Raw genomic sequence first — 568,786 nt, 5'->3', positions numbered from 1 at the left:
AACTCAAAAATGAAAAAGTGAAAGTGTGAGTCACTCAGTTGTGTCCAACTCTTTGCGACCCCATGAACTGTAGCCCACCAGGTTCCTCTGTCCATGGGATTCTCCAGGCTAGAATACTGAAGTAGGTTGCCATTCTCTTATCCAGGGGATCTTCCTGACCCAAGGATCAAACCCGGGTCTCCCGCATTACAGGCAGATTCCTTACCCTCTGAGTCACCAGGGAAGCCCCAGCTGACTCAGGTAGGCCCTAAACCCAACGATAGATTCTTTAGAGGAAATGGAAGAAGGGACACAATGAGAAGCAGAAACAGCCACATGCAGCTGGAGAGCAGAGTGGCGTGGCCACAAGCCAAGGCTTCCTGGGGCCTGGCAGCTGGAAGGACCCTCCCCCAGCACCTCTGGAGGGAGCACAGCCCTGCCAACCCCTTGACTGAGGACGTCCGGCCTCAAGAGCTGGGAGAGCTCAGATTCCTGACCCACAGAAACAAGTGTCTATTGTTCAGAGCCAATATATATGGGTGATGTGTTACAAAGCAATCAATAAGCAATTAAATAATAAAAAGACTCATCTAAGTTGAACTGGACGATCCCTCACCTCCAACCAGGACCCCTCATGTGCTTTGCAGGGAAAGAGCCTCAAAAGGGACATCTCAGCATCACCTCTCAACAAAATTATGGTGGAACCACCGGGGCCAAAGCATTGAAAGAGCAAAGACTACCTTTACAAAGTCAGCTAACCCTCCTCAAACATGCTATTCAAAGTTGTGCTCTGATTGGGATTTTCTTCTCCAGCAGGTGGTGGAGTAGGGGAGAAAGCTGACCCAGGAAAAAATCTTGCTGTGCCAATCATTAATGCATGAAAAAAAATACATAATATTTCAGTATAATGGAGACCCACAATAGGTACCCAATAAAAGGCAACTAATATTTACATGGTGGCCACTGATCTTAAAAAAAAAATCCTACAATTGTATTTTAAGATGCTGTGAGAGATTTCTTGGTTGACCATCCTACCATTTTCTTCAGGGTATAAATTTAGTCTTTGTTGGAGAAAGTTTGGGTGAGTAGATGGATGGGTGGACAGATATTTGGATGGACTGAGCAACTGATATGTTGATTAATTGCTTGACCACAGCATGCCTTTTTTCATGCTGTGCAAAACGACCTCAACACGCAGAGCTCCTGAGGACAGATGGGCAGTGGCCTGGAGGAGGGACAGAGGAGCAACGATGGGCACAGGGGGAGTGGATGCTCTGTGAGCTCCTGGCCACAGCCTGTGCAGAAAGGGCCACACGTCAGCAGCCTAACCCCACGGGGAAGTTCCACTTGCCCTCCGCAGTAAGCTGGGCCTACAGGACCAGGCCCCGAGAGAGCTGGCCCCTCACTGCTCCCCTGTCCCTTGAGTCGTCAGTCCAGAGTCTCCTAAAGCCACAAGGATGTCCCCAGGACAAGGACCTCAGGGACCTCCCCAACCAGGGTGCAGAGAGCTTCCCGGCAGTGGTGGTGGCTGATCCCCAAGATGATGGCAGAGAGGGACAGCCCAGCACACCCAGGAGGAAGACAGACAGACCCGGGACGTCTGGGGCCTCCTGGGAGCCTGAGGGGGCACCGATTAACGGGTCCTGCCTCCACTGCACGAGGCGTCCATCCTCCAACTCCCCTGCTCTCTCTTCCCCTCTCCCACACTCAGAGGGACATGTGCACCTCTTCCTGGGACTGGGACAGGGAACAGTGACAGGGTCAAGCTCTCCAGGCTGGGGGTCGAGCGGGGTTGGGGGAGGCGTGCACACAGCTGGGAGGAGGCTCAATTCGGGATGGCGTGTTTGCTGGGGAAGGGGCCAGGGACATGAAATTTGAGCTCATCTCAAAAAGATCTTAGGGTGGAAATACATCATCTTTCAATTAAAATTTTACTGAATTTTCACTTGAATTTCCCCATCTGCTGCCTTCATTATGCCTAACCCTGAACCTCGCTCAAAGCCATCTGTGTTCTTATCTCATTAGAGTGGGGTTATTTGTGTTTGTCCGATTCCAGCAGGAAGCAACGAGTCCCTCGCAGGGAGGAGCCAAGTGGGGGACGTTCTGGATCTTCCAAAGCCGACAGATGCCTGTCACTCCACAGGGTCTCGGAAATGGCCTGGTTGAGCAGACACTCCATCAGCGGTGAGGGTGGGCCAGAGCTCCTCCATTAACTGGCCTTGACTCAGAAGCTGTGGCCCCATGACCTGGGGCTCCAGACGGATGCCTTGCTCACACAGCCCCTGAGAAGGGGTGGGCCCCACGCTGCAGTGAGGAGCAGGGGTCCTTATTGTGTGCAAACACGACATTCACACTCACTGCCCCACCCAGAGCCCGGGCACTGACGGAAATGACCCTGTATGGTCCCTCACGGCACGCTTGGCACACAGTAAGCGCTCAATAGATGCTCCCGCTGTGTTAGCAAGGGAAACCCCACAGCAGAGCTCACTCAATGGAAGGGAGCAGCTGGGAGCCCTGGCCTCACTAACCTGGCACTTCCTCCCGGGGCACAGGACACAGCCAGGGCACCCTGGTCCCCCGCCCCTCACTCACCTAGGGCTGTCGCCTATCCCACGGGCGATGTTCCACCTACAAGTCATGAGTTTCTGGGTCAGAACCAGAGAAAACACACGTCCTAACCACTCATGACCGGGCGTCACGGCCAAAGGAAGGGCCGACCGGCCACTCACAGGTCCGCACAAGCCATCCCTGCAAAATGCACATGTCACCCAGAGGGAGGCGTCTCCGGAAGTCCTGCAGAAATGTTTCCGGCACTACCGGGCATGTGGCTTACCAGCAGGCATCATCCAGAGCCTGAGGCATTCATCTGGGTCCACAGAAAATGTCTGCGAGCCTCAGGCTGCGAGGAGACAGAGGAAGCGCAGCCTGGAGCCTGTAGCCACGGGGCCCCAAGAGCACCCATTCCCCTCCTCCCGCCCACCAGCTCCCCCAAACGCCCCGGGCCTGAGTCCCAAGCCAAGCAGCCGCTCCCTGCTCACCCGCAGCCCGGCTCCCACAGACATACACAGGCATGTGTGCACAGTGGCACACGCGTTCATGCACGCAGCACACGTCAAGGCTAGGCCTCTTACAGACACGAGCACGTCTCCCCCCCAGGAGGCCGGCTCTGCCATCACCCCACCTCACGGTGAGGCGGTGGGGACACAGGGCAGCTGAGAGGCCAGCCCAGCTGGACAGGGTCCCCGTCGCTGCTCTGCATGGCTGGTGTCCCGCAGCAGCTGTGGAGTCGGGGGTCCAGTGATAGGCCCATGGTCCCAAGCTCAAGTCCAGCCAACTGCAGGCCTAGATGTCTTCCCAACTTCCTCTCCCCTATCGGTGCCCCCTCAACACACACACACACATACACACACACACACACATATTGCTAACTTAGAAAACTGACTTTGGGGAAGGGACAAGAAATGAAAATGCTTAAATCACAAATGCCCATCAATCCATAGAGAAAACAGTTCACCCCCTCAAAGTAGGAAAGACATCATCCAAGAATCAAAGAGCTTCCAATTCGCCTGCTCTTGCCATCAGCTCAACTCTGTGTCCTGGTCTGCCCGCATCTCACACCACTAGCAGGAAGGGGCTGTCGCTGTAGACCATGCGGCCGGAGGCTCCAGAGGGGGACACGACAGGCCGCGTGTGATAGAAAGTGGCTCTGGACACAGGAGAAGGGCCAGCAGCAGATGGCTGGAGAGGGGCCACAGACTCGGACGTGGACGGGGCGGGGGTCCTGAGTCCCGAGGGCAGGCCTGGGCCTGACCACGCACCCCAAGCCCTGGTCACCTCTGTCAAACCAGCAGGCAGTCTATGGAAGATGCCTGGGAGAGAGGGGAGGGCCACAGGCTGGGTCCTGGCCCCAGGCCTCAGTCCCCCCATTGCCCCGAGAAACCAAAAGTAATTTCAGGCTTTGGCTAAAGAAATGCTCACTAATTATGGAAGCGGAGAGACTGTTTCTGTTCTCAGTAGGAGGCATATTTACTTCTTTGCATGAAGGTATTTCTAAACACAGGTAATTATAAAAATCATTACCCCCCTCAAACCAGCGTGGGAAACCATATGGTCGGTAATACATTCATAAATAATTACCCGGCTCCAGCTCTCTAAAATAATATTTCCTATTTGTTTTATGTCTTTCTGCAGAAAATAAATCTTCCAGCGTGTTCTCTCATTTGGGAAACAGGTTGGCAGCAACTTTCTGGGTACTGGTAGAGACAGGAAGGCAGGGAGAGGGCCTCAGCGCCCCCTCCAGACCTAGAGGACATGCCTCCTACCCTAGGCCTGCAGGCCCACCTTGTGGGGGGCTGAGTCCCCGGACACCCCAGAGTCCTGGCTCACCCCAGTAGAGGCCCTGCAGCAGGACCAGCATGGGGCTGCTTCTGTGGGGGGCCCTCTGCCCCACGTGGGCCGAGCTTTACTTCTCTCCCTCTGACTTGTCAAAACCCCTCTGTCCACCATTTCATGGACGACTCTTATTTGGCATCAGGTGGATTTCAGGTCCATCCACGCGTGAGGAGCCCCGCAAACCCAGGCCAGTCCTGCCGGAGTAACCTGTCCAAGCCGGGTAGGGGAGGGCCAGGTCGGGCCCAGGGAGAGTCAGCCAGCCGGGCCTTGGTGACTTTCCGCCCCTTCCCTGCTTCCCAGGCCCCCCGCCTGGGGCAGGAACCCCGCTTCGGCACTGACCCTCAGCAGGCCCCATCCTGCCTTCCCTCCCCTCTTCCAGGGTCTCTGTATTCTGGTGTCTTTTGCTTGAACGTAGAAAGTAAACCCTGCTTGTAACTCTGCTGGTGAGGGCATGGAGCATTCTGGGTACTGCAGATGCAGATTTTAACAACCATAAAAAGCTATCTCAGCCTGCTTTTCAGGGAAACAGTCTCCCTGCGAAAGCTCTCCCAGCCCTTGGGCAATGGTGCTCCCTGGAGCACTGTCGCATCCAGAAGTTTGGGGTTCTGTTCACTCGCCCAGGGAAGTTGGCATCACTGCCCATCACCTCATCAGCGGCAGTGCCCCATCCAGGAGTTTGGGGTGCTCCCAGAGGGAAGGGGATCTGGGGGGCACTTGGAAGGACCCTGGCAACAGACCATCCTTTTTGACACACAGCATCCCACCCCTGTGGCTCTTCCCTCACCAGGCAGATCTTCTGAAGGGTTCAGTCTTTCGCTCCACAAATGTCCAGGGAGCAAGTGTTGGGGGGTGGGGAGCGGGGGCGGGGGGGGGGGGGGGCGGTGCTGGGCTGGGAGACCCGCAGGGGCCAGTTCATCGCACTTGGCCTCCAGCAGATTCTCTCTGATGCCAAACAAGGAAGCATCTTGTCACACCTGTGGCTGCTGATTCAGTGTCCTAGAGATCGCGTGACTCTGCTTTTCCCAACCTTGCTGTATTTCCAGAAAAGCCCTTCAGCGATGGTGCCCTGATTTCCCTGCGGTTCTGCTTCTTCTGAAGGAGCTGCTGCTGTTTACACTTGGGCTTTCCAGGCTCTAGCCTCAGGGCGCCCCAGAACCCTGCCCCCTTGTTTAAAGGTGTTCTCATTCCTTCTTGTTCTGATCCATGGCCTGAGTTTATCTTCTGGTTCACTCACTGAAGCGTGGGCACCGTCAGCCTGGTTCTCCTGACTTGCATGCTAACACTCACGATGGTCCGGCAAGGCACCTTCAGGTCCAGACTCTGGTCTTGGGCAGGCACTCCTGCTTTTCTTCCCAGTAAACCACTCCCATCCTCCCAGCTCTCCTTGTCAGAGAAACATTGAGAATAAGAGTTGCTGGTTGTAAGTTCCAACTTACTGCTTTTTTCTTCTCTTTTCAGGAAAAACTGTTACGTTAATCCAGAACATTCTCTCTCTTTGCTTATTCATACTTTCTTCCTTGATACATACATTCCTTCCTTCATACATACTTCCTTGCTGGTTCCCATGGTAGATAGATTATGTACCCTACACGGAGAATGCTCAGCGCTGTACCTAACATGCATCGAATGCACAATGGGTGTAACTGCTGATCGTGACCAAGAAAGTTGTCCTATTTCATCCAATAGCTGTTCTAACATAACTGATGGGCTTCTCAGGTGGCGCTAGTGGTAAAGACCCCGCCAGCCAATGCAGGAGACATAAGAGACGTGGGTTCGACCCTGGGGTGGGGGAAGATCCCTGGAGGAGGGCAGGGCAACCTACTCCAGCATTCTTACCTGGAGAATCCCATGGACAGAGGAGCTAGGGGGGCTACAGTCTATAGGGTTGCAAAGAGTCAGACACGAATGGAGGGACTTAGCACAGCACACAGTGACATAATGAAGGCTGACTCCTCACTGTCATTGTTCATCTGTCCCTCCAAGGACCCCAGGTCAACCAGCTAAAACCCTCCTTGGAGAAGGCTGTCGTGCACAGGCTGCCATTCGGGAACTGTGGGTTTCTCAGGACAAAACGACCACCGCAGAAAGTTCTGAACAGAGAAGAAAGCTGACGTTGGCCTTGATCTTTGGCCATACACCCAGAGCCCCACTGGGCAGACTCCACCAAGGGTGACTGACCAGAATACCTGCAGCCTCCACCAGAGTAAAGGGGTCACCTCCAGCAGCTCAGAGGAGCACACGACACAAGGCCCTGGGAAATGGACACCAATGTGTCCCCTGGACGCGTAGGCTCCCTCTGAGCATTGTCCTTGACATCTTCAGACCTTGGCCCAGTCAGAATGGTGCCCTGAGGTGAGGAATTCATGAAACCTAAATTGCAGATTTCTCATTTAGAATGTTGTATAGTGAATACATGATAGATGTAAAATCATGCCAGAAAGATCCTTTTTAAAAAAAATTTCTATTGAAGTATTGCTGCACCAGGCTCCTCTGTCCGTGGGATTCTCCAGATGAATATTGGAATGAGTTGCCATGCCCTTCTCCAGGGGGTCTTTCTGATCCAGGGATCAAACCCACATCTCCTGCTTGGCAGGTGGATTCTTTACCACTGCATCACCTGGGAGGCCCAGATATATATACATATATATACACACATTCTCCACTCTTTTTAGATTCTTTTCCCACACAGGCCATTACAGAGTATTGAATCATGTTCCCTGTGCTACACAGTAGATTCAAGGTTAGCATTTTTATATTTATTGGCTTTTTCTTGCCCTGGTTGCTTCTTTGCAGGCTCAGGCCTGTGTTGACACCCGTGACAAACAAGGACGCCCACAGCCGACTCTCCCTCGAGACATGCTGGTGGTGGCATCAGACCACAACCGTCGCTGGTCGGCAGCCAGGCTTGCCCTCCAAAGGCCACCCAGCATTCATTAATTGGTGCATCCGATGACAAGCTTGCGCTATATTACGGTTGCTAAGAAAATGACTCATGCCTATGAAAAGGAGGGTCTAAATAGCAATCCTTGGTTATTTTTAATGTCTACCAACACTGAGACCATCAGGGAAATAGACTGATTTATAGCCTTACATATATTCACCATGGCAACGACTCGGCTCACGTTAGGCATTTTATATCAATGGGACAAAGTTCATGTAATCACCATAAATGTGCATGTTAGTAACACTGACCCACTGAAAACCCCAGACTGACGTGGTGGGCCAGGAGACTCGTGTTCCCTGAGTACAGAGACTGACGTGGCGGGTCAGGAGACTCGTGTTCCCTGAGTACAGAGACCTAATTGATTCAAAAATATATTTATAATAGTTTAGTATATTGGTACCATTTTTTAGCTTCATTGAGGTATAACTGACAAATAAAAATAGCATTTTGAAAAGGCAAAAAGATATGACACTGAAAGATGAACCCCCCAGGTCAGTACGTGTCCAGTATGCTACCAGAGAACAGCTAAGAAACAGCACCAGAAAGAATGAAGAGGCTGAGCCAAAGCAGAAACAATGCCCAGCTGTGGATGCGTCTGGTGGTGAAAGTAAGGTCCGATGTTGTAAAGAGCAATACTGCATAGGAACCTGGAATGTTACGTCCATGAATCAAAGTAAATTGGAAGTGGTCAAGCGGGAGATGGAAAGAGTGAACATTGACATTTTAGGAATCAGTGAACTAAAATGGATAGGAATGGGAGACTTTAATTCAGATGACCATTATATCAACTACTGTGGGCAAGAATCCCTTAGAAGAAATGGAGTAGCCCTCATAGTCAACAAAAGAGTCCAAAATGTATTATCTGGGTGCAGTCTCAAAAACGACAGAATGATCTCTGTTCGTTTCCAGGGTAAACCATTCAGTATCACAGTAATCCACGTCTATGCCCCGACCACGAACGCTGAACCATTTTCTGTCTTTTTTTCCTCCCATGGTGAGAGCACTCATCCACTCAGCGAATTCCAAGTACACAATACGGTGTTGTTACCAATAGTCGCCAGGCTGTACACAGGCTAGCCAAACCCATCCTGCATAACTGAAACTTTGCACTGTTGAGGACTACCCCCCCACCTTCGCTCCCCCAGGCCCTGGCAACCACCCTTCTCTCTGCTTCCATGAGTTGGACGGTTTCAGAACCCACAAGTAAGTGCATCACGCAGGGCTTGTCCTTCTGTGTCTGGTTTATTTCCCTTATCATAATGTCCTCCACATGTCATCCGGACTCTCCTTCTTTACGCATATGTATGTAATTATGTATACACACACACATAAATGTATTCCAATTTTCTTTGTCCACTCATCTTTCAGCGGACATTTAGACGGCTTCCACATCTTAGCTTTTGTGAATAAGGCTTCAGTGAGCATGGGAGCGGACATATCCCTAAGGCCTTGATTTCATTTTTTGGATGAAATCCTGGAAGTGGAATTGCTAGATCATGTGGTCATATAGTAGCTCTATCTTTTTAATTGTTTGAGAATCCTCCATACGGTTTTCCATTGTGCTGCACTAATTTACCTTCCCACCAGCTGTGCACAGGGGCTCCCTTTTCTCTACCATCTCACCAACACTTGTTATCTTTTATGATAATAGCTGTCCTAACAGGTACAAGGTGATATTTTCTTGTGCTTTTGCTTTGCATTTCCCTGAAGATTAGTGATGTTGAACGTCTGTTCATATACCTGTTGGCCCCTTGTATGTCTTCTTCAGTGGAATGTCCAAAGGACAAGGACAAAGGACAAGGCCCTTTGTCCATTTTTTGATTAAGTATTTGTCTTTTGCTGTTGAACTATATGAGTCCCTTATAACTTCTGAAGATTAATCTCTTATCATATAGTTTGCAAATATTTTCTCTCATCATAGGCTGCCTTTTCATTCAGTTGATTGATTCCTTTGCTGTGCAGAATTGTTTGGTTTGATGCAATCCCATTTGTTTGTTTTGTTTTGTCTGTGTTTTGGGGATCATATCCAAAAAAAAATAATTGCCAAGACCAATGTTATAAAGTTTTTCTACTATGTTTTCTTCTAGTACTTTTATAGTTTCAGGTTTTATGCTTGTCTTCAACCCATTTTGAGTCGATTTTTGTATAGGGTGTGAGATAAGGGCTCAGTTTCATTCTTCTACATGTGAAAATCCAGTTTTCTCAACATAGTTTGTGAAGAGACTATGCTTTCCGCAGTGTGTGTTCTTGGCAGCTTGCTGAAGAGGAGATGAGCATGAACGCACGGGTTTACCTCTGTTCTGTCTGTTCCGCTCCATTAGTCTACATGTCTCTTTCTATACGAGCACCAGACTGTTGTGATTACCGTCGCTTTGTAATATGTTTTGAAACCAGGAAGTGTGCCTCTATCTATGTTCTTCTTTCAAAAGATTACTTTTTCTGATCTGGGTCTTCTGTGGTTCCATATGGATTTTAGGATGGCTTTTTCTGTTTCTATACAAGGATGCCATTAGGATGTTGACAGAGACCGCACTGATTCTGAAGATCACTTTGAGCAGTATGGACCTTTTAACAACACTGATTCTTCTAACCCATGAACGCAGAATATCTTCCCATTAATCTATGTCTTGAATTTCCTTCACCAATGTTTTAAAATTTCCAGTCTACAAGCCTCTTTGGTTAAGTTCATCCTGAACGATTTTACTTTTTGTTGCTACTATCAAAGAGATTATTTTCTTAATTTCCCTTTTAGGTAGTTCACTGTTTGTGAATAAAAATGTCACTGACTTTTGTACGTTGATTTTTGTATCCTACAACTTTACTAAATTTATTTATTAGTTCTAATAGTTGTTTAAGTCCTAACAGTCTTTAGAGTTTTCTACATGTGTGATCATGCTATCTGAAAATAGAGATAATTTTAAGTCTTCTTTTCTGGTTTGGATTTCTTTTATTTCTTTTTCTTGCCTAATTGCTGTGGCTAGAATTTCCAGTAGTACTATGCTGATAGAAAAGGTGAGAGTGGGCATCCTTTCCTTGTATCAGGTCTTAGAAGAAGAGCTTTTATTTTTCCCCATTGATTATGATGTTCAGAGATCAGATCAGATCAGCCGCTGAGTTGTGTCCGACTCTTTACGACCCCATGAATCACAGCACACCAGGCCTCCCTGTCCATCACCAACTCCCGGAGTTCACTCAGACTCACGTCCATCGAGTCAGTGATGCCATCCAGCCATCTCATCCTCTGTTGTCCCCTTCTCCCCTTGCCCCCAATCCCTCCCAGCATCAGAGTCTTTTCCAATGAGTCAACTCTTCGCATGAGGTGGCCAAAGTACTGGAGTTTCACCTTTAACATCATTCCTTCCAAAGAAATCCCAGGGCTGATCTCCTTCAGAATGGACTGGTTGGATCTCCTTGCAGTCCAAGGGACTCTCAAGAGTCTTCTCCAACACCACAGTTCAAAAGCATCAATTCTTCGGTGCTCAGCCTTCTTCACAGTCCAACTCTCACATCCATACATGACCACTGGAAAAACCATAGCCTTGACTAGACAAACCTTTGTTGGCAAAGTAATGTCTCTGCTTTTGAATATGCTATCTAGGTTGGTCATAACTTTCCTTCCAAGGAGTAAGCATCTTTTAATTTCATGGCTGTGTGGGCTTTTTAAGTGTAGGCCTTCTTGTGTTGTGATAAACTCCTTCTATATCAACTTTGTTGAGATTATTTTTCATAAATGAATGTTGAATTTTGTCAAATACTTTTTCTGCATCTGCTGAGGCAGTCTTGTGGTTTTTATCTTTCATTCTGTAAATGTGATGCATCACACTGCTTGATTTGCATATGTTGAACCATCCTTGCATCCCAGGGATAAATCCCACTTGGCCATAATGTGTGATCCTATTAGTGTGCTGCTGGATTCAGCTTGCTAGTGTTGCACGGAGAATTTTTACATCTCTGTTAGTCAGGGATATTGGTTACCAGTGGCTTTAAGGGTTTCCCCATTCAATCAAGAAGTCAAAGAAAAAATTCCTCCCAAGATTTAAATGCAAAGCTTCAACCAATCACTCTGGTGGGTCAGAAGACTGTCCTCTACAGAAACTTCCCATACATGATACACCCTTCTTCATGGCCTGCAATACTTCATGTGGGGACCTTTGGTCAAAATCCTCCCCTCTGATAAAGCCCCAGCTGTCTGACACAGGCTTCCTGGTAGTAATTTGAATCAGTTAGTCAGTTCAGTCGCTCAGTCATGTCCAACTCTTTGCGACCCCATGGACTGAAGCACACCAGGCCTCCCTGTCTGTTACCAACTCCCAAGTTTACTCAAACTCATGTCCTTCGAGTCAGTGATGCCATCCAACCATTTCATCCTCTGTCGTCCCCTTCTCCTCCCGCCTTCAATCCTTCCCAGCATCAGGGTCTTTTCCAATGAGTCAGTTCTTTGCATCAGGTGGCCAAAGAATTGGAGCTTTAGCTTCAGAATCAGTCCTTCCAATAAATATTCAGGACTGATTTCCTTTAGGATAGACTGGTTGGATCTTCTTGCAGTCCAAGGGACTCTCAAGAGTCTTCTCCAACACCACAGTTCAAAAGCATCAATTCTTCAGGATTCAGCTTTCTTCACAGTCCAACTCTCACACCCATACATGACCACTGGAAAAACCATAGCCTTGACTAGATGGACCATGGTTGGCAAACTAATGTCTCAGCTTTTTAATATGCTGTCTAGATTTGTCATAACTTTTATTCCAAGAAGTAAGCGTCTTTTAATTTCATGGCTGTAGTCACCATCTGCAGTGATTTTGAAGCCCCCCAAAATAAAGTCTGACACTGTTTCCACTGTTTCCCCATCTATTTGCCATGAAGTGCTGGGACCGGATGCCATGATCTTGATTGTGCTAGAATCAAGATTGCTGGGAGAAATATCAAAAACCTCAGATATGCAGATGATACCACCCTTACAGCAGAAAGTGAAGAACTACAGAGTCTCTTGATGAAAGTGAGAGAGGAGAGTGAAAAAGTTGGCTTAAAACTCAACATTCAGAAAACTAAGATCATGGCATCCAGCAATTGGAATCACTAAGTCATTATTCCGGGCTACCCTTGTGGCCCAGCTACTGGTAAAGAATCTGCCTGAAGTGCAGGAGACTTGGATTTGATCCCTGGGTTGGGAAGATCCCCTGGAGAAGGAAAAGGCTATGCACTCCAGTATTCTGGCCTGGAGAATTCCATGAACAAATAGATTCAAGGGATTAGACATGATAGACAGAGTGCTTGAAGAACCATGGGCAGAGGTTTGTGATATTATACAGAAGGCAGTGTTCAAGACCATCCCCAAGAAAAAGAAATGGAAAAGGGCAAAATGGTTGTCTGACGAGGCCTTACAAATAGCTGAGAAAAGAAGAGAAGTGAAAGTCAAAGGAGAAAAGGAAAGATATACCCATTTGAATGCAGAGTTCCAAAGAATAGCATGGAGGGATAAGAAAGCCTTCTTCAGTGATCAGTGCAAAGAAATAGAGGAAAACAATTAAATGGGAAAGACTAGAGATCTCTTTAAGAAAATTGGAGATACCAAGGGAACATTTCATGCAAAGATGGGCACAATAAAGGACAGAAATGGTATGAACCTAACAGAAGAAGAAGATATTAAGAAGAGGTGGCAAGAATACACAGAACAGTACAAAAAAGATCTTCATGACCCAGATAATCATGATGGTGTGATCAGTCACCTAGAGCCAGACATCCTGGAATGCAAAGTCAAGTGGACCTTAGGAAGCATCACTATGAACAAAGGTAGTGGAGGTGATGGGATTCCAGTTGTGCTACTTCAAATCCTGAAAGATGATGCTGTGAAAGTGCTGCACTCAATATGCCAGCAAATTAGGAAAACTCAGCAGTGGCCACAGGACTGGAAAAGTTAAGTTTTGATTTCAATCTCAAAGAAGGGCAATGCCAAAGACTGTTCAAACTACCTAGCAAAGTAATGCTCAAAATTCTCCAAGCCAGGCTTCAGTAGTATGTGAACCATGAACTTCCAGATGTTCAAGCTAGATTTAGAAAAGACAGAGGAACCAGAGATCAAATTGTCAATATCCACTGGATCATAGAAGAAACCAGAGAATTCCAGAAAAACACCTATTTCTGCTTTATTGACTATGCCAAAGCCTTTGACTGTGTATATCACAACAAATTGTGGAAAATTCTTCAAGAGATGGGAATACTAGACCACCTTACCTGCCTCCTGAGAAATCTGTATGCAGGTCAAGAAGCAACAGTTTAGAGTCGGACATGACTGAGTGACTGAACTGAAGTCACTATTCCAATTACTGAACTGATTTTTAACTTGCTGTGCTCAGTCACTCAGTCGTGTCCAACTCTTTGTGACCCCATGAGCTGTAGCCCACCAGGCTCTTCTGTCCACGGGATTCTCCAGGCAGGAACACTGGAGTGATGTAATCATAGACCCAAATTCCCACTCCTCTGTTTGCAGAGATGTTTTCATTATATTATACTGCTCTCCATTGCAGATAACTTCCTCAGTTCTTTTTGTCCAGTCATTCTTTCCGTCCTTCAACAACTGCCTGTGCCGGGGTCTAGGGGACTTTGTCCCCTTTTTGGGGACAAAGCTGACCCACAGACCATGTTCCTTCTTGCAGGTGAGCCCGCCATTGTACAGCAGACAGATTAAGGCAACAGAGGACGTGACCCGAGCTGGGAGGAACTGAAATAAAGCCAGGGAGGAGGTGGACAGCCACGGGCACAGAAGCAGCAGGACCCGTGGGTGTGAGAGGGGGCAGGCCTGTGACTACAGAGGACAGGACGGCGGACGGAGCAGGAGAGCAGGATGAGAGGGCAGGAGAGCAGGCCGGAAAGGCAGGGGCACAGCAGGAGGGGCCTTGGTGCATGCCTTGGGAGCCAGGTCATCTGCTCCGGACTTTTTAAAGACCCATCCTAGGGAAAACAGTACGGCGGCTCCTCCGAAGATTGAACAGAATTACCGTGTGATCCAGCAATTCCACTTTAGGGCAAACACCCAGAACAATTGAAAGCAGGAGCTCAGTGTATTTGCACACCTATGTTTACAGCAGCATTATTCCCAGCAGCCAAAAGGTGGAGACGAGCCAAGTGTCGTCGTGGATGGATGAAGAAGCAAAACGTGGTCCGCCCATGGGATGGGAGCGTGGTCCAGCCTTAACAAGGAAGGAGGCTCTGATGCCTGCGATGATGTGGGGGAGCTTCAAGGACGGACGTGCTAAGTTAGTAACCCAGTCAGAAAAGGACAGATACTGCGTGGCCCCATTCATAGCAGGTCCCTGGAGGAGCCAGACCCACAGAGACAGGGCTGAATGTGGCTGTCAGGGGCTGTGGAGTGCAGACAGTTTCATCTGGGAAGATAGAAACTTCGGTGGTGGATGGTGGTGACGCTTTTTCAACAAACTGAATGCGCCCCAGTCCCACAGAACTGTGCAGTTAAAGCGCTTAAGAGGGCGAAGTCCACATTATGTGTATTTTACCACAATCTAAAAAAATTACATTTAAAATATCCAGTCTTGCTCCTAAGCAAGCAATGGGCTGGAGACGGAAGCATGAGGCTGGGAGCCAAGTCAAGGGTGTCCCCGTGTGTGGACGAAAGATGCCGGGGCCAGAACTCACCATGCAGGAGGCCCCGCAGGCGGCCAGGGTGGCCAGAGGCTGAATAGCCTTTGGAGACGGGAACTGGATGGGAGGCGGGGCTCGGGAAAGGAGAAAGGGGCCACCTCCTGGGTGTGGGGCTGAAGCATCTGGCTGTCAGGCGGGGATGCCGGCGACAGTGAACTTGGGCATGAAGGTGAGGGCTGAGCTGTGACCCTGTTGAGGGTCTGAGGCGTCTAAGAAAGGCCGCAGGAGCCAGGCCAGCGGCAGGCGGGTCCCGTCGGGGCGTTTCTCACTAGGCACGTGCTGACATGGCCAAAAGCACGTCAGCATGACGGGAATGGCGGACACGTGACTGGGAAGGAAAGCCATTTTCCTGCCACTGGAAAATATTTATACAGCACTTTCAATGAAAAGACACACAGACATTCTATTTTAACTCATAATAGCACAGGAGGAGGGAGACGCACTGAGCTCATGTGGAAAACATAGCAAGGCTGCAGGCATCAGAGGACCGAGGAGCTGGTGACTCTAGAGAGCAAAGGCCTCCGAGGGGGCTGAGCCCAGGTTGGTCTGGTGAATCCAAGCGCCGGACTCACCAGTCCACACTTTGCCTGCTCTCCCCTGACCCGACTTCACTGACTTGCTCCCATAACATCCTGTTTGTCGACAGCAAGCGAAATGCAAGAGAACCTTCTCGTGTGGGTTTAAAATCAGCCCTTCGAGGGGGGTATGCCCATGAGGGTTTTGCCTGTAAGACCAAGAATGACCTGGAGCCTCGGTCGGCCCGCAGAATGCAGGGGACAAGGTCCCACTCCTCTCGGGCCTTGGTGCTCCCAGGGGGCCCTGTGGCCAGTCTGCCAGGGGCAGCTCTGAGCCCCACAAGTTTCTCTCTCCCTGAATGGAGGCCGGAAACTGAAACTAAAGTGCCCGTGCAGCCTCCTGCCCTCTGAAGGCACTGGGGAGGGTCCTCCCCACCGCCTCCAACCTCTGGGGGCTGCAGGCAGGCCTCACTCTGTGGACACAGCCCTCCGAGGCCTGCCTTGTCATCGCATGCTGACCTCCCTGTGCGTCTGTCTGTCTCTCTCCTTAAGATGACACCGCTCACAGAACTTAGCGCCCACCCTCACCCAGGATGACCTCACGTTAACTTGATAGTCAAGGCTACGGTTTTTCCAGTGGTTGTGTGTGGATGTGAGAGTTGGACTATAAAGAAAGCTGAGCACCGAAGAATTGATGCTTTTGAACTGTGGTGTTGGAGAAGACTCTTGAGAGTCCCTTGGACTGCAAGGAGATCCAACCAGTCCATCCTAAAGGAGATCAGTCCTGAGTGTTCATTGGAAGGACTGATGCTGAAGCTGAAACTCCAATCCTTTGGCCACCTGATGCAAAGGCCTGACTCATTTGAAAAGACCCTGATGCTGGGAAAGATTGAGGGCAGGAGGAGAAGGGGACAACAGAGGATGAGATGGTTGGAGGCATCACTGACTCAATGGACATGAATTTGAGCAAGCTCTGGGAGATGGTGATGGACGGGGAGGCCTGGCATGCTGCAGTCCATGGGGTCACAAAGAGTCGGACACAACTGAGGACTGAACTGATCTGCAAAAACCTTATTTCCAAAGAAGTCATACGTAAAGGCACTGGGGGCTAGGACTTGACCTGTGTCTTCAGGAGATAGTTTAACTCACAAAAGTGACCCACCCAGACTGTGAAGCCCACAGAGTAATAGGAGTGTGAGTGCCAAACGCAGTGTTTGTTCTAGAACAAGAGAGTCCTCAAGGAGCAATATTTTCTTAGATAAGACACCAGGCTCGATGGCCAAAGAGGATAACAAATGACTGTGTCTCTGGCTGGAGAATCATTTCTGCAGGGCACTGGTTCCAGGAATTAGCTTTTAGATTTTGTGAAATCAAGCAGATCCTTTCATGTCAAAAAAATATTTGTGACTGCCTGCTGTACGCTGAGAGTGGAGCCAAGCAACACGAGGCAGGGACAGACTCGAGACCACAGGTAAAAGGAGAAGGGCCGAGTTCTTTCCTGGCAAGAAGAAGACTCTGCACGACTTTCCTGGTGGTCTTCACAGAGGAGAATGAATGGTCTGGGGTGACCCATGGCTAGACTTCCTCGGGGGAAATCGAAGTGTCATCACGGATGCTTTTCATGACAGCAAACGTCCACGCCTGCCCGGTGAGTTCATTCGGCTCCAGCGGCATAGCCAAAGGAAATAACAACAAAGGAGGAAAACGCAGCAGAGGCGGCGGTGTTGGCTCTGCCAGCCTGGCGGGGTGCCCCCAAGACTGTGGCCGACCTGGCGCTGCCTGTGGGTCAGCGGGGGACACTGGGCTAATCCGGGCCAGGCCAGTGGTGGGCTCAGGGCCGCCTGCCCTTCCAGCCAGAAGCTTCCTCCTCTGTTCCAAGAGTAGCTCTTTCCCAGGGAACTTATCTTTGACAACAGGGGCTCAAAAAGGTTTAAAAGGAAAAGAGCAAAGGTTGGAAGTGACCGTGTGGATGGCGGCTAGGTGAGCAGCTTGATGATAAGCTCGACCTCTTACACTGTTCTTCCAACCTTTGCACACGTGGCGTGCGCTGGGAGGTGCCTGTGGCCCATGTGCCCCACAGGGCAGAGACCACCTGCCCTCCCCACCCCGTCTGAGGGGAGAGCCACTGCCTGGGCCCAGCCCCTGGAAAGAGGAATCTTCCTAGAGGGTAAAAACCCACCTAGAAAATGATGCTAGGGAGCCCCGCAGCGCTGACCAGGAGGGCTGGGGAGTGAGGCCCGAGCCTCCCCTGGGGGCAGAGCAGGACCCCAGGGGCTCCCACGTAGAGACCCCAGTGCGTGGGGTTGAGGGCTGACTCAGCCAGAGGGTCTGCATCGCCGTGGCCAGGGCCGGGCAGGGGCCTCCCGCAGCATGGGGCACCAGCCCCACCCGGAGCACCTGGGTTGGGGCCTGAGAACCTACATTCCCCACAAGCCAGGTGGCGCTGGTGCTGGGGGTCCGGACTCCACCTTGAGAAGCTCAGCGCCCATTCCTGGGTGGGCCACTGGTAGGTTTCATCACCCAAGTGTTGAGCAGACTCTGTGGTGTGTGTGCTACCTGTTTCTGCTGTTTTTACTTACGGGTAGAGGAAAGTGGGGGAGAGTCCCCCAGGAGCCTGGAGGCTGGTGGGGCCACACGACTCCAGCTCAGAAGCTCTCTCTTGCTCCTCTGTCCCGTGTCGCCAGCAGAGGGGACAACAGCTGCATCTGTCCTTGTGCAGGGAGGGCAGGGCCTCATGCAGAGACCCCCAGAGACAGGACTCCCCCCTCCACACCACCGCCCACCCTCCAGGCCCCTGCAGAGGGCAGGACAATTCTGTCTGGGGCCTGAAGGTAACACTGTCCCCAGAGGCAGTGAGGGTGGAAGGAGAAGCTGCCGGAGCCCCTGAGTGTGGCTCAGAAACAGCAGGGCCATGAGAGCCCCCTACCCAACGTCTCCCCAGCCAAGACCACTTCTCAGTGCCCAGGTCCCAGGGACCCCCACCATCAGCCCCCAAGCTCTGCCACTCAAGCCTGACCTCAGGTGGGCCTGGATTTCCTGAAGGCCCCCCAAGTTTCCAAACCCTCAAGGTATCAGGGTTTTAGGCTGCTTTTTTAGAAATTAAAATGAAATTCCCAGAACATCAACTTAACCATTTTTAAATGCAGCATTCCGCGGCATCTAGCGCGTTCACAGGGTCCTGCAACCAGCACCTCCGCCCAGTCCTAAGGCCGCTCACCCCTAAAGGAACCCACCCACCCCCCTCCCCCAGCCCGAAACAGCCGCTGTCCGCCTTCCGTCTGTGGACTGGCCTGAGCCGACACTTCGCAGGCACAGGGTTGTACTGCACTGCCTTCCGTGTCTGACGTCTCTCACCGAGCCCCGTGTTTTCTGAGGCTCACGCGCTGTGCACCACCGTCACCCCTGCCCGTGGCTGGGACAGCACGTTGAGTTCTTCGTTAATCACGGAGGTTTGCTTCGGTGACGGGAACTGTGCTTCTGTGAGCGCACGTGTGCAAGCGTGTGTCTGGGTTGGAGATCAGCTCTTTGGGTCTGGTCCCCAGGGAGGGGGACAGGTCCGGGGTGCGGGGGGACATGGAGACAAGCATGGAGGGCATCGTTTCCATCTCCACTTCTCACCAGCTGGGGCCCAGCGATCCAACGCCTGCCTCTTCTGAGCTCGCTGTGGCAAAGGTCATGTGAACGCGTCTGGATCTGAAAGCGGGGCAGTGTTTACTAATGATCAACGGGCTCTTCATAGAGTCACATTGTCTCCAGGTCTAACTGGCAACAGAGAAGCTCCGCGGGCTGTTGAAGTGACCTACTTCCGTGAAATAGGACACCTACTTTCGTGTCCGACTCTTTGCGACCCCATAGACCGTAGCCTACAGTTTTCTCTATCCATGGGATTTTCCAGGCAAGAGTACCAGAGTGGGTTGCCATTTCCTTCTCCAGGGGATCTTCCCAAACCAGGGATTGAACCCAGGTCTCCTGCACTGCAGGCAGACGCTTTACCCTCTGAGCCACCAGGGAAGCCTGACCTACTTCCACAGAGACCATAAACCAGATTTGTAGGGGGCCCCCTGAATCCCCCAGAGACCTGGGCTACCCGGGGACACGGCCCCGCCGCGCCTCCAGCGAAGTGCAGAGGGAAGGGCTGAGCCCAGGTCCCCCTTCTCAACGCTGTGTCCATCTTCCTAAGTGCCCACCCAGCCATGTACCACCGGCTCTAGAACCTTCTCTGGCTCCCTGCCACCTTCCAAACCAAACCAGGCCCTGATGGGGGGAGCTCACAGGGTGCTCCCAGCTCTCCCAGCAGCCTCTGCCCCGGCCCCTCCATGCGCCCTGCAGCCTGCTCTGCTTCCTCACACCCTCCGCTCCTGTGGGCCCCACTGCAGCCCATCCAGCCCACCACCCTCACCCCACCTTCAGCACCGCCTCACTGAGGGGTCCCTCCCCCACCCACCCACCAGGGGCCTGACTGCATGGACCTACCAGGCCACCTGCTGCTCTGTTTGCTGGAGGTACAGGCCCTGCCTTGCCCTGTGTCACAGCTCTCCCTTGCTGACCTTGGGCGGGCTCCTGGGCATGACTGTGGTCCATCCTTCCAAGAATGATGGGGAGGCTGGAGCCCCCAGAACTGAGGCCAGAGAACCTGAGCTAGACAGTAGGTCTTTGTTGTTTATCTGCTTTATATACAGTAGTGTGTGTGTGTTGTTAATGATCCCAAATTCCTAATTTACCCCTTTTCCCATTTGATGACAGCAAGTTTGTTTTCTATGTCTATGAATCTACTTCTGTTTTGTAAATAAGTTCATTTTAGATTCCATGAATAAGTGATATTATATGATATTTGTCTTTGTCTGACTTCACTCAGTATGAGAATCTCTAGGTCCATCCATGTTGCTGCTAATGGCCTTATTTCACTCTTTTAAATGGCTGAGTGATGCTCCACTGTGTATATGGACCACATCTTCTTTATTTTTTCATCTGTTGATGGACATTTAAGTCACTTCTATGTCTTGGGGCTTCCCTGGGGGCTCTGTGGTAAAGAGTCTGCTGCCAATGCAGGAGATGAAGGGGATGTGAGTTCCATCCCTGGATTGGGAAGATCCCCTGGAGGAAGGAATGCCAACCCCCTCCAGTGTTCTTGCCTGGGAAATCCCATGGACGAGGAGCCTGGAGGGCTACCGTCCACAGGGTCGCATAGAGTCAGACACAACTGAACGACAGAGCACAGAGGCTGAACAACGACATGTCTTGCTTATTGTAAACAGAGTTGCTGTTGATGTGGTAGTCACGTTGATTTGTAGACATTGAAAAAATCCTTGCAATCTTGGAATAAATCTCACTTGATCATAGTGTATGATCCTCTTGATGCACGGTTAGATTCAGTTTGCTAGTATTTTGTTGAGGGTTTTTGCATCTTTATTAATATGTGATTTGGCCTAAAACTTTTTGCATGTGATATCTTTATCTGATTTTGGTATCAGGGTGATGGTGGCCTAATACAATGAGTTCAGAAGTGTTCCTTCCTCCGTGATTTTTTTTTTTTTTTTTTTGGAAAAGTTTCAGAAGGATAGGTGTTAACTCTTCTCTAAATATTTGGTAGAATTCACCTATGAAGCCATCTGGTCCTGGACTTCTGCTTGTTAGGAGTTTTTAAGTTACTGATTCAGTTTCAGTACTGGTAATGTGTGTGCTCATATTTTCTATTTCTTCCTGATTCCGTCTCGAGAGCATTTACCTTTCTAAGAGTTTCCATTTCTTCACGGCTGTCCATCTTATTGACCTGTGGTCACTTGCAGGCATCTCTTGTGATTCTTTGTATTTCTGTGGTGTCCGTTGTAACATCTCCTTTTTCATTTCTGATTTTATTGGTTCGAGTCCTCTTCCCTTTTTTCTTAACAAGCCTGCTTAGAGGTTTAATCAATTTTGTCTTTTTTGAAGAACCACCTTTTCATTTCATTGATCTTTCCTATTGCTTTTTTTAGTCTCTATTTTGCTTGTTTCTGCTCTGATCTTTATGATTTATTTTGTCTACTTAAGCTTGTTTGCTCTTCTTTCTGTAGTTGCTTTCAGAACATCCTTCAGTATTGAGCAGACCTCCAGCTCCCCACTGTAGACTGTACCCATCCCGCAGTAGGGGCACCTCTCGTTTGCTCCCCTCCCCTCCGTGATCTTCTATACCCCAGGCTCGAGCCACTGGAACCCTCTCACAGCTCCCTGAGCTCAGTTACTCACGAGGACAGTTTCAGTTGCAGACGATAGACTCTCTACTCAAAGCAGCATAAGGCTGAGGGGGATTCTTTGTTTCTCTTGATGGGAAGGATACTGGTGGGACTGAAGAGAGAGCTGTGGGACTTGAGTTTCAGAAACAGGAACTCAGATTCTGCCTAGTAGGTCCTCCTCCAAGCCCACTTCCTCTTATCAAACTCCTATTCATCCCTCAAGACCCACAAGTATGACCTCCTCCAAGAGGCCTCCCAGCAACACCCCTAAGCAGAGGCCACTCCATCCTCTGGGATCTCAGAGATCATGTTTGTGCCTCTTTTATTGTGTTGGGAGTATTTTTCACTACTCACCCACCTCCTCCAGGAACCTATGGCGTCTTCAAGGACACCTGCTCTGCGTTCTCCTCTCTCGCTCCTGTGAGCAGCCCATTCAAGCACACAGTAGGCTTTCAATAAATAGAGGAAATCAGGGTTAGCCTACAGCCTGTGTCTGTTCACTCTGCCCTGGGCCTGGGGACATAAAGGAGCTTCACGTCAGGACTCTGTGGCCTCCTGGGGGAGGGGGGCTTGGTTCTTGCTCACTTAACACACGCAGACCGCCCCCTCAATGTTTGCTTACTTGATACACGTCACACTCATCCTGGATAATTGCAGGCTGCCGTGGATCTGTCTCTCCTGCCTTTGGAAGGTCCAAAAGCAATTACCACACACCTCCCTGTGCTCACAAGACTGGAGTAATCAGGGCTAATGACACGGCACTTACTGTGTGATCGCCCTGCCGCTACGCTGTAATTACCATGTAATTAACTGGTCACCGGTTGCCGCGTAAACACGGCTTACACGGATGTGTCTGTGGCCTAAACAGCCCAACACACTCATTTTAATTTCAAAGTGTGGAATGGAAAACAGTTGGCTGGCAGATAGAGAGCCCAGGATGGGAAAACCGTTGAAGGACCCTCGGGAAAGAGGAAGAGATCTTTGCCAGCGTCAGCTCACAGGTGTGGGACCAAGGGTGGGGCAGGCCAGGAAGAGGGTCTGAGGGTCTCTTTGCACCAGCTGAAACCCTCTAAATCTTTCCAGTTCCCTTTTAAAAATTCATTACAAAAGTTATATGCACTATAAACAACTTTAAAATATAAGGTATAAAAAAAATAAAATGGGAAAAATAACCTATAATCCTCAAATAATAACTATTAACATGTTGGTATTATTTATTGTCTCTTTTTTCCTGTGTATGGATACATGTATGATTTTTTGTAATAAAGATGGCTTATATAATACTGTTCTAAAACTTGCTTTTTTCCTATAAAAATGTCAATATTTTACATGACATTTAATAGTCTTCTGTAACAAAAGCAATAACAACATAAAACGGTCCGGGCACCACATGCAAACCATTTTATAAACAGTAAAGTGCCCGCCAGGCTCACAGACTGTATCAATATTAGTTTGGCAACGCCTTTTGGATTTTCGATTTAAAGGGAATTCATCTCAGACCTTCCAACAAAACACCCTAAAAGGACCTTCTCTTTTCCAGGGAAAAAATTCCTAGTCTGGCGGTTCAAGATTTCTATTCTACTTGTGCAAGGTCCCCGGCAGGCTGGACGGCAGCACGGAGGGGCAGTTCTCTCTTGCGTCCGGGTACCCTGTGAGCCGGGGTGGCAGCAGGCACCCCAAGGACAAGGCCAGGCAGCAGACCCTCCCCGCACGGCCACGCCCTGTCCTCCACGCTCTCTGCTTCACCAACAAGGTGAAAGCATGGAACCGGAAGTCCTCCCACCCGCTGCGTCCCACCTCCATCGCACTCCGCGCTTTGCAGTCCTCCGGCCAGGACAGAGCCTCGTTCTTCCGAGCCGTGCATACCACCTCTCTGATCAGGACGGGGGGCTCTTCCTGGCTCTTCCTGGTCCTCTGTGTCAGCAGAGGCAGAGCCCGAGCTCAGCCCTGGCCTCCTCTGGCCCCCAGGAGCAGGCGCTATAGGTGATGACATCCTATTCCGAGGCCCACGTTCCCCCGCTTCTGGGTTCCATGCTCCCCTGGGGTCCGGCTGGTCTCCTGGCTGCTCCTCTTGGGCCCCTTCATGAGACCCTCCTCTTCCAGAAAACCGAGCCCCCCACCACCATTCCAGCCGCTGAGGATCCCACATTCTACCCAGCAGCTAAAAGTTATTTTTCACCCGGTTACTTCCATATTTCTCCCTCTGCCCTCCTCTCCCTTCTCAACCACCGACATGCTCCAAATGGCCTATCTGAAGTCTCCCACCTAAACGAGGAGCGTGCATCCATGCGCGGCAGGGTCTAGGGGGTGCCATGTGGCCCCCAGAGCCCCCTGCAGAGCGGGACAGCTGCCATCCCAACCTCCAGGTGTGTTGGCCGCGGACACCGAGGCCCCCCAGGGAGTTGCCCTCACCCAAGACTGCACCCAGCCAGACCGCAGGGAACCTCTCCAGGCATCATCCATCCAAGGGTGGCATCCTGCGGAGAGTCCACAGGCCCAGACTCTGCCTCCTTGGGCGACAGGTGGAGAGGGCCGCACCCCTGAAGAGCTCCCCATGGGACCCGCAGAAGCCACCACCACCTTCCGGATCCCTTCTCGCTCCACCCCATCCAGCCTCTCTCCCTCACAGGTATACTTTCTGAGATGGAGATCCATGGGTGAGGCATGTTTCCTGGGCAAACAGATCTAGGGCAGTGGGTACCAGGAGGGTACCCGAGGAAGCAGGCTCGAAAGGGAGTCTGGATCCGGATCACCTACCAGCCAGCTGGACATGAAGGGTTGTCACAGGTCATGGGTCACACTGCCCCAGCCCCGCAGGCTGTGATGGCACCATTGTGAAGACTTTCCTGGCTTGGGAGCCACAGGGATCTCTGCACACGTGAGTGGGTGCGGCAGCCCAGGCATTTGAGCAGTTCGGAGAGGTGGACCAGCGGGCTGGATCTGAGCAATCAAATGGTGCCCGCCAGGTGCTCCCCAGCTGCCCACCAGGTACCAGCCCAGTGCTGTGAGGTTGCCTGGGCATGCTGCCTAGTCCTTGACTTCTCCTCCCCAGAGCCCGACACCTCCCAGCCCTGCACACAGCGGTGCCCCCAGCGTTTCCTATCCCAGTGGGTTTTCGACCACCCGGAGCACAAATGCTCCCTCTGTGTCCCTGGCCACCGCCTCCTCCCCATCTCCCTCTTCCCCCAGGCAGATGCATGCCTGCATGCATCTCTCCTTTCACCTGAGGCTGCCCACTGACCCCTCAGCCTTCATCTAGAACCTCTCCATGTAGACGCACCCCCAGCCTGTCCTCAGAGCTCACGGGCCAGCCCCCCTGGAGGGCCCCTGGCCCCTAGAGTGGAGTCCCGACCCCACACACGGGCCCCTCCAGGCTCCTTCCTCACTGAGGGACCCCCGCAACCCCCACTCCCAGGCTCCAGGTCAAGGCAGCCTTTGTGCCTGTTCTCACCACCCTGCCCCCGGCTGTCCCCCTAGCTTACAGTCACAGCGCCCCCACCTTGAGGTCCTGACCCCTTCCCCTCCAGGGTGTCCAGACCCCCAGAGTGGCAGCCTACATCTTGGCTGAGATAATAGCCAGGTTTCGACTTGTCTGCCAGCTCTGACTGATGGGGGAGGCCCCCGGAGCCTCGGGTTGAGAAGCATTCTGAGGGGCGGCTGCTGGACCAGCCGCGCGTGTTGCAGGATGGGGAGAAAGGGCTGAGGCCACAGGGTTCAAGCTCTCGGTGCCTGAGAGCCCCAGGAGTCCATGAGGTGGCCTTACCTTCCTCAGCTCCCCTGCTTCTGCCAAGGGGAGCCTCCAAGCTTGTGGCCGAGTGGGCAGGGGGACCAGTGAACCAGCTCTATGAGGGTGGTCACCCTGCCGCGTGGTGGGCCCCCAACTCAAAGTCCACACTTTCCTCCCCTAGGTGGTGAGGGGTGAGGATGTCTGCTGCATCCCAAGACTATGCTCCCCGAGAAACAAGATAACCCCCTGTCCAAGAAACAGCTGAGAGCATCCATCCTAGCCTGGGACAAAGGGTCCAGAGCTGGTCCCCTGTACATCGGTGAGACTGTACCTGCCCGGCCTCCCTCCAAGAGGTCAGCACCTCCCAGAGCACCACCCCACACGCACAGTCCTGACCCTTTGTCTTACAAACAGTAAGGCCAAGAGCCAAACAGGAGCCCTGGAGCCATTGTTAACGGACGTGGGACCCCAGAACCTGGTAAGCAGGGCGGGCTCCATGTCCAGTGTGGTGTCCAGCCCCCTCCAGCGGGCCAGGGGATGTCCACTGCCCTACCTCACACCTCCTGTGCATGCGCCTGGGTCCTGCTGCCTTGCAAAGTGGTTTCCCGTGGACACTGGCCATGCAAGTGCTATGTTAGGAGCCATGAGCACCAGCCTGATGTTCCAGGGCCTGTTTAGAAAGATGACTTCTTTTTTAGGTGATCTTCAGCCATTGCTATACCTGTTTAAATACAAGAATGAGCACATCTGTCAATAGCACTCAATTCAGTTCAGTTCAGTCGCTCAGTTGTGTCTGACTCTTTGTGACCCCATGGACTGCAGCACTCCAGGCCTCCCTGTCCATCACCAGCTCCCAGAGTTTACCCAAACTCATGTCCGTTGAGTCGGTGATGCCATCCAACAATCTCATCCTCTGTCTTCCCCTTCTCTTCCTGCCTTCAATCTTTCCCAGCATCAGGGTCTTTTCTAATGAGTCAGTTCTTCACATCAGATGGCCAAAGAATTAGAGCTTCAGCTTCAGCATCAGTCCTTCCACTGAATATTCAGGGCTGATCTCCTTTAGGATGTACTGGGTGGATCTCTTGCAGTCCAAGGGACTCTCAAGAGTCTTCTCCAACACCATAGCTCAAAAGCAACAATTCTTTGGTGCTCAACTTTCTTTATAGTCCAATTCTCACATCCACACATGACTACCGGAAAAACCATAGCTTTGACTAGACGGACCTTTGTTGGCAAACTGATGTCCCTGCTTTTTAATAGTCTGTCTAGGTTTGTCATAGCTTTCCTTCCAAGGAGCAAATGTCTTTTAATTTCATGGCTGCAGTCACCATCTGCAGTGATTTTGGAGCCCAAGAAAATAAAGTCTGTCACTGTTTCCACTGTTTTCCCATCTATTTTCCATGAAATGATGGGACTGGATTCCATGATCTTAGTTTTCTGAATATTGAGTTTTAAGCCAACTTTTTCACTCTCCTCTTTCACTTTCATCAAGAGGCTCTTTAGTTCTTCACTTTCTGCCATAAGGGTGGTGTTATCTGCATATCTGAGGTTATTGATATTTCTCCAGGCAATCTTGATTCCAGCTTGTGCTTCATCCAGCCCAGCATTTCTCATGATGTACTCTGCATATAAGTTAAATAAGCTGGGTGAAAATATACTGCCTTGACATACTCCTTTCCCGATTTGGAACCAGTCTGTTGTTCTATGTCCAGTTCTAACTGGTGCTTCCTCACCTGCATATGGGTTTCTCAGGAGGCAGGTCAGGTGGTCTGGTATTCCCATCTCTTGAAGAATTTTCCACATTTAGAGTAGGGATAAGACACACTCTTAGGGAGAAAGGTGATTCAAAACAAAACACAGGGCAGAATGAGCCTGGGGGCAGCCCCCCACAACCATGACCCTTGCCCTGCACTCCTGGGACCCTGGGACACAGGGTCACCAGGCAAGGGGGCCACTACCACCCTCCCGGCAGGAGTGCAGGAGTGATGGGCCCGCAGGGCATCCGAATAAGTGCTTACGCCCCAAAGTGTCATCCAAACCACGCACCACCAGTCCCTCCATCCTCTGGATGGGAGGTCAGGAGACAGCTAGGAGTGATTTGTATCATTGTACAATTTTGCCAGGAAAAGGGAGGCTGTTCCTGTTACAAATGGGTCCCCAGTGGCCAGGGTCAGTTGATTCAAATGATCAAACTGTGACCTTCATGCAATATAATGCCAAGCAGGGAGGGGGTTCCCTGGTTAAGGGAACACAGACACGTGCTGGGCAGGCTTCTGTCTGTTGGGGCTAAAAGCAGCCTGTCAATTCCAGGAATGGAAATGGACAGATGCTCCCCAGTTCCTCCCAAAGCTTTGAGGGGAATAACCTCATGTTTATAATCTCCACTTAACAGGACCAAAGTGATCCATGAGGCCACCAGGGCCCAGGGCAAGGTGGGCAGTGTTGTTACAGGGACCTACTGTGATTTTTAAAGATGAAGAATAATTTCTAAAATGACAAAGACATTTAGCTATTATGCCAACATCAATGACATTGACGGCAATAATCACAGCTGTGGACTCCTTTGAGAATCCAAAGGTAATAATAAAATTTCCAAAGAAAATCCACAAACAATTCTACCATCTGGAAAACAGGACTGATCTCAAGCATGAGGCTATTTTCAAACAAATAGGCCAAATTGCATGCATCCAGGTGGTTACAGGAAGAGTCAGGACCAGTCATAGGGATCATGGTCTGTGCAGAGCTCTGCCAAGCGACAGAGGGGCTCCTAGACAACCTCGTGCTCTGGGTGGTCCCCAGACCTCCAGCACCAGCGTCACCTGGGACCCACCTAACCTGAATCTGCATTTGATAAGATACCCGGGATATGTGTGTGCAGGTTGGGGGTTGAGAAACACCATCTAGAGGACTCCACTGTGTCTTTGCCATGATTAACACCCAAGCAGGTGACCTAGAGCTCACCGAGGTCTGTTTTTCCACATCTGGGGTTTTCTGCAACTTTCTCTCTCCTTCTCATGCCTTCCATCCCCCTGGTTAATAGAGAGCAGTGTGTAGACAGATTTCATCCACCCGCAGTCTGTCCATCTACTTCTCTTCCTCATGCCTGGGTCCCCTGCCCCCAGAACACACACAGCCCGTGGGGACCACTCTGCCAGGCACATGGACCACTCTGGCTGGAGGGAGATAGTTCTGGATAGAGCCAGGTTCCCTCTGTGCTATCTGCTCCCACCGTCCTTACATGAAGTTTCTTCTCTGATTTTCCTTTTTCCCGTCACCTCCCTGGCAGGGGCAGCCAGAACTAAAGCCAGCCTGTCCAGGTTTGGCCTTTAGCCTGTGGCTTCTCCTCCAGTGCACCTCTGCAGCTGGAGAGCCAGGTAAGCTGAGGCTCCAGGGAGGGCGTGGGGAGGGAGGGGTGCTCGGGTCCAGCTCTCCATTCACAGAATCACGTGGAGCCTCAATGTGCCAACCTCAGCTCCCTTGCTCAGTGACCACGGGTGTATTTATTTGTTTCTCTCATCAAAAAAGAGCACGCAAGACTTCAAATGTCTTACATCCATGTGTTTGCTTCTATAGTCTGAAGAGCCCAATGAAATGACCAAATAGAGGTAAACGGAAATATAATCTGTACTAACAACTGGAAACAGAGGAGGATTGTGCTCAAGGAGAACAAAGACAATAATGAAAATTTGGGGGAAGAGCTGGGAAATATTCCTTAAGGACCTAAGTATTTTTAAAAGTGTTGAAAAATGAATAACTGATTTTTTTTTCCAAAAAAAAAAAACCTAAATGGGTTTAAGAGCAGTCTTTAAAAGCATAGCTGAAGAGAGAATTGGTGAACGAGAAGATAGATAAACAACAAATATCCAAAGTGAAGTATGAAATACAAAGGAAGAAAAATGAAGAGGGACAGTACATGGAGATTTGAATGAAAACAATTAGTGCATGTTAAGTTTAAGTTGAGGGGAAGGGAAGAGAAGAGAACAAGAGTGGGGCAGAAGCAATATTTGAAAAGATAATGACTGAGAATTTTCCATAACTGATGAAACACATCAATTGACAGATGATTCACAAAGTTTAGTGAACGCCAAACTAGAGAAATAAAAAGTAAGTTAAACCTAGACACTTCACAATGGAAGTGCAGAAAAACAAAGACCAAACAAACTCTCTTAAAAGCAACTGGAAATGGAAATTATTACCTGCAAAAGAGCAACTATAGCATGGACAACTGACATCCCAAAGGAAACAGCGAAAGTCAGAAGGTGCCTTTAAGGTACTAAAAGAAAATAACTATCAACCTAAGGTCACTTTCTCAGGGAAAAAAAGCCTTTAAGGATAAATGCAAAATAATGACTACACACTCTCAGGCAAAACCTAAGAAAATCCATCACCAGAAATCTATTATTAAAGAGAATTCCAGCATTTTCCTCAAGAAGAAAGAAAATGATTCCAAAGAGAAGCCTAGAACTACAGGTAGGAATAAAGAGCAACAAAATTAATAAGTATATGCATAAATCTAAATAAAAACTGATTAAAATAATAAAGAGAAATTAATATGGTTTTTAAGGTTTCCCTGATGGCTCAGACAGTAAAGAACGCGCCTGCCAGGGCACAGGAGACGTAAGAGACAACAGTTTTGATCCCTGGGTCAGGAAGTTCCCCTGAAGAAGGAAAAGGCAACCCGCTCCAGTATTCTTGCCTGGGAAATCCCATGGGCAGAGGAGCCTGCCAGGCTACAGTCCATGGGGTCGCAAAGTCGGACACAACTGGGTGAGTAACACACACACATGATGTGGTGTTAAATAGAGGGAGAATTCAGCACATGAGAAGAAAAGCGTGTAAGTAAGGGGGCGAGGGGTGAATGAGGAAGGTGAAGTCAAAGACCAGCCTCACCACACGGAGAAGTATGACCGGAGACTGCCCTGCTCTGTGGCCCCAAAGTTCAGTCTACGAAGGCCTAGACCTCTTTAGGTAAAAACCAGCAACAACAACAGCAACAGAAAGCCTAGCAGGAAAATTGCCCTGGTCCTAACCAAGCGGGGAGAGAGTTTCTGAGAAAGTACACCCATGCCGGCCCTCATAGAACTTATAACCTTCATTCACACCACCTGTACGGCTCATCAAGCCACAAGTGTCTAATCTATTTTAAAGTGTTCCTGTACTATAAATTCCCCTGAAAACTGTACCCAAGAGGATGTATATTATTTCTAGAGGAGTTCATCTTCACCTTAGGCCTCAAAGAATATCCACACAAGTTTTTAACAAAGGAGAGTTTCCCATGAAAATTAATCAAATGCACAACAAAACAAGTCGCCATCAGTGAGGCATGCAGAAACAACAGGTGGCAAAATCTGACCTGACATCTTCAGACATTGTCATTTTCAGTCACAGATTTAAAACATGTCTGTACTAGGAACAAAACACAGCTTTGTGCCCTATCAGTTCAGTGGTGTCTGACTCTTTTCGACCCCATGAACCGCAGCACGCCAGGCTTCCCTGATCATCACCAACTCCCGGAGCTTGATCAAACTCATGTCCATTGAGTCAGTGATGCCATCCAGCCATCTCATCCTCTGTCGTCCCCTTCTCCTCCCACCTTCAATCTTTCCCAGCATCAGGGTCTTTTCCAATGAGTCAGTTCTTCGCATCAGGTGGCCAAAGTGTTGGACTTTCAACTTCAGCATCAGTCCTTCCAATGAATATTCAGGATTGATTCCCTTTAGGATGGACTGGTTGGATCTCCTTGCAGTCCAAGAGACTCTCAAGAGTCTTCTCCAACACTACAATTTGAAAGCATCAATTCTTCGGCGCTCAGCTTTCTTTATAGTCCCACTCACATCCATACATGACCACTGGAAAACCAAAGCTTTGACTAGATGGACCTCAGTCAACAAAGTAATACCTCTGCTTTTTACTGCGCTGTCTAGGTTGGTCTTAGTTTTTCTTCTAAGGAGCAAGGGTCTTTTAATTTCATGGCTGCAATCACCATCTGCAGTGATTTTGAAGCCCCCCAAAATAAAGTCTGTCACTGTTTCCATTGTTTCCCCATCTATTTGCCATGAAGTGATGGGACCAGATGCCATGATCTTCGTTTTCTGAATGTTGAGCTTTAAGCCAACTTTTTCACTCTCCTCTTTCACTTTCATCAAGAGGCTTTTTAGTTCCTCTTCACTTTCTGCCATAAGAGTGGTGTCATCTACATATCTGAGGTTATTGATATTTATCCCGGCAATCTTGATTCCAGCTTGTGCTTCATCCAGCCCAGCGTTTCTCATGATGTACTCTGCATATAAGTTAAATGAGCATGGTGAAAATATACAAGACTGATGTACTTCACTGCAGCCATGAAATTAAAACACTCTTACTCCTTGGAAGAAAAGTTATGACCAACCTAGATAGCATATTCAAAAGCAGAGACATTACTTTGCCAACAAAGGTTTGTCTAGTCAAGGCTATGGTTTTTCCAGTGGTCATGTATGGATGTGAGAGTTGGACTGTGAAGAAAGCTGAGCACCAAAGAATTGATGCTTTTGAACTGTGGTGTTGGAGAAGACTCTTGAGAGTCCCTTGGACAGCAAGGAGATCCAACCAGTCCATTCTGAAGGAGATCAGCCCTGGGTGTTCTTTGGAAGGAATGATGCCAAAGCTGAAACTCCAGTACTTTGGCTACCTCATGCGAAGAGTTGACTCATTGGAAAAGACTGTGATGCTGGGAGGGATTGGGGGCAAGAGGAGAAGGGGACGACAGAGGATGAGATGGCTGGATGGCATCACTGACTCGATGGACGGGAGCTTGAGTGAACTCCAGGAGTTGGTGATGGACAGGGAGGCCTGGCGTGCTATGATTCTTGGAGTCACAAAAAGTCGGACACGACTGAGCAACTGAACTGAACTGATGTACTTCTTTCCTGATTTGGAACTGGTCTGCTGTTCCATGTCTGGTTATAACTGTTGCTTCTTGACTTTTTGTGCTCTATAGCACACAGTAAACTAGAAAATATAATTTGGCAGATTTTAAAAATATTCAGAACTTAAAGCAGTCTAAATTATAATAATCAACATCAAAAATACAAGGGATAGAATTAACAAGTTGTTTGATACAGATGAGGAGAGAACTAATAAACTGGAGGAAAAAGCAGAAGAAATTATCCAGAATGTACCAGAAAGAAACAGAGAAATAGAACATTTAATAGAAGGGTTGATAAATGAATATTAGGAACTGAAACTAGACAGATTCTCTAATGAGATTGTGTGCGTGTTAAGTCGCTCATAGTGTCCCACTCTTTGAGACCCCATGGACTGTAGCCCACCAGACTCCTCTGTTCATGGGATTCTCCAGGCAGGAATACTGGAGTGGATTGCCATGCCCTTCTCCAGGGGATCTTCCCAACCCTGGGATCAAACCCATGTATCCTGCATTGGCAGGAAGGTTCTCTATTTTTAGTGCCACCTGGGAAGCCCCTTCGAATGAGATTGTGTGTGCATGCTAAATCACTTCAGTCATGTCCGACTCTTTGTGACCCTATGGACTGTAGCCCACCAGGCTTCCCTGTCCATGGGATTCCCCCAGCAAGAATACTGCATTTCACTAAAGACAAGGAAAAATCTAAAATCTGAAAGAGGGAAAACAAGAAGGAAGAAAAACAAATTGAAAGGGACTTCCCTGGTGGCCCAGTGATTAAGAATCCACCTTTCAAGGAAGTGAGGCCGACCTGATCCTTGGTTAGGTAACTAAGACCCCACATGTTGTGCAGTTCTGCAAAAAAAAGAAAATCTTTTTCCCAATGCGTATAAAAGCTACGTTTACAGTATACTGTAGTCTAGTTAGTGTGCAATCGCATTGTGTATTTGTTTTTCACATGTATACCTTAATTAAAAATTCTCCTTTGCTAAAAGTGCTAACCATCATCTGAGCCTTCAGCGAATCATAATCTTTTTGCTGGAGGAGGGTCTTGTCTCTGTTGCAGTTGCTGCTGATAGATCAGGGTGATGGTTGCTGAAGGCTGGGGTCAGGGAGGCGATTACTTAAAATAAGACAATAAAGTTTGGTACATCAATTGACACTTTCTTTTATGGACATTTTCTCTGTAGCAGGCAATGGTGCTTGATAGCATTTTACCTGCAGTAGAAATTGGAGTCAGTCCTCTCAGATCCTGCTGCTGATTCAAGAACCAAGTTTACTACATAATATTCTAAATGTTTGTTGTCATTTCAACAAACTCCAAACCATTTTCACCAGGCGTGGATCCGTCTCAAGAAACCGCTTTCTTTGCTCATCCCTAAAAAGCAACTCCTCATCTGTTCAAGTCGTATCATGAGATTGCAGCAATTCAGGCACAACTGAGGCTTTAATTCTAGTTCCCTTGCTGTTTCTATCATGTCTACAGTTACTTCTTCCACTGAAGTCTTGAGCCCTCAAAGTCATCCGTGAAGGTTGGCATTCAATTCTTCCAAACTCCTATTAATGTCAATATTTTGACTTCTACCTATGAATTGCAAACATCCTTAATGACATCTAGAATGATGAATCCTTTCCAGAAGGTTTTGACTGGATCCATCAGAGAAATCGTTGTCTATGGCAGTTATAGCCTTGCAAAATGTATTTCTTAAATAATAAGACTTGAAATTCAAACTTACCCCTTGACCCATGGGCTGCAGAATGGATGTTGTGCTACCAGGCATGTAAACAACATCAATCTTGTTGCCCATCTCCAATCAAGCTCTTGGGTGACCAGGTACGTTGTCAATGAGCAGCAATATTTTGAAAGGAGCCTTTTTTCCTGAGCAGTAGGTCTTAACAGTGAGCTTAAAATATTCAGTAAACCATGTCGTAAGCAGTAAACCAGGCTTTGTTGTTCCATTTCTAGAGCACAGGCAGAGCCGATGTAGCATAATTGTTAAGGACCCTAGGTCTTTTGTAATGATCAATGGGAATTGGTTCCACCTTAAGTTCACAGGCTGCATGAGCCCCTCTTGAGAGAGCCAGCCTGTCCTCTGAAGCTTTGATGCCCGGCCTTGACTTTTCCTCGCTATGAAAGTCCTAGATGGCATCTTCTTCCAACAGAAGGCTGCTTCACCTACGCTGGAAACGTGTTGTTCACACGCCACCTTCCTGAATATCTCAGCTGGATCTTCTGGAGAACTCACTGCAGCGCCCATGTCGGAACCTGCCGATTCACTTTCACTTTCACATTTAAGGATGCCTTCTTTCCTTCCGTTTCAGGGACCAGCTTCTGCGAGTTTCAGACTTTTCTTCTGCACCTTTCTCACCTCTCTTGCCCTTCACAGAGTTGAAGGGAGTTAGGGTCTTGCTCTGGCTTAGGCTTCAGAGAGTGTTGTAGCTGGTCTGATCTTCCACGCAGACCACTAGAACTTCCTCCCAATAAGGCTTTTTTCCCTTCTCAACATCCATGTGTTCACTGAAGCAGCACTTTTAATTTCCCTCAAGAACTTCTTTGCATTCACACCTCAGAGAATCGTTTGGCATAGGAGGCCTAGCTTTTGGCCTCTCTCGGCTTTTGACTTGCCTTCCTCACTAAGCTTAATCACTTCTAGCTTTTGATTTAAAGTGAGGAACACGTGACTCTTCCTTTCACTGAGCACTTAGGATTATGAATTGGGCCTAATTTCAATATTGTTGTGTCTCAGGGAATAAGGAGACCTGAAGAGAGAGAGGGAGGTGGGGAAGCAGTCATTCCACGCAGCAGTCAGATGCACACACTTATCAATCAAATTCATCACCTTTGATGGTGCCCAAAACAATTACAGTAGTAATATGAAAGACTGGAGAAGGGAACGGCAACCCTTTTCAGTAATCTTGCCTGGAGAATTCTATGGACAGAGGCGCCTGGTGGGTTACAGTCCATGGGGTCAAAAAGAGTCAGACATGACTGAGCAACTGAGCAATTAACATGAAAGATCACTGATCACAGATCATCATAACAAAAATAATAATGAAAGTTTTGAAACATTTTGAGAATTACCAAGAGAGTGTATCAGTCACTCAGTCAAGTCTGACTCTTTGCAGCCCCATGGAGCCCACCAGGCTCCTCTGTCCAAGGGATTCTCCAGGCAAAAATACTGGAGTGGGCTGCCATTCCCTTCTCCAGGGAATCTTCCCAACCCAGGGATTGAACCTGGATCTTCTCCATTGCAGGCAGATTCTTTACTGTCTGAGCCACCAGGGAAGCCCCATTTGAGAATTACCAAAATGTGACATAGATACACAAAGTGAGAAAATACTACTAGAAAAAATGACACCAATAGATTTGCTCAAAGCAGGGATGCCACAGACTTTCAATTTGTTAAAAAAAAAAAAAGCAATATCTGCAAAGTGAAATGCAATAAAATGAGATATGCCTATAATAATGAAAGATAGCTAAAAATCCCCATATTATTGGAAATCAATATGCTTCTGAATAACCCATAGGTTTGAAATCATCACAGGGGAAATTGGAAATTATTTCTATTGAACAATAGCAAATACTACTTAACAGAATTATGAGATGCAGGTAATGCTGTATTTAGAGGAAAATATATAGCCTTATATTGTCTGTGAGGTGGGAAAAACACTAAAAATAAATGAGTTAACCATTCATCTCAGGACGTTTGGAAAAGAACACCAAAACAAGTAAAATGAAAATATCAAGAAAGAATATTAAAAGGACCGTGGATTAAAAAATAAAAAGAAAACATTTATTAGAGTAGATGCACATATTGGTTATTTGGAAGAAACTAAAATTAGTGTCACTACCCTGTGAGATTCATCAGGAATAAAGAAAAAAGGCATAAGGGCTTCTCTGTTGGCTCAGTGGGTAAAGAATCTGCCTGCAATACAGGAGACGAGGGTTTGATCCCTGGGTCAGGAAGATCCCGTGATGAAGGGAATGGCTATCTACTCCAGTATCCTTGCCAGGAAAATCCCACTGACGGAGGAGCCTGGCGGGCTTCAGTCCCTGGTGTCGCAGAGAGTCAGTCACGACTGCGCAGGTACAGCACAGAGCGTCAGCAGGCCGAGACTCAGACGCACCAGTAGGTAACATCAAGCATGAGAAGAGAAACACCATCACAGGCCATCAGATAGGAGAAAGGCAATAACGGTATCGTTTTAAAAATCCAACAATTCTCCAAATAAACCTGAAAATGAAGATGGAATGGCCAATTTATAAAACCTTAGCACTTAAAGCATGGAAAGCCTATAATTATTAAAGAAACTGAATCATAAGTGAATATTTTTTCCCTCAAAGAAAACTCCAGATCTAGACAGCTTCACTGGAAAATTCAACCAAAAAAAAAAAAAAATTAAGCCAGGATAGATAAGTAAATTTTATGAATCCAATATACTGAAATACTTACAGCAATAAAAATGAACAAACAACAGCTACATTTGAATAAAACTCACAAATATAATTTTGAACCAGAAGAGTAAAGTACATAAGTATATCTAGGAGAATAGTCCGTCGATTTGAAGGTCAAAACCCTGTGCAGTTGGTAAAGAATCCACCTGCCAATGCAGGAGATGAAAGAGATGCGGGTTCAATCCCTGGGTCAGAAAGATCCCCTGGAGTAGGAAGTGCCGATCCACTCCAGTATGCTTGACTGGGAAACTCCATGAACAGTGGAGCTGGGCAGGCTCCAGTCCAGGGGTTGCAAAACGTGGGACATGGCAGCACACACGTGCATGCACGCAGTCTGTCATGATGAACTGGGAGTCGCCTACTTCCTGGGAAGAAAGGGCAGACCATTCTCCCACAGCCAGGACAGCACTTAAAACCCCTGCCTCTTACAAAACTAAATCACACAGTTAATTCTAGGACCTGACACTGTCTAGGAAACTGAGCTGCACGTGCATGATGAGTTTATACGCTCCTTTCTTCATCCTTTGCCACTTACTCAAGGCCTAAGCTACAAGGCTGGCACTCAATAAAGTTTTGCTGGTTGAAGGAAAAAAAAAAACATAAGTGTCTCTTTCCACTTCTCAGATATATTTAGGCTATGGATCCCATCAAAGAGGCTGAAAGCTTTGGCAGTTTGGAAAATGCTGAGAATGACAAAGAGACATTTCCAAGGCACAACCTGGAACTGCCCCTACATCTTTTACGAAAATCTCCCTCTTGACATTCTTGACAAGTACACTCCCTCTTCATAACTTCTTTTCAATGCATGGAAAAAATCCTAGAGGTCAGAACAGCTCTACCACCACTATGTTGGAAACATCAATCCTTCCTACATCATGACATCATTCATATCAATGCTGTTATAAATACAATATATGTTTGAGATACAAAATGTTAAAGGCAATGCTGATGAGCAGACTTTCTGATGATAAATTGGGCTTTTCTCTACTTAGTTATCTAGTGGGGAAGTCCCACATTCTTAACACATTGAAAAAAAAAAAAAGTCCTCTGTTGCCAAGAAGTTTTCAAAAGTTACTATTTTTGTAGAGCCTATAAGAATTCAGCACATTCGCTGTGCATGCTGACTGGGCAGAAGCGTTTAACTCGCAGACCCTATTTCCAGAGCCGGGTTGCCATCTGGGCTGGGCACAGATGTTTTGGCAGGACAAGAACTCTTCCAAACACAAGTTTTTGTTCATTGTATTAAAACAAAAGCAGCCCTGTTAATTTCAGTCCCATTCAGGACCAAGTTTGGCGGGGGGGTGGAAAGAATCAATATTTGCTAAGACGAGAAGAACAAAATCAGTAGGGGGAAAACAATTATTTGCTGGCTTTTCAGAGAATATTACAAATAATGACGGTTCCAAACCATAAAAAAAAACTGTTCAAAGAATTGTCTGACACGAGCCCTTTAATCTGTGGTTCAGTTTACCCTTTGGTTCATCCTTTCTATGGAGAACTTGAATCCATGAAAATTTGTGTAGGAATACAAACTAATTGCCATGCAAATACCAACCCTCTCTGGAGCTGAACGCTTTCAGCTGGAAGGGATCACACAGCAGCCAAGCTCATCGAGACATGCTCAGATTGGCAAGAGGGCAAAAGATGTTTGCTGTATACAATAGCAAGAGCTTAGGTGCCCTCGAGACAGGCAAGTGTAATATGTTTCACAATTCCAAGCATTAGGCATTCTGGAAAAATGAACCGATTCCAGCCAACTCCTTCAAAGTCAGCCAAGAAAAACAGACCCTGTTTCTTCTACTAGCTACTAGCTAGTCCTTCCTTAAGACACCATGAAATTAAAAGGTGATTGCTCCTTGGAAGGAAAGCTATGACAAACCTAGACAGTGTATTCAAAAGCAGAGATATCACTTTGCCAACAAAGCTCCATGTAGTCAAAGCTGTGGTTTTTCCAGTAGTCAAGTATGAATGTGAAAGTTGGACCATGAAGAAGGCTGACCATGGAAGAAATGATGCTTTTGAATTGTGATGCTGGAGAAGACTGAGAGTCCCTTGGACAGCAAGGAGATCAAACCAGTCCATCCTAAAGGAAATCAACCCTGAATATTCATTGAAAGGACTGATGCTGAAGCTGAAGCTCCAGTGCTTTGGCCACCTGATGCAAAGAGCTGACTTATTGGAAAAGACCCTGATGCTGGGAAAGATTGAAGGCGGAAGGAGAAGGGGATGACAGAGGATGAGATGGTTGGATGGCATCACTGACTCAAAGGACATGAATTTGAGCAAGCTCCGAGAGATGGTGATGGACAGGGAGGCCTGGCCTGCTGCAGTCCATGGGGTTGCAAAGAGTTGGACATGACTGACCAACTGAACAACAAGATGTTATTAAAGTATAAGCACTGGTAGAAGATAAAATAATGTTTCATCAGATGCAATCATTCATAAATAGATTATCACTCAGTAGAAATCATGTTCTCCCTGGAACAAAGGGATCATTAAGCCCATACATGAGTCACTTTATTAACATGAGAATTCAGGTTGGATTTCTCGAAGCCAGAGGCTGGCCTCTTTCAGGATGCCAGGATTCCTTCAAGGATGGGGAAATCAAGGGTCCCCGAAATCAGAGAGAAGGAGCCTTCTGATGGAGAGGGTGTGCGTATGTGCTCAGTCACTCGGTCACGTCCGACTCTTTGGAACCCCATGGGCTGCAGCCCACCAGGCTCCTGTGTCCATGGAGGTTTCCAGACAAGAATACTGGAGTGGGTTGCTGTTTCCTCCTCCAGGGGATCTTCCCCACCCAGGGACTGAATCCGTGTCTCCTGCATCTCCTGAATCGGCAGGCAGATTTTTTTTTACCGCTGAGCCACCTGGGAAGCCGCTCTGATGGAGAGAAGAGCATTGAAATCGCTCTCTGCTGTTTCAGGACTAACGAAGACTCCCAGCTCCTGGCACCCACATCAGAGGTTTCTCTGCCTTCGGTGATTTGCCCAGCACACCTGAGGATGGGGCAGGTGGTGACAGCCGCTGACTCCGTTTGCTGGTGGGGAAGCTGAGTCAGCGCTCCGTGAACCAGCCGGGCCGAAATGAGCCTCTGACACAGCTCTGAGACGGCTCCCGCGTCCCCGGGCCTCATCTGTTTAGACAGTGATCGTGCAGCTGGGTGTGGCCCCACTTACCACCTGGGTGGTTCCCGCCGCATAATCCTAGACTCCAGACACTGACGTTCTACTCAGCTTTCTCTGCGTGTGTTCTTCTTCACAATAAACAAAAACACACAGCTCGGAGGTGGAGGGCCAAGGCCAGCCCATCACTGGGCTCCAAGGCTGGCATCCTGGACATCCGTCAGGATGGGAGGAGAGTCCTCCGGCCTCCCCAGAAGGTGAGCCATCGCTCGCAAACCAGTCTTTCCTGCCTGGTGAGGCAGGAGTCCACGTGACCTCACATCAGTCAGGAAGGAGCCACATGGAGCCACCACCCATGGAGGGACAGAGGAGCAGGTTCTAAAGGGCGGGGCCTTGAAGGATGGTGCAGAAGAGCCTCTGGAGTGAGAGGACAACGGGCAACGGGGCCACGGAGGCCCCAGGGGCAGCGCACAGGGCAGGGGCTCTGATTAGGGAGACAGGGCTGGGAGAAGGTGAGAGGTGAGAGAATTAAGCCCAAAACGTCAATGATGGGGGCGTGATGACCCGCCAGCAGGTCTTGACGAAGAGCAGGCAAGGTAGGAGGTGTCAGGAAGAGGGGACGGGTCCCTGGGCATTACCATGGTGATTCTTGGAGATCATTTACTGCAAAAACTCAACCTGCAGGGATTTGAAAGCTTTCCAGATTGTTGATCTGTGTCCACAGTGGAACGCATCCGGTTCGGGAGTGTAGTCTGGGGATAAGGGTCAGTTCCAGGAGCGATGCCTTCTTCCCCGTTTCCAGGGGCCCATGTGGGGAGATGCTCTACAGACAGCCCAAGACTCCAACAGGGAAAAGCTCAGGGCAGGGACCTTGGCCGGAGCTGGAAAAGAGCAGCTTTAGGAGAGAGCGCTCAGGACACGTGAGGGCCTCTGTCAGGCGGCGGAGGCGCTTCTCATAGGCGACGGGGGGGCCGTTGGTGGAGCTGTAGGATGCAGACCGGAAGGCAGGAACGGGGAGATGGGGAGATTTCTACAACGAGCCAGACTGTCCAGCAGTACCAGGGCCCCAGGCAGGGCAGAGGGCTGCAAGGCCACCTCCGCAGAGCATCTCTCACAAAAGACAGTCCTGCTTTGGCCCAGAGACCAAACAAGAGGCTTCCAAGCTCCTTGGTACCAAAGTGCTGTGATCACACCCGCACCCAGAGAAGCTGGTCACAGGGAGCACACCGCTGACTGCTGCTCCAAGAGCCCACGAAGAGGCCCCCACAAGGCAGGACGTGCCCGTGGGCTTCCCTCCCTGGACCACAGCCCTGCCCATCAGATGCCCTTCCTGCATCACCCCAGAGGCCTGGGCTCCCGAGACCTGACCTTGCGTCTCCCCAGCTCTGCTTTGAGTAGCTCGAAACACTTGCCGCTCCAGGAGGATTCACAGCAGAGCAACCAGCAGATGCTACTGATCCGGGCTTTTTGCTTTTCTTTCTTTTCAGGCAGCTTGGCGTTAAGCCTCTACCAGCGCACCACCGGCTCGGGGCAAACTCCACGGGAGCCCAAAGCGTCAGAGTCTTGCTTCTCAGAGACATCCCGTCTGGTCGTCTCTCCATGTCCGTGCCCGACCCAGGAGTTCACGTCGGTCTCACTCAGGGAGCTGCACCTGACTCCCCTCCCCTGCCCTCCCCCCCCCCCCACCGCTCTCACCCCCTCTCACACCATCTCACGGCACACGGGCGGTGAGCAGCAGACACTAAGCTGAGAGTGAGCTCACTAGATCTTCCAGCCAGCCTCGGGGTAGGCCTTCTCCTAGCACTGCCCCCAGGCTGCTCTGCAACTTGCATCCAGATAACCCCCAGCAACGTTAATCAAAATGCGGCTCCTCTTTGGGGGAGCGGGGGAAGACAGCACATAATTTCAGCACAGATTTAGCCCCTGATGGCTTGTGCTTTATCTTCACCCTGAGTGAGACTGCCTTCCCCCTAGGAAAGAGGCAGAAGAGAGTCTGTGATTACAACTTGCTGAAGAAAATCAACAGAAAGGACTGTTTTACGTGGGTACCAATTAAAGCACTCACATACACACACAGAGTGGAGCGGGAGCCTGTGCTGACATGCGGGCCTGGGAACAAGAACGAATTCCCTTTAGATGCTTTCGTCCAGGAGACGTCTTTTGACGTGTAGGAACGAGTGGTCTTGGGCGGTTCCACAAACCTCTGAGTTTCTCCTTCTTTATGTGTGAGACAAGACAGTCTGCTCTTGCCCCTGCTGTAGGACCACAGGAAGGAGAAAACGCCTGTGAAAATACAGCGTGGATTAAAAGCCTTTCATAAATGTGATTCTGAGGACCTAGCTGATGGTGTTATGAGCCAATCTGTAATGAGAGCTCGGCGTTTAGACTAGAAAATTGAGGCCAGGACGCTTCCAGATGTCCCAACAGAACATCCCAGCTTCGGGAATCAAAGGGGGCCTTTGGTGTCAGGTTTTTATGGACATCTATCCAGAAGCTACGGTTTTTCCAGTGGTCATGTAGAGATGTGAAAGTGAACCATAAAGAAAGCTGAGGGCCGAAGAATTGATGCTTTTGAACTGTGGTGTTGGAGAAGACTCTTGAGAGTCCCTTGGAGTACAAGGAGATCCAACCAGTCCATCCTAAAGGAAATCAGTCCTGAATGTTCATTGGAAGGACTGAGGCTGAAGCTGAAACTCCAATACTTTGGCCACCTGATACAAAGAACTGACTCATTGGAACAAACCCTGATGCTGGGAAAGATTGAAGGTGGGAGGAGAAGGGGACGACCGAGGATGAGACGGCTGGATGGCATCACTGACTCAATGGACATGGGTTTGGGTAAACTTCGGGAGTTGGTGATGGACAGGGAGGCCTGGCGTGCCACGGTCCATAGGATTGCAGAGTCGGACACGACTGAGCGACTGAACTGAACTGATCCAGAGGCCCAGAACCTTTGTCCCGTGCGCTGATCCAGCGCTTACAGGGGCAGCACCGTGACTGCAGAGAACAAAGGAGCGGCCACCCCCTCCACTGGGCTTCGGGGCTGGAGTCTCACAGCTCGAGGCCGACGCGGCTGCTCCAGGGGTTTAGAAAACCTGCCAGAGGGAAGGAGCTGGCCGGCGGGCCACTACCAGGTACCTGGGAGGATATAAAAGCCACTCTGCATTTTAGGGTCTTGTCCACCTCGGACTCTTTCAAGGATGAGGAGAAAACAGACTTCCCTCCCCAGGCCCTGGAACAAACCCTGCCCTCTACAAGCTGGCCAGGATGGCTGATCCGGAGAGTATTTTCACAGCTGTGAGGAGACATTTCCACTGGAGTCTTTAAAAATAAGTTGTCATCCCTCCCACCACCCCCCAGCACTCCCAGGAGGAGTGACCCACGTAGAGCTCACCTCTCACTCCAACTGAAGGAAGCTCAGGGACAGGCGTGCTCCATTTGTGCTCTGTCCACCAGCCAAACTCAGCCTCAGGCAGCGCGTAGCCCCCGAGGGTCACATCACCTGTGCCCCAGGGTCTTCTGTGGCCTCTGAGAGTCTGAGCCAGCAGGTTTCCAGCAGGCGGGCCAGAGGGGAGAGAGAGACCCCCTGCCCGCATGGCATTCAGCAGCTCCCCAGGGGCCTGCCAGGCTTGTTTAGCCAGCTGAGGCCTCGAACCTGCCAAGACTTCAGAGAGAGTGCGAGAGAGGCTGGGCAGAGCCAGGGGTTGGGGGAGCGAGGGGGTGGGGACAGGGAGCCAGTCTTTACTGCCCTGGCCCAGCTTCACACCAGCGCTGCGCCCCCCGCCGTCCGAGTCCAGGGCCCACCTGACTGTTGATACACGTGCCCCTCACACTCCAGCCTGCAGGGCGACCGGCGGCCGTTTCAAGACAGCAGTGTGCAAGGTAATTCTTCTGCGTGCGTTGGTCAGAAGACAGAGCCGGAGCAGCTCGGCCCCACCCCCACCCTGGGGAGCCCGGCGCGGGGGCGGAGGGGAGCAGAAGGGCTGGGGGGCCGCAAGCCCAGTCTCCTCCTTCCCTTCCACCGAGGCCAGACCCCTGGTGGCTGATGAGACGGCAGGTTCGGGGACCTAGAGACACATTTTCTATGCAGTTCAGTAATTTTCTGGAACAGCTGCACGAACATGGGCCATTTCCCTGGGAAGATGCCCTCCCCACTTTTCTGTTAACCCACTGAGGACTCTGCCTGCCAGCGCCTGGGAGGGGGCCTGGGGATCGTGCAGGCAGGCGCCAAGGTCTGAGCCCAGGGTCGGCGGGGGTCACATCCACTCCAGGATGATACCGCATGTTGAGGTCCCAGCCTGCTACCCAACACTGCCCTGGGGGCTGGAATCTGGACAGGGTGGGTACTCGCCCACCTTGAGGAACTTGAAGACCATGGGGAGGTGGGCAAGAGGCAGAGGGACCCCACCTGGGACACAGGGCTCCAGCTGCACCTCGGAGCCATGGCCGAGCACCCAAGGGGGCAGGGGTGCGGTGGTGCAGTCAGGGCTGAGAGGCCTCTGAGCACCTGGGCCAGGCTCCGAGATGGCCTCGCACCCCAGCAGCTACTGTGTCCAAAGCCTGTGCTGATGCCAGCACGTGCCGCTTCCATCGCCCCGGGGAGACCGAGACAACCACGGCTTAGGGACCCCTGTGGGCTGCAGCATCTACCCACCGTCAGCACCACCAGCCCGTTAGGGAAGAGCGCAGCGTCCGGTTTCACAGAGGTGGAGACGGAGACTCGAGCGGGTTGACAGCTTTGCCGAAAGGTGCCTGATAGGAGATGGCGGGGTGAGACCAGGCCCAGAGCCTCTGCTCTGCACGTGGGTTCTCCTCAGGACGTCCCCCCGCGTGACAGTGACCCAGCTCCTCGGAGGCTCAGCGCTGCGCCCCGGAACTCCCCCGGACAAGGCTGGGAGAGTGGTCCGCAGCGTTTCAGAGGTGCTTGCTGCCTGCGCATTCTCTGCAAACACGAGCACTCAGCGAAGCCGGTTTTCCCTTCTTTCGTCATTCTCCTTGCCCTGGTGTGAGAACAGGAAGGCCACCCAACAAGGACAAAGGCTGCTCGCCCCCGCCCCAAGAGCTGGCTCTAGTGAAGGACTCAGCCACCACCAGCTTGTCTGGCCCAGACTCACAGCAGGGAGCTGATGGGGGAGAGTTACGGTGGACAGAGGAATGGCTCCAGGGTGCCCTGCTCAAAGGTGGGGGCCCAGGGAAGCGGAGGTGGACCGATGACACGTGGGGTGCCCCCCGTCGTTGGTTGGGGTGATATCTGGCTTTCTCTGAAAAGCTTGAAATGGACTCAGCCCAGGTTGTTTCTTGGTTGGGCCGGCTGACGTCTCTGAGTCCCCACTGCATAAAGGGGTGCAGAGCCCCTGACTAGGCCACCTGATGATGGCCACCCCGACCTGGGGTGGGGGTGCAGTGAGCAGCCGGCTGAGGCTGGCAGGGTCCCGGCCCCTTCTGCTCCTGTTGCCTCCTGCCTCGACCCCAGGCACCACCTCCTTCCTCCCCATCCTCCCTGTATCTCTTCTCGTCTCCTGACAGGTAGGGGACCCCGACTCTTCTGCATCAGGGCCAACAGATCACGCTGCCTGTCCCCTCCAGGTGTCCCAAGGGGCCACAGTGCCAGAGCTTTCCTACCGGGTACCAAGCAGGGAGCGCTGCTTCTGGGTCCGTACCCGCTGGGGTAGCTGACCCCGTGTTAGCACCGCCCCCTCCTGCCAGCCCGCTCTGTGAGTGTCCTAGAAAGGGAGGTCCACTCCCAGGAGCATCTCCCACGCCTCCCTCCCCAGGACCATGCTCGCATCAAACCGCCCACGGAGATGTGATAACGAAGCAGTTTTGTGCACACGTGGCGCGCCATCTTCTAAAGGCTTTGGATTGCATTGGCTCAGCATTCAGCCCGGCGCAGCTGCAGATGAAAAGCTTCAGAAATGTGTATTGACTAAAATGTCTCCAAGACGGCACGTGATCTCTGCAAGAGGAGTTTTTTCCTTTCTCTCCCTTGTTCCTTTTCACTTGGCTTTTTCTCACTTTTAAGAAACACAGTCATTAAAGAAGATCCCTAAGGAAATGAAGCCCAGAACACGGTGTTAACATATCATAGAAGTTCTGACTTTCAATACCCAATTCCCCAGAAAATGTTGAATTAAGCCAGTTAGTTCCACATTTACAGAAACACTGGAAATTTTCTGGGGAAATTATTTAGAATGAAATGAGTAGCTGCTCTCGTCTCTCTCCCTGCTCTCAATCTGCCCAAAGCTACTCTTTCACTTATGAAATTTTTATGAATGAAAAACCACAACTGCCAGCAGCTTCGGTGTGTCTGCAGCCACGGCCGATCTCAGGTGGGACAGGCCTTGAAATGTGGTTCCAGGGCCTGTGGATGTCATCTGAGCCTCTCTCAGGTCTGTGTCTTAGGACCTGCCTCAACATTTTTGGGAAGCTTAAAAGATAAAGGTGGCTCTATATTTTAACAAGTGACCTTATAAAGTTCACCTTCTTATATAAAAATTCAGTAATTTCTAAATTCACAAATCCCTGCTTCATCTCAGATCAAATGGCACTCCACTCCAGTATTCTTGCCTGGAGAACCCCATGGACAGAGGAGCCTGGCGGGCTACAGTCCATGGGGTCACAAAGAGTCGGACATGACTGAAGCCACTTAGCACGCTCACACAATAATTGCTAGTTCAGTATTAAGCTCTGCTGGTGATTACATGAGAGAAAATTTAAAATATGTGTGCATATTTGAGGATACTCTATGATAACATTTTAGTTCAATTAAATGTTTTGGCTCAATTGAAATATAATTATCAGAATTTACTGCATAATTGCATTGCATGATCATTCAATATGAGACAGGGGTCATTTCAATAATTCTTCGCATTTAATTATTCCTCAGAAAGAATAACTTTTGTCATAGAGACATAGCACATTCATTATAACCAGGATCAGTTCAGTTCAGTTCAGTCGCTCAGTCATGTCGGACTCTTTGTGACCCCATGAATTGCAGCACACCAGGCCTCCCTGTCCATCACCAACCCCCGGAGCTCACCCAAACTCATGTCCATTGAGTCGGTGATCCCATCCAGCCATCTCATCCTCTGTTGTCCCCTTCTCCTCCTGCCCCCAATCCCTCCCAGCATCAGAGTCTTTTCCAATGAGTCAGCTCTTCACATGAGGCGGCCAAAGTACTGGAGTTTCAGCTTTAGCATCATTCCTTCCAAAGAACACCCAGGACTGATGTCCTTTAGAATGGACTGGTTGGATCTCCTTGCAGTCTAAGGGACTCTCAAGAGTCTTCTCCAACACCACAGTTCAAAAGCATCAGTTCTTCGGCACTCAGCTTTCTTTACAGTCCAACTCTCACATCCATACATGACCACAGGAAAAACCATAGCCTTGACTAGACGGACCTTTGTTGGCAAAGTGATGTCTCTGCTTTTGAATATGCTCTCTAGGTTGGGCATAACTTTCCTTCCAAGGAGTAAGTGTCTTTTAATTTCATGGCTACAGTCACCATCTGCAGTGATTTTGGAGCCCAAAAAATAAAGTCTGACACTGCTTCCACTGTTTCCCCATCTATTTCCCATGAAGTGATGGGACCAGATGCCATGATCTTTGTTTTCTGAATGTTGAGCTTTAAGCCAACTTTTTCACTCTCCACCTTCACTTTCATCAAGAGGCTTTTTAGTTCCTCTTCACTTTCTGCCATAAGGGTGGTGTCATCTGCATATCTGAGGTTATTGATATTTCTCCTGGCCATCTTGATTCCAGGATAGTTTTCCCATAAACATAGTCATATAATCCACATGTTGCCGAATACTACTCTGTCATTATACTCGTGTTCAATTACAAATCAATTATAAATTTAAGATTTTTTAATTAGCAGGAAGTAAAATTGACTATGGATTTTAAAACGTGGAGAAAAAGGAAGCTTTGTGCAGTTTAGAAATAATTTCATCCAGCACTTTTCAAACATTAATATGACAAATACATTCTAAAGTTCTGAAATGAGCTAGCAGAAAGAAATTAAGAAAACAATCCCATTTTGAATCACACAAATAAAGAATAAAATACCTAGGAAGAAATTTAACAAAGAAGGCAAAAGACCTATACATGAAAACTACTGGACGTTGTAGAAAGAGACTGAAGAAGACACAGATAAATGGAAAACTACTCTGTGCTCATGGGCTGGTAGAATTAACATTATCAAAATGCCCATGCCACCTAATAAGTATACACATTCATTGCAACCCCTGTCAAAATCCAAAGGACGTTTTTCACAGAAATAGAAGGAAAAAAAAGTCTAAAATAACATGTGGAACCACAAAAGACCTCATGGCCAAAACAGTCCTGAGGAGAAAAAAAAAAAAAAAGCTGTAGGTATTATGCTCCCTGACTTCTAACTATATTACAAAGCGATAGTAATAAAACAGCACGGGACTGGCAGAAAAACAGAGACGTAGATCAGTAGAACAGAACTGAGAGTCCAGATATACACCCACATGCACATGTGCAATTAACTTGTGACAAAGGAGCAAAGAGCGTGCAATGGAGAGAAGACAGTCTCTTCAATAAACAGCACTGGGAAAGCTGGACAGCCGCAGATGGAAGAATGAAACGAGATCCAGGTCTCACACTGCACACAAAGGTTAGCTCGGAGTGGGTCAGAGACCTGATGCAAGGCCTGAAGCCATGAAGCTCCCAGGAGAGAGCACAGGCGGCATGCTCTGGCATCAGTCTTTGTAGTAGATATCTGGACCCGACTCCTCAGCAAGGGAACAAAACCAAAATAAACAAATGTGATTACATCAAACCTAAACGCTTCTGCCCAGAAAAGGAAACTGCCAATAAAATGAAAAAACAACCTATCAAATGGGAAGAGATAGTTGCAAATCATATATCCTATAAGAGGTTACTATCAAAATTATATAAAGAACTGTTTCGGTTAACAACAACAAAAAAGGAACCTGATTTTTTTAAATGGGCAGAGGAGCTGAATAGATTTTTTTTTTTAAAGAAGACATACAGAAGGCCAGCAGGCATGTGAAAACATGTTCAGCATCACTAATTATCAGGGAAATGCACTCAAAACCACAGTAGATATCATCTCACACTTGGCAGAATGGCTGATATCTAAAAGACAAGAAATAGCAAGTGTTGGCGAGGATGGAGAAAAGAGGGACCCTCAGACGCTGTTGATGAGAGTGTAAAATGGTATGGGAAACAGTGAAAAAAAGTTGAGAATAGAACCACCATACGATCCAGCTATCCCATGTCAGGGTATTTATAAAAGAATACGAAAGCACTAATTTGAAAAGATGTATGTATCCCTCTGTTCACTGCAGCATTATTTACAGTAGACAAGATATGGAAACAGTCAAACTGCCCATCCATGGATGAATGGGTGGAGAAGATGTGATACACATATATAAAAACATGGGTAGATGTAGATACAGATATAGATATATACAGTAAAATACTACTCAGCCATAAAACATGAAATCCTGCCATTTGCAACAAATTGTATGGAACTTGAAGGTATTTTGCTAAATGAAATAAGTCAGATGGAGAAAGACAAATGCCATATGAATTCACTCTTACGTGGAATATACTTGTTGTTCACTCGCCCAGTCACGTCTGACTCTTAGCAATACCTTGGACTGCAACACGCCAGGCCTCCCTGTCCCTCACCATCTCTCAGAGCTTGCTCAAACTCATGTCCGTCGAGTCAGTGATGCCATCCAACCATCTCATCCTCTGTCGTCCCCTTCTCCTCCCACCTTCAATCTTTCCCAGCATCAGGGTCTTTTCCAATGAGTCAGCTCTTGGCATCAGGTGGCCAAAATACTGGAGCTTCAGCTTCAGCATCAGTCCTTCCAATGAATATTCAGGACTGATTTCCTTTAGGATGGACTGGTTGGATCTCCTTGCAGTCCAAGGGACTCTCAAGAGTCTTCTCCAGCACCACAGTTCAAAAGAATCAATTCTTTGGTGCTCAGCTTCCTTCACAGTCCAACTCTCACATCCATACATGACCACTGGAAAAACCATAGCCTTGACTAGATTGACCTTTGTTGGCAAAGTAATGTCTCTGCTTTTTAATAGGCTATCTAGGTTTGTCATAACTTTCCTTCCAAGGAGCAAGCGTCTTTTAATTTCATGGCTGCAGTCACCATCTGCAGTGATTTTGGAGCCCAAAAAAATAAAGTCTGACACTGTTTCCTCTGTTTCGCCATCTATTTCCCATGAAGTGATGGGACTGGATGCCATGATCTTGGTGCTTTGAATGTTAGAGTTTTAAGCCAGCTTTTCCACACTCCTGTTTCACCTTCATCAAGAGGCTCTACAAACAAAATAAAATACATGAACAAACCAAACCAGACAAACAAACAGAAAAGAACAAGTAGGAACAGTGGTTACTAGAGGGGAAGGGGTTGGGGAGGCGAAGGAGACCAACTGAATGGTGACAGGCAGAGACGAGACATTCGGCAGTGAGCAAGGCCACGAGGGATATACAAGTAGAAATATAATGTCATACACCTGAAACTTATATAAAGTGATAAATCAGTGTTATCTCAATAAAAATAAGTAAAAAGAAACCCCTCGAAAGTGTTTTTAACACTGGAAGAATTAATTTTAAAAACAGCATCTTACCCATTACTATAGAGTCAGAGATACTCTTTACAATATTCTAAGGACAGCCAAGGAAACAAACCTAAAGCTCTTTTACTGAATTTTTAGTAAAAAATCCCCCCAAATGTTGTGTTTTTATACACAATTCTGGATCTTTCAATATAAACACGAGAGAGAGTGAGGTCATTTCTGTGATTTTTATCTTACTTGCCAACTCTGGTCAGAATCCTCCTCTATCAATTTTTTGGGTTTGTCAACATTACAAAACCTGTGTGCGACCTCTGTTAGGTATTCCCCCTTGAAATAAAGTAAACAGAAAAGTATAATAACATAAAATAATTTTAACAAGTCAGGATTAGGGATTTTAATGCAAATTAATATTTAACAGCAAATCTTTAATGCCTGTGAATGAAGATGCTGAGTTCAAGAAAAGCAATGAACTGGTCCAAATGGTGAAATTGTAAGTTTCATTATATAATATGACTTTCTTATCCTTCTGGGACTAAATCCAAGGGATTTTAAAATTTTTATCAGACTCCTTAAAACCACTTTCAGGAAACAGGACCAGACTTCAAGTGTGTGTAAGGAGATAGGGGGAATACAGTTCTCTGAGCAGCTAGACTCAGAACTGGGTTTAGAACCGAATCCACTGTCACTGCAGACTTTCTCACAGAAGGTGAACGGTTCCTGCAGAGGCGGGGTCAGAAGTAAGGAAAGGTGTGCACAGCGAGGGCGGCGCTGACCTGCACGTCTGGAGGCGGAGTCGCTCCTCAGCTCGGAGATCGCCTTTTGGAGGTGGGTGGCATAGTGTATTCACATATTCATGTCTTTTTTATTAAATAAATCTTTCTCTTTGTAAAAATTTCAATCATTACAGAAAAAGCTACAGTCCCTCTCAACCATTCCCCCACCATCCCCATCACCCTCCCAAAGGCAATCCAATTCCTAGGTTTGGTATGTAAACTTTTAGTCCTTCCCTCCCTGTGTTTCTTGTAAGAATGGGGTTTTTTTTTCCCCTCAGTTCTGTTTTCTATGTCATGTATCTATTTTTTTTTAATCAATGGAAATATAAAGACTATAAAACACAGACATGAGAGAGGAAATATTTGCAAATTACATATCCAACAATGATATCAGATCAGATCAGATCAGATCAGTCACTCAGTCGTGTCCGACTCTTTGCGACCCCATGAATCGCAGCATGCCAGGCCTCCCTGTCCATCACCAACTCTCGGAGTTCACCCAGACTCACGTCCATCGAGTCAGTGATGCCATCCAGCCATCTCATTCTCTGTCGTCCCCTTCTCCTCCTGCCCCCAATCCCTCCCAGCATCAGAGTCTTTTCCAATGAGTCAACTCTTCGCATGAGGTGGCCAAAGTACTAGAGTTTCAGCTTTAGCATCATTCCCTCCAAAGAACACCCAGGGCTGATCTCCTTCAGAATGGACTGGTTGGATCTCCTTGCAGTCCAAGGGACTCTCAAGAGTCTTCTCCAACACCACAGTTCAAAAGCATCAATTCTTTGGCGCTCAGCCTTCTTCACAGTCCAACTCTCACATCCATACATGACCACTGGGATCACAACAATGATATGTATCCAGCCTACTTAAAGAACACTCACATTCAACAGTAAGAAGTTAAACAATCCACTTTTAAAACCAGCAAAAGAATTGGACAGACCCTTTACCAAAGAGGCTTTATAAATGGAAACTGAGGACATGGAAAAGCCTTCACCATCAAGAGGAAATATGGAAATATAGCTTTAAACTATAACTATGCATTTACTGCTGCTGCTGCTAAGTCGCTTCAGTCGTATCCAACTTTGTGGGACCCCATAGACAGCAGCCCACCAGGCTCCACCGTCCCTGGGATTGTCCAGGCAAGAGTAGTGGAATGGGTTGCCATTGCCTTCTCCAACACACTTACTAGAAGGGCTAAAATGAAAGTAAAATAAATACATGTATACATATATAAGTAACCAGTCCATCCTAAAGGAAATCAACCCTGAATATTCATTGGAAGGACTGATACTGAAGCTGAAATTTCAATACCCTGGCCACCTGATGCAAAGAGCCATCTCTTTGGAAAAGACCCTGATGCTGGGAAAGATTGAAGGCAAGGGGAGAAGAGGGCGATAGAGGATGAGATGGAGGGATGGCATCATCAACTCAATGGACATGAGACTGAGTAAGCTCTGGCAGATGGCGATGGACAGGGAGGCCTGGCGAGCTGCAGTCCATGGGGTCACAAAGAGCCACACGGCTTAGTGACTGAACAACAACAATATACAAGTAAGGAAGCAAGTTGGTAAGTCAACAGAGCCTGACAAGGTGCACAGGGCTGGCAGTCTCACACTGCTAACAGGAATGCAGAAAGGTGCAGGCCAGTCACTCTGAAAAACAGCCTTCAGCTCCTCACACATCGGAATACCCACTTACTATATAGCCCTGCAATCTCACTGTGTTTGTCCTAAAGCAGTTAAAATGTGTGCTCACCCCCAAACCTACACATAAATGTTTGCACAGCTCTGTTCATCAAGATCAAACTGGGAAACAACCAAGTGGGACATCCAGGGTTGCTTCTGCACTGATGGACGTGGATGTGGAAGAGGAGGCTAATGGGCTAGTGTTTACATTTAACAGCTTTTGGGGGCTTAAAGGACAAAAACTAGAGTCCTGGGTCCTGGTTGTTGCCCTTGGCAACAACCCTCCATTTTAGGTGGAGACCCCAAAGAGCTGAACTCATATAGTAATAAATAAATTTTCAACAACTAGATCTCCAAGATAAAAAGTCCTGATTTGCAACATTTGCTGGTTTCCATGGTGTAAATACACCCAGGAGAGCCAATTTCAAGCTACCACTGTGACCTCACTGAACACGTCACTGGGAAAAGCCGCACAGAACCAGTTCTGATGAGCCCGTGCTGCCTGGCCCTGGCACACCACTTCCTAGATGCCCGATGAACGTGAGTAAGCTGCCTCTCGTACCAGCTCTGAATCAGCAGGATGGTGCAGAAAAATCTCTCGAATCCTGAGACTAGATTAAAGTGACTGCGGACTGCCCGTGAGTCACAGGGGCCACGCACATGACTCATAAAGAAACGAAACTTCTCTGAATGAAGAAAGCACAGCACAGTTCTCAGTTTTCTCCTGGGAAGAAAATAATGCACTGTCCACCACACCAGCAAGGGTAAAAGATAACCAGGCAGGTAAGCAAGCAAGACCACGTAACAAGAACCAGCACAAGCAACGGATTGCAGCAACCAGCCTCCAAGGTCCTTCCAGAAGGGAAGAGCGGAGAAGAAGCCTACTTCTCAGAAAGACTGCTGTGCGGTCACTTCCATTTAGTGCATGTCAAAGTGTTAGTCGCTCAGGCGTGTCCTACTCTTTGTGACCCCAGGGACTGTAGCCCACCAGGCTCCTCTGTCCTTGGGATTCTCCAGGCAAGAATACTGGAGTGGGTTGCCAGTCCCTTCTCCAGGGGAATCTTCCTGACCCAGGGATTGAACCCAGGTCTCCTGCCTTGCAGGCAGATTCTTTACCATCTGAGCCGCCAGGAAAGTCCTGATTCCATGTAGCTGGTGGTAAAATGGCAAAAATGAGATTTAAGTGTTTGGAGAGACATATTCAGGTTGAAACCTGTAAGGAAAATAGGAAGTCAATACAATAAAAGCCATAATTGTGGCTGGTTTGGGGGGTGGGAAGGGCTGTTGCTGGGAGTGAACCTGAGGGGAAGTTGTTTCTTCTCCGAGATGATGAAGACCTGGTGCTCAGTACACAGCAATTTGTTAAACTGGAATGTTTGTCTTATGCATTTTCTTATTTTTCACAGGGAAAAAAAAAAGTTTAAAATAGTACATTACATGCAAGGAGTCTATCCAAGTAATCCAGAGGTGACTCAACATGTGGGAAATAGATCAGTGTCATCTCTATAATAGATGAACGGAAGAAAGACTCTTAATTTTTATTCACCAAATAAAAGAGCTTTGATGGATTGAAACTGCGTGTGCGTGACTGAAACGAAAACTCTTAGGAAACTCAGAATGAAAGAAAACGTATCTCCTTGATCAGAAGCATCTACCGGTTACCTGAAGGATGGCCAGACTTAATGGTGAAGTCGCAGAAGTGGTTTTCACTGATGTCAGGAAGAAAAGAAACCCTGCTCATTACCCTCGCTGTCAGGCAGCGTTTTAACCAGGAGTTGCAGGCAATACAAAGGTAAGAAAAAGGAATTCAGGGAATGACAATTCAAACAGAAGAGAAAATAATTGTCACTCTTTGCAGCTTATGTTTATCGGCAGAAAACCCAGGAGAATCAAGTGGTTCCTCCCGGATGCTCGCCTCCCAGAGCTGCCGTTTGAGAGCGAGCTTGTGTGCAATGTGGCTAGGAAAGCACTAGGCTTGAGAGGAGTGTTGGAGGAGACAGGATCGAAGACAGAGACACAGCGTTCACCCCGAAAATGTAACAGGAAAGGATCCCTCAGTCACAACGTCAACACAAACTAAAAAGCCTCAGATGCATCCAACACGAGGCATGCTTTGTCTGAAAGGAGCTGTGAGGGTGCGTGGAAGGAGTCTGCTCACTCTGACCTCAAGAAAACAGAAAAACGGCACCTCTGTTGATAAATTCAAACCATGCAGACACCAACACTCCCGGAAGTTAATCCAAGAATTTGATGAAATTCGAACCAAAATTCGACCAAGGTTTCACACGGAGGGTTTCAGACAGTTCCTACAATTGGTGTAGAAGACTCACGAACAGTTAGGAAGCTTTAAGAAAAAAACAGTGGGAACACTTGCCAGCCAGATATCAAAACCCATCGTAAAGCCATGGTAAGTGGTAAGTGTGGAGTCAGCCGTGAACTGACAGGTCGGTCCTGGTTCTGCTCCCTGGGGAACCCGTGGAGCAGCCAGGTTCCACCCCCACGTGGCTGTGGCGGTGGCCGAGACACACCAGCTCAGCCACGGGCAGGAGTTGGTGGGGTTCCTGTGGCTACCAGTCCACAGGTGTGCTCACAAGTCCTGTAGAAGATTCTGAACTTCATTAGAATCTGGAGTTGGGGAGGAGGCAACTTCTGCAGGGAACTTTCTCTGTTGATGCAAAGGGCAGGAGGCTCCCAGCTGACATAGGAGCCTCGCACATGTGTCCACCATTAAGAGGGACGTAAAAAACAATAGGGGATCCATGAGGTAGAGAGTTGATTAATAAACGTGACCTTCATTCATCGTCAGGATTTTCTGAAGTTACTTTTCCAAAGATTTATTTCATTTCAATTTTAAATTGTATTAATTTTTATTGTTACCACATGCTTAACATAAGTGTTTTTTTTTTTTTTTTTTTGCATTTCTTTTTCTTGGGGATGGTCTTGATCACTGCCTCCTGTACAATGTCATGAACATCCGTCCATAGTTCTTCAGGCACTCTATCAGATCTAACCCCTTGAATCTATTTGTCACTTCCACTGTATAATCGTAAGGGATTTGATTAAGGTCATACATGAATGGTCTAGTGGTTTACCCTAAGTTCTTCAATTTAAGTCTGAATATTGCAATAAGGAGTTCACGGTCTGAGCCACAGTCAGCTCCCAGTCCTGTTTTTGCTGACTGTATAGAGCTTCTCCATCTTTGGCTGCAAAGAATATAATCAATTGGATTTTGATATTGAAAGAGAAGCTAAAGGCAAAGGAGAAAAGGAAAGATATACCCATTTGAATGCAGAGTTCCAAAGAATAGCATGGAGCCATAAGAAAGCCTTCCTCAGTCAGTGATCAATGCAAAGAAATAAGGAAAACTATAGAATGGGAAAGACTAGAGATCTCTTCAAGAAAATTAGGGATACCAAGGGAACATTTCATACAACGATGGGCACAATAAAAGACAGAAATGGTATGGACCTAACAGAAGCTGAATATATTAAGAAGAGGTGGCAAGAATACACAGAAGAACAGTACAAAAAAGATCTTCATGACCCAGATAATCACGATGGTGTGATCACTCACCTAGAGCCAGACATCCTGGAATGAGAAGTCAAGTGGGCACTAGGAAGCATCACCATGAACAAAGCTAGGGGAGGTGATGGAATTCCAGTTGTTCTATTTCAAATCCTAAAAGGTAATGCTGTGAAAGTGCTGCACTCAATATGCCAGCAAATTTGGAAAACTCAACAGTGGCCACAGAACTGGAAAAGGTTAGTTTTCATTCCAACCCCAAAGAAAGGCAATGCCAATGGATGTTCAAACTACAGCACAATTGGAAACATTTCACACAGTAGCAAAGTAATGCTCAAAATTCTCCAAGCCAGGCTTCAACAGCATGTGAACCATGAACTTCCAGATGTTCAAGCCGAATTTAGAAAAGACAGAGGAACCAGAGATCAAATTGCCAACATCCGGTGGATCATTGAAAAAGCAAGAGAGAGTTCCAGAAAAACATCTACTTCTGCTTTATTGACTATGCCAAAGCCTTTGACTTGTGGATCACAACAAACTGGAAAATTCTTCAAGAGATTGGAAAACCAGACCTCCTGACCTGCCTCCTGAGAAATCTGTATGCAGGTTAAGAAGTAACAGTTAGAACTGGACATGGAACAACAGACTGGTTCCAAATTGGGAAAGAAGTACATCAAGGCTGTATATTGTCACCCTGCTTATTTAACTTATATGCAGAGTACATCATGCGAAATGCCGGGCTGGATGAAGCACAAGCTGGAATCAAGATTGCTGGGAGAAATATCAATAACCTCAGATATGCAGATGACACCACCCTTATGGTAGAAAGCGAAGAGGAACTAAAAAGCCTCTTGATGAAAGTAAAAGAGGAGAGTGAAAAAGTTGGCTTAAAACTCAACATTCAGAAAACTAAGATCATGGCATCTGGTCCCATCACTTCACCTCGTGGCAAATAGATGGAGAAACAATGGAAACAGGGACAGACTTTATGTTTAGGGGCTCCAAAATCACTGCAGATAGTGACTGCAGCCATAAAATTAAAAGATGCTTGCTCCTTGGAAGAAAAACTGTGACCAACCTGGTGCTGCTGCTGCTAAGTCGCTTCAGTCGTGCCCGACTCTGTGTGACCCCACAGACGGCAGCCCACCAGGCTCCCCTGTCCCTGGGACTCTCCAGGCAAGAACACTGGAGTGGGTTGCCATTTCCTTCTCCAATGCATGAAAATGAAAAGCGAAAGTAAAGTCGCTCAGTCGTGTCCGACTCCCAGCGACTCCGTGGACTACAGCCCACCAGGCTCCTCCATCCATGGGATTCTCTAGGCAAGAGTACTGGAGTGGGGTGCCATTTCCTTCTCTGGTGACCAACCTAGACAGCATCTTAAAAAGCAGAGACATTATTTTGCCAACAAAGGTCCATCTAGTCAAAGCTATGGTTTTTCCAGTGGTTATGTATGGATGTGAGAGTTGGACTATACAGAAAGCTGAGCACCGAAGAATTGATGCTTTTGAACTGTGGTGCTAGAGAAGACTCTTGAGAGTCCCTTGGACTGCAAGGAGAACCAACCAGTCAATCCTAAAGGAAATCAGTCCTGAGTGTTCTGTGGAAGGACTGATGTGAATCCCAAAGGTTGGGATGATTTAGGAAAGGAGGCTTTCTGTTGTGATTGTTTTTTGTTTATTTTTTTGTTTTGGTTTGGGGGGCTTTTTCAGGTATAAGTAAGGTGTAGTGCAGCATTCATAGAACAAACAAACTCTCAGGGAATCACACAGCTTTTATCAAAACGAATCATTTATACTTTCTGAAGCTGATCATTTCTACTTTATAGTTGCCTATGGAGTCTGATGGAGAAGGAAATGGCAACCCACTCCAGTGTCCTTGCCCGGAGAATCCCCTGGACAGAGGAACTTGGCCAGCAATAGTCCATGGGGTCGCAAAGATTCGGACATGACTGAAGCAACTTAGCACATGGAGTCTGAAGGAAACGGTGGGGAAATGACAGTCCCTTACCCATGCTTTGTCTAGCCAGGGCCGCCTCCCTAGTGGCCTGAGGAGCTGTGTGTGGTCCCAGAGCCTGGCCTGGCCGCGTGAGAGCATCTCTCGGGAGGGCTCTGGGGACCGACCGCGTGCGCGCCTGGCCGCGCAGCACCACCCGCGGCCCACGCAGGGCGGCTGGTCCAGGCGCATGCGCTCCAGCTACCGCCTCAAGGCCCTTGTCCTCGAGTTTGCGGCAGGAGGAAGACGGCGCTCTCCCTGGTGTGCCCGGCTAGGAGAGCGAACGGTTGTGCATCCGTTCTCCATTGCGCTCACTGTACCGATCGTGAATCAAGAGTTAAGGAAAATTTTTAAAATTAAATCTGAAACCACAGGATATGTACAAGAGGGTGATGATTATGCCTGGGAGTTTTTATCAGCCACAGCTGTTCCATTCTGTTTGTTTACTTTAGGGTAGAAATGGTCCTTTGAAATACATGACCAAAATAAACACACTGGCAGCTGTACTTAGCATGGGCAAGTGAGCAAGCGAGCACAGCCCGCCCGGGAGGCTGCGGGTTCACAGTCGCCCCTGTCAACGGCAAAATAAATAACTGTGCTCGGGGCCTAACGACACCCATGAGCAGAAATCTTCTATGAAAAATCCTTTTGGAATCTAGAAGTTAGGAAATGTTGTGAAATGCTGCAGTTCCAGCAAAACTCAAATGGTTTTTTAAAAAAGCAAAAAACATTGGATATGGAATTAAGTGTGATGCTACAAGAAAGTACATAGATAACACATCTGCACCGTCCATAATTAATAAGCACAAAGATTGACTGAGCACTTGTTATGTGCCAGGCTTTCTACTCAGTGCTGGGCACTCAGCAATAAAATGGAAAGTAAACGTTCCTCTCTCATGGGAAAACCAAAATTAACAAGAAAACCAATAAATAATATAATTCCATGCAATGATTAATGCTATTAAAATGTTTCAAGAGCAACTACTTTAATTTATTAAATCTGGTTGATCACATATGTATAAACACATGCTACTTGAATTAGGCTAAAAACTTTATATACTTACGAACCCCAAACCATCTCTAACCAAAAATCAATAGAGGAAAATAAAAGCAAAGGGAGTCCTAAGGGACTTGTTCACATACAGAAAGTGTGCATGGTCTAATTCACAGAATTCACAGTATTTCACTCCCTTTACTTAACTTTTTCAGAATGTTGGGAAGGAATCAAATATGAAAATTTGAAAACAAATAAATTTGAAATGCTGGCATTGGTGTCCCAATCTGAGATAATTTCATTATGGTTTCTGACAGTGTTTCCCTTTTTATTGTAATTGAAACCACTCCATGAATAAGGAACTGCTTATACAAACATGTTGTATGCAACTATCTGTTTCCAAGACAGAGGGGCTCTCAGTGATACGATCGTTCTCTGAGGTAATGGCCCAGAGAAAAAGGGATCCTGTTTGCTCCTCACTCCCCAGAACACAAAATGCATCACAGGAGACGAAATAGAACCAGTGGGACCGTTCCCTGAGGAGAGACTGTGCTGTGACAGCTGGTGACTCGTCCGGCCCTGAGTCTGATTCTGACTTTGCTGGAACAGGACAGGCTGGAGGCAGTGCTCATGCTGCAAGGCTGCAAAACAGACTGGTGCAGACTGGGGAGCGCGTTGTTCTTGGGGCGACTGAGAGCAGATCCGAGTCTCGGGCTGTTGCAGCTCCTCCTGAACAGGCGGTCCTCCAGTGGCATTAGAGCAGTGTGACTAACAGACACACCCAGCTGTTAATACCACTTTCCAGAACAGCATATCCTTCAGTCTCACTCTGAGACGTCCATCCTGGGTCCTCAGCGTCTGAGCTGCATCTATTTCCATCCAAGATACAGATGTATCAGCTGATTAATGTCTGTACTAAGTGTGTCTGTAAAATGTGACTGAATTCGGTAGGACTTTTCTAGATTACAGAGAGCTAAGGAATGTCCACTGTGGTCCCGCTACCTCTGAGTGTACGTGAAATCATTTCATTTTGTCTCTATTTTGTCGGCACTGGTTCTTCATCGCAGCATGCAGTCTTTCTCTCTAGTTGTGGCCACAGGCTTAGCTGCCCAGCGGCCTGTGCCGTCTCAGTTCTCCACTGTTATTGGCATTGTTCAGGTGCTAAGTCGTGTCTGACTCTATGCAACCCCAGAGGCTGTAGCCCTCCAGGCTCCTCTGTCCGTGGGATTCTCCAGGAAAGAATACTGGAGCGGTTGCCATTTCCTTCTCCAGGGGATCTTCCTGGCCCGGGGATGAAACCTGCATCTCTATGTCTCCAGCATTGGCAGGTGAATTCTTTACCACTAGCACCACCTGGGCAGAGAAGGCGATGGCACCCCACTCCAGTACTCGCCTGGAAAATCCCATGGACGGAGAAGCCTGGTAGGCTACGGTCCATAGGGTCGCAAAGAGTCGGATACGACTGAGCGACTTCACTTTCACTTTAGATATAGCCAACCAAGTGAGGGTCGGACACGACTGAGTGACTTCACTTTCACTTTTCGCTTTCATGCATTGGGGAAGGAAATGGCAACCCACTCCAGTGTTCTTGCCTGGAGAATCCCAGGGACGGGGGAGCCTGGTGGGCTGCCGTCTATGGGGTCGCACAGAGTCAGACAGGACTGAAGTGACTTAGCAGCTTAGCAGCACCACCTGGGAAGCCAGGGCATGAAACATAGGTAGCTTTAAAAAAAGTAGCAAATCATATCCACCAGAATTCTTAAAGAAGGAACTGCTTTTGTTGGGAGAGGATTTAGGTAGAGAGGAAGACCCAGGGGAATGGCTAGGACTGTCCCTTGTGAGGCAGGGAAGGGCTCCTCTGAAGATGGAGGAGGAGAAATCCCCAGAGTTCTTGGGAGCTGTTCTAAGCTGTGCAGGGCACTGGCTCACTCGATCCTCCCTATAGTCCTGTGAGGCACTGCTGATCCCAGAGAGGCTCATTTGCTTCTCAGCCCCACGGCTGCAGTGCTGCTCACCAAGGCCAGGCGTCTGTGCTGTTATCTAAAGGGGGAGAGAGGGGCAGCCCCCATGCAGGGCCTCTGCTGCACCTCTTGTGGGGACTCAGTTCACAGATGCTTGAGTGGATCTTGGAGAAGGAAGGGGCATGTGCCAACAGGCGTGAGAAGGGGGAAGGACACTGATGGGGATTCAGGGAGCTGACTCAGTGGTTGCGGGCTGAAAATTATGGAATTTGAGTTTTCATCAGGTTGCACCAGCTCCATGAGGGATGAAGGCCTGGCTGACCTCTGGGCTCTGCCCAGTGAGTACTCTGCAAAGGACAGAGTGGACATGGCCATGGCTTGTGGGCAAGGGGGGCTTGCTAACTGTCAATTGGCTTGGAGAGAGGGCACAAGGACGCGGCTGCCCCAAAGAGCTAGATTCACCCGAAAAGAGTGGACAGAAAGTTCCCGAGGTGTGGTCTTCATACCTCATTCTGGGGCTCCAAAGAGTCGGACACACTGATCGACTGAGCACACACACACACACACACACACACACCACTGTGACACTCTACTTCCAAAGATGCTAAGGGCGCCATAAATGGCAAGCCTCTGAGTGTCTCATCCCAAGACTCAGAATCCAAAGTAAAAAGATGTTCAGATGAATGGATAAAGTTCAGATGAATGTATAAAGAAGATGTGGTACATACATACAGTGGAGTACTACTCAGCCATAAAAAGTGAAATAATGCAATTTGCAGCAACATAGATGGACCTAGGTATTATTACACTAAGTAAATCAGACAAAGAGAAATACCATATGATATGACTTATATGTGGAACCTAAAACATGACACAAATGAACTTAACTATGAAACAGACAGACTCACAGAACAGAGAGACAGACTTGTGGTTGTGGGTGCGGGTACAGGGGGAAGGACTGGGAGTTGGGGGTCAGCAGATGCAAACTAGTGTACAAAATGGATGAACAAGATCCTAGTTGGAGAAGCCTCTTGAGAGTCCCTTGGACTGCAAGGAGATCCAACCAGTCAATTCTAAAGGAGATCACCCTGAATATTCATTGGAAGAACTGACGCTGAAGCTGAAGCTCCAATTCTTTTGCCACCTGAATTCAAGCGCCGACTTGCTGGAAAAGACCCTGATACTGGGAAAGATTGAAGGCAGGAGGAGAAGGGGATGACAGAGGATGAGTTGGTCGGATGGCATCACTGACTCAATGGACATGAGTTTGCACAAGCTCCAGGAGACGTGATGGACAGGGAAGCCTGGCGTGCTGCAGTCCATGGGGTCACAAAGAGTCGGACACGACTGAGCGACTGAACACCTGTATAGCACAGGGAGCTATACTCAATATCTGGTGATAAATCATACTGGAAAAAAAAAAGAGGTCCACGTTGCTCAGGCATTTGAGATGGGGGTGGGGGCAGGGACTCAGGGCTCTAAATTGTGAGCACAAGAACCGAGAGCCTGGGTAGGATCACACAGGCCAGGAGGCACCTGGGGACGCTGAAGGCACCTGGGGATGCAGGGCTGTGTGGGACTCCAGGGCAGGTGGTGTGTGAGCATCGAATCCATACCCAAACTCCAGGCCTCTGTGCCGGCGTATCTCCTACCGGGCTAGGGTGGTCCTCAGGCCTCCAAAGGAGCTGCCCCCATGACGGCTTTTCCATGTGCTTCCTCCCAACCCCCTGATGACCATAAGGATCTCTCAGAGCAAGTGTCCAGGGACTCCGTGCTTTACCTGTGGTTGTGTCTGAGGCATGGCGTCAGTAGATGGGTGACTGACATGAGAGCATCCGAGCCCCAAGAGTGATGCTGTGAGCACCATCGTGTCTTCGTTCTTGCTGCTGGTCCATTCTTCTCTAACTCTGGAACACGATATCACCTGTGAGCCACGGCTGACATGCTGACGGCTCTTCCTGCCTCTCTTAAAAATGGCATCGTAAAGAGCACGATGCCTTTACGTTTATCAAGGCCCTTCTCTGCCCCAGGTTCCCCCTTCTGTCTCCAGACACTTTCCAGTAAGCCTCACCCCGGCCCCACGTGTACCCGCAAGCGAGGCTGCCTTGCATGCAATCTTCATTTTGATTGGCGTGTAAATTTCAGGTGCTCTCAAAAACCATCTTTCTCTGCCTTTCCTCTGAAACTACCAGTTTGACTTGACTTTTTCTCTCTTGAGATCTCAATCTTGGCCTTGTCTCACAAATAATGTTTCCAGGTCCAGTGCATGCTTGTTAAAAAACAGCTAGGAAAAGTCGTTTTCCACCACGTTGGACCGCCGAGTCCCTGCCTCAGCCATCACTCAGTCCTAATCACCCAGTGCCCTTCCTGGGCCAGGCTCGCTGGGGCAGGTGCTGGTCTTCACTGGGCCCCTTTGGGGTCCCGACGGGGACGCTAAGGATCAGCCTGCAGTGCTCGGTGCTTGGAGAGACAGCGTCGAGACTGAGGAGTTGCCCTCACGTGGGCCCTCATGAACCTGGGGTACAGACCCCTTGCCCCCAATCCCGCATTGCCAGCAAGCCTGCCCCTGAAGACTCAGGTCCCTGGCAGGGAGGACAGAGGATGCCTGCAACGGTGCTCCCTCAAAGCCAGTGAAGGCACAGGTGGCCACGGTCAAGGATGCTCTTTGAGAAGTTCTCTGAAGGAAGCCACTCAGGGCTGTAACCAAGGAAAACCGGGCCTCTGCACCAGAGCGGGTACCGGGGGGCCGCGGGCTTCAGTGGGGATAAGAAAAGAGCACAGGTGCAAGGCACCGACTGAACCCAGAACCCGTATTCCTCTTTTTCATAAATACGTGCAGATATCTTTAACGTGATCAACACACCTGCCCACACCTGCACGCGTCGTACTGGCCCCATGTACCTGTTTGAAGGTACTTTCCTCTCCTCTTTCTTGACTTCCACCCTGCTTTTTATATTCTCAAGGGTAACCTTCTCCTCAAAATATGGGGAATGGTTTTTTCAATTGATCCCTTTCCTTCCTGGTCTGCCCTGTCTCCCACAATTGCCCGAGCTCCTGTTGCCTGACTGGCGGTGTGAAGGCAGGGACCACAGATGCAGGTGCCGTGGAGAGGCCATCTGTTAGTGTGTGCTGAGCACTCACAAGTGCACTTGGCCAAAACTGATGTTCTCACAAAGGTAGCTTGGTAAATCACGTTTCTAATTTCCCAGTTATACTTTGAATTCACCAGGGAACCTCTACTAGGGGGGGGGGGAAACCTTTCAATATTTAAGAGGATCACTGGTAAATCATAAAGTCTACAGCTAACAAAAAAAAAAAAAAAAAAAACTGTCTCTGACTCTGAGTCCAGATTTTCATATGCTCAGATTCAGTATTTCACCCCCAGGGGCTGTGATTTCCACCCACATGTAGCCACAGAAGTTCACGTGGTGTGTGAGAACATACATGGTCCGCCCCTGTCCTCAATTGTCTAGCTGTGCAACTTTGGGAAGCTGCACAGAGTCTGGGAGTAAAGAGCAATAATAATAGAGAGGGGCTTTGCTGGTGGCTTAGCAGTAAGGAATCTGCCTGCCCGTGCAGGAGATGTGGGTTCCATCCCTGGGTCAGGAAGATCTCCTGGCGAATGAAATGACAACCTACTCCAGCACTCTTGCCTGGGAAATCTCATGGATAGAGGAGCCTGGCAGACTACAGTCCATGGGGTCGCAAAGAGTCAGACACGACTGAGTGACTGAAGCACCATCAATAGATAGAGATTCTGGGTTGCAGCGAAGAGTGGTCCATACGTGAGCTGCACAAGGGGCCAGGCGAAACAAAGATGCTCAAGTAGATATAAGTTCCCTTTCCTGCTCATCCTATTTCCCTGAAACCACTCAGAATAAAAATAAGAATCTTACTGGGTAAGAACACATCCCACATAATCCTTCAGTGTGACCCTCCTGTCTTCAGAATTCCCAGGGCAGTTTCTCCCCACCACCCCTCTAACTGGTAGGATCACATCTAGTTGAGCTTGACAGTCAAGATCTGCGATCAAGAAAGATGCCACATCAGGCGGCCTGGATGGGAGGGGGGTTTGGGGGAGAATGGACCCATGTGTATGCGTGGCTGAATCCCTCTGCTCTTCACCTGAAACTGTCACGACTTTGTCAATCAGCTGTACCCCAGTACAAAATAAAAAGTTAAAAAAAAAAGATGACACATCAGAAGCCCAAGCCTGAAAACTTCATCTCAACATAAGTGGGGACCCTGTGAAATGGCCATGAAGGGGGCTGGGAATCGGAAGTGAGGGGCCCTGGGGAGACTCCCCCGCCCCCCCATCAAAATCCTCCAGATAAGAGTCGCCTGGAGCAGAGCGAGCCCAACTCCAACTCTGGGGCTGGAAATCCAGTGCTGCTTCCAAGGGATGTTGCCCAAGAGTGAGGGTCCAGGTGCCATCCCTGAAAAGCCCTGCTCTCTCACTTCTGCCCAGACCTCCCCTCCTCCCCAGACCTCCCCTCCTCCCCGCCTGCCCCAAGGCAGGTATTTCAGCCACACCCACCCTCTAAAGCCCAGCTCAGGGCCCAGCTCTTCTGTGACCCTTCCCGGCACTTCACAGAAACCCCGGGGTATTTCCTCATATGCAGGTCACTTAGCGCAGCGGTTTGCAATCCTGGCTTCCCACTCTTGATAAACTGCCAAAATTACTCACTCCCGGGGCCCCACCCTCTAAGGTACAAAGTGTGCGTGAACTACTGCGCTGAGTGCTGGGGGAGAGGAAGATGAATAAGAGAGGGTCCAACCCACAGACGTTTACAGTCCAAAGGAAAAATAATGCATGCATGCAAACGATGTTACACAACATGGGGACTGTCGAGTGTCGAAAGAACATTATGCTGTGTTGCACAAAAAGTTCAAAGGAAAGATTTCTTCTGGCCGAGGGATCAAGGAGGCTTTGTGGAAGAGAAGGCATTTAAACATGTCTTTAAGCATGAGAAATATGGGGATATATGTATATGTTTGTGTGCATTCCTTGTCCTCCCCACCACCCTGTTGACTCCTAGGGGTACAGGCACACAAAATCTAGATATTTTCATTAGTCTCTTGAGTGTTTTGAGTCGACATCAGAATAAGTTCTTTTTTAAAACTTATTTTTAACTGGAGGATAATCGTTACAGAATGCTGTGTTGGTTTCTGCCATCCAGCAATGTGAATCCGTCATAAGTATACGTACGTCCCCTCCCTCGTGAGCCTCCCTCCCACCCCCTCACCCCGCCCCTCTAGGGTGTCATAGAGCCCTGGGCTGAGCGCACTGTTACACGGCAGCTTCCCATAGCTGTGTGTTTCATGCATGGCAACGTGCTGTTTCAATCCTGGTGTCTCAATTCGTCCCACCCTCTCCTGCCCTTGTTGTGTCCACAGGTCAGTTTTCCATATCTGAGTCTCCACTCCTGCCCCGCTAATAGGTTCATCAGCACTATTTTTCTGATGCTAGAGAAGACTCTTGAGTGTCCCTTGGACTTCAAGGAGCTCAAACCAGTCAATCCTAAAAGAAGTCAACCCTGACTATTCACTGGAAGTGAAAGTCACCCAATCGTGTCTGACTCTTTGTGACCCCGTGGACTATACAGTCTATGGAATTCTCCAGGCCAGAATACTGGAGTGGGTAGTTTTTCCCTTCTCCAAGGGATATTCCCAACCCAGAGATAGAATCCAGGTCTCCCGCATTGCAGGCAGATTCTTTACCAGCTGAGCCACAAGGGGAGCCCAAGAATGCTGGAATGGGTAGCCTATCCTTTCTCCAGTGGATCTTCCCAGAAATCAAACTGGGGTAAGGGCTGATGCTAAAGTTGAAGTTCCAATACTTTGGTCACCTGATGAGAAGAGCCGACTTATTGGAAAAGTCCCTGATGCTGGGAAAGATTGAAGGCAGGAAGAGAAGGGGATGACAGAGGATGAGATTGTTGGATGGCATCACCGACTCAAATGGACCTGAGTTTGAGCACACTTTGGGAGACAGTGGAGGACAGAGGAGCCTTGCATGCTGCAGTCCCTGGGGTTGCAAAGAGTCAGACATGGCTTCAGAGACTGAACAACAACAACAATATATATGTGTTAGTATATGATACTTGTTTTTCTCTTTCTGACTTACTTCACTCTAAATAACAGGCTCTAGCTTCATCTAATTCACATTGAAGAAAGAATTCAAAACCTTGGTCCACAAGATGCCAGGGTTACCCACTCATCTAACTAATTGCCTTAGAAGACTAAAAAAAATCCACCTTCTACTCATGGCATTTTCTTAAGAAGTGATTCAGTGAGAACCGGAGCGCCACAAAGAGGACATAGAAAAGGCATATCCTATCAGAGGTCTCTGATCTCATTGCTAGAAACAGTTTAGGGCCCAAGAGGACAAGCAGGGGCTTGTCCGGCATTCGCCTCAGGCCACTTCTACAGGAAGCCAGTGGATCAGGGCACGCTGGTGCCATTGACCTGACTGCCCGGTGGCCTGAGAATCCTGCAGGATGGCCCAAGACTCCACCTTACACAGACACGCGTGCTCCACCCAGCGCTCCACAGGACCAGTCTGGGTTAGAGCAGTGCCAGCCCTGCCTGCTGCCATGTCTGCGTGCGTCTTCCTCCGGGCCTCCAGACATCACCCTCGGGAAGTGCCATGACGGTGGGCTTGCATTTTCAAGCAGTAATTGGCTATCAAGTCCCCTGTGAATCTGTTTCGAGAATGAAAGAATCTTAAAAAGCCAAGGTTCATCCTGGGAGCTGGAGTCTTTGTCTCGCCTCCTGCCCCCCATTTTGGAGAGTGTTCCCGTCCGTGTCGTCCTCTGTGGGAAATGGATTGTTATCAAGAGGGCAGGCGCTGGAGAGGCCCTTAAAGGGCAGCAGACAAAACACAGCCTTTCAGGGTGAGAAAGAGGATTTATGGGCGAAACGCAGCTATTCCAAGGCTCCTCAGTAAAGATATACAACCTGAACAAAAGGTAAGTATTTCACTCAGCCTATGAAAGCCTGTGAAATTTATTTTTTGCAAGCTTTTACAGTCCATGGCCTTCCCATTCAATCTTGAATAATAGCACTGAATTGAGCTGTAAAAGCTTCCGAAGTTTGAAGCCTTTTGACAAGTTAATTTAGCAGTATGGTAAAAAGTTTTTCCCCAAGATAGAATAAAGCCATCATATCATGAATGTAACAGTCATCCTGATGAAAGAAAACACCATTAGGATTAGAAATGATGTGCTTTATGGAGATAGTTTGTGGTTTCGTGTAATCTACTATCAATATTTCAGGAGAAAGATGCTCTACTCCTCAGTCAGCTGGAAGTCAATATCTCCACTTAAAACCAACACCCAGGGGCCAGATCACATGTCTCTGTTATTGGAAAAATAACATTCTGTGCATCTCTCCTTCCTGCACTTCTCTAGATGCTAATCATGAGGGGGTTTGTGAGATATATATATATATATATATATATATATATATAAAACAAAGAGGTCCTTTTTTTGTTTCTAGAAAAAGAAAACAAGGAAAAGACAGAAGTGATGTTTTCTTTGTCTCTCCCAGACACACACAGCATCTGCCACCCACGCTTCTCCTCCAGCGGCTGGAAGTGGCTTTTCGTTGGCCGTTCAAAGTGAAACAGAATAAGCTGAGTCACTTTCTTAGATAAGAGGAAAGCCAGTTCTGTGTGGTGGTGGTGGTTTGTTTGTTGAAATGTAAGTCAGGAGCCCAAAGTCCAGGCCAGGGACGGTCCTCCGTTTCAGGAGACGTGGACCAGAAAGGGAACAGCACTAACTGCCTGCCCTTCGGCGTGGCATCTTGGTGGTCGTTGCCGAGACTCTTCGGGGAAGGGACGTTTGCACCTATAAATAGGATGAATGGTACAGCTCCGGCTTTGTCATGATGGAGGAAAAAAGCCAGGAAAAATTAATTATATTTAACAAAGAAACGCTCGGATGCCATTTGGTCCTGTGCCCTGAATATAAATCTCCAAATGTTTCTCACTTGAATATTTTAGTGGGAAAATAAAATTAAAATTAAAAAAACAGATGCCCTATTATTGTGTTTACATAGTGAACACACCGGTTGCTTTGCAGCCCTCCTGGCTAGTCAGGCAAGTTTGGCGATGGTCTAGGGATGTGAGTTCCCCAGGTTTTGGCTGGTGGGGTCTCGGGAGAGGCCTGAAGACGCCATGTCAGTGTCCAAAGACAAACTGCACACCGTGCCAGAGCGGAAGGGAAAACCCTTCCTGGATGACTCTCACCTTTGGCCCAAAGAGCAGGGAGTGATATTTTCCTTTAGGAAGAGAAGGGTTATTTAATTATTCCTGTTTTACTGGAGCATTTTAGCAAGACAATGCCCAACAGGTTGGGATTGAAGAGAGATTTAACAAAATTTATGGGCCTGATTCAAAAAAAGAAAAGGCACGCGCTTTGAATCAGCTAGACCTGGGGGCAGACGCTATCTCCACCTCGGTAGAGGATGCTCCCTGAATAATCCTCTGAGTGGGTGCTCTCTGAGTGCCTACTATGTGCTGGGCAGTGTGCTAAGCGCTAGGGCTACATTTTGAGTGTGACAGACTTGTCTCCCCAAGCCCACCCTCATCCGCGCCCCGCCCCCACCACGGAGTTTATAGTCCAGACGTGTGTCTGCAGGTAGGGTCGCCTTCTTCTTCTTGTCTTAATTTTTATTAGAGTATAGTTGCTTTAAGGACTGATGCCGAAGCTGAAACTCCAATATTTTGGCGACCTGATGCGAAGAGCCAATTCATTGGAAAAGACCCTGATGCTGGGAAAGATCAAGGGCAGAAGGAGAAGGGGAGGACAGAGGATGAGATGGTTGGATGGCATCACCTACTCGATGGACATGAGTTTGAGCAAGCTCCGGGAGATGGTGATGGACAGGGAGGCCTGGTGTGCTGCAGTCCATGGGGCCGCAGAGAGTCAGACACGACTGAGCAACCGAACCTTGACAACAAAAGTTGCTTTACTACGTTGCGTTAGTTTCTCCTGTACAGCAAAGTGAACCAGCTAGATATACATACATATATATATATATATATATATATATATATATATATATGCATCCCCTCTTTTTTTGGATATAGGCAGGTTCTCAGGTCACCAAGTCTGTCTGTCTGTCTTCATCCGCACTGCAGATAATAAAAATTCCTGTCTGGGGAGGCTGCTGTAAGGCTTAAGTGGAGAAAGGTCAGTCTGTGTGCCTGGTACAAAGTTGCTGCACGAATGTCTAAAATACGATTAGATGGCTCAGTTGGCCCAAACTATAAACTGTGGCAACGTTTTGGGGGTCAAATATTTAAAAGATTTGCAGAATAATAATCATTTTCACTTAAAAGTGAAATCATGATAAAACATCGTGTCTCCTAGTTTTCTAAACAAAAACAATGCAACATGACATGGTCACTGCAAGGTAAAAAGTTTGCCCACCTTTAGATATTTATCTGAATGATCATTATGATATGCTGAATTTTCTTTGGTGTCTACAAATAGCAACTACTTGTTGGTGAACCTGTAATTTGATTTTCATATAGAAATAACTGACTCCAACAGCATCCATATCCAAGACATTTATATTTAAGACTAAAAGCCAATGACATTTTATGAGTTTCAATTGTGCAAATGGATCTGCTCCTAAATGCAGTTAATACATAATGTACAAGTCTTGTCTTTTTGGGATCACAGAAATGATTTTGTCCACTCAGGATACATTAATTGAGGCCCCAGCAGCTGAGTGAGGTGGACAGAGTCCGTTCCAGGGAGCTTCTTGTCTGGTGTGGAAGACACGCATTGAGGAAATAACCACTGGCATTTAAATACTAATAATATCTTGAAAGAGAAAGGTTCTGGTCTTGAAATATTCTCCATAATTTTCTTATGTAGGTATGTATTTTATTTTGTGTATCCCTATTAAGTATTTCAAGCTTGCAGAAAAGTAGAATAGCAAACACGCGTTCAGACGTGTTCCTGCGTGTTTCCGTAACGGTTCGTTCCACGTTGCTCTTGTCCAGAGTTCTGCTGTGCAGATGTGCTACCGTTTGTGTGTTCACTCAGGGCTCTGAAACTCTGAAATTTCTTTTGTGTCTACAAATAGAAACTACTTGTTGGTGAACCTGTAATTTGATTTTCACATAGAAATAACTGGCTCCAGCAGCATCCCTAGACGTTTATATTGAAGACTAAGAGCCAATGAAACTCCATGAGCTTCAGTTGTGCGCATGAAAGGCCTGTGGCTTGTGTCCAGCTTAGGGCTGGGACGCATGGAGCTGCTCTAAGCGAGCATGCGGGGATTCTCATGTGAGCGTCACTCAGGCGTAGATCTTCATGGGAGCATCACTCTCATGTCTCTGGGAGAAACACTCGAAAGCGGGGCTGCTGGGTCACGTGGCAGGTGTATGCTTATCTTTAGAGAAGAAACTGCCAAGCAACCTTTCGGAGTGGCTGTGCCGTTTTGCATCCCCACCAGCACATTGTGAGTGCCCTCACTGCTGAGCATCCTCGCCAGTGCTTATTAGCTTCACTAATTTTCACTCACCACTCAGAGAGGTGTGAAGCAGTTCCTCATCATGGTTTAATTTGCATTTCCCTCATGGTTAGTGATGCCAAAGTTGTTGATATTTTCATTGACAGTTTATGCTTTTTTGTGCGTCCTAGAGAAGAAATCTTTAAAAAAAAATTTTTTTTAAATCCATGAATTACAAAACTGGCCCACATTTACTGCTAAACTTTAAAGTTTTGCTTTTTACATACAGATTTTTTTCTGCCAAGTTTAATTTTTGGATGTGAGATAAGACTTGTATTTTTTTTTTTTTTAGCATGGTTAACCAATTGTCCCCTCCACTCCCCAGTAATGCAATCGCTGTCAGAGATCAAATTTCTATAGCCCGTGTGTCGCTGTCTGGACTCTACCCCGTTACACAGCTCTATACGCCCCCAGCCAGTACCACATGGCTGAATTCCTAAAGTTTAGACGAGATCATGACACCAGGTAAATACAGCTTTCTCCACCACCATGTATTCATTAACATCGCCTTGCCTGCTCTCAGTTGTTTGCTATTCAATGGTTTTCAGAAGCAACTCGCCAAAAATTGCTCTTAAGTTACAAAAGACCCTGGCAAGAGGGGCCCATTGCTAGTCTTTCCATCCATTGACATGCTACTCATTTAAATTGAATCCAAAGGCCATTGAATGAAAGACATATTATTTTATGTGCTGCACAGAGAGAAAAAGTGCTGCCGATTGATCTGTTACCTATGACACAGAGTAAGGGACCATTAATTTAAAGACGTTATCTGATTTTTGAGATGTTAAAAAGGTGAAAAAACGCATGTTTCAGAACTGATGAAATTTGGTGTACATCTCCAGTTATCTGGGTCCTTATTAGATATTTCTCAATTAAGTTTCACATGTATCCGTAGATACATTAGGCACATTTTGCTGGATATATGCCTAGGAATCATAAGGTTTTTGCTTTATAAATGGAACTTTCCTTACAGTTCTGAGTCTTTCTTTCTACCTGGTCTGCAGAGACACAGTTAAGTTTGATAAATGGATCTTATATCCCGCAATCTCATCAAGTTCTCCTACTAGTTCTAATAGTTTGCTTACAGATGTTCTTGGAGTTATGTCTTAGGAATTGGTTTCTAACTCAGTCACATTGTAGTAAAAGAAGGTGGTCTATGTGGCCAGTTCTTTGGAGCTTGTTGAAATTTGCTACGTAGCTTAATGTGTGGCCATGGCCAGTGTTTATACATGTTCTACGTGTACCTGAAAATAATGTGTTTACTAATTTAGGAGGGCAGAATTCCTTTGCTATGGCATTTGTATAAACTTACTAATTTTATTATGCAAAACTTGCATCAGTTCAGTTCAGTTGCTCAGTCGTGTCCAACTCTCTGTGACCCCATGGACTGCAGCACGCCAGGCTTCCCTGTCTATCACCAACTCCCAGGGCTTGCTCCAACTCATGTCCATTGAGTCGGTGGTGCCATCCAATAATCTCATCCTCTGTCGTCCCCTTCTCCTCCTGCCCTCAATCTTTCCCAGCATCAGGGTCTCTTCAAATGAGTCAGCTCTTTGCATCAGGTGGCCAAAACTTGGAGTTTCAGTTTCATCTTCAGTCCTTCCAATGAATGTTCAGGACTGATTTTCTGGGTGGGTCTCCTTGCAGTCCAACAGACTCTCAAGAGTCTTCTCCAACACCACAGTTCAAAAGGATCAATTCTTCAGCGCTCAGCTCTCTTTATAGTCCAACTCTCATATCCACACATGACCACTGGAAAAACTACAGCTTTGACTAGATAGACCTTTGTTGGCAAACTTATATCACTGCTCTTTAATATGTCTAGGTTGGCCATAGGTTTTCTTCTGAGGAGCAAGCATCTTTTAATTTCATGGCTGCAATCACCATCTGCAGTGATTTTGGAGCCCAAGAAAATAAAGTCTGTCACTGTTTCCATTGTTTCCCCATCTCTTTGTCATGAGGTCGTGGGACTGGTTGCCATGATGGGACCAGATGCCATGATCTTAGTTTTCTGAATATTGAGTTTTAAGCCAACTTTTTCACTCTCCTCTTTCACATTCATCAAGAGGCTCTTTAGTTCCTCTTCGCTTTTTGTCACAAGGGTGGTGTCATCTGCATACCTGAGGTTATTGATATTTCTCCCAGCAATCTTGATTCCAGCTTGTGCTTCATCCAGCCCAGCATTTCTCATGATGTACTCTGCATAAAAGTTAAATAAGCAAGGTGACAATATACAGCCTTGATGTACTCCTTTCCTGATTTGGAACCAGTCTATTGTTTCATGTCTGGTTCTAACTGTTGCTTCTTAACCTGCATACAGATTTCTCAGGAGGCAGGTAAGGTGGTCTGGTATTCCCATATCTTTAAGAATGTTCCACAGTTTGTTGTGATCCACACAGTAAAAGGCTTTGGCATAGTCAATAAGACAGAAGTAGATGTTTTTCTGGAACTCTCTCTTGCGTTTTCTATGACCCAATGGATGTTGGCAATTTTATCTCTGGTTCTCTGTCTTTTCTAAATCCAGCTTGAACATCTGGAAGTTCTCGGTTCACATACTCTTGAAACCTCACTTGGAGAATTTTGAGCATTACTTTGCTAGCGTGTGAGATTAGTACAATTGTGTGGTAGTTTGAACATTCTTTGGCATTGCCTTTCTTTGGGATTGGAATGAAAGCTGACCTTTTCCAGTCCTGTGGCCACTGCTGAGTTTTCCAAATTTGCTGGCATGTTGAGTGCAGCACTTTCACAGCATCATCTTTTAGGATTTGAAATAGAGCAACTGGAACTTCATCATCACCGCTAGCTTTGTTCATGGAGATGCTTCCTAAAGCCCACTTGACTTTGCATTCCAGGATGTCTGGCTCTAGGTGAGTGATCACACCATCATGGTTATCTGGGTCATGAAGATCTTTTTTGAATAGTTTTTCTGTGTATTCTTGCCGCCTCTTAATGTCTTCTGCTTCTCTTAGGTCCATACCATTTCTGTCCTTCATTGTGCCCATCTTTGCATGAAATGTTCCCTTGGTATCTCTAATTTTCTTAAAGAGATCTGTAGTCTTTCCCATTTTATTGTTTTCCTCTATTTCTTTGCATTGATCACTGAAGAAGGCTTTCTTATCTCTCCTTTCTATTTTTTGGAACTCTGTATTCAGACAGGTATATCTTTCCTTTTCTCCTTTGGCTTTGTATATCAGAAGTTGTATATCAGTTATTAAAAGACTATTGTTCTCCAGTACTGTGAGTTTATAAGTTTCTCCTAGGAACTTTGAGGAGAAGGCAATGGCACCCCACTCCAGTACTCTCGCCTGGAAAATCCCATGGGCGGAGGAGCCTGGTAGGCTGCAGTCCATGGGGTCGCTAGGAGTCGGACATGACTGAGTGACTTCACTTTCACGTTTCATTTTCATGCATTGGAGAAGGAAATGGCAACCCACTCCAGTGTTCTTGCCTGGAGAATCCCAGGGACGGGGGAGCCTGTTGGGCTGCCGTCTATGGGGTTGCACAGAGACGGACACGACTGCCGCGACTTAGCAGCAGCAGCAGCAGCAGCAGCAGCGACAGGAACTTGGAAAATTGTTGCTTTATATTTTTGGAGGCTATTATTCATTTGTGTGAATGAAAGTCACTCAGTTGTGTCTGAATCTTTGCAACCCTATGGATTGTCATCTGCTGGGCTCCTCTGTCTAATTCTCCAAGTAAGAATACAGGAGAGAGTAGCCATTCCCTTCTCCAGAGGGTCTTCCTAATCAGAGATTGAACCAGGGTCTTCTGCACTGCAGGCAGATTCTTTACTGTCTGAGCCACCAGGGAAACCCTGCTTTATATTACTTGAAGGTTATTATTACCAGATGGAAAAACATTTAAACTGATAATCTCCCTGAAGAATGTCCCTCTTGCCATTATGCAGTGGCCACTTTTATCACTAATGCATTCTTCCCTTAGAGTCAGTTTAACTGATACTATAGTAACAGGGACTTCTTTTGATAAGTGTTGGCCTATGACATAATTTTTTGCCTCCGCTGACTCTCAGTTTTTAGCGTTTTCATGTTTAGGGCCACCACGTGAAAAACATGTTGGAGACAGATCACGTTTTTAAACCCAACCTGACAACCTGTCTTTAACTGGAAAATTTAGTCTGCTTACGTTTGTTGTGATAACTGATACATTTGGACTTGTTCCCAGTGTTATTCTGGGCTTTCTATTCAACTTGCTCTTCCCATGATTCTATTCTTCTTCTTCCTTAATATCTATTGGACTGATTTCTTTCCTGTTTTCTTCTTTTTTCCTCTCACCCACAGCATCCCGACTCTACTGCCATGGAAGTGGTATATTCTAAGTCTTCACGTGTCTTCTTCAGATCTTGTAACAGTGCTTCCACTTAACAAAATCTGACGTTCAGCCACCCTGACCACAGCAGGACGCTGAAATGCGCAAGCTTCAGTGCCCCGGCCGCCTGTCCAGCTCCCCTCACTGGGCAGCTGCCGTCTTAGCTTAAATCCTGGCTTGCTGCAGTGCACACCTGCATTGCCTCGCTCGCACGTTTACAATTTCTTGCTCAGAATTTTATTTTCAGCTGAGGCATGGCCTTGACCCGAGCAGGAAGTGGGGGCAGGCAGCCAGGAGGCCTGTGAAAGGGCTTCCCCATGGCCTTTCCAACCATGAAAGCTGTTACTCCACAGGTGAGGGAACCAAGAGAAGAGCTCTGTCATCTTCAGGATAAGTCCATCCCAAGCTTCAATTCAAGTTCCTGCATGGAAAGAATTCTGCACTCCTAATCAGCAAACATTTCTTTTTAGGCATATACGGAACACTGATGAACTCTGGCCATGGCCACATACTGAGCCTCAAAACAAAACCTTAGCCGGTCCTGTGAAAGGAACTGGGCAAAGACCATAGGTGGGCCTGCAAACCCAGAGCCCTGTGGGAGAGACTTGGGATGTGAGGAAGAGTGCCCTATGGCCCTGAGATTCAGAGCCTTCTGGATCATTTCCAGCTCATCCTCCTCTGGGAGCCATGGCAAGTCTGGCCCATCCATCGTCCACTGCCAGCCACTGTCTCCATGTTTCCAGGGGAAGTCCTGGGGATCTACAAGTTCCAGCTCCTGCTGTCCTTGCCAGGACCTGAGCGGCAGAAGAGGACCGCCCTCCCTCCCCTGTTCACACGCCCCTGTGCTTCTGCTCTGCCTGGACCACAAGAACCAACTCCTGCCACAGGAGCCGTCAGCCCGCCGCCCGGTCCACACGTGGAGCTGACCTTCACTCTAGAAGCCAAGAGGGCAGATGAGGGGGCTCTTGAGCTGGGCAAGGGGGACCACCATCCCAATTGAGGCCTCAAAGACCCCTCCTCCTGCTCGGGCGAAGACCCTCCTTTTAGGAGACCGCAGAGGCTGAGGTTCTGGGCACACTTTCTCAGCATCCTCTGCACTCAGGATCCCTTCCTCCCCGACCAGGCCCTTGGCTTTAGCAGCAGAAACTTGAATGGGAGGAAGTCAGCCTCCCTGGTAATTCAGCCTGCTGTACTCAGAGGTCATGCTGATTTTTCAGGACAGTTTGCCCTCCAACCACAGAAGCCGTGGCCATTTTCCAGTGTGGCCTTCTGCCCCAGGTGTCCTCTGACTGGTTGGCCTTTTGTTTTCTTTCTTCCAGGGCTTCTGCTGCAGCCAATAACTGTGAAATCAACTCCATCATCCTTAAAATTGCCCTCTGTGCCCCATCTTCCAAGCACTGGGGTTGGTGGTTTAGTTGCTAAGTCATGTCCGACTCTCTGTGACCCCATGGACTGTAGCTTACCAGGCTCCTCTGTCCATGGAATTTTCCAAGCAAGAATAATGAAGTGGCTTGCCATTTCCTTCTCCAGGGGATCTTCCCGACCCAGGGATCGAACCCCTGTCTCTTGTGCTGCAGGCGATCTCTTGCAATGCACACGGATTCTTTACCGACTGAGCCACCAGGGAAGCCCCTCCAAGCACTGGAGCCCCACACTACTCAGAGCACTTGCTTCCTCTTTGGTCTGTGTCCACCCACTTTGGGGGCCAATTTAGTAACTGCGATGCCTGGACTCACAAGGGTTACGCTGTCCCACGTCCCTCCAGCAATGAGGCCCTGTCCTGAAAGGCAGCTTCACAGGACAAGTTCTGGTGTCGCGTCCCCAGTTGGGACTCCATCTGTCCCTCAGACAAGGGTTCAAGCGCATGTAGCTTACCTGGGGAGGTGACCCCCTGGGCACAGGACAGGGGAGCAGGAGCCTGAGAGAGGGAAGGGAGGAGGCTAAGACAGGGTGTCTGAAGGCACAGCTTTGGACTACTGGGGCTCGTCCTGATGGGGCCCCTGGAAGTTGCCCAGAGCATCCCACAGAGGGCCCCTGCAGGGAGAGGGGCCCAGTGTTACCCACTCCTCTTGGTCACTGGAAGGCTGGCCCAGGGCACCATGTCCTGCCATGTGCAGGCTGCCCTTGGGCAGAAGGCAGCAGGTGCAGCAGTGGGACTCCTGGGTGCTGGTGGTCCCGAGCCTGAGCACCCAGGGCCGTGTGGGTGGAGGGTCACACACGACAGCTGGTCTAATGTCCTTGCTGAGTTCTGTCAGTGAGCCTTGCCTTGGTAGATGCTCTCAGTGTTTGTCTGGGAAATGTCATGATTTTACCTTCATCACTGAATGAAAGGCTCACTGGCCCAGAATTCTAGGCTAACCTGTATTTTCTCTTCGCACTTTGAACATGTGGGTTCTAAGATGTCCAGAAGGCTGCTGTCGACCCAGCTGCCAGAGCACAGGAGGGAATCTGCCGTTTCTTTCGGGTGCTTTTTATTATTATTTCAAGTTGAGGATAATTCCTTTATAATATTATGTTGCTGCTTCTAAGTCGCTTCAGTCATGTCCAACTCTGTGCAACCCCATAGACAGCAATCCACCAGGCTCCCCTGTCCCTGGGATTCTCTAGGCAAGAACACTGGAGTGGGTTGCCATTTCCTTCTCCAATGTATGAAAGTGAAAAGTGAAAGTGAAGTCACTCAGTCGTGTCCGACTCTTAGCGACCCCATGGACTGCAGCCCACAGGCTCCTCCATCTATGGGATTTTCCAGGCAAGAGTACTGGAGTAGGGTGCCATTGCCATACATTAACATGAATCAGCCATAGGCATACATATGTCCCTTCCCTCTTGAACCTCCCTCCCTTCTCCCACCCCATCCTACCCGTCTAGGTTGTCAAGAGCACCGGGTTTGAGCTCCCTGCCTCATGCAGCAAATTCCCCCCAGGTGTCTATTTTACAGATGGTAATGTATATGTTGTGAAGAAGAACTAAAGAGCCTCTTGATGAAAGTGAAAGAGAAGAATGAAAAAGTTGGCTTAAAGCTCAACGTTCAGAAAACTAAGATCATGGCATCCAGTCCCATCACTTCATGGCAAATAGATGGGGAAACAGTGGCTGACTTTATTTTTCTGGGCTCCAAAATCACGGCAGATGGTGATTGCAGCCCTGAAATTAAAAGATGCTTGCTTCTTGGAAAGAAAGTTATAACCAACCTAGACAGCATATTAAAAAGCAGAGACATTACTTTGCCAACAAAGGTCCATCTAGTCAAGGCTATGATTTTTCCAGTAGTCATGTATGGATGTGAGAGTTGGACTATAAAGAAAGCTGAGCACCGAAGAATTGATGCTTTTGAACTGTGGTGTTGGAGAAGACTCTTGAGAGTCCCTTGGACTGCAAGGAGATCCAACCAGTCCATCCTAAAGGAGATAAGTCCTGGGTGTTCATCGGAAGGACTGATGCTGAAGTCCAACACTTTGGCCACCTGATGCAAAGAACTGACTCATTGGAAAAGACCCTGATGCTGGGAAAGATTAAAGGCAGGAGGAGAAGGGACAACAGAGGATGAGATGGTTGGATGGCATCTTCAACTCAATGGACATGAGTTTGAGTAAACTCTAGGAGTTAATGGACAGGGAGGCCTGGTGTGCTGTAATCCATGGGATCGCAAGGGGTCGGACATGACTGAGCAACTGAACTGAACTGAACTGATGTACTCCTTTCTGGGTTTGGAAGCAGTCTGTTGTTCCATGTCCAATTCTAACTCTTGCTTCTTGACCTACATACAGATTTCTCAGGAGTCAGGTCAGGTGGTCTGGTATTCCCATCTCTTGAAGAATTTCCCACAGTTTGTTGTGATCTTTCGCGTTAGCATTGAGCAATAGCACCACTGCATGAAAAACGTGTGATTACTGTTATTTCCCATCTCCGGGACTTGGAGGACTTTCTGAAGCTGAGGATCCTCTTCCTCAGTTCTCGCAACCCCTCTGGCAGAATCTTGCCCCTCCTCCACTCTCCACTGCTGGAACTCCTTGCGGTGGATAAGGTATCCCAGAAGAGCTGGAGTCAGGATGCTCATGCAAACATTTCACTGGGGAACTGCTCTGGAGGCAGCACGGTGGTGCAGGAGAGACACTCGGCAGCCTTGTGATTCAGGCTCAAGCCTCAGCTCAGCCCAATTCCATGGGGAACTCAGGGGGAGCTGGCCTTTTCTACCACTATCAATCAGACATTGGCCTTTTGTGGGGGGTGTCCCCTCTTGGGGGAAGGGGGTGACTTCCCAAGCACCTCCAGGTGAGGCAACTCCTTTTGCCGGAGGACAGCTCTCTGCAGAAGGACGCGGCTGGGAGCCGTCAGCAGACCACTCCTCCAGCAGCTGGGGCTGGGCACGTCCCGGGCAGAGGAGAGGGGCTCACAGCATCATTGCAGCCCCTCTCCCCCGGAACCTCTACTTCCATCTCTTCTCGCTGGCCTGCTTTGGATAGCTTCCTCAGAGCTGTCTTCCAGTTTGCTAGCAATGTTTTCTGTTATTCTAACATGCTTTTTGTCTTCCCCACTGAATTTTTAATTTTAATGACTTCACTCTGCGTGTCTGAAAGTTTTATGTGGTTCTTTCAAAAATTCATCTTGTCTTGTTCTTTTGTTACTTATTCAATTCTTCCTCAATTTCCTTAGTGATCTCTCATACATGTGTGTTAAACTCTCCTCTCTGACCTCAGTTCCTTGGGTGGAAGTACGATCCTTCTGTCTATTATTCTGCTGACTGTTGTCCATGGCTGAACTAGTCCCTTTGGGTTTTGTACTTTTAGGCTGTGAGCTCGTTTCGATGAGGCTTGGCCTGTGGGTTGCAGCGTTTCCCTGGCTAGAGCTGTCAGCTTCTACCAGGCACTCCTGAGAGTACCCCATCCCTGGACTAGTTTTTATGTGACCTTTTGGGCCTGAGTTCCCAGATCCTGAAGGTGGTGTGAATTCAAACCTGAAAGGGGAAGCCCTGTGGCAAGTTCCCAGGGGAGCCCTTTCCCTATTGAGAGCCAAGGTAAAAAGAGATACACTTCCTGGTCTGTTCCAGTGGGCAGATTTCTTCCGAGTCTGTCCTTTCACCCAGGATGCAGAGCTTGAAAACCCCAGGTCCGTACAAGGACCTCACACCCGACTCCACAGCTAGGCATCAAAACCCAAGCCCTGGTTAGAGCACCCAGCAAAGGGTCCTCCTGATGAAGACATCACTGAGGAGACTGCTCATCCACGTCTCCTTCTTCACAGCTGCCCTCTGGGATTCCCCTTACTTTCTCATGCACTTGGCTCTGGGTTTTTAAAAGCCTTATCTTCGAGACAGCCTTCCTAGGTTTCCTGCAAGGAGACTCTTTCCAGGCTGTCTGAGTCCTGCTCTCTGCCCTTTCCTCCACTGTCGAAATTAAACTGCAAGGAACAACATCTTTCCATGGCCTTCCACATCTCCAGTTCTTTCTGCCCCTAACCCGAGCCCGCCTGTCGATGCAGTTCACAAAACCCCCAGTTCCTCTGCTCGGCCCTTCTTCTAGCTCTCCCCACTTCCTGTCCCATCCAGCTGGACCCCATGGTGAATCACACCCCCACTGTGGCCAGCACCCAGGGTCCCCATTCTCTGGCTCTTCATTCCAGCCACTGACCCTTCATCCATCCAACTGTGCACCTTCTTTGCATGTAGCTTCTGAGTTAACAGAACAAACAAAGGGCCTGGTGCCATCAAATACACACACTACCTGAGGCTTCACCCAGGCCCTTGACACCACTTGGCTATGCCTTCCAGCCCCCTTTCCAACACCCACTCAGGCTGCTTCTGACAGACTGGGCTGCAGCAGGCATGAGTGCTGCTTCTGTTACCAGCCTGCGCTGGTTCCCCTCTCAGCTGTGACCTTATCTACTATACAATCAAGATGCCATCCCCAGCCTCCCACCCCCACACCTAGAAACATGTCTCTATCTATCCTTGTACCATAAAGAAGGCTGAGTACCGAAGAACTGATGCTTTTGAATTGTGGTACTGGGGAAGACTCTTGAGTGTCCCTTGAACAGCAATCAATCCTAAAGGAAATCAACCCTGAATATTCGTCGAAATGACTGATGCTGAAGTTGAAACTCTAGTACTTTGGCCCCCTGATGCGAAGAGCTGACTCATTGGAAAAGATCGTGATGCTGGGAAAGATTGAAGGCAGGAGGAGAAGGGGACGACAGAGGATGAGATGGTTGCACGGCATCCCTGACTCAATGGACACGAGTTTGAGCAAGCTCCGGGAGACAGTGGAGGACAGAGGGGCCTGGTGTGCTGCAGTACATGGGGTCGCAGAGTCAGACATGACTGAGCGACTGAACAACAACAACAAATCCATTCACAGCCTTTCCTCTTTGTCTTTGGAGTCTCCTTCTGGTCAAGGCTTTTCCTGCCTGGGCTTTTCGGTCCTTCTCTTTGACCAGAGAAGAGGGGCCCTTGACCTGGACTCACACTCTCCAAGACCCCCTCTGCCCCTCCTCCAGCAGGTCTTACCCCCAGAGTGGGAAGTGTGTGGGGAGGGGGTGCTGGTTCCCACCTGGGGCCCAGGCTCCCCGTTCCAGGTCCGGTTCTAGTAACTGGAGCCTCAGATTCCCCGCCCAAATGGCAGAACCCATTTCCTGCAGCCACGCAGGGGCCTCTTCTGCAAGGGAGCACTCGGCCCTGTCCCGCCCTCAGCAGATAGTTCTGGCCAGTGGGACAACACAGCCTGGCGTCGACCCTCCCTACTTCCCAGCCCCCTGTCCCCAGCCCCTCTTTCCATCACCCCAGGCCCCTGGGATCATGGCTCCAAGCAGCTGCTGGTGCTCAAGCCCTGTGTCAGGCTCTGCTCTGGGGGACCTAGGCTAAGACCCTCGGCAGTTAAACCCCTCCAAATGCCCTCATGCTCAAATGGATTTCCTCATCCCCCATTCACTCACCTGTCTGCAATGGCATCTCACGAGAATCCCTTCCAGGCGCCCCTGCCTCTGGCCTCTGGGTCCCCTTCTTCCTCCTGCTGTTTACATGCAACCCTCCTGCCCACCCCCTCCTGAGCCTCCCTCCTCCTATGACGGCACCTGCATCCACACTGCCGACCTCCAGATTGTATCTCAAAACCTGAGACGGCTGCAAACAAACACGGAAGATGGGGTAGCCCTCTCTGGCAGGTGTCGATGGGAGGGACCTGGCGAGGTCTCCTCCACCCATCAAGGATCGGAGCCCGACGCCTGGCTGGGAGGAGCCCAGCGGCCTGGCACACTGTCAGGCTGCAGAGAGAGGTGCCTGGAGGAGACGGAGTTCTCAGGGCTGGGGGACGAAACTTGAGCCCACCCCCTAACACCCCTGCACACACTGCCCTCTCCAACTTGGCAGCTTCTCCCACCTGTCCTGCAGTCCTGCACATCACTGACTGGCCTGACAGAGTCTCTCAGCTACTTGCCCCTGGGTTAATTTCATGTCCTTTTGGAGAATCTTTTTTTTTTTTTTTTACATGGAAGTAATCCATGTGCACTGGAGAATTCAGAAAGCTAGGATGAGCAAATGGAGAGCAGCACCTTGTGTGAAGCAAGCCCTGGAACTCTGATAGATGTCTTCCTGTCTCCTCCGTGTCTACACATGCTCACGTTTATAAAACCTGTACTGAGCTGTGATGATGTTTAAAGCTCTTCCTTGTCACTTAGAATTATCGTGTGAATTTCTTTCCATGGTATTAAGTCCCCTATTTTTGTAAACTTGGAGACATACAGATATCCATATATCTTCCAATCACTGTTGGATGCTTGTAGCTAAGTCTTTATCAACATCCACATTTATTTTGTTAGAATGAAGCTCTAGAGGTAGGGGGTCACAAGATGAAAATATGCAAAACGTTCCGGTAAAATAACTAGTGTGTGTCTAGTTAAGTACCGGTCTGAAGGTTTCTGCCCATTGACACCCACTGTCAAGGTGTAACAGTGCCCACTTCTTTGCATTTGGTGTTATAAAACAGGTAGATAGGGCATCAGACTTCTCTTATTGTTAGGGAGTGGGGTGTTTCACCATGTTCACAGGGCATTTCTCCCTTTGTGCTCCCTCTTCATGTCCCAGCCCACCCCGCTCTTGGAATGTTCATCTTTGTCTCTCTTCTTGAAAGCAGCGTACCTGTGAAGGAGACCAGGCTTTCCTGAGACACGATGACCTTCCCCAGTCATTCGTCTGTTAAGCTAATTTGTCTTTTTACGCACCGGGAGGCCCCACTCCTCCCCTTACTCCAGCCCCGTATCGGGGCCGTACTAGCTTCAGCGCTCTTCCTTTTGAGGTTAAGATCTCTGTGACGGGCACAGCTCTTAAATCTCGAGAGTTTTGCTCAGTGTTCACCCCATGTGACTCCCAGCCCAGTAATGTGTCTCCACCGCTTCAGAGAGTGCTCTTATGCCTGGTTCTCAGCTGGTCCCCTGTCTGCCCCACCACAGAACCAGGCTCCTGACTGCCAGCCTCATAAACAAGGAGTGGTTCCCGAAGTTCATGTTAATGGAGTCATGTAGTATCTAATCTTCCGATCAGATGTTTTTTTGCCATGTTTTTGACATCCATCTATCTGTGATTTGTGTCAGTAGTTCATTCTTTTTATTACTGAGTAATATTCCCTTGCAGGAATATGCCCCAATTGGGATGTATCTAGTTCCTTGCCGATGATACCCCAAATTATAATTGTAACATAGTCAAATTTATCAACATTTCCCTTTACAACTGTTGGCAGTGTCCTATTCTATAACCCTAGAGAGATGTCAACTAACAACTTTTTCTTAATACTTCTATGGCCTTTATTTTTTAACACTTAAATCTTTACTCCATCTAATAAGGTAGGAATTCAACTTCATTCATTTCTCTCTGAATGATTGACAAGGGTCCTACCACACCGTTTTCTCACTGATTTGAAAAGCTGCCTTTATTATATTTTAAATCCTTACAGGAGTGATGTTCAAAATATTTAGAAATTGGTACTTGCACAGAGCGCACATACTGGCTGGATATCTGATAGAGTTCTTCCACTTGCTTGGGGCTGTTTCTTTTACTTTCTATTATTTTCCATCGATCTCAGCCAAGACCTAGCAATTGTCATTATGGAGCCTGGATAATACATTTTGTTTTCTGGGAGCACAGTTTCTCTCTGATTTCTCTCCTTTTGGACTGTTGTCAAATGTTTATCTTCCAGATGAACTAGTCAACCATTCTGTCCACTCCCACGAAGTTCCATTGGGATTTTATGTTACCTTTAGGTATTGAAAACGATCTTTTGCTAATGTAGATTGGGAAATTTCCATTGTGTTTTTCTAATGCATAAAAAGTGCTTAGCACAATGGTTGCCGCATGGCAAATATTCAATAAATATTAACATATATAATTACTGTTTAGAATATCAGTTTTTTATCCCCGCTGCATGGGTCACAGCCTTATCCTGGCACAGGGGCTTGCGTAACTCAATGAAGCTCCTAGTTCTGCTGTGCAGGGTCACCAGAGATGGACGGGTCTCAGTGAAGAGTTCTGACAAAACGTGCTCCACTAGAGGAGGAAATGGAAAAACCACTCCGGTATTTTTATTGAGAGAACCCCATGAACAGGATGAAAAGGCAAAAAGATATGACACCAGAAGATGAGCCTCCTGGGTTGGAACACGTCCAATATACTATTGGGGAAAATCTTTATAATTGACCACCTTGCTGTACTAATTCTAAATTTTTAATTTAATTTTTTCTGAGTCTTTAGTGGCATCTTTATTTTTGAGCAAAGGACTTTAATTAACACCGGGATTTGTGTTCTTCTGAAACAAAGCCCTTCGAGTTGGGACCCTGTGCAACACCTTTGTAGGAAGCCTCATGAGGACGTTACTTGGTGTCCTGGCCATCCCTCCACCTTGAATCTCAGCCCCAGCCTTAGAGACTCCCCTCATAGTGTGCAGACCCGCGGTATTGAGCTCTTGCTACCTGCTATGAACAGGTCTCCTTCGGCCAGACGGTGTTTCAGAGATCTGTGGACAGACACAGCTGCCCAGGCCCCCACATTCCTCTTCTGCAGAAAAGGGAATTGGGCCTCATCCTTGCCAGGCCCTCACTCACCTGGAGGAGCTCTCGGGACTCCCGGGAGGCCTAAGTGGCAGGGAAAGGAGCCTACTCATTTCTGGGCTGGGGTTCTACCTTTTAACAAGTCTGGCTTAGAATCCACATCCCAGAACCCCTTGGTGGGAATTTTGTGGCCCGTCTCTCTCGTTCTGCACATAAATGAGTTTTACTAGACATATAGGCAGCATTTTCTCCTGACTGTTGCACACATTATATCATCTGTGAAATGACTTTGTACCTTGATTTTTATCTAAATGTTCCTCAGCCTCTGGTCTTGTTTCACCTTCCATGAATATCTGATAAGGGTACTGCTTCCATTACTGCCCAGGTCACTAGCAGTCATTTCCTTCAGCTGTGTCTGTTTTAAATTTTTGCCATTCACCACTCATTTGCTTCAAAGTTAAGCTATCTCAGGACAGGCACTATTTACACTGCCCAAGGTTTGCTAATCATTACTTATTATTTCAAGACATTTTCAGTTCAGTTCAGTTCAGTCGCTCAGTCGTGTCCATCTCTTTGTGACCCCATGAACCGCAGCACGCCAGGCCTCCCTGTCCATCACTAACTCCTGGAGTCCACCAAACCCATGTCCATTGAGTCAGTGATGCCATCCAACCATATCATTCTCTGTCATCCCCTTCTCCTCCCGCCCTCAATCTTCCCCAGCATCAGGGTCTTTTCAAATGAGTCAGCTCTTCGCATCAGGTGGCCAAAGTATTGGAGTTACGTATTGCAAAATACTTTTTCATTTTGAAAATTGTGTTTTAACCCATGTAGCTACATTTCTCCTAAGAACCACCTGCCAAGAATATTAAAACCAATCTCTGCTCATTTCCAAACGGAAAGGCCCTCATAAGGCATCATGGGTCTCTGTCAGCATCCTATCCATTGACTTTGTCAGACTCTGTCTCTAGGGTTATTCTAAGATTGACAGTTAAACTGGCCTATTCTCCAATTTAAACTCTGAAGAATTTAACAAAATAATCACAAAAGATGACACAAAGCAGTGATTTTTATTAAAACAGAATTCCTTCTACTTTTCTCCTCTGAAAAAGCATCTGGGCCATGAAACTTGGAAAAGCTCAAGCTTTAAGCCAATCAGTGATGAAGGTTATCAGTGCCTTTTTTTCTCGGTGTAACAATGGCTAGAGGGTGTCCGCTCAGCACCCTCCCTTAAGGCAACTATCTCTGATAACATCATCAGTTTTAGCAGTCTGTCCACCCGATTTTTCTTCTCGACCAAGTTCTCCAGCTAAGAAGTGTTCCTGTTTTATCCGACCTGCCTGTATGTATATCGTCACCTGTGCTGCTGTGCTTAGTCGCTCAGTCGTGTCTCCTCTCTACGGCCCCAAGGACTATAGCCGGCCAGGCTCCTCTGTCCACGGGGGTTCTCCAGGCAAGAATATTGGAGTGGACTGCCATGCCCTCCTCCAGGGGGTCTTCCCAACCCAGGGATCCAACCCAGGTCTCCCGTACTGCAGGCGGATTCTTTACGGTCTGAGCCACCAGGGAAGCCCATCCTCACCCTACAACTCTGGTCTTCGGTTTCACGTTACAAAGCCTGTCACCTAAGGACATTTTACCTTTGAGGGGGAAAAAAACACCCTTGGATGCAGTCCTCAGGTGAGCTCCCCATATTCTGCTTTCTAGGAAAGAAGCCGCTTTAGTTGAAACACAACACTGTTATCTAACAACATTTGGCTGTTAAATCTCAAGTTTTTTGAGCACGGGTCACCATGTTTGGTGTGACATATCCTGAAAGGTTCAAAGTCTCTTGCAGGGAATCAAGTTTCATGGAAGCGAAGTCATTCTAGAACCACAGAGATCCCATGCAGCATTTTTACTACAGCAAGCGTTTTGTTTTGTTTTTGTTTTTTTAAATAAAACAGTTCCGAAAGGGCTGCAGTTTGAACACCACTGTTTTAAGTGTTTTCTTCTCTGGAGGCTCCATCCTTTGCAGGAGCATCCCCCCACGCCGGCAGGGCTGTCCCCACGCAGGTGTGACACTCGGGATGGGCTGCCCAGTGGGCTTCACAGCTCCGACCTCGCCACAGACCCCATCACGCCCTCCGGGGGTGCGGCTCAACGGGAGTCTCTGAAGGCCTCGGCAGGGCACAGCACAGACGCTGAGCACTCGGGGTGAACGGATTGGCCTGGACCCCCGCCCGAGGTGCACGCGCGCCCGGAACGACCGGAAAGTGGGTGGGAGGCCGTCTCTGCGGCCTCCGCCCGGGACCGGGAAACTCGGACCAGACTCGGAGAGCGCTCGCGCAGCCCCTGGCCCTCCGCCGGCGCAGGCGCACTACGCTCGTCCCGCGCCCGCCGGGAAGGCCGGCCGGCCCGGCCCCGCGCCCTCAAGGCCGCGTTCCCGCCGAGGGGCAGGGCGGGGCCCTCCGCGCCTGCGCACTCGGCCTTCGCACCGCCCTGCGTCGCCGGGAGCAGGCCGCACCACGTGACCGCTGCCCGTACCCAAGATGGCGGCCGCGGCCGGGCCTCACCGGTTCCCCTCTTCAGCCCGCGCCTCAGCCTCCCCTCGCCAGAAGCGTGGCCCGTCCGGCCCTCACCGCTGGGCCCTGCGGCGCAGCTCTCTGGGGGCGGCGAACGAAGATCGCCTGGGCCACGGCCCGTGTTGACAGTCACCACCCGCCTGTACTCCCAACACTTTCCCAACAGTCCCGCGCCCACCAGCTGGTGCCTGGAGCATCCTCTGATAGCTCCGCCCCTGGGATTGGCAGCTTCGGCAGCCAATGGGGACCAGGAGGCGGGCGGGGGCGGAGCATCCCTGGCATTCGGAGGGCGTTGGGCCTAGCGAGTTGGAGGCCGCGGGGCCGATGGGCGGGACCAAGCAGGGCTGTTCCCGCGACCCCCCAGTGGGCCAATGGGAGGGCCGCCGGGCGCCCAGGGAGGGCGGGCAGAGGGCGGGGCCGAGCCGTAATTGACGAGCTCTTCATTAGAAACCGGGCGGGAGGGAGGGGCCCGCGAGGGGAGGTGATGCAAGGCTGGTGCAGCCAATGGCCGCAGGGCCGACGGCGGGAGGGCGGGGCCGGGGCCGCTGACGGGCGTCGGAGCTGACCTATCAGCGCCCGCCTCGGTGCCGGAGGGGGGGAGCAGCATCATGGTTCAACGTGGGTCAATTTTTTGTGAATGAGGAGGGGAGGTTGTGGGGCCGCCGCTTGCGGAGCACCGTCCCCGCCGCCGCCGCCGCCGCCGCCGCCGCGCCCGAGCCCGCGCGCCCGCCTGCCCGCCCGCGCCGCCGCCTCAGCCGCCTGGGCCCGGCGCGCCGCGGCCGCGTCCCCGCCGTCGCCGCCGCCCGAGCGCCCGCCCGCCCGCCCGTCGCCGGCGGTGGTGGTGGTGGTGGCGGCGCAGGCTGAGGAGATGCGGCTCGGAGCGCCCGCCGCCGCCGCCGCCGCGGTAAGCGCTGCCCCGGCCCGGCCCGCGGGCCATTGTCCGCCCCCCGCCCGCCCGCAGGCCGCCCGCCCGCCCGCCTCCACGCCCCCGCCGCCCGGCCCGGCAGGTGGACGCCGGGGGTCCGCCCGCCCGGCCGGCCTGGCCCCGGCCCGGCCCCGTGCGCCCAGGCCGCGCGGCCCCGCGGTCGTCCGGAGCGGAGCCGGAGCCCGTCCCGGACCTTCCCTGCTGCAGCCCCCCGGCCCGGCGGGGCCCGCCCGCGGGGCAGGGGCGCAGGACGGCCGGCGGGCCTCCCCGGGGCGCCCGCTCCCGTCCAGGCCGAGCCCTCGGCAGGTGGGCCGGGGGGCTCCGGAGCCCCGGCGGGCGCCGTTTATATAACTTTGTCGAGGCTGTGAGTTTGCAGAAAAACGTCCCTCCCGGGGCTGGCGGGCGGGCGGGCGGGCGGTCGGGGGTGCGCCGTCGCCGGGTGTGTGTGCCCCGGACCGGAACGGCAGGGGTGGGGCGCCCGCGACCCGAGGGGTGCGGGCAGGCCGAGCCCTGGGCCCCGTCCTGCCCAGGTGACGGGAGCCGCTCTTGGCGGCATCGCAAGCTCACACTGTGGCATCCGAAGCAAATTATCTCGTATTTACATTGAGCGTTGAATTATTTGACACTGTTATAGCAGGAGATCGTGCGTATCAGTCGGAAAGGCCGGGGGTGGAACCCAGTGTACTCATTTAATGCACATCAGAAATTTGTAATAACTTGCAGCAGCTGATACGAGTGTTTTCTTTATTGCATGTTGTAAATTGACCTGCTGTGACACAATTTTCAAATAAAGTGTTGCAGAAATTAAGCTCAAGTTATTTTAAAACTAATGACTTTCTTAACTAAATCCTAATTGCATTACTGTAGAGACCTACCTAATTGCTTGCAGCAGCTCTCTGCCTGCCCTGGTCGAGGGAGGGAAGGGGCCTGTGGAGTTACTTTCCTTCCCTTCTTCCCTCCGTTCAGGCATTTCTGTTTATTCCCACAAGCCACCTAAGCAGGGGAGGCCTGGAGTAAACATGTAAACAACCCTCGCCCAGCGCCAGCCTAGCAAGACTGGGGTAATACTGGTGGGTCTGCACCTTGGCCTGGTTTCACTTTTTCTTTTGTACCGTGATCATCCTGTGGCCTGGAGTTTTAGTTGCTTCTGATAATGTTCTTTGGGTTGAGCCAGGAAAGGTGGTGGTGGTGACTGGGGGAGGGGGACAGGCAGGGGGAGGGAGAGGGATTGAATTAAGAAAACTCAGCTGCTTGTACACAAATATACACTACAGCAATTACAAAGCAACAAAAGTTATTGCAGAATTTTGCGGTCACTATGGCAACACAATTACTCTATTATAATTGGAAATGCAAAATGCCACCCTCTTAGAAGTTTTCATCAGAATGGAGTTTTGGATATCAAAAATATGTGAGATTTAATTTTCTTTTTTTCAGGTAGCTCCTGAGAATTCTCAAATCTGTGTTCAATTATCTATTTTTAAGACCCATCAAGCTTTCCCAGATATTCTACTCCCTGGGCCCTGTGGCATCTTTCCCCAGAACTCACATTTGTGTGGGAGGGAAGTATTTTCCTGCCTTAAAAACACACACCCTGACACATTGTTAGACTTGTATAGCTTTCTGTGTTCTGGGCTTTTATTTTAAAGATTAAATACCTTCCTAAAGAGAGCAGTAATCAATCAGAAAAGAAGCACGGTTTATGCGGCAGGCAGATGTAACACTGCCCTCTTTAGGGTTAGTTCTCTGTCCTGCGATCGGAACTGGCAGCAGGAGAGCCCTGGGCTGGGGGTGTGTGCGGGGGTGGAGGCCTGCGAGGCCTGGGGACCAAGGACAGATGTGGCCTCAGCAGCCCTGAGCCAAGAGAGAATGTTCTGTGGTCAGCAGCTTCACAGCCATGCGAAATAAAAATCTCTAGATGCCATGTTCTCGGAGGCCTTGGGGGCCGTTACTGTAGCAAGATGGGCAGGACAACATGGCCCCTGGGCCACGTGGGTCCAGAGCGTGGAGCTTGGCTCAGTGGCCAGAAGCGTGCTTTCTAAGGATGCCCCTCGTCGTGTTTACCAGGAGGACTCCAGTTCTGGAAGTTTCCCCACGTCGTGGGGTTGCTGCAGTTGAATTTTGTTCTAACTCTTTGCTTTTAACTACTGCATATTTATGTCCAGTAATCGACTTCCATTTTCCAGCTGCATTGTGAGGTTTCAATGCAGCATGAATGGCTTTGAATTCTCATCCTTTGATGTTGGGGGTGGCACCCAAGGAAAGGCGACTTTGTGCCGTCTTAATTGCCAGAGCAGAAGAAACATTTCATCACTCCTGGAGAATCCGTCCCTACCGTTCTCTATTGAAAACGGCTGGGCTTTCATTGCTCAGAAGCTGCCATGAGCTACAGATTGGTACCTGATGGAGGGAGCAGGGGAGATGCAGAGAGTGGGGTACGGCTCCGCTGGGGGTGGCGGGGCGACGGCCCCTGGACCCAAAATCCCTGCTGGGGATCAGCTGCCGGGAACCCGCGTTAGCCCCACCTCCATGGAAGCTCCCTCGCTCCGTGGCCTGCAAAGCTGAGCCCGAGTCCCCACTGTTCTAGCCGGAGGGCAAGTTCTCCCCAGTGGTTGCGGCCCTTGCTGGTCCTAGGGTGGGGACTGGGGAGCCAGTCTGGAGGAGGCTTGGTTTAAGTCTCAGACGGTCAGTTGGGATACGTTGCGGTGTGCAGTGGGTTGGGGTCTTTTGGCCTAGAGTTAGAGAAAAGCAAAGGGTCTCTGATTCAAGTCAGACGAGGAGCCCTGTGTCAGAAGTGATGCTGCATCTTCACACCCGTCAGTAACGTGTGTTCACAGGCCATTTCTTTGGGGAGACGCGTCACCGAGCTCAGATCAGCGGGTTCTGTTAGGAGGTCATTTTCTTCTCTTGGGCTTGTGTGACTGAGGAGATGGGGTATGTGGCTCTGTTTTGGGAGCGGGGTGGGCTCTTGGCCGCCTTTTCTGACCGATGGGCCTTCTTGGTACCCTCCAGTGAAGGGCCAGGGCCCCACACAGGTTGCCTCCCATCACGGCGGGGGCGGACTGGCCCCTGTATCAGCAGAGGTGGAGCCAGCCTGGTTCTCTTTCCTAATGAGATGACACTCATCCAGTTGACCCTTGAACAGCGTGAGCTTGAAGCACGTGGGTCCACTTATCCACGGGTTTTTTCAGTGAATACTACACAATCTGCTGTTGTCTGAACCTGGGCTGTGGAGCTGTGGATACGGAGGGCTGACTATAAAGTTATCTTTGGGTTCTCCACCGTCTGCGAGGCTGGCACCCCTCTCCCCCACGGTGTGCAAGGGGCAGCTGAGTGTAGCTTAGCCCAGTAGCTGCCGTTTAATGAGCAGCTACTTGGGGCCATGTGCTGTTGTGAGTAGTCACCATGGGTACCCCGTTTCTCTCTCCCCACGGCCTTAGGAGGTGGCTCCTCTTACCACACCCGTTTTGCAGAGGAGGAACCTGAGATGGACCTGAAAACGTAGCGCCTGGTGCCCTTGCTTGTGTTAAGCCCCCGAAGCTGATTCCTTCTCTTCCATGCCTCTGCTTCTGGGCCCCTGATAGTCTTGAAGCTGAAGTTCAGCATCATCCGTGGAGGTGTTTGGGAGAGCATAGCCTCTGAGAAGAGGATGGTTCGGAACGCCTTTTGGGTGTAGTTGTGTTGGGTGGTGTTGGAGCGGTCATAGGTGATTCTGTGTTTCGTAGGGTTTCTTGCTGTCTTCTGTGCTGTGTGTGTGGCGCTGGGAAGGCTCTGGACAGTCCTGTCGGCCGGCGGTGGTTGGCCCCACGCTTGGCTCTTCTGGGGCTGTCTGGAGGCGGGTGAGGGTGGTGGGGGCCCCTGGCGCCCCATGCCCACTTCAGCCAGAGCACAGTGGCCTCCACCGTTCTGTCTGTGGGATTGCCTTGGAAGAGAGCATCCCAAAGACCAGAAACTTTGAAAAACCACTGACTTAATCCATTCATGTTGTAACAGTAAGCCAGAAACTTTAAAGAAAATATAGATTTAACACTCTTAAGAGTTAAAGAAAATTCTCCTTGTCAAAAGACTCCATAAGTGAGGTTAAGGGATAGTGAGAGAAAAAAAACTCTATAGTATATTATGCCAGAGAAGGCAATGGCACCCCACTCCTGTGCTCTTGCCTGGGAAATCCCATGGACGGAGGAGCCTGGAAGGCATAGTCCACGGGGTCTCTGAGGGTCGGACATGACTGAGGGACTTCACTTCACTTTTCACTTCCATGCACTGGAGAAGGAAATGGCAACCCACTCCAGTGTCCTTGCCTGGAGAATCCCAGGGACGGGGGAGCCTGGTGGGCCACCGTCTATGGGGTTGCACAGAATCGGACTCAACTGATGCGACTGAGCAGCAGCAGCATACTATGCTTACAGAAGGTTAATAGTCAATATGTAAAGAGCTTTAACAAACCAATAAGAAAAGGTGACCATTCCTATTGTATGATGAGCAGAGCACATGAATCTGCAAATCACAGTGGCTAACAGTAAAAAGACCCAGCCTTCCTAATAAAGAACTGTAGCTGGAAGCATTTGTTTATGCCCCCATATCAGCACAGGCTGTTCGCTAGCAGCCGATGGTGGTGATAATAGTGATTCTTATCTTCCATGGGTTTTGTGAAATTTAAATGCGCTAATATATGCAAAGTGCTTAGAGTAGTCTGGCACATCGTAAGCACATGTAAGCTATGGCCATTGTTAGTTATTAATTACTTGGTTACGCTCAGGAAAAGTTTAAGTGTCAAATTTTTAAATGGCCATTCCTTTTCTTCCAGCTATTCTACTTATTGGAATTTATTCCTAGGAAGAATGTGATAAGCACATGGGTATCCAGATATGTACAGAATGTTATTGCTACATTGTTTATAAAGGTGATACTTACTAAACACATTTCGGTGTCTTTATCCTGTGGAAATCTGTGTATGTTATTGCTGCATTGTTTATAGAGGTGAAACTTACTAAATACATGTTGGTATTTTTGTCCTGTGGAAATCTCTGTGCAGGCTTGCTGGGGAGCAGAAGCGTTCGGTGTGTTCAGTGAAAGGAGAAAGGGGGTCTGGGACAGTACCCAGGGGACCCATTCTTTGTGCTTTTCGAGTTCACGGGTCTCCAGAGTGATGGCACTGGCCTTCTGCGGTGCCAGGAAAGTGGGATGTGAGCAACTTTCATTGTCTCTTTATGTTTGTTAAGTGAAGTAGGTGGAAGTCACTCAGTCGTGTCTGACTCTTTACTACCCTAGGGACTATACAGGCCATGGAATTCTGCAGGCCAGAATACTGGAGTGGGTAGCCTTTCCCTTCTCCAGGGGATCTTCCCAACCCAGGGATGGAACCCAGGTCTCCTGCACTGCAGGTGGATTCTTTACCAGCTGAGCCACAAGGGAACCCCAAGAACACTGGAGTGGGTAGCCTGTCCCTTCTCCAGGGTGTCTTCCTGACCTAGGAATTGAACAGGTGTCTCCTCCATTGCAGACAGATTCTTTACCAACTGAGCTATCAGGGAAGCCCCTTTTATGTTTGGTGATATTGTTTAAATTTTACACGATATATAAAAATGGTTTCTGTAAGCATGTATGGCTTTTTAATAGTAATACTTTCTCTTAAAAAGTCTGATATTTCCATGGGGGAGGGGAGAATACTCTTCAACCTCCTTATTTATAAGGGAGGAAAACCAAATCCTTGGTAAGTTGATACGTGTGCTTAGCATCGAAGAATCGAGGGGATCTGTTTCTCTGGCTCTCGTAAGCTCTGAGGCAGTGCTGGCCTCCTGGGTCTGGCAGGCTCTGGCCCGGGTTGCGCTGTGCAGATGGTACCTGGGTGGCCGTGACCAGGGCAGACCCATCCCGTCATTCCCATGCTCACGCCCTGCCATGTGGTAGGACCCTGGAAGGCCTGTGGTCCTGCCCTCTGTTCCGCTCACCTCATCCCGTGTCCCCGTCCTGCTCGTCTGCTTGCCTCCCTGCTCCCTGCGAGCCCCCTTGGTCCCTGGGCCTTTGCACACACTGTTCGCAGTTCTTGGAACTGCCTGTCTTTATCTGGTGTCTTCTCTGGCCCCTCAGTCCAAGCAGAGCCTTCAGTCCCTGTTGAGCACGGTCTCGCACCCTCTGCCTCCTCCCTAGCGGGATCTGCTGTGTAATTTCAGTGGCTCATTGCGACATCGCGGTTGACTGTCACCTTTCTTCCTGGCAGGGGCCTCCGAGGGGCGGAGGGGCCCCGAGGGCCTCCTGCCGGCTTGGTGCTCTGCGCCTGGCGGTGTCCGCATGAGTGGCTGGGCGGCTGGGTGCACAGCACTGCACGGGGCCTGGGAGGAGAGCCTGGTGCGGGCTGGCCCCCTGACTTCGCGGAGCCGCCCGTTATCTGCCCGAGCCCTGGGATTGCCTGCTTCCTCCCGCCTCAGTCTGGGGACTCCTGATTCTGGAGATCATATGCTCTTAAGTAGATGCCATAAATACAAGGGAAGTGGGTTTGTGATGCAGAGAGGAACGAGAGGAGGAACAGCTTTAAACTCACAGCTGTCAAGTGGCCAACGGGGCCCTCGTGCACAGCCCATAGCATGCAGTGTGACCTCGGCCGGAGGCCCGGGGCCCGTGCTCCCGGCAGCCAGCCGCTGCCTCCGTCAAAGGCTCTTTCCCCTGCTGGTTTCAGATCACAGTTAATGATGTTATTTAGTCTTTTCTTGTTTAACCTCATCATTTAACATGATACCTTCATATGGTCATGTCTTTGAACATTTTGGAGTCTGCTCCCTTTAAAAACACGAATGTTGGGCTGTGTTTGTTCACTATTGTTCATGAAGTATTCTGTCTGTGTGGGTCAAGTGCTTCTGCTGGATTGCTGTTTGAGCTAGAAACAGTAAGTCCGTTCTTAGGACCTGAAAGCCCGAGCCCGCCTTCCAAGTGGGAGGGCTGTTGTGCCCATGGTTGGTGGAGCTGCGTGATCTTTTGGGAGCGACCGTCAGCTGGCTGGCATGGTGCTCTTGGCTGCAGTGGGTCTTTTTCAAACTCGGGGAGAGCAGTTTTGGTGACTCCCTGCCCCGCTGCTACCCCATTCCCCCACCCCAGCTTTGGTAGGGGAGGTGAAGGGCGGCGGTGGTGACAGGGAGCCTGTTTCTAGAAAGTTTCTAATTGATCAGTTGCTCAGTGGTAAAGAATCCGCCCGCCATTGCAGGAGGAAATGGCACCCCACTCCAGTATTCTTGCCTGGAGAATTCCCTGGACAGAGGAGCCTGGTGGGTACAGTCTATGGGGTCGCAAAGAGCCAAACATGACTGAGCGACCAGACAACAAGAATTTTGCAAGCAGTCTGCACCTCACCCACGCGGGATGTTTTCCACGAGAGAGGAGGGAACTGAACAGATGCTCCGGTGTCGAGGGGCCCAGAGGCGGTTCCCGTGGCTCTGTCTAGGTCAGGCCTCAGCCGCAGGGAGCTGAGTCGTTGGTCGGGATGGGGTGGGGGTGGGGGTGGGGTAACCCCACGCAGCTGCGCCAGGCCGTGGGAGGCGGGCTGGGAGGGGAGCACCGGCATGCTCAGCTGGGGCAGCCCACGCCTAGGGGCAGGGGTCCTGGTCCCACACCCTCCAGTGGGGTGGCCCTTCCTCCCTCCCCGCCACCTTTGTGACCCGGAACCGTCTCCCAGGCCCAGGACTCCTAGGAGTAGCCGTCAGGACCCAAGCCTTGGCAGTCAGTGTCAGGGACATTCTGGAAGGGGCTCAAGCCAGTGTCTCATCCAGCTGTTGGTCTTAAGCATCAGGGGGGAGCGTGCTCTGAGCCCCTCTGCCCCAGGGGCTTTCCGGCAGAGCCTTTGGAGTCACAGCTGGGGTAGGACGCCAGCAGGCCAGCAGAGCCCGGCCTCTGCTCAGGAGGGCGGGCTGGGGGGCTTCCAAGACGATGCTCGGGGCCCTCCCAGAATGGAGGTTCCAGCCTCAGGGCTGACGGGTTGGGGGGCCTGGTGAGCCCGCCCCCAGCTCTGGGGCTGTGGATGCAGACGACACCCCGGGGCAGGGGCCTGTAGTTGACGGAAAGTGCAGAGGGAAGCGCTCCGGGGGTGTGACCTGTGAGGAGAGTCGTGGAGAAGTGATCGGGCAGTGCTCCAGTGGATCGGAGCCCTCTCTGCCAGGAATGCATGCAACGTTTTGCACTGAAAGTCCCCAGTAGGTGTCTCAGCCCTGTTCTTTGGAAAGCCTTCCTTAGCCAGCGTAAGGGCCGAAGCGAGGCTCCTTCCCGGCCCTCCGGGGTGGAGGGGCGCACAGGACTTGTCACAGGGCGCTTACGGCCTCCTGTGTCTCCTCGCGAGGGCCTTGTTTTCCTTTCGCCTTGTGGTCCGCATCTGGCTGGATTTGCAGCGGCCTAAGCATGACCTCTGACCTCTCCCCGTCCTTCCAGCTGGGAGGCCCCAGGGTGCGTGGGGCTGCTGCCATCCTGCTCAACACCTCCCCGCCCAGGGCTGGTGGAGGGCTGACCTTGGGGGTTTGGAGTTGACAACCCTCAGTGTAAACGGCATCCCCTAAACCCTCCCCCGAGGAAGGGTGTCTCTGAGTCGGAGTGGATTGTCTTCGTCCCCACTTGGGTGCATCTTGAGGGAGCTCCTGTTTTCAGAATTCCTCTCATCAAAGAGAGGACGGAGCTGAAACGCAGAGAGGTATACGGTGGGCCTCTGCTCTCGTCTCGGGGGCCTTCCTCTCCTTGTAGCTCCTCGGACCTTGCCCTACGGGTGTGGGTCCCGCCTATGGACACTCCGCGTGCTCAGCAGCAGGCGTTCAGGACGGTGTCCGCAGCCATCCGGGCTTCTTGTGGCACGGGGGTGCAGAGGACAGACCTGGGTGTTGAGGAGGCTGGCCTGAGGGCTCAGCCTCACGGTGCGCTCGCCCGGCGGGGCTGCCTCCTCTCTGCGAGCTGGGTGTCGTGAGCGGGGGCGGCCGGGAGCCTCTCCCCAGGCCGGGTCTCACGTGGGATGCTATCTGCAAGGGGAGGGCTGGCGGCTGGGCCTTTGATGTCTGTTAGGCACTCGCAGGCTCCCCGAGGCCCCCACACCAGCTCCAGGCATCTCTCTGCCTGCGTCTGCTGAAGTCACGGCTGGATGAGCGCCTCCCTGGAGGACCTCAGTCACGTTTGGGAGCCAGTTGTTGTCTGTCTTTGTCCTCGCAGGCACCCTTTCGTGGCTCGCAGAGATCCTGTTCTGGAAAGCTCAGCAGCATGCCTTCAAGTGTTGGCTCCCAGAGCGCTGCCCTGGGTGAGAGGTGCCTGGTGCAGGCCCAGCGGGGACAGGGGCTGCTCCCCTGCCACGCGGGGCCTTGACCGCTGTGGGATCTGCCCCCGGCCAGCGGTGCCGAGGTCCCTGGTTGCCAGGTGGTCTGTGAGCCAGAGTGGTGGATGTCCACGGCACTTCTGGTGTCCACAGAGGGGCCCCTCCTGGGATGACGTGGACATGCGTTGCAAACCCAGTTGCGAATTTGCGTTTCCCCCTCTTTTCACTGTTGTTGAGGAGGCACCAGCCGGGACCCCGAGGACAGCGTGCCCCTCACCTGCCGCAGCCTCGGGGAAGCGGTGCGGCCTGCGCACCTGGGCCAGGATGCAGCCGTGGGTCTGGCTTCTGGTGGCAGGGTTCCCGGGGATGTGCTCCCAGGATGGGGGGAGGGGGACGATTTAGAAACAGAGGGGTGGGTGCTTCTGGTGCTCGGGGGTGCAGCCCTCGGGGGTGGCTCTGTAGGTGTGCCCCCGGGGCAGGTGACGGTGTGGTCGGATTAGGTGGCTTTCGGCAGATGGAGGAACAGATCGGGGCCAGACTGTCCTCCCTGAGGTTGTGGGACCTGCACTTGACCAGGAGTTCTCCACGAGCGGCTCTCAGCGTGAGCAGGAAGGTACTCAGAGGGGACCCATCACTCAGGGAGGACCTTTCCACAGCAGGTTCCCAGCGCACGGGATGGACTGACGTGCTTTGGGGAAAGTGCAGGTGCGGCAGGGTTCAGGCACGGCTTGATCCAGCTCCCCTGCAGCCTCAAGACCTTGTTTCTTCCCCCTGTATCGGGAGTCCACTTCCCGGTGCTGAGATGGCTCTGCCGGCTGCTCTCAGGACTACACGCTCGCCAGTCCCTGCCCATCAGGACGGACAGCAGAACTTCCTGGATTCACTCGCTCACTCTGGCTTAGGCCCCTCGTCCACTCTGAACGGTCGCTTTGGCCAGGCAGGGATGTTGGATGCCCCGTGTGGGTCAGCCTCTTCCAGAAGCTGGCTGGGGAGTCAGCTGCCCTCCTGGGAATGTTGCTGCTGACGGAGAGGAGAGGGAGGGGGCGGAGGCTGAGGTGGGCCCCGTAGGCAGCGTCCCCCTCTGGCCGTGTCCTCTGCAGCCCTGGTGGCAGTTCCAGACTGGCCTGCATGTGGGCACCCTGTGTGCAGCGCCACGCTGACCGTCTCACAGACCTCGTCTCATGGAGCCACAGGCAGCTCCCTGGAGAGCACTGGCCCCCATTCACGAGGAGGAGAGAGGGCTCAGTGAGGTCGGAAAGCGAGGCCTTGGCCAAGGCTCTCTGCTGGCCTCCTGGGTTTTGTTCCTCTGCCTGGTCCTGCACCAGGCCCTGGAGGTCGGGCTACTGGCCGATGGCAAAGTGGGGAGAGGTTAAGTAGGAGCCTGTTGGGGGTTCCCTGCCCTCCTCCGATGGCTGACTTGCAGGATGTGGCAGTCCCACGGAGCAGCCCTTAGAGCAGGGACAGTGGAGCCATGAGACGGGGGACTGAGCCCTTCCAGCCGGCCTGCTGCTCTTAGAGGTGGCCACATGCCGGGATATCCTGAGACTGTGTCGAGCTGGTCCTGTCTGCCTCGCCCGCCTCGTCACCTCAGCCTGTGTGCGGCGGGCCTGAGGATGAGACAGATGGGCTGACGCATCGGGGTGCCTCAGTCTTCCCATCTGCGAAGTGGGCACGAGAGTTTCTGCCATGGTGGATTGTCATCAGGCTCAGGGGCGATCACAAGGGGCCTGGCCCAGCCCTGCCAGGCTGCACCAGAGGAGGACGTGCCCTTATTGCTGGGCTCCGGTTCCCCGGATGGGAGCCCCTGCCTGTGTCTGGCGGCGTTTCTTTCATGCCAGGCTCCCTGCTGTGGTTAAACACGCTATGTTTGTCCTGTGCCCGTGTGGCTTGGCTCCCCTTCCTGCTCCCGGCTGACTGTGGGGCAGCTGACACCAAGGCAGGGAGCCTGAAGGATGGGGCTTGCCCCTGTGCCAGGCGGCGCGCCTGAGCCTGCGCCTTTGTGTTCACGCGCAGGTTGCGACCCTAGGTCGGAAGCGCAGGCCTTGTTCTGGGCTGCACTGCTGGGTGGGAAAAGCGGAGTGTGCAGGCCTTGCTGCAGACAGGTCCACACCACCTCAGGGCGCTCTGCCCTCGCCCCCGGCTTCGGTGCCCCCTGCTGCAGAGTCTGAGCAAAGAGCCCTGGCTTGGCCGTGTCGTGACAGCGGGGGGCGCAGGCCTGCTTCATTCGGTCCCTACTCCCTGTGCTGGGTGCTGTCCCCTCCCTGGGGTGGGAGGTGCCCCCGAAGGGGAGGCATAGAACCTCTGGCCTGTGCCCTCCCTGCCTGGAGCAGTTCTTTCTGGGGGAGTGGGGCTCTTCCCTGAGCCTGGAGGTGGAGGCTCTCCTGGCCGTCATGGTGATGTGGCTGGCCCTGGGGTCCTTGCTGGGCAGGCCCCGTGGGATAGTGTGAGGAGGCACAGCCTGAGCTGCAGAGGGAGCTGGAGGGGGGTGGGGGGTGGGCAGGTGCCTGGTGCTGGCGCTGGAGCTGTGGGTAGGCTGGCCCTGCCGCGGCGACCTCCTCTGGGCCCCCCTTCTTCAGCTCACGGTGAGGTTCTGGGGGTGCAGCCTTGGCGAGGGCAGCCCTCCACTGCACACAGAGACATGTGCACATGTGCCCAGGCACGCACACACACAGACAGGCACACGCGTGAACATTTGTGACACAGGTCAGCCAGCTCCTGTCGTGGTCCCGTCGGGTGTACAAGAGCCGCTGGCCGAGCTGACCCCGCCCCTCCCCCTCCCAGGAGCAGATTCCGGGGCAAGGGCACCTAGACGCTTGGGTGCTGAACCCCCTCCTCGCGGCACAGTCCTCCCCACTTCCTCATCGCCGAGCGGAGGGGCTCTCAGCTTTGAACCCTGCCAGTCGGGCATCCTTGGGCACGAGGATTGTGAGAGCTGTCCCCGCGCAGGGCTGGGGGCTGGGTGGGGTGGGACGTGCTGGTTCCTGGCAGGCTGAGCTCCCGAGGCTGCTGCGTGGCAGGGCTTCCTCCAGCCGCACGGCTCTTGTCCTGCCTTCCCGCCGTCACGTGCCAGCGTTCCAGCTGGTCTGGAGGCACATCGCAGTGAGCAGGGCAGGTGCGGAGGGGGCCTTGGGCCCGTCGGTCAGTGGGCCCCCTGGGCCCTGCACCCTCTTCTGTTCTGAGCCCACCCGTCGGGGTGCCCTTCTCCCCTGCAGCCCCAGCCCACAAGTCTGCGCCGGGGGGCCACGGACGTGTGTCGCGTGGCTCCTCCTGTAGCTAGGAAGCCGTCACGTGAGTGTGGTGACCCGCTCTTGCTGCCCGTCTCTGCTCTTTGCTCTGACAGCACCGACTGCCGGAGCGCCCTGGCCTCAGCAGGGCCCCGAGTGGCGCCGACGTGGGCAGGGCCACGTCTTGTCGCTGCTCTGAACCACTCCCTTGTCCCGGGCTCGCGCTCCTGCCCGAGTTGGGGCCGCGTGGCCACCACAGGAGGCTCCTGGCTGCCTCTGAGGGGTGGCGGTGGCCCCCTTCAGCTTTGGGAGCGAAGGAAGGTGTCCTCCCTTCCCGGAGCCTGTGACCCTGGCCCCTGCTTCTCTTGCCCGCCGGTGCCCTCCGGGGGCCATCACGAGGAGCGGGCGAATCTCGGTGGGGCCTCCACGTCCTGCTGCCGCGCTGTCCTTCAGACGCGCCCAGGGCGGGGTCCGCAGGAACGGGGGCCTGCGTGTGCGTGCTCCCCTGTCTCCTGAGCTGAGCGCCGTGGGGAGCTGCCGGCCCTTCCCTGTGGCCCATCAGCAGAGGACAGGCGCCATCCACGCTTCCCCAGGACCGTCCCTGCTCCAGCTCCGGTCTCAGGACAGCCGCCTGCCGCCGAGCCGCAGCTAGGCCTGCCTCCTCCAGCCCCGGCCCCGCCACCGCCTGGGCCGGCTCCTCAGCTGCTCAGCGGCAATGCTGAGCGTGGGCACTTTTCTTTGCCCACCACGACGTGAAGAGGTTTGGGGGCCCTTGAACTAGGGGAGCCGAGGGTCGGGATTTCTCCGTAAGGCCTGGAGTCGGGCTGTTACCTGAAGGGCTTGGGGGAGGAATTGCTCCCACAGCAGGAGGGGCCCTGGGCCTGGGACTACGCCAGTCCCGCAGGGGCTGCATGCAGTGCCGAGGGGCCTGGGCTGGTGAGAGGATCAGGAACGGGGGACGGGGTCCCCGCAGCCGCCCCTTTGCCCGGGCCCTTGCCGTCTCCTCCCCTGGGCTCACCTTGTGCCGTGCTGGCCTGCACTCCAGGGGTATGGGGGCAGCTGGGCGTTGCCAGGCCTTCCTGCTCCACAGACTGCCTTACTCGGGGTTTTGTTTAAGCTGCTGTGAAAACACTATCTGGGTGTGTTCTTTAATGTCAGAGGTGGGGCGGGGCCCTTGGGATTGACAGCAGCGTAGCCCGTCTCTGAGACAGCTGACCCACCTTTAGGTCTTAACCATGCAGAGTCATTTTCTGTTTTATTAATGTTTCCCTGTGAGAGAGACATACTCAATGCCATTTTGCATGTCACTTTGGGGACTTCCTGGACCTTTTCAGCCCATCAAGGCCCAGGTTAAGCTTCCTGATAAAGGGGAGATGGGAAGCGAGCAGCCCCGATGACTCCTTGGGTCCAGAGAGCCTCAGCTTTCCGGCCTTGCCTGGGGGCACGGGGTGCCCGGGTCACTCTTTCTTGTCCCAGGGTGTTTGTGGCTTCCCGTCTTGAGAGGTGCACGCGGGTCTCATTCTGTCAGCCGCCGACACGCTCAGGATGTCCGTCCTTGCCCCCAGCTTGGGTCGCGCGCGGGAAAGCCTGCCCACGCTCTGGGGTGGATCACCGCAGCCTCACTTCGTCTGCCCCCTGTTTCTGCCTCGTGGCCAGCTTTCTCGGGCTCCAGTGTCCAGGCGCGTCCCCGCTGAGTGCTCCAAGCTGGGTCAGGGCACCAGGCCGTGCACCTGCCTTCCAGCTGCAGCCCTGGCAGCCTTGGGGAGCACGTGGGGCAGAAAGGAGTCAGTTGTCATGGGTTATCCGGCCGCCTTTCAGTGGTCGGACTGGAAAGTGAACATTTCTCTGTGGCGTCACTGTGGACTGTGTGCGTGTTGAGGACTTTGCTGTAATTTTCGGAGAAGTTAGGCACTGAGGCACCTGTTCTGGCCGGGTGGTTAAGAAACTGGGCCCTGTCCCGACCCCCAGCCCCGACCCTGAGCTGGCCCCTGGCCTTGCCTCCATCACATCTGTTCCCGCTCTGGCTCCATCTCCCAACAGCCAGTCTCATTCTTTTGGGATCCCAGCTCAGGACAGAGGAGTTTGCTCATGAACACTCAAGCCTCAGAATTGCAGTGTGAGTGATGGGTCTGCTTAGCGAGGCTCAGAGCAGTGCAGGATCTCAGGAAGGTGGGCCCCAGGAGGCTGCTGGGGGAGCAGCTGGGGGTGTTGGGCACCAGAAGTAGGCATGTCTTCCTGGGCATTGGCAGCCCGGCCAGAAACCCGCGAAATCAGTGGGCGAGACACATTAATGTGAATATAAAACGCAGGTAACGTGGGTGTGTTTTGAAGCAGGATGCATGCTTTACCTGATTTCTTAGGTAAAATAGAAGCTGTTACCTGAAGCTCCCACCTGCAGTGGGCTGGCTTCTCCTGGCCTCCCATTGCCAGGAGCTCAGGGGAGGAGCCAGGGAGACCCTCTGCCATGGCCCTCTGTGCCCGAGGTTCCGCGGCCCACTGTGTGGAGGGCCCTGTGGCGGTGGGGCTATCCAGTCCCTGGGGGGCCGTCTAGGTCACTACCAGGTGGCCCTGTAGCTCTGGGGACAGAGAGGCGGGAAGTAGAGAGGGTTTCTCTTGCAGGGCCTCAGAGTGTTTTACTGAAGCATTTCCAGTATCATTAATATTGGGCTTCCTTGGTGGCTCAGTCAGTAAAGAATCCGGCTGCAATGCAGGAGACCTGGGTTCGATCCCTGGGTCAGGAAGAGCCCCCTGGAGAAGGGAATGGCAACCCACTCCAGGATTCCTGCCTGGAGAATCCCATGAGCAGAAAAGCCTGATGGGCTAGTGTCCATGGGATCACAAAGAGTCAGGCACGACTGAGCAGCCAATATTAAAGGAACAAAACTGGGAGAAGAGATCAGCGATATAAACAAGCAGTCACTGTAACTGGGAAAATACTAATGATTTAATTTGCATACGTGGCCGAAGCATTTTTTTATGACTGCCTCGATAATAAAAGACGGGCTGACGATCACATTGAAGCAAATAAAGAAATCCATTAATTCTCCTATTCATTTTCTAAAAAAAATGGTACTCCCGGCTCTCACAGTGACAGTTTAATGATTGGGGTGCCTAATTTTAATCCGTTACGTGGGTGCATGCCCCGTCGAGCTTGGGAACCCAGCTCCTGTTGGTGTGGTCATGTGCGGTGAAGAGTACAGAGATCCGGGGGACCTCGGGTGAGATCAGAGTCTGGCAGCCCTCTGCCTGCTCCCTGCCCTGCGGGAGCACCGGCCTTGGTGGGCAGAGCCCATGTGCACGATGCCCTGGGTGGTGACCTCAGGGAGGCGGTTTCTTGCCCCAAGACGATTTGGAGGTCTCCACAGCCAAGGTTGAGAAGCCCTCCCATCGAGTGCAGAATATACCATTTCCTTAAGCGTGAAGGCAAATGGCACTGCGTTTGGTTCAAGGCGGATTTGGTTCTACAGCACAGTCATGTGACTTGAAAGAGTAATCTTGAAACCACTTGGGGACAAGTTACATACGTCATTTACCAGGTTGGGGTGAGGACCTGAGGTCAGCTTGCAGTTACATTTTTCTGCATGTGAATAAAATGCACCTTTATTCTCTCCTTTTCATTTCTTTTGAATTTGAAAAATGGGTTTCAATTCCCCAGACCTTACATTTTCCTAGCTAAAGCATGTTTTGCATGCGGATGCAGTTAGATAACAAAGAGGCATGTTTGTGTTGTAGTGACTACATTAAAAAAAAGATATTGCTGAATTGTAAATTGTATTTTTAGAACATGCTAAACCGAAGTGCGAGGGTCATTTGTCTCCCGCTGCAGCTCAGCTGGCTTCATGTTTTCATTGTAATGATTGAGAAAGGCCTTTCGGGAAGGCAACGCCCCTGCTCTTAATTCTTAGGATCTGCTGCTTTCATCACGAGTGTGCGTGTCTGTCACCTGCTCAGGTGACCGCTCTGTTGCTACAGATATTTTTCACGCTGTGTTTGCTGGGTGAGGGGGTTTTAGTCGCGTTTGGTCACTTTGTCAAGTTGTCGGGACACAGGCGTTTGTTCGCTCTGTCACATCCTGGAGGTTATGCTGAAGAGGGGCCTCTGATGAGCAGTGAGTAGCACTGTGTGCTGGGAAGTTCAGATTCGCACATTTCCTTAGTTTCTGAAACGGGATTGCAAGGCTAGGTGGAGAATGACGCTCAGCAGGCATCCGTGAAGTTGGGGACCAAGAAGGGAAGTAGTCCACGTTGTAAAGAAATTGGGCAGCTCACTGGGTGTGTGTGTATCTGAGGAAAGAAGGGAGCAGGACACAGCTGTTAACGGCAGGAGACGAGAACAGACAGCAGCCACCGAGGCCCGAGACGACAGAACGTCCTGCTTCCAGTAGACCCCGAGCCTCGTTATCTATATTGTAATATGTATATATAGAGAGAGCTCATTGTGATATATTCACATCTAAATGACATACCCGCAGGAACCTCGACCATAAAAGGCCAGAAAGTGGGTGGTGCCCCAGTTCCTGGAAATGCCCATCCCTTCTTGAAGACGGAATGTTCCTCCCACTTGTCATGCTGTGACGTCACCCAGCCCATAAACCCCGGCCCCCACACTAGGGGCCTCTCGCACTTTCCAAGGCGGCCCCGTGCCTCCGGCTGCGCCTGGACTGCTGAGAGGCCTGTGCTGCCTGTGCAGCGTGCATCTCTGTAAACGAGCCTGCTGTCCTCACTCTTGAGTTCTTTCCTGCATGAGGCAAGGACCCTCACTTGGCAGCCCGTCCCAGGAATCCCTCAGTACCTGGGACACGACCATCCTCTTGTGCCCCATTTTCCCCCTGCAGCGTCTTTTCTGGCGACCATGAAGGGACCCCAAAGGGCATAATCCGATCCCCCTATTGGGCTAGGGCTCCCCTCAGCGCAGGGCGGCTGGGGCTTGTACTGAGCTGTGTCGTCTGTTTGACTCGGGGCCTAGCTCTCCCTTCGTCCGTCTCTGAAGAGTTCCGGCCCTGGGACTCTGGTTGCCTTTCTTCCACTGACTGTTGTTCCTTTCCTTGACTAATCCAAGGGGCCTCCTCAGGCTCACCAAACAGGCAGATTTTTGGGTGCCCACAAGGACCCCACTGTTGCTTTTCCCAGTTTTGGTTGCTTAATTAAATACTTTTCTGCTGAATTCCAGGAGTCAGGGTTTTTACAGATCAGTCCAATTGTCCCATCTCTTGAATTGCCATTGAACTTTTCTCCATGGCACTCCCTTGAGGGGGTCCACCCACGAAGGTCCCTGCAGCACACTCCCTTAGATTTTTTGAATATCAGGGAGAGCGCTGGGACAAATGGCCACTATCTGCCCAGGACCCATCAGACCCTTGTCTTGTGGCATCTTAACCAAAATGGGGAAGACCCATACATCCAAATGTTCACAAACCTATCCCACAGTGCAGGTCTAAAGACCTCCTGCCGGGTGTGCCTGGCTCACACCCCCTTGAAGGTTCCTTCTTTCCCAGCAGGAGCCTGGTGTTTTAGACAATCCCTTTATGAGACCGCCTCCCCAGGGCCCGCCACTGGGAACTGGTGCCAGCCGCAGTTCTGAGAGGCCGACGGTCTGCTGGACTGTCTACCCCTAACATCACACCTGGGGAGCTGGAGATCCCAGACCCCTGAGAATCAGCTCATGGACTTGGCCTTTGGAGCATTCAGTGACAGAGTTAAGGTGAAGAAGCAGGACGATTCAGGGACAACAGCAAAAGTCACCATTGCCGGTGGCGGCCCTAACGCCTGCACCATCCAGGCTTACCATCCCTACGGAAGCCCATGCTGGGGACAGGGTCCAGGAAGCCCGGATCAGAGCCACTGTCTTTCCAAGAAAGGGTCAATCTGTTTTAAGCGCGGCCAAGAGGGCCACTGGAAGGACGAATGCCCCCATGTGGGAAAAGTCCCGAGGACCCTGCCCAGTACACACATGACAGGGCGATGGCAGAAACTCAGCCTCCGTGTGCCAGAGCCGAGCTGAAGTCTGGAGACAGTGTTTTGGATGAAGTAGAAAAGAATAGCTTTATTGCTTCGCCAGGCAGAGGGGACATAGCAGGCTCCTGCCCTGGAAAGCTGTGTGTCCCAACCCGGGAGGATGTGGTGAGGAGTTCCCAGCAGCGGGTCAGGGCAGGGCTGCTGGTAAAGGTAAGGATGAGGGCAGGGCCTGCACCCCTTTAATCTGGCCTCAGGGGGTCCTGATGAGCCTCTCAGGGATATCAAACTATGATTTTTTTTTTTCCTCTGGAATGAAAAATACTAACGTCTTCCATTTGTCGGGGTTTTTAGTTCTGTAAAAAGCTCAAAGACACTGTTATGTGTATTCCGTGAGGCAGAGTCAGGATCCCGCCCCAGGCTGCACTGTTTCTTGGCCGTCCCTCCCTTGTCTCGGCATCCTCTCCTGTCCCTGATGAGCAGCTGTTTGAATCTGCCCTTTAGAGCTCAGGGAAGGTCAGAGACGAGTCTGTTCCCTACAAACAAGAGACGGACATGGGAACCCCGCAGGGTTCTGCTTGGTTTCTGGGGCCACTGGAAGCAGGGCATTCCCCAGTCCCAAGGGGGACTCAGGGCTCCCAAGCCAGTGATGGCCGAGAGGATCAGAGACTGACAGGCCCAGGACCTTCCCTGGCTCCCAAAGGACACCTGGTCGTTTCTCCAGCGGAGCCTCAGGTGACCCTCGACGGACAGGTGGGACAGTTATTTCCTTACTAGATACGTGGTTGCCCGCTCCTCGCTGGCTGGTATCCTGGGGCCCTTGTTCCCCCAGTCCTGTATAATAATGGAGATGGAGGGAAGACCCCAAGCCAAGTGATTGACCCTGCCCTGCCCCCACCCCCCACCCCCCTCTCCTTTTGGGAGACTTTACCAAGGAAAATGGTTGCCCTTGGTCAGGGGAGCCTCTTGGTCCTAAGCCAGAGGAGGTCTCCATTCTACCCCATCTACATTTTTAAACCGTTTCACAGAGCTGGAACTAAAGGTCACTTTCTTCTGCTTGCCCCCTGCACCCAGACTCCCAGAATCTCTTTGCCTTTGAGTGGACGAATCCAGACAGTCATGAACAGCAGGAACGCCCACACGCTGTGTGCTTATAAAATTGAGGTTGAGATGGAAATGGAATGGACAACAAAGTTCGGCTAAAACTGTCAGGCTGCCTTTAGAGATGGAGCCATCTGAGGCTGTAGGCAAGCCTCTTAGCTTGAAGGCCACACTTCTCAAATCCAGAGAGGAGCCTCGGAAGTGTTTATGATCAGATTACGCAAGTGGGAGGCCACTATCTGACAAAACTGGCCAGAGCTGAGGCTCGGAGCCGGGGCATCTGGGCGGAGGCCTTCTCCCGGAGCTGAAGGACGGTCAGTGAGACTTGCCAGCAGAGCTGCGTGGCTGGCTGTCCTTTGATAATCATTGAGGTAAACCACCCAGTTTCCTTTGAGGAAACAAAAACGGCCCTTGTTTTAAAAATCTAGGCTATACCAGACAGATGGGTGGCTCCCGAAGTAATCCAAAGCCCACCAATTCTTTTACCACTCGTAAGACCTCCCCTATTTATTTTCAGAGACTAGTAAGTACTAAAAAAAAAAAAAAAATTTCTGGCTTTAGAGGAGGAGGTGCGCCAAGGAGGAACTAGCATTTCTCCTATACCTTTGAGATGCCAATACTCTAACCACGTTCCTCCAGGATCCCTTATTTCCCCTAGCCTTTTAAAGCTCATATGTCAGGAAAGAGGGTAGGTGATTTGGAACTTGACTTGTTCAAGAAGAATAGGAATCTTAAGTATCTTTTCCATAAATAGTAGTGAAAAGAGTTTAGTCGTCTAGACAGATGAGCATGATTTGTTTCATCTGCCTGAAGTCCAATTTGAATCCAACTCCTTGTAACTGATAGACTTTACATTGTTTTACCTGAATCACGACAAAACGTGGTCACTGCAGGAGGACATGGCAAACTGTCCCAGTATACTTGCCGTGAGCACCTCATAGACTGTATAAAAGGCCAAAAAGATATGACCCCAAAAGATGAGTCCCCTCAGGTCTGACGGCGTCCAGTATGCCACTGGGGAGGAGCAGAGGAGAAGTACCAAGCGCCCCAGAGTGAATGAAGCGGCTGGGCTAAAGCGGATTTGATGCTCAGCTGTGGTTGTGTCTGGCAATAAAAGTAAAATCCGATGCTGCAAAGAACAGTATTGTTTAGGAACCTGGAATGTTAGGTCCACGAATCAAGGTAAACTGGACCTGGTCAAGCAGGAGATGATAAGAATAAACATCGACATCCTAGGAATCAGCGAATCAAAATGGACTGGAATGGGCGAAATTCAGATGACCATTGTATCTATTACTGTGGGCAAAAATACCATAGAAGAAATGGAGTAACTCTCATAATCAACCAAAGAGTCCAAAATACAGTACTTGGGTGCAACCTCAAAAATGACAATGATCTCTCTTCATTTCCAAGGCAAGCCATTCAACATCACAGTAATCCAAGTCTGTGCCCCGACCACTGATGCTGAAGAAGCTGAGGTTGATCAGTTCTATGAAGACCTTGAAGACCTCCTAGAACTAACACCTAAAAAAGATGTTTTATTCATCACTGGAGATTGGAATGCAAAAGTAGGAAGTCAGGATTATACCTGGAGTAACAGGCAAGTTTGACCTTGGAGAACAAAGGGAAGCAGGGCAAAGGTTCACTGAATTCTGCCAGGAGAATGCACTAGGCATAGCCAAGACCCCTTTTCAACAACACAAGAGACGACTTTACACAGGGATATCACCAAAGGGTTAGTACTGAAACCAAATTGATTATGTTCTTTGTAGCCAGAGATAGAGAAAGCAAAAACAAGACCTGGAGCTGACTTGTGGCTCAGATCATCAGCTTCTCATAGCAAAATTCAGGCTTAAACTAAAGAAAACCAGGAAAAACACTAGGCTAGCCAGGTATGACTTCCATCAAATCCCGTATGAATTCACAGTAGAGGAAACAAATAGACTCAAGCGGCTAGATCTAGTTAACAGTGTGGGTGAAGGATGATGGGCAGAGCTCTGTAATATTGTGTAGAAGGCCGCAAACAAGACCGTCTCAAAGAAAGAGAAAAGCAAGAAAGCAAAGTGGTTGTCTGAGGAGGCTTTACAAATAGCAGAAGAGTGCTGCTGCTGCTAAGTCGCTTCAGTCGTGTCCGACTCTGTGCGACTCCATAGTCGGAAGCCCACCAGGCTCCCCCGTCCCTGGGATTCTCCAGGCAAGAACACTGGAGTGGGTTGCCATTTCCTTCTCCAATGCATGAAAGTGAAAAGTGAAAGTGAAGTCACTCAGTCGTGTCTGACTCTTAGCAACCCCATGGACTGTGGCCCATCAGGCTTCTCTGTCCATGGGATTTTCGAGGCAAGAGTGCTGGAGTGGGGTGCCATTGCCTTCTCCAAGCAGAAGAGTGAAGAGAAGCAAAAAGCAAGGGAGAGAGGGAAAACTACTTCCAATTAAACACAGAGTTCTAAAGAGTATCTAGGAGAGACAAGAAGGCCTTCAGTGAACAGTGCTTAATAATGTAAGAAAGTAACAAAAGGGGAAAGACTGGAGATCTCATCAGTAAAATGCGAAATATCAAGGGAGCATTCCGCCCAAAGATGGGCACAATAAAGGATAAAAATGGTAGAGACCTAGTAGACGCTGAAGAGATCAAGAGGAGATGGAAAGAATACATGGAAGAGCTGTATAACAAAGATCTTAATAAACTGGATTAGTACGATGGTGTGGTTAGTCACCCAGAGTCAGACATCCTGGAGTGCGAAGTCAGATGGTCCTTAAGAAGCAGTGCTATTAATAAAGCTAGTGGATGTGATGAAATTCCAGCAGAACTATTCAAATCCCTAAAGGATGGTGCCATCAAGGTTTTGCGTTCATTATGTCAGCAAATCTGGAAGCCCAGCAGCGGCCACAGTACTAGAAAAGGTCAATTCTCCTCCCAATTCCCACCAAGGGTAGTACCAGAGAATGTGATAACCATAGAACAGTCGCACTCATCTCCTGTGCTGGTAAGGTCACGCTTAAAACTTTGCATGCTAGGCTTCAGCATTATGTGAACCAAGAACTTCCAGATGTCCAAGCTGGGTTTAGAAAAGGAAGAGAAACTAGAGATCAAATTGCCGACTTTCGCTGATTATAGAGACAGCAAGGGAATTTCAGAAAAACATCTATCTCTGTTTCATCAACCACACTAAAGCCTTTGACTGTGTGGGTGATGACAAAGTCTGGAAAGCTCTTAGAGAGATGGGAATACCAGACCATCTTACCTGTCTCCTGAGAAACCTGTATGCGGGTCAGGAAGCAACCGTTAGAACCCTGTACGGAACAACTGACTGGTTCAAGATACAGAAAGGAGTCTGACAGGGCTGTCTCCTGTCAACCTGTTTGTTTAACCTATATGCTGAGCACATAATGAACAATGCTGGGCTGGATGAGTTACAAGCTGGAATCAAGAGAGGCGGGAGAAACATCAACAACCTCAGATATGCTGATGATACCATGGTAATGGCAGAAAGCGAAGAGGAACTAAAGAGCCTCTTGATGAGGGTGCAGGAGGAGAGTGAAAGAGCCAGCTTAAGACTAAATATTGAAAAAACAAAGACCATGGTATCGGGCCCCATTACTTCATGGCAAACGGGGAAAAGGTGGAAGTAGTGACAGATTTCCTCTTCTTGGGCTCCAGAATCACTGTGGACGGCGACTGCAGCCATGAAACCAGAAGACGATGGCTTCTTGGCAGGAAAGCGATGACAGACCTAGACAGCGTGCTGAAAAGCAGAGACGTCACTCTGCTGACAAAGGTCCCTATAGTCAGGGCTGTGGTCTGCCCGGGGTCAGGAACGGTTGTGAGAGCTGGACCGTAAAGAAGGCTGAGCACCAAAGAATTGACACCTGTGAACTGTGGTGCTGGAGAAGACTCCTGAAAGTCCCTTGGATGGCACGGAGATCAGACCAGTCAATCTTAAGGGAGATCAACCCTGACTATTTATTGGAAAGACTGATGCTGAAGTTGAAGCTCAAGTATTTTGGTCATCTGATGGAACAGACGACTCACTGGAAAAGTCCCTGATGCTGGGAAGGATTGAGGGCAGAAGGAGAAGAGGGTGCCAGGGGATGAGATGGCTGGCTGGCTGGCATCACCGATGCAATGAACATGAACTTAGGCAAACTCCGGGAAGCGCTGAGGGCCTGCGGCCGTCCACGGGGTCGCTAGGAGTCAGACACGACTGGGCGACTGAATCAACAACAACCTGAATTGTGGCTGAAGTTTTGGAATGGGAACTATGAGGTCTCTATGTTTTGTGTGTTTATACGAATCTATATGTGTGTTGTCCATGTGTGGTACTGCCAAAACTAATTCATAAAAGGTCTCCAGTTAATTGGAATAAAGAAACTAAGAGCTTATAGAAATACTCAGAAATTAAAAAAAAATCTGGCCAGAATGCATTTCAGGTTCACACGACCTGGGAAATACTGAGTACTGAATTGATATCTGGTACTGAAGGTAGCTTAAGCTTGTGGTTTGATTCATATAGACATGACTTTATGAGTCATCAGTGTTAAGAATACTTCTGTTATACCTGGGTTTGAAAAAAAGTGAAAGTGTTGGCCGCTCGGTTGTGTCCGACTCTTTGCGACCCCTGGGCTCCTCTGTCCATGGAATTCTCCAGGCAAGAGTACCTAGGTTTATTAGAAGTGTAGTAAGACCTTATTATATCTGTTGCAAATTTGTCAGCAAGGAAAGTAACTCGTAAGTAAAAAACAAACAAACAAACATTTAAATAAAGTAAATGTAAATGAGATAAGGTTTAGGTAAACTCTGTAGAAATAATTGTTTTGGGACTGTCTATCTAAAATAGTCTCTCTGTATTTTGGTAACTTAAAACTTGACTAAATTAAATGGGGAGAACTCACTGACTCTGGGTCATTTCAGATAGGATATGGATTAGAGTATTAGTTCCGGGGTGGGGGTGGGGTGGCGTCTAAATTCACTTACTTTGCCTTAGGAGAGGAAGACTAAAACGTAAGTTTTCCAGCCAGGAAATATGGACATGACAGTTTACAATGACTTTCTGCTCATCAGTTTTGCTGGAGGTAAGGTTGTTAAGGGTAAAATGATATAATGTCGTTAAGCGAAAGAAAGTGGGAAAAGTGAAAGTGAAAGTCACTCAGTCATGTCTGACTCTTTACAACCCTGTGAACTATACAGTCCATGGAATTCTCCAGGCCAGCATACTGGAGTGGGTAGCCTTTCCCTTCTCCAGGGGATCTTCCCAACCCAGGGATTGAACCCAGGTCTCCTGCATTGCAGGCGGATTCTTTACCAGCTGAGCCACAAGGGAAGCCCAAGAATACTGGAGTGGGTAGCCTATCCCTTCTCCAGGATGTCTTCCTGACCCAGGAATTGAACCAGGGTCTCCTGCATTGCAGACGGATTTTTTTTTTTTTTTTTTTTTTTACCAACTGAGCTATCAGGGAATTAAAGCTAGTAAAAAAGAACCATTTCAGTGCGTCGGGAAACTAAGGTGTGAATTTCAGTGAAAGAAGATGAGGAATGGAACGCATTTGTTAAAATTACCTCCAGAAATTGCCAGTCTTTTGTCCTGGAGCTGGTTGTTTCAGAATGGGAAAAAATTAGGGACAAGTAATATGGATACAGATAGTTGTAGAAGGTTCATGGAAGAGAAGCCCTGAGATACTAAATTAACTAGCATTATTTAATATGTTAAATTACATGGGAAGCATTGTCAAAGGAGTGATAAGCCTCTGATTACACCCTGGGTCGATGTTATTCATAGCGATAGACTTTTGTAGAATTTATGTGAAGTTTCCATAAGGTTGAGTCATAATTCTGGTAATTCTTGCCAAGTTTCTTTATCGGTTACAGCGTCGGTCGTCAGATGTTTAACCTGCCTTTTAAGTCTCTTGTCATTTATAGACCTTTACTGTTGGGCTCTGATGCTGCTGCAAAGGAGCCCCGTGAAGACCCCTAGGAAGGCTCTGGAAGCAGTTATGAGAGTTCCACACCGAGATGACGTCTGCGAGGACTCCAGCCCATACTGCCACCCAGACTTAAAGCCAGATGCCCTCCTGCCCCCGGGGCCCCCAGAGGAGGCACTCAGAGACTTTTTACTCCCTGACAGGGTCACACCCCTACTCAGCCCTCAGAGAAGCAGTGGCAAAGATGGACCCTTGTCCCTCTGCTTCTCATGATCATGGGACTCAAGCCTCAGAGGCAGGAATGAGACTGGAAGGAAGGGGGCAGGACACAAGCTTCACAAAAGGACACCGCGCTAAAAGCAGCAGGGTGCAACAGCTGGTTCCAGCCAACTCAGCCCAGGGTTGCAGGCAGTTGTGTCCCCAGGAGACCCGAACCTCATTGCCTGTTCAGTGTAATACCTTACATCTAAAGGATGCACCCGCAGGTGCAGCTGCTCTGGAAGGCCGGAAAGTGGGTGGCGCCCCAGTTCCAGGAAATCTCCACCCCTTCTTCAAGACAGTTAGAATATCCCTCCCTCTTGTCATCCCGTGAAATTGCCCAGCCCGTGAACCTGAATCACCCCACACTCTGTCCCTTTCTAAGATGACCCAGTGCCCTGGGGCCGCCTCTCGCCTTCTGGGACGGCTCACACTCTGCTTCAGAGCGTGCTTCTCCCTAAATAAACCTGCTTCCCCTCACTGCCTTGCTCTTGCTTTCTTTCCTGCGTGAAGCCAAGGACCCTCACTTGGAGGCTCATCCCAGGGGCTCGCTTGACCCTGGTCTGGGAACAACCACCCTCTCACAGCCCCATTTTTTCCCTGCACCACGTCCAGCTTTTAAAAAAAAAAATTATTAATTGTGGTACTTAGCATTTAACATAAGATTTAGCATCCTAACCATTTCTAAATGTATATAGGTCACTGGTGTTAGGTGAATTCACAGGGTTATACAGAAGTTCTCTAGAACCTTATCTTGCAAAATTGCAGCTCTGTACCTGTTAAACATCAGTTCTGTTAGATTTTTTAAAAGACGTGTGGTTCTTGCTCTAACATTTGCCAGCTCTAAAGGAAAAGAGGGTGAGAGACATATATATACGATAACTATATGTATATGGAACTATATAAAGTATAAGATGTGCAATCAATATATACTGCTTGACACATTCTATATGAGGTTACTATTAAGTGATAACACTGGATACACACGTGTGTATGTGCACACGTGTGTATATGTACACAGGAGCACGTACATAGGAGCCTTGTCAAACCTCCTTTACGAGGAGCCTTTGGGGACTGTCTCTCTGAGGGTCGCTGTAGCGCATCCCCCCTTATTACTGTGGTCCATCTTCTTGGGCCTGATCCTGTCATCCTCTCCCCTCAGTGACCCGGTTGCCAGCACCAGCCAGGCCTATGCTGGGTCCAGGGCCCCACGTCCCACCCTCCCTCTTCACCCCGACTGCCCAGAGAAGCAGGCGCGACCCTGGCCGGGGCTGAAGCCCTGGGTCTGGGCCCTCCCCTGGGCTCCCACACCCGATGCCACACAGCCAGGCCCATCAGTGCCTTGGTTCAGGACAGACTCCTCCTGTCCTCCCCCATCCCTCAGACAACACCGCTGTGGAGGCTCCCGGGGTCCCGGGGAGGCAGTGGCCAAGCGGCCCCGCAGCTGGCGGGCGCCCCAAGGAAGGGCGGCACTCAGCCAGGGTTCAGCCTGGAGCTTGGGTGGGCCCCACGGTCTCCCATGGGTGCAGAGCGGAGGGGTGTGGGTGGCTGGGACTGGAGTTCGGGGCCTACGGGGAGGCCTGGAGGTGAGCAGGGCCCTGCGGACATGTGGCATCTGAGTTCCCAGCCCGATGGTCACCAACAGGGCAGATGTCATGGTGCTTTCTCCTCTCGCCATCGCAGCCTGCTTGTCTGCTGGTGCTCACGCACCTCCAGCGAGGCCCCAGGGCTGCAGGAGCCCCCGTGGCCGGGCCGGCCCCCGGTCCCCACCGCTGACCTCCCCGCCCGCCGCCTAGCACTTGTGAAGCCCCTTCACTCCAGCGGGGCGGCCCCCCTTCCTTCCCGAGGCTCAGCCTTCCTCTGGGCTTGCCTCTCCCTTCAGCTCAGCCCTCCCCGGGGGACACGTGCCCCCTGGGGCCCCCTGTCCCGATGACGATACTTCCTCCTCAAGGTGCTGTCCATCCCTGGGCCCGGGGGGCCTGCTCCAAGCTGCCCTCCCGCCCTGTGGCTCTGGGTCCCATGCCACACCTTCTCTTAATCTGCAACGTGGGGTCGTTTTCCTTCAGGATGAAAGGGGGGAAAAAATGGTTCCTGGGATGCTGGACAGACGTTGGAAGTCTGCAGAGGTCTGTCTGTTTCCTGTTCATTTCTGGGAGGCAGTTTTACCCAAGGAGGCCAAGGAGAGGGTGGGCCACAGGTGAACCTTTGGGTGAAAAGCAGGGTCTGGGGACAAGGTGGGGTGGCTAAGAGCAGCCCAGTCAGCATCCCGCTGTGAGCGGCCCCTCGCCCCCAGGCTCTCAGGATTCCCCTGGCCCCCAGCATCCCTGGCTGCCCCCCAACCCCGCCCTGACTGCCCTGGCCGCCTCCCAGCCCTCATCACCCCGACATGCCGTGTCTGCTTGTCCGTCTCCTTCCGAGGCCCAGTGCGCCGCTTACCCCGGGTGCCTTCCCTTTGCTGGATGGCCTGGCTGGGCTGGGGGCCGCACAGATCTGCACTCCAGGGCCCCCCATGTGCCCCGGGTGCGGGCCGGGCCAGGCCGGGGCGTCGGGAGCCGGGTGTTGCTCGGTTTCCCCTGCGGCCGCCTCTGTGTCTCACTGTCTCCTTCCTGCCTTTCTTGAAACTCAAGGAGAGTTTGGACACTGGTCAGTTTGATCTCTGCCCAGGTCAGTGTCTGGAGGAAGGCGGAGGTCCTGGAGAGGGGCAGCTCTGGGCCGGTGTGGGGGACGGCATCCGCTTCTGGGCTCAGCGGCGGCGGTGGAGGGGGGACACCAGGGCCTCCGTCTCGGGGCCCAGACCTGCCGGCCTGCGTGTGGGTCGTATCGGTGAGGTGTGCCCGAGGGTGCTGGGTGGTCTCGTTGCCCCGGCCGCTGTGCCAAGGACAGGCATCACCAGCTGGACGTGCTGCCTGTCCTGCGCCTCCCCGGGCAGCAGGGCTCTGGGCTCCCTGCCTGCTCACCTCGGGGCCGAGGGGGTTTGCCTCCTCTAGGTCACACTGGGGATGCCTGGGGTTGCTGAGGGCAGGACCCCTGGGGCCCGCCTTCCTTGCTGGAGGTGACAGAGATGTGTAGGCCCTGCCAGTGACTGGGAGGGCCTTGGGGCTGGGTGCAGCCAGCTGGACAGGGGTGCTGTGTTTGGGGTGGACGGTGCTTCTGGAACCGACGGCACGTGGATGCATGCAATGGGGAGGACCCCGGACGCCTGGACACACGGCGGAGGCAGCGGGCGCAGGTGGGCGGGTCTGTCTGGTGACATTTTCCTGGGCTCGTGTCGATGACGTTTTCAGAGGCGACTTAGGTCAGTGACAAGGTCACGGACAGAGCCAGAGAGGGTGTTGTTTGGAGGCACTGCCGGCCCCGAAATAGCCGTCACCGCGGCCGTGGGGCGGCCAGGGCGTCCGGGGAGGAGGTGCGGGCCTGTCCCGGGGCCCGTGGTGTCCATCTGCGCGTCTTGGTGTCTGGGCGCAGCGGCTGGGTGTCGGGGGCAGCAGGGGGCAGCCTCTGTCCAGAGTGGGCCGCCTCGGAGTCACCTCCCCCGTCAGTAAAGACCCACCTCCGCTGAAAAGCCACGTGTGTGCCTTGTAGGCGTTTTCTCTGTCGTGCTGCAGCCCCCTCGATTGCCGGGAGTGTCTTTGCCTGGGGCTTATTCATGATTGTGATTCGTGATTGTACAGCAGCGTAGGGTTTCTTTGCCCTCTGCTGGGTCTTCACTCTGCTTCACTTGTAGCTGACAAAGTTTTATGCGTGTAACCTGTGTACATGGTGAAATGATTCCCATGATCAGGTTGATTAACACGAGCATCCCCTCATGCATTACCTTCTCAGCGAGTCACCTTCTTCCCGTGTGGGGACGCTGCTCACAGTTCATCTCAGCACACTGCCAGTGCTCAGCGTGGTGTGATTGACCAAGGTCCCCACCCGGCACGTGGGACCCGCGCTCATCCGTCTCAGGCCTGGAGGTGTCGTCACCACGCCCCTTCCTGCTGCTGATGTTGATTCTTCACTGTCCTGGGTCTTCGTTGCTCTGCACAGGTTTCTCTAGGCGAGCAGGGCTGTGCGGTGTGCGGGCTTCTCTTGGCGGGGGTTCTCTTACTGCGGTTTCCAGGCTCTGGAGCACAGTCGCAGCAGCTGGGGCACACGGGCTTAGCTGCTCTGTGGCACGTGGAATCTTTCTGGAGCAGGGACCTAACCCGTGTCCCCCGCCTTGGCAGGTGGACTCTTACAACCACACCATCAGGGAAGTCCTTCCCTGCTCTTTTCTTAACTAACCTTCTCTCATGTCTGGCCACTCAGGCTGTATCCGGGCACACATGGAGCTGAGAAGCATCAGGGTCTGAGGCAAGCGAAGTCATCAGGAGGGCCCTGGACTGGCCCGTCTGCTCTCTGTTGGGTCCGTGACTGATGGGTGTTCAATCACCTCTGGCTGGCCACCGAGCGCAGTGGCCAGGAGGTCACAGATCTGGGCCTGGCCGGGGAGGCCCGCGTCACTTACCGCTGCAGACACACACCTTACGGCCAGCATCTGCTGACTGTCACAGCGACGGGCCCTGTCTAGAAGGTTCGCCGAGGGGGCCGTGACCAGACGTGCCTTGCTTGGGGCAGAAGGAGCATTCAGAGCCCGGGAGCCAGTTCAGCAGGCAGCCGGTCGCCTGTTGCTGATGAGAAGCGCAGAGCCGCCCAGTGCTCACTCGCGTTCACGTCTCGCGTGTGACGTGGTTCCCTCTGAAGCTGCTGGAGCTTTTCTTCACGCTGGTGTTCTGACATTTTATAACGTGGGGCTTCGATCTATCCTGGTTGGCACACAGGGCACTCCTTCTTTCTTATTGTGGGTTCATTTGCAGGGGAGTTTTCTTTTCCTTCCCTCATCACCGTCATCATTCACCACCATCCCCACCATTATCTCACCATCACCAGCATCACCACCACCACCACCACCATCATGACATCACGACCACCATCATCACCATTATCTCACCATCACCAGCATCACCACCACCACCACCACCATCATGACATCACGACCACCATCATCACCATTATCACCACCATCACCACCACCATCACCACCATCACCAGCATCACCACCACCATCACCATCATCACCATCACCATCACCATCATGACCATCATCACCAGGAGCATCACCACCACCACCACCGCCGTCGTCACCGTCGTCATCTCCTCGCTCCCCTCTGTCTCTGTTGCCCGTTGGTGGAGTTCCCGTGACTCCATCCAGGGCACCAGCTTTGTCCTCTGAGGTTTACTCGGCTGGGAACCCCCCCGACCCCGTTCCTCTGTGGGTTTCTTGTCTTGGCGCTTGCCTGCTTGCAGTCCCAGCACTCTCCTTGTGGCCCGGCCACCCCTGCTGGCATTTTCAGGGCTGTGTTTTGCCCCTGGTGTGCATTCTCTGTGTCACTTGTTACAGGGGCTCCAATTACCTTGGTGTCTTCTGGGGTCAGTGTTTCTATTTATCTTGGTCTTATTTTTTTCTTATTTCAACTTTTCCTTAAATGGCCGGTGAATTAACTGTTCATTTTAAAGAAAATGAAGGGAAGGCAACTTCCAGCAAGGTTCAGGGTGTCAATATAAAAAGCAGAGCCGTAGGAATCTGCAGTGACAGTCACCCCCTCGCTGGGCCCAGGGTCCCCAGAAGCTTCAGAGGACACCTCTGACAGTTTAAAATTTAGGACTTTTGATCGGATAAAGATACCATCAACAAAGTCCAGGAGTCAATGAGAGGTTTGGGGAAAACGTGTGTAACATTTGACAGCTAAAGAAGAATGTTTCTGTTCTCCAGAGGCCTCTTAGAAATTGGAGAGACAGACAAGTTTAGGAAGTGAACACGGGGCTTCCCTGCTGGCTCACTGGCAAAGAACCCGCCCACCTGTGCAGGAGACACGGGCTCGAGTCCTGGCCTCGGAAGATCCCGCCCACCTGTGCAGGAGACACGGGCTGGAGTCCTGGCCTCAGAAGATCCCGCACGCTGTGGAGCAGCCAAGCCCGTGCATCACATCTCCTGAGTGTGCACTCCAGAGCCCAGGAGCTGCGACTGAAGCCCGAGTGTGGCTGAGAGCCCACGCCCTGCAACAAGAGAGCAGCCCCCTCTCTGCGCAGCTGGAGAAACACCTGAGCAGCAGCGAAGACCCAGCACAGCCAAGAATAAATGCATAAAATTATATATATATATATATACACATAAAAAAAAATGTGAACACAGACTGGGCAGCACAGAGAACACATCACAGTGAAGAGATGGTCATAGGCCCCATCAGCAGCATGAGGAGATACAGGCAGCAGGGACTCTGCTTTTCAGCCAGAGCGGAGAGAGACATGACGTCTGCAGCAGGCGGGACTGTGGGGCGGCGGTGACCTCGGGTGGGGCTGGAGCAGGTGTGAGCGGTGGCTCAGCTCTGAAAGACGTCCTGCGGCTGCGTCCTGAGACGGGAGACACGTGGTCCCCGACTCAGCGTCCTCCCCTAGGGAGCCTGGGCACCCGCAGGTAAGGATGTTTGTACTGAGCCGTCCGGCAGTGACACCCGTGGAAGGAAGCCTGCGCCCGTGAGTAGGGCAGTGATGGGCCAGATTTTGGTACACCCACACGATGGATGGGACGTCCCAAGAAGTGCTGTTGAGGGAGAGAAGCAACACACTGAGGAGTCTGTGTTGACAAAATCTCACTTTTGTAAGGCAGAGCGTGAACACCTGGGGTTTGTGTGTGTGGGTATGTGTGTGCATCTCTGTGTGTAAATCTGTGTGTGTAAGAAAATGGAGAAAAGTATGGACCGTACCCACACAGAGATGACCTGCTCTGGCTGGTGGTGGAGAGGGGAGGAAAAAGAAGGAAAAAAGACAAGGACTCCAAAGACGGAGCAGTGCAGATACCCTCCGTTTATGTACACCGAATGCATGTGTGTACGTGTAAACGACGAGGGGGGAGACGCAGCACAGCTCCTGGCAGACAGGGCTGGCCCTGAGGTCGCAGAGTGGTGGTGTGGTGGTGGGGTGAGAGGTGGTGGGGTGCGGGCCCGTTTGCTGGTGGGAGCCGTGGTCAGGATGATGGAAGTCCTTGCACGTCTCCGCTGCATCGATGTGCTTTGTAAAGGAAGGACAAGGATGAAGGGTGGCTTCCTGGGGGATGAGGGGCCCAGGGGTCAGAGTAGACCCTTGAGTCCCTGCTCACTCCTGGCCTCTGGGATCTGTCCTCAGGCCTTTAGTGGAACATTGGGGACATCGGACCGCCGGTACCTCCCCACCCCTGGGGATTCTTCACAGTCCTGGGTTTGCACTGGTTTTCTCCCTTGACCCCCACTTAGTGAGACCAGGCGGGGAACCACACAGGGGCTTAGCACCCCATCCTGATGCGGAATGCCCTGGGCGCTCTGGCCATGGGAGTGTCTGGCCTGCGCCTGCCTGTCCCTCACCCCATCTGACTTCTCTGCTCATGAGTCAGATCTCCAGCCCCCTGCCTGACTGCTGGAACCTTTTCTTCTAAAATTATTTTATTCAGCAGTTCAGGAAACAAGTGTTGTTTTATCTGGACGCTTTATCCATTTGGATGCTTAATCTAAAGTTTGTTTTTGTGGCTAATTATCAATCAACAGACACGGCCGTGTGGAGAAGCGATCCAGGGTGCTGGGAGGCTGCCTACTTCAGGGGAGAGGGTAGATGCTGTCATGCTGCTGATGGTGTGTGCACATGCGTGTGCGAAGGATAACACAGTGCCCGTCCCCTTTGTCCTCTCAGGGTTAGACCTTCTGGCCTCTCCAAAACAGGCGGAGGGAGTCAGGGCTGATGGAATCCTAGCCCTCTGCTCACCATAGAGCCTAATTTCAGAGTTAGTGAAGTTCCTGTTTGAACACAGAAATGAAGGCTTATTAGCTTCAAGTATAGAGCCTACTGGGGTTTTCCTGGTGGCGCTAGTGGTAAAGAACCTGCTTGCCAATGCAGGAGGCGTAGGAGAGGCGGGTTTGATCCCTGGGTCGGGAAGATCCCCTGCAGAAGAGCATGGCAGCCCACTGTGGTATTCTTGCATGGAGAATCCCCTGAACAGAGGAGCCCAGCAGGCCACGGTCCATAGCGTTGCAACGAGTTGGACATGACTGAAGCAACGCTGCACACATAGAGCCTATTACACAACTAAAATATAAAACTGTCCCAACAGATTATGGGGAAAACATCTTGTCTTTGACTGTGTGACCGTCCATCATCAAATGTCACTCTTACAAAACATAGTTGCTCAACCTTATGGCCCGTATTTCATGAAGGGCGTCTGGTGAACAAAACGATGCTTATTTAAGAAGCTGGCTATGGATAAATAGGGCTCAGAAAAATCATACAGTCAACAGTTTGTTTTCTGACTGAAACTTATTTAAACTTAATCTTAATTCAAATTAAGTTTACTATTTAATTGAAAAATATTTGAATTAAAATTATCCCACCATACGCTTTTCTGTCTGACAGCCTGGCTTGGGGCCTCCTGGGACTTGCCTCAGTTTGAATCCCCTCTCCCCCTGACACCCGTATTTGCGTTACAGACTCGAACTCATGCATCCTGTGCGGTCTCTGTGAGCTTTTGCTGTTTCCAGACGAGGTGATTTGGTAAATATTTCCCGAGTACACAGTGGTTGTGAGAGTACAGTAGCAGGAGCCTGCTTTATTGTGAGAGTACGGTAGCCCAGAAAGCCAGTGTTCTGCTGGAACAGTGCAGGTGAAATGGACCAGCCCAGTAGGTATGATTCTGAGTCTTTCTTCTGTGCAAGATGACCTCCGAGCGCTTGATTCCCTGTCTCTGTTTAGCAGCCCAAAGCATTAGGTGGGTGAATTTCTGCCCGTTCATGGAGTTTTCACTTGGATCAGGAAGCAGAACATTACCCACACCCCTTGGTTCTTCCTTCCACACCCAAGGGTCACTTGTGCCGGCTTCTGACAGCACAGGTCATTTGACCTGCTTTGGCCTTTCACACCGTGGAGTCACGCACGGTGCACTCCTGAGTGTCTGCTCTCCCCCAGCCGCAGAGCTCATCTGTGCTGCTGCTCTTAGGTGCGCTTTGCTTGGTCTTGTTGCTGGACTGTGTTCTCTGGAGGACTGTGTTTTGAATCACACTTTATTTACTCTACTGCTGATGGACACGTGGCGGGTTTCCAGTTTTCACCGACCACAGACGATGCTCCTGTGTCGCCCGTGTGTGGCTGGGGAGCCCGTGTGTGCCTCTGCGGGTGAGTCTGTGTGGTATCACTCGTGCATGGCTCCGGGGAGCCCGAGTGAGCCTCACAGGCCGGTTGAGCATCACTTTCCCATAGCTGTTTTCTCCCGCCCACTCTCAAGGCAGCACCTGAGAGGTCTGGTCGCTCCACCCTTGCCAGTGCTGGGTTCTGCTCTGCTTTTATATTTTAGCCTTTCGTGGGATCCTGTTGTGGGTTTGATTTGCACTTCCTTAGTATTTCAGTATCACAGTATTCCTGTGATGACTGACCTTTTGGAGCTCTCTTTTGTAAAGATGCCTGTTCATAGTTTTTGCCCATTTTTTATTTGGGTTGCTTGCCTTTTCTTTATGATTAGTGAATTACTTATTTTGGATTCTGATCCTTTGTTGGATGTATTGGGCAGATTATCTTCTCTCTGGGTTGCCTTTTTGCTCTTCTGCTGGATCTCTTGACAGACTGAAGTTCTTCATTTGGATGCAGTATAATATGTCATTTTCTCTCCTCCACGGTTAATGCCTTACATTTTTAAATTATTAAATAGGTTTAAGAAATCTTTTCCTTAAAATTTTGTCTTCTAGGTGAGGCTTTCTAGTCTCACCTTTAGCATTTACGTCTGTGCTCCATCTCACGCTGATTTTCTTGTTGATGTGCTGTCCAGCTCATAGTTCATTTCTATTTCCATAAAGATCCTAGTAACTCAAGCACTGTTTATTGAAAAGACCTGCCTACTTCCCTGTGGATTTGGAATGCAGCCTTTGCTATAACCATATTACTATGTGTGTGATGGGCTCAGTCTAGAATATTCTGCTCCTTGTTTTATTTATCTACTCTTTCACAATGTCTTAATTACATAGGTTTATAATGTGTGTGTTAGTCACTCAGTCTTGTCCAACTCTTTGCGACTACATGGACTATAGCCCAGCAGACTCCTTTGTCCATAGAATTCTTCAGGCAAGAATATTGGGGTGGGTTGCCATTGCCTTCTCCTGTACAGGGTATATTCCTCCATTTGTTTACATCTGTGACTTGTAATTTGTTTCATGGACTTCCCTGTAGCTCAGATGGTAAAGAATCTGCCTGCAATGCAGAAGACCTGGGTTTGATCCCTGGGTTGGGAAGATCCTCTGGAGAAGGGAATGACAACCCTCTCCAGTATTCTTGCCTAGAGAATCCCACGGACAGAGGACTTTGGCAGGTTACAGTCTGTGGGGTCACAAAGAGTTGGGCATGACTGAGCGACTGACACTACTACTCTAATGTTTCATAGTTTAAGTACAGAGCTCTTGTATATATATTTTGGTAGATTTAGCCCTGGATATTTGCGATTTTAGATGTTATTGTCAATGGTATCTTTTTTAAAGATGGTATCTTTTTATTTTCTATGTGCTTATTGCTGGAATGTAGAAGTACAGTGGCTTTTGCATGTCAGCCTTGTCATCTGGTTCAGCTCATTCAGGAGTGTTGACGGTTGTTAGTCCATTATGTTGGGCTTTCTGTGTCTGCAGCATATTGTCTATGAGCAGTGCCGTGTCTTGCCTTTCCCCTCCTTGTGCCTTCCATTTCTTTTTCTTGCCTTGTTGCATTGGCGAGCATTACCGGCACGGTGTTGAATGGACGTGGCGTGGGGGGACACCCTGGCCTCCCTCTTGATGCCGGGAATGGCTCTCCCTGTCCTCGGCTGATGACTTGTTTCCTTCGTCCTGCTTTGGGGCGCTGCAGGCCGTGGCTCTTGGTTCTCTTTTTGGGCTCACTGGCAGCATGCTGTTTCTCCAGCAGCCTGGCAGGCTGAGGCCACGGTGGGGAAGAGCATGGACTGTGAGCTGCGGTGGTTTCTTGTCCATGTGACGGGATGCAGAGGATTGCAGAGAGTGGCAGAGCATGTCCTCTTTGTGGTCGCTTAATAAGATTTTATAAAGAATGTTCTCTTAAGGATTTATAGTTCCTAAGACTTTTACCCTTTGGAAAGTTTATGGCTTATTTTGTGAAATTAGGTCAACTGAAATTTCCAAGGGCCGCTGCAGGAGGGAACAACTGTAGGGGATTCTTGATTCAAAGGGTTTGGTGAAGGAAATGTGAGCACACACAGGCAGTGGTGATGCGTTTGGTCTCATCTGTTTTGTATGGAGCACAAATAAATAAAGAGGTGTCTTCATATAAATACATGCACAGTGTCAGAGACTGCTTATTTGTGGATGATCATTCCTGTCTTTGTAAAAGTGCCAGTGACTTAGAATTACGTCTTCCTTGCTAGTGTTCACCTTCACAAATGTGGGCTCTAATTTATATGATAAATCAGGAAAGAATGAAGCACAAGTGCAGTGGCTCTTATAGTCATCACATGTTCAACATTTGTCTAATATTTACCAGAAACATATAATTCAGTTAGAGCTGTACAGATCTAAATTTAAAATGTTATTCATGAATAGTTCTCACAAACCTTCAGTTCAGTTCAGTTCAGTCGCTCAGTCGTGTCTGACTCTTTTCAACCCCATGAATCACAGCACGCCAGGCCTCCCTGTCCATCACCAACTCCTGGAGTTCACCCAAACTCACGTCCATCAAGTCGGTGATGCCATCCACCCATCTCATCCTCTGTCGTCCCCTTCTCCTCCTGCCCCCAATCCCTCCCAGCATCAGAGTCTTTTCCAATGAGTCAACACTTCGCATGAGGTGGCCAAAGTACTGGAGTTTGAGCTTTAGCATCATTCCTTCCAAAGAACACCCAGGACTGATCTCCTTTAGGATGGACTGGTTGGATCTCCTTGCAGTCCAAGGGACTCTCCAGAGTCTTCTCCAAGACCACAGTTCAAAAGCATCAATTCTTTGGCGCTCAGCTTTCTTCACAGTCCAACTCTCACATCCATACGTGACCACAGGAAAAACCATAGCCTTGACTAGATGGACCTTTGTTGGCAAAATAATGTCTCTGCTTTTGAATATGCTATCTAGGTGGGTCATAACTTTTCTTCTAAGGAGTAAGTGTCTTTTAATTTCATGGCTGCAATCACCATCTGCAGTGATTTTGGAGCCCCCCAAAATAAAGTCTGACACTTTTTCCCCATCTTTTTCCCATGAAGTGATGGGACCACATGCCACGATCTTAGTTTTCTCAATGTTGAGCTTTAAGCCAACATTTTCACTCTCCTCTTTCACTTTCATCAAGAGGCTCTTTAGTTCTTCACTTTCTGCCATAAGGGTGGTGTCATCTGCATATCTGAGGTTTTTGATATTTCTCCTGGCAATCTTGGTTCTAGCTTGTGCTTCTTCCAGCCCAGCATTTCTCATGATGTACTCTGCATAGAAGTTAAATAAGCAGGCTGACAATATACAGCCTTGACGTACTCCTTTTCCTATTTGGAGCCAGTCTGTTGTTCCATGTCCAGTTCTAACTGTTGCTTCCTGACACACACAAACCTTAAACTCCTCTAACTTTTGAGATCTTAATACCAGGTGCTGCCTATGTGTGTTTTGTTTTGTTTTGTTTTAGAAAAACAATAATCTACTGGTTAGTAAAGTGTCATCAGACATTTACATCAAGAGGAAAGGAACTATTTCACACTTGAATTTTATTTTGTGAAGAGGTTAAATTCCTAGTTAACTTTTACGCTGGGTTGTGCACCTGAAGCGATACTGATGCGGTGGGGCAGGGGCAGAGGAGAAACGTGGTTACACCTTGGGCCACAGTGTTGGTGGGTCATCCTCTTAGACTGAATAGAAGAGACTTGCTCTCCTTGTGGGGTTGGAGTGGTTTGCTTCCTTTGTTAGGAGTTAATTTAGTTTTCAGCTGTAAAACAGTTTGCTCTTAACTTGTCATTTTCTCCTATGCCCTGGTATCTTCATGACAGTGAGCGGGGTCCTCATGCGACCCAGGAACCCCAAGGGTTCACAGGCGCCTCAGTCACCGCGGGGTCCTCATGTAACCTAGGGTCATACCGCCCAGAGAGGGTGGGAGACCGGTCCAGGGTCTTACCGCTGACTGGGAGATGCGGGGCCAGACAGAGCTTAGCCCCCAGCTCCAGACGGATGGGCGCTGTGCAGGGACAGACGAGTGCGTGCTGACTCGTGGCACGTTCTGTGAGCGCAGGAGGCAGACACTAATCTGACGGGGCCCATCGGGGGGCTGGGGAGGCCCCAGTAGTGCTGCCCCTCGGGGGACCTGCCTCAGCCCCCCGAGTGTGACGCTTGGGCCCACTCCTGACTCCTCGCAGCACCTCAGCTGGCCTCTGGGAGTGAGCCCTCTCTCACTGGGTTCACTCTGGGGGGCTGCCAGTTGAGGCGCCCGGCCCCAGCCTGGCCAGGAGGCGTGCGTCAGGGCTGAGCCCTGAGTGCCCCCTGGGAGTCAGTCTCGCCGGCTACTGGGGGCCGCCCCTTGCGTCCCGCCTCCAGACCTCCCCCTCCTGCGTTCTCCAGATCCTTCCGGGGGTCTTTGTTTGCCCAGATCGCTCAGGGGCCTTTTCTGCCGCCTGTGACCCTGAGTCCCTGGCGGGTACACCTTCCCCCTCACAGGCCTGTGTTCTGGAACCTGAGTTCTTGCCTTGCTTTGCACTCTGGAGAGACGGGCTCACCGTCTAGGCACCAGCGTTGCGCCTCACAGGTTCGAGAACTGGTTCCTCCGTCTCCTGGCTCCTGGTCCACAGTTCCAGACTCACTCCAGAGTCTATCCTCCAACCCCAGTCCACTGCCTTTCTCCCAGGGGAGCCAGGGCCCTGGCGCAAGCTGCTCTGAGACGGGCGTAACCAGCACCGAGCAGGGGCTGACGTCCCTGGGCTGGCAGGGGCCGCTGATGGCCACAGCGGACCCCCGGCCCAGGGAGGTGCCCTCTGGAAGAGGAGGCGCGTCTCCGTTCACACTGTCGCTCTGGCCTGTCCTGGGCCCGGCCCCACGTCTCAGTACTGCTTCAGTGCCCTTCTGTTTCCCCCGAAATAGAGGACATGGTGTCATGCAGAGTGCATTGTTTGTAAGAGAACTGGATCCTGAACACACCAGATCAAAGGAAATGTCTTATGCAGCAATAGGGTTCGCTGGGTCCCCCCTGTCAAGACCGTGCAGCCACCTTTGGACCCTCCAGTGCGTGTCGCAGGGTTTGCAGGGGAAGCAGCCTGGCAGGGTGCCTGCCGACAGTCCCTGGGTCTGGGTGCTGCAGGCTCGTTATTACTACTGTGTTTACCTCCTGTAGGTTTGAATATTCCGTAAGACCAAAGCTTGCTTTCTTTAAGCAAGAGAAGTTCACGATAAAACCCTGTAAAATCTTAAATTTAAAACATCAATATGAACATGTGTGTGGTGTGTTTTTTTTTTATATTTAAAAAGTTTGTATTTCTTACTCTTCATATGTCCAAAAAACAAACAGTTAAAACCAACCAGGATGTGGGAGAAACCAAAGTGAAATACACACAGTGGCAAATGAACCAAGTTCTAGCACAGGTATGTGAGCCCTGTGCACCGAGGGTTGCAGAAGAGCTGCCCGGAGTCACCGTGGGGCGTGGGGACTGTGTCCTGACCACACACTGCGAGGCCGGGGGCAAGAACAGGGTGTGAATTCTGAGTCTGGTCACGTGTGTGCCACATGTGTGTGGGCCAGCTGTTCTGAAAGCACTTTATACTAGAGTTGTATCCTGGAGCTGAACAAGTAAGCAGATGCATTGTAACCAGTAAGAACCAGGTTTCCCATTGTTGGAGAAATCCGTGAAAATCGGGACAGGAGGAGACTAAACTTGGCCTGTGACAGTGGGTTGGCTCTGAGGTGTCAGTGTGAACTCATGATTTAACCAGTGTACAGAACATGGAAGTGTGAGTTGGCATCCAGCGTCCTGTGTGCAGGGCAGGCCCTACAGCGGCAGCAGCTGGCAGTAACCCTGCAGCTCGGGCACCCAGCTCTTGCTGCCCACACGCAGTTCTCCAGAAAAGGGAGCCAGGACTCCCGGGAGAAGTGGTTGAGTCCCAGGCTGTGACAAGGGTATCTTGTGGAACTGGAAAGTAAGGAAGTGCTAAGAAAAGATAAAAGATGGGGATGGGGGCTTGTCAGAAAAACATAGGAGCTTCCAGTGGCCAAAGCTTGAACAACAAAGTAAATAATGATGGTTGTGATGACCACGCACGGAATAAAATAAAAATCCATAGTTTCATAATGATGCAGATAGATGATTGAACAGCAAAATGGGCATGTGACAGGCCCTCCTCTCGGTGGGATTCTGTAATCGATGCGTGCAGAAGGGAGGGGAGTTAAACATCACCCTTGGGCAGATAACCAAGACAGGAGGGTTCAGATGGGATGCGGTGGGTGTGTAGCCATGAAGAAGCCCAGGGCACTGATTCTGGTCTTTCTCTCCTTGAGTGAGCTTTGATAGTTGGGGTCTTTTAGGGCATTTCTTTATTTCATCTAAATTGTCAGATTTATTCACATAAAGTTGTTCCTCATCTCCCCTTATCATCCATTTAGCATCTGCGTGGTCTGTGGTTCATCCTCTCTTATTCTGGATTTTGTTGGTTTGCTGCTTCTTTCTCTGATTTTTTCCTGGTCTGTTTAGCTAGGCTCAGATGGTAAAGTATCTGCCTGTAATGCAGGAGACCTGAGTTTGATTCTTGGGTCAGGAGGATTCTGTGGAGAAGGGAATGGCTGCCCACTCCAGTATTCTCGCCTGGAGACTCCCATGGATAGGCGACCTGGTGGGCTCCAGCCCATGGGGTCACTAAGGGTCGGACACGACTGGGCAGCTTTACTATTGCAAAGAATCAGCATTTACTTTCATTGGTTTTTATATCTTGTTGATTTCTGCTTTTTGCTATTGTCTTTTTTTCTGCTTATTTTGGGTCTGATTTGTCCTTTTTCTGGTTTCTTACAGTGAACCCTGAAGTCACTGACTTGAGACCTCCGTCTCTGACACGGGTTTTTGGTGCAGTAAATGTCCCTTTCAGTGCGACATGTTTTGATATGTTGTGTTTCATTTTTATTCATTTCGAAATACTTCATAATTTCTGTTTTACTTTATTCTTTGACCCATGAAGTGTATTCTTTAGTTTTGGTTTTAGATATCTGGTTTATTATTTTTGTTATTTAGATATTTGGTCTTCCAGATATGTTTCTGTTACTGATTTCTAATTTAATTTCATTTTAGTCAGAAGACAGTCTTTCTATATCTTGACTTGAGTGCTTTTAAACTTATTGAGACTCGTTGGATGGCCCCAAAGATGGTCTGTCTTGGTCAACAGTGTGTGTATTTAAAAAGAACGTGGGGCATACGTCTTCTGCTGTTGTTCACAATGTTCTATAAACGTCATTTTGATCAGGTTGGGTGATGGTATTGTCCACATCTTATATGCTTTTACTAATTTTCTGTCACTTGTTCTAACCACTGCCACGACCAGGGTGCTGAAGTTTACTGCCACAGTTGTGTCCGCTGTTCCTTACACACACTTTCTCCCTTCACTGTCTTGTGCTTCATGTATGAAGCTCTGGTATCAGCTGCATACGTGTTTAGGAACATTACGTCCTTTTGGTGAGTTGACCCCTTGATCGTTATGAAATGACCTTCTTTGTCCCTGGTAATATTCTTCCTTAACATTTACCTTGTCTGAGTAAATGGTAGCCATTACAGCTTTCTTTTGAGGAGTATTTGCATGCTGTATCTTTTTCCATCTTTTACTTTTAACATATTTGTATCTTTATAGATAAAACCTGTTCCTTGTAGGCAGCTCTAGCTGGGGCCACGCGTCTTGGGGAAGGTTTGTTTTACAGGGAAACGCATTCCCTCTTCTCCCCCGTTTTCAGTCCTCCCCTACACAAGTCCTCTCGTACTCCGGAAGCAGGGTCTGGCTGTTTTATCCGCTCTGACAGCATCTGCCCTTTAACTGGGGGTGTTTAGGCCGTTTGGTCACTGACACCGTTTGGTTTAAAGCGACTGTCTTGCTTTATGTTTCTGTCTGTCACTTTTCTGCTCTTTTTTCTCTTTTTCTGGCTTCATTTGGATTGAGCCTTTTTACGATTGTATTATATTTTCCTTATTGACTTGTTCGTTACTTGTTGACTAGTTGGTTGATCATTTTTTTAAGTGGGGGTTTAGGATTTATGGTCTACATTTCAGCCTATCAGGGTCTTATCTTCAAGGTTAAACCGCTCCGTGTCTCGAGTAGCAACATGCAACAATATACATCTCTTCCTCCCCTCCTAGTCTTTGTGTTGTTTTTGACACGTTTCCTTAGTACGTATGATATAAACTTAATACATTGTTATTTTTGCATTAAACTGTTCTCTTTAAAAGAGATTCAGCATCAGAGAAGAATCATTTATATTTACATATACAGTTCTCATTTCTGAAACTCCTCTCTCCTCTCTGTGGATCTGTGTTTCCATCTGACATTGTTTTCCTTTTGCCTTTGAGATTTCTTTTAGTGCAGGTCTGCTGGTAAACATCTCTATTTCACCTTTGTTTTTGAAAGAGTTTTCTCGTGGGGTGCAGCATCCGAGGCAGGAAGTGTGTGTGTGTGTGTGTTAATGTGTGTGTGTGTGAGTGAGTGTGTGAGTGTGTGTGTGTGTGTGTGTGTGTGTGTGTGAGTGAGTGTATATGAGTGTGTGTGTGTGCATGTGTGCATGAGTGTCCCAAGGAAAGGTGTTGCCCCATTGTCTTCTGGCTGGCATTCTTTCCACTGAGAAATCTGCTGTTCCTCTTATTTTTTTTTTCTGTCTGTGATGTGACTTTTCCTTCCCAACTGCTTTTAGGACATTATCTTAAAATTGGTTTTAAGTAATTTGATTATGTTCTGGCCTGGTGTAATAGCGTGTTTGTGCTTGGAGTTTTTTGAACTTCTTCCATCTGTGGGTTTTTGCAGGTGAAAGTGTGAGTTGCTGTCACGTCTGACTCTCTGTGACTGTATGGACTGTTGCTTGCCAGGCCCTGTGTCCATGGGATTTTGCAGGCAAGAATACTGGAGTGGGTAGCCATTCCCTTCTCCAGGGCATCTTTCTGACCCAGGGATGGAACGTGGGTCTCCTTCATTGCAGGCAGATTCTTTACTGTTTGAGCCACAGGGAAGCCCTGTGGGTTTATGGTTTTCGTCAAATTTGGGAACTTTTAGGCCGCTGCCTCTTTGGGCGTTCTCTGTGCCCGCCCGGCGCTGCTGTGTGGACGCTGCCTCTTTGGGCGTTCTCTGTGCCCTTCCGGCGCTGCTGTGTGGACGCTGCCTCTTTGGGCGTTCTCTGTGCCCGCCCGGCGCTGCTGTGTGGACGCTGCCTCTTTGGGCGTTCTCTGTGCCCGCCCGGTGCTGCTGTGTGGACGTTCTCAGTCGCCTGGGCAGTTCGTCAGGTGTGTGTCTCCTCAAGGGCCCCGCGCCTGATGCCAGCGTCTGGAAACCACACAGATTTTGTCTTTTGTAGGTGCTTCGTGTGGGAGACTAGATCTGGTCTGCATTATTCTATTTTGACTAGAAGCAGACTTCTGATGTTTCCCAAGGAGGTTGTCAAAACCTTATTAGCAGCTCTTGGTTTGGAGTAGATGATGGCCGTATCGGTAGCTGGTGTTTGGATGTTTCCCGTGTACCAGGCCTGACACGGGCTCCTCCTGCGCCGGCACCATTGTGTCGTCTTTTCACACCCCCGTGGCGTTCTCCTTCATCCCCGTCTCCACAGGTGAGCCGCTGAGGCAGAGCGAGCTCAGGTCTCTTGCTTGCAGTCACGTCCATATTAAAGTGCTGTTTCTGAGCTTTGCGTCTGGGGCCCAGCACACTGTCAGCCTTGGCTCTCCTGCTCGCGCTCTCAGCTGTGGGCCAGAAGTTTCTGGTTAGGACTCTGATTCCTCTCAGAGACCCAGGGTGCAGAGTCTCCCGACAGGCTTGGTGTGGCTGAGGTCGGAGGACCCGGGCCAAATGAGGCATCCGGAGGTTCAGCTGAGAGCAGGGCAGGAGACCCTGCCCCGCTGCCTTCCCTGGACGCACCGAGTCTCCGTCGGTCCCTGTGCCACGTGGGGCTGCTCTCCAGGCCCTCTGCCTCTCGGCCTCATGGTGTTAGGAGCATCCAGCAGGAGCTGACCTGTGTGGGATGTGGTCTGGTTGCAGTGCAGGGGATTGTGAGATGGGGGAACCGTCAGCTTCACACAAGGCTGGCAAGGCTGGCGGGGAGCCCCTGGGGAAGGCCCGGGCACCCTGTGTCCTGGGCATTAGGGCTGGCACTGTGCCTCCCTTCCAACAGCTACATTGCAGTCCTAACCCCCAGCACCTCAGAGTGTGACCCTGTATGGAGACAGGGTCCCTGCAGATGTAATGCAGATGAAGTCGTGCTGAGGTCAGCTGAGCCTCTAATCCTGGGTGACTGTGTCCTGGGAAGTCAGCCAAGTGAAGGCAGACACACAAGAGATGAGGAAGGCAGGGTCTGGAGCCCTGCAGCTGCTGGCCCGGGGACCCCAAAGATGCCAGCAGTCCCCAGAGGTGGGAAGAGGCCAGGGCAGGTTTCCTGCAGCTTTGGAGGGAGTTCGGCCTCGCCAGCACCCAGACTTCAGATTTCTGGAAACTTCACGGCTCCTGACCGTGAACAATGCGTTTCTGTAGTTTTCACACCACTCAGTCTGTGGTCCTTTGTTCCTGCGGCAGCAAGAAGCGGATCCACTGGGGTTGGGAAGCTTCTTTCACATACATCCTGCCCTGGAACATGGCATGTTTTTGTGACTCAGAGTAGCTCACGTCCTCCCTGTACCTGGTGGGGGGTGTCGGTGTGATGCAGACGTCGAGCTGGGTCTGACTTGGCTTTTCCTGCTTCAGCAATGCTTCTTAACTTCAAGGAACGGGGTGTGACCACTGAGGACCCTGGCAGGCGCCTTCACACGCCCTCCCCCTGCCCCACCGCGGCTCCTACTTCTTGCTCGTGTTGGCCATGTGCTCTTTCTTGAAATTGGTTATTGCGTGGTTTTCTCCATCTTCATGCATTCTGTCCCTTGTTCCATGACCCAGAAGCTTCAGTTCTTCCTTTTAACCTCTCTCATCAAACCGTTGCCACCTTTTATAAAACTCTACCTTTGCTAGACATTGTATTTATTAGGAATTTTACATATGTTTTTAAAAACTGATGATTTTAAAACTAGAGTTAGTATTGATTTTGTAGTATCCTAGTTATGAAACTGCAGTTTTTGAGAGTCTGCTCCAACCTTTTTTTTTTTCCCATAAACCCTGGTATTTTTATGCAAGTTTTTGGAGTGTGAGTTTTCCCCAGAGTGTGTTATTGTATTACAGCAGAAGCTTCTTAATACAGAAGGAGCTTATACAGATAATAACTGTTGCAGAGTCCTTCTGTGTCCCGTCCTGTCTGCATTGGTTTGTCCCAGCCCCTCAGCCCTGTGCTAGCTGAGAGCCTGCTGACGCTGAGCACTTGTCTTGGGTTCTGTGCGTGTCAGCTGCCAGAGGGGCGGCTCTGAGAAGTGTTTAGCCACTGTTACAGTGGACAGAGAAGGGGTAGGACCGGAGGTACGCAGTCTGTGGGCAAAACTCGGATCTAGACCACAGTTATGTTCACTTGAGGATAAACAAACAGAAGTAAATCCCTACCACGGAATGTCAAAAGGTATTCTGGCATGTGGTGGAAAGGCAACTCTCCTGAAAGCAGAAGAGAACAGTCAGTCATCAGAATCAGAAAAAAAGAAGTTTCAGAAGGCTTTGGCCAGAAATACACACAGAGCAGAGGTCATAAGGAGGGACTCAGCTGAGAGGAGAAGGTATTGGAGTGAGTCAATAAAGGAGATGGTTGAAGACAAAGAGCTTAAGGTTTAGTTAAAATCTGTATGAGAAGCCGTAGGAATGAAGTGGAGATCATGGGAATTCGCAGCAGTGACGTGGAGAACACTCGGGGAAAGGCACTTGGGGTGCAGAGTAAAGCACGAGGCGCCAGTGCCGAGAGAAGCTGCATACGAGGGGTTCTGCTTCCAGCCAGACAGTGTGGGAAGCTGTGAAGACACCAGAAACAGGTGTAGCAAAGCAGTCACCAAAACGCGATCAAAGAGCATTTTCCTGAGCAGAAGAGAAGACCTGTGTGTCTTGAAAGGTTCATGTTTGGAGCAAGATAAATGAAAAGAGATTCTAACCGTACATCTTCTGACAACATTTTTGAATTTCAAGATTAAAGTAACAACAAAATCCTGGCAGAATGCAGACAGAAGAAAGCATCAGAAATCAGCCCCCTGAGGTTCCCTGGAAAGGAAGTGCTGCCTGGCTGGTCAGAGGTTTTCTGTGTCTGACGGCGGGACGGCAGCTAAGGCCTTGCGGGAGAAATAGTTGTGATGCAAGACTTTTATACCCAGTGAAGTCGTGACTTTTGGGTGGAGGATACAGAGATTTGTTGTTGTTCAGTTGCTAAGTCGTGTCCAGCCGTTTGTGACCCCATGGACTGCGTCATGCCAAGCTTCCTTGTCCTTCACTATCTCCAGGAGTTTGCTCAAATTCATTTTCATTGAGTTGATGATGCTATCCAACCATCTCATCCTCTGCTGCCCCCTTCTCCTTTTGCCTTCAGTCTTTCACAGCATCAGGGTCTTTTCCAATGAGTTGCCTTTTTGCATCAGGTAGCCAAAGTATTGGCGCTTCAGCTTTAGCATCAGTCCTTCCAATGAATATTCAGGATTGATCGCCTTTCGGATTGACTGGTTTGATCTCCTTGCAGCCTGAGATTTGTAAGAGTTTGCAAAATATACCACCTACATTACTTTCAAGACTGCAACGTTTCTTTCTGGTCAAGAGATGAATAACCATTCTGTTTATTTTTAAAGTTTTGCTGAAGTACAGTTAATTTACAATGGGTGAATTTCTGCTGTACATCAGAGTGACTCAGTTATGCCTAGACATGTTCCTCTTCACACTCTTTCCCCTTCTGATTTGTCACAGGTTGAATGCGGTTCCCTGTGCTACACGGCAGGGCCTTGTCTCCTTCCTCTGTATGTTGATAGTCGGCAGCCGCTCACCCAGAACTCCCGATTCGTGCCTCCCTCACACCTCCTTCCGCAGTTGGCAGCCACAAGTCTGTTCTCTTTTTGAGTCTGTTTTGTTATGCAGACACATTTATTTGTGTCTTATTTTAGATTATGTAAGTGGTATTAGATGGCATTTGTCTTGTTCTTTCTGTCTTAACTTCACTTAGTACAATAACCTATAGGTTCATCCGTGTTACTGCAAGCGGCGTTGTTTTGCTTTGCTGTCTGTTACGGCTGAGTAATGTTCCGTTGTATATGTGTACTATATCTCCTTCATCTATTCAAGAGAAGAATAAAAACTCTGAACATGAGATAAGTCATTGTGTTTCCTGAGGAAGTAACCATGTATAGAATAATAATCGTAAAGATGCTGGTCAGTGATGTGTTATTGGGTACCACCTAAGCAGACACCTTTTGGGATTTAGTTCTTTACATGATAAATAGGTTAGAGGCCTTTGGTTATAAGCAATAGGGGGGGGAAATCCTTGAACAGTTTAATCAGGAACAGGGATTTGTCACACTGTTGCAGGAGCAGATAATAAGCCTTAGAGGAACCCTGGCCAGCGTCAGGATGAGGATTTTCATGATTACCGTGTTCTCAGTTTACGTCTACATTCCAGTTGTAACATATGCTCATCACAGCAAGGACTTGAGAGAGTCCTAAGTGATGCCGCGTCGCAGGGCAGACGCTCGGCGGTGAGCGTGCGTGCCCCTGTTTCTGCAGGTTCCTCCGTTAGTGACTGTGATCTGGGGAAGAGGCTGGACTTGGGAAGAGGATTGGTGTCCGTCAGGTGTCACCCTCCCGGGGTCTGGGGACGGGACCTGTGATCTGACGGCCGGGGCTGCCAGAGCCGCCCGCGGTGGGGGAGGAGGCAGGCGGCTCCCAGCACAGCCTCAGAGCAGTGTTCCCAAGAGCGGATCCTGACGCCGGGGAGTTCCCGGCCGTCATGCTGGCAGAGAGGGCAGGGTGCCCGGCTGTGGAGCCGGCAGTCTGTGCGGGGAAAGGTGACGGAGCCCAGCGGCAAGGACACGCGTCACAATGCTGCCGAGCGTCTGCCCATGTGTCACGGCATCGGGACGGCTCTTTAGACACTTCCTGTGATGAGTATGTTGTCCTGTTAAAATCAGAACGTGGGAATGAATCGAGGAAATGGTTATTGTGAAGGTGGAGACCTGGGAAACTATTTCGGGCACAAATGAGCAAAGCTGAATTTAGACAGACTCTCAGATTGCTGCCGTGTAAGATAGAAATTTTGCTGGGGATATCACGAGAATGGAAAAATGTTTGTGGGGGGGATCGGGTGGGCTTCAAGTGATTTCTCTTTTTAAGTGTTTTCCGTCAACGGTTCCGAGCTTGCACTACAGATACATTATTACACATATCCACATATATATATTTACTAACAGAACCTCAAGTACAGGAAGTCCCCCATCTATGAGCCTTAGAACTATGACTCTTCAAAGATGCAAATGTGCGTTCACACGTCAAGTTAGTTCATGTGTCTGACATCTGTAAGGTTGGGTACGTAGATGAACTTGGTTGGGCTTATGAACAAAGCAGACTCACGAATGGGCTCTCAGAAGGGAACTCGTTTGTATGGAAGGACTTCTGTAGTTTGTAGGACTAGAAACGGTGAGTCTATGCGAGTGTTTTAGCAATCCACTGAAGGGGCGGGGAGGCACATACATGACTGAGTCCTGGCTGCACTTCCTAACCGAAGCCACCCCTTTCTCTGCCCACACAGGTTGTCTCCTAAGAGCCCCTGGAGATCCCCACCCTCCTCTGGATTTCTGGGCCTGCGACGTGGTCAGCGAGACCAGGGTGCTTCGGTGGCTGTGGGCCGGCCCTGCCCATTGCTGGACTTGTATGTGCCGCTCGGACTCCGGGCTCCTTGGAGCTCTTCTTTACGTGGAAGTTTTGAGCCATTTTGAATCTTTTGAAGGAGAAGCCGCTGCTCGCAATGAGCTCGCAAAGCCATCCAGGTAAGCCGGACCCCGGGTCCTCGTGGCGGTTGGGTCCCGGGTCTGTCTCTGTGTTCATGATCACGAGCGTGGCTGGTTTAGGTCGGCCCCGTGGGCCGGGCAGCCGGCTCTCCGTCTCAGCGGCAAAAAGACGAGTGGGGCCTCTCAGGAGTCGGGGTCCAGGCTTGGCCCTGACCCACGCGCCGACGTGAGCAGCGCACACCTCCCCGGCGCCTCAGGGAGGCGATGGCCTCGGGGCCATGTGTGGTCTGGAGAGCCGCTTCCTTCTCCCTCTGCTTTGATTCTGGGGGCCGTGGGGGTGGGCTGCCCCTGGGCTGGACACGATTGGTGCCCCTCGGTGGTGGGTGCCCACGGGCATCAGTCCTGGTGCCCAGGGCTTCACCAGGCACAGCGCTCGCATCCTGCACACAGCGAGTCTTCACAGGCCCCGACGTCCTCCACCCGGTGGGAAGAGGTGACCGGTCCAGGGTCACAGAGCTCGTGGCTGGCTGGATCGGGGAGCATATTTGTGCGGTTCTCGGGTTCAGAAGCTTGTGGGGACACACGCTCAGGCTTCTCCAGCCCCGTCACTGAATCACCCTGCCACCCCGTGGCAGCAAGCCCTGGCTCGTCCAGCCTCACTGTCCACTGCAGTGTGGCCCCTGGGCCACTTACATCTGTCATCCTGCATCCACTCGGGCAGGCGTGGGGTGTCCTGGAGTCCCTGCTTCCGTCAGTGTGGCTGGGGTCCCCACTGGATGAGAGTGAGGGGCTTGCTCCGCTCTCCTCCCTGGGGATCGGACCCCTGCACGTCCTCTCCTGGCCTGAACAGAGCTGTCTGAAGTTCCAAGAGCAGGTTTCCTGCTTGTATTTAGATACGAAGCCTTTATTGATTTAGATTGTTCATGTATTGATTGATACAGAGTGTAAAGTATAATTTAACAGTCTGGATCAAAATGGGTGAACGTGGACTCCCTCCCACTCAGAGCTGGGGAGCCTGCCTTCCTTCTGTGTCTGAAGATAAGGGTATGTGAAGAAATGTTTTAATAGAGGATAATCATTCTATCTGTGGAGTTCTGTATTTCATATTTTTTTTTTTTTTCCATTTAGTACCTTATGAGCATCTTTTGATGTCAGTATGTACATAAACCTAACTTACTTTTGGTAGCTTACAGGTAGATACTTATGTGGTTGCAGCGGTATTTAGAACAGCCCCAGATCATCATCGGACAATTATTATATATACGTTTTGTTCGCACACTTTGTGACTATCTCCGTTGGATCAGTTCCAGGCAGTAGAATTGCTGGGTGGGTGGGCACCTGCATTGGAAACTTCGTTTACTTTGCACGTGGCTCCAGAAGCTCTGTCTCAATTTCTCCCCTTAATCCTAGTTTATGATCATATGTATTTTTCTACATTTGCACAGGCACTAGGTGGATTCAGTTTATTTCATTCTTCTTAGCATGCCAGGCGGAATTTACTGTTTGAATTTGCACTATTGTATAAATGAGGGTGCACATTTTTAAAAGTTTTATTTTATATTGGAGTGTAGTTGATTTATAATGTATTAATTTGTGGTGTACAAAGTGATTTAGTTTTACATATGTGTGTGTGTATGTATGATACATATACACACATGTATCTATTCTTTTTCAGATTTTTCCCACTTAGGTTAATACAGAATCTTGAGTAGACTTCCCTGTGCTATGCAGAAGGGCCTTCTTGGCATCTACTTTATGTACAGTAGTGTGTGTATGTTAATCCCAAACTCTTTAATTTGTCCCTCCCACCTTTTTCCCCTTAGTTAACCATAAGTTTGTTTTCTAAGTTTGTGAGTCTGCTTCTGCTTTGTAAATGAGTTCATATGATGTTTGTCTTTCTCTGACTGGACTTCACTTGGTGTGACAGTCTCTAGGTCCATCCTTGTCGCTGCAAATGGCATGATTTCACTCTTTTTAGGGGCTGGGTGATAGTCCACTGCCCGTATGCACCACATCTTCTTTGTCCTCTCCTGTGCTGATGGGCATTTAGGTTGCCCCCGTGCCCTGGCTGTTGTGAGTTGTCTGCAGTGAACACTGAGGTGCTTGTATCTTTTCAAATCACGATTTTCTCTAGATCTGTGTCCACATATTGCCGTGTCATACAGCAGTTCTGTCAGTAGTTTTTAAGGAACCTCTATATTGTTCTCCACAGTGACTGCACCAGTTTACATTCCCACCAACGGTGTAGGAGGGTTCCCTTTTTTCACACCCTCTCCGGCATTTATAGTTTGTAGACTTTTTGATGATGGCTATTCAGACCAGTGTGACATGATACCAGATTTTTTATGAGCTGCTATAGACATAAATCTCATACATGCCAGTAGGCATTTGAAGAGAAAAAAATGCTTTTTTTTCTCCCTATTTTTTTTCTCACTCTTTTTTTAATCTAATGAAGTCTATGTGTATGCATCAATACTGTCTGTGAAGTTTTCTCATGCGTGTGCATTACACACAGTGGACCCTGGGCCCGCCTGGGAGTCAGGGGTGCCAAGCCTCCGCACAGTGGAAAATCCACGTGTGGGTTATAGTTGGCTCCCTGCATCGGAAGTTGGCTACCCTGGATCTGTGATTCCAAGTCTGTGGATTCAGCCAGTCGCGGATGGTGTGGTGCTGTGCGTGGTACTAACCATAAAAAACCCTGCTATATGCAGATTGTGTGGTGGTTCAAGCACATGCTGTTCAAAGGTCAAGTATATTTATATATAGGAGTGTACATATGCATTTTTCTGTATGTGTTATCTATACATAATAACTTCAGTTACTTAAATCAGTGATTAAATTATTACATCAGCATAACTTTATCTTGTCTCTGATTTCTAGAGAAGCGTGTACTTTCTCTTATGATTATAGTTTCTGGTATTCTTTTACAATAAGATGTTTGTGGCTTTGTTTTTCAGTGCTTAAAATCTAACGAATGTGTCCTGGTGGCCCCGGTCTCCTAACAAAATACTGTGTGTTTGTTTCTGTCTGCTTTGTGCCCCTTTGCCCCAGAATTGATCAGTCTCCTAAAAGTGTTTCTGCCCTTGGGTTCTCTTGGCTGACAAACGCTTCTCCACCCACTTATCTCCAGTACTCTCGCCTGGAAAATCCCATGGGTGGAGGAGCCTGGTGGGCTGCAGTCCATGGGGTTGCTAAGAATCGGACACGACTGAGTGGCTTCACTTTCACTTTTCACTTTCATGCATTGCAGGAGGAAATGGCAACCCACTCCAGTGTTCTTGCCTGGAGAATCCCAGGGATGGGGGAGCCTGGTGGGCTGCCGTGTATGGGGTCGCACAGAGTCGGACACGACTGAAGCGACTTAGCAGCAGCAGCATCTTCGCGTCACAGACCTCCTCCTCGAGGCTGGTCCCTGTGAGCAGCAGAGATCTAGCGGGGTGTTGCTTTCCCCTCCTTCCCAGAGTCCTCGTGTCTCGTGCGGAGGCCTCGCCCGTGGCTGTGACCGTGGTTGGGTCCTGTCCACTGCGTGTGTCCCTCTTGGTGGATGGGCCTGGCCCCCGTCCTCCTCTCTGACGCCCCCTCCTCCCAGGGCAGTCCTGGAGCAGCCTGGGTAGCTGACGCCCGGCAGTAGCATCTGCTGACGCGAGGGTGGGCTTGCTGGCGGGTCTCTCCCGGCTGCTTTGCGGCCCACCCCCCATCCCCACCCCGGGTGGGTGCACGCTGGGGGTTGGGCTGAGCGATGGTCTGCACGCCCCTCTGCCCTGTCCACAAGCCCGTGGCCTGCCAGGGTGACCGCCTTCTCGCTCGATGGGGGATCACCATCCCCCATCACTTGGATCCCCAGACGGGCATCTCCTAGGAAGTCCCTCCCTGTCCCTCAGCTGACGCCACTGTGCTCCCACCGTGCAGACTCGCTGCGAGTCTCGTGTTGGTGTTTGTGTCTTGTCGTTTTAGTGGATTTGCGGGAGGAGGAGAGTAGTTAACACCGAACATGTTCGGTTTGCTGTTCAGAGCAGGGCCCCTTCCGGGGTTCCCCGTCCCGTCTTCGGCCCCAGCCTCCCTTGGGTCCCGCGTCCCTCTCTGCCTCCCTGGGCCTTGCGGTGTCCATCTGTCTGGCCGCCTGCAAGCCCCGCCGCGTCACTGGCTGTCCCCCGTCCCTCCCAGCCGCGGCCCCCCAGCCCCTGTGTGGCCCTCGGGCGCCGCGGAGCCGGCCGGCTTGGCCCCGGTGATGAAACGAGCTTTTCACTTGGCGAGCCGTCTTCTCCCCCGGCCCCCGCGCCGACCCCCTCTGGTGCTGGGTGAGGCTCGTGTTATGGTTTTATTGCCGCTCCTTCTGCACTTTGCCAGAGCCCGGCCCTGGCGCTCTGACGTAAAACTGCTGACTGCTGCGGCTTTTATTGCTCTGAATAATGATTGCGAATGCTGTGAGTGGCCCGAGGACGCGGCCCGGCCCGACTCAGGCCGAGAGAACTCTCTGAGAGCAGGAGGAGTGAGGAGAGGTGCTGAGACGCGATGCCTCTCCCACCCCAGCGCTGCACTCCCTTCTGCGGGGCTGTGCGGGGCTGGGGGGTCGCTGTGAGGACGCGGGACCTCCACGTGGAAGGCGAGTCCCCCTCCCACACTGAGGGCCCGGGCACAGGCTCCCCTCCTTCCCTGCCTTTGTGTTCCTCAGATGACAGGCTGTGGCCGTCCCCGTAGCCTGAGTGTGCTGGGAGGTTGGGGCCTGGGTTGGCTCAGAGCGGGACCAGAGGCTGTCCCTCGGCCACGTTGTTACCACCCCCGCCCCGCCCCGAGCAGCTCAGCTTCCTCACAGTGACATTTCCGCCCAGAGGGCATCTGGAGGCACGGCTGTAAACCTTAGGGAGCCTGGTGTGCAGTCCCCTGGACCTCGTGTGGGCATCCAAACCCCACTCTCGACAGGAAGCTGGCCGAGCAGGACTGGGATCCAGTCACTCAAGTGTCCCGACCCTCCCGGGAGCTAGGTGAGAGGCTTGCATACTGTTAAAGCACAAGATGAGCCATTTTGAGGGAAACCTGTATATTTTAGACCTGTGTTTTAGTTTGGACCACACTCTAATTTGCACGCATTCTCTTCACTCTGAAATGCCTCGTCCACATGAAAGCAGCTGAACGTCTGCGTCGACAGTAACTTGGTGATTGATGAGTTTTGACATAGTTTGATTTCTTCCGACCGCCGTGAAGTTCTCATCCTGCAGGTTCCGGGAGGAGGCTCTCCGCTCCACCGGCCCAAGCCCGAGCCCTGGTCTTGGCCTGTGGGATCTTGAGTCTTGTTTCTTTCCACTCGGTTGGCCACCAGGGTTATATTGTATTTCAATTTAGAAATGGCCTCAGAAGGATGCATTTTTCTGTCTTTTAGATTGTGCTGTGCAAGGGTGGAATGTTTCAGGAGTATTGCAAAGTTTCAAGGGGAGGAAATGAATTTTGAGGACCTGCAGGGAGCACAAAGGGAACATTGATTCTGAGCCGCTGGTGGTGGGTCGTGGGCCCTGTGTGAGGCGCTGGGCCACAGGGAGAGCTGGGGCCCTGGGACAGGTCACGGACAAGGCCGCGGGAGGCCCAGGCCAGGGCTTTCAGGGGGCGGGTGTGCAGCCGTGGAGTCCCGGGGGCTCAGGCCCGGAGACCTGTGCTCACGCCCTCCAGGAGCCGGGGTAGGGGCGAGAGCTTCTTCAGGACGGATCTGGGCGTGGCAAGTCCCCAGCCGTGGAGTCCTGGGGGCTCAGGCCAGGAGACCTGTGCTCACACCCTCGGGGAGCCGGGGGAGAGCTTCTTCCTGACTCATCCGAGTCCCCAGCCGCTGGCGGGCAGGCCCAGGGGCTTCTGGACAAGACCGAGGCTGGGGACACAGGGAGAGGAGCCCTGGTCCCCAGTGTCCTGTGGAGCGCAGAAACAGACTCGAGATCCAGCAGAGCAAGCCCAGGGCTCTGGAGACCAGTGGAGGCAGGTGTCCTGTGGGAGGGGCAGCCTCGCTGTTTAGCCTGACCCTGGGGAAGGAGGCGCTCACGGGCCCCTCATAGCACCTGCTTCTGCTTCCTCCAGGGCGGGTGCAGAAACGGCCGACGAGTCTCCTATCTGCGTGCGGCCCCAGGCTCCTCCGGGCGCCCGCCCGCACAGTTTCGGCTCCTGAATTGTTGCGGCCCGGATCCTCCATGCCATGATTATCCAGGATCTTAATCAGTCAAGGTTTGTTCTGGAAATCATGGAGACATAACGGCTTCTTTTTCAGCCTCTTTTTTTTTTTTTCCTCTAAATCCTCAAATTGTGTTTTGTCTTTTAAAAATCACGAATGCTCAGTCGTTATGAAGAGCTGAGAAAATTCTCTGTCAATGGAGCGTTGATGGTTTATTTTGGCAGTTCTCTGAAAATTCTTATACGGTTTGTGGAACATTTGCATTTATGTCCTCTTTTTCAAAACCGCCATTGTAGAAATGCAAATTTCTGAATTCCGAGATGCTGAATGTTGGATGATTAATGATATTGAAACTTAAGAATGAACTCCCGGTATGTGTTTGACATAGAAAGCCCTGAGCCAGGATCATTAGAAACCACAGCACACAGCTTGTCGGTGGAACAGAAGGGCGGTGATTGAGGCACCCAGCAGAGGGGCAGGTGGACAGGTGGGTGCTGGGCGCCCACCCCAGACGCTGGGCTGTGAAGGGCCAGGGCTGCTCTGTCTGCAAAAATACATAGATGTTTCAAGCTTCTAATAGTAATAAATCGACAACTGGTTACTTGCTTACTGCTAGTCAGACCCTGCTGTGCTCTTAGGGGCCTGGAATGAAGAGCGATGTGGTTCTGAACGGTGCTTTATGGTTACTTCGTGGTTTTCCACGATGAGCCTGGCAAGTGAGAGGCATGCAGGTGTGCTAAGGCGTTCAGTCATGTCTGACTCTTTGTCACCTCGTGGACGCCTGGCTTCTCTGTCCATGGGATTTTCCAGGCAAGAATACTGGAGTGGGTTCCCACGCTCTCCTCCAGGGGATCTTCCTGACCCAGGGATCAAGTCACCCTCTCTTTCACTTCCTGAATTGGCAGGGAGTTTCTCTTCCACTGGTACCACCTGGGGAGCCCAGAAAGTGAGATAGAACACGGTCATTCCTGTTCTGTCCACAAGGAAACCAGTATTGACGGCCGTCCAGGGCTTGGGGCAAGGCCAGGTATCTACTCAGAGACCAAACTGGAACCAGAATTGGTCATCTGCCCTTGAGGGACGTGGGCCCCTCTGCCGGACAGATGCTGGGCACCCTGGACCAGTTAGCAGTGGATCCCGACCATTTATGTGGGGTGCCTGGGCTGGGCCAGGTGGAGGGAAGCATGAAGCCACCTCGACATAGTGGGGTTCACGGGGAGAGAGGAGATGGGCCAGGGGTAGGGGCCCCCGGAAGGGATGTGTGAGCAGAGTTGGGCGCAGGGCAGGAGCTCCACCGCCCCGTGGGGCATAGAAGGGCCTGGAGGTGAAAGTGGGCTGGCAGAGGAGGGAGAGGGTGGAGAGGCAGGCGTCGGGAGAGGCAGGAGGGTCTGCTGTGCCCAGGTCCACACAGGCCCACCCCTGGCTGTTCTGAGAACCTGTTGGCCTGGAGGAGGGACCCTGGCCTGTCCCCTCCCAGGACGCGAGCCTTGTTCTCTGCTGGTTTAAGGCAGCAGGGCCCTGCCGCGCCTGAACCTCGTGGCTCCTGCAGTGTTTCCACTGTGTCTCGAGTGTGGTTCTGAACTTCTCTGAGCTTCTCTCTGCCGATCCTTAGAGCTGGCTGAGGGCCTGGCCAGGTTAACGGGAGAGATTTTGGTTGAAACCTTTTGTTTCATTTCCACTTTATTTGCTTATTTCACGAGACCATGATTCAAAACTGAACATTTTTTTTTTTTTTGGAAAAAGATTAAGAAAAAAATCAAATGAGGCAAATGACTGTGAAGTTTGTCGAATCGTCTCTCAGTTCAGTTCACTCGCTCAGTCGTGTCCGACTCATTGGGACCCCATGGACTGTAGCACGCCAGGCCTCCCTGTCCATCACCAACTCCTGGAGTTTGCTCAGACTCATGTCCATCGAGTCGGTGATGCCATCCAACCATCTCATCCTCTGTCGTCCCCTTCTCCTCCTGCTTTCAATCCTTCCCAGCATCAGGGTCTTTTCCAAGGAGTCAGTTCTTCGCATCAGGTGACCAAAGTATTGGAGTTTCAGCTTCAACATCAGTCCTTCCAATGAATATTCAGGACTGACTTCCTTTAGGATAGACTGGTTGGATCTCCTTGCTGTCTCTGGCTTTGTGTTTTTAAATGGGTTTTCTCGTCCCCACTTGGTGAGAGGAGGGGTATCAGCCTGTGACAGGGAATGCTAAGCGGGGTGTGATGGAGAGAGACCTTATCGTGTGATTTTCATATCTCCCCCCACCCCCCACAAAACAAGCAGAAATGAGAGGGGTGGACTTGGCTTCTCTTAGACACTGGTGCAGACACTGGTCCTCAGGCACGCTCGGTCCCGGCAGGCTCCTGGCAGAGCTGTGTCAGGCTCTCAGCTCTGGCTGTTGTCAAAGTCAGAAGCCCTGCCGTCCGACGGCGGCCTCGCCCTGTTGGGCTTTAGGCTGTGTGTCCCCCAGCCCTCCTCCTTCTCCTCCTTGGTACAGGGTTCCTGCTGCCGCTGCTTGAATGGGACAATCCTGACGCGGAACCGGAACATTCCAGGCTGCAGTGCACCTTCAGCGCTTTTGGGGTTTTAGGATGAAAAGCAGTGTTCCATGTTACAGCCATTCTCTTGCTTCTACAAATACTGGATGCTTTTGAAAGGTAGCAGGAAGGCTTGGTTAAAGGTGATATTAAGAAAAATACATATATCTGCTACATCTGCTGCTTTTTTCTCTGTTTGCAATAATGTTTGTAAGGACTTCCGTGAGATGGTGTCAGCATCCTGCTGGAGGTTGTTCGGCGCTCGCACCTGGGGGCTTCGTTTTCTGCACAAGACCACGTTCTCCTGGGGCTCCCATGTGCCCTCTGATACTGTACGCTTGCTGGATCTTGATGACGTGCTGTTGTTAAGCCCTGTCTTCAAGCCTCTTTCGCTGAGGGAAATTTTGTGACTGATGGCGAGTTATTTTTGCCTTGAAACTCCGAGGCTGTCTTGTAGAAGATTGCTTCTGACGGTGCGGTTGTTCAAGGTGCTGACGCCAAGGGAAGGCCTCCTGTTCCAGGAGCTAAAGATTCTGTTTTGATTTGTTTGCATTCATAGCCAAGTTTATTGCTTCTTAACTGTTTTGAGTTTCCCTGTGACGCCCTTTGTAGAAACTGGGCGTTGGTTAGAGCTGCGGCTCTCGCTGACCTGTTGATTCAGGAGGACCTGTGCCGTGCTGCTGGAGTTGCAAGCGAGTCCACGGAGTCTGCTCTCAGCACAGCTTCACTGCACTGTGCTGTACGACGGGCCCTCTCTGGCGTGTTCGCATTGCTTGCAGTAGATGTATTTAGCGAAAGTTCCTCCAGGGTTGAACAGCGTGATTCAGAATTCTTAATGCTCCTCATTTTCACACGTTTTATTGATTTCATCCAGGTCAGGAGCTGACTGTTTCTTACGGCCCCACCCCCACCAGGGTCTGACACACAGAATGCAAGCCTGCTTGCCGCTTTTTGTGCTTGAAAAGCCGCCCATCCCAGCGCTTTGCCCGAACACCTGCGGTCTCCACGTGGCTTTTCATCCAGACCTGTCACGCCTGGGCCCAGGGAGCTGGCTGCTTTATTGCACTCTCACTGAAAGAATCAGGGAATGGGAGGAAGGCGGGGTAATGGATCTCTTTCTTAGGTGCTAATACACGGAAAGGGCTTTTAGAAAATTTGGGAAGGCGCTGGGGAGGGTGGAGACCTTGGAGGGCAGCGGTTTTCGCTGGGAGGTTTAGCCGAAGCTGGAGATGAGGGCCTTTGTGTTTTGCCGTGCCGGACGCTCAGTGCATGTTGGAATCCAGTCACTGAGGGTGATGGGACGAAGACCAGGCGGTGGGTCAGGATCGCATCGGCCGCTGGTGGGTGTCTGTGGTCGCCTGTTAGCTGTAGGTCCGGGACGTGAGCAGGGACAAGCCGTGGCTGCCGGGGAGGGACAGGTCAGAGAGGCGCTCCTTGCGGGGGGTCTGAGGCTCTGGAGTGGGGGCGGGGTGCAGGCGGCTGCTGTCTGGGGGCTGTGCACGTGGGGTCCCCGTCACCTGGGCCCTTGTGGGGGACCCTGCATCCCCATCCTCCCAGACGACGCTGCACCCTGGGGAGCTGCTTCTTTGCTGGATACGGTTTTGGCTGTCTGTGTCCTTAAAGACTTTTTGGAAGGTGTGGGTGTTAGTCTCCAATTCATCAGCTCCACTGGGAGGGAGCCAAGGCAGGTGAGGGCTGGAGGATCGCAGGGGAGAATCTGAACTCAGTGCCTGCAGGAGACCTGGCCTGGAAGTGCTGAAACCCCACTGCAGTTTTTCTGTCCCAAGGAGCCCAGCCTTCAGGAAACGCACTGCCTGAGATCTGAGTGGCTGGCAAGGTGCCCAGTTCAGCCACCCTACCAGGGCCACTGGGGCCTCTGAGAAGAGTGTGGCTGTCTGTCTGCCCTTCCATCCTTCTGGGATCAGGCTCCCTTCTGTTATGTCCCTGGTTATCTGTGGCATTTGTGGTGGTGTGGAAAGGGGGCTGGGGCCACACTAGTGGGTGAGGGGCCAACTGGGCACGCCGGGTTCCATGGAGGGGCTGGAGCGGTCCCGGAGGCGGGGGTCAGCAGGGCCTGCTGGGTCATGAGCCGCTGCGTGGAGCCGGGAGACCCCAGACTCGGGAATCCATCTATCCCTGCCCGGATATGCTGCAGAGGGAGACCCCTGGGCGGGGCGTGCTCCCCGCTCTGCCCTCCTCGGCGTCCAGCCTTCCCGCCCCTTCCTTTCTCGTCTCAGCGCCTCGTGCTCCACTGGCTGGCCCCACTGCCCAGGGTCAGGCTCACACGGCCGCTGGCCCTGACCTGGACTGAGACGTGGACTTCTCAGTTCTCAGCTGGGCTTTCTCTGAGCTCCCATGGGGCCAAGGACTTGGCGCCTGAGACCCTCGGGGCGAGGGTTTCTTCACGTTTATAGGCACTCCACTTTCTAAACCGGAAACTCCAGCTTCCAGTCCACGTTACGTGGACCCTGTTATGAGTGGATCGGTGACCGATCGGCACAGACACGGCCTCAGCAGCTGTGGTTCCGAAGGAGATGCTGTTTCTAAGGCCTTTCCCGTGTGTGTTCCTACGGGGTGAGCCTGCACTGACTGAGGGGTACGGTTTCAAACATCCGTGTTATCTGTGAGAAGAAAAGAGCCTTTCTCACGTTGCGTGTTGTCTGAGAGAACATCACGCTAGTGCTTCTCAACCGTTTCCAGTTCTGGAACAGCTGGAGGCGCTGGGGGTGGGCAGGGAGGCTGGCCTAGCCGCTGGGCCGAGCAGCCGTGTGTTCCCCGGCTCCCGTGTGTTGGCAGGGCCGCCTCCGCGGGAGGACGGCTGGGCTCTGAGCCTGCCGTGGTGCCTCCCAGTGGGGGCTGCACCGTGCCAGGCCTTCGCCCTTCAGGAGGACACTGGCCACTGGACTTTGCCTTCAGCCTGGTACCTGCCCATGCAGCAGGTGGACAACCCCATGTCTTCTCCTTTGGGAGCCCCGCACTGGAGCAGAGGGGGACAGGGGTCCGTGTAAGGTGGCCCCGTATTCACGGTCAAAATCCAGACCTTTCTACCCTGGAAACGGGTGGGCCTGGCCTGCCACCCCTGGGTGGACAGCCACACACTGGAGGGGTACGTATCCCCCCTCCCCTCAGAGGGCGGCTGGACTCCACCTGGATGGGGCAGACAGGTGGCTCGAGGTATGAGTTTTTACATTCATTTTAAGACATTGGTTAAAAATCACTGATCAAGACAACATCTTCACCCATATTTTCTACAAAGCCAGGATCTATATTTTCCAGTTTTATGTCAACTAAATCCATAGATTTCCCGTTTCGTTGTTGTTCAGTCGCCAAGTCATGTCCAACTCTTTGTGACCCCATGGTCTGCAGCATGCCAGGCCTCCCTGTCCCCACCATCTTCCAGAGTTTGTCCAAGATCATGTCCACTGAATAAGCGATGCCATCCAGCCATCTCATCCTCTTTTGCCTTCACAATTATTGTGGCTCCCTTTCAAGTGAGTTCTACACAAGCATGCTTGCTAGAAACAAAACCCTGCCCTAGGAAGCAGAAGCTCAGGTCCTAGTGGACGCCAGACAGGGACAGGAGCTGCTGGGCCTGCCCCACGTGACCTGAGCGTCTGGCTCTGGAACCTTCCACCGCTGGCTGAAGTGCTGTTCGCGGCTGAGCCTGCCTCATCCTTTGGAAGCTTCTGGAATCTCCTAGACTGACTGAGCTCAGAGCCTCCCTGATTGCAGTGGCCTCTGTCACTTCTAAGCTGTACTCATCCAAACCCAAAGACGTTCCATGACAGCTGCGGCAGATTTAAGAAAAGGCCTGGAAAAATACGAATTTGTCTCGCATTTTATAGAGTGATATCTCAATTCTGATTATCAAATTCTAGTTTTGGATTTAAAAAGCAAACACGGAAAGACTCTGCGTGTGGAATGGTTCCTTGTTTGGAACGTTCACGCCGTTGGATATTGACACCCGTCCTGGCGGCAGGGGTGGCTGAGGCTCAGCCTGGAGAAGTACAGAGTCCCACGTGCTCTGCAGGGGCTGGAAACGCATTTCAGGTCCCGCCCCAGTGAAGGGGAGTGGGGACCTGGGCCTGCTGGGGTGTGAGGAAGGAATAAGGGGCTGAGCAGGGAGGCGAGGGAGAGGAAGCCCCCTGCCCCTGGGACACACCAGCTTCGGGGTGCCAGCGAGGCACACCAGAGGGCCGCAGGGGGTTTGCTTGGGGACCAGGGTGAGCCGCTGCCCCTGGGGTCCTGGGCCCCCAGCTGGGAGCTGAGCTTCGCCCCCTTGCAGCCCGCGCTCCTCTGTGGGCAGCCGGGACCTGGTGGGTGAGTGGGATGGCGGCGCCGCTTCCCCAGGGCATGGGCATTGTGGGGTGCCCTCCTCCAGCCTGCCTTGGACTCCAGGCCAGAGACTCACAAACCCACCTCCACTTCTCTCTGTCTGTGCCCATCCGCGGGGAGGAGGTATCTGAGCCGTTCTCCCCTTTGTCGCTTTCCCTCCCGGCAGAGACAGCAGCGAGGAAAGGCGAGCCAGCAGCGCTTGCGTTCCGTGTGAGTCATCACTTGTCCCGAGCCGGGCCGCTTCCAAGCTGCTCGCGGGTCCCATCGGGGCCGAGGCCGTGGCCCTGGGCCGAAGCAGCCGTTTCCCCCCTGAGCTCGGGCCTCGCGCCATTCCTGGGAAGGCAGGGCCGTGGGGTGCGCCTGTCTGTCTGGGGGCAGAAATGGGCTCTGCGGATGCGGGCGCTGCTCCCGCACCTTTGCTGTGGGAAGCTCGTGGGGCTCCAGCGGAGGACCAGCAGCGGCGGCCATGGGACACGGCTGCCCGTCACCAAACGCGTGACTGGGACGAAGCCCCGGCTCTTCTCCCCGTCTGCCAAACTTGGTCTCACGTTGTTTACTCTGATGAGTCCTAATCTCCTCCTCTTTCAGAGAGGTAGCCAGCTTCCTTCCCCTGGAGTTTTCGGTCGATGGGGCTTCCTGCTGGTGAGACGGGAGGGAGGCCCCGAGGCATGCCAGTGTCGGTCCGAGCCCCGCAGACACCCCACGACCTGAACCTGGGCTGTGTGTCCTGCGGTGAGGCCACTGAGGCCAGCGTGTGCCTGGTCGCCGTGCCTTCAGGGAGTCGTCTGCCCCGTCCCCTCAGGGCTCCTGCTGTGCCCGCTCGCTCTTCGGTACCGCCCGTGCGGTGGCGTGAGGGCGTGTGTGTTCTCTGGGAATTTCCGATTGATTTGTGTGGAGACGATGGCGCCTTACTTCTGTGATCTTCCTGCCCATGGGCAACCTCGAGCCCCGGTCGTGCCAGCCGTCCGACCCCCTTAGAGGTGTGTCTTGTGATACACCTGCCCAGGCCCCCTGCCCCACGCCTCCAGACCATCAGCGTCGTCGGCAGCCAGATGCGCAGCCCAGGGGAACCTGGGGGGACAGATGTGAGGATTCAGCGCAGCGCGGGGCCCGGACAGGCTCCTGGGGTGGATACGAGGGGATCTGAAGGGAGCAGTGACCTCACTTAAAAATACCGTTATCAGTATAAAGAACGGTGTTTTGCCACGGGCGGCAACATGGGTAGACTATAGATCATCACACTAGGTGAAGTAGGACAGACAGAAAAACACCATATGATCCCCCTTATGTGTGGGATCTCAGCTGTGACACACAGGAACTTCTTAACAAGTACGTTCAGTGTCCTGTAATAACGTGTAATGGAAAAGAATCTGAAAAAGTAGATGTCTGTAAACCGGGCCACTCGGCTGCACGCCCGAAGCGTGGTCACTCACCGGCACTTCACTAAGAACGTCTCTGTTGGTGAGCACTGTCCTGCAGCTCGCAGAAGGAAGTCTAACCCGAAAAAAGCTGTGTGACAGCCCCTGCCGGGGGTGCAGAGTGTGGTGCTGGTTGGTGGGGCATGTGGGAACTCTGCCTGCCTACTCCGTTTTTAGTGAAGTCTATCGATAAACTTTAAAAAAATAAATGCATAGGTGTTCTCTCTTGCCTAGTCTCTATTTATGAATGATAGTAGATTGCAGATGCTTAGGCACCCAGCTTTTAAACTTTTTTCTTTGGGGATTGTTCTAATTAGTACAGAAAGTGAAAGTGAAAGTCGCTCGGTGGTGTCTGACTCTTTGCCACCCCATGGACTAGTCCAAGCCCTTCTCCAGGCCAGAAGGCTGGAGTGGGTAGCCATTCCCTTCTCCAGGGGATCTTCCCAGCCCAGGTCTCCCGCATTGCAGGCGGATTCTTTACCAGCCGAGCCACAGGGGAAGCCCAAATTAGTACAGAACAATCTCCTACTCTTTTTTATGGCTGTGCGTGGGGGTGACGTTGCTCGTTTAAGGAGGCACTCGGTGGATCCTGGGTTTCTTTCCAGCCCTCTCACTGCCGCTGCGAACAGCACTAACTGAGGGTTGTCACTGCTGAGTGCACTTGGTATTGGGGTAAGACACGCGTCTCCTCTAGATGCACAAGCCATCGGTGCTTCTCTTGAATTCTCACGAGAGGAAAACACTGGTGAGCGCTGTGCAGAGTGGGAAGAGGGGAACTCAGGAGACCCCAGGAGCCCTTATGCAGCCCCTACCCTGCCCCCCCCCCCCCACCCCGGGAATCTCCTTTTCAGCTTCTCACACCTTGGACCAGTTTCTCCTGCTGTTGAACCTAATATAAACACAGCCACAGAACATCTGCTTGTTCTGTCCGGCATTCTTCCCTCAACGGTTTGTCTGTGAGACTGACACCACGTGACCCAGAGCTGTGTGCTCTTTGCCTGAGTGTGTGACATTTCATTGTATACGAAGATCACAGTTTATCTGTTGTCTGTTGACGACACCTGGGTGGTTTCAGGCTGGGGCTTTTACACACAGCACTCCCACGCATTCTTTTGATAAGGTGTGCGTGAGCCCACTGTTCAGATTTCCTGTGCCAGGTTACGCTCCGAGAGACCTACTGGCTGCCCACTGGCCAGCGCATGGCACTCTGGCTCCGTTTTTGTTCTGGCCACTGCGACGCGTCTCATATTTCCACAAGTACTGAATTTGTTGAGCATCCTATCGTATATTTGTCAAACAGCTAGATGTCCCCTTTGCTGAAGTGGCTGTTTAAGTCTTCTGCTCGTTTAAGAGACTCGATTGTCTTTATTTTTCCTACTGACTGGTCGTTGTTTTCATAGGCGAGAGATGAATCCTTTGTTGATTGTTTCCTTGGCTGTTTTCTCTTAAGTCTGTGGGTTGCTTCTTCACTTTCTTAATGATGCTCTTTGATGAACAGATGTTCTTAATTTTCACATTGTCCAGCTACTGGTCATTTTATTTATGCCTGCTTGAATGCATTGGAAACAGCCTGTTATTTTCTGTTGTAGTTGTTGTTCAGTAGCTAAGTCATGTCCGACTCTTGATGACCCCGTGGACTGCAGCACGCCAGGCTTCCCTGTCTGTCACCGTCTCCCGGAGTTTGCTCAGATTCATGTCCATTGAGTTGCTGATGCCATCCAAACATCTCATCCTCTGTCGTCCCTGTCTCCTCCTGCCTTCAGTCTTTCCCACCTTCAGGACCTTTTCCAGTTGAGTCTGCTGTTCGTATCGCCAAAGGATTGGAGCTTCATCTTCAGTGTCAGTCCTTCCAGTGAATATTCACGGCTGATTTCCTTTAGGATGGACTGGTTGGATCTTGCAGTCTATTATTTTCTAGAAGTGTCATTTTGCCAAATGGATCTGTGGTCTACCTATAATTGATTTTTTAAGAAAATAGGATGTGCAGTAATGACCGAGGGCTGGTTTTCCCGTTAGGAAGTTCCGTTGGCCCGTCAGCTTGTTAAAAGCTGCATCCTTCCTCCACTGCTCCGTGTTGCCACTGTGTCCGCAGTCACGGTCACACACGTGGGTCTGTTCCTGGGCTTTATCTGTGTGTCAGTGAACACAGAGTTAACTAACGGGGCTTTATGACTGCTTCTAACAGCTGGTATTGTGTGTCCTCCAGCTTTTTTGAATCATTTTAAAGACTGTCTTGGTTCTTCTTGGCCCACTGCCTTTCCATATGAGTTTTAAAATCAGCTTTTCAATTTCAACAGAATACCTACTGGGATCTCGATTGGCATTTCACTGGTTTGTGTATAAAATCAGTTTGTTTTAATCTTCCAATCCGTGAATATGATACATCTTTCTGTTTGGGTCTTCTTTAATTATTTCAATCACATTTTTTGTTTTGTTTTCCATGGGGCAGAGTTCTTTCACATTGTCTATTAGATTTGCTTCTAGATATTTTATGGGCTGCCTTTAAAAAACTGTACCATTTGTTTGTATTTAGAAATACAGTTAGTTTTTGTGTAGCCACTGTGTCTCTAGACAGCTTTCAGAGTTGGCTTATTATTATTCTAGTTTATCTGTAGATTCTTTGGGATATTAATGTATACTGTTTGTGGATAGTAGACATTTTATTTTTTTGTTGCCAAGTTTTAAACTTTTTATGTATTTTTCTTGCTTTAGTGAATTATCTGGGGCCTTCAATCAAATGTTAAACAGAATTAGTGGTAGTGAACATCTATGTCTTGTTTGAATATCAAGGGAAATACTTTCAACATTTCATCGTTATGTATGAAATTTGCTGTAGGTTTTCTGTAACAGTCTTAATCAGACCAGTGCAGTTCTCTTCTGTCCTTATTAGTTGAATTTTCTCAGGAGTCAGTGTTAAAATACTAGATTGAACCACATGGTGTGCAGATGTTTGATCTTTTTCAATCTACAAAAATGACACGTTGATTTGGTTGAACTTAATATATTATAGGGCTTCCCAAGTGGCTCAGTGGTCAAGAGCCCACCTGCTAATGCAGGAGATGTGGGTTCCATTCCTGGGTCGGGAGGATCCCCTGAGAAGGAAATGGCAACCCACTCCAGTATTCTTGCCTGGGAAATCCCAGGGACAGAGGAGCCTGGCAAGCTGCAGTCCAAGGGGTCGCAAAGAGTCAGAAGTGACTTAGGGCTAAATAACAACGACAAACAACAATATATTACATTTTGCTCTGCATCTGTTAATTGTATGATTCCACCCTTTTGTTTCATTAATGTGATGAATTTTCTTGAATACTTTCTGAATGTTAACCAGCCTTACCTTTCTTAGTAAATCTGACTTGATTATAATATATTATCCTTCTTTTATCTGAATTCATTTTTGCTTCTATTTTGCTTAATTTTTTTCATCTAAATTGATGGGTGAAATTGGTTTGTGGTTTTCCCTCCTTGAAATGTCTTTGTTCAATTTTAATATGAAGTTTATACTGGCCTCTTAAAATGGAATGAGATTATCCTCTTTTTCTATTCCTAGAGTTGACAGAATTTTTTTAAAAGTCAGATGGTAAATATTTTGTGGAACACATATGGTTTCCATTGCATATTTTTCATCTTTTTTTTTTTTTTAAAACAGGCATTTAAACTTGTAAAAACCAGTCTCACTTGTACAAAGTGAGGCTACAGATTGATAGGGCCTTGGGCCATAGTTGTCTGATCTTCAATGGATTAGAGTTTATCTAACGTTGTGTTGTTACTTCTTTCTTAAATACTTGGACGAATTCATTGGTGAACACATGTTGTAGTTTTCTTAGTAGGATGATTTCTAAATTATACCCTCAACTGATGTAGGACTCTTCAACGTTTCTAGTTTTCTTGTGTCAGTTTTGATGTGTTTAGTTTTTCTCAGAATTTTTTTCTTTCTGTCTAAAATTTCAAATGTACTGGTTTAGGTTTTTAAATACCCTTGTGTTATCTTTGTGGTATTTGTAGGACTTATCCTGATGTCTCTTTCATTCACATCGCTTGTTCATTCTCTTTTTTTTCTCCACTGGACTTTCTGGGACAGTTGTTTTAATATTTGCAAACAACCATGTTTGATTTTCTTCATTCTATTAGATATTCTTTTAAAAAATCAATTTCAGATTTTATTGCTAGTATTTCCTTTTATTCTCTGGATTTACTATTTTTTTTCAGTAATTGAGACAGATATTTATGTCATTGAATTTATTCCCAGATTTTCTTCTTTCATAATGCATGCTCTTAAAGCAGTAATTTTCACCTATGTTTGACTTTTCTGGATCACATATGTATTTTAATATCATTTTCATTGTGATTCAGTTTAGAATAATAGCTGATTTAGTTTTTGATTTCTTCTTTGACTCATGGGTTATTTTATTTCTTTATTTCAGCCTTTTGTGCGTTTCTTAGTATTTTGCTTTTGTTACTGATTTCTACTTTAATTTCATTATGGTCACTGAATTCTTATTTACTTTCAGTGTTTAAAAACTTTTTGTATTTTCCTTTATCGTGATATAGTCAATTTTATAGATTTTTATATTTATTTAAAGAGAATAATTGAGATTCGTCAATTCTGCGTGTGTCTATTGAGTCAAGCATGTTAATCAGCATGCTCAGATCTTCTGTTACTTTCCTGATTTTTGTGGTCTGCTTCTTCTGTCAGTTACTGAGAAGGATACTTTAAAGTTCCTCATTGTGATTGTGAGTTGGTGTTCATTCTTTTGCTGTTGTTCTTGTTCAGTTGCTAAGTCCCGACTCTTTGTGACTCCATGGTCTGCAGCACACCAGGCTTCCCTGTCCATCACCATCTCCCGGAGCTCATGTCCATTGAGTCAGTGATGGCCATCCAACCATCTCATCCTCTGTTGCCCGCTTCTCCTCCCGACTTCAGTCTTTCCCAGCATCAGGGGCTTTTCCAAGGAGTCAGCTAATATGTAAGCGTCCCAGTGAGGAGACTCGCATGAACCCTCCACACAGGCAGGCTCTGAAGGCGTTTCACTTCCCAGGGTCTGCTCCTCACCCTCCACATGGAACCTGGTATGTCAGCAAATGCCTCTTGGAGGAAATGGGCTCAAACCGTGCCCTCCTCTCCCTTTCTTTCTCTCTCCTGTCTTGGCCCCTCAAGTCTGCCTTGGTAGCTCTCTGACTCCAAAGCCTTCATGATACACATGTATGTTTTTATGCTAACCACTGTGCTGCAGGGCTGCCCGACGTGGGCTAGTTGGCCGGAGCCGAAGTGGAAGGTGCCACATAGTGTGTGGAAGGGTTCCCGGGTGACTGTCCCGGCGTGCCCTGACCTTTCTGTTCCAGTGAAGTAACTGCCGGGCACACTTTATAGTGGACCAAAGTGTACCTGCGGCCCGGGGCTGCTCTCACAGCACTTCTGCTCGGGTGTTTTACGAGGTGATTGATGTCACACCTTATAAACGTCCATTCCCCAGATCTGAGTGCAGCGCACACTTGGCTAGCGCCTTCCTGCCAGCCTGCCTCCCCCGACTCCTCCCCTTGCTTTTAACTTACTTGTCCCCCTCCCCCCCCCGAAGTGAATAAAGAATTCATTCCAGATTTAGCTTGAGAATTATTTCGTAAGACATTGCTTGTCATGCCTGTAGCGGGGATGGTTTCTGCACTGGGCAGGGTGGAGCTCACATAGCCCTGGCCCTGTTTGCGTTGTGTGTTGAGAAGGGGGTAGGGTCGGGTAGTAAAGGGTCCCTCAGCTCCTTCCTCCTCTGAGATTCCATGGTTCTCACGTTCAAGTGGCAGCCAAGGCTGGCAAGGTTGGAAGTAAGCCACAGGTCAGCAAATAGTGACTTGGGGATTTTTATACTTAGGGGCAGCATTGTGAGACAGCATCTCTTTCATGGCTTCTGTTTTTTTGTGTGTGAGGGGGAGGCTGTGGGTGGAAACTACTTTCCCCATTAAAATTCACTTTTCCTGTTTTCTAACACATGCATTGCATATAATGTGGTTATCTTATAAATACCACGTTTGGTTTTTTAGAAGTATATTTTCTTCCTGTAGTTGCTAATCTAGACCTTTTGAAAATAAATGTAATTTTGTTGTTGCTGTTCCATCAGTAATTTTGCTGTTGTTCAGTTGCTCAGTCATGTCCGACTCTTTGTGACCCGACCCCATGGACTGCAGCACGCCAGGCCTCCCTGTCCATCACCAACTCCTGGTGTTTACCCAAACTCACGTCCATTGAGTCAGTGATGCCATCCAACCATCTCATCCTCTGTCGTCTCCTTCTCTTAGCCTCAGCCTTTCCCAGCATTAGAGTCTGTTCTTCACATCAGGTGGCCAGAGTATTGGAGCTTCAGCTTCAACACATAATTTTACTTACAGATAGTTGAATTACAGATTGCTAGTTTTCAGGATATGGAGAAGGCAATGGCACCCCACTCCAGTACTCTTGCCTGGAAAATCCCATGGACGGAGGAGCCTGGTTGGCTGCAGTCCATGGGGTCACTAAGAATTGGACACAGCTGAGCGACTTCCCTTTCACTTTTCACTTTCATGCATCGGAGAAGGAAATGGCAACCCACTCCAGTGTTCTTGCCTGGAGAATCCCAGGGATGGGGGAGCCTGTGGGCTGCCGTCTATGGGGTCGCACAGAGTCGGACACGACTGAAGCGACTTAGCAGCAGCAGTTTTTAGGATATGGAGAAGGCAATGGCACCCCACTCCAGTACTCTTGCCTGGAAAATCCCACAGACGGAGGAGCCTGGTGGGCTGCAGTCCATGGGATCGCTAAGAGTCGGACACGACTGAAGCGACTTAGCAGCAGCAGCAGCGTTCAGGAAGCCAGCACTTCCCTCCCTGCAGGAGGTGAGGCTTTATGACCAGGAGACCACCTCAGCACTGCAGTCAGTTACTTTGTTTTTCCAGAATGCGCGTCGCACGTCCTGCCTAGAGATAACCAAGCCTGAGGGTTGACTGCCCTGGGAGCCCCGGCTCCTCCCTGGGGTCAGCGGAGGTCCACACCTTCTTGGTGGCAGGGAGCAGCCTCTCTGAGGGCCGGGGCCCCGACAGGCCTGCTTGGCCACGCGCCTCGTGGTGGGCTGCTGCAGCCCTGCCTGCTCTGCTGAGCGCCGAGGCCTGTGTTCAGGCAGCTGACGGGGCCCGGTGGTTCTCGTCCAGAGACCCAGGCAGGACATGCTGCTGCTGCTGGCCTGGCGGCTCCTGCTCTTGCACAGGACTCCCCCCCTCCCTGGCCTTTTGGGGTGCCTTGGTCCAGGTCACCACGACGCCACAACCAGGCTCCCCCGTGTGGTCCGGGAGGTGCTGAAACCAGCATCCGTGTTGGCGAGTGAAGTGCCATTGTGACATGGTGCAGGGGTTTCCCTGGGGGGTGGCAGCTGGTGGGTCGTCAGTTCGGGGAGGGGGAGGCTCGGCAGTGGCGTGGCCTCCCTGTCCCTTCTCACTGTGCTCCCTGCAACTGGAAGGATGGGGTGCTCGTGATGGGCCTGGGGAGCTGCCCTCGGGCACTCACAGCCTCCTCCGCCGAGCTCCCCGGCACTGTCTGAGTGCCCTCTAGAAGCGGGCTGCAGGGCTCCCAGCCTGGCCCCTCGGGAACCGGTGACCGTCACTCTGGGCTCGGCTTCTGAGAACTGAGGTCACATGGAGAGGCTAGTCCTGGGGACTGCCGTGAGGGCTGGCGGGGTGGGCGGGGCCAGCATGCGGGGTGGGCGGGGCCAGCGTGGCCCCTGGCCCGGCTGCGCCCAGTGTGGCAGCTGCCCTGCTTGTCACGAGGCCCAGGCCCGGCCCCGAGCGTCTGGCACGTCTCACGTTCATCACCCTGGTCAGGCTCAGGCCCTTTTGATAAACATAAACACCCCGTGTCTTTTCGTGTTTGAAACTTGAGAACCGCTGACATCATTTCTGAAAGCGGATTCCAGCGAGGGTGTTTGCACACGTCTGCCCATCAGCCTCCCCTCCCCCCGGCCAAGACCAACTGCTGGCCTGGTCCAGACGGTCCCACCTGCTGCTGCCCGGGCACAGGCGGCACAGAGTGGGGCTGCCAGCGAGGAGGGGGGACCCCGGCAAGCAGGGGGCAGGCGTGCGAGGCCAGCGGGTGGGTGGGGGGCTGTGTGACCTTGTTCCCCACTCCCCCCAGCGCACGACTCTTGGGCCTGCTGCCCTGAGACCATGGACCGGGACCAAACGTCTGTGTTTTCACGTTTTTCTCCTTGGTGATTAGTGATTGCAAAGTTTAAAGGCCAGCTCTTGAGGAAGGCATTTTGCCAACGTAAAAGATGGGGGGCACGCATTGCCCCAGCAGGAGAACCTGCCTGCAGGTCTGCCCAGCCCGCCATGGTCCCCCAGGACCTTCTGGAGTCACCTGGGCCCCGGGAGGGCTGGCAGAGGCCCTGGCTTCCGTCTGGGGAGAAGCGGCCCGCGGAGGGCAGGGTGAGCCGTGCGGCTGGACTCCGCACCTGGTTCTGGGCCTCGCTCTCCCGGCCCGGGAGCTCTGCCCACGCTCGGCCCTGTGGCCTGTGGGTCCCGGGCGCGCTGCCGCTCCCTGGCAGCCCGGGGCCTGGAGGGAGAGCTCCGCTTACACTCTCAGCCCGTCAGGCGGGCCGTGGCCGCCGAGTGGTCTCTTAAAAAGAATTCCTCCTCCCCCGGTGGATTTCTGGCATGCGGCGTCGGGGCGCTCTCGCGTCAGTCAGTCGTCATAAGCCCTCCGTTGTCCGGATCAGACATAAACAGCCTGCCCAGCCCCGCCGTTCCTGACTCCCGGCCAGCTCGGCGGCCCTGGGAGAGCCAGCAGGGGCGGCTGGGGGAAGGCGCCCAGCGCCTCTGTGTGCGGCCAGGCCCTTCCTCCGAGGGCCCGAGCTCCCCAGACGGTCACTGGGATGGGGCTGGCAGAGACATGCCTTCTGTACTGAAGTGTGCATTTCTTCCCCCGGCCTCCCGTGTCAGTAACACCACGTCTTCACCATCAGGAATGTTTGCCTCCCCCCGGGGGGCCGTCTGTGCGTGAGGTTTCAGCCTCATTTTGGCCTCTGGGAAGGCCTCACCCTTCAGACCCTAAGCCTGCGTAGCCTCCTGTAAAACTCCTCTGACGCTTTGCATCAGCACGTGCCATCTCCTGCGAGTCCCTGGGCTGAGTCCCATCCCGAAATTCTCTCTGTGGAAGTTTTTCCACCGAGGCGCCCTGGCAGTGCTCCCCCCGTGTCATCAGAAAGGGCTGGAAACCAAATGACACGCCATCCCCAAAGCCCCAGTTTACAAGGGAGCGGGCTCGGGCCTGCGTCATGGTTCCTCCAGGGTGACTCGGAGACAGAGCCTGGGCCTCCAGTGTTTCCATGGGTCATTCGGGCAGTTGGTATGGTGTAACTGAGCCCGGCTGCAGGTGAGTCCTGCAGAAATCCTGGCCTCCAGGACGTCTTCAAGGAGCTTGCCTTCCTAACCAGCGTGGCGAGGGGTCCAGGGGGACAGGCCTGGGGGAGTGGGCTTGCTTCCACCTTCAGGAGGAGGAGCGATGGGCCATCTGGGCCCCTGGCTGGAGGGTGTGCAGGCAAGCCCTAAGAAGGCGGTTCCGGCCACCCGGGTGGCCTGTGGGATGCTTGCTAGCAGGTGCAGGAGGTGTGGGCAGAGTGTGGCCATTCCCTTGGGCTTGGCCAGTGGGTCGCAGGCTTGCTCCAATTTCCAGGCGCCCGCAGGGCCCAGAATGCTCCCTGGGGACCTGTGTCCAGGCCCTGTGTCCCGATTCCAGTCCTGTGAAACAGGCACAGGTTTTTAGGGAGAAGGGCAGCCACCGGGCCAAGTCCACGCCAGCCAGAGGCTGAACCCAGTCGTCCGGCCGCAGGGCCCTCCGTCTCTGCATGTTGCGGCCTGTGCTGAGGCTGGGACGAGGACCGCACTTTCCAGGAGCACCCGTGAGTGAGCAGCAGAGACCAGGCGTCCAAGATGCTGACTTCCCTGCCGGGCTGATGAGAGGACCGCCCTGTACTGGGTGGGCAGCGGAGGCCAGTCTTGCCACCTGTGCCTCGGGGCTCCACACCATGGCCAGAAGCAGCATCTGGAAGCTAGTGCGCCTTCTGCTGCAGGGGGCAGGGCCCCTCCGCTCCCCTGCTGTGCCCCCCATCACCCTGGAAGGAGCCTCCGGGAGCATCAGCTCAGCCACGGGGCTGGGCGCTGCCCCCCTGGGATGCCGGCGGGCCGGCCCGCGCTTCCTCGCGGCTCTGCACATCAGAGACTCGCAGACACTTGCGCAGGAAGCCCGTTGGTTCATCGTTGGGGCTGAAGCCTGGCAGCGGGTGCAGCTGCGAGGAGCCACGGCTGAGGGCTGTGGTCGCCTTGTTCTCTGCGTCTTGTGTGGAGGCCTCTGGTTTGTGTCTCTTCAGGAACCTGGCCGGGTGTGTTCCTGGAGAGACGCTTACCAGCCACAGGTGGCCGCCGCAGTGGAGGCAGGGGCCGCTGGCTTGGGCGGTGCTCAGTAGGAGGGCCAGGGAGCTCTTGAGAAAAATCTCCGGGCTTTAAAGAGCCACCTGTTTCCTTTTCCCAACCAGCCCCTCTCTGTGTTCATCCTTCCGTCCTCAAGTTTTTTCCGTATCAGTTAATAAAATGACTCCTCATTCACTTGATGCTTGGCTGTTATCTCAGTCCCTTTACCAACACGTATGCCAGTTTCTTTGTTTGCTGTGCTCTTTTAATTGTGGTGAAATATAAATAACACAGACTGACGCTCTGAGCCGGTTTAATGTTGCACCTTCAGAGTGCTGTGCCATCATCAGTGCCATCTATTTCCAGAACATTTTCCTTATCCCACACAGAAGCCCTTTCCTGTAAGGATTAGCTCCGTTCCTCTCTGCTGTTAGCTCCTGGTTTGCTTTTCTGTCCTGTGAGCCTGTCTCTTCTGGAGGTCTCATACAGGTGGAATCATAGATGTTTATCCTTCTGTGTCTGGCGTTTTCGGCAGTCATCCATGTTGCACGATGCATGAGAATCTCGCTCCTTTTCAGGCTGGTGACGCCCCACCGTGTGCACAGCTCGCACTCTGTGTAGCCGTTCACCATCGAGGGACCCTGGGCTGTCTCCACTCGTTGGCCGTTGTGAACGCTTCTGCGAACACTGATGTGCGCATTGTCTGTTGGTCTCTGCTTCTGCATCTTCGGGGAAGATACCTAGGAATAGACCCGCCGGGTCACACGGGGATTCTGTTTTTAACTTTTGAAAACGACTGAATGGTCTCCCACAGTGACGGTGCCGTTCTGCATTCTCTTTGGCGATACCAGAGGGTTCCAATTTGTCCATATTTCCCCCACATTTGTTATTTTCCTTCTTGGTTTGTTTGTTTGTTTGTTGATGATAACCTTCTGCTGGTGTGAAGTGGTGTCTGAGTGTGGTTTTAATTTGCGCTGCCCCGATGTCTAATGGACTGAACATCTCTTCCCGTGCTTGTCAGCCATGTGTTTCTCTCCTTCAGACAAATGTTTATTCAAGTCCTTTGTTCATTTTTGAATTGAGTGGTTTGTATTTTGTTGTGGAGTTGGAGGGGTTTTCCATATATTCTGGATTTATGCTCTGCAAATGGTTCCGCCTATTCTATGGGTTGTCTTTCTACCCCATAATGCCTGTCCTTTGATGTGCAGACGTTTTAATTTTGATGAAGTCCAGTTTATTTATTTATTTTTCTTTTGTTCCTCATCCTTTTGGGGTCGTAACGAAGCTCCGGCTGCCGACTCTACCGTCATGAAGGTTCCCCTGTTTTCTTCTAAGAGTGTTCTGGTCTTAGTTCTTATATTTCGGTCCTTGATCTGTTTTGAGTTCAGTTTTGCACATGGGGTGGAGTCGGGGTCCAGCTGCGTTGTCTTTGGGTATCCCTTCGTTTCAGCATCACTGGTTTAAGAGGACATGGCTTGTTTAAAGGTTTTGTTTGGAAGCATTCAGAGCTACAATCTCAGATCAGTATAGACCTTGCTTTTTGTAAAAACCTGATTAAATAACTGATTTATCTTTGGCTGCTCTGGGTCTTCATTGCTGCTCTCAGGCTTTCTCCAGTTGCAGCGGCCGGGGTTTCTCTGTCGCAGTGCGGGGGGCTTCTCATTGCCGTCACTTCTCTTGTTGGGGAGGGTGGGCCCCAGAGCCCAAGGGCTGCAGTGGGTGTGGCACACAGGTCAGTTGCTCCACAGCACGGGGGATCTTCCCGGACCAGGGAGGAAACCCACGTCTTCTGTGTGGGCAGGCAGATTTTTAACTCCTGGACCACCAGGGACGTCCTGGATCTTGCTTTTCCTAAACAGAGATGTGGGCTCCACAGTCACGGTTTCTCTTTCTCTGGCTCCAGTCCCTGCCACTGTGTCCCCGAGTCCACACCTCCCTTACCCTCCCCCACCCTCCCCCACTCAGGTGCCCCCCTCTCCAGGGATGCTCCAGGGATGCAGAGTTTGAGAGCGGTGGGCTCGACTATACAGGGGACAGAGCAGGTGGAGTTCAGCCGAGGTTCACGGTTGACGCCCCCCTTACTCGTAGCCTCACGGGATTAGGGCCCTGCCGGCCCCGTCCTCATGATTTTCTGCCCAGGGATCCAGGACATGATGTGCACGCTGGCGATGTCCAGCACCTTGGGGGCACACACACACCCCTAGCCTCGCCCAGGGCCCACCAGGAGCACGCACACAGAGCCATGGGCTTCATGGAGAGCTTTATTTATGTAGGATTTATTTATTTTATTTTAATGGGTTTCAGCGTTGCTGTTCTCATATTTAATTGACACCCTTTAGAGACCCAAGTTGCTATGTCCTCTTGGCTCTCGTTTTCCTTCTTTTCCTAACTCTCCGAGACCATGCAGAGCGGCCTCTCTGTTCACGCTGGTGATTTGCAGCAGGGCTGGCTCTCTTGTCGTGCCTCCGGGCGGTGTTTCTTTCCGCCAACTGTGGTTACATTTTGGCCTTTGCTTGTCCTAGTTGGGTTTGCAATTCAGGTTCTGTGAACACTTTCTGTTTGAAAATATTACTCAGATGCCAAAAGTTTCCCCTTGTTATACTACAGGTGTTTCTTTTTCTTTTTTAAAAGCTGCCATCCAGTTTCACACTTTCAATTATCTTAATCCTTGGCCTTTGAAGAGTTATATCAGACTTCCTCAGTGCTTAATAAATGCACACCATTGTGTATGTATCCTGGTCCAGATAGACATTTTGTAACTTACATTATAGAGGGCGCTACAGAAGCTGTATTTCATTCTGAAATTGTTAGTGTTTCCTACAAGTGAAACATTTTAAGAGCAATGCACAGTTCTTGCCTTTTTTTATTTTTAGTGAGTTTTACCTTTTATCCTTTGTGTTTTTTTTTTTGGAGTGAGCCATTTTTAAAGTCTTTGTTAAATTTGTTACAGCATTGCTTCTGTTTTATTCTTTGGGATTTTCGCCGGGAAGCATGTGGAATCTTAGCTTCCTGACCAGGGATGGAACCTGCACTGCCTGCATTGGACGGCGGGGTCTCAACCACTGGACTGCCAGAGAAACCCCTAAACTGAGTTTTTGAGCCACTTCTGCCTGCTCGGAAGTGGGTGTTTCTTCCTGCGCAGGCCTTGTGGGTTTGTGCCCTGGCTGTCCGCTGGCGCAGCCCTCCCTGGCCCTGGGCCCGAGCTGCCGTCCTTCAGATGCTCCCCTCAGTCCTGTGGGACCTTCCTCCCCCTCCAGGCCCGGCTGGGGACGAGCTGGAGGCAGAGGCGTGGCTGCAGGCCTCCCCCGTCCTTTTGCGCGATCCGTTGTGTTGCTAGGCTGTGTGTTCTTGGAAAGTGGAGGCTGACGTTTGTGACTCTGTAGGCTTGCCCGGCACCCAGCAGATATGCTCCACAGAGCAGCCTCACCAGGAGTCGGCCAGATCTACTGGATGGCTTTTGTTTTCATGAGAGCAGTTTATTTAGTAAATGGGCAGGGGTCCCCTAGCCCCTTGGGGGTGGTCTGTAAGAGTTCTGAGACAGGACTTTCCTTCTCGCTACGCTGCTGGGTCTGCTGGTGGCCGGGAACAGCGGTGGTGACAGTGGCTGGGCCCCAGCTGGCGGCGCCGCAGCACGCCGGCGCCCAGGGCGTCCTCCCCGCCGCGCGTCAGGCGGAGGAGCCGGGGTCAGCTAGGACTATTCTGGACGAGGCAGGACGGCTGTTCCTTCCGTGCAGTGCCTCCAGCCTGGGGGCGCACGTCTTTTTGACATCCTGGGCGATGAGGGGACGTGCACAGATAGCCCTTCTCCTGCACTGAAGCCGAAGCACCATGATCCGCTCAGCCAGCGAGTTGCCAGCTGACCTAACCACTCTTTTCACGGGACACAGCCCTTGCCAGAAAGAACCACCACAGATCAACTGCGGTTATTCAGACCTGAGGACCTGCCAGGTATTCCCCTTAGAAGGAAGTCAGTCCGTCACGTGAAGGAAAAGAGCCACCCGTGTGAGCCACCACGGTGACCCTTCAGCTGGAAGTCAGCGTCCTGGAGCGGTGCGTCCCCCCGGGTGTCTGCTGACCCGCAACGCCTTGGGCAGCCCCGGCGGGAGCAGCCTCTTCCCGGGCCGAGTGCTGACGTCGGGGGACGCGGTGCGGGGCTGCACCGGGGTGGTGGGCGTGGCCGGGCGCGCAGCTCACCCGGGATGGCCCTCCGGCAGTCCCTGTGTGCCCGGGCCTACTCCCGGCGTCATGTCAGACAGGCCCACCCACGGCCATCCTGAAGCCGCAGAGATGCTCCCCCGGATCCAGCCGCGTCCCCGCGGCACTTCCCCGCATCACTGCCGCCCAGACACCTGTCACAACACACGGAGCTCGGAAGCAGAGGTGACGGCTCCCCTCCTGAGCCATCCTGTCGGGTTGGCAGACAGCGCCTCCTTCCACCAGCTTTTTTTGGTTTTAGGAAAGGTGCTTCTTCCCCCTTCCCCCTAAAAATAGGTGATTTGTGTTCATCACTATTTTGAAATGAATTAGGTGAATGTTTTCTTAAAAACTCTCTAACTTCTAATACAGTAAATATTGATTGGGTTTCTCTGCTGTCTCAGCAGTGAAGAACCCGCCTGCCAGTGCAGGAGATGTGGGTTCAGTCCCTGAGTCGGGAAGATCCCCTGGAGAAGGGAATGGCAGCCCACCCCTGTGTTTTTGCCTGGAAATCCCATGGACAGAGCAGCCTGGCGGGCTGCGGGCCATGGGGTCTCAAAGAGTCAGACATGACCTTGCAGCTAAACAGCAACAAACACCATTAGGTCCCACCACATCGTGAAAGGTCTTTGGGGTCCTGGGTGATTTTTAAGAGCATGGAGGGGCCCTGAGACTTGAAGTTGTGGGAGCTGCTGTTCTAAGCCATCTGGGGTGGACAAGCATATATTTCTTAAGGCACTTAAAAAGACTTTGTCCTCCGTGATCTGAGGCCCCAAGGGGGTGTGATGGGCTGTCAGGGGGAGTGTTGACCTCCCTGGGTGTGTGTGTGCCTGTGCCGGGGCTTGCGGGGCGCATAGGCCTGGCAGGTCAGGGTTTCTCCATGGTCTCCCTGAGCGGCAGGTGGTCTCACGGGTGACAGGAGCCCTGCGGCAGGCCCATAGGCATTGCCGCATAGGACTTGTAGCTATTTAAAGCGATTGCCTGCCTGCGCATGCATTATACTTACATTACATTGAATTAGGGATGATTACGCTTATCCCATAAATAGGTGCTAGCTGATACAGAGGAACTTGCTGGAATTTTTCTCCTCATTGAACCTTTTGTCATTTTGCAAAAAGACGAACTTCAGGGAAGACAGTGGACCCATGTGGATCTTTGGAAAGCTGCTTCTGAACCCAGGTTCTCAGAATAAATATAGTCACCTTGAAGATAAATGCCAATGTTTGAAGTGCCGAGTCATAAAGAAAACAGTTCCAGGAGGAACTGGGAGAAATCTCCAATAAGAAGCTTAGACAGAAACACTCTGAGTAAATAGCCTTTTCTGCCTTCCGTAAAAGTGCAAACGCATTTGCTCTGCTCTTAGAAACTTTGAGCTCAGCCTTCCTGGCCTTCACAGGCGGTGAGAGTGTGCTAGGGGCTGGTGGTTTGCGTGTAAAAGACCCATCTCAATATTTCTTTTCTTAAAAAAAAAAAAGCTTATTGACGTATATTTGATTTACACTGCTGTGTTAATTTCTTCTGTATAGCAAAGTGACTCAATTATACATGTATATACATTCTGTTTTGCATTTTTTCCATTATGCTCTGTTATGGTGTATTGCATATAGTTCCGTGTGCAATACGGTAGGACCTTGTTGCTTATCTGTCCTATAGATGGTAGTTTGCCTGAATGTTTCTTTAAAGCACCTGCTCCTTACTCAATATTTCCCCAAAGTTTATGTGATGGCGACCCTCCTTAAGAGTGCCTCTAAACCTAGAAAAATATTATCAAATTCCGTGAAACTGAAAGTGCCTCCATTCTAGAACCTGCTGGAGACAAAAATGAGACAAAAATTATGTGCAGCTTGTACTTACGTGTGGAGATGTAAAACCCTACCCAGAATATTGGGGAAAGACTTCGAGAGCAGCTTCTCTGGTTATTCCCAACCTAAGGTTCTGTTGCAAGAGCGTTGTGGCACAGGGAAAGTAGAGAACTTAGGAAATACGTGAGAATGTTTTTTTTTTTTTTTTAAAAAAAACGATGAGATAAATGTTCCAGTTTTCGTAATGAATACCGCAAAGTCCCCAAATTTGGAGGAAATGAACAGTTTGTATAAATAGTTAAGGATTATTTGAAAGCAGAAGCAAGCCTTTTTCACAGTGGGAACTTCTAGACGCCTTGTCCTCACAGCAGCAGTTTAGTAAGTCACCTGTTCATTACATTTGAGATGTCGACAGGGCTTCCCCCATAGCTTGCTTGGTGAAGAGTCCGCCTGCAGTGCAGGAGACCCCAGTTTGTTCCCTGAGTCGCGAAGATCCGCTGGAGAAGAGATAGGCTGCCCACTCCAGTATTCTTGGGCTTCCCTTGTGGGTCGGCTGGTAAAGAATCCACCTGCAATGCAGGAGACCTGGGTTCGATTCCTGGGTTGGGAAGATCCCCTGGAGAAAGGAACGGCTACCCACTCCAGTATTGTGGGCTGGAGAATTCCATGGGCTGTATAGTCCACGGGGTCGCAAAGAGTCGGGCACGACTGAGTGACTTTCACTTTCACTTTGAAATGTCGACAGTGTCAGTAAGATGTGAAAAACCAGCAGAGATAAACAGGAAACTCCTAACAGATTCTCAGATTGTAAGAAACCCATGATAATCCGTCTATTTTGCATTTGCCGGTAATTAATAGAAAAGTACAATAACAAAGTAGACAGTTTTGATTACGTGAGAGTCCCGATTTCTGCAGAAAGGATCATTCTGCAGACGCTACATTCCCTTGTTTCCTGTTTAGCACATTTGGACCTACCCATATCTTCTGTCCCGGGCTGGTGGGGTGCAGCGGTCAATTCTCCGTGATTCCCTTCACTTTTATTTTCTGTATTGACTTATTAGTTTCTTAACCTGCTTCAGGTATACCTTTAAAATTTTTCCCACACATATTTATTTTAATTTTGATTATGGAATATTTTACCTCCTGAAGAATGTGGGGAGTGTCATTTAAAGGAGAAAACAAGCCGGAGCCGTGCACTCCCTCCCCGCTGTAAGCTAGGGGCCGTTGGCAGGGCTTCTGTGTTTTTGCTTTAAGAAATTCATCCCCTGACTTTAAGAAATTCATCTGTCCATGTTCCTCAACAATGCGACTTCATTTTACGTGTTTTTGAACCTGATGTAAATGGAATCATACTGTATGTTTCATGGTTTTTTTCTTTTTTTTGAACACAACTATTTCGGAGGCTGATCACGTTTATGCGTGTAGCTGTGACTGATTTTCGCTGGTGCTGAGCGATTGGTTTTGTGAGTTTTCACAGCGTGCCCGTTTGCCTGTGGATGGCCCTGCAGCGGGCTTCAGACGTGGCCTTTGGCATCCTCCGTGGTACTTTCTGGCACATGTGTGGGGTCCTCTGAGGGTCCCTGTCGAGGAGTGGAGTGCCAGGTAACTGCGCCAGTCCCTTTCCAGGGGCTGCACGGCGCCCGCCTTCCCTGACCCCCACCCGGGCCCCTGCCAGAGGCTCGGAAACTGGACCTTACCGTGTTCGCCTTAGGTCCCAGGGAACGGAGCGGCCTGCTTTGGGCATTGGTAGCTTCTCTTCTGATGTCCCCATTTTCCTCTCTTCTCTTACTCATCTGTAGAACCTCTCTCTCTGGCTGTGTGTGTGTGTGTGTGTTTGTGTGGGGCACGCACATGTGTGTATTTCCTTCCAGTAGCTGGATGCAAAGCCATTGTTAGACGTGTATGTTGCTTTTTACACACGTGTCCTATCTTTTCGCTCTGTTGTCTTTCTTAATGAGTACAGCTTCCTAATTTTAATCTTGCATTTACTCTGTTTGCATGCCATTGCTTCTCTTTGGATCTTACTCTGCCGACCGTGACATCCTTGAGAAGTCTCTCTAGCAGCTCTTGCAGTAATAAACTCTCGCACTTTCTGTCTGTCCGAAACGGCATTCTGTCCCCAGCACCGTGGTCTGCTGCCACGGATGGACACTTCTGGGTGGACAGCTGTTTCTTCCAGCACTTTGAAAACACTGTCAGCCCGCAGAGTTGCACCGCCGCCGTTTAAATGTCCCTGCCCACACTCCTGTCTTTGCAAGGATCTGCCAGTTCTCTCTCGGTGCTTCTGTAGTCTTAGTCTCAAGTATTTTCAGCTCCGTTTTCACTGAGTGTTTTCATTTTATCCATCTTGATTTTTTTTGGAGTTGCTGAAGGTGGGGGGGTTAAGTCTTTCAAAAAGTTCTGGGGAAATTTTAGCCCTTTTTCTGTTTTTCCTTTTAACTTTGAATTTTGCTATAATTTCAGGCTTACAGCAAGAATAGTACAGAAAATTACTGTATACGTTTGTATTTTTAAAAATGAACTTTCTCAGACTCATTTGAAAGTGAGTGGTTGAGATGACACCCTTCCCCCAACTAATGCGTCGCCCAGGAACAAGGGCAGCTTGTCAGCAGCCGGCGTGGCAGCCGACCTCAGGGAGCTATTAATACCAACCACGTCGCAGCGTTATCTCCTCGGGGGCCTGACGCATGTTTTGCCAGGTGTCCTAATAAAGCCCTCGATCTCAAAAGGGGCCTCCAGGGCATTCAGGGCCCCCGAGTTTCTGACTCTGGTTTCTGCATCCAGTGATGATTCGCACCTGAAGCTGTTCCTGTGCTGATGGTACTCTTGGTGATCTTCTTTCTGTCCTGTCTTTCTTGTTAATTCAGCCATTGGCTTTTTCTTGTAAAAAAGAACTTCCCTTTCTTATATATTTGTTTACGTATTTATGTTTTGCTCTTGTTTAGTCGCTGAGTCGTGTCCAACTCTTGTACCCCATGGGCTGTAGCCTGCCAGGGTCCTCCGTCCATGGGATATTCCAGGCGAGAATACTGGAAATTGCCATTTCCTCCTCCAGGGGATCTTCCCGGCCCAGGGGTCGAGCCCACGTCTCCTGCTTGGCAGGCAGATTGTTTACCACTGAACCAGCTGGGAGCCTGACAGACTTCTCCAGCCGTCAGAGAGATCATGCTTGGGCTCGTTTGGACTAGTGGGCTGTCTTACTGACCGGCTCGTAGTCCTGTCGTCACCATGGTGTCGTTTGGTGCCCAGACTGTGTAGGTCTGGCTGGTGGGAGCCCCCCGGGCTGACCCCACGCCTGTGAGCCCTTTACTCTCTGCGACACAGTGAGGTGTTGTTGTCTCCGCGTGCCCTGCCCCGGAGTCAGCTGGTTCTCCGCAGAGGCCGGGCTCTGTTTCCAGGGGCTGGTATTGAGGAAGCAGGCTTGGCGTGCTGGAGGTGCCGCCCAGCGCCCAGCGCCGGGACACGGATGTCCGTATGAGCACTGACTCGGGCACACACGCACACACACTCACCCCGTGAACGCGCACCGTGCTCCCAGCTGCAGTCCAGCCTCACAGGGCCCTTCACTCACCTAGAGCCCCGTGAACACACACTGTGCCTCCAGCCGCAGCCCAGCCTCACAGGCCCCTTAAAGGCCCTTGCTCTTGCCGTGCGTGTGACCGACTCTTCGTCTGACGCTAGGAAGCGTGGCTCCCGGTCTCCACAACGTATTTACTCATATGTCCAACCCCAGAATGCCCAGAAGTTGTTAATCTACGCCTCTGTGAGAAACACTCTTACAACTGGAGCTCAGTCCTTGCTCAGGGGTGCAGTCCAAGCATCGTCCAGATACCGCGTCCCCAGGCTGCGTGGGCCGGTCTTACCTGCCCCTTCCTCCGGCCCAGGGCGTCACGTGCTTCACCTGTGGTGGGTTTGGGGTCCTCCTTACTGCTTTTATCTCATTCATTTTTGTTTTTTGAGTGCGTAGAACACGAGTGTGGCCCCTGAGGCCAGTGCTGTGTAGGAGCCTGGACTGAGCAGTGGTGTCCATCACCCCAGTCCTCTGGCTTCCGTCCCTGGGCCCTGCGCCCTCCCCAGCCCCACCCTCGCCCTCCCGCGTTGCCTCCTGGACAAAGGAGGAGCATCCCACAGGCCACTCCTGTGCACTCGGCTTTTCCGCCCCAGCACATTCGCCCCATCCCTCCCGGGGCTCCTCCCCGCCCCGGTCCCCGACCTGCGGGAGCGCTCACAGCTCGCCGGGTCTTGCTCCTGCGTCCGGAGGTCAGACCTCCAGGAGGGGCCCGCATCGCTCCTGAGAGCCGTGCCCCATGGTCCCCTGGTGCTGGAGCGCTTCCCTGCGGTGGGAGGTGTGTCTCCAGACTCATGAACTGAGTGACCATGGACCGAGGAGGAGCAGGCGTCGTGTGGGGCTGGGGGCCAGGGGCCGGTGCTGGGCAAGCGGGTGTGGGCACATGCGTTCCCGGCACGGTGCGCAGGTGGCCTGCTCTGTTCCCACACCACGCGGGCAGAGGCCCTTACCGTTTGTCCATCTGACCGATAAGGGGGTACCGAGGCGTGAGGCCTCTTCTCTATCTTTATGCCTTTGACCTGGTTTTCGGTCAGGACTTTCGTCTCTGTTCCCACAGTTTTTAAGACTTCTTTATAGGCAGGGAGTGTTGGCTTTTATCTGCGCGAGTCTGCAAACAATTTCTCCCAGTTTGTCAGTTATTTTGTGAATTCTTTATGGTGAATTCTCCATATTCTTTACGCTTTTGCCCTCTTAACTGCCTCTCCCGCCTCCCCCCGTGGTGGTTCAGACTTACCAAGTTCTGTTTTTCCAACTGCATCTGGCTTTTGAGTTGCAGTTAATAAACCTCCCTCTGTTCCCAGGCCACCTCCTCTTCTGGGCTCGTCTCTTCCATCCTGGGCATGTAGGGCCCGTGTCCGTGTGGAGATTGCTCTTGGATGTGCTCGGTTTGGATCTAGTTTTATCTTTTCCTGGGGGCACCCAGCCCTCCGTTAGTGCCAGTTTCCTCTTCTCCCGTCCTCTCTCCAGCTCTATCTAATCGATCATGTCGCTCATTCATTCATCTTCGACCTTTCATCATTAGCGTTTTTATCGATACCAGTTCTGTTCAGATCATTTTCAAATGTGCCTGGCTGCTTTCTGCAACAGTAGCGCTCGTTCGCGATCAGCGGAGCCTGCGTCGATGGTCTCATTCACCCCTCCCTCAGCTGTTTCTTGGGGAAGCTGCAGCTCTCACAGTTTCTCTCTGGCTGTTGAGAGACTGAGACGCAGACAGGGCCTGGGACCCAGGGCTGAGCAGCTGCTGAGTGGTGGCCCCGGATCATCTGCTTTCTGCTCCGTGACCCTTCGGTGGCCCTGTTTCCTCAGACCTGTTGTTGAGATGATCTTGTGGTCACATTAGATTTTCCTGTAATTGTAGTTTGTTCTGGCCTGACTCCCGCTGCCTGGATTTTTTTTTCCCTGTGCTGTGATCTTCAGCTGTGACTTTCCGCCCATGCAGTGTTCCCCGGGCATCCTGGTGCGGCTGACAGCATGCGCGGCCAGGGAGGACGTGTGCCTCGCACAGGCGCAGCAGCAGCCCCTGTGGGTGCAGTGCTACGCCCTGGTGTCGGTCGGGTCACGCCGGTCCCCGCAAGGTGGTCTCTGACCGCCAGGTCTACCCCAGCCCCCGCGAGGTGATCTGTGACTCTCCAATCCCATGGGGGCTTCCTTCTTGGTCTGTCCCCTCCCAGCCAGCGTCCGGCACAAGCGTGGACGCATCCCTCCAGAGGAGCTGCAGTCTCTCTGCCCCTTGCATGACTTGTCCTCCTTCCCCGAGGGTCCTTAAACAGTGACAGTGACCCCGTGAGCTGTGGCCAAGGTCGGCAGCCTTGGGGCAGCCTCAGGAGGGGCCCCAGGCCCCACGCCCTTCCTCCTCCCTGAGTTTCTGCCCTTGGAGCGGCTTCCTTGCTCTCCTGCCGACTCAGCTGGATGCAGGTGGTGAGACACAGACTTCTCTCACGTCGGGCTCGGTCACCAGTGCTCTATGCTGGCTGTCTAAAAAATGCTTATTTATTTACTCTGCTTGTTTATTGGCTGCACCGGGTCTTCGTTGCGGCATGCGGGATCTTGGCTCCCCGATCAGGCATCAAACCCGGGCCCCCTGCACTGGGAGTGCAGTCTTAGCCTCGGGCCACCAGGGAACAAGTGATGTCAGGTGGAGAGCCTGGAAGATCCGGGGTGCGGCGTGCCGGTGAGAGACGTGGAGAGCCGCCGGCGACCACTGCCTCAGCCTCCTGGTAGCTCATGATGAGGCCAAGCTGCCCTGTCCCAGGGCTGGGTAATGTCACGTGGAGAAGGGGCTCCGGGGAGCTGCATGCCCCGAGCTTCAGTCCTGACCTTTTCGTACCGGAGAGCAGGAGATCCCCAGGGCGCGATCCCCTTTTGGTTTCTAAGCCTCTCATGTTTCCACTGCTGCAGGTGGTCACTGGCTGCTGCAGGGATGTTGACATCGAATGGTTTTGCACCTACTTTTGTTGCTTTGCATTCAGTGTGTTAGTCGCTCAGTCCTGTCCAACTCTTTGCAACCCCGTGGACTGTAGCTGGCCAGGCTCCCCATCCGTGGAATTCTCCAGGCAAGAGTACTGGAGTGGGTTGCTATTCCCTTTTCCAGGGGATCTTCCCAACCTAAGGACTGAATCCGGGTCTCCTGCATTGCAGGTAGATTCTTTACCGTCTGAGCCACTGGAGAAGCCAGTGTAGCTAAAAATACAAAATAAATTCAGGCAGCAGCTGGACTCCGGAGCTCAGTGCATCCGTCTGCCGGTCGGAGGGAGGGGCCAGGCTGGAGTGGGGGGCAGACTCACAACCCTCCACGTATAGAGGTGCATCCTGAGCGAGGGGACCCCCGACCACCAGCTCTTTCTTCAGCCTGTGGGCTCCCCTGTGCTGGCGTGGCACCCAGCCCTGTCTGCCCGGCTCGTCTCCTCCTTGGCTCCTTGCCCCTCACCCCTGCTGGTGGGGAGCACGTGAGGACCCTCCAAGAGCCCATGAGCACAGCGCTCCTTGGGGTTCACATCCGGGAGGGTCGGAAAAGCTGCACTCTGCAGAGGAGGCCTGAGCCCTGTGCTCCAACCAACCCGGGCCTGGCACTAGGGGTGTGCCCGCTGCCGCCGCCGCCCTCTCACCCTCAGGCCAGGCCATGTTCCGGGGACACGTGACGGGCCACCCGATCTCTCCTGCCTGCTGCAGTGTGAGTGCGGGGGGCCCTCCCGGGGGTCAGACATTGGCTGTGCATCCTTGGGCCAAGCCAGCAAAGTGCTGCGGTCCTTTTTCTCAGGGCCGTTCTCCTCGTCATAGGTGAACGAGGGGGCTTTACTTTAGTTGGATGCACAAAGGAAAGAGTGGGCTTGGCTCTCCCGTGTGGCGCTGGAGAGGTTCATTCTTCTGAAGAAAGCTGCAGTGAGCAGCAGTGCAGCCCAGCCCTGCTGCGGACGGCAGGGGATGTTTCTACTTCTGGACTTCACACCTAGCTCCGGCTGGCCGGCAGAGGACCGAGGACGAAAGGGTAGGCTATGGAGCCTGCGCTCGGCCCTCAGGGCTGCATTCCACGCAGGGCTCGTGGTCTGGAAAGACAGGCCCGCAGGCCGTCTGTGGGGCACCAGGTGTCTCTTAGCTGTGGTGGCAGCATCTTCCTTGTCGCCCCCTCGTAGCCTGGAGACCAGGGTGGGTCATGACCCTGGCCCTGAGGTCACTTAGGAGGGGAGTGGCCCCCAGACCCAGGTCCCTCCGTGCAGCAGGCTCACCTGCCGGGTCTATTGTCCAGTCCTTGTCCAGGTGGTGCCCTGCGTGGCCTCCTTGGGTGGCAGTGGGCACTCTGGGTGTCTGGATGCCTCTCTGGTGGTGAGGGTTTTATCTTAACACTGCACGTGAAAGTGGACTTCACTCATTTGTGTCTGCCTCTTTGTGACCCCATGCACTGTAGCCACCAGGTCCTCTCTGTCCATGGAATTCTCCAGGCCAGAATACTGGAGTGGGTTGCCAGGCCCTCCTCCAGGGGATCTTCCTGACCCAGGGATTGAACCCAGGTCTCCTGCGTTGCAGGCGGATTCTTTGCCGTCTGAGCCACCAGGGAAGGCCCTTAATGCTGAGCTCCCTCAAATGTCAGCTGAGGATATCTGCTTGTGGTCTTCGTGACTTGGGGTTTTTCCTTGAGACGTTCGTGGAGCAGTCTTCTCTGTTACTTCAGCGCTGCAGGAACCACGCCATCCCCCCTCCTCTCTGAGCTCCGTGTCCCCGGGGAGGCCTGGCGCACCCCTGGGATGAGGCTGGCCCTGGCCCTGAGCTCCCCCCCGCCCCCGCACAGCACACCAGGGAGAAGATGCTGATTCGTCATCTATAGCACGAGCGCGATTACAGTCTCCGTGGAGGAATCTCACATGAAAACGCAGCTTAACACCTGCTTTTTACTGTTTGTTTAAGACGGAAGCGTGAAGTTCTGTAAAAACCTTGAGTCTTGTGTGTGCCCTTGAGGGCCTGGGCTCTCCTCTCCCGCCGGGCCTGGGCCCTTTCCTCAAGCAGTGATCACACCGGCCCTCTGCACTCAAGCGTCATTCATTTCTGGAGTCTCATTTTCAACTTGCCGGTAACACTTGGGCCTTGCATTTCCCGGATGTTCCCGATGCCAGTGGACGGGACACAGATGTCCCATGTATCTGTGGACAGGGACAGCTGACACCCGCGAGGACTCCTCACCCTGCCCTCTGCGCAGCCCGTGACGCGTGCCTCCTGGTGGGCCCGTGCCAGGCGTTGCGACACGGGGCAGAGCCCGCGCGCCGTTGGCTGCAGTCGCCCTTGCTCACATGCCGTGGAGGCTGCTGAGAGCCAGCCTGGGCGTCCCGGCGTCCAGGTGCGCAGGACGTCCCAAGGAGGCGATCAAGCTTTCGCCTTGGGGGGCTGGGCACCCTTTCTGGGAGATTCTGTTTTTTTCTTTGTAAAACAGAATGTGTTCTTCCTGAACTGGTAGAAATATTATGAGCCAGTCAGTCTATCCCATGCCTGTGTGATTTTTTTTTAACTGTTGGTGGACACCGTTGAGGTCTGTTGCAGAGATGATTGTGGATGGGTTTGCAGCGTGGCTTGATGGGTGTGGGTGAAGGGGCAGAGGGCTGCCCGGGCTGGGAGTGGGCAGCTGCTGGAGCTCCTGCACCGGGCATCGCAGTGTGCACCTCCTGCGGCGTGGGTCTGTGCGCTTTCTTAGCCAGCCCTGCGGCCTCCCGGTGGCGCGTGCCCCAGGACCCCGGCTCCACCCTCCCCCCTGCCCCAGGGAGCCGGCCACCACCCCTTCTGGCCGTGCTTCACCTCCGCATGTCGCCGGGGCTGAGGCCTTGTCCCAGGTGTGGCCTCAGGTGGCTCCTCCGTCCCTCATGTTTGAACGTGGGTGGAGGGATTAGGAACAGGGCTCGGCTGAAGTGAAGAGCTGCAAGCAGGTGGCGTGGTGTTTACTGCATGTGTGGTGTGCCAGCCAGGGTGTGTGGGGTTCAGTCAGGGTGCAGGGTTCAGTCAGGGTGTGGGGCGCCAGCCAGGATGTGCGGGGTTCAGTCAGGGTGCGCGGTTCAGTTGGTGCAGGGTTCAGTCAGGGTGTGGGGTTCAGTCAAGGTGTGGGGTGTCAGGGTATGGGGTGTCAGTCAGGGTGTAGGGTTCAGCCAGGGTGTGGGGTGTCAGCCAGGGTGTGAGGTGTCAGTTAGGGTGTACAGGGTTCAGTCAGGGTATACATGGTTCAGTCATGGTGTACAGGGTTCAGTCAGGGTGTGGGGTGTCAGCCAGGGTGTGCAGGGTTCAGTCAGGGTGTGGGGTGTCAGCCAAGGTGTGGGGTGTCCATCAGGGTGTACAGGGTTCAGTCAGGTGTGGGGTGTCAGCCAGGGTGTGTGGGGTTCAGTTACAGTGTGGGGTGTCAGCCTGGATGTGCAGGGATCAGCCAGGGTGTGGGGTGTCAGCAGGTTGTATGGGGTGTCAGCTGGGCTGTGCAGGGATCAGCCGGGGTGTGGGGTGTCAGCGGGCTGTGTGGAGTTCACTCAGGGTGTGGGATGTCAGTCAGGGTGTACAGGTTCAGTCGGGGTGTGGGGTGTCAGCCAGAGTGTGTGGGGTTTAGTCAGGATGTGTGGTGTCAGCCAGGGTGTGGGGGGTGTCAGCAGGTTGTATGGGGTGTCAGCGGGCTGTGTGGGGTTCGGTCAGGATGTGGGGCATCAGCTGGGCTGTGCAGGATCAGCCAGGTGTGGGGTGTCAGTGGGCTGTGGCCTTGGCTCTGAGCCTGGTCTGGTGGCCCTGGCCCTGTGTAAACAGGACTCCGGCTGAGCTCCAGGAGCCCTGAGCCCGAGTCTAGGGTGACCCCGCGTCTCATCTGTTCGTTATGTAACGTGACAACATGGGCATGAAATAGAAACCAGATGTCGGGGCGGAGCCGGGAGTCGCTCACCCGCGAGCGCGGCGGCACCACTGGGGTTTCTGCTGCGATCCAGCCCCGTGCCCTGGGAGGCCCAGCTCCGGAGGGCCCAGTCCCGAGACAGAGGCCTGGTGGGAGGTAGGGAGCAGACGCGCAGGCCTCTTTCTATCGGGAACTGCGCGGGGCTTCCTCCGTGCGGTGTCGCGCTCGTGGTCCTGGGAGGCCCGTGACTCATTCCCGAGGGCCCTCTTGGACGATGAGGCCAGCGAGGGGTGAGAGGGCTCCGTGCTGCCCCACCATCCTTGTGTGCCGGGGCTCCGCCTAGGCCGAGACTGCAGGGTGTGGGCCTGGGGCTGGGGAGTGGCCGGAGCACCTGGTGGGGTCAAGTAGGGGCTGCTGGCAGCTGGTGGAAGGACTGGGGGAGCCCACTCTGGGCGGCTCAGGGCAGCCTCCCGCCGGGCCAGGCCCCTCCCGGACGCCTGGAGGCCTTGCTGAGCACCTCTGCCTGGCCCACACCCGGGGTGCAGGTCCCTGACTCTGTGAAATGTGATAAACGAACTCAGCTTGCTCACCACGTCGAGCCTCCTCCAGGAAACGTCAGGCAGCCACGGGTGGTGGCTTGTCACCCTCGTCTAACAAACGAGAAGATGCCCGTCACTGTTATTTTCCGGAACTTGACCCTCCAGTGGGCCACGGGTTCCGGACTCTCTGTGGAGACCCTTCTGGAAATGGGCCTGCGTTCTTGGCTGTGAGCTTCGTGCCCAGCCTGCTTGAAAAGCTCGCGGAAGTGTTGCCTTCTCAGTAGGAAAGCCCCAGCCGGGAGCCGCTCAGGTCACAGCGTGCGCCTGTGTCCAGGGCCGTCCCACAGAGCCACAGAGGGACGCGGGCTCCTAGTTCTGAGTATGGACGCCCCTCGGGGTCCTCAGTCTTGTGTATATAAAGTGACCGCCCACGTGTGGAATGCTTTCTGGGTGCTGGGCTACGCTCAGTGTTTTAAAGAGCTTCTTACACAGTCCTCAGAGCACTCCTATAAAAGGCACAGGTGGTCCCCGACATAGGAGGTTCGACTTGACGATGACGTGAGAGTCATTTGAGGTCAACAGAAACTGTACTTTGAATGATGGTTTTTGCTCTTTTCCGGGTCAGCGGTGGGTCCGACCCCCTCTTGTGATGCTGGGCAGTACAGCGCCCCCCATCAGCCCCGTGATCCCGGGGAAAGCAACCGATACACTGACAGCCATTCTGTTTTTCAGTCTCCGTGTTCAGTACGTCACATGAGATAGCCAGCGTCTTCCTGTGAAGTGGGCTTTGTGTTTGACGGTTTTGCCTGACTGTAGGCGGACGTAAGTGTTCTGAGTACCTTTAAGGTAGGAGGCTAGGCTGTGATGGTCAGGAGGTCACAGTGTTCAGTGCATGTTTGACTGACCATATTCTCAACTTATCGGGACGTAACCCCGTGGTAAGTCAAGGGCAATCTGTGCTTTTAGGACTCCATTTCACAGATGAGGAAACAGAGGCCCAGGGACAGCGAAGGACTGGCCCAGGCCGTCCCATGGCGGGGTCCCGCCCCGGCAGAGCCTGGACGTAGTGCGGTCACTTGCGTCCAGGTGGACAAGGGGCCTCACTGGGCATCTGCTGCTGGGCCTGTGTGCTCTCCCCCTGTGGATGTCAGAAATGAGGGCAGGAGTCCTGGTGCTGACGGAGCGGGATGCTGTGGAACTCTGTGTGCAGCGACTCCTTAATCCAGGTCCTGGGAGGAGGATGTGAAACACTGGGACATCTTTATTCCATTTTGTGTGTTCTAAAAGAGAGCTTGAAAAAACCCACCGGCAGCGTTCGGCAGGCCAGATGCGGTCATTAGGAAATGCTCTGAGTAAGGAGAACATCTGAAGCCATTCTCTTGAGCAGGCGTTGCCCTTGACGGTAGAAAAGCGTGTTTAGAATTGCAGGTGGTGACGGCGCCATGGAGCCCACGTTCTGTAGACGAGGCGGGGGCTGCCAGGTGGCGGGCGGACGTGTCCTTCTGACCCAGGTCCTGGGGTCTCCCTCTGCGGCCCTCCGCCCTTGTGGGCCCCTCACCTGGATCCCGGCAGTGGCCGCTGTGCAGCACTGGGAGGCCGCTGTCGTCTAGGTCTCAGGCTTGGTGGTGTTTTGTTTCTAAATGTGACCCCTTCTTCACGTTCCCAAAAATAGCCCTGCTCCCCTGAGGGTCCTGGGTTTGGCCGCGGCCTGGCTGAGGGCATGGAGCCCATGCCAGGACCTGGGCTGTGCGCCCAGGGCCCTTCTCCTCCTTGGTGTCAGGTTTCCAGACCCTGCTGGGCACCTGAGGCTGGAAGAAAGCAGAGCGTGCAGGGACCTGGCTTGGAAACGGACAGCTGACCGCTTGGTCGTGGAGGCTGCCCTGCACTGTCGCTCCTGGAGCGTGGACCGGAGGCCACGGACAGGCCGCCCCAGCCCTGCAGCCCCGTAGCCCTGCTGCTGCCCGCTCAACGCCGGGCTCGTAACATCCGGTGCATCTCAAGCCCTTTCCAGAAGCTTCTCCATGTGAGCAGCCCGTGCCCGGCACAGGGCTCAGTGGGACACAAGGCTGGGTCGTCAGTCGTCATCCGGTGCGGGGGAGATCCTGCCTTGGCTTTCACTGCCCCCCACCCCCGCTCACCGTTCAGAAGCGGACGGGTGCTGGGGCCGGGCTCTGCTGTGTCCGGCGGCCTCCGTCCCGCCATCCTGCTTTCAGCCGAGCCCTTGGGGCTCGTGGGGCGGGGGCCCCGCCCTGATGCCGAGCAGATGTCCTGTGGCTTGTTTGAAGTGAAGAGTGTGTTTTCCAACGTGTGCTTCACGTGCAGTCGTGAAGGCTGTGGAGCTGGGGTGTGTTCAGAGCTGCCTCTGCACTGATAGGCCGAGTGTGGGGCCCAGACGTGCATTCACTCAGGAAGGAGCCCGCAGGCCTGGAGCAGGGGTCAGAGAGGTTGCTGGGCCTTGGCACTCAGCTCGACACTCTGCAAGCAAACAGCCTGGCCAGGTCACCTCTCAGGTCCTGGTGCCCGTCGTGGAAGTCAGCTCCTGGGTCATCACCACTGACCTCAGGGCCCTGGTTGGCGACTCACATCCAACCAGTGGACCCTGGGAGCCACTCCAAGCCTGAGCACAGTGCACGAAGCAGTGGGAAACGAGAGCAAAACAAGTGGAGACCAGGGATTTGTTCAGAAAAGTGACTTCCTGGGGGAAGAGCTGGGATGCCTATGACCCCACACTCATCTTCAGTTTCTAGGAGCAAGACTGACTGGTCTGCCAAATTCTTAGAGCTTGAGTCCCCAAAGCACCGTTTCGATACTTAGACATTAGGCCAGACCGCCCAGGGCACCGGGAATAATCCCCGCTGTGGGATCACCGTCGAGTGAGTTCACCCACAGGTGTCCATTCATCTGGATGCTTCTGTGTCCCAGCTGCCCGAAGGCTCAGCCTGCTGCTGTCCAGCTTCATGGCCTGTGAGGGCAGTGACCACTGTGTCCCCAAAAGCCTCCAGATAAAGGGAGGTGGAAAAGTGTTTGCTGAAGATTCACCTGTACAAACTCAGAAGTGTTGTGTGTGTGTGTGTGTGTATTTACACTTGAAATACAGGCTTGATTGTTCCATTGGTCTGTTATTGTTCAGTCGCTCAGTCATGTCCAACTCCTTGTGACCCCGTGGACTGCAGCACGCCAGGCCTCCCTGTCCATCACCATCTCCTGGAGCTTGCTCACACTCATGTCCATTGAGTCCATGATGCCATGCAACCATCTCATCCTCTGTCGCCCCCCTTCTCCTCCTGCCTTCAGTCTTTCCCAGCATCAGGGTCCTTTCCATTGAGTCAGCTCTTTGCATCAGGTGGCCAAAGTATTGGAGTTTCAGCTTCAGTATCAGTCCTTCCAATGAACATTCAGGGTTGATTTCCTTTAGGATGGACTGGTTTGATCTTCTTGCAGTCCAAAGGACTCTCAAGAGTCTTCCCCAACACCACAGTTTGAAAGCATCAATTCTTCAGTGCTCAGCCTTCTTTATGGTCTAGCTCTCACATCCATACATGACTACTGGAAAGACCCCAGCTTTGACTGTCCCGAGAGCCCCATTGGTCTAGGGATGGCTGGAATTTAATAACTAAGTGAAGCGAAGCTGCACATGTGCAATAATTTGAACATTATTGAAAACCAAAGTTTTTATTTACTCTGCCTACAAATCTGTAAACTTCTACAATTCATTTTGGAATACTGTTTTGAAAATAGTTCACACAGAAAGTGTTATAGAGAAAGATAGCCCGCCTCCTGCATCAGCTGCCCATGTGTCTGCCCCCACCGTGAGAAACCTAGCCCCTGCAGTGGGTGTGAGCACTGCCCACTAGGTTATTGTCCTTACAGTTACAGAACATGGCAGAAGCAGTCAGACGAACGTGACTACATTTATGCCATTTAGATGGATTTTATCGCTAGTGGTGAAGAACCCACTGGCCAATGCAAGAGACGTAAGAGACGAGGGTTCAGTCCCCGGGTCAGGAAGATCCCCTGGAGGAGGGCATGGCAACCCACTTCAGTATTCTTGCCTGGAGAATTCCCACGGACAGAGGAACCTGGCGGGCTACAGTCCATGGGGTTGCAGAGTCAGACAGGACTGAAGCGACTGAGCACTCACGTGTGCGTTGTCTGCGCTTGAAGGAAGGAACCCTAACTGCCTTCAGCATGTGCCCTCGAGGCAGTGTGTTTGCCCCACAGGCAGGTCTTGCTAAGACCGGGGCCTGCAGGCCAGGTCCTACCCTCTACATGCCCCCAGCCAACTGCTCCAAATGCCCTTTGCTAGGCTAGAGGGAAGGGGCTCACCCTGAAGACTTTGGCTTGAAGTCATTTGCATTTTTATAGGGCTTTTTTGGGTTGTTTGTTTGTTTGTTGCTAACTTAGAGGATCCCATGTGGAATCCTGTTCCTCTGAGGGCAGAGGCTCTCACTGTCCTTCCTAATCCTCAGCAGTTTAGAAAACAGTTACCCGCTGTCCACAGACACGGGGAGCAGCCCTGGGGCTCTTGACTCCGGGGGCCTCGGCACAGGAGCCTGGCAAGGGGGAAATGCTCCTGGGTCAGCTCCTCTTTTAAAACAGCCTCTGGAAGGGGCAGGACGTTTAGAGGACTTGGGCAGTTAATTCACACCGAGCGTTTAGGATGTTCTCCTGTGTGTTCTGTTATTCCATCTGAGCCTCGCAGGAGCCCCAAGAGAGTTAAGCCGGGCCTGGTGCGTTAATCTGCTTTTTCAAATCGTTAATAATGAAACTGACACCAGGCCGCCATCCAGTATCACTTCGTGCTCACGACCAGTTTACACAGCTTAGCGCGTGTGATCCTCATAGGAGGTAAGAAGATTCCTGCTCCAGGGGCTGGGCTTGTGGGCTCCCACTGGGTGGAGCAAGGGCCTCCCCAGCTCCATCCTGTGCTGTGCTCTCCATCCTGTGCTGCGCTTCCTGTCCTGTGCTGTCCTCCCTGTCCTGTGCTCCCATCCTGTGCTGTGCTCCCATCCTGTGCTGTCCTCCCATCCTATGCTGTGCTCCCTGTCCATCCTGGGCTGTGCTCCCCATCCTGCGCCGATCCTGTTCACGCCTGGGGACCGCTCAGGTAGACCTGGCTGAGGTCAGCGGTCGCTGGCAGGGCAGCCGGGCTGGGGTGCAGGCCATTCAGTCCCAGTGCTGGGCTGTGCCCTCCATGGGTGCTCAGCAAGGTGGGGGGTGAGGCGAGACGGGTCAGGGAGGACCTGGGAGACCTCGGACGCAGTGGAGAAGGGAGCGAGGCCCTGACGCTGGACTGTGCCAGGGACACCAGGGCAGGGCCTGCGTCCATGCAGGACACGTGGCGGCCAGAGCTTCCGTTAGGAATAAGGAACGAGGCCCCTGGTCGCTGCGGGACGCACTTTACAGATGAGCTGTTTTTATCGATGACTGGGACGGCGTTCTGGTCCACCAGGACACTTTCACTTGATGGGCAAATCGTGGAAGCAACTCAATGGGTTGGTTTTCTCAACTGTGAGTTAAATAAAGAAAAGAGCTGAAAACTCTCTGATGACAAGTGATTTCAAGAAGAGAACAAAGCAAAACAGCTGGAAGATCAACAGAAAAGCAGACCTGGCCCCCGAGGCTCGTCCGCTGTGCTCAGCATGGGCTGGCCTCCACCCTGGGGCAGGCCACACCAGAGACCTTTGGGGTTGATTGCAAAAGAGTGGAAAATATTTCCCTTTACAGAGGACAGGTCTCGAGGAGAGGAAGTGGAATTTTAAGCAGGCACTACAGAAAGACAAAAATAAACACGCTGGAGTAGATAGAAAGTAAGACAGAGCTCCTTCAAATCGTCAAGCCCTAAGGGCTTCCTGAGCCCAGTCCTTAGACCACTGCACACCTGTCTTTGCTCTAGTCCCCAGGCCAGGGCTGAGCGCGGGGGGACAGGCCTGGCCAGCGTCCCCCACACTTAGGTGGGGTCCCCCCATTGCCCGGGTGTCTGGGTGCCCTCCCAGGCCTCTCTGGCTCCGTTGCCCAGGGCACCAGTCTTCACTGCTAAACTCACAGCAGGCCACCTTGGGGCAGAGTGGATGTTGTCTCTCGGGTGCTGTGATCACGCTGGCCTCCGCAGGACGAACGAGCCCTGGTCGGACGCTCTGCTCAGCAGCCTCACCAGCAGCGGCCCCTTGGTAATGGCTCCGTCTTCCGCTTGCGTTTTTTTGTAAAGAAGCAAATGGATGAAGCGCCAGCAGGACTGAGACGCGCGGGCCGGTGTGGAGAGCCCAGCGTGGCCTCTCCCGCTCGTGGGGACTGGAGCAGGAGGAGGACAGTCCCTCTGGGGGACACACAGGCGGGAGGGACGTCCTGCAGGAGTGAGAAGCCCACAGTTGCTCCTGATAGTGGCCGGGAAGGAGGCTGACTTGTCAGGATGCGGCGCGGGGAGGGGGCCTTCTTTCACCAGGGGGCCTCGGGCTGGTGTTTACAGGCGATGGAGAGAGCTCCCCACCGCCACCGCGGAGGTGCTGGTACCCGCCCCAGCCGCGCAGGTGCAGGCGTCTGGCCCTGCGGGGGGCGGGGAAGGGATGGGGCGGCCCTGGAAGGGTGCTCCCGGGTTGGGGAACCCCCGGGGGCCAGGGTGGGGGTGAGGAGGGAAGGCGGGTCCTGGAGCAGCTCGGAGCGGACGGGCGGGGTGAGGCTCCCTCATTTCTCCGGCGGCCCCCGCCGCTGCCAGCGTCGACCGTGGACGGGGCGGAAGGGGAGGGCCGCGCTCCGACCATGGGCTGGCTGCACTTCAGGGTTCTCATGCCCATTCTGCAGGCAAACTCGGTCAGATTAATCCGTGTGTGCAGCAGAGAGTCGACTCTACTTGAGAGGGCTTTTCCCTGCTCACCTGGAAGAAGAAAGACCCTGATAGCGCGGTGCTTAGTGAGGAAGAGCCCTCCCCCCACCCCGCCCCGACCTCTGAACCGGGCGTGCACGTCCACGTCCACGTTGTCGGGGGGGTCTCAGCTCCACGGTGGAGACCACCTGCCGTGTGTGGCCAGCACTTACGTGTGGCCAGTGCAACCGAGGAGCCAAGTTTTCGTTTTCCTTTTAATTGATTTCAGGGTTACTTGTCACAGGTGGCTCGTGGCTCCCACACCCCCGCTGTGAGCAGGGCTCCAGGCTGAGGGCTTTCTCCAGCTATTGGAAAATACCCCGCTGACTCCTTTCGAGTTTCCTGATGGGGATAAAAAAGGAGGGGGCTTGTGTGGGGATGGGACGCTCTTTAAATGATCCTGCCGCGCTGGGTCTTAGCTGTGGCAGGCGGGATCCCGATCCCTGACCGGGGATTGAACTCGCGCCCCGTCACTGGGAGTGCTCAGTCGTAACGCCTGGACCACCAGGGGAGCCCCGGGAGTGGGGCACTCTTGACAGGGGCCGCCTGGGCAGCCCCTTCTCACCGCCGTTAGGGGGGCGGGCAGGGGACGTCCTGAGCCCCTGGGGGCCCGCCCCCATTCTGGGGCGCGGCCATCTGGCCCCAGCGCTGTGACGGAAGCGGGGGTCGCTGGGGGACCGGGGAGAAGTCCTGGGGCCGCGGCGCCTGCCCCACCCCTCTGCCCCGTGTCAGCTGTGTCCTGTCACCGGCCCGTCCGCTGCGGCCCTCTCGGGTTACAGCAGGAGCAGGGCGGGACGCCGGCCGCGCAGGCAGACGGCGTCCAGATGGGCCTTCTCCGGCCGGAGCCAGCGAGCCCGCAGGAGCCACGGCCAGCAGAGACAGACCCACCTCGTGGGCCCAGCCCGGGCCCTTCTCACGCGGGGAGGCGTCTGCTGCGGCTGTGCGGACGGTCGGCAGTTCCTCGGCCCGTAAGTGACCGCCAGCCACCAGCCTGTGAGGCATCGGTGCCGGCGAAGACCTGCGTGTGTCCCTCCGCTGCGCGCGTGTGGCCGGAGGCCCCAGCTCCGCCCGCCGCCCCTCGTTTCTGATGCCTGAGCGTTTGCGTGCGCCCGGGCCGCGCACAGAGTTCCTTAAGGTGCCGAGATCACTTCCAGCCCTTTGCGCTCCCTGCGAGGCCTCTGTCCAAAGCAGCTGTGCTCGGCGCGGCCGCCCTTCCTAAAGGAAAAAGAGATTGTGGGGACTCTTCTCTGGTGGCAGGCTGCCAGCCAATCCCAACTTTTAAATACGTGACAAAGGAGGGGGTTTTCCCGATCGTGTGTATGTAAGAGAATAATGTTGTCCACTGTATGACACGGTTACGTCTATGAGAGAATCTCAGTAGTTACGTGAAAATGGTTCTAAAGTTGTATTCCTCTGCGGTGAGTGTCCCGGCACCTGCGGGTGCAGTGTGTTGACGTGCGCATCGTCGGGCTCTGGGTACCTGAGCTGGGCTGTGGTTTCGGGGCTTGTGGACGTGATCAGATGTCCATCTGTGTCGCTCAGGCCCAGGCTGCTGGCTGGCATTTAGATGAAGCAGACTTTAGCAGAAGGACGGCTGGGAAGATAAGTGAGGACTCTCCTGCAAAGTGCGTCCCACCCGGGGACTCGCCCGCTCAAGTGACGATGGTGAGAAAGGGGCCTCAGCCGTGGGGGGTTCGGGGTGTGCACACTTGAGCTGAAGAGCCCCGGGGTGCCCCCTGAGAGGCGAGGGCTGCGGTGTCTGTGGTTCCGACTGTGAGTCAGGTTCTGGAAGCGTCTGCCCACTCCCTCGTGATGCCCGGGTGGGCTGCCAGCCGCCGCTCACCCGGGGGCCAGCCAAACCCAGTCCCAGAGCCTGGCCGCGGTCCCGGCCTGGCTGCTTCCGGATGCCCTGCCCTCACCCTGCGGTGCCCCGAGCTCACTGCCCTCCTGGCGTTTGGTGAGAAGTGTTCGGTTTGGTGTTTCTGGTTCATGGTTTAGTCTTTGGCATTTTCTTTTGATCCTGAGGGTGTGCTGCGTGTGCATTCATCTGTGCTGGCCTCAGCAGACTCGCATGCCCGGGCCGCGTGGGTCTCTCTGCTGTGCTTCCCTCAACCTCTGTCCCTCCTGGGCATCTTCTTGTGCCTGTGGTGCTGTGGGCAGACGCATGCACAGCAGCAGTGGGCATAATGGGGGCGGCCGCCCCGCAGTTAGGAGACCGACCCAGCTGCGTTGGGAATTAGCTGCCACTCACTGGGCCTCAGTTTGCTCCAGGATTCTGGGGGTGAACGCAGCCTTCGGAAAGTCTCTCTCCGTGTCTGAGGTCAGGCAACCTGGTGGGTCAGAGAGTACGGTGGGCCTCATCAGGGAGGCCTGGAGCCGCAGTGGCCGGCATCTCCACAGGCAGTGAGGTTTCTGCGGGGCGGGCCTGGGGGATGCTGGCGTGGCCTGCTCCCCACGGAGCTTCATCAGCTCATGAGCGGTGGAGAGGGCTCCTGAGGACGTGCTGTCCTCTGGGTAGAGGGGCCGTGGACACAGGCTCGTGGTCACAAAGACTGACCGCTGGTCTGAACCTCAGAGCCTCTGTCTCTGCCCTGGGCTGTTCCATATCTGAAACCACGAGCTCAGTGCACCAGACACACAGGTAAAGGCCGAGTGCTGCCCTCTGTGCAGGCCGTGACCCTGCTGCACCTGGGCACAGAATGCGGTGCCCACCCCGAGCCCTGGTCCCCGAGCACCTGTGCTGAGCTCACGGCATCAGGCAGGCTGGTTTGTGGCTTCCCGAAGGTCAGGGCTGCCAGGCACAGCCCCTGAGAAGGTGGGGGTCCCTCTTGCGAGGCCCGTTCTCTAAGCAGACCGTGCATCCATGGAGTCTGGGTGCCCCTGGTCCCCATATTGGGGAAAGTGCACACCCCCGTGGGAAGTGGGAAGTATAGAGGCCGCCTGGCCACTCATTCTGATCCCCGCTTACTCCCTGCAGAGCTAAGAGCCTGGCTGGGTCAGGGAGCAGGCCAGGAGGGGACCCGAGACTGGGAGAGGACTCAGGCCAGGAGGGGACCTGGGCCCGGAGGGGGACCCAGGCTGGAAGAGGGTCCAGGCCGGGAGGGGACCTGGGTTCACAGGGCCGTCTGATGTTCCTGCCCTGGGGGGGGGGGGGGTTCCCCCCTGCCCCCGGCTGAGAGCACAGCCCAGCCTTTATATTAAGTAGCATAAAACTAATTCATTTTTTTAAATACAAAAATAAACAGAAATGAACGTTTTGTTATTTTTTTTTCCTGAGCCCCAGGGAACATCTTTTGGAAGCCATCGAGATCACTGTGTCATTTCTTTGGCAAGAATAATCAAATATTGAATGTCAAGGAAAATTAGAGCAAATAGTTCCAAGACCGTCTGATTCATAGAGGCCTGATGAGCAGGTTTCACCATCAATCCAGTGTTTTCTAAACGTGTCCGCCAGCCCCCTCTGCTCAGGTGCAGAGCCCCAACACTTGGGCCCCTCCTCCGCCCCACAGAGCTGGTCCGCAGGGTCCAGTGTGTGACCAACACCCAGTCCACTATCCCCAGGCGGTCGGGGAGTCCTGCCTAGGTTTCTGATTTAATGACTGATGTTCAAGAAAGAGAGTCAGAAGTTATCAGATAAACGCCAAGTGCAAAAAAAAGAAAGAAAGAAAGCAGTGAAGGCTCTCTTAAATGCCAGCCAGCACTGTGGCCCTGACCGCAGGAAGCCCTGCAGGGGCCCCAGGAAAGACGGTGACCTTTAGAGACTGAGCGTTAGTGCTCAGTTCAGCCGGCCGTCTGCGTGGAAAATACAGACAGCAACCAGCGGGACCAGGAGAAACCCGCGGGCGCGGCACTGCACGTGGCAGGCCGGGCCGGCCCTCTGTGGCCTCAGCGCAGGCACTGTGCTCCGGGGCTCGGGGTGAAGACCCCTCCATGCCTGAGCGTGCCACGTGTGCCTGTGCGTGTGGCGTGTGTGCTGCACGTGTGCTTCCTTTCCGTCTACGCCAGTGGAGGGCCCAGGGCGGTGCTGGTCCCCCCTGCTTAGGCTCCTGTGAGGGTGCTGTCCTTGCCTTCCACTGACCCTCTGGGCCTCAGTGGGGTCATCTGTAGAATGGGTGCTCACATCCTCAAAGATTGGAGTCCCCGCTTGTGAGCTCCAAATCCGTGCCCCTGACTTCAGGGCCGGGTTGGACCCGGAGACCTGTCAGAAGCCGCTGCAAGTGAAGTGCGAGTGTGTGACCAAGCAGGGAAGTGTCTTAGAATGTAGGTCACAGGGCTCTCCGTTCCCGAGACGCTCCCCACCTGGTTTGGAATACAGGTGGCTGCCCCTCCGGTCTATTCTTGGAGAAAATTGTCGGTGGTTTGGGTGAGGACATCTTACTTAAGAAATTAAATGAAGCTCAACGGGAACAGTCAACTGGACACAAAACAGGAAAGCTTTAGGGAAGTTCAAGCATGGAGGAAGTGAGAGATTATACGATAATTACGACGAGAGCATTCTCTTTGAAGAAGCAAGGGTGCTTTGTCCTTTTTCGATTGTAAAGATGGGAACTGTTTATTGCAGGACATTTTTAAGAGTGTAGAAGCGGGTGCCTCCTGTCCCCTCCTCACCAGATCATGGGGGTCAGCGCTGCGACCACGTGGGATGGCCTTTTGCAGCCCCTTCCCTCGCGTCCTCCCTGTTCTGGTATTTCTGCAGGCCGGCTTCTGGGTGACCGTGAGGTTTGCTAGTTTGCCCCTCACACAGACGGTTGCCGTCATCACCTTTATCAGGGCCAGGGGACCCTCCGTGATAGCTGGCCTCCAGAGCGGTGCTGGCAGGCGTCGTCCCGAGCTGGCCTGGCGCATCCCCTGCCGCTGGGCATGGGCAGTCTGCGGGTGGCCTATGGGATGCGAACAGGAGCAGACCCCTTCTGCTCGCTGCCCGGTGTCACCAGGACTGAGCAGGGACACCCACGGTGACCATGAGGGAGACGCAGAGGAGCCGAGGCTGGAGCGGGTTCCCCCCCCCCCGCCCCCACCTCACCCCCAGGCCCTTCTGTGTCCCGCCGTGCACCCTGGCCTGAGCCTCGCCCGCCGTGGACTCTGGGGGCCTGGGGACAGGGCTTCGTGTGCCCAACTGTTCCCGCCGTTGTTCCCCCGCCGCAGAAATGACGGCTTACCCCCAGAACCTGGCCTGATGGGCGCATGGACGGGCCCCTGCTCATGAGAGGGGCCTGCTCTGTGTGCGGCAGATGGTGGTGGGGAGGGGGGCGGGCGGGGTGACTGCTGGAACAGCCCAGTGCTTTCTAGAAACTTGTGTCCTGTTTCGCTGCAGTGCTTGGATGACTTGACGTCGCCCTGTTGCCTTTAGCCGCCGGGGCCCCAGAGCTGCTTAGCAAGTGCGTGTAGTTCGGTGTTTTCTCGCTGAGGTCCGAGGAAGCATGGGGCCGGCGTGCCTGTCTTCAGGGTGCTCGTGCTGCCCATGTAGACCTGTTAGCCTCACAGGCTCAGTGCCTGGGGGTGCTGGGCAGCAGGGCAGGGGCTGGGGGGCACGCCCAGCGCTCCCTGAGCCCTGGTGGAGGGGGCCGCCCCGGACCTCAGGCACAGCCTGGCGGCCCCGGCAGCCTCCGAGGGCCTGTCTGGACCCTGTTCCTCTCCGTGGTCCCCCGCCTCCGCCGTGCTCAGGTCCTGGCTCCCATAGGTGCAGAGGCGGGGTCCACTGCTTCAGCACTGCCAGGGCCCCCAAGTCTGAGGGCCCCAGAAGCCCTGCACTGCAGGCCTGCCAGACGTCTGGGGCCCTGTCTGTGCTCCCCTGGCGGGTTCCTATCCGCCTGGACTGCAGGGCGGCTCTTCTAAGACAGGGTTTTCTGGGACCCCGGATCTTACAAGATGTTTACCCTCACCTGAAAAGCTGCCGGGGGACCGGGTCCGGCATCTGAACCCAGCAGAGTCCTTCTTAAAGGGCCCACTCCAGCCTGCTGTTGGAGCAGCCTGCTCCTGGTCCTCTCAAGGAGGACAAATCCGAGGGGCAACTGAGCAGAAGGTGGCAGCAAGAGGGACGCTGTCCCCAGGGCCGGCTGGCAGGGACCCGGGGCCAGTTCCTGGGAAGCCTGCCGGGTGGGCAGCCCTGCCTCATTTCTGGAGGGGTGTGCAGCTCCTTATTATTATTTTTACTTCTAAAAGTAAAAGTACGTCTTGTGGGGCTTCCCATTTGTTGTTTGGACGGTAAGTAAGTGGAAAGTTCGTTTCCCACCCGGTGTCCTGCATGCGCTCTGCTTTGAGTGTTAACAGGCTGACGTTTCAAGGGGGCCGTCCATCCCACATTGCCCGGAAACATCTCCTGGCTCTTGGGAGCTTCTCCTACTCCAAGTACAGAGAGAAAAACTGGAACCTATATTTTCCCTGCCTGCCCACCCCCCCGCCCCCACCAACTCACTGCTACCAGTGAGTGGAAAACCAGGGTGGTCCAGAGTGACACATGTTTTTTGACTAGCTTGCTCTTTAACGTCCAGGTTAAAGATCAGTTTCTTCTGCAACTGAAGTTAAACATTTTAAGTAATGTCGGGGTCGGGGGGTGGTGCCCTGTGTCTCCCGGGCCCTGCCATGGCCAGCAGCGGTGTCCAGGGCCGGGACGCCTTGGCCCAGCGCCCCTCCCTCTGCCTGTCGTTGGCGCGCTCACCCTCCGCTGCCGTCCGCACCCAGGTGTTCCGGCAGCCTTGGCGTCACTCCTCGAACAAACAACAAACACTGGAAGGGTTTATGTTCTCAGCCAGAGGAGCAGCCAGAGCCCTGGGTTTACTGCGTGGCCGGCGGGGCCCTGGGCCCAGCCAGGCTGTGACTATGCTGAGCCGCGGGGCCGTCTCCACCGGTGTCCCGGGAAAGGCTCTGCTGGTCTCTTGGACCCCAGGGCCCGGTGCTCACAGCCTCCCCAGCACCCGTGTCACGGCCCCGCCCCACCTTCCAGCGTGGGCCGGGCCGAGACAGCTTCCTGCTCAGGGAGCCTCTGGGTGCTGCAGGCACTGAGCAGCACCCTAGGAACTCCTCTGATCAAGGCTCTCCATCCTCATGCAGGGCAGCCAGCCGGCACCCAGAGCAGCACCCACTCTCTGGAGCTCCCAGGCCCTTTTCTCCAAGGTGCGGGCGGATGTTTGAAACCTTCCTGACGATATTTAAAATGTGTGGACTTGGGAGAACAAAGCGAAAAAGCACCCACATAGATGTCTCCAGGGCTGCACCCCCCCCCCCACCTGCCAACCCGGGCTGCGAAGTAGAAATTAACCCAAATTAGGAAGATAATTGTTCCCATGTTAATTGCAGGTTGTCCTCTAAAGCTGTTTTCATTTGTGAGGTCTCAGCGGCAGGCTGGCGTTGGGCCCGCTGGGGCCTTCCTGCACGCTGGGGCCCCGGAGCCCGGGTTCCAGAAGCCAGCGGTCAAATCTGGGCGTTTCCCCAGCCAGCCTCCTGCTCCACGGATGCTCCCCAAGTCCCTACTGCCGGCTGCGTGTTCCCGCAGACCCCTTGGCCCAGCAAACCCCAACAAAGGGCTGCGAGGCTGCCTTGCAACACAGGCGACATAAACAAGCAGGCGGCTATTTTCGGCAGGCCCGTCGCTGTCACAGCTGTTCGGGCCTGTGCCCCGGCCAGCGGGGCTGGCCCCCGGCCCTGCACTTGGCCTTGGCCAGCTCGGGCCAGCGCTGGTAGGCGGCGATGACCTAAAACCTTCTTGGAATAGGCTTCACGGTAAGGATCGTGTCCAGCGGGGCCTGGGATGGTTCTCTTGGGGTTTTTCTTTGTCAGGAGCTTGGCTTTCTATTTGGAAGAGCCGTTAGAACGTGGGGTCAGCCGTGTCCTGTGCGGCACCACCAGATGTAGGCTTGGCTTCTGAGGTGCTTTTTTCCCTGTTTTCATCAGTCCTTACTGGATAAAAGCCTTGAAGGAGAAGAAAACCCAACCCCAGTGCTCCCTGTGTGGTGAATAATCGCTGGTGAATGATGTGGCCCGTCCCCCCCAGCCCTTCCCAGCGGCTGTGCAGAAACAGTGTGATGGTGGATGCAGTCGTGTGTGCGCACGCGTGAGCACATGTGTGTGCCTACATGGGTCTTATGCACGTGTGTATGTGCACATGTGCGCCTGTGTGTGCCTGTGTGTGCACGCGGGCGGCCCTCCCTGGCTGCAGCTCGCCCTGTCCGTCCTGCCTGCTCTGCAGACCACTCCCCCGCGTCCTCTGTCCTCGTCCCTCCATACTCTCGGGGGGGACATCTCCAGGCCATCGGTTTCACCCGCTTCTGCCCTTCAGCAGGTGAGACAGGCTGCTCGTGGAGCTTGTGTGTTCCACGTCAGTGCTGCTGGGCGTCCCATGGCCTGACCGTGTTATGGTCTCAAAGTTGACTCAGAAGGTAGGGAAGTGGGTATGAGGAAGTCTGATCATTTGGAAAATGTTAGCTCACACTTGGAAAAGAAATAGCAAATTAAATTTAGTGGAAGTCATTGACACATTTGAGGTTTTAAATGGAGACTTTCTGTTGGTGAAGCCTGTGTTTGGAGCAAAAACGTGCATCCTTAAGTCCCGGTAGCTTCTTCTCTGGGGCGTTCCAAGTGAAAGCACCACGAACGTGCATCCTTAGGTCCCGGTAGCTTCTTCTCTGAGGCGCTCCAAGTAGAAAGCGCCACGCTTCTCTGCGGCTGACGGAGCCCTGTTCACCTTGTTGTTGTCGTTTAGACACTCAGTCTTGTCTGACTCTTTTGCAACCCCGTGGGGTATTGGGAGCAGGGAGACCGAGTGTATGGAGGGGTGTCTTTAGAGGCCAGGCAGAGCCACCTGGGGCGGCCAGCCCCGGGCCCGTATCGGGCTGGTGGTCTTGGGGTGCTGCTCCAGGTCCTCGTGGGCTCCCATGTCCGGCAGGTGAAGTCAGGGCCCACCTCGTGGCCTTGCTGCTTCCGACCGGGGGTGACTGCCTCTCTGCTGCTGGGGCTCCTCGCCGCGAATCGCACTCGTCCCTTTATTTTCTGCAGCACGGTCCTGGGCACACGGTTGGGCAGTTGGGGTTCACTGGAGGCTCAGAGAGCATGTCGACGTTCACCCTTGCCATCTCCTGTTTGACCACTTCCAATTTGCCTTGATTCATGGACCTAACATTCCAGGTTCCTATGCAATATTGCTCTTTACGGCATTGGACTTTACTTCCATCACCAGTCACATCCACAGCTGGGCATTGTTTTTGCTTTGGCTCCGTCTCTTCCTTCTTTCTGGAGTTATTTCTCCACTCTTCTCCAGTAGCATATTGGGCACCTACTGACCTGAGGAGTTCACCTTTCATTGCCATATCTTTTTGCCTTTCATACTATTTCATACTGTTCATAACACAAACAAGTGGTGTGCAAAAATTGTTCCTCCAAAATTATGACTTGCCCGCACCAAAAAGAGCCTTTCCTTTTGTAGTTAATGCTTATTAAAAACAGGATACCAAAGAAAACCTGCCAAACCTCAAGGTCATGGAGGTCACGTTGGATAGTTCCCTTCTGTAACTTTTTTCTCCTGACAGTGAATTTTCTTATTTAAAATTGCGATAAAATACACACAACATAAAATTTACCATTTTGGCCATTTTTTAAACTTATTAGACTTTGGGTTTTTAGAACACTTTTAGCTTTATGGGAAAATTGAGACATGACAAAGAATTCCCATAGACCCGCTCCCTGGCACTCAGTTCTGTTACTAACATCTTGCATCAGTACGGCACGTTTGTCATTGTTCAGTCACTCAGTCGTGTCTGACTCTGCGACCCCATGGACTGCAGCACGCCAGGTTCCCCTGTCCTTCACCATCTGCTGGAGCTTGCTCAAACTCATGTCCATTGAGTCGGTGATGCCATCCAGCCATCTCATCCTCTGGGGCCCCCTTCACCTCTTGTCCTCAATTTTTCCCAGCATCAGGAACCAATGTGTACGTGCCGACTCTGTGTCGTATCCGACTCTTTGAGACCCTAGGTCCACCAGGCTCCTCCGTCCGTGGGATTCTCCAGGCAGGAATGCTGGAGTGGGTTGCCATTTCCTTCTCCAGGGGATCTTCTCACCCAGGGGTCGAACTCAGGTTTCCTGCGTTTTAGGCAGATTTTTTACCATCTCAGCTACCAGGAATGCCCCCAGGGAACCAATACTGATACATAATCATTTTATGTGATTCTATAATGATAGACACATGACATTATGCATGTGTCAAAACCCACAGAACTGTACCAAGAGGGAACTTCAGTCCCTCCTGTGACTGTTCGTTTTGTCTCTCACAAGGAAGTCTTTGATTGCTGTGGGCTGGGCAAGGCAGGGATCGGTTCCATTTTCTTGATCACGAGCTATGCCACACCTCCCTGCTCTGTCCCTCTCCTCCAAGGGTCCCAGCGCCCCTGGGCCTGACCCCACAGATGGAGTTCACTGGACATGTTCCTCTAAAAAACTGAATTGGAAATTTCATTGGAATTGCATTGAACATACGGATGAGTTTGGGGAGAATTGGCATCTTTATCACATCTTCCCCTTTCTTTGTTTGATTGCTTTTTCACTGATTAGATCTTTTAATAGATTTTTCATAATTTTCTCCATACAGACTTTGCAGATTTTAGGTTATACTTATGTATAAATACATATAAATCTGTGTGTGTGTGCTTAGTCAGTCCCTCCATTGTGTGCGACACTTTGCAACCCCAGGATTGTGCCTGCCAGGCTCCTCTGTCCATGGAATTCTCCAGGCAAGAATGCTGGAAACCGTTCTCTTTTCCATGGGGTCTTCTTGACCCAGGCATTGAACCCGGGTCTCCTGCATTGAGGTGGAGTCTTTACTGTCCAAGCCACCAGGAAGCCCTATAACGTTAAGATACCTTTTTTTTTGTTTTAAAGCAATTTGTCCATTTCATCTAAATTTTCACTTTAGTAGCAATGGAGTTTTTCAGTGGTATTTTCTTATTGTTTTGAATCTCTGCTGGATTTGTAGTTACGCGCCCATATCCTTCTTTCTGAGTAATCTTTGTTAAATTTTCAGGAACCAGGTTTCTATGCCTGGTGGGCTTAGCTGTTAGTGAGCACAAGGTTTTGGGGTTTCTCGTCTTCCTCCTCCTTGCTCTGGGTGTCGTCTGTGTTCTTTCTCTGGTTCCTGGGCTTGGGTGGACCGCTCACTCCTTCTCAGCCCTCCTTCTGTGGAAAGTCGCCTGTGTCCTTGGAGTAGTGTGCTGTGCATCCACGCTCAGCATCTTTATTTACATTCCGTCACCGTGATCGTATCCACCCGTGCTGTGATGGCAGGAGAAGGCACTCACCTCCATGGTCTTCCTGCTGAGCACACAGCCCCCCATCCAGGCCACCCCCACCAAGGGATTTGACAGACCACCTGACCCATCCTCCTCAACTGCCAAGGCCACCAGCAAGAAGGAGCATCCTGGGACCCGGGACAGCCGAGGAACCAAGGGGACGTGATGACTGAACATCACTTGAAGTCCTGGGTGGGGTCCTGGGATGGCAGGAGGGTGTTGGGGGAAAACAGAGGATCCTGAGCAAAGTACAGGCTTCAGTTAACGATGGCATGTCAATGCTGGTTCACTCGTCACTAATGCTGTGTCCCTGGGAGCTCAGCTGGTAAAGAATCCGCCTGTAATGCAGGCGACCCGGATCAATTCCTGGGCCGGGAAGATCCGCTGGAGGAGGGAAAGGCCACCACTCCAGTATTCTTGCCTGGAGAATCTCATGGACAGAGGAGCCTGGTGGGCTACAGTCCATGGGGTCCCAAGAGTCGGACACAACTTAGCGACTAAAGAGAGACACACACACACACATACATGTGCACAGATATACACGGGGACAAGACGTGGAGGACTCTGTAGTCACTGGTAACAGTGGGCAGCTTGGGGGACGTCTCTGGGTCAGCAGGGACTCCAGGTCCTGGCGGAAGGCCTGTGTGTGACCCTTCGCAGGGCGGTCTCCTCCCACCCTCTGCGCTGCTGTGAGCTGGTGCTGAGTCGGGGTTGGTGGGGGCAGGCAGCGCCCGCGTCATCCATCACGTGCTCTCGCCCCTTGGAGGGACCAGCGGGCTGGACTCAGTTATCGCACCCAGGCCATGCCCAGAAGCAGCTCTGTGCTGCGCCACATCCCTGGGGGACGTTCACCTGCAGGGGACTTGGGGCAAAGGTGTTTGGGTCCAAGGCTGGCTTCTTTGGCTGAGCATCACAGGGCGACGCGGCACACTGGCCTCTGCCTCTGTCCCTGCCTCGGGGGCCTTTGGCTCGATTACAAATGGGAGAATGTGAAGGAAGAATTTCCAGATGACCAACATGTCTTCCAGGGCTGACAAAGCAGAGCCGGGCGTGTCTCAGGTGTGTCAGAACTTTGGTCACCGTGGAAGCCGCTGACAAGCCTGGAATCCCAGAGCTCTTGGAGACGAGGTGCTCTGGGTGGGGGGTTTCAGAGTCCTCCCCTCTCTGGGTTCCTGTAACAAGGAGACACTTGCGAGCAGGGACTGCACCCTCCCCACGTGGAGACCATCGCCAGGGACTCTGGGGCGTGGGGAGGGAAACGCAGAATCTCACGGCTCTTGGCCTCAGCAAGATGCTTGTCAGCTGTCCTCCAGAAGGCGTGGAGCAGCCTGGCGCCCGGCCGGCATGCGCCCTCTCTCCCTGGAGGCCGCCCTCCAGTCACTCAGGCAGCCGGCTCTGCGCGGTCCGGGTGCGTCTGCCCGGGGGGAGACGCACCTTCCCTTCCCTGCTTTCCCGTCTCTCCCCGCAGCCCGGGCGGTTTCAGGTCCCAGGGTCATCTGCTCCCCGGAGGCCTTCGTTGGTCAGGCACAGAGAGGGTGCGCTGCAGGTTCGCGGCTTCGCTGCCGCTGCTGTTTCTGTTTCAGGCTCACTCCTCCCCCGCCTGCCTCTCCCGGCCTTTGGCTGGACCAGCCCCGTGTGTGCTCCATGTGGGGAGGGGCTCCAGGTTCTGCCGGCACTGGCTTTCGAGTCATGAGACCGGGACCGAACCCCAGCTCTGCTGTTTAGATAGCGGGTGCACGTCTAGTTTCTTGCAGCCTCGACTACCCTCCTCTGTAAGATGGGCATAATGAGACCCAGTTCGCGTTTATCCTGAGGCTTCGGGGCGGGTGTGAGCATGAACGTGCACCTCGGTACAGTGTAGACAGTCTGTCCCCTGGATCGTTAATAACTCAGTCAGTTGCTGTGTCTCCATCACCTCCGCGGGCACGAACCTCAGGCCTGGGTCTGGAAGAAGGACTGCAAATCATGACTTCATTTTTGCAGGTGAAGGCTGGTTTTGAGTGAAAGTGTCCGGACACCTGTGCCCTGGGGTCTGGAGGAGGCCGTAGGGGGCCGCTGCTGTGCTGAGGCTGCCCTGGGCGCCTCCCCGCCTCGCACCTGCCCTGCCCTTCCCGTCTGGCGCCTGCAGTGACCCCGGACGACGGCCTTCTCTGGTTAAAGAGAAGGGGCGCTGCGTGTGCATCTACAGGCAGGGAAGCCGGCTTTGCAGAGAGGTCTAGAACTGTCTGAGGAGGCAGGCTGCAGCAAGCCCGGCATGTTATTGGGACACAAGGTCCTAGACACGTCACTGCACGGGAGTACTTTTTTTCTTTGCAGGTGAGATCGTCAGTATTTCTACAATGCTCCTGGTAGCGGAGGCACCTCTTTTCGGGGGACACCCCCTCTCTTCGGGAGCTCACTCAGAGATAACTGGGCCACAGCGTTCCTGGCCCCCGGCCCTCTCTTGTGGGTCTGTTTCTTTCTTGCCATTTGAAGATGTGACTGTCTGAAGCCCGTGGCGAGCACACACCATTTCTCAGGAACGCCGCAGCCTCCAGGTGGGCCCGGCAGGTGGGGAGCCAGGGTGCGGGTGGCCCCAGTCGTGGGGAGAAGAGTTGTCTGATGTATCTCCCAGCCCAGAGAACCTGGGCTCTTGGAGTCACCGCAGACCGTCTGGGGCCGATGGCCTCTCTGTAGGAGAACCACCCGGCCTTCCATCCCCAGGCCGAGTGCTGGTGGGAGCAGGGGGCCCGGGGGCGGGGCCGACTTTTAAGGTGCCCAGACAGGCCTGGGAGCGTGCAGAAGCACCCCAGAAACAGAGGTCTCTGCTTTGGACTGTTTCCTAAAATTTCATCAAGGATGTTGAGAAACTTGCCTTTGGGTGTGTGGCGGGTTCAAGGTGGGTCGCGGTTGTGGTGGAGATGTCAGCGTCTCTGCTAGGCCTGCCCACGCCGCAGAGGGAGTGGCCCTTGCCCCCACCCAAACCCTGGCCCCACCCTGCGCCCCCACCGCCCACCTCCCCTCCCAGCCTTGGTCCCACCCGTGTGAAGTAAGACAGGAAATGGGAGAGAAACGGCTGTGCCATACACTGGGGGAAGCGAGAGGAACCGAAATGCTGGCGCTCGGCCGTCAGCAGCCGCCCCTCGCCCCCGACCCCCCAGCCGCGCGGAGGAAGCCGCGTGTGGCGGCTTCTGTTCCTCCTCCAAAATCCTGCGGCCCGTGATGTGCCCAGCAAGGGGCTGCCCCCAGCTGCTTCCACGGGTCCGACGGCCGAGGAAGGAGACGGTCCCAGAACGCCTTCCGGGCCGGGTCTGGGTGTGTCCCAGGGCGTCCGCGGAGGCAGACGGAGAGCCCGGAGGCACCCGACTCCTGGACGTGTCCCCAGCGCCCGGGGGGTGCATCTGGGCGTTTGCGCAGGGGTTGGGGTCTTTGGGGGCGTTCTGTGAAAGAGGTCCAAGAGTGACGATGACGTCAGCCCCGGCCGGCTCTGTCCTCCCCAGGCCTGGCTGCTCAGCCCGCTCACCGGGCTGCATGCACGGAGCTGGCAGCTCCCACCTCCCCCGGCGCTCCCGACCAGCTTTGGGGGAAGCTCCTGGGGCCCTGGAGAAGGATGCGGCACCCCACTCCAGTGTTCCCGCCTGGAGAATCCCAGGGACAGAGGAGCCTGGCGGGCTGCGGTCCACCGGGGCGCACAGAGTCAAGCAGGAGTGAGCGACTGACACGCTCTGTCCTGTCCAGCTGGGGGTCCATGACGGCCCGTGCGAGGGCAGCGCAGGGGGGACCTACCGACCCCCAGGGCACCTGTCCCACCCGGTCCGGCAAGCGGAGCTGCGGTCTGACGGCCCTGCCAGGGAATGAGGCACGAAGGGGCGAGTAGACCCAGTCAGCAGCGCAGACGCCTGGCTCACAGGCATTTTGTACATCCTCCGCTCCCTGCCAGGCCCCTCTCCGTGCTGGGGGTCAGGCCTCCCCGTCTCCGTGGGACCGGCTGCATCTGCCCAGGGGTCCCGGGCTGTGGCCTTGTTGCCAGCTGGTCTTCCCAGCATCATCGGGCTGAGTGTTTCCTGTGTCGGGTCCTTCCCTGGTTCTCACCACCCCTGGAGGAGGGCACCCCCATGCCTGCGAGCAGTCCCCCAGCCCCGTCCCCCCTCTCTGAGCCTCCTGCACCCCCTTCCCTGTCTGCCTGAAAGCAGCCTGCCCACCTGTCACCTGCTAGGCTCCGGCTCTCAGCTCCTCTGGGATGCCCCCACCGAGGCAAGACCCGGGGGCTGAGTCCTCCGTGCCCCTCACACAGCCCCTCGAGGGGGCACTTGGCACTGAGGGGAGTTTCTGGGGCCCCCTCTTTTCATCTCCCCAGGGGTGGTGGCTTAGTTGCTTAGTCGTGTCCGACTCCTTGTGACTCCACGGACTGTAACCCTCCAGGTTCCTCTGTCCATGAGATTTTCCAGGCAAGAATACTGGCTCGGGTTGCCATTTCCTCCTCCAGGGGATCTTCCTGACCCAGGGATTGAACCCTCATCTCCTGCCTCTCCTGCACGGCAGGCAGATTCTTTACCACTGAGCCTCCTGGAAGGCAGAGTCCTGGCTTCTCATCTTGCCTCCTCACCCTTCCCTCACCCTCCTCACCCCCCGGCGGGGGGAGGGGGGGTGGTGCTGGGAAGTCGGACCAGGGAGCTGGTGTAAGAGGGCCCAGTGCCCCCGGCCTGGGGTACCCTGCACTTGGGCACATGAGCACCAGGGCCGGCCCAGGCTTCTGGAGGCTGCCCCGTTGCACGCCTCCCTGCATCTGCCCTGCGATCCCCGCTCTGTGCTGTGTCCGGCCACACCATCACACTCTGAGCAGCTGAGTGCACGCGTCCACGTGCAAGTTCGACCCAGCAGCGCCTCCTGGAAAGGGGGACATTTCCCAGTGACTCAGCAGGCTCGCATCCGCCCCGTCTGTGTGTGCCCTGGGCCCGGACCATCGTGAATCACCCACTTGCCTCTTGATTTGCGTCAGTCAAACCACATGTGAAGAAAGCAGCAGCCAGGGAGGTTTTGCTCGGGGATGCTGGCCCAAGACGGCCCCAGGGCGGCCCCCCACCCCCCGCCAGCCCTTCCCCACCGCGGTGACCCAGGCACTCTCTGCTCTTCCCGGTCCCCTCCCCACCACCTCACAGCCACGGATGGAGTCACAGTTCTGGGAATGCTGACGGCCCAGGGAAAATCATGTCGGAACTTGGCTCTCTTTGAAAAGATCTCTCGTAAGAACAGCTTAATTCAAAAGGGCTGTCGCGTGTATGACTGGATCGCTGTGCTGTCCCCCGAAAGGAGCACAATGCTGTAAATCAGCTGTGCTCCAACAGAAAACAAAAATTTAAAAAAGGAGGGGCTGTGACCGTTCCCTGCCCATCTGCACCTGGCGGAGGGGACGGTCCCATTGGCTGCGGGAGGCAGGGCCCCACGGCCCTGGGAGTTGGCGGGACCACGGGCGACTGGAGCTCCCACCTTGCCACCCCAGGGTCGCTGAGCCTTGTCCAGCAGCCCTGGGCGGACGTTCTGCCCCCGTGCGTTGCCCGGCAGCTGTGCCCTCTGCCCACAAGGAAGCCCCCCAGCCAGGGGCTGGCTGTGCGAGAGCAGGCACTGCTGGTTTCCTGGTTTGGCTCAGTTAGTTCTGCCTGAAGCAGGCCCATGAGGTTCTCATTTTGACTGTAAAGGTTACTGGTATTGCTCTCGTCGTTGAGACTGTAGCTGACGTCCACGTTCCCGGCCGCTCCCAGCTCCAGCTGCGTCTGGGAGCACAGACCCTGCCCCGCTGCCTGGCATCACCACCAGCACATCCCGCTCTAACCTCAGAGGGTGGTGGGCCCAGGCGTGCCCAGCTTACCCTGTTCTGCCTGCTTCAGCCATGACCGGAAGCATGCTCCAGGGAAGGCAAAGAATGTGGGTGCCCCCGAAGGCTTGTCTTTGGAAGTTTCTCTCTGGACCAGCTTAGAGAGGGTGGCCGGTCCAGACCTGGAGCCCAGGTTTGCTTCTGAGCAGCCTCCAACAGTCCGTCAGCACCAGCCAGGAAGCGGCAGAGGAGCTGCCAACTCCAGGTCCAGTCCTTCAGGCGGGCATTCTTCTGTTTTTTATTATGTAAACTCTCCAGCGTCTACAAAGGTAGAACAGAACCCCGAGTGACCAGGTGGCCACCCCACGGCCTCCAGGCCCTCTCCAAGGCCAGTCCTGCCCGTCTGTGGCTCCTCTGCCTGGCCCCGGCTGTCATACGTCTGTCCTCAGAGATCAGGACTCTTTGTGACCTGCAGTCACCATACCATTATCCCTGCTGAAACACTGATGCTTCAGATCAGATCAGATCAGTTGCTCAGTTGTGTCCAACTCTTTGCGACCCCATGAATCACAGCACGCCAGGCCTCCCTGTCCATCACCAACTCCCGGAGTTCACTCAGACTGACGTCCATTGAGTTAGTGATGCCATCCAGCCATCTCATCCTCTGTTGCCCCCTTCTCCTCTTGACCCCAATCCCTCCCAGCATCAGAGTCTTTTCCAATGAGTCAACTCTTTGCATGAGGTGGCCAAAGTACTGCAGTTTCAGCTTTAGCATCATTCCTTCCAAAGAAATCCCAGGGCTGATCTCCTTCAGAATGGACTGGTTGGATCTCCTTGCAGTCCAAGGGACTCTCAAGAGTCTTCTCCAGCACCACAGTTCAAAAGCATCAATTCTTTGGCGCTCAGCCTTCTTCACAGTCCAACTCTCACATCCATACATGACCACAGGAAAAACCATAGCCTTGACTAGACGAACCTTTGCTGGCAAAGTAACGCCTCTGCTTTTGAATATTCTATCTAGGTTGGTCATAACTTTCCTACCAAGGAGTAAGCGTCTTTTAACTTCATGGCTGCAGTCACCATCTGCAGTGATTTTGGAGCCCGGAAAAATAAAGTCTGACACTGTTTCCACTGTTCCCCCATCTATTTCCCATGAAGTGATGGGACCGGATGCCATGACCTTCGTTTTCTGAATGTTGAGCTTTAAGCCAACTTTTTCACTCTCCACTTTCACCTTCATCAAGAGGCTTTTTAGTTCCTCTTCACTTTCTGCCATAAGGGTGGTGTCATCTGCATATCTGAGGTTCTTGATATTTCTCCCGGCAATCTTGATTCCAGCTTGTGTTTCTTCCAGTCCAGTGTTTCTCATGATGTACTCTGCATATAAGTGAAATAAACAGGGTGACAATATACAGCCTTGACGTACTCCTTTTCCTATTTGGAACCAGTCTGTTGTTCCATGTCCAGTTCTAACTGTTGCTTCCTGACCTGCATACGAATTTCTCAAGAGGCAGATCAGGTGGTCTGGTATTCCCATCTCTTTCAGAATTTTCCACAGTTTATTGTGATCCACACAGTCAAAGGCTTTGGCATAGTCAATAAAGCAGAAATAGATGTTTTTCTGGAACCCTCTTGCTTTTCCCATGATCCAGCGGATGTTGGCAATTTGCTCTCTGGTTCCTCTGCCTTTTCTCAAACCAGCTTGAACATCAGGAAGCTCACGGTTCACATATTGCTGAAGCCTGGCTTGGAGAATTTTGAGCATTACTTTACTAGCATGTGAGATGAGTGCAATTGTGCGGTAGTTTGAGCATTCTTTGGCAATGCCTTTCTTTGGGATTGGAATGAAAACTGCCCTTTTCCAGTCCTGTGGCCACTGCTGAGTTTTCCAAATTTGCTGGCATAGTGAGTGCAGCACTTTCACAGCATCATCTTTCAGGATTTGGAAGAGCTCAACTGGAATTCCATCACCTCCACTAGCTTTGTTCGTAGTGATGCTTTCTAAGGCCCACTTGACTTCACATTCCAGGATGTCTGGCTCTAGGTCAGTGATCACACCATTGTGATGATCTGGGTCATGAAGATCTTTTTTGTACGGTTCTTCTGTGTATTCTTGCCATCTCTTCTTAATATCTTCTGCTTCTGTTAGGTCCATACCATTTCTGTTCTTTATCGAGCCCATCTTTGCATGAAATGTTCCTTTGGTATCTCTGATTTTCTTGAGAGATCTGTAGTCTTTCCCATTCTGTAGTCACTTTTTAAAATCCTTATCTTAAAAGATTCCCCCCAACCAGGGTGTTTTTCAGATAAGTGTTAACTGGGGTCCACATTCGGTCTCTTTCCTTGCAGTGTGTTTGTTGAAGAAACTGACTGGTTGTCCTGGCCTGTCGGGTGACCCCAGGTGGGACCTCACTGCTCATACCCTGTGGTGCCTGCAGCGTGTCCCTGGCAGCTCAGGGCTCCCTTCTGGAGGCAGGAACACACCAGCTGCAGGCTCTGTGATGGGCAGCGTGGAGCCCAGGGGCCAGCTTCTGCCCCCAGCACCCGTCTGGCCTCCTCACGTGGGGTCCCGGGCCTCTGGGTGAAACTTGACAAAGGGGAAGGGCTCCCAGCACAGAAAGGCTGAGGGAGGCGCTTTGTGGCTTGTGACTAGCAGGGATGGACGGGCACCTTGACTCACTGGTGTTCGGCCTCAGCTTTGTTGAGCTGAGCTCACGGGGCTGGCAGTGTGTCCTCGGGCTCTGCAGCCAACAGTCTGGTCACGTTAGATCCTCTGCCTGTTGGACTCCCCCGCCACTTCCGCCCAACCCCCGGGCAGCCCCGGGTACCTCTACCCAGGTGTCTGTGCTAGGCATTTCTTTCCATGGAGTAACAGTGAGCGGCCTTTCTGTGTCTGGCTTCCTGCATCCCCACACTGTAGCTTGCATCACTTCCCACCCCTTTCCCGTTGCTCCAGGTAGGGAGCATTCTTGTCCAGGTTTTTGTGGGGTATTTGTTCTCAGCTGTTATGGGGATATGCCTAGGAGTGGAATTACTAGATCAGATGGTAACCTTGTTTACCTGTTGGGGGGACCGTCACACTGATCTCGACCACCTTCCGTTCCCGCCAGCATGTGTGAGGCCTCTGGTCTCTCCACATCGTCACCAGCAGTGGCCCTTGCCTCACTCTCTGACTGTAGGCTTCCTAATGGGTGTTAGGTGGTGTCCCACACAACGGCACCCACTCCAGTGCTCTCGCCTGGAAAATCCCATGGGCGGAGGAGCCTGGTGGGCTGCAGTCCATGGGGTCGCTGGGAGTCGGACACGACTGAGCGACTTCACTTTCACTTTTCACTTGCATGCACTGGAGAAGGAAACGGCAACCCACTCCAGTGTTCTTGCCTGGAGAATCCCAGGGACAGGGCGCCTGGTGGGCTGCCGTCTATGGGGTCGCACAGAGTCGGACACGACTGAAGTGACTTAGCAGCAGCAGCAGCACTGTAATTTTGATTTGAGTTTCCCTGACGACTAATGATGCTGAGTGTTTCTTCATGAGCTTATTGGCCACTTGTATATCCTCTTTGAAGAAATGTCTGTTTCAATCTCCTGCCTTTTTTTTTTTTTTTTTTTTTAAGTTGGGTTATTTGCCTTTTTGCTGTTGAGAAGTAAGAGTTCTTTGTATATTCTACATGCAACTCATTTGTCAGATAAATGATTTGCAAGCACTCTATCCCTTTTCTGCGGGTTGCTTTTTCATATTCTGACTGGTGTCCTTAGAGGCACACAGGTTTTCAATTCTGATGAGGTCGTTTTCTTTTGTCACTGGTGTTTTTGGTGTCATATCAGAGCTGTTTGTTGAGTCGAATCTGATTGACGGTGACGATATGGCCCCCTCTTAGGGCTCCTGACGGTCCGCTTGCTTGTGTTGAATGTAAACGCTAAAGGGCTTCTCTGGCTGTTACAAGAGACACTTTCTTCATTGCCTCGATGGCCTCTGCAGCCTTCTGACCACGATCCTCTTTTCCCACAGTTGGTTTTAATTGAATGTCCGTGGGAAAATGGCCAAGTGAATTGAGTCTCACAGAGAGAACCGAGTTTCCCTGTTGATTTCTTTCAGCCGTGTTTTTGGTCGTTACTGTGCAGTTTGTTGGAGTTTGCACCCTGTTGTGAATTTCCATTGAGAGTGATGTTGCTGGTCTTGCTGACTATCCTGGCGTTAGAGAGGTCCCTTCTCTCCCCAGACAAAAACTCCAGAACATTCTGCAGGCCCTGGGTACCGTACAGAGGTCCCTTCCTCCGCTGGTAGTTTAACCGTGGGGCACACACCCATCGCAACTCCAGACAGGGAGCCGGGCATCCTGGGGGAGGCTGGGAGCGGGGGCCCTGGCCCTCGGTTGCTCAATGTCACCAGGCTCGGCCACCCAGGCTCACATCTATGAAACAGGGCTGACAGCAGCCTCTGCCTGAAAGTCGGGAGGACTCACTGTTAGGGATGGAAGCTGTTGGCTTTGGGAACGCTCACCCCCAATTCAGTGGCACTTTCTGAACTGTTCTTCAGTCCCCTTAAGTGTTCTGGCCACTCAGAAAGTGACCACATTGGACACTTAGCAGCTTCCAAGTCAGCTGCAGTTTCTCTGGCCCTCTGAAAGCAAAACACTAAGCATCAGTTTCTTCCTAGGATGAATTTTGCATCTTTCATCTCCTGCAGGTAGTTTCATGACCAAGTAAAGAGCTGTGTGTCTTCTAGGGTTAAGCTTTGCAAGAATTTTTTTGAGCAGTGTAACTAATTCAGGTGTGTTGTTGTTCAGTCACTAAGTCGTGTCCGACTCTGTGACCCCCATAGACCGCAGCACGCCAGGCTCCTCTGTCCTCCACTGTCTCCCAGAGTTTGCTCAAGTTCATGTTCGTTGAGTCAGTGATGCCATCCAACCATCTCATCTTCTACTGCCCTCTTCTCCTGCCTTCAGTCTTTACCAGCATCAGGGTCTTTTCCAATTTGGATCTAGTTAGTGTTAATCCTGAGATCAGTCCTGAATATTCATTGGAAGGACTGATGCTGAACCTGAAGCTCCAATACTTGGGCCACCTGATGTGAAGAGCTGACTCATTTGTAAAGACCCTGATGCTGGGAAAGATTGAAGGCAGGAGAAGGGGACAACAGAGGATGAGATGGTTGGATGGCATCACCGACTCAATGGACATGAGTTTGAGCAAACTCCAGGAGTTGGTGATGAACAGGGAAGCAAAGAAGGGTCCCTTTGCATTTTCTTTACGAAAAGCCAGACTGTCGTATGTGATTTACTCTGTATTTAGTCTTTGCAAGTCTACATAATGGGTCTGAACCATGAGCTGCCGGGCACCTCACAGGTAATACCCACATCCATGGTGATCTGTCAGCCAGCTGGCTAACTTCCTCGTATTAAGTGACTGTTTCAGTGATTTAAAAATGCAGGTCGTTCCCTGTTTGCATGCATAGCACATTAGAAAGATTTTGAGTGTATGCAGAATTTACTTGTTGGGGATGAGGAGCTTGGTCCAATTCCCAGGAGCTATCAAATCCCTAATTAAGGTGCACCTGTTTAGTTTCTGAGCCCCCGGCAACTTTGTACTTTCTCTCGATTCTCATTTGGAAGCCTTTTCCTCCTCTGCTTTGTCTCCGCGCTTTGCTGCAGCGTTTCCTGGTTCTCTTTTTTGCACTTGGTCAGCTCGCCCTTCCCTTTCCAGCGTGACACGCAGGGGCCACGGCCCAGTCCCCCGACCGGCTGAGCACGTCCCTCCCTGTCGCCACCGTGCTGCCGTCGGCATTCCCACAGGTCCTGACGTGGGCCAGGCAGCGAAGGTTGGCACAGGTGTCCCGGAGAGGCTTCACGACAGCTGACGGTCGGTGCCGCCGCTGGGCTGGGCTCCCTGGGCCGCCCCAGGGGTGTCCAGGCTCTGGGGGATGCTGGCTCTGGGGCCGCCCTGCACAGCGAGCTCTTCGGCTCAGAGTCATCTCTTGTGTTTTGTGTCAGCTCCTCATTTAAGGGGAGAGAGCAGGTTCGGGGAGCGGGCGCCGGGAGGCCTTGGCAGGTCCCGCTGAGCCGTGGCTGAGGTGGCGGGATGCGCCCCGGGCCTGTGGCCGCTGGCGTGTCCTCGCACGTGGCGTGGCCCGCACACCCTCGCCGTGACTGGGGCGGGTGCTCCCACCTGAGAGTCACCTTCCTGTGTCCAGCCTCTGTCCAGCTCAGCTTCTGAACACACGGGGGCTGGTTGGGCTGGAGAGGCGGGTGGGCCTGGGGCAGGCATCCCGGTGGCCGGGGCCTCGGGCAAGACTGAACCCTGCCTGAGCTGGCAGGAGGGTGACGTCCTGACCTCAGCGCCTGAGCGTACCAGGCCCGGGGACTCGGCACTATTTGCCGCTGCCACGCAGGGCCGGAAGGCCCCCCAGTCCCGGGGGGTCACTCGGAGGCTGCCCGGTGCTGCCGCCCCTGTCGGAGCCCGTCTGGTGGCCGGGGTGGGCGGCAAGGACATGTGGGTGCCTTTCATCCATTGGTGGGCTAAGTGCAGATATGCACATCGGGGTGCTTCTGAGCAACGCTGTCCACAGGAAGGACGAGGCTGCTCTAAGCTTGGCCGTGGGAGGAGCTGGCCCTCGGTCCCCCGGCCAGTGTCCTCCCCTTCCAGGCTGCAGGGTTCACGTCCAGCTGCCAGGGCGGTCCTGGGCCTTCCGCCCCTCGGCCCCAAAAGGGGCTCCCCGCTGGCCTCTCTGCTCAAAGCCTGACACTCGGTTCCTCCCAGAGCTGCTCATTTTCCCCAGTTTTTTCTGATCTGTGCTTGGCCGATGGGGATGAAAGAGCAAAGGGAAGTTCTGCCTCCTGCCCCGGGTGACGTGGTTCCTGGGAAATCCTGTTCCCTTTTCTGTCGCAGCCTCGAGAGGGTCCTCGCCTCCGACAGGAGACCGGACTGTCGGCTGGCCATGCTGTCCACCTGGGACCCCTGCTCTCCTGAGGCCTCCAGCTGCTTCTGTCTGCTGGGGGAGGGGCCGTACCCCAGGCGGTTCGGACATGAGGCGTGTGTGTTTGTGGAACACTTGGTAAACGTCAGCACGATGAAGTATGTTGATTCCTCTTTGCGATAACTCAGACCCGAGGACAGAAATGTTTTCACTTTTCTGATGAATATCTTCATGCTTGACATACAAGCATGTTGACTCAGCATCTTTCCAGAATCACATTTAACCCGAGAAATTCTAAACCTCTTCCAATCTTCTCTCTGATCTCTTGGCTTGTCTGAGGCTCCTTGCCCGTCCCCGAGAGGCTCAAGCTTGCTGTGGGAGGTCAGCAGCCTGACCCGGCCACCTCCACCCGGCACCCATTTGTGCCTCAAATGGAGAGGGAACAAATGAAGTTAGGTAAAGTTAACAATGACAGTCAAATAGATCGTTCCTGATTACTTTGATAAACCTTTGATTTCATTTAGGCAGGAAAGAAAATGCTGATTTATGTATGCAGTTGAAGCATAGCTTGTAGTTTGGTGTACAGTTTTTTTAAATGTTTGATTATCTTTGTCTTTTTGGGAGAACACCTTTATTTGGTGAGATGGCATTTGAAAGACTATGCATTAGTAATATGAGGAGTTACTCTCTCAAAGTCCAGAAGCTGGAAACCATGAGCAGCAGACTTTGTGATGAAAAGTGACCAGCTGACCTAGCCCAGTCCCTGGTCCTCCGCACGGACAGTGCCCAGAGGCAGAGGCTCTGGGGAGGGAGGGGCTGCCATCCGCGTCCTCCCCAGGATCTCATCCCTGCAGCCCTGTGGCAACCACGTGGAGGCAGAGGGCTGCTGGTGCGCAGGCCCTTTCGTGTGGCAGCTCTCATGGTCCACTTGGACACTCACACCCTCCCTGCACTCTCCTGAGGAAGTGAGTGCTGCAGAGCTGTGGTTTGACATTTCCGGCTCGTGGTTAGTTTTGTGAGTGTACAAGTCTCTCTATAGCCGTCGGCGTGTGTGGAGCCCTTCCCGGGACGGTTAGAGATTGCAGCTGTGTCCACGGCGTCCTGAGGGGTCAGGTCGCCTCTGCTGATGGCCGTGCTCTGGAATCTGTGGCTGTGCTGGGCTGAGGTGTGGCCAGATGCCCCTGCTGGGGCCATGGGAACGTGATACCCAGCAGATACGATCAGCTTCCCTGGGAGGGTCCAGCTCCCAGCTGGAGGGGGTCTGGGCGCCTCCAGCAAGAGAGGGACACTTGTCCAGATGGGGGCAAAAACCCAGAAGCAGGTGCCTGTCCAGTCAGCGTTCTCTTGCCCCCTGGGGCTGTCCTTGGTCCCACCGCCGCCGTGATGGCACCAGGGAGAGCTGAGCGGCCTGGCCGGCTTTGCGGGCTGGGGTCAAACACTGCGGTTTTTTGTTTTTAGAAAGCCTGTTTTTGAGTGTGAGCCCTTGGCTTCTTGGGAGGAGTGGTTTTCTTTTTGAAACCACACCCATTGTTGGTCTCAGAGTGATTTCCTGATAAGAAAGTCAGTTGTATTTGCTGAGAAATCACGTTTGGAAAGGAGGCAGTTCACAGTTCCTTTTATGAAGGAACCTTGTTAGAAGCTGTGATTTTTTTCCTTTCCTGAGAGGCGTGCTTGACCCTGGGGGTCAGCACACCTTGTGCAGAGGGCCTCTCGTCCCCTGGGGTCAGGGAGCTCTGTGTTGGTGCACAGGCTGACCTTGGGTGACCCCGGGCCGGGGGACCAGGGGGCCCAGGACTCACTGCCAGCCCTCAGCTTCAGTGGGGACTCAGCCGCCAGGCCCCGAGCCCCCTCCTGCCTCAGTGGCCTGGGCCCTAGCATCCATGTTTGGCCCCTGGCCTGCCGTGTGGAGGGAGAGGCGTTTCCTGAACCTGGAATGTTCTGAGCCAGCTTCCAGCATATGGACCAAAGAGAAATGAACTGACATGAACAGCGTTGGGGGCTTCCTGATCAGTGTCACATCCAGGAAGGAAGGACAGGGCAGGTGTGGCCACCCCAGCTCTCCCCCTGCACCGAGGGTGACGGCAGACCCCAGGCCCCCAGGTGGGCACTGCCACCCTGGGTAGAAAAACGTGGCACAGCCTTCCTAGGAGACAGACCCTGCCTGGCCTGGAAACTACACCTCGTCTCTGGGGGGAAATAAGTGGGGACAGAGGTGCCTACAAAGAGACCCAAGGGTCCTCCTGAGAAATGGTGGTTTATTCTCGCCACCCTGTGGCCCTAGCGCCCACCTCCTCCTCTGCGGGGTTTGGAGTGGGCGTGTATTCTCGCCACCCTGTGGCCCCAGCGCCCACCTCCTCCTCTGTGGGGTTTGGAGTGGGCATGTACAACTGCGCGGTGAGAGGGTCCTTTGTGGGCTGCACTGGACGGAGAGCCTACATCACCCATAGGGCATGTTCTCGGTGAGTCACATGCGGTTGGCCATCGCACGGTGCAGCGGACACCATGTCTCTCTGGCCAGGACAGAGCATCCAGGCTGCTGAGTGACCTCCATGGAGTCCCACATTCTCACATCCCTTGTAAACACTGGAAAACCAACACAAGGAAACCCATTTCCTGCCCCCACGCTCTCTCAGAGCCCTCGCAAGTGAAAATCACGTTTGGAGATGCCTGTGCTTAAATTTAAAACCTACACCTGATGTATCCTTCAGCGACGCTCCAGAGTTTTGGCTGAATGGACAGAGGCAGCTGCACCGGGGTGTCCTGGTTTCTTCCCCGGAGTCCCAGGGAGCCGGCAGGAAGCTCAGCTGGGCAGACGGGAAAAGGGAGCCCTAGCTCCCCTTCCTAAAGGGGCTTCCCAGGTGGAAGCCACCTGCCAACGCAGGAGATGTGGGTTCGATCCCTGGGTCAGGAAGATTCCCTGGAGAAGGAAATGGCAACCCACTCTAGCATTCTTGCCTGGAAAATTCCATGGACAGAGGAGCCTGGCGGGCTACAGCCCATGGGGTCACAAAGAGCCAGACAACTGAGCACAGCACAGGAGGGACCTCAGGCCCCGCTGAGTTGACTCCCCTCCTCCGTGCCCCCACCGGCTTCCCCGTTTGGATCAGTGAGGCAAGCCTTTCTCCTTCCCGGGCTGTGCACTGCCACCTCGCCCTCACCCAGCCCTCCTCGGGGCCCTGGGCAGCATGAGGGATCCGGCGGCCTGGAGGTAGTGCCCGGCCGGGGGCCCGGTAACCAAGGCCAGGTCCCAGCTCCCCGGTCCCATCTCAGGGACAGAGCCCTTGCAGCGTTAGCCTCCCCCCTGCACGGGTGGTTGACGCCCTCTAGGCCCCCCTAGACGTGCTGACCCCGACGGCTCTCCTCTCCCGTGCCCGCCGAGAATGCGCCCTCAGCGGTTCCTTGTGAGCCGTGTGGGTGGGGCCTTCCCTCCCTGACTCCTGTCCCTGGCTCCCTGTCCTGCACAGTAGATCCACCGGCCTCACAGCACCACCTGGGGGTCGGGGCTGAGGGTCACCCTGCCCAGGGGAGCCTTTCCTGGAGAATAGAGGATTCCAGAGCATCTCGGGGTGGACATCTGGACCTCCACTGAGAGAGGGCCCCCCACCCACTGAGAGGGCCTCACACTCCTCCTCGCCCGAGACACCAGCCGATGGAACAGAGGCCGGCGCAGTGCTGCAAACAGGCTGTCCAGTTGCTTCAGGGTGTCAGAGCAGGCCCCGGACTCTTCCTCCTGCACGGGAGGACTGGGGGTGTCCTCACACGGCCCCCGCATTATCAGCTGGGCCCCCTGCACCTCTGCTGCGTATGCTGAGCGCTGGGACCTCGGGACCTGGGCTCTCCAACTAGAAATGTATGCACCGTGGGTTGTGGTCAAAGGGTGTCCCAGGTGCTGTTTCAGGAAGATGGCGCTGGCGAGAGCGTTTTCAGGGGATTAGCAGGAGGGAAGGACTCAGGGGAGGCCTGGGGTGTGTGAGGGGAGGGGGCCGGAACCGCAGCAGTGACCAGGCTGCTCGGTCTCCCGTGCCCTTCAGCCTTGCTGCCTTGCTTCGCTCACAGAGGCGGTGCACGCCCTTTGTTAGTCGTTCCCCTGGCTGGTCGGTGCTCTTGCATTGGTGCCCATTAGTGACCTCTGCTTTCCGTGTGGTGCTGGTGTGTGCTCGCTTGGACTTCAGCCCTCCAGCCTTCCACATCCATAGCATTTTCCTGGCAAGCATGTTGGAGTGAAGTGCTGTTTCCTTCTGCAGGGAATCTTCCCACCCCAGGGAATGAACCCATGTCTCCCACCTCTCCCGCAGTGCAGGTGAGACTTCTTTCCCACCGAGCCACCGGGCCTTTGGTTGACCTTGCTGAATCCTAGTACTGCTGTGTCTGTCAATTCTTTGTCATTTTCTACATGCTGATTGCAAGCAGTGACACTTTTGTCTTTCTGTTCCATTTTTCATGTCTCTGTCTCTTTCCTGCCTCGGTGCGTTGGCCAGGAGCGCTGGTACTGCTTGAACAGTGGTCATTCTCCCTGGCTCCGGTCTCAGAGGAGAACTTCCAGTGTATCACTGTCGATACGATGTCGCTGTGGGTCTTGCTGGCTGGTTGGTTTTTGTAAGAGCCCATCGTCACATCGGTGTTGTAGCTGTCTGTTTCTGGTTTCATATGAGGTTAGTTTTTGTTAATTTCCTCATGAGTGTATGCAGAATTATCAGATGCTTCTTTTCTCTCTATTGAGATGATATAAATTTTATTTTGTTAATGTGGTTAATTTTACTGATTAAAAAAAAAAAATTAAGCCCACACCTTTCATTCCTGAACTGAATTCACATTGACCAAGATATAGTATCCTTTTTGTATGCTATTGGATTTGGTTTGCTAATAGTTTATGATTTTTGCTTTTGTCTTAGTGAAAAAGTTTAACACGTAAAATTTTTTCCCGCCAATTTTTCCTATCAGGGTAATGCTATCTCATGAAAAAAGGTCAAGAATTGTTTCCTTTATATTCTCTGAATGGCTTTGTGTCAGATTGGAAGTTTTCTTAACTGAAAGCTTGATAGAACTTTCAGGTGGAGTCATCTATGTCTGGAGTTTTCTTTCTGGGGAAGTTTTAAATTACAGATTTTATTTCTTTCAAAGTAACTGGACTATTGAGGTCTTCTATTTCTTCTGATACCAGTTTTGGTAAGTTGTGGTTTTCAGGCAGCTTTCAGATTTTATCAGTATTTGCGTGGAGATTGTTTTAAGGTCCTCCTGGTTAACCTTTTTCATATCCGTAGGAGCTATACTAGAGTTCCTTCACTGTGACACGGCTGTTCTTTGGGGCCACTTAACTCTTTGTTTTGAGGTGCTGTCCTGCACGTTATAGGATATTTAGCAGCACGTCTGGAATCTCCCCCAGCTTTCCAGGTGGCTCAGTGGGAAAGAAGCCGCCTGCCCATGCAGGAGACTCGGGGTCAGTCCTGGGGTCAGGAAGACCCCCTGGAGAAGGAAACGGCAACCCACTCAGCATTCTTGCCTGGGAAGTCCCATGGACAGAGGAGCCTGGCGGGCTCCACTCCGTGGGGTCGTAAAAGAGTCAGACACGACTTAGTGACTAAACACCAACGGCAACCACTGGCGTCTCCCAGGTGGATGTCAGTGAGGCCCCGGTCCCAGCTGTGGCAGCCACAATCCTTTCATTGGTCTTACCAGAGCTTCTTCTATTCTATTAGTCTTTTTACAGAACCCATTTTTTTTTGTTTAGTTGATCCCAAGTTATTTGTATCTCTTTTCTCTTTCATTAATGTTTACTCTTTATAATTTCCTTTCACTTTTCCTGAGTTCAACTTCCTGTTCTTTCATAAACCCTTGAGCTGACTCACTTGAAAAGACCCTGATGCTGGGAGGGACTGAGGGCAGGAGGAGAAGGGGGCAACAGAGGATGAGATGGCTGGATGGCATCAACAACTCGATGGACGTGAGTTTGAGTGAACTCCGGGAGGTGGTGATGGACAGGGAGGCCTGGCGTGCTGCGGTTCATGGGGTCGCAAAGAATCGGACACGACTGAGCGACTGAACTGAACTGAACTGGATGGACCCTAACACAGGCATTTTAAGGCTGATTTCTTCTCTCCACAGCTTCAGCTTTTTTCTGGTTGTCATTTAGGTTGCGTGCTAAGTCGCTTCAGTCGTATCCAACTCTTTGCGACGCTATGGACTGTAGCCCGCCAGGCTCCTCTGTCTTTGGGACTCCAGGAAGGAATGCTGGAGTGGCCTGAGACTAGGCTGAGACTCAAATGACCTGTTTCATCTTAAGTTGCACCTTGTGTTTTTTTGAGAAGTCACGTTTATCCATCCTTCAAATATCCTTCAAATATTGACATTCTGAGTGTATTTTGTCCAAACCAAATTTCATCCTATATGAATCCGATGGAAGAATGAGTAGCAGAAGATGTTTAGCAGTTTATCTGGGGAAATTAGTCGATTTGAAATGTAATTAATAACAAAATTGACCATTAAAGGGATTGTTAGAAGGTTTAGAGTTATCTGTACAAAAAGACATTCAGGAGTTTTAATGGCAAGCTTATATGAAAGCAGATGTTCATTTTGAGAGGCCTCTGAAAATACCAAGACTTTCCCCCTTTCCTCTCCAGCCCACTCCATGGAGATTTCCGTCTAATGTGTCTGATTGGTAATATGTCTGCATTCTATACAAATGGAATGGTAAAATTAGTATTATTAATGTTTTGAGATCCCACTGTTTGCAAGAACTCTTGATTGGGTAGAGATCTGGAGGTTGTATTTGAAATCTGAAGGATCTCAGGCCAGTTTTTTCATATTATCTGTTTCCTCATTTAGAGCAGGATTTATTTCATCCACACACCCATCCACCCATCCATCCAGCCAGCCTCAACCAGTACTGAACTGATCATTGATTTAAGGTCATGGATTTAAAAAGAAACACCGTCAAGATTTCGTCCCTGTTAGGAGCTCTCGATTTTGTGGCAGAGACAGCAGAGGGATCCAGTGAACTTAGGATGCCAGGGTTGGCAAGGAGCCTCCCACATCGGCACCCTCATCGCAAGCAGAGGATGCAATGGGGTGAGGGCAGAGCTTTTGAGGGGAGCAGCCTTGCTCCTGCGTTGGGTGCTCTGATAGCAGCCTCATGCCACCCAGTGTCTCCTTTCCAACATGCGTTTCTCTTCTGAGTGTATTTTCCCAACAAAGGAATTTATAAAAGGCAATCCTAATTTTTTCCTTAGTCAGAACCATTAAAAAAGAAAATCCCACACAGAAAGCCCAACTGCTTCAGAAGCAAGTTCTGGAATTCAGTCTTGGATATGTTTCTCTCTTGCCTAAAAGCGAAGAAGCCTGCGCAAGAGCCGCAGGAACCGTACCACACTCGCTGGCTTCCTGCTCTCTTCCCTGCCCTTCCTTTTGTGACGCTGGCTCTCTGGAAATCTGCTTCAAGCTCTAAAAAGCAGCTGGAACACACTTGAGTTGCTCAGCACAAACTACAAAGCAGTGGCATTGACTGTGCAAAACAGATGCTGTTTGCATTCAAATAAAAGACAAACATAATATTTGCATTAATAGAGAGCATTTGCAAAAGTCTTTGCATAAAGTGGTTTATCCTTTTCCAAGAGCTGGTTACTTTGTACTAATTTCCGAATGTAGCAGAGGATAAGCAATCTTTTGTTGATTATGTCTCGTAAAGAGTTGCTTTTGCACAAGTGTAGCTGATTTCAGAGAAGGGCTCTCCAATATGCAAATACAGTGTCAAGTGGAACTCCGTATTGATTGCTGTCAGTCATGTTCTTGTAGCTTTTTGTGTTTAAAAGTTGGATTGATGAGCTATTACTGTGTTCTCAGTGCTACCAGACTCTGCTTCTGCACAGAGTTTTGTAAAGAGCTACTCAGGCTGGGCCATGTCTCACTGGTTGCCTCCTCTTTGTCAGGAGAAGAAGCCAGACCGTGTGTGGAGCACTCTGGGACCCAGCCAGTGCCGTTCCAGAGGTAGCTATAGTTAATTCTTATTTCATTAACAAGGGCTAGATGAGTAAAGATACAGAAATCAGAGCAAAGTACAGATGATGGTCCGTCAGAGAGAAGGAGAGCCCAGAAATGCATATTTTTAAGTCCTGCACACCAGCTTGCTAAGTTGCTTCAGTCGTGTCTGACTTTTTGTGACCTCTATGGACAGTAGCCTGCCATGCTCCTCTGTCAGTGGGATTTCCCAGGCAAAAATACTGGAGTGGATTCTCCTCCAGGAGTGGATGCTCCTTGGATTGCCATTTCCTTCTCCAGGAGATCTTCCTGACCCAGGGATTGAACCTGTGTCTCCTGCATTGGCAGGTGGGTTTTTTTTAAACCACTGAACCACCAAGGAATTATTCAAAAATGAGCTAAAATTTGGTCATTAGTTTCCTACCTTAACAGAGTGAAGAGGGGAAACCTGTTTATGTTGAGGATTTTCATCGTTTTTAAGAGGAAAGCAACTAGGTATTTTAGGCAGTGGTTTTGACACACACACACAGCTGCACTGAGGCAAAGGTTGAGGAAACAGAAGGACGTGTAAGGAAAGCCATCTTGGTAGCTCTGTGACCCTTCGTGTGAGCTCAGTGGCCAGTCCTTATCTGTACACACTTACATGCTTAGTGGTCCATTTCCTTACCCTTGCTCCTAGCAGCATGCTCTTCCACGCTGGAAGTGACTTTCTGAAATAAACCATCAGTGGTCATTTCAACAGGAGTTTGTTTGGGGTAGACTTTCTCAGTTTCTGCTTGTCAGAAAAATGTCCTTTTCTTTGTCGTGAATGATAGTTTGGCGGGGTATAGAACTGCAGGTGACTTGTATTTCACTCAGCTGTTTTAAGGCATGTTATTGCCTCTTGGATCTTTTGGTTGAAATGTTAGCTCTGAGTCCGGTGTTGTTTCTTCTTAGGTAATCTGAGAATTGTATAGAATTCTTTGGATGACTTAAACCTAACCAGGCTCAGAAGCCCAGAGGCTCCTGATTTTGTGTCTTAGTCAATTTGTCGTCCATTCTATGTCTTGTTCACCTCTGTGCGTCGAGTGCTCGTGGTAGCCGTGTTTCCCAAAGCGTGAATCGGATTTTGCTACAGGTGCACCTGTTAATTCAGATCATCAAGCAAGCAGCCCAGATTTGACCACTGTTATTTCCCAGTTCCTCTTTCCTGCAGTTGCATTAAAAGGTTTGCCAGTCTTTCTAATTGTTTGCGGTTGCTTTAATGCTCCATCAGTCATAACTGAGTACCCACCTAATGGTGCTCATTTTCATTTCATTACAGATTGCCCTCATGCCTAAGCAGTCAGACATAATCTGTCTGTATAGGTATAAGAACCAAAGGAATTGGTTATAGATTAAGAAAGGCTCCTTTTTTTTGGTTTTGGTTTGGTGAAATTTCTGCAGATTTCCTTTGTCTCATGATTCTATTAGTTGTTGGTAAATGAACACAGTGGAGGGCTACATACATGATTTCACATCTGTGTTGAATTTTGAGGGATAGGAAATGACTCTGTTCCAATGATTATAATATTTTATGAGAAGATGAAGATATGTCATCAGTTCAGTGCAATCCATCAAGGAGGTAAACTTTGGGGATAGAAATATGCCCCAGGCTCTTGCTTTGCTCTTCCCACTTTGGGCGCCCAGGATGCTTGCTGGGCAGTGAGAGGTTCAGGCAGCTTAGCCAGGTGGAGCCTCTGGCCACCCAGGCCAGGGGGCTGTTCATCCTGAAACTGAAATAGGTGGGCAGGGAGCAGGGCACAATATTTAAAACAATATCCATATCCATACGGCATGACAAAAGCTGGTTAGAGCCACGTAGGTCCAAGATGGTGGAAGATTTGACTTCCTGTCGACCTTTTCCAACAAAGGTCCGTCTAGTCAAGGCTGTGGTTTTTCCAGTGGTCATGTATGGATGTGAGAGTTGGACTGTGAAGAAGGCTGAGCGCTGAAGAATTGATGCTTTTGAACTGTGGTGTTGGAGAAGACTCTTGAGGGTCCCTTGGACTGCAAGGAGATCCAACCAGTCCATTCTGAAGGAGATCAGCCCTGGGATTTCTTTGGAAGGAATGATGCTAAAGCTGAAACTGCAGTACTTTGGCCACCTCATGGGAAGAGTTGACTCATTGGAAAAGACTCTGATGCTGGGAGGGATTGGGGGCAAGAGGAGAAGAGGACGACAGAGGTTGAGATGGCTGGATGGCATCACTGACTCTATGGACGTGAGTCTGGGTGAACTCCGGGAGTTGGTGATGGACAGGGAGGCCTGGCATGCTGCGATTCATGGGGTCACAAAGAGTCGGACACAACTGAGCGACTGAACTGAACTGAACTGAACTGAGACCTTGAGCATCATTGTACGCTCATTATGATACATCAGTTCAGTTCAGTTCAGCCATTCAGTCGTGTCCGACTCTTTGCAACCCCATGAATCAAAGCATGCCAGGCCTCCCTGTCCATCACCAACTCCTGGAGTTCACCCAAACTTACATCAACATATGCTAAATAATGCACAAACGTAAGCAACATGACCATGTAAGGCCAAAAAGTGGGTGGTGACCCAGTTGCTGGAAATCCCCACCTCTTTTCCCAAAATAGTTTGAATAACCCTTCCACTCATCAGCCTATGAAATCGCCCAGCCCATAAATTGCCCACCTCGTATTTCAGGGCCTCTCACCTTCAGAGATGGCTCGCTCACTGTCTGTGAGGTGTGTTTCTAAATAAATTCACTTTCCTACCTAGAACTTTTGTCTCTCACTGAATTCTTCCTGTGAAAAGACATAAAAAACCAGAGCTTCATTAAGTCCAGAGACCACCTGTGTGATTTCACTTAAAAGGCAGTGAGTTCAGGTCCCAGCCTGGGGTGTGCGGTTTCTAAACTGAGGGCAAGTGGGCGTTCACGGGGTGACGTGCCTTTAGAGCCCCATCTGCGTGGTCAGAGTGTGCGTGTCTGTGTTGAGGGGAGGAGGAGAGAAATGCTTTGTTCCTACTTTGTTCTTCTTTCAAAAATTAGTCCATATGGAGTAAAGAAGATAGAGAGTATCGTCTAAAAATTTGGATATATCTCTGTTTTTAGAACTATGAAGCTTTCAAAATTTGGAAGGTTGTTTGAAACAGCCATTTTTAACATACTGCCGACTGGGAGGCAGTCTGCCACTTTCCAGTGTGGCTGGGGGCCATGTCTGTACTTGGGAGGAGCAGGGTGGGGGTGGCCGGCAGGGGCCCCTGGGCCCGGCCCATGCGGGCTCCACAGGACTCCGGGGCTCCGGGGGCAGAGCTGCCCTCCTATTCTGCTCCTTCCCCGTGCCTCCTTAGTTATGGCTTAATCTTCTGAGAACTAACCCTCCTGCTGGCGGGAGGGGGCATGCCTGGCCCTGGGGCTGGGGTTTCCCAGGCAGCCTGCCCCTTGGGCCTGGGGGTCACTCAGGGTACTACATGGGAGCCTCTTCTCATCCCGTCTGCCCTGCTGGGTGAGGACCGCCACTTTGCCCATTTTACGGATGTGGAAAGTGAGGTCAGGTCATTCATGTGACGTCAGGGGCACCCAGGAGCAGATCTGGGCCGTGGCACCTGGCACCCGGTCTCGGTGGACCCAGCCAAGCCTTGGTGCCGCCCACCAGGGTGTCTGGGCTCCCCAGCAATCACTCAAGCCACCCACGGAAGAGAAGGCAAAGGACAGAAATCCATATCCTGTCACCGACATCCGCACAGCTAGTGTCTAACAGCAAACTGCTGCTCCTGTCAGTAGCTCTATTTTTAGAAGGTTAAAATAGAGCACAGTGGAGTGCAATCGCTGTGTTTTTAGAAACTGAAGTTCGCATTGTATAAAAATGGTTCTAAGAGGAATAATGATAAGGTTCAGTTCGTCTTGTTTCGGGACAAGCTGCACTCTGTAGAGTGGATCTATATTGTGTGTAACAAAATGTAACGGTGATTCTGCTGCTTGTACACCAGCTTTTCACATGGCCTGGGAAAGCTAGCTTTACTGGAGGAAGGCGTGTGCTGGGGAGTTTTGAATTAAATGATAACGATGCCGTTCTCTTGCGTGCGTGACACCTTTGAACGGCCGGCAGCTCGTGCAGCGAGACAGCATCCTCTCGGCCACGAGGGGTTCACGTGCGGTTCGGAGCAGGTGCCGGTGCAGCCACGGCTGCAGGAACCCTCCAGGGGACTGTGCCTCCGCAGGGCTGGCCCGCATGTCCCCTCTTGTTTCTATAAAGTTACTTTTTAGAAAATTAAGACAATGGAAATCATTAAAAAAAAAAACCCAGAACTACAAGCTGTATATTATTAGGTAGCACAAACATGAGAGAAAGGCAGACTTCCTGAGAAGGTTCAAAGCCCGTGTTTCAGGCCTCCCCGTCCACTCCACAGTGGCCCCTCAGCTGCACTTGTAAGTTGACTTGAGATGATCGTGGCTGCAAGGGGAGGCTGGCGCAGGTGCCGTGCAGGCGGAGGCGGCCCAGGTCCGGGCAGCTCCTGCAGCTGTTGGCCTGGTGCCACTCCCATGCCAGTCCTCTGCTGCCTTCCTCGGGCCGTGACCTCCCAGCACAGGAGTCCGTGCCCCCAGAGCCTGCAGGATGCGTCCCCCGTGAACGCGCTCCAAATGGCCGTTGTGGGTTTACTGTTCTGCGTTCGTGACTCACTTCTCACAAGCTGCTTATTAACACGCACCTCTTTTCTGGCTCCCTGTTGCTTAACCACCGACACCTTCCAGCTAGTCTTTAACACTCGGCGGTGTGGAAGGCGGGCTGGGCACCGGCTCCTCCGTCCAGTGGTTTTCCTCGCTGACTCAGGGTTTCAGGAGATGCTTCGTCCCATCAGCTGCCGTGGGACTGGGCGTGCGTTGGTTCTGCACGCAGACAGGGCCGTGCATGTCACAGAGGGGCAGGTTAAGTGGGAGGGGCATGTTATGTACCTCGTCCTTCATTTATGTTCTTTTATTTACCTCTGGGTCAGTTTACGTCCCCACTTGACACACGAGGAAACTGAGCCTGGGTTGAAGCGACATGACTACTCACCACCCTCCGTGTTCGGGGGAAGCCTGGCCTGGTGAACCCCAAATCCCCTAGGGCCACGCATGCTCCAGGACGTGGCCTTGTCCCACGCAGAGGGCCGCTGTGTCCCAATGAGGGGGTGGCCTCAGGGAGTTATGTCCATTAGGCCGCTCGGCAGTTCAGAGGTCGTTAGTCAGAAAGTAGGAAGCCTGCAGAATTCACGGAGGCGGGTTTGCCTGTGGCTTTTCAGAGGCGTGCGGGCTGGTCTGAGCAGCTGGAGGAAGCCTGCTTATCGACAGGTGGGCCTCAGAGCTGTGTTACTTTTTGCCGTTCTTCTTAAGTCACGGAGATGCAGGCTCACCGTATGCGCCTGCTCGGGCCCCTGTGGACCTTCTGTCGTCTATGATTTCTTACTCGGACTCCGAGAATCTGCACATTCTGCCTCCGAGGTCATTTCCCTTGTCCGCCTCCGGAGCTCTAGCAAACAGCTTTGGAATGACTCACCCAATCGCGTCCTCCCCGCAGGGCAGATGGACATCCTCCCCAGAGCAGAGACGGATCTGTTTTCAAAGGCGGGCTTAGGATATTCTCTCCTGATTTTCTAAATCACTTATTAACAGTTGAGCTGGGCCAGGCTGTGGGGACAGCTGAGAGCTGTGGGCTCCACTTGGGGAGGCTGAGGAGGGGCAGACGGTCCCTTGAGGACCGTCGTCCGAAATGCGGGCTGGGAAACTCCCTCCAGGAAACGAGGCCCTGGGTCAGGGAGGACAGAGCCGGCCTTTGTCTGGCCTCCAGGGCTCCAGCACTGCCCACCCGCGAAGCATCCCTCCCCGGCCTTCCCTCCTTCCCCTCCTGCAGCTTGAGCTGGACGTGAACCCCAGGGATGGGACAGCGTGTGCTCCACCGCCGGCAGCGATGTGGTCCAGGCCCCTCCTGGGAGCTCGTGATCCCGCTCACTGCATGTCCTTCCCCACGACCCGGCTTTCTGGTCTGTGGGTCGTGTCTCACATAGGGGAGGGCCAGTCCACCCTGACCAGGGCTGAGGTCAGCCTGACATCAGCTGGGGTCTGTATCCCATGCATCTCAGAAGCCCAGGATCCAATCACCTTACAAAGTGCTCACAGCCTCAAAGTTGAGAGTTATACCTTATTCCGCAAGGATTTTTAGGACTTCAAGCCAGGGAGACGGCATCTCAGTAGCCCTGAGAGAGCTGCTCTGAGGAGGCAAGGGGAGGAGCCAGGTTATGTAGAAGTTTTACAACAAAGGGCAGGTGATCTGAACATCACGAAGTCATTGTTAAGGAAACCAGATAACCCAGTTTCAGGGATTTAGTGCTTTTCTACGGGAAGATGCGAGAGTCTGGGCTCACTGAAATCACTCCTTTCGCATGTACCGCAGCTCTCTGGGGCCAGCGTCCCGAGCTCCTGGGTGCTGCCCGCAGGGCGTGGCTGCAGCCTGGTGGCTGCCGCGTTGCTGGTATTGTTCTCCTTCCTGAGTGCCCTCAGGACTCAGAAATTCACTTTTGGAGGGCCGGAATTGCTGATGACCGTGGCATCCGTGTTTACTGATACAGCAGGAAATACCCGTTTCTTGACCCCTTCGCTGAGCTGAATGTGTGTTTGGAGGGTACGCTTGCCTACACAGCTGCTGCTGCTAAGTCGCTTCAGTTGTGTCCGACTCTGTGCGACCCCATAGACGGCAGCCCACCAGGCTCCCCCGTCCCTGGGATTCTCCAGGCAAGAACACTGGCGTGGGTTGCCATTGCCTTCTCCAATGCATGAAAGTGAAGTCGCTCAGTCATGTCCGACCCTCAGTGACCCCTGGACTGCAGCTTACCAGGCTCCTCCATCCATGGGATTCTCCAGGCAAGAACTCTGGCATGGGGTGCCATCGCTTTCTCCGGCCTGCAATCGCTGGAGATGGTAGGAATGCTCGTGAGAGAACTGGTTAGACTGATGCGCCGGCCTCTGTGAAGTGAGGACAGACGCTACTGAACAGGAAGCACGGGCTTGTGTTGGTGCCTCTCGGAAACTTACCGTCAAGAATTCCAGGAAAAAAAGATGAGCTTTAGTTGGTGCAGTGAGAGCCCCCTGTGCCCATCAAAACCCCAGGCTTTCTGACCATTCCCACTTCATCAGGCCCCCCTCCGCAGGCTTTATCTCCTGGAGAATTTAAAACAAGTCCCAAATGTCACAGCCCTTTCCCATAGATACTTTGGTGTGTGTTTCTAGCAGGTGTAATCCCCTTATCACACTCAACAAAATGAATAATAATTCCCAAGTATCATCTTACACCCAAGCTGTGGTCCGCTTTGCTGGTTGTCTTTGTCGCTTTTTCAAGTCAAGGTGCAGACCTGGGCCTGAGCCCCTGAGCAGCAGTCCCTAGCCTGCAGTGGCTCGCCCACCACCCCAGGGAGCCAGGGCATTTGACCTGCCGTCCTCTCCTTCCCGCCTGCCGGATCAGAGCCTCCTGGTGGCCCTGACTGAACCTGTTTCTTTAAATGCATATTTCCTGTAATCTGGTAGCTAGCTGGAGGAGATTTGATTTTCAGGGGAAGGACAAGAAAACCTCATAGATCAGCCTCGACCTTTGTGAAGTTTGCCTGCTTTTTCTGCAGAAAAAATACTGCTCTAGAGGAAAAAGGTCCCGCTTCCGTTTTTATTTTCTCTTAATAAATATCCACAAACGGTATTGGACGTGCCTCAGGAATTCATAACACTTAGCTCATTAAAGTTTAATTCACATTAATGGGCACACACAAGCTTTATCATAGAACTGGGCCATTCTTCCACAACTTGCATGATGAGGACAAGAAGCATCTAATGTCCGGGATGCTGTTGGCTCTTAGCAGAGCTTGCGGGGGAGGCGCCCGCCTGGCCGTCTTGAGTTTATGGAGCCTGGAGCGGGGCTGGTATCAGCTGGGTGGGGGCCCCGTGGGACGTGGACTGGGAGGGAGAGGGGTTCTCGAGGGCCTGTTGGCAAAGGAGGCAGGGAGCTGAGAGGCGGCAAAGGAGTCAGGGAGTGGAGAAGCGGGAGGCCAGGATAGGAGGGGCTGAGTCCTGCCCGAGCAGGCGTTGGAGACCCCTCCACGTCAGACGAAGGGGCCTGGGGTGATGCACGTGTGTTCTGACCTCGTGAGCCGTTTGTGGCTGGGACACTTGAGTCTACTGAGCCACCTTCCGTGGTGTGGATGAGCAAGAGGGTCAGGCTCCCGGTAAGAGGGCGCCACAAGTCCACGGGGCAGGGGCAGGGCACGCTGGCGTCCTGCGACACCCCACCCGCTCCGCACAGACCTGGACATCATGGGAGGGTCTGAGCAGCCCCCGGGCCAGGGCGGGGTCAGCAGGTGAGCCTGGCCCTCAGACCCCGGCCTGTGCACCCACCCTCCCGCCCAGGCCGGCCCCTTCCGTCCTCACTGGGGCTTGGTCAGCAAGCCTCTGACCAGACACGAGGACTGCCTGCTGGTTTTGTCCTTCTTATAAAGGGGGACCGATTTTTATAAAGCTCTCTTCTGTCAAGTTGAAAGCACCACACACACAGCAATGCACACATCCTGGAGCGTGTGCTCACCAACACACACATCCCCACCGCAGGAGCCTGTCTTTTCTCCTCAAGTCCGTCTGGAAGGACCCAGGGCATCTGTCTGGGAGGATCGGCCCTCGTGGTGGCCCCACACCCAGGGCACTGAGCACCTTCCCTCCGACGGCCCCGGTCTGCCGGACCCTGCCCATGTGTGGCTCCAGATCTGGAAGCCTTCTCCTCGGCTGAGGCCCCATGTCTATGAATCGGGGCCACCTCACCCTTAGACCCTCATCGCAGACACGTGCCCGGGAGCCTTCAGGATCCAGGCGGCAGAGGGAAACCCCAAACTCAGGCACGTGCTGGGGCAGAAGCCCTTTCCTTTGCAGACCTTCTAGCAAGTTCCCTGTAATACCAAGTTCACGGGGAGGGAGGGGAAAGGGGGGACTAAGACCATCATTCTTACTGAGATGTGCCAGCTTCTCACCAGGCTCCGGAGCCCTGGAGGTACAGAAGTAACTTGCACGCTGACCTTCCAGGAGCGTGCATCCGGGAGACGCAGACCTAGGGCTGGCCTCCCGCCGGCCCCACTGGCCCCAGCCAGGGTTCCGGCCGGGTCCTGCCCCCCTGCACCCATTCCTGCCTCCTCCCGGGGGTCCCACGACTGGGTTCCCCTGGGTCCCCTGTGTTCCTGTGGCCTCCTCAGGAGCAGGTCCACTCTTCCTAGCTCCTGGGGAGTGTGGGGAGGAGAGCTCGGGCCCTTTTGACACGTGTGGGCAGCTCATCGTGGCTTTCTTCCAATGAGCACTGTGTGGAAGGGGAACAAGCGAGCACCTCTACTGTGGAGAGGCATGGGGGACAGGCATCCACCCGGCTGGTCAGCACCAGCACCAGCGCGGGTTCAGTCCCTGGTCCAGGAGCTCAGATCCCACATGCCTTGCGGCACGGCCAAAAAATAAAAATGAGTAAAACAGCAATAAGGATAATAAAACAATTCTAAAAATTAAAAAAACGAACCGGGTGACAGGCAGCCTTGTCATCCCCGCTTCATTTTGGTGACCTACATTGAAAAGTCCCACTAAGCACCTTTCAGAATAGTACCTTTTCCTGTTCTTTTCCGTACATGACAACAGAGCAAGTATGGAACTAAGGCAGAAACGTGAGGCTGGGCTGCCAATGCTTTGGAATCGAAAGTAGAACAGATTTCAGACCTCGCTCAAATTCCATCTATCAGTATGACTTCAGCCTTTCCTTTTGTCTCAGAACTCACTGGACCTGACCAAGTCCATTTATCCCAGAAATGCAAGTTGGTTAGACACGAGAAAAGGAAATTATCAGATGAAAAGGGAAATTATTTAACTGTATGAATCAATACGGAAAAGTTTAATAAAGTTAAGCGCACACACATGATTTTAAAGTAGTCTTTGCAAAGTAGAAATAGAAGGGAACTTTTCTTAAACTAATAAACTTACGTCAGAAACCGACAACAAATGTTATACTTGCTGGTGAAATAGTTGCGAACATTCCCAGTAAGATGGCAAGCCAGACAGGGTGTTCCCTTTCACTGTTTCTGTTCAATCAGATCAGATCAGTCGCTCAGTTGTGTCCAACTCTTTGCGACCCCATGAATCTCAGCACTCCAGGCCTCCCTGTCCATCACCAACTCCTGGAGTTCACTCAGACTCATGTCCATTGAGTCAGTGATGCCATGCAGCCATCTCATCCTCTGTTGTCCCCTTCTCCTCCTGTCCCCAATCCCTCCCAGCATCAGAGTCTTTTCCAATGAGTCAACTCTTCACATGAGGTGGCCAAAGTACTGGAGTTTCAGCTTTGGCATCATTCCTTCCAAAGAAATCCCAGGGCTGATCTCCTTCAGAATGGACTGGTTGGACCTCCTTGCAGTCCAAGGGACTCTCAAGAGTCTTCTCCAGCACCACAGTTCAAAAGCATCAATTCTTCGGTGCTCAGCCTTCTTCACAGTCCAACTCTCACATCCATACATGACCACAGGAAAAACTATAGCTTTGACTAGACGAACCTTTGTTGGCAAAGTAATGTCTCTGCTTTTGAATATGCTATCCAGATTGGTCATAACTTTTCTTCCAAGGAGTAAGTGTCTTTTAATTTCATGGCTGCAGTCACCATCTGCAGTGATTTTGGAGCCCAGAAAAACAAAGTCTGCCACTGTTTCCACTGTTTCCCCATCTATTTCCCATGAAGTGATGGGACCGGATGCCATGATCTTCGTTTTCTGAATGTTGAGCTTTAAGCCAACTTTTTTCACTCTCCACTTTCACTTTCATCAAGAGGCTTTTTAGTTCCTCTTTACTTTCTGCCATAAGGGTGGTGTCATCTGCATGTCTGAGGTTCTTGATATTTCTCCCGGCAATCTTGATTCCAGCTTGTGCTTCTTCCAGTCCAGCGTTTCTCATGATGTACTCTGCATATAAGTGAAATAAACAGGGTGACAATATACAGCCTTGATGTACTCCTTTTCCTATTTGGAACCAGTCTGTTGTTCCATGTCCAGTTCTAACTGTTGCTTCCTGACCTGCATACGAATTTCTCAAGAGGCAGATCAGGTGGTCTGGTATTCCCATCTCTTCCAGAATTTTCCACAGTTTATTGTGATCCACACAGTCAAAGGCTTTGGCATAGTCAATAAAGCAGAAATAGATGTTTTTCTGGAACTCTCTTGCTTTTCCCATGATCCAGCGGATGTTGGCAATTTGATCTCTGGTTCCTCTGCCTTTTCTAAAACCAGCTTGAACATCAGGAAGCTCACGGTTCACATATTGCTGAAGCCTGGCTTGGAGAATTTTGAGCATTACTTTACTAGCGTGTGAGATGAGTGCAATTGTGTGGTAGTTTGAGCATTCTTTGGCATTGCCTTTCTTTGGGATTGGAATGAAAACTGCGCTTTTCCAGTCCTGTGGCCACTGCTGAGTTTTCCAAATTTGCTGGCATATTGAGTGCAGCACTCAATATGCCAGAATACATTCTGTTCAATAATGTACCCTAAGTCTGAGCTGTAGAATAAGGTGAGGAAAAGGCATAAAAAGGTGCAGGTCTGGAAAGCAAGAGCAAACAGTCATTATCAGAAGTGACATGGTTCTGCATGTAGAAAGTTCAAAATAACTTCGAGTGAGTGATTAGAATGAATGTGGGTTGATTAGCAAGACGCTATAGTGCAAAGCTACCATATAAGCATTGATTGTGTTTCTACATACCAGCAAATAGCAATTAAAATTTAAAGTACTATACATAATATTTGGGGGCTTCCGTCGTGGCTCTGAGGGTAGAGCGTCTGCCTGCAACGTGGGAGACCTGAGTTCGATCCCTGGGTTGGGACGATCCAGTGGAGAAGGAAATGACAACCCACTCCAGTACTCTCGCCTGGAGAATCCCATGGATGGAGGAGCCTGGCAGGCTACAGTCCATGGGTTACATAATATTTTACTTGAGGTATCAAGTGTCTGGCAATAAATCTAAAGATGTTCAAGATCTCTGCACTCAAAAGGCTAAAACCGTTTTGAGAGAAATGAGATGAAGTGATGCTCCGTGTTCATGGGTTGGGAGACATGGTACCACCAAGGTTCTCTGCTCCCAAAGTCTGGGCACGATGCGGTCCCAGTCAGGCTTCCCTTTTCTTCTTCTTTGCTCCCTCCCCGATTCTCTCTTTCCCAGCCCCTCACAGTGTGTGTCCTGTCCCCCCGGCCATTGCCCTTCACAGAGGGGTCCGGGGTACCGAGGGGGTCCCAGCTCTGGGCCCATCAGGGGGCAGCAGGCTCGTCCTCAGGCCGAGGGAACAGCTCTTCATCTGCCAAGGTCTCCTCCTTCACAGGAGGATGGGGAGGCCGCCAGCGCCCCCAGCTCTGCCTCGCGGTTGGACGTGTGGATCAGGGCCCCGGGAATCTGGGCCCGGCTCTGAGGCTCCGCTGCCTCTCCCGGGCTGGCTCCCTCGGCGTGAGTACCCCTCACTCTGTTCTGCGCTTCAGCTGCGCTGCTGTGGGGTGTTGTGTCAGGGGCCCAGGGGAGGGCTGGGGAAGAGACTGCAATGCCTTTTTTTTGCGGGGGTAGGAGGCATTTGAGTCATGTACGGATCAATAAGAGATTTTTAGTCTGAAAAAAACAACGCCCTCCCTTCCTTTTTCTCTCTGTCTCCCCACCTCTCTCTTTTCCTTTCTTTGGGACTTAACTGATTCTCAGATTTCTGTGGTTAAGGCCCAGGACCGCCCAGGGTGATTCTGCAGAAGGCAGAGGCTCTCACCTGGCCGGGTGGTAAGACCTGGCATCAAGTTATGGCTGTTAGTGTGACGATTGGCACAGGTATGAACAAGGTGGCCTAAAGGACAGAAGTTTGGCTTGTAACAGAATCAGCGTTGCCGAAAGGTCCTGAAAGTAAGGCTTCTTAATAATGGTAATGGGACATTTGGCTGTTCTCATAGAAGAAAAAAAAAAGACGTACTTTATACCGTATACAAAAGCAATACCAGAGAGATGAGATTTACACACAAAAGGGAAAAGCCACGACACTCTCAGGTGGCAGTAAGGTAAAGTATCTTTGCAACCTCCGCGGGAGGAAGAGCTTCTTAAACCTGACACAGAAAGGAAAAGCTGTAAAAGAAAGACTGATACCTGTGACCTTGAAGAAGGAACCTATGCTCTCTGAAACCAGCCCTGAATATGCACTGGAAGGACTGATGCTGAAGCTGAAGCTCCAATACTTTGGCTGCCTGATGTGAAGAGCCAACTCATTGGAAAAGACCCTGATGCTGTGAAAGATTGAGGGCAGGAGGAGAAGGGGACGACAGAGGATGAGATGGTTGGATGGCATCACTAATTTGATGGACATGAGTTTGGGTAAGCTCTGGGAGTTCGTGACGGACAGGGAGGGCCTGGCGTGCTGCAGTCCATGGGGCCGCAAAGAGTCGGACATGACTGAGCGACTGAGCTGAGCTGAACAGCTTTGTTTTGTGAGCCCTGAGACCGGGACCTGGATTTGTGAGGCCCCCGGGGGTACTCGTCACCGGCTCTGGTCACCGACGTGACACGGAGTGTCGTCCCCGGGGCTGATGTCCGTTCCTGACACAGTCGTGTGCCTGCTGAGCTTGCCTGCCTGCTCGGGGCCCTGCCGCCCCTGTCTGTGGACCCGATGCATCTGCCCTCTGTGTCCGGGTCTGAATCCCCCAGGGGCTCGAGGGGGCCCCGCACGCCTCCGTGTTCTCAGTCTGGGTCGTCACCCTGTGACCTTAGGAGTCCTCCTCCTGTGCCCAGGGCCGCACACCCTGGACTGGCAGCCTCAGGCTCCCAGAGCTGCCGGCAGGCAGGGAGAGGAGGCCTGGCGCCTGTGTGCCCTCCCGTGGCCTCATCTCCCGGTACCCAGTCCTGCCTTGATTCAGGTCCTGCCCCCTGCCATCCTGTCTGCTGCCTTCTGCGAGACCTCTCACGTCTGGACCTCTGAGATCCCCCTTTCGGAGTGAGGAGTGCGGAGTTTGCTGGTGGCATCGGGCTGATGGGGTGGTCTGTGGAGGAGCTGGGAGACGTGGGCCGTGTGCCCGGCACCCTGGGCTCTCCCGGCTTCCTGGCTCCACGCTGCGGGCGTCGGAGCTGGGCTCCAGCCCCCGACGGCCCCTCTGCGGAGTCGGCTGTCAGAGGGTTTCATGTGGAGACACCTCCTGAGAGACAGGACGCCTCCTCCGCCCTCACACTGAGGCGGGATAGTCTTCCCGTGCAGCTTTCCTGCCTGACCTCACTCGGCAGGGCTGGGAGGATGTCCCCGTGGGGCTCGGATTTGCAGCGTGTGGAGCACAAGCTGGCCCAGCTCGAGAACGGAGCCCAGTGGTTCCCTTCCCTGGCCCGGGCGGGCAGGCCAAACATCAGCTCGTGTGTGGGGTCCGTCATGCTGTGAGCAGAGAGCTCCAGGCCCACGACACCGCAGAGGCCTCCCTGCTTCCTCGGGAGACGCTGCGGGGTCTCCTCAGGGTCATGGTGTTTGTCCTTGGATTTTGACCGTCTCCAAAGACACACCAGGGTCATGGAATTATGTGCTTGAAGGCCACGAGGTGACGTCCATTTGGGGTGAAAAGCAAGGCTTTAGGATAAAGTCGGTAGACCTGCTCTTATCTTACTTGCTTTTGTCCCAGTTTGTAAGCTGGCCCAAGGGAGCCGACGGCTGCTCTGGGAAACCAGTGATTTCCCGCTCAAGTCAGTAGCGAGAGTGACCACACGCCAGTGTCTGATGACGCCCTTGTACCGCGGGCGTTCACACCCATTGTTGAGGCTAATTTTACATGCCAAGTGTGATTCCTGGAAGTCTTCCCGGTGTTTCCTTCTCATCTGTGGGAGAACGTGGTCTGATGGCAGCTTGTGCCGAGTGAAGGGCACGTGTGGTTCCGGTTCTGCCATCTTTGCGGTCAGAATACAATCGAAAGGTAAACCCGTCAGAAACGGTCCCTTCGGCTCTGGGAGCCTGGCCCGGGGTTTTCCCGGGAGCGGGTCTGTGAGTCTTGGTTTCCTTGCCTGTCCCAAGAGCGGGAGCAGCCTGGGTGCGCTCGACGGGGCCTCGGGGGCTGTGGCTTGGTGGCCCCGGGCCCCTACACTGTGTCTGGGAAGGCAGTGAGCAGCTCTTCTGTGTGTGCTGCCCTACCGCTCCCGGTAGCTCCAGAAACGCTCCGTGGCTGTCAGCTGGCTGTTGGCCTCGGCCAGACGCCCACAGGCCAGAAACTGGTGTTTGAACTCTATTGGAGATCCGAGCTGGTTGGCTTGTTGTGCACGGGGTCTTTTCTTTTTCTGATTCCCCAAATCAAAATAGAACCCGTCTCCTTTAAAAGTGAGAAGGACACATGCGTTTCCATTGTCTGCAAGGAAGTGCTCCTTGCAGGCTCCGCGTGTGAAATACTTTCATTGAATCACGAGCAGTTTCTGAAGCCAAATGCTTTCTCTGTCCTCCAGATGGACTTTCTGGCCGAGACCAGCCGGTGGAGCTGCTCAACCCTGCCCGCGTGAACCACATGCCCAGCACCGGTGAGTCCACTCCCCAGCCGTGCTGGACACTAGATGCCCCCAAAGGGGTGTCTGGGGCTCCACTGTCCTGGGGGTCTGTGGAGAGAAAGGGGTGGGGTCTCAGGTCCAAGGAGGTCGCGTGCTCTTTCCTAGGGTAAAATAGGGTGATGGTTTTGGATATGAAATGGGCGTGGCTTAATGCTGCTTAAGTGGCAGAGAATTCTGGGTCCTCTGTGTCCTGAGCTCTGACAGGGTGTGTTCTTCCCAAAGGTGAGAACTGCTCGTGTGGGGTCTAACTCCAGGCCTCTAAGGAAGGAGCCCTGCACTTGAGCTGGGGACACCACGGGGCAGGTCTCATTGGATCCAGGGCCCCAAGCTCCTGGGGGAAAGTGTCATTGATGTTTCTCAAATCAGCTTTCCTTCTGTAATTAGCAAAAAGCGTCAGCTGTGATTAGGAATTTCTCATTCCGTGTATGCTATTTCTGCATGCCATGCCCTGGGCAGTGTTTTCCTAATCTACATGGCTGTGGAAGCTTTTCTTTCTCCTTCTAGTAAAATGCTTACCCTCCATCTGGTATCCTCCGGGATTTCAGCTCAGAGACTGGATCCCTTCCTCTCGGGCTCCTTGGCCTTACTGAGAATAAAACCGACCCGAGGAGGCCTGGGGTGGACGTAAGGGAGCCACTGTCCTCCGGGATTTCAGCTCAGAGACTGGATCCGTTCCTCTCGGGCTCCTTGGCCTTACTGAGAATAAAACCGACCCGAGGAGGCCTGGGGTGGGTGTAGGGAGCCACTGTCAGCGTTTTGAGGTCAGCACTGCTGGGCCTGGCTTGGCCGTGTCCTGAAGGCAAGGCCCCTTCTATGTGGTTTGCGCTCCGTGGCACCTCCTGGACGCCGGCCTGCCTGCGCCCACTGTGCCCGCTGTCTGTGTGTGCAGGGCCGGCTGGGACGAGGAGGGGCACGCGGACCCCCACCTCTGCCCCGGCCCCCGGCCACACCGCCTGTGGCTGCACCTTTCCCATCCAGCTAGAAAGAAGTCGAGGCTGAGCTGGAAGCGTCAAAGGAGAGACTCCTTTCTTCACTAGCGACTCTCGGAGGCCCGCTGAGCTCCGTCTCTGGCGTCTCCCCAGACACGCAGCTCGGGTGTCTGCGGTGCTCCTCGAAGGTGCTGTGGCCCCGGGCTGGCGTCCACCTGCCCAGCAGGTTTACGTTCACCCAGGATGGCAGGGGGTGAGGGGAGGGCTGAAACTAGCAGCTGGCGATGCTCCTCTGGGCTGTCTGACCCCCGCAGAGTCAGAGGGCCGCTTTCCCTTTCCCTGAGTCCGTCTGGCCAGGGCGGCTTTGGTTTAAACACTGAGTCCTTGTGTAGCTCAGGCCTCTCCAGGCAGTTTCCTGATGCTTGCCCAGGTGTGGGTGGAGGGGGTTTCAGTAGCTTGATAGACTGTGAAAAGGTGGTTCCCAAGTGAGCCAGGAAGTGGGTGGCTTCCCGTTCGCCTCCCAGCTTGAGAAGCATGTCCTGCTGGTGGAGACTTCGTGCGGGCCTCCCAGCTCTGTGTACAAACATGGGCCGCAGTTCTGGATGGGGGTGCGGGGGGGAGGCCTGGAATCCTGGTGACCACGGACTGCGTGGCTTCAAGCAAGCCGCCCAGTGTCTTGATTTCAGTCCTGGATGGGATAATCACGTCGTGTCTGCAGGATTCTCAGAGACCAAGCCTGTGTCTGTTCGTGGTGGTCCCTGGGTAGACGTCAGGCGGCCGGACGCTGGAGATGGCGTGGACAGGGCCATGGCCGTGCTGGCTCTGATCCCAGCACAGCCCTTGTTGTCTGCTACGTCCCTTCTCTCTCTTTGAGGGAAGCCCCCCACTTCAGAGATGGCATGTCGGGGAGGGGGCCCTAGGACACAGGAGCCAGTAGCCCTGCACCTCCAGATTCCGTTGGTCAGAGTCAGAGGATGACGCTGCGCTGGCTGGTGACCCCACGGGTCAGTGTGTGCAGCGTGGCTCTAAAACCCGGAGAAGAGACGCCCATGAGCACCAGCCTGCAGGAGGAGGGCCGTGCCGGGGGGCTGCCCGTGCCGCACGCTGGCCACGGAGTCTTCGCCATGAGCTGCCCCTTAGAAGCTGCTGAAGCGAAGAGCATTCTTTAAGACTATGTTTTCGATCATTCTGAGCACTGTACTGGAGAAGGAAATGGCAACCCACTCCAGTATTCCTGCCCGGAGAATCCCCTGGACAGAAGAGCCTGGTGGGCTGCAGTCCATGGGGTCCCAAAGAGTCGGGACACGACCGAGCACACAGGCCCCATTTATATAAGCACTGTACAGTGTGTTCAACAAAGAAATACGAATCTCAGCCTATATGATAGTTTGAAAATCAGTATTGACAGTTTCTGTCAAGCCGTGTTTAAATAGAACATTTATTTACGTTTGGCTGCGCTGGGTCTTTGCTGCAGCGAGCAGGGGCTCCTCCAGTCGGGGGGCACAGCCTTCTCATTGCGGAGGCTTCTCCTTGCAGAGCACAGGCTCCAGGCACGTGGGCTCTGTAGTTGCAGCTCGGAGGCTAGGTAGTTGTGGCTCACGGGCTTGGCTGCCCCGTGGCACGTGGAATCCTCAGGACCAAGGGACCGAGCCTGCGTCCCCTGCATCGGCAGGCAGATTCTCAACCACTGGCCCACTAGGAACGTCCTAGAGCCACATTTTTATGATACGGGAGTAGAGACATTTTCAGGTGTGTTTTTGTGTCAATCCCGGTTGAGCTTAAAGTACTCTTTTGACGCTTGGTGTGAAAACAAACTGTATAATTTGCAGGAATTACTCCAGCAGTCCCTGTGCGAACCTGCTCCCGTGAATGTGCGCCTTTTACCGTGCGCGGGCAAGCGCCCACGCGGCCCTGCCCACCTCCACCTTGTGCATTTCTTGTCTGTTCCTGGCTGTGAAAGGCAGCCCTCTCGACAGCCTTTCTGACAATGGTTCTCTTTAAACACAGTCAGTCCTTGTGAAGTCTTACTTCAATAAAAAAGCACCGTTCATCCTTTCTATTTGTGGGCCACCTTGACTCAAGACTTGAGCTCCTTCCTACAAGAATCTCTCTCACCAGAAAAGTTTGCATTGTAGAAGGCACAAGCTAAAATGCTCTTTGTTTTGGTGTTCTTTCTGATTTCTCCACCTTCCCCCTTAACTTTTTATATGTTAACAAGCCTTTCCTTCTTTTTTGCATTTTTTTTTTCTTGTTTTAAAGTTTTTAGTTGTGAATAGTTCTATTATAAAAGAGAGAAAACATATAACCGTTTGCTACCACTGGGGCATCACAGCTCCTCCATTACTGTTGTTCTGCGGCGGGGGCGGTGGGCGGGGTGTGTGTGTGTGTGTGTGCGCGTGTGCATGCTCAGTTGTGTCCTTTTGCAACCCCATGGACTGTAGTCCTCTAAGCTCCTCTGTCTGTGGGATTCTCCAGGCCAGAATACTGGAGTGGGTAGCCATGCCCTTCTCCAGGGGATCTTCCCAACCCAGGGATCTGTGTTAGTATCTATCGTATTTCCTCATTTTTTGGATAAAGTGGAATGTCACCACCTCATCCTTCCTCGGGGGGTTGTCTTTTCCTTCCTGGGTGGGGACTTGGGGTGCAGGCAGAGTTACGGGCACTCTGTGGGCTCCTAGGAAGCTCAGAGTATGGTGGGGAGAGATGTGGGACTTGAGGGCAGAGGAGGCGAGAGCTGGGCCCTGGCAGAGAGCTTGCGCACCCGCTGTGCCAGGGGACTCTACAAGCGCTTCGGTTCTCCATTCCTGAATCACTTTCGTTTTTTTTTTTAAAGTAGCATACTTTTTTTTCCTGATCATAAAAGCAGCGCATGTTTAGTCTGGAAAAGAGGCCTCATGGTGAGTGTGTGGGGTGCTGGCTGCAGACCCGGCAGGCGAGCTCCCTCAGAGCCGGACCGTGGAGACGCTCAGCACCTGGATGGTGCAGGGGCTGGAGGAGAAGCCCCTGTTCCCGGGAGCAACGTGGAGGAAGCAGCCCTGGGGGCCCACGAGAGGCACCACAGTGGTGGCTGCCAAGGGCCCACTCCCCACCGGAGGCGAGGGGCAAGGCGGCTTCCCCAGGGTCAGCCGGCCGGTCCGTGACGGGGAGGGGCCCATTTCTGCTCTGCAGGGGCCACCTCTCAGAGAAGGCCGGGGACCTCTAGGCCAGCCCAGCTGCTAGGACGAGGTGCCAACCACACAGGAGCCTCGCCGTGGGCACCGTTGCCCTCACCCTAAACGTGCGTTTCCATCAGAGTTCCCGAGCTTTCCTTTCAAGGCTGTGTAACAAGGGTGTCATTTTTTTAAAGAGAATTATGGAAACTTGAAGACACTGCCGAAACTCTGGAGAACTTACCCAAACCCAATTTGAAAAAGTGAGGTCTGGCTCCAGCCACAGATTCCCGAATCTTCCCGAGCGTCTGACCACCGCACCGTGCAAGGGTTACTGGATTGCTTGACCCTCCTCAGGCTTTGGAGCAGGGACCACTTGAGGCTGGCTGGAACTCAGGATGCCTCGCAGGCACGTCTTGCTGTTCTTGTTGTCGGTTCCCTCTGGCGAGAGGAGAGGCGGGGCAGGTGCCTAGCTGAGGACTCACGTGGCCTGGGGAGGCAGCTGGCCTGGCCCTTCCCCCGCGGGAAGCAGTTCATCCTGGTATCATAATCCTCCCGCGGCAAAGCCTCACCCTTGTACTGCCCGCTGGCCCCTCCCTTGTGTGCTTTTCCTGTAAGGCTGGGCTCCTGGGGTCGGGATGGGGCTCAGTGAAGGCCTGATGCCAGCTTCGGGGGCCCCCACGGCTGCCGCCTGCTCAGTGCTGGAAGGGAGAGTGGACTTGGGCTTCCTCGTCCTGGGCCCGTCCTGACGCTGCTCGTCTCTGTTCTGCGCAGGCCAGGGGACTGCCTCCTCTGCTCACAGCCTCTCACATGGCACACATCAGGCTTTTTGTCCAGTTTCTCCTCCTCCTCCTCCCGGTTCCCGAGGCTCCACCCCTACCCTCCCACTTTGGGCTCGGTGGTAAGAAGTTAGTGCAGGGTCAAGGCTGGGCCCAGATGTGTTAGCCACTCAGTCGTGTCTGAGTCTTTGCGACCCCATGGACTGTAGCCCGCCAGGCTCCTCCATCCATGGGGTTTCCCAGGCAAGAATACTGGAGTGGGTTGCCAATCCATTCTCCAGGGGATCTTTCCGACCCAGGGATCGAACCCAGGTCTCTGGCGTTGCAGGCAGACTTTTCCATCTGAGCCACCAGGGAAGCCCTAGTGACTCAGCTGAGCTACTATTACTGCAACGCCTGGGGCCCGGGCGGCGGGATCTGCCAGCCTCCCCGAGGCCGTGTGACCTCGAGCCACCGGCACGTCCTCTCTCAGCCTGGCAGAGTGTCGGGGGCCTAGAAAGCGGGGGCTGGGAGGGCCCCGCAGTGCTTCCCATCCTTCTCTGTTCGCTGACCCCCAGCTCACTGGTACCCTCGGGTCTGCTCGTCCCAGTGTCCCCCCCAGCATGACTGCGTCCCCCCGCCACCAGCCCAGAGGCCTTAATTACGCCCCCGTCCCCCAGGACAGCTGTTTAAAATGAAGCAAAACTAGCCGGTGTAGAGAAGCTTAATGACAAAGCGCTCGGAGTTACATTGAGAACGAGGCTTCACACCTGCTCGGGCTTTTTCTTGGAATCATGTCCGAGGCACGCCTGCTCTCTGCTGCACTGAGCGCAGACCTCCTGAGTGTTTCATGCCCATGTAGCTGCTTTAACGCCGAGCCTGGTGCACGGGTCTGCCCACAGAGGGGGGACTCGGGTTGCCGCGGGCCCCCCCCAGAACGGCAGCGCAGGTGCACGTCTGGCTTTGAGCGGCGGCCACGAGAACCGCCACAGCTCAACCAGCAGCGGCCAGGCCACCCTCAGCGCTCGGGCCAAGGGGGTGCTCCCCGGAGCCCCCGCCTGCCTGGGGACTGAGCTCCCGAGAGAGGAGGGACTCGAGGCCTCGCCCCCTGCCTTGGAGGAACACTGGGCAGTGGGATTTACAGGCAAGGAGGTGGATACTTCCCCCGGTAGTTCTTCTCGGGAGAAAGCTATGGGTTCTGCGCTGTGGATGGCGTCTCCAGAGGAGAGACAGGCATGCGCTGGCGCTTCTGCCTCTGGACCTAAATCCAGCCCTGCCTCCCGCCGTTACTTGCTGCCTTTGGCCTTGACAGTCGGTCCCCAGGGCCCCGAGCGGAGCGGAGCCGAGCGCGTTCCTGCAGCTGCGCGCCCTTGGGGGCAGAGCCGCACCCGCTGCACTGTCTGCACCATCTGGGCTTTTATGCATCCCTCGGTTCCGAGTGGGCCGGGAGCCCGCGGACCCGGCTGGGTCTGCAGAGAAGGGAACACGTGCCCTCTGGCTCTGCCGCTGCTCCTGGGGCCGCTGCTCCTGTCTCTTTCACTGCTGTCCCCTTCTTGTGTTTCCCAGGCACTTTCACTCAGGTCTCACCAAATCCGGGGCAGCTCTGATGGCTCTGGGGGCGCTTTCCCTCCCAATACTGAGGCCTGGCCCCCTTGTCTGCTGAGGTCAGCTTCCTCCCTGAGGGACATCGGGCAGTGGGGCCACCCTCTCTCTCTGCGTGTCTCTCGATTTTTAAAAACATTTATTTATCTGGCTGCACCAGGTCGTCGCTGTGGCAGGTGGACCTGGTCCCTGACCGGGGACCGAGCCGGGCCCCTGCACTGGGGGCACGCGGTCTTAGCCTCTGACCGCCGCCCTTCTCTCTGGGACGGCCCTGCTGGCTGGCTCCCTTCTCCTTGGGCAGCAGGTTCCCTGCAAGGTCCTGCCGTCTGTCTGTCTGGGTCTGCCTTCTGTCATGACGGCTTTCCTGGCCTGTCTGCTCCCCTTTAAGGCAGGGCACCTAGAGACCAGGGACCCTCCAGGGGTGCCAGTGGCTGGGGCCCCCTGCCCCGCTCAGGCGTGTCTTCCGTGGGGCTGGGAGGCGGGCGCCCCTTGTTCTCGCGTGTGTTTTCCCCTAGAACCCTGCTCTCTCTGGTTTGCCTTTTATCTGCGATTGTGTAGCTGACTTTTTTTTTTTTTAATGCGCACAGAGCTTTAGTGGGCTCTGGAGGAGTGTTCCATTTGCCATCTTTAACCACCCCCCAATGCCGTGCCCCTGGGTGCCCCGCCCCAGGCTGGCTGCTCGCACCCTCCTCCCGCACCCCCACGGCCGCCCCTCCAGGCACCTCTGCTCCGCCTGGCAGGGCCTGGCTCCCAGCTGCGTCCTGGCAGTACCCACGGTGCTGGGGGAGGGAGATAAAGGCCTCCCCGCTCTGGGGGGAGATTGGATTGTTTGGCTTATTTATGTTTATCACCGGCTGCCCCGCCCCATTAAGTCTGTACTGTGGTTGTTGCCATAGACGCCGAGTTAGAAAGAGCCTGCTGGGGGTCCCAGAGCCTTGAGGACCGAGCGGCCCCGGTTCAGCGAGGCGGGCCCCGGAGGAGGCGGGCAGGCAGGGCCTTGCGCCCCAGGTGCCCCTGATGCGGAAGCGGCCCGTGACCGCTGGTGCCCAGTGCGGGGAGGTGGGCCACCGGCTGGCTGTCTGCTCCGGCCGCCGTGACCCTACGGTCTGCGCTGATACAGAAACTGTAGCATGAAACCTTAGTGTCCTCGTGCTGTATCTGAAAGGGGTGATTAGGCGGAAGGCACGACGTTTTTCCGGCTCAGGACTTGGTTCTGTTTGGGCGCTGGACTCAGGCCTGATGCCGGAAGGGAGGGGGTGTGCGCACGTTATCAGAGGGTAGAGCACTTTTCGTCTTTTTGTCTCTCTTTTTTTTTTAAGCCAGCTTTTCTGTTCTCTTCTTGGGGCTGCAGGGTATGAGTGGGTTGTGTCCAGAGTCTGTGAACCCCTTACGAGTGTCTAAAGGAGTGTGTTCTGCCAGGGTTAGCTCTTGTCCACGTCTGTCGTGTTGGGAAAGCGCTCACACTTAGCCTGCTGTGACTTCTCAGCCTTGTCCCCTAGGAGGGCAGAGTGCCATCCTTTAAGGAGAAGCCGCACAGGTTCGCACACCATCCCGCAGCCGCGGACCCACACCCCGGGCCCCCGCGTCCCTGGCCCACGGGCTCCCGGGCGCTGCAGTGGGCCAGGGTCTGACCAGTGACCTTGGGCAGCCGTGCGAGGTGGGAGCTGACGGGGAGCAGAGTCGGGAGCCCGAGGGGAGGGGTCGGGTGTGCCTTTCAGTGCCGCAGGTGCCCCCTGAGCGCCCCATGTGTCCAGCCCGGGAGGCCCACCGACGGCTGCCCACAGCGTCCTGCTGGCCGGGTCTCCCCCTGAACCTGCCCCCCTGCCCCCCCAGGTGTTTCCAGTGGGACAGGGCGCGTGCAGAGCTGGTGTCGTGGGAGCCAGGGCACCTGTCTGTCTGATCAGGCTTTGTCCGTTTTGTCATCTGTCAAAGAACCAGCTTCTGCCTCTAGTGATACCTGTGTATATTTATTTTCTCCTCCCTTCATTCCTGTTCTTATTTCTGCTTTTGGTGGGGGTGTGGGCTGCGGGTATGTGGATATCCTTGCTCCAAACTCTCAGGTTGAACGTCTTCTAGCCCACTTACATTTTGGCCTTTCTTCTTCCTGAGGGAGGTCATGGGGCTCTCTGGAGACAGGTGCAGATGCTTTGGTAAATTCCCGTTTGTAGGATTCAAGTTCTAGTTGATCGTAGCTAATTTGTAGCCTCTGGAAACTTTGATGCTTCTTTTTTCTTTGGAAAAAATGACATTTACAAGTGTTTTTCATCTGGAGGCATAGAGTTTTTCAAGTCATCTTTTTGTTATTGGTTTCTAATATTACGGGTAGAGATTACCAAGCCTCTGAATTTGAGAGTTGCTTTATGGTCAGTGCTTATGACTCTCCAGTATGTGCTTTAGAAAAGTTGTATTCTCTAGCTGTCAGAGGCAGGATTCCAAATGGGGTCATCAAATCCTACTTGGTGACGGCAGATGATGTAGAACACGAGCAGATGCAAGAAGGCCACCAGTGCTGTGGAGGGCAAGAAGCAAGGGCGGACGGGGGAACTCGCGTGGGGAAGGGTCTCTGCAGTTTTAAAAAACGGGGTCCAGAAAGGCTCACGGTCAAGGCGGGCTTTGGTCCCACTCGCTCACTCGCTCATCCCTCCTCCACAGTGATCGTGCTTCCCAGGCGTCCGTCAGCACCCTTGGCTTTTGGGATACATTTATTTATGAGTAAAGCCGAGATCCATGTTATTTGTGGAGCTTAAATTGCGGGCAGGGGTGGGGAGCTGGCATGGACGCAGTGGGTAGGCTGAAGCTGCCCCGCATGTGGAAATAGGGGGCTCGCTGAGGGGCAGGCGGGCCGGGATTGATGCCAAGGAGTGCACGGTGGCCCCAAGGTCTCGGCTCTGCAGGTCGGGAAGGCGGAGCTGCCGAACAGAGATGGGAGCTCCAGGGGGCTGCCCGCAGGAGCCGGTGAGGGCTGGGGTGGGACACGGGCGTGCTGGGAGGGGGCTGGGCTGGGGCTGGGGCCCTGGAGTGGCTGCACGCAGCCCACGTGGATGTGACGTCTCCGCAGGGGGCCCCGCCCCTGCACGCCACCTGTGTCCTGGACGGTGTCCGTGGTGTCATCCTGCGGGCAGTGCTCTCCCAGCCAGGGGCTCCATGCCGCGGATCAGGCTGCCCACCGCCCTCATGAGGGCTTGGCATCCCTGCATTGGCACTGCTGCTGGCAGGGGTGGTGGTAACCACGGTAACGGGTACTCTGCCAGCCTGCCGGCCCTTCAGCCACGACCTGTGCTGGTCGCTGCAGAGGCTCGGTCACTTCCACCGCTGTCCCCGCACATGTGTTAAGTGTCGGTCACTCAGTCATGTCTGACTCTGCAACCCCATGGACTGTGGCCCGCCAGCCGCCTCTGTCCAGGGGATTCTCCAGGCAAGAATGCTGGGGTGGGTAGCCATTACCTTCTCCAGGAGATCTTCCCGACCCAGGAATCGAACCTGGGTCTCTGATGCAGGCAGATTCTTTACCGTCTGAGCCACCAGGGGCTTCAAGTGTGTGAATTTTTGACAGGCGTCCCAGCTGTTCCTTTCAGACACTGAAATCTGAGCCTGACCGCCTTCCCTCCCCACCCCCAACACACACTACATCCCCACACCCCTGGCCCTACTGCCCACCCTGCAGAGCCCCCAAAGGATGCTGCCTTCCTCGTTGGGCACCTTGGTGTTCAGGAGGCGCTTGCTGAAAGAGGCCAGCCCACCCCCCGAGAAGCTGGGGTTGCTCCCTGCTTCACCCCCTGCTGCCCTCCCTTCTCTCTCTGCTGCCAAGTGGAAGAAACACCTTCTATTTTTAAATATTTCAACTGTTACTATTAAGTAATATTGGCTCCTACTGCAACCCAGCTGTTAGGTGAAACCCATAACCAAACGTTAGGGGGTTGCTAAGAGGGAAATTCTGAAATGCTTTCTTCTCTGTGTTATGTAAACTTGACCTTACGTAACTGAAATGGCAAGGACGCTTGCAGAGGAGATCTGTGGCTTTCCTAGACCACCAAAACTATTTTTAATTTTCAGATAATGTGTTTTTTATCCATGGGGTTTAGGGTAAACCAAATGGCTTTCAGGGGGTAACCTAATTTATGGTAGAGTGAGCACAGCCCAGGCACAGAGTGTGGGCAGGTGAGGAGGGCCCGGGGCTGCAGGGGTGTGGCCAGATTGAACCCAGGTGTCAGCAGTGACTGTCTGAGCAGCCGGGCAAGGTGCTGAGAACTCTCCAGCCTAGCTCGCGGGTCCCCGCTGGGGCCACAGCTGAGAGCCTTGGGGGCTACAGGGGCGCTCTTTTAGTAAATGTTGAGGATGAAACGCTGGGCTTTCTGCTGTTTCTGTCTCACTGTCCCTGCATTGTAATCGTGTGTGAGTTCTCGTCCACTTGCACCGCTTCCAAAGTCAGGACGGCAGAGCCCCCGCTGGATTCCTCCGCCAGGCGCCTCCTCTGGGACTCACACGTGTCTTCATCGACTGCCTTTATATGTGAGAACTCAGAACACGTCCCCCCACCCGCCCCCCCTCCACTTTTTTTTTTTTGCACCGAGCAGGCCTGCTTCTATTTTTAGTTTCCCGGAAGCACATTTGTGCAGTTCTCGAAAGCCAAGTTCCCCCACTGCTCGCCAGGTTTTTATTTACAGCCTCTTGCTCAATTTGCGCTTGCAAATATTTCCCAAAGACAGTTTCTCTTCTTGGGGGATGCAGAACAAATTAGAAACAGGCAAAGGATTTTCTGAAGAGCTTTAAGGAGAAGTTCGAGATAGAGAGTGGGGAGTGGGGTGGGGACCCGACGCCCGGCTTCATCTGGACTCACAGAGCCCCGAGTGCAGATGGTCTGCTCTGTTTATGCACTCCAGATTCCCGGAAAAGAACGCCACAGGCTTCAGGGAGGCCAGGAAGAGTGCAGCGCGACGGCGGATGTGTCCCTGCGCCAGAGTTACGCTGCCCTCCTTCTGAACCGCCCGGAGAGGCCGGGAGTCGGGGAGGGGGCGTTTGGGGACCCAGAGGGCTGAACCTGGAGACCCACGTGCCATCTAAGTCACTTTATTTTCTGTAGACTCAGGTTTGGAATGCTTTCTTCATTGTTGATACAGTGTGTTTATTACTCTGGAGACTGTTAAAGAAAGCCTGTCTCTTCCGAGCAGTCCCCAGAGGCTCAGATGGTGAAGAGTCCGCCTGCGCTTCAGTAGCTTCGGAGGGTCACCTAATCCGACCCTTGAAAGACGCGCACCAGATGAGAATCAGACTTGGGTGGCGGGTAGTACAGCGGCGCCTCCACGCCCGTGCAGTCCGGCTGAAGATGCGATTGTCCGGTTTATCGTCCGTTTGGAGCGCTGTGTGGAACGGCTCTTGTTCGCTCTGACGTTTTCCCATGTCCTACCCTCGTCACTCACGGATGGGATCGCAGAGTCGGACACGGCTCAGCGACTGAACAACAGCGATGTTGATGTGAGAAATCTGTTTCTTTTAAAATGACTCATTGTCTGCCATCTTTTATCAGTTTAAAAGCTGAGATATTTTGTCCCGTGCAGTTACCAAAAAAATGGATGTTAATAGATGAAACAAAATGTTGATCATTGTACAAAGCTGTATATGAGGGTATTCCCAGTAATCATCTCTGGTTTTGTTCCACGGGGAACGGGCTTTTTGTTTGGTTTGTAATGTTCCAGCCTGCCTGGTTCTTCAAAACCTCCTGTCATTTCCACAGTTTTGCTCCCATTAAGCACAGACAAACTTTGTCCGCATGGCATACTTTAGCAATTCTATGGATTTTCTGTTTCTTGAGTGAGTATTTCCTTTAGTTTCTTTTACTCTTTATTATCTTGTTCCTCTTTTTTTTCTTGAATGAGATATGGCTTAATTTTTTGGTTCCTTTTCGAACTTTCTGAGTCCAATGCTTGTTTCGATTCCTTTTTGAAAACATTGCCTAAGTGTGTAAGACTGTGAATTACTCTCTGAGCTCAGTGTAATCCATCCCTGAGATTTTCAGTATATGATGAGCTCATTAGATCTATTTTGTAAGTTTTCTTCACTTTCCTTTCAGATTTGGAGCATTAGAGCCAGGCGTTCGGCTGAATTGCTGCTTCTTTTCCAGTTTTACTCATCTCTTTTTCCGTGGCAGCATGCACAGGGCTTGGGGCCTGCACGTTGGGTCCTGTGTATTTACGTGGAAACTTTCTGTTTATGTGCCTTGCTCGTCTTAAACATTTTGTGGGAGTTCGCAAGTCATAAATTCTCTGATTGTACAGCCTTTCCAGAGGCTCGCCTGGCTGCAGCGTCCACTGTGTGACTCAGGGTCTCCGTGTCCACGTTTTGTGTCCCTGGTGTCAGGTGTACCAGAGCAAGTTCAGGTCTGTGGTCAGTTCTGTGTTCCTGCTCGTCTCTTCTGACTTTTCTGCACTGTCCATCTTGGCTTTCTTTAGAGGACACACACACAGCTCCAGGGCACCCTTTTCTCACGGTAAACTGTGCACCAACTGGCTTCCCTGGTTGCTCAGTGGCTAAAAAATACGCCTGCAATTCAGGAGAGCTGGGTTTGACCCCTGGGTCAGGGAGATCCCTGGAGAAGGGAATGGCAACCCACTCTATTATTCTTGCCTGGAAAACTCAACGTTCAGAGGAGCCTGATAGGCTATAGTCCATGGGGTCACAAAGGATGACTGATTTACACACACACACATGTGAAATGGGCCTCATCTTGTGACTTTCACACACACACACACACACACACACACACACACACGTGAAATGGACCTTGTCTTGTTTAGGTTTTGTTTTGGGGCTGACCTTTGCAATACTGATGCTTCGACCTCAGATTTCTTTTGGTTGCTCTTTGCCCGTTCTGTTCTGGGTGCTTCCTAGGTGGACAGTAATTGTCATTTTGTTTTTTACCCAATCTGCTCATTTTTGTGTGAATAGATCCTATTTACGCTTGGTGACACAACAGATAACGTTTAGTTCTGAGCTTTTCGTCGAGTCTGTACGCTCTGTTTTCTGTGTTAAGTGCTTCTGTTTTGACTTCTTGTCTGTGGGCTCTCTGGCCTCCTCTTTGGTTTTAGAGTGAGTGGTTGTGTTGTCCTTCTGGTCACTTGGGAGGCTGTATCCTCTTTCCACATGTTACTGCGGGATTGTTTACAAGCCCATATATTTAGCTAAATGGCTGTTTCTTGACACAGCCACTTTAGGCAGTGTTCATGGATGCCTCATGAGAAATTAGATAATTAGCACATACGGATTCTTTGGCCTTTTTTTTTCTTGTTCACTTTCTGATTTTTCTAGTTACAGTGTTATTTTTTGTTCAGGCTATTCTGTTTATAATATATAAATGATATAGTTCAGTTCAGTTCAGTTGCTCAGTCATGTCCAACTCTTTTTGACCCCATGAATTGCAGCACGCCAGGCCTCCCTGTCCATCACCAACTCCCGGAGTTCACTCAAACTCACGTCCATTGAGTTGGTGATGCCATCCAGCCATCTCATCCTCTGTCATCCCCTTCTCCTGCCCCCAATCCCTCCCAGCATCAAAGTCTTTTCCAATGAGTCAACTCTTTGCATCAGGTGGCCAAAGTACTGGAGTTTCAGCTTCAGCATCAGTCCTTCCCAAGAACACCCAGGGCTGATCCCCTTCAGAATGGACTGGTTGGATCTCCTTGCTGTCCAAGGGGCTCTCAAGAGTCTTCTCCAACACCACAGTACTAACTGTCTACCATTTGCTGATTTATTAACCTTAAAGCAGTATTGGCCAATTCCTGAGAAAGCTGAGAAAATGAAAATACATTGTTCCTTCTCCAACACCTTGGTTTGTTTCATTACAACTCTGTACAATGTGAGGAACTTTAAGTTAACCCCAAGGTGTCTAGCAGTAGGGCCCAAAGATCCCGTCGGCTGGGTCCTCACCGAGGCAAGGAGGGCACCCTGCTCTTTGGGGCAATGCTGCCGGCCCCCGGGCTGGGCCAGTGGGGCCACCCAACATGCTCCCTCCTGCCCGGGGGCCAGTGACCCTGGCTCTGCCCGAGCCTCGCTGGTGGCCCGAGTCCTCAGGGTGGCCACGGGATTCTGTTTGTATGTGGAGAGTTTTCAGTGTACCCATCTTGGGGGTGATATGCTAGTGTGGGGGGAGGACAGCCTGAAGTGGACACTTGTTTAGACACATCTTCTGTCACTTCTCTTCAGCCAAACCAGGGATTGTGGCATTTAGGCATCGTTGAGGATCCAGGTCCCCAGACAGACCTTCTTTCGTGTGCCGGCTCTGCCTCTGCTGAGGACACACGTCAGGGTTAAAAACCAGAGGTTCCCTGGTGGCTCAGTGGTAGAGAACCCGCCTGCAAAGCAGCAGACGAGGGTTTGATCCCTGGGTGGGGAAGATCCCCTGGAGAGGGAAATGGCAATCCACTCCAGTGTTCTTGCTTGGAGAATCCCAGGGACAGAGGAGCCTGGCGGGCAAAGCCCATGGGGTCGCAAAAGTGAGACAGGACGTAGCAACTAAACCATCACCAAGCAGCCCGCTGGAGGTTCTGAAGGCCGAGTCATCAGTGGGAGGGGCTGCAAAAGCTGTGGGTGTCAGAGCGTCTCGTCCAGGAAGCCGGACACTGCCCTGTTCCGGCGCCCACGACGCGCAGGTGTAAATACTCAGCAGATGCCCTGTCACCAGCTCTATTTGTTCCAAGGGCAGTGCGAGTACAATCTGATCACTTAGAGCCAATGTGTTCTGGAGGCTGTTTCTGTTTTCCTCTAAGAGAGTAAATGCATGTATTGTGCTGAGTTGCTTCAGTCGTGTCTGACTCTTTGCAACCCTTCACACCATAGCCCACCAGATTTCTCTGTCCATGGAATTCTCCAGGCAAGCATACTGCAATGGGTGGCCATTTCCTTCTGCAGGAGATCTTCCCGACCCAGGGATCGAACCCTAGTCTCCTACATGGCAGGCAAATTCCTTACCACTAAGCCACCAGGGAAAGCAGGGGAGGAGTTCTATCCTGACAATTATAGAGTCTGCACCATGGCGGCGAGTCTTGCCTTTCTACTTGTATTGTTACCCCTCAGCCAGCTCCTCTGCAGTGGTGTTGCCTGGAATCTTGTCTCAGTCAGCATTCACCTTTAAAAGCAATACTTGCTGTATTTTTTTTTTTTTTTTAAGAAATCCCCTTTTCAGGCTAAAGAAATTTTATTCAGTTTGCTAAAGACTTTTTATAATGAATAGTTGTTGGATTATATGCTTATTTTTATTATGATTAAGTCATTATTAATGCAGTGAATTACATTTATAGATGTTCTATAGAGATGTTGCATTCTCATTGTAAAATACTGCATGTTTTGGTCAATTATCTTTTTTTTTTTTTAGACTGCTGGATTAAGCTTGCTAATAATTCATTTGGGAATTTTGTGGCTGTATTCATGGCCAGGATTGTAATTTTTCTTTTTTATAATGTCTTTGGTTTTTGTAACAAGGTTTTATACTAGCCTCACAGAGGATGAGCATATTTTTCTAGAAGTGTGTCTATTTCTGTAGGTTTTTTAATTGACTGGCTTCAAATTTGTCGTTGTATTTTCCATTTCTGCTGTATCTGAATTTTGGTGACCTCTTACATTCCTAATGTTTAAGTCTGTGCTTTACTCTCATTTTCTAAGTCACTCTTATCAGAAGTTAGTCTATTTTATTGATCTTTTCAAAGAACCAACTTCTAATTGTGTTGCTGTATAATGTATAAGGGTGATGGACATTTTCCATTTATCTGTGTGTTTACTCTCTCCTCCCATCTGTTTTCCTTGGATTTGTTCTAGAGTTTTTTCTAAAGATACATCTTTCTAGCTTATGAATTATATGCTTATTATTGGCAAGTATAATTATTTAAGTTTGTCAGTTTCCTCCAAGTAAGACCAGAAACTTTCAAGTCACTATAGGTAATTTTTTTCATTATCTTTCCGTTCTGCTTATTTTTAAGTGGTTGTTAGGATTTCCTGTTTGACTCAGAAGATATTTAGAAATGTAATTAAAAATTTCTTTTTAATTTTGTATCATAAAAAAATTTTAGACACATTCAGAAGCAGAAAGATAAGTAGCAGGGCTCCTCACATCCTATGAGCCAACTTGGCAGAGTCAGGTCCTGCCCAGCCGTGTTTGTCCAGTGCCCCACCTCACCTCTTAGCTCCAACCATGGATGTTGTGAACCAAATCCCACTCAGTGTATCATATCATCTGTAACTATTCCAGGGCCTGCATCTCTAAAAGACAGGGATCTTCTTGTTTTCAAAATATGTACAATGCCATTTTCATATTAATGCAGTACTTGGATGCAATCTCAAAAACGACAGGATGATCTCTGTTCATTTCCCAGGCAAACCATTCAATATCACAGTAATCTAAGTCTGTGCCCCAACCAGTAATGCTGAAGAAGCTGAAGTTGAATGGTTCTATGAAGACCTATAAGACCTTCTAGAACTAACACCCAGTAAAGATGTCCTTTTCATTATAGGAGACTGGAATGCAAAAGTAGGAAGTCAAGAAACACCTGGAGTAACAGGCAAATTTGGCCTTGGAGTACAAAATGAAGCAAGGCAAAGGCTAACAGAGTTTTGCCAAGAGAATGCACTGGTCATAACAAACACCCTCTTCCAACAACACAAGAGAAGACTCTACACATGGACATCACCAGATGGTCAACACCGATATCAGATTGATTATATTCTTTGCAGCCAAAGATGGCAAAGCTCTATACAGTCAGCAAAAACAAGATCAGGAGCTGACTGTGGCTCAGATCATGAACTCCTTATTGCCAAATTCAGACTTAAATTGAAGAAAGTATGAAAAACCTCTAGACCATTCAGGTATGACCTAAATCAAATCCCTTATGATTATACAGTGGAAGTGACAAACAGATTCAGGGGATCAGATCTGATGGAGAGACTGCCTGAGAACTATGGGCGGAGGCTCGTGACACTGTACAGGAGACAGGGATCAAAACCATCCCCAAGAAAAAGAAATGCAAAAAGGGAAAATGGCTGTCTGAGGAGGCCTTACAAATAGCTAAGAAAAGAAGAGAAGTGAAAAGCAAAGGAGCAAAGGAAAGATATATCCATCTGAATGCAGAGTTCCAAAGAATAGCAAGGAGAGATAAGACAGCCTTCCTCGGCAATCAATGCAAAGAAATAGAGGAAAATAATAGAATGGGAAAGAATAAAGATCTCTTCAAGAAAATTAGAGATACCAAGGAAACATTTCATGCAAAGATGGGCACAATAAAGGACAGAAATGGTATGAACCTAACAGAAGAAGAAGAAATTAAGAAAAGGTGGCAAGGATACACAGAAGAACTGAAGAAAAAAGATCTTCATGACCCAGATAATCACGATGGTGTGATCACTGACCTAGAGCCAGACATCCTGGAATGTGAAGTCAAGTGGGCCTTAGAAAGCATCACTACAAACAAAGCTAGTGGAGGTGATGGAATTCCAGTTGAGCTCTTTCAAATCCTAAAAGATTATACTGTGAAAGTACTGCACTCAATATGCCAGCAAATTTGGAAAACTCCGCAGTGGCCACAGGACTGGAAAAGGTCAGTGTTCATTCCGACTCCAAAGAAAGGCAATGCCAAAGAATGCTCAAACTACCGCATAATTGCACTCATCTCACACGCTAGCAAAGTAATGCTCAAAATTCTCCAAGCCAGGCTTCAATAGCATGTGAACCATGAACTTCCAGATGTTCAAGCTGGATTTAGAAAAGGCAGAGGAACCAGAGATCAAATTGCCAACATCCGCTGGATCATGGAAAAAGCAAGAGAGTTCCAGAAAAACATCTATTTCTGCTTTATTGACTATGCCAAAGCCTTTAACTGTGTGGATCACAATAAACTGTGGAAAATTCTTCAAGAGATGGGAATACCAGACCACCTGACCTGCCTCTTGAGAAACCTATATGCAGATCAGGAAGCAACAGTTAGAACTGGAGATGGAACAACAGACTGGTTCCAAATTAGGAAAAGGAGTACATCAAGGCTGTATATTGTCACCCTGCTTATTTAACCTATATGCAGAGCACATCATGCAAAACGCTGGGCTGGATGAAGCACAAGCTGGAATCAAGATTGCTAGGAAAAATATTAATAACCTTAGATATGCAGATAACACCACCCTTATGGCAGAAAGTGAAGAAGAACTAAAGAGCCTCTTGATGCAAGTAAAAGAGGAGAGAGAAAAAGTTGACTTAAAACTCAACATTCAGAAAAGCAAGATCATGGCATCTGGTCCCATCACTTCATGGCAAATAGATGGGGAAACAGTGGAAACAGTGGCAGACTGTATTTTGGGGGGCTCCAAAATCACTGCAGATGGTGATTGCAGCCATGCAATTAAAAGATGCTTACTCCTTAGAAGGAAAGTTATGACCAACCTAGACAGCATATTAAAAAGCAGAGACGTTACTTTGCCAACAAAGGTTCGTCTAGTCAAGGCTATGGTTTTTCCAGTGGTCATGTATGGATGTGAGAGTTGGACTGTGAAGAAAGCTGAGCACCGAAGAATTGATGCTTTTGAACTCTGGTTTTGGAGAAGACTCTTGAGAGTCCCTTGGACTGCAAGGAGATCCAACCAGTCTATCCTAATGGAAATCAGTCCTGGGTGTTCATTGGAAGGTCTGATGCTGAAGTTGAAACTGCAGTACTTTGGCTACCTGATGTAAAGAACTGACTCATTGGAAAAGACCCTGATGCTGGGAAAGATTGTAGGTGGGAGGAGAAGGGGACGACAGAGGCTGAGATGGTTGGCTGGCATCAGTGACTCAATGGACATGAGTTTGAGTAAATTCCGGGAGTTGGTGATGGACAGAGAAGCCTGGTATGCTGCAGTCCATGGGGTTGCAAAGAGTCAGACACAGCTGAGTGAATGAAGTGAACTGAACAATTCTTTAGCTTTATTCAGTGTTCACCTAGTGTTTATATGTTCCTGATACAAGTTTGTGTGTATGTGTTAATTTAAGTAAAATTGATCTACAAACCTGTGTTGGTTCCAGGTACAGAACACAGTAATTCCCTGGTTCTATACATTAAAAAATGTCCTCATGATAAGTCTAGTTACCACTTGTCACCATGGAAAGATATGGTAAGTCCCTTACATACAGACCTTCAAGTTGTGAACTTTCAAAGATGCAAATCTACTGTCCGTCAGCATCAGGCGTGCGTGAGACAGCAGCTCGCCCCCCGTCTCCTGCTGCTGATGCCCCTTCGGCTCTACCATCTGCCCTCCTCTCCCTCCTCCCGTCAGTAAGCCTTCTTCCCTGTTCTGTCCAGGCCAGGCCCTGTGTGCCGGCTGCTGTGTTGGACTGCTGCGCTTTTCAAGGTGCTGAGCTGTGGAGTGGAAGGAGTCTTGTTTGTTTTTCCCTGTGTTATGTGTGAGACGTGTCATAAAGCTGTAACAGTGCAGTGCTACAGAGCTGACTGTTAGTCGGGCACCCGGGCTCCCGTGGCTCAACCTGGGAACACACTCTGGGAGCGGAACTTGCTCGTGTGTGGGGACTTCCTGCACTGCCGTCTCACTGACTGTGTCCCCTGCGGCCGCCGTTACAGCCCTGTGACTGACTGACTGAATCTGCGAGTCTGGATCTTGCACCTCCCTCACCTGCTGCACTCACCCCCCAGCCTCCTTCCCCTCTCGCGTCCACCAGTTTGTTCTTATCTTTGAGTCTGTTTCTGTTAGGTCTGTTCATTTTTGGTTTTAGAGTTCACATATGTGAAGTCATGTGGTTCTTGACTTTCTCTACCTGACTTACTTCACCTAGTATGATATCCTCTAGGTTCATCCACGTTTTCACAAATGACAAGATTTTCTTCTTTCCTATGGCTGAAGTTCCATTGCATTTGTATACCGCCTCCTCTTTATCCCCTGTCACGGCTTCACGGCTATCCTGGTTTGCCTGATAGCTCAGTTGGTAAAGAATCCGCCTGCAATGCAGGAGACCCCGGTTCAATTCCTGGGTCGGGAAGATCCCCTGGAGAAGGGATAGGCTACCCACTCCGGTATTCTTGGGCTTCCCTTGTGGCTCAGCTGGTAAAGAATCCACCTGTAATGCAGGAGACCTGGGTTCGATCCCTGGGTTGGGAAGATCCCCTGGAGAAGGGATAAGGCTACCCACTCCAGTATTCTGGCCTGGAGAATTCCATGGGATGTATAGTGTGTGAGATCACAAAGAGTCGGATACGACTCAGCGACCTTCACTTCACTTCTTTATCCCTTCACCCTGATGGTGTTTAAAGCACATGTCTCTTTATTTCATTGTTTGACACGAGGTCCATTTAATGTTCGTGCGTGGTAGCTGGTCTGTCCCTGGCTCATCTGAAAGGTCCCTCCTGCCTTTTTGTGAGCTTTGCAATCTGTCCCCGGCTCATCTGTAAGGTCCCTCCTGCCTTTTTGTGAGCTTTGCAGTCTGTCCCTGGCTCATCTGTAAGATCCCTCCTGCCTTTTTGTGAGCTTTGCAGTCTATCTCTGAACGTACTGGCTTGTCTGTCCTGCAGGGTCTCCCTGGGTTCTAGATTTCACTTGATTTCCTCCCTGAGTTGTCATTTAAAGCGGACCTCTCTTGCCTGAGTTTCCTGTCCGTCGGTGGTTAGACCTGGAGATTTGATCAGAGTCCATTGTGATTATTTCGGGCCGGAGTCTAGGTGCAGGCGTGTACGTCCATTGGGAGGACCAGCTCTATGTGTGTAGGTGGGGGCGCTTAGCAGCCTCCTGTCTTTTTCTTTCTCCTTAAAATCATTTCTTGACCTAGCCACACCCCCCGCCACTGCCCTGAGGACCCTCCTCTTGGTCTCCAGCAGGTCTGTGTGGCAGCCTGTGAACCTCTGTCTTCTACCTCCACCCCTATGGGGGGCAGGGGTCCCAGGGCCCTGGGATGCTCGCACCTCCCCACCGGCCCCCAGGGTTTCCTCTGTGACTTCATCCACAAGTCTGACGCTGCCGTCCGCCTCCTTGCTGTTTGTGTGGACTCATTTCTGTGTGTGTTGGGTTCTCCACTCACCGTTCCTCCCGCGTCTCAGACTCGCCGTGGGCTCTTCCTTCCCCGAGGGCTCATCGGCGTGCCTGCAGCCTTCTCAGTCTGATGTGGCCCCGTCTGTGTGTGCTCTGCATGCAGTCTTGACCGCCGCTTCCCAGCACATGGTTCTGGCTTGGCAGGCGCTCCTCTGCTCTCGGAGCTGGCTTGCTGTTCTCTGGCCGTTTCCATGCGCCCCTCGTCGGCAGCTTGCTCGTCCTCAGGGTCCGCTGGCCCTCTTCTCTCGAGTCTGCGGTTCCGCTTGGAAACTGTCTTGATTGCTGCCGTTTGCTGGGGTCCCTGCTTGGTTGTGCCTTCGTGTCTCCCACCAGTTCTGGAAATGCTCAGCCATCTGCCTTAGGTACTGCCTCTGACCTCCAACCTTCTCTGCGGGGAGAGGGGGGTGCCCACACTTTGGAACCCGCCACTGGGCCTGAAACACAGGCTGTACCCTCCCTGCTGGCGGTGGGGCTGCCACACTGCAGGTGCCCAGGGGCCCGGGCTGGGGGATGGGGCAGGTGGGGTGGGTGAGAAGGGAGTGGGAGGACCTCTATGGTCTGCTTTTGCAGAACTGTGAGATGACCTGGATTCTGCCCCATTGTCTGAGTTCTCTCCCCTGTGTGCTCCCGTCCTACAAAGGCCTTTTTCTTTCTTTGACAATAGGAGAGAAGGGGGTGGAGGGGTCCCTGACCTACACTCCTCAGCAGCTGCCGCGGGATCGGCACCCCGCCCAGAGATGAGGCTAGTGCTTGTTCTCTGTCTGCATCAAATACACACCCTCTCGTTCCTTGTGAAGCTGGCGTGTCTCCACACCCTGTTCCCATCCTTTAAGTTGAGAAGCTCTCTTGGCTCCATGTCTGGGGGACCCGGGGCCCCTCACTCACACTGCAGGCCCGCCCTCCGGGGCCTCCGCCCCTGGTGTGCTGGAACCTGAGCCTGGGTGCTGTGGACGCCTGTCCCCAGGCGCGCTCGTGACTCAGCCTTCTGTTGTCACGTGTGCGGATGCTGAGGGCCAGCTTGTGCCCTTCTGGGGGTCTCCTGCATCCTGACCACCAGGTCTTGCCTTGGGTCTTCACCACCCTCAGTAAAGTCACCTTCTGGGCCCACTTTAGAGGGAGGGCGTTCAGCAGCTCGGGAGACAGGATGGACTCAGCTCAGCCCACTGCACCCAGATACCCCTCCCGCCAGGTCAGCTCCCCTGGAGTCTTCTCCCCGCATTCACACCTCCCTGCCATGGGGTCGCCCGGCTCGAGGCTGTGTCTTGGCTCTCAATGGACGCTGGTCACATGCAGGGCCCCTGGGCGGCCGCTGGTCCTCATGGGGATTTGGACTCACATTAGCCCTGAACCCCACACTGGACCTTTGAGACCAGGTGCCTGTGCCGGGGGCCCAGCCTCTTCTCTCTCAGTAGCATTACCTGGACACACGTCCTGGTGCCTAGAAGTGGGGTCCTGGGCGTGCTTTCCACGAGGGGTCCCACCTCCCGCCTGCTGTTCCCTGACCGGGTCCTCGCTGGTGTCTGCAGACATGCGGGCACATCAGGGACCTCGAAGAGGAGGATCATGGCGGCTGCAGGAGAGGCCCTCACGGTGGTGGGTGAGGGGTGGCCAGGCCTCGGTGTGCTGATGGCCTTGGACTCTCCACCAGGGAGAAGCCGTTGAAAACTTGGTGCTTGGGGAGGAGGTGTGAGTGAGTGGAGGTGAAACCCAGCTTAGGGGAAGAGGCAGTGGAGTAAAACGTCACCTGGTGTTGATGGTGACTTGTTCTTTTTGGCGGCGAAAGTGAGCCATCAGGAGCGTGCTGTTTGCATCTCTGCTCGGCAGCCGGGTCTGCGTGGCGGTGCTGGTCAGCCTGTTTCCCAGGACCGGGTGGGTGGTGCAGACCCAGGCTGGCTGCACCCTTGGGGCTGTGTCTGGGCCATGAGCAGGGGCTCTTGGAGTGGACCCCTGTGAGTCCTTCAGGAAAAATAGAGGCTTTTCTTCGCTGGAAAGCCCAGGCCTATGGGGTACTGGAGCAAGCTGGTGATCCTGGGGGGACGCCCAGCCCGTGGTCAGGACAGAATCCACAGCTGGAGCCGTGGGCAGGGACTTAAGGGGTCCGCCGGCCCTGGTGGGGGGAGTGCTCTCAGAGCCCCAGAGCATGCGTGCTTGGGCTGCAGGGGGCCTCATCACCTGAGCGCTCCTGGAGCCCCAGGTACCCCGAGCACAGCAGCTGAGCAGGGCCCAGCCTCCACGGCTCCCAAGTCCCCAAGCCGCTCACACCACCCCACCTGAGAACCACAGTCCCACCCCAGGGTGACCTGTGCCACCCTGCCTGAGAACCACAGCCCCAGGGTGACCTGTGCTGCCCTGCCTGAGAGCCACAGCCCCAGGGTGACCTGTGCCGCCCCGCCTGAGAACCACTGCCCCAGGGTGACCTGTGCCGCCCCGCCTGAGAACCAGAGCCCCAGGGTGACCTGTGCCCCCGCCTGAGAACCCTGCCCCAGGGTGACCTGTGCCCCTGCCTGAGAACCAGAGCCCCAGGGTGACCTGTGCTGCCCCGCCTGAGAACCAGAGCCCCAGGGTGACCTGTGCCAACCAAACTGAGAACCACTGCCCCAGGGTGACCTGTGCCCCCACCTGAGAACACCCCCAGGTGGCCTGTGCCCCCTCCTCCTGGCTCTTCTGCTCTGTCGCCCGTGCGCATCCCGTCGCCCCTGGTTAGTGTCCAGTTCCGAGTTTGCCATGACACTTGCTGTGTAGCCTTGGGCACGTCACTTAGACTCTCTGAGCTTGTTTCCCTGCTTGTCCGTGGGGATGATGCTGGCACCCACCCGTGTCCTGCAGGGTCCCTGTTGACACGTGAAGCTAGCCCGGGCCAGCAGCCTGCAGACCTGTGGTCCGCAGCGACTCAGGGCCGGCCTGGGGGCTTGCCGTGTCTGCCCCCGACACCCTCTCCTGCCTTCGGCTTGAGGCACTTGCCCTGCCCCGGCCTGTCTCTGCTTGCTTTTGAAGGGTAACCCACTGCCTTCTTGTCTGGAGGCAGAGCCTGGGCCGACCAGGGCCTGAAGGTGCATGCTGCTCTCTCGTGACATGCAGGTGTGTGCAAGGCACCCACGTGCAGAAAGCGGCTCAGAGGCGCCATGCGTCGCCTCTCTCCCCGCCCCAGGCCAGATGCAAAGAGCCTTCCCGTGTAACACGTGGATAAAGTGTGAGTCGCTCTGTCCTGTCTGACTCTGTGTGACCCCCTGGACTGTAGCCCACCAGGCTCCTCTGTCCATGAGATTCTTCAGGCAAGACTACTGGAATGGGGTGCCATGCCCTTCTCCAGGGGATCTTCCTGACCCAAGGATCAAACCTAGGTCTCTGGATATACGTGTATAAATACCACTACTGCTGCTGCTGCTAAGTCGCTTCAGTCGTGTCCGACTCTGTGCGACCCCATAGATGGCAGCCCACCATTCTCCCCCATCCCTGGGATTCTCCAGACAAGAACACTGGAGTGGGGTGCCATTGCCTTCTCCAATGCATGAAAGTGGAAAGTGAAAGTGAAGTCGCTCAGTCGTGTCTGACTCTTAGCGACCCCATGGACTGCAGCCTACCAGGCTCCTCCATCCACGGGATTTTCCGGGCAACAGTACTGGAGTGGGGTGCCACTGCCTTCTCCGATAAATACCACTATATATGTTTATTTCTTTACATTCTGATCGCGGCTGAAAACAAAACAATATAAAACATAATAGTATGCTCTTGCTCCATACTATTTGTTATTTATTTTTATTTTTCAAGCATAATCTATATTCTGAGTTGCTCACATAAGCTCATTTCTTTGGCATCGCCTGTGTACATACATCTGAATGAGGCAAAAAAGCAGGGAGAGCCATACCCGTCTACACGAGAAGCTGAGATGGGACCACTTGGCTTATTTACCTTCCCTACAGAATATTTTTAAATGTTTACGTTAAAAAGCACTTCTGACTTCTGTACCTCATTTCCCCTTTATACACACACACACAGTATTAAACAGAATAATTGTAATACAGTTAAGAGCACCTTTGGGGAAAATGATACTGCATATAAATCAGTATTTTGAATGGAACTTGATTATGACTGTTCAGCCGTTTTGAATAATATTTCTAATAAGTTATGCACCCAAAGTTCCATGGTGAGCTGACAGATTGAACACATAGATCTAATTTCACTCACTCCTGAAATTCACAAAAGCTCCAGTAAGGATATACACATTATAAACTGTGGCAACCAAAACCCAGATTGTGGTCTCCGTGTTTCCCACTGAAGGAGCCCAGGTGTCCTTGGGGACCAGGAAGTGCAGGGGTGTTTCGGGACAGATGTTGCAGCCACACTGAGGGCTGTCCCCAGGGCCGCTGGTGGGTTCTGGGTGACCTGGTGCCATCACGCAGGCTGCCCAAGGATGCGTGTGAGCATCAGGACAGGACTGCCGAGGCTCGGTTCACTGCGATCCCGAAAGCCAGACTCGGTGCGGCCAGCTCAGTATTGTTGAAAATTGGCAAATAAAAGATCATCAAGCACTGGCCCTGCCTCTCTGCTAAAAGCTGTCTGTGGGGATAATGTGACAGTTGACTCGGGGCCCTTTCTCACCCGGCCAGCAGCTCAGGACCGGCAGATGGGGCTAGAAGGGCCGTGTTGACAGGCCCGACAGCATCATGGGGGAACCCCTTAGCTGCTGGCAACACAGGAGCCCGGCGGACACAGGACCGTCTTGGGGGGCGGCTCTGCTGGGAACTGGAGCTGTGTCCCCCGGGACTGCAGACCCATTTCTGCTCCCAGGGAATCCGTCATGTGGATCTGCACCTGAGATGCAGTCAGCACGGGACGGGTGACCAGAGTCTTCAGCCCGTCAGCTGGAGAGGGTGCGGGCAAGAGGGAGAAGAAGGGGGATCTTTAGGTCGCAGAGAATGCACAGACTGTGTCAGCCAATTGCAGCGTACAGACCTTGCTGAATCTTGATTTGTTTTTGGCTGCACAGGATCCTCGTTGCACCGCGTTTTGCTTCTCACAGATTCTTGAGCTGTGGCTCGAGGGCTTAGTTACCCCATGGCATGTGGGATTGTCGTTCTCTTGACCAAGGATCAAACCCACATCCTCTGCATTGCAAAGCAGATTCTTAACCACTGGACCAGTAGGGAAGTCCCCGGTTGAATCTTGAGTTGAATAAAGTCTCAGAAATGTATATGAGACTCTAAAAAAAATGATAATGCTTTTTGGCTATTTGATAGCATCATGGAGTTGTTAATTTATTTGGGTAGGTTGACTGTTTTCTTAAGAGTTTATTTAGGGATGCCACAGTCCTTATGAGTAAAGCGCTCTGCTAGCGGGTCAGCTTCAGGATAATCTAGAAGGAAGGGCTGGCCACAGGGCGGCAGTTGTTGGGAGCTGGCTGAGGGATCCTTGGGAGGCAATTATACCATTTTAGTTGGCTTTGTGTTTTTTTTTTTTTTTTTTCCCTAAAAAATTGTCTATCTATATCTGTATTCCAGAGAAAGGTCATCAGCTCACAAAGGTGGGGGAAACAGGGACTTCCCTGGTGGCCCAGTGGCTGAGACTGCGCTCCTAATGCAGGGGGCCCGGGTTCAACCCCTGGTCAGGGAAGTAGATCCCCTCTGTCCCAGTGAAGATCAAAGACCCCGCGTGCTGCTACTAAGACCCAGTGCAGCCAGACCTGTAAGGGGCATTCAAAACACAGGATGGGGAGCAGAAAAGGCCACAGCATCGACAACTGTCTGGAAGGTAGAAACTGAAGTCACAGGCCACACTGGATTTGGCAGTTTGGGCAGAAAGAGCCAGACTGCACGCCGCCCGTGGGTGCAGCCAAGGTCCCAGTGGGTGGGTGCCACGGCATCCTTGGAAAGCAGCCCCACATCCCGCCTCCCGGACAGGACTGGGGCAGGAGGGGGCCAGGCCGAATGGAGTGGAGGCTGGAGGGCAACAGGCACGGCACACACATCCCCCCCAACAGCCTCCTGCCCTGTGGCTCCGGGCGCCTCAGCCCCACCCAGCAAAGCTCAGCCTTGAGTCCCCTCTCCGCTCGCAGCTTAGGATCCTTGCCTCCACTCGTCCTCAGGGACACAGCCACAGAAAGTATGCAAAACTCAGTGAGAAAATACATTTAAGGGAATCTTGAATAGAGTTGAGTGTTGGACACAGAAAACAGGGGAGAAGCAGAAAGAAAATCAGTGATTGTTGCAGATTTACCACCAGGTGCTGGAAGTTCCCGAAGGGGAAAACAGAGGAAAGGGCGATGGTCTGCACGATGACCCGGGGAGATTCCCCACGGCTGGAGGCCTGAGCTGCCAAACTGGACAGGCAGCATGGAGCTCCGCAGGGGGTAAGGGAAGACTCTTGCTTCCAGAGCCTCCTGCTAAGACGTGGCGGCCAGGAGCTGGTCTGCCAGAGGGAGAGCAAAGGGCATGCGTCCAGAGTCAGAGCGGCTCCTCACTTCTCAGTAACAGTCTTGGGAACAAGGAGGTGGGGACATTGTCTTCACCGTCCTGGAGGAGGTGACTGCTCGCTGGAGTTCTGTGTGCAGGCAGAGGGACGATCCCTGGACTAGGACATGAGCACACATTCAGACAGGAAACCATGTGCCTCCTTCCCAAGACACAGGAGGAGGCTGAGTTCCTGCAGGGAGAGAACAGCCCAGAAGGAAGAGGAGTGGAATAAAGGGGCCTGAACGGAGACCCTGGGCATCCCTGGGAGGGCCGGGGCCGGCCTCGGGGAGGGGGCAGCTGTGTGGGAGGCGCTGTGGAGGAGCTCTGCAGCCCCCAGGGCATCTGGACCTCCCTGCCTCTTGCCCTCACTCACCTGAGGCCGTGCTTCTCCACGGGGCTCCTGGGCCCGGCACCTGGAGGTTGCACCTGGAAGACGCACCTGGAGGGCACACCTGGAAGATGCACCTGGAGGACGCACCTGGAGGATGGCCGGCTGGAGGGGGCATCTGGAAGATGGCCGGCTGGGCCGGCAGCAGGAGGCAGGGTGGTTCTGGTCCCAGTGTTGGTCCCACTGCGGGGGGTGGCCGTGGTTTTCCCGGAGTCACTCTTGGCCTCGCCCCAGAGGAGCTCTTCCTGTCAGCTGTCCTGGAAGCTGAAGCAGCCTGGCCCCAAGACTCTTGTCTTTCCCTGGGGGCCTTCGTCTCACCTCCCCCCGCCCACCCTCCACAGCTGCTGAGTGCAGAGGACGAGTGTTTAGGGGTGCGTCCTGGAGATTGTAACCACAACACACGGGGGTGTTGATCAAAGAGTCAGCACGGGGCTGGGGGTCTGGGGAGCAAGGCGGGGGTGTGCCAGTGTCCCCCGGGATGTGTGACATGTTTTGTCATTAAAGTTGAAAACATTTTGAGATAGGTTGTGCTTTTTTAATAGACCCCCGTCTTTCTCCTGCTCCTCCTCCTCGCCCCCTGCAGGCGTCTCTGTCCTCCCCTCACACAGGCAGACCAACGTCAGTGTGAGAGGAACTCGTGCTGACATGGATGAAACATCTATTATTGTCCCCTAGATTTGAATGAGCTGTTCTTTACTTGAACAGAGCCTACACTCTGGCCCTGTTTGCTAAAGAATAGACCTTCTCTTTATTTGCTGTCTATATGATGACATGAAATAGTGTTATGAACAGAAGACCCAACCCATGTAATGGAAAATTACAGTGTCCTTTTTTTCCCCCCCTGATCATTTATTTTTTTTTAAAAATTAGAGACTAGCAGATTTTTTTCTATTTCTGATTGAGAACTTATAGGTCACGGCCCAGCCTTGCCATTTCTTATTGAAACTCTGAATATAGTCTTTGTGCTTTTACTAACGTCATGAATCTGATTGTATTAATATGTTTCTCAAGGCACAACCTATAAAAGCAATTTTCTACTCTGCCATAAAATATTCATGAGAATACAGGCTTTTTTGTTTTGATGCCGCATTCTTTTAAATAGAGAAAGTCTCATTGTTTTCTTCGGGGCACTTTGGGTCAAAAGCACCAGCAGCTTCTGTTGGGAACTCGTGGCATTTCGGCGAGTTTTTGATACAGAAATAGTCGCGGGCATGTCTGACGCACCCTCCAGCGGCGGAATGAATGGGGCTGTGGGTCTGATCCCACAGCTGGGGCTCCGGCCGCCTGCGGGGCCGGCCTGGCCTCCCGAGGCTGAGCTCAGGCGGGGAGAAGCGCCTGGCCTGGGCCCGCGGCCACCCCCGGGCTCGTGCGTGTGTCTCCCGAGGCGGCGGAACGGCCGGCGCTGGGCATGGCCTGTCGGGCGGAGGTGACGTCTGGCTTTGCACTCTTTGCGTGAGACTTTCTTTAGCAGAGGATGAAGTCTTATGTGAAACCTCAAAAAGGGAAATCCAGCAGGCCTCGCCTCCCTTTCTCGCAGTAAATGGTGAGGACAGCCCGTGACCGCCCCCCGCCCCCGGCCTGCTCCCCTCTGTTCTCTGCAGACCTGACGGTGTTGCCTGCGGGTCTCCTTGCCGTCCCCTCCCTGGGCCCACCGGCTCTGGTGTCTGGAATGACCTGGGGGAGGAGGGTGTTTCCTCCTGACGTTCCCTGCAGCTCCAGACTCAAAGGGAACCCGAGGGAAGGGGCAGTGGACACAGGGAACCGTGGTCCTCCGCACCCCATCCACGCCAGGGCGCCTGCCACATCCTCCCTTCCCGCCTTCAGCCCCCGCCTCGTCTCTCACACCCAGCACCCTGATGCCGGCCCCTCTGCATCTGAGGCCTGGCCTCCCTCTGCTGCTGGCACCCCCACCTGGGCCTGCAGGGCCCCCGAGGATCTGCAGATGCAGGTCCCATGCCCCAAGCCAGCAGTCCAGGTGCCTCCTGTGTCTCCGCCCCCACGCCCGCCTCTTAACACTGGCCATCTGGGTCCTGGCTCGCCGGCCCCTTCCCACTCAGAGCTGCAGCCCCTGTGTGGGCCCTTCCCCGGGGCGTCCCTCAAGCCCTCTGCCCTCTCCTGTCCCTTTGCACGGCAGACCCGCTGCAGGCTGGACTGGGAGCAACCCCCCAACACGCAGCACAGAGCAGCAGGCCCTGGCGTTTTTCTGTAGTGAGGGGATGCAGGCGTAGGAAACATTTGGCCCATCCTATTTTTGAAGTTAATAAAACGGATCCCTCAAAGTTATTTTATGTTCAGTTTTTTAAGATGTTAACTATTGGACGTTTCTGATCATCTTCCTGACCTCGCCTGTGAAAAATTAGAAACGGAGAGATGGTATGGTACAGTGAGGGCTTCCCTGGCGGCTCCAACAGTAAAGATCCGCCTGCCAATGCGATGCGAGTTTGATCCCTGGGTCGGCAAGATCCCCTGGAGGAGGGCCTGGCACCCCATTCCAGCGTTCCTGCCTGAAGAATCCCACGGATAGAGGAGCCTGGCACCCCGCTCCAGCGTTCCTGCCTGAAGAATCCCACGGACAGAGGAGCCTGGCAGGCCACAGTGCATGGGGCACAGAGCTGGATGCGACTGGGTGACTAACAGCAGCAATCGACGCAGTGAGCGGACAGTGCTTAGGTGTCTTCTGTGCAGTGTCTCAGGCTTGACCTTGTTGCTGTATAACATCTCAGGTCACCTTCTCATGTCGCCTAAGGGGGCCAGCCCTGCCATCAAAGCAAGTGAGGTGATACTGCTTACAAAAGGCAGGCAATACGGTTATTTCGTTAATTCTCTGTGGTTTCTTGAGCTAAAATACCGCTCCCTGACCAGATAAGAAGAGTGTCAGAGACACTGCAAGCCAGTCCAGACATATGAACATGGACCCAGATGTGCCCAGTGAAACGGTTGCAGGCTTAATCTGTCAGTGATTCTGTGTGTGTGTGTGTGTGCGTGTGTGTGTGTGTGTGTGTGTGTGTGTGTCTGTAACCCAGGAAGATAAAGTCGGCTTTATCTTTACAAAGTAAAGGCCAGCTAACCTGAGGGGATCTGCCAAGTAACTCACCTGTTAATCCATGAAGGAACTAGGCGGGTTAACCGGTTAATGAAGAAAAACTTTTCATGTTCTTCCAGGGAAGCAGAAAGAAAAGCCAGAAAGCCTGCCGTCATACACATCATGATGTTTTCCAGGCAGCATTCAGCGTGGTCATTAGTGAAAGCAGGAAGATGCACAGCCCTTCCCCACCCCCGGGAGAAGGGAAAGCTGAATTTCCTTTAAGACGTCAAGTCACTTTCTCTTTCCTCTGAGTCCCTTTCCTAAGCCCTGCTCCGTGTCTGCCATAATGTTCTATTCCTTAAAATAGAGTCTGAAGCAAATGGAGGAAAATCTTGAGGTTTTATAAAACTGGTGTTGTTTACACAGGTTTTCCATCCTGCTATGTTTCATAATAAAAATGATCCAAGAAAGAAAATAAAGGGAGTCAGCAAGACCCCATCTCTACCAGCTGCGTGTGGTGGGGGCGGGATGGGGCACTGATGTCGTCTGGGCCTGCTCATGGCAACAGTTACTTGTGTCCGCTTTTGTTAAATATCAAGTAAAAAACCCTTCACACATCAAGCCTGACACCCAACTAGAAAAAAACAAATACATTTAAAACAGGGTTTGCACCTCACTGATTTTGGGAAAAATCAAAGAGCTGGTTAGGCTTGTTAGGACTTCAGAGAGGGGAGAATTAGATATTTTCTGGAAAATGATTGAATATTGAGGATTTTCCTCCATTCCCTGGGGCCAGGGCTCAGGCCTTCCTTGCATGCAACCTACCCCGGGCTCTGGGGGCCTCGGGTGGAATCCAGGCTTAGTTCTGGCCGGGGGGGGAGGGAGGTGGTGACTGCATGAGCCAGGCCCCCGCTGTCCCAGCCAGCGCCCCACACCCTGCCCAGGTGAGCGAGCCTGCAGGTGCGAGGCCGCGCGTCGGTCCAGAACACCAGGGCCCCGGGCGTGGGCTTGGGGGTTAGGACCCAGGACTGAGCTGGAGCCAGGCCTCCCCACCTCACTTCGCTCGTCAGCAGGACGGCCGGCAGGGGCCTGCCTGCGTGGTGACTGCTGAAATGGGCTATCCCGAGGGGTGGTTCCACTCCTGGGTCATTTTCCTAGAATCCACCAGAACCTAGGTGGAGCCGGCCTGTGGTGTCTCTGACGGTCCGCTTACCTCATCAAAAAGCAGTATTTTAGCTTAAGAAAATAAGCACAGAGAATTAACGAAATGGCCATACTGCCTGCCTTTTGTAAGCCCCTCATTTGCCCCAGTGGCAGGGGCGGTCAGGGCTGGAGGGCACTTTCAGAGGCACGGGGTTACATCCAGTCTCACCCAGGGAGACCCTGGGACCAGGTCCAGGCCGTCAGAAGGCCTGACTGCAGAGGGCCTGGGCAGAGGTGCTGCGGCAAGGCCCCCTCGTGGGTGGCGATGACTCTGGAGGGGAGACTGGCCCGGGGGCCCTGTCTGCTGAGCAGGGTCTCCCCCAGACCTCTGAGCCCCTGGAGGAGAGGCCCAGCCTCCGGCCCTCTGGCCTGTGACTGAGCAGGTTGTGAGCGGACTTTCTGGTCGAGGCGGGGCCCCGGGGCCTCTGCTGGACTGTCTCCACTTTTGGGGGTCAGGGGGTGTCTCTGACAGAGCCCAGGATGCTCACCTAAAGGGAGGCGGCCCCGGAGCCTCTCTGGGAAGTCGGAGGCCCACAGCCAGTGGCCCGGCTTTTCTGATATAATCCCGCCCTGAGAGGAGCGCCCCCGTGGGGGTATTTTGTGAGACCCGTAATTGGAGACCTGGTTTCTGCCTCCTCTTCGCTTTTAATTTGGCGTTGATCTACAAGCGTTTAGATCGATTCCGCTTCCGTTTCTAATCAGAGCCAACTCGTGGCTGTTCGTGGGCCACGCTGCCGTGCGATGAAGGCAGTTTGTTTCTTAGCAAAGCGCAGAAGTGGTCCTCCTGCAGCATGAGCCGAGCAGGCGATCCGGGGGGCCTTGCACTGGCTGTCTCCCAGAGGGCGCGCCCGTCACCACGGAAACGCGCTGCCCGCCCTGCTGCCTGTCTGGACCACTTCGAGGGCACACACTGTTCCGTGGGCCCTGCGCACAACTCTTCTGTGGCTCCTTGCAAATGAGAAAAGCACACCGCTGCCCCTCTGCCTTCGGGTGGCCAGGGCTCATCAGAGCCTTTTTCCTGCTTGCTCTCTGTGTCGACTTTCAAACACAGCGTCAAAAAAGGCCACCGGGCCTGCACCCAGGTCCCCTGAGTGAGCAGGGCCCCTTGGTGCAGGGTGGGGCAGAGGCAGGAGAGCCCGTTTGAGTGTGTGTCCCGGTCCAACCTCCCGCTGGCTTCTGCCTGAGGGGTGGGCCTCTCGGAGGAAGAGGGCGGGAAGGCCCCTGAGTCCTGCCTTTTGAGCCTGTTGAGCAGGAAGGGGGAGGAGGCATCTCACTGCGTGGGCGTCCCTGTGGTGGTAGCGTGGGCTCCCGGGGAGGGTGGGTGGGGCCGGGCCAGGACAGCGGGCCACCCGGTCACCGGCGCCTCTGTGCTGTGCTCTCTCCACAGTGGACGTGGCCTCGGCCCTGCCTCTGCCGGTGGCCCCCCCGGGGGTGCCCATGGACCTGCGCCTGGACCACCAGTTCCCGCTGCCCGTGGCGGAGCCGGGCCTCCGCGAGCAGCAGCTGCAGCAGGAGCTCCTGGCGCTCAAGCAGAAGCAGCAGCTGCAGAGACAGATCCTCATCGCCGAGTTCCAGAGGCAGCACGAGCAGCTGTCGCGGCAGCACGAGGCCCAGCTGCATGAGCACATCAAGGTCAGTCCCCGGCCTTGGGCCCAGGGCCAGTCCGCCACGCGCACCCAGATCCCTCCGCCAGGGCCGGCCCGCCAGGCGCACCCAGATCCCGCCCCAGGGCCGGCCCGCCAGGCGCACCCAGATCCCGCCGCCAGGGCCGGCCCGCCACGCGCACCCAGATCCCACCGCCCAGGACCTGCCCAATGGCCCCCGTGCCGGCCCGCTCTGTGCCCCCCACAACCCCGCTGCCCAGGACCTGCCTGATGGCCCCCCGGGCCGGCCTGCTCTGTGCGCCCCAAGATCCCACTGCCCAGGACCGTCCCCGAGCCCCCGGGCCGGCCCACTGTGCGTGCCTGCGACTCTGCTGCCCAGTACCAAAGCCTGAACCCCGAGCCCCTGGACTGGCCCCCCGTGTGTACCCACGATTCCACAGCCCAGGACAAACCCCGAGCCCACGGGCTGGCCCACTGTGTGTGCCTCAATCCTGCTGCCCAGGACCACCACCCCAGCCCCCAGGCTGGCCCGACCTGTGTGGCCCTCTATCCCGCCGCCCCTGAACCCCCAGCCCCCGGGCTGGCCTGCCCCGCGTGGCCCTCTATCTCGCGCCCAGGACCACCCCAATGACCTGCTGCCACGCTGAGGTTGATGCCTGGGGATGTCCCTCCCTGGGCCGTTTATACCTGCGTGTCAGGACGTGGAAGCTGGTTGAAGGGATCCTGGCTGATGTGGCCAAGAGTGGAAACAGCATTTAAAGTCACCCTGTAGAAGCCTAAAGCGGGGGAGAATTCTTATCGCTGGACTTCATCTACAAACATATGTTCCTAAATAGCGACATTACTGGCAAGAAGAAGCACCAAAATATTAGCAGTGGTCACCTCTGGGTGAGGTGTTTAGGAATTGTCTTTATTTTCTTCTTGGGACTTGTCCATCTTCTCTCCATTTTTCCCACTGACATTTTATAACTGGGGGGGGGGGAGCTAATATTTACTTTGATTTAGATGGGATAAGGAAAAAACTAACATAATTTTTTCTTTTTGGTATTTACTGTCTGGTGCGTGCTAAGTCGCCTCAGTCATGTTCTTTGCAACCCTATAGACTGCAGCCCCCCAGGCTCCTCCATCCGTGGGATTCTCCAGGCAAGAATACTGGAGTGGGTTGCCACACCCTCCTCCAGGGGATCTTCCTGACCCAGGAACTGAACCCTCATCTTTTATGTCTCCTGCCTTGGCAGGCAGGTTCTTTACCAGTAGACCACCTGGGAAGCCCCATTCACTGTCTACATGTATTTATTCTGATCCCAGGTTTTAAAAGCAAACGTTCTAGGAAGAAAGGTGCACCATTGAGGCACAGAGAGGTCCTGTCACTTGGTTGGGGACCACTTCCAACGTCTGTGATCACGTGTGTCACCGCACTTAGAACCTCGCAGAACCTTGCTGTTCAGTGGAAATGTGCACACGTTAAAATTCATAGGTAGTTTTACATTTCCTGTAGCCACCTTAAAACACCCAAAGAAACCAGGTTGTGTGAGTGATTTATTGTTATGTAACAAATTACCCAAAAGATTTTTAGCCGCTTGAAATAACAAACGTGTGTTATCAGACAGCTCAGCTCCTGCGGGCCGAGGATCTGGGGGCAGCTCGCAGATGGCCGGGCCACAGGGCCTCTCGTGAGGTGTGGTCGGGCGTGGTCAGGGCAGCGGTCTCATCTGAGCATGGGGCCAGGCCTGCAGGCCCCCCCTCCCCAGCTCACTCACCCCCTGGTTTGGGGCAGGAGGCCTCAAGTCCTCCTCACCTGGGCTTCCAGGATCCAGGTGACCAAGAAGGAGGTCACGGTGTCTTCTGGCCAAATCTTGAAGGTGACCCCCACCCCTGACGTGGCTCTGCTGTCATAGGCTTCAACCCTCCCAGCAGGGGCCCAGCCAAGGGGTGGACACCAGGAGGCAGGAGTCTTTGGGGGGCCACTGAGGACCTGGCTGCTAAAGGTGAAAGTAATTTCAGGGTATTTTATTTAACCTCATATTTCTAAAGTGTCACTTCAACCCGGGATCCACACAAGCGGTAGTGTCCATGCTGAGTCTGGGTGCACGCCGTGGGCCAGACACGTAGAGCCCATTGCCCTGTGGACCAGCTGCACCGGGGCCACCCGTGGTCAGTGGCTGCGGGACTGGGCAGCAGCGACGTGGGAGTTAAGATCCCACGTGGTACGCGGTGCTCCTGAGACGTCCTTCCCTCAGAGACCAGCGCCACCCGCAGCTGGACGTCACTCGGCCCGGCCTCGGCTTCCTCAGGCGCCACCAGCCTGTGCCCCTGGCTTGTGCCTGCTACTGGCGGGCAGAGGGCCTGTGAGCCACCTGTTTCTGCCCTGGCTGCTTGGCGCCTCGGCTGAGGCCCAGGGGCTCAGCAGGGTTGTTGCTGCCACTGCTCCTCTCCACGCCAACTCCAAGGAGCTGCTGAGGCCAGCGTCCGACAAGCCCAGCAGAGAGCAGCACCCTCCAGAGCTGCTGGAGGCCCAGGCCTCAGGGCTTTGCCAGAAAGGTCTGAGCCAGAGCGCTCCCGCCTAATCGAGATGGCGCTGGTCTCCGTGGAGACAGCCCCCCCAGCCATGGTGGTCCTCTGCGTTTTAATCAACACCCTTGGGTTCGGGATGGATCGGGCGAGGGTCCTTAGAGCCATCGCCATGCCCTTTGCCCCCTGACGCCAAGCGCCTGTTCTGCTGCTGGGAGGAGACGGAGCCCCCGGGGGTGCTCTGTGGGGTGCGGCCTGAACCTGCCCTGCCAGCGCGGGAGCCGAGGCCCCATCACGTGCAGGGGGGATGGGTGGGAGGGGCGAAGGAGGGGGTGGGGCTTCCCGCTGAGGCCCCGCCCCAAGGGGGGTCTTTGGCCCTGAGCCGCACCCGGGTTTGCAGGACTGGGAGGAAGCTCCGGGCGGCTGCGGAACTAGGTCCTCACAGAATCAGTCTAGTTAACTGCCTTTTGGTACCAGCGAGCGCCCCCCGCAGGCTGCCCGATCCGTCTTGCCCTTGAAGCTGCAGCCTCCTTTTCTGTGACTCCCGAAAGCAATCTAAAGAGCCCGGCCTGCCCACTCGCTCTGCTCGCCCTGTGATGCGGTTTCCTCTCCTCCTCACCAGCAGGCTTCTTGAACTTTCGCCATCAGACTCCTGCATCTTGATGTCATCTCAGAAGCCTGAAAGGTCAGGGCAGCCGTCTGTTCCGAGTCCTTTACCCGGCCTCCCAGTGACCCAGGGACCCCCATCTTTGGAGGCAGGGCCCCTCCGCCAGGGGTCCCCCAGCCCCCCAGGCCTTCAGGCCAGAAGCCCGCAGAGAGGATGGGAGCCCCAGAAACGCACTTCAGAAACCTTCTCAAGGTGACGCGTTCTCTGCACTTTAATTGTTTGTTTCTCCATTTACAGCAGAGATCATTCGTCTGAAGCCATTTAAAACTATGTCACCGTCATCCCATCAGCCGGCCTCTGTTTTGACGATTTCCGCTCTCTTCACAAGCCATCACCTTGTTGGGGACATTTGGCAGTGGTGTTTGTCAGACAGATTTCTTGAGCACACAATCTAATTTGTGTCATTAAACCATCAGTGAATTTGAATAGGATTTTATAATTAAAAAGGGAACAGTGTTTTAAAAAGGGCTTCTCTGGTGGCTCAGATGGTAAAGAATCTGCCTGCAATGCGGGAGACCCGGGTTCGATCCCTGAGTCAGAAAAATCCGCTGCGGAAGGAAATGGCAACCCACTCCAGTATTCTTGCCTGGACAATCCCATGGACGGAGGAGCCTGGTGGGCTACAGTCCCTGGGGTCGCAAGGAGTCGGACACGACTGAGTGACTAACGTAGAGTGTTTAAAAGGTAACCGCAGTTGCTAACCTTGGGTCAGGATGCTCTCTCTCACTGGGGTCCCGACACTCAGCGCCGCACTGCTTCTGGACGCTTGCTGGTTGCGGCCGCTCGGGAGCCTGGCCCTGTCCTGCCCTACAGTTAGTTCTTTCTCCCTGGAAGGGGGTCCTGGAGCGTGGTCACTGGGGCCCAGGGTCGAGGGAGTCGTGAGTGTGGTGTTGGCGGGTGTTTATGCCCAGAAAGTCTTTTATCAGCTGGGACTGCTGAGCGGATCACCCGGCAGATGCGGCGTTCCCTGGGTTTGCCACTTTGATGTGTCATTTAAAATTTTCTAAACCTGTTATCGAGGGAATCCCTCTATCTCATGTTTCCAGTTGAAACGCATCGCGGTGACAACAAGCAGAAGCGGCCCTCCCTCCCTGCTCTGCCGCCCGACCCCTGAGAGCCCACCTCGACTCCGTCCGCAGCTCGGCCGGCGCGGACCCGGGACTCCCCCTCTGGGGCTCTTGTCGGCAGTCTCAGCAGCCTTTGCTCCACTTGCTGATAGACCTTCTAGCCAACCGTTGCCTTCTGTCAGTCTCTAGTCGTTACTTGTGGATTTTTTCGATGACTGGCTCCAGCATAGAGAGGAGACAGGAGTCTTCAGAGAGTGCTTCCAGGAGGGTGATAGGTGCTTCTGTCCTGCCAGCCCCAGGACCCCATGGGATCACTGGCCGTGGATGGACAGGAGCCTGGGGATGCCGTCAGGAGCTGGTAGAGCCCGCACACGCCTGGAGTGGGTAACACCACAGAGCCAAGGCTGAACCCCGTGACCCCAGTGCCGCCGCCTCCCAGTCTACACTGCAGGCTTCCCTCCCTGTCTACACTGCAGTCCCCCCTCCATCTACACTCCAGCCTCCCCTCTCCATCTACACTGCCACCTCCCCTCCCGTCTACACTACAGCCTCCCCTCTGCGTCTACACTGCCACCTCCCCTCCCATCTACACTGCAGCCTCCCCTCCCGTCTACACTACAGCCTCCCCTCTCCATCTACACTGCCACCTCCCCTCCCATCTACACTGCAGCCTCCCCTCCCGTCTACACTGCAGCCTCCCCTCCCATCTACACTGCAGCCTCCCTCCCCATCTACACTGCAGGCTCCCCTCCCCATCTACACTACAGCCTCCCCTCCCCGTCTACACTGCCGCCTCCCCTCCCGTCTACACTGCAGCCTCCCCTCCCGTCTACACTGCAGCCTCCCCTCCCGTCTACACTGCAGCCTCCCCTCCCGTCTACACTACAGCCTCCCCTCCCCATCTACACTGCCGCCTCCCCTCCCGTCTACACTGCCGCCTCCCCTCCCGTCTACACTGCAGCCTCCCCTCCCGTCTACACTGCAGCCTCCCTTCCCCATCTACACTGCTGCCTCCCCTCCTCTCTACACTGCAGGCTCCCCTCCCATCTACACTACAGCCTCCCCTCCCTGTCTACACTGCAGCCTCCCCTCCCGTCTACACTGCAGCCTCCCCTCCTGTGTACACTGCAGCCTCCCCTCCCCGTGTACACTGCTGCCTCCCCTCCCATCTACACTGCAGGCTCCCCTCCCATGTACACTACAGCCTCCCCTCCCCGTCTACACTTCAGGCTCCCCTCCCATCTACACTGCAGCCTCCCCTCCCCGTCTACACTGCCGCCTCCCCTCCCGTCTACACTGCAGCCTCCCCTCCCATCTGCACTGCAGCCTCCCCTCCCGTCTACACTGCAGCCTCCCTTCCCCATCTACACTGCTGCCTCCCCTCCCGTCTACACTGCAGGCTCCCCTCCCATCTACACTGCAGCCTCCCTCCCCATCTACACTGCAGGCTCCCCTCCCCATCTACACTACAGCCTCCCCTCTCCGTCTACACTGCCGCCTCCCCTCCCGTCTACACTGCAGGCTCCCCTCCCATCTACACTACAGCCTCCCCTCTCCGTCTACACTGCCGCCTCCCCTCCCATCTACACTGCAGCCTCCCCTCCCGTCTACACTGCAGCCTCCCTTCCCCATCTACACTGCTGCCTCCCCTCCCGTCTACACTGCAGGCTCCCCTCCCATCTACACTACAGCCTCCCCTCCCCATCTACACTTCAGGCTCCCCTCCCATCTACACTGCAGGCTCCCCTCCCCATCTACACTGCAGCCTCCCCTCCCCATCTACACTGAGCCTCCCCTCCTGTCTACACTGCCACCTCCCCTCCCGTCTACACTACAGCCTCCCCTCTCCATCTACACTGAGCCTCCCCTCCTGTCTACACTGCAGCCTCCCCTCCCGTCTACACTGCCGCCTCCCCTCCCTGTCTACACTGCAGCCTCCCCTCCCGGTCTACACTGCTGCCTCCCCTCCCGTCTACACTGCAGGCTCCCCTCCCCGTCTACACTTCAGGCTCCCCTCCCATCTACACTACAGCCTCCCCTCCCTGTCTACACTGCAGCCTCCCCTCCCGTCTACACTGCAGCCTCCCCTCCCCATCTACACTTCAGGCTCCCCTCCCATCTACACTGCAGGCTCCCCTCCCCATCTACACTGAGCCTCCCCTCCCATCTACACTGAGCCTCCCCTCCCATCTACACTGAGCCTCCCCTCCCATCTACACTGAGCCTCCCCTCCCATCTACACTGCAGCCTCCCCTCCCGTCTACACTACAGCCTCCCCTCTCCGTCTACACTGCCACCTCCCCTCCCATCTACACTGCAGCCTCCCCTCCCCATCTACACTGCAGCCTCTCCTCCCCATCTACACTGAGCATCCCCTCCTGTCTACACTGCCACCTCCCCTCCCATCTACACTGCAGCCTCCCCTCCCATCTACACTACAGCCTCCCCTCTCCATCTACACTGAGCCTCCCCTCTCCGTCTACAGTGCCGCCTCCCCTCCCATCTACACTGCAGCCTCCCCTCCCCATCTACACTGCAGCCTCTCCTCCCCATCTACACTGAGCATCCCCTCCTGTCTACACTGCCACCTCCCCTCCCGTCTACACTGCAGCCTCCCCTCCCATCTACACTACAGCCTCCCCTCTCCATCTACACTGAGCCTCCCCTCTCCGTCTACAGTGCCGCCTCCCCTCCCATCTACACTGCAGCCTCCCCTCCCCATCTACACTGCAGCCTCTCCTCCCCATCTACACTGAGCATCCCCTCCTGTCTACACTGCCACCTCCCCTCCCGTCTACACTGCAGCCTCCCCTCCCGTCTACACTGCAGCCTCCCCTCCCGTCTACACTGCAGCCTCCCTTCCCCATCTACACTGCAGCCTCCCCTCCCATCTACACTGAGCCTCCCCTCCCATCTACACTGAGCCTCCCCTCCCATCTACACTGAGCCTCCCCTCCCATCTAAACTGCAGCCTCCCCTCCCGTCTACACTACAGCCTCCCCTCTCCGTCTACAGTGCCGCCTCCCCTCCCATCTACACTGCTGCCTCCCCTCCCATCTACACTGCAGCCTCCCCTCCCCATCTACACTGAGCATTCTCTCCTGTCTACACTGCCACCTCCCCTCCCGTCTACACTGCAGCCTCCCCTCCCATCTACACTACAGCCTCCCCTCTCCATCTACACTGAGCCTCCCCTCCTGTCTACACTGCAGCCTCCCCTCCCGTCTACACTGCAGCCTCCCCTCCCCATCTACACTGCTGCCTCCCCTCCCGTCTACACTGCAGGCTCCCCTCCCATCTACACTGCAGCCTCCCCTCCCCATCTACACTGAGCCTCCCCTCCTGTCTACAGTGCAGCCTCCCCTCCCCATCTACACTGCTGCCTCCCCTCCCATCTACACTACAGCCTCCCCTCCCTGTCTACACTGCCGCCTCCCCTCCCCTCCCCGTCTACACTGCAGCCTCCCCTCCCCATCTACACTGCAGGCTCTCCTTCCCATCTACACTACAGCCTCCCCTCCCCGTCTACACTGCAGCCTCCCCATCTACACTGCAGCCTCCCTCCCCATCTACACTGCAGGCTCCCCTCCCCATCTACACTACAGCCTCCCCTCCCCGTCTACACTGCAGCCTCCCCATCTACACTGCAGCCTCCCCTCCCCATCTACACTGAGCCTCCCCTCCCTGCCTACACTTCAGGGTGGAGACCCATCCTGACGCGTCAGTCTGACGGGCGCGATCCTGGGAGATGGGGCTGGTCTTCCGCGGTTCCTACTTGTAGCCCAGACTGCCAGCACCGTCCGTTAGGCAGATTTCCTCGGAATAAACCCCTTCCTATGAAAGACACGCTACGGTGTGTGTGTTACACGTTTTGGTGGTCTCATCGGGTCTCCGTCCAGAAGTATGCCTGCTCTCTGCGAGTTTGTGTCCAGCTTGGCTCTTCTCTCCCCAGGTCTCAGGCTATCTAACAAGTGAAAAATAAAAGTGCTTTCCACTCTTTATTTGCACATCCTTTTTCACTAGTGAGGCTGAGTGTGTGTGTGTGTGTGTGTGTGAAGCCTGCTGTGGCTGGTGCTGTCTCTGGACAGGAGAGCTTTAGGAGCTGTTTAGCCAGCACGTGACACTTTTCCTTGCAGGGAAGTGGATAGCATTGAAAGGAGCCTGCTTTTCCGGTCTGGGAGCCAGGCCGGTGTTTACTGTCTTTATTACCTGCCCCGGGTAGCTGAGCGACGCTGCCTGGACCCCAGCTTCTGGGTCGTCTGAGACAACTTGTAATGAGCCCAGAGGACACACTTTGGCGGCCGTAGCCCCAGTGCCCGGGAAGGCGCGTGGCTGACGCGAGTGCCGCGTCATTCCTGAACCCATCGGCACCCCGTGAAGGCACTTACGGTCAGGGCTGGCTCATAAGTCTGCACTCCGCGTTTCTAGGAAGTCACCGACAGGGCTGGCAGAGGGCCGCGCTTGATCTGCCGCCCTGGGGGCATGGATGGCCGCTCCATGCTGTGCTGTGCCCTGTGCCGCCCCCGGCTTGTAGGAGGGAAGAAGCGCTGAGCGTGTTTCCAGAGGTGGCAGCCGTAGTTTGTTCTGCAGAGAAAACCGTCTCGTGTGGCCTTGCACCACGGTTTCTCTCTCATCTCTCCTATCTCTCCTCACTGGCTCTCGCTGATCAATGTGCTGCCTTTGGTCCAGCCCGAGACCCTCATGGGCACATGTAGACCCACTGTGTGCTGAATGGCAGGGAGAAGCCAGAGGACATGGCCTGGGTCTTTGTCAGCTCCAAGCCGCCCCAGGAAGTGTGTCCTGGTGGCGGTGAGCCCCGTGGAGAGGAGGGGTCGGGGTGCCCTGCAGGGGGAGGGGACCGTCTGCTGGTCTTCAGGGCGCCCACCTGAGAGGAAGCGGCGTGCAACAGGAGTGGAGCTGGGGTGGTGGGGGTGGCGGGCTCCCCCTGGACCGCTGTCACCTCCCCCCTCCCCCCACTGCTCGCAGTGGTGCCCTGTCCACGGCGTCCGGGGCACCGAGCATCTGTGATGCAGGCCCTCCTCTCTCTGACCCGCCTGCGGATGGCAGACCCTTTGTGGCATTTGAGTATCCAATTTGGGGGGAACCTGAGTGACACGTCCACGGGACCTCTTGGTTACTGCTGCTGTGCTCCATGAGGCTGGAGGGGAGGGTGCTTTTGAACTTAACTGAAATGAGGGTGCCTCTTTGATTTGAGCCAGTAAATCCACATGGTTCCATTTTGGAGGACCCCGTAGGCAAGAATATTTTAGTCTCGAGTGGGCCCTGACCACCGTGGCCAAGTAATCCGTGAGCCTGGAGACAAGCAGCCTAGAGGAGGCCCCCTTCATCAAACTGGTGCTCTGGCCCCCGGGGGTCACTGGTCTGCCCTGGACTTCTCCCCGAAAGCGGGCCACCTGAGCCTTAGAAGCTCCTTAGCCATCTTGGAGAAGCTCCATGACCGCCGCCTGTCGAGCTCGATGCACAGGGCTTGTGGGTCCGGCCCCAGGTGGGCGTGGCCTTCACCGTGGCAGCCTCATGCCCCCAGGGTGACCCCCGCTCTGCCCCAGCCATGCCAGGCTGTGATAGCACCTCGTGTTCTGTGATGAGGGGCCACCTGAAATCCGTGTGTTTATTTTCACAGTGACACAGGAAGTGGGTGGCAAGAGCAGCCACCACGTCGGACAGAGGCGGGGGTGAGAGGCCTCGGCCAGCTCCCTGCCTGCACCCTGGGTGCACCTGCTGCGTGTTGAGGTAGAGCCTCCCCAGGAGACAGTCTCGTGAGTGGCTTAGAGGAGCCGGGAGGGCCCTGCGCTGGCCCACTTGCTCAGCTCGGGCGTGGCCTGGGCCCCTGGTGGTCCTAGCCCCAGGGGACGGCTCAGCCCCCACGGAGCCTGGCCTGGCTCTCCGGTCCTGGCCCTGCCAACCCAGGCTGTCCTGTGTGCAGTGTGGACCTCCCCAGCCTGAGCCGTCAGCAGAGGAGGAACGACAGGAGCAGGCGGTGCCCACCACCTGCGACCAGGAGCCCTGCTGAGACGGGCCAGGGGAGCCTCCAGCTGCTCTTGGCCTGGAGCAGATGGGCAGCTGCCAGCGGCCTCCACGTTCCCCTGGGGCCCAGGCTGGGTGCAGAGACCATGGCACACCGTGCATCCCTCCTGCGTGGGCACGAGAGCTTGGGGGCAGAAAACGTGCTGGACCCCTGTGTTCAGTTGCCCAGTCGTATCCGACTCTGCAACTCCACAGACTACAGCAGGCCAGGCCTCCCTGTCCCTCACCATCTACCGGACTTTGCCCAAGTTCGTGTCTATCGAGTCGGTGATGCCATCCAGCCATCTCACCCTCTGCCGCCCCCTTCTCCTTCGCACCATGATGCTGGGGAGGCCAGAGGCCTGGTTTCTTAATGTTCCTTTCATTAAACTGCACAACAGTCGTTTTCCGCGAGTTGTGTCGTCCTGTGAATTTTAATCACCGGGATCTAGGGTGGTTGTTTCCAGTCTCTTTGTAATGATAATTGAAAGATCTCACTTTCCTTTTCTGGGTTCTGGCTGAAACGTAAATATTGTGAGACCAGATTCAGCAGATTTCTGCCTGCGCCTCATTTATGCATTAAATGAACGCTGAGCAGCTGAGGGGAGCCCGGGCTGTGTGTAGGCAGTTTGGGGGGATCGGTAATACCAAGAGCGCCAGGTTCTTCATCCCAAGATCTGTTGTTCCGGGCACCATCTTGGCTTCCCGACACCAGACAGCCCTTTGAGGTGTCCGTTCCCAAAGGCTGACGATGCTGGTGGAATCCCAGAGTGGCTGGCAGTGGCCTGGTGATGCCCATGAGGGCCTGTACCCCCGGACATCGGGTACAGTGCCATCGGGCCCCAAGGCAGGATCGTCTGAATCCAGGCAGATCAAGACATTTCCTCTGGTAGAAGAACCTCCTTGGGTGAGCAGCCCTCCTTCCTGGAAGGAAACTATGACAAGGGACGTGGCTCATTTCCACTTCGTTTAGTCTTTTGTCCCCGTGGTGTCATTCCGTGTTCCTTTTAGAAGAGAAGAGAACACCCCTTTTTAAATCATTTGCAAAGTTCTCGAGCCGGTCTCACAGACACGCACAGTAACGCCAGCTGGAAGCACTGAAGGTCAGACCCAGCTGTGCTGACTGCCAGCGACAGTCACTGCAGAGCCGGGGAGCCAGGGCGGAGAGCTACTCTTGAAATCCGGTCACCCAGAGCGGCCTCTGCCGCCCTTGTCCTGCCCCAGCTCCTGTCAGCCGCTTGTTGGGAAGGCGGTTGTTTTTGTTTCTGCCATAGAGAGAGGTCGGCCGTGATGCTCAGCATGTATGGAGCACACGGGTGGGCGCTGAGCTGGGCGTCCGCTCCTGCCCATCGCCGCACAGTCTGCCGCACGATGTGGCCTGGGAGCCCCGGGCCCTGGCGGGGGCAGGTGTGCTGCTGCCCGGGGGCCGTCTACACTCGCTCCTCTGCTGCCCGGGGGCCGTCTACACTCGCTCCCGTGTGAGCCCCGTCCCGCACCCTCTGTCCAGCGGCCGCCTCCCTCTCTCTCCCTCCCTCCCTCCCGCGCTGAGTTTGGGCTTCCTCACACCCACCCCTCTGCATTCTTTCTCCCATAGTCCCGGCTGGAAAGCAGCCCCCTCCCCTCCGGGGAAGGCGGGAGGCGGCAGGGCTTGTGGACTCGGGCCCTGGGTGCCCTGCTGTGTGTGCGGGCACCTCTGTGACCACAGGGGCGTGTGTGTGTGTGTGTGTGTGTGAGACAGCTGTAATCTGCCTGCCCGGGCTCCATCCAGTCGGGGCTCAGCCATCCGTCCTGTTCCACAGTGGGCTGGTGAGGAGGTGTCTGCAGGGCCCCCAGGAGTGGCCACGGGGGCGTCCGCCCTGCGGCGTCTCATGCACGTGGTGGCTGGTGTGGGGGTAAGCGTGCTTGTCCACGGAGAGTCCCAGGGCCTCGCAGGAGACAGATGGCGGCCCCCCATCCCCTTGGGACAGGGACAGAGCGAGACCCGCTCCAGCCGAAGGAGAGGGGTCGGGAGTGAGTCACGGCCGGGACACAAGCACCCCCCGGGAAGGTGCTGTGGGCAGAGGCCTGCCCTGGGTGGTGGCCAGGATGGCAGGGGAGGCCCTTGGGGCTTCCCGAAGCTCCACGTGGCTGGTGGGAAGCTGAGGCCGTGCAGGGGTGGCCAAGCCCTGGAGCGGGAAGGCAGGGGGCGGGGCAGGACAGACGGCTGGGAGCAAGCGAGTCGGAGGGGCCATCCAGTGGGAGCAGGCAGCTCTGGCCGTCAGCGGAGGACTTGGCTGGTTGATGTTCCAGGAAAACCTGTCAGGTGTCTGGGCTTGATCGTGTCTCTCCCACACCCCCGTCAGCGCTGGCCCGCTTGTCTGTTCTTGCCTTTTCCAACACGCTAAGTGAAAATGGGATTCAATGGCTAGTGAGGTTGAACAGTGTTTCCTATTTATTTCTAACCACTCTTTTTGGTGACTGGTTTGATCTCTTTGCTGTCCAACGAACTCTGAAGAGTCGTCCCCAAACCACAATTCAAAAGCATCAAACCAGTCCGTCATGAAGGAAATCAGTCCTGAATGTTCATTGGAAGGACTGATGCTGAAGCTGAAGCTCCAGTACTTCGGCCACCTGATGCAAAGAACTGACTCATTGGAAAAGACTCTGATGCTGGGAAAGATTGAGGGCAGGAGGAGAAGGGGCCGACAGAGATGGCTGGATGGTATCATTGACTCAATCTACAAGTTTGAGCAAACTCTGGAAGATAGTGAAGGACAGAGAAGCCTGGCGTGCTGCAGTCCATGGGGTCAAAAAGAGTCGGACATGACTGAGCGACTAAACTCTTTTTGGTGAATCTCCTGGCCTTTTTTTGCTCACCTTTTTAGTGGACTGCTTGTCATATTCTTATTAACGTGAAACAGCCATCTGCATATAAAAGTTGGTTTGTACACCATGAGTATGGCAAAGAGCTTTTCTCATTCACCTTTTGCGTTTTAATTTTGTTGACAGTATATATTGTGAAGGTAGCTTCTTACATTGTCAGTTATGTCATTTTTGGCAACGTGATCACACATACATCCTGAGTGTGTGTCCGTGGACAGTCGTGAGTGTCTGTGTAAACGCTGCCTCCACCAGACCGTGCACACCCTGGGAGGCTCCCCCAGCTCGTCCACTGCCTCACCCAAGAAGCAGCCTTCTCTGACTTTTGTCTCCTTGTCTTGGGATTTCCTGTTCCAGAACTTTGTGTGAATAGAGTCTGCAGGTGGACTCTTTTCTGTCCTGTTTCCACAGCTGATGCCAGACCTGCTCATTTTGCTTGTATTATAGCCTATCCTTGTTTTTGCCAGTATGTCCAGTTTATTCTTTCGCATTGCCGGGTGGGATTCTTACATAAGAACGCGCACCCCTGTCCCTGAGCTTACGTCTGGAGGACGTCGGGGGTGTGTCAGGCAGGGCTGCTGTGAGCACAGTGGCCACGCACGGTCCTGCACAGGGTTTTGCCCAGATATGTTCCCACATCTCTTGGGTTAGTCCTGGGTGTGGGATTGCTAGGTCTCGGATGGGTGTGTGTTTAACTTTGAAAGAAGGTGCCAGGCAGTTTTGCAAAGTGACCACACTCTTTCACGCTCTTTTGTGTCACTCTCAAAAAGGCATTCCAGTCACTCAGTCGTGTCTGGCCCCACAACCCTATGGACTACAGCACACCAGGCTTCCCTGTCCCTCACTATCTCCTGGAGTTTGCGCAAACTCATGTCCACTGAGTTGGTGATGCTATCTAACCATCTCATCCTCTGTTCATCCCCTTCTTCTCCTGCCTTCAATCTTTCCCAGCATCAGAGTCTTTTCCAACGAGTCAGTTCTTCACTAAGGCAGCCAAAGTACTCGAGCTTCAGCTTTAGCATCAGTCCTTCCAATGAATATTCAAGATTGATCTCCTTTAGGATGGACTGGTTTGATTTCCTTGCAGCCCAAGGGACTCTCAAGAGTCTTCTCCAGCACCACAGTTCAAACGCATCAATTCTTTGGTGCTCAGCCTTCCTTATGGTCCAACCCTCACATCCATACATGACTCCCGACTTCCTAGATTGCATAAAGCGTCATGCGTATTTTCTTCCAGGAGGTCAGTCGTTTTTATTTTCACTTACAGCCTTCAGCATGAAATGAGTAGGAGACATCCTCGAGCAGCCCTGCTTCCTCCTTGGTGATGCGAGCCCTGCTTCCTCCTTGGCGATGCGGGCCCTGCAGGGGGGAGCGAGGCCCGGGGTCCACACCGGCAGAGAGGGGACCCTGGCCCCCTGCCGCTCTTCTCATGCGTGTCTGTCTCACTGTTCCTTTGGGGCGAGGTTCTGACCGTCTACTTCCCTCCCACAGCAACAGCAGGAGCTGCTGGCCATGAAGCACCAGCAGGAGCTGCTTGAGCACCAGCGGAAGCTGGAGCGGCACCGGCAGGAGCAGGAGCTGGAGAAGCAGCACCGGGAGCAGAAGCTGCAGCAGCTGAAGAACAAGGAGAAGGGCAAAGAGAGTGAGTGCGTGCCGGGCGGGCGGTGGGCGGGCACCCTTCCCTCACCCGTGATCACCTGGGACCCAGGCCCCGGAGCCAAGCTGCATCAGGAGCCACCTCGCCCGTGTGTTTCTGGGCACCCCAGCTTCAAGGCTGGGCCCCGGCTTTGTCTTCATGCAGGGACTGCAGAGGGCATCTGGCCCTACTTTTGGTTTGGCTTAAGCATTTACAGGAAAGTTTGCAGACTCTTGGCGGACTTAGAAATGACTAAGACCCGTAAAGCATCACAGTGAGCTTCGCCTATGAGTTCAGCCTCAACTTTTTCAAAGTTGCTTTGTCTGAGAGCATTTGTGAGCGGCAGATGGTAGGATGGCCTGTCACCAAGAGGAAGCGCGATAATTCCTGGGTTGCACATTTTTGCCCTTTGACCCAGTGTTCGCTTTCCATCCTAGCTGTGCTTGTGTGAAGACCAGCGGAGTCCGTTATCTTGCAAGAGGCGCCCAACTTAATCTTAGACAGGAGACTCTTCCATGTGCTGTCTCTGGAAATTAGGTAGATTTTCCGAGGCTCTGGTCCTTTCCGCCAAGACCTCAGAGCTCAGGTGCACGCGTGGGTGCCCTGTTAATCCTGAGGGTGTGTCAGGCTGTGCACTTCTGCCCATGTCAGGACTCGATGTCCTGACCAGATGGTGGTTTACTCTTCTCATGCTCATGAGTAAAACAAGAAGTCTTTACACACTTTACCAATACATACTAACCTCCAAAAACCTCGAAATTCCTTTATCCTCAGCTGCTGAAAGTGGTTGGGTTCCCCCAGTGGCTCAGTGGGTACAGAGTCCACCTGCAATGCAGGAGCCACAGGAGATGCAGGTGACGCAGGTTTGATTCCTGGGTGGGGAAAATCCCCTGGAGGAGGGCATGGCAACCCACTCCAGTATGGACAAAGGAGCCCGACAGGCGATAGTCCAAAGGGTTGCAGAGTCAGACATGACTCAGCAACTGTGCACACGGGCACACACTGAAAGTGGTTAGCCATCCATACAAGTCATTTTAACAAGCTTTTAAAGTTTATATACACAGTTTTATGTACACACGAGATACAGCATAAGATGTCTTAAAGATTCTTGTAAAGTCTATTATTTGAAACTGTTTAAAAAGTCTTTTTACTGGTGTGTGTTGTACATAAAGAACAGCGCACAGACTTCCGTGTGCAGGGCGTTACCCACAAGTACACATCGCTGTGCAGCCACCCCCAGCAGAGCGCCTGCGACCGGGTCAGGAGAAGCCGCCACGCCCCTCGGCCCTGCAACTCCGACACATAACACTGCTTTTGAAACTGATGTCAGTGGACTCACTAACGTGGAGGCTTTTGTATTTTTCTCCTTTCACCCCACACTATGCGTGTGGTGTCTGCTATGTCCTTGTGTAGCAGGAGGGCTTCACTTCCTGCTGAGGTCCCCGCCGCTGTGTCCATCCACTTGAGAGTCAGTGAATGTTTGGGCTGTTCCTCGGCTCTTACAAATGCGCTGCTCCATATACCCTTGGCCATGTCTTGTGGAGCAGGTCAGCTTCCATAGGTGAGGCCAGTCTCCGGAGTGGCTGGACCACTTGTCACCCCCATCAGTGACATCATAGGAGTCCTATAGCCCTGCATCCCTGCCGTGACTTTAAATCTCAGCTCCGAGCAGCAGCCCCTTGGTTTCAGCTGCTTCCTCTGATCATAGCGGGACTCAGCGTCTTCTCCTGGGCTCCTGCCCACGGGCCTGTCCTGTCAGGCTGAGTCCTTGTTCCAGTCTCTTGCCCATTCTCTGGTCGGTCGTGGGTGTCACGAGGGTCTTCCTTCACCTGCCCTGTCCCTCCCCTGGTGGTGCCTTTGAAACCACAGAAATCTCAGCTGTAATGCAGCCTAACTTACACTGGTCTTTTCTAAATTAAAACGTAATCTAATCTGTATTATTATGCCTATATTATTTTGTACATTTTTATAATTTCTTTCAAAAAGCATATTATTTTTCCTAAACGGATATAACTAATTTAGTTTCTTCATATTCACTTTATGTCTCTGTTTATTTGCACATTCTTAGTCATTGTTTTTATACACAAAATTAACAGCTTTTCCAGTCAGTTATTACAGCATTCACTCTTGAAATTAATAAATGTATTTTAACATATTTGCACTTTCACTGTCCAATAGAATTTTAGTGTAAAAGCAGGTCAGCAGAGTTTGTTTCCCACATGAAGTCTAGCTTATGTGCTAGTATTTGAAAGGAATCGGTAAATCCGAGTCCGATAGCTCATTACAGCACAGCGATTAGACCAGATGACGACGAGCCCACAGTCGGGACTTCGTAAATGAGGGTGGAAGGCCGGCAGGAGAAGTGGACTTGCAGGCTTGGCTGGCCACCTGCACCTTGTTCTGTGAATACAGATCGCGGCCCTGCCGTGGGCAGCTGTGCCAGACGGCGCCCATCACACTTGGTCCCCGCTTCCCTGCCCTCTGCCTCCCATGCCCCTCATCTGCCACCTGCCAGGCTGGTCCACACCACGAAGTTCAACCACACCAGGAGGCTGGTCTACACCACAGGCCGCTCACCACCACTCGTGCTGAGGGTGTGGCCGGGGCGCTGATCGCACCTGAGCCTGCAGCCCTGATGTCACTAACCACCAGCACACAGGCTGTCATGATGGACTTAGCTGGGGCGGAGGGTAGGCGCCAGCTTTCGTTTCTAATACTCCCGGGATGACTCTAAGGTGCAGTGGAGACTGCGAGCCGGGGTTGGGGTGGTTGCCCTCGCTCTGAGTTAGGGACCTCAGCATCCTGGAGGCCCTGTGGCCTCCCACTGTGTCCACCGCGTGGGGACTGCCTTCCATAGACCCCGCCCCACGGACAACAGCATGTGGTCCCACAGGCGCCCTGTGAGGGGCTTTGCTGTGGGACAGTAGGTATGTGGCACCCAGAGCCCGCACAGTTGCCTACCTGGTCCCCGAGTGGACCTGCTATGGCCCCGCCCCCTCTCCTGCCCCGCCCTCTTCTACCACCCCGCCCCATAACCTGGCCCGCCCTCTACTCCCGCCCCGCCCCGCCCTCTGCTCCCACCCCACCCTCTACTCCCTCCCAGCCCGCTCCCTCCCTGCCCCATAACCTGCCCCACCCCCTCCCGCCTCTCCCCCTCTCCTGCCCCGCCCTGTACTCCCACCCCGCCCCACCCCGCCCTCTACTCCCGCCCCGCCCTCTGTTCCCACCCCACCCTCTACTCCCACCCAGCCCGCGCCCCGCCCCTGCCCCGCCCTCTACTCCCACACCACCCTCTGCTCCCTACCCCGCCCCTCTCCCGTCCCGCCCTAACCCCTCGTGATCGTACCGGACTCTTTGCAGCGACGGTAGGTTGTTCTTTGAGGAGCGAGGGCTAGGTGGAGAGGGTCAGCAAGTCCCTGTGCGCCCGGCTCACCAGCAAACCCAGGGACTCACCAGGTCGCTCAAAGGCAGCTTGGTCTACAGTGCTTCCTCCCCGTCTGCCAGAAACTTCCAATAAAAATAACATCTCAGGCCTCACAAAATATGAAAAGATTTGACTTCTGAAAACAGTTTCAATCTGTTCAAAGTCAAAAACAGTTTCTTCTGCCCACCGGGCAGCCCCTCGACAGGCTGTAGGAATGTTCTCTTCTCCCCTCCAGGCTCACAGCTGCAGCCCCAGCGGTTCAGCTCGTGGGTTTGGGTGGTCGGGTTTATTATTAATAAAGGACTGTGTACAGTGGGTACTTGGCACGCCTGCATCGGCCCTGCAGCCCTCAGAGTGTGGTCTTGAGAGAAGGCAGGCTTGGCAGGCCGCATGCTGGACGCTGCTCGGGCCTCACCTATGAAGGAGATTCTTGTTTGTGTGGCTCACGGAGGCCCTGGCGTTAGCATCTCCAGTTTGTAAGCATTTGAAAATGTAGTGCAGAGCTTCCGTTGTGTCGTTTCTTGGGGTTCTTTAAAAAATGAATTTCTTTTTGAATATTTCATTGAAAGGTTTGTTACATTTAACATTCATGGTGCTTTTAATTTTAAATAATTCTGCAGTTTTCCTGATTGATGCCAGTTAATGCTATTGATTTGGTAAAACAGTGAATTCTTAGAGTTGATGGCAGTTTTACTCAGCATGAACACATGCTGTTTCATCTGTTTTATTTAATATAACCATGTTTAAGACTCTAAGATACACTGTCTTTAAATTCATTTAAAAACAAAAAGTCCAACAGAAGACCTGTCTTTGTTCTCTGGACAGTTTGGAACTGACACTACTGCATATTTCTCTCTGGTAGTTACAGCCACAGCCTGGCAGGCGGGGGCAAGGCGCCCGCACTTGGAGAAGTTGTTAGCTTTGCCTAAAAATGGCTCAAAAGGGTGGAGATAGGGACTTCCCTAGTGGCTAGGTCCAGTGGCTAAGACTCCCCACTCCCAATGCAGGGGGCCTGGGTTCAATCCCGGGTCAGGAAACTAGATCCCACATGCCACAGCTAAGAGTTTGTGTGCCACAACTAAGACCAAATAAATAAAAATAAACATGAAAAAATGTAAAAGGGGAAAAACAAAGATGGAGCTAGAAGATGGGACACCAGCCCGCGAGAGTCGTTCCTTGTCCCGTTTGTAGGGTGATCAGTCCCTCCACGGGCGCTAACCTGGGAGACATGTCTGGTGGCACCTGCTTCGGGGACCACTGAGCCCCCGGCTTCTGCCCCCAGCAGGTGGGCCCCACCCAGAGCCCCTTCCCTACCTGGGTTTCCTTGAAAGCTTGTCCTCTGACTACCCCGACACCCCCCCCGGGGCAGAGGGCTGTCTGTGTCTTGCTTACCTCTGTCCCCACCAGCTAGTTCACTCCTGGCACACAGTATATTCCCTGTAAGGCTGTCAGATGAATGAGTGATCATCAGCAGAAATTAATTTTTTTAAGTAAAAAAATTCAAAACACGTGTTCTCATGTACTGAACGCGCTTTACCACTGCTGGAGCCCTCACGTAAGGTGGAGAAAGAAGTCTTGAGAGGCGAGGGCGTGTATAACCAGAGGGCGAGGACCAGAGCCGGCACCGTCCACTCCAACGTCTCTCCAGTCAGGGTTTCCCAGGTCTTTTTCATGGGGAGGAAGTCAGGGCTTGGGGACTTGCATTTGTTTTCCTCTGATTCCGTGAGAGCCTGGCAGGGTGCCCGCGCCCACCCTGGAGCTGGATGTGGGCCTCGTGTGTCCGCGGCGGCCCAGGGCCCGTCAGATGCACCTCCTCCTGTGAGGACCCTGCAGGCGGCTCAGGGAACAGGAATACCATCCGTGTCCCGGCCTGGTGGGCACCTCAGAGGTCCCTCAGTGCCGCCCAGGGATGGGTGGTCGTCTCCCTGGACGGCGCAGGCGCTCCTGTCCACGTCTGGGCCCTGCTGCCCGGCCCGACACTGTGTTTGTTACCGGTGTGCCCTCTCTGCTGGCACCGGACATCTGTTCTTGTTGCTTCTCAGAGCTCAGGAGCCCATGGTGCGAGCCTGGGTTGTGGCTAAGCGGGGAGGCCAGCACTTCCCCAGTGTGGCCCGTGCCGTGCGCTCTGCAGGGCCAAGTGCATCCGTGTTAACAGGGCTTCCTGGGCCAGTCGGGCCAGCTGACACCCAGTGAGCAGGGTCCTGTGCCCCGAGGACCCTGCTTCTCATCTGCTTGGTTTACTCCTTCGGGCCTTTTGGACGGACCTGAGGGTCAGCTCCTCGGACAGGCCCTCCGGTCGTCCTGCTGCTCGTACTCCCAGTGGACGTTGCCCCAGCCCAGCACTGCAGCCAGACACCAAGCCCCGCCTTTGGTCCCCGTTTCTCCCACCCCGCCCCTGGTGGGGGTGTCCTGCAGGACTTTGTGTCCTGCTGTGGTCTACCATTTGCATTTTGTCGAGTGTCCCCCTGGGGCTGAGAGGCCATCAGGAATGACAGGGGGCTGCGTGTTGGGCACCTGATATGCAGATTTCGGCATTTCTCTGAGTGGGATTTTTCAGACGAGACAGACACAAACAGGCTGAAAGTGTTCAGAATGGTCCGAGTCCAGCCCTGGCTGCATTTGGAGGGAGCCCAGGGAACCTTGCTCGAAAGCGGAGGTGTGATTTTACACCTCCAGTCACTTCCCACCGCCTGGTCGCATCACCATTCCCTTGGCCTTTCGTGTGGGTCTCACTGGGTCTGTCACACAGTCTGGGCCGCTCTGCCAGGCAGCTGGCTCACGTGCTCACACTTCACCATGGAGCCTGGGCAAGCCTCGCTGCTCCAGCGATGGTGGGTCGTCTCCTGGGACACCGAGAAGGCCTGAGGCAAAAGCCCCGAAGCCCCAGTGGACCGTTCCTGGTATGCTCAGTGTCGGGCACTTTCCTTGTGCCTCCCTGGCGGGTCTCGTTCAGGTCCTGCCGCAGCGTGGACGATTCTGTCCGCAAGGGGTTCCTTCTGCCTGACCCTCGTCCACGGCACCCTGAAATCCGTCGTGAAATGGCCTCAGTGGAGTGCTGCCTTTAATGTGAACCTATTTATGAAAACTCAACACAAGAAAAACAAGGATAAGATGAAACTGATTATTTTCCCGAACCAGTGTAAAGATCAATTTCAAAACTTCCAGGAAATTGAAAGAAAAAAAAATCACAATAAGAAAACTAGAATAGATTCCATAAAAACAAGCTCTTGAACGTTTGAGTTAGGAAAAAACAAGTCTTTTCTTTCCAGTGTTGGGAAAGCGCAGCTCTTTGGTCTCATGCTTTTCCTTTAGTCTTGTGTACACTCCGGTCCCGCAGAGGACTTCACCCCGACACTGCTGGTCACCAGGCACGTGGAGGATTTCCCCACAAGAGGCAATTCCTGCAGCTCTTGAGTGGGGGCGGCCCTGCAACTTAGCTCGGTTCTGACACTATCTCCCCAAAGGAAGCATCAGATCTCACAGCTTCGGGGCTGAGTCGAACAAGAAGATGAGGTACTTCCCTGCTGGTCCTGTGCATAGGAATCTGCCTGCCAGTACAGGGGACACGTGTCTGGAAAGATAGCACATCCATGGAGCAGCTGAGCCCGTGGGCCACGACCCCTGAGCCTGCGCTCTGCTGCAAGTGAAGCCACCGCGGTGAGAAGCCCACACAGCACACCTGGAGAGCAGCCGCCGCTCGCCACAGCTAGACAAAGCCCACGGGCAGCACCCAAGACCCAGCACCGCCAATAAATGAATAAGGAAGTCTAGGTTTTAAAAAGATGAACAGCCTGAGGAACAGATACAGAGGGTGGTGTGGAAAAGTTCCAAGTGCAAAAGCCTCTGATGTATGGAGTTGGGGGCCCCCATCCTGGTGTGGATGTGCTCAGCAACCTGGACACCCTCTGAACCCCTACAGTGGGGGTTTGTGGAGGCTTCCTCACGTGAGCGTGATCAGTTACCAACCCCACCTCCAGCCCGTCTCCTCTCTGGAGGATTCAGGTGGAGCTGAGAATTCTGAGCTTCTCATGAGGCTTGACTTGCTGGTGACCCTCCCCATACAGGAACACCCACCCCCAGAGTTACCCGATTAGAACACAGGGTGCTTCTCATGCTCTCATCACTCAGGGTCTTGGGAGCTCTGTGGCAGGGACTGAGGGCAGAGACAAGTATTTTCTGTTACCTCATAGCATCAGAATATAAGCCACATTTTAAAGAGAAACGAGAGACCAAGGCCGACCTCATGTGAAAAGCAGAGTGTGGAGCTGGGAGCCAGGGGTCTGATGAGACTGAATCAGAATGATTTCACCTGGACTGCCCAACCTCAGTGACCCCCGGACCACATGGTGATGTTAATACCTACTTAGAGCATTAATCACTCCAAAATCACTGCAGATAGTGCCTGCAGCCATGAAATTAAAAGACGCTTGCTCCTTGAGAGGAAAGCTATGAGCAACCTAGACAGCATATTAAAAAGCAGAGACATTACTTTGCCAACAAAGGTCCATCTAGTTAAAGCTATGGTTTTTCCAGTAATCATGTATGGGTGTGAGAGTTGGACCATAAAGAAGGCTGACTGCTGAAGAATTGCTGCTTTTGAACTGTGGTGTTGGGGAGGACTCTTGAGAGTCCCTTGCACTGCAAGGAGATTCAACCAGTCAATCCTAAAGGAAACAAATCCTGAATATTCATTGGAAGGACTGATGCTGAAGCCGAAGCTCCAATACTTTGGCCACCTGAAGTGAAGAACTGACTCCTTGGAAAGATCCTGATGCTGGGAAAGATTGAAGGAGGAAGGAGAAGGGGACGCCAGAGGATGAGATGGTTGGATGGCATCACTGACTCAATGGACATGAGTTTGAGTAAACGGTAGGAGTTGGTGATGGACAGGGAGGGCTGACAGGCTGCATGCAGTCCATAGAGTCGCACAGAGTCAGACACAACTGAGCGACTGAAGTGAACAGCATTAATGATGAGGTTTAAACATGCCTTAACATGTGATGGCTGACGATAAGTATATTACTGAAAAAAAAAGTCACACTGAAGGATACAAATGTAAAGTGTGCACACAGACCCGCGGCAGCACCGCTGCACGCACCACAGGAAGGCTCTGAGAGAACACTGAGCCAGTGCGTCTGAAGAGCATCACTCGGGAGGAACAGCAGTGCATCCTGGGGTTGTCAAGGACCTGGCGGAGGCTCAGCCTCCTCGTTCGCAGCAAGTGGCGCTGCAGAGTACTATCATAAAGGCTCAGGTGGCACCCCCAATACTATTTTAGAGATGCTGGGTCAGGTAGTACTCATAAGTGCTAATAGACAAGATTGAGTGGCACTTCGGAATCCTGACAGACAAGGGTCAGGTGGTACTCTTCAGTACTGTTATAGAGACATGGGGTCAGGTGGTACGTGCGAGTACTAATCGACAAGGCCAAGCGGTATTCCTGAGTACTGACAGACAAGGATCAGTTGGTACAGCCTAGTATTGATGGATACTCAAGGTCGGGTGGCACTGCTGAGTACTGATGGAGACGCAGGGTCAGGTGGCACCCCCAAGTACTGATCGAGACAAGGGTCACCTGGTCCTCTGAGTACTGGTGGATACTCTAGGTCAGGTGGTACTCCAGAGTACTGTTATAGATAGAAACAAAGATTAGGTGGTACCCTGGAGTACTAATGGAGACACACGGTCAGGTGGTACTCCCAAGTATTGATCGAGACAAGGGTCATGTGGTACTCCGAGTACTCGTGGATACTCAAGGTCAGGTGGTACTCCCAACTCCTGATAGAGGCACAAGGTGAGGTAGTCCTCCTGAGTGCTGATAAAGACTATGAGTCAGGTGGTACTCTTGAGTACTGTTATAGATAGAAACGGGTTAGTTGGTACTCTCGAGTACTGATAGGGAAATGTTGGCTCCTGGTCTGTGGCCAGTGCGGTGGCATGTGGTGGTCATTGTATAGACACATTTTGGAAAACAACGTAGATTCTTCAAGGGTTATAATGTTGTTTTGTTGTTCATAGCTGCTCTGTTCATCTCTTCTATGGGAATAATCCTACATGTGGGGGATGATAAGCATTAGTTGCTCAGGCATGTCCGACTCTTTGTAGCCTGACAGGCTCTGTCCGTAGGATTCTCCGTAGAGAATACTGGAGCGGGCTGCCGTTTCCTTCCCCGGGGGTCTTCCCGACCCAGGGGTGGAACCCGCGTCTGCCCCAGCCCTGCAGGCAGCCTTTACCATCTGAGCCGCTGGGGAAGGCAGTGGGCGGGTGATACTTACTCATAAATGTTGGCCAACATCGTTCTAACAAAAACAAAAGGAAATGTCTGAAACCATCTCCCAGTCAGAACCGGGTTTTCTAAACTGGGCTTTGGTCACCTCGTGAAGCCTTTTCCCACCATTGCGAATGCTGTGTGCATTCTGTGGACAACAGGGGAGACACCGTGTTTCTGATGGACGGATCCCACGTGCCCTGGTGTCTCACTGCAGCTCTGAGGAGGACAGATCAGATGCCAAAGGCCCCTGAGACAGGGCAGTGGCTTTGGCCTTTATTAGTGTCTTTTCCCCCATTTGCCGGTTTTCTTTAAGGGGGCTGTGAACAACCGCCACCACCACCAGAAAAGCACAAAACACAAGATTTCAGCTTTGTCCCGCTTGGTGAAACACGCCTTACCTAAGGAGGTAGCTGTAGGCTGGAAAGAGCAGGACTGTCCCTCTGGCAGGCCTGGCCAGGCCCCCGGCTGCCCTGCCCGCCGCCCTTGCCTTGCCCACTCCCCGCGAGGTGGCCCACATCGCTGTCACTCTCGTCCCTATCTCAGACACGGTTCTTCAGTTGGCACAAAACCTCTTCTGAGGCTCGGCCTCTCTTTGCTGCAGTGAAGGAAAGGCCACACAGCTGCACTGCTAGCTCAGGCTGTCCTCGTATAGAAGACCATTAGAACTTCCTTCCGCAGGGGATTTGTGTTAGGTAGTGCTGGGTCTGCGTGCTGATTCCGTCTGCACTTTAAATGAAAATTCAGTTGTATAAAATGTTCCTGGGAAGAAGCTCTCTCCCTTCAACCCCTTGATCCCCCTTTCCCATGAGATGCTCTCTGGTGTCAGCAGCATCCTGAGTGGGAACCACCCTGCCCATCACTGTCCTGCCTGTTCCGGCATGTGGTGCAGGGGGCCCTGGGCTAGAGCCTCCAGTCACCCGCCCCCGCTCTCTCCCGCGCCAGGCGCTGTGGCCAGCACGGAAGTGAAGATGAAGCTGCAGGAGTTTGTCCTCAATAAAAAGAAGGCCCTGGCTCACCGGAACCTGAACCACTGCATGTCCAGCGACCCTCGCTACTGGTACGGGTAAGTGGAGGGCACCGGGCACACGGGGTCCGTGGGAGACCGGAGGGACGCTCGGTTCTCCACCCGGGATGGCGTGGGATTAGATGCTCCCTGAGCCAGCAGCAGACGCGCTCAGACCCGAGTGGTCCAGTGGTCAGGACACATGGCTGTTGTCCAGATGCAGAGAGAGCCACTCTTTAAACAAACATTAAAGGGAAACTCGTGGGGCGGGTGTCTGACCATATTCTTGGCTTCTCATGCAATTTTTGGCCACAAAAGGCACCTGTTAAACCGGAACTCTGGTCTAAATCGTCCGTATGCACCTACTGAATTTCTGCCCAACGTGTTATTGATTACTGGTCAAGTCAAAAGCACCTGTGGTCTTTTTATTGTTTTTATACTAAGAATCCCTCCCAGAGCCTGCGTAACTGACAGAGACCACAAAGTGCCTGTTCATGCTCAGAGGCCGACAAGCCTGGCAAAGAGGACTTGAATTTGGTGGGGGGATTGCTCATGTGTTGGGTCTTTCCTCTGGGCCTGCGTGTGGCTCTGAGGGGCTGGCCACCAACCCAGGCCGAGCCGGACGTGCAGTGACAAAGCTCTGCAGCTTCAGCCCATAGTCCAGGCTGCCCCACGGGTTTTTTTGCTTTGGTATCATTTGCTTCTCCTGTCAAGGGTGATTCTGTCCTGGAAGAAGCCTCATCAGGCAGTTTTCATAAATAAAAATGGGATTATCATTCCTTCATGGGAGGAAAGCTTAGCTCTTCCTGGATCCCTGAGATGGACAACAGTCTTGCTAACATGCCACCAGATCGCATTGAAACGAACGCGTTTGTTTCAGTAGATTCGGCCTAAAGGGCGTTTTGGTTCTGAAGCCGTCTCCACTCTGAGCGTCAGCAGCCCCCGCACCGCACAGCCACTCCGGCTGCACCCACACCCGCTGGCTGTGGGCTCAGCGGCGCCACCACCCCCCCACAGCCACGATGGCAGCGGCCACCCCAAAGAGCCGCGCATGGCGGCCACGTGCCCTGAGCGCTGGGCACTGGGGCCCGTGGGCAGTCCTGGGGCCATGCTCCTGGGGGCCCCACAACACAGCAGCACTGATCCATCGTCTCCCCACTAGTGACCACCCCCTGGGTTTTGTGCTGGGAAGGCTCTGTTGTCCTCCTTTGTAGGGGGGGCTACCAGGCAAGTGCCCTGCACTGTAGTAGGTTGGGCAGGGCAGGAAGAGAAGCTGGGTGGGGTTGGGGGGGTCCAGGAGCCCTGGGAGTAGCCTGTCGGGTAAAGGTGGGCAGTGCTTCTGGATCCTCCCTCAGGGGAGGTGATGTGATCCACAGGCCAGGAAGCTTTTCAGCAGAGGCCCTGTTCTGAGAGCAGCAGCGGTCTTCAAGAGCAGCGTAAGAAGGCGGTGGGCCCAGAGGAGGTTGTGGTGGGAGGAGGGTCATGGCTGACCATGCCGGAGTCCATGGATGGTGGCCACAGGGATGCGAAGGGAAGACTAGGGTGTCAGGACGCCCGTGACTGGAGAGGTGGGGCGTCCAGTCTCCAGGAATAGATGCCATGATGATGTACCTGCATGTAAAGAGGAGGACAGAGTCCATGGGCTGCACTGGGGGCTGCTGGGGAGGGGCTCAGCAAGGAGCACCTGGGGACTGGAAGGGGGAGGCGGGGACATGCAGGCTGGGCCTGGGGGCATGGTGAGCAGGGTGGCCCAGACTCGGAGGAGGCTTGCTTGCCCTGGTCCAGTGCTTGGTGGGGAGATCCCTCTTTCCCAGGGGACGAGGCCGTGCCCGCTGCAGTGGGGGAAGGACTCGCCTCAGTGGAGTCAGAGGGAATGGGCCTGTTTGCCTTGGACGTGGTAGGCTTCTTGATTAGTCACACAAAGCAAACCAAACCGTGGGTCATGTTCACTTGCTGCATGATGGCAAGATGGGAAGACCCGTCCTTATAGAGAAAAACCTCGCCTTGACTCCAGCTTCACTCCACCCTGATGGTCAGCTCAGGTGTCATGGACCTGAACATGAAAGCTGCATTGTTAAAACTTCCAGAAGAAAATGTAGGAGAAAGTTTTCGTGACGTTGGTGAAGAGGTAAGCAAGGAGATCTTTGAACACCAAAATCATCAACTATAAACCAAAAATGTAAACTTAATCAAAACTTAATACTTTCATCCTTTGAAAGGCACCCTTAAGAAAATAAGAAGGCAAGGCACAGACAAAAACAAAATATTCACAATGAATGTGAGCAACCGAGCCCTTGATCCAAAATATATAAAGAAGTCCTACAACTCAAAGAGCTTCCCTGGTGGCTCAGATGATAAAGAATCTTCCTGCAATGCAGGAGACCCAGGTTCGATCCCTGGGTTGGGAAGATCCCCTGAAGGGAATGGCAACCCAATCCAGTATTTTTGCCTGGAAAATTCCATGGACAGAGGAGCATGGCAGGCTACAGTCCTTGGGAACGCAAAGAATCAGACACAACTGAGCGAGTAACACTTCACTTCACAACTCAGTAACAAAAAGACAAGCACCCTACTGAAAAAATATAGGCAAAAGACATGAGCCAATACCTCACAATGAGTTGGAGCAAGCTCCAGGAGTTGGTGATGGACAGGGAAGCCTGGCGTGCTGCAATCCATGGGGTCGCAAAGAGTTGGACACGACTGAGTGACTGAACTGATTACCTCACAAAATAAGAAGCAAATGGTCAGTAATTTCACAAAGATCATTAGTCACCCCAGAAATGCAGAGCACAGCAAGACGCCCCCTCACACACAGGGACAGCTGAAATTGAACAAACCCATTGCTGGCTTTCCAGGTGGCTCAACCATAAAGAATCCATCTGCCAGGAGATGCAAGAGACAAAGGTTCGATCCCTGGGTCAGGCAGATTCCCATGGAGGAGGAAATGGCAACCCACTCCAGTATTGTTGCCCATACGCCCACTCCGTGCCCCATGACCCATTCTCCTAGGTCTTTCCCTAAGAGCAGGTGAGGTCTTCCATCCGGGCAGTGACTTGTGTTCTGATGGTCACAGCAGTTCTGCTTATTGTCTCCAAAGCATGGAAGTAGCTGAGTGTCTGCCAGCAGGTGATGGCAACATGGGCACCTGCTTTCTCATCTGCTCAGCAAGGCCCGGGGCGGCCTGCCCACACCTAGAAACATTAGGCTTCGGAGAAGATGCAGAGTCTGTGCCTTGAGATGCCGTTTGCATGCAGTCTTAGAGTCAGCACAGCCAGTCTGTAGGGACAGGAAGCCAGGTGGCCGTGACCGGGGTGGGGGCAGAGGGCCTTCCCGTGGAGGTGACTGTTTTCTGTCCTTACTGGCGTGGTTCTATGGTGTACCTGGGTCAGAACCCCCAGCATTAGGCTTACCAGAGGAGACGTGCTGCCCGTCGCGGTAGCCGCCAGCCACGTGGGCTCCGGGGCATCGAAATGGACTGTTCAGATGGAGACAAGCTGTGAACATCAGACATGCCAGATGTGAGAAAAATGAGAACCATCTCCTTAATACTTTTTAGTTGCAATGAGAGGATTGGGGTGTATTGGGTTAAGAACACTGAACGTAATTTCACTGCTTTCTTTTTGTTCCTGCTCACGTGGCCAAGAGAGAATTTTAAATCACACACACAGCCTGTATTACTTCTGTTGAACGGTGCTGGTGTGAGCAATTACAAATGTTATTCACCTGCATAAATCTGAGGTCATGGGAAAGGCCAGTTGTTGGTAGAATTTAGTTAAATTGCTAAATTTACTAAATCACTTGGTAAATGGCTGAGTTTGTGTTCGGCTTCGTTCTGTATCATGGTCAGAGCAGTGTTTAGAAAGAAAAGGCAGGCGTGTTTGTCTTCCATCTTCTTCACTGAGGACCGATGGTCTTTAAGACACGGTGCCCTTTCCGTCAGCCAGGATCACAGCAGAGCTACCCCAGGTGCTTCCTCCCGGCTGGAAGGGCAGGTCGAACACCTGGACGGTGATTCTGGCTGGAGCTGAGTTAGAAGAGCAGCTCCTCACGTTCCACCTCCGGGGTACAAGGGGTGTGTGTGTGTGGTCTGTCTGTGTGTGTCTGTGTGGTGTGTGTGTGTCTGTGTGGTCTGTGTGTCTGTGTGTGTGTAGTATGTGTATGAGGTGTATCTGTGTGTATAGTGTGTGTGGTGTGTATGTCTGTGTGTGTAGTATGTGTGTGTGTCTGTGTGTGTAGTATGTGTATGAGGTGTATCTGTGTGTATTGTGTGTATGGTGTGTATGTCTGTGTGTGTGGTCTGTGCGGTGTCTGTGTGTGTGCCATGTGTGTCTGTGTGTATCTGTGTGGTGTGTATGTCTGTGTGTGTGTGTGGTATGTGTGTGAGGTGTATCTGTGTGTGTGTGGTGTGTATGTGTGTAGTGTGTGTGTGTGTGTGTGTGTCTGTGTAGTGTGTGTGTCTGTGTGTGTGTGGTGTGAGTGTCTGTGTGTCTGTGTGTGTCTGTGTGGTATGTGTGTGAGGTGTATCTGTGTGTAGTGTGTGTGTGTGGTGTGTATGTGTGTTTGTGTGTGTGTGTCTGTGTATCTGTGTGTGTGTGGTATGTGTATGAGGTGTATCTGTGTATAGTGTGTGGTGTGTATGTGTGTGTAGTGTGTGTGTATGTGTCTGTGTGGTGTGAGTGTGTGTGCGTGTGTTATGTGTGTGAGGTGTATCTGTGTGTGGTGTGTGTATGTGTGGTGTGTATGTGTGTAATATGCGTGTTTGTGTGTGTGTGTCTGTGTGGTGTGTGTGTCTGTGTGTGTGTGGTATGTGTATGAGGTGTATCTGTGTGTATAGTGTGTGTGTGGTGTGTATGTGTGTAGTGTGTGTATGTGTTTGTGTGGTGTGAGTGTCTGTGTGTCTGTGTGTGTCTGTGTGGTATGTGTGTGAGGTGTATCTGTGTGTAGTGTGTGTGTGTGGTGTGTATGTGTGTAGTATGTGTGTGTGTTTGTGTGTGTGGTGTGTGTGTCTGTGTGTGTGTGGTATGTGTATGAGGTGTATCTGTGTGTAGTGTGTGTGTGTGTGTGTGTGTGTGGTGTGTATGTCTGTAGTGTGTGTGTATGTGTCTGTGTGGTGTGAGTGTTTGTGTGTCTATGTGTGTCTGTGTGGTATGTGTGTGAGGTGTATCTGTGTATAGTGTGTGTGTGGTGTGTATGTGTGTGTAGTGTGTGTGTCTGTGTGTCTGTGCGTGTGGTATGTGTATGAGGTGTATCTGTGTGTATAGTGTGTGTGTGGTGTGTATGTGTGTGTAGTTTGTATGTGTGTGTGTCTGTGTGGTGTGTGTGTCTGTGTGTGCGTGTGGTATGTGTGTGAGGTGTATCTGTGTGAGGTGTATCTGTGTGTAGTGTGTGTGTGGTGTCTGTGTGGTGTGTGTGTCTGTGTGTGCATGTGTGCGTGTGGTACGTGTATGAGGTGTATCTGTGTGTATAGTGTGTGTGTGGTGTGTATGTGTATGTAGTGTGTGTGTATGTGTCTGTGTGGTGTGAGTGTCTGTGTGTCCTATGTGTGTCTATGTGTGTCTGTGTGGTATGTGTGTCTGTGTGTGCGTGTGGTATGTGTGTGAGGTGTATCTGTGTGTGGTGTGTATGTGTGTAGTGTGTGTGTGTGTGTCTGTGTAGTGTGTGTGTCTGTGTGTGTGTGGTGTGAGTGTCTGTGTGTCCTATGTGTGTCTATGTGTGTCTGTGTGGTATGTGTGTGAGGTGTATCTGTGTGTAGTGTGTGTGGTGTGTATGTGTGTGTAGTGTGTGTGTCTGTGGTCTGTGTGTCTGTGTGTCTGTGCGTGTGGCATGTGTATGAGGTGTATCTGTGTGTATAGTGTGTGTGTGGTGTGTATGTGTGTGTAGTTTGTATCTGTGTGTGTCTGTGTGGTGTGTGTGTCTGTGTGTGCGTGTGGTATGTGTGTGAGGTGTATCTGTGTGTAGTGTGTGTATGTGTGGTGTGTATGTGTGTAGTGTGTGTGTGGTGTGTGTGTGTGTGTCTGTGTGGTGTGTGTGTCTGTGTGTGCATGTGTGCGTGTGGTACGTGTATGAGGTGTATCTGTGTGTATAGTGTGTGTGTGGTGTGTATGTGTGTAGTATGTATGTTTCTGTGTGTGTGTGTGTGTGTGCGTGTGGTATGTGATTGAGGTGTATCTGTGTGTATAGTGTGTGTGTGGTGTGTATGTGTATGTAGTGTGTGTGTATGTGTCTGTGTGCTGTGAGTGTCTGTGTGTCCTATGTGTGTCTATGTGTGTCTGTGTGGTATGTGTGTCTGTGTGTGCGTGTGGTATGTGTGTGAGGTGTATCTGTGTATAGTGTGTGTGTGGTGTGTATGTGTGTGTGTATAGTGTGTGTGTGTGTATCTGTGTGGTGTCTGTGTGTGTGTGTGATATGTGTATGAGGTATATCTGTGTGTATAGTGTGTGTACATGGAGAGGGCGATGGCACCTCACTCCAGCACTCTTGCCTGGAAAATCCCATGGATGGAGGAGCCTGGTGGGCTGCAGTCCATGGGGTCGCTAAGAGTAGGGCACGACTCAGCGACTTCACTTTCACTTTTCACTTTCATGCATTGGAAAAGGAGATGGCAACCCACTCCAGTGTTCTTGCCTGGAGAATCCCAGGGACAGAGGAGCCTAGTGGGCTGCTGTCTATGGGGTTGCACAGAGTCGGACACGACTGAAGTGACTTAGCAACTTAGCAGTATAGTGTGTGTGTGGTGTGTATGTCTGTGTGTATAGGTGTATGTGTGTGTCTGTGTGGTGTCTGTGTCTCTGTGTGTCTGTGTGTATAGTGTGTGTGTGTGTCTGTGTGTGTGTGTGGTATGTGTGTGAGGTGTATCTGTGTATATAGTGTGTGTGTGGAGTGTCTGTGTGTGTAGTGTGTGTGTGTCTGTGTGTGTAGTATATCTGTGTGTCTGTGTGTATGTCTGTGTGTATAGTGTGTAGTGTGTGTGTGTCTGTGTGGTATCTGTGTCTGTGTGTGTAGTGTGTGTCTGTCTGTCTGTGTCTGTGTGTGTGTGTGTGCCTGTGCACTGATTGCGTGTGAGCATGGGGTGAGCGTGCACATGCCCCTGCAGACAAGGACAGGCCTTGCCCTCGCTCACACCCCCGGCCATCGCCCGCTGCAGCGCGTGTGAGCCCTGGGCTCTGTGACGAGGGCCGGGTCCCACAGGAGGGCAGGTGGCCACTGCTCCCGGGGAGGCCTCGGCCTCTAGCGATGAGCTGGTTTTTCTCCGTTTTGCATGGTGTTTGGAGGCCTGGGGAAGCCTGGCTGCTGTGAAGTCTGGCTCCATCCTCGTGGGCACCAGCGGGGTCCAGCCCCGCTGGGTCAGCCTGGCCGCTGCCCTGGGCCCGAGTGCCCTCTCAGACGGCGCGGAACAGCGGCTCGGGGGCCAGACCCCACCTGTGCTCCTCCATGTCAGGGCTGGACGGGAGGGAGGGTTTGAATACTGACGGTGTCTCAAGAGATCAAGACAGGAGAAGGTCTGCTAGATGTTACGCTGAATGTACTTCTGGCTTAACTGCAAAGCCCACCATCAGCCTACTGACAGCAGCTACTAGTACCTGTGAGGTTTCATTAATCGTGATGACCCGTGTTTTAAGATTATGTAACACACACCGGCCTTTCCATGTTTCTCACGAAGGAGAAAGTGAACTCTCTCCCAGCTTAGACCTCGGCAGTGACGGCGCAGTTTGGGGCCACCGAGGCCGCACTCCCTGCAGGCTCTGGCCTGGAGAAGTCGTGTAGAGAGACGCCCTCAGACCTTCCGTGGGGTCGTGCCAGGCCGGACCCCCGAGTGAGGCCTGGCGGTCCGACGCGGCGAGGGCGCAGCCAGCATGAGCATGGCCGGTCCGGCCCTGAGCCTGCGGCCCTGGCCCCCAACATGCGTCCTGGGGGCAGTGGGGCTGCAGGCGGGCAGCAGGCCTGTCCCAGGGATCTGAGCGCCCGCTGTGGCCTGCCTACAGGCATCCTCGGATCCAGCTTCGTGACCACCGTGTTCTTTGCACCCGTGTGCACTCTCAAATATTTAAACATCCACCTGTAAGCGTTTAAGCGCTCACGTTCTCAATTCAAACAACACCAGGTGCGTGGGGACGTGGAGTGCTGTGTATGCAAATAAATAGTCTAACAAATTCCAAATAAGTAAGTTGGCTAATTTGTTTCAAGTCATTAAGAGATTACACCGTGTACAGACTCTTGGAATTCATTACACCTTCAGTGTTGCCAGCGAGACGCAGCACGTTTGCAGACGGTCATCGCCAGCTCAGCCAGCACCCCCTCCTGAGGCCTGAGCCCACCTTGAGCCGCCTCTGGCAGCGCCCTGCCCGTCATTCCGTTTGGGGCTGTGTCCGCCAACTCACAAAGGAAGCAAATTTCCTGGGACCAGCTCCCGGGGCCCAGGGTGCCACTGACCTCTGCCTCCCCCAGGGAGGGGAGATGGCCGGGGTGACCGCCCCCGAGAGGGGGACAGTCCCCACGCGGCCCCTGCCCTCCAGGACCCAGAGGCCGCCAGCACTGTCCCTACGGGCCCCGGCCAGGTCTCGGCCGGCTCCAACAACAGCTGTGTTCCTCGCATCTGGAGCCCCCCATCTCCCTCTGCGTCCTGAGGATAGGCCCCTCGGTGGCCGGGGGTAACACCGCCCTCAGCCTGAGGCCTGCCAGGCCAGGAGACCCCAAGAGCGAGGGGGCTGGGCAGAGCCCAGGGATTGGACCAAGCGTGCAGCCCCACGGGCCACCTGTCCTCAGCCCCACAGGCCCAGGGGAGGCTGCAGGCGGCCAGGTTCGCAGGCTCACAGGCGGCCTTGTATCATCGTTTCAGTCCTGCCCTGGGAGTAGGCCAGGCTGCCCAGCAGGCCGGCTGCTGAGCCGGGCCCACGCGTCAAAGGGAGAACCACCCGCGTGGGCGCCCAGGGGTGCTCTCCCTGCACGACCATGGCTCCAGGTCCCCGAGGGTCACTCAGCCTCTGTCCCCCCCTTTCTCTCCAGGAAAACGCAGCACAGCTCGCTGGACCAGAGCTCCCCGCCCCAGAGCGGGGCATCAGCCTCCTACAACCACCCGGTCCTGGGCATGTACGACGCCAAAGACGACTTCCCCCTCAGAAAGACAGGTGGGTGCGGGGCCGCTGCAGGGGTGGGGGGTTGGGGGGCCCACCAGGGGGTCCTCAGGGTGACGTCGGCCTCTCTGTCACAAGCCAGAAGAAGGATGTTTAGACACAAGCGAGGTGCACGGGACCCCTGGACTCTGTCCAGCGGTGACTCTGTAAGCGGGCAGTGGCTTTTAAGAAGGATCAAAGCGTCCCTGGGTCTTGCACTGGGGCGCTCAGGAGGGCAGGGGCCAGCGAAGCGAGCCTCTCCCCAAAGCTGTGCCCCTGGGAAGCCTGGCCACCCTCCTGGTTGTGGAGGGCGGGGCTCTGCTCTCGGAGACGGCAGGTGGAGCCCGGCCCTCGAGGGGAATGCCGGGCTTCATGGAGTGGGGGTGTGCGGCAGCTGCTTTTCCACAAACATGAATTTGTCTTCATTCGAAGGATTTTGGTCAGTTCCGGACAGAGAAGCTTTGGAACATCTTCTCCGCCCAAGTGGTGGGGTACAGGGAGCAGGGCTGGGGGCCCCTGCCACCCCATCCTAAGGACACGGGGCCCCCTGTAAGCAGTGTGCCCCAGAGAGGATGTGGGGTCACCAGCCCCAGACAGCCAGACGCGAAGGGGGCGCTTCTGCTCAGCACCAGGGGACTTGACCCGCATCCTGGGTGCAGGAAGGAGGGGCCTCGTCCCAGAGCTGGACCCTGGTGGGCAGCGGGGTCCACAGAGCCTTGCCCGGTCAGAGAGACGTCTGCACGCGTGGCTGGGGTTCCGCGTGGGCTGGCAACACTTTATTGCTGAATGTGCGAGTGTGGCGTCTGCCCTCTGCCCTCCAGTTTGAGCGCGTGGTTGTCCCCCATCGTGTGCCGAGAAGGGCCGTGCCTCTCACCTAGAGAGCCTGCAGGCTCCACAGAAAGAGGTGTCTGTTGGGATCCGGGCCAGCCGCCCCCAGGCCTGCCCTCCACGCCCCGTCCTGGAGCTGGCGCTGCGATCAGCCACACCGCCGTCAGTCAAACGGGGCCCTGTGCCAGGAGAGACCCCAGGCGCCTGCCCCAGGAGGCCTGGGCCTGGTGGGAGTGGAACCCAGGGAGCTGGGGGGCTGGCTCTGAGCGAGTGGCTGGTGGTTCTGCAGCTCAGTGGGTGTCTCCCGCCTGCTTTGCAGCCCTGGGCTCCACGACAGATTCCCTAGGCTCTCCTGACCTCAGTTTCTCATCTCCAAAGTGGGTACGCTGAGCGCACAGCACTTGTGCCCACCCTGGGTGTGGTGAGTGGTGCCCACAGCCCCTGGAGCCATGGGTGGGGGAGGACATGAAGGACAGAGCTCCTGGCCACCGAGAAGAGCCACCTTCTGTGTGGTCCTGAGCTGCGTGATAATCGGCAGCGCCGCCCCCAGCCCCACGTCCCCAGGACAGAAAAGAGGCCCCGCCCTGCACTGCGTGGACTGCGGAGGAGCTCAATAGAGACGCGCTTGCACTGTCTTCTAAAACAGCAACCCTGGCACATTAGTAATAGTAATAAGGCCAAGGTTCCAGGGGAGAGTTTAAACCCCTTAGGGGAACAGAGTGCAGCACGGTGTCCTGCGTCATTCTCGGAGCACGTATTTTCAAACACATGTCGCTGCTAATTCTAAATAATTTACATCTTTCTATGCATTCAGCTCCCTGGTGGCTCAGACAGTAAAGAATCCGCCTGCACTGCAGGAGACCTGGGTTCGATCCCTGGGCCAGGAAGACCCCCTGGAGGAGGGCTTGGCAACCCACTCCAGTATTCTTGCCTGGAGAATCCCATGGATGGGGGAGCCTGGCGGGCTGCAGTCCATGGGGCCGTGAAGAGTCGGGAACAACTGAGCAGCTGACACACCTGCTCAGCTAATCCCACGGTGACCTGCCTTCCCTCCGTCTTTACGGGCAGCTTGGGGCAAGTGAGCCTCAGGACACTGTGTCAGTGACGGCTGCCCCCAGGGGGTCCTCTCTGGGCCCTGGGGTCAGAGTCTGTGTCTGCGGGAGCTGTGTGTCTGTTACGGACTCAGGGCTGTGGTCCCCTGGGCGGACGCTCATGCTCAGGCCTTGCTAGGTCACAGGACAGAAAGCTGAAGACCCCGGGGTTCCGGGCACTTAGTCAGGAGGCTGTGTGCTCACTCCCAGGCAGGGCCCCGAGCATGAGCAGCGGCTGGCTCCCCGCGCATCTCCACAGTGGTTACGGAGCACACTGGTCGAGTGCTCCCCAGGTACCCGGCCCTGAGCTTTGCGGCAGGCAGGGCACAGGCCACCAATGTCCACATGCTCCAGTCCTGAAGGAGGAGGGGAGCTGCAGAGTCCAGGCCCAGGGTGGACCTGTGGGGCCCCTGGGGAGGGGGCCTGGCCGTGGAGGGCAGGGCTGGCTTTTTACTCCAAACAAACAGAGAGGACCGAGGCCCCGCATCAGGTTTGCTCAGAAGCCCTGGCCTGATGGCTGCCTCTGGGCCTCAGGGTCCCCCTCCGCAGCCCCTGCCGCCAGGGAGGGCCTGCCTGGGCTGAGACGGTGGGCGGTGTCTGGCGGAGAGCTGGGGTATCCAATCACTGAGGCCCCGTGACACGTCGGTGAGTGTGCACAGCTCGCCCTGCAGTCGTCCCCTTCCTACTCGTCCTAGCTGTGAGTAGCGTGGCTCGAGGTTACCAGGGACGCACGTGGCACGCCTCTCTGCAGTCTGGGAAGGGCGGGTCACCTCGCAGTCCGCCTGGTTCTGATGTGGTTTGTGGACCGGGGGCAGCCTGCTAGCCTGGGCAGCTGTGGGCAAGGCCCGCACTGCACACCGCTATGCCTGGGTGTGCGTCATGTGGGGCTGGGCGGGGCTGGGGGGCGGTCGGGGTAGAGGCCCTGCGGCCCTGGCATGGGATAAGGCACTTAGCTTTCCGGGCGGGGTGAAAGGGGTTGACCCCGCAGTTACGGCCGTGCGGGCCCAAGCTTCCAGCCCTCGGGGGGCTTTTGTGTGCCACTGTCTTCCCTCAACTTTGTGCTTGTTGCAAAGTGGGTGTGAATATGTTCAGAGGGTTTTCATAAAGACTTTGTTGTGCTTTACCAAAGAAAATTCCAGAGATGACCCGTGTGGTTAAGTATTAATACTAGGCAGTGTCTATGTGGAAAAGGACCTCGCTTCACACATTGATGTCCATCAAACCTGGACTCCTCTTCACATGAGAAGTGCCCAGTGAGACCTGGACTTATCTTGTCCAGATGTGCCCTGTTCGTACCTGAGCTTGGCGGCCGCCTGAAATACACTATCAAAACGATTGGTGTAAACGCCAGTTGTAAACACCATGTAGAGTGCCTTTTTTTTTTTTTTAAATCACAAAAGGAATGCATCAGTTCAGTTCAGTCGCTCAGTTGTGTCTGACTCTTTGCAACCCCATGGACTGCAGCACACTAGGCCTCCCTGTCCATCACCAAATCCCGGAGCTTACTCAAACTCATTACCATCGAGTCAGTGATGCCATCCAACCATCTCATGCTCTGTCGTCCCCTTCTCCTCCTGCCATCAATCTTTCCCAGCATCAGGGTATTTTTCCACAGAGTCGGTTCTTCGCATTAGGTGGCCAAAGTATTGGAGCTTCAGCGCAGGCATCAGTCCTTCCAATGACTATTCAGGGTTGATTTCCTTTCAGATGGACTGGTTGGATCTCCTTGCAGTCCAAGGGACTCTCAAGAATCTTCTCCAACACGACAGTTCAAAAGCATCAATTCTTTGACACTCAGCTTTCTTTATAGTTTATATCCATACATGACCACTGGAAAAACCATAGCCTTGACTAGATGGACCTTTGGTGGCAAAGTAATGTCTCTGCTTTTTAATATGCTGTCTAGGTTGCTCATAGCTTTCCTCCCAAGGAGCAAGCATCTTTTAATTTCATGGCTGCAGTCACCATCTGCAGTGATTTTGGAGCCCAAGAAAATAACATCTCTCACTGTTTCCATTGTTTCCCCATCTATTTCCCATGAAGTGATGGGACCAGATGCCATGATCTGAGTTTTCTGAATGTTGAATTTTAAGCCAACTTTTTCACTCTCCTCTTTCACTTTGATCAAGAGGCTCTTTAATTGTTTTTTACTTTCTGCCATAAGGGTGGTGTCATCTGCATATCTGAGGTTATTGATATTTCTCCTGGCAGTGTTGATTCCAGCTTGTGCTTCCTCCAGCCCAGTGTTTCTCATGATGTACTCTGCATGTAAGTTAAATAAGCAGGGTGACAATATACAGCCTTGACGTACTCCTTTTCCCAATTTGGAACCAGTCTGTTGTACCATGTCCAGTTCTAACTGTTGCTTCCTGACCTGCATGCAGATTTCTCAGGAGGCAGGTCAGGTGGTCTGGTATTCCCATCTCTTTCAGAATTTTCCACAGTTTATTGTGATCCACACAGTCAAAGGCTTTGGCATAGTCAATAAAGCAGAAGTAGATGTTTTTCTGGAACTCTCTTGCTTTTTTGATGATCCAGCGGATGTTGGCAATTTGATCTCTGGTTCATCTACCTTTTCTAAATCCAGCTTGAACATCTGGAATTTCACAGTTTACATATTGCTGAAGCCTGGCTTGGAGAATTTTGAGCATTAGTTTACTAGCATGTGAGATGAGCGCAATTGTGCGGTAGCTTGAACATTCTTTGGCATTGCCTTTCTTTGGGATTGGAATGAAAACTGCCCTTTTCCAGTCCTGTGGCCACTGCTGAGTTTTTCAAATTTGCTGGCATATTGAGTGCAGCACTTTCACAGCATCATCTTTCAGGATTTGGAAGAGCTCCACTGGAATTCCATCACCTCCACTAGCTTTGTTTGTTGTGATGCTTCCTAAGGCCCACTTGACTTCACATTCCAGGATGTCTGGCTCTAGGTCAGTGATCACACCATCGTGATTATCTTGGTCATGAAGATCTTTTTTGTGTATTTCTTCTCTGTGTTCTTGCCACCTCTTCTTAATATCTTCTGCTTCTGTTAGGTCCCTACCATTTCTGTCCTTTATTGAGCCCATCTTTGCGAAGTGTTCCCTTGGTATCTCTGATTTTCTTGAAGAGATCTCTAGTCTTTCTCATTATACTGTTTTCCTCTATTTGCATTGATCACTGAGGAAGGCTTTCTTATCTCTCCTTGCTATTCTTTGGAACTCTGCATTTAATGGGTATATCTTTCCTTTTCTCCTTTGCCTTTTGCATCTTCTTTTCTCAACTATTTGTAAGGCCTCCCCTGACAACGATTTTGCCTTTTTGCATGTCTTTTTCTTGGGATGATCTTGATCACTGCCTCCTGTACAGTCTCACAAACCTCCGTCCATAGTTCTTCAGGCACTCTGTCTATCAGATCTAATCCCTTGAATCTATTTGTCACTTCCACTGTATAATCGTAAGGGATCTGATTTAGGTCATACCTGAATGGTCTAGTGGTTTTCCCTACTTTCTTCAACTTGACTCTGAATTCCAACAAGTTAAAACGTAAGTCAGATGTGTGCATCCTGTGTGTGACCTCCGGAAACAGCTCCTGGTCTGGTTTGGTGCCTACAGCGCAGACGTGGTCTGTGCCGGCGTGTGTGTGTAGTGGGGCGGGGGGGGCGGAGGTCTGTGCGCGGGTGATGCCCGTGGACTGTCTCTGTGTCAAGAAAACACCTGCTTTGCACTTTTGCTGTAGCTCCACTTTTCAGTTACTGTCATATCTGGGGTACCACTCCATTTCAACGCATAAGGTCAACACCTTTCCTATATTATCTCAATTTACAAATATTGTAGCAAATATTGTAGCTAGTTCTCTAGCTTTTAGTTCTGCCCTCAGATATGGGGGCCTATAGTCACTGTTTCTGCAGGATCGACTCCTGAGTTAGAAAGCGTGTGCAGAGCCTACAAAGCCCAGCTTGCTGTGCTGTACCCTCTGCTCGTGAGAGGCCCTCATCCCCCTTCACTCACGCGATGCCTTCCCGGGTCACCCCAGCCAGCCTGATGGGTGCTGAAGCCGTGACCTCTCTGCCTTTTCAAAGAGCAGTTCCATCCCCGTCAGGGATGTGCATGTCTGTTACGTCCCATGGTCCTGCTCGGGAGAAAGCTGGGCGCTGCGTCGCGGAGCCACTGGGCCTCTCCCGGGGCCCAGTGTGGCCCGTGCCCCTGAGCCTGGCAGCATGCGTGCTGGCCAGGCTGTGCCTTCCTTGTGCACCCCCTGTGCCCAGCATCTGCCACCACGCCATCAGGGACGGTCCCTAATGTCAGTGTTCAGTGGCAGCTCCCCCATACGCTTTTCTCTTGGCCGGTTTTTTTTCTCATTGCTTTACATGCTAATATCCATCCTGTGTCTGTCACATATGCTACAAAAAATTGTATTCCAGCCTATCCTCTGTGTTTCTAGAAAAGAAGAAAAGTTACTCAGTCGTGTCCGAATCTTTGCAACCCCAGGGACTACACAGTCCATGGAATTCTCCAGGCCAGAACACTGGAGTGGGTAGCCTTACCCTTCTCCAGGGGATCTTCCCAACCCAGGGATCAAACCCAGGTCTCCCGCATTGCAGGCAGATTCTTTACCAGCTGAGCCACCAGGGAAGCCCTTGTCTTTCTAGAGTTCTCTTTTTATTGTTATCAGAGTAAGTCAATGTCCCTAAGTCACAGAGCCCCACAAGGCTGCCTCCGGGAGCAGCTGGCCCCACCACCCGGCCCTGAGCTCTGGCGACAGTGAACAGAAAGGACACATGAACCGCCCGTGACCGTGGCTGCATTCCCGCTCGTGTGTGAGTGCCCTTTATCCTGAAGTTGATGATTTGTTTCATTTGCTTAGTTTTCTGTCTGCCTGGATTTTTTAAATTGAGGGATAGTTGATGTACAATATTATAGAGCTTTCAAGTGGACAATTTTTTAAAGTTGTATTCCATTTGTAGTTATTATAAAATATCAGCTCTGCTCCGGGTGTCTGCCTGTCCCGGCTTTTAATTCAGCCCCACGATTTGGCAGACGGAGGAGGCTGTCCTCCAGGGCAGGCGGTCCACAGGCTCTGCTCTGGGCCCTGACTGCCGTTCATGGCCTCCCGGGGAGGCCCAGCCTCTTCCCTGGACTCCACCTGCTCCCGTGTCTCATCTTCTCCTCCGTCTTGGTTGTCCAGCTTCTCCGAGGTTTCTGAGAAACTGTGTGTGGAATGTGACTCTCTGGAGTCCTTGCCTGCTGGCAGATACCTTTATCCTGGCCCCCGAGTGATGATGGATAGTGTGGCTAGGTCCAGAGTCACCTTCCTTCAGGGCTTTCAGGCCCTTGTCTTACCCTGCAAATGACCGGAGCCTGACCCTGCTCACAAGGCTGACCCTGGGGCCCCGAAGCTCTGAGACCTCCCAGGATGCCCCTGTCAGGACCAGGCAGTGTTGCTCACAGACAAACCTCGGTGCCGCCAACAGGGCCCCCCCCCACACTGGGGCGGGAGGGCCACGCACTCCCCCGCTCCGGGGCCATGCTGTCCTTCCTGGGTCTCGGGCAGATTCCTCCCCAGGACGGACACGTGGCTGCAGCAACCTCGTGCAGGCTCAGCTGACATCTTGCGGGGAGAGGGGTTGTGCCTATTAATCTAGTGGGGGGGCTGCGCTTTTTTTTTCTTTTCAAATAATGATAAAGTAAGAAGCTCAGCGTAGAAATAGAAATAAGTGAAACATGAAGCTCCAGTTCTCAAAAATCTGAAAATAGTATTAAATATTAAAAAACACAGAAGCGGGTCCTCTCGCCGGCAGGGATGGCTGTTCCGTTACTGGGTCCTTTTCCTCTTTGGACACAAACGTCCTGCTGGGGAACCTAGCAGTCCAGACAAACTCTGCAGAGCAGAGAGCGTCTCCCCTGGGATCAGGGTCTCTGGAGCAGGCTGCGCATCTGGTGAGGCTGCCACCTTGCTCGCACCTCACACCTCATTTCTCTGGGAAGCACCCTTCAGGCTGCTTCCTCCCTCCTCACAGGACCCGCCTTTACCTCCCAGCGCCCCCCAGGGTCACCCCAATGCCAGGACCCCCGACCCTGCCCCCAGGCTCCCCAGAGCATGGAGTCGCAATGGCCGTGAGATGCACATGCAGCCTCATTCTTATAACCCCAGCCAGCTTACTTCCAACTCAGGGGAAGTCTAATCCTGTTGCTTGTTGAGCTAGAGAGCGGTAAACTTCCTGTTCCAGAAAGATTAAAACCAGCAGGGCTGCTGATTACAAACAAAAACAAGAGGTAAAAGAAACTCGCCAGTTAGCAGATCCACAAGTAGCGGAACCTTGAATGAACTCATAAAGCCTCCGAAGGCAGAAGTCTGGTGGTGAGCTCACTGCCGCCGCGGGCTCCCAAGCTGCCAGCCTGTGGGGCTAAGACTCAGGTGTCCAGAGGCCACAGGCAGGGCCCTGCTGAGTGAGGATGCCCCCTTCCCAAGGCAGCCACGCTGACGTGGGACTGGATTAGTCCAGGGTGTGGTCTGGGCTCCGGGTGCAGAGGCCAGACCGCTGCGGGTTTGCAAAGGGCTCCATTCACACAAGCAAGGCTGTTACCAAAAGCAACCGGAGCACCTGTGCTGGGGGGTCAGGCGACATGGAGGGAAACGGGCCTCACCTGCAGGCAGGTGGCTAACCCTCTCATCAGGTGGGTTGGCCTTAGCACCTCTCAGTGGCTGGGATCCGAGTGGGCAGCCGGCCTGGGCCGTCACTCGTTGGGGAATTTTTGATTTGCCGGTGAGTGAGGACGTGTGTAATGTAGAAGTCGTGGTAAACCACCCCCAGTCACCTTGACCCCAGGTGTGTCTGCCTGCCGGTAATGACGTCTCCTTTTCCTGCAGCTTCTGAACCCAACCTGAAATTACGCTCCAGGCTAAAGCAGAAAGTGGCTGAGAGACGGAGCAGCCCCTTGCTACGCAGGAAAGATGGGCCAGTGGTCACAGCTCTGAAGAAGCGTCCCTTGGATGTCACAGGTACTTTGAGTGTAAACCCCACCGCCTGCCTGCCCGTCTCAGAGAGGCCAGCCTGCACCCTCTCCCTTTAGTAGGGAAACCTGCATCTCTCCGCATCCACCTCCCCCACCCCACCGAGTCCCGAGGGCGGTGCCAGCCCCCAGGACTGAGTCCGAGGGCCCCAGGTGGCCCCCAGAGGTGCTCAGATCCCTGTTCCTGTCCAGCCCCCAGCCTGGACCCGCAGGGCAGCTGAGAGCAGTCAGGCCCCTGGACATCCCGGGAGACGATCAGGGATTCTAAGTGGAGGGTTCTCTGGAGCTGTTTAACAGCTCCCGCCCTGTGGGTGGTGAGCCCAGGTCTCTTACCTGCCCCTGCCCATTAAACGGCAGAGTCTTCCTGGGAAGGAGGCGGGAGCTTGGAAGTCTCCGCGCCCGGGTCCACGCGCTGCTCTCGGCCCCCACCTAGTGGCCGACGCGCGAAAGCACACCCACACTCTCTACCAGAACCACCGGGCCCCAGGCCGAGGCCCTTCCTGGTGGTCCGGAGGACACAGCCCACGTCCTGGGGCAGTGCGGTCAGAAGGGCACGCCCCGCTCTCGAGGGGCACCCCGCCTCCGGAGGGCGCACCCCTCGTGCACAGGGCGCACAGCCCCCGTTCCTGGAATCACAGCACAGACGGGTTGCCCAGGTGGCCTGGAAACAGGCGGGAGGGCCCGCCTGCACCAAGGACAGGGTTTGATGGAGACCCGAGGCTCTCGGGGCCGCCCCCCAGGAAGGAGGGGCCAGTCCCCCTAACCCCACCCCCACCCCCACCCCCGCCGCCCGCACCCTCAGTTCTGAGCACGGGGTCTGGGGTGAGCTGAGCGCCCTCAGCCCTGCCCTGCAGCCGGGGTGAAGCCTGCCTGGAGCTGGGTCTGAGGCCACGGGCCTGGGGCCCAGTGGTTCTGGTAGAGAGACCAGGCCCCCCTCACCGCGGGTTTCGTGCAGACTCCGGCCTCGCCAGAGGCAGGGCGCGTGTGCGGGCCCCCCCCCCGCCCCACCGCCAGGCCTAGTCTCTTTGGGGGGCAGCGGCTCCACCCGTCAGGCCCGGCCACTTCTGTCCTGGTGCTGGCTCTGGCCTTCGCGCCCTCCGCCTGTGAGGTCAGGACCAGGCTGGGCGCTGCAATGATGAGCCGCGTCCTCGCCTCCCAGCAGCTTCCTCTCTGACTCCAGAGACCAGGGCGCCACACTGGGGCTGGGAGCACACGGCCTGCGGCGCCTGCTGGGTGCTGGGCAGCATGACCGAGAGAGGGCGCCGTGCGGGAAGCAGGAAAGGCGGGTGGCGGGGCCCCTGGGCCGGGGGAGTTCAGCGGATGGGCGCAGGCGGCACGGAGATGGGGGTGGGTTTCCCGTCCAGCACAGCCCCGGGGGGCTGGGGCGGGGGAAATGCTCTGAGCAGAGCTGGCTTTCCAGAAGACGGGAAAATAAGGCGCTCTGGGCAGGGTGGGATCCCCTCCCCTGGGGTCCTGGGAGGAGAGGGCCACTGCGTCCCAGACGCGGCTCCTCTGGCCTGTAACGGGAGGCCAGGAGGGACGGAGGTGAGGGCGCGGCCAGTGGCGGCCCTCGGACGCTCATGTTGAGGGATCAGGGGCGTGGCCGCGTCACACCACGTGTGCCTCCTCCCTCATCGGAGCTGTGCCTGGCAGGGCGAGCAGACAAGAGAAGGGCCCCTCTGACCCTGTCCAGAGGAATGCCGTTAGCCTCTGAGTGTATTTCCTTCCAGTCCTTTCTGTGCGGGTCTGGCATGTACCCGGTGTACACTGGATTCCTTTTTCACTCGATATTAGTCACAACACTCTTGCGCCTTTAATGACATTCCACCGTGTCGATGCAAATGATACCATGGTGATTATGCATTCATACTTACTTTCTTAGACCAGTTTCCTTGAAGTAGAGTGAAAAAGCAGTCCAAACACTGTTGAGCTGAAGATGGGTGAAAAGTTGGAGAGATCACATATAATTTTTATTGCCCCCAAAAGTTGTCCTGGCTTCCCACACGCTCTGGAGGGTTTACCTGCCAACCGTGCTGCGACGGGCCTGTTTAAAGGAGGCCCGGAGGGGAGGCTCTGTGCAGCCGGGGGCAGGCTGACAGCAGGGAGGGCGCCCAGGCAGGGGCATGCCTGTGGTGGGGTGGGGTGGGGTGGGGGATCCATCCCTGTCTTTACACGTGACCTGTGACACCTACCAGCCCAGGTGGCCTTCCCAGCTGCCCCCGTTCAGGGAGGCACATGTGAACATGACTTAACCTGGTGGAGACCAGGCTCTGGATCCAGTGGGTAGGGAACCAGGGCCTGGGTTCACCATCTGTGCACGGGGGAGACGAGGGGGTCCCGGGGGGGCTAGAGTGGACAGAGCCACTTGCTGCCAGGGTGTTCCCAGGGGGACGGCTGCTCGGTGGCGAGGACTCGAGTGCTCACGGTCCCCTGGGTGGAGGGGGTCGTGCATGTTACCCTTGGGATTGGGTCTCCTTCTCCATAAGAGCTGGGCCTGCGGGAGTGGGCACTGCCATCCATCCTCATGGCACCCTCAGCCTCCTCACTGTTGCCCCGACTTCAGCTGGAACCAAGTCTCAGAGTCCTCTGGGCCCCACTGGCAGCTCTATGGGCTCGCGCTCCTGGGCCGGGCCTCAGTGTGGGCGGGGAGGGGGGTGCAGAGAAGATTTGCCCTGGAAGATGCCTGTTGAGCCTCTTTGGGGTCCAGCTTTGGGAGATGGACCAGGCTTCCCCTCTGCATGCCTGCAAGTCCAGGTCGGGGTAGAATGTTAAGTCATCAGAGGTCCCACGGTAAGTGCACTTGGGGCAGGCAGTGAAGTGAAAGTCGCTCAGTCATGTCCGACTCTTTGCGACCGCATGGACTATACAGTCCGTAGAATTATCCAGGCCAGAATACTGGAGTGGCTAGCCTTTCCCTTCTCCAGGGGATCTTCCCAACCCATGGAGTGAACCCAGGTCTCCCACATTGCGGGCAGATTCTTTACCAGCTGAGCCACGAGGGAAGCCCACGAACACTGGAGTGGTTAGCCTAGCCCTTCTCCAGAGGATCTTCCCGACCCATGAATTGAACCAGGGTCTCCTGCCTTTCAGGCAGATTCTTTACCAACTGAGCTATCAGGGAAGCAGGCACTCGGGAGGGAAAGGCAGACAGCTCAGGCTGGTTCCCTCTGAGAGGCTGTACCTGGAAGTGCCAGTGTTCAACACCATCGAGCCAGACGAGAACTCAGAAACGCAAGACACACCCTCGTGTCACCGTAGAGAGTCCGAGGGGCTTCCCATCGCGTGTTTGCACACGCAGGAGTAGTGGCTCCTTCGGCAGTGAGGGTGGGGGGACCGGGGTGGGACACGCTCCATCCTCAGCCCCGGCCACGGTGGGCGAGATGGGGCCACACAGGCCATCACAGCTGCTTGGAGACTGTCTGGGATGCGTTGTCAGATAACCTGGTCAGTCACCGAGGCCACCAGCTGAGCTTTTCCCAGGAAGTCTAAAAAACTCAAGGATTGGCTCAAAGCAGATGTTGACAGAGGAGGCTGTGTACATGGGCACAGCGTACTTGACCTTCCCCTGTTCACAGGCATTTGGCCTCTGTGCTTTCTCATCTCTTGTTGTTACAATATTAACGATTGTTCAGGGCTTGTTCTTCTGGTGTTTATGATCATTTACCAAGGAGGAGTAAAATTGACAGTATGTGTTCGGCTCAGAAGGTTCCAAGGGCGCGTCTGGGGTCACAGGTTTGTGAAGGTCTCGAGTGGACAGCACAGCCAGGAACAGGGAATTAGCTCCGTGGCCCCTGGGTGGGAACCGTGGTCCCGTCCTTTCCACAGTCGGCCAGCTCAGAACAGAGGGCCGCCACAGCGGGAGGCCAGCCCAGCTCACACCTCGGGGTCCTCGCTGGAACCTGGGTCAGGCTCACAAGTGTCTCTCCCTCCTAGACTCGGCGTGCAGCAGTGCCCCGGGCTCCGCGCCCAGCTCGCCCAACAACAGCTCCGGGAACGTGAGCACGGAGAACGGGATCGCGCCCGCCGTCCCCAGCATCCCGGCCGAGGTCAGTGCGCAGCGCGCTCGTCCGCAGGGCGGTGTCCAGCCGCCCCTCCGTCTTGACCATCGGAGCAGCGTCTCCGAGGCATCTCAGGAACTCTGAGCCTCAGACCACGGGGGGCGGTGCCCCTCACCTCTGCCGGTCAGACCCCAGCCATGCTGCAGGTTGAGAGGCGGCTCCTGGAGAACCCTCCCAGGGGCTGTTCCAGCCAGGCGGGGAGCCTCAGGGCTGGCGGAAGGCCACACCCTTGACCAGACCTGGGTCAGGGCGATGTTCCGGAACCTTCACTCCACGCTTTCATTTTCCTCCTTATTCACTTTGCTCCCCTGGCTCATGCCATAGGTGCCTGAAGCGCCTGCCTTGTGCCAGCCCTGTGGCCCCCGCACAGGGCCAGTTTCCACTCGACTGGGGTGGGCGGGTGCTGGCCGGAAGGGGAGCCAGCTGCACACCCCGCTTCCCGGGACTGAGCCGGCTGTGCCGTGTGCTTCCTGCTTGGATGGTGCTCCCGACTAGGAGGTTCTTGTGAGGTTTTTTTTTTCTAAGTTCCTTCCAACTTACAGGAGGCTGTCATTTGTCAAACACAGTAATTTGCTCTCTTCCTTAAATGTTTAGAAACGAGTCCTGCCCTCCAGAGGGCTGACAGGTTTTGGTTGGAGTACACAGGCCCACGTGTCCACTCCATTTTCAGTCTTTAGACACTTAAGATAAAAAGCAGATTTTTAGAAACTGAGTTGATTTTATGCTGCTGCCTCTTGCTTGTTAATCCCTCTTTATTCTTTTCCTTGTACATCTTTATTACCTGTGCATTTCAGCCTCCCTGTTTAAAGACTTGTTTAGATTAAGAGTTTTAGCAATCCTTCTCTGTGAGGCTGAGGTCATAGCTGAGATCTACCTGTTAACAGCCTTAGAACTCGCCTAGAAATTGCCTCCTGGAACGAGCTGTGCAGGCTGCATGTGGCTTGTCAGTCGTGCTCCCAGATCCTGGCTTTGTTTCAGTGGGTAGCCACTCACCTAATGGTTTCTACCGTAGAGATGCCTTATTTGAGTGAATGCCGGTTTAAGGTGCATGTTAATTTTTACAAATTGCATTTTCATGTAAATTAAGCTACTGGAAATTAATAGAAGGTGTCAAAGGATTTGCAAGAAACAAAGATTGCAGTTCACGTGTTTTATGTTAGATATTTACAGTAATCACAAGGCTAGCCCTTGAAAATGTGGTCACAGTTGGATGTCCTTCGTGGGTTTCAGTCTGGTTAGGCCTGGACAGTTCCCTCGGTGCCTCTGTAAGCTCAAGGCCAGGGCTGGCCACTCCTCCTCCTCCTCTGGTCCAGAGGCGGCGAGGGGTCCTCACGCAGGAGGTGGGCCACTGGCCCAGTTCTGCAGCCCCTTTCCCTGCTGGACCGAGGGACGCTCAGCATCGTCCTTACACGGGGGGAGCAGGGCTCCCCAACCCTGGACAGCCTCGCCCCAGGGAGGGAGCTTCATGCGATGCTGAAAGCCAGGTGGGATCTGGGGACGTCAGTGGGGGTGCTGCCCTGGCCCCGGCCTTCCTGGACAACTGAGGGGCATGCCATAGGGCAGGTGTAGACGGCCAGCACCGGAAACGCGGGCCAGTCAGCACATCAGACAGTTCCCAGAAGGCTGCTTGATTTCTAAAAGTAAAGTAGGTTTAGTTTGTTTGTTTTTTTTTAGAAAAAAGCCTTGGTTATAAAGAGGAAATGACAACTTTCAAGCACTCAGTGTTCGCTTGTTCTATTCCTGGACAATGATAATACAGTGGAATCATGCTTTCCTTGGCAAGCTCAGTCACTTTCTCTAAATCAGAGCTTGCTGATTTTTTTAAAACCAGAAAAAGGGCTACTTTTAAAGTCGCCCTTTAGTCATGACTGTAGCATTTACTATGTGAACAGAGTAAAGTGGCTGCGGCCTTCACTAGGAGAGACACACTAACCTCCGTCCCCAGGGGCCCTTCCTACAGTGCCCTCGGAGCACAGGTGTGTGTGAGTTTCCACCGACACCGTGCGTGTGACACCAGGAAGCCGCCCAGGGACCGCTGCCTGGCACGGGACTCCAGCACACTCGCCCTGGGGTGGTCATCGCTCCGTGCTCTCTGATGGACCGAGGGGCACTTACCGGCCGGGGCTGCAGCCCTGCCCTTGTTCACAGTAACTTTCAGCTCATATTCTTTCTAACCATGCCAGTGAAATCTTAAAGCAGGCAAAATGTTTCTCAGCCTTAATTATATGCTCCGTTGTGAGAAGAGCTAGGAAAAAACCGGTTCTAAGTCCATGATTAGTGCCATTCTCTAGGGGGGGATGGTGTGAATACGACAGTGTCCTTTCTGCCAGGAACCTTCATTCTAGAGGCAGAACATGAAATACGACAGTAATTCAAGCCCTCGGAGACTGGCACCTGAGCACACACGATAAATAAGCTTCCAATCATCAACAGAATTTTTCCGACCTGAGTGTCCCCGTGGAGGGCCGTGTCCTTGTGTGTGAACACGCCTCGTGGATTTACCCTCTGACTGGCTGCAGGGCCCTGTGCGCTGCTGTGGTCCAGTCCGTCTGCCTCCAGCTTCCTCTCCCGAGAGTATGTCCTGCGAGTGGAGTGCGGTTTAAGATCAAAGGCTAGGTCTGTTTTTAAGACTTTTGACATGGATGGCCAAAGCGTCCTGTAGAAGGAGCAGGCTGATTATGGCCCACCCAGCAGTATGGTTATGTTTCTCTGGGTCAAGATGCTGTTGTCATTCTAAAATATCTTTGCCAACTGCATAGGTTTTAAATGTTGTTTTTTTTTTAGATCACTGCTGATTTTTTTTTTCAAATGGGTTTCTTCTCCATCCTGGCTCTTCTTTGTCACTCTCACTCACTGTTGTTTGACTTGCATGCTTTTTATATGTGGCCTTTGTCTGTACTACGGTTGCCAACTTTGGCATCACTGATATCTGCCTTTTATGTGAAGGCATTTTTCTCTAATCAGCATCTCCCTCTCTGGTTCCTACCTCTCACGTAACCTTTGGAAGGACGTTCCCGGCCCTGAGACTACACGTTTAAGTGTATTATCCTGGGTTTATTCTGACAGTTTTACAGTGTTGTGTGGATTGAACAGGAGCAGACAAGAGAGGGGCGGGTCGTGAGTCAGAGTTGACGGCTTTGCGATGCCGTGTCTGCCTCCGAGCTGTCCTTGTTCATACATCTCCATCCCGGGGACCTCGGACTGGACCTCAGCCTGCCCTGGAGGGTTTTCTCTTGTCGCTTCCTGTGGCACAGGCCGCCCAGGCCTGGCCGTGCAGCCTGCGTGACGCCCATGTACTCTGTCTGCAGACCAGCCTGGCGCACAGACTCGTGGCACGAGAGGGCTCGGTGGGCCCGCTGCCCCTCTACACGTCACCATCCCTGCCCAACATCACCCTGGGGCTGCCCGCCACCGGCCCCTCCACGGTAAGTGGGCGCCCCCGGGGTCTGTGAGGCGGCGGTGCGGGGCAGCCCCCCCCAGGCCCCTGACCCGGGCACCCGGCTGTGTCTGTCTGTCCAGGGGGCGGCCGGCCAGCAGGAGGCCGAGAGACTGGCCCTGCCCGCCCTGCAGCAGCGCGTCTCCCTCTTCCCTGGCACCCACCTCGCCCCCTACCTGGGCGCGGCGCCCCTGGAGCGCGACGCGGGGGCAGCCCCGGGCTCCCTGCTGCAGCACGTGGTCCTCCTGGAGCAGCCGCCCACGCAGACGCCCCTCGTCACAGGTGAGCGGGCCGCGTCGGGCCGTCCTGGGCTCCCCAGGGGAGAGCGGGTGACCTGTCCCCCAGAACTCCTGCACCCAAGCCCTCCCACGCCAGGCTGTGGCTGGAGAGACCGAGTCCACTCACACAGCCAGGGGCGTGGAAGCCAGAGCGTCAGACACACCTTCTGGTTGATTTCCCAAGAGCAGGCTGCCAGCCCCCTGACGTGTCTGCCCTTTGGGTGCTCAGGGTGTGATGGAGCACAGAGCTGGCCCTGCTGGGCAGCAGATTCCTATCAGCAGTAACTTTTTTTTTTTAATGTGCCCATCTAATGGGTGGTTATGTTTAGAAAAAAAAATTAGGGCTTTCCTGGTGGCTCACATGGTAAAGATTCTGCCTGCAATGCAGGAGACCAGGTTTAATCCCTGGGTCGGGAAGATCCCCTGGAGGAGGGCATAGCAACCCACTCCAGAATTCTTGCCTGGAGAATCCCATGGACAGAGGAGCCTGGCAGGCTTCAGTCCATGGGGTCACAAAGAGTCAGACATCATTCAGTGACTCACACACACACACACACACAGATTTGCTATAAAATTTGCATAGCAACAGCAGTGTAAAGGTGTTACTTTCCAAGTGACAGAGTGCTCAGGGTTCACTGTGAAACGAGGGGGTCCTGCTGCAGAGCTGACCTCCCAGGTCCAGGCCATCCAGCTGGGTCTTCGGCTTCCTCCCCAGGTTTTAGGAGGGCCAACAGAGCCCCAGTGTCAATATCAGCAGGGGAGTCCTCCTCAGCTGTTGGTTGCCGTGCTGGTGACGTTTGGCTTTATCGTTCTCAGCATTCACCCTTGCTCTCTACCTTACTTCCCAGCCGGCCTGTCTGTCCTTCCCAGCATCATGTGGGCCCTTCCCTGCCCCGCTCCCTGTTCCCGGGCCTCCCTGGGGTCACCTTATACTCCTGTGGACACTCCAGGAAGCCCTCCCCAGGTCCAGAGCTGTGGCCATTCACATTGACACTGGAAGTTGTGGGTTTTTTCACTTTTCTTTTTTCTCTTTTTACTTTTTATTTTGTATTAGGGTATAGCCAATTAACAAACAATACTTCCCTGGTGGCTCAGACAGTAAAACGTCTGCCTGCAATGCGGGAGACTCAGATTTAATCCATGGGTCAGGGAGATTCCCCTGGAGAAGGGAATGGCAACCCACTCCAGTGTTCTTGCTTAGAAAAATCCCATGGACAGAGGAGCCTGGTGGGCTGCCGTCCATAGGGTCGCAGAGTCAGACTCGACTGAGCAACTAAGGCTTTCACTTTCATAGCCACTTTCATAGTGAAAATCTCACTTTCATTGTTAACAAACAATGCGGTGACAGTTTCAGGTGAGCAGTTGAGACCCAGCCACTCACACACACATATCCGTGCTCCCTCAAACCCGCCTCCCATCCAGGCCGCCACACCACACGGAGCAGGGTTCGTGTGCTGCACAACAGATCTGTTAGTTCCCCATTTTAAACCCAGCGGTGTGTATGCGTCCATCCCAAACTCCCCAACGACCCCTGCCGCCGTCCCTCCCCCGGACAGCGACAGTTAAAAGCGGAGGCCAGGTGTGGCTTCTCCATCCCACGTGTGACTTACCACGTTCTCACGTGGCCACTGGCTGAGGCATGGTAGGAACAGGGACCATTCCACCAGCATGGGGAGCGCAGTCAGACGGCTCTGGCCCAGCGCACAGCCCCCGACCCGCGCTGTGCTCAGGGTGCAGGCTTGCTCAGCACTGATGAGGCCCACGTCGCCTTCCGCACGCCCGGCCTCAGGGCCCTTCCTCCGTGTCAGGCCCAGCTCAGGGGCCTCCCGGGTGCTCAGCGTGGGCAGTTTCTCTGCACACCTCTGTCCCCCGGAGCACAGACACCGAGATACCTTGCACAGCCCCTCCCAGCACCCCCTCAGCGTCTGATGCCGGAAGGGTCACGGCAGATACCTCTGCGGTGGCACCTGGTGCCAGGCGGTGTCTGAGCCACATCAGGAAGAGTCGGGCTTGTGCTGCAGGCTGGCTTCTGGTAGGTTCTCTGAGGCTCCCAAGGCCCACAGACCTGCCTGCTTGCTGGTGGTCACTGTGGACAGATAGATGGTGTCAGAGCTAGGGCCACGTCATTCCACAAAGGCTGACCATGCGGGAGGAGCAGCCAGCCTGGGTCCATCAGGGAGCAGGCGTGCGGGTGTGAGTTCCACGTGGTGCCCACTCAGAGTGGCTCCCACAGCCTGGGTCCTCGCCGCTGCAGGAGGCTCCTGACAGCCGGTGATTCTGTGCTCCAGTCTTCTCCTGAAAAGAGCCCCAGACAGTCCCCAGGTTGAACTCTGAGCAGCTGGTCAAGGTGCTTTAAAGACTCCCCAGCTTTAAAGACTCTTTAAGATGGGCAGTGGGCGTGTAAGGGCTCAGGCCACAGGAATCACCTGTCTCACGTGGATTCCACGTGAGAATCCACATGGACTGAGCAGGATCCCCAGTGCCAAGGCTGGCGCTGCAGAACCAGGCCCAGAACACAGGGCGATTTGGCTTTTCAACTTCTCTTTTTCTTTAACCCCCATACCTGGTGGGGGCATCTGTGCGGCACCTTTGTTTGCAGATCCACTCACTGTTAGTGCAGGTGAAGGAAACCTTCAGCCCAGGTGTCCATGGAAGGGCTGGGTGCTCACCAGGAGCTCCCGTCCCGTTGTCCTCTTCACCTCCTGCTCCAGACAGGACCTCTGAGGACAGGCTGGCCTGCCCTGTCCCCGGGAGGAGCCGCTCGGCACCGGCCACCCTCAGGTCCCTTCACTGGGACTGGACGAGGGCAGCCGCAGGCCGCCAGGGCCTGCTGTCCAGCCAGCCTCTGCAGGCCAGCTGGTCACGGGGACAGAATTGGATCCTAACGTACTGGGCCCTCGTGCTTGAAAGTTTCACAGCACATTCCAAAAACCAACCAGTTTCCAGTTACCATCAAAAGCTCCTGTGAATGGTCTGAGGGGTCATCTTCCAGTTCTAAACCAGAAACTTCTGAACTCAAGTGTGGCCTGGGTCCACATTGGACCAGGTGTGGGGTCTTTCTCCTGGCAGGTCAAATGTCCAGTTTTAAGGAGTGCTGACCACGACGCTGTCCTCGAGTGCGGGGGCCCCGCAGCTTTACCCCCACCCCTGGAAGCACTAGAGCCCAATCTGGGGTGAAGGGGATGGAGGTGAGAGGGGAGCGGAGGGAGCGGAACCAGACCAGGGTCTAGCCTGAACAGCCGGGGCTCCGTGTAGACACGGGCTCCTCTGGTGTCCCCCGGAAGTCAGGCCTCTCACCGCCAGCTGCCCACACCCTGCAGGGACAGAGGCCTGTATCCTCAGGGTGGTGTCATCCTGGCCAAGGAGGGCTTCTGGGCCAGCATCAAGCGGCTGGAGCCCCAATCACAGGGAGGGGTCCCTGAAGCACCCACAGTCCCCGCCTTTCCAGCTCACTTGGGATCCTGGTTCCCTAACCTGGATCACAGCAGACACTGGATCTCTGGAATTAAGTGTTTCCTCCTCTAAAACTGAGAGACGCTTCCCTGTGGATATGATGCATGGCCAGCCCCGTGGCCTCAGCTCAGGGCTCTGCAGCCCCGCCACCTGTGACACCCTCATTCTTGGGGGCCCAGGAAGCTTTAAAAACAAGTGATGTCTTCTGAGAGGGCGCCTTTCTGTAACTAAGTGGACTTTTAATCCCATAAGTCCAGCATCCAGTGGCTGACATCCTTCTTCCCTCCATGAAACAATTTGCTTGCTGAGTCATTTAGGGCTTCCCTGGTCTATCAGCTGGTAAAGAATCCGCCTGCAAGGCAGGAGACCCTGGTTTGAGTCCTGGGTCAGGAAGATCCCCTGGAGAAGGGATAGGCTACCCACTCCAGTATTCTTGGGCTTCCCTGGTGGCTCAGGTGGTAAAGAATCCACCTGCAATGTGGGAAACCTGGGTTTGATCCCTGGATTGGGAAGATCCCCTGGAGAAGGGAAAGGCTACCCACTGCAGTATTCTGCCCTGGAGAATTCCATGGACTGTATAGACTCTGACTTTCACAGTCTCGTTCGACTCTATGCCACCTCATGGACTGTAGCCACCAGGCTCCTCTGTCCATGGGATTCTGCAGGCAAGAATACTGGAGTAGGTTGCCATGCCCTCCTCCAGGGGATCTTCGCAACTCAGGGATTGAAGCCACGTCTCTTATGTCTCCTGCATTGGCAGGAGGGTTCTTTACCACTAGTGCCACCTGGGAAGCTGGTGAAATGATTTAATGCCCTATAATACCCAGACCAAGTGAAAGAAAGTGAAAGTGAAGTTGCTCAGTTGTGTCTGACTCTTTGCGACCCCATGGTATGTAGCCCACCAGGCTCCTCCATCCATGGGATTCTCCAGCCAAGAATACTGGAGTGTGTTGCCATTTCCTTCTCCAGGGGATCTTCCCGACCCACGGATTGAACCTGGGTCTCCTGCGTTGCAGGCAGACTCTTTACTGTCTGAGCTACCAGACCAACAACTGCTGAATTCTGAAAGACCTTCTCTACGTGGATGCTGTGTTTCTGTTTGTTTTTAACTTTTCTATGGATAGAAAACCCAGGACAGAATTGGTTCTACCTTTCGAGTTATTCACTTTAGTTTGCTAGCCAAGCTGATAAGGTTTAAGATAACTTATCTTTCCAGAAAACTGTTTGGGTTGGATAAAAAGTGATGGTGGTTTAGGGAACTGTGACCGATTAACTTTTTGAAAAGGTAGCGAGGGACAATTTTGCTAGAGTTGAACCTTTTTTTCTATTTGTACACAAAGTAAAAATTTTAGTACAGAAATAACCTGCAGGAAGGGACTAGGAAAAGACTGATAGTCAGTACCCCCTGGAGGGGGCTTGGGTTTGACTAAACATGGCAACACAGCCCCTCCCAGGAGTCAGCACTGGGCAGCTGAGAGCTGGCGTGGTCTGTCCACCCGTGGTTTTTCCTGGTCAGACGCCCTGATCTGGGGTCACGGGCAGCCTGAGTGATGTTGTGTAGTTTCTCCAGCTCTGGTGCCAGGGGACAGATACTCAGGTGGCCTGGGAAGAGTCGATTACACCCTTCTGCCTATGGTACCAGGGAAAATGGTCAGTTAGTCAGTCAATTCAGTTGCTCGGTCATGTCCGACTCTTTGCGACCCCATGAATCGCAGCACGCCAGGCCTCCCTGTCCATCACCAACTCACTGTCTAAACCCACAATTTGTAAAAGAAAAAGTACTGCTGGTCGAAATGAATGTAGAAGGAGGATGTTCCACCTGCTGGTTCACATGAGGAGGTCGCATTCTGAAGCAAGATTCAACAACAGAGTCAAACCTACCCTCTTATGTCCACACAGATTCTTAATTTAAACACAGCCCAGACACGGTGCAGCTGAGCTGCCCTTCTCCTGGGCAGCAGGTGACAGCCTTTCCCAGAAATTTGCAGAGATTTTGACAACATGCATCAGAATTTTTTTCAAGTGTTGATGCCCTCTTTGTGTATAAAATCAACGTCTTGAGACCCTTAAAATGGTTTGGTTCATAAGGGCAGGTGTCTTCCTCACACCCGGGTTTCTGAGGCTGTCAGGGAGGCACCCACTTGCTGGTCTTCCAGAACATTCTGGAGCCACCAGACTTCTGGCCCCTTCCTCAGCCAGGCCCCTCTGAGGGCGTCTGTGCTGGGGCTGCCCACTTACGACCTGGACCTGAGTATGGGGGGACCAGATGACTGGCCGCTGCCCCTAAGTCCAGGCTTCGGGTGGTCAGCGTGGTGGAGCAGGCCTGGCGGGCTTCGGGGAGGCGGTGGCTGGCCTCCGTCACAGACTCACCAGGCCTCGCCCCTCCCTTCTGTTCCTCCCCTCCCCGTGCTCTCTCCAGACCGCTACCTTGCAGGCCTGGGCGCGCTGCCCCTGCACGCGCAGCCCCTGGTAGGGGCGGAGCGCGTGGCGCCCTCGGTGCACAAGCTGCGGCAGCACCGCCCGCTGGGCCGCACGCAGTCGGCGCCGCTGCCCCAGAGCGCGCAGGCGCTGCAGCACCTGGTCATCCAGCAGCAGCACCAGCAGTTCCTGGAGAAGCACAAGCAGCACTTCCAGCAGCCGCAGCTGCACCTCAACAAGGTGAGGCGCGGGGCAGGGCCCGGAGCCGTGGGGGCGGGGCCTGGAACACGTCGGGGCGGGGCTGGGGCTGCGGGCGGGGGCGGGGACACACGGGCAGTGAGCAGCTTGTCGCATTGGTGGCATGGAGGAGGCAGGAGTGCGGTGGGCTATGTTCCCGAAGCGTCTGTGCCGCTGGGTGGCTTATTCTCCTTGCCCCTCAGGGGTCTCTGGGGTTTCTTAAGGGGATTTATCCTCTTAAGCAAACTCTCAGCAGAGAGTCCCCAGCAGAGAGTGCCCAGCAGAGGCACGGGGCCCCCGAAACACAGGTTCCAGGCCCCTGGACACTGGCGCTCTGCCTGCCCATTGCAGCAACCTCGGCCAAAGGGCTCCTGCCCAGAGGTCTGCGTCCCTCCATCCAACATCTGGATGGTCACTCCCGGCCTACTTTCAGCAGCAAGCGGCACTGAGGTCAGTGTGGCCCTCCTTGCTGGTTACTGAAGCAAGAGCAGCAGTTTCAAATAACTGGTTCCAAATGCTGACATTGGAAGCAAAGCCCTTTTCTGATAGAGAATGAGAGGAACTACTCTGGAAAGCCGTCCAGCGGTTCCTCCAAAGGTTAAACACAGAGCCATCACGTTGCCCGGCGGCTTCTGTCCTGGGAGAACTGGGGGCCCTGAGCAAACAGCAAGCTGCCCCAGGCCAGGGCCTACTGCCCGCCCAAGCGCTTGGACACAGGCTCAGCACCCCTGCCCCAGAGCCCCTCTGGCTGGCGGGCTCCCCTACCAGAGGGCACAGGGCGGGGTCAGGGGTGGGTGGGGCGGCTGAACGAAGCCCCGCGGGGCAAGAAAGGCACCTTTAAGGTGGGCAAGATGGATGCCAAAGTGTCAAAGGCACTCTGTGTCACCTTTCTGATGCCGACTGTCTTCTTAATTGTGTTATGTCGTTCTCTGAGTGATAGGGTAGGAGACTAGAAAGACAGGAACACCTGTTCACGTGTGCTGTGTTCTCCAACAGAGAGACAGACGCTGTCTGATCTCTCTGGATTTCACTGCGTGATTGGTTTGCTGCCACCAGCGACAGTTGATTGAAGTGTTTATACACTGATCTCCCGGAGGGTGCAGGGAGCTGACAGCCGTACCCAGCAGTGCCAGCACCCACATTTCTGCCCTCTGTCTTCGTGCCCATGGCCTGAAGGCTCCTGAGCCAAGGCCCGCAGCCCTGGCTGGAGAGCACCGGGGTCTCAGCCATTCCTCGCGTGTGTTAACTGCTCCTCAGCTCAATAGTGAACATGAATGCTGGGTCCCATTTGTTTGGGCATCTAATGGTGAGCGTGTCCAGTCATCTTGAACGCTGGCCTGCTCACCAGTTTGGTTTGGGCCCTGAACTCCAGTCTGGCTTTTAGAAGCTTGTTGTTCCAAACAGGCAGTTACCTCCATTCTCGTTTAGTTGGCGAGAGGGTGCTCCTGAGGTCCAGAAGGCCTTGGGGAGACAGAGCGGGTCTTCGTGTGCCGTATGCTGCTGGGTCACCGCGGTCATTCCCAAGGTCATGCGTGCCCACTCAGAGCTGACCTCCTGGCAGAGCCTGGGGCAGCCCCGGCTCCTCCAGGATAAGACACGGCTTCTCCAAGTCCCCTGAGGGGGCCCCGCCCGCCCCCTCTCTGTCCCCTGGGTGAGCCTCTCCTGCTCCCTCTGTCCGCATGCCCTCCCAGGCTCTCAGCCACCCCGGCTCCACAAGCCTAGCCTGGAGCATCCATGCTTCCCACCTCCGTTTCCCGTCTGCCTGCTTCTTCCTAACCATCACCTCCAGCTCTGGCCCATCGCCAGACCCCTTGCTCGGATCCCCCTTCCCTGGACAGCCCCTTGCAGGTCGCCCAGAGTTTGGGTCACAGCCTCTCTGCGGCAGACCCAGGTCCCATGCACCTCCCGCCCCGACCTTTCTCCATGCAGCTGTCCTGAGGCGCCTGGCCTGGAATCCCCAGGGTCCCCCTGTGCGCCTGGACCAGCCCCTCTGCTGACCTTCCGCCCCCTCCCCGCTGAGCCCCCAAAGGGTCATTTCTCTGCGTGCAGTCCCCTGACCCCACCCGTTCTCAGCCTGACTCTGGGGGATCTTCCCACAGCAGAGAGGAGCTTGCCTTCCGCTCTGAGACAGCACCTGCCTCCCAGACCGTCATCTGGAGGCTTAAGTTTGTGGTGCTGGGGACTCCCGTCCCCATGTCCCTCCCGCTGTCCATGCCCCGTCCCCGTGTCCTCTTCTCTGACCCCCACCCAGTGCCCACAGCCTCTTCTCTCACAGCCTCACCCTGGAGCACATCACAGGGGCTTTGCCTTCTCCCACTCTCCCGTGTCCTTGTTCCCTCCCCATTGCTCTGCTGTGACGTCTACTCACCAGTCTGTCCCCCAGCCACCTTCCCAGGCCCTGCGCTCCCCAAACCTCCCATCAACCCTCCCCATCAACCCCAGCCTGCTACCTGTTGGGCTCTGCACCAGACGCTGAGGGATGACAGAAACTCGAGCGCTTTGACCCCGTGGATCGTAAAGCTGAGGCTCCTGATGCCACCTGCTGAGGTTTCCAGGCCCCTGTGGACCTGGGGGGCCCGGGAGAGGCCCGGCGCCCTCTGCTGGTGGAGATGGGTCCTCCTGCCCCCAGCCCGATCAGGGAGTGGTGGTCTCACCCTCAGTGGACTCTGTCCAGGCACAAAGCTCATAGTGGGGCTTCACTGGCTCCAGGTATGTGGGAAGCAGATGAGATGGACAGATCCCCAAATCTTCAAAGACAGATGTTCAGAACACTTTTTTGGATGAACCACTGTGAGAAGTCAGTCAAATCACCAGGTGTAAGGTTGGAGGATTGTTCACTCGAAACGGTTCGGAGCCTGTCTGCCCGCTGTCCGCCCCACGGCTTTGTCCCCACTCACACCCCTCACCTTCCGCTGGGCACAGACCTGCTCCCAGAGCGGCGTCCTCCGTGTTCCGGCTAGATTGGAACTTCCTCAGGAGATGGTGCCTTGGGGCGGATGTAGAGGGGCCGGGGCATGCCTTTCACAGAGTGCTTGCTTTGCAGAGCTTAGCACAGCAGCTTAGGGGACAGTCACTAGAACAAGCCCCTAGCCCAGTGAAAACTGCTCACTCGGCAGAGCAAGCCAGCTGCCTCGGAGGGTGTCAGTGGGTCCGTCCTCCTCTAGGGCCTGGCCCTGGGGCCCACGGTACAGCTGACCCCAGCCGGCTACCGCAAATGCAGCCCAGCCCTAGCACAGGCGTCCCCAGTCCTCCCCTCAGGGGCCAGGCTGCGCTCGTCCAGGCGTGGGTCAGGAAGCAGGTGGCTCCATAAGGACTTTTTAAAACACAAGTGCTCAGGTCTAAAACTTGAGGCTTCTTGGAAGCCCTTGCTTTCCTTCTAGAAGCAGTCAGGACATGGGGAAGGATCCATCCTTCCTGCCAGGGCGGGGCTCTTGCGCGTGGAAGTTCAGCAGGGAGGGGGCATGGTGTGCCAGCTGCGGGCTCAGGGCCAGTGGCACGGGTGAGCGGACTCAGAGGCCGCCTGTCCCCGTGGTGCCTGGGTGTGAGCTGCTGGGGTGGCGGGCGGGGTGACTGAGAAGGAAGGAGGGTGCACCACCCCCCGGCCCCACTTCACACCCAGGTACGGACATGGGTCAACACCTTGCGATTGTGGTGAGTGACCGCATTGCGATTCACTGGGCCTGGCACACAGGCACGTGACAGCAGGTACCACGCTGCTGCCGCTGCTGCTAAGTCGCTTCAGTCGTGTCAGCCTGTGCGACCCCATAGACGGCAGCCCACCGGGCTCCCCCGTCCCTGGGATTCTCCAGGCAAGAACACTGGAGTGGGTTGCCATTTCCTTCTCCAGTGCGTGAAAGTGAAAGTAAAGTCGCTCAGTCGTGTCTGACTCCTAGCGACCCCATGGACTGCAGCCTACCAGGCTCGTCTGTCCATGGGAGTTTCCAGGCAAGAGTACTGGAGTGGGGTGCCATCGCCTTCTCCAAGGTACCACACTAGGCTGTGTTTTATCTCAGCACCACGGACAGCACCGGCGTGTGTGTGTGTGTGTGTGTGTGTGTGTGTGTGTGTGTGTGTGTGTGTGTGTGTGTCCCCTGCCTCAGCCAAGAGTGACAACATCCTCGGAGGGTCAGCCCCATTGTTCCTGAGACGGGGGCTCTGTGTGTGTCTGTGTCTGTGTGTGTCTGTATGTGTGTGTGTCCTGCCTCAGCCCAGGGTGACAGCGTCCGCGGATGGTCAGACCCTCTGATCCTGAGACGTGGGCTCTGTGTGTGTCCTCCCTCAGCCCAGGTCAGCCCCACTGATCCCGAGACATAGGCTCTGTGACCACGCCCTTCCTGTCCCAGCACCTCCCTCACGCCCGTCCCGCCACGCTCCACCCGGTACCCCTGTGTTACAGATGATCCCCAAACCCAGCGAGCCGGCCCGGCAGCCCGAGAGCCACCCCGAGGAGACAGAGGAGGAGCTGCGGGAGCACCAGGCGCTCCTGGAGGAGCCCTTCCTGGACCGGCTCCCGGGGCAGAAGGAGGCCCACGCGCTGGCCGGGGTGCAGGTGAAGCAGGAGCCCATCGAGAGTGATGACGAGGAGACGGAGCCCCCGCGGGAGGCGGAGCCCGGCCAGCGGCCTCCCACGGAGCAGGAGCTGCTCTTCAGACAGGTGCCCACAGAGCAGGGGGCCAGGCAGCAGGGTGTGAGCAGGGCCCCTAGAGCAAGTCCAACGGTGTCGTTCTCCAAACCTGCGGGTCCAGGCCCCTAGCTTTCCCTGTTGATACAGGAGGCAGATGTGATGTGAGCCTTGCTTTGCAGGCATCACCCTCAGAGACACTGGCCTTCTGTCCGCTGTGTGTATTTATGCGGCTGCTTCTCAGCTGAACAAGCCCCAGACTCCCTAGGGATGGTTCCCCTTCAGGCCCAAAGGCTGCAGATTAACCCAAATCTGAATGCTGGTGGATTCAGCATAGAAGGGGAAGAGGGAGGCTGACTTAATCATTGATCAAGAAGGTTTGTAGCATCTGGTCAGAAGCCAGGACCTTTGGGGCCAAGAAGACACTAGTGACCAGCCTGACAGATCCAGAAAAGCAGCCTGGTCTGGACACCCAGAGCCAGTGAGGTTCCCTGGCACTGACACACAGCTAACAGACTCCTAGGAGACTGATGAATATACCCAATGAATGATTCATTAACTTACAGTGAAGAGTAATACAGCCGGGACGAGAAAACACTGGGACAGTCAGCTAGCGAGTCAAAACCCCGTGTTAGAGGCCTGAGTGCCCCCAGGGAGCGGTCTTGTTCCTGAGAAACTGGGCCAGGGCGTCCGAGGGGTGGACTCTAAGGTCTAACGGTGTCCTTCATTGTGGAGCTGAGCACCTGGGATGTGGGGCCCTGGCTCACCCAACCCTCCCCGTAGGCCCGGTGCTGGCCGCCCAGGCAGACTCCTCCCCCGACAGCCCAGGGGGTGCCTCCCTCACTGCCCCTGGGACCAGGGTGGGAGTTGACACCCAGGCTCAGCTCAGCACCTCCGTTTCCCGGGAGCCCCTCTTGGGTAGCAGGCCAGCCTTCTCCATGGCTCCGCCATTTAAAGGCGGGGCCACAGGTGGCTGGGGTCACTTTTGCTAGTCGTCATTCAGAGGGCAGCCTGTCTCACGTCTCAGCCGGTGTTAGCGCTAAGCCCCTGCTCTTCAAGAGGCCCTGGAGCCAGTTAATGACAGTAGGAGGTCAGGGCAGGGGAAGCCACTGTCCCCGCGGCCGTGTAGACTCCTGCAGTGTGAGCACGCCAGGCTGGCCGTCCGGGCGGCGGGCCTCGTTCCCGCGCCGGGGGCTTAGCTCAGGGCCTCGCCCGTTCACAGAGGCGGCGGCCTCCTCTTATAACTGGAGTTCAGCGTGCTCTTACTGCGCTGGTGTGAAACTGGGAGGCAGTTTTTTAGGGCTGGTGTCTTGCCAATGATAAGGTGGTCGGCATTCTCTTAGGGAATTATTCCTGGGCTCTGAGCCTGAGGCAGTGAGCAGAGGCGCTGGGTGTCTGGTTCTCGGGAGGACCGCAAGCAGAGCTCGTCTCGGGGAAATGCGGTGCACGCGCAGGAGTCTGCAGAGTCACCTTGAGACGGGCACCTGCTCCGGAGGCGTCAGGTGTCACGTCTGGAGAGGCCGCGGGAGGAAGCACCTGAGGAGGGAGGCCCAAGGCAGGGGCGGCGGCCTGCTCGTCACCCCCCTGCAGGGGGGGTCCAAAGTAGGGTGTCCTGCCCTTCCCTCCTCAGCCGTGCAGGGAGGAGACCCCCCGGGTCCCCACAGAAGCAGCCAGGCCCCCGACCCATCCCACCACCTCTCCCTGGGCTCCATCCACCTCCCTGGGCAAAACAGGACCCACCCCGAGTCCCTGCCTTCACACCCCAGAGTCCACCCCACCGCCAGCACCCTCTGCCTGGGTACTGCCACCCTGCCCCCAGGTGTCACCTCCTCAAGGAGCCCTCCACGGCCCCCAGGCTACCCGGACCCCCCATCAGCTCTGAGCAGGCTTTTCCACTGACGGTCTGTCTCCCCATGGGGATGTCCAAACTCATCAGCAGGGCCCTAGGCCACCGCCTCGCTGGCCGCCCTCCTGGCCCAGAGGGCAGGCTTCTCCCCAGCAGCCTGGCACGAGGCTCTGCACTGGGAGCCCGGGGGCAGTGCAGTGGAGGGTCTGGGAGAGAGGGGCCCCCGTAGCCCTGCAGCCGGGGCCGGGAGACGCCGGGAAGCAACAGAGTGGCCCCTTTTCTCCACCCCCAGCAAGCCCTCCTCCTGGAGCAGCAGCGGATCCACCAGCTGAGGAACTACCAGGCGTCCATGGAAGCCGCTGGCATCCCTGTGTCCTTTGGCGGGCACCGGCCCCTGTCCCGGGCACAGTCCTCCCCCGCATCCGCCACCTTCCCCATGTCCGTGCAGGAGCCCCCAGCCAAGCCAAGGTTCACCACAGGTACCATGGGGCAGGGTGTGGGGAGCCGGGGGAGGGCGAGGGCCCCTGCTCAGGGGAGCCGCGGCTGCAGACGCGAGGGAGGTGCCACGCAGGGCCTGCAGGGCCAGAGGGTGAGGCTCAGGCTGGGTGAGGCTCCCGGGTGGTGCCCAGCCTCACACCCACCTGACCTTCTGCCCGAGGCTCAGCCCCAGGCTGGGGGCACCAGACAGAGAGAGGTCACCGGGGGTCTGTCCTGGCCAAGAAGCCTGCCTCCTCGTCCCCAGAGAAGCACAGCCTCAGAGAACTGCCCATCCCTAGGCCTGCCCCCACCAGCCAGCTTCCCGCCCGGGGTCGGGGGGGTCACTACCTTGCCCTCCTTCGTCTTTCCTGTCCTTGGACCGAGGCTCCACCCAGGGCCCTGCCTGTGAGGCCCAGGCAACTCCTGGAGCGTGCAGGTGGAAAGCAGGGCGCAGCTGGCCCAGACGCTCACTCTCCTCTCCTGGACAGCCCACAACACTGCTCCTGCCTGCGGTCTCGCTGCACCCCCCACCTACGGCCTCCCAACCCTGCAGAAGTCTGCGGGCAGGACTCTCCCCGCCTGAAAGCGTTCCCCGGGAGTCAGGGCGGAGGTCTGCAGCCAAGTGCAGCGTCCACTGGTGTCGAGGCGCTAGACTGGCTGTCCCGGCCCAGGGGCTCCGGGTCAGCCCCTATCACCGGCCCCCACCATGCCTGGGATGGAGGGCCCCCGGGACAGCGCCTCACCCCGTTCTCTGCTAATGCATCGGGTGTTTCTTCCCAAGGACACACTCAGGACAGGTTATCTAAATGCAGTTCCATTTCATCCCGTGCCATCAGATCTCACGGAACACTGTCTGCACGCCGTTACGTGCAAACGTGGCTACGTTCTCCTTGTCAGATTTTGGAAGGAGACTAATTGTATTCGTAGAAGAGTTTCGTAGTCGGTTTCCAGAATTCCTGCTTTGCAGTAAGAAAACCAGAGAACTGCAAGGTGTCACAAGTAGTCAGCAGGTGACTCTTTAAGAGTGAGTCCTCGGCATCGGCTGAGCTGGGCCCGTGCTTAGAAGCCACAGCTCGGACGACCCCAGGACCCCAGTGGAGACGCTCTCACGTCACATGTGCCCCCTGGGTGCTCGGGGGTCCCCACGAGGGAGCCCGTGGGCCAACATGATGTCACCACGAGTGTCCCGGCCGGCGAGCCCCGCTCTGTTGCTGATGTTGCCACGAGTGTCCCGGCCAGCGAGCCCCGCTCTGTTGCAGTTTCCCAGTTTCTCTTCATTATTCCTTTTTGAAAAACTTATGAAACCGTGCATATTCCTTGAAAGAAAGCGCACACGGTGGAAACCCTGAGAAGGCTGGGTGGCCCCGAGCCCAGCCCTGCGGCCGTTGTCAGTGTCAGGCCACATGTCCAGGGCTGTGTCTGCACATAGCCAGACAGACAGGTAGACACAGACACGGTGTATTTTACGAAGCCAGGACTCTGCGGGGCCCACACTGCTGTGCGCCACTCTGGGCCTCTTCCTGCGTCCACACGCACCTCCCCAGTGTCCTGGCCACTCCCCGCTGGCTCTGCTGCCATTCCCTGTCTGCGAAAGGGGCACAGGTGGCTTCACCTCGAGGTTCCTGCCTCGCACGCTGTGAGCAGCAGCACGCGACCGTGACGCCGTCGGCTGGGGCCCATATCCTGCTGCTGTCCACGCGCGCGCACCTGCAGTCCACGTGGACGCGCGTGTGCGTCTGTGCTTCCGTCAGCCTGCTGCTCTGTTATTGGAAGGTCGCGTCCCACCCTCCCCCACCCCACTGTCTAGGCTGATTTCAAATGCAGTTGCGTCCCTGTGTGTGTCTCTGTGTGTGTGCACACACATGTGCTCCTGTCCAGCGGCTCTGCAAGTTTCTGCAGGCAGAAACCGAGCCTTCTGAGCCCCAAGAACCTCGGACAAATGGATCTCAGTCCATAGGGGCAAACTACTCCGTAGACAGGGTCCCTGGCAGACCTGAGTTTGGGACCAAAATCTCCCCACTGTCTGGGTCAGCCCGGTCCCTGTGATATGAGAGCCCTGAGTCCTGGGGACAGGGCTGCCTTTTCATTTCTTCCTCCCTCGCCGGCTCCCCCGGGTGTCGAGGACTCTGGCCGTTGGGCAAGTGCCCTGAGCTCCGCTCCCCTGGCAGGGGGACCAGCTGCCGGGTACCCCGAGGGCTTCTCTGAGCGCGGCCACCCCTGCCTCCCCCGCTGCAGGCCTCGTGTACGACACGCTGATGCTGAAGCACCAGTGCGCCTGCGGGAACACCAACAGCCACCCGGAGCACGCCGGGCGCATCCAGAGCATCTGGTCGCGGCTGCAGGAGACCGGCCTGCGAGGCAAATGTGAGGTGAGGCCGGTCCTGAGGGCGTCGCGAGCCAGGGCATGTGTGTGATGACCTGGGGGGATGCAGGGCCCTTGCGCAGGCAGACACGCAGGCTTGCCTTCTGGAGGAACCCGAGGGGCCCTTCCCCAGCCCCCTCTCACCCACTCCCCTTCCTGGTCATCGTCTGGGAAGCCTGCCTCTCGCCAGGCGGCCTCTCATCACCCAGAATGCATGGCCAGGCCATCCCAGTGCCTCTTCCACGGATGGGATCTGGTGGCCCTGACCTAGGGGAAGACCGTTGTTTCTGTTGGCTCTTCATTGAAGGTTCTCTTCCTTGAGTTTTTGGGAAAGCTCCTCTCAGGGTGTGGGTAGAGCCTCAGGCCTGCAGGGTGGGGGTGGTGGGCAGACTGGTCAGTCTGCCTGGAATTCGGTCTCCACCTCTGCACCCTTGAAAATCGGGTCCTGGAGGACAGGTCTGCTGAAGGACCTGTGAGGTCCCTCCGCCCCTCTGATGCAGGAGTGTGGCCAGTTTGGGTCTGGGGCGGGGGGTCGGGGTAGAAGGGCGTCTGTCTGTGCACAAGCAGGGGGGCTGCAGGCTGTGGGCGCCATGGCATTCTCATCTGTGGAGCAGGCAGGCGACACCACCTCCCAAGAGCCCTCCAGGATGACAGGGCCTGGCCTCCCATGTGCCCACCCAGTGGGGACCTGCTGTGTCCCCCAAACCATGAACTCCACAAAGCCAGGGATAGGGGACTGGAAGGGGGTTGCTGCTCTGCAGGGTGACCCCAGAAAGCCCGAGCCTATGGCTGAGCAGAACTGTACCGTCCATCCTTTGGAGCCCAGTGCCACCTGGAGGGTGTGGTCAGAGCCCGGGTCCCCATCTGCCCCTCATTGAGACAGGGTGTTGAGTTGAGGTCAGCCGGTCTCCGGTGACCCCACGGATTTGCCAGCTTATGGTGACCCACGATCTCCGGAGGAGATGGCTGGAGGTCTGGGCCCAGAATCCGGCCCAGGAGTCCCTCTGTAGAGACGACAGGGACTCCAGGCGGCCGAGCTGGGGCCGCTGCACCTGCTTCCAGATACAATGAGGACGCGCCACTGGGGGGCAGCATCGGCCCGGCAGACACGCCTCCTCCAGAGGACCCCTGCCCAGCCATCCGCGAGCTGCTGCTACGCTCTCGGGACGGCCCCTCAGGCCGGCGGCCACCAGGGTAGTTTCAAGGCAGGAGCTGGAAGATGGGGTGAGGACAGCAGCGCTGAAGGCGGGCGCTGACGGCCCAGGGTCCCCACACCCGGAGATGGGCCTGCAGACAGGCCGGAGAACGGACCCGGGCGAGAGACGCAGGCTGAGGGGACCCGGGCGAGAGACGCAGGCTGAGGGCACCCGGGCGAGAGACGCAGGCTGAGGGGATGGACCCGGGGCGAGAGACGCAGGCTGAGGGGACCCGGGCGAGAGACGCAGGCTGAGGGCACCCGGGCGAGAGACGCAGGCTGAGGGCACCCGGGCGAGAGACGCAGGCTGAGGGCACCCGGGCGAGAGACGCAGGCTGAGGGGATGGACCCGGGGCGAGAGACGCAGGCTGAGGGGATGGACCCGGGGCGGGAGACGCAGCCTGGGGGGGACCCGGGCAAGAGACGCAGGCTGAGGGGATGGACTCGGGGAGGGAGACGCAGGCTGAGGGGACCCGGGCGAGAGACGCAGCCTGAGGGGATGGACTCGGGGAGGGAGACGCAGGCTGAGGGGACCCGGGGTGAGAAATGCAGGCCAGGGGCACCTGGGGTGAGAGACGCAGGCCAGGGGCACCTGGGGTGAGAGACGCAGCCTGGGGGGGACCCGGGCGAGAGACGCAGGCTGGGGGGGACCCGGGCGAGAGACGCAGCCTGGGGGGGACCCGGGGTGAGAGACGCAGCCTGGGGGGGACCCGGGGTGAGAGACGCAGCCTGGGGGGGACCCGGGGTGAGAGACGCAGCCTGGGGGGGACGCAGGCGAGAGACGCAGGCTGGGGGGGACGCAGGCGAGAGACGCAGCCTGGGGCTGAGGGGCACCCGGGCGAGAGACGCAGCCTGAGGGGGACCCGGGGCGGGAGACGCAGGCTGAGGGGGGACCCAGGGTGAGAAATGCAGGCCAGGGGCACCTGGGGTGAGAGACGCAGGCTGAGGGGGGACCCGGGGTGAGAGACACAGGCTGAGGCGGGGACCCGGGGTGTAGAGACAGGCTGAGGGGGACCCGGGTGAGACACAGGCTGAGGGGGACCCTGAGTGAGAGACACAGGCTGAGAGGGACCCGGGGTGAAGAGACACAGGCTGAGGGGGGACCGATCCGGGGTGGAGAGGTGCTCCATGCAGCATTATGCTTGTAGGCCAGGCGCGCCCTCCGCACACTTGGGAGCAGTCACCGTGCAAGGCATCTCCTGGTCCATAGGACACAGCTGTGGGACTTGACCCGAGGCAGGGGAGGTTAGGGGACCTGCCGTGCCATGACTTCCTGAGACCCTCAAGCCTCCAGCCAGTACCCCCACTCTATGGGTGGGCTCCCCTCTTTGAGCCACCTGGTGTGGAAGGTCATGGTGTGGGTCTGTCAGCCTCCCTGCCACCTTGTACCCCTTCACACTGGAAGCCAGGCCGCGAAAGCCTTGGCCACAGCCTGCCGGTGTCGGGCTCCCTGTCCTTGGCCCCCGGGCAGCAGGCAGGCGTCTCTGGGAGCCTGTTGCACAGTTAGGAGTGGTTACAGGGCCCCCTGGGGGTTTCCATGGGAGTGCAGCTCCTGGTCCATGTCTGCCCAGCGTGCGTCTGGCCCAGAGAGCCCAAGGCCTCCCCCTGCACCCCGGAGTCCGGTTGGCTCTCCCTGCATTACTCCGACTCTCGGAAAGTGTAATGTGTCAACCGAAATCTTGCTTCACGAACTCCTCTGCTTCTGAAAGGTTAAGTAAATGTAGCTTAGCTCAACTCAAGAACAATGATGTTCATGGTAATTTCTGGGGAACATCTGAAAATAGCCAAAGATCTGAGGAATATCCAAAGTGAAGAAGCATGCAGACGGACACAACCTGGGGTGTCAGGCTGGTTATGGGCCGCCTTCCCCTCCAGGAAGGCTCTCGATACCCGGAGAGCTGGGTTCTGGCCTCGTGAGAGCTGAGCGCAGCCCCACGTGTGAGGCGGTTTCCGTCTATTTTAAGACCAGACAGTTGGAAAGCAAAATAACAAATTGATGCCAAATCATTGACGTGACAGTGAAGGCTAAAGCGTTGAAGGCTGGAATTATCTTTTTTTTCTTTTTCTAAAGCGTCTAAGTTGTAATTAAAGTATACGCCCTCTAAAATATTTCCCAAATATTTTTCAAATATCATGTGGGGTGGTGTTTGCTTTTGATTTCGCAACAACCAAGTCACACTGTGCTCATGCGCTCGTGAAATCCCGCTCCGTCGCGGGTGCTGGTTTGCTGCTGAGGCTGACGGCGGCGGCCTCCCGTCCCCTTTTGTCCCGCAGTGCATCCGCGGACGTAAGGCCACGCTGGAGGAGCTGCAGACGGTGCACTCGGAGACGCACGCCCTGCTCTACGGCACGAACCCCCTCAACAGGCAGAAACTGGACAGTAAGAAACTTCTAGGTATTTCAAGGCCTTCTTTACCTTTACCGCGAGGCTGCTCCTGGCCTGGCCCGCGTCTGAGGCCCCGCCGTCCCGCCCTCGGGGCCCTGGCTGGTGGCCGAGTGTCGCCCACCAGGTTGTGAGTGGGCAGCAGGGGTAGAGGCAGCCCTTCTCCGTGGTGCCCAGGCCAGGCTGTCAGGTGAGGGTCCGAGGAGGAACCCGCCCTTGGCGTTCATGTGGGCACTTGGCTTCCTGCTTTGCATCGGGCATGTTGGGGGGCAAGCGGGCTGAGCACCGCTGGTTTTGCGGAATCTCGACTAGCTGAGTTGTGACGGGCGAAGCTGGTCAGGGCCTGCAGCCACCACCCGGCCACCCCTTTCTGGGCCTGGAGTCCACCTGGGGACGCTCGTCCAGGCTCCTAGGGGGACAGAGGTGGCCTGAGCCTTTCCTGGGGGCTGGGGCTTCATCTGGAGCAGGCAACCCCCCAGATGAAGTGGCGGGATCTGGGCCTGGTGGAAAGAACTCCTTCCCCCTAGGGAGGTGGTCAGGGTCCCCATAGGCAGGTGGGGCTGACAGACAGCTGGGGTGCCCAGGCCCGCAAGGGCAGAGCCCCCCATCAGAACACTTCCTGGACAGCTTCCGCCCACTATCACCACCACCGCTTCCTAATCATCTTGAGCCAGGACAGTTGCCAACCTGGGTTTCCCTGCCTGTCCCAGCCCCCTGGGGCGAGACGCCCTTCAGGGCGCTTCCCTGAGCCAAGGCAGGCAGAGAGGGTCCTGGAACCAGACTCTCGGGTCCCTCTGGGGTTGGGGGAGATAGGCCATGCCCTGTTTGCTCTCGTTTCTGGGGTGGACATGGAGCGGGTTGGCCCTGTGCCTGGCCCTCACTGCGTGAGTGTCACGCCTCCCTGGGGACCCTGCAGTGCGGCCCCACCACCTCCCTGTGCACTCACAGGCCCTGACTTCACCCCCTCGTGCACGCGGGAGACACATCTTCCCTGCTGGGTGCCTTGTAGGTGCTGAGCCCTTGGAAAGCACATAGCTGGAGGCGGGGTGCAATAGGAAATGTGCTCGGGTCTGGGCAGGGGACTGTGTGCAGTGACTGGGCTTTTAGATGTCAGAATCCATCACACTTGGGAGACAGGAGGGGGCTTGAGGCACAGAGCTGGGCGGCACATGCCAGGAAGTGGGTCCAGGGACAGACGCCCCCACCTCTGCCTGCTGTCAGCCAAATGACAGGGACTGCAGAGACCTGGCCCCAAGGTGCAGGCAGGCAGGACTCAGGGGACCAGGCCACAGGGCCTGAGAGGTCTCCATCACGTCCCCTTGGTGGCCTGGTAGCCCCAGACAGACAGGCAGGGGGCCCCTGGGCTGGGACAGACTCAGGCCCAGAGGAGGTGAGGCCACCGGCCCTCCCCTCTCCGTCCTGGGCTCCCGGCACACTGACCTTTACCCCCGGCAAAGATGGGGGACCTCCTTCAGGGTCCATCTGCCCAGACGGAGCTGACGGCGGGGCACCCCAACACGTCACACCCTGAGATCCTCGACAGTGGTGGTGACGGTGCCTGAGCCCGCCGTGTCCCCGGACCTGCCACCAGCTTCACACCCTCACCCTCAGCCAGAGCAGAAGGTCAGGGGTTGCGGGCCCCTGGGAAGGTGCTCACCACTCGGAGGCCAGACTTCTGGGAGTTGGCACAGAAGCCGAGACTGGCCTTTGAATCATTGGAGGGGAGGCACCATGTCCACAGAACGCGAGCAAAGACAAGAAACAGAAGAAAAAATAAAAACATTCGGGGGGAGTAATGTGAAACATGGTCTCGGAAATAGAGTTCTGGGCTGGACAGGACAGGGAGTCGAGGAACGTGACCAGGGCTGGACACCAGGAAGCCGGAGAAGAGAAGAAATACGAGGAGCGTCCCTAGTGTGCAGGCCCAGGAGCTTCTGGAGGACGTGGAGAGGAATGGCAAGCACTGGGGGGCCACGCAAGGGTCCCAGGATGGGAGGACCCTGCAGGGAGCACCCTGGAAAGCCTCAGAGCACAGGGGCCAGACGCGAGCGGGAGGACCCTGCAGGGAGCACCCTGGAAAGCCTCAGAGCACAGGGGCAGACGCAAGCGGGAGGACCCTGCAGGGAGCACCCTGGAAAGCCTCAGAGCACAGGGGCAGACGCGAGCGGGAGGACCCTGCAGGGAGCACCCTGGAAAGCCTCAGAGCACAGGGGCAGACGCGAGCGGGAGGACCCTGCAGGGAGCACCCAGGAAAGCCTCAGAGCACAGGGCCAGACGCGAGCGGGAGGACCCTGCAGGGAGCACCCTGGAAAGCCTCAGAGCACAGGGCCAGACGCGAGCGGGAGAACCCACCCTGGAAAGCCTCAGAGCACAGGGCCAGACGCGAGCGGGAGGACCCTGCAGGGAGCACCCTGGAAAGCCTCAGAGTACAGGGGCAGACGCGAGCGGGAGGACCCTGCAGGGAGCATCCTGGAAAGCCTCAGAGCACAGGGCCAGACGCAAGCGTGCTGCTGCCTCCCAGGAAGAGGACCAGGGCTCCTGGGATCCAGGACGATGCTGGGCCGCGGCTGCAGGGCAAAGCCTGGCCAGCTCCGGGGAAGGCTCTTTCCAGTCTGAAGTCTCCAGCCAGCCAGGCTCAGGCACGTTGTCCAGACAAGCCCCTGCCCCAGAACTGGACTTGTGAGTTCAGGGTGCCAGCGTGGTGGGTAAGAGCCTCTGCCTGGTTCACGGCCAATGCCGCCTCGTGGTGGGAGGGGTGGGGAGCGCTTTCTTTATGAAGAGCACTGATCCCACTCATGAGGGCTCTGTCTTCACGGCTTAAAGCCGCTGCCAAAGGCCCCACCTCCCAGCGTCACACTAGGGTCAAAGTTCGACTTGTGAATCTGGGGACACATACACTGAAGCTGGACTAATCACAGAGGGCAGCCCTGGAGAATGAATGCTACCCCATTGGGTTTTCCAAAGCTCGACCACATGGTTTAGGATACCACACAAGAAAGCAGAAGGAGCCACGTGGGTTCACTTGGCGCAAAGCTGGGCAGGGCCCCGGTCCCCGTGGAGGGGCGCCCTGCTGTTCCCTCTCCCTCAGCTGAGGCCCTGTGCGGTGCAGACTGGACACAGACTCTTCAGTGTGGACAGCATCTTCCACTCGGCCCCTGAAGCACATCTGTGTCCTCTGAGCTTGGGAGGGGGTGTTGGAGTTGTCTAGGCCCCACACCCAGAGTCATGGGGGGAGGGGAGGGCAGGGTGGTCCAAGCTGGCCACTCCCAGGAAGGGGAGGACAGGGGACACTGAGGAGCCCAGAGGCCAGCCTATGGCACTGGAAGTGGTGTGGATACGGGCCGAAACATCTAGAAATGAGACGGCACCAGCGGGGGGCCCAGAGGAGAGGGCCCGGCCTGAGGCATGGTGGGGCTTGGTGGGAAGAAGCCCCCAAGGACAAAGATGGTGCAGCTAGGGGACAAAGTCAGTGGCCACGGAGGGAGGCGTGGAGCTGGCCAAAAGCAAGGTCTGCAGCCTGGCCCCGGATCCTCCGGGCAGCTCAGCTCCTTCCCCTGTGGAGCCCCGCTCCTGGAACGCTCTTCAGCACAGGTGGGGCTGCCCATGGGTCCCGTGGCAGCAGTGGGCTGCATATGCAGTCCCAGTAACCCCCACTTCTGTGGGCCTCAGGCCAGAGAGTGGTCGGACTACCTCCGAACACACCCCGCGGCCGCCAAGCCCACTCATGTCCTTTTCCGACCAGCGCAGGTCTTCCCAGCTCACCCTGATGCTCCACGTCCACCATCTTGGTCAGCCCACCCCTTTTGCGTGCCCATCCACCCGGCATGTGACGCTCGAGGGACAGGAGACAGGGTGATGGGGGAATGGTCCCCATGCTGGGGTGCAGGTGGACTCAAGTCCCCCAACCAGGAGGATGGATGAGGTTTTCAAACTGGTTCCAACGTTTAAGGCAGGTGATCAGAAATGAGAGAGATGCCAGAACGGGGGTCACCGGGAAGAGTAAACGGGGGCGGGGTGTGGGGGGTGAGCCGGGAGCTGTCTCTTCCCGCCCGCCGAGCCAGGCCCGCCCCCACGGGGTCCCTCCTCAGTACATCCGGGATCGTTCTCCCTGGAAGCCCCTCTGTTGCTGTGGTGTCTTTGTTGAAGTGCTCCTCCATCATCTCAGACCCCGATCCCTGCCCTCGGCAGCTGTGTGAGCGTGTGTAGTGTTTCTTTTATGAGCCAAGGGTATCGTCACACACACACACGTGTTGTGTGTGTTCCATTTACATTAATGACAGTACAGCCCGTTCTGTTTCCTCTTTCTCTACTGAGCTCTGTGTCATGCCGTGTGCCCTCATGGCCGTGAGCTCTGTGTCATGGCCGTGAGCTCTGTGTCATGATGTGCGCCGTAAGGATGCCCGGGCAGATAGCGTCTTACTGCTTGAGACCTGTTTACATGTCTGGTGACTGTCCTGCCATCGGGACATCTTTCTGCGTATCCCGACCTGGTGGTGACTGGTGACCCCGATGATGGTAACGGTGCCCCAACACTGCCCTGTGATCTCCCTGCCTCTTTCAGTTGAATCCGCACATTTCTAAGCCATGTGCAAAAAGACCTGTGTGGTTAGTGCAGGGCAGTGACGCGGCTTGGCCAGACTGATGTGGGCAGCAGACCCTGGAGGGAGCTGCCTGGTCACCGCCTTCTCACGGCAGCGAACTGCGGGGGAGCCTGGTCTGGTGGCTGAGGCTCACGGGTGCGGTAGGAGACGCTGCCATGCTCGCGGCCTCACAGGGAAGGGGGCTGGAGGCCGTGTGGCTCTGACAAGGGGCAGTTTGGGAACCACAGTCCAGAGCCCCAGTGGCAGGCGATGGGGGAGGCCCTGACCTGGAGGAGAGCAGTGTGCACAGGCAGGACAGGTCCACCATCTCAAGGGGCAGGGAAGGTCCCCAGCGTGGTCCCGGCCAGGAGCCCAGATGAGGTGGCCACAGGCCTTGCCTCCCTTTGGGGAGGGGCGACTTCTAGGCTGGTCGTCGGCCTGCACTGGGATCACACCGAGGAGGAAGACAGTCCCTGACCTTGTCCCTGGGTGGGGACAGTCCAAGCCTCACGGACCCTGCGCAGGCCTTCCTGGATGGCCAGCCCCAAGGCTGTGTGGTTTCTTAGCTGGGCACATCCCAGTGAATCCGGAACATTCCTGCATGGGGAGGGGGGCCTGCCGTGACTTGCATTCCACGTCTAAAGGGCTCCCCCGGGATGGGGCGGGGGCAGCGATAACCCCAGGCCTCCTGCTCACTGCTGGGGAGGGCGGCAGTCAGAGCTCAGGGCTGAGAGCGCGTGCCGGGGGCAGAGGCTCTGGACGCTGCCGCTCAGGTGGCTCTCTGCCAGGTGCACAGCTCGGGCTGGGAGCAGAAGCCCCCATCGGGCTCCTCGCCCCTTGAGGAGCAGCTGCTGCCCAGGGGAAGGTGGGGTCTCTCCCCGGGGCTGGGCCCGCTCAGCCTGGGACCCTCTGCTGGCCAGGTGTTGCCCTGGCAGCCGCACATGCCCCCTTGGTGGGCACACTGCGTCCCCACTAGTGGCTGGCAACCACGCCACCTGACCCGGGCTCTCTCCTCCCCGCAGGCTCACTAACGTCCGTGTTCGTCAGGCTGCCCTGCGGTGGTGTCGGGGTAAGTGTTTCTTTAATGTGTAAATAACGTCCTGTTTGTTCTCGGGGTCCCCATGGTCATAGAAACCGCCGCCCCGCTCTCCGAAGAGCAGGTAATTGCTGCCAGGTGTTTTCCATAAACAGGGTCCACGGGGCGGGGCCGCCCCACCAGGCACACGTGCGGCTTCAAAGGCCCCGTGAGCCTGTGAGCATTTTGATGGTGGGTCTGGGGCACCGTCCTCCGGGGAAGGCCGTCTGGCAGCAGGGCTGGCTTCAGGAAACGGGATCTGGTGTGCGGCCCATCTCATCCAACCCGCCCAGCCACGGTCCCCGTGGTCCGGCTCAGCTTGCGAATCCCATCGCCTCATGGGAGCATGTCGACCCCGATCCCAGAGCCGAGCTCCAGCCCGAAGCCCCCGATGCCACTCTGACCGCGGGCACGAAGTTTATGGGCCATGAGAGGCGGGCAGAGCTGTGGCCCTGGGGTCAAGCCCTTGAGCAGAGGTGCATGGGCAGACACACAGGAGAACTAGGGTCTGTGTTTCACCCCGGCTCTCCCTGCCCGTGGTGGGGGCGCTGAACCTGTCTGGGCGCCCAGCTGCCCCCCAGCACAGCCAGAGCTTCTCCTTCATTCAGGGGGGCTGCCCCCCAACCTACCGGCCTCTGGATGAGGAAGGGCGCGGGCAAGGAGAGTGTGCTTGGTTTGGGGGTCAGAGCAGCCCCCTCCCAGCCAGCCTGCTGGCCGTGGAGCTCAGCGGCCTGTCCTGGTCCCAGAGAGCCCAGAGGCCCCAGTGGGCACAAAGGCCTCCCTGCTGGAACTGCGCAGCGGTCGAAGGTCCGCGTAATGACAGATCGCACGGCGGAGCCCAGGTCTGGATTCTGTTATGGAAATGAAACAAAATTGTTTTCTTCCTGAGTCTTTACAAAAATTGCTGCTTTGAAAATTATCCCGTCAGAAAGAGAATAAACGGCATTTATTCATACCACCACCAGGCCCTCCTAGAGTTATTGTATTTTGTATTGTAAATAGGCTGCAATCTCTTAATTCGGGGCAAATTTTTGGCCAGACTTGAAAAGGTTTGGATCTGCACTGCCCTGTAGCCGCTCCGCGCGAGGCAGGATTTATAATCCGCAAACGAAAGCGAAATGGGGCCTGGGGGCTGGGGCCTTGAGCCAGGCGACCCCTCCCCAGTGTGGAGTCCAGGTCCCACCCCACCACGACGGGCTGTGGCACCCACCTCCACGTCCAGGCACAGAAACGCGCAGGAACACGGAGACCTGGAGAGTCTTACCAAGAGGAGCCAGGTCAAGAGGGGAGTCCGTCAGAGTAATCGGGGGAGTGTGAGCCGTGCAGTGTCCAAGGGGACTGTTCACTCCCAACTGTCTGCTGTAATTACTCCTAACAGGAGGGCTTCCCTGGTGGCTCAGATGGTAAAGAATCCGCCTGCAATGCAGGAGACCCAGCTTCTGTCTTTGGGTCGGGACGATCCCCTGGAGGAGGGCATGGCAACCCACTCCAGGATTCTTGCCTGAAGAATCCCATGGACAGAGGAGCCTGGCGGGCTGCAGTCCTCAGGGTCGCACAGAGTCGGACACAACTGAGCTACTGACACAGACAGACGGGCGGGGCCTCGGTGCCCGCCCTCCTGCCAGGCTCAGCGGGGCCTGGCCACACCACTGGCGCAGCCGCAGCCCTCCTGGGCCTCAGTGTCTCCTTCCAGACCCGAGGGCCAGCGCCCGGGGTGTCGGGGTGGCCACGGAGACCCCAGGCACCCAGGTGTGGTTGGGAGGGTGTGGGCCAGCTGTGGAGACCAGGAAGGAAAGGTCACTCAAGTGAACATCCAAGTGGTGTAATGGAGGTTTTTCTTGTTTTACACTTTTCCCCCCCTAAACCAAGTTGACAGCAACTTCTGCTTTGCTCTCCTCCCGATTTTTGCATTTTTATTCCAGCCCTGACCTGGCTAGAGGGGGCAGCCCCTCGCAGGCCCTGGGGGCCCACAGCCCACCCAGAAGGGCCACCCCGAGTGTCCGTTTGAAACCTCCATGTGAGGTCTCCCCAGCTGTCCTCCCGTCCACCTTCGCTGTGGGGAACTGTGGAGGAATCGGGCGGTGGGCCATTTCCCCCACCTCCACCACTCCCGTGTGTGGCGGTCACCCCGAGCGGGGCCACCTCTGCGGTGTCGCACTCCCAGCGCCCTCCCTGGAGCCTCGTTCTTCTGGAACTCAGGGCTCCAAGCCCCCCATCCGCGTGGGTCCATGGGGAGCTGCTGGCCAGCAGCTGGAGGCCCCGAGGCAGTGCAGATCACCATCAGTTTCTCGGGCGGCAGTGGCAGCCTGCGGTCTTGCAGTGTGGGGCTTGGGGTCTGTCCCTTACCCTGGACACAAGGTAACATGGGAGCTTCTGGGCCCTCGAGACAAGCGCAGAGCACAAAGACCCTTCACTGAACGCGAAGCGTCGGTCCATTTTACCCCCTGGCTCTGGTTACTTAGCCGAAAGCCCAAGTTACTACATTTGGAGGAGAAAGAATCTGAGTGGTTTTTTGCCCAAACCGCCCCTGAGTATCAGGGATGGTACTCTTATGGACTGCAGCACATGCCTGGGACTCCCATGCCCTTCTTAGAGAGGGCTCTGGGAAGCCTGAGTGACAAGCTGTCCACCTGGAGTGGAGTCTGCAGGGCCTGTGAGAACCTGCTGCCCACGGCAACCCTTTCCAAGCCCTGAATGCTCGGGGCCCAGACACAGGGGCTGAGCTGCAGGTGAGGGTCTGGCACCCCGCCCCCACCAGGGTCGGCGCCCAGGCCCTGATCATTACGTGGGATGGATGGGTTTCTTTCAATGAAGTCTTGAGGCTTCATCTTCAAAGCAAGATGATTTAAAATACATTTACGAGCGGTTCGAGCTATTTCCTGAGGAGCGTTATTCCGTGCGGGCTCTTCTTTTCAATGACCAAACCGCTGTGTTCTTTAAATAGCTTCCAAATGTCAGAAGAACGCTCTGCACTTAGTCCAGTCTCCGCAGCATTAATATTCAACGTTCAAAGACAGGCTTCTGTTCTAAATAATGGTGTGCTGTTATTCATTGCAGTAGCCTCTCAACTAGAATACTGGGGACCAGTTACTTCAGCTCAAGCATCAGTTCAATAAAATCGACATGAGAGCCGGCCTTCCCAGAGGCTAGGCTGGGGATCTTCCCAACCCAGGGATCAAACCCCATTCTCCCACATCGCAGGCAGATTTCTTTACCATCTGAGCCACCAGCAAAGCAGGAGATACAGGTTCGATCCCTGGGTTGGGAAGATCCCCTGGAGAAGGAAATGGCAACCTGCTCTTCTTGCCTGGGAAATCCCATGGACAGAGGAGCCTGGCGTGCTGCAGTCCATAAGAGTCGGACACAACTGAACAGCGAACAGCTGATTCTAACCCTTCTTAACATTTGCTTCTGTTGACTGTGAGTGTAACTCAGCTGCAGTTGCAGTTTAAAAAAAGAGGTTGGGGGAGCTAGGTAACCTTGACATCACCACTCTTAGCTTGGAGTCACTTGGAGCCACTGAGAAAAGAAATGACACCTCAGAAAGGAGTGATAACGCAGGTGTGCTAATTTGGGTGCATTTACCATTCTTTTCTTGTTTAGTATTTTTTGGCGTGTCTTCAAAAAAAAAAGTAAGCTGGAATGTGAGCCGTGTTCTGTAATTAGGGAGAGACGAGACCCTCCAGTTTCAGAGGCAGAGCACAGAGGACATGGCTGGGCGGCGGCGGGGGCGGTGTGACCCTCGGGGCACCGGGCTCACCGCAGGCGCGCTCTCTCCGCAGGTGGACAGTGACACCATATGGAACGAGGTGCACTCGTCAGGGGCCGCCCGCCTGGCCGTGGGCTGTGTGGTGGAGCTGGTCTTCAAGGTGGCCACGGGGGAGCTGAAGGTCAGTGAGGACCCGCAGGAGGGGCTTGGGGTGAGGGGAGAGTGCCCGGGGAGGGGGCAGCCGGCCGCCTCTGCTCCCCACTTCTGCAGGGCACCGGGCAGCTGCGAGGGGGGCAGGGCGCCCAAGTCTGTCCCCACCGTTGACCTGCAGGAGACCCTGCCCCTTGTGAGAACACACAGAGCCACACAGCGGTTCTCAGCGAGGCCGATCTTGGAGTCCCGCCCTCTCACGGTGGCTGAAAGACCAGGAGAGCTTTTGTCCATAGGAGTTGTATCATCCATGGCTGACTAGTCATCAGAGATTGAAAAAGGAAGCTTTGTAAATATTTATTAATTTAAAAATAATAGTACATCTGGCTTCGTGGCTCAGCTGGGATCGTCATACCCGCTTCTGCATCCATGGCTGGCGACACGCGGCCTTGGTTGAAGCACACGGAGGCACCCCAGCCTGGCATAGAGCAGGGCAAGGGCAGGGGGTCCTCAGGGGACTGCAGGCCTGCGTCTCTGACCCTACACCCCAGCCTGGCATAGTGCAGGGCGAGGGCAGGGGGTCCTCAGGGGACTGCAGGCCTGTGTCTCTGACCCTACACCCCAGCCTGGCATAGAGCAGGGCAAGGGCAGGGGGTCCTCAGGGGACTGCAGGCCTGCGTCTCTGACCCTACACCCCAGCCTGGCATAGAGCAGGGCGAGGGCAGGGGGTCCTCAGGGGACTGCAGGTCTGCATCTCTGACCCTACACTCCAGCCTGGCATAGAGCAGGGCGAGGGGAGAGGGTCCTCAGGGGACTGCAGGTCTGCGTCTCTGACCCTACACCCCAGTTTAGCGAGGGGTGCTGTCCTGAAGATGTGTTGCTGTGTAGACCCTGAAACACACCAGCGGCCTCTGTCCTCCTGCTTTATGAGGGGCCCCGTACCCTGAGCACGTCATTTTATCCTGACTTTGCACCGTGGTCGGTTGTCCAGAGATGAGGGGTCACGGAGGGCCCCAGAGCCTTCAGTCGCCTCTTCCTAGGCAGTGTGCACTGCGGCCCACACCCTGGGAACCGTGCCTGTCACCTCCCGTCTCGTCAGGAGGGTCTCCTCTGCACAGGGATTTTTACCAGGAAGCTCAGATCCCACGCTGACCGCAGTCTCGTTCTCCCCGAGATGACAGCCCCGCCAGGCTGGTTACACATCCCCTGTCTTTCTGTATGGGCGTTAAAGAGATGTCAAGGTTTAATGACGTTGATAAGTTTCACTGCTTCCTCGGGGCGCTGGCATGGAGCTGCCGCTCCCCTGGGAACCTGTGTGCTCCCCCCCCCACCACACCCGCCGCCGGTCAGCTCTCAGCTACACGGGAGTGGGGGCACTGGAGAGGCCCGGGGTGTGGGGTCCTGTCCAGGGATGGGGAGATGGTTGGGCGGTGCCGAGGAGGGGCTCCCACCAAGTGCACCCCCAGCCCAGTCTCCGCAGAAGGCTGGGCACACTTCCCATGCCTGGCCAGCGTGGTCCATGGCCCTGGGGGCTCCGTTGCAGACCTTGACCACACAGCTTCCTGGGCTTGCAAGACCGGGCGTGCTGCTCTAAACCGTCTTTATTACGGCGGCTGCAGGATGGTTTGCAGATGGTCCTTTTAAAGCATAAGTGATTTCGGGGCCTGGAGGGGGCAGCCTGCAGCTCTTCTCCAGCCTGTAGACTTTGCTCGCAGGCGATAGTGGTCCTTTTTTCGCACTGCCCAGTCCCCGGGGAGCTGAGCCGCAGAGACAGCAGGGAAGCTGACATTACGGCCCAACCAGGGAGCAGCCAAGCCCCGTCAGATTCATTTGCTCCAGCGTTCCCATCCAGTTACTTCCTGCTGGTTATAATCAGAGCAGGGCCACAGGCGCCCCTTCCCCTCCTTCCCAGACTGCCCCGCTCAGCAGCCTACAGCCTGGCCAGCAGACTGTTGCGGGTGGAAAGCCAGGAGCGAGCTGGCCTTTTGTCTCAGTGATCTGTGATGGCAGCAGGCGTCTCGCAGAAGGGACCTGGCGCCTCCTAAGCGCTCCAGGGAGCCCTGGGTCCTGCCCGCGTCTGCGCCCGGGGCTGGTGGGAAACCATGCAGACTCGGCCTGTGCTCAAGGGCAGTCTGTGATCTTTTTCTCACTGACCTGAAACCAATCTTCTGTCCCTGTCTCTCCCCGCTGGTGTCGTGCCTAGAATGGCTTTGCTGTGGTCCGCCCTCCAGGACACCACGCAGAGGAGAGCACGCCCATGTAAGTGGACACATGGTCGCTCACGGGCAGGGGACACACGGCTGTCTCACACCCCTCCCGTGTGCCAGGCCAGCAGGATGTGCAGCTGGAGTTGGCTGTGACTCTGGAAAGATGCGGGTTGGGGTGGCGGGGGGCACAGAGGGGAGGCCGAGGGTGCAGAAGTGAGTCCAGAGGTGCCACCTCCATGTCTAGCCCAGGAACAAGCCCAGGAAAGGGAACATCAGCTGTCCCAGGAGGAGTTCAGGGGGCGCGTCCTTGCTCTAGACCTCGGGTCTGCTCACGTGTGGCCTTCCAGCCGACCTGCTCATGCTCTGGTACCGTGAGGCTCAAGTCGCCAGGCCACGACCACAGTGGTCAGCTGTCCAGCCTGTGTTTCAGGTTGTGGAGCTGGCCTAGGTGGCAGGGGTGGCGTGTGGACTCGGGGCCCACCCCTGTCCAGAAGCCCCTGCAGGAGTCACAGGACTTGACCCCACAAGTTGTGCCCAAAGTGGACCCAGGAAACCCTCAGCAAGTGCCATATGGGGCTTCTACCCGGGGCCTGAGACAGAAGACTCAGGGTTGGGGTCATCAGGAGGAGGCGACGGGCGGAGCCTGGAAGGCTGAGCGCCGGCCCGTTGGCGGGTGAGGCACACACATGCAGACAGAGCCGCAGGGAGAAGCAGGAAGCACGCAGGCAGGGAGCCACCTTGACCCCAGTGGGGCGTCGGGACGCGGCTGCAGCAAGGGCCCTTGCTGTGGAGGGAGCTGTCGCCACCCGCGTGCGTCCCTCCCTGGCCCAGGACAGTCCGCGTGACCCAGCAGCGGGTGCTGACCGACTGGGTATCTGCTCTGAGGTCACCTTTCTAATCTGAGTCTGGCTTGTCACATATTCTAGAGAGTGGGCTCAGGGGGACCCAGATGGAGCCTGGAGGAGTCTCGTCGCTGGAGGCTGTCTTGGGGGTCCAGAGGCCAGCAAGGCAGGAGAGGCTACGGGTGCTTGGTACCCCTTCCAGACAGCCAGCCTGCACCCCCAAAACAAACCCACCTAGGCTTCTCAGCTCCTGTTCAGGTTTAGGAGATTTTCATTTTTACTCAACTCACTTTCTTAGCTTGTTTTTCCCATCCTCTCGAAGCCTCTCTAGAATCATTGTATACATCCTAGAACACAGAAAGATAAGCGGGGAGCGAGTAAAATAGTAACTTCTGTGTTCCGTGGGCCTTCGTGCCTCTTGGGAGGCTGGTCAGTGCATGTCCCAGGAGGTGTCCTCGGGATTCTCGAGTGTTCTCGTACAAGCTGTGTACAAACTAATCAGAGCCCACAGTTTGTCTCCGTTTCTCCTGATTCTCCCCTGTAGGGGGTTCTGCTACTTCAACTCCGTGGCCATCGCTGCCAAGCTTCTCCAGCAAAGGCTGAGCGTGAGCAAGACCCTCGTGGTGGACTGGGTGAGTTGGAGGGCCCTGGGGCGCTTCTAGCTTGTCCCTACCCAAGCCCCGCTCCAGCAGGCAGAGGGAAGGCAGGCTTTCCCACCTCCGCTGACGACTGGATTTGCGGATCTGCACTTTGTGGAAACTCCCTCAAAGGTGCAGAAAGTAAAAGCCCAAACCCGAGGAGTGTGCCAGCTCCTACCAGCCGGTCCTATCAGTGACCCTGGTTCTGAAGTGTCTGGAGACAGGCCGGTGGTTGAGGGCAGCACCTAGAGGGTGGTCTTGCCAAACCTCGTAGGAGGGTGGGGGGCAGGCGGGGCTCGTGGGCCCTTGGCACTGACGGCGGCCCGGCCAGCTGCCTCTCTGTCACTCCTGCTTCTGCCGGGTGACCCGGTTTTTACCAATGTAACCCCCTGCCCCATTTTCGCACATGACGGGCCGCTTCTGACAGTGCCCTGCCTCAAAGGGTACAGTCTATGAAAAACGCTGTAGAATAACTGAATTCCAGAAGTAGGAGGTGGGTACTCAAGGTGTTCACTTTATTATTGTTTTTCAAGCCATAGATGGCAAGGGGAGGGGAGAAAATTCCCTTTGGAGTTTATGATCCATTTCATAATTTTTTTACTTAAAAAAAAAATCAGATACTTCAGGCGGGATTATCCTTTATGCTGCAGAGTTCCTCCTGGGTTTGGGAAAAGTAAAACCGGGACACCCCAAGCTCCAGGCGCTTGTGCCGGGGCTGCAGGGCATGGGCTGCTGACCCTGGTCCTCACACGCCCAGTGCCTGCTCCATTCAGCCCAGGGAGCCCGCTTTAGCCCCCCGTGGGGAGCAGTCAGAGATGCTGGGGGCGTGAAGCCCCTGGAGAAGGCGGGCGCTTGCCGGCTGCCATCCAGGGCTGTGCCAGAGGCTCTGCTGTGGCCACAGACGGCAGCGGGCGGCACCTGCCCCGCCCTCACCCTCGGGCCTCTGTGGAGTGCGGCTGGTCCCCCGCTTCCAGCTGTCCTTCTGTGTTTTCTCCAATGAGCTCAGACAGCATTCAGGCGCGGATTCTCAGCAGTTCCTGGGCTGAAAACCGCGGTTCGTCTGCAGCCCGCAGCTCACGCAGTGGCCGCCAGCCACCCACTCGTGTGGCTTGGCACCCCGCTCAGGGCCTGGCACCCCCGGTGTCCAGGGTCTGCCCCCAGCTCTCAGCCCCTGGTGGAGCCGGCTCTGCGCCCGCGCTCCCGAGTGGGCAGCCGGGAGCCGCAGGCTGGCAGGAAGGGCGTTCAGTCCAGGAGTGACTCTGCTGCAAGCCCCCCCCCCGAGCCCCAGGCTCGGGGCAAGACTCTGATCAAACGACCCTGCCTGGAAGCAGCAGCCCCCGGGGCAGTGAGGCACCCTGCAAACCTGCCGCAGGCCGGGCCCTGAGAGCCCCGGGCCGGGGCGCTTGCCCCTGCTGGGTGGGAGGTGCTGGCTCGCGGGAGGGCGCCAGCGCTGAGCACCCCCCGCCCCCACAGGACGTGCACCATGGCAACGGGACCCAGCAGGCCTTCTACAGCGACCCCCGCGTGCTCTACATCTCCCTGCACCGCTACGACGACGGCAACTTCTTCCCGGGCAGCGGCGCGCCTGACGAGGTGAGCGGGGCTCTGTCCGCGGGCGCAGCCTGGGGGCTGGGGGCACGCCCGTGAGCAGAGGGGGCCCGGCGTGACGGGGGGAAGCCGTCAGCCCGGATCCCTCAGGTGTGCCATGCGGCCACGTCTGGTCCGTGTGCCCCCGCAGGCTGCGTCTGGTCCGTGTGCAGACGACATCCTGGGAAGCCTGGCTCTAGCCTGGGCAGGCCGAGGGCTTGGGCCAGTGGGCGCGGGCGCCCTCGCCCTCGGGAGGGGCTGCTACACAGTCACCACGTGTGTCCAGGGCGGCGGCCCTCTCGCCGGTCGGGTGCCCACAGTGGGCTCCCGGGTGACCCCCGAGACTCCAGCGAAGGTCCCTGTTCTGAGCGGAGAAGCCCGACAGTGGGCAATCCCGTCCAAGTAGAAAGACGGGCCCGCCCGCCTCGGGGTCTCGTCCTGGAAGGGACGTCAGGGCAGACGGCCAGCTCGCAGCGGTCCCTGCGGCCCTTCACGGTATGGCCCCTCCCTCAGGCAGGGCACACGGCCCCCACACTCTGCACGTGCGGGGGAATGGGGTTCCTGCCTCTGAAAACGCCCCATCCTGAGAGGCAGCGTGTTGGGGGTGAATGGGTGGGCGAGGGGCACACCCCAAGGGCCGCCCAGGTCGGGTCATGGCACGCATTTCTCTCCTCCGTGCAGGTGGGCACAGGCGCCGGCGTGGGCTTTAACGTCAACATGGCTTTCACCGGCGGCCTGGACCCCCCCATGGGAGACGCAGAGTACCTCGCGGCCTTCAGGTGAGGGTCCTGGCTCCCGCCCCATGGGGCACTTAGGGAGCAGTCGGGAGCCCCGCGCTCTCCCCTGGCCTTCGCCCTCCCTCGCGAGCGCCCCCTCCCCTGGGCAGGGCTGCGTGCTGGCACTGCAGGTACCGGCCTTGCTGCCTCTGCGTTTTGGGGCATGAACCCCAAGGCTTCTCACACTCTGCTCTTCAGGCCAGAGGTGGCATCCCCAAGACTGCTTCTCACCTTCCGTCTGCAGGGTTCCCGTCTCGTGCGTCTCATGGAAACCAGGACTCCGTCTGGGGTCTCAATAGTAAGAAAGTGAGGGAGGCTGGGGGAAGGTGTCAGAAAGCATGAGGTTAAGGAGAATCGGGTGCTGCGGTCTGAAAAGGCTCCTGATCTCCTAATTCTTCTCTCAAAAAACCTTCTGTGAGATGATGGGAAACAGAAGTGAACATCCCTCCTCTGCTGACATAAAAATCGGGAGGTGACTCCCCCGGTCACCCCGGTTCCGTCGTGTTAGGCTGGGCTGGGGGAGTCGGGTACAAGGCAATTCTGTAAAGCCGTCTTTGCTCCTGTCATTGAGCCGTGCTTTCTGCTTCGATCTGGGCCACATTGAAGGGACTCCTGGGGCCGGTAGCACTAACCAGCTACCTCCTGGTTAGTAGGAGATTAGTAGGAGGAAACCCCTCCTCCTGTTGCGGTCGGAGCAAGTGGCTGGAGGGCGGGGGGCGGGGAACAGGGGGGCAGTCCCTGGCAAGTGTGCGTCCAGGGCCCCTTGGAAGGAGGAAAGTTTTCATCAGTAGCAAAGCCCAACAGACCTTCCGTCTTTGTTTGAGACATGGCCTCTGCACCTGGCTTTGGAGTCCATCAAGTTTCCAAGGGACTTTCCTTCCTTCCTCTTGAGTGCGTGCTCTGGTTGTCCTGCATGCGGGCACGTGTGTGTGTGTGTGATGTGCCTGTATCTGTGTGTGTGTGTGTGATGTGCCTGTATCTGTGTGTGTGTGTGTGATGTGCCTGTATCTGTGTGTGTGTGTGTGATGTGCCTGTATCTGTGTGTGTGTGTGTGTGTGTGATGTGCCTGTATCTGTGTGTGTGTGTGTGATGTGCCTGTATCTGTGTGTGTGTGTGTGATGTGCCTGTATCTGTGTGTGTGTGTGTGATGTGCCTGTATCTGTGTGTGTGTGTGATGTGCCTGTATCTGTGTGTGTGTGTGTGTTGTGTCTGTATCTCTGTGTGTGTGATGTGCCTGTATCTATGTGTGTGTGTGTGATGTGCCTGTATCTATGTGTGTGTGTGTGATGTGCCTGTATCTGTGTGTGTGTGTGTGTGATGTGCCTGTATCTGTATGTGTGTGTGTGATGTGCCTGTATCTGTATGTGTGTGTGTGATGTGCCTGTATCTGTGTGTGTGTGTGTGTGTGTGTGATGTGCCTGTATCTGTATGTGTGTGTGTGATGTGCCTGTATCTGTGTGTGTGTGTGTGTGATGTGCCTGTATCTGTGTGTGTGTGTGTGTGTGATGTGCCTGTATCTATGTGTGTGTGTGTGATGTGCCTGTATCTGTGTGTGTGTGTGTGTGATGTGCCTGTATCTGTGTGTGTGTGTGTGTGATGTGCCTGTATCTGTATGTGTGTGTGTGATGTGTCTGTATCTGTGTGTGTGTGATGTGCCTGTATCTGTATGTGTGTGTGTGATGTGCCTGTATCTGTGTGTGTGTGTGTGATGTGCCTGTACCTGTGTGTGTGTGTGTGATGTGCCTGTATCTGTATGTGTGTGTGTGATGTGTCTGTATCTGTGTGTGTGTGATGTGCCTGTATCTGTATGTGTGTGTGTGATGTGCCTGTATCTGTGTGTGTGTGTCTGTGTGTGCCTGTATCTGTGTGTGTGTGTGTGTGCGGGTGTGACCCACCTGTGTGTGTGTGTGTGGGCATGCATGTGTGTGCACATGGGCATGTGTGTGGAGGCGCGCATGGATGTGAGCACGGCTGTGTCCCGCCTGCAGCTGAGATCCTAGCGAGGGCCAGGCCATCAGAGCTTGGCTGAGGGCCCTCCCTGCCGCCAGCCTTGGTCTGGGCTCTGGGTGGGGTAGCCGTAGGGGTCACACGACCCATCACAGCATCTGCCCCCTCATCTGCGCCCCAGCCTCAAGGGCAGCTGTCTGGGTCTAGGGATGCAGAGGCCGGGCCCCAAGGAGGGGCTCCGCCGCCATGAGGCCCCGTCGCCTGCCACTTGGTTCCCACAAACGGTGGCTCAAGCGACGAGCTGCGCAGACAGTGAGAGCGGCTGGTTTAGACAGGACCCCATCGCCTCCTCAGAAGTCCCGCGGGGTCGCCACCCGGACCACTCTCTCCTCCAATCTCAGTGGCTTAATGCTCTTGTTTCCTCTTCCTCTTGGTAAGGTGTAATGCAATCGTGACATTGTCCCCCCCTTACTTAGGGGAGAAGGACTCCCCCCAGACAGACACCACATCTGAAAACCGCTCACATACACGGTTAAACGTCAGCTTCAGGAAATCAGAACTGGCCTCTGTGGAGGCCATCACCGCCTGCCCCGGGACGCCCTCCAGCCCCACCCCGAGAACTGGCCCTCCTCAGGGGCTTCCTGGGGAAGAAAGTGTCTGGACTCGGCCCTGAGAGGCATGAATACAGCCCAGTGACCTCTGATGCCTCAGGGGACCCGGCATGGCTGAATTCTGGTGGAGGCTGTCTTGAAACTATGGGTTAAAGTGGTAAAAATGGCGGTTCCCTCTTCCTTCAGACCAGGTTCCGACTAAACCGGCCTCCAGGGCTGTCTCGGGGTGCTGGGCACGCTGATGGGGTGGAAAAGCGGGCAGGAGGCGGGTCCTGGGGGTCGCCCCCTCCCCACCCGCCAGCATTACGATGGACCCCTCACCCAGAGTTGCTGTTGATGTCCCGTTTTAATCTCCTGCCAAGTGTATACATGGTGATGCCCTATCAAGTGAACTTTTTAAAGCTCAAATAGCCTCTTTGAAAAGGAAAATTGTTTCAGGGTTTTTTTCTTTTATTGATTTTAATGTAAAATAGCACTTTGAAGTTTACAATTTATGGTTCCCTGGGCATCGATCGGAGTGGGGAAGGAGGGTCAGAAGCTGTTTCCCCTCCTCTGCCCGCTCCCCGGGGGCCCGGACGACGCTCGCCCCATGCCTTCCAGGCGGCACCTTCTGCTGAGACCCATGCCTGCCTTGTTGCATTTCAGGAGATCAAGCCCGAGATGAAGAAGAGATAAGAAAATTGCCCCTAATGAAAGCCAGAGGCAGCAGCACTTTCTCCCGGGCCTGAGACTCTGGGAGAAAAGGGGACCTTAATTCAAACCAGCCAGGCCAGCAGCTTTGAAGTCTGCTGAGCAGCGGAGGCCTCCGGGCCAGGAGATCCTGGTGTACTTTTCTTAACCCCTCACTTCCCTGCCGCCTGGCAGTGCAGGGTGCAGGGGCCGGGACTGCTGCTGCCCTCAGAGCAATGTGTGGGGGGAAAGGTCGTGTTAACAAAGGTGCTCAAGGATGGTGGAGCCGGACCATCCCAGAGATGGTGGAGCCAGGACTGCTCATGCTTTCAGAGCCCAGTATGGGGTACAGGCCGTGATATAAAGGTGCTCAGGGATGGTGGAGCAGGGACTGCTCCTGCTCTCACAGTGCCCTGTGGGAGGAAAGGCCGTGTTATAAAAGTTATCAGAGATGCTGGTGAAACTGCCTGTTTGCAAGTGGAAGTCTTCCTCTCTGAGTGAGGTCGGCCTCTATTCTGAGCAGCTGAGCAGGTTCATTTCATTTACCCAACCTTTGAAGCCCTTCAGGAAGGTTGAGGGGCTTTTGTTTCTTCCATGTTTTTTTTTTTTTAAAACACTGGTTGGTTGTTGTTGAGCTAAACTATACATAAAATTTGACCCTCTGAAACACGTGCGAACGTCTAGTTCGAGGCGCTGGCTGCGTTCACGATAGCGTGTCTGCTCCGGGGAGACTGTCCCTGAGGGCCCAGCCCCTGGGGGCCGTGAACACACCCACCTGGACTCCTCTAGCAGCCACTGTAGCTCTTCAGGGGCATCCAGGTCTTCTCGGCAGAGTGTTTATCCGAGGACATTTCTACTGCAATGATCTTAGAAGCAGAAGATAGAAGTAAAACCTCGGAGTTGAGCGATGCCGTGTTTAGCCCGCGGTCACTGCGCCCATGTACAGGTTGGGGGTGCACACGCCTGTCCTCGTGGGTGGCAGGGCCCCAGGTGAGGTGGGCCTGTGCCGATGGCGTGCGGCGTCCTCCTGCCCTCGGGTGGGGGCCTTGTGGTGTCGGGGCGGGGGACGCTCCCATGGCTGGTCGTGGAGCCTTCAAGCACAAGGCTTCCTGGGGGCGCCTGACAGGCGGGGCCCGGAGCGCAGGGCCAGGAAGGGGGCGAGAGTACATTGGGGTCTGGAGTGGCGAGGTGCCCGCCCGCTGCCCAGGAGCTTGCCGGGGGTGGGGAGGAAAGACGTCCACACCTTGGCAGATGGAGGTTGGCGAGCAGAGAGCTAAGAGGCCAAGCCTCGGGGATGCGGCTCCGGTGGGGGCCAGGGTGGGGCAGGCCTGTGTGGGGAGGCGGCAGCAGGGGCGGCCTTCAGTGGCTTTCAGCCTGGCTGAGGCCACGGCGTCACTGCTGGGGGGCCCGGCCCGGGCAGTCACATTCCCGTCATCACTGTCTTCCTTTACATCCCGACTCTCAGCAGAGCTCGGGTACTTGATGAGCAGGTGCTGGGCCCCTGGCCTGCAGTCCTAGTGGAGAGGGTGGGGTTTCGAGAGGATGTGGGCCCCCATAGCAGGGGCTCAGAAGCCAGGCTCCCAAAGCAGGGAGACTCAGAGGCTGGGACCCCCAGGGCAGGGGCTCAGAGGCCAGGCCCCCCTAGGCAGGTGTACAGATTCCAGATCCCAAAGGGCACATACCTCCCCTTGCAGAGCATAAACGAAAGGAAGTTTTTGATGATCAAAATGCCATCACTGAAATTGTGCTGTCGGCTCCCAGCAGCAACCTCTGTAAAACCAGGTCTGGACTCAGGGCTCGGCCACAGTCAGCGTCCTCTGCCTGGAGCCTCCAGCCAGTGAGCGCCCTCCTGGCGGGAGACGTGAACTGTGGAACCAGCCAGAAACACAGGGGTGAGCATGAGCAAGGAAGCCTGTGGGGCGAAGGCTCCGGGGGGCCGCGTGCGAGGGGTGTTTAGGGCCAGCTTGCGTGGACAGTGCCCCAGGGCATCGGAGGGCAGAAGCAAGCCAGGGGCAGCATAGCAGACAGAACCTTGGTTCCAGCCAAGGCCCTGGAACCAGTGGGCACAGCCCCCAAACACAGCACCACAGCCCACTGGCCACCAGGTCATGTGCCCCCAGCTGGCGTTGACCGCCAGTCTGGCGGATTTGTGCAGGCCCCAGTTGGGTGGTGTATCGAGAAGTCATTTCTTCTTTAGAAGTTGGAGCCAGCTGTTGGAGCCAGCTCGTGCATTTAGATTTCACTGTGGGTTGGGAGTTGGCATGTTGGCACAGCAGAGTCTGGCCGTGCGAGGTTATAGTGCAGCTGATAAGACACGATTCTGGGAACTGCAGGGGCCCCGTAGCACCCCGGGCACTGCCGCCTTCATGGAACAGCCAGGCTGGCCCAAGCAGGAACAGGCCCATCAGCGACGTCCACCCTGTCATCCGGCCTGCCGAGCCCTGGCGCCCGGTCTGGCTTTTCCCCATGGAAACCCAGCTGCAGGTGTGAACTTTCCAGCGAGCAAAGGATGGAGGGATGGGCAGAGCGTGTGTCCAGGGCAGAGGCGCCAGGCCGGGTCCCAGGCGTCACAGGCCAGGAGCTCAGCTGTGCGGGTGGTTTGCGCGTTTGCGTCCCACCCCACAGGGCACGGAGGCCCCGGGACCTCCGCTGCTCATCCCTGTTGCCATCTCCCCCACCCCCCGCTTTCCCACGTCCAGAGCTGCACCTGGCCTCCTCTGTCAGGGTCTCCTCCCTGAAAGTGGACGATTGGTGGTCTGCTGCCCTGGGAGGCTCCTGGCCCTCAACGCTGTCCTCCTCAGTTTTCCCACCGAAGGTCGCCAAGGACCCCCTAGACCCATTCGCCTTAGAGCAGCAGTTTGAGGGAAGGCCTTCAGCAGATATTTAGATCTTGTTATTTTCAGACTAAACTGATCATTAAAATGTCATCCTAGAAATAAATGTCAGGCAGTTTCCCATTTTCTTTGCAGCACCTGTTAACCAGCCACAGGCTGGCAGCTTGCTTCTGGCACGAGGGTCCCGGGCAGGGTGATGCTGGGAGGTCCAGAAGGCAGGCTGGTAGACAGTCAGCAGTGACGCGTCCAGCCCTCTCCTACCCACTAGGAAGCCAAGTCCTGTCAAGGGGAGACTACGTTTCTCGGGGCTTAGGGCACACTAAAAATGTGTGCTGCACACCCACTCAGCACACGCCGGGCAAACAGACCGTTTCAGATTTTCTTACTGTAGCAAGCATTCGGGATTACAGTGTCGACCGTCCCAGTCAGGAAGAGGAAAGGAAGGTGTGTGCACACGGGCATCCGCTTTCCCAGGTGCTCAGACTCCTGCCTGGACGGTGCACCAACCCCCCTCCCCAGACCCTGCACGCACGCATGCACACACCACACACCCACACGCCAACACGTGGGATCAGCCGTGCTTTACAACTTGTTATGATTGGCTTTGGGGCGAAGCCACACACCAAGCACAGACGCCAGGGACCCTCTCCGTATTCACCTCCTTTAATGATGATTTTCACAGGGCTGTTTTTTTTTAATTTTGTGGGGGGATTAGAAATGAAATCGCTCCGCGATACTTCAAAGCAGAGCAGCAGAGCGCCCACATGCACTTGCTTCGAAACGTCTGCCGGAGCTCTATGAATGAGCCGGCGTCTGCTTGGAACGTCTGTGGTTTTCATTGAAACACCGTGCCGGCTTTAAAATCCCTACCAAGATTGCGGCCGAAGCCGGTCTCCCGCCCAAAGACAAAGTTTATGTGACAAGAACTTCATTAAAAATAATTGAAAACCAGCCTCGCTGGAATGATGAGGGCTCGTGCAAAGGGGCCCGCCGGGTGCTCGCAGTGGGGAACAGTGGCCTGTGCGTTTGTGGGCACAGACACAGCTGCCGGGTGTGGAGAGAGAGCAGACGGCTCTTCCTGGATCCCAAGGCGCCCCCCCCACCACCACCACCACCAGCCTGGACCAGGAATTTCCACACAAGCCCCAGGGCCTGCTCTGATGCCTGTGCTGTGTTTAGAAGACCGCGCTCGCAGACTTCCCTGGTGTCCAGCAGTTAAGGCTCTGCGCTTCCAGCGCAGGGGACACAGGTCCGACCCCTCTTCGGGAAACTAAGATCCCACATGCCGTGCGGTGCAGCCAGAAAAAGAGGCCGTGCTCTCTACATTGCGTCTCCAGTTCCTGTGAGCTCTCGCCCCACTGGCACCGAGAAGCGTTCAGGGCGGGGGCTGGTGTCACGCATGGAGCAACTTCAGCAGAGTCAGAATGGCCGGAGTCTGGGGCAGGGCTGGTGGACGGCAGCCCAGGGACCAAGTCCCACCTTGTGTTTTTTTAAGTCAAGTGGCCCAAAGATGGAAGTGTCTGCTCCCTGGCCCTCGGCAGGAATGCTCTCAGCCCCTGGTCTGATCCACATGCAGTGTTGCTGGGCTCTGAGGGGTGGCCCCCAAGGCCCAGAGCCTGAGTCCCTGAGAGCATTTCCATCAGCTCCGCAGAGGCTTTTCAGGAGGAAACTGAACTGGACCCAGCCTCAGAGGAAAGAATAGAAGTGGCCAGCTGCTGAAAGGCCCACCTGGCCTGTGACTCCCTGGTTCCAGAAGGGGATTTCCTGGTGGACGAAGGGCCAGGGGTGAAGTTGGTGAGTCTTGGTGGTAGATGCTCCCAGCACCTGACCCGTCACAGGTGGATGTCCCCTGGGAAGCCCCCTGGGCCATGCGTGGTCGCAGGAGTCTGGCCGGGCCTCCTGGCTCCTCACCACGGATCCTGCAGAGCAGGAGCCGGGTCTTCACCTGTGTGTGGCTCTCCGGGGTTCTCGGCCCTCCCCCACCTGAAATCAGAGGGACCTCTCAACAGGACTACAAACCAGGATAGTTCCTAGATGGAGAAGTATTTAACACTGAGCATTCTGTTTCTTATGGACATGAGTTTGGGTAAACTGCGGGAGTTGGTGGTGGACAGGGAGGCCTGGCGTGCTGCAGTCCATGGGGTCGCAAAGAGACACGACTGAGCGACTGAACTGAATTGAACTGAACTGATTCTGTTTCTTTGGCCAAAGTTGTCATCTTCCAGAGTTGACTTTGCTGTCATAAACGGTGATTTTATGTCATCCTGATGAGAGCCTGTGGGATTACAGGGGGGTGTCCCGTACCCATGGTCCTCCCTGTGACCCGGCCTGTGGCCATGGTGTTCCCTGGGGCCTGCCCCGTGCCCATGGTCCTCCCTAGGCCTTCCCTGTGCCCATGGTGCTCCCTGGGGCCCGTCCTGTGCCCATGGTGCTCCCTGGGGCCCGCCCCATGCCCGTGGTGCTCCCTGGGGTACGCCTCATGCCCATGGTCCTCCCTGGGGCCCGCCCCGTGCCCGTGGTCCTCCCTGGGCCCACCCATGCCCGTGGTGCTCCCTGGGGCCTGCCCCGTGCCCGTGGTGCTCCCTCGGGCCCGCCCCGTGCCCGTGGTGCCCCCTGGGGCCCAGCCCATGAGGGGTGGGGACCACTGGTCATGCCCAGCACACTGAGCCCCTCGTGCAATCTTCTGAAGACCTGGCAGGGGCAGGGGTGTATCTCAGAGGTGAGGAGCCGGGCAGGAGGAAGACAGAAAGTCAAGGGGGACTTTCCAGGCCCATGAGGCTGGCTCTGGGTCAGACGCTGGACTAGACGGACGGGAGTCTTCCTGGTCTCAGCAGGAACTGAGATTTCCAGGCTGAGCCGTACACTCAGGCTGCAAGCTCCTGAGGCAGTTGTGTTAACAGGAGCTTCCCCCCACTTTTCTTGCCTTGTGTCCCAAATGAAACTTAGCGCCTGACCTCCTCAGCGTCTGTTTATACTACTAACCAGTTGGTTCTCTTAAACTGGGGCATCGGTTTTCCCTTTAGGGATCCTAAGTGTTGAATTTCTTTCTAATTAGCCTTACACGTCCCTCCTGCACCCCAGTAGCGGGTCATTTGGTCCGTCGCAGCTGACGGCATAGCCTCGGGCTGTGGTCGTCGAAGGTCAGGGTCGGGGCTCCAGGACTCCCTCACCAGCTCGGCTGCCCGGCCCCAGGTCCCCAGTGCTGGGCGGTGCCCTGGAAGCCCCAGCAGCCAGCGACAGTGGCCATCCTGGGCTGACGCAGCGTCTCCCCTTCTGCCCCATGCAGGACCGTGGTCATGCCGATCGCCAGCGAGTTCGCCCCGGACGTGGTGCTGGTGTCCTCGGGCTTCGACGCCGTGGAGGGCCACCCCACGCCCCTCGGAGGCTACAACCTCTCCGCAAAGTGTAAGTCAGGTTTGCGGGCGGCCAGGTGTCAGATGCGCGGTGTGCACACCAGGCTTCCCCTCCGGTGGCCGTGGAAGGAGACTCCACCCCAAAACCCAAAAGACATTTTACTGAAACCACAACACCGGCTCCCCGGAGAGCACGAGGCCTGCGGCAGGCGTGCAGCCAGAAGGCCAGCAAGCCTGGGGCCTGCCCTCTGCTGCTGTCAGCTGGGGCAGGGTCCCCCCTCCTCCTGAGGGCTGTCATCCCATGCGGGGCCTGTGGGGGGGCCGGCCCTAAGCGCTGTGAAGACATAAAGAGCCGAGAGCAGGCTCACTCCAGTCAGGGGAGGAAAGACATGTGCGTCCTCTGTCTCAGCAACTCACGCAGGTGACAGCGCCCCCCACCCCAGCGCCGGCCCCAGAAAGGCCTGGACGCCCCCACCCTGACCAGCGACCTGGGGGTTGCAGTGGTCTGGGTGCCTGGGGTTCCGGGGGGACAGGGGAGCCTGTCCCCCGCCCCCATGTGGGGAGAGCATGGTGCAGCAAAGAGGAAGCCCAGCAACAGCACAGCCTCGCAGAGTCCACCTGCCCAGCCGGGGGCCGAGAGGCTGAGTCCCTGACAGGGCACCAGTGCCCTCCACGCCCAGATGGGGGACCCACGCCCTGAGTGCTTCCTGGGGTCCTCGCAGTCGCCTCCAAGCCAGCGTCGCTGTTGCCATCGGAAACGAAACCGAGGCTGGGGGGCCCCAGGGCCTCGCCGGCCCCCCCGGCTGCCCGGGGGCAGAGTCCAGCCTCGGGCCCGCTCTGCTGAGCGCCAGCCTCTGCGGACAGATGGGGTCAGGCGGCCTGGCTCCCCGAGGAGGGTCGTTCTCGTTCTCCGTGGGGAGGGTGTTGGGCTGCACTGCAGGGACCGTGGCTGCTGAAGAAAGCCAGATGGGGATGCAGGAGGGCCCTGGAGGGGCTCAGCGGTGACACGCACAGTGACACAGGGCGCAGGGGCCCTGGCGGTGACACACACGTGAGTGTGTTGGCACACTGTGCCCGGCACTTCGGCCGACGGGAACGCCCTGGGCCCTGGGACGGATGTGGCCAGGCCCCAGCAGCTGCCCTGCCCACCGCCCTGCTGCCTCCCGGCTTCTGTGGTCCCGCAGGCGAGATGGGGCCTCCCCTGGGGCTCCTCCCCGCCCCGAACGAGATGATTTGCAACATTATAAAATCAAAGCCCCGAAACCGTAATTCCTACTCCCACAGAGATCAAAAAGAATCCCAAGCCGAAATCCTCCAATGGATTTATCACAAGCCAGTCTGGCTTCCATTAGGTGTCTCACTCGGAGTGCCGGCCTCGGGGCCTCGGTAAGGCAATGCAGTGCGCCCCTGGCCGCTTTGATCCGCTGCCAGGCGCCTCGCCCGCCACTTGCCTCTCCCCTGTCCCCCGCAGGTTTCGGGTACCTGACGAAGCAGCTGATGGGCCTGGCCGGCGGCCGGGTTGTCCTGGCGCTGGAGGGGGGTCACGATCTCACAGCCATCTGCGACGCCTCGGAAGCCTGCGTCTCTGCCCTGCTGGGGAATGAGGTAGGAGGGCCCCGCCCTGCCCCGCTGTCCCGCGGCCTGGGCATCTGCACTCGCATCCGAGAGGAGGCTTGCCCAGCCAACAGGACTGTCTGGTTGTGGCCGGAAGTGGGTGGGCAAAGGGACAGTTAGAAGCCGTGTCTCCTGAGCAGACGGCTCAGCATCTGTCTTTTAAAGGCACTCGCCTTGATGTGGGGCTCACACGGGAACACCTTTACCTGGTTACCTCCTCGTGGATGGTTGGTTCTCTGGGACGTCCTGAAGCAGGTGTTGGGGGAGATGTCAGCACGCCATCTCGGGGTCTGGGGCGTGGGCCCGGGTCCCTGTGGCTCTCCTGCTGCTCTGACCCTCAGGTGATGCCCAGGACTGGGTTCAGCAGCCCGGCCTGACAGCGGGGCTCAGAGTGAACTTTACAGGGTTCCATGAAGGGAGGCCCACTGGGAGAGAGTTTTCCAGGCTAAAATGCCATCGGCCCGGGATGCTCACGCCCACTGGCACTCCTGGTGGACAGAGCCACCCGGCTGCCAGGCGGGGAGGACGGGGGTGGGGATACTGCCTGGGTCGGTTCTGAGAATCTGAAGTTCCTGACAAAAACCCACTCTGTAGCTTCCACCTTGGATTTTGGAACCGTGCTCTTCCTGAAGCTTTAAATGCATCCACGGCCTTGGACACGAGGCCACATCCCAGTCTCCTGACCCCATCAGGGAAGCGTGGGTGGTTCCCACACCCACCGCATGGCTTTCTCTGGCTGCTTTTCCCACGGCATTGCCGTGAGGGGCCAAGGAAAGAGCCGCTGGTGTATGGGTAGCACTGGCCAAGCGGCTCGCTAGGTTGCCAGCCAGCCCACAGCGGAGCAAGGCCAGGGTCCACACTCCCCAGACACAGAGGGTCTCGTGGGGGCCTTAGGGAGGTGCAGGCCCATGCAGGAACGCCTGGAGGCTGCTCCCCTCCCCAGGGCCCGTCAGATGAAATGGGGCTTCTCCACATTCGCAGAGTGCATGGACCGTCTCTCAGTAGGGTCAGGGTTACCTGGTGCCCTGTGGGGGTGCCTGAGCCCCGCCCCTGGACGGGTGTGTCCTTCCTGGAGTAGCAGCTCCCAACGGCCAGGCCCAGGGGCTCACGGAGGGGATCTAAGACTCCAGGCATGGAGGGAAAGAGGCAGAATCTCAGGACGGCTCCCTATAAGGCCTGCCTGCGATGCTCCTTAGCCCAGGCTTGTGCTCCCTGAATCGGGTGCGTGCTCCCTGGCCCAGACTTGTGCTCCCTGAATCAGACGCCTGCTCCCTGGCTGGGCACGTGCTTCTTGGCCCAGGGTTGTGCTCCCTGGCCCGGGCTTGTGCTCCCTGGCCCGGGCTTGTGCTCCCTGGCCCGGGCTTGTGCTCCCTGGCCCAGGCTTGTGCTCCCTGGCTGTCTGCTGGGACAGGCCACTGGCTGGCATCAGGGGTGGAGGTGGTAAGCTTGGGTGGGCAGGCACCTGGGAGGGCTCTGTTTTCTCCTGTCAACCTCTGCGTGTCCTAGATGGTGTCCATTGTAACCTGAGTCACACCTGGGTCCGGGGGCCTGCTGGAATCTCCGCTCTCTGGTCAGCTTGTTAGCAACACGTGTGAATGTTCTATGGCAAACACCCGCCTGCTTTTGCTTTCCAAAGTGTGCAGGGGTCTTCACCTTTCCTCTCTTCCCATAAAGCGATCTCCTCACCCCTTTTACTAGAAGGCAGCTGATTTATATATTCAAGCCATCTTGAGGGCTTTTGATTCTGAGAGCCAGCTATTTTAAAATAGCGGTAGAGAACTCGGCTTTCAGCTCAGCTGCTCGCGCTCTTCTGACAAAGTATTCCTTTGGTGAAACACATCAAAAAGCAGGAAGCCCTAGTTTTATCGAGGTCTCTTAAAAATCTTTTTAATGCCAGAAAGTTGGAGGGAGCCTCACCCCTCGGCCTTTGATGAGGCTGATGCCAGGCGCAGGGACGGCTCGCTCCGGGGTGGGGGAAGCCGACTGTGCACGGCCGGTGTTGGGGGCGCCCACCCGTGGGGGTCACCAGAGGGGCACACACGGGGCTGGGCCTGGAGGGCCTGCCCCGCCACAACAGCCATCGTACCAACTACTGAACTGAAGTTGTGTGAATTGACTATTGAACACGAAGCCGTCGTATTGAGTAGCTTCAGCTTCACGCCATCTGCAGCCCTTGGGGACGATGACAGTGAGTGAGATGTCACTTACGGGAGCTGGGTGGGGGGTGTGCCAAGGACCTGCAGCCCAGGGCAGGGCCCCGGGCAGGTGGGGAGTCACTTCCCCTGTCACAGGTCTCCCCCAAGGGGAGGCTCCTTTGGGGCCCATTTTCTATTTAGCCGTGCGGTTTCTGGGGCGTCACATGGCACCGTGTCATTGATCCCAAGTCCAAGACCCCGGGCAGGAGGTGGTGGGGGATCAGGTGGCCGGCAGCCGTGGTAGTGTCCCTCCCTTGTCCCACTGCGCTGCCTCGCCAGGGCGCAGAGTGAGGCGGCCCCGGGGGGTTAGAAGCAGCGGGTGGACGCAGGAGACGCAGGGTTGACCGAGCCTGCTGTCAGCTTCTAGCCCGCCAGCTGTGGTTCACCTGTGCTCACCTCACTGAAGTGCCCGCATGCAGGCCATGAGGATGGAGCAGGCTGTCCCCCAGTCGTGTTTCCAGGACACGGCTTGTGCTGAGTCGGGGAGGTGGGCCACGTGTCTGAGTTGTGCCCCAGCGGGCCCGTCAGCTCCCCACCCTCCCCCGGAGAAGTGGCCCTGCACCCTCTGCAGGCAAGAGGGGACCCGCCCTGGAGCTCCTGGGCCTCCTGCTGCGGGGAGATGAGGAGCTGAGCCCGAGGGGGACCAGAACCCACCTCGGGGGCCCCAGGAGCATCCCACCATCCTGGGTGCACGCCCTCCGCTGTCTGGTCAATGGAGCCTCAGTCTTCTAACCTTTGTCTGAAGGAGTTGCGGGTTTTTGGTGCCATGTGGTTCATTTTCACTAGTGTTTAAAAACTGTCGCAAACCAGGAATGTCCTCCAAGCCTCTGCGCCTCACTAGGAGGCTCAGGAAACGCCATGTGGCCGGCCCCTGATAGTCGCTGAGTCCGGCCCTGTCGCCAGATACAGTCCACGCGCTGAGGCCGCAGAGCCTGAGCAGACGGACGTGCAGGCCCTCCTGCGGGGGAGGGGACCCCACCCACCACCCAGCCCCGCAAGGACCCCAAGGAGGGGATGTCCCGGGAGGGCTCAGCACCAGCCCTGGCGGGAGCGTGCTTCCCTGAGGCCCCCAGAGGAGCTCGGCCAGCAGGTGGGAACCTCAGTCACAAGAGACTGCAGGCGGCCCCGGCCCCTCCCCGGGGGAGCCAGCAGGGAGGCTGGGGCTGGGCCTGAGGGCAGAGGACTCGGGAGAGGAGGCCGACCAGAAACTGATCTCTGGAAGAGGTCCTGGAGAGGCCGAGAGAGAAGGGAAGACGCAGCAGAGCAGGCTGGGGCGGCCCCCGGGCCCCCGTGGCTCTGAGTACTACAGGGCCCTCTGCCCAGAGAATCCTCGAGATGGGGAGGGGGGATCGCAGAGCCAGCCTTCAGGCAGGGGGTGTGGTCGGCTGGAGAGCCCCCGGGGACGTTGTCTGTCTCCTTGGGAAGAACGCGGGGGCCGGGGCACCTGCCGGGGTGGCCAGGCGTCTGAACCCGGGCACGGCCGTGAGCATCAGGTCCGTCACAGGCTGGGCGGACGGCGGGGCAGCTTCCGGATCGTGGGACGGGGCGTGAGCCTCTGAGCATGGGCTGAGGGCTCCGTCATCTCTCGTGTTCCCTGCGGGCCCAGAGATGCCCACCAAAGTGCAGTTTCGTTTTCTGGAAAACACACGCTGAGACCTGGGTTCAGCCAGGATTTCGTGAGGACCCTTTTCTTTGGTGCTGCAACCTCTCTGGTTTCTGCTCGCTCAGGGTGTGGTGTGAGCTCTTGTAAACTGCAGAGTAGCAAGCCACACCCATACCCACAACCAGGCACTCTGCACAAGGCTTTTCTTGCGCACTTTCCCCGAGGCTGGCTTTTTAAAGTCCGAGCCTCCTTTCTGATTCGGTTGTGACGTGGAATACAGGCGAGGTGAACGTGGCCAGGGGCTCCTGTCTATCACTCGGACTTGGCGTTACCCACAGCCGGCCCTCTGTTCTCTTCCAAGTGAAAGTGAAGTCGCTCAGCCGTGTCTTGACACTTTGTGACGCTGTGGACTGTAGTCCACCAGGCTCCTCCGTCCATGGGATTCTCCAGACAAGAATACTGGAGTGGATTGCCATTTCCTTCTCCAGGGGATCTTCCTGACCCAGGCACTGAACCCGGGTGTCCTGCATTGTAGGCAGACGCTTTACCGTCTGAGCCACCAGGGAAGTCCTCAGAGCCTCTCCAGCTTGGCTCCTTCCAGACACAGGCAGGCAAGCGAAGGCACACAGCCCAGCTCTCCAAGCTCGCTCGGCCAGGCCAAGAGCAGGATGGTGGCCCGTCTGCTCTCCTCCTGGGGCCACTGGACGCCTCCATGTGCCTCAGATCCCTCTGCCAAGCCCTATTCCCTGCTCCCAGTCGCACCTGCCCCCTAGTCCCTCCCCTGCTTAGCACGGCCTGACCCCCTCTCCCCTGCTTTCCCTGCGGCCCACCGCCCTGGCCCCTGCGTGAACATCACCCCTCACCCAAGCCGGCCCCACAGACGCGGGCCCCTGCTCTGCGAGGCTGGGTGGAGGTCTGTCTCTTGGTCCCTGATGTTTCCTAAGTTTGTAGGATGGATAGTGGTTGGTTCTCCCTGGGCTGCTCAGTGATGTCTATTAAATGAAAAATAAGACCCCAGGTAATGAGAGATTTATATTTTAAGAGCTAGAGCCTCCCCCACTGCCCAGCCCTTGTGTGTAAAGTGGAGGCTGGATGTGTGCTCAGGGCAGACTGATGCCCAGAGTGGCTGGAGATGGGGAGCCGCCACAGAAATGGTGGCGGGGGGCAGACGGCAATGTGGGCGCCAAGGTGCTCACCGGACGTGACCCAAGCAGAGGGTGCTGGAGGAGGGCCATGCAGCCCCCTGGAGGGTCAGCCCCCAGCCACGTCCACGGCCCCCTGGGGAGGTTAGACGTGGGGGTCCCCCCAGGACTGGGAGCAGCAAGACCTGGGTTGCATTTTAGAAAATTCCTGGCATCGTGTTCTGACACACCTCTCTGCCACCAAGTGATAGGCATTTTATGGAATGAGTTATTTTCTAAAGAACTGCTTTTTTCTTAAAAGGGATAAAATCCTAGCAAACTATCAGAGTTGTACTGCAACAATAAGGCCACAGCTGTTTAATGCACAGTGAGGACCCCAAACCTGAAAGGCGTGTTTCCTGCTCCAGCTGCGTACCCACAGGGGACCTGGGCTCTGCCCTTGGTGGCCTGCTGACGAAGGTGCTTAAGCACACTCCTGTCTTCACAGAGACACTCCGTTTTCATGGGGACCTGCAGGTGTTCCTGGAGGGGCTCCCCATCTGTATCTGCTCTCTGGCCCAGGACTTACCAGGTTGGCCCAGGTTGGGAATTACATCAGGGTCCCACCCTGTGCGGTCAGCCATGGCCAGAGGGCAACTGCGTCCCTGAGGCAGATCCCAGTGGAGGGAGGGGTAGTCCCACGACTACGAGGTGGCATCTGAATGTTTGTCCCTCAGGCCCTCAGTAGTGGGGGACCAACCTCAGCAACATGGCATCTCACATTTGACCCTATCAGTCTGCAGGACAGCACAGCACCCAGTTCAGCAGAGGGGTCACTTCCTCGTTCCTCAGAGGCTGAGCACCTTTTCATGGGTCTCTTGGCCACTTCGCCTTTCTCTTCCAGTTTTTTGCCCATTTTTCTATTAGACCATGTTTTTCCAATCTATTTTGGGGGGAGAATTGGTTGGATGGGTGGGTGGATGGCTAGATGAACTGGTGGATGGATGGATGGTTTGGTGGATAGGTGGATAGATTGATGGATGGATGGGTGGATGGATGGATTGGTGAATGGATGGATGGGTGGGTGGGTAGATAAATAGATGGATTGGTAGAGGGATAAATGGATAGATGGTGGATGGTTGGATGGGTGGGTGGATGGATAGACAGATGGATTGATGGATGGTTGGATGGATGGATTGGTGAATGGATGGATGGATAGATGAACTAGTGAATGGATAGATGGGTGGTGGATGGTTGGATGGATGGATGGGTGGGTGAGTGGATAAATAGATATATTGGTAGATGGATGGATAGACAGATGGGTGGATGGGTGGATGGATGGATGGGTACATGGATGGGTAAATTGATGGATTGGTGGATGGATGGATAGATGAACTGGTGGATGGGTGGGTGGATAGATAGATGGATTAATAGATGGATGGATTGATGGATGGATGGATGGATAGATGAACTGGTCGATGGATGGATGGTTTGGTGGATGGATGCATAGATGGGTGGATGGCTGGGTGGGTGGGTGGGTGGATGGATAAATGGGTGGATGGTTGGATGGATGGTAGGTGGTTGGATGGGTAGGTGGAGGGATAGACAGATGGATTGGTGGATGGTTGGACAGATGGATGGATTGGTGGATGGATGGATGGATGGGTGGGTGGTGGATGGTTGGATGGCTGGATGGGTGTATGGATGGATAAATGGATAGATGGTGGATGGTTGGGTGTATGGATGGGTAGATGGATGGATTGATGGATGGCTGGGTAGATGGGACAGATAGATGGATTGTTGGATGGTTGAATGGATGCGTGGTTGGATAGTTGGATAAGTGGATGGATGGTGGATGCTTGGATGGGTGCATGGATGGTTAAATGGATAGATAGTGGATGGTTGAATGGATGGATAGATGGGTGGATGGATAGATTGGTGATTGGTTGGATGGATGAGTGGTTGGATAGATGGATGGATGGATGATGGTTGGAGGGATAGACAGACCAATGGACAGCTGGGAGTACCCTCTTCTCTGTAAAAGTGAATGTAGTGTCAGAATAATCTCTTCCTTGACTGAAAGGGCTTTCCTGGGCCGTGGGTCTCCTTTGGGCGAAATTTTTAAGTGACTGATTTTGTCATTTTTTTTTTATCCCTTCTTGAGTAAATTTCAGAAGATTACATTTTACCAGGAACTTTTTCTATCTCAGCCAATTTTTCCAAATTATTGACTGAAGTTAACAGCGTTCTTGTGCTGTCTTTTATCTCTACTGGTCCTGTAGTCGTGGTCCTTCTTATCCTAACATGTTTATCTGTGCCTCCTCTAATTTTCGTCACCAGCCCTACCAGAACTTAACTTTTCATTTCAGTTTTAAACGATAAAGTAATCATGTTTAATATATTAGAAGTAAGATACTAATGAATGATGAACCAGAAATCGCTGAAACTGAAATGGGATGTTTTAAAGAGAGCCAAATGGAATTTCTAAAAATGAAAACATATTAGCAGAAAATAGAAACTCTGTGAGATCAGCTGGAGAGAAGACTAATAACCTGGAAGGGATGTGTGTGTGCTCAGTTGTGACTGACTCTGTGCCACCCCATGGACCGTAGCCGGTCAGGCTTCTCTATCCATGGGACTCTCCAGGCAAGAAGAGTACTGGAGTGGGTTGTCATTTCCTTCTCCATGGGATCTTCCCCACCCAGAAACCAAACCCTCATCTCCTGCCTTGGCAGGAGGATTCTTCACCACTGAGCCACCAAGGAATCCCACAGCCTGGAAGCAACAGCTGAAGGAATGAGGCTGAGCACAGCCCAGAGACAAGGTGCAGAAGGGGGCTTGTGTGTCTGTTCAGCGTCCCCACCAGAGTGAGGCGTGGATGACTAAAAGTGACTGATGGAGGCACCGTCCTCAGCTCTGGAAGGCAAGGGGGCCCAACCCAGAGAGTTAAAAAAAAAAAAAAAAGCTTGCATCCAAGCTCATCTGAGTGACTGCAGGACCACAACGACAAACAGGAAGCTGTGAAAGTAGCCAGAGAGCAGACAGGCAAGCCACAAGGAGCACTGTTAGCCAGACACCAACCGCTTCACAGCGAAGGAAGCAGAGGCAGTGGGGAAGGTCTTCCGTGCCAAGAAGAACCTGCCAGCCCAGAACCTCAGGCCCAGTGGGACTGTCAGCCGCGGGGCTGGGGTGGGTGGGACTAGAGACATAAACTGGGAAAGCTTGACCCATGAGACCTTTTCCAAGGGAAACTCTGTAGGAGGAAGCTTCAGGCAGAAGGATGACAGCCCAGGCAGCTGTCTGTTGAGCAAGACGGGGGCGTCAGTGCAGGAAAGCCCGAATCAACAGCAACTCCAGGAGACAGGAACAACGATGCCAAGTCAGTGAAAGTAAAGAAAGAAACACAGTGAGGGCCACGAGCCGTCAGTCAGGGACGACAGGGAACTCGGCCGGGCGCTGGAGCAGGGGCTGCCTGTGCAGCAAATAAACACACAGGGCGCTGGCTGCAATGCATCTGTGAGAAGCAAGTACTTGGTGATGGGTTTAACCCCGCGTGCTGGGCGGCTCTGTGGCAGACACCCGGCGCGCCCTGTGGCCCTCAGACGGGCGGGCCGTGTGCGCCTCCCCACTCCACCTGCTGCAGGGACTTCAGGGAGAGCTCGGAGCAGAGATGCTCACACCCTCTGTCTACCTTTTCTCTGATCATTGGAAGAAAACCCTAAAGGGCAGATGTGCTTGTCGCTCAGTCGTGTCTGACTCTTTGTGACACCCTGGACCGCAGCCCACCAGGCCCCTCTGCCCATGGGATTTCCCAGGCAAGAATCCTGGAGTGGGTTGCCATTTCCTCCTTCAGGAGATCTTCCTGACCCAGGGATCAAACCCACGTCCGCTGCTGGGCAGGCGGATTCTTTACCGCTGAGCCACCAGGGAGGGCCAAAGTGGGGATATTCAAGCCCTGTCTATAAAACCCTGGTTTACAAGTGCGATGAAACGGATGTTTCCGAAAAGTCATCATCCCTGCCCCTGACGCTGTGCCGTGCATCCAGCGGTGGAGCCCACGCCGCCGCCCCTCTGCACCAGCTGCCCCTGGACACCAGCCAGTGTCCTGCCTACAACAGGCACCCACGAACGTACCCGAGAGCCTCCTAGGGGAAGCACCTTAAGGAAAATGAGTCTACTTCTGGGAAACATTATGCACTGCCACAGCCACCTCTGGCTTTTTCAAGCTGGCTTCTCCGTTAGCATGCGCACATGAGGAAGACGCTGATCCGGACGTCCCATCCGAACACACACGGGGATTCTACTGACGACCTCGAATTCACCGTGTATTCTTCTTTCGTCCCCAGCTCGATCCTCTCCCAGAAAAGGTCTTACAGCAGAGACCCAATGCCAACGCCGTGCGGTCGATGGAGAAGGTCATTGAAATCCACAGTAAGTGGCCTGGCCCAGGGCTCAGTAGGGAGACCCCCCCAAGGGAGGAGCCCGACTCCACAGCCCTTCTCCCACCCCCCCACCCCAACCCCCTGCTTCTCTCTCACCGCCAGTAGCGTCCCCAGACCCACATGTTGAGACCTGGCTTTCAGGGTCAATGTGATGAGCCGGTGACTCTCCTCTCACCCCCATTAACGTCCCAACAGCCTGCCACAGCCAGGTCACCAGCTCTGCTTTGTGGGGCGAAAGAGCTGCGGTTCAGGGGGTGTGTGAGGTCCCTTCTTCAGGCTCCCTGCTGACAGGCTGGGACCCGCACGGAAGCCTGTGTCCTCAGGTCTATCCTCTGCCCTTGGACCAGCGAACCCCACTCCATCAGTTCAGAGCACCCTTGGCCCAGAGTGGCCGGGCCTAGGAGCCCAGGGGCTGCACACAGCCTGGGACTTCTGCCCTGCCTTCGTCCTGGGTCTGCGGGGTGGCCCCGTCACAAGTGTCTGTGTCTGTGGGCAGGACCCAAGGTCTCCCTGCTGTGCACTGAGCTCCTGGCCTCCTGAATGAGGAGCCCCGAGGCCCAGGAGACACCAGGAGTCTGCCTGCACCCACCCCCATCATCTCCGGACTCCCGCTGAGAGTCAGGAAGTGCCCGTCCCAGCCGCCCCACCCTGAGGGAGGGACCCTCCCAGGAGCCCACCCCCACCCAGCTGTCCTGCCCCTGAAGGTCCCAGTTCTCCTGGCCACGAGGAAGCTTTTCCAGACTGCCACCCTCTGTGAGTTTCTAACCAGGCCACGTCGTGGCTTCTGTCTCTGGAGAGCGTGGTGCTTTAAAGTCGCCACCGATGGGTGCTGCTGGAACCCCGTGGGTCCAAGCGCAGGGTCGGGGTCCCATATCTGAGCAGCCACCGCCCCCCCTTCCGCAGGCCAGTACTGGCGCTCCCTGCAGAGGCTCGCCTCCACCGCTGGCTACTCCCTGGTTGAGGCCCAGAAGTGTGAGAACGAGGAAGCCGAGACTGTTACTGCCATGGCCTCGCTGTCTGTGGCCGTGAAGGCCCCCGAGAAGAGGTGAGCACGGACACTGGCCGGCCGTGGGTGCTGCCTCCGTCTGTGGGTGACCCGGGTCTTTGCTCTGGGAGTACTGGGGGCACGTGCTAGCTCAGCAGGGCTGGGAGTGCGTGTCCTCACCCTGGCCCCAGGACAGACTGCACCGCCACCTCTTTCCAGAAGCAAGAGCTTGAGAAACACTTGAAGGGCATCTGGGGCAGAAGGAACACTTCCCTAGGGGAGGGGCGGGGGTCGCAGGGAGTTGAGGGGGCAGGTTAGCTAGGAGTCGGGGCGGGGGTGGCTAGGAGTCGGGGGCTGGGGTGGCTCAGAGTAGAGCATGGGGTGGTGGGAACCTCGCACACCCACCTTCCGCACACCCACCCTCTCCTCTGTTGCCACCCCACCCACCCGCCCGCCCCAACAGACCCGACGAGGAGCCCATGGAAGAGGAGCCGCCTCTGTAGCCGCTTCCGCAGCTGCGGGTCTCTTGTTTGTCTGTCTCCGTCTTGAAGCTCCGCCGAGAAAAGTTGCTGCCGCCCTGCGTCCTGCCGGCCTCCTCCGAGCCCGCGGGCGCGGCGGGGCGAGCCGCAGCCGGCGGCCCTCTGCCTGCCGGACCCGGGCAGACGCCGGAACGCGCGGACACACGGACGTGCGCGAGCGGGCGCTCCGGGCGCCCCAGGGCAGCCGCGGAGGGAGGGAGCCCGCGGGGGCTCGGGGCAGAGCCGCCTGCCGAGCGAGCCGACCCGAGGAAAAGAAAATGAAAATCAAAGATCTCACGACACAAAACAAACGATTAAAACTGGTGCTTACGGTTTGGTGATTCCCCACAATTCCACAGTCTCCGTGTAAACCACTCAACTCATCCTGTAGCTTATTTCTTTTTCAGAGAAAAGTCAGCCGCTCCGGCGCTGGCACACCCCGGGTGCGCGGTGGGGCTGGGACACGGAGCGGGAGAGCGGTTAAGGAAAACACAAAAAAAAACTGGACAAAAGCAGAAATGTGAGCCCGTGCGGCTTTGGGTTTCTCAAAGCCGACGGAAGATGCGCGTTTGTGCCTTTTTTTTTTATTGCTCTGATGGATTTTTGTGGCTGGGTTTTCCGAAGTCCGAGGAACAATGCCTTAAGAAAAATAAACAGCCGGAGTGGGTGGGACCGCTCCCTGTGGCCGGTGGGGCCGGAGGCCGGCTCACACTGGCCTGGCGCTTCACAAGTGGTCCCCACCACGGCCAGCAGCTCTGGAGGGCTGAGGTCCTGCCACCCTGTTTCGCTTTATTGCTGTTGAAGAAAAATGGAGGTAGTTCCAAAATAGTGGCAAATACTGTTGGGGGTTTCGAAGTCCAACAAATTTTAAATGAATCCAAAGTGTTCTTTTTCTCGTACATCATATAACAATCGAGCATCTCCATTTGGTTGTGAAGCATGTCCTAGGCACACTTTCAGTGTTACGATCGGAATGCTTTTTATTAAAAGCAAGTAGCATGAAGTATTGCTTAAAATTTTAGGTATAAATAAATATATATATGTATAATATATATTCCAATGTATTCCAAGCTAAGAAACTTGATTCTTATGAAATCTTGATAAAATATTTATAACGCATTTATAGAAAAAGTATATATATATAAAATAAATGCAGATTGTAAAGGTCCCTGGCGAATGAACGGCTTGTGACTCAGCTCTCAAGGTGCTTGTGGAAAGGGATCTAATTTGAAGCTCATGTTATTTCTGAACTCCAGAGTGGAGAGCTTTCAATCACAGGCTCGCCATGGGACACCTGCCCTGCAAGATTGTACCTTCATCTTGATTATTTTCTGACCTGACCCCTCCCCACTCCAAGCCTCCATGCACATGTGTACCTGATAAGTTTTTATAGCAAGGATATCAATTTGCTGTTGATTTTGTATGAACTTTTTCACAAAAAGATCCGGAATAAGCATTGTTTTGTGAATTTTACATTTTTTCTCACCATTTAGCAGTTTTCTGAATGGTAATAACGTCAACCTTTTTCTTTCTAAACTTTTGCTTGTACATTTTTTTTTTAAACTCTGGAAGGTATTTTTTTTATTATTATTATTATTTTCATTTTGTTTATTTTTGTACAGTGAGCACAGAGTTTATTTTCAGAGTGAGCACGGAGGTGCAGCGGGGTCTGAGGTCTGCCCGCCTGGGCCCGCCTGTGGCTGCACATGGAGCGTGGAGCCTTCCTTTGCCGCCCGTGCTTTGTGGGCAGGGGGCACCCTCGCAGCGCTGAGCTGAGGGGCTTGCCAGCCACCACGGGCCATCAGCATCCATGAAATTCACGTGTAAACGTCTCCGACCATGTGGTCAGGATAGCATTTTTCACTTGGCTTTTCCAAAGAGCTTGTAAACTTGGCCACGCGTGGGGCCTGGGGGCCTGTACACCCTCCCCAGGCTCTTCTGCGGCAGCCACGTGGCAGGGCCCTGGCTGGGAGCAGCAGGCCTGAACTTTGAAGCCTGTGGCCGCGGGGAGCCTGGACCCTCGCTGCCTGGTGACCCCGTGGGGATAGCAGACTCCCCATCAGGACGTCCATCCTTGGCTCTTTTTTTTCTCTTTGACAGTAACTGAAAAGGATCACTTTTTAGTGGTAACTCATTTTCCAGCCCTCGAAGCCACCAGTTTCATTCCAGAGTGTGCATCGGGTTCTGACAAGGAAGCGCAGACACAGCTTGCCCATGGATAGGGAACCCCAGCCAAGTCTCAAGTCTGGTGACATTTACAGGGTAGCTTCTGGAAGAGACTCTGACGCAGCCAGACTTGGGACCAAAAGAGTCCAGATTCTTGGACCGGCTTGGTCATCGGGTTGCTATTGGTTAGACTCAAGACAGTGGTCAAGAGCAGGACAGGAAGGCCTTGGGCCATGTCTGGTGTTCCCTCTCCTCCTGGCCCCTTGCCCTGAGGCCCAGGTTGGTGGGGGAGCTGGAAGTACCCAGCCCCCAACAGTGGAGGCAGGCCCCAGCCAGTCGTCTCTGCTGGCCTCCTGGGACGCCCCTCCCCACCCCTGCCACCTGCCCACTCCCTGTCGGCCGTGGCTCCTGGGGAGAAACACGTCACCCGATGTTTTTACAGGTGATGGGATAACAGGTGACCTTGGTGGCCAAGTTCCTGTTGGAAGGGTTTACTTCTAATCTCGTCCAACGGAGACCTCCTCTGCAGAAGGCCCGACGGGGGCCGTTTTCATTTGTCAGCTCACTCCAGCTTCACAGGCGTGCTTAAAGCAGTACCGTGTAGCCTTTTGTTTTCTTTGAAGACACACTCAGCCCTTCTCCACAGCCAGCCGTCCGGGGCAGAGGGCGGAGGGCCCACCCGGAGCTCCCACCGCCTCAGGGAGGGCACCCACACCTTCCCGCTGTGGTCCCTGGACCTCTAGCCTTTTTGTTCCTTTTCAGAGGCCTTGGGGGCGCTGGCCGGGGGTCAGCAAGTGAGCACTTTATACCCCTTTGCAGGAAACCCCGTGATGCCGCGGGCCTCGTGGTGTCCCCCTGCCCTCCGGGCCTTCCAGCTGTGCCTCCGGGCGCCCGAGCCCCACCAGCAGGCAGCCGTCCCCCGGCCACCTCCGGCCGCCTGGGATTAGCCGCCCCTCCGGTTCCGAAGGGCCACTTTGTCAAAGCGTTTGGGTTTTTCTTGACTTCCTTTCCAAGTTTGTTTCCAGAGGAAGGACCGTTTTGTCCTGGTTCTGACACGAAAGCAAGTCTGGTTTTTGCAGCACTAAACAATGGAGTTTCTTGTTTTTAATTTTCGATCGGAACATTCCTCCTTTCCTGGTCACAGCCACACGCTCATTCCATTCTTCTTTTTGTAGACTTTTGGGCCCACGTGTTTTATGGGCATTGATACATATATAAATATATATATAAATACATATGAATATATTTTTTTAAGTTTCCTACACCTGGAGGTTGCATGGGCTGTACGAGCGGCATGTCTTTATATTGTATACGGATTTTGCACGCAAACGCGGCAGCTTGGGGAAGAAGAGAAATGCCTTTCTGTTCCCCTCCCATGACATTTGCAGACAACAAAAGATGGGGATTTTTTTTTTTCTTTCTGTAAAACAAAACCTTGAAGGAGAGTGGGGGAGGGGGGAACGTTTGCGTCTTATTGAAGTTATTCTTAAGAAACTGTACTTTTTATTGTAAGAAAAAATAAAAGGACTACTTAAACATTTGTCATATTAAGAAAAAGTTTATCTAGCACTTGTGGCATACCAATAATAGAGTTTATTGTATTTATGTGGAGACAGTGTTGTAGGGCGCCTACGCGGAGGTCGAGGTGGACCGCCTGTCTCCCGCGGTTGCTCTGGAGGAGCTCGTCCCGTGGGGTTTCTTCCCTGGTCCCCCCCTCCCCGGGGAAGCTGCGGCCCCTGCGGCCCTTTCCGCACAGCCTAGCCCACTTTTCCTGACTTGTAGGCGATGGACGGCTAGGATTTCACTTGACACTCAGCAGTCATGAACTGTGCTGCACTGTGGTTTAAAATCATACTTTGCATTGAAAGGACACCATTTCTTCCTTGTAATGAAGCAGAGTTTTCACAGCTCAGCTCACTTTGTGTCTTTGACATGATTAAAAGCCTCCTGTTGAAGGAAAAAGAAAGCAGACATTTTCTGTTTGTGGTTGTTTTTTCTTTTTTAATCTTCTTTTTGGTGTGTGTGCTCCACAGTGGAGGCGCTATTTTCCAATTTATGAGAATGACAAACATTATCATGTGTCTGTAAGAGGGGGGCTGACCCTATTCACCCAAGAGCTCCTCACGGTCTGTCGCAGAAAACGCGGTGGGACGTGTTCCCGTCCCCCCGACGCCCGCTTCCCGCTCCTGTGGGCACCACGCGGGCGGCAGAGACCAGTCTCCTCTGTAACTTCGCATCTGTTCTCTCGATTGTCTGGACCTTCCTGGGGTCCTTTGCCTTTCTCAGTGGAGTTGGAGATCCTGTCCTTGGTTTTCTCACTCTTGTTTCATCCTGTGTGGGGGGTGGTTTGCACCGACTGCGCTGTCCTCCCCCGACGGCCGGCTCCACTTCACCGGAGTCCAGCATTTGTACCTCATCATGCGACTTGTCACTCTTGTGGTGTAAATAAAGAGCATTAATTGCCCTCCGACCTGTGGTTTCTCCCGTGTGCTCTCATGCTCGCCGGTTCCGTGCCAGGGTCCCTGCAAGGGGCGGCGGGGGCGGGGGGGCACCTGGGCACCAGCCCGTCAGCAGCCCTGCCACCTTCCACCCGTACAGACAGCCCACAGGTGTATCTTCACTTAAATGTCCAGTAATTCAAGTCCAATAATTCTATTTTCTCCCCAAAATCCTGGTCTGGAAACAGCCTTAGAAGGGATCGAGGCTGAAGGGAAAGGACCAGAGGCCTGGCCTCTCTGGAGCTCGGCGCTGTGTCCCTGAGGCTGTGAGCCTGCAAACACAGCCACCTCCACGTGGCCACCGTACCTCCCCGCCCGTCACACCCTTCCCAGGCGCTCGCATCCAGTGACATAACTGGGGGAGGTGGGGAGGGTCCAGTCCCATTGGCCGGGCAGACAGAACAACTCAGGGGCGCCTCAGCCCGCTCCCAGCTGGGCTCTCCCTCTGCCAAGTCATATTTCCTTCCTCAACCTTTCTCAGCTGTCGACCCCAAGGACGCTCTTTAAAAAATATCGTGCTCACCAGACTCCACCCAGGGTCTGCTTTCTGGGAACCCCAAATGCTACACCCAGGGGCCTCCACGCCCCCAGAGAGACCTATGCAGCACAACCACCTCCAGACACAAGCAGAGCTGCCCCAGGCGAGACCTAGGAGCTGCAGTCACTGAGTTGGGGGGAGGGGCGGATATTTGTTACGCAGCATCGTTGCAGCAATAGCTGACTGATGCAGACAGTGTGAAGAGATAGGAGGCTCCAGTGTAACCTGAGTCTTTTCATGCTTTGCTGGTATTTATGACGATATATTTATTAATTTACGCAAAATGAGAGGATCTTATTCCAATAGGAATTCTCTTTTCCAAGCAGACTCAGATGTAAAGAAGCCTTGAAAGAGTGTGTCCTTTCCAAGCTCTAGGCAAGGAGATTTGTGAGGGCAGCTTTTCTTCAGATGTATTTTTGCCCTGCAGGTTTTGTGTGACATCTTTATAATTTTTATCTGAAAATTATTTTTTAATGTGTGTTATAAAGCACTGATTTTTTTTTTTTTAACCTTTTGAAAGTGTGAAATGCTTCAACCACAATGAGTAGAGAAAATAACACACGTATGAGTACCCATCCTTCAGGGTGAGCACACAGTCACACTTTGCTATGAGCATTGCGGTAAATAGACGCAGAGGGCGCAGGTCAGCTCCATGTCCTCTTCCCTTCCTTCCCTGGGTAAACGCTGCCCTGGAATCGGTGTGTGGACTCCATGTCCATGTTTCTGCATCTTTGCTGCATAATTTTATCTCCACAGAAGTAGAAGTTAGTGCAATGGTGCCGGAATTTTCTGTGAATGCCTTTTTCATCCATAGTGTGTTATTGGGCTCGCCTTATGGGCTTCCCTGATAGCTCAGTTGGTAAAGAATCCGCCTGCAATGCAGGAGACCCTGGTTCGATTCCTGGGTCGGGAAGATCCCCTGGAGAAGGGAACGGCTACCCACTCCAGTATTCTGGCCTGGAGAATTCCATGGACAGCCCATAGGGCCGCAAAGAGTTGGACACGATTGAGTGACTTTCACTCGTACTTTCTACCCATGCGCACACCTCTAGGAACTTATTACAAGGGCTACATGCTCATTCACTGGGTGACCCGCACTCACAGCCCAGCCCTCCTGACTTAGGCCTGTAGCTCTCACCGCGTGGTCTCCCCCACACATCGCGCTGCCCTGGGTATCGTGGGGGCTCCCTCTCCAGGGGAGTTGCTGGCCCTGCAAGGTGTCAGCTCTTGTTAAATCAGAACGGTCACTCCCCATAGCGGTTCACCGACTTTCGCCTCCACCAACACTGACCGAATCAGGAGTCTGGCCAAATACAGAGCAGCAGAAAGAGGGGTCCTGAGACCATATGTGTCCCCAGTTATTCTTTCACTGCAAACACCCCACGTCTGTGGAGTCTGCACCTCTCCCCGCAGACAGGGTGACTTTGAAGCAAATCCCAGCAGCACGTCACCCACCTGCAAATATTTCAGTAGACATCCCTGGAAGATAAGGACTCTTCACAAACATGGCACAATACCATATCATGCTTGAAAAAATGGACAGTTCCTTCACATTGTCCAGTAACCAGCCAAAGCTGAGGTCTCATTTTTTATCTTGTTTCCTTGCTCGTTCTTCACAGTTGGCTACAGTGCCTACAGGAAAAAAGTAAGCCCTGGAAGGTGACAGTTACCAAAGGAAAAAGTTTCCCGTTCAGTATCTCAGTGATACTAAATATTTCAACCAAAACTGAAAGGCTAATATTACATGGTTTAAGTCAATATGCAAGACTCAGAGTCTAATTTTAAAATGCACTTAGCATTTCTGTTCAAAATACACCCTTAGTGGGCTTAAACTATTGTCTTGGTTTGAATTTAAAAGTAACAATATATTTTATTTCTCTGCTGGTAGTGCGAGCTCCAGTTTGGAAAACGGGGATGAAAAGTGTGCATTTTGATTCATGAAAGTGTTGGGATTCATGCACAAAACTAAACCAGTGGGGCATTCCCGGTGTCTGAGGCCACTTAAACCCCTTTTTCTGGTGTTTGAGTGTATAAAAACTGGGGTTCTCCTCACCCACTGCCCATGGATCAGGCCCCGCAGCAACTGCGCTAAAATGTAACCCCACGTCCCAGGGGTCCTTGGAGGAGGCAGTGTGGTCACAGCCATTCACCCTCGAGGAAACTAAGGTCAGAAAGTTCAAGTACTTTGCCCAAGTTTTCACATCAGGCATGGGGTCCTAGACGCAGGGCGGTCCCCTTGCCGAGCCTCTCGTCTGAACCCCTGCCTTCTGCCCCCGCGGGCCACACTCTGATGCACAGGCCATGGCTGACTGGAGGACCCACGGGGACCGATGCCTGCGGTGTCCGGACCAGGGCTGGTCCCCTCCGCACGAGGATGCGTGGGGCCGGTCCTAGGGGCACTCTGTACACGGCCCAATGTACAGAGAGCTGGGCAACCCCACCCCCACCCCAGGGAGGGATGAGGTTCTGGGCTGCTCCCCTCCCCACCCAGCCATCCTCCCTGAGATGGAGGCAGGCACAGCATCCCTGGGTCCAGCCTCCCAGCTGTGCTCAGACCAGGTGCCCTGATGCCCCGGCCCCCGTGTGGCGGTGACGCTCAGATCTCGGCACCACCAGGAGGCCCAGGCCGTCCCTCCCAGAGGCCCCACACGTGGAGCCCCTACCAGGTGTCCTGCGCAGGCCAGCTGCGGGCAAAGCCCACCCTCCCTCCAGGAGAACGTCCCTCCAGGCCTCGCCCTTCCCAGATCCCTTGCCTGAAGGCAGGTCGGGCAGAGAAGGCTTGGAACCAGGGTGTGACCTTTGACTTCGTGGGACCGCAGTTCTCTCCTTAAAAGGAACAGGTGAGCGGGTGGCCCCTCAAGTCCTCTGCTGTCCCCACAGTCGAGGAGAGGCTCGCGCTGCTACCGGAGCTGAGCTTGTGCCCCTGTAACCACTTCCCTGCGGTATTTTCCTAAGGGCAGAGTTGCTGGTGTGACTTCAGGTCAAGATTTGAATGGAAATTAGATGGGGTGGGGGGGATTGTATGCAAATGACGCCCTCAGCTCAGTTCAGGGAGGGTGTGAGGACCGAGCTCCTCACTGGCCAAGCCTGGGTTGGGGATGGTCAGGGCTGCAGACAGACCTGTTTCCAGATGGCTGAGCCTCAACCTGGTAATTCCACTCCAGGAATCGGTCCCAGGGACAGAAATCTAATCACAGAAAGTGTTTCCTGCGCAGAGATTGCTCACTTCAGCATTATTCAGTGGAAAGCTGGAAACACCTGGACATATTAATGTTTAACAGTCGGGAGTGGGCAGATGCCTGGTTGCTGGGCACGTGGGCGCTGGCACCCCCCTGGGGCTGGGCTGACCGACACCGCTGGTCACCACACGGAGCACATCTTTCGGGGCCAGAGGGTGGATGAAGCACCATATTCGGTGTCGACCTGATGAAGAAACCCAAGCTGGGACTTTGAACTTGGCATCCAGACAGGACAGGGAGGGGCCGTCACAGTATACTGAGGGCAGTTCTTCTGTCCTTCTGTGATGGAAGGAAGTATACCAGCTGCGAGTTCATCTCATTTACATTCACGAACAACGACCCTAAAGCCATTGTCGACTTAAAAAAGACACGCACGGTGTGACAGTTGGGAGTTGAGGTTCACTTGGGCAAAGTGAGGACTGCGGCCCGGGAGACAGCGCCTCTGATGGCTGTGAGAGGCTGCTCCGGCCGAGGAGGGGAGGCCAGGGTGTGTGGTTTAGGTGAGGGGGGAGCACACACAATCAAGCACGTGCTGCTTTGCCGAAGGTTGCTCCTGGTCACGAGGAGCAGACATGATCATGAAAGATTTTAGTGCGTTTTCTGCATTTCTAGGTATAAGGAGATGCAAGAATTAGGCTGATCAAACCAGCTCCTGAAAATACCTATCTGAAGACCCGTTCTGCCTGTTTTCCCAGAGCACAGAGGCCTCGTTTCTGCTCTGCACCCTGACCTCCTTTCAGGGGGCAGTTGACGGTCAGTAGCTACAGAAGTGCCTGATTTAATCCTTGTAGGGGTAGATGGCCAGTGTCCATTGGAGTTGACAACATGTTTCCCAGCTTCTGTCCCACAGAGCCGTTTCCTTAAGGAGTCGGTTAGCTGTCCTGGAGGAAAACCAAAAATGCAGGGAAAGTGGTTTCTAGCACGTTCCCCAAGCTCCGCCCCAGCCCAGAAGGGCATTCCCGCCCCACCTCCTGTGTGCTGAAGGCCTCGGAGGGTCCCCCTGGGGCACAGCCCCTGAAGAAGCCAGCTGCCGGGGGCGGGGGATGGGGGGAGATGGTGCAGGACACCAGCCGCAAGGCGAAGGCCCAGGGGAGGCAGCTGAGCTGTCATGCAGGACCCCTAGAGGACCACCTGAGCACCGCCCGGCCTCCGAGGGCTGCCATCAGCACTGTGACCGCCCTGCCGCAACGTTGACTTAAGAATCAGTTCAGTTCAGTCGCTTAGTCGTGTCCAACTCTTTGCGACCCCATGAATCGCAGCACGCCAGGCCTCCCTGTCCATCACCAACTCCTGGAGTTCACTGAGACTCACATCCATCAAGTCAGTGATGCCATCCAGCCATCTCATCCTCTGTTGTCCCCTTCTCCTCCTGCCCCCAATCCCTCCCAGCATCAGAGTCTTTTTCCAATGAGTCAACTCTTCGCATGAGGTGGCCAAAGTACTGGAGTTTCAGCTTTAGCATCATTCCTTCCAAAGAAATCCCAGGGCTGATCTCCTTCAGAATGGACTGGTTGGATCTCCTTGCAGTCCAAGGGACTCTCAAGAGTCTTCCCCAACACCACAGTTCAAAGGCATCAATTCTTGGGCGCTCAGCCTTCTTCACAGTCCAACTCTCACATCCATACATGACCACAGGAAAAACCATAGCCTTGACTAGACGGACCTTTGTTGGCAAAGTAATGTCTCTGCTTTTCAATATGCTATCTAGGTTGGTCATAACCTTCCTTCCAAGGAGTAAGCGTCTTTTAATTTCATGGCTGCAGTCACCATCTGCAGTGATTTTGGAGCCCAAAAAAATAAAGTCTGACACTGTTTCCACTGTTTCCCCATCTATTTCCCATGAAGTGATGGGACCAGATGCCATGATCTTCGTTTTCTGAATGTTGAGCTGCAAGCCAACTTTTTCACTCTCCACTTTCACTTTCATCAAGAGGCTTTTTAGTTCCTCTTCACTTTCTCCATAAGGGTGGTGTCATCTGCATATCTGAGGTTGTTGATATTTCTCCCAGCAATCTTGATTCCAGTTTGTGCTTCTTCCAGCCCAGCGTTTCTCATGATGTACTCTGCATATAAGTGAAATAAACAGGGTGACAATATACAGCCTTGACGTACTCCTTTTCCTATTTGGAACCAGTCTGTTGTTCCATCTCCAGTTCTAACTGTTGCTTCCTGACCTGCATACAGATTTCTCAAGAGGCAGGTCAGGTGGTCTGGTATTCCCATCTCTTGAAGAATTTTCCACAGTTTGTTGTGATCCACACAGTCAAAGGCTTTGGCATAGTCAATAAAGCAGAAATAGATGTTTTTCTGGAACTCTCTTGGTTTTTCCATGATCCAGTGGATGTTGGCAATTTGATCTCTGGTTCCTCTGCCTTTTCTAAAACCAGCTTGAACATCAGGAAGTTAACGGTTCACACATTGCTGAAGCCTGGCTTGGAGAATTTTGAGCATTACTTTACTAGCTTGTGAGATGAGTGCAATTGTGCAGTAGTTTGAGCATTCTTTGGCGTTGCCTTTCTTTGGGATTGGAATGAAAACTGACCTTTTCCAGTCCTGTGGCCACTGCTGAGTTTTCCAAATTTGCTGGCATATTGAGTGCAGCACTTTCACAGCATCATCTTTCAGGATTTGGAATAGCTCCACTGGAATTCCATCACCCCCACTAGCTTTGTTCATAGTGATGCTTTCTAAGGCCCACTTGACTTCACATTCCAGGATGTCTGGCTCTAGGTCAGTGATCACACCATTGTGATTATCTGGGTCGTGAAGATCTTTTTTGTATAGTTCTTCTATGTATTCTTGCCACCTCTTAATATCTTCTGCTTCTGTTAGGTCCATACCATTTCTGTCCTTTATTGTGCCCATCTTTGCATGAAATATTCCCTTGGTATCTCTAATTTTCTTTAAGAGATCTCTAGTCTTTCCCATTCTGTTGTTTTCCTCTATTTCTTTGCATTGATCGCTGAAGAAGACTTTCTTGTCTCTTCTTGCTGTTCTTTGGAACTCTGCATTCAGATGCTTATATCTTTCCTTTTCTCCTTTGCTTTTCGCTTCTCTTCTTTTCACAGCTATTTGTAAGGCCTCCCCAGACATCCATTTTGTTTTTCTTCCGTTCTTTTCCATGGGGATGGTCTTGATCCCTGTCTCCTGTACAATGTCACGAACCTCATTCCATAGCTCATCAGGCACTCTATCTATCAGATCTAGGCCCTTAAATCTATTTCTCACTTCCACTGTATAATCATAAGGGACTTGATTTAGGTCATACCTGTATGGTCTAGTGGTTTTCCCTACTTTCTTCAATTTAAGTCTGAATTTGGCAATAAGGAGTTCATGATCTGAGCCAAAGTTGGCTCCTGGTCTTGTTTTTGCTGACTGTATAGAGCTTCTCCATCTTTGGCTGCAAAGAATATAATCAGTCTGATTTTGGTGTTGACCATCTGGTGATGCCCATGTGTAGAGTCTTCTCTTGTGTTGTTGGAAGAGGGTGTTTGTTATGACCAGTGCATTTTCTTGGTAAAACTCTATTAGTCTTTGCCCTGCTTCATTCCGTATTCCAAGGCCAAATTTGCCTGTTACTCCAGGTGTTTCTTGACTTCCTACTTTTGCATTCCAGTCCCCTATAATGAAAAGGACATCTTTGTTGGGTGTTAGTTCTAAAAGGTCTTGTAGGTCTTCATAGAACCGTTCAACTTCAGCTTCTTCAGCGTTATTGGTTGGGGCATAGACGTGGATTACTGTGATATTGAATGGTTTGCCTTGGAAACGAACAGAGATCATTCTGTCGTTTTTGAGATTGCATCCAAGTACTGCATTTCAGACTCTTTTGTTGACCATGATGGCTACTCCATTTCTTCTAAGGGATTCCTGCCCGCAGTAGTAGATATAATGGTCATCTAGGTTAAATTCGGCTTAAGAATAACCACAGCCTAAATACTGAGCGTGCCTGCTCCGTCACGTCCAACTCCTGTGACCCCACAGACTGTAGCGCGCCAGGCTCCTCTGTCCATGGGATTCTCCAGGCAAGAACCCTGGAGCAGGTTGCATTTCCTCCTCCAGGGAATCTTCCCAATGCAGGTATCGAACTCACAGCTCCTGAGTGTCCTGCACGGGCAGGCAGGCTCTCTACCCCTGAGCCACCTGGGAAGCAATTTGTTGGGTTGGGATTTTTAGGACTTCAAGCCTGGGAGACAGCATCTCGAGTGGCACTGAGAAAACTGTTCCGAGGAAGACAGGCTCAGGGGGAGGGTGTCGGGTTATACAGAAGTGTCCACAAGGGGCAGGGGCTCTGAACATCAAAAGATTAGTGCTAATGAAGAAAAACCAGGTATCTCAGGTTAAGGAGTTTAGCACTTTTCCATGCATGGGAAGACACAAGAGTCTGGGCTCACTGAACTCGTTCCTTTGTTGCACGTCCCAGCGGCCTGGGGCCAGCACGCTGCGATGTGAGCGTCACGTCCTTCGTTTCTCGCGCGCCGCTCACACGTGGCAGGCTCAGGAGTCCACGTTTGAAGGGCCGAGCGGCTGCTGGCTGTCGCAGCCTCGTTTACTGACGCGGCAGGAGACGCTCCACTCCTCAGTCCTTTCCTTATCCGTAGCTGCTCCGCGCACTTACAGGAGTTGGACCTGGTTCTTGGAGGGAAGAGGGCACAGGTGCCCCTGGACCCTGCATGGTGGAAGGTCCAGCCCTCAGCCCTCAGCCCAGACCCGAAATCATCAGGGGCCCACGGAGGGCAGCCCCTCACCCGGGGGCCAGCAGGGTGGAGGACCGTCCATCCCTAGAGCTGCGGGGAAGCTGAAGCCTTCGCTGAGACCTCATCGCAGCTCAGAATCTCCCTCTGCCCAGCCCTGCCCCCGCCCCTGGCCTCTCTGCAGGCAGATCCGCGCAGCAACCAGCAGGCCTGCTTCCTGGGGAATCAGCGTAGCTGCTACCACACAATAGGGAAGGAATGCGCTCTAGGAAGGTGAAAATGGGGCAAACGCCCATCTTGGAGCAGAGCAGAGAGAGCCTCCCTGAGGCTGGAAGGACGGAAGCGCCCCAGCACCCACCCCGCAGCCCCCGCACCCACCCTGCAGCCGCAGGTAAGGAGGCACCCTTGCCGCAGAGGTGGGCGGGTGAGGGGATGGACGGGGAGGCGCCCGGCTCCTCCCTGGGCAGCGCCCTGCTTGCTCGCCAGCTGCCTGAGTCGAGGGGCCTCCCATGTCCCGTCCAGGTGCCCACAGCCCATAAAACAGCGAGGGGCCTACCCGGGGGCCCGGCCGGCCGTCCCTGAGCTCGGGACCTGCTTTCACACGTGCACTCCCCCGGAAACTGCCAGCCCGGGGCAGGATGCCACTCAGCACTGTGGGCGGGCCTCCTGGAAGGCACGGTGGAAGCCCTGCCTCCCGGCCTTGGCCTCCGCCAGGAATGCCTTCCTCCCGTCTTCCTGGGACCCCTCTTCCCCCCTGAACCCCACTTTAAGTGGAGCCACCTTCCCATCCCCCTCCCCAAATGCTGCAGAGACAGAGGTGACCGGGCAGGCAGGGCTCTTCCTGAGCCTGGGGGTGGTGGCTCTTCCTCCCAACGGTAACCTGTGCCCCGGAGACTTGACACCAGACCCGCTGGGTGGCAGGGGCATCGGGCAGCAGCCCCACAAGGGTGGGGTCTGCTTCCACATCCTCTGTGGGCACGGGCTGCCAGTGGCCCCTGAGGCAGTGAGGGTGGTGGCTGGGATGGACGGTGATGGATGGGGGGGTCACGGCCATTGCACACGAGTAGGGAGCATCCTTGACGGGCTTCGGCCCCTCCCTGCACTGAGCTGCAACGGAGCGGGGCACTGGCCGCATTTGCCCAGAGACGCTCACTCCTGGCAGCCAGCCCTTCTGACCTCGAGACAGGCAGCAGTGGGTGAGCGGTGGTCCCTCAAGAGACACCCGCATCCCGCCCCTGGGAACCAGCGTGTGTGCGGATGGAATTACATGAGAATCTCAAATGGAGATCATCCTGATGGCTCAGGCACCTCTCAACCCAATGACAGGTGCCCCCGAAAGAGACAGAGGAGGAGCCCCATGGGGACAGAGGCAGAGACTGGGGTGATGTGGCCACAAGGCGAGGGGGCACGGGAGCCCCGGATGCTGAGGGGGTAGGGAGGCTGCGCCCTGAGCCTCGGGCAAGGGGGGGCACCCGCTGGCACCTCACTTCCAGCTTCTGCCCAACAAACTGCAAGGGAGTCAATTTCAGTTGTCTCAAGTACTCTCTTCTCTTTTCACGGTGAGAACTGGACCATAAAGAAGGCTGAACACTGAAGAATTCATGCTTTTGAACGGTGGTGCTGGAGAAGACACTTGAGAGTCCCTTGGACAGCAAGGGGATCCAACCAGTCCATCCTAAAGGAAATCAACCCTGAATATTCATTGGAAGAACTGATGTTGAAGCTGAAACTCCAATACTTTGGCCACCTGATACAAAGAGCCAACTCATTGGAAAAGACCCTGATGCTGAGAAATATTGAGGGCAGGAGAAGGGAATGACAGAGGATGAGATGGTTGGATGGCATCACCAAGTCAATGGGTATGGATTTGAACAAACTCCAGGAGTTGGTGATGGACAGGGAGGCCTGGCGTGCTGCAGTCCATGGGGTCTCAAAGAGTCAGACATGACTTTGCGACTGAACAACAACAAGCCCCCCGGTTTCTGGTGGTTTGTTACCAGACCCCCAGGAGACTCACAGGGAGCCTTCCAGGGGGAGCCAGGGGACACTGGCCCTGCTGGGCCAGCGTCTGAAAGGGTCCATTATATCAGGGTTCTTGACCTAGTGTCCCCAGGAGTCTGGGGGCTTCAGAGTTCTGAGACCTCCTGACGCCCTTGACATTTCAGGCAGTGTTCTCTGACGGGAGGGCGTGGGGCTTCCAGCAGCTCCCCGCATCTCAAGGCAATTTTGAGCCTCTGTCCCCATCCTTGGGGGCCCCTCAGGAAGGGCGATGTCCATCCTCCACTCCTGTGGGGCTCCTGGGCACTGGACCAGGGCCTGGGCCAGTGTCCCCAGATCCAAGCAGAATGGAGCAGAAAAGACAAGCGTCACCTGCTTGGCAGACCCCGCCCAGCCTGGGACCCTCTGTCCCTTGTCCTCCTGAGTCGCCCAGATGCACCTTTGGGGTCTGGGGGACTGAGGGCTGGAAGAGCTGGATGTCGCCCTGGGCCCCAGGGAGTGTAGGGTGCTGTGCCCTGGAGGAGGGCAGGTCCTGTGTGGCATGAAAGGGGAAACAGAGGTGAGTGAGAGCAGGGTGGCCGCACGGAACCCCGGGAGCCAGGCGGGGGGCAGCCCTGCACCACAGGCCCTTCCTCAGGGATGGATGTCGTCTCAGCCCCGGCTGTGGGTCGGACAGGAGAACCGGGCAGAAAGCCAGGGCCCAGATGCTGCGGAGTCACCAGCGATGTGTGAGCGGGGGTCTGCTCAGCCCAGGGAGGGGCAGGAGCAATGACACACATGAGGGCCTCAGGAGGGTCCCACAAGCACCGGTTCCCAGGGGCCCCTTCATCTGGAACCTTCGACGCCACGAGGCAGAAGGGCTTGGAAGACCCCGTTGGGCCTGTCTCGTGCTTGAGGCCCTTGAGACCCCCTCTCTGCTGTCTCCCCCCCAACCCCGCCCAGGTTTGGGCGTCACTGAAGACACCGCCCCCACCGGATCAGGCTCTGTTGAGCGCCAACCCCTGCCTGATCCCCGGACGCATGGCTGGGGACGCAGAGCCGCCCCCCTGGGGCCTTGGGGATGTCGAGAGATTGATGTCGACTCCAGACAGGGCTTGTAATTAAATATGTCCAGTGGATTTGACCGAGTGTGAGAGACGGTCCCGCACGGGTCACTCAGTCTGATGGATTTGCAGAAGGCCCTGCAGGAGCCAGGGTTGGGGGGGAGGTCCACCCTCTCCAGGCCTCTCTCTCCAGATTGGGGTGTTACCTGGGGCACCCCTGGGCCCTGTCCTGCCCTCATCAGAGGCGAGAGGGCAGCAACAGAGGAGGCTTTCTGAGGTTTGAGGAGACGTCGCCACCATAGGGCGCCGCAGAGGGAGTGGGCTGCTGTCTAGGGGGCAGAGAGTGGGTGCAGCCCCCCACCCGTCCAGATGCTCCTGGGGGAGCCTTGCGATCCCAGCGCCGCCTGCTGGCGATTCCTGGAGCTGCAGCCCCAGGCAGATCCCCAACCTTGTCCACATCCCCCTGAAACCCCCCACGCCACCCCTCACCCCCCAAAGCCTGAGCCCCGACCCTGCTTACCCTTTTGGGGTGACAGTGGAACAGCTCATCAGACACCGAGAGCCACCCCCACTATCCGGGGAAAAGCTGACTTAGCAAGACTTCCTGGTTGGGCAGGCTTAGGGTGGGGTTCTCCTAACGTCCCCTGCTCTGCTGGGGGACCCTGGGTAAAGCCCACCACCCCAGGGAGCGGAGAAGACTCCCAGCTGCTCTGCCGATCAGGGCTGAAGAGGGGGCCAGGCACCCTGGAGAGTCCAGCCTGCTGGCCCTGCCGCTCGGCCACCATCTGGGCCGTCACTGCCTCCGTGTGGATACACCGGGTGGTCTATCCACCTGGGCACTGGCGGGTGGACGGGAGAAGTGTCCATAAGGGGGCTCACATCCCCGTGGGGGCGGGAAGGCAGACACACAGCACAAAAGAAGGTACCTGTCTGCGCGCCGGAGGGTGGGACATGTTTGGAATGAGAAGAGGAGGGGCAGAGTCAGGGGCTCCAGGGTCCCGGGACAGCAAGCAGGGGCGATGCTGAGCCAGTGCCCAGTCCAGTCAGAGGAAGCGGACCCAGGCTGCCGGCTGCTGGAAGCCCGGGAGGTCAGCCGGGAGCAGGAGCGTGGTGACTGCGGCTCCCCCAGGACCCGTTGTCCTGGGGGACAAATTCCTCAAAAACATGGTCCCTGCATACCCGGCCCCAGGAGACCCTTCACTCAGGGATCCCCATGTGTCTACAGCTTCAACCTGATGACTGTAGTAAGATGATTGTATTTATTGGGGGTTACGATGCTCCAGAAACCATGCTACCCTTTTCTGGGTACATTTATTCTTGTTCAGTCGCTCAATCGTGTCCAACCTTTGAGACCCCATGGACTGCAGCACACCAGGCTTCTCTGTCCATCACCACCTTCCGGAGTTTACTCAAACTCATGCCCCTTGAGTTGGTGATGCCATCCAACCACCTCTGGGTACAGGGAAGGGGGTCAACCAGCTGGGACTCAGCGGCCAAGGCTGGTTGCCTGTTTTAACATCATCTGCCCTGGTGCCCTCCTCAGAAACAGAACCTTGATTGTGTTCAGGGCTGCAGGCACCCATTTCCACCAGACAGCTGTGGCCATGAGACTGAGTTCGGCTAACGGTCGGTGAGCAGAAGTGAGTGTGGGATTTTCCAGATGGTTCTTCACAGGGGATGCAGCAACCTGCAGGTTCAAAGAAGTCACTTCCAGCATTAGAAGCAGAAAGGAGCTTCTCAGGAAAGAATCCATCTGCCAATGCAGGAGACGCAAGTGCGATCCCTGGGTTGGGAAGATCCCCTGGAGGAGGGCATGGCAACCCACTCCAGTGTTCTTGCCTGGAGAATCCCATTGACAGAGGAGCCTGGTGGGCTACAGTCCCTGGGGTCTCAAAGAGTTGACACAACTGAGCACACACGCGTATTAGAAGCAGAAACAGGTTCAGCCTGGGCTGTAAGGACTTAAAGATCCCTGTTAGCTGGGGCAGTGAGGGGGGTCTGCTCACACAGGCAAGGCAGCGGTCCCACCCATGAGGCCAAGGAGACCAGGAACCCCCCGCCCCGCTTTTGCTGTGACCATCACCAGATTTGGACACACACGCTTGCCAGCCCCTGCCTACAGTGGCCACATCTGCCTTCCAATCGCTCCTGAGTCCCTGCAATCAGGCTGCACCCAAACTACATCCAGAACACCAGCTATAAGGGACTCTGGGAACTGTAGTTTTCCTAGTGGTGACCAGATGGGAAATACAATTTGACCTTGTTATGAAACAAGCAAACAGATTCATCCAAGGAGAGGAAGAAATGAAAGTCGCTCAGTCGTGTCCGACTCTTTGCAACCCCACGGACTATACAATCCATGGAATACTCCAGGCCAGAATACTGGAGTGGGTAGCCTTTCCCTTCTCCAGGGAATCTTCCCTACCCAGGGATCGAACCCAGCTCTCCCTCATTGCAGCCGGATTCCTTACTGGCTGAGCCACAAGGGAAGCCTATAAAGCTATTATAGTCCAATACAAATTAAAAACAAAGAAGCAACCAACACTGCAGAAGCCAGAGTTAAAGTTGTGTCTCTGCAGCAAATGACAGTGAATGTTGTACCTAGAATTTGGAAGGAGACAGACTTGGTAGTGTTGCTAAGGTGGAAATTTCTGAATGGGAATGTAAATATACCTCGGCATTGCTATCAAAAATCTTCCTCGTATTTAACCTCTGATGGTGGCCAGAGGATTTAATGTCTCCTCCAAACTGAGACGAATTCTACAAAAGCTGAGATGCTGATGGAATCTGTCACAGTTACGGAATGCACGTAAAGCATCCGCCTGGAAGGAGAGGGACACAAATGGCCAGTGGAAGGAGCCCCTGGCCCGGGGGAGGTGTGGGTGTGACCGTGATACCAACCAGGGTTCTTGCTCCTGAATCAGCAGAAATTGATCAGAGTGCAGACAAGAAGTCCAGGCACAGCTCTGTCGGGGCCCCTGCTGCAGCAGGAGGACAAGAACAGACAACAGCTTCCCCTGCTCTTTCCCCAGGAGGGGCGAGCTGGTTCCTTATATGGAGCGAAGGTGGGGGTGAGCCCGGGGGTCGGGCCCGGGGGTGGCTTGGGTGGCTTGCCTGCCCCTTGTCGGTGCTGCGTGCAGGGGGCATGCACAGTGCTCTGCTTTTGTGCCTGGCTCCTCAGAAGTGGCAGTGGCTAAAAGAAAGTAAAGATCTAGATAATTGGAGAAACGCTCCAGGTTTAGGAATCAGAAAGACTCAATATTCTCAAAATCATAATTCTCCCTAAATTGACTTATACAGTCAATTAAATCTTATAAAGATCCCAGCAGAATTTTTTAGTAGAAATTGGCCCACTGACTGTAAAATTTATTTGGAAATGCAAAGGACTCGGGATATCCAAAATGATTTTGAAACAGAAGAACAAAAGGATGATTTAGACTTAAAGGAGGAATTTAAACTTTCTCTAAAGCCACGGTAAGCATAACTGTACACCTGGCATAGGGTAGGCATAGAGACCACGGAGTAAAAACTAAGGGTCCATAAATAAATGCTTACAATTATGCTCGCTTGATTTTCAACAAAAGTGCTAAGGATAATCAACAGAAAAGAGTCTTCTCCATGAAGGTGCTGAGACGAGTGATATCCACGGGCCAAAGGACAAATTTAGACCCTTACCGCCCGTCGTCCACAAAAATTAACTCAAAGAGGATCGTGGACCTAACTGAACACTATAGAGAACAAACACAGAAGAAAACCTTTGGGAGTTTGACTTAGGCAAAGAGTTCTTAATCTTGATGCTAAAAGCATGATCTATGAAAGAAAAAAAAGGATACATTGAACTTCATCAAGATTAAAAACTTTTGCAGTTCAAAGGACATCATTAAGGAAAGGAAGAGACAAGTCAGGGACAGGGAAAATTACTTAGAAATTATGTATCTGGTAAAGGACCTGTATCCAGACTACGTAAAGAATTTTGACAATAAGAAGATAAACAATCCAATTAAAATGAGTAAAGATTGGGACTTCCCTGGTGGCCCAGTGATTAAGGATCTGCTTGCCAATGCAGGGACACGGACTTTGATCCCTGGTCTGAGAAGATCCCACGTGCAGCGGAGCAACAAAGCCCGTGAGAACAACCGGAACTACCGAGCCTGAGCTCTAGAGCCCACAGGCTGCAGCTGCTGAAGCCCGCATGCCCTCAAGCTTGTGCTCCACACAAGACAAGCCACCACAGTACGAAGCCCACACACCACAGCTAGAGAAAAGCCCGCATGCAGAAATGAACACCAAAAGTTAATTAATTAAAAAGTAAAATCCTAAAAAAAATTTTTTTGGGAAATGAATAAAAGACAGAAACAGCTATTTCACCCAAGAAGATGCACCAACAGCTAATAAGGCCATTAAGAGATGATCTTACTTTGCCAACAAAGGTCCGTCTAGCCAAAGCTATGGTTTTTCCAGTAGTCATGTATGGATGCGAGAGTTGGACCATAAAGAACGTTGAGCACCGAAGAATTGATGCTTTTGAACTGTGGTGTTGGGGAAGGCTCTTGAGAGTCCCTTGGACGGCAAGGAGATCCAACCAGTCCATCCTAAAGGAAATCAACCCTGAATATTCATTGGAAAGACTGATGCTGAAGCTGAAATTCCAATACTTTGGCCACCTGATGTGAAGAGCTGACTCATTAGAAAAGACCCTGATGCTGGGAAAGGTTGAAGGCAGGAGGAAAAGGGGATGACAGAGGATGAGATGGTTGGATGGCATCACTGACTCCATGGATATGAGTTTGAGTAAGCTCCAGGAGTTGGTGACGGACAGGGAGGCCTGGCATGCTGCAGTCCATCAGGTCGCAAAGAGTCGGACACGACTGAGCAGCTGAACTGAGATGCTCAGGCTCATTGGACATGAAGTTCATGCAGACAAACCACAGAGACTCTCCGTTTCTCATCCGCTAGAACGGCTGTCATCCGAGGGACAGGCAATCCTAAGTGACGGAGTAGAGAGTGGAGGAATCGAAGCTATGGTTTTTTTCCAGTCTGGGGTGGCAAAGAGTCGGAAATGACTTAGAGACTGAACAACGGGGAGTGGGGTGCCATTGCCTTCTCCGTCATGGCTGGTAGGAATGTTAAATGGCAAAGCCACTGTGGGAAGCAGCTGGCTGCTCTCCGAGATGTTGAGAGTTGAGTCTCCATTAGTATCTACGTGCTCTCGTCTGAATGTTCGAGTCCCTGCAAAATTCACATGTTGAGATCCTAATTCCCAAGGTGACAGTGTTAGTGGGTGGGGCTTCGGGACATGGGTAGATCGTGAAGGTGGACCAGTCATGAATGAAATCAATGCTCTTATGAAAAGGACCCCAGAGAGCTCCCTGCCCCACCCACCACGAGAGGACTCAGCAAGAAGACGGCTGCTTACTAACTAGGAAGCGGCTTCCCACCTGACACCTGATCTGCCTGCACTTTGATCTTGGACATCAAGCATCTGGGACTGCGAGGAATGAAGGTTTGCTACGTTCAAGCCACCCGGTCTGTGGCGTTTGTTATAACAGCCCGAGTAGGCTAATCAACACCCCAAAGAAGTGAAAACACAGGTCTTCACGAGGACTGGGACGACAATGTTCAAAATGGCACCATCCATAAGAGACCTAAAACATTCCAAGTGCCATTAGCTGGTGACTGGCGGACAAAATGTGGCGTTTGTACAGTAGATACACTCGGGGATAGACAGGGGCAGAGTGCTGACCCAGCTGCATCGATGAATGTCAAGAACCTGATGCTCAGCAAAAGCCTTGCGTGAGTCCTCTCATGCACAGTGTCAGAAGAGGCAAGTCTCTGATGACAGAGCACGGTAATGTTTGCTGGAGCTGGGCATGGGGGCCGAGACTGGCTGCAAATGGCCACAAGGGAGCATTTTTGGTTTGGGGTAATGGAAATGTTTCAGAAATGTTTTTAAGTTGGATTGCGGTGATGACTGCAGAACCCTATAAATGTACTGAAAATCATTGAATTGCACACTTATAATGGGTGAATTCCATGCTACATAAATTATACCTCAATAAAAATACACCATGCTCTGAAAGAAAACTGCTCAGTAGGATCGGCATCAGAATAAAAACGCAGTTTTCGCTTTTCTAGGCTTTGTCGAGTGAATGCTGAGTGAACGCTTGCTGCTGTTCAGTCGCTCAGTCGTGTCTGCCTCTTTGCGACCCCATGGACTGCAGCACGCCAGGCCTCCCTGTCCATCACCAACTCCTGGAACTTACTCAAACTCATGTCCATGGAGTCGGTGATGCCCTCCAACCATCTCCTCCTCTGTCGTCCCCTTCTCCTCCTGCCCTCAATCTTTCCCAGCATCAGGGTCTTTTCCAGTGAGTCAGTTCTTCGCATCAGGTGGCCAAGGTACTGGAGTTTCAACTTCAGCATCATCTTTCCAGTGAATATTCAGGGTTGATTTCCTTTGGGTTGGACTGATTTGAGTGAATGCTTAAATAGTTAATGAGAAGATCCAGTCGCATTGTTCATGGTGACAGGGAATGCTGTGTTACTGGGGAGTCTGTGAGAGTTCAAAGTGGAGACCAAAACCATGTAGGTCCTTCAAGGCGAAAGAAAGTCCATACAAGGAATGAGATGCTTATCGCTGTAGGGAGAGCTCAAGTCCCAGGCTCCAACCTGGACCTCAGGCTCTCTGGCTCTGAGATCATCCTCAAGTGGCCTGGGTCCCAGGAGGCTGCCCAGCTGGGACCCCCTACCCAGGAAGCAGAGAAAGCATGTGAGACGTGACATCACGAGGGCCTGTGGCTTCCAATCCCAGGTGCTGGGGAGCAGGGGTGGGCAGTCCAGGTCTCAACCCCCAGGGGAAAGCCATCCCAACCCGGAGCCGCCTGGGGTGGTGTGGAAGCTCACAGGGGACGGACCCCACCCCCGGGACCCTCTGCTCGTGGTGAAGCGTCCTCATCCAGGCGAAGCATCCTCATCCATGCATGGGGGCTGCCCCTTCCGGGGCTGTTGGCCCAGCACCTCCGGGTGTGGAAACGCTCTGCCCAGAGGACTCATGGAGGCCTGGCCCGTGCATCACACTCCAGGGACCATCCAACGCCCGTCGCCCTGCCCGTCAGCCTGTCCAGGAGCGGGGGTCACCATCCGCATTTCACAGGTGATGCACAGCCCGAGGGCACACAGGCCCCTGGCAGAACTGCTGAGCCCAGGGTCCCGGCCTCAAGCCCTGTGCTGTGATACCTCCTCAGGGAGTGGGCACTGGCATGAGAGTTGGTTGAGGAAGGCAGTCTACTCGGGAACAATGCTTCCAGGAAAATCAACAGAATTTATTTTATTCATTCAGTAAACGCCTCCCTGTGCGAAAGGGCGCCCCCTCCCTGCACCTTGCGGCTGGGCCCCTTGACCTGCCCCTCGGCACCCCGAGTCCCCAGCCCCCGTGGTTTGCATCTCAGACCTCCTGAGAGGGGCGCTGCGTCCTGGGAGTGGCTTGCATCTCCATTGTTAAACACTGGAAGGTCTGGCCTGTCTGGAGACGGCCGCGCCCACACTGGGGCGCGTCTCACCCTGGCGAGGTCACTCGCGGCAGCGGACACCAGGCTGCTGCACCCACAGTTGCTGGTTCTGCCGCACTCCGCAGCAGCAGATCCATCTCATTCCCAGCGTCTCAACAGCTGTTCACTTTTTAACAATCCCGCGTTTTACCCCTAGGGCTTGCCGTGTCCCATTGGGGGCCACGGTCCAGGTGAGGCTACTTAAATCCAAATGAGTTCAAGTCAAACGAAATGGAAGATGAGAATGTCGGGTGTCGGTCACCCTGGGTGCATCTCGACGCCCCGTGGCACATGGTTAGTGGCTGCCACACTGGGCGTGGCAGGGACGGGACTTAGAAGGGGTTTGTGGTCAGTGCTGCGAGAGGTGATGGGTGCCCTCGCTTACGACGAGCCCGGGAGGCAGGCGGCTCGGGGCACAGCCTCCCCCCGCTGACCCGCCGCGGCCCCAGGCCCTGAGGACAGCCTTTCGACAGGCCGGCCGGCAACCCTGACCCCACGACCGCCCCGCCTGGTTCATGCCAACCAACCTGCTAGGGGATTTGGTGCTGGGAAGTCGGGGGCTGAGTCAGGCCCTAGGAAAGCCCAGCAGAGCGATCATGAGGCCAGCCCGAAGCGGGGCGGCTCCAGGGAACACCGAGCCCAAGGGGGCGGGGACGGAGCTGGGACGGCAGGAGGCGATCCCTGAGCGTGGAGCCACTGAGCCTGCGGTGTGAGCTCGTGACCCCAGAGCCTGCCTGAGTGTGGCTCTGGGCTCCACAGGGTCCTGGCAGCTCCAGGGGCCCGGCCTGCTCCCCGTGGCACTGTGTGAAGGGCAGGCTGCAGCCCTTCCCCTGTTTGGAGAAACATCTGGATCTGATTGTTGTCCTAGAAAAAGATTAAAACTCTCCTGGGGCGACGAGGAGGGAAAGATGGGCCCGATGGGCCGGGGGCCTGGTGTCCTCCCCGTGTGCGACTGGGCCTGCCCACCCTGAAGGCTGCCTGCGGGGACCTCAGCACGTGCCCAGCCTGCCTGGGAGAAGCGCAGAAATGCCAAGTCCGTCAGGGGACTCAGGCCCCAAGGAGCTGCTGGCCCGGGCTGCCGCGGCTCCTGACACCAGGCCAAGAGGGGCTCCTCAGCCCGTCTGCTTCCCACGGTAGAAAGTTCTCTTCCCACCCCTGGCGGGGTCATCCTCACAAGGCCGAGACCACCTTCCTGCGGTGACCAGCCCCCGGGCCATCCGCGGAGACGGTGGGGGGGGGGGGAGGGCAGGAGGGGGGGCGCCTTCAGGGTGGGGTGGGCCAGCCTTCCTGTCCTCTGAGAAGGACATCCACTCTGCCCTCAGGCCTCCTTGTTTCCTTCTCTACTCCTTGTTGTCTAAACCCTTTGTTATTTTCGGGGTTTTTTGCTGATTTTTTCCTAGTGTCTCGAAAGTCCTGCTCATATTTCAGAGCACACTACCCTGAATGAGACGTGAGCTCTCGCTGAGTCTTAGGCTCCAGGTGGACAAGAATAGGCCTGGACACATGGGCCTCCCGGAGAGGGTTTGGCCCAAGGCCTCTGGGCCTTCTGTTCACGCACCAGAGTTCCCACCGGTGGGTGACCTCCAGGCAAGAATTAACATGCTTCCTGAGAAGATGTGTGTTCTCATTGCTGACAATGGACTGGAAGAATGTTGTCTTCTTTTATCATACATTTAGCTGCATTTCTGTCTTCCTATCCCCAACGTGAGTTAACATTTTGCTTTAAGCCCCTCAACTCAGCACAGCTGAATTTTAGTCATGTTACCAGGAAGCATGGGCTTCCCTGGTACCTCAGATGGTAAAGAATCTGCCTGCAGTGTGGGAAATCCAGGTTCGATCCCTGAGTCAAGAAGATCCCAGGTGAAGGAACTGGCAACCCACCCCAGTATTCTTGCCTAGAGAATACCATGGACAGAGGAGCCTGGTGGGCTACTATCCATGGGGTTGCACAGAGCAGGACATGACTGAGCGACTAACACAGTTGATTTCAGCTCGTGCTAGACCAGGAGGCTCAGTGGTAAAGAAACCGCCTGCCAATGCAGAAGACATAGGAGATATGGGTTTGATTCCCGGGTAAGGAAGATCCCCTGTAGGAGGAAAAGGCCACCCTCTCCAGTGTTCTTGCCTGGAGAATCCCACAGACAGAGGAGCCTGGTGGGTGACAATCCATGGGGGTCACAAAGAGTCAGACATGACTGAGCGACTAACACACACGCTCCCCAGAGGGGAGGTGGCTGATTTCATCTCACACTAGCCCAGTAGACAGGGTTTGCTCTGCGGGGATGCTCCAAGGCTGCGGTGGTGTGGACGGGCTGATGTGAGTGGGAGGAGCGCCCCATGGGCCAGTGAAGGGCTCCCTGGTTTGGCACAAATGCAGCTCCTCTCCAGCTCGCCAGGGTGTGCAGTCGCCTCCCAGGTTGGCAGACATTCCGCGTGTCCAACCAGCCACTGCCTGAGCATCGAGGTCCAGAAGCAGCTCAGGCCCGGGATTACAGGGAAACCATCGCTCTTGTCGAGAGGCTCTTAGGACAGTGATTTCAGTTGGATTCTGTTTCCCCGGAGGCCCTGACCTGAGTACTCTACTCAGGCATTAGGAGATGGAAACACTGGTGCAGGAAGTGGAGCCTTTTGAAGGGTCCCTGGGTCCTGCTCCCAGTTTCCGGGGTCTGCCCCTGGGGAGACGCCTGCGGGGGGTTGCTCATCCGGCTGGGCAAGGCCCTGGGAGCACATGGGGGTCCCGGAGCCTGTGGGAGTTTAGGGTGGGGGCCCTGAACATCGCAGGCCCCCTCTGGGGTCGCACACGCTTTTCTTTACGAGCTTCCCCTGGGTTGGCCCGCGCAGGCCACGATCCCTGGGCCTGAGCCCCCGCCTGGCCCCGAGCATGCTGGGGGGACAGACCGATGCAGCTGCGGCCACCCACAGACGCGGCCACGTCCAAACGCCGGGGAGGCAAGCATGGTGAAGTGAAGCGCATACTTCTGTCCGAAAATAGATTTTATCTGAAAAAGAAAACAGATGGAGCTAGAGATGAGTGTTTTTTTCTTTTATGAAAAGCACAGGAAGAGGCAGAAAGCTGCTGTATGCTCCCCTCCCCCGCCCCTCCAGATGCGCTTGGAAACCTCTAAGGACCCCGCTCCACACTGGATCAGCTGATAAGGTCTGGCCAGGCAGAGGGGCTGCAAGGTCAGCAGGTTTCCTAACCAGAGCCGGTCAAGGGATGCCTCCCCTCCCCTTCTCCATCTGTGGGGAGACAATGTCAAAGACGACCATGGGAAGCACCTCTGTCCTGCAGGGTGGACCTGGAGTGACCAGGAAGTCAGCGGAGAGACAGTGCCGGGGGAGTCTGGAGCTAGGCGGTTGGGCCCTCCTGGCTGGGAGGAGCCCTGGGCAGCAGCTCTGGGCCCTCTGAGCTGTCTCCCTACTGGGCCTTGCAGCAGTCAGGCCTGGAGTCCTGCTGTTGGGAGCAGGGGGCGCTGAAGGAGCCCAGTGAGGGGAACCAGCAAGCCTTTCATAGTGTGATCAAGAATGAGTCTGGAAACAGGATCTGAGTGAGTGTCCTGGCTGCCTTTTCCAGTTGACTGTAAGTTCTTGTTTGGGGAAAGCCTTAGAGTGTTAACAGGTCTGTATCATGATTAATACTATCTGAGTAAAGCCTTGATTCAGCAAAATTCCTCTTGACTCAATTTGTCATCACATGACTCACCGCGGAAGCATCGGGAGAGAAAAGTCATTAAACTTCCCCATGAAATGGCTCCATTTATTTGTGTTAAACTTGTTCTACTTATCTGGGACGATTATGAGCGTGGATCACAAACCTAATTCTTAAGATAAGGTTTTATGACCAGCCATTAGCTTAGAGAGATAGGTTTCCTTCTATTCGATAGGTTATTGATTTGTGCCACGGGGAAGGATGCATTTCTTCCCAGATACCCTCAGGGTGTGGCCGTCATAGTTCTTGTCTCCAGCAAAAACTCAGGACCCTCCCCTTACACACAGACAGAGCCTCTCAGCAAGACCCCGAGGAATTCACGGGCATTTAAAAGGCTTTGGTTAGGGGGTGAGGCCAAAACCATTCCCAAACGACAGGCCAGAAGGCAAATCCCCTGCAGCAGTGGAGAACTGAGCTCCACAGTCTTACAGAGTGCATTGTTATCTCAGATCCTGTGACCAAAAATTAGCTGCAGCTGCCACGTCCCATGGCCAAGACCAGCGGGGCAGGAAGCAGAGGGAAGGCCCAGGTCACTAGGGGACAGGGACCGGCGCGTGCATTCACAGGGGTGGCTCCCAGGCATAGGCGTGCGGAGATGAAAGGCCTCAAACTGCAGGGCGGGCAGGGAGGCTCTCTGCTGGCGGCCGGGCCCGCTGGAACCACGAAGCAGGACCTGGTGACTGGGGAAGATGGGGGTGTCCGTCTGTCCCTCGGGTGATCGTGGAGGGCTGGAAGCGGCTGAGCATCCTCACGTAGGCTCCAGGGGCCTGATCGGGTCTCTGGGAACAGCCGAGCCATGAACTGCTCTGGTGAGGGAGGTCCTCTCACCTGGAATCGGGGGTCCCCTCAGGGCCCGTCCCAGCTGAGAGACAAGCACTCACAGTCGTCAGGATGCCCCGGCCCACTGCACAGACATGCGGGGTGGCTCCCAGACCCTGCAGGGCAGTCGGGGCGGGCTTGTGTTTGTGGGAGACAGCATGACCCCTCTTCTACTCTGGGCTCTAATGACTCCCCTGAGGAAATGGAGCCCTGTTCACACAGGGGCCCCCAGGATGGGGCTCCCCATGAGGCCTGTGTGGCGGCCACAGGGTAGGGCTGCTAGAGTCCAGAAAGGGGGACTTCCCGCCCGCCACTGCCCGTCAGACTTGGCGCTGATCACCCCTGAAAGACCATCCACAGGTTTCCCAGAGAGGAGTGCTTGCAGACGGTGAGCACCCGGCCCTTGAACTGAACCCAGCACCAGGACGGCCACACCTTCATCCCGGTGGGGGGTGGACAGAGACCACCACGGGGTCATGAGCGAGGCTCCCCTCTCGCCACAGACTTTCCTGGCAGCACCAGGCTTCCCTGGTGGCTCAGTGGGTAAAGAATCTGCCTGCAACACAGGAGACACAGGCGATGTGGGTTCGATCCCTGGGTTGGGAAGATCCCCTGGAGAAGGGAATGGCAGCCCACTCCAGTATTCCTGCCTGGAGAATCCCATGGACAGAGGAGCCGGGAGGGCTACAGTTGCAGAACTGGACACTACTGAGTAAGCACACGCACACACACACACACCTGTCAAAAACATGGATGCTATGAGTGACATTGTGGCAAAGGGAATAAATAAGAAACCAATGAAGACAAGAGTCTAAACAGAATTCAGAATGAACACCCTGTGTTCCTCTGCAGCTGTTGGGCATGAGGGTGCATGCATGCACGCTAAGTCACTTCAGTTGTGTCCAACTCTTTGCAACCCCACGGACTGTAGCCCACCAGGCTCCTCTGTCCATGGGATTCTCCGGGCAAGAATACTGGAGTGGGTTGCCATGCCCTCCTCCAGGGGATCTTGCTGACCCAGGGATGGAACCTGCATCTCTTATGTCTCCTGCTTGGGCAGGCAGGTTCTTTACCACTAGTGCCGCCCGCGGAGAAGGCAGTGGCACCCACTCCAGTGCTCTTGCCTGGAAAATCCCATGGACGGAGGGGCCTGGTAGGCTGCAGTCCATGGGGTCGCTAGGAGTCGGACACGACGGAAGCGACGCTGCAGCAGTCTCCTCCATCACACCCTCGTCTGAGGCAGCGTCCCCGCCAGCAGTGTGTCTGCCCTGACTCCTGACCAGTCTGTGCTGTCTGCCTGCCTCTCTCTGAACTGCCCCAACCCCGCCCCGGCGACCCCACTTCCCCTCACTGTGCATGGCAGCAAACTCCTTCCGCCCAGGTCTTGGTTCGGACCCCTTATTCTAACTGTCCAATGTTTTTGCCCCGACCTGACAGCTGTCCACACCTGTTTTGCCACAAGGTTTGGGGAAGAGGTGAGGATCGTGCAGACAGCAAGTCCACCTCCTGGAAGGGAAGCCCTAGATCCCCCCGACAGGGGACACACAGAGGGGAGGCCCCCCGGCTGACAGCGTGTAGGAAGCCAGCACCCCTAGGAGCTCGTGTCTACTGGTTTTTCATTGAAATGTAGAAATTATTTTTTATCCAAATGTCTAATTAGTCTTTATAAATCATGATTGACAAACCAAGAGGGGGTATTATTTCCTTATGAACCAATCAGTTGATTCGAACGTTTCCACGATGCCATGTTGGTGAGAAAGGGTGTGTTTCTTCACCTGCTACCCCTGTGGCAGTGGATGCTCTGCCAAGGACGGGCGGCTCGAGGGCACTTGATTCTGTCGATGGGGTTGGTTCTGGTATTATTTACCGTGTTCCAGACGAGAGCCTCTCACACTGTCCGTGATTAGCATTTCAACATGTCCAGGCCCCTGGGAACCAAGATGAACGTGGACAAGGCACCCACAGCTTGCTCCCGGTTTTGTCCGGCCTCGGGGTGGATGGCTCGAGGACTCGGCTGCAGGACTCCCGACCCTGCGGGCAGTGCTGGGGCCTCTGGACCGAAGCCTGTGCTCCCCGCTGGCCACGAGTGACCATCCCTCGGTGACCCAGGGAACGGGCTGGAAGCGTGTGGCACTGATCTGCCCTCCAGCTCCCTCCGTGGCTACTGGGCACGCTCGGCCGTTTTGGGGTGACCTCACTGATTTAGTGGCACTGACGTGCTTCAGGCACCAAAAGGTGACGAAAAAGGCAAACCTGAGCTGTCAATGGTAGGATTTCAGGCAGCTTTCCTCCCCAGGCCTGACGGCCTTGTGTGCTTGTGAGACTCACACGCAAATGCAGGAGCAGCTGTATGCAGAGTATTTTCAGGAGTGAGGAGGGCTGGCCTCAGGAGTGAGTGAGTGAGTAACGTTGCTCAGTCGTGTCCGACTCTTTGTGACCCCATGGACGGTGGCTACCAGGCTCCTCCATCCATGGGATTTCCCAGTCAAGAGTACCGGAGTGGATTGCCATTTCCTTCTTCAGGGGGTCGTCCCGACCCAGGGATCGAACCCAGGTCTCCCGCATTGCAGGTGGACGCTTTACCCTCTGTGCCACCAGGGAACACCCCAAGTAGTAAGCCAGTCCCTGGCTCCAGCGGGGCAGAGCACGGCCCGGGGCTGAGGGCCCTCCCTCCTCGATGGTCCCTCACCCGTGATCATGGAGGCAGGCAGCACGCTGTCGCCTGGGTTACAAGACCGGATTCCGGGTGGTCCTGTGCTGCTCCGCATGAGTCACTGCGGGGAGCGAGCCAGGCTGGTTCCCCGGCCCCACGCATCCTCACAGCTCGATTATTCTCTGCACAGCTTGGTATTCGCAGGCAACTCTAGGGACTGTTATAAGCTTGTAAAAAACGCAGCTATCGATGACAGAGAAAACCATGTCTAAGCTGAAACGCTGTCCAAGGGCAGGAACAGGCTGGGCTCTGGGTGAGGCAGAAAGAGGGGGCTCCCCCAGGACCGAGGCTCAAGGAGGGTCTCCAAGAAGCCACCCCTGCTGGGCCCACCTCTCCCTTCCTTTGAGGTGGCCCTAGGGTTCCGGGCACTGGGCACCCTCTGTGCTCAGCTTCAGGGTGCTTCTGGGAGTGCCACCCCCCACCCATCCAGGCCACATGGTCCAACAGCTAGTGTCCGGTGGTCCGCCCGGGCCCTGTGTGCCTCCCCATTCAGCGTGGCCTCGTGGAGTATCCCCGGGGCTCCCGGAGGAGCGGCTCTCCAGGCTCTGTCAGCTGGTCAACTTGAATCAATAATTCTTCTCCAAGCTGATCCCATTCCTCCTGATCTAAAGATTCCTTGTGGTCCTCGGGATGGGAGATTTTTCCAGCCTAGCCATTGGCTAGCTCTTATTCTGAGCACTCTTCCGTCATTTCACTGGGGCTTGGGGGAAACGAGGGCTCATGTAGACACAACCTATGGCCTTGAGGGGACATTCCTACCTGCCTCGCACACTCCCGAGTGCATCCCTCACCAGGGCCTCCATTCTGAGCCCTGATTGTGCAGATACAGCCCTCAGCCCCTAAACTCAAGAGCCTCCTGATAAAGGTGAAAGAGGACAGTAAGTGGGCTTAAACCTCAACATTCAGAAAAGTAAGATCATAGCATCCGGTCCCATCGCTTCATGGCAAACAGATGGGGAAACAGTGGCAGATTTTATTTTCTTGGGCTCCAAAATCACTGCAGACAGTGACTGCAGCCATGAAATTAAAAGATGCTTGTTCCTTGGAAGAAAAGCTATGACCAACCTCAGTTCAGTCTCTCAGTCGTGTCCGACTCTGTGCAACCCCATATACCGCAGCTCAGCAGGCCTCCCTGTCCATCACCAACTCCTGGAGTTCACTCAAACTCATGTCCGTCATGTCAGTGATGCCATCCAACCATCTCATCCTCTGTCATCCCCTTCTCCTCCCGCCTTCAGTCTTTCCCAGCATCAGGGTCTCTTCCATTGAGTCAGTTCTTTGCATCAGGTGGCCAAAGTACTAGAGTTTCAGCTTTGGCATCAGTCCTTCCAATGAATAGTCAGGACTGATATCCTTTAGGATGGGCTGGTTGGATCTCCTTGCTTAGACAGCGTATTCAAAACCAGAGACATTACTTTGCCAACAAAAGTCCATCTAGTCAAAGCTATGGTTTTCCCAGTGGTCATGTATGGATGTGAGAGTTGGACCACAAAGAAGGCTGAACATTGAAGAATTGATGCTTTTGAACTATGGTGTTGGAGAAGACTCTTGAGAGTCCCTTGGACTGCAAGGAGATCCAACCAGTCCATCCTAAAGGAGATAGTTCTGGGTGTTCATTGGAGGGACTGATGCTGAAGCTGAAGCTCCAGTACTTTGTCCGCCTGATGCTGAACACTGGCATGTTCAGTCCGAGGAGCCACCAGCCGCTGGAAGAACAGAGCCCAGGCACTCGCCTCTGGAAGGAGGCTGGCAGGGGCCTGCCAGGCTGGTCCCGATGCCCTGCAAGGTCAGGGCCACACTGGCCTGTCCATCTTCATGCCCAGAGTCCATCCTCGGCTGACGTGGAAGGGGCTCCAGAAATGTTTGTTGATTGACTTACTGATGGACGCCTCCCACTCTTTCCCGGCCCCGCACACTCGGCGTCTTCTCCGGGTACACTATCCATGAGGACACGGGACCCCGCTGCAAGATGTGCACGGCAAGCAGCACTGCCCGGGGGCCACCAGGCAGGGTGAGCGAGTGCTGCCCTGGGACCCTCACCGTAGGCTCTGCACCCCGCGGAGAGACACCGGCCCTGGCTGGGTGGGGGGTTGGGAAAACTCAGCTCACAGTGCAAAGGAGAAGCATCTGACCCAACCCTGAACTCTTCTGGCAAGGAAGTGAAATCCACCAGGAGATACGAGGAGCCTGGGCTTCCTCACACTCTGCGGGGAGCCGTCTGGGGGGCGGTAAATCAGCGTGGGAAGCAGGCAGGGAGGTGGGGAGGACAGGGTGGGCGCAGGGGCCTTGACTTGAGGAAGTTTGCTTTCTGGGAACGGTGACGTTGCAAAGTGCGAGCTTGTATGAGCACATGTGCACGTGTGTGGTTGAACTTGGCAATGCACACTTGCCGTGCATGCACACATATGTGACTACATGTGCGTGCACCTGTGGATCTGTGTGCCTGTGTGCCTGTGAGGTCCTGACATCCTCCACAGGAGACGTGTGTTTGCTGCAAACCCTGTGGAACTGGGGGCCCCATCCCCCAAAGACTGCTCAGCTCCCCTGGGAGGACAACCTCCCCTTCACCCCAATCCACATCGAGGGTCCCCGTGGTCACCCAGGCCTATCCAGGGCCTTTGGGAGAGTCATGCGGGGTCCCCATAGAGGACAGCTCTGTGAGCAGGGACAGAGGTCCCGTGAGCACGCCCGCGGTGGTCCTCCCCGTCCCCTGCCCTGCCGTCTCTACAAGCAGAAGAGCCCCGGCCCCCTCCGCAGCTGGTGGTGAAGGCAGCCCACGGTCGGTGGTCTCCTTGAGTCTCTGTTTCTCTTCTGTGCAGGCTGGGGGTGCCCTTAGCAGAAGCCCTGATGGAGTCTAGGAGACATGGCCCTGAGCCCTGACCGTTCCCCGGGAGCTGTGGGGGTGGATGAGGTGAGGTTTGGAGTCTGGCCCCCAGGCCCACCTGCTGTGGTGCCTCATTCCTCTTCGACTGACGCTTATGCCACCCCTCGGAGGCTTACGCTGCCGATCACGGGGGCCCATTCAGCCCGGGTCACGTTCTCCTGGGGCTTCGGGCCCTGTGGGCCTGGTCATCCTGGACCAGCAGCAGGAGTGCCCGAGGCCCTGAGGTCCAGCCCCTCTCGGGGTGCTCACGGCCCCCACCCTCTATGGGAACCCCTCCACCTCACCCTTCGCCCCCAGAAAGTCCTCCAGCAGAGGGGTGGCCCCCACGGAGCCACGCAGTGTCCTGAGGGGTTTGCAGGATGGATACGGGCGAGCAGCAAGCTTGAGCTGCCGTCCAGGTGGATCCCTCACAGCTGGGCAGATGCCTGAGCCCTCACAGGGGCGCCGGAGCGTCAAAGGCAGAGGCCTGATCGGGCAGAAACTGTCCAGGAGGGCACCTCCCGCCGCCCCACCTGGGGTTCCAGCCAAGTCCTGGAGGCTGGGGTCCACCGAGGCCGGGGCAGCGGGTGCCCGGGGCGCAAGCTCGCCTGCACTCAGCCCTGCAGATGAAGCCAGCCATTCACGAGGGCGAGAAGTGCCCATTCAGGCAGGGCTGGGACCAGGCAGGCCGCCAGGACCGCCAGGCAGAATTCTGACAACTTGGCAGAAAAGCCACAGTCCAGGCAAGGGCCATGGCTCCTCCCTGGGGGCGAGGAAGGAGGACGCGAAGGGGTGCTGAGACCGCGTGCGGGGGCGGGGCTCCTCCACGGCAGGGCCCCTCCACGGCAGGGTGCAGGGCGCCCACGGGAGGAGGTGCCTAGAAATGTGATGATTTGAAACTCGTCAGCTCACAAGTGCCCTGGAGCCTCGTGCCCAGGAGAGGGACAGACAGGACCCCAAGGAGAGGCAAGGTGGGCAGGGTTCCCCTCTGCCCCGCCCAGGATGGGCCTCACCTGCAGTCTCTCTTCCTCTGAGACCCAGACAGAGCATCACTGTTGTCCCTCCATGCTGCCCCCTCCCAGCCCAGCCCAGCCCAGGGGTGACCTTCCCCCCAGCAGCCATTTCCAGGGTTACCATGGTAACCTGAGAGCTGGGGCTAGGGGCCTACCCTCCCCAGCTGGAGGGACGGAGTTCAAATCCACGGAGACGCTGCTCTGCTTGCTGAGTCCCTGTGTCCGGGCTCCCATCAGCAGGTCCTGACGACCCCTGGGTCGGCTCCATCTCTCCTTGCTGCTGCTGCTGGTGCAGTGGAGTGTGACCGGAGTCCCTCTGGGATCTTTGGCCCGTTGCGCCCCTTGCACCCAAAACAGCCAGGCTCTTCCCTCCTGCTCCTGCTCGGAGATGCCCATCCTGTCTCCACGTCTCCGAGCTGCCCCCAGCCCAAATTCCCTGAGCTGCCATCACCATGGAGGGGTCCCTCGGTGTGTAGTCATGACGCGTCCTCCACCCCGGACCCTGCACCCCGTCCCCCATGTCCCAGCACCATGTGGAGGCAGAGGCTCCACAGGTGGGGACCAGCCCCGTCACGCATCCCTCTGCCGTGGAGCTCGGGTCTCTGCACCGCGAGCCCAGCGCTTTCCCGCCAACCAGCAGGGGCTGAAAACCATCTTCCCACTCAGGGGACCATTTCTTAAAGAGGAGCCTTGATCAGAGGGTCAAGGGCACGAGCTCCCAAGGGTGGCAGGGTTGGGAGGCAGCCACGACCGCTTGCCCAGCTCCCACCCCCCACGAGAACGGTCACCCCTGGGGACCTGCTGGGGTCCCGGGAAACCGATTGAAGCCCCTCAGGCTATGGTGCCACGTGGTGTGTGTGTAAGTGTGTTACTCGCTCAGTCGTGTCCGACTCTGTGACCCCAGTGGACTGTAGCCCGCCAGGCTCCTCTGTCCATGGGATTCTCCAGGCAAGAATACTGGAGTGGGTTGCCATTTCCTTCTCCAGGGGATCTTCCCGACCCAGGCATTGAACCTGGGTCTCCGGCACTGCAGGCGGATTCTGTACCGTCTGAGCCTCCAGGTAAGCCCTAGTGCGTGTTCGTGCTCACCGTTACTTCACGATGCTTTTCATCTGGCTGTAGTAAGCACCCTGACCCTTTCTCTAGTCTGCATGGCGCACCTATGCAGGGAGACTCGACAGCCTGTAAAACCAGTCCTTCAGTGCTGGAGACTTCAGTTGCTTCCAGTCCCCCTGCCTTTTTAAACTTGTCATTGAAGCTTTACATCCATGAACGTTTACCCCCCTCCTTTTTTTTTAATGGAGACTTTAAAAACAGCCAAATAGCTGTCTGCTCTTGAGAAAGAAAATGAAGCAACTTTGAGGTCACATGTGTTCCTCCTCCACCCCCAATTGTAGCAGAAGAATTATATATGTTTGCATTTGCCCCCATTAGTCAAATGCTTAATGCACAGCTCTTCTTCGTAAAGGGGAGAGGTCTGTCTCTTTTATGAATCATCCAATTCCCAAAGGTGGAAATACTTCGCGGAGCAGATTAAAATGATTCAAGATTAACTAACCTGTGTTGGCTGGAAAGAGCCGCTCCTGAGAGGAAACGGTGGAGAAGGGGTCAATTACGAGCTGCATCTGCAGCTGAGTCACATCATCGGAAAAGACAGGGCAGCCAGATGGGCCATGCAGAACCTCTGCATGGGCCCCCCGACTGCCCCCCGTTTCCCTGGACCCCCAACTGCCCCATGGCTCACCCCTGCTCCCTAACTGCCCCCAGATTCCCAGTCCTCCAACCCCCGCCCAGCTTGCTCTGATCCCCCACCCCCCCATCCTCACCTGGCTGCCCTGGCCCAGGGTGGTCTTCCCCAGAGGTAGCTCTGATCGGCCACTCTCTGTCCCAAAGCCCTCCCTGGGTTGAGCTGCTCCTGTGACATCATGCCCCAGTTTCCCTGGCATCCCAGAGTAGCAGGGGCTCCGTGAGCTCCCAAATGGATCTTAAGGAAGCTGTAGCTCAGGAAGGTAGTTCAGGGCTGCCTGCAGCTGGCAGTCACTTTGCAGGGCCCCCCTCCCACTCTCCACGGACCCTCTGTCCATCTCAGGCTGGGCCTCTTCGGTCTGCCAGGAATGGCCATCATCCTGGCCACCAGCCCAGGACCAGCCCAAGGCCACCTCATCCTCCAGACTCATCTGGGCGTCCTCTCTCCAGCCTGCCCAGATTTCCCTTTGTCAGGCACCGTGATGACCTCGGCATCGGTGTGGACATGGCCTGACAGCTGGAGGGCAGGGCCCGGGCTCCCAGCAGGGGTAGGGGCCCTGGATGGGCAGGGATATGGAGGGGCTGAGCCCACTAAACTCTGGTCCCTGAAAACCTCTGACTGCCGAGCATTGCCAGAGGAAAACTGATTTCCCAGCAGAGGGAAGAGCAGCAGTGATTCTTGGAGCAGAGGGGACTGTGGCTGGCACGGGCGTCCCGTCTGCCAGGGCTGAGGGCCTGATCAAGGCATTGCCGGAGGAGACGCAGGGCTTGAGAGCGCTGTGCAGACCACCGCGGGCACCAGGTCTCCATGCCCAAGTGCCAGCAGTATCTTCTCCCTCTGCCTCCCCAGCCCTTCTCTATAAAGATGAAATCATGAAAAGAAAGTAAAAGTCGCTCAGTCATGTCCGACTCTTTGTGACCCTATGGACTATGCAGTCCATGGGATTCTCCAGGCCAGAATACTGGAGTGGATAGCCTTTCCCTTCTCCAGGGGATCTTCCCAACCCAGGGATTGAATCCAGGTCTCCCGCATTGCAGGCAGATTCTTCACCAGCTGAGCCACAGGGAAGCCTAAGACTACTGGAATAGGTAGCCTATACCCTCTCCAGAGGATCTTCCCGACCCAGGAATTAAACTGGGGTCTCCTGTGTTGCAGGTGGATTCTTTACCAAGTGAGCTATCAGGGAAGCCCTTGAAATCATACTACAGTAACACGTTCAGCTCGAGTGAAGGAGTTGTTAGGTGATGCCATGCCCATTGTTCTCTTGAAGCCTGTTACCACCGCCGCTGCCTGGTCTTCTAAAAAATTTCCCCACACGTAGGAAATGATTCGTTCTCCCTCGAGAAAGAGAGGTGATCCAAACCAGGGCTTCTCAAATGGGGGTTCCCTGAAACACTGGTCTACTGGGTTGTTAATCGGTTTCCTGTTCACACGGGGTTTGAGACATGCTACATAGAAGGGGTTTATGTTATTGGTTGAAGGGCTTCTCAGGACCTTTGGTGCATGTGGTGAGCTGGCCAGCCTCCCAGGGCTGTGGCCCAAGGTGTCCCCTGCACGTGTGAACAGGACCAATCTCCCTCATTGCCTTCCCCGCTTTGGGGGGAATACCCCCAGCATCTCCCATGAGGGTGCCCTGTGGCACCAGGTATAGGAAAGAGGGGTCTGAGATGCTCTGGGTGAGGCTCAGACACAGGCCTCCGGGGAGCTGCGTCCTGCCAGGGCCGATGACTCAGACGCCCAGGGAACACTGGGTCCCAGACAACGTGAAAGAAGCTGCCTCTGTTAGTACCGAGCTTGACACCCCAACAGGTGTGCTGCCCTTAAAGTCATCTCTGAGCCCCCCCAAATGACCACCAGCAGGTCTCATCTGTACCTGGCAGTCCCCAGTGGTCCTCAGCAGCACCACAATGCCCTACAGACCCGGCCGTACTCAGACGTCCTTGGCCATAACCATCAACGCCCCAAAGCACCCCGCTCACCCCTGGTTGGCTCACCAGCAGTGGCAGGTCTGTGTCTTCCTTTTGTATCCACAGCTGGGAGGGAGGGGGGCCCTGGATCAGCCCAGCCTTGAGGCCCCCTGGGGTCACACAGGCCATCTCAGTGTGGTCCTCGGAGCAGGCTGGGCTTGCTCTGTGGTGTCTCCAATCTAGCTCTGCCCCGAGCACTGGGGAGCCTGCACTGGGCTGTCAGAGGGCTGGCCTGGGGGGCTGCTGAGCTGCTTTGTTCCTTAGCCCCAGGGCTGGCGTGCAGAGCTCTGCCCTCCAGCCTTTCCTGTCCTCGCCCAGCCATTCTCCCCATGCCCAGTCCCTGCCCACATCTGTTCCACCCTCACCTGTGTCCCTCCAAGAGCCCCTGCAGGCCAGAACATTCTGTGCTGGCCACGCAGGCAGTCTCTCCATGGCTCCATTCCCTGCACCGCGCTGCGATGCCCACACTTCCTGCCAAAGTTGTCAAGAAGGGGGCAGTCCTAAAGAAGAGGTGAAATGTCTGGGCTGAACGTGGCCCCAGGAAAGGGAGGGACATCTTCCTGGCCCGAAGCTAAAACCTTGAGTGTAGACGTAATGTGTGTCTCTGGTGTCAGAGCCCACCCACTTTCTGAGCCGGAGGCTGAGATAAGCCTCCTCGAGAAACCAGCCAGCACCCAGCCCAGCAGAGCCACGACCCCCCAGGAGCCCTGCCCAGGCCGGTGAGCCCTCGCTGTGGTTGGGAAACAGTAGGGCAGCATCCTCTGGGAAGTGTGTACCAGGAATTGTTATCCGGTCATGGGGTGAATGACTGAGGGGCCAAGAATGCCCTGAAGAGTGCAGGAATCAGGAACCTGCCTCCTGGGGGCCCCGGCAGTTCCCTGGGGAGCCACTCTCTGCAGCCCTGCGAGACCCACTGCAGAGGGGGCCAGGGTGCGTGCCGAGCACAGGGAGGCTGGCCAGGCAGACGGCAGCTGCTGAGACCCCCGTCGAGGGTGGCTCCAGGCGCCCCCAGAGCATGCTGGGAAGCTGCTCTAGGGAGGGGAGCAGCCAACTGGCTGGGGGGCCCCTCGTGTGGTGGTGTCTATGCCCTGCTGGGAAGGACACCTGGGAGCAGAGGGAGAAGCCCTTTCCTTTTCTGGGCCTGGCGATGGCACCCGGTGACAAAGCCTAACATGCGTCAGTTGCAAAGGGATACGTAGTGTGAATGGTGTGGTGGACTGTGTCCAGTGTAATCGTAGGTTACATCGTGATTCAAGGTCTGCCTATAACTTCACTTTATTGCCTACAAAGTCAGGTAGGCCCAAAGAATCAATGGTTTTGAACTGCGGTGTTGGAGCAGACTCTTGAGAGTCCCTTGGACTGCAAGGCGATCCAACCAGTCCATCCTAAAGGAAATCAGTCCTGAATATTCATTGGAAGGACTGATGCTGAAGCTGAAACTCCAATACTTTGGCCACCTGATGCGAAGAGCTGACTCATTGGAAAAGACCCTGATGCTAAGAAAGATTGAGGGCAGGAGGAGAAGGGGACAAAAGAGGATGAGATGGTTGGATGGGATCACTGACTTGATGGACATGAGATTGAGCAAGCTCTGGGAGTTGGTGATGGACCGGGAAGCCTGGCGTGCTGCAGTCCATGGGATCACAAAGAGTTGGACACGACTGATCGACTAAACTGACTGACTGACTGAAGTGGAAAAATGCATTAACTGGCTGTACTTTCTAAGCCATGCAATCAATTTTCAATTCCATCCATCAATCATGCAAAGATTTTGGTTAAAATTTTGCCTAATCAATGTTCCTCTTCCCTGATGTTAATGAATAATTTGCTCTTGCAACTTAATTGGATGGCGTTGTGTTTTTCTTTTATTTAACTGATGGATTTAAATCTCACTCAATCCTATCATCTGAAAGATTTTTAAACAGGCTAGAAAATTTTATCCATAAGTTTTTAAAGCATCCAGATACAAGAATTTTTGTGGATGACAAATAGTAAAGCCTCAGTGTTACATAACAGTGGAAAATTTTCAAAACACTCTTGTTCTAAGTACAGTCAGCAGAGAATCATTTTCTGAAGAAACTACTTTCTCACTCTTTACTAAAATGTCAAATTTACCTCGAAGGGCAGACTGTGTTCCTTTTTCAAAAAAAAAAAAAAAAAATCTACAAATAGCACACAGTTGTCAGCTTCTTGTCATCTAGAAAAGGTCAGCAAATGGAAAACACTTGTGTTTCACAAACAAAAGTCATCCCAACAGTGGAGAGGAAGTCTGGGCGGGGGTTGAGGGAGGGCTGAAGCCTGGACCAGTTTCCTTGCACCCCAGGTCCTCTCTGGAGGACAGTGACCACGGGGCCGGGGAGCACTGGGTGGACTCGCTAACCCTCTGGGAGCTGGGTGGTCAGTGTTAGCAGAGTCAGGGCCTGGGGGGAGAACTGAGGATCTGCAGGAAGCTGACCTGAGAAAGGGGGCTTCATGGACCACGTCCAGGAGCTGAATGACTGTGTCTTCTATGTAAAAGATCTAAATTCCAGCCCTGAAAAGAATGCCCGAAGCTTAAAAACGTGAGTCAACATGGAAACATCCAGCAGATTAATTCAAGAAGATGCGGTGATGCAACCCTTGAGGCGCCGTCCCGGGAGAAAGAGGACAAGAAATATCTCAACAGACAAAGCAGAACGATAAAGAGGAAGATACAGCAAAGGAAAACAGGGCTGGCTTAGAAGACAGAGCAGGAGACCTAACCGAGTTCTAGAAGCAGAGAAAAATAACAGCTGGGAGAAAGGCCACACCTGAACCTGGGGAGATTCCTCTGAGTCGAGGAAAGTCTGGAACCTGCACGCTGAAGGGCTCGTTGAGTTCCAGGGTTGTGAGAAAAGGTACAACCTGCATGGCATCATGGGAAGAATTATAGCTCTGCATTCATGTGATTGGCTGTCAGTTGCTAAGTCATGTCTGACTCTTTCGTGACCCGATGGACTATAGCCCCAGGCTCCTCTGTCTGGGGATTTCCCAGGCAAGAACACTGGAGCACGTTATCATGTCCTTCTCCAGGGATCTTCTGGACTCAGAGATCGAATCCATGTCTCCTGCATTGGCAGCCGGATTCTTTCCCTCTAAGCCAGCAGGGAAGCACCACACACCTCAGTTCAGTCGCTCAGTCATGTCCGAGTCCCTGCGACCCCATGGACTGCAGCTCGACAGGCCTCCCTGTCCATCGCCAACTCCCAGAGCTTGCTTAAACTCAAGTCCATCAAGTCAGTGATGCATCCAACCATCTCATCTTCTGTCGTCCCCTTCTCCTCCTATCCTCAATCTTTCTTAGCATCTGGGTCTTTTCCAATGAGTAGGTTCTTCACATCAGGTGGCCAAAGTATTGGAGTTTCATCATCAGCAACAGTCCTTCCAATGAATATTCAGAACTAATTTCCTTTAGGATGGACTGATTGGATCTCCTTGCAGTCCAATGGACTCTCAAGAGTCTTCTCCAACACCACAGTTCAAAAGCATCAATTCTTCGGCACTCAGCCTTCTTTATGGTCCAACTCTCACATCCATACGTGACCACTGGAAAACCATAGCTTTCACTAGACAGACCTTTGTTGACAAAGTAATATCTCTGCTTTTTAATATGCTGTATATATTGGTCATAGCTTTTCTTCCAAGGAGCAAGCGTCTTTTAATTTTATGGCTGCAGTCACCATCTGCAGTGATTTTGGAGCCTCCCCAAAAATAGTCTGCCATTGTTTCCATTGTTTCCCCATCTATTTGCCATGAAGTGATGGGACCAGATGCCATGATCTTAGTTTTCTGAAAGTTGAGTTTTAAGCCAACTTTTTCGCTCTCCTCTTTCACTTTCATCTAGACGCTTTTTAGTTCTTCACACATCTTATCTATAGTAATAGAAATCAGACCAGTCATTATTAGGGGCCAGAGGATTGCCTGGGATAGTCATGGAAATTTTAATAAATACATGATGCATAAATTTGTCAGAACTCATCGACACATACAATTAAAATGGTCCCATTTTGTTGTATGCAAAGTTTGCCTAACTATATTTGAATAAAGATGACAAATTCTAGAGTTTCTCCTTAAAGAAAAGTAATCCAACAGACTTTCAGTCTGAGAGAATAAAAGACGAAACAATCAGAACGCACTGAGAGCTCTTCTGCGGAGCAGCCGATGCTGACAGCGGTGGAGGAGAACAGCAGCTACGGGAGCCCAGCCCCAGGGAGCCCGCGCCAGAAGCGATGCTGCTTTGTCTTCAGGGTGAAAAACATATGAACAAAGAAAAATAATTCACAAGGTGTAGGACCTAAATACTCCATCTAAGAAAACAAAATCCTATCTATTTAAGACATTATTTGTCACATATTCGGTTACTTGAAGCTGAATGCATTCTGAGTGGGTACAATTCTTGATATTAAGTTCTTAGAAAACCAGGGAATAGATGGATCTTTCTTTTTCTTTTTTTAAAAAACGACCTAATATATCAGTATTTGTATGTACTGAGAAACGATGACCACAATAAGTCTGCTTCTGGTGCTGCTGCTAAGTCGCTTCAGTTGTGTCCGACTCTGTGCGACCCCATAGACGGCAGTCCACAAGGCTTCCCCGTCCCTGGGATTCTCCAGGCAAGAACACTGGAGTGGGTTGCCATTTCCTTCTCCAATGCATGAAAGTGAAAAGTGAAAGTGAAGTCACTCAGTCGTGTCCGACTCCTAGCGACCCCATGGACTGCAGCCACCAGGTTCCTCCATCCATGGGACTTTCCAGGCAAGAGTACCGGAGTGGGGTGCCATCGCCTTCTCCAACAATAAGTCTAGTTAGCATCAATGAGTTCTTCCTTAAACTGATCAAGAAAGTGTATAGCCAACAATGTCACAAGTGATATGTGGAGATTATTCAAAGTTTTCTATTAAAGTCCGAAATAGGACATGAGTGTCCGTTTCTGCCTTTGAGGATATTCTTGAATCTTAGCCAACACAAGAAAAATAAAGTGTTAATAGTAAAAAGTGGAAGAGAAAATAATCATCATTTGATGATGATTTAGCTGTCCAAAGGAAATCCAAAAATTTACGTGAAAGGTGTTATAACCGAAACACCAAAAGGTGTTATAGGAAATAGATAAATTGTCATTTGCTTTCTTACATGGGGAGGTATTTTATAGCAGAGAAAAATTATATTGGCAACAGCAAACCCAAATATGTTAAAAGTAGGAATTCATTCCATTAGAAAGACATAAAAAACGACAATCATGAGATTTTTATGGAAGATAATACAGAAAATGGAACTGAACTAATTAAAGAAAAGTTTAGTAAGTGGAGAAGAACATAATGTTCATAGGTGTGAAAGGTCTATATCGTAAAGGTATACACTCCTCTAAGTTTCTCAGTTTATCAGTTCAGTTCAGTCGCTCAATCATGTCCGACTCTGTGACCCCATGGACTGCAGCACGCCAGGTCTCCCTGTCTGTCACCGACTCCCGGAGCTTACTCACTCTCATGTCCATTGAGTCGGTGATGCCATTCATCCATCTCGTCCACTGTCACCCCCTTCTCCTCCCGCCTTCGATCTTTCCCAGCTTCAGGGTCTTTTCCAAGGAGTCAGCTCTTCGCATCAGGTGGCCAAAGTATTGGAGTTTCAGTTTCAGCATCAGTCCTTCCAATGAATATCCAGGGCTGATCTCCTTCAGAATGGACTGGTTGGATCTCCTTGCAGTCCAAAGGACTCTCAAGAGTCTTCTCCAACACCACAGCTCAAAAGCATCGATTCTTGGGTGCTCAGCTGCTCAGCTTTTTTTGTGGTCCAACTCTCACATCCATACATGACCACTGGAAAAACCATAGCTTTGACTAGATAGACCTTTGTTGACAAAGTAACATCTCTGCTTTTTAATATGCTGTCTAGGTTGGTCATAGCTTTTCTACCAAGGAGCAAATGTCTTTTAATTTCATGGCTGCAGTTACCATCTGTAGTAATTTTGGAGCCCCCCAAAATAAAGTCTGTCAGTGTTTCCATTGTTTCCCCATCTATTTGCCATGAAGTGATGGGACCAGATGCCATGATCTTAGTTATCCGAATGTTGAGTTTTAAAGCCAACTTTTCCCTCTCTTCTTTCACTTTCATCAAGAGGTCCTTTAGTTCTTCACTTTCTGCCATAAGGGTGGTGTCATCTGTGTATCTGAGGTTATTGATATTTCTCCCGGCAATCTTGATTCCAGCTTGTGCTTCTTCCAGTCCAGCGTTTCTCATGATGTACTCTGAATATAAGTTAAATAAGCAGGGTGACAATGTACAGCCTTGACGCACTCCTTTTTCTATTTGGAACCAGTCTGTGTTCCATGTCCAATTCTAACTGTTGCTTCTTGATCTGCATACAGATTTCTTAGGAGGCAGGTAAGGTGGTCTGGTATTCCCATCTCTTAAAGAATTTTCCACAGTTTGTTGGGATCCACACAGTCAAAAGCTTTGGCACAGTCAGTAAAGAAGAAGTGGATGTTTTTCTGGAACTCTCTTGTTTTATTGATGGTTGTTGGAAATTTGATCTCTGGTTCCTCTGCCTTTTCCAAATTCAGCTTGAACATCTGGAAGTTCAGGGTTCATGTACTGTTGAAGCCTGGCTTGGAGAATTTTGAGCATTACTTTGCTAGTGTGTGAGATGAGTGCAATTGTGCAGTAGTTTGAGCATTCTTTGGCGTTGCCTTTTTTGGGATTGGAATGAAAATTGACCTTTTACAGTCCTGTGGCCACTGCTGAGTTTTCCAAATTTGCTGGCATATTGAGTGCAGCACTTTCACAGCATCCTCTCTTAGGATTTGAAGTAGCTCAACCGGAATTCCATCACCTCCACTAGCTTTGTTCATAGTGATGCTTCCTAATGCCCACTTGACTTCGTACCCCAAGATGTCTGGCTCTAGGTGAGTGATCACACCATCGTGTTTATCTGGGTCATGAAGATATTTTTTGTATAGTTTTTCTGTGTATTCTTGCCACCTCTTCTTAATATCTTCTGCTTCTGTTAGGTCCATACCATTTTTGTCCTTTATTGTCCCCATCTTTGCATGAAATTTTCCCTTGGTATCTCTAATTTTCTTGAAGAGATCTCTAGTCTTTCCCATTCTATTGTTTTCCTCTGTTTCTTTGCACTGATCACTGAGGAAGGCTTTCTTATCTCTCCTTGCTATTCTTTGGAACTCTGCATTCAAATGGGTATATCTTTCCTTTTCTCCTTTGCTTTTCGCTTCTCTTCTTTTCACAGCTATTTGTAAGGTCTCCTCAGACAACCATTTTGCCTTTTTGCATTTCATTTTCTTGAGGATGGTCTTGATCTCTGCCACCTGTACAAAGTCACGAACCTCCATCTATAGTTCTTCACGCACTCTATCAGAGCTAATCCCTTGAATCTATTTGTCACTTCTACTGTATAATCGTAAGGGATTTGATTTAGGTTGTACCTGAATGATCTAGTGGTTTTCCCTACTTTCTTCAATTGAAGTCTGAATTTGGCAATAAGGAGTTCATGATCTGAGGCACAGTCAGCTCCTGGTCTTGTTTTTGCTGACTGTATAGAGCTTCTCCATCTTTGGCTGCAAAGAATATAATCAATCTGATTTCAGTATTGACCGTCTGTTGATGTTCATGGGTAGGGTCTTCTCTTGTGTTGTTGGAAGAGGGTGTTTACTATGACCAGTGCATTCTCTTGGCAAAATTCTGTTAGCCTTTGCCCTGCTTCATTCTGTACTCCAAGGCCAGATTGCCTGTTACTCCTGGTATCTCTTGATTTCCTACTTTTGCATTCCAGTCCCCTATGATGAAAAGGACTTCTTTTTTGGGGTGTTAGTTCTAGAAGATCTTGTAGGTCTTCATAGAGTTGAAGCTACATAGAGCTTCAACTTCAGCTTCTTCAGCATTACTGGTTGGGGCATAGGCTTGGATTACTGTGATATTGAATGGTTTGCCTTGGAAACGAACAGAGATCATTCTGTTTTTGACATTGCACCCAAGAACTGCATTTCAGACTCTTTTGTTGACCATGATGGCTACTCCATTTCTTCTAAGGGATTCCTGCCCACAGTAGTAGATATAATGGTCATCTGAGTTAAATTCACTGATTCTAGTCCGTTTTAGTTCACTGATTCCTAGAATGTCGACATTCACTCTTGCCATCTCCTGTTTGATCACTTTCAATTTACCTTGATTATTGGACCTAATATTCAAGGTTCCTATGCAATATTGCTCTTTACAGCACTGGACTTTACTTCCATCACCAGTCACATCCACAACTGGGTGTTGTTTTTGCTTTGACTCTGCCTCTTCATTCTTTCTGGAGTTATTTCTCCACTCTTCTACAGTAGCATATAGGGCAACCTTCCGACCTGGGAAGTTCATCTTTCAGTGTCATATCTTTTTGCCTTTTCGTACTATTCATGGGGTTCTCAAGGCAAGAATATTGAACTAGTTTGCCATTTCCTTCTCCAGTGGACCACATTTTGCCATGACCCGTCCATTTGGGTGGCCCTACATGCTATGGTTCATAGTTTCATTGAGTTAGATAAGGCTGTGATCCATGAGATGGGTTTGGCTAGTTTTCTCTAATTGTGATTTTCATAAACTCCTCTAAGTTTCTCAATTTATATGTTTAATTAAATGTCAATTAAAATGTTACAGAACTTCCTTCTTCCTATTTTTTTTGAGGGAAACTCATAAAATACTTCTGAATGATCCTCTAATGCCCACTGGGATGAAATATTGAAAAAAGGGAGCCATAGCTGTGTTCAAAGTTAGGATGATTGGAGAACAGAAATTTGAAATCTGTTATAATGTATCATAAAACTACAGTAATTAAACTGTGTGATATCAGTGCATAATTAGAAGGAGGTAACTCAAGATGCCCAAGAAAGTCCAGAAATGGATCATAACATGGCTGAATTTAGTATTTGCTAGACTAATGAAAAAAGGTGACTCATTTGATAAACCCTAAAACAACTAGAACAAAAAGTATGTGAATACGCTCTGATATCAAGGTAGGAAAATCTTTCTTAAGATTTTCTCTAAAGGAAAAGATGACTAGATTTATTATATAGAGACAAACAAAATTCCGTATAGCAAAAGAAATTAAAACTGGCAAGTTACTATATGTCAATTATATCTTAATTTTTAAACAAGAATAAAGCCTGTATTAGGAGAAACTGGCAAGTTAAAGGTCAAAATCATTTGCAAAATCTATGATAGATAAAGGGCACTGTGTTCAACACATATTTGGCTTTAGAAAGTAATTTAAAACTGCAGTCCAGTAAAAAGAGCAATATTAACACTTGGAGCTAACCTCCGTCACGGCCTAGGCCTGTACCACGGCCAGAGCCTCCGCGCCTGGACCCCTGACCTGGGAGGGTAGGACTGAAGCCTCCTCAGAGATGAGGCAATGGAGTTGCTGGGGCCAAGGCCCCCGGGGGAAGGGGTTTGAACCCAGAGCCTGCGTGCATTCCCAGCGTGTCATTCTAGCCCAAGAGAGTGAGAGATAAAAATGGTCCACAGACTCTGGAGGAATCTGAGTAACAGCCATGAAATGTCATTTTCCGCCTGTCAAGCCGGCTGAGTGTGGAGAGAAGTGCGTGCCCCAGCAGACTTGTCTGCCTTCCTCTTCCTCCCACAAGGGCGGGCTGGAAGCTGCATAGTAGCCCTCCCTGCACAAAACAATGTCCTCCCCTCCATCCCATGCAAATTCAAGAGACCCCCTGGGAATGAGAGGGGGCAGGGCTGACCAGACGTGCATGAGGTGGGCTCCCCAGGACACCAAGGAGAGTCATGAAGTGGCGCTTTCCTCCCTGCCGTGCTCCTGGGGGTCCTGGGTCAGCCTGGCCTGCTGCCTTCCATCCAGGGCATCCCTACCCTGCATCCCTCCATCCCTGCATCCCGCCCTCCATCCCTCCATGCCTCCATCCCGCTCTCCATCCCTCCATCCCTGCATCCCGCTCTCCATCCCTCCATCCCTGCATCCCGCTCTCCATCCCTCCATGCCTCCATCCCGCTCTCCATCCCTCCATCCCTGCATCCCTCTCTCCATGCCTCCATCCCTGCATCCCGCTCTCCATCCCTCCATGCCTCCATCCCGCTCTCCATCCCTCCATCCCTGCATCCCGCTCTCCATCCCTCCATGCCTCCATCCCGCTCTCCATCCCTCCATCCCTGCATCCTGCTCTCCATGCCTCCATCCCTGCATCCCGCCCTCCATGCCTCCGTGCCTCCATCCCGCCCTCCATCCCTCCATCCCTGCATCCCGCCCTCCATGCCTCCATCCCTGCATCCCGCCCTCCATGCCTCCATCCCTGCATCCCGCCCTCCATGCCTCCGTGCCTCCATCCCGCTCTCCATCCCTCCATCCCTGCATCCCGCTCTCCATCCCTCCATCCCTGCATCCCGCTCTCCATCCCTCCATCCCTGCATCCCGCTCTCCATCCCTCCATCCCTGCATCCCGCTCTCCATCCCTCCATGCCTCCATCCCGCTCTCCATCCCTCCATCCCTCCATCCCGCTCTCCATCCCTCCATGCTTCCATCCCGCTCTCCATCCCTCCATCCCTGCATCCCGCTCTCCATCCCTCCATCCCTGCATCCCGCCCTCCATGCCTCCGTGCCTCCATCCCGCTCTCCATCCCTCCATCCCTCCATCCCGCTCTCCATGCCTCCATCCCTGCATCCCGCTCTCCATGCCTCCATCCCTGCATCCCGCTCTCCATCCCTCCATGCCTCCATCCAGCTCTCCATCCCTCCATCCCTCCATCCCGCTCTCCATGCCTCCATCCCTGCATCCCGCTCTCCATGCCTCCATCCCTGCATCCCGCTCTCCATCCCTCCATGCCTCCATCCCATCCTCCTCTGCCTGGAACCTGCTTCCTGTGAGTGCTCTGAGCCGTGTCACAGGCCATGTCCTTGCTCGCCCCCCACGGCCATCTTCTCCATGCTGTTCGTGAATCACATCCATCTTAACAAACACTTCTCCATCTGCCCTGGAGAAGATTCGTTCCTGCATCCTACCAGGCTGGGATGGGAGCACATTTAAACTTTACCGCCCACGGGGATAATGTGTATATACTTTTAAAATCTCCACGATAAGGAGCAACTCGTCCTGTCTCCTTCAGAGTCCACAGTTTCATCCGACACCAGCCAAGTTTGACAGGAACCAGCAGGTCCAGAAATCCCCAAGGCTCTGCTGAGACGGAGGATCCCACCCTCGCCTTGTCTGCTCGTAAAGATGGACGTGATTCATGAACAGCATGAAGAAGCTGGCCGTGGAGAAGATGAGCAAGGAGATGGCTGGTTCCGGAACCAGAGAGGGTCGGCCTGGGGCCTGTGGCCACCCTGCCCTTGTTTATCCCCAAGAACTCAGCTCGGTGGTGCTTTGGTCTCTGCCCCAGCATCTGTTTATTGATGCCGTGATGAATGGGGTGGCATCGCCAGGGGAGAAAAGCCGCTTCCTGCGTGCACTGTGACAGGGGCCCCTCCCTGAGTCTCCAGGGCATTTATCCTGTGCTGTACGCGACAGTCAAAGCCCATCTGGAGCCGTCCACGGCCGCTGAGCGCCCACCATGAGCCCTGTCCCCATCTTCATCACCAGCACAGGACGCTCGCAGCCACCTACTGTGTGCGTTGCGTGCGGGTCCTGGGGCCTGGGGCGGTGAAGGGCAGGGAGGCCTGGCGGGCTGCAGTTCACGGGGTCACAGAGTCGGACACAACTGAGCAACTGGACAACAGCAGCTGTCTGTACTGTGTGTGGATTCTGGGGCCTGGCGCGGTGGGGACAGAGAGAGAGGTGAGGAGCCACAGAGACTCAATGGGCAGGGGAACACACCCTGTCCTCAGGGGCCTGCCAGCCCCTGGGGCGGCCAAGACATGTGCAGAGACCAGTCCTCTGACCCATAGCGACCCTCCCAGAGGAGCAAAGAAGGTAACCAGAACATTCTACCGGTTTAGAACAGACTCTGATTCAAGATTGCTTAGAGTGCTAACTGCGGAGCTCCACTGCAGAGGCTTCCAGTTGTCCCCTATTTCCTAGAAATGGAATCTTTTTTAGCCACACCCATGGCTGCCTGGAATGAAACCACATTGCCCAGCTTCACACGCATCTCTGCGGGAGCCTGTGGCCCAGGGCCTGGCCAGCGGGCGGGAGTGGGTCATGGTGTCACCTTCTCTTTCCCCTTCCTGCCGCCCAGCACAAGGGCAGACCGGTCAGAGCTTGGACACCTATGACCACGAGGGCTGCCTGGTGACGCTGGAGCAGGGGATGGAGCCCGGAACCCCAGCAATCATGTGGAGCAAAGCTGCCCAAGCAGCCTGGACGTGGCTTCCAGAGCTCTGGCTTGAAGGAATGAAGCTTGGTGAAGTCAGTGCTCAACTGGGGTCCCTCCCGCCTGAAATAAAGCCAATCCCAGTGGACTGAAGTGCCTGCTATGTGTCAGTGCCTCGTGGAAAAATGGGTGCTGTGGGGACAAGCAAGACTGAGACAGTCCTGCTCCCAGGGAACGTCCACTCAAGCGAGAGAAGCAGAGAAAAGGCAACAAACCAGAAAACACACGTCTTTTCAAGTCCTGATAGGTTTAAGGAGCTAAGGTGGCAGCTTGGGCTGCCCAGGTGGCTCAATGGTAAAGAATCTGCCTGCAGTGCAGGAGATGTGGGTTTGACCCCTGGGTCAGGAAGATCCCCTAGAGAAAGGAATGGCAACCTACTCCAGTATTCTTGCCTGGAGAGGTCCACGGACAGAGGAGCCTGGCTGGCTACAGTCATAGGGTTACAGAGAGTCAGATACGACTTTGCGACTCATGGGTTGCCATTCCCTTCTCCAGGGGATCTTCCCAACCCAGGGATTGACTCCAGGTCTCCTGCATCACAAGCAGATTCTTTATCACCTGAGCCACCAGGGAAACCATCAACAGCAGCAACAAGGTGATAACTCGCAAAGCCAGAGAGGGGCAGGGACAGGGGAGAGCAGATGGGGAGGCTTCCCAAAGGAGGCGGGTTTAGGAAGATGGGACGAGGAGAACAGGACACCAGTTAAAGGGAACTGGTCAAAAGTTGGAACCAGAAGAGATGGGGATCTGCCTGTGATGGACCAGGGGGCCACGGCAGGGATGAGCCGGTATCTGAGCTGTGGAAGGTGTGGGCTCTCGAGTGTGGGGAGAGGGCCCCCGGGTGGTCTTCTTCTGGAGCAGCCCCTGGAGCTGGAGCTGGCTTTGGTCGGGGTGTGTCCAGCACAGGAAATGCCTGGTCACTGGCCCCAGTGTCTCCACACTCAGGGAAAAAATGCTAATTCCTGGGCCCTGGCTGCCGGAGGGCAGGGCCTGTCTGATTTCCTGTAATTGGATTAGCGCTGATGAAGTCTAACAGCCCAGTTTTAAGGGTCTCAAGGTCTTCTGGCCTAACACCCTCCGCCTTCTGAGAGCCCTCCTGCCCTCTGGCGAAGGGCCCTGACTTCCTGCAGGACGACTGTCCTCCAGGGCCACAGACCTCTCCTTGCAGGAGGTTGTACTGTGCTGAATTGGAGTCTGACCCCTCTTTGAGCACTTCCTCTGGATCTACTGAACGTAAGATGAATCTCTTTACAAACAAGAAGCCATCAACCACATGCGCTCACTCATCACGACCTATAAGTCTCCTCTTTTTCTGGCTGAATGTCTTCAAAATCCACAGTCATTTCTCTCTCTATTGGCTGAAGCTCAGCCTCCTGGGGCAGCGGCTTAGGAAGGACCGTGTCGGCCCTGAGCCAGCTCAGCATCGCTCATTACTAGAGAGATCAAATCAAAACCACAATGAGGTACCACCTCACTCCAGTCAGAATGGCCATCATCAACAAGTCTACAAGCAATAAACGCTGGAGAGACTGTGGAGAGAAGGGAACCCTCCTACACTGTTGGCGGTACAGCCACTGTGGAGAGCGGAGCGGAGGCTTCCTTAAAAACTAAAAATAGAATTACCATACGATCCTGCAACCCCACTCCTGGGCATGTATCTGGAAAAGACAAAAACCTTAATTTGAAAAGATACGTGTACCCCACGTTCACGGAGCATCATTTACAACAGCCAAACGTGGAAGCCACCTAAACGTCCATCGACAGAGGAGTGGGTAAAGAAGGTGTGGATCTACGTGTACAGTGGAATTCTCCTCAGCCACAGAAAGCGTGAAATTAGTCCATTTGCAACAACACAGACAGACCTAGAGATTATCATACTGAGTGAAGTAAGTCAAAGACAAATATCATATGATATCACTGACATGTGGAACCTCTAAAAAATGATACAAATAAATTTGTTTATAAAAGAGAAACAGACTCGCAGACTTAGAGAACAAACTTATGATTACCAAAGGGGAAAGGTTGGGGGGAGAGATAAAATGGGAGTCTGAGATTGACATGTTGAGATTCAATACGTCACACTGAATGTTATGTGACATATTGAATATCAGTCATTCAGTTGTGTCCAATACTTTGCAACACTATGGACTGTAGCCCACCAGGCTCCTCTGTCCCTGGGATTCTCCAGGCAAGGATACCGGAGTGGGTTGCCATTTCCTCCTCCAGAGGATCTTCCCACCCCAGGGATCAAACCAGAGTCTTTTATTGCAGGTGGAGTCCTTACTGCCCGAGCCACTAGGGGAGACCCCATGTACACACACTGCTGCTGCTGCTAAGTCGCTTCAGTCGTGTCCGACTCTGTGCGACCCCATAGACGGCAGCCCACCAGGCTCCCGTCCCTGGGATTCTCCAGGCAAGAACACTGGAGTGGGGTGCCATTTCCTTCTCCAGTGCATGAAAGTGAAAAGTGAAGGTGAAGTCGCTCAGTCGTGTCCAACTCTTTGAGACCCCATGGACTGCAGCCCACCAGGCTCCTTTGTCCACGGGATTTCCCAGGCAAGAGTACTGGAGTGGGGTGCCATCGCCTTCTCCATGTACACATAGACTACTATACCTAAAACAGATGACTAATAAAGACGTACTGTATAGCACAGGGAACTCTGCTCAACATTCTGTAATAACCTCCCTGGGAAAATAATTTGAGAAAGTATATATATATATATAAAACTAAATCATTTTGCTGTACACCTTAAACTAACACAGCATTATAAATCAATAACATTTCAATATAAAATAAAAATTTAGAAAAAGTAAAGTCACAACTAAAAAAAAAACAAAGACTGGAGATAAAATGCAATGATGAAGGCAGCAGGCTCTGGGCAGTGTCCCTTGCTGCTTCTCCGCAGATGCAGCTCCACTTGCTGCTCACAGAATGTGGCCAGAGGACCCTTTAAGACTTTTTAGTTCACCCTCCAGTCTTAGCTTTCTAGGGCCGCCATAACAAATGACCACAAAGTGGGTGGCTGCAAGCAACAGAAACAGACGCTCCATCAGTTCTGGAGGCTGGATGTCCAAAGTCACAGCCCTGGTGGATTGGTTTCCCCAGAGGGTTCGGGGAGAAGCCACTCCAGCCTCTGTCCGGCTCACAGAAGGTGCTGGCAGGTCAGGGGGCCCTCGGCCTGCAGGGCGTCATCCGGCTGCCTCTCTTCGCGTCGCTTCTCTCTGTTCCTGTGTGCCCTCCCCTCTCTTCTCTTCTGAGGGAGATCACTGTCTTTAGGGCCCACCTTAATCCAGGAAGATTTCATCTGAGATCATCACCTTAATTATATCTACAAAGGCCCTTATTCCAAACGAGGTCATATTCTGAGGTTGCTGGTGACCACAGCTCTCCGTTCAGTCAGTTCATCGCTCAGGTGTGTCCGACTCCTTGCGACCCCATGAACCGCAGCACGCCAGGCCTCCCTGTCCATCACCAACTCCCGGAGTCCACCCGAACCCATGTCCATTGAGTCAGTGATGCCATCCAACCATCTCATCCTCTGTTGTCCCCTTCTCCTCCTGCCCTCAATCTTTCCCAGCATCAGGGTCTTTTCCAGTGAGTCAGCTCTTCACATCAGGTGGCCAAAGAATTGGAGCTTTAGCTTCAGCATCAGTCCTTCCAGTGAACACCTAGAACTGATCTCCTTTAGGATGGACTGGTTGGATCTCCTTGCAGTCCAAGGGACTCTCAAGAGTCTTCTCCAGCACCACAGGTCAAAGGCATCAGTTCTTCAGTGCTCAGCTTTCTTTATAGTCTAACTCTCACATCCATACATGACCACTAGAAAAACCATAGCCTTGACTAGATGGACCTTGTCGGCTAAGCTCTCAGAGGTGACCCCAACCACCCCACTTCACCACTGCACCTGACAGGTGAACAAAGTGAGGGGTTTGCAGGGGGTCGCCAGCGACTCGGTGAGGGATTGGACAGCGGTGCTGGGAGGCCACAAGGCAGGCGTGGTGAGACCTGCTCACTGCAAACAGTGTTCTGGGGGCTTCTCAGGTCATCAAAGCTCACCTCTGTTAGAGACAAAGTTCTGAAAAAAGTACTGCTTTGAAGATAAGCATTCTAAACCGTATGCATGTCCTCTCCCAACTTACTAAACAGAATTTAAAGCAAAAAAGTCCATCACCATTTTGTCATCTTGTTGGTAACTCGGGGTCACTGCTAAGCAGAGGCAGTGATGTGGTGATGCTCAGCTGGGCTGTGGCCCCTATACATTCCTGAGCTTCCTGACTTTCCCAAGAATGCTCAGTTCTCAAAAGGGCAGCTTATTCATTCATCACCAGCTCTCATAGGACACTTGTCTCTTAAAGAGATAAGATGTAAAATTCATGGAAACGCTCTATTTTTGGGGGGGGGGATATTAATCTTTATCTGCTTTCTGTATCTTTCATCCTCATCCCATTTCCAGCAGATCACCCAGCTCTTTGTCAGTCTTTTGCCTCAGGGATTTTTTATTTTTCCAGGCAGAAAGCCAAAGCAGCTTGAAGCCAAACGCTCTTTCTGTCTTTTGTAAAAAGCTAAGCCCATTTCATAAAACTCTAATCCCAAAGGGCGAGTGGGAGGGAGAGAGAGTGATTCCCTGAGATTTGGAAGAGAGCAGTCCCGAGGGCCCTGGATCTGAGCAGAACCAGGCTGAGTGCAGGAAGGGTGTGGGCCGGCCACGCTGTGCCCCAGGAAGGCTGAGCCCAGGTGCTGTGGGTTTCCACTTTGGCAAGGATTCCTGAGCTCCAAGCATGGCCCCGAACAGGAGAAGGATGCTGGGGAAAGGCCTCCGCTGGGCATGACCGCTCGAGGCTCTCTTCGGTCTTCTGGGCATCACGGAAGCTTCTTGATTCTGGAGCAACTCCAGGATAGGAGTTGTTGTTCAGTCACTAAGTTGTGTCCAACTCCTTGTGACCCCATAGACTGCAGCACGCCAGGCTTCCCTGTCCATCACCAACTCCCAGAGCTTGTTCAAACTCATGTCCATTGAGTCAGTGATGCCATCCAACCAACTCGTCCTCTGTTGTCCCCTTCTCCTCCTTCAGTCTTTCCCAGCATCAGGGTCTTTTCCATGAGTCAGCTCCTCGCATCATGTGGTCAAGCACTGGAGCTTCAGTATCAGTGCTTCCAGTGAATATTCAGAGTTGATTTCCTCTAGGATGGGAGGGAGGGGTTGAATTTTCTGCCACCCCATAGGGTGGGGCTCAAAATTGGGCTTAAGCTGACATAAGAAGATAAAGAAATGAACTTTCTGGATTTCTGGACAACATGGCACTGTAAGTTAACGCTCTGTGGCTTCTTCTCTGCTCCAAATCCATGGCAACTGCACACAGAAGTTACAGCCACACTGCGGAACATGCCGAGCGCCTCAGACTCAGGAACAGAAGACAGGAAGCAGTGATAGGTGCGGGCTGGAGGCGTGCTGGGCTCCGGGTCCAGAGGCATGAAGGTGGCAACAGTAACAGTGACTGAAAGAGCCCCACCTGAGGGGTGAGGACAGGACGACAGAGGCGGCCCCTGCGTACAGCCCCCCACCCACGAGAGGGAGTGGAAAGTTCCAGCTGAGTGCCTTCTACAGATGTGAGGACCAGTGTGGGGAAGCAGCCGCATATCTAGAACCTGGGTGGAGAACACCTGCTCGGTGACTGTGGCCAGCGTACCCAGTGGGCCCCTCCAATCCTTTGGCCTCCTGATGCAAAGAGCTGACGCATTGGAAAAGAGCCTGATGCTGGGAAAGATTGAGGGCAGGGGGAGAAGGGGACGACAGAGGACGAGATGGTTGGATGGCATCACCGACTCGATGGACATGAGTTTGAGCAAGCTCTGGGAGTTGGTGATGGGCAGGGAAGCCTGGCATGCTGCAGTCCATGGGGTCACAAATAGACATAATTGAGCGACTGAACTGAACTGAACCAGAAACCTGGAGACAAAAAAGATGATCACTGAAGTAGAAATAGCCAGTAGACAGGATAAAATCAAGCCAAGTGCAGTCAGAGAGATAGTAGATGAATCGGAAGGTAGATGGAAGGAATTCACCAAGAATGCATCCGAGAAAAACAGAGATTCAGAGGTCACCCAACGTGAAACAGCGACTTAGAGACACTTGGGTGTGGCTGGGCAACTCTGGCAGGAGGAGAGGAGCTCCGGAGAACAGGAAGAGGGGAGAGGTCATATTTGAACAGACACCAAGAGGGACCCCAGACTGAAAGGAAACACAAATCCTCAGACCGCAGCCACCTCTGACAATCAAGCAGGAGGATAAAATGAACCCTTGGTCATCTCTGTCATAGATTATAGGGGAAACCCCAAAATGAATTGCTCAGTGTAATACTATTCCATATTTTTTGCATTGCGTAAATAATAAAAATAACAAAGATGCAATAAAAGATATCAAATCTCTTTTCTGGTTCAGAGAGAAGATGTAAATACTTTAGACTTCATCTGAGAAGACTTGGAGTTTGGAATGTCGACTGAAAACAAAGCCTAGCCAGCACAAGACTGGAAATAAAACCTGTAGCCTCCCCAGCATTGTGGAGAAGAGAAGGACTTCAAAGAATTCCATCATGCCAGGAAAGGGCAGACAAGATCAAAGGAAGCAAAGGAAATTCACAGTATGTGAACTATCAGACAAAATAGGAAAAATCATCCCACTATTTCAGTATCCAATGTACATAAAAGGGATTAAATTCAAGTGTAAAGGCTGGAGACTGTAGGACTGAACCTCTATCCCCCAAATTCAACTAAATGCCGCTTCAAAGATACACATAAAATGGATGGCAGAGACAGGTTTAAAAAAAAAAGAACGAAAGAAGCAAAGTGAACACAAAGAAAAGAAAGTCATTAGAATAAAAAGTTAGATTTAAGACCAAGCCTTCACAGCGCCATGGACAGGATGGGCTGGTTACGCTGAGCGCCCACTTGGGTAGCTGGCAGCCTGTACCCTGTCATTCTGGCTCTGCGATCAGGACCCGGGCGGTCGGAGGGGCCTCTACCTGGGCCGTCACTGGACAGAGACCCCCCCAGAGCCACGGGCTGGCTCTGAGCACTTCTGCCTGAAAGCGTCCCGCCACTGCCCAGAGCTCACTGGCCAGAGCAGGTGGCCCATGCTCCTGAGCTCAGCAGGGGGGGCACTCAAACTCACCTTGGAGAAGGTAAACAAAATACTGCATATGGTGACGATCACACCCGCCCCACCCCCAGTAACCACGTGCGAAGAGGGTCCAGCCGGCCTGAAGGTTGAACACATACCTAAGAACATGCATTCATGCACAAGCAAGATTTTTCACCCTGTGGGGCCTGGCAGTTTGGGAGGGGTGCCCTTTCTTTCCATTTCCTCTGCTGACTGCTGAAGGTCACCCTCAGGGAACGTCAGAGCACCCACTTGTTTTCCTTCTGGGGGCCCACCCTGCACAAAGCTTCCTCCCAGGCATGTGGACCCCCAGACAGAATGACACAGGCTCTGCCACGTGGGTCAGGATGAGCGCCGACCTCCCCTGAGAGCTCTGCTCCATGGGGACATCCCACAGAGGGTCACGACAATGAGACCAGCAGCCATCCATGGGGGCAGGGTGGGTAAGACCCCAAGACACGAGTTGGAAGCTGGAAGCTGGGCAGAGGCCGTGTGCGGAGACCGCAAGCCGTGGAGAAGGGTGGTCCATGGTGGTCAGGGCCTGGCCGGGGAACCCCCACAGTGAGCAACAAGCAGGCATGGCCATCCAGTCCTGAGAGGTCTTCCCCGACCTGTGTCCCGTCTCTGCTCTCCCTCCCTGGGTCCCGCCAGCATCAACCCTCCTTACCTCGTACCTGGAGCTCGTCTTGTTCCCAGACACCACCAAGGGCTGCAGATAGCAAGCTCGGTCTCTTCATGATCCTAATATTACACTTCAGGGCCTTCCGGTGGGAAGATTTTTCTTAGATTGTATTGAAGCAGAGTTGGGTTACAAGGTTGTGTTAATTTCTGTGGTACAGCAAAGAGTCAATTATACACACACAGATACTCTTTTCCACTAGGGTTTACCCCAGGTCATTGAGTGTATTAATCGTCCCCTGGGCTGTGCAGCAGTACCTGTTGTTGACCCATCCTGCACACACTAGTTTGCACCTGCTGGTCCCAAACTCCCAGTCCTTCCCTCCCCCACGCCCCTCCCCCGTGGCAGGCAGCAGTCTGTTCTCTGCGTCTGTGAGTCTGTTTCTGCTTTGGAGGTATGGCGGGAAGATACTTTTGCGGTGGCTCAGGGGACTTCACTCTCAGCTTCTCGGTCAGACATCAGTGTGCAGGGTTTCTGGAAGCCCCGGGGGCGCAGCAGGAGCCCAGGGCTTGGAGTTGCCCAACTTGACTACTCCAGTTCCTCCAGCTTTTAGCTCATGACCTCGATCAAGATTTAAACTTCCAGCTTCATTTTCTCTTGTAAAGAGAACACCTTCCCCGCCTGCTTGAGGGCCCTCAGAGTGGCAATACCGGGCAGACGCAGGTGCGATGGGGCTGTTTGGGGATGGCGAAGCTGGGGCCACCAAGCCTGCCACTTCCCTGCTTGCCTGTCGCACAGAGTATTTCTCTCCAGGGCTCCCCCTTCTCAGAACCCACTCCAGATTCTTCTCCTCACCCTTAAACTGCACTTAGAGGATATATAATGCTTAGAAAGTATTAGAATATTTTAAAATACCCATTTTAAAAACATAAACCCACATCTTTACTATGTATCACGGACTCGATGGATGTGAGTTTGAGCAAGCTCCGGGAGTTGCTGATGGACAGGGAGGCCTGGCGTGCTGCAGTCCATGGGGTCGCCAAGAGTCAGACACGACTGAGCAACTGAACTGAACTTAGGAAGCACAGGTAGGCCCCCGCAGGGGTTTGGGGTGGGTTTTGCCTGGTTTGTGGGGGGCGCACACATGCATGTGGAGCCTGGCTCTTCCGTGGGGACAGGGACGTGCCGCCGGGGTGACCAGGCTCTGCTCCCCCCATCCCACCCAGCGACACTGAGTCCAGTCCTGGGGGAGTTAAAGAGAGTGGGCGGCTGGGACCCCAGCATGCAGGGGTTGGCTCCCCCGACCTCCTTCCTTAATTTTTATGGAACTGGCCTCCCCTCCCAGGCTCTTGCCTTCATGGGAGGTTTTGCCATTTTATTGCTCAAAGTTTGCGAAATGTTTCAGCCTTTGACTTAAGAGCCTGGAGAACCCCTTCCCGCGCCTCTGCAGCGGGCCTCTGGAACAGTCACATCCTGTGGGGAGCCAGGGGGTGGGCGCCACGCCCCCAGTGAAGGGTCCGCTGGGCTTTATTTCACCAGCGCTTGTTTACCTACATCTCCTGCCTCCATTAACGACTCTCACTTTGTGGTTCTGCAGCCAGGAGCAGCAGTTTCGGGTCCAGGACGGGATTAACAGTTTTAATCTCCTTGGTGTTCCTAGAGAATTCCAAAAGCAAGGCGCTGGGTGTATCTGGGGGATGTGCTTCCCTACAGGGCCATCCAGGGAACCCAGTCGTCGTGGGATCCAGGCTTTGGCCGAGAGGACCACCAAGGTTTCAGGGTTGGAGGAGAAAGGTAAAATTTTCAAGAGCTTCTGATCTCTCTGAGTGTTAATTTGAAGTCATAGAAAGGTCAAGAGGGCCCTTTCCAAAACAATAAAGATGTTACGAAACCTCCTTGCTCGGCATGCTGAGCACAGGAGCTAGCTGTGGAACGTCGTCTGTAGGCCTCAGACGACGTTCTGTGAGTCCAGAAAGTTTTCCTATTAAACGTGGTGGGGCCTTGAGCCTCCAGGCCTGGGCGAGGCTGCCAAGAGGCTGGCACGGTTTTTACAAGGCGGCCAGCAAGCCGCTGGGGACCAGCACTTTGTCATCTTCTATTCTTACATCACATGTTTCCCCCCTTTCATCGTGGAAAGGAATTCAGCCCAACGGCCAGGAAGATGCTCTCGGTGGAGTGTGGATGCGAAGCCCTGAAGCAGAGCACCCGGGGCTGGTGCTGAGTCTCCTGAGAACAGACGGGGATGGCGGGTGAGGGGCTCAGGGGGTGCTCTCTGGCCCTGACGGGGCGGGGACCACAGAGCAGGGCACACGTGATCAGGTGATGGCTTTCCCAGCATGGTGCTGTTCCTGAGTCCAAACTCACTCTGCTCACCGCATCACAGGCCAGTAAATCGGGAGACGAGCTGTTGGGCAGGAATAGCGACTCTACTGGGAAAGCCAGTAGGTGAGAAGATGGTGGATTCGTGCCCCATAGACTATTTTACCTGAGTTAGAATTGAGGCTTCTTTTATACTTAAAGGACTTCCCTGGTGACTCAGCTGGTAAAGAATCCACCTGCAACGCGGGAGACCTGGGTTCAATCCCTGGGTTGGGAAGATCCCCTGGAGAAGGCAAAGGCTACCCACTCCAGTATTGTGGGCTGGAGAATTCCATGGACTGTATAGTCCATGGGGTCGCAAAGAGTCAGACATGACTGACCGACTTCCGCTTCGCTTTTGTACTTACAGAGGGGAGGGTGTGGTTGACGTCGCAGATCCTTTGGTGTTGGTATCCTCCGTTCTTGCAGCTGCCCTTGTAGGTCAGGTCTCCTTTCTGTTCTCTGTTCTGAAGCTTTTTATCTCCCTATGAATGGAACAGAGTTATACTCTTAAAGGTCAGAGCCTTGAGAATAGGTTCTTCGGTATATTTCAGGCTCTAGGCAACATTGAGCTTCCCCGGTGGCTCAGAAGGAAAAAAAAAAATCTGCCTACAATGCAGGAGACCTGGGTTCAATCCCTGGGTCGGGAAGATTCCCTGGAGAAGGGAATGGCAACCCACTCCAGTACTCTTGCCTGGCGAATCCCATGGACAGAGGAGCCTGGCAGGCTACAGTCCATGAAGTCACAAAGAGCCAAACGTGACTGAGCAGCTAACACACACACCGGAAACATTCTTTTGCAAAACGTGCGGAGCCAGCATGACTACACACGTGCAGCAGAGCACAAGGTCACAGTAAAGGGACAGACCCCACACGGAGCTGGATTCGTTCCTCCCCATCACCGTGCTTTCAGGAAAAGAAACTCAAGGTACATCCTGCTCCCCATGCACCCGGGCCACTCACTCCCTATGTGGTTTCTGAGCAGCCCCCATAGAAGCCTCAGCAATATTCAAGCTGCCCGGAGATCTTTGGAAGGGCTGACGTTGGCCAGGCCCAGCAGGAGGCGGGCTCTGGCAGCACCCAGGAGCCCCGCTCCCCTCTCCAGGCTGCCTCCCTGCCTTCCTGGCCTAGAGTAGCCCAGGGTCTCTGCTCAGACTCCACCTCTGATCTTCAGCGTGGAGGGAGGGGGTGGGGAGGAGATTTGGGTGTTTCAGAGACTGAGTGCAAAGTCAGCGCTGTTGCTCACTGGGTAGGTGTCTCAACCTTGAGCAGACCCCCTCCTCTGAAATTCAGCCTCACTGTTCTATTCCTCCCTGGGGGCTGTGAAGACACCACAGTTCTAGGATGTGAAGCTCTAAACAGACCCACAGGGTGCTCATCCACGAAGGAAGGAGCTGAGACCTGTGGGCCTGCTTCTAAAGCTGGAAGCCCCCATCAGCCTCCGAGGGCTGCAAAGAGCTAGGTGGGACCATCTGGGGGCTTCCACCCTGTGGTTGCTAGGAATGATGGCGCTGTGAACATGTCCTTTATTTCCTATGACTTTGACTTTTCTTTTTGGCTGCCCCATGAGACATGCAGGATCTTAGTTCCCTGACCAGGAATCAGACTGATGCCTCCTGCAGTGGAAGCACAGAGTTTTAACCACTGAACCACCAAGGAGTCCCAATACTGACATTTTTGAAGAGTGTAGATCAACCATTTTGTAGCATGTCCTTCAGCCTGGGTTTGTCTAATGTTTTCTTTGTGATTCAGTGTATGTTCCGCATTTCTGGCCGGGATATAATAGGATTGGTTTGTCCTCGGCGTGTCACTTAAGGAGGGCTGTGAAGTCACCTCGTCCCGTGGTTAGTGATGGACCTCAGTCACTTGGTGAAAGGGTGTTTCCAGGTTTCCCCACTATAAAAAGACCCATTCCCCCTAGCAGTTCATAGTCTGTGGGGGGTACATTGAAACTCGGGGATGACCCGTTTCCTAACACACTTTGACTCACTGACCTTAGCATCCATTGATGATTCTTGCATGAATCATTTTTTCCATGCCATATTGATGGCAAAATTATGATTTCCTAACTCTTGTCATTCCTTCCACATTTACTGGTTGATATTCTACTATAATATGAGGCTTCCCAGGTGGCACAGTGGTAAAGAATTCGGCTGCCGATGCAGGAGATGCAAGAGCCTTGGGTTAAATCCCTGGGTCGGGAAGATCCCCAGTATTCTTGCCTGGAAAATTCCATGGACAGAGGAAGCTGGCAGGCTACAGTCCATGGGATTACAAAGAGTCAGACACATCTGAGTGACTGAGCACACACACACACATTCTACTACAAAAGGGAAATTTCCTTCTCTTGCTTGCTTTCTACAATTTATATGGAAACACGGTCTCTCTCTCTTGCTTTAAAAAATGTCATGCATTATAGCCCATCGCTGTCAATAATTAATCTCTCTGCTCAAATTGTCTTAGACTCAACACTGAGGGTACCTTCCTCCTATTCTGCTTTCATCATATCCTGAGCATTTTTTAACCTTCGGGCGGAACAAGACACTCTAGGCTCATCGTGTTTGCTTCAGTCCTAGAATCAACCATTTTCTCAGGGAAACCTGGTTTCTTTCAGTGGAGAAAGGTTGATATTTAAGGACCAAATCTGACCCTAGCATGTGCATTGCTGATAGGCATCACTGTTTCTAGGCCCTTTCCATGGACAGAGCCAAGACATCCATACAAAAAAGAAAACACAGATATTTTAAAGTCATGATCTGACTCTGACATGTCTATGTAAGCCCAACACCACAGAACTCTTCCCTGCCTCCTACTGGTCTACATTTATTCCTCCCCTTCTCCGCAATATCAGTGTGATTATTCATTTACACAAATAGAATACATATGATTCAACGATAAACGTACTGAGTAATGTTCAAGATTTATACCCAGCAAAAATATCTTTTTTCTCTTTAGACTGAAGTTATCGTCAAAAGTTTACTTAAATAAATTCCTATTTCCCTGCTATATGGTTATTGTTATGCTGCTATGTAACAGACCAGGCTTCCCAGGTAGTGCTTGTGGTAAAGAACCCACCTTCCAATGCAAAAGACATAAAAGAAACGGGTTCAATCCATGGGTTGGGAAGATCCCCTGGAGGAGGACTTGGTAACCCACTCCAGTGTTCTTGCCTGGAAAATCCTATGGACAGAGGAGCCTGGTGGGCTACTGTCCACTGGGTTGCAGAGTCAGACATGACTGAAGCGACTTAGCATGCAGGCACATGTAAAGAGACCACACAAAAATGTAGAGGCTTAGCAGTTTGTTATTATTATCCCTAACAGTTGTGTGAATTGCCAGTGTTCAGCTGAGTGATTCTGTCTTGAGGCTTCTCCTGTGGATGGCCAGATAGAAGCTGAGGTTGGTGTCATCCACTCAACAGGGCTGTTCGTTCAAGACGGCTTCTGTGGTTTGGGTGAACATGTGCACACCCTCTGCTGGCCTCTCTCCCAGAGCGGCTCAGCCCTGCAAGAGGGAGAAGCTGACAGCTGCCAGGTGAGCTCTCAGTTACGGATGGAGCCGGCCCAGCATCACTTCTGCCAGATTAGGGCTGAAGCTGGGTTCCCTGTGGGCTGGATGTCCAAGATGGCTTTATCACTCACACATTTGGGGCCTGCCTCTCTAGCACGGGAGCCTAGATTTCTTACATGGAGGCTCGGGCCTCCAAGAGAGGAAGTGGAGGCTGCCAAGCCAATTAAGGCATATTCCAGAGCTGGCTCAGCATCACTTCTGCCATATTCTATTCATCCAAGTAGTTACAGGAATCTCCCCGATTCAAGGGGGTAGACAGATAGATGCCACCTCTTGACAGGGGCCATATCAGGGAATATTAGGCCATTATCTGCGAAATGTGTTGCAAACATTTCCCTCCATTGATTATCTTTTATTTATTTTATTTTTTAAGTTTTTTTTAATTCTCTCTTTTATTTTTTGATTATATCTGTTTTTGTCTTTTTTTTTTTAACTTTACAATATTGTATTGGTTTTGCCATACATCAACATGAATCTGCCACAGGTATACACGTGTCCCCCATCCTGAACCCTCCTCCCTCCTCCCTCCCCGTACCATCCCTCTGGGTCGTCCCAGTGCACCAGCCCCAAGCATCCAGTATTTGATTATCTTTTAAATTCCTCTTTGCCTTGATTGCATGCTCTCCCTAACTGGGTCTGGATTTTTTAGTCATGGCTAGAAAGCATTTCCCCACCCACACTTATAAAGAAAGCCACATGTATTCTTTTTTAGGGCATTTAGATCTCTGCTGACTTCACTCCCTCTTCTCCATCCCTCCCTCCTACAGTGAGGAAGGAAGCCTAAGGACACCTCACCCAGCTGGAATGCTAATGAACCAGGAAAGGCCCTTGGGGAGACAGAAGGAAGTCCAGGCAGCAACAGCCCACCCCTCCTTCAGCCAGAACCTGTAAGATGCTCACAGGTGTGAATTCCAAGTTGCTGCCTCCTGATTGAAGAGAAGAAGCAAGTTTGCCTGAAGCAGCAACAAGTGACATCTGAGGAGCGTGACCTCATGGTTTTCCCCAGAAGTCAGGAAAAACTGTACAAAACATGCTCAGTCTTGTCTGAGTCTTTGTGACCCCAAGAACTGTAGGCCGTCAGGCTCCTCTGTCCATGGAATTCTCCAGGCAAGTATATTGGAGTGGGTTCCCATTCCCTTCTCTAGGGGATCTTCCCAACTCAGGGATCAAACCTGGGTCTCCTGCACTGCAGGCAGATTCTTTACCACCTGAGCCACCAGGGAAGCATACAAAATAGGAAAACAATTACATTTTTTATTATGAAAAACTCCAAATGTATAAAAGTAGAGAATATCATAAACCCCCCACATACTCATTACCCAACTTCAACACACATCTCTAGTTTGGGATACTGATTCACAGAAAAGGATTCAGGAAGCTCCCAGCCAGGCCTCCCAGTGCCCAGCGTGTCCTGAGGTCTTGGGCAAATCGCCATCTACCGAACCCTGAGAACTTGCTGGGTCTCAGTCCAATGGAGGGCCTGTCTTCATGCTGGCAACCTTGAGTCCTTGGAGGGAAGGATCCTGGTTAGTCTTCTTCCCTTAAGAGGCGGGAGAAGTGGGTATTCCCTTTGAAAAGAAAGATTCCTACCGAAATGCATCACAGTTTTGATGCTGAAAGTGACGGGTGCCCAGCCGTATGGAATCCGTCTCACCGCAGAGAGCTCAGCATCACTGACGTTCCCCTGTTCTGTTTCCCCGCAGACCTGGGGTCCTCTACAGCTTCTTCCACTCTTCCTGCCCTTACAGGTTTTGGAGTTAATGCTGGTTTTCTGGGTTATCCTCTGACAAGCCTGAGGTTTCTACTGAAAAAACTAACAAAACCAAAAAACAAACAGAAAATAAACATGTGCCAGCTGCTCAGTGTTGATATATGAGAGAGCAACGCCCACCAGCCCCAGGTCGGGAAAACGCTGCCTTATCCATTCTGGGGGCTATGACAAATGCCGCTGCTGGACGGCTTGTGGTGGTGATGGCGGTTTAGTCACTAAGTTGTGTCCGACTCTCGCAACCCAGTGGACTGTAGCCCTCCAAGTTCCTCTGTCCATGGAATTTTCCAGGCAAGGATACTGGAGTGGGTTGTCATTTCCTTCTCCAGGGGAATCTTCCAGACCCAGGGATCAAACCTCTGTCTCCTGCACTGCAGGCAGATTCTCATAGACCACGGGAATTCATCGCTCACCATCCTGGAGGCTGGGAAGCCTGAGACTAAGGGGCCAGCAAGGTCAGGTTCTGGTGGGGCCTGATTGCTCGGTCAGCCAGCACTTTCTCACTGTGCCTTCTCACGTCGGAAGGGGCCGGGGAGCCCTGGGAACCACTGTGATAAGAGTACCAATCCCATTCAGGAGGGCTTCACCCCTTATGACCTAATCACCTCCTAAAGGCCCCACCTCCTAACACCATTGCCCTGGACGTTAGGCCTTCAACATATCCATCTTGGGAGGAAACAAACGTTAAGATCATAGCAGCTTCACTTAGCTGTCTTCATGTTTTCTCTTGATTTCTCTCCACAGGAGGACGTGACTTCCACGTATCGTGGGCATCGGGCTTCCCAGGTGGCTCTGTGGTAAAGAATCTGCCTGCCAGCACAGGAAGTGCAGGCGACGCAGGCTTGATCCTGGGATTGGGAAGATCCCCTGGAGGAGGAAATGAAAACCCACTCCTGTATTCGTGCCTGGAAAATCCCATGGAGAGAGGAGCCTGGCGGGCTACACGGGGTCGCAGAGTCGGACACGACTGAGCAACTACACAAGAAGAGTGCAGCCCCTCCCAGGGAGCACTGCTGGAGAGAAGACGGCAAGGCACCACCAATCGCCATCCGGGGAGGGCAGCTCGAAGGGGAGCGGAGAATGGGGAGAGGCTGTGTCCCTGGGGAGACGTCCTTCCCTCTCAGGTGGGTGGGGGCAGACCCAGGATGCCGGGTGGAGTGGATGGCGAGAGCCAGAGAAATAGATCCCCAAAGTCAGAGTCCACACGCGCCTGCTCAGAAGACACACGCGCGGGGGCACCACCACGGCAGTGGGCAGAGGGTAGCAAGACAGAGGAAGGGTGAGGTCAACCTTCAATCGTCTCTGGGGAGTGTGGCTGGGGACAGCAGGGTGTGCGAGCCAGCCTAAGGCTGAATAGGGACCTTGGGTGGTGGGGATTCCCAGGGAAAGGGAAAGAAAGACCCAGAAGAGCAGAGGAGCGCTGGGCCTGGAGTAACCCTGGGCCTGGAGTAGCCCTGGAGGCGGCACTCCTGGGCAGCTGGCTGGCTGCGGCTTCCCTGGGGCTGTGCTGTGCCCGCCTCCCCTGCACCCCTGGCCGTCTGTGTGACCCGGGACGGGCCGGGGCCATCTGCGTCCACAGCAGAGTCTCACTGCCCCGGGGTCTGGACGCATTGCCAAGGTGGGGAGCGCAGTAAGGCCCGTCACAGGACCATCAGGTTTTCTGGCTTGAACTGGTCACAGGGCTCGGGTGCTTCCAGCCTAAAGCCTCTGTGCCCTTGCGGGTTCTCGGGCCTCTGACGGCGGCCCGGGGCTGATGCTGGGTGTATCAGATTCTGATACAGGCAGCCTGAGGCCTGCCCCAGAGCAGCCCCATGTGCAAGTGGGCTGAGGTTGGAGATGAGGCTGGAAATGAGGGACAGACGTGTTTGCAGGACCCTCGGGGTGCTGGGAAGCGGCTTATCACTGCTGAGGGAGGGCAAGGCTACCCTCTGGGGACCAGCGCAGGCTCTGCAACCCCGGGGGGTCCAATCAGCCAGTGGTCCCCACCCCTTTCATGCCACGAGTCTGCAGCCTCGTATCGTAAAGAAACAGACCCTTAATTTCCAATCAGACGGCTGCCGGTGCGGGCAAGGAAGATGCGGTCAGTCGACCTTCATTTTGGTTAGTTTCGTAACAGCTGTGTCGCTTACTTGGTTGTAAATCTGGCAACTCCAGGGTCTGCCTCTGATGGGAGCAGAGGCTTTGGTTTCTTCTTTGAGCCTCTGCAACTCCTGGAGTCCTGACTGAGCGAGCAGAGCATCCTTAAATCAGAGGAAACGGGGTGGGGGGGGTGAGGCATGAAGGACGATTCCACAGCTTTCCCTTTTAAACAGCTGGCATCGCTGGTCCATACTGGGGGCCAGCCCCGCAGGGGCCCACGGGGTGCCGCTCCCCCACCCACCCACCCGGGGGGAGAGGACTGGCCTCACTCCTCGCTTTCTGCTTGATGACAGACCTCAGAGAATTTCTGGAGCAGAGGAAAAGAGTATAATAAGCTTAATTTTGGAATTGCAAAGGTTATTATTATAATCATTTCCCTCTGAAGAATTGTAAATAATTCATTTGCAAAGCTCCAGTTGAAGTCTCTAATTAGCCTCTCGTTGGGCACTTACAAAGCTGCTTCCTCCTGCAGTTGCGAAATCTATTCTGTTTGGGGTTTTTGCTTTCTTATGACCCTCTCCATGCAGCAGGCTAAGGAATCAGCCTCACATTCTACTTTATGATTGCAAATTGTGCTTCCACAGCGCCCGGCCTCACCCAACACTCAGGCGGCCCTCCTGATGGCAGAGCCCGCATAGGATGGTGGGGCGGCCTGGTTGCTGGGTGATCTTTGGGGTCTTCTTGCACATAAAGCAGACCCAGTTCACAGGATCAGAGGGGCGCCAGGTCTCTCAGAGATCAGCTACTGTGTGGCCCCTGCTTGCCCCCAGCTCCACCCCAGAATCCAGGCAGATGAGAGCCCTAGGTGGCCAGACAGAGACTCCCCAAAGGTGGTCAAAGCGCTGGCTCTAAAGTCCAGTGGGGGTGAAGGGGGGCGGCGTGGGCCTCTGGGGCATCACAAATAGCCTGCCTCCCTCTTTCTGGTCCCACACAGGTGATGGGCCCCGGGTACACCTGGAAGATGGCTCAGGTGCCAGCCTACAGCTGGAGGAGGGACAAGAGGGTTTCTCAGGGTTGTGCCCGACTCCACCCAGCTAGATTCTGAACCTCATCTGCCCGGAACCTGGGACGGAGGGGTCAGGGAGGCGCAGGGCGTGGGGCCGAGGCGACAGAGTAGTCGGCTTCCAGCCCAGAAGGACAAACGTAGAGCCCGTCCTGCTGACCTAGCAGCACCCGAGTCCAGAAGGGGCCTCTGGGGCAGTCCCCTGGAAACATCACCCCTGTTGGGGGTCTAGTGCCCCGTGTATAGGGTTGCCTCCTGTGCGGGTGCAGGGCCCGCTCCCCAGGCCCCCGCTGACCACGCCCCCACCCCACCCCACCCACCTGAGGCCCCGCCCCTCTTCCTGACCCGCCCAGTGCACTCCCCAGGGAATGCATCTCAGGCCAGGGCAAGCGTTTCTCCCTAAATTACCCGAGGCTGTTTTTAATTGGGGGCTTTAGGGGTTACCTGACCCGTCTGGACTGCGGAGATACACGTGTACCTCCGAGTCTGGACCCGGCATGCAGTCTACCTGGGCCGGGGCTCTGCCGGACCACCGTCCCGGGTGGGAGGGCCTGGTGTCAGGAGAGGCCAGCTGAGGACGACCCTGGTGGGCTAACTCAACGACCCCTTCCCACACCTCCTGCCAACCGGGCAGGCAGAGCACCGCCAGACTCCCGCAGCCCACCACCCCAGCCCCGCCACCCCCAACGCTCCCACCAGCTGTTTTAATGGGGGGAGCTCCTGTGTATTTACATCTGGAGGGGAAAGGCCCCAGGGGGGTGAGATGGGACATGGTGGAAGAGGCGGGAGGTGGTAATGGAAGAGGTGAGCGAGGGAGGGACAGCGGGAAGGGCCAGGGGGCACTGGCATTTCTAGGGGGTCCCACATGCCAGGCTGTGGACTGTGTCCTGGGTCCTAGAAGCCTCCTGGGAACTTTGTCCAGGATGGCCCCCTTGGGCTGGCATTCCATCGGGCCTGGGGCAGGCAGCCTTCCCCACACCCTGGGCGGGCACCCTGACCCCCTCCCCTCCCCGCAGACTGTGCCCAGGGAAGCCCCTGCAGGTCTGCTGGTAGAGCTTAAGGCCCCGCCCCTGCACTGCAGGCGGGGAGCACACTTGGGAGGAGGGGCCCTTTCTCTCGCTGCTCTCCTGGGAGACACCCGCCTCTGGACCCCCACCTGAGCTCCCCGTGGGACCCAGGCGGCATCAGATGGTGACCCACACGCCATCCAGAGGAGGGCCGCTCTCTTCCAGAAACGCACAGGCCGTGTGGGCCCCTGGACTGTGACACCTGGTGGGCATGGCAGAGGAGAATTAAGTTAGGAAGTTCGTATATGACAACAGCCTCGCAGTCTCTTGAAGCAGCATCAGGATAAAATGCAATACTTTCTGGAGCATCAGTTCTCCAGGAGCCCAGACCTGGGCGGGCCCCAGCGCGCCCTTTGGGAACAGGCCCCAGGGTCCCTGCACTTGGTGGGTGAGGCGGAGAAGCCCTAGAGCTGGCTCCCACAGGGAAGACGAGAGCAGGAGGGGCGAGACCCTCCACCAGGGACCACGTGGGCTGGGAGCACCAGGCTTCCCCAGCCCATGGGACTTCTGGGCCCAGACTCCAGGTGGGGCCTCGTGCCCAAAGGTCTGGGACAGGCTGCCCGGCTGACCCCAACCCTGCTTGCTTTCCGCACGGAAAGCTTCCATCTGTCTGTTTCTCACGAGGCCTGCCCCACTTGAAATGCCTGGGTCTGGGGAGGCAGAAGCTCAGAAGCTGACTGTTTCTTTCCCGAGTGAAGGTAGCTGGCATTGTGAGGCGCTGAATTCATAAACTTGGCCTTGGAAACACTGAGCACTCCAGATGTGATTTCACCTCTATGGACAGACACCTTCTTAAACTCACACACGCAGAACTGACTCCTGAGCAACTGCCACACAGACGGGATCAGCTGGGACCGTGTTCATCTGCCGTAAGACGGGGCGAAGGTGCCCTCTCTGGGTGCCCCTCCCTCTAATTACGCTTACCCCTGATTACTGCTCTGGAGGGACCTCTGAAGAACCCTAGAGCGGCCTTCTCTGGGCTGATAGACTCCAGGAAAGTTGGATGAAAGCTGAAGTGAATGAGCTCAATCCAGATTTGTAGAAAAATGCTGTGTGATGTTTAGAAAAGAATAGAAGATGTTTGCGCAAATCGAAATATGTATTTTAAAATCATAGTTAAGTACCTACTCATTTACCTGAATTGTACCAGTCTCAGTGATTCCTGCACTTTTGTTTTTAGGAAAAGCAGCTTCCCCCTCCCCTCCCCACAGAAGTGAATGCTGGAGTCAACGCTGGAGATTTACCACACTGCAGCTTACTTCAGTTAAGTGAGAGACCTTGAATATTTGACTGCCTCAAACTTCAATCTGTATTATTTTGAAATATTTCACTAAACAAAGAGCCTATCTTCAAATCACTCAGACCCTTTCTTGGAAATCATGTGAAAAACATTTAAATGAATTTGGATCAATTAGTCATTATCTTCCCCATCTCTGAGTCAGATGCCTGATCCTAACTTAATTTTATAGCTAAGAACACATGAACCAAGCTGAACGCCAAGGGGGCTTCACGCTTTCTTTCGTTACCTGCTAAGAAGTGACAGGCTGATCACACAAGCCGGCGATAGCTTGGCCACCCATATACGAAAAGAGGACTCTGGTTCATGACTTGCAGCAACCAGCCCAGGAAACCGACCCTTTCTCTGAAGTAGCCATCCCAGGAAGCTGGTTGCTGCCCACTATTGTTTTAGGAAGGCAGACCTCTGTCTCTAGAGACAATTCAGAAAGTGAAACATCCACGCCTGTAACAACTGGCCCCAAATGACCGGGATGGGATTAGTAACTGACAGCTTCCCCCACGTTTGCCCTGCAAATCACCACCAACCAGAGAAAGCCAGCGATGCACCTCAGCCAATGACATGGGTGCCCCACCTGTAGTTGGTCCACCCCCGGCTTCCCCGGGGCCCCAGCCTCTGAGCGGGGTGCTCCGGAGCTCTCCCTCTGCCCACCACAAAGCTCCCCAGTCCTCTGCCTGCCCCGAGTCTCCACTGATCACTGGTGGTGGTGGCTGACTCTCTGGCTCGAGCCAGACTTTGCTTTTTCACTTGGGTGGCCTTTGTTTATTTCCACAGGAGGAAGTTCTCCGAGGAAACTGGGGGACACATTTGCTAAAAATAGCAACATTTTGGGGGCTCATCTAAGAGCAGAATTGATGGGTCAGGAAATAACTGCAATGAAATGACTCCCCTTCGTGTGACGTTTACCTTTGTGCCAACTTGACTAGGCTATGGTGCCCCCACATATTTGACCAGGCGTTATTTTGGGTGTTTCTGTGAGAGTGTTTTCAGTGAGCTTAACATTTAAACCAGCAGACTGAGTAAAGCAGATTGCACTCCCTTAATGTGGGTGGGCCTTATCCAATCAGTTGAAGACACTAACAGGAGGAAAAAATGGATGAGCCTCTCCCCAAAAGATGGAATTTCTCTTGCTTGATTGTTTGCAAACTGGAGCATCATTTTTGAAATAGGGAAGAATAAATCTAAATTCATATTTGATCTGTTTCTTTTACTTTAGCCTTTAACTGCTTTTGGTGTGTTAAGAATGTTGCCTATAGCTTGAAATAAACAGGAAAACCCAGTCCCAAGGTTCTGACCTTTAAAAGTATAACACTTTCCCATTCATATAGAGATAAAAAATTGCAGAACAGAAAATAACATTTGTCCCATTGGAGGTTTACAGGAACATCATGACCTGACCTACATGGACAGCTGCAAGGACAAAGGATTCCAATACCAAGAAGTTTGTAACCCGACCATACTCCACCCCCTCCTTTTAATATAAAAGAAGCCTGAAGCCTAACTTGGGTAAGATGGTTCTTTGGGACACTAGTCTGCCATCTTTTTGGTCTGCTTGCTTTCTGAATAAAGTCATTATTCCTTGGCCCCCCAAAATCTCTCGATTTATTGGCCTATTGTGTGGCAAGCTGTACAAGTTTGGACATGGAATTAGTAACAGTTTTCTCCATACTTTTGGCTTTTCCTGGGACTTGAACATACTGGCCTTTGGGGGAGGACTTGCATCTTTGCCTCTCCTGGGTCTCCAGCTTGTCTTGCAGATCTAGGGACTAGTCAGCCTCTACAGTTGCATGATCCAACTCCTTATAATAAATCTCTTTTATAAAAGCATATGTAAATACACACATACACAAGACAAGGTATAAAATTTTCAGAGGATGATAGTGACATTATCTTCATGACCTTGGAGTAAGACAGAGAAAGAATTAACCATTAAGGAAAAGATAGTTATATTGCTCTACAATAAATGTAGGACCTTCTACTTGATCCTAAGATATTACAAAGGGAATGAAAAGAAAAGCCAAAAAGTGCGACAGCCTGTGCCACATACATAAGTTTTTAATTGAAGTATACTTCAGTTATGTTTCAGATGTACAGCAAGGTGATTCAATTACACATATCTATCTACTTATTCTTTTTCAGATTATTTTACATTATAGGTTATTATAAGATATTGAATAGTTCCCTGTGCTTTACAGTAGGTCCTTGTTGGTTATCTATTAATATTTTATATATCGTAGTGTGCATCTGTTAACCCAAAATTCCCAGTTTATTCCTCCTCTCCTTTCCCCTTTGGTGACCATAAGTTTTCTCTCTGTGTCTGTGAGTCTATTTCTGCATTGTAAATAAGTTCATTTGTATCATTTTTGTTTAAATTCCACATACAAATACTATATAATATTTGTCTTTGTCTGACTTCCCTGGGTATGATAATGTAAATCCATCCATGTTGCTGCAGATGTTGTTATCTCATTCTTTTTTTAAGGCTGAGAACTATTCCATCGTGTGTATACACACATACATACACACAAACACACACACATACACACACACTGCATCTTCTTTATCCATTCACCAGTCAGAACATTTTGTTTTCGTCCGTGTCTTGACTATTGTAAATAGTGCTGAAATGAGCATTGGGGTGCATGTGACTTTTTGAATTTGAGTTGTCTTCAGATATATGCCTAGGAGCCACACACATAATTTCCAAGGGGCTCATACCTAGGCTACACAAAGAATTTCTATGAAGTATTAATAGTAAAACCCAGAAAACCCATGAGACAAAAATGGGCAAAATTCTTAAGAGGCACTTCATTAAGGAAGACATTCAAATGCCAATAAATGAATGAGAATGTGCTCCACTTCCTCAGTGGTCAGAGAAATCCAAGTTAAACCACAATGAGATACCATCACACACCCACCAGATGGACAGAAATAAACAAGGAAGATAGTGCCGGATGTCGCTGAGGGTGTGGGCCACTAGGAACTCTCGCACGGGGCTGAGGGAGTGCACGCTGTTTCAGCCACTTCTGAAATAGTAGCATTTTCTAGTAAGATTGAGTCTATACATCTCGGGGAACTGCTTTGCACTTCATGTGCCCTAGAGAAACATGTGCCCCTGGGTACTAAAAGGAAGTTCCAGAATCTTCAGAGCAGTACTCATAAATACCCCAAATATCCTTCAGCATATACAGGATAGATAAACAAACTGTGGTTTAAACTGTGACATATTTATTCAATGGGTGAAGGACTCAGTGAACTCCAGTGACCTGCAGCAATACAGAGGAACTCAGAAACATCATGAGCCAAAGAGGCAAGAACCAAGTAAGTACCTGAGGTACAATTCCATTAACACAGAGTTCAAAACCAGGTTAAACTGTGCATGTTTGGGGATAAACAGAAAAGCAAGGGATGCTCTTTGCAAAAGTTAGGACAGTGGCCACCCTAACAGGAGGGTGGATGGAGGAGGTTGGAATTTAAAAAGGCTTCTGGGGGCTGACAATGCTCTATTTTTTTGGTTACATAGGAATTAGCTTTGCAATTTTTTTTGCAATTACATTTGTTTTTTATTAGAACTAATATCTCTCTTTTAAAAATAAAAGCAGTGTATTCCTTTTGTAGAAAATTAGCAAACAAAAATAAGTAAATGGAAACCTTATATTCCCATAACCTAGAAATTGCCACTGTTAGTAATTTATTACATATCCTTTCACATTTTTTCTAAACATGTATAAGACACAGATGCATTTTCTACCCATATGAGATCATACTGTTACGTAACATGTTCACTCACTGATTGCAAAATTCTGTGGGGTTTTAATACATTCAGAAAGTTGTACAACCATCATCCCTACCTAGTTCCAGAACTTTTTCGAGATTCTGCAGGGAAACCTCATGCCCAATAGTAAGTACACTTGCCTTCTCCCTCCCCCAGCCCCTGGTAATCATTAATCTAATTTCTGCCTCTGTGGATTTTTCTATTCCGGATGTTTCATATACACAGCATCACAATGCTATGCTATGCTATGCTAAGTCACTTCAGTCGTGTCTGACTCTGTGCGACCCCATAGACGGCAGCCCATCAGGCTCCTCCATCCCTGGGATTCTCCAGGCAAGAACACTGGAGTGGGTTGCCATTTCCTTCTCCAAGGCATGAAAGTGAAAAGAGAAAGTGAAGTCGCTCAGTCGTGTCCGACCCTCAGCGACCCCATGGACTGCAGCCCACCAGGCTCCTCCGTCCCTGGGAGTTTCCAGGCAAGAGTCCTGGAGTGGGTGCCATCGCCTTCTCTGAGCATCACAATACGTGGCCTTTAATGTATGGCTTGCTTCATTTTGTGTAATGTTTTCAAGGCTCATCCATGTGGTAGTATGTATCCATTTTTACTTCATTCTTTTTAAGGCTGAATAATATCCTGTTGCTACAGTCCTTGGGATTGCAAGAGTCAGACACGACTTAATGACTAAACCCCCACCAGTGATGGCAGCAGAAAGCCTGGCAGAATATCCTGTCATATGGATAGACCGCATTTCATATTCCTGTTCCTCACTCCTTGGAAGAAAAGCTATGACACACCTAGACAGTGTATTAAGAAGTAGAGACATCACTTTGCCAACAAAGGGCCATATTGTCAAAGCTATGGTTTTTCCAGTAGTCATGTATGGATGTGAGAGTTGGACCATAAAGAAGGCTGAAAGTGAAAGTCGCTCAGTTGTGTCCAACTCTTTGCAACCCCATGGAAGCCCAACCCTTCTTTGCAGCCACCAGGGAAGCCCAAGAAAACTGGAGAGGATAGCCTATCCCTTCTCCAGTGGATCTTCCTGACCCAGGAATTGAACTGGGGTCTCCTGTGTTGCAGGAGGATTCAGCACTCAAGAAATGATTCTTCTGAAGTGTGGTGCTGGAGAAGACTCTTGAAAGTCCCTTGGACAGCAAGGAGATCAAGCCAGTCAATCCTAAATGAAATAAACCCTGAATATTCATTGGAAGGACTGATGCTGAAGCTGAAACTCCAATACTTTGGCCAGTCCACCTGATATGAGGAGCTGTCTCTCTGGAGAAGACCCTGAAGATGGGAAAGACTGAGGGCAGGAGAAGTGGGCAACAGAGGATGAGATGGTTGGATGACATCATCAACTCAATGGACATGAGTTTGAGAAAACTCCAGGAGATGGTGAAGGACAAGGAAGCCTGGCATGCTGCAGTCCATGAAGTCACCAAGAGTCAGCCACCACTTAGTTACTGAATAACAACACTATGAACATATATGTGCAAATTTTTATAAGTACATGTTTTCATTTCTATTCAGTATATACCTGAGTGAAATTTGTCTGAGTTGTATGGTAACTATATGTTTAACATTTTAACTGTTTTTTGAAGTACCTGCATCATTTTACATTCCCACCAGCACAATATGAAGGTTCTAATTACTTCACATCCTTATCAATACTTGCTATTGTCCATCATTTCCATATAGATACCTTAGTAGGTATGATATCTCACTGTGATTTTAATTGCATTTTCAGAGTGACTTATGATGTTGAACATCTTTTCACATGCTTATTGGCCATTTGTATACCTTCTTTGGAGGAATGTTTATTCAGATCTGTTAACTATTTATAATTGGATTGTTTGTACTTTTATTGTTGAGTAATAAGAATCCCTTATCTATTCTAGATACTGGTCCTTTATCAGATAGATGACTTGTTACTATTTTCTTCTATTCTGTGGGGTTTTAAACTTTATTAACAGTGTGCTTTAGATCACAACAGTTTTACAGGTTGATGAGTTCAATGTATCTATTATTTTCTTTAGCTACTTCTGCTTTTGGGGTCATAGCTGAGAAACCATTGCTTAATCCAAAGTCACGAAGATTTGCAGGTGTATTTTCTTCCACATGTTTTATAGTTTTAGCTCCTACATTTAGGTTTTTTAGGTTAACTTTTAAATAACATTTTTAGTTAAGTTTTTGTATATGACATGAGGTAGGGCTACAATCTTATTCTTCTGTGTGTGACTATCCAGCTGTCCCTGTATCCCTTGTTGCAATGACTATACGTTTCCCACTAACTTATTTGGGAACCTTCTCTATACATCTTATGTCTTTTTGGTTTCCCTATTTCTGCCTTCTTTCATGTAGTAAAGAGGTGTTTTTCCATACAGCATGTTAATTCTCTTGTCATTTCTTTTTCCATATATTTTTGAGATATTTTGCTAGTGGTTGCCCTGAGGATTACAATTAACATCTTAATGTATAGCAATCCAGTTCTGATTACTGCAAAGTTAATTTTAACAGTAAGCAAAACTTTGCTCTTATGTAGAACCATGGTTTTCTTGTTCTTTGTGCTACACAGTTCTCATACAAATTACCTATGTATACAGTAACACTTTTTTATTGTTATTGTTGCATGCTGTTATATATTTTTAAAATAAGATAGAAAAAATAAACCAGTTCCAAGATACATGCATACCATCTTTATATTTATTGATGTGATTGCCTTTATGAGTGTTCTCTATTTTTTCATGGGGATTTTGGATACTGTATGTTGCCCCATAATTTTAACCTGAAGAATTTCCTGTAGTGTTTCTTGTAGGGCGTTATATCAATGAAAAATTCTCTTAATTTTTTCTATCTAGGAATGTCTTAATTTTTTCTCATTTTTTGAAGGACAGTTTTGCTGGATATAGAATTCTTGGTTGACAGCCTTTTCCTTTCATCACACTGAGTACGTCATCCAAATACCTTCTGACTTCTATGGTATTTGATGTGAAATTAGCTGTCAGTCTTGTTGAGGATCCCATATACAGGATGAATTGATTTCTTAGGACTGCTTTCGAGGTTTCTTTTTGGCTTTGAGATTTTGATTATGATGAGTCTACGTGTGGATCTTTTTTATTCCAATCTACTTCAAGTTAATTAAGCTTCTTGAAAGTGTAGACTAAGGGTTGTCATCAGGTTTAGAAGTTAGACATGTTTTTCAAATGTTCTTTCTGTCCCCTTTTCTATCTCCTTCCTTCCTGGGACTACCTTTAAGTAAATGTTATGCTTGATGATGCCACTTAGGTCTCTGAGGCTCTGTTCATTTTTCTTCATACATTTTTCTTTCTGTCCCTGAACTGGAAAAACTTTATTGACCCATCTCCAAGCTGGTTTATTCTTTCTGCGTATACCCTGAATGCGCTGCTGTGTTCTTCTAGTGAAATTTTTCAGTTGTGCTTTTTGACGTCATAATTTTTACATGGCTCTCCTTCTTTTAAAATAATATGAGCTCTTCATTGGTCTCCTGTATTTGGTGAGACAAAGTTCTTTACTTTCTTTTAGTTCTTAGGTTTCCTTTAGTTCTTTAAACACATTTAAAACAGCTGACTTAAATTTTTTGTCTAGTAAGTCCAACGTCTGGGCTTCCTCAGGGACAATTTCTATCAGCTGCTTTTACTCCTCTGTATTGGTTATACTTATTTATTTACTTGCCTCATACTTTTTTTTTTAACTGAACTTTTGAATAATATAATATGGCAGCTCTGGAAATCAAATTCTCCTCAGGATTTGTGTTGCTATTTGCCTATTTATTGGTTCTTCTGAGTGAATTCTGTTTTCTTTATCATGTGTGAACACCAAAGTCTGTGTTTAGTTAGCTTAGAGGGCAGCTTGTGATTAGACAGAAGTTTTCTCAAATTCCTGGAACCAACAAGTCTCACAGCCTTCTCTGACGGACTCTGTCTGTGTTTTAGGGGCAATTGTTCAATTCTCAGGCAAACAGACTGCAACTCTGCATAAGATTTCACTCCCTGCTTGCACAGAGCCTCAGTCCAGCCATGGGTGAGACCTAAGTCCTTATCGGGTCTCTCTTGGGTGTGTGCCCAGGTCTGAGTGTGCACACATCCCTGCACACTCATGTGGACTTCCAGAGTCCCAAGAACATGTCAGAGTTTTTCAAAACCCCATTCTGAACAACTCTTTTTCTCTAGTTTTTACTTTTAATTTTTTTGGGGGGGGTCATCTTATCGTTTGCCCTAATGGTTATCACCACCTCAGGCTGCTGTGTTGCTAAATAATCGCCCTTTTCTGGGAAACCGGAGCAAACAGGCTGAGGGATGGCAGTTCTCAGAGACTGGGGCCCTGGAGGGGCTCCGGCTCAGCTTTGCCACCTGCAGTGGCTGCCAAGTGGCCAGTTTTCACTGGACAGGGGGGCTGTTGGCTCTCAAGGTTGCCACCGAGCTGGGGTGAAGAAGCTAGGAACAGGGCAACTGAAAACACCACCACATCTCTGTTTTTACTGAGCCTCACCCATTTTATTGAATAAATGCCCCCCCCACCCCAGATTGCTGCACATCTTTGATTAATTTCCAGAGCTCTGAAAAAATTGATTTTGATACATTTGCCAGGGTTTTCATAGCTTGTACAGAGAAGATTTTTCAGAGGTCCTTGCACTGATGTTCCCACTGACATCACCCTGCAATTATTCTTAATTTTATGTATGGCTTATGTAGTCATCTGTGTTTATAAGAAGAAGAACAAAAACAAAATCTGTGTGATGTCTTCTTGCGCCCAGACACAATAATAAATAGTGTCTTTCTATCTTTGGGGTGTTCAAAGGAATCTGCAGTGCTGTAGGATAGCTAATCCAAGTTTCATTGTTAGATACTGATGCCAGCAAATAATCCGGACACAGGAAAGCCTGGATGTACAATGACGCTCATTGCAACCTGAGTCATAAACTGAAAAACTAGAATCAATCTCAAAGTCTGAATTAAGAGAAAGGGTAGGTAAATGACCCTGTATTTTCTCACTAGATAGAATGGCGTGTCCCATTTTCTGAAGTAATTATGAAGACAAAGTAACATGGAGGACTTTTGAGAATGTCTTTATTTTTTTAAAAAAGGGCACACTCCTAATTGCACCATATTTATAACTCTGGAACAATTATATATGTGTATGCACAATGGCCAGAAGGCAAGAGAGAAAAATGAACACAATTTGTTAGGGTGGAGAGAACTGTGGGTGTTTTTAAATTAGATGTTTTTCCATCTTATTCTTATGCTGTGAGTGCAATAAATGTGAAGTTTGAAAAATAGGTCAGCATGTCTACTAGAAAAAAATGATTTTCCCACAGCCCTTCCCTGCTGGATGGGGCACAGGTCAAAGGCATCCTTGACAGGGTCTGTGAGAGGCCCAGGTGATTCCTCCGTGACACGACCCAGGGACAGAACGCTGCCTCCTCAGCCATGGTGATGGGCCCCGGGGACCTGGGATGGGATGGAATGCAGTTCCTGGCCAAGCTGCCGGGAGGAGGGGAGGGGAGGAGGGGACAGGGAGGAGGGGAGGAGGAGGAGGGAAGAGAGTGTTCTCTTCCTCCCCTCCTGGAAGAGATGTTTTTCCAATAAATAACTGTGAAGTCCCAAATGAAATATAAGCCTTGAATTATTTGGCCTTTGAGGGATCCAGGAATCTCTCAGTGTCTGCACAGGGTCACCGAGGAGGCTTCTGAGAGACGCCCATGTCTCCCCTGGGGAGGGGGCGCTCCCTTCCTGATGATAATGGGTGACCAGCCCATTCCACCTCTCCTCCCATCCCACTCCTTCCCCCTGAATCTAGCGGCTTCCAGCTTCGCTCAGTAGTCCAGAGCTGTCCTCCTGCGTTTCTGTCCTGTTATTTATTTATTTGTGTCCAAAGGGGAAGGAAGAATCAAACGGAATGAGCTGCGGAAATAATTTGTCAGAGCATTTTTCCCAAAGAGGGTTCCATGTAGGCTGACCAACCATCGTGGTTTGCCTGGGCTCAGGTGTTTCCAGGACACAGAGGTTTTCCTGCTGAAATCAGCAGGTCCTGGGCCAAGTTCTGGGATGAACTAGTCTCCCTGGTTCCATGAATCTCTAGTTTAGTGGGAGACTCATAAGTAGTATTTGAAAATGGTTCCAGGATCACACTGGTTGGCAAAATACTGGCCTGAACAAAGTCGCACAATGTCTTTGCTACAGGACTTATCAGAGCCTTATGTTGTGTGCTATACGCCTATACACATCGTGGCTTAGTGTGAAGAATCCGCTTGCTAATGCAGAAGGTGCAGGTTCGGCCTCAGGGTTGGGAAGAACCCCTGGGGGAGGAAATGGCTACCCACTCCAGTATTCTTGCCTGGCAAATCCCGTGGACAGAGGAGCCTGGTGGGCTACAGTCCTTGGGGTCGTGAAGAGTTGGACACGACTGAGTGTGCGCACGCGCATTCGAGGTAGGTGCCCCTGGTGTAGCAGGTGGGGAGCCTGAGACGCGCCAAGATGCTCAGTAGGACAGGGCGCCCAGGGTCGAGCAACATGTGGGAAGAGTGGGCACCTTCTGGGGCAGAGAGGACAGCGTTAACATCAGGCGCAAGAGAGTCCCTGTCCACCATCTGAACCCCAGGGGCTTCGGGCCAGCCACAGAAGAGTGACTCAGCTTCTGTTGGCGGCTGGGGGCAATGCTGCCCAGGCTGGGGTGAGCAGGGGAGCCCTGGGTCAGAGTCACTGACCTGGAAGTGGACCACAGGGTCAGCGCTTGGGGCAGTGCAAGGCTGTTGCAGTTGCAGATGGCAGCCACCAGGTGGCACAGGAGCATCCAGCTCGGACAGCTGTGGCCGAGTGCCCTGCGAGCTGCCCAGAAGGACTCCGGAACCCGGGGCTCCAGACCTGGCCCCTCCCTGCCTCCAGCCCACCCCACGCCATCTCCAGGTGAGGCGAGCCCTTCTGTGTGTTCCGGTGGCATCTGATTGACTGTGGGTCCTGGCATGATGCGATGCTAAAGGGAGTGGGACCGAAAGCCCTCTCCTCTCACTGGCACCAGAGGCTGAGGCAGGAGGCCCAGGAGCAAAATGGAAAAGCCCCGAAACTGCAGGAGAAGGAGGGACAGGAGCGGGGACAAGTAGGGACCTTCGTCCCGGATGTCCAAGTTCATGTCGAGCTCCAGTCACGGAAACGAACCCTGCAGAACCCTGTTCTGATTTTCCACATTATTGGACATTTTTATCAAGGATAGGTGGCACCTGTCAGTGCAAATCGCTCATTCTTGGAGCAGTCTTCCCTCGGGTCCGGAGGGCCCTTCTTTCACCAGGACCCTGCGTGTGTGTGTGTGTCTGTGTGTGTGGTGTGTGTCTATGTGTGTGTTGTGTGTCTGTCTACACCCACGTATGTGTCTGTGTGTGCATGTGTCTGTGTGTGTATGTATCTCTGTCTGTGTCTGTGTGTATCTGTATGTGTGTGTCTGTGGTGTGTCTATGTCTGCGTGTGTTCCTGCATGTGTGTGTGTCTGTATCGTGTGTATATCTCTGTCTGTGTCTGTCTGTGTATGTATCTCTGTGTGTGTCAGGGTGTGTGTATCTGTGTGTGTCTGTATGTGTCTCTGTGTGTCTGTGTGTGTGTGTGTCTGTATCGTGTGTATATCTCTGTATGTGCCTGTGTGTGTGTCTGTGTGTGAGTGTCTGTGTGTGTGTGTCTCTGTGTGTACTTATGTGTCTGTATCTGGTCTCTGTGTGTATCTGTGTGTGCCTGTGTGTTTGTTCCTGTATGTGTCTATGTGTATGTATGTTTGTGTGTCTGTGTCTCTGTGTGTGTGTGTGTCTCTCTGCGTGTGTCTGTGTGTGTGTCTCTGTGTGTCTTTGTGTGTACTTACGTGTCTGTGTCTGGTCTGTGTGTATATCTGTGTATGTTTGTATGTCTGTGTCTCTGTGTCTGTGTGTGTCTGTGTACGTCTGTGTATGTTTGTATGTGTCTCTGTGTGTGTGTCTCTCTCTCTGCGTGTGTTTGTGTGTGTGTGTGTGCATGTGTGTGCCCTCAGCTCCATGCAGGTCACAAACTCAAGTACGGTTTATAGGACGTACTTCTCTCTCTTCAGGTCCAGAGTCCCTTGCGTGAGCCACTCTGCACGTGGTTTCTGGGAGGTGCTTCACGGTCCTGTAAAGTCGCCGAGAGCTGGTCACAAGGTGAGGAGCGCCTTCTGGAGCTGCGGCACCTCCGGGGGGCTCGATGCGCTGGCTGCCCTTCCCAGCAGAGGTCCCCGGGCAGACATGCCTGAGGGGGCTGTGTCTGTAGGGAAGGCCTGGGGGAAGGCCGGGAGGAAGCTGGACCCACCCCGGGGCGGGGGACCCGGAGCCTCGAGGGGACCCGGGGAGCCGGGGCCTGTGGCCGCGGCCCCATCTGCCCTCCCCAGGGCCAGGGTGGCAGAGGTGGCCAGGCTGGCCCCAGCTCGATGAATTCACTTTTAAACAAACTCGCCACAGCCCCGGTTCTTTCCTGGAAGGCCTCGTCACATAAATTTTCATTTAGTGCCATTGCGTTCTCATCCAGGGAGCTGTCAGGGGTATTTTGAGAAGGAACTGGGAGGTCAGCTGGTCGGGCTTCAGCGGCGGCGCGGATTATGGCTCGGGCTGGGTGCCAGACTTGGGGAAGACTAGGGGGGCTGAGCCGCAGGCTGTGACTCCTGTGGGGTCCTCAGGACGGCGCTTCCAGGGAGCTGACCCTGCAGACAGAGAAGCGGCTGCTGGGGTTTTACGTCAGAGGGCCGGGGCTGTCCCCCTTTCTCCTGGGTGTGGGACCTACAGAGGGGAGGCTGGCGAGGCCTTCAGAACGTCCTCCTTCTCCCTCAGGGCTGTGGATGGTGGCCTGGACGTGCGAGGGTCCGTCTGTGCGGAGTTCCGTCTTGCCAAAGCGCTCTCGTGTACATCACCTCACTCGGCTCTCACGCGCACCTGGAGTGACGCAGGCCAGGAGCTCGGCCTTCTGTACAGGACTGAGGCCCCACAGGGCTGGCAGAGGCCCCAGGATCACTCAGGCAGAGGAGTCTACAGGGACCAGCCACCCCCTGCCTATCTGAGAAGCACCTGCTCACCCCAAGTCACTGTTTTATGTGCATATGAAACCTTACAATACATGCAGAAAGGAATGACTCCTCCCCTCACCAGAACTGAGGCAGATGGAGCTGGGGGAGGGGGAGGTTGTCTGACATCCTCCCCGCAGGACCCACAGCCACTTAACTAACAAGAGAGCCTTCAAGCCCCCAGGTGTCAGCTCTCTCTACCACATCAAACAACTCCTAAAGATCTGGGCCTCACCTTGAACATTGAATCTGCTCTAGAATTTTCAACCTAGAAGAAAAGAGGCATTAGGATTTCCCTGGTCAGCTGGGCCTCTCCAACATAAGACATTATATTCACCAAATATTTATGGGGATGAACAGGTACCGCAGGCTTGGGGCAGAGCTGGGTGCAGTGGGGAAATGGAGGCAGTCTCCCAGCAGAAACCCAGGAGGGCCTCACAGAGCTGGTGTCCCGGGAGCCCAGCCTCAGAGGAGCCTGGCTGTGCTGGCAGAGACGGGCGAAGGCTGGGCAGAGCCCGCAGTGCGAGGGCAGAGCGGGCGCCCCAGGAATCATGTTTTTATTGGCAGCCCTGCTGCTAGAGGCATTCTGCATTTGGATGGCTGTGAGATAGGAGAATGTAGGTCAGTGGGTTTAAAAAAACACGTCTCCGGACGTAGAGTGCATGTGAGTGTGTGTGCAGAGAGGCTGAGCCACTTGCCTGAGAGTCAGTGCGTATAAACAGTGGGATATCCCAGTGGTCCTGGCAGGGGACGGGAGGCAGACGAGGGCGAGAGACGCTCGCGCCTTCATGAGAGAGTCACGGGCGCAGAGCGTCCCCCGTGAACACGTCCGCCTGTGTGCCGCAGATACCAGTTCAGGAAGCTGCAGAGGAAAGAAAACGCCAACTGGTGAGAAAGTACAGAGACTGGTGCACCTGGATGGTGGAGAAGGGGGCAGGGGCGTGGAGGGGACCCTGGGACCACAGACCCCAGACCCGACGGGTGAGGGAGGGAACTGGGAAGGGGAACAGCAGGGCACGTGGGCCGCGCCCGAGGAGCTGACGCCTCCAGCCTAAGGTGGAACCGAGATGTTTGAACACTGACCACAATCACGATCTCAGGGATGAAGTACGGGACACTTTATCTCGGTTCGGGTGGATTTTCTAATCATCTCCTGGCAATAGCTGTGGTTCTGGGAGGTGCACACCAGCGCTGAGGGCTCGAAGCACCCTGGGTGGCCTCAGGAACACTTAATTAAACGGAGAGCCCGTCACCAAGGGCCGATGACAACCCCCTGCTGGTTCCAGGACTCAGGACACTGCTGATGCTGGCAGAGGTGGTCTTGACCGCAGAAGCCCCAAAGACCCTGGAGGGTGGAAACAAGTGGGGGTCGTGGGGGGCTCACCGGGGCTGCAGATGGCCCAGAGCACTCCCCTCGGCAGGGGCATGCCCTGGGGTCACTGTAGGAACTGGGAGCCACGTCCTGGGTTGACCACTTAGCATGCAGGTCTCGGCCTCTGCGAGCCTGTCTCCTAACTTCGGGTTGGGGCCATTGCAGTCCTCTGCCTTGGCCCCTGCAGGAGGACTAGGTCCCGGCTCCATGGGCCCCCTTCCTGAGGTTAGCACGGAGCTCCCTCCCAGGGGCTCGGAGGGACAGGCTTTGCTCCCGGGCACCTGGGCACTTTGCCTGCCTGTGGGACTCCAAAGCAGCTCCCCAGCCTCCCCCTTCTGAGGAATTTCTTGGCTGCAGAGGGGAGATGCTGAGGATAAGAAAAACACCTTCCCGAATACCAAGAAGCAACCCTGAGAGTTAAATCACCTTGGTGGGAGTCCTGAGCCGGCTTCCTCCGCTGAAGTAATTAATGGCATGGAGAGAGCAGCGGGGCGAGCCCGCCCTAGCTACAGTGAGCACCAAAAATTTACAACACGTTATTTTAGCTGTAAAGAGCCCTTGGGGCCCTTCCACTTGCAGGTCAGCTGGCATGGACGCCTGTCCCAGCCCCGATCGGTATTTACTGAGAAAACATCGCAAGCCTCCCCATCTGCTCTTACACTTAATATATGAAACGGATCCACACAAAAACAAGGGGATATTTGGGAAGGGGGCAGGCTTTCCCTTGCACACACAGAACATCTGATCTGAGTGCGTCTGCGGGTCCAGGAACCTCACGCAGGCTGGTTCCTCCTCCTCCCACCGGGAAGCAGCGGTGATAACCCTCGGGGCATCGGAGAGCGAGGCAGGGCCAGAGAGCCAGCGTGGCCGGGGGCTTCAGCCCTGACCTCTAGCCTGCCCTTCCTTTCTCTGGGCTCTCCCAGGAGAGCCTGCTTTTCTGCCCTCGAAGGTCTCATTTGTTCGTTCACCAGTATATGGTGTGTACCTCCTAGGAGCCAGGTTTTGTTCCAGGAATACATCAGTGAAGAAAGGAAACCATATCAAGGTCTCTGGCCTGGTAGACTGTGTTCCGGTGGGTGGAGGGGGTCGGCTCACAGGCAAGGGCAGCAGTGAACTGGACGGTGGCCACTGTGGGGACGGAGGTGGGGTGGAGCTGCTGAGGGGTGCAGGTGGTCTGCATTTTGGCCAGGGCGGGCCAGGTGGACCTTGGTGCGAAGGCAGCCACTGTACAGAAATCTGGGTGGGGCACTGGGGTTGGACGTGGGCCCCTCGTTTTGGAGGAAGGCGGCCGTCAGGGTGGGAGAAGAGGTGGTGGGCCAGGACCACCGGGGTCCATGTATCAGTGTCCTGGCGTCGCTGCGACAGGTGACCACAAACGGGCTGGCCTGAGACAACAGACATGTCCTTCCTCGCTGTTCTGGGCCAGGAGTTTGAAATCAAAGGTTCCACAGGGCCATGACCCTCCAGAGGCCTCGGGGGAAGATGCTTGCTCATCTCTCACCAGCTCCTGGTACATGGACAGTCCTCAGATGCATTGCTCCATCTCTGCCTCTGGGTTTCTCTTCTGTTTCTTTCCTGATCAAGTCTCTTGTCGTTGGATTTGGGGCCCATCCAGTGAAACCAGGATAGGCTCATCTCAAGACTTTTAACTTAATCCCATCTTGTTATCATTGAGTCGCTAAATTGTGTCTGACTCTCTGCAACCCCATGGACTGTAGCCCACCAGGCTCCTCTGTCCATGGGATTTCCCAGGCAAGAAGACTGGAGTGGGTTGCCATTTCCTTTTCAAGGGATCTTCTGAACCCGGGGATCAAATCCACATCTCCTGAATTGGCAGGTGGGTTCTTTACCACTGAGCCACCAGGGAAGCCCATCCCATCCACAAAGACCTTTCCCCAAACATGCTCACATCCACACGAATCAGGGGTTAAGACCTGGATGTATTTTGGGGTCCCCATTCAATGCAGTGCACCTGTAGGGCAGGCTCATGGGACGAGTGGGATTGGAAATCTGGGCATCCTGGTTGGGGGAATCACGGTGCAGTGTGGAAACCCAGATTCTCAGCAGGAGAGAAGGGCCAGGAAGGTTCTAGACCAGGCTGCTCCAAGGCCCACACCCCAGCGTGAGCTGGTGGTTAGCAGGCCTGCCTTGGGCTGGTCCCCCTCCTGGACGGGCACAGTTAGGATACAGGGTGGGCGGGGGTGGACTGTGCTGCTCACCAGAGGATCTGTGCAGTGAGAGTACTTAGGTACATGCTCAACAGGCATCAGAAACTCCACTGCGTGTGGGCACTGTGGTTGGAACAGAGGGTGGACAAGCCCCGCGCAGCCGGAGATGCACCCACAGCTCACTAGTGGTGGCGAGGGAGAGGCCCCAGGGCAAGGAGGGGAGGAGCTGAGCCTGCAGGAGGCTCGAAGGGGCTCAGCATCAGAGCCCCACAGAAATCCCCAGGGTCGAAGCCAGCTCTGCAGGGGCCAGCACGTTGGCAGGGCGGGTGGGGAGGGAGTGACTGGGGGGATGCAGATGCAGGCGGTGGGGACAGAGCATGGAGCTGGAGGTGGGCTGGAGAGACAGGCAGGGCTGATTTGGGGAGACTGACTGGCAGGGCTGGGATGGGCTCCTCGCTGGGGAGCGATGTGCGGGTCCGCTGTGTCATAACCGGGTCCCCAAGAAGGGGCGTCAGGATGCATTCGAGGTTAAAGGCACCTGAGGTTGGTGGTCCCATCAGTGTTTAGTATCAGAGCACAGACGCAGCACAGCTGATGTCCGAAGCACTCCCCCCACCGTGGTCTGACTTAACCTCCTGAGCCATGCTGCTGGGCGGTGGGGAGGCCTCCCTGCCTGCTGTGGGAAGTGAAGGCAGGAGGCGACGCATCGCAGGAATAGTTTAAACTTTTCTTTCTCAGACACCTGGGTGTTCCAGTTGTGGCTGGAAGGTTGAAAAGGTTCGAAGTCCCATCCCTGGTTCCGGCCAATTGCTGAGGTCAGGAGGCTGCCAGCAGGGGCCCGGGGCCTAGACGGGAATGTCTGGCGCATATTCTGTGCTGAGAAAGCAGCGGACTGCCTTCCTAATGGCGAGAAGAGGAAACCTGAAAAGAAACAGAGAAGAAAAGGTTACAGGTTGCAAAACAGGGCTGAGAAAGGAAATATTACTGTATTATTTGAAGCCAGGACAGAAGAGAAGAGACACCTCTGTGCCCTTTCCATTTTAAGTGGGGAAAGAATCGGTTAAATAATTGCAAGATAAAATAACATGTTCTCATAAGAACACCCAGAGCCAAGGACGTGCAAACGCATTTGCTGACTCATTAAATATCAGAACAGGTAGGATTTAAGCCTGCATCCCAGCTTTCCCACTTACTGGGCGACCCCCAGCTCTGAACCTTGGTGATGTCATCTGTAAAACGGGGCTGAAAGAGTGCTGACTTCTCAGGGCTCTTTTGAGAGGTAAATGAGATCATGTGCAAGAACGTCTTAGCATGTCGCCTGGTAAGCACTGAATAAAGGTTATGGTTATTACTCTTATCACAGTTGCTTAAATACCAGTCACTGTATCAGGGGATTTATGTCTAATCATTATAAGAGCTTCCTTCTACAGTGTGACATTTGGTGGGGTACACAGACAGGAAAAAGTCAATACAGTTGCATATAAGTTACTCTGTGCTTTAAGATAGGGAAACAATGGATGCTTTTGGAGAGGGCAAGAAAGGGCTCTAGGGCAGGCCATTTGTTGTTGCTCAGTCGCTCAGTCGTGTCCGACTCTTTGCGACCCCGTGGACTGCAGCACGCCAGGCCTCCCTGTCCATCACTATCTCCTAGAGTTAGCTCAAGCTCATGTCCATTGAGTCAATGATGCCATCCACCGTCTCATCCTCTTTCGTCCCCTTCTCCTCCTGCCCTCAGGCTTTCCCAGCATCAGGGTCTTTTCCAACGAGTCAACTCTTTGCATCAGGCGGCCAAAGTATTGGAGCTTCAACTTCAGCACCAGTCCTTCCAATGAATGTTCAGAGTTGATTTCCTTTAGGATGGACAGGTTTGATCTCCTTGCAGTCCAAGAGACTCTCAAGAGTCTCCACAATTCAAAAGTATCAATTCTTGGGCACTCAGCCTTCATTATGGTCCAACTCTCACATCTGTACATGACTCCAGGGAAAACTATACAGACTTTGTCAGTAAATTGATGTCCCTGCTTTTTAATATGCTGTCTAGGTTTGTCATAGCAGGCTGTGTAGAGAAAAATAAAGTTACAGTAGACATGGCGATTTCAGTGTGTTATCTAAACGAGCCAAAGACGGCCCTTTATCCTAAAACTCACTACGAGGTGCTGAGGTCAAAGCTTCACCCACAGAACAATCCTGGGATTAAACAACTTAAATATCAAATAAAGAAGACCTTGCACAAAGAAATTGAACATAGAAAACACGAAAACTAGAAAGGAAAAGAATAAAAGAATTTAGAAATTCCAATTTGAAAAATGGAATTGAAAACAAAATGGAGAGCTGGTTCTTTTTAATAAGATTAAAAAATGGACAAAATCACTGGCTAGTCTAACTTTTTAAGAAAGAGAAAAAAGAGAAAATTAGGAATGGAGAAAACAAATTATGATACATGGTGGAAAATGACGTAAAATTTTTAAGTCTTAATGAAATGGATAAATTAAAAACATACAAATCACAACATTAGTTTCACAAACACTAAAATCTAAATAAACCAGAAGCATTAAGATTTGAAAACATTGTGAGGGTGTTATTTCCAAAATAGGCGCCGAGTTTAAATAAACTGGGTTGAATTATTTCAAGCATCAGTAAGACATATGATTCCTGTGTGTTCCACAATGATGTAAGATATGGAAAAAGATCAAACATTTCTAATATATTTTATAAACATATCTATATAACTTTAATTCTCAAAATTAACAAGAATAATGCAAAAAAACACATACTGTGTTGTTTAGGAAGGGAGGCCCAAGAATACAAAATAAAATACTTGCTAGTCAACCTCTTTGTCTACTAAATGAATACTGCATCCACAGCAGGAGGGATGTATTGCAGAAATGCAGGATGATTTTCTATTAGAAAACCTGTCTGTTCCATTTTATTTAACAAGTCAAAAAAGGAAAAGAATGTAGTAAAAGTCTGTGCAGCATGGTCAGGAAAAGCCAGGAGTACAATAATACGGAATGTACAAAACCTTCCCAAATAGAGTCTCAGGACTTTGTTAGGAGCCGGCAGGACCCTGCAGGACCACAGAGCAGCCCTGCCCTGAGCGGGGAGATTCCAACTGAAGACACAAAACTCACCTACGTTGAGTGCGGGGAGAGCGGATACGTGTATGTGTGGGGCTCAGTCCCTCCACCGTTGACCTAAAACTACCACAGCATTAGTTGTTGATCGGTTATACTCCAATACAAAATGGAAACTTAAAAAAATTTCCCCAAATTAACCAGTAGATTTTCTATTATTTGAATTTAGGTTGCAGTGCGCTCAAGAGAAAGACAGAAGGAGAAATTTGATGATTCTGGAGTTCATTACTCTCTCTCTCTCATATATATATATATATGAACACTTCTCATATATATATATATATATATATATGAACACTTCCTGCAGTGTTCATATATATATATATTTGCAGGAAGTGTTCATTTCCCATCAGCACTGGAGATTTTGTTTAAGGCATATGTGAGGAAGAACCTCAGCACTCCTGGGACACTGATGGGCAGACAGGAAGCTGCGAAGGGATGGAGCCAGGAGGCACCATGAGGCCCTGGGGCTGCGGCGGTGGTGTCCTTCTCTGACCCTCCGCCCTCGGGGACCCAGCCCATGCGCGTCCGTGCCTGCACTGCCCCTCAGTTCCCATCAGCCCCTACCGCACCCTCTAGGCCATGCTTCTCCCCTTTCCCCATGGCCTTTGCTGACTCCTACAGTCCGCTCTGAAGGTCAGCTACATGAGGTGGTGGGAAACAAGGCATTAGGGATATGCAAAATACAGTCAGAAGGGGTTGGGTCCAAGCTTAGGAACGTACCTCCATCAGGAGAGCGAGAGGAAAACTGGGAAGAGCTTCAGACAAGGAAAGGACATCAGATGATGCAGGTAGAGGATGGGGAAGAAGGGCTGGGGCCTGCCATGGCTCCAGGAGACGGGATGGTCCCCAGGGATGCTTCCAGGGGGAAGGATGGTCCCCAGGGATGCTGAGACCTCCTCTGGGAGCCCTCCTTCTGCCTCTCAGCACATTTCATCATTCCTGAGGGTTCGGGGCCAGATTCCAGGACTGTGACTCATGGGGTCAAGCTTTCCAAGGGTTAAAGGTTGGGTCACTGGGGCCTTTCCCGCTGACACAGACAGGCAAGCTGTGGGTCTGTGATCCTCGCTTCCTCTGAAAGATTTTGGAGAAAGTGGGTAGACCTCACACATTTTAAGTTTACATATAAACATTTTAGTCATGTTTTCAAAAGTTGCCAAGTCTATAATTTCCAGGATATTATAAATAATAAATTTAAACTAAACTGTTACTTCTATATTCCAAAAGTGTTTGTTAGACTGTAAATATCATAATGAATCCCTTACTAATATTAACTTAGAAAGTACATCATAAGCATTACCTGTCAGAAAACGTGCACGTTCCCTTTCTTCCTTTTAACTCCTAATTCTTTTCCATTTCCTCCACCTACGTCTGTCTTAATGTAATATATTTTCATGCTGAAAAGCGTCTTATGGATCACCCTGTTATTATTCTCTCCTACTAATCCTATCACAAATGACAATATTTACATATATTAAAATTAAAAAATACATTTTTCCCAATAACCATGAGTATTAAACCTCTAGTATTAAAACATTTTTCTTTCTTTTTTTTAATATTAAAAAAAATTGACCACACCCAGGGACCAAACCTGAGCCCCCTGCACTGGAAACTGGAGCCTTAACCACTGGACTGCTGGGGAAGTCCCTAAAACTTTTTGATTAAAACAATTAAATTAAATGATTATTGACTAAATTAATTAATTATTAAAATATTATTGCTGTTAATATTAATTATTAATGATCATAATTATATAAATATGTTTTAAATTTGGTAACTATTAAGCAAAAAAGCAACATTTTCTCACAAATTGCGCTCAAACTTTTTCTATGCATTTAATAAAGGAAAGATATATGTTGCCAAAATGAGTTGACCAGACCGCTGGACTATTCTTTTATCCTTTTGCTAATACAAGACAGAAAATCTGAACAATTTTCTAAAACAGACAGGGTGAAGAGTAACTGATGCAGAATACATATTTAATAAAATGTTATGAAAAGTATGTTTTAAATATCTGATTAAGGAGCAAACATCCCATCTGAAAAAAATCACATGAAACATTTACCCATGGTGTTCCAGAAGTTGTATTTGTCAGCTTTTGCTGGGTTAGGCTGCATAACAAATGAGCTCAAAATGCCCAGGGCCCACAGCTCTCATTTCTTGCTCAGGCTCCTGGGGGCTGGATCTCCACTCTGTGGATCTTCACAGCCCAGGACCCAGGCTGGGTGAATCAGTCACTTTTCAGGATACCCATCCTCCTGGCTTAGGACCTGGAGCAGGAGACCTGGTTTGAGGAGGCTGGGGGGGCACAGCTCAGACGACTCACACCTGGGGTGGGCAGCGTCTCTGCGAGGAAGGAGCTGATCACACCTGATGACATAAGCTGCCATAGACGCAGCTTGAACAAGTGGGTCACCCTGGACCAGGCACCAGGTACATTTGGGAGAATCAGCACGTCTCATCCACATTCCATAACTGCTTGAAGATGCTTTTTCCCCAGCTGGGGACACATCCTAGCCAATTGCTTTTGCTTAATCGGGTGGCATAAGACCTGTGTTCAGTACCCAGTGTTCCTAGTGATGCTTCCTCTGCTTTGCCTAGATGCTTTCTCAGCAAGAACACATTATTTGATATTGATCGAGGGATGAAAGAAGGAAGTCAGGAAACAAGAGCCATCATTGTTTCTGCCCCCAAAAGCACATCTCTACCCACACCTCACATTTTACAGAAGTGTGTGCCCGGCGGGAAAAGGCTTGGTGCCTGAGGGCTGATGGTTCCCAGAGTCATCATTAAAATAGGCTTCCTTGGGGGGATGGGTCCAGACATCTTCCCACTATGGATGGGTGAGCACCCTGGTTTTATTTGCAAAAGGGGAAAACAGCTCCCCGGGGCTCAGGTAGGGTCCAGGCAGGTCCCTTTCAGTCTGGAGGCTCTGCTTTGAGGGGCTCAGTCCTCGCTGGGGGCATGGGGACTCAGCCTTAGGTTTGAGTCAGGCTTTCTTCCTGTTGCCCTCAAGGTGAATCTATCAGGGGCCGCACCTGCCCACAGCCTGGGACAGGTCTATTCTGAAGAGTCTTCCCTGGCAAGTGCCCCCGCCCCATGAAATGTGGGCCCTCACCCAAGTCCAGCTTCAATGGGTCAGACAATTGCCCACATCACACAGACCCCTCCAACCAAATCTGGGCAGGAGAGGGAGTGGCAAGTTAGTTGGGGAGGGTGCCAGGAAAGACATATCAAAGTCACATCTCAGTAGATGCAGAGAAAGCCTTGACAAAGTTCAGCATCTCTTTATGATTAAAAAAAAAATCTCGGAGAAAACTAAGATTAGTAAAGAACTTTTCAGCTCAGCAAATGAGGCTTACTAAAAACTGTGGCAGGTGTAAATTTATGGTAAAAGTAAACAAGATACTTTCTTCCTGTGATTGGGAACCAGGCAAGAATGTCTTTGTTCACACTTCCATTTAACATGGTGCTGGAGGCTTCACTGTGGCAAAAAGGCAGCGAAAAGAAATGAAACTCACACCGATGGAAAGAACGAAGAAAGCCATCTGAACGCACAGGTGACAGGTTGTCTGTAAGGAAAATCCTGAAAGATCTATAAGAGAGCTATCTGAAGAGTGATTAATTTTGGCAGGTTGCAAAATAGATCAATGTTCAAAAATCAACTGGATTTCTATACAACAAAAAGAATCAAATGATAATCGAATTTTTTTTAAAGTAGTAACCATTGACAATGAAATACTGTAAATACATTTAACAGAAGACAGGTGTGCTGAAAAGCAAAAAAAAAAAAAAAAAAAAAAAAAATCAGAAATTAAAGGTGGCCATCTTAGTGGAACGTTATATCATGTTCCTGAGTCAGCAGACTCAACACTGCTTCAGATGACAGTTCCCAAATTGATCCAGGTTTTAAATGCAACCCCAATAAAAATTCTAGCAGCTTTGGACTTCCCTGGTGGTCTAGTGGTTAAGAATCTGCCTGCCAGTGCAAGGAGCACAGGTTCAATCCCTGACCAGGAAAGATTCCACATGCCGAGGGGCAACCAAGCCCATGATCCCCAGTAAGAGAAGCCACCGTAAGGAGGCTAGAGAGTAGCCCTGATCGCCACAGCCAGAGCAAGCCTGCGTGCGGCAACGGAGTCCCAGTGCAGCCAAAACTGCCTAAGTGAGTAATTCTAGCAACTTTTCTGGGGGTAGAAACCACAAAGCTGATTTTCAGTTTATATGAAAGTACAAAAGGCCTGCTGCTGCTGCTAAGTCGCTTCAGTCGTGTCCGACTCTGTGTGACCCCATAGACAGCAGCCCACCAGGCTACCCTGTCCTTGGGATTCTCCAGGCAAGAACACTGGAGTGAGTTGCCATTTCCTTCTCCAAAGGGCCTACGATAACCCAAATAATTAAAAAAAAAAAAAAAAAAACATTAAAAGAACAGGGTTGGAGAATTTACGCCACCTGATTTCAAGGCTTTCTATAAAATCACAGAAATCAAGACTTTGACACTGTCATACAGATGACCATACAGAGGTATAAAATAGAACAGAGAGTCTAGAAAAAGGCTCAAGCAGATATGGCCTCTTAACTGAGATGAGAGCAGATCACGTTCCAGCAAGAGGTTGGTGCCTTCTCCCTGGTGGGAATTTAGGACCGATTCTTATTTTCGATTTTTTTATTTTTAAAGGAAGGTCCTTTTTTTTTTTTTTTTTTACTGTGTTCTTTGAACATCACTGGAAACAAAAGAAACAAAGTTTGTTCTGAACAGGAATGTCTTTTACGACAGGAAAAGGCCCCGAAAGAAGGAGCCGCCAGGATTCTGGCCGCAGGGCTGACCTGAGAGGAAAGAAAAACAGAGTGAGTCAGGCTGCGGGGGAGCTGGGGAGAGGGGGGCTCTGCCCTCGCAGCCACCTGGGAGGTGGGGACCCGTCCTGCCGATGGAGGCAGAGCCGGGCGGGGACACTGGCCAGACGCCCCCCACCTGGTGCTCAGCCCCGAGTGGGTACTGCCCGCAGATGGCCGTGAGAAATCACCCGGTCCCAGGGACAACTGGCCCTTCTGAGGGGCCTCTCGTTTCCAAAGACCTGTAAGTAGCCACAGAGAGAGAGAACGAAACCCTCACTGCAAATCTCCCGGAGTCTGCCTGCCGGGTGGGGAGGAGGGCGGCCGTGGGAGGCCGGGTCAAAGCCCCCAGGAAGTTACGACTGAGGGGCTGATGCTGGGTGATCTGGAAGGTTCTCTGGGGAAGAGCTGGACTGCGAGTTTTGTTGTCCTTACCTCGGGCCAGGAAACTGTCCTGGCTTGCAGAGGGGCAGAGCCTCTGGGCACCGACCCTTGCTCAGGCCGGGGGCACCTGCTGGGCGTGGCCTGGGCTGGTTGCCAGGGACCCGGAGTTAAATCTTCAGACATTTGGGTGACAATGAGAACTGACCGGTCATGGAGGGAGGAGGAGCTCTTTCCTGTGTCACCCACCGGGAGACAGTTTGGGTCCAAGGGGGTCAGGAGTGCAGGGGCGAAGCTGAGACATCGCCGAGGGGACCCTCACGGGGAAGAGGATCAGATCTCAGCAGCACCGTCTTTGTTCCCTCGTCTTCAGGGATGTTCATTTCCTGGGGCTGCTGTAACCAGTCGCCACACCAGAGACTCAAAGCAACAGAAATGCGTTGTCTCGCAGCTTGGAGGCCAGAGCCCCCAGATCCAGGGGTCGGCAGGCCACTCTCCCTCCTGCGGCCCCAGGGGAGGGTCCTTCCCTCCTGCCTCTCCCAGCTTCTCGCGGCTCCAGCCGTTCATCCCTTGGCTCGGGGCTGCAGCCTCCAGTTTCTGCCTTTTCTTCGCGTGGCCTCTCTCTGTCTGGATCCCCGCCTCCCCTGCTAAGGACCCTGTTTACTGGATTGAGGACCCAACCTACATCAAGGAGGGGCTTCCCCAGTGGCTCAGCAGGCAAAGAATCTGCCTGCAATGTAGGAAATGAGGGAGATGCGGTTCGATCAGGAAGATGCCCTGGAGGGGAAATGGCAACCACTCTAGTCTTCTTATCTGGGAAATCCCACGGACAGAAGAGGAGCCTGGCAGGCTGCAGTCCATGGGGTCACAAAGAGTCAGACATGACAGAGCATGCATTCCCTGCATCTAGGGTGTTGCCATCCCAAGATTCTCACTTAACCGTGTCTGTGAAGACGCTCTTGCACTCTGGTTCTCGGAGGACGTGAATCTGGGGGAGGGGGTACTATTCAACCTGCAGCACCAGGTACCTAAGTTTGTTTGCATCTGTTTCCCCATTTCTGTATCAAGATGGGGAAAGTGATATCTGCACAACATTTTCTCAGGGACACAGTTCACGTAGCTGGTGGGGACACATTGAAACCAACTTGGGCAGACAGTGAGAAACGGGGCAAATTCAGCATCAGCAACCAGTAATAATAAGCTGCTGGTTCAGGGGGCTGGGGAGATTTCCTTCAGGGTGTTTCAGGGCTGGGACCAGGGTCTAGGAAGCAGCCGATCTCAGGCTCCAGGAGGGAGCAGAGGGGAGGGGAGAGGCCCGCCTCGTGGTGGTGCAGGAGAGCAAGGCAGGAAGGGGATCTTCGGGACTCGCACCTGGAGACACTGGCGAGTCCTCTCCTCTGCCTTTCCCTACAAAATGCTCAATGAGAAAAATGATCAACAAAATCCACCCCTGATGCTTGGTGGCGAGTGCTGTTTCTGGAGAATTCTCTGAGGGAGCTGCAGGACAAGAACGAGGTTTGCATGGAGGGAAAACCAACATCCCGGACATAGCTTCTCTCTCCCAAAAGGAGGTGGGAGCTTGCAGCCTGCACCCAGGGTGCAGAGGAGGTCAGCTACTGACCGACAGCACCCCTCACCTTAGAAGAAAACACGTGGACGAAGCTCTTGGTCTCTGGGAAGACGAGGCCCAGGGCCATTTGTAGTCGGGACTGTGGGGAGCGTGGACGGCAGTGGCCACGTCCTTCAGCTCTCGGAGGGACAGGCCTTCCTGACTGCTCTCCAAACCCCACTCACCACACGTTTGTGTCCCAGCTTCTGACCCCCAGGACTCTTCCATCCCTATTGCTGTCTGGGAGCCCAGCCCTGGAACAGCTCTCCCCACCCCCAGACCCCCAGAGGTCAGCCCCCAGCCCGAGCCCGGTGACACAGGGCACCCTGCAGCGGGTGCACGTGGCTCCCCCCGGGGTGGGGGGAGGTCGCTGGCCTCAAGCTCCTTTGCTGTCTCCGCCAGTCCCCACAGCAGCCCCTGCCTGTCTCCGTCACTCGTGAGGACCAGGGCTTCTCCGAGTTTCTGGAAGAACGCAGCCTCGAGGGTCTTCTCCTGAGCACTCCCGTCACTAAGCTCGCTCTCCCTAGGACACTCCCCCATCTACCTCGTGGTCCAGCTGCCCTGGAGCCTCCTGGCCCCTGGGGTCATGTTGGCCGAGTTCCATGGCCCCTGTCGGGTGCCACTGAGACTTAAACCTACTTATTGCTTTGATGACCAAGGGGGACAGTGTGGGCCCAGGGCTTGTGCTGTGTCAGGAAGCAGGGGACCCTGTGTCCTCTCAGGCAGGGGGAGCACTCGTGGTTCACAGGCTGGAGGGGGCTCGTTGGCAGGAATTGGGGGGCTGGACGCTTTCTAGGGTATCAACTTGGCGGTCCCCATCCTGTATCTCAGGGTCCCGGTCTTTGCTCCCTGCAGGGCCCTGACCTGGGCTGAGAATGGAGCGCTGGCCTGGGTCTAGGTCCTGGTGGACAGGGCCTGTGGTGGGCCCGCAGGAGGGGTACGCATGACCTGGGTGGGACTGGGTCACAGCGAGCGCTTGGCAGAGGGAGAGGAGAGGAGGCCGGAAACCCTGTCTCCACCCACGACACGCAGTCTTGTAAGGGCTACGTCAGGGTAACTGCTGGAGAAGGAAGAACACCGGTTCAGAGAAGATGAAATAGGATGAGGCCTCCCCCAGCTGATGGACACAAGTGCACACACGTTCCTACCCTCTCCCCTCCTAGATGGACCACAGGCAGAGGCTGGAGCCACCCTTCCTTCTCCAGACACAGACAGTAAGACACGAATGAGGCCAGGAATGTAACCAGAGACGGCGGGTCCACGAGGAAGTGAAGAGTACAATGAAACTATAAACATAACGAGAATGCAATCTGACTTCTTACATGAGAAGATACTGAAAAAAATTACACATAAAATTCGAAGGATTATGGTCACGGCAGCACCTGGAGGGGTTGAAATGATTTCTTTATCAAAATAAGAATATGAGCATACTGAGTCTGCAGTGTATGATCCCAAGAAGGTCTAAGGAAATAGGAGAGAAAATAGTAAAAATGGAAATAGATCACATTAGCAGAAACATACATGGCGTGAAGAGTAGAAATAAATGTATTTAAAATATGGAAAAAGCTAAAATCAGTTACAAAAGCCAAGGGCTCATCCAAACAAAACAGATGAGAGGATATTTGGATAAAACCTAGAAGGGGGTTTCTCAGCCTCTGTTATTGACATTTTGAAGCAAGTCATTCTTTGCTGGGGGTAGGGTATGCACCACCTAGGGTGTTTAGCAGCATCTTCTACTGGAAACACCCCCAAGATGTGACAGCCTAACATATGTCCAGATATCACCAGATGTTCCTGGGGGGTGGAGGGGAATGGCCCCTGGTGGAGAACCGTGGCTCTAGAATAAGATCAGAAGCCCCCAGACCCTTCTGATGGGCTTTAAGATTATTATTTAGATAGAGTGTGAGAATCAGCAAGTGATGAAGGGAGAGCAGAGACCGACCAACTGGTAAATTTTGCTTCCTTTTTCAAGAAAAATTGGGAAAAGACCCAAGGTTTTGAAACGAGGTGACAGAGGAACGTCTCTTGTTGATGAGTGATGACAAGAGATGTCTGACAACACAGCGTCTCCTAGATGGACCACTTTTTGGAAGAGAAGGCTAAGAACTTGTCACCCAGATGAGGCCAAGAACCAGTAGGTCGCGGATGCCAGCTGAGCCACGTTAGTGTCAGGAGCGCCAAGTTCCAGACACGCGCCTGCTCTGCAGGGACCTACTACCCCTCCCAGGCCTTGCAGGGCAGAGTCTCTGGTCACGAAGACCCTCACCGGCTGCTGATGCACCTGGGGTCTGTCCCCATGGCTGCCCCGTGCCCTGGATGGCGCTCACCTCCTTCCCCAGGACCCGGAGAGGTCTCCCCTTCAGCCTCAACCCCTGGGTCCCGGGGGCTCCAAGTGCCCAGGCCTCCAGGCATCAGGGCCAGGCTACGCCCCAGCAGATGTGGGCAAAGGGGCGCCTCCCCACCCAGCTTGAGCGGCTGCACCTCTGGGGCCCTGGTCGGCGGAGTTCCTTCAGGGGGAACCTGACTGGCAAGGGCACCAGCAGGGAGGCCAGCTTCCCATCCTAGTCTTCCCGGTCACTGTTGCACCTGTTAGCAGCCCACAGGTGTCTCCCTGCTTCTGCACGAAGGCTGCAGCCAAGCTCAGGGACCCTTTACAAAATAGAGTTCATTTTCAAACCATTCCCATAGTTAACTGCACAGAGAGCGGCTCACCTGTCTACTCAGGTGGCCAAATAGGTGAGTGGCCACGATTGCGGTCTTTGTCCTTTGGCCCCGTGGGATCCTTACTACCCCCAAGTCGTGCACACACAGAAATGGCACCGGATCCCAGAAATCCTAATCGAGACGCCTGGCAGACTTTATCCTTTGGAGTAGCAGGCCACGAGGACATTTTAGGGCCATTGTGTGCAGAAAGCCGGAGGTCACCTGGAGTCTGTCTTCTGAAAGGGGATCAGGAACTGAACAACTCAGGATTCCCCGCCCTCCCCCTCCCTCCTCCCCCTCCCCCTCCCCCACCCTTCCCCCGCCCTCCCCTGCCCTGCGCCAGCCCCTGGACTCACCAGTATTTCTTCCAGCGCTTCTACAGCTCCATCTCTCCATCTACCACCCACCACACTGCCCACCTGAGTTGTCTGTAGGGTGAATCCCGGCACATCCCCTGTCTAAAAGCTGCACCGCCAGCTGGACGGGGGGTGCCTTTGACCCCCACGGGTGGATGCCTGCTGTCCCAGCTCAGACGGGGCTGAAGGTGCCGGCGTGGTGTAGGCCGTGTGATCCTCACCTGGAGGTGGACAAGGGCTTCAGGAATGGAGTCCTGGCCCAGACACGGGAGCATGCGGGGGCTGTGGACACATGCAAGGCAGGGGTCCCGCTGAGCTCAAGCACGTTTCCTGGAGGAGGGGGTGCCCAGGCTGAGTCTGCTAGGGTGTAAGGAGTATCCGGGGAAAGACATGGGGCCCTCCCTGCAGAGGGGCCAGACTGAGAGCCAGCACGTGGCAGGCAGGTGTGCTGAGCCCGTGCGACCTGGGAGGGCTGGGCCCGGGTGGACCTGGTCACACATGGGCACACGCGCTGTGCAGGGGGCTGGGGAGGCCCGAGCTGCCTGAGAACTCAGTCTGGGGAGCCGGAATCCCCTCTTTCTGGCCCCGTTCCACCAAGAAAGGTCTACTACAAAGTCACAGCTTGCCTTCCAGAAACATTAGCTACCAGGTTAGGAGAACCCCACAGGACAGGGGAGCAGAGACCCCACAATACAGGGGAGCAGTCCAGCCTGGGACATACAATGGCTCCTGAGAGGGGCCCCTGGCAAGTGCGGAGCGCCAGGCATGCTGCCTGGGACTCTTGTGGACCAGAGTGTGTGGACTGAATGAAGACCACCCAGATGGGGACAAAGCCTGCCCCAGTAGAGCTGGCTCTAGCGAGGGACTCGGCCAGCACAACCTGGTCTGGCAGAGACGCTGGGCAGGCAGAGGCCAGGGGAGCTGCACGGTGGACAGAGAGATGGCTCCCCAGTGCCCCGCTTGGAGGTGGGGGCCCGGGGAAGTGGGGGTGGGCTGACTAGCAGTGGGGCACCCCCATCGTTCGTTAGGGTGCAGATCCAGATCTGGCTTTCTCTGGGAAACTGGAAAAGGGGACAGAAATTAGAGATGCTGTTGGTTATTAATCAAGTCCCTGTTGTTTGGGGCCAGTTGTTACAAGGGTTATTGTCTCACTTCCTGGACCGGTTCCTAGAGATAGTTGTCTGACTTCCTACATAAGACAGCCTGACTCAGAGCAGCTGCCTGCTGGCTGGTTAGTGCAGGGATGGGGTTGGTGGTCCGGCTGGTTAGTGCAGGGAAGGGGTTGGTGGTCTGGCTGGTTAGTGCAGGGAAGGGGTTGGTGGTCCAGCTGGTTAGTGCAGAGAAGGGGTTGGCCTCCTGGCTGGTTAGTGCAGGGAAGGGGTTGGCCTCATTGGCTGGTTAGTGCAGAGAAGGGTTGGTGGTCCGGCTGGTTAGTGCAGAGAGGGGGTTGGCCTCCTGGCTGGTTAGTGCAGAGAGGGGGTTGGCCTCCTGGCTGGTTAGTGCAGAGAAGGGTCTGGCCTCCTGGCTGGTTGCTGCAGGCTGTGGGTCAGAGTTCTGTTTCAATACATGGTCTTGCCATCCTTTGCTCTCATTTCAGTCTCTCCGGTGAAACGGGGGTTTGGGACGTGGGCGTTGGTCATCACACTAGAAGCACCCCATGTGCTGACACCTGCCAGGCTGGAGCGCGGTTGGGTACAAGTGCAGCCAGCGGTTCATGGGGCCTCTTGTGTCTCGGGTCTGACGTGGCCACAAAGCAGGGCAGTCCTGGAGCGCGTGGACACGGCGGGGCAGCGTCAAAGGAGAGGCATGTACCCAGCTCCTCCTGGGCCCGGCTTCCGTGAGAACCATTTTATTGAGACGGATGGTATGCAGCGGTTGAGAAACTGCCGGTGGTTGGGAAAACAATGAAAAAACCTCCCAGAACAAAATACTGAAGAGGAAAGTGCCCAGACTGAGGGAGGAAGGTGAGGAGGAGCATGTGGGAAATTGCAAACTAATATAAAAAAAGGGAGCGGAGGGAAGCACAAGCTGACTGTGTGCCAGTGCTGGGGAATTTGGCCGGACAGCGGTTCTGACTGCGTTTCGAGTGTAAGATACACTTTGATTAATTTCTCTGGACTTCACCAGAGTTACACCAGCAACTCCCAGAACACTAATTACGGAGAAGAGGCGGACAGTGACTCATGCTGGAAAGAACCCAACTGACGAAACCCTCCCAGCCCTCGGAAAGCATCCGCAGTCCTTATGCGATGGGAACCGCCTTGATCAGGCAGCTTTGGCGGGAGGTCAGGGAGATAATGGAGACAGAGCTCTGATTAATGTGGGTGTGCGAGTGCGTGTGTGTGTGCGTGCACGTGCATGGGCTCTGGGTGTGTGTTCCCTAGGAAAGCTGGCAGGGACATCTGGCTGGCATGCTTCCTGCAGGGGTCACCCTGCGGGAGACGGATGGACCTGCCAGCGTTCTGGGGTTTCGATTCCCGAGAAAACAGCAGAAGCCAGGGCCGCGGAGGCTGCCAGGCCCTGCGACCCACCACCACCGCGGCCTGGACGTCGCCTCTCCCAACTGGACCCAACCACGCAAGGCCGCGTTGGCTGACCCAGCTTTGGCTTGAAAGCCTGGGGGACAAAGAACAGAGCCATTCATCCCCCAAATGCAGTGGGGATGGGATGGGGCAGAACCGTCTGCCTCCCGCCTCCGACCTGGAGCACGTGAGAGCCCAGGAGGATGCAGAGATGTGCATTTTCTCTCCAAGTGCCAAGCGGCCCCAGGCCCTGCCGTGACAGGACACCCCGGCTCAGAGCTGACAGCCTCTTGGTTGGTCCTTGGAGGGCCCACAACATGGGGCTCCTTTGTGAGTCATATGGACTTCCCTCCACGCAGGGACCGGATGGACCCTCGTCGTGGTTGACGGACCCCCCTCCACAGTTCTCAGTTCAGAGCTGGGAGCATCCCTCCCACCTACAGACATCCCAGGGCACAGGCCCTCCTGGGCCTCCTGTGGGAGATGGGAAACATCACACTCCACAAGGCCCCTTCACCCTTGACCCCTGGGCACAGACTGAGGACAGATGAGAACTAGCAGAGGTGATATTAACGGTGGCTGTATCTTTCATAACTGCCAGAGAAGGCAAGGCACCCCACTCCGGTACTCTTGGCTGGAAAATCCCATGGATGGAGGGGCCTGGTGGGCTGCAGTCCATAGGGCTGTGAACAGTCGGACATGACTGAGTGACTTCACTTTCACTTTTCACTTTCATGCATTGGAGAAGGGAATGGCAACCCACTGCAGTGTTCTTGCCTGGAGAATCCCGGGGACGGGGGAGCCTGGTGGGCTACCATCTATGGGTCGCACAGCGTCAGACACGACTGAAGCGTCTTATTAGCAGCAGCAGCAGTATCTTTCATAACTGTAGGGTGTGTGTGTGTGAATGTGTGTGTGTGTGAGAGCGTGCGTGTGTGTGTGTATGTGTGTGAGAGAGAGAGAAACAGACTGGGAAACAGGGAGGTCAAGAGCAAGGACTCTGCCTCCCGATTCTGCCCATCCTGGCGGGTAAATAACCTGTGTGGGTTCAGCTGTCCTACCTGTAGGCAGGGACCGTGAGACCTCCTGGCCCACAGAAGCCCGTTCAGGCAGCAGACGGGAGAAGTCACAGCCTCTGGGAAGTGCTGGGTTGTCGTGCCAGGGAGCATCTAGGCGGGCCGGGCTTGGGGTCTCCAGGCAGTGGTGTGGACGGCAGGGGGCTGCACGCCTCACGTCACAGGGTGGGGCATGAGAACCCGCAGCGAAGCGTGCTCCATTTGATGAAACCTTTATGAGTCTGTAACCAAAGCACCAGCATAGGAATGATTGTCATAATTTTTAAAATCATAATTAAAACGCAGAGGAAGTGCAATGTAGGGGCAGGGGAGTAAGAGGCACAAACTGCTGCTGCTGCTGAGTCGCTTCAGTCGTGTCCGACTCTGTGCGACCCCATAGACAGCAGCCCACCAGGATCCCCCGTCCCTGGGATTCTCCAGGCAAGAACACCCAATGCGTGAAAGGGAAAAGGGAAAGTGAAGTCGCTCAGTCGTATCCAACTCTTAGCAACTCCATGGACTGCAGCCCACCAGGCTCCTCCATCCATGGGATTTTCCAGGCAAGAGTACCCGAGTGGGGTTGCAATCGCCTTCTCCGGAGGTACAAACTATTAGGTATAAAATAAGCAGCAAGGATTTATTTACATCACGGGGAATACAGCTAACATGGCTTCAATGTTTTTAGAAATATATTTGTCTTGAATTGGAGGATAGTTGCTTTATGATGTTGGGTTGGTTTCTGCCACATATCAGCATGAATCAGCCACAGGTACACACATGTCCCCTCCCTCTTGAACCTCCCTCCACCTCCCACCCCGTCCTGCCCCTCTAGGTCATCACAGAGCACCGGGCTGAGTCCCCTGGGTTATACAGCTATCTCTGTAGCTGTTCGCCATCTATCTGTACAGCTATGCCCCCAGCCCTCTGTCGTGCACGCGGCGATGTATACATTCCAATGCTGCTCTCTCAGTTCACGCCACCCTCTCCTGCCCCCGCCATGTCCGTAAGTCAGTTCTCTATGTCTGAGTCTCCATTCCTGCCCTGCAAATATGTTCATCAGTACCAGTGCTCTAGATTCCATATATGTGATATTTGTTTTTCTCTTTCTGACTTACTGCACTCTGTATAACACAGCCAACATTTTATAGTAACTGTCAATGGAGTATAACCTTTAAAATCCTGAATCACTCTATTGTACACCTGAGACTCTTACGGTACAGCAACTAAACTTCAATTAAAAAAAGAAATGTATGTCAAGACTGAAAAAAACTAACAGTCCCAAGACATTTAAATGCTCAATATATAATGAAACTGTGACGGATAATCTTTTATTTCAATTTGATTGGGCTAAGGGATGCTCAGATAGCTGGTAAGATGTGTTTCTGGACTTGTCTGGGAGGGTGCTTCCCAAAAAGATAAGCCTTTGGAGTGGTGAACTGGGTAAAGACCACCCTCCCAGTGGAGGTGGGTGTCACTCAAGTTCTTGAGACTCGGATGAAGCAAACAGGTGGAGGGAGGGTGAAGCTGCTCTTTGCTTGAGCTGAGACCCCATCCTCTGCCACCTCAGAAATCAGCTGCCTGGGTTGTCTGTCCTTCTTGGTCTGCATTATATCACCTGCTTTTCTGGTTCTCCAGCTTGCAGATGGCAAATGATGGACTTCACAGCCTCTGAGAATTCATGGGAGCTAATTCCTGTAAATTGTTGTTTAATCGTTAAGTTGTGATTCTTTTGTGACCCCGTGGACTGGAGCCCGCCAGGCTCCTCTGTCCATGGAACTCTCCAGGTAAGAATACTGGGGTGGGTTGCCATTTCCTTCTCCAGGGGATCTTCCTGATCCAGGGATTGAACCTGTGTCTCCTGCTTGGCTGGTAGATTCTTTACCACTGAGTCACCTGGGAAGCCCAATTCCTATAATAGATCTCCTCTTATATATCTCTGTGTCTGTCTGTCTGCCTATCTATCTATCTGCTGTTGGAACCATTTCTCTGGAGAACCTTAACTAACACAGAAACACTACGGTAAGTATCAGACTTTGCCTTAGAAGGAGGGGGCAGCTTGATGGGCAGCGTGAGAAGGGCTGACACGGCAGAAGCAAGGGGACAAGGAAGGATGTGGGGAACACAGAAAGTACTTCTCAGAGGACCCTGCGCCTCGCGGGGGACCCTGGGGAGAAACCGCGTGACCAGAACTGCTCTGTGCGTCCCAGGACTTGTGTTTACCTGTGTGTGTGCACTTTTCACTCAGCTGTGATTTGCTAGAGCAAATACTCACTGTCTCGTGCTGGGAGAAATTAAACAGGAATCAGTCACCTGATTTGGGCTTCCCAGGTGGTACGAGTGCTAAAGAACCCGCCTGCCAGTGCAGGAGACATAAAAGACGTGAGTTCAATCCCTGGGTTGGGAAGATCCCCTGGAGGTGGGCATGGCAGCCCACTCCATATTCCTGCCTGGAGAATCCCATGGACAGAGGACCCTGGCAGGCAACAGTCCATGGGGTCGCAGAGAGTCGGACACAGCTGAGTGACTTAGCACAATCAGCAAGTGGAGTGAGTATTCACACAGGTGCAGGGAGGCTCTCCCATGAGGGGCTGAGCCCTCTGCTTTGGATCAGCAGTCCTGGCTGGCACGCCAGACCAAAACCAAAACAGGCTTGCCACTCAATCGGTTCAATACTTCACTGAGCAGACCCTGTAGGCTGAGCCCCATGGTAGGGCCTGGACAGCCAGCAGGGAACAAGATAGAGAATGATCAGACCCTCCTGGGGCTTACACTGCAGTTAATGAGCAGACAGACAGACAGTAAAGGCAGAAGAAAGATGCAGGCTCTGACCATTGTCCTCTCAGGCATCACAAAGGAGCCTAAATGAAGACTCATAGCTTGGCACATCGGAAATACAGACCTCGAGGCAGATACCACCATGAAATCAGCAAGCACAGACCGTGCTTCCAACTTGGAAGGAAAACTTTTGGAAGATCATGGGGGCTTTTGAAAACATCCCTTCTTTCATCTCTCTCATGAGGAGTGGGGGACACCCAAAGCAAGGCAGTGACCAGCTGAAGGTGCCCTGTGACCCACACAAGGTCCCCACACTCACCCAAGTCAATCACCACTCTTTCCAACACCACAACGTGCCTTCTTCACAGTGGAGAGTATCCACTTCATTCCATTTTACTTTGATGTATTTTTATTTTTAATTAAAATGTTTATTTCGAGACAACTGTTGATTCCCATGCAGTTGGAAGGAATGATACAGAGATCCCACGTAAGCGTCACCGAGTCTCCTCCAATGGCGAAAGTGAAAGTCACTCACTCGTGTCTGACTCTTTGCGACCCCAGGGACTAAACAGTCCATGGAATGCTCCAGGCCAGAATACTGGAGTGGGCAGCCTTCCCAACCCAGGGATCAAACCCAGGTCTCCCGCAGTGCAGGCAGAATCTTTACCAGCTGAGCCACAAGGGAAGCCCAACAATACTGGAGTGGGTAGCCTATCCCTTCTCCAGGGGATCTTCCCAAACCAGGAATCGAACTGGGGTCTCCTGCACTGCAGGTGGATTCTTTACCAACTGAGCTTAAAGCTTCAGTGCAGCATCACACCCAGGGAACAAACATTGACACGGGCATGATACAGAGCCTCTCATCCCTCGGTCAGTCCACACGCCATCACCATGAGGGCCCCTCACCTTGCCGCCTTACATAAAGCTACACCCACTTCCTTTCTGCCTCCTCTTCCTAATCCCTGGCAACTGCTATTCTGTTCTCCATTTCCATAATTTTGTCATTTCAAGTATGTTACATCAATAGAATTGTACAGCATGTCATATTTTGGAACTGGCTATTTCACTGACCATGATTCCCTGGAGATCCATCCAGGCTATTGTGTGTTTCAGTAGTTCATTCCTATGTGTTGCTGAGTGATGTTCCACGGTGTGGGTGGACCACAGCTTAACTACGCACCTGTTGAAGGAAATCCAGGTTGGTGCCAGTTTGGGGCTATTTTCAGTTAAACTGCTGTAAACATTGGTGTGCAGGTTTTGTGTGAGCCTGTTTTCCTTTTCCGGGATAAATGCCCAGGAGTGAGACTGCTGGGTCATATAGTAGTTGCATGTTTAATGTTCTGAGAAACTTCCCAAGTGCTTTTCCAGAGCAGCTGTGTCATTTTACATTCCCACGAGCCATGAATAATTCAATTTCCCCACATCTTCATCAGCATTGGGTGTCACCAGTGTGTATTTTAGACCTTCTGGTAGGTGCGTGGTTATACTTTGGATTGTAATCTGCATTTCTCTGGTGGCTAATGAGGTTGAGCATTTTCCAGGTGCTTATTTCTGTTCTGTGTGTTCTCTCTGGTGAAATGTCTGTCCACGTCTTTTGTTCATTTCCCAGTTGAACTGCTTGCTTTTTCCTTACTGCTGAGACTTAGAAGTTCTTTACATATTCTGGATGCCAGTCCTCTGTCAGGTAAGGGGTTTATAACTGTTCTTCTGGTCTGTCATCTGTTTTTGTTATTCTCTTAACTCAGTCTTTCACAGCAAATGTTTTTAAATTTTGAGGAAATTCAGCTTATTAATTTTCCTTTTTTAGGCTAAGAACTTTTTGCCAAGCCTAAGATATAAAGTCTTTCTCTCCACCCCCCCCCCCCAAAGTTTACAGTTTTAGATTTTATGTTTAGTGTGTGATCCGTTTTGTGTTAATATTGTATAAAGAGAAATACTTAGGCTGAAGTTCATTTTTTTTTTTGCCTTTTAATGTCCAGTTGCTACATTGGTTAAAAAGTCTATCTTTCCTCCACTGAATTGTTTTTGTCCTTTATCAAAAACCAGCTGAGAATATTTGCATGGGTCTATTTCTGTGTTCTCCATTCTATTCCATTGACCTATATGTCTGTCTCTTTGCCAAAATCATATAATATTGATTACTGTAGCTAAACAGTGAGTCTTGGAGTAGGGTTGATTGATTCCTTCTACTTTCTTCTGCTGCAAATGATTTTAGCTATTGGTTACTTTGCTTTCCACATAAATTTTAGAATAATTTTGTCTCTAGCTATAAAAATTCCTGCTGGGGTTTTTGTGGGAGTTGCTTTCAACCTGTATATTGATTTGGGGAGGATTAGGATCTCAGCTGTGTTGATTCTTGCAACACACAAACCTGGTGTGTCTCTCCATTTATTTAGATCAGCTTTGATTTCTTTCACCCACATTGTGTGGTTTTCAGCATGCAAGTCCTGTACATGTGTTGTTAGATTTATATACCCAAGAATTTCCATTTTAGAGATTAATTGTAAATGGTGTTGTGTTTTAAATTGGGGAGTTTGTGTGTTCATTGCTAATATATATAAATGCAATTGATTTCTGTGTGTTCATCTTGTATCCTGTTGCCTTGCTGAATGCACACACAAGTCTGCGAAATTTAAATAGACTCCTTAGGATTTTCTATGTAGAAAACCGGGTCATCTGCAAATAGCAACAATTTTATTTATTCTTTTCAATTCTATGCACTTTATTTCCTTTTCTTGACCTACTGAACTCGCTAAAATTTCCAGCTGTATGTTAAGTTAGAGTGGTAAGTGGCACCCCTCCAGTACCCCTGCCTGGAAAATCCCATGGACAGAGGAGCCTGGTGGGCTGCAGTCCATGGGGTCGCTAAGAGTCGGGCACAACTGAGCGACTTCACTTTCACTTTTCACTTTCATGCCTTGGAGAAGGAAATGGCAACCCACTCCACTGTTCCTGCCTGGAGAATCCCAGGGACGGGGAGCCAGGTGGGCTACCGTCTATGGGGTCACACAGAGTCAGACACGACTGAAGTGACTTAGCAGAGTGGTAAGAGTGGGCATGTTCTCTATTAAGTTGAGAAAGTCCCCCTTTCTGAGAAATTTATTTACTTTTTATAATGAACTTTTTATCATGGATTTTGAATACTTTCAAATGCTTTTTTGTGCATCAGGTAAAATCATTTGATTTTTCCTTTTTAGTCTTTTAACATGATGGGTTATATTGATTAAATTCCTTGCATATCCAGAATAGATCCTACTTGGTCATCAGTTCAGTTCAGTTGCTCAGTTGTGTCCAACTTTTGTGACCCCATGGACTGCAGCAGGTCAAGCTTCCCTGTCCATCACCAACTCCCAGAGCTTGCTCAAACTCATGTCCATCAAGTAGGTGATACCATCCAACCATCTTGTTCTCTGTCATCCCCTTCTCCTCCTGCCCTCAATCTTTCCCAGCATCAGGGTCTTTTCCAATGAGTCAGCTCTTCCTGTCAGGTGGCCAAAGTATTAGAATTTCAGCTTCAGCTGAATTTCAGCTGAAATTCATTCCTTCCAATGAATATTCAGGACTGATATCCTTTAGGATTGGCAGGTTGGATCTCCTTGCAGTCCAAGGGACTCTCAAGAGTCTTCTCCAACACCACAGTTCTAAAGCATCAATTCTTCAGTGCTCAGCTTTCTCTATAGTCCAACTCTCACACCCATACGTGACTAATGGAAAAACCTTGACTAGACGGACCTTTGTCAGCAAAGTAATGTCTCTGCTTTTTAATATGCTGTCTAGGTTGATCATAGCTTTTCTTCCAATGAGCAAGTGTCTTTTAATTTCATGGCTGCAGTCACCATCTGCAGTGATTGTGGAGCCCAAGAAAACAAAGTCTGTCACTGTTTCCGTTGTTTCCCCATTTGCTATGAAGTGATGGAACCAGATGTCCTATCTTAGTTTTTTGAATGTTGAGTTTTAAGCCAGCTTTTTCACTCTCCACTTCAACTTTCATCAATAGGCTCTTTAGTTCCTCTTCACTTTCTGTCATAAGGTTGGTGTCATCTGCATGCTGCTGCTGCTAAGTCACTTCAGTCATGTCTGACTCTGTGTGACCCCATAGACGGCAGCCCACCAGGCTCCCCTGTCCCTGGGATTCTCCAGGCAAGAACAGTGGAGTGGGTTGCCATTTCCTTCTCCAATGCATGAAAGTGAAAAGTGAAAGTGAAGTCGCTCAGTCGTGTCCAACTCTTAATGACCCCATGGACTGTAGCCCACCAGGCTCCTCCGTCCATGGGATTTTCCAGGCAAGAGTACTGGAGTGGGGTGCCATTGCCTTCTCCGGTGTCATCTGCACATCTGAGGTTATTGATATTTCTCCCGGCAATCTTGATTCCAGCTATAGTGTATATTTGTTTTTATATGCTCTTGAACTTATTTGCCAACATTTTGTTAAGGATTTCTGCATCTATATTCATGAGAGATATTGGTCTATAGTTTTCTATTTTTTGTAATGTCTTTCTCCAGTTTTGGCATCAGGGTGTTACTAGCTTCATAGAATGAACTGGGAAGTTTTCCTCCTCTTCTGTTTTCTGGAAGAGATGGTGTAAAATTGGTGATAATTCTTTTTAAACAGTAGAATCCTCAGTGAAGCCTCCTGGGCCAGAGAGTTCTATTTCCTATTAGGTGAATTGCAGGACATTTTTTGTCTGAGGAATTTGTCTTTTTCATCTAAGCTGGCAAATGTACGTAGAGGTGTTTGTAGTATTTGCTCAGTCGTGTCCAACTCTTTGTGACCCCATGGACTGTTGCCTGACAGGCTGATTGGTCCGAGAATACTGGAGTGGGTCGCCATTCCCTTCTCCAGGGGATCTTCCCAATCCAGGGATCAAACCTGGATCACCTGCACTGTAGGCGGATTCTTCACCATCTGAGCTATCAGGGAAGCCCAGGATTTGCTTACTACCCTCTTAATGTTTAAAGTCTCTAGAATAAAATCCTTTGTTTCCTTATTAGCAATTTTTGTCTTTTTTTTCTTTGCTAGTATTTCTGGAGGAGTGCCAATTTTACCAATTATTTCAGAGCACCATCCCTCCTTTATTTACGAGTTTCTCTACTGCTATGTTTTGAATGATGCTGATTTATCCTATCTTTATTAATTTCTTACTTCTGCTTGTTCTGAATTCTTTTGTTGTTTTTATGGGTTTTTCAGGTGGGAGTTCAGATGCTGATTTGAGGTTTTTCTTCTTTTCATACCTAAGCCCTTAGTGCTATAAATTTTCCTCTCAACACTGCTTTACCTTTAAATCTGCATTTGGGGGCAGTTTCTGTTTGTTCTCACTGGTCTTCCTTTCCCTGTTATCTTTCTCCTGCTGCCTGTGGGTTACTTGGACATGTTTTCAGAATTTCATTTTCATTTTGTTCTGGCCACAGAGTAATACAAATTTAAGGTACACACACATCAGGGTTGGCTCGTGTTTACAGCTTCTCACGGGTGTGTCTCCCTCTCTACTCAGCTCCAAGTCACCTTAAAGCCCCTCAGCGTGATCTGGGAAAACAGGGGTCCATCTGGGGGTCTCAGATCCATGAAGACAGGCTCTTTTATTCAACTGCCCATTTTTAGAGGTTTCTGCATCACATAAACCCACACAGCCCACGTAGTCCTGAGTCTCCAAATACCCTCAGGCCGCAAGCCGCTGCCTCGCTGTGGGTCTTGGGGCCCCTTTTCCGCCTCCATTTTAGGCTGTCAATTTCTCAGCATCTCATTCGCTCTTCCCTGCTTTTAAGAAGATTTTAAAAGACTTTTTTCCCATCCCACTGGTTATCAGCAGGAATTTGGTTTGAGTCACCAAGTTCGCCACATTCCTGGAAGTCAAAGTGTCAGACTGCCTTGTAAAGCACCTTCCGGATGGTGGCTTGTATAGCCAGGAAGAGAGACTCATTTACATCGCCTCTGGAGAAGGGTTGTCCTTGCTTGGCTTCCCCTGCAAAGCAGAGTCTGAGTCGACACTTTTTTGCCCAAGTGGCTTATTCTATAAAGTTTCCAGGGAACGAGAGACGAGGGTCCTGGGACAACGAAGCTGGGGAGGAGGGGAAACTGAGCCAAGGGTGCCCGGCTGTGCTGGGGGAGTGGTGGACGGGGGCTGCATGCTGCCGAGGGCCTGCTGAGCAGAGCTGTCCTCCCGAGCCGCGGAAGGGGAATGTTTCTCCTCCAGCTTGCGTCCTGTGGGTCGAGTGTTGTCCGGGGGGGTGTGAACTCCCTCCCGTGCATTTGAAAGCACGAACCAGAGGGCACCAGGGGTCCAGGACAAGTGGCTGGGAGCCCCGGGGCAGAGGCTGAGAATTTCTGAGCCCCGAGGTCACGCAGTCAGGACAGGGTTCCACACAGCTCATCTCTCCACAGGACTGGAGAAGAGCTGGGTCAGGAGGATGCGGGCTTCCCAGGTGGTAAAGAACTCTCCCCTGCCAATGCAGGAGACATAAGAGAGGCAGGTTTGATCCTTGGGTCTGGAAGATCCCCCTGGACAAGGGCAACCCACTCCAGTGTTCTTGCCTGGAGACTCCTATGGATGGAGGAGCCTGGCGGGCTGTGGCTCAAAGCGTCGCCAAGAGTCAGACACGACAGAAGCGACTTATCCTGCACGCAGGAGGAAGTGAGCAAGGCCCTGAGAGACATCTGGACCACAGGGCACACGGTCTGGAAGGTGAGGACATCGAGGATCAGATGGCCCCTCTCTCTACTTGCTCCTGGGGTGGGGCAGTCGTCCCCGCTTCTCTCCAGGGCTCCCCTGCTGGCCAGCTCTCTCTCCTCCCTCATAGGTCCGGCTCCTTTCTCTCTCCGGCTTCTTTGGGGGTCGAAGTCACCGCACCTTCATCCCAGCTGTGACTCTAGAGATGCAGGCTTATGGCCTCAGCTCCCGCTGCCACCAAGACCCGCCTGCATCCCAGTTCCCAGGAGGATGCTGCTTGGCCCATCTTCTTGACCACGGCCACCCAGGCCACATGCCCTTGGCATCCGAGCAGCCGGCTGCACTTGGTCCAACATCCACCCTGTTCCAGATGGCCTGGGCAGGGGACGGGGGTTGGGACCGCGGTGGCTGCACAGAGGGATGGCTGTTTGCCCAGAGGAGCTGTGGGCAGGAAGGCGCTATCAACACAGAGGACAGCAAGGCGAAGGCAGGGAGCTTTCATTTTGGTTTTTATTAATTCTCACAACTCCCCACGCGGACAGTGGGAGGAACCGGGTCTGCAGGGTCAGCAGATCCTCTGATGAACAGAATGTGCAACTCTTTCCAGCGTGATTAGTTTCACTTTTTTTTTTTTTAATCTGTGAATTGTTGGGTCAATTCCCAACATCATGAAGAGCCAGGTTTTGTTCATCTTGGCGTCCAAATGATGTTTTCGAAATCGGAACTAAAATAAAGCAGTAACAAGACGAAAGAAGCAACATCCTGTTTTATGGAGGGTCTGATTAAAAAAAAAATACGTGAGAAAAAACACTCTGTGTGCCGAGTAAACATTTACCCCCCCAACCCCCCACACTGTTGGGAGATGGAGTATCTGACCAGGACACGAGAAGACGAGTCTCAGGATGGGCACATCACCCCTCCCCCTCCCCGAGGCCTTGGCATGACTCATTGGTCACGTTGCCTGGTACCAATGCAGTCCCCGCCCTCCTGAGGGCTGCAGCAGACGGAATGTCACCACAGATGGAGAAGAGCTCAATCAAGCACAGGTTCTGGGACCTTGACCCCGAGAGGATGTGCATTTTTAGCAGGTCAGGCGGAGGTGAGTCGTCCGCCTTCCCATTCGCAGACCCGGGTTCATGACCTGGTCCTGAGATCAGGATGCTGGAGGCTGGACTCAGCTCCTGACGCCCTCCTGGAGGTTCTTCCAGTCTCTGGGTGTTGAGAAGGTGGGTGTCGACACAGCCCCCCACAGCCCGCAGCGAGAGCACACGTCTGGGCTGCCCTTCCCAGGAGACAGGCTCCCGTGTTGTCACATTTATGTCCCCTAGAGGTCTGCGGATCGCAGCTGGTCTCCAGGACCCCTGCCTCACAGATGCGGAAACGGGGGAAACAGGCTATTTGCTGTCGTCGTTTTTTTGTGTTATGTTTCATCAAATCAGAGACAGGTCTCCTGGTTCTTTCTGCTTCTATGCACGCAGGCCCCTCCCGGCGTGGGCAGGCGTGAGGGTGCCCCTCGCACTCCCCTGCATCCCCACCCATCACCCTGGCTGCGGTGCTCTTCCCCGGGGGTCATTGTGAAGGTCAGTATTTGGCAGTGGGTTATGATGAATGATGCCAGTATGTCCAAAAGGTTTTTTTTTCTTTTTTTCACCTCGTAAAATTCTGAAATCGTGACAATTGTGAAGGGGGAAATGACACGGCCCATGCCCTGGTCTCACTCTGGGGGGAAGGATGGGGTTGTGGCGAGGTTGGATCAGCATTCAGGCACGCTGCTCCTCTGTCATAGCTGGTGGATCTTCGGGTCCCCTCTCTGCACCCTGCACTCTGCCCTGAAGGACGACTGTCCCCAACAGGGTGTCCCCAGCAGGAGTCTCAGGCTTCACTGAGCCTCCTTCCTGTCTCTTCCGGGACCCACGGTTGTTTTCCTGAAGCATCCAGGTTACCAGGTGATGGGGCCCTGCAGGGACCGTGCACTGGGGGTCACTCATCTGGGGGGCCGTTTGCTGAAGGGCTCCCCTTAGAAGCTCAAGGCTTGGAACCTGACGGGGTAGGGCGGCTCAGAGGAGGCCCACCCTGCCGGCACCTTCTCTGGGAGCTCCCACGAGCACCTGCTCCAATCACCTGCTGCTCAGAGCCAGGGGAGACGGGCGGCCACATGGCTACCTCCCCCGTGGCGTTCCTGGGCCCTGAGGCCAGGCACCATCCCGGCCGCCCTGAGGACCTGGCCCTCCCGGGCACAGCGCTGTTCCTGGAGCCACTCTCCCGCGGTTTCTTTGACCTTCTTGAGATTAGCCGGGGCTCCTCCAGGAAAGCACCCCTCCTCCAAAGCACCTTCTTCCAGGGCTCTTATTCTGAGCTCATTCAGATGTCTGACTAAGCCAAGGGTCTCTCGGCCTCTGCCTGCCCCCAGCACCCACGAGTCACTCTGCATGACCTCCTGAGGGGACCAGGCGGGTGGAGGAGGGGCGGGAAAGTGGGGGGCGGGCTGTCTCTCCCGGCCCGTCCCCTCCCCGGCTGAAACTTCACTCTCAGCTGGTTTGAGAACCGGGGACGCAGCCCACTGGCTCAGCTGAGCTTCTGACCATGCACAGAAACTAAAGAGCTGTGGGGAGCTGGGGTTGTGCAGAGAAAACCTTCTCCCTGACTTTCTCCGCGGAGTGGGTGGGAATAGGCACGTGTGAAGGGAGACCCAGCCTCCCTCCTGCTTGGTCCCTGCCCCAAAGCCAATCACCTGGTTAAAAGATAAACCGGAGAGACACACAAACACTCCGTGGGGTCAGCAGAGCGTGGCGGTGCCCCGTGTCTGCTCACTCCGGGACCCTGTGGGCAACCTACAGACAGTGAGCCGAGGCTAGAGACGGTTTTACACAGATGGCCTGGCCGGTTGTCACAAAGCCCCACGAGAAAGGCAGCAGTGGGGTTTTATCCCCATTTCACAGCTGGGGAGACTGAGACCTCAAAGCCAGTTCCCGACGGTGACTGTCCCTGCTTGCTCTGGGGACGTGGTATCACACATGCTGCAAACAACAGCTGTGGACCAACCGAGAGGAGAGAGAAGGCACCAGAGAAAATGGAACCAGAACCACCCCGTCTCTCTGGGGCCCCAGCTGTTCACGGCTTGGTGGGCAGGCTGTCTCCTTCGGGGCTCGGGGCAGGGGACCTTATTCAGGCTGGGGAGGGTCGGGGCCTCCGCGCCCTCCTCTGTCCTCGTCTCAAGCCTGGAGCACGAGGCCCAACGGCCAGCCCCTGGCCTGGGCCGGCTGCACCCTATGGGGAGCACAGACAGCCCCCCACTTCCTGGGTCAGGACGTCTATCCACCTGATGGCAGCCGCCTCCCAGGGCTGGGCGCTCAGAGCTCCAGTCACCTCTCACTCAACCTGCCGCCTTCCTGGCAGGTGATGTGGGTTGCGTGGCGATGCCGGGAAAAACTCACACACCTGGGTGAAGCACGCAGACTGATGCTGACGCCAGACAGCGAGAAGTGAGTGCTGAGCGCAGCTGGGCACCCGAAGCCCACTAAGGAACCCAAGATGGGTCCCTGTCCACTCAAGGGGGGACACTGTCGCCCAGGCCACACCAAGGGGTGCTCTGGGAGGAGCCTGCCCCTTGAGTGTGACAGGAGGAGTCCGGAAGGTGTGGAGCAGGGAGGGGCTGGGTGCTCGGCCACCCCCGTGGTCAGAACACCTGCTGACCTTTTCTCTTTACGTATTCATGGGTGCAGCAGCCGAAGTCTTATCAGAGGAGTCCCCAGCCCAAGTCCACCTGGTGCCAATTCTGAGCCTCTTTTCCCATGAATGATGTCTGGAGACCTCTCGGCCTGGAACGTCTCAGTGAGCAGAGCTGGACCACGGCGTGGGAAGCAAGACATATCCGACATCCAGCCCAGAGAGAAGGCTGGGAGCGTCGCAGCTCAGCTCTTCCAGCAACACCGAGGAGTCAGAGTCCCTAGAAACTCATCACCGGCCAGCTCTGTTCACGCATGCGCAAGAGCGAAAGTGTCCACTGAAGGGGGCACGTTTTACAGCAAAATCTAGAACAGCAGGGATGTCGGGACTTCAAAGCTCCCATCTCCTCCTTGCCCCTCTGATATGGTGTCTCAGGATTCTGGTAAGCTCATCTCTAAATGCCCTTGGGTTTTATCATTGCCCGAGAAGACATGGCCAATCCGCCACATCCCAGCTGGAAACATCTTGTGTAGAAACACCCAAAGGTGGCTTCAGATCTGGCGGTAAGGGACCTGCAGTTGCAGCGGGCCACTTCCCTCGCACCCCCTGGGCGTGCTGGGCCCTGGGGAACACCTCCCGCTCCCTGGGCGTGCTGGGCCCTGGGGAACACTGAGTTTCTACGGCTCCTACAATCCCGTAGTTTTCTCCCTTGAATCAAACCTTGACCTTTGAAGCCCTGAGTTTTGTAGATTTAAACTGACCTGAAGGGACCGAGAAAGGACTCAGTGAGGCCAGGAGTCTCCCCGGCAGCTCTGAACACAGCAGGGAAGGGTCGGATTGCTCACCCCTCTGGCTGCCCCTTGGAAGGGACTCCCACACCGCAGCGAACTTTGCAAAGACTCCTGAGGTCAGAAGGGCTATAGGGTGAGCCAGGCCTGGGAGTGGGGTCACAGCTTCTGCCCCCTCCCTACCGCCCAAGGGGGCATTGTAAAGTAGGGGCTCAGATTGTGAAGGATTTGTGCCTGTATTCAGGTTTTTTTTTTTTTTTTTTCACTCTAAGCAGGACATTTTGCTTTGAAGGGAGAGGTGACCGCGAAACTAGAGGCCAGAGAGGCAGGACACATACCTGCAGTGGAGTGGACACTCACTAAGAGGTAGAGGGCCTCTCTTTTGGTCAATGATCCTGCTGTCAGCCAGGCGGCCTGGCTCAACTGCTAATGGTGACGTTTACTTTCCTTCGGGAGGAGTCAGTCCAGCGGGTTCTCCTTGCACAAGACCTGAAGTGGTGCTGGGAGAATGAGCTGCCTAGACGGCCTCCTCCAGCTGTTGGTAAGTGGAACCCGGAAGTGTAGCAGTTTTATCCAGAGCCTTTTCTGTGATGTGTGTTCAGGGCCCCCTGGAATGGTCCCCTTGGCTTTGTCAGTTCCAGAGACCCAGATGGACACCACCTGTGTTATTGAAAGATGCTTCTCATGGCCTAGGTATTACTACCTCTTTCCACATTTCCATGGAAAACTTGTGGATGGCGATGTTAATTTAAGAAACTACCTGATTAGGTAGAGGGAGGGAGACATAGATAGGTGAGCCCTCAGATAACACAGTAGGTAGAGAGTGGCTATCAAACCGCTAACTGGGGATCACTATTCTCATCACTGGACCTGGAGGCCTGGACCTGGAGAAGTGGGCTTCCTCTGAGCATGTGTCTACACAGGGGAGGGATCCAGGGGCAAAGAGTCAAGTTTCGTGGGTCCCCAGATATGACCTGGGTTCTTTCCTTGGACTTTGGCCTTGGGGTCTCCTGACTCTCTGGTGTGGGTACCTGTGTGCCCACCTGTACCGGCACCCCTTGTTCCTTGCCCCCTCTGTGGTCACCCCTGGCCAGGCCCTCTGCTTTGGGCTTGTGCATGGGAGGCTCACAGGGCCTGGTCACCGGAAGTAGAGACCGAGGGGCTGGTCAGTCTGCAGGGATGAAAGATACCCCTCCAGCTCTAGGAGGAGGGGGCGTGGACTCTGCGGTTCGGAAATCAAGAACGTTCTCTGTGGCCACCCCACCCGTAAGTTTCCGATGATTTGATCTGGCATGTCTCTATCAGCCCCCGGGGAACGACCGTGACCTTCGCAGTCTTCATGACCTCCAAAGGCCTCAAGGACCCTGCAGGACAGCACAGGACAGGGCGGGACTTCACTGCCAAGACAGCAGCTCTGCCTTCCAAGGCCTCAGCAAGGAGTCCAGGTGCGTGTGTATGTGTATGCAGCTGTCTGTGTTTGCTGTATGCAGCGGCCCCTGGGGCTCGGGCTGCAGGGCGCCACACCAAGGTCACTTCTAGGAGCCAGCAAAGTGATGGAAGTTGAGGACAGGCGGGCATCTCTGGAGCGCCTTCCTTTCTTGTGGGAACAGGAGTAAAGACTGGGGTGAGAAGGTTCAGGGTCCACCATGTTCTGGCCCAGACCCCAGTCTCCAGAACCCTGTCTGCATGGCCTCTCACCCATGGACAGCTCCATCCAGCTGAGCCAGGTACCAGCTGTCCCCCACGAGCCATGCTTCTGGAGCCTCAGGGTGGTGAGCAGGGGACTTGCAGCTCCCCAGCCAGAAACCCTTTACCTGGGCGTCACCCCAGCTCCTACTGATGCCCGCGGACACAGTAAGGAGGCCAGCAGGTGGGGAGTGGGACTTCCTGCCCAACGTGGAGCGTGTCTGCACCGTCCCCCTGCCTGCCCGGGCCACAGTCTCCTTCTTGGCTGCAGACCGTGGCCTCCGTGGGGCCTCTGCCCCAAGGCTCCCTCCTTACCTGAACTCACAGGCATAGTACCCTCACCCTCACCCAGCCGCACGGACCGGGCTGCAGGGGGCGGGACAGCTGCCGTGGAATTCGTCATCAGGGAAACCGAAGGCACACAGAGTAGACAGTGACCCACCAGGAGATAAACGTTAAGTGGGCACGGAGGTCGTGTCCAGGGCAGGCAAGGAATTCCACCTGGGGAGGCTCTGCAGGGCTGGCCTTGGCTGGCAATGACCTCGGACCGCGGAGGTAGGACATAGGATGGGTGGCTGACGGGGGTTGGGGGTAGCAGACGGGCACATGGAGGGGCTGAGGCCAGCTTTCCCAGACCTGGGCGTGCTGAACACGCTCAGCCACATCAGCACCGGTGGTTCTAGAAAGTTCTACGGTCACACACAGCCTAACACGTCTCACATCCCTGCTGGTCCCCTTTAAAGTGACGCGACTGTTATTTTTGCAACTGGTTCCAAGGTTCTCAGGCCGTGCTCAGGCTGCAGTGTAGAGAAGAGACGGAAGACGGGGGCTGCAGGGACGTCTTTATTGTTCCTGGGAGGGAGCAGTATACACAGCCACGCTGCAGTCACTGAGCTCGTTAAAGACATCTCAATAAATAAAACAAATAAGCAACATATACACTGAAACAGAAAATATTAAAAAAAAAATGATTAGCTGAGCGAATCATGGAGGAAGAGAAAGGGGAGAGGTGAGAATTCCAGGCTAACTTGAGACAGTCATGCAGAGGCTGGGGTCGGGGGTGGGGAGTGTAGCTCGAGGTTCCTTTGTTAAGAGCCTTGGTCCAGTTGAAACAGAATGTACAGGAAGGCATTTCTGGTTTATTTTTGTAAAAATATACACTAAAAAAAAAAAGGCACTTAGAGGGAAATACAAAATCAAAATCCTTGTAAATGTGTTCCTGAATTCAGCAATCTTCAGAATCAATCCCCGCCCCCTTAAAAAATAAAAATAAAAAAAACCAGAACCCAGGTTTGGGTCTATGAACACTCTCAAACAGCGGCGAGGATGGCACCATGAGCTATCCGGTGAGATGGACCGTGAGAGATGGACCGGCGAGACGGACCATGAGCGCCACTTCCTGGGCAGGGGCGTCTCGGGGGCAGAGGCCGCGTGGTCCAGGGGGGCTGCCGCTGGGCCCTTGTCTGGACGCCGTGCGGAAGCGCCGAGATGATGGGGCAGGGGGGCTTCCTGGAGGTCGTTCGGGTTTCAGAAGTTGCAGACTCCGACGTTCCCAGATGCCAGTTGCGCTCAGCCCCGCAAGCGAGTCTGGAAGACAAGGTACAGGGAGGTTGAGAAGCCGCCGCAGCCCTCGCGTCCCGGGGCTGCGTGGCCGTTTCACCCCGTGGCCTTCCCGCGACGGGACGGGACTGCTGCGAGCTGCTCTGATACTTGCCTGCCCCATCCTCCCGGCAGGAGCTGGACAGGCGGCCGTGGTCAGGGCCACCAGGCACCTGCAGGCCGCTGCCCCCAGGGACCCAGGCCCGGCCCAGAGGGCTCCCTCTCTCCCCACCTCCACCCTCTGCTGCCACTCCCAGACCCCAAGGGCCGGATGCCCTGTCTCCTGCGCCCACCAGAGCCTCGTCCTGCACGGTGCCCCGCAGGCTGCTGCCGCCCCATGGAGGAGCTGCCCCTAGGCGGGCTCCTGTGGACAAAAACAGTGCCCCCCTGGAAAGGGAAGGGGGTTACGGTGAGGTGACTGTTGGGCCTGCGAGGTCACGGTGAGAGCAAAGCCAGCCGTGGTGGGGGCGGGGAGTGAGGATGCAGAGCAACGGGGCGGCCGTGGAGTCGGGGCTGGCAGAGGGAGATGACTGTTGAAACCCGAGCTTTTTAAAAAAATGCGCTTCTTTACTTACACTGCTTGGATCTGAGCTGCAGCGCACGGGCTCAGCAGCAGTGGTGGGTGGGCTTAGTTGCCCGACCAGGGACCGAACCTGAGTCCCCTGCATTGCAAGGCAGATTCTAAACCAGTGGACCACCAGGTCAGTCCTTAAACCTGTGCTTTTGAAATAACCATACATTCACAGACAGCTGCAAAAAGAATGTATAGGGAGGTCCCACATGTATCTCACTGAGTTCCCCCACTCTTATCACCTTGCACTAGTCAAGTGAGGCGTCTCAACCAGAAGAGGGGCCTGGGCGTGGCTGGTGGGCTGACTCACACTTCACTCGTGCGTGTGTGTGTGTGTGTGTGTGTGTGTGTGTGTGTGTGGTCTGACCCTGCTGGGCAGTAGGCAGCAGCAGCAGGGATGTGCCCCGCCCTCCGCTGGAGCCTGGGCTCCACACTGAGGTCCTGTAGCTCAGGGGGCTCTGGGACCCTTGACTGTATCCGGACAAACCCCTGCAAGCGTTAAGACCCTGCCTCCCTGAGCCCCAGCACCTGGAGACACACACGCACTCCTTTTTTCCAAGTTCTGAGCACTCCAAGTATGTCAGTCGTTTAAAGTGGTCCTGGGCAGAAAGTCAAAGGCTGCTCTCTCGGACAATGTGGTTGTAATTAGATAATTAATAAGGGGGGCAGCTAGAGAAAGCTAAATGGAAGCCTTCCTCCGCGGGAGGAAGTCATTACAACAGGTTTTGATATATGAGCCTCACCAGCCCTCCAAGGGGAACAGCATCATCCGTGGAAGCCAGGACGGCAGGGCCGCCCTGAGCAGTGTGGGTTTCGGGGTTCACGCCACACGCCCGTGGGGCCTGGGGCTCAGGCAGGAGCAAGCGGCAGGTTCATTAGTTTTCCTGGCTGAGGGCCCCCGGGCCCGCCCCCTTGATGTCACCCTGACCCTGGCTGGGTCTGCTCACGTGGGCGGCGCTCTCAGCCACAAATGTGAGGCAGCTGGGGCCCCGACTGCCTCCTACGTGGGACAGCCACCCAAAACCGTGCGTGCATCCTGTGCACAGCTCAGCCAGCCTCAGTCTGCCCGGTCCAGAAGGGGGGCAGGTGGAGAGGCCAGGCGGCAGCTGGACTGAGAGGGTGGGCGCCCTCCTCTCTCACCCAGGCCAGACCACAGGGCACTGAGAAGCAGCAGAGGGTCTTACTCCAATCTGTGTCCCGAGGGCCTGACATGGGGAGGGGCACGCCAAAAGTTCTCCAGAAAGAGACGCAGGTGGGCTTAAGGGGGAAGCACTCATTCTAGGGTCTTCCGTTCATTCATTGATCCCCACCCACCCATCCCTCCACCCAGGTTCTTCCCTTCCTTCCTCCCTCTCTCCCTCCCTTCCTTTCTTCCTTCTTTCTATCCACCCATCCATCCACCCACCATCCACCCACCATCCATCCATTCATCCAACCATCCACCCACCATCCATCCACTCATCCAACCATCCACCATCCATCCACTCATCCATCTATCATCCATCCATCCATCCATTCATCCAACCATCCACCATCCATCCACCCATCCATCCACCCACCATCCATCCATCCAACCATTCATCCATCCACCCACCATCCACCCACCATCCATCCATCCACCCACCCACCATCCATCCACCATCCATCCATCCATCCATCCATCCACCATCCATCCATCCACCATCCATCCACCCACCATCCATCCATCCATCATCCTTCTCTCCTCCCTTCCATCCACTCTCCCTTCCATCTATCTCCCCAACCACCCACCATCCATCATCCACCCTTCCTCCCATCCATCCATCCACCCACCCATCCATCTATCCAGCCCTCTTTCCAACAGGCATTGAGCACCTTTCATGTGCCAAGAATGCTGCTAGTTGTTTAAAAAGCCCAGGCATGGATCCGAGAAGTGCATCAAGGGAGGATAAACGTGCTGATAAACAACTAGAGCTCAACCTAGACAATGGCAACTTTTTTACAGGAAGTGTAGCTAAGACTCTGCAACCAGAAGGAAAAGGACAAAATACCCTGACTTTTGTCAGAGCTGCCAAAAAAGGCTGCCAGCGGGACACTGAAGGCTAGAAAGGGGGTCAGGAGGCCAGGAGCTGCTCTCCGAAGTCCAGGGCTGTGGCTGTGGGCCGTGTCACTGAGAAGACCTCCAGGGCACTGCTCCAGCTCTCACTGCCCCTTCCGAGTAAAAAGTAGAGGCCTCTTCACCTCCATGGACCCCGGCACCCACGGAAGGGGCCAGGCTGCTCCCACTGCCACAACTCTTCCCTCCTCCCACTCACTGCACCTAAAACAAAGACCCTCAACTCCTGGGCTCCCACGGACGCTGGGGTGGGGGTGGGAGGTGCCAGGGGAGACAGGCAGGAATAGGCCCAATGGTGGAAAGGCTGACAGCTGCCCCCCACCCTGGCGGGTCTCACCCAGTCTGCGCAGGTTGGTCCTCCTGCCTCTGGGGGTCTGTCTAGCACTGTCCTTCAGCTGGGGCCCTCTGGCCCCTCACCGAGCCTGGACCCAGCCTCCTGACCACCTGAACACAGCTCCCAAGAGCGGTTTGGAAGGAGAGAACCAACAAAATGTGCCATCAATACGGGTAGAAAACAAATGATGATTCACAATAGGGGACTGAGGGCCACAGATCAGAAACGGCCTTGCTGAGCAACACACACACACACATGCACACACACACACGCATGTGCGCACACACACACACATGCACGCACACACACACGTGCGCACGCACGCACGCACGCACACACACGGCCCCATGAACAGGGACCAAACCCTCAAACAAGCGGAAATTACCATCTCGGGAGAAGCCAGGGGAGCGTGTGAAGATGAAACAGGGACACTCTGCTTTGAAAGAGAAGGAGCAACAGGAAACAAGGGAAGAGCTCCAGGAAATCACGGACAGAATAGAAGCAAAATAGCAAGACAGACACTGACGAGAAACCATTCCTAAATTGGAGACTGACCCCTGGAGTCTCCCAGCATCTCAGCCAAAAGACAAGGCATGTGCAAAGGAGGGAGCGTACGCTATCACACACGAGATCCAGAGGGGAGGGTCCCGCGCTCAGGAAAGACCGGGGCTTCAGGTTAGAAGGAACACCCAGCTCTGGAAAGGACACCCAACGAGACGGGCAACCGAGCCACAGCACACAGAAAGTTCTGGATCCTAAGGCTGGAGAGAAATTCCCACAGGCCTCCAGGCATAAGAAGACCCGGCCGGACTGGGGTCATGGGCCCCGTGCTCACACCACTTGCTAACTGACCATCCCAGGCCCCCCAGAGGTTTGACGGAGAAGGGTGGTGTCCCTGGAGCGCTGCTCCCCAAGAATCTGCAGACCCCCAGAAAGGAGAAGAAAGGTGAGGCACTGAAGTCCTCAGAAAGTGCCCCTCTCCAACGCCATTTCTGGGAAACACTGCTAGGAAACGTCCCCCATCTGGATGAAAAGCAGTCTGGGCTCTGTCTCTGCAGGCACGGTGACGACTGACCTAACAGTCTCCCCGCTGCAAATCAGACAAGCAGACAAGATGCTGTGCTCAACGCTCTTGTAATTCCGAGGGGGCTGGGCACCGTCTTTTCCCCAGCCAGGTCCCTAGGGTCTACTGTGGCACCTGGCATACAGTAGGTGCTCAATAAATACCTGCTGAAAAAGGGACTCCAGTGAAGAAATCAGACCGACAGCAGAGGAGACGGTCAGCCAGGTGTGGTGTTGTTGAGTCGCTCAGTCGTGTCCAACTCTTTGCAACCCCACGGACTGCAGCACGCCAGGCCTCCCTGTCCATCACCAACTCCCAGAGTTTACCCAACCTCATGTCCATTGAGTCGGTGATCCCATCCAACCATCTCATCCTCTATCGTCCCCTTCTGTTTCCACCTTCAATCTTTCCCAGCATCAGGGTCTTTTCCAATGAGTTGGTTCTTTGCATCAGGTGGCCAAAGTATTGGAGTTTCTGCTTCATCATCAGTTCTTCTAATAAATATTCAGGACTGACTTCCTTTCAGATGGACTGGTTTGATCTCCTTCCTGTCCAAGAGACTCTCAAGAGTCTTCCCCAGTGCCACAGTTTGAAAGCCCAGGTGTGTCGGTCACCCGGGTGTGACATTCGTGCTCCCTGCAGTGCCCTCCTGACATAAAGTGCTCGGACTCCCGAGCATCCTAAGCATCTCTCCTCGAGACCAGCCGCGGTGGCACCAGCACACAGAAGCCTGTGAGAAGTGCAGAGGGCAGGCCTTGCCCCAGACCGAGGACTCAGCACCTGCACTCAGGCAAAATCGCTGCTCTTTGGAGAGCTCCTCGAGCAGGGAGAACTGGATGGGGGTGCCCAGCCTGTATCACCTGCATCCCTGTTCAGAGATTAGACCGCAGTTGGGATGGGCAGAGGCTTGCCAGGGGCACATGGCTGGGTGGAGAGCAAGAACTTGGGCATCGTGATGCTCCCTGTTGGGGGCAGGGCCCACCATGGGCAGCCAGGCCTCGAGGTTGTGCCCACCGCTGAAATCCTGCCTGAGAGTTCCAGACCCAGAGACCCCTGGGGCCCACCCGCGACACAGCCATGCAGCCAACCCATGTCCAGCTGTGATTGTACTTCGATGATCACCCACCTGAACAGGCAGGCAGCAGGGTGCCAGTGACGGGCCCCCGGGGGGGGTCTGAGGGTCACCCACTGATCTGGCCGGGTTCTGTTCTTCCTGCTGGGTAAGGCCTCTAAGAGACCACAGGGACCCGGGTGCAGCAGGCTCTGCACGCCTCCTTGCCTGCTCCTGGACAGACTGGGATGGGCAGGGTCAGTGGGCGGCCAGAGCAAAGCTCAGCCCTAGGGCCGCGTGTCTGCCCCAAGGCCGTCTCTGTGATACATTTGTCCAGGGATGCGAGGAGATAGGTGCTCTGCTTCCATGGGAGAGAATGGGAAGCCCGGGCTCCTGGCATCAAGCTCCGATCTGGCCTCCCTAACAGGAAAGCGGGCAGGCGGTAAACAGCACCGCCCCTTTGGGGCCGGGATCGGGGTGGGCTCCCCTGGGTCATCAAAGAGGCCGGGGGTCCGGCTGCCCTTGTTGGGTGCTGGGCGGGCAAGGGTGGCTCAGAGGTGGGGCGTCCTGCCTTTCGGGCCCCCTCCTCCCTGCGACCTCTGGGCACCTCTCCTGGCTGGAAGGCCAGAGGGGCGGAAGCGTAGAGAAACGGCCATGCCGAATGACAAAACGGAACTAATCCCGCTACTGCTTGAGAACCCACGCCTAGCAGGGCAGAAGCAGGCCGTAAGCCACTCTCTGCAGGTCCGACTTGGTTCTCAGAGATGTTTAAGGACACATTCCTGTGAGATGATGGTGGGCCAAGGAGGGACAAAAGCAAAGCCTGCTTCCTCTTCCAGCAAATGGAAATCAAAAAGCACCCGGCCTGTAAGAACACTGCCTCACTCCCTCTCCCTGTCCTCCCTACCCTTGAAGGGGCTGCAAGTGGCCCCTGAACCAGGCAGTGGCTTTAAGAGGCAGGACACCCCGGTCTCTCTCTGCAGGCCCCTGTCAGAGAGGGGGACGAGGCCATGGCCACGTGAGTCTCCTTAGCCCAGCCATCAGCCAGTTGGCAGCATACGGGGCCAGAGCTAAGACCCCAAGTTTCTGGGCCGGGGGCCGGCCCATCCCCTCTGAACAGGCCTGCTCACTCAGGATTGGCTGGGTTGGTGGGATCCCCTGACCACACCTCGAAGCTCTTAGGACTCCTGGCAGGAGTAAGGGCTTCTGCTCCTCTGCAGAGAAGCTCGGGCCCTGGCCACTCTGCTCAGCTCTGCTGGGGCCACAAAGATTCCAGGATCTGTGTGTCCAGCTCCAGGGTGACACTCAGGACCACCACTCCGACCCCAGCGCAGGCTGTGGGCTCCAGAGGGACCTTGCCCGTCTGTGCTGGTGACCTCGGACCCCCCAGGGGCTCTCTGTCCCCTCTCAGCCTCCCAGACAAGCCCCCAGCTTGCAGGCCCTATTTGCCTGGGGCCCCTGCCCTGCTCAGGGTCTGGGGTCAGTGGGAGGGTGAAGGGGGGTGAGGACCCCTCTGTCCAAACTCCGGGACTCAGACGACTGAGCCCAGCCCGTCCACCACCTGTGAGAAAGAGGATTCCCCTCTGGAATGGCCGTGTTTATGATGCCAGGGAACTTCTATGGCTCCCTGGTGCTCGCAGGCGAGCTGTTGGCCTTGCTCTTGCAGGCAGTGAGAACTTCACATCCACTTAGAACCGGAGCTGCGTATGCTCTCTCTCTCTGTCTCTCCCCCTCATCCTCTCCCTGGACTTGGCCTCAGTGACTCAGGCTGACTGCGTCTGGAGTGGCCTGTCTGCCAAGGGGAGATCACCCTGAGAACAGGCTGGGGAGGGGGCGAGCTTGCCTCTGGGCGCCCCAGCAGCTCCCTCCCGCTGGCTGCTTCCCAGCGTCCAGGCCTGGAGAGGCCCACCCTGTGGAGCCCACCCCGGCGGCCCGTGCCTCCTCAAGGCCAGCCCAGCTCCCCCGGGAGCTGCAGCAAGAAGGCCCCGGGTCCCCGCCGACCCACCCTCAGCACTACCCCGTGCAGCCTGCCTCCGAGGGAGGCCGTCCCATTTCTTCTCCATGAGTCACAAGACACTGCCAAGGGTCCTCCCACATTTCAGAGACAGAGAGGGAGTAAGTCAGCAGACAAGGAGGGCGCAGTCTCTTCCTGGTACACGGCCTTCCGACCTGGAACTACTTTAACCAGTAAACCAGCATTTCTTCAGATGCCACTGCATCCAGCTTCTGCATAAAACTCCCAAGTGGAAGAGAGGGGAACAGACACCCACCCTGCAGGTGCCCCCTTTCAGCCTGGAGGTGCAGCAAGTGCCTTTAGAGGCGGTCATCCAGGGGCATCGTTTCAGAGGTGACCAGAAGGATCCTGGGGGTGACTTACCCCAGGTCACCGGGTGGGGCGGGTGTGGAATCACCCACAGAACTCGGGTCAGCTAAGCCCTGGGTCAGAAACCCTCCCCCACCCACTGCCAACTTCATTCCCATGACACCCTTCACGCGGGTCCAAACCTGCGGGTACCGACTTAATAAATGTCTTTGCGTGTTTGACAAGTGAGGGTGCGGAAGCACAAGCGTCCTCGTGACAGCGGCACCCGCTCGAGAGAACATTAACTGAAGGTTCTGACGCCACGCGTTCTGCTGACACTGCCGTGTGACGGTCAGCGGCTCCTGGTCCCTGCTTCCAGCCAGCTCACGGTTCACTTGGGGACAGACAGACATCATCACAAACTGCAGTGTGTTCTAATGAAGGTATAATAAAGGTACATAAAGGTCTCCGATTATTTCAGTGAAAGTCGCTCAGTCGTGTCCGACTCTTTGCGACCCCAAGGACTGTAGCCCGCCAGGCTCCTCTGTCCATGGGATTCTCCAGGCAAGAATACTGGAGTGGTTGCCACACCCTCTTCCAGGGGATCTTCCTGACCAGGTGATCAAACCCAGATCTCCTGCCTCGCAGGCAGATTCTTTACTGTTTGAGCTACCTGTGAAGCCCTCACTTAAAAAATACAAACATATAAATATCAATGATTATACAAAAATATATGAAATGTTGGGGTTTCCCAGGTGGCGCTAGTGGTAAAGAACTCACCTACCAGTGCAGGCGACGTAACAGACCTAGGTTCGATCCCTGGAAGGGAAGATCCCCTGGAGGAGGGCGTGGCAACCACTCCAGTGTTCTTGCCCGGAGAATCCCATGGACAGAGGAGCCTGGAGGGCTGCAGTCCACGGGGGCACAAAGAGTTGGACACGACTGAGGTCACTGAACACATATGCCCATGGGAAATGTTATAACACAAGTAAACCTATAATGGCACAGAGTGAAAGCAGAGAGGAAGCAAAGCTCAAGTTTCCAGGCTTTGGGAGCTCTTCAGAGAGTCAGGGGCTGGTGCTGGGTCTTCAGGAAGCCTGGTCTTGAGCAGGAAGGGGGAGGGTCTTGTGGGTGGAGGCGAGGGCACACAGGCACGGACAGGTGGGCTGGAGGGTGGGGAGGACTGGGGGTGACGGAAAGGCAGCTCTGGGGGTCAGAGGTGGGCAGGACCCCACGGGGCAGTGGGGAGGGAGTGGACAGGGAGGAGCGCCCCACAAGACGAGTTGGGCTTTCCAGAGATTGTGGTGGGGAGGCCCCAAGGAGGCCTGATGGGGAAGGAGCCCAGCAGGGCCCCTGCTGCTGTCCAGGAGGAAGGGGCCAAGGACTCCAGGGAGACCCAGCAGCTGCAGAGAGTCGGCCAGAGGTGAGGCGGCCGGGGCTACAGACTGGGCCCCAGGAGGGGCCGTGATGCCAGGAACTAAACGGGGGTCAGGGGAGAAGAAGCCTAAGACTAGGTCTGTTTCCTAGTCTTGTGAGCAGCGGGTGGTCTCAGGATTCCCTGAAGGTCAAGTTCAGCCTGCAGGATGCGCGGCTCCGGCCCCAGGAGAGGGCTGGGGGCCTCAGACTTGGGAGAAAGACCCTCCCCTTGGAAGTGATGAGGGCACCTTGCTTTGCCAGGATTTGAACCAGGCCTCTGGATCCCAAACCAGGCACCCTTCTCCATTCCTGTGCACCCTGTCGGGGACAGAACCAGGGGACACGGGCTTTTAGGGTCACATGTTCAGGGAACACGTGGGGCTGAGCTTGAATCTTCTGTAAGAAGTCTTCTCAAGAAGACTCTTCGAGTCCCTTGGACTGCAAAGAGATCCAACTGGTCCATCCTAAAGGAAATCGGCCCTGAATATTCATTGGAAGGACTGACACTGAAGCTGAAGCTCCAATACTTTGGCCACCTGATGGAAAGAACTGACTCATTTGAAAAGACCCTGATACTGGGAAAAACTGAAGGCGGGAGGAGAAGCGGGCAACAGAGGATGAGATGGTTGGATGGCATCACCAACTCAATGGACATGAGTTTGGGTGGACTCCGGGAGCTGGTGATGGATAGGGAGGCCTGGCGTGCTGCAGTTCATGGGGTCGTAAAGAGTCGGACTCGACTGAGCGACTGAACAAGTGTGCGCAGCTGGCCAGCAGTGCCCCCTCCTGGCGGGAGGACCACATCGCAGCAGAGAGCTACGATTTTCACCTGGCCCTCGGAGTCCCCAGGTGAGCGGGACTGGCTAGGAGCAGTCTTCTGCATGTTGGAAGGAACAGGGCGTGCCAGGACCTGGCTCTCCACAGGCGATTCTGCTCTTGTTCCCACATCGTCCACGTAAACACACCGTGTGACCCGCTGGGGTCAGAGCAGAGGAGCCAGAGCTGGGAAGGAAACCGAGACCCCCGCTGTTTGAAGAGGCCGCTGCCCCATCGCTTTCAGGGGAGCTCAGCCTGGAAAACGCTGAAGAACATTTCCCATGAATGATGAAAATGGGGGACAGAAAACTGTTTCCAGGAACACGTCGGCTGTGATGACAACCTCTCCCTGACTACTGCAGGCCTTCAGTTCCCAGACGAATCTCAGAAGAGCAGGCAATTTTTAAAATGCAAAATGGTTTACAGAAATAGCTTCACCTTGATTTATTTTACTGGACACTCTTTCTTCCAACCACCAAGAAAAAACCTGCTACGTTTGAAACATTATGTGCCAAGGCGTGCAAACCCAGGAAAAAAACAAAACCCAGGAAAGCAGCAGGAAGACTCCTACTGTAACCCAGTCCCCAGTCGGACCCGTCTCTGGGAGCCCTGAGTCTGGCGATGGATGTGGACAAACCAATAGCACACAGGGGCTCCTGGCAGGAGGGTGTCCTTCTGGGCATGGGGATACCCCAGGTGCTGGGGAGAAGTCGGGGGCTTGGCCAACCCACCCCTTCTGCTTCCCAAGCTCTGGACTCGAGTGCTCTGAGCCCATTTCCTATTCTCAAGCTTTAGCACCACCTGAATACAACTGATCTCTGCTGGGAAACATCATACTTAGAAATCGACCAGGGATTTTCCTGGTAATCCTACGGTTAAGACACCTCGCTTCCACTGCAGGGACCAGGGGGCACAGGTTCAGTTCCTGGTCGAGGAACTAAGATCCTGCATGCCTCTGGGCACGGCCATAAAAGAGAGAGAGAAAGACAGGACAGAAGTGAACGGGTCCTCACTTAAGCACGAAAGGCCCTCAGGCGTTTGGGTAAGATGAGCTCAGAGAAGCGGGGCAGGGTGAGTGAGTGACCCCGGGCCGGACCGGCCAGGCGGCTGTGAGCAGCCAGCCCTGCCCCTCCGGGTGGAGGCCAGGCCTGGGTCCAGAGGAAAGGTGTGCATGGTGACAGCCCCATCTGCACAGCCCGGTCCCTGCCCCCGGTGGTCACTAACTCTGACTGAAAGACACCTACCTGGTGGGCCTGCAGGACAGGTGTTCATGTGTCTCAGGGCAAACGCAGAGAGCCAGAGCAGTGCAGACACTGAGAACTGGGGGTTCTGGACTGGCCACTCTTCCCTGGCAGCCGCCAGCCCCCCAGCGAGAGGGTGACCCCAGGCCCATGGCTCCCACCCTGTCTTATCCCTTAGCTTCCACATGCTGCTCATGACCGTGGCCTCCTGCTGGTGGGGAAGCCAACACCCTCGCTTGTACAGACACTCGAGTTCCTGGCAGCAAGGAAGTGGGGTCCTCGGGGCATTAACAGGGGGCTCTGTTGTTGGCTGAGGAGCACCAGCCGGGGGTCCCAGCCCTCCAGATACGTGTGTGTGTGTGTGTGTGCGTGTGATTGTGAAAGTCGCTCAGTCCTGTCCAACTCTTTGAGCGTCCATGGAATTCTCCAGGCCAGAATACTGGAGTGGGTAGCCTATCCCTTCTCCAGGGGATCTTCCCAACCCAGGGATTGAACCCAGGTCTCCCGCATTGCAGGAGGATTCTTCACCAGCTGAGCCACAAGTGAAGCCCAAGAATACTGGAGTGGGTAGCCTATCCCTTCTCCAGGGGATCTTCCCAACCCAGGGATTGAACCCAGGTCTCCCGCATTGCAGGAGGATTCTTCACCAGCTGAGCCACAAGTGAAGCCCAAGAATACTGGAGTGGGTAGCCTATCCCTTCTCCAGGGGATCTTCCCAACCCAGGGATTGAACCCAGGTCTCCTGCCTTGCAGGCAGATTCTTTACCAGCTGAGCTATCAGTCACGGTTACTCTGCTGATCTTCAAAGAACCTGGAGCTGCTGCTGCCTCTGGGAAATGTGTTAGATAATTTCTCCAAAACAAAGTCATCCATCACTCTCCTTCCAACAAAGAGCCCAATTCCCAACGATTAGATTTGAGATTCAAACTTCTAATTTCACAATACACAAATTTAAGGGCTCTTCTGTCTGCTGAACAGACAAAGGTCCACGGAACCTGGAAGGGCTTGTGCATGTGGGCAACAGACTCTTTAAACTGAGTGGTTGCTGACATGCCATGCTGCGCTAATTTCAGTTGACCAGCAAAGTGATTCGGCGATACACAGATATATTCGGTCTTTCTCCGATTCTTTTCCATTACAGGTTCTCACAAGATACTGAGTATAGTTCCCTGTGCTATCCAGTGTGTCCTGGTGGGCTGTGGGTTTCACGTACACATATTAATATATGTCTGTGTGTGTCTGTGAATCCCAAACGCCTAACTTACCCCGCCCTACTTTCCCCTTTGGCAACCATAAGGTGGCTTTCCCTAACTAAGAGCCTGCTTCTCTTCTGGAAATAAGTTCATTTCTATCACTTTTTCAGATTCCACAGTAAGCGCCATCATGCGGTCCTAGTCTTTGTCTGAATTGCTTCCCTGAGTGTGAGACTCTTACCAGGCCACTGGTAACTTCCCCACTGCTGACTGTCACTGCGGGGCTGAGCAGTCCGGTCTGGGAAGGGTGGGTTCTGGGGGACCGATGCCGGGAGGGGGGCCTTCTCAGCCTTGGCTTCCACGAGATAGTTCTGGGTCACGCCCTTGTCCCGGACAGCTCGCGGCCCCTGGGGCCAAGGATGGAGACACAGAAATATGCTCATTATTGCTCAATTTTTAAAAATTCAATTTTCCTGGACTGAAATCCCACATTTATAAATTATAGAAGACTCAAATCCTACGGAATAGACTGTGTTTTTAAAATATTTTGGAATAGAAAAAAAAGAAAACCCTGAATTATTCTGTATTTTCCTACCCAGCGTCTTTCCACAGAAAGTGACAGGAATGAGAAGTGACCGCCGGGCACACACGCTTCTGCCATCAGACCTCAGCGGTACAGCCCATCCTAGGCTGTGCAGTGACCCAGGGGCGCCTCTATTTTAAAGGCTTTGTGGAACAGCTGGTTCTTCGGAGCCTCTTCCTAAGCTGAGGGCTCTTGCAGTGAAGCATTTGAAAATAAACGAACCCCCTCCCTGGATGCCCTGATGGGAGGCGCTGACCTCTGCCCGGGGGTGTGACCAGGCCTGACCTGGGGACGTCCTGCAAGGCTGGGGCCTGGGGTCTGTGAGCCTGCAGCCTGGTCCTGTCTCTCTCATCTATAGCACGGGCTGCTTCTATCTGCCCAGGTGAGTGCACACTTGCTATATGACAGATGCCCACTTTGTGTCTGCGGGGAACGTTAATGAATGAGCCGGCTGGCATTCCAGGGACGGAACCCCGTTTCAGGTCACATGCTCCGGCTCCCCTGGATTCGGGATGACCATACAGCATGGGCTGAGCAACTCGAGTGGCCGGATTGGATGGTACAAATACAAATAGACGTTTCTCTGAAATGCAACCGTGTATAACAAAGGTCTATTGTGCACAGAGCGTGTGTGGGGCTCTGCTGCAGACCCAGCAGGTGGAGTGGACAGGGGCGGGGAGCAGGGCCGGGGGGCTTCCAGGCCTTCGGTACTTGGATCGTATGTGCATTTGTGTGTACACACATGCCACCATAGTCCACCTACCTGTGTGTATATGCACTGGGTACACATATCCCAACATCACATACAAACATGCATGCATACTGCCACACTCCTCTCTGAGAGGGCTCACCTCTGTCCCCAGTTTGCTGCTGACTTAATGGTTTGGGGGTTGAGATCATGCACTCACGTTGCTCCTAACGGCCCACCACACAGATGTTGGCAGGAATTCAGGGCCGGCTTCAATCACACCCAGCCACTCCCCTGGGCGTGATGGCTCAGGGTGCCTCCACGGCTCCTCCGCTGAGGCCAGGAGCCCTGGGGTGGCCGGGCGTGGACAGCAGATGGAGAAGGGGCAACTCTGCGCCCTGGAGTCTGCCCAAGGAGGACACGGGATGCCCTCTTCTTAAAAGTACCTTTCTGGTCACTCATGCTAACACTTCCCATCTCTTCCTTTCTGGTCGAGTCAGCCTGACAGTCACTCGTGGAAATCACAGATGTCCACATGCCACACAGACCTGTGTACTCACCAAATACTCCTCTGTAGTCTTTCATTGATTGCAACCGTATTCCTCAGTTTGCAAGTCGGAAAAGACTACTTTTATTAGAAAGACAGCAGTGCCAAGACCCAGAGATAGGAGATGAGACTGCAGAGTTAGGGTCAAAGCAAAGTAGGTCAGTCTCTGAAAGTCTGATCTCATGCTTCTGAACAAACCAAAGGCTACTGCTCCTTAAAGGGAATCACCCTTCCATAGTCAGCCCACTTTAAACGCGTTTATTTGCCATTCGGACTCCAGCCTAATATCCTACAGTAATTTCTGCTGCCGAGACAGACCCATGAATAAGGAAAGCTGTGTGTGTGTCAGTGTTTATAAAGGAATTCAGCTTCTACTTTGAGTCTTAGGCCCAGCAATCCACCTTCCCCTCTAGACGCTCTTTAATCAAGCTTTGTCAATAAATAGATGTGATGCAGATGTTCTGTGCAGTTTTAAAGAATTCAGGTTGAATCCACTTTAAAATAAAACACTACCCAGCCATCACGTACAGCCATCACGTTAACAGACTGAAGAAAGCTTTAACAAAACCCTAAATGGAGGCAGGATTTCGAAAATCAGTGAATACACCTTGAACCAGAAACAAGAATTTGAATAATGCTTAGCGAAAGCACAGAAAAGACCGAAACACTTTCAACATCTAACAGGAGTCACTTCAAGGAAATCTGGGGTCTCACATTTGGTAAACAAAGAAAGGAAGCCATGGTTACACTCTGAAAAAGTTTTATGATTTGTTAAGAACTTGAGTGAAAAGTGCCCTCTTTAGAAATGGAGCTGCGTTCCCAAATGAATCTGAAATGAGTTCATTTAGACCGTTTTATCAGGCACACCGGAGAACACAATGGCACCCCACTCCAGTACTCCTGCCTGGAAAATCCCATGGATGGAGGAGCCTGGAAGGCTGCAGTCCATGGGGTCGCGAAGAGTCGGACACGACTGAGCGACTTCACTTTCACTTTTCACTTTCATGCATTGGAGAAGGAAATGGCAACCCACTCCAGTGTTTTTGCCTGGAGAACCCCAGGGACGGGCGGGCTGCTGTCTCTGGGGTCGCACAGAGTCGGACACGACTGAAGCGACTTAGCAGCAGCAGCAGCATCAGGCACACACCCACTTCACAAAGTACAGTGACCACGTCTGAGGCTTCAGGACGTGAGCGAGACCGACCCCTGCCCTGTCCGACTGTCTTCCCTCGCGTCACGGGGCAGCTCCGGTCGCGGCGAGGGTGGTGAGGCTGCAGCCACAGGCACGCGCCGTCTTTCCTGGGGCGACGCCGGGTCTCGGTCTGGTCTTCCTGCTCCTCCAGGCCGGCTGGGACTCAACTCCACACGGCCACTGAGACTCAGCCTGGTAGAGTCTCTGCTGTCTTGTAGCTGCCCTGTGGGGGCACACAGCCCCCCAGCCACTCGGGACGGTGGGACACAGACCCTAAGCTGTCCACACTGACTCCTGCACACATCCACCCGACACGCCGCTCCCACTTCCGCCAGGAGCCCCCCGGCTGGTGCCAGTCACCTGGCCCGGCCCAACTACAGGGTCTGAGGAGTGGAGCAGGGACAGCCAAGCTTTGGGGGTGCCACTGAGTCCACCCCAGGGGCCAAGGCAAGGTTTTAAACAAAGGCTTCTCCAAAACACAAACAGTAATTTGCAGACAGTCACTTGGGAGACCATCTGATCATCTGATTACACCGCCCGTGTGTGTGTCAGTCACTCAGTCGTGTCCAACTCTTTGTGACCCCATGGACTGTAGCCCACCAGGGCTCCTCTGTCCACGGGATTCTCCAGGCAAGAATACCAGAGTGGATTGCCATTTCCTTCTCCAGGGGTTCTTCCTGATCCAGGGATTGAACCCAGGTCTCCTGCATAGCAGACAAATTCTCTACCATCTGAGCTACAGGGCAGTCCCTGATTATACAACTTTCTCTAAATGTGGGCCTCAGAGTCCTGAAGGTCCACAAGTGGCAGAATCATGCCCAAATCATGCCTTTGAGGGCAAAGGTGCAGAGAGCCAGATACTGGATGAATGTGTGCAAGAATGCAACTTTTAGAAAATAGTCACTGAGGTCAGCCAAGCTGGAATCAAGATTGCAGGGAAAAATATAGACAACCTCCAATATGCAAATGATACCACCCTCATGGCAGAAAGCAAAGAGGAAGTAAAGAGCCTCTTGATGAAGGTGAAAGAGGAGAGTGAAAAAACTGACTTAAAACTCAACGTTCAAAAAACTAAGACTGTTGCATCTGGTCCCATCATTTCATGGCAAATAGATGGGAAAAAAAATGGAAACAGTGACAGACTTTATTTTCTTGGGCTCCAAAATCACTGCAGATGGTGACTGCAGCCATGAAATTAAAAGATGCTTGCTTCTTGGAAGAAAAGCTATGATAAACCTAGACAGTGTATTAAAAGACAGAGATATTGCCAACAAAGGTCCATCTAGTCAAAGCCATGGTTTTTTGCCTGGAGAATACCAGGGACTGAGGAGCCTGGTGGGCTGCAGTCCATGGGGTCGCGAAGAGCTGGACACGACTGAGTGGCTAAGCATCACAGCACATGGTTTTCCAGTGGTCATGTACGGATGTGAGAGCTGGACCATAAAAAAAGCTGAGCACTGAAGAACTGATGCTTTCGAACTGTGGTGTTGGAGAAGACTCTTGAGAGTCCCTTGGACTGCAAGGAGAACAAACCAGTCAGTCCTAAAGGAGACCAATCCTGAATATTCATTGGAAGGACTGATGCTGAAGCTGAAGCTCCAATACTTTGGCCACCTGATGGGAAGAGTCGACTCATTGGAAAAGACCCTGATGCTGGGAAAAACTGAAGGCAAAGAGAGAAGGGGCAACAGAGGATGAGATGCTTGGATGGCGTCACGGACTCAATGGGCAAGTTTGAGCAAAGTCATGGAGATAGCGAAGGACAGGGAAGCCTGGTGTGCTTCAGTCCTCGGGGTTGCGAAGAGTCAGACACGACTGAGCGACCGAACAACCACCACCACCACCACGATCAGCCGTAATAGCAAAACACCAAGGTAAACACGATGAAGCAAACCCCGCCTTAGCGGGGCCTCACTCACGGACTCACACCCTGTTTAACTGAGAGGATGTGGCGGCTGGAAGGGAGGTGAGGAGGGTGAGCACTGGGCTCCCAGGTGCCGCCCCCACCTTCCTCTCCCCGCTCCAAGAGACAGGCCACCTGGCTCTCAGGATGGGGGCGGGTGTGCTGGGGTGACAGCCCCACCGTTACTTCAGGAGGCTCGTCATGGCGGAGGGAACAGCCGTCCCTGCTTGATGCCCCAGGGTTTTGTGAAGGCTCCTTGTTGAGCTCGGAAGACAGCTCCACGGGGCACTGCTAACTCATTAATTCCAAATGCAGTATCCCAGGGCTCTGGAATGTCTCCCCCCTTCTTCCTGGTTGTTGCCCTGCTCATTTCACTCCCATCACAACCAGGAGCTGTGGCTGGGCAGCTCACTCAGGATGTCCTTCCTGGTGAAGCTTCTCTGTGCTGGAGACAGAGCTCCCATTGACCCGGCATTCAACTCCCCCACCTCCCCTGCCCGCTAGCCCCATTCAGCTCAGGGGGACCTCCGAGAGCCCTGCACAAAACCGCAGCCTGGGTGCCTCACACACACCCAACATCCCCCTGGCTCCAGAAAACAACCTGAAAGCCAGCTCTCTGACCTTCTGAGTGAGGGGAAGTCGGGGCTGAACGAGGGGTCACCATGCACACCGCACTCATCTAGCTTCAAAGACCCGGGAACCCTACAGCATATTCTGGGAGGGAACTCGGTTCTCTCTCATACCTTGTCCTGGAGACTAGAGAAGCATAAAGGAAAGCTTTTTCAGTGAACCAAAAGGATGTGGAAGGAAACCAGTTCCTCCCCCACAATATAGTTCAGTCTGAGTTTCAAGAATTTTAATCATTGAGTTGAAGACAGAATTAACAGTAAGTAAAGCTGTGACCTGGGATATTTACAGGGCTTCAGAGGTTAATGTCATTTCACTAGCAGCTGGGGACTGAGATCCCAGAAGAGGCTCTAGGCAGCTGGGAAGCATGGGGCTGTTCTGTTGGTCTTTAGAATAAAATTCACGACACAGTGGCTGTCTTAGTGGGGATTTACAAAAGCTAATGGTTTTCCCAATAAGACGTCCAATCAAGGTCCGTCTAGTCAAGACTATGGTTTTTCCACTGGTCATGTATGGATGAGAGAGTTGGACCGTAAAGAAAGCTGAGCACCGAAGAATTAATGCTTTTGAACTGTGGTGTTGGAGAAGACTCTTGAAAGTCCCTTGGACTGCAAGGAGATTCAACCAGTCCATCCTAAAGGAGATCAGTCCTGGGTGTTCATTAGAAGGACTGATGATGAAGCTGAAGCTCCAATACATTGGCCACCTGATGCGAAGAACTGACTCATTGGAAAAGACCCTGATGCTGGGAAAGATTGAGGGCAGGAGAAGGGGACAACAGAGGATGAGATGGTTGGATGGCATCACTGACTCTATGGACATGAGTTTGAGTAAATTCTGGGAGTTGGTGATGGACAGGGAAGCCTGGTGTGCTGCGGTTCATGGAGTCTCAAAGAGTCGGACACGACTGAGCAACGGACTGAACTGAAGTTCAGAGAGTGAATATCACAAACATAGAAAATGTAAAATCACCTTGGTTTCCTCAGGAAGTGATCCTACAGCATTCAGTAACATTCCCTCCGCCGCCCCAGGGCCACAAGGGTCACTGATGACCTGGTCTGCAGGATTCTCGGAGATCTCCCTGGTGAAATCTTCTCACCACCCTCAAGCTCTTCAAACAGAACCTCACCTGCTGACTGGCACCAACATACGGGGCAGCCGGGAGGCACCGCCCCCAGACCCTGACATCCCTGCTGGGCTGGGGGCTGACACAGTGGACCCCGAGGGCGCCATACAGCCACACGGGAAGAGTCATCAATAAACCTCCCGCCTGAATTCGTCCCCTGGTCAACTGTGCAAAGTAAACTCAGCTTTTCACCTTCTATCACTTTGTCTGGATGAAACAGACCCGGCCACGCCAGGCAGCAGGTGTCAGGGCCTTGGCAGAGCACCCCGTGGGCCCCTGAAGCTCAGGGAGACGAGTGGACACCACGTGCAGAGCGGGCGACCTGCCAGCCCTGCAGACAACTGGGGAGCAAGGAGGGGGCACTGGGGACCAGACCTCGAGGGCTCTGAGAAGGAGACGGCACAGCTGCCCATCACCACCCCGTCTCCCCGGTTTGGGAGGCTCTGGGCACTGGGGGCACGAGAAGCCGCCCCAAACCACTCCGAGCATCTCAGGGGTGCAGCTTCACATGTACCCTAGGCCTCCATGTCTTTTTTCATGGGGGAAACTCAATGGATGACGCCGCAGCCCCTCTGCCCCTTTATCCGCCCCGCTCAAGGGAGGTGGATGTGGGGAGGGAAGCCAAGTGCTCAGCGCAGGTCCCTGGGAGCTGGCTGCAGGGAGCACATCCCCACCCCCTCACCAGCAGTTCCCCCCCCCGACACCCCAGCCCCGCGGGGAGGCCCCGCTTGGCCCAACTCTGCCGACACAGAGCTGCGTCTGCCTGACCCCGAGCCCTCCATCTTAGCCATCATCTGTAAAAAGCGGGGGCAGTCCAGTCCAGGAGGAGCTGCAGAGTCTCGGAGCTGGGGCTGCCCTCGGAGATCAGGCAGCTTCACAGGGGAGCGTCCATCCGCTGAGCCCGCCCGCCTCCCGGCCATCTGATGATCTTGGTCACGGCTCATACCCAGGCTGGACCTCACGTCTCCCGGCTGGAAGCGGGCACCTGGCTTGAGGTCTCCATGGCCCCGGGGGTCTGCTGATTTTTGAGAATCTCAAGGGAGATGTGAGAGCTCACTCGCCTGTCCCTGTGGGGGCACAGCTTGTCACTGTTTAGTCCCTAAGTCGTGTTCAATTCTTTGTGACCCCATGGACTGTAGCCATCCAGGCTCCTCTGTCTGTGGAACTCTCCAGGCAAGGAATACTGGAGGGGGTTGCCATTCCTTTCTCCAGGGGATCTTCCCAACCCAGGGATCGAATCCACATCTCCAGCACTGGCAGGTGGATTTTTCACCTCTGAGCCAGCAGGGAAGCCCTGGGGGCACAGGTAGCCTTTGATAAACCTGTTTGAAGACCTGGTTATAGCTGCGGAATTCTCAATTTTCCCGGAAGACGCTCAGCACTAAAAGCACACACACACACCCTTCTTGAGGAGGAGGCTGGTTTAAACAGCAGATTTCTGAAGGGAAGCAAGAGGCTAGAAGGAACCCAGATAAACACTGCGGGGTCGGGGAGGCCAGGAGCAGCTGAAGCTGTGGGTCCAGATGGACTGAAGCCAGATGTGCCGCCCACAGTCCTGGCTTTGCGCAGCGGCCCTTATCGGCCATCGCTTCCTGACGCTTCGCAGATGCACAAGCAGAGAAAAGCTGGTTCCGTCCACCTCACAGCCGGGAGACCAGCCACACGCAGCCCTCAGCCATCCACTCCCGAGAGCCAGTGCCCTCCGCCCTGGCCCCCCTCTGGAGGCCCCAGGAGCTGGGGTGCTGTTGACCCCTCTCCTGCCTTGCATCAGAGCTCCTCCCTTGCCAAGCCTCTAGAAAACTCTTCTGCTCCAGTGCTGAACGGCTTCCCCACTCTGTCTTCAAAACCCCGGCCTTTTCTTTCTGCTGGAACGGAAGGCGGGTGCGTGGTGACGATGAGCCGGCCTCACTCCACCCTGTCTCCATCCTCCCCCTTGGCTCCTGGTTTTTCTCTCCTTATTTCTCCTGTTTAACTCAGGAGAGCCAGCCCAGCCCCTCAGAGACGTGCTGCTGCAGGAGGGGGCGGGAGGCGGATTTAAATCACAGAGAATTTAAGAAGAGGGACGTGGTCACCGTCCGTGCTCCCCTACTTCTGGGCGAGGATGGACAGGCACAGGGCAACTTCAGGGGTCGAGGAAGCAGCCCCCAGCTCCATCTTCACAGTAAAGCAGGATTCTCAGCAACGCGACACTCTCCTCCAAGGGACAGCAGGCATCAGAGGCAGAAAATGGAGCCCAAGGAACCCGAGGTCTCTCAAATTAGCAGAAAAATAGATGCTCGAAAGAAAGAATCATCAAAGCGCCTTTCAGGTCCATCTCGTCCCAGACCTCCCCTGGGCTGAGTCCCCAGGGGCCACGCTGAACACCCCTGGGTTCGGGGTCTGAGGACAGGGCAGACTCCCGCACTTGGGGGGCAGCTCCAACTGTCTCAGGTTCTGAGACTTGGGCCACACTGCACGATGGCCTTGGCCCATCACAAGAGGCTCTGCCGTTAAACCTCAAGGTCCCTGGACACAAATCTCCCTGGGCGCACACCTGGACCGGTCTACCTGTCCCCCCGGCCGTCACCTGCCCTGGCTCTCGGCAGCTGGAGCTGTCCCCAATGCCCCAGTTTCTGAAGGGCTCCTCAGAAGCATATTCTACTTGCTAAAAGAAGCTCTGTCCTTTGGAGAACTCTAAAAACTGAGTTATCACTTCTCAGTGATTCAAACAGACTCTCTCCCCAAAAGCTCCCTCACACAAAACAAAGTGAATCCGTGAGCTACAAACAAATGTGCTCCTCCCAAGGAGTTCTCGTCCTGAACTTAAGTGCTTTTACAGGTCATTGACTCCCTGGCCGAGGGGCTGGAGCAGGGAGAGAGCTAAGCTGGGGTCCTGGGGGCTGCCGCCCCGAAGGCCAATCAGAGTCGGCCTAAGAAGCTCTGAAATCATAGTAACATGAGTCAACATTCAGCCAAATGAAATTTGCACATGCTTCTGAGCGCTGTCTGTTTTCTGAGGCCGGGCACCCTGGCACAGGGAGGGCCTCGGGGCTTCTGCATTTCTGTTTGGGCCACGGCACAAAAGTGGAAAAACGTCCTGATCTGTTTTCCAGCCATTATCTGGTTTCAGGTCCCGGCAGTTCGGAGAAGGTCAGTCAGTGCAGGCGGACGACGTTGCTGGTGCCAAGGGGCCCCGGGCTCCCAGGAGAGCTCGAAGCAGGGGTGTGTCCCGCCCCGGGCTTGCGGGACCCGGGCTGCTGCTGGGGCAGCAGGAGACAGCCCTCGGAGGAAGAGGAGAGGGGGCCCAGTGCAGACAGGGGTCAAGGCCAGGGGGGCCTGAATCTGAATCCTCACCCTGTGTGCTCGTGAGCAGACGGTGTGCGTCTGTGTGTGTGTGAGAGAGAAAGTGTGTGTGTGTAAGTGAAAGAGAGTGTATGTGTGTGTCTCTGTGTGTGTGTATGAAAGAGTGTGTGTGTCTGTGTGTATGAGAGAGTGTGTCTGTGTAAGTGTGTGCGTGTACATGAGAGTCCGTGTATGTGTATGAGAGAATGTCTGTATAAGCGTGCGTGTGTGTATAAGAGAATCTGTGTGTGTGTATGAGAGAGTGTGTCTGTGTGAGCGTGTGTGTGTGTGTGTCTGTGTGTGTATGAGCATGTGTGTGTGTGTGAGCATGTGTGTATGAGCATGTGTGTGTAAAAGTATGATTGTGTGTGCATGTGCGTGTATATGAGAATGTGTGTGTATCTGTGTGTGTATGAGTGTGTAACAATGTGTGTGTATATGAGAGTGTGTGTGTCTGTGTCTCCGTGTGTGTCTGTGTGAGTGGGTGTCTGTGTATGTGTGAACATGTGTATGTGTCTGTGTGAGCATGTCTGTGTGTATGAGAGTGTGCATGTATGTGCATATGTGAGTGTGTGTGTGTATGAGAGAGAGAGACAGGATACTTGATTCATGAGTTGGAGTGGGGCTGGTGGTGCACATGGACAGGAAGCCCAGCTCCGCTCGGGTGGGCACTGTCCCCCCCTCCAGCCCTGTGATGCCCAGCGTCCCCATCGAAGGCTGAGCAGCCCCCAGAAAGCGCACAGACGCAGGATCCCACTGGATCTGCACAGAACTGCAGGCACAGGTGATGCGCAGGAGACACTTGCTGCACGGAGCTGAGCGTATTGGGGACCGGAGCTCGTGGCCAGGGAGGCGAGCCCAACCCAGCCCTGGGCAGCAGCCCTGTGCCAGGTGGGCACGTCCTCCCAGCCCAGCCCAGGTAGGATCCCGGGAATCCTCCCTACGACAGAGGCAGGCTGTGGGCACTGGTGAGTGAGGGCATGGATGAGTGAGGAGCAGAGAGGCAGGGGTCCTGACTGCCCTCTGCACACCCGACCCCCACTGGGGGATGTGCATGCTCTGGGCTCACTGGAGTGAGCACCCGCCGCTCACTCAACAGTGGTAACAAGTGATAGCAATGCCCCATTGCTGCCCCTGCCCTAAGGCATCGGCTGCCCCAGACTGCCGAGGTCTTTCTCTGCCCACAGGGCACACACTCTGCCTGGGGCTTCCCTCCCTCTGGGCCTCCAGTCACTCCCCACCTGGTCGCCGTCCCTCACCCCACCTTGACCTTCCACGTGGAGACCCACACTGTCTTGAGCAGACGACTGCAAACAAGAGCCCTGTGAAAGAAGGTGACGGATCTCTGCTCCCCCTCGTGGGAGTGGAGTGCCCTCTGTCCTGGCTGCCTGTCCTGACCCCCAGCCCAGCCCTCCCTCCACGTGTCCAGCAGGCTTCCCACCAGGGCAGCCTGACCGGGGGCTCGGTCAGTGTGGCTGTGATGAGCACAGCTGGGATGGGGTCTTGCTAACACCGGGCCTGACGCTATTCGGGGTGGGGGCAGCACTAGGCTCGGGGGCAGGCTGGGGTTTCAGCGCACGCCTCTAGCTGGGCAGGACGGGACGGGGCAGGGAGCAGGGCAGAGAGAGGACAGATGCTGCAGAAAGGGAGAAGCTGGGCAGGACGGGACGGGGCAGGGGGCAGGGCAGAGAGAGGACAGATGCTGTAGAAAGGGAGAAGCTGGGCAGGAAGGGACGGGGCAGGGGGCAGGGCAGAGAGAGGACAGATGCTGCAGAAAGGGAGAAGCTGGGCAGGAAGGGACGGGGCAGGGAGCAGGGCAGAGAGAGGACAGATGCTGTAAAAAGGGAGAAGCTCGGCAGGACGGGACGGAGCAGGGAGCAGGGCAGAGAGAGGACAGATGCTGTAGAAAGGGAGAAGCTGGGCAGGACGGGACGGGGCAGGGGGCAGGCCAGAGAGAGGACAGATGCTGCAGAAAGGGAGAAGCTGGGCAGGAAGGGATGAGGCAGGGGAGCAGGGCAGAGAGAGGACAGATGCTGTAGAAAGGGAGAGACATTCTAGCCAACATCCCCGGGAGCGGCAAGCATCAGAGAACAGCTTGGCAGCCATGGAAGGAGGCTGTGTGTGTGCGTGTTCGTGTGTGTGTGTGTGCACATTTGTGCATGTGTGCGTTTGTGTGTGTGTATTTGTGTCTGTGCCCGTTTGTGTGTTTGTATGTGTGTGTACACATTTGTGTGTTTGTATGTGCGTGTGTGCACGTGTATGTACATTTGTGTTTGTGTGTATGTTTGTATGTGTGTGTGAATGCGTGTGTGTGTGCATTTGTGTGTGTGTGAATTTGTGTCTGTGTCCGTTTGTGTGTATGTTTGTGTGTGCGTGCACATTTGTGTGTGTGTGCACGCATGTGTGTACATGCATGTGCGCGTGTACATTTGTGTTTGTGTGTATGTTTGTATGTGTATTGTGTGTGCACATTTGTGTTTGTGTGTGTGCGTGCACATGTGTTTGTGTGCATGCACATGTGTGTATGCATGTGTGCACACACATGCATTTGTGTGCATGCGTGTACACACGTGTGTGCATTTGTGTTTGTGTGTGGTTGTGCATGTGTGTGCGTGCACATTTGTGTGTCTGTGTGTGCATGCGTGTACACTCATGTGTATGTACATTTGTGTTTGTGTGTTTGTGTGCACGCACATGCGCACATGTGTGCGCATTTGTGTGTGTGCACATTTGTGTGTTTGTGTGTTTGTATGTGCATGTGTGCACGCACATGTGTGTGCATGTGTGTTTTCACGTGTGTGTGCACATGCACTCACTGACAGGATGGCCACAGGGCACATCAGCTAAACTGAGACACTCCTGAGAGTGACAGGCACTGCCACTGACCAGGGCTGAGCCAGGGTGACCTCAGGCAGATGGGCAGGGACAGTCATCCTATTGACAGGGCATCCATTTCTTAGCTCCCCCTGGCCACAGCCTCGCCTCAGCCCAGAGGAGCCTGCTGGTCGACTTCATCATGGGCACACCAGCCCCGCGCCTCCCTAAGATGCTCGATTCCCAGCAAGACACACAGTCCCAGCGGGCACACGCCCGTGCAAGTGCACCCACAACGGTGACCCCCTCCTGCCTCTCTGCAGAGCACCCAGTGCCCCTGGTATTACACAATTAGAATTCTTTTCACAATCATGGCCTCAGGTTTATGCTGGGTGTCGCAGTCCTTCCGGCGACGACATGCCCTCCCTGGGTATGTGTCATCGACAAATGCTCGCTGCGGCCTCCAGCACTAACATTTCATGAAGCGTGCAGAGGAAAAGTGGCTCCTCCAGGGGTGGGCGCGTGGGGTTACCAGCTGAAAGCACAGACCCCCCACACTGCGAATCCGAGCGCACGAATGGGCTGGCGCAGGGCTTCCAGACAGGGCCTGATAAAGGCCGGCCGTGGGGCCTGCGTCCTGCAGACGCCCAGGCCTTCACTGCTGAGCCGCCAGCTTGTGTACGAGGTGGGGTGCAGCTGGGGAGCATGGTCGCCTAGAGCTGGGGGCCGTGCTCTCTGGCAGAGAATCTGGCTCTGCACAACCCCATGGCTATTCCTACCTGGCAAGCCCCACCTTTCTGGAATCACACTCTGAATAGTGGCCCCTCTGCCTGCACCGGGGGACCACAGATACTGGGGTGCTCCTGAGCTTTCCCTAGGGCTCTGCTTCATGCCGTTTCTTTCTGGTCTTCAACCCCTCCTGTGATTCCAGTCCAGGGCTGTCTCGGAGACCCTAGCCCGGACCACACCAGCCCATCCTCCACACTCTCCCTCATCAAAAATCTCTTGGCTGTGTCTACCGTCTTCATCGTCTGTGTTTTCCTGAAAACAACTTTCTTGAATTAAAAATTATATTAAAAATATTAATTACATTGGGAAAGAAAAGGCACCTTCACTATCGTATGTGTTTCCAAACAGCCTCACAGTAAGCGGGGCTTCTCATTCAAAAAAATTTTGTGTTGGATTCCCAAGGTGAGAGATGTGCCTTATCAAGACATAATCTACACACAGCACAAAAGAAAGAGAGACAAAGAATTGGGGAAGGACTAGCACAGAGCCACTGATCCATCAGAATGGGTGTGGAGAAAAAATCTACGCGTGTGTGTTAACTGGTGAGGTGCTGTGCTCAGCTGCACTCCACTCTTTGAAACCCCATGGTCTGCAGCCCTCCAGGCTCCTCTCTCCATGGGATTCTCCAGGCAAGGATACTGGAGTGGGTTGTCATTTCCTCCTCCAGAGGATCTTCTCAGGCCAGGGATCGAATCTATGTCTCCTGGATCTCCTGCATTGCAGGCAGATTCTTTATTGCTGAGCCGAGCCACCAGGGAAGCCCATGTTAAGTACCAAGAGTTTTTTTTTTTTTTTTTTTTAAATGCAGCAAACAGATGCAGCACAAGTTTAAAAAAAAAAAAATGCAACAAACACGCAGCATAGTCGTGGTTCTTACCATGAAGGCACACACAGCAAATTTCTCAGCTCTTGTTCAAAAAAGTCCTTCACTTTTCTCATTAAGGATATGGGCAGTATTGTCTAGTTTTTGTTTCTCTAAATGGAATCTTTTTGTTTCATTATATAATCTGATTGTTTATCCCTAGTGTGTATGAGGACATTCTTAACATTTATCTTCCCTTAGTAACTGGCCTCCATTCTAAATGTTTGTTTAGTTCTAAAGGTTCTGAATTGGTTTCTTTTTTTGTTGCTGGGGGCAGAGGGGTGGGGCAAGGTCCCAGGTAGATCATTGTATCTTCTCTGAATAGTAACACTGTTGCTGTTCCGCTTTCCAATCCTCCTGTCTCTATTTCTTTTTCCGGTTTTGCAGGTCCGTGTCCATGTTCCAGGCAGTGCTGCCGTACAGAATGCTGCTGAGGATGCTCTTGACCCTCATGCCAAGGCAGTGACGGCCACAGCAGCTTCTGGAATAAGTACACTTGGTGAGGGTGAGGACGAATCTTATTGTCGCTTCTGGAGACTTGAAATACCAGAAAAAGAGATTTGAATATCAGAAATGCATAACATTTTCCCAGATGCATCTTCAGCATCTATTGAGATGATTGTATTTATTTTCCTTTTTGACTATGGGTGGACTGGAAGGCGTGATTCAGGGGAGAATTAGGAACAATGCCAGTGCTTCTGACACATTTTGACAGTATGTCCAGAAACCTGGCGTGCGTGTGTGCTCAGCTGCTTCAGGCATATCTGAATGTGACCCCATGGACTGTAGTCTGCCAGGCTCTTCTGCCTATGGGATTTTCCTGGCAAGAATACTGAGTTGTCATTTCTTCCTCCAAGGGACCTTCCTGACCCAGGGATCGAACCAATGTCTCCTGCATTGCAGGTGGATTCTTTAACCACTGAGCCACTGGGGAAGCCCCAAAACCTGGCCAAGAGACCCAAATGTTCAACTGGCCTTCTAGTCCATAAATGAAACCTCCTTCTAGCGGGCCTTAATCTTTGGAAATACTGCTGAATTTATTTTTCCTATACTTTATATGGAATGTGATCTAAAAGGAGGTGGGTCTGTTTGTTTTTTAAATCTCCAACAGGTTTTGTTTATAGATATGACAAACACTGAGATGATTTTTCTTTTTCTTAACTAGTTTCTGGGTGATGGAGGTGGTCCCCAGAGGGGGACTCTTCCTCAGTCCCCAGGGGAAGTGGGTACACTGGGGTGCCCACTTACTGCCCGAAGGATGCTTCAAAGTAGAAGGAGTCACCTGAACAGAGCTCGCCTGGAGCCTGATGTCTCCGGAGGCTCTTCATGAAACATCTGACAGCCATTCTTTTCTCTGCTCCTCTCAATTTTGAAATTCTTTAGGAGGAAGTTAAGAGCCACTCAGAGCCTCCTGGTCCCCAGCACAGAGCTGCCTGTATGTCCACTGCTCAGCAGCTGCTGTGTCTCCGGAGGGACCCCCCGGTCATCTCACAGTCACCCAAGGCACTGAGGTGGGGCGGGCGGCTGGGGCTAAGTTCTGCCGGCCCCCTCGCCACAGGCAGTGAGTAATTTTGGACTTGAGCCCTGGCCTGTGGGCCTCGGGAGCCCCCTACCTCCTGCGATCCTGGCGCCTCCCTCCAGCCTTGCCAGACAGGGGAGCCCCACGAGAGATGGGTCCCCTTATCTTTTCCTGCCTTTTCTCTGTTGCATCAGAATCTTCTGAAGCAAATGCACGCTTGGGACGGAGCTTTGCGATTCCAGGAGTCTTTGCCAAAGATCTGTGAGGTGACGTTTGCATCTGTTTATTTATTGTTTGGTGCTTGGGGACAGGGTAGAAATGTGCAGACACCCATGACCCCCAGAAAGCGGGCCGAGGGAGTCACCATGGGAATTGGTCTGGCTGATTTACGGCACTCCCGTGACCCAGGTCAGGAAGCTCAAGTTCACAGCATTTTCTTGGCGCCCCTCTACTCCTAAACGTCCAGCTCACTGCAAGCCAGTCCCCATCTCAAGGTGATGTGCAATTCTTCAATTTCCTAACAAGGAACAAGTGCCGGCCATGCGAAAATAGAGCACCCAGGTAGCACCCTGGGTTGGAAGGCTTGGCCGCCATCACACAAATTTTTCATTGCTCTTCTTTGATCTTTTGAGTCCATTTGTTCTCCCCTCCAGGGAGGAGGCTGTTGGAGTCTGTCCCAGGGGGTCGCACCGCTGGAGGAGTCTGGGAAGTGGCCTTCTGAGCCTCGGCTAAGCCCTGCAACTGGACCTTCCCTCTCATCTGTCACCAGGGCTCCTTGAAGGGCCAAGTGTCAGCCGTGTCCCACCCCAGAAGGAAGACAGAGTTGGCTCCACTGTGGCCTGAGACCGTGACAGCTTCCAGATGTCCCCTGTCCGCGGCTGGGGTCTGCCCACTTGAAATAAGCCATGGAAGAGGCGGGAAAGCCAAGGACAGTTCTGAGTTGTTTCCCGAGTCCTCTGGTTGTAAGACAGGAGATAGTGTGAGGTTGCAGACACCCTGCCATCCTTCACTCATTTCTGCGCTTTCATGCATTCAGCACCAAGTCACGGGCAGAGCTTACATGAGGACAGGCGCTCCGCAGGGAGGGGTGTGGCAGTGTGGCAGAGAGAGGGAGCACGTCCCAGTGACAGAGGGGCACGTGCCCCTGCACTTGGACGGCTCAGGTGCACGGGAGCCCAGGGCAGATACCTCTCTACCTGACCACAGCAAGCATCCAAACGATGCCCACCCTGACCTTGCCGGGGAGGCGGCGCCTGCCGGTGCTCCAGGAGTGGAGCAAAGGGCCGGAATGTATGATTTTTTTAGTGAACTACCTCGAGGCAGTGGGAAATGGGCTGCAGTGGCAGCTGGTGGAGACTGGCATCCACCAGGGAGAAAGTCAGTGGGTCGGGGTCCAACCAGGACACAAATCACTGCAAAAGTTCAGCCTTCTGTTTGGAGGCGAGGGACATTGCAATGTCTCGTTGGGCTGTATCCTAACATTTTTTCCATTCTTTTGCAAAAGGCGAACATTAAATAACTAAATTGGACACTTTAAGCCCCAGTAACATGGGACTGAAGAGGAACGCTGTGCTTGCAATTAAGATAACCACAAGGGGAAAGGCGGGAGCTTTGAGCAAATGAGGTTTCCATTCTACTGGGCTCAGTAACGCAGGAGGAGTCCACCAAGGGCCTGCAGAGACAGCCGTGTCCCCATATCCTTGCTTCCCTTGAACAACAGAGGGCACTAACCGTCCCCGTCCCCACCAGGTTGCCGTCTCGGCCTGCCATGCCACAGGAAACTCGCCTTCTGGGAAGATGATGCCACCCCTCACCAGCCTGCCCAGCCCCCTTGTCTCCCAGAAGGGCTCCTAAGTTCTCCAAGACAGAGATCATGTCTCAGCCGGGTGGAGAACGGCCAGTGATTATCAGCAAGGTTAGAGCGAGTCACAGCCCAGCTTTGGGGTGACAGAGCATCCCCGTTTTCAGGGCAGGTTTGGGGGCAGGGACCGTAGACCAGAGAAGCCTAGGCTTCCAGGCGCATCCGAGTGAGATGTGAAAAAAACACATTTCATTATTTTGTTTTTGGCACTGAGACGTTCCAGAACATTCCTTACAGGCTCACTTATCAAGTCTTTCAAAGACAAATGGGACTCCGGGTAGAGTTTGGCTTCTGTCCTCCCGGGAGGCGGGGTTGGGGGAGGGCGGACTTGGTAGCACATAGCTGAGGTGGGGGGACGTGCAGGTGTGGATTCCAGCCGGCTCTGCAGCCCGCCCCGCCCCCACACGCACCCCACACCTTGGATGCTCACACCCATGCCTGCCATCCCCTGCACCCAGGCCCCTCCGGCGACGCCCGAGCAGCTCTGCTAACTCTCGACCTTGGCGGGACCCCCTTGCTCCGGCCAACCGTCTGCTCAAGCCTCCTCTTCAGAGAAGCCACGAGCGGCCAGGGTGACACCAGCCTCCTGTCACCGCTCCCTGGGACCCCAGTTCTGCCTTCCTGCACAGGCCCCGCTGACAACAACTTGAAGTCTACTTCCTGGTGTGTGTCCTGCCTGCTCATGAGCGGCCAGGGTGACGCCAGCCTCCTGTCACTGCTCCCTGCACCCCCAGCTCTGCCGTCCTGCACAGCCCCCGACAACGACTTGAAGTCTCATGGTGTGTGCCCTGCCTGCTGCCCCCTGCCCATCAGACCAAGGTCCATGGAAGCGGAAACTGCCTTCCTCTGCCCTGAATCCCAGCCTCTAATAGGAGCCCAGCACACAGATGGAGCTCAACCAGTTTCTGCCCCAATGAAGGGCCGAGTCCACAGAGTGCCACACCTCTGTCTGGCCTTCCCAGGAGACAAACCCACTGCTCCCTTGTTTGCAAACCACTCTCACACCACGCTGACGTCCAGCATCACAAGTGGGGGCTCGCACGTCTGTCTTCCTAACTGGGTGGGGGGTCCTCCACAGGAGAAACTCTATCACGATCACCTTTAGTCTCCAAACAGCCAGGGCTCAATAAACGTGTGCATGATGTGGAGACAGGGCTCCGAACGCCAGCGCCTCTGGACTAGCCCAAGAACGTGTGCTCCAGGCCGCACGTCCCAGACCTCACTCCTGCACCTGCAGGAAGGTGAACCGGCGCCTGCTGGGCCCAACGCACCCGCCGCCTCGGCGAGGCCGCCTGCCCCCAGGCATGTCCCAGCACCCAGGATCTGTCCCTCTTGCTGAAAGTCTTTCTTTAGATTGTAAGAAAAATACACACCATTACACATTACCATGTATAAAACAGGTAACCAACAAGGACCTATGGTATGGCACAGAGAATTATACTCAACGTTTTACAATAACTTATAAGGGAAGAAACTCTGAAGGATATATTGGTGTTGTTCACTCACTAAGTCATCTCTGACTCTTTGCGACCCAATGGACTGCACACGCCAGGCTCCCCTGTCCTCCACTGTCTCCCGGAGTTCACTCAAACTCATGTCCATTGAGTCGGTGATGCCATCCAACTGTCTCATCCTCTGCCTCCCTCTTCTCCTTTTGCCTTCAATCTTTCCCAGCATCAGGGTCTTTTCCCACTGAGTTGGCTCTTCGCATCAGGTGGCCAAAGTACTGGAGCTTCCACTCCAAGGATATACAAATGCATACTCCAAGGATATATGTGTGTGTATCTATAATATCTTGCTAGCTTGGGCATACACCACAGTGATTCAGCTTTATATATGAATACAGACTGCGTGTTGTTTACTCACTAACTTGTGTCCAGCTCTTTTGCTACTGCATGGATTGGAGCCAGTCAGGGTCCTCTGTCCATGTGATTTCCCAGTCAAGAATACTGGAGTGGGTTGCCATTTCCTTTTCCAATAGATTACACACACACACACACACACACACACACACACGTATGTGCATAGTTGAATCTATGCTGTATACCTGAAACTAACATACTGTAAATAAACTATACTTCAATGTTTTAAATAAATGCGGGAAAAATGCAGCATAAAACTTAGCATCTTTACCATTTTAGGTGTATAGTTCAGTAACATTTAAATATCACACAGTTGTGCAACCAACCTCTGGAGCTTTCTCATCTTGAAAAACTGAAGCTTTGTACCCATGAAGCGGCATCTCTCCTATTTCCTCCTCTGCCCAGCGTCTGTCTCTAGGACTCCGACCATGCCCGAGACCTCACATGAGCGGAATCGCACAATATTTGTCTTTTGTGTCTGGCTTATTCCTCTTAGCGTAAGATCCTCAAAGTCCATCCACAGTGGAGCCCGCGTCAGCAGGTCCTCCCCTCTCAAGGCCGAGCGACATTCCACCCCAGGGATAAACTCCGTTTTGCTCATCCATTTAGCCCTCAGCGAATTCTCAGGTGGCCCCCGCCGCTTCACTGTCCTTCGGGAGATTTACTCAGAAAAGGAGCTGCTGGATCGCACGGCCATCCTGCAAGCTTCTGAAGAACCTCTGTGTCCACAGCCGCTGCACCATCGTACGTGCCGCTGACGGGGCACGCTTCCCCACGGCCTTGCCAACGCTTGCTGCTCTCCTGCTTCCCGAAAGCAGGCGCCGTAACAGGGGTGAGGCGGTATCTTACTGTGGGTTTAATTTACATTTATGTCATGACGAGTATGTTAGTATCTTTTCCTGTACTTGTCAGCCATTTGTATATCATCTTTTCAGTTCTACTTTTTTATGTTTTTTGATGCAGACAGTTTTTAAAGTCTTTATTGAGTTTGTTACAACATTACTTCTGTTTTATGATTTTTTTTTTGTTTGTTTTTTGTTTTTTGACCCTGAGGCATGTGAGATCTTGGCTCCCCTATCAGGGATCAAACCCGCACGCCCTGCATTGGAAGGTGAAGCCTTAACCACGGGACCGCCAGGGGAGTCCCTGAGTATCAACTTTGGAGAAACGTCTGTTCAGGTATTTTGCCCATTTTTAAATCAGATCTCAGTCGTTGCTGTTAAGGTCAGAAGTCCTTCACGTATCCTGGACTTGCACGGATTTTCTCAAACACACGATTGGCACATGTTGTCTCCCATCTGTAGTTCCCTTTTCACTCTGTTTGTTGAGTCCTGTCCTGCACAGAAGTCCTTCCAGTGGATGGGGGCCCGTCGGCCTATTTTTGCCTGCCTTGCCTGTCTCCTGAAAGTTTTACTGCCAGAGCCCAGATTGTTCTTTTTGGAAGGAGAAGATTCCGTCTCCACAGGGTAAACAAGCCGCGGCAACAGCAGCCGGTGCCAGCGCTTCTCGCAAACGCCCTTCCTCCAGAGAGCTCCTCGCACACTTGCCTGGCTTCCGTCCTGTGCCTTCGACCCACGATGCCCCTCTTCCGTGAGCTGTGCCCACCTAGCCACTTCTACATGGAGTCCTCCCTGGCCTCTGCAGGAGACAACGCAACCTTCAGGCATCTGCATCCCCCAGTCCACGCCATCTGACTGCCCACAGTCAGCATGGTCCACCCCGCCCCCCGGCCTGACCGCACGGCACCCCCATCTCCAGCGTCAGAGCGGGCAGAGACCAGGGTGTGGGGCATCCCACCGTGGCCATGCTGAGCCACTGCCTCTGATCCTTTTTCATCCCCACGTCCCCCCTAACCCTGCCCAGAGGTTGGACTGTCGTGGGGACTGGTGGGTGCAGGACCGGGCAGGCAGGGGCTCGCCGAGCCTGTGTCCCGTCCACGCTGAGCCCAGCTAGCCACATCTGCATGTGTGAGCTACAGAGGATGGCGTGGGGGTCTGGGACCCAGAGACTCAGCCAGCTCAGAACACGGCTCACCTCGCAGACCAAGCCACGGCCCATCCCAGAGGACAGCACCTTCTGTCCTGGGGGCACCGGCCAGGGGCTCCCGTGGGCCAGCCAGCGATGGCAGAACGGAGTAACATCATTGAGGGGAGGGGACCCCAGGCCGGGCTGGTCCTGCCCCCAGGTGCTGTGTGACTCGGCCCCCTCCCCTCCGTTGGCTGAGACCTGCAGCGTCATCTCTGCCCCAAAACCTACTGGACTGGAGCTTTGCCCCACGTGTGCTGGGGTGAGGGGTCAGCTCTAGGCAGATGGCAGTTTGGGGGCTTGGCGCCCACCAGCTCTCGGCTCCACCGAGCCCCACTCTAAACAGGACGATGTGTCAGATGATGCCCAGGCCCCTGAGTCCCCCGGGAGCCCCGCGCTGGTGCAGCCAGCGGAGCCCCGGCACCCGGGCTTGCGTCTCAGGGACGCAGACCACGCCAGGCTGTGCCGGGGCGTGCTTGTCAGGGAGGTAGTCCAGGGGTGCCAGCTGCTGCCCAGGGCTTCTGCTACCTCCGTTCCTTCTTTCAGCCATCCTCTCATTCCACGTAAAGAGCCTCACTCAGGCGGGAAGCGAGCCCGTCTCCTGCCTCAGTCCTGCAGGGCAGTATGTCATTTCTGGCTCCTCCTCCTTTTGGCTGCCACCTGGCACACCCCACCCTCTGGGTCCCACTGGCCCTCCTTCCCACATCATCCAGGCCCTTGGGGACATGCCCAGAGACCTCGGAGGAGGGGGCGTGCCATCCCACCCCAGGCTGCCCAGCCTGCTCATCAGCTTCTTTCTGGTGAGGATGCTACTGCGTTTCAGCCCTGGGTTCGAGGCACATTCCAGGTGCGGCAGGATGACCCGGAGCCCACGCCTGGCGGCCAGTCTGTCCACCCTGGCCTCCATCTCTGGAGGCTGTTTGCTGGTGGCTTGCCCAGTGCCCACCCCGTGCACCTGGGCACACAGGGCGCCCTGCAGCCTCTGCAGCAAATGCGTCTTCTGTCTTCTCCACGGCTACCCAGACTCACCTCCCTCCTATTGCAGCTGCGCCACTCCAGGAGCCGGATTGGGTTCCCCTTGCTGTGCCCTGACCCTCAAAGCCACTGCAGAGAGCCTGGTGAGTGTGTGTGTGTGTGTGTGAGACAGTGTATTGAGGTCAGAGGAGATATCACACAGTGTAGAGCATTTCAGTTCTCGAAAATCACCAGTCACACCCAAAATTCACCAATTACCCACCCCCAGGTCCGGATGTGTGTCTTCTGAATATCATCAAAAATCACCACTCACACCCCAAAATCACCAGGCGCCCCCCAGATCAGAATGTGTGTCTTCCCCTGCCCCCCACCCCGGCTAGGACGCACTGTGGCAGCTCTCTGTCCCTCCCCCTCTGCAGAGAGCGGCTCAGGAGCTGTGTCCCCTCCAACATCACAGCCCACCCCCATCCCTGCAAACCATCACCAGCTCCTAGGATGGACGAGGCCAGCGCTCTGTCGTCCACAAGCCCGAGGCCCCCAGCCAGCAGCCAGAGAACTGCACATCATCAGCACTTTATCCCGTTGCACAGAACCTGCGCTTTTGTGTCACAGACGCAGCGTGATTTCTTTGTGCACTTGGTAGGAAACAGAGGGCCCTCCCGCGACCCCCTCGCCTGTATTCTCGCATCATGCAGACACGCCCCATGTGCAAGCCACAGGCCAGGCCTCAGGCTGGGCCAGGCGGGTGCACACCTAAGCAAGCCGTGGTCCCCAAGGCGCTCAGGCCTTCCTGAGGGTCAGGCTGGAGAGGGTCCCAGTGCCAGGGCCAGTGCGGGGAGCACGGGGCGTGGGGTGCGCCACACACACCACAGCCGGCGGGCCTCTGCCAAAGCCCAAAAGGAAGAGTGCCCACTCACCGGCGGCTGCAGCAGGAGAAGAAACGCTGCTCGTCAAGTGCTGGACCCGGAGGGGAGTGCTGCCCTCACGGCCGTGGCGGGCCCTCGCTGGTCTCCCTGGCTCCCTGTGCTTCTCCTGAGCTGTGTGGTTCTGCCCCTGACATCAATCTGGAGGGGGGCCCTCACACCCCCATGCAGCCGGGACTGTGGGTGGGAGGCACCCCCCCGAGCCACGCCCAAGCCTGGTCTCACTCAGCTGCTCCCTGGGGGCCTCTGACCCCCATGGACCCATCCCTTAGAGCACAGGAGTCCAGAGAAGGGACTGCTCAAGGGGAGGTGCCCAGAAGGCAGTTCTGAAGGGTGGGGTGCAGGGCATGGAGCAGTGTTCCATCTGGGCCCGAGCAGGCCAGGCCGGAGGCACCCAGGGGTGGGTGGACCCCAGGCAGGGTGGGCCCTGGGCCCTGCATCTCTGCAAAGCAGCCCAGGCCAGCGCCCACCTCCCCCAGACCTCCCTGACACATCCCATGCAGTCCTGGCCCCAGCCTGGGTCCTGGGTCCCTCAACCCCTTGCCCAGGCTGACCCTCAGGAGCTGGGTGCTGCCTCCTGCCCCAGGCTCCTGGCGCCCCATTCAAGCCTTCCTGCTCTGTTTATTTGCACAGCCAGAAGACAAAAAGCCATCGCTCTGAGTCACTCCTGTTCCCCAGTCGGCTCTGATTCATGCAGGAGGCCCACGGCGGGGACTAACCCGGCCGTTAACCTCTTGGTTTCTTTATGTCTCTACAGCAAAGGCATGTGTAGTTTCAGATTGAGAATTCAGCACGGCCCGCTGCATCCGCGTGCTCGTGGGCGAGCTGCTGAGGATGGGCGGCCCGCAGGAGAGGGCCTGCCCCGGGCTTCCCCTCCTGGACACCTCAGAGCCACCTCACCCGGCGGTGATGGAAACTTACAAACATTTCAATCATCGTCCTGCAAAGGATTGGGCCATCTGACAAGGGTGGTTCCAGGATGTGCCAGAAGTATGCACCAACACAACCCCGGGTGTGAAAGAAGACAGGCTCAGAGAAAATTCGATTACGGTTCAGAATCGGAAAGGAAACGTGAGGCTCAGAGCCGGGCTCAGCCTGGGGACCCTTGGTTGGGAGGTTGCAGGTACAATTCAGACCCTAGAGAAGGCCATAAACAACCAGGATCCAAGGTTCCAGAGAATCTGACTTGCCCAGATGGGAGGGGGTGGAAACCCACCAGCAGCACCAACCTCTCCTTGGGTCCTGAATGTGTGAGGTTCGTCCCCGAAGGCCAGGAGCAAGGGGTGAGTGATTTCTGTCTCGAGTCCCAGTGATCGGTGAACATAAGCGCCCCCAGAAGGTAAAGTGGTCCTCTCTGGGTCCCTCTGAGTCTGGATTAGGGGGACCGCCTGTTCATTAGTATCTTCTCCACTTGCTTCTATTAACACAAATCTGAAGCGGTTCATGATTAAGAGCAGATATCTCCCAGAACAGAGAGACGAACAGAAAAGAAAGCCGAATGAGGAGGCTGAACCCAAACCGAGGGCGGGGGCGACCATGGGGGCAGAGGATGAGCTAAGCGCCTGTGCTGATCTGCCCGGGAGATAAAGGGCGGAAAACGGAAAGATGCCCACCCCCTGCTCCCCACAAGCCGGTCCAGGGTTCTGCTAGGGAGCCCAGCTGGGCCAGGTTGGCCGGTTCCAGGAGAAGACATTGGATAATCACGGCATTAAAGGCACTGCAGTGTGAATACAGAGGACCAGGGACAGGATGGGGAGCAGGGATCACAGAAGATGCAGAAACTATCTCGGAGTTATTTCCAGAGGAACTGAAGCTGTGACTCGGAGAGGAAGCTCCAGAGAGGGCAGGTCTGTGGGAGGGCAGAGGGCTTCACCGGGGGGACTGGGGTGGGAGGGCGAAGAGTCTGGAGGAAGGGGCGCTTGGGATGAGCCCTCCACTCTCTCTCTCTCAAAAAGTCCCAGTGGCTTTTCTCAATCCACATAAGTGATACACGGCATTTGCGGAAAATTTGGAAAATAAAGGAAAGCAATACAAATAAGGAGGAGAGTTCGAGGTTCTTCCGTTGATTCTAGTCCACAGACATCTGTCCTTAACCTTTCTCTGGACAAGGATACCCAGGCGAGCACACACATGGACTCTCCAACCTGCGATCGTATCGGGTCGTATGCCTGTTTCCCTCCCGTTGTTACATCTCTGCTGAGAGGTGAAGCCAAGTGAAAGCCGCTCAGTTATGCCCAACTCTTTGCGACCCCATGGACTGTATAGTCCATGGAATTCTCCAGGCCAGGATACTGGAGTGGGTGGCCATTTCCTTCTCCAGGGGATCGTCCTAACCCAGGGATTGAACCCAGGCCTCCTCCATTGCAGGCGGATTCTTTACCAGCTGAACCACCAGGGAAGCCCTACATATCTGCTGACGCCAGAAAATTTGCTGACTGTATAGTGTTCCAGCATAGGGATAAATCACTTATTCAACAGCTTCCCAGGATACTCCCTAGTGTTAGCAAGGCTGATAAGAGTGTCTTTATTGCAAGACAGAGCCGCAGTGATTCACTCAAGATAACTCCTGAAAGTGGATTTGCTCCATGCAAGCCGCTTTCCAATTTTTCAGTCTTTTTTACCTACTGTCAAAACCTCTTAGAAAGATTTTACAATTTATCTTCTCCCTGGCAGGGACAGAGGCCCTGGCTCCTCACAGTTTCCTCAATAATGGGAATTATCATCATATATTATATGTATTATTATATAATAAATAAATAATAAATTATATAATGCATAAAATATATAATAAAATGTATAAAAAGTGGAAAATCCACTTTAATATAAAGTCATGTCCTCTTATTTTATTTTGAGTCTCTTGGCTACTGTTGAGGTTCAACACTTTTTTATGTGTACTGGCCAACTGAATTTCCGCTTTTATAAATTCATATATTTTGCCCTTATTTTCTGCTGGGTAATTATCTTTTCTCTTATGGATCTTTAAGGGTTCTTTGTCTTGTTAAGAATATTGATTCATTATGAAACAGATTGTAAATACTTCCCAGTTCCTTTCAAAACTCTGGATATCCTAGTCCTTTGGTGCTTGGAAGTTTAATTTTTTAGACTTTTTCTCTGTAACTTGTTTGCTCTTCCCGGATAGAAGCTCTGAACGCAGGAGCCAGGCTGTGAAGGCTCCATCAGCAGCGCCTTCAGCTCCCTCCGTGTCCCGTCAGACTCGGGCGGGTGCACCCGGGGTGGGGGGCATGCGTGTCAGGGATTCCTGCCGAACAGAACCACGGACCTTGACGGGACAAACCACACTCACTGTGTCCCCGCAGATTCACCGGGAGGCCCGATTTGGTGGCAGACATTTTCACGGAGAGGTTGGGTGATGCCTGACCAGCTCTGGGCACAGTGGGAGGACGAGGTGGATAGAGGGTGCTCCCCGCTGTGGGCATCCAAGGGTGCCAGCTTAGCGCCCATCCCCCTGATGGTACAGGGCTAGCCAAAAATTTCATTCGGGTTTTTCTGCAACATCTTGTGGAAAAACCCAAATGAACGCTTTGGCCAACCTGATATCTCTGACTCGATGGGATCACCGACGAGATGGACATGGGTTTGGGTGAACTCCAGGAGTTGGTGATGGACAGGGAGTCCTGGCACGCTGCGGTCCATGGGGTCACAAAGAGTCAGACACGACCGAGCGACTGAACTGAACTGATATTTCTGAACCCAGCTGGAGGAAGGATGGAGACCCGCCCCACCCAACCCTGGATAGTGCCCTCCCTGGAATGTTGGCCCACTGTCCACAGAGTGGTCCCAGGGGAACACGGCGCGCCCCCAGCTCAGTCGTCCGGGGCAGAGGTGGTGGGACAGCAGAGCAGTGGCCCCAGGCACCACGGTGCTGGACCGCGTGTGTGCACAGTGCCCTCGGGAATCAACGCCCACGCCCTCTGCATCCGGGCTCCGTGCTCGCACCTGTGGGAGGAAACGCACTGCAGGGAGGCATCGGGGTCCCCGGATGTGTCTGGCTTGTGGGGGGCCCCCAGGTTCTGGTCAGGGAACCAAACCACTTAGCTTAGGGAGCCGGCGGGCAGCCGGGGTCCTGCCTTGTGTCTCCATGTGAGTCCTCGCGGAGCAGCTCGGGGGAATCTGTCTGCCTCCCTTCTTCCCCTCCTGGTGGCTTTCTTTTCTGGGGCGGAGGGTGTAGGGGACCAGGGAGAGGGGAACAGCAGCAGTATCTCTGCTTGCACCCCTCCTGGGAAGAGTCCGCTCCCTCAGCTTCCAGCTCTCCTGGGCCCTCTCGTCTGGATTCTCCAAACACTGCCCATGAGCAGAGCCCCACCTGTGGGGTTTCTGCAAGCAAGGCAATGTGCGGACTGGGAGACACCACGAAGGCGGTGGTGTCTTTAGAAATGGACCCGAACCCCGGCAGAGGAAGCCCCAGGTGAGCATGCGTCCTCCAGCCCTCTCAGCGGGTCCCTGGGGCGGTGGCCAGGAAGCAGGTGAGGGGTGAACGCATTCACGAGGGCACCATGCCCGTTGGCAGCCCGGCACTGCTGTGCCCGGGGACAGTGCTCTGCTGTCCGAGCGCCTCTGTTCAGAGCAATTGAACCAGGGTCTCGCCGCATTCCCCTGGGCGCCGTACCCTGTGGACACCAGGGCAACACTCCAGGGAGGACAGCGGACACACATCAGCGAGGGAAGGAGAGACAACCCCCCAGCTGGCCCTGAACGATGTCCTGCCCCTCCTCCCCTTGTCCCTCTCTCTGCGGGCAGCCCCCAGGAGGCTGGTCACACGTCCACTCTGCACTGGGCCAGGGTCCTGGCCCTGAGAAAGGCGACTTTGGAGAAAGAGAGGGATTCACCCACAAGAGCAGCTCAGGGCCTGAGGCCCCCTTCTCAGGAATCGCCACATCAAGGCGGCCACAGAATCCGTCCCCTTTGAGCCTGCGAACTGGACTGAAATGGTCTGATGAGTGGGTGGGCCCTGGGCTTTGGGGAGCCCAGTGTTGGATGCAACGGGCTCCAGGGATTCCGGGCCAGCACTCGCATGGGTGTGGAAGATGCTTCTGCTCTGGTCCATTGGGCCGCCGGCCAGCAGGGCAGAACCCTGGGGCCACTCACACCCCTGCCCCCTGCCCCCCAACCCCAGCGCCCGGCCCCCAAGCAGAGGCTTCTAGAGGTACAATCGACAGGCTGCCAAGTGTGCTGTCAGAATTGTTAGAGGAGCCTTTCTGATGAAGATATAAGAGAGAGATTTCGAAAGGAAAACACTTTTAGGCTGCACAGCTGACGAGATGAGAAGCCTCTGATAAGGCCTGAACCACGTGGACCAGCAGATAACATCTCGGGAAAGTGGACGAAAGCGGACAGTCTAGCCCACCTCCACCCTCGAGGCCTATTGGTCACCAGAGAGGCCCATGGTCTGACTCATAGGGGTTTTTTTGGTGCTAAAATACACATAATATACAATTTATCATTTCAACCATTTTAAAGTATACAATCCAATAGAATTTCACTCAGTTGTGCAAACATCACCACGATCGAGTTCCAGACCTTTTCCATCACCCCAAACAGCAATCCCACACCCGTGAAGCGGTCCCATCCCAGTCCGCCCCCACCCAGCCCTGGTCCCCGGCAACCACGGATCGGCTTTTGCTTATTCCAGATATTTCATACAAATGGAGTCACACACTTTCCGGTCATTTGTGTCTGAGTTCTTTAACTCAGCATAAAATGTTTCCAAGGTCTGCCCGTGTTGTATGAACAGCCTGAGTCAGAGCACCGTTCCCTCGGCCGAGTAATACTCCATTCGACAGACAGAGCGCAGCACCCTGACCCCCCTCAGCTGGTGGACGTCTGTATCGCCTCCCCCTCTGGCCGCTGCACGCAGTACTGCTGTGAACATTAGTGAACACTTCGGTCTGAACACCTGCTTTCCATTCTTTGGTGTATACACCCAGGAGGAAACGGCTGGATCCTACTGCCTCTTGGAATGTTGATAACCACAGAGCTATCTGCACCTTACTCTGCCTTTTTAGAGACAAGACTGAGTCCCAGCGAGGCTATGACATGCCTCAGCCCAGAACTGTAGGGCTGAGAGCAGGAAAGCGGTGCCCACTGCATGGCCACTTCTGAGGAAGTCCTACTCAGACGCCCCCTCCCTTAGACACAAGACAATAGGCTTCCCCCAACAGATTCACTCGGAGACCTAACCTGCTCCCACAAGAGCAAAGCCTTTGCTTTCTAATTATAGTCTCCCCAAATAGAAAAAGGCCATGTCAGAGGAGTTCTTTCTAAGGGAAAGAATTACAGATGGTTTAGTCCAGAAACAGTATTTTCACTGAAGAGCAAAACACATTGTGGAGAGACACGGTGACCACATACAGTCGCGGACATTTAAAACCCTCAGAATTCATGAATTACTGCTTCACCCTGTGAAGCGTCAGGCGGAAGAGAGCTCAGCGCGTGAAGGAGACACACCAGCTTTGCCTTCTGTGTCCTCACGTCCCCTTTGCCTCTTTCTGGTTAGAAAAAGTGAAATTATGTGATTAACACTGAATGACACTCGCCGTCACTTTCAAAAAATACACCACACAAGCAGATGGTCTAAGAGCGTGCTTCATAGACTCTGCCCATGGACATGCTGCCGAGGACAAGCCAGGAGGGTGCGCTCCGTCGTCCATGCAAATAACACTTCTCACCATCAGAAGCCTGGCCACTCCAGCAGAAGGACACTTCACGAGACGGACAGTGTGGTCGCTCGGCTTCTCTCGGCAAAGCCAGGCTCATCTGTTTCCCCCGCAACCCTTGGAGGTGGGCAAGTTTCTTTAGATGAGGGGGAGCTTGAAAGTGAAATTTGACGGAGGGGCTGGATCCCCAGGAGAAGGAAATAAATGCTGAGTTCCCGCTGCCTCCGGTTAACTTTGGCAAAGACCGAGCCACACTGGGCTCACGCTCAGGCATCCGTCCGCGTGACCTGAGGGTGGATCAGGAGCAGGTCCAAGACCCGTACAGTCCAGCTGAGCACTGCGGAGATCCGCATTGTGGAGACCGCCACCTGGGGTCCCCACCCCTAGGCGGAGGGACCACCCTGGCCACAGAGCTCTCAGGGACCTCTGCTTTCTCGGGCACCAGAGGCACCCAGGGACGGGGGCAGGGTCCTGCAGTCAGGGGCCACCTCTGGGACACCTCTGATGCCATCTGGGGTGATGCTGAGCTCTGGGGGCACGTGGCAGGTGAAGACTGTTCAGGTCTTCATTTAGAGGCCCCGCAACCTCCCGCCCGGGGTGTCATCCCAGCAGGGCTGAGGGGGCCCTACTGGATTTTACAAAGTGCCACCTTCTGGGAAGACCAGGAGGGTGTGGCTCTGATAAACCACTCTTTTCTAGGTTCCTGAGGGAGCCTGGGGGGTGGGGGGGGCGATGGGTCTGCAGGGACCAGCAGAGGGAGGTCCAGCTTCTGTTTCCTTCCTAAGGGGCCTCAATTCCCTCGATCGCCCTATTTTCGTGTGAAATTCTCCACACACCGCTTTTCCTATTCACACCTTCACCTTCTCTTTTATTTTGCCACTCCTGAAGAAGTTACCTTTGCCGTATTATAAAGCTCTAAGTGACTGACTCATGTTTACAGCATCACTGGAGATGCGTACAAACACTGAATTACTCAGATACAATTGTTCAATGTAATCAAACAAAAGTGGATATAGATAATAGTGATCTTTGAAATAAGCGGATAAATATATCATAGTCCCTGCTTTTTGCTTACTGTTTAATTAAAAAAGAATCTCTATCCTCAAAAAATTGTCTTAAAGAGACTTCTGGAACTGGCAATAATTCAACATCTAGCAAAACAGCCTTGACGTAATTCCGCCCTTAGATACCTGACTGTGTGGACTCTTGACATGAGAGGGAGGTACGTGGAGATCCCGTGCGGCGCTGATACGGGCTCCATGGAATCCCAGCCCCGCACGCTCCCGCTGGTGGGATCACCATGTGCTCCATGCAGTTCTGGCTGGCTGAAGCAGGTCATTTTACACGAGAGAAATCAACAAAACAGGACACAGCATGCTTCCTGGGGTACAGATCTCCACTGGGGGACTTCCAGTATCAGTGAAGCAATTTTCCTAGAAAATGTGAGCAACAATCACTAAGAAGGAGTCGCCAAGCACAGGGGTGTGTGTGGCGGGGGCGGGGGGATCTGGCTGCAGATCTACGGCTGAGCCCACTGGACTTTCAGAACACCCAGGACCGCTCAACTTGGAGAACCTGAGGTGTGCACTTATTCCCTGTGCCCAAGCGTGAGACTGTGGGGACGTGATGATGGCCTTCGCGCTCCTCCTGTCTCACCTGCTATGATACAAAACCTTATGTGGACTCCAGTCAATAATCGTGATAGATTTCAGCTAAAGAATAAGCACAAGAAAGGGTGTGGGGTTGTGGGGGTCGGGGAGGGGGAGAAGCTGAAGAAGAAATGCTCACGAGACAAAGAAAAAATGTACAAAGGACCAAGTCTGTCTCGGTTCCACCTGCGCACACAGATACCATGAAAGAGGACAGCCGCTTGGCTGTGTGCATCCTGAAGACTTTGAACAGTTTAGGCCCCCGCGTATAGTATGCAGTTTGGAATGATTTAAATTTAGGAAAATTAATCTTCAGGGAAGACATTATTTGTCAGTTGAACCAAATTATGTGAACAGAGTGGTTCCATCCCTGAGTCGGGAAGATCCCCTGGAGGAGGGCACGGCAACCCACTGCAGTATCCCTGCCTGGAGAATCCCACAGACAGAAGAGCCTGGCGCGGCAGTCCACTGAGCTGCCAAGAGTCAGACACGACTGAAGCAACTTAGCACGCACAGATGCATGTGAACAGAGATGTGTTGATGCTCAACCTGAGACAGAAAATAAAGACTCTTCCTCCCTCCTTTCCTCTCCAATTTGCAGTGAGGCAGGCATTTCCCAAAGAAACAGTAAGCACCTGTGTATTGGTCAAGGTGGTCTCATTAAGAACAGGGCTTTCAATGTGCCCGGCCCTCCGGAAGTGACCCAGTAAGGATCGATCCTGCTAACACTGCAGCAAGCTCGCCTTGTTCTTCCTCCATGGACTTGAGTGTCCGAGATTGGAAAAGCACATGAGCAGGGAGCAGGCACTTCTGCACCCACGGGGCCAGCAAGTCAAACAAAGCAGACGGCTTTTGACTTCTGATCCCACTGCACTCCCTGCAAACGAATCTACTTCAGGGACTGAGATTAATGAAAGGAAATAGCAGCTCAACGTTCATTTCTGGGTCTCCTGATTGAAAGAGCACGCTGCCTGCTTGCGTTCTGACTTCCAGGATGCTAAATCAACGCGGAACACACAAAGAAACCCACCGCAGCAGCCGAGTCAGAGACGGTAAACCACAGGCCTGTGTTTTCTTTCAGGGAGTTTGTTTATTTTACAAGCTGTCCCTTACGAAGCCCTCACTTGTCTCTGGAGCAGGCAAACGTCTCCTGACTCTCTAAGGAGAGGGAGACTCTCAGAGAGACTGTAACAGAAAGGCCACTGTGACCTTTTATTTGTACAGCCACAGAAGACTACAGGAACAACAAAAGCTGGGGCATCTGTTCTCCATGGGGAGTCGGAAAAAGGCTGCCCACGCCTCCCTTCTCCAAGCACAAGGCAAAACGCCCACCCTCAGGTTTCCTTCTGAGTTGCTCTGCCTGACTCTCCAGACAGGCTCTGGCTGTGACCCCGCCAGAAACCTCAGCCCCCGAGGTTGGGGTTGGATGTTTGGTCACCATCAAAGGGTTAATACGAATTAAGGTCTTTGCCCAAATCTTTCCTGCCAGTCACACGCCAGATCTGCATGTCCAGAAAACCAAATGCAAACTCTCCATCATAAACAGCAAGAAAAAGGAATTTAATGTCAGACGACTCAGGTGACCATTCCTCCCACCCCAAAGATGCAGGTGGCTATTTTCAAGGCTGAATATAAGCTAGAAAGAAAGGAGTATTTTTCAGAATAACCGAATTTGATGACTTAAAGCTCATTGGATTCAACCCCGCCCTTCATTCAACCGACGGGAAATTCTGATCTAAAGAAAGGAGAGACGTGCCCAGTTTTAGAGGCACCGCTCTTAGGATGGGAAAAGTGAAATGACCATTCCACAGGAGCCGTCACGAGAAGCTGGGTCATCTTAGTCTTTCCCTGATCAAGTAACAGGAAAACAAAATGATGGGAAGAAACTGAGCAATAAATAACAGCCTCCACCGACACCATGCCTCACCTCTCCCAGTCAGGTCCCTTCTTACACATAATCTCAGGATCATATTATTCTGAACGAGAGAGTTGTGGATAAAATAATACAGATATTCAAAGCACGAAAGACATTGTTTTGATTCAAAATGACTCTATTTTCAACTAACCATGAAACATTTCTCTTATGTCGGAATAAAGTTACATGTTGACTTTTCCAATTTTCTGATTTGCGTCTGCTCTTAGCGTGACAACCGCTAGCAATCATGGGAGAAAAACCCCACCGTGCCTTAGTTGACATCAGCATGAAAATCATAGTGTTAATGTCACCGTGTCTCACTCCAAAACAAACATTAAATTAAAGCTCACTTAATATAACTAAATTGCATTCAAAGACTTACTACTGAACCTACACACAAAATACGTCCCTATTAACAACAAACAAACCCTAATGTAAAATAAACATGACTGAGTTTAGGATTTGATACCTGTCTGTCTTTCTCTTTCTCTGTCTGTCTGTCTCTCCGGGTCTCTCTGTTTCTCTCTCTCTCTCTCCCCACCCCTCAACTGTGTATGACTCCAAATACTAACATTTCAATCTCTCCACTTCCTGGATGAATAATTTTGATAAATCATTGCCTTTAGAACAGTTGTGTGCGTGAGAGAGAAATGTAAGTCAATGTAGACAGTTATCTTACAAGCAAATGTCGTCAGTTTCAGACTTAGTATCTTTCAGGGAAATGTGTCAGTTTTGATGAATATTTCCTAAAATTCCTCTGAAAAATATATTCTTGATTAGCATAGGAATAAATATATGGATTGGTAGTTCTCCTTCCGATTTCTAGGATTTTACTCTTTGTTTCTGAATGATAAGGAATCACTTCTAAATAGTTACATGTTGAAAATATGAGCAGTCCCCTTATATTCTGAAAAGTACAATAAGGCTAATGACATCAGGAAAAAAGCTTAAAGCATATTTTTGGCTTATTACTCTGAGATCGGTATAATCCTTCCTTATATAATTTGCTCACTTGAAAGAAACTTTTAAAATTCTTGTGGAATATCTTTTCTTTTGTTTTAAAGTGCTTTTAATTGGGGCATTTTTTACAGTCTTAATTGAACTTGTTACAATATTGCTTCTGTTGTTACACTTGGTGTTTTGACCATGAAGCACATGGGATCTTAACTCCCGGACCAGGAGTGGAACCTACACCCCCCTGCATTGGAAGGCAAAGTGTTAACCACTGGACTGCCAGGGAAGTCCCCTGGAATATCTTTTCTTTCAAACTTTTTATTTTGAGACAGTATTAGATTCACATGATGTTGTAAGAAATAATACACAGAGATTCTTTTACATTCTTCATTTCCTTTCCCCCAGTGGTAACATCTCAAAAAACTATATACAATATCACAATTAGGAGACTCACACTGATACACTCTCCAGATCTTATACAGATTTCGCCAGTTTTACATGTACCCGTGTGTGTGTGTGTGTGTGTGTGTGCACACGTGTGTGCATATTTCATTCTACACAGTTTTATCACATATGTAGACTCAGGTGACCATGTAAAATATGCTTTTAAGCAGTTTCTGCTTTTAGTATTCCATCTTGGCTTTACTTTTGAGTGCATCCATGTCCGTCTCCCTCAGATTCTACGTCTACTTTATGGCTCTCTCTGTATCTTGGCTACGCTAACTTAGTCATCTCTTCTTTGAATTTTATTGCCTCATCCATGAACTCTTTCTCGCAGAAGGCTTTGTTTTTGGTTTGCTTTTTGCAGCACATTTATCCTTTCCCAAGACAAGACACAAACATAAACAGACATTCCAGCATACATTCACAGGGTTTTTAAAGACACCAGTGAGAATAGATTAATATAAATACTAAGCTTAAAAACTGTCATAAAAGTTCAGCCTTTAAAATTGGCTTATTAAAATATTTGTTTTTTTAAAGCCCAGATTTAAACTGCAGTTATGAGTTATAGTACTCCGCTCAGAAAGAGTTTACTTTATGATCTTTCTGCCAGGCGAAAGGGATCTGGCATCTCTGCCGTCTGTCCAAAATATAAAGAAGCAACGAGCATGAAAACTCAATTCTTTCAGGCTCAAGACTTGTCTGAAAAGAGTACAGCCCTCAGAAAACCTCAATAAAGTACTACATTTCAAATGACCTCAAACAGCCACTCTCAAAGTCCCAAGCTTCCAGCCCCCACTCTGGCCAGATGGGCAGCGAGATCTGCTTCCTGCAAGATGGAAAGAGTAACTACAGACATTTAAGGAAACGATATCCAGAAAGGTAGGTCAGCCCTACATCGGATCTTTTCAATGGGTGTTTTATAACAAAGTGTTGCCTATATTTCAAGTAGCTGGGTCATTCATTCTACTTCTTCCCGTGACCAAGCAAAAGGTCGATTAGGGTTCTGCATTTCCATTCTCCACAGGCAATTCATTTTCTTTCGAGACCAGCTAGCATTCCGAATGTAGCTGTTGACAGGTACCTCCAAGAAGTCAGTTTTCTGAAGAGAGGAAAAGGCTTACACGTATTGGATGGTTAGAGGGTCACCCTCTGTTCTCCAAAGTAACTAAAAGTTCTTAGGGAAACAAAGCTAGTATGTTGAGAGTAGGGACCTATGGGAAACCTGCACACAGTGCTGAAGTTAGAGAGATGTCTTCTTTATCCACAAAGCAGGGAACAGGAAAAATGTCCAGTAAGTAGCCACCTCACCCAGGTGCCTCTGACCATGCACTGGGACTCTGGCATTTATTGAGAAAACAGAAAACTCCTTTAGAGATTTTCTGCTTAGATAAACGCAGATGACTGTCCAAAGACACCTGATTTATTGTGTATTTGCATTTTTAAATACCAGGCCAAAGAAGAAGGTCAGGATAAACGTTAGCACCAGCCAAACTCAACATTTCCTGTGTCTCTTTGTACTAAGGGACAGTTTTGGCTTTTAATAGCATTGCTGCTCATCTCAACACAGACTTTCTCATGTATCTCAGCAGACACTAAAATCGCATACCACTGATGGGAAGGTCTAGAAATTCTTTACTAATACATACGCCTATGTTTTAACATTAACATAACCTATGTAGCAACATTTGCAGGAAATCAAACCAATTATGCCTGTATCTACACTCATACAGACGAACGGGTTAAAAACGTAAAGAAAGCAAAAGTTGGTCGAACACGCCTGATAGTAAAAACACGGCAAGTCCAGAATCATCCGTGTGTCAGCAATTCGCACATTTCCCTTCTCGTCCTGTACACTGTGGGCATCTGTCTACTAAGGAAACTGCTTTATCAGACCTAGTCAGTTACACTCAAGTATATAAAAGTAAATAGTGAGTAACACAAAGATCATTTGCTCTCCAGCTAAATGTGTTTCTCTCTTACATTTTGCAGATTTTTTCCCCCAAGCAAACTCTTTAACGCTTTTCGTTTATTCATTACAAATAATACCTTTCATTGCATATATTGTTCAGTTGTGATCTATGTCTGATAAGTTTCGGGAATGCAATTCTTTTTAAGTGAATTTTAAATGATCCTAAGAAATTCTTGCATTAAAGTAATACCTCTTGCTTTTGCTTTCAATAATTTTCTGGAGGGAAGCCTTAATGATAATTGTGTTGACATTTTCCTTAAACAAGGCTATATATGTGTACATTTTAAAAAGATGACCTTCCTCATCTGTTTGTTCTTATTTCACATGTGCTATAAACTATGCATGGTGGAAAGGGTAAATGGAATTAACTAATGGACGCTCATAATTTAGGCAGCAAAAACCAGAATTAATGTATTATCCCACTGTAGCATTTTAGTACTCGCCAATCCAAACTTTCTTTCCTGGGAAAATATGTGATTGAGACATTTTCCATCTGCTTTCGACAGAGATCGGAGAAGATCCCCATAAGTGACTCTCTACTAAAAATTCTTCCAAAAAAAAAAAAGCCTATAAAATAATTATTATCTTAGGGGCCTATTTCACAAATGAATGTTCAGTGGCACAGAAATAAAAACTAAAAAAAAGAAGAAGAAGAAGAAATAAAATCCACCTGTGCTAGAGGAGCCTTTCCTCCCCACAGCAAAAACATGTGCAGATATCATAGAGCACATAGGAAAGAAGTGGATATGCTTGGGAGAGTGGGCGGCTGCACGCCCGTGATTAATCTAAATTCCTTCTGTGTGAAGTGCAGACGCGAAGAAAAACCCTGCAAGATGAGCAGGAAAGTCCAACAGACCAAGGAGGGAGGGATTTTTAACTGGGCCCTCTCCCCACCAAAAATCGTGAGCCCTTCCTTCCATCGCCCGAGAGAAAGCCACGGTCACAGAGCCTTCTGGAAGAGACAGAACAGCATCTCCGCGGTTAGGGAAGGTCTGAGGGTCTCCAGAAGTGTCTGGTGAAAGGGGGCCGGCGCGGGACACCCCGAGCGCTCCCCTAGAGAAAGCGGGGACTCACCGGGCTCCGCGGCTGCACTCCTTCGCCGGCTCCCGCGCAGGCTCCCGCGCAGGCCCCCGCTGCACCGCCTCGCCTCCCTTTCCCCTAGCAAACCTGTTTCCCAGCCTGGACCCTTCGGACCGAATGCTCGGCCCCCACCCAGACTCTCGAGGGTCAAAGCTGGGGCCAGAGCCCGCCAGCTCCGAGGTCCACTCCACCTGCCTGCTGGCAGCCGGGGTTCCCCGTGGCGATGTCTGCCTCCGGCCTCCACGCTCGGGTCTCCGCGCCTCCGCCTCGGCCCTGTCCTCCGCCTTTCCGATGCGGACGGTCCTCAGCTCCCGTGCTGCACCGGCCCCGGCGCCGCCCGCGCGGGGCAGGGTCCTCCGGCTTTCCCCAGGCCAACAGAGGCGCCGCCGGTCCGCGCCTCTGCGCCTACCCGGGCAGCCAGGGCGCCGACGGCCGGGTCCCCGAGGCGCGGGCCGGGGTACCTGCACGAGCAGCCAAGGAGAACCGGGTGTCCGCACGACGAAAGCGCGCTGCCTCTCCCCGGGAACCGGGCAAAGCACCGTCAGGCCCGGCAACTTCGCCGGCGGCCTCCGCTCCGAGGGACGCAAAGAACAACTGGTCCTCAGCCCTTTGCCCCCGGCCGGCTCCAGGCAGTTCTGATGTCCACTCCCCCGACGGTCAACCACAGACCTTTACCCACCACTCCCACAGCACCAAGGATGGAAAATAACGACTGTCACCAGTCCGCCCGTTCCCGACCGATACCCTGCCTGGGAGCTTGCCCCAAACCACAGGGGTGCCCCTGGGACCTGGCAGCTTCCCGACCGACCCCCATCTCTGGCTAGGACGAAAGGCGCACCCCATCCTCGCAGCCGCGGCCCGCGGGCCTGCGCCCACCGCGCGCGCAGCACCTACCCTGGCGCGCCGGTCCGGACGTGGGAGGCGCGGCGCTAGTGGGAGGCGGACATGGACCACGCGCCCTCCATGCGCCACACGGAGAAGGCGTAGCTGAGGCGCTCATGGGCCACGTAGCTGCAGCTGGTCATCTTATTGTCCATCTCGTCGCTCTGCAGGACCTGGTAGAGGAAGTCTATGTACCTGGCGGCCAGCTTGAGCGTCTGGATCTTGCTGAGCTTGTCCGAGGGCAGCGTGGGGATGATCTTGCGCAGCGCGGCGAAGGCCTCGTTGAGCGACTGAGTGCGCTGGCGCTCGCGCACGTTGGCCAGGATGCGCTGGCTCTGCAGCTCCTCGAAGGACTGCGCGCTTGGGCTGCCCTTCTTGCCGCGCTTGCCGGGGGTCGGGCTGCCATCTTCGCTCGACTTCTTGCTGTAGCGCCGTTTCCGGCCGAAGCGCTTGGGCTGCCGCTCGAGCTCCTCCTCGCTGGTGCCCAGGCTGTCCACGGGGGACACGGGCGAGCTGGAGCCCTCCTCCATGGCGCCCGCCCGGCGCGCGAGGGGCTGGGGGCGCCGGGCGCAGAGCGCGCGCCGCTGGCCAAGCCCGCGGTCGCCGAGCACACGCTCCCCGAGTTGCTCGAAAGGCTCTGATTTCAAGGCCGGCTTGTGCAAAACCGAGGTCTCCGGGAGAGGAAGTTATTCTAACTTTTTTGGAAACCCTAGCCGGGCTGGGTTGCTAAATAGTTGTCAGTAGCGAGGGCGGCGCGCTGATTGGTCGCCGCGACCGGGGGCAGGACGAGTTCTGGGGCCTCCGCCGGCCGCCCCCGCCCCCCGGCGCGGCACTTTCAGTTTTGCCTCCCCCTTCGGCCCCGGCCGCGGCGGGCACCCGGGACTGCCCGGCCTTCGCGCGCGCCGCCCGCGCCTCCGCCCCGGGCTCTGACCGCTCTCCGGCCGCGCCGCGGGCTCAGCCGATCCCGCTTTGTCTGCTCCTTAACTGGAGATCGGGCCCCGCCGGGCTGCGGGGTCTCTCCTGCGGCGCGAGGGGTGCGGGAGGCAAGTCCTACCCTAGATGCGCTCCCAGGAGGTGAGGACGCGGCGGGGAGCCCCCGGGGACGCCCGGGCCAGTGTGAGCCTTTCCTGTCCCCGGGCGCACAGAGAGTTGGCGAGGTGGCCCGCACGTTCGGCCAGGGGAGGGGGACGTGCGGGACCAGTGGCCCCGTCCGCGGGCGGGCTGACACTCGGGTGCCCTCGGAGACGCGGCTACCTACGGCCGCGCCGCGGGGATCCTTGGAGGCGCGCGGCCCGCTTTGCCCAGCTGTTATATGGGAGGGGGGTGTCTCACCCCAACTTGCTGAGGAGCCCCGGCCCCCGACGCCCTTCGCAGGCGGTCCTTCTAAGTGGATTAAAACCTCAGCACCAGCACGCGCGCCTCCGCTGGAGCGCCCAGTGCCCACAGAGCCCACCTGCCTGGCCCAGCCTGGGGTACGAGAGCCCGGGGAAGGCGCTGGCTAGGCCGCGGGGCCAGGGCTCCCCCTCTGCGAATCGGCCGGGGACGGAGGGAGGTCTGGGGAGGCGCCCGGCCTCCCCTACGCTGGGCGCCTGCGGGCAGCCCTAGCGGCCGCGGCGCGGAGCCCGGCCCGGCTTCAGCGGGCGACCTCGGGCGGGGGCCGCCGGCCCCGCGCCATCTGGACGCAGAGCGCGGGCGCGTTTGAAGTGGTTCGGGGGCTCTTTGTTCGCCAGGCCGCTCTGGCTCGGGGCCTGGAGGTGGTTTACGGCCTGGATGCCTTTGAACCTATTCCCAGGTGAGCCGGGCTCAATTAGGCCCGGGCCTGAGCGGGCTGTCAGGCGAGCCGCGTGATCAAGAGCGCGCTGGGCCCTTTTATTGCAGTTGAACTCGTGGCCGGGGGAGCTCGGCCTCGGCTGCTCCTAGGCGGGCCGCGACCCCCGCGTTAAGAAACCCGAGGGCGAGGGCTGTGCTTGCGGCCGGACGGCTCAGGGCGGCCCCACAGCTGGCGATTGCAGGGCAGAGCAGCGGGGCGAGGCCCAGCACAACGCGGCCGCGTCCCGGCTCTTTGGGCTTGCAGTTTCTCCCGGGCGGGCCCGCGGGCCGCAGGGTCCTAGGACTGCAGCGTCCTGGGAGTCGCCGCGCCCCGTCCGCCCCGACTGACCGCCCGCCCTCTTTTCCATCTCTGCTATAGTCCTCACATTATCCAGAGCAGCGCTTTCCCTGTCTCTTTAAAAAAAAAAAAGTCTAAAATAAAAACTTAAGGAACAAAAGAGAGGGCGAGAAAGGCTCAGGGAGCGATCTGGCCTCCAAGGGCCCCAGCCTCCCCGAGGCTTGGCTCCTCTAAGGACGGACGTTCGCCTTCCGGAGACATTAAGAACTTGCTGCTCTTAACCTCCTCTGTGTCACTCAGTGTGGGGAGCCAGCTGCCAGAGCACCGCTTCCGCCCAGCTTAAATAAGTCCAGAGACATCCCTCCGCCCTCCGCGTGCCCTTGAACCCTGCGGTCTAAAGAGCAGAGGAGTGGGCCTGGTAGCCTGCTCCACTGGGCTGTCTGTCTCACTGCACTTGGGCCTAAGAATAGTGTCTGGCAGTTGGGGTCTAAGAGCCAGTCATGTACCTCAGCTGCTGCAGTAGGAGTGGGCTTGTGAGGGGGTGACAACTGGTGTCCAAGTAACACTGTTGTGTACAGGTAAGATTCTCCTGTAGGAAAATCCGCTTTAAAAATTTCTCCTTGAAAAGTTGCTCAGGAGGGCACAGGACAAGCCCTCATTATGCCACTTGCGCCCTTGCCTTGTACACGCGCGTGCTAAGTCGCTAAGTCGTGTCCGACTCTTTGTGACCCTGTGGACGGCAGCCCGCCAGGCTCCTCTGTCCATGGGATTCTCCAAGCAAGAATCCTGGAGTGGGGTGCCATTTCCTCCTCCAGGGGATCTTCCCAGTCATAGCACAACAAGGCTTAAAAGCATGGTTCCCGCTGTACACGGTGGGTATGGTGGACAAGTAGGTGCTCACTCTCCTTTGCACCCTTGTTCTACTGTTCCTTCCTGAATTGCAGGGGATGACAGGCTGCGAATGACCTCGCTCGGCCTTTGGCAGCCCTGGTCTGCAAGATGTCATCTCATGGGGTGTGGGAGGGAAGAGGGCCGCGGCCCTGCCTACCCCGTCCTTGGTGAGCCCAGGGTGGAGGTGCTTGATTGCTCCTGGTAATGCAGTGTCTGGTCACATCTAGAGGGGAGGGAAGGCGTCACTTTTCTGGTGCGGAACCCAGCAGCCCGGGGGGCTGGCAGAGGTGGCAGTGGCAGTCGCTACCCGATTCCAGCCCGAGTCTGGGGCCAGTTTTCCTGATACGGTGAGTTAAGGGCTCCACTTCTGCACCGCAGTTTGCAAGTCAGTCTGAACCACTCTACCTAGAATCTGTCATCTGTCCCACTGCAATTATGTCATAGTCCTAATAAGTTGTTTCCCACAGAAACCAGCCACAGTGTGGGCCCTGTTCTCTGCCAAAGAACCCCAAGTCACCCCCACTGTGGACTGGGGTGTGGAAGACAAACACCAGGACTCTCCCCGGGGGGGCCTTGTTTTCTTGACAATACTCACTGGTAATGTGAGATAACCCGGGCCTTTTCCACACATTTAGGAATGCCTTTAAGATCAAATCAACAACTAACTCACGCTCTGACTTTTTTTTTTTTTCGCGTGGAATATATATACCAAATTTCAATTTAAAAACAACACTGGAAAGATCAACAGTGGCCTAAAAAGAATGGAAAGGGAGAAGAGAGTGTAGGACTCTGGGACAGAAGCCAGTCTCCTCTGCATAAACCTTGTTTTGTAGATTTGACTTTGGAACCATGTAAGTGTTCTGCATTAATTATTTAAAAATTGAAGCAAAATGAGGAAAAAGAGAAATCCCTAAAAAGTCAAAAGCAAAATCAGACAGATGTACTTAATTTTGTATCATCTTGGTGGTTTAGCCAAGCAGGCAGGAATAATTGAAGATCACTTTAAACGCTGTGATTTGACTGCACGCATCCCTGGAGGGGTACACTGCAAAGGAGAGAGGAAAGAAGCGAATCAAGTCTGAATCTGTTTTCGGTATTCATATTCCTAGGAACGGGATTGCTGCTGTCATTCTGAAACTGTGAGCTGAAGCAAGGTATTATGTTTACATCTTTGAGAGTCAAGATTTCCAGCCTAAAAGAAGAGAGATACAAATATACAATGAAAGAAGTAAGAGCGTGTCTTGCTAAATTTGCTGGAAATATCAGTGTGAGCTCACTTAGTACTTCCTCTTAAATCATGCATCTGCTGACCCTGGCCATTGAAAAGTCACAGAAGCATTGAGTGACCCAGGGGCAGAGACCACCACTGGTGTCCAGTTGATGGTCTCTCCTTGAATAAATAGCTGAACTAAGGGCTGGAGCAAGACATGGACAAGGTGGACAGGGTGCATCTGTTTCACCAGAGAGCAAGGGAGCTTTCGCTGACTCCTGGTCTTGCTAGGATCTTGTCACTCACTGCACAAGAGCTTCCCAACCATGGTGGACTGGGAGAAGCTATCAACCAATGTGGTTCTAGGAGGTGTTGTTCAGTTGCTAAGTCGTGTCCAACTCTTTGCAACCCCATGAACTGCAGCACACCAGCCTGAGTTTGCTCAAACTCATGTCCATTGAGTTGTTGATGCCATGCAACCATCTCATCTTCTGTTACCCCCTTCTCCTCTTGCCCTCAATCTTTCCCAGCATCAGGGTCTTTTCCAATGAGCTGGCTCTTTGCATCAGGTGGCCAGAGGATTGGAGCTTTAGCTTCAGCACCAGTCCTTCCAATGAATGTTCAGGACTGATCTCTTTTAGGATTGACTGGTTTGATCTCCTTGCAGTCCAAGGGACTCTCAGGAGTCTTCTCCAACACCACAGTTTGAAAGCACGAAACTTTAATGAGCTTCACTTTAATTCATGACTCAGGAAGGCTTGTTTTCTCTCCCCGTCCCCACCCTTTTTAAATAGTTCCTTTGAGTTCTCATTGCCCTGTCTTGTTGGTTTTTAATCTTAAAATCTGTTACATACATCTTCTGCCCTCTCCTTCCCCCTCACCATCAAGCCCTGCTCTTCAGACTTTGCCTTTTCCAGTGGAGCCCAGCAGATCCTGTTGACTCTGATGGGTGCAGAGATAAAATGATTTGTGGTCACACTCTAATAAAAACATGCACTTTGTTGTACACTGCAGAGAGAAATGAACAGAAGACAGAAGAGCATCAGTACAGGCCTTTTAACTATCACTGACTGTGTGCTTAGCACCGAAGCTAGGAAGGGGAGTAGGAACCCCATAACAGAGACTTCACGATGCAGCACATCGAGGGGTGTGGTGGAGTGGTGAACCCAGGCTGAGAAGGGAGAGCACGGCAGGTCAGGGAGGCTGGGAAAGACATCAGCAAAGGGTGAGCAAGTCCACCAGGAGAGGTGAGGCTGTGAAAGAGCCATGGGTGCCCCCACTGTGGGTGGGCTCCTGCAGTTGGGAGCTCAGAAGATCAGTGGCCGCCACTCCTGGTTACAGGTGATACACATATAGCCTGTACCTGCTTAACCGAAAAAGAATTTGCTCACTCCTCGGGGAGCTCAGGCTCCAGCGGGCTTCAGGTTTAGCTGGACCCAGAGGTTTCAGTGATGTTGTGTCTCTCTGTTCCCTCTGCACCCTGCAGCTGTGCTTCCCTCTGTGTGTGGGCCTCACTCTGTCTTGGTGCAAGGGGGCCTCCCCCTTCTGCCTGAGGGTGACAGGCATCACTCTCCAGGGTCGTATCCCCCTGGGGTTGCATCGCTGATTCGACACAGTTTTCTCCTCCTGCTTCAGCATAAAAGGTGAGCATGGAACCCAATCTGGCTGGACTCCACCATGTGGCTAAGGGCCCTGAGAGTGGGTAGGTTCCCCTGGAAGAGACATTGGGCCCATGGGCAAGGTGGGATGCAGCAGCACCATGGATGAAGTTTGGGCCCAGGCTCTCCAGAGTCTCAGAAGAGCAGTTACCAAGGTTGGATTTCCTTCTGAAGGTGATGGAGAGCAAAACAGGGTTCTAAGGAAAGATGTGATGACCAACGTTTACTTTGAGAGAAGTTGACAGCCAAGTGGGAGGCTGTTGAAAAAGCCTAACCAGCTGACCCAGGAACAAAGAAACCGGGGAACCAATGGACCAGGGAAGCAAGGGACTAGAGAACCAAGAGACTGGGAACCAATGGACCAGAGGACCAAGGGACTAGAGGACCAAGGGACCAGAGGACCAAGGGACCGGAGGACCAAGGGACCAGGGAAACAAGGGACCAGAGGACCAAGGGACTAGAGGACCAAAGGACTAGAGAACCAAGGGACTGGGAACCAAGGGACCGGAGGACCAAGGGACTGGGAAACAGGGGACCGGAGGACCAAGGGACCGGGGAACCCAGGGACCAGGGAACCGAAGGGACCAGGGAACCAATGTAACCAGGGAACTGAGGGACTGGGAACTGAAGGAACAGGGAACCCAGGGACCAGGGAACCCAGGGACCAGGGGACCAAGAGACCCAGAACCAAAGGACCAGGAACCAAGGGTCCAAGAACCAAGGGACCAGGGACTCAAGAGACCCGGAACCAAAGGATCACGGAACCAAGGGACCAGGGAACCAGGAAAAGGCAAGGCATGAGGTGGGGAGGATGAGGAGGGATTTAAGAGAGAGAGGCTGCAGGATTTGATTCTGAGGAGGAGTCAGGATTCGATGTCCTGCCATTGACCAGGGTTAGGGCCAAGGTTAGTCCTTGGATTAGGGACTTGGCTTAGTTTCTTCCTCTCAGTGGGACTCAGTTTCCCCTCTGTGAAATAAGAGGTTGGGGTGAAAGATTCCTGAGGTTCCCTGAACATGACAGTGTCTAGGCTTTGTTTTCAGAAACTGAAATCCAAGTTTGGTAACATAAGCTTCTTGTCACACTTGGATGCATTGTGGAGTTTTAGAAAGGCAGGGGCAGGGTGGATACTTCCAGAACCTAGGGACTCTGATTTTCTTTAAGTAATGTGCAGGGGAGCCTTGGTGACCACACATGCCCTGACCCCTCATAAAGCCCTTGCCCTCCTGTGGCCTGGTCATAAACTTTCCTGAAAAGGTCATGTGAATTTATCGTCCCCAATGCTTTATAATTAGAAACTACGGTCTCCCTTCCACATGACACTTTTGAGTTCTAGCAGATCTTAAATTAAAACTGTATACATGTTTCAAAATGTTCTTTGGGAAACTTGAAATGCGCAAGTTGAAAATTCGATAAGGTCCTGAACGCTTATCTAAATAAACATACAAATTCGACCTCAAATGTTTTAGAGAACACATGTGGAATTAAATGTGTGCGTTAAAACTCTGATTATATCTTAAATGTAAAAACTCATCAAAGAAGTCTTCTAGGGGAAACACTTCAGGGTGTATGGCAAATTTCTCTTTTATAGAGGTCACCAGAGCGATGAGGAAGTGGGTTGCAGGGCTCTCCCAAGTGACCGGGAGACGGAGCGATTGGCTGCCCTTGTTTAAAGAAGAAAATGTGTGTTTGTGTGTGTGTGTTTACGTAGGGATAAAGGGCAAGATGAACTTCCCCAGGCTACACATTTTTTTAAGCGTTTTTAATTATTTTACTTGACTTTATGTTCCTGCTTCATTTCTTTATCTCGTGCTTTAGGGAAGATGGGTAAATAACAACCAAGAATGCCTCCGTTTCCCCTCCTTTTGGGTGGAAGTCTGGTCGGAAGCTGGTAGGGGCCTGAGTCCCACCCCAGGCTTCCCCCTCTAATTTGCCTTCCCCCTCCTTGGCTCTGCTGACTTTCCCTTCCTCCTCTTCAAAGAGGCCCTCACACCTAACTCCAAGGAGATGCTCTCTGAACTCGGAATATAAAGGAAAGCTGGTTTTGTTTTATTTTTCTGATGGATGCTCCCCCCTCTCCCCACTGAGGAACAATTCATGAACGATGATATCAAAGGATGGAGGTGTGTCACCTTTATTTCCCTGGGCCACACAGGAAGCATTTTGCCCATACATTGTACATCTTTTGAGTGTGACTTCTATACTCTGGATCCATTCTGAAATCTGTGGCTTGCTGGCTCATGGCTAAACAGCTTGGATCATAATCGATTATATTTTTGGCTGTACAGAGGTTTGCAGTTGAAGAGGAAAATGTTTGCACTCATTTTCCATTTTTACAGTCTTCATGTAAAAACTGTGGACTATTGTGTTTTTTAAATCCCACAGGAAAAGTTTTTGGATATACTAATATTCAAATGACAGCAATGTGAATGCAGATCCTCAAGTAATTAGGTGTTTCTTACTGATCAGACTGATGAAGAGCAAGGTGAAGGAGGAGGAGAGGAGAGGATGAAGGTGCTGGCTACGTTAATTAAGAAAGAAAACAAAATGAGAAACAGAAGCCAGCCTGCCAGCTCTCGTCGCTGGGGTGGGTGGAGAATGGTCCAGCTTCCCTCCCCACGTCCTTCTCTGGCTCCTTTGTGTGTTTGAGACACTGAGACCCCCAGTCAGTAAGCAGGTATATTTCATATACTCAAGCAGGAAAGTGGTTCTACGTTACGGCATGAAGAACTGGGTCTTTATCCTTTTTTGAAGGCACGTGTGTAAGCTTAGCCGCTCAGATGTGTCCGACTCTGCGACCTCATGGACTATATATAGTCCACCAATCACCTACCCCAGTAAACTGCACCCATTTTGAATTTAAAATGTGATGCCTTTTGACGAATGCGGAACCATCTCTTCAATGCAAACATTTCCATCACTCTGGAAAGTTCCCTTATGCCCCTTGCAGTCAATCACCTCCTCCTCCCCAGCCACCAGCACCCACAGATCTAATTTATGTGCCTGTTTTGCTTTTTCCAGAAAGTCATAAAAAGGAAGTTGTACAGGACACAGCCCTTTGTGTCTGGCTTTTTACGCTTAGAACACTGCTTTTTAGATCCATCCACACGGTGCATGCACGCTGAGTGTTCTGTCGTATGGAGACACTACAGTCTATTCATCCATCTGTCAGCTGATGGACGTGGTGGTTGTATCTGGCTTTTGGTGATATGAATAAAGCTGCCTTTAAGTCCGTTTTCTTCTCTCTCAGGTAAATACCTAGGAGTGGGATTCTTGAATCCTATGTAAGTAGATACTTAAGAAGAAACTGCTCAACTTTTTTCCAAAATGGCAGGACCATTTTGCATTCCCACCAACAATGTATGAAATTTCAGCTGTGGATGGCTATAAACAACAAACCCAAAAAAATAGCAAGAGTGGGCAAGGGTGTGGAGACATTGGAAGTCTCACAGCTTGCTGATTGGGGTGTAAAATGGCTCAGCTATGCAGAATGACAGTTTGGTGATTCCTCAATAGGTTAAATATAGAATGATCGGTGACCCAGCAATGCCGCCCTTGGGTACTAAATACCCCAGATAATTGAAAACAGGTGTTCAGCAAAGCCTGTACACAAATGTTTATAACAGAGTTATTCGAAATTGCCAAAACATGGAAACAGCAGAACTGTCCACTGATGGATGGACGGGTTTACCAAGCGTGGTGCAGCCACGCAACGGGATATTATTCAGTCTTTAAAAAGAATGAAGTACTTGTTGGGCATCACTCATATAACATGCTAGTGACAATAAGAAAAAAGCAGACTCACAGAGCCAGAGAACAAGCCAGCGCTCGCCCGTGCGGGTGGTGACGGGAGAGTTAGCGTTGGCGGAGTGGGAGGCACAAACTGCTGGGTGTAAGATGGGCTCAAGGATGTATTGTACAGCTTGGGAAATACAGCCAATATTTGGTAATAACTGTAAATGGAAAGTAACCTTTCAACATCATGTAACAATTCTTAAAAATAAGGAATGATATACTGATCTACAAAGTGGATGGACCTTAACAACATTATATCAAATGAAATAAGCCAGGGAAAAAAAAATCACGTATTGTATGGTTCCATTTATATGAAATGTCCAGAAAAGGCAAATCCATAGAGACAGAAATCAGATTAGTAGTTGCCAGGGGTTAGGAGGAGGGGATGTATTAATCATGTTTTCCATTTTCTGTATTTTATAATGCTTTGACATCTTGAGGCCTCTTGGGCGCAGAGAGGGACTGCCCCTCCCAGAGTCAGCCGATTCCTGGAGATAGCAAACAGCTTGCCTGAGGACATCCCTTTGATATGTAAACCAACCCAGATCATCTGTCTGGAACGCGGTTCCTTCTCTAAAGCACCCCAGGACCAGTTACCAACAACTTGGGACCGTCTTCAAGACCCAGCTGCTCAAAGCGTTTCACTCTCCAACCTGAAGTCTGCTCAACTTGCTACCCCACCGTGCCTTGCCAGTCCCGCACAGACCATGACACAGGCCCCCACCCACACGTCCCCCTCTCACCTACCCCATGACCACCCTGGCATGTTCTCCAGTGGCTCTGCTGTCTCTTCCCTTGAATCTGGGAGTATAAAAAGTTCCTGCTTCCTGACAGTCACATCTGTTTCTACGCGCCTCAGCTCACCTAATTAAAACAAACCCCAGGAACATTTAAAACGGGGCAATAGGAAGTGACTTTAATGTGTATAGGTTTACCGTTTGGATTGATAAAAATATTCTGGAATTAGGTAGTGGTAATGGCTGCTCAGCATTGTGAATGTGCTAATTGTTTCTAAGGGTAAATTTTATTCTGTATTTTGCATTTCTACATAGACAGTCATGTTGTCTCTGAATAAAATGTTTTGTATTCATTCTTTCTTATTATGTGCCCCCCTTTTTTTTTTCTTGTCTTATTGCACTGGGCAGGACCTCCATACAATTCTGAAAAGAAAAAAAAAATGTGAGCAGAAACCCTTGCCTTTTTCCCAAACGCAGGAGGGAAATATTCAGATTCTTGCCATCAAGTATGATATTAGATGTAGGCTTTTCATAGGTTCTCTTTATCAGGTTGAGGAAATTCCCTCCCATTTTTTGTTTTCTTAAAGTTTTTGTAATGAATAGGTGTTGGAGTTTGCCAAATTCTCTTTCTACATCTCTTGAGTTGATCATTTTGTTTTCTCTTTTAAAGTCTGTTGATACAGCAAATTACATTCACTGATTTTATATGTTGAACCAATTTTGCATCTCTCAGGTGAAGTCTGCTTAGACATGATTGATCATTCTTTTTATATATTGTTGGATTTAATTTGCTAACATTTTGTTAAGAGTTTTTATGTCTAATGTGGCTGTTTTCCTTTGTAGCATCTTTCCTTGGTTTGGACATGGAGATAATATCGGCCACCCGAAATAAGTTGGCAGGCGTCCCCTCCACTCGTATTTTCTGGGAAAGGTTGTGGAGAATGGATATTATTTCTTTCTTGCTGTACTCAGTCATGTCCAACTCTTCCTGCCAGGCTTTTCTACCCATGGAATTTCCCAGGCAAGAATACTGGAGTGGGGTAGCATTTCCTACTCCAGGGGGGATTGCACCCGCGCTCTTGCATCTCCCAGGGAAGAATACTGGAGTGGGGTGGCATTTCCTACTCCAGGGGGGATTGCACCCGCGCTCCTGCATCTCCCAGGCAAGAATACTGGAGTGGGGTGGCATTTCCTACTCCAGGGGTCTTCTCAGCCCAGGGATTGCACCCGTGCTCTTGCATCTCCCAGGCAAGAATACTGGAGTGGGGTGCCATTTCCTACTCCAGGGGGGATTGCACCCGCGCTCCTGCATCTCCCAGGCAAGAATACTGGAGTGGGGTGGCATTTCCTACTCCAGGGGTCTTCTCAGCCCAGGGATTGCACCCGCGCTCTTGCATCTCCCAGGCAAGAATACTGGAGTGGGGTGCCATTTCCTACTCCAGGGGGGATTGCACCCGCGCTCCTGCATCTCCTGCACTGAGAGATTCTTTGCGACTAGTGCCACCTGGGAAGCCCCGCTTCCTTCTTAAATGTTTGGAAATATAAGCTCATGAGGACATCTAAGTCTGTACTTTTCTTTGTAGAATCTGAAGAAATTCAATTCACCATGAATTTAATTTCTCTAACAGATGTAAGATTATTCAGATTATCTGTTTCTTCTTGGGAGAATTTTGGCAGCTGTGCCTTTAAAGAAATTGTTTCATTTCGTCTACCTTGTAAAATTTGTGAAGTTGTTAATAACATTCTCTAATCGTTCCTTCAATTTCTGTGCTATCTGCCTTATCCTTAACATTGGTACCTTATGTATACTCTTTTTTCTTCTTTGCTCTGTACAAGTGGTTATCAGTTTAATGCTTCTGTGGATTTTTTCCTATTGTTTCTCTGTTTCTGTGTTGTTTACTTCTGGTCCTGTCTCTGTTTTTCCTTCTGTTTGCTATGGCTTTAATGTGCTCTTCTTTTTATAGTTTTCTAAGTTGGAAGCTTGGGGAGTTGGTTCGAAGAGTTTCCTCTTTTCAGTATTTATTTGTGTTTTTGTTTATTTAGCTGCCCGGTCTTGGTTGCAGCAAGGAAGGTCCTCAATTCCTGCAGCTCTTGGTTGGGACATGTAGGACCTAGTTCCTTCACCGGGAATTGAGCCTAGGCCCCCTGCAAGGGGATTGTGGAGTCTTAGCCACTGGACCACCAGGGAACCTCCCCCACTCTTTTCTAATATAAGTAATTAATGATATAAGTTTCCCTGAAGCATTGCTGTACCTTCATCCTACAAATTTTAACATATTTTCCTTTCTGAGTATTCAAATTATTTTCTAATTTCTCATGTGTATTTTCTTTGACTGGATTATTTGTTGCTTAACAGTCAAATATTGGGATATCCAGATGTTGTTCTGTTGCTGGTTTCTGGGTTAGGTACATTACAGTTAAGAACATATATATATTTTGTACAACTTCAATCTTTTAAATTTTGTTGTGACTGGTTTTATGGCTGTATGTTCTATTTTGGTGAATATTCAGTAGACACTTGAAAATAATGTTGGGTGCAGTGTACTAAAGCATGTCAGTTAGTTCAAATTGATTGATCTTTTCAAATCTTCTACAGCCTTATTAATTTTTTGTATATTTTGTTGGTATCAGCTCCTGAGGGAGGAGTGTTGAAATCTCTTGCTATCTTTGTGGGTTTGTCCATTTTTCACTTTAGTTCTCTCAGCTTTTGCTGAATATATTTTGAGGCTCAGTTAGTAGGGAGAGACACAATTAAGATTATGTCTTCTTGATGGATTGGCTGTGTCCATTTATAAGGTCCCGCTCTTTCTTTGTAATAGTCCTTGTTCTAAATTTTAGTCTTTCTAATATTCATGTAGCCACTTCAGCTTTCTTTTGACTGGTGTTCACATGGTATATATATTTTTCTCTCTTTATTTTTAACCTTTCTGTGGCAATATACTTAAAAGGTTGTTGTTTTTTTTAAAAGTATATAGTTGTCTTGTTTTCTTTCCACTTTTACAATCTCTGTCTTTTAAATGGAGAATCTACATTTAATGTAACCATTCGCATAGCTGAATTTAAATCCATATCGTGCATCTTGTTTTCTATTCTGTTGCTGCTAAGTCTGCTAAGTCATTTCAGTCGTGTCCAACTCTGTGCGACCCCATGGACTGCAGCCTACCAGGCTTCTCCGTCCATGGGATTCTCCAGGCAAGAACACTGGAGTGGGTTGCCATTTCCTTCTCCAGTGCATGAAAGTGAGAAGTAAAAGTGAAGTCGCTCAGTTGTGTCTGACTCTTAGCGACCCCATGGACTGCAGCCTACCAGGCTCCTCCATCCACGGGATTTTCCAGGCAACAGTACTGGAGTGGGGTGCCATTGCCTTCTCCTTCTATTCTGTTACTTCATTCCTTTTTTCCTGTTTTTGAGTCTTCTTTCAGATTAATTAAATATTGGTGTGTATTCAGTTCTGCTTTACAATTGGCTTGTTTTCCTCTCCCCAGCTCTCTGTTGTTGTCCTAGGCTTCACAATACGCACCTTTAACTTACCATAGTCTGTCTCCAAATACCGTTTTCCGCTTCACACACCACTGCATGAAACTTAGAATGGTTTCTCTCCACTTTTCCCTCTCACTCCCTGTGCTTTCGTCGTCATACCTTTTACCCCCACGTGTGTGAAAAGCGCTGCCATATCACTCCCGTTTTTTGTTTTAGACAGTTGTTCACCTTTGAAAGAGATTAAAATATAATTTTACATTTACTCATCTGTACTAGTTCTGGCATTCCTCATTCATCTGTGTAGACTCAGATATATATCTGGCATCATTGATATCACACTTTCTGCCTGAAGAACTTTCTTTAATATTTTTTTTTTGTAGTGAAAGAAGATGAGGAAAGAATTGACTCAGTTGTAATTGGTCTTAAAAAGTGTCTGTTTTGCTTTCTCTTTTGAAAGGTATTCAATATTTCCAGTTTATAAAATCCTGGGTGGACAGCAGCTTTGCCTTTCATCTTTCAAAGATGTCACTCCACTGTCATTTGGCTTTAAAGTCTCTGACAAGGCAACTTCTGTAATTCCTATCTTCGTTCCTCTGTATACAGAGTATATTTTTTTCCCTCCAGTTTCTTTTAAGATCTTGTCTTTATCTTTGGTTTTTAAATATTCAGCTATGACTGGAAAAGGTCAGTCCTCATCTCAGTTCCCAAGAAGGGCAGTGCTAAAGAGTGTTCAAACCACCGGACACCTGCACTCATCTCCCACCCTAGTAAGGTTATGCTTAAAATCCTCCAAGCTAGGCTTCAGCATTACATGAACCGAGAACTTCCAGATGTTCAAGCTGGGTTTAGAAAAGGCAGAGGAGCCAGAGATCAAATTTTCAACATTTGCTGGATCATAGAGAAAGCAAGGGAATTACAGAAAAACATCTACCTCTGTTTCATTGGCTATGGTAAAGCTTTGACTGTATGGATCATAACAAACTGTGGAAAACTCCTAAGTGATGGAAATACCAGACCATCTTACCTCTCCTGAGAAACGTGTGTATGGATCAAGAAGCAACAGTTAGAACCCTGTATGGAACAACTGACTGGTTCAGGATTGAGAAAGGAGTACAATAAGGCTGTTTATTGTCACCTTGTTTATTTAACTTATTTGCAGAGCACATCACGTGAAAACCTGAGTTGGATGACTTACAAGATGGAATCAAGATTTCCAGGAAAATATCAATAACCTCAGATACACGGATGCTGCTGCTGCTGCTGCTAAGTTGCTTCAGTCATGTCCAACTCTGTGCGAGCCCATAGATGGCAGCCCACCAGGCTCCCCCATCCCTGGGATTCTCCAGGCAAGAACATCCAATGCATGAAAGGGAAAAGGGAAAGTGAAGTTGCTCAGTCGTGTCTATCTCTCAGCAAACCCATGGACTGCAGCCCACCAGGCTCCCCCGTCCATGGGAGTTTCCAGGCAAGAGTACTGGAGTGGGGTGCCATTGCCTTCTCCAGCAATGCAGTCCAAGGAATTGCAAAGAGTCAGACATGACTTAACAACAATCTGATAATTCTAACATCTAGATCATCTCTGGGTCTGGTTTTCTGATTATTTACCTTTTGACAGTGAGTCATCTCTTTTAATCTTTCTATGTCAAAAAAGGTTTTTCTAATAAATAAAAAATTTTAAGACATGCTTTTAAATTTGGGACATTGTATGAGAAGGAACAGTAGAGACTGAACTTAATAGTATTTACGATAAGGGGGCAACAGAGGATGAGATGGTTGGAGTCTGAGCACACTCAAGGAGATGGTGAAGGACAGGGAGGCCTGGCAGCCTGCAGGTCACGGGATCACGAAGAGCTGGACACTATTCAGTGACTGAAGAACAGCAGCTCTGCCTAGGAATGGGCATGCATCTCCTGAGAGACTTGCTGGGAGGGGATTTGAGTCTTTCTGTTCAGTAGTTGAGTTAGGCGTGGAGTCTTTGTTGCTAAACTCCCTTCCCTGAAGGGTGCCTCTTCCCTCTCTTTACTTCGGGCCTGCAGTGTTGTGGAATCTTCTTCCATCTTCACACTGCACCCTCAGCTCCATTCTCCCTGTACTTCTGCTCCGCAAAGAGGAGCTTTCTTGACCTTCTCCCCGTGGTGGTCTGTGGTTGCAGACCCTGCAGGCAGGATTCAGAGAGGTTTCTCTTCCCTTGCTTGGGTCTGTCTTACGTCTACACCGAGGTCTCAGGCATGAGGCTTTCTCAGCACTCCTGCCCTTCCCTCCTGACTGCCAGATCCTCCCTTGTTGGCATGGGGGAGGCTTTTGGGTTGGAGAGCTTCCTGACCCTCTTCCTACTGAGCTGATCTAGCCCCTTCTACAGGGCAGACAGCTTTTGCTTCTTTCCCGTCTCTGAGGCAGAGCATCTTCTCCTGGGCCCTGGGAGCTGACCCTCCCCCCAGCTTGTCTTTTGCTTCATCATAGAAAAGGAAGCAGGAAGGGTTTCATGCCTCTGCACCACTGAGAGACCCTCCAAGGTCTCCTTCTCTGCCCCTGACCTTTCTTTTAATATTTATTTTTAAATTGGGAAGGTTGAAATTGTAATTTACATGTTATTTATTTATTGGCCACATAATATGTGGGATCCTAGTTCCCCGTTCAGTTCAGTTTAGTTCAGTCACTCAGTCGTGTCCAACTCTTTGTGACCCCATGAACTGCAGCACTCCAGGCTTCCCTGTCCATCACCAACTCCTAGAGTTTACTCAAACTCAGGTCCATTGAGTCAGTGATGCCACTGAACCATTTCATCCTCTGTCATCCCTTTCTCCTCCCATCTTCAATCTTTCCCGGCATCAGGGTCTTTTCAAATGAGTCAGCTCTTCGCATCAGGTGGCCAAAGTATTGGAACTTCAACTTCAACATCAGTCCTTCCAATGAACACCCATGACTGATTTCCTTTAGGATGGACTGGTTGGATCTCCTTGCAGTCCAAGGAACTCTCAAGAGTCTTCTCCAACACCACAGTTCAAAAGCATCCATTCTTCCACGCGCAGCTTTCTTTATAGTCCAACTCTCAAATCCATACATGACTATTGGAAAAACCAACAGAGATCAAACCCACGCCCCCTCCACATTGGGAGCATGGAGTCTTAACCACTGGACTGCCAGGGAATTGCCCCCTCCCTCCTTCCCCCGACCTTTCTAGAAAGAACTTGGTAAAGGCTCCTAGGAAAACGCTGGGGAGCAAGTGCAGACTCCCCTTGTGTCCGGAATTACCAGGGATGCTGAGCTGCCTGGTGAGCCATTGTATTAGCTGATTAGCGCTGCTTTAAGGAATTACCACGCTTGTTGGTTTAAAACAACAGAAATATCATGTATGAAACGAGTTGCCAGTCCAGGTTCGATGCACGATACTGGATGCTTGGGGCTGGTGCACTGGGACGACCCAGAGGGATGGAATGGGGAGGGAGGAGGGTTCAGGATGGGGGACACATGTATACCTGTGGCGGATTCATTTTGATATTTGGCAAAACTAATACAATTATGTAAAGTTTAAAAATAAAATAAAAATAAAATAAAATAAAACAGCAGAAATTTGTTCTCTGGCAGTCCTACAGGACAGACGTCCTCCTTAGGCCCTAGGGGAGACCTTGCTTCTTTGCCTCCTGGAGCTTCTAGCCTCTGCTGGCATCCTCCATTCATGGCTGCCACACTCCAGCAACTGCCTTCACACCGCCTCTGTGTCTCTGTGTCTGTCTTCTCTGTGTGTCTCTTAGAGGGTAACTTGCCATCTGATCTAAGACTCATTGAATAATCTGGGGTGACTTCATCTCAAGATCCTCAACTCACATCTGCAAAAACCCCTTTTCTGAGTAAGGAAACAGGTTCCAGGAATCAGGACGTGGACATAGCTTTTGGGGACCACCACTGGGGCTTCCCAAGTGGCTCAGCAGGTAAAGAATCTGCCTGCCAATGTGGGAGATGCAAGAGATGAGGGGTCGA

General features: G+C 53.4%; 2 protein-coding genes and 1 long non-coding RNA gene across 8 annotated transcripts; 1 reads left to right on the top strand and 2 right to left on the bottom strand.

The window, feature by feature from the left end:
* The first annotated feature begins 89,639 nt into the window (after positions 1–89,639).
* Positions 89,640–382,308, top strand: HDAC4 (histone deacetylase 4). Of its 6 annotated transcripts, XM_055586612.1 has the most exons (28): positions 89,640–89,768; positions 139,401–139,638; positions 189,794–189,916; positions 235,695–235,766; positions 269,726–269,970; positions 284,562–284,712; positions 295,344–295,464; positions 304,408–304,529; positions 313,284–313,415; positions 317,360–317,472; positions 320,793–320,909; positions 321,004–321,202; positions 327,071–327,309; positions 331,703–331,960; positions 334,066–334,252; positions 336,486–336,619; positions 340,082–340,202; positions 345,793–345,839; positions 349,628–349,735; positions 351,908–351,963; positions 353,298–353,385; positions 354,865–354,984; positions 355,660–355,757; positions 365,102–365,220; positions 366,640–366,773; positions 376,048–376,132; positions 377,047–377,188; positions 377,592–382,308. In XM_055586612.1, exons 4-28 carry the CDS (start codon positions 235,754–235,756, stop codon positions 377,629–377,631), a joined length of 3,189 nt encoding a protein of 1,062 aa, XP_055442587.1. In that variant the 5' UTR covers positions 89,640–89,768; positions 139,401–139,638; positions 189,794–189,916; positions 235,695–235,753; the 3' UTR covers positions 377,632–382,308. The 6 variants fall into 6 exon arrangements, with proteins under 6 accessions (XP_055442587.1, XP_055442585.1, XP_055442584.1 ...); XM_055586610.1 differs by lacking the exon at positions 189,794–189,916 and having other exon boundaries at positions 340,082–340,187; XM_055586609.1 differs by lacking the exon at positions 189,794–189,916.
* A 61,193-nt stretch (positions 382,309–443,501) lies between these two features.
* LOC129656346 (uncharacterized) lies at positions 443,502–444,585 on the bottom strand. The gene is made up of 3 exons (XR_008716338.1): positions 444,426–444,585; positions 443,835–444,057; positions 443,502–443,751 (listed from the first exon to the last, which is right to left on the bottom strand). It is a non-coding gene; the product is annotated as an uncharacterized LOC129656346 (long non-coding RNA).
* Positions 444,586–499,205: 54,620 nt separating this feature from the next.
* Positions 499,206–551,595, bottom strand: TWIST2 (twist family bHLH transcription factor 2). Its single transcript, XM_055587042.1, has 2 exons — positions 550,945–551,595; positions 499,206–499,654 (listed from the first exon to the last, which is right to left on the bottom strand). The coding sequence occupies exon 1, from the start codon at positions 551,460–551,462 to the stop codon at positions 550,980–550,982; it is 483 nt and encodes a 160-aa protein (XP_055443017.1). The 5' UTR covers positions 551,463–551,595; the 3' UTR covers positions 499,206–499,654; positions 550,945–550,979.
* Between the last annotated feature and the right edge of the window lie 17,191 nt (positions 551,596–568,786).

The sequence above is a fragment of the Bubalus kerabau genome, chromosome 6, assembly GCF_029407905.1.
Source record: "Bubalus kerabau isolate K-KA32 ecotype Philippines breed swamp buffalo chromosome 6, PCC_UOA_SB_1v2, whole genome shotgun sequence".
NCBI classification, from domain to species: domain Eukaryota; kingdom Metazoa; phylum Chordata; class Mammalia; order Artiodactyla; family Bovidae; genus Bubalus; species Bubalus kerabau.
Note: the sequence above shows the minus strand (reverse complement) of the source record. Positions and strands in the feature narration are given on the sequence as shown.

Excerpts from the sequence above, each read along its gene's own strand:
- TWIST2 (XM_055587042.1), bottom strand. The coding sequence starts at position 551,462 with ATGGAGGAGGGCTCCAGCTCGCCCGTGTCCCCCGTGGACAGCCTGGGC.
- HDAC4 (XM_055586609.1), top strand. The coding sequence starts at position 139,617 with ATGAGCTCGCAAAGCCATCCAG. Across the intron at positions 269,971-284,561 it reads AGCTGCATGAGCACATCAAG|CAACAGCAGGAGCTGCTGGC; the intron begins GTCAGTCCCCGG and ends TCCCTCCCACAG. Across the intron at positions 336,620-340,081 it reads GCCTGCGAGGCAAATGTGAG|TGCATCCGCGGACGTAAGGC; the intron begins GTGAGGCCGGTC and ends TTTGTCCCGCAG.